At 36.8% G+C, this 576716-nt stretch overlaps 2 protein-coding genes across 3 annotated transcripts; both read left to right on the forward strand.

The window, feature by feature from the left end:
• The first annotated feature begins 95505 nt into the window (after nucleotides 1-95505).
• On the forward strand, nucleotides 95506-97646 carry LOC111180280 (spliceosome-associated protein CWC15 homolog). The gene is made up of 2 exons (XM_089898823.1): nucleotides 95506-96621; nucleotides 96819-97646. Exons 1-2 carry the CDS (start codon nucleotides 96240-96242, stop codon nucleotides 97160-97162), a joined length of 726 nt encoding a protein of 241 aa, XP_089754949.1. The 5' UTR covers nucleotides 95506-96239; the 3' UTR covers nucleotides 97163-97646.
• Nucleotides 97647-104803: 7157 nt separating this feature from the next.
• Nucleotides 104804-358243, forward strand: ANGPT1 (angiopoietin 1). Of its 2 annotated transcripts, none has more exons than XM_022584589.3 (9): nucleotides 104804-105760; nucleotides 259882-260037; nucleotides 270737-270858; nucleotides 282797-283026; nucleotides 301497-301624; nucleotides 309899-310000; nucleotides 318228-318394; nucleotides 344190-344320; nucleotides 355875-358243. In XM_022584589.3, the coding sequence occupies exons 1-9, from the start codon at nucleotides 105464-105466 to the stop codon at nucleotides 356033-356035; spliced, it is 1494 nt and encodes a 497-aa protein (XP_022440297.1). In that variant the 5' UTR covers nucleotides 104804-105463; the 3' UTR covers nucleotides 356036-358243. The 2 variants fall into 2 exon arrangements, with proteins under 2 accessions (XP_022440297.1, XP_022440296.1); XM_022584588.3 differs by having other exon boundaries at nucleotides 104805-105760; nucleotides 282797-283029.
• Nucleotides 358244-576716: the final 218473 nt, after the last annotated feature.

Raw genomic sequence — 576716 nt, forward strand, 5'->3', positions numbered from 1 at the left:
TTTTTAACATGATTACCTGATGTTGCTAGAATATAGAAACTCATGAGTTATAAAATTGATTTTCAGTTAATTTTATGTTAACTCAGATCTTTCAGCTCCTGGCTTAAAACCTGAAATAGCTTCCATTGTAGGCAGAATAGTGTCCCTCCTAAGATTCCATATCATAATCCCTGGATCCTGTGAATATGTTACCTTATATGGCAAAAGGGACTTCACAGATGTGATTAAGTTGAGAATCGTGAGATGGGGAAATTATCCTGGTGGGCCCAATGTAATCACTTTATAAAAGTGAAAGAGGGATATCGAAGAGTCAGAGTGAGAGAGATGTGACATTGTAGTGATGGAATTTCTATAAGGGGTGCACGTGCTAAGAAATATGAATGTGGGCAACCTCTGGAAGCTGGGAAAGAAAAGGAAATGGATTCTCTCCTAGAGTCTCCAGAAGGAACACAGCACTGATAACCAATTTTGGTCTTCTGAACTCAAGAACTATAAGATAATTAATTTGTGTTGTTTTAAGTTTGAGATAATTTGTTAAAGCAGCAATAGGAAACTAATACAGCTTCCCACTGCAATTAGGATAAAATCCAACTTCCTCAGCCTTGTCTCTAAGCATCTTTAAGATCAAATCTTGCTCAGATCTCCTGCCTTAAATCTGAACTTTGTGCTTTATGCTCTGCTCTCCACCAACACTAAACTGCTCAGAGTTGGCTTGTATAAATTCTTGCTTTCTCTGTCTTCTGGCCTTGCTTTTCTCTGCCTCAGCCTGTACCTTCTTCCCTCTTCTGAGATGGCCCACACTGTGTGGAGTGTGTTTCTCTCTAAATAAATCTGATTCTTACCTGTCACTTTGTCTCCGAATTCTTTTGCGATGAAGAAAGAACCTTAAATTCACCGAGAACACCTTAACTAATCAATACTTACATTCAGCTCAGGCTTCATTACTGTAGGAAGCCTTCCCAGTATCTTCCTGTCTCTAAATAAGCACTCTCTTTATGCTTATGTGATTTATAAGAAATACATATTTGGTCATTCAGATGACCAAAACGTATTTTTCATATATGTTTGGTCTTTGTACTTGGTTTCTGGCTCACAGCTCCTGAAACCCTTGGGATTTCCTGTGCTAAGAGCAATAAAAAATGTGTTTTGTTATGTTAATGAGGTGAGTTTTGGAAAACCCCTAGGTAACTTAAAGGATGGGGGCTGGTTGCCTGGAGAACCAACCGTGCCAACCACATAATTAGAGAGTTGGAACTTTTCATTGCCTCCCCACCCCCTAAACACACAACACCTGGGAGAGGAGAGGGGCTAGAGATTGAGTTCAGTTGGCAGTGGCCAATGATTTAATCAATCATGCCTCCATAAAAACCCAAAAGGACAGGGTTCTGAGAGTTTCCGGGTTGGTGAACAAGTGGAGATTTGAGGAGATTGGCAAGCTCTGCGAGAGCGTGGAAGCTCTGTCCCCTTTCCCTATACCACCTTGCGCATCTCTAACATTTGGCTGTTTCTGAGCTATATCCTTTTTTTTTTTTTTGCGGTACGTGGGCCTCTCAGTGTTGTGGCCTCTCCCGTTGCGGAGCACAGGCTCTGGATGCGCAGGCTCAGCGGCCATGGCTCACGGGCCTAGCCGCTCCGCGGCGCGTGGGATCTTACCAGACTGGGGCACGAACCCGTGTACCCTGCATCGGCAGGCGGACTCTCAACCACTGCGCCACCAGGGAAGCCCCCCTGAGCTATGTCCTTTTATAATAAATTGGTAATCTAGTGAGTAAATGCGTTTCCTGAGTTCTGTGAGCTGCTCTAGCAAATTAATCAAACCTAAGGAAGAGGGTCTTGGAAACCTCTAACTTATAGCCATTGGTCAGAAGTATAGGTAACAACCTGGGCTTGCAACTGGCCTCTAAAATATGTGTGGGAGGTCAGTCTTGTAGGACTTGAGGGGGAGGAAAAACTACTTCCCTCTAACTTTCTAGATTTTTCTGGCTGTTCTAAGAATTAAATTGACATGAGACAAATTAACAAGAGAAAATCAAATTGAATTTTATACATCCTGGAACCCCACCCCACATATAAGAGAGGTTCAAAGACAGAAAGATCAGACCATTCTAAGCTAAGGAATGGTATAGGGTTCTGGGGCTTCCAAGGACTGGAGGGTAATTCCAGGACTATAAGAAGAAGAGCAGATGTTGGGTAATTAGATGTTTGCCCTGCCATACGGATGGGCCACTCAGAAAAAATTTATCTCTGGTAATAACTCTTTTTCTGGGAAAAACCCTCAATTAAATTCTTCTAGGTAGTTAGGGGAGGGGCAAAATTTTCCTCTTCAACTCACAGGGTCTCAGTTGCCTTTAGTTCAAAATAATCCTTATGCAAAAGTGGCACATTTGGGGGTGGCTCATTTTGAACCCCATCAGACTGAACCCTTAACCTGTGGAAGCTAAGCTATCTCAGAGTACATAATGTCAGAGTTGAGTTGAATTGTAGGACATGCAGTTGGTGTTGGTAGTATTGCTTGGTAGTGGTGGGGAAACCCTTCCCCCCGTGAGTTGGAACTGGGATCTGGGCACTTTTACTCCCTTAATTCCACCTCCACCCAGTTGATGTTTATGATAGTATCTATCATACTGCATGAAAAAATCAATTTATACTTTTCATGGTTTTGTCCCATGGCCCAACACAGTGCTGCTGTACATAGCCAGTGCTCATGAAATGTTTTCTGAATTAATGTGCTCAAGAAGTTTGCAAACTGAAGGTAACCGAGTTATTTGTAAAGGAGGAAAGGCCTTTTTGAAACTAGTCCTGAAAAAAGCAGCTATAAATAAATAAATAGTTTGATTGTTAGCCTGTACACCTATCTGTGTCCTAGCACAACATTTATGCTCTTGATAGACATAATTTTAAGCTCTTATAAAGGGAAGGGTACAACATACCAACTCATAAGATGATCCACATTCTATAACTGTTTATACCTGAACTATGAATATATCACAACTGATGTATCCAAAATTTTCAGTATGTACAAATAACTACAGGACATTTATCACATATAGCTCTAAATTTCTTTTAAAAATTCATTTTCATTTTAGTAGTATAGACAGAGCTTGGACAGTTCCAGGAAGAAGTGAGAGCCCTTGTCTCTTCACAGTACTAGAGATGACTTCTTAAATAGACTGGGAAATTAAGGGACCCTTAAGAAAGCTAGAATGCAATGAAAGAGAGGGTTTCACATAAGGGAAGGGTTAGGATCTGCCGGTGAAGACTTGCCATCCTCACACTTGCTACTCCAGAAAAGTCAAGGATAAAAGAAACCACATAGAAATTTTTTAAAACTAGTTTTCTGTTTGGACTGTTCAATTATACTAAGCCTATAGTTTCAGCTGGTAAGAACAATTATAATGAACAGATATACCCTGGAATTAGGGACAATTTATTTATCAGCTTTGCTTATCTGAGTCTGAGTTAGGTCCTCCAATGTTTGAAAAGCTTTGATGCCTCAACATGATGTCTGCCAAAGTGGTGTCTATAATGAGCAGCCAAATTCTCCGTATTTCAGGCACTTTCTTTTAAACTGCCTTTGAAAGAGACTGTCAAGTGTTGCATGCTGTATGTCAGTTAACACTTGGGGAGTGAAATTCACAAAGGGCACTTGTTATACCTTCACAACAAGGATATCTTTGCCAACACTTCAGAGCTATTTTAAGTTTTGGAGTTGTAAGTATCTCACTCTTAGAGGTGATAGTAGCTGACCCAGAACGCCTGGGTTTTAAGTGAGTTTGCACTTTCAAGACCTGCTGGCATACGTTGGTGTTTCAACTGCGTTGCATGCCCAAGGAATTGTGCCTTTTATTAATGTGGTTCCCTTCGTCTATGAGGTTTAATAATAATGACAATGACAACAAAATAAACAATGATAAATAACATTTATTGATTGCTTAATTACCCAGCATTGTAAGCATTTATCTCTATGATCTCACTGAATATACATTAGAACCTAGAGGTAGGTATTATTATTACTCCCGTTTACAGATGAGAAAGTTGAGGCTCAGAAAGTTTAAGTAAAATGCCTACGGAAATAGAACATAAGTGGTGAAATTGAATTTGCTCCCAGGATCACATGACTTGAGATCCTGGACTTTATATTTCTTTATTCTTAGAATACACAAATGGCAAAGGAAGAAAAAAAAAGTGTGTGTGGTTGGCGAGGTGGGCGTAGATGATATAAAAAGTACTTAGGTGCCAATTAAGTCCTTTATTTCTCAGTATTCCTTAGTGGTATATTGTGTGTGTATGTGTGTTTACTTGCGTGTTTTTTTGTGTGTGTGTATGTGCATACTGTGTATGTGTGTGTTTTCCTATTTTCCAGTTTTCTTGGGTCCTCAGAAAGGTTGTGAGTACTGATAATGTGTGTTTTGTTCAGGTAACTTGAGGTACTTTTATATTTCTATGTCACTCTTGTAATCCATTTTGTTGCTAATATTTGAAGAAGTCTTAGCTCCTGCAGATTGGAGCTGGGAATTTAATAGACAGTTCTTTACCCCACCTTGTTGCAAGTTGACTAGAGAGTCACTTTGTACATTAGTGCTTTTGAGAATAATGGAAGAATAACGAAAAGTCAAGGATAAAGGCGGGGGGTCTAAACACTGGGAAAATAAGCATCAAGCTCATTTTGGAGACAGTTGTGGATTGGCCTACACATTTCCTTCTGCTTTTCATTCATGTCATCGTTAATTGCTCTCTTCATTTGCTAAACAGATGAGTAGCAAGGAAGACAATAGAATTAAACTCCAACGATGAGGTCCCTTTTTCCCAATTCCTCAGAGTTCCTTTCAGAATAGGGACATTTAATGATGGGAGGCCTCTTCTGATTATCTGGAGCCCGAGTATTTCTACCTCAAGCAGTCATTGCTTTCAGCAAAAGAAGGAAATATTTGTAAAGCGGTAAAGATCAAGTTAATTGACCACTTTGAAGAGAATTAATCTGCCACAGGAAGAGGGAACACTTCAAATTTAATCTCTTCTGTGAAGAGTTATGCCATGAAGTGCTGGCAAGGCACTGCCTTGCATTATTTGGAAGACACAAACTTTCTGTGCCCTTAGAGCTTAACATTGCCTCTACAGACTCCTTGTATATTCTCTTCAAGTACCTGACTTATCTCTCCCTTGACCTCCTTATCCATGTTATTACTTTGCAGAACTGCTGTGATGTCTACCCATTCCTCTCTTCTTGGCTTTATGTTGCTAATTAGCTACCTAGTTAATCTTCTTGAGGTACAGATCTGATTAGGATATTTTGCTGCTCAAAAAACTTTAATGACTTACCTTTGTCTAAACAACAAAAGTCTGATTTTTCTGGCTTGACCTTCAGGACTGTCAGTGTACCTACCCAAACATTTTCTCTCTCTCCTCCCCAACTTTTTTGTTTTATTTATTGATTGTTTGTCTTTGTTTCTGTCTGAAAATTTGCTTCCCTGCAATGGAGAGTAAGTTCCTCAAGGACAGGGTTTTTGCCTCTTTTGTTTACTGCCGTATCTCCAGCACCAACCACAGTAACTGGTTCCAGGTAGGCACAGGATAAATTTATGCTGAACTGATTGAATGACTAAATGACCTTTTTTCACATTTCCTTGACCCTGTAACTTTATCTCTGCTCTTCCCCCAAAAAAAGGTTCAGGCTTTGTTCAGAACCTGTTAATAAACTAACAGTCTTGTTAAGCAACATCAGATTAGTCAGGATAAATCTCTCCCCTTTGTGAGTTCCAGCAAGTCTTTATATTCCAGCAGTTCTTGATCACATCATTTTGTCAATATATATCTACACATATTTATATACATCTAAATTATTTTTTATCTCCCTGTCTCCTCTCCTGCAGAAGGTTCTAGGATACTGCCTTTCATGTAGACACTCAGAAAAGCACTTGGTTAAGAATTTTATATTATACTATCACTTATTATTTCATTAAAATAGTAAAATCCTTGCAGTGAAAGATATGTCTTTTAGTGCTCTTTTGTTATATCTCCCAGTCAACTGCGGGTTTAATGAAATAAGATGGGTTTCATTAATAGTCACTGAATTATTTATGTATACTGGTAAAGGACTATTACTCAGCGTATTTGGAAATAAAAATCATTTATATAAACACCCATAGAATGTACAACACTAAAAGTGAACGCTAATATAAACTGTGTACTTTGGGTGATAATGATGTGTCAGTGTAGATTCATCAGTTGTAACAACTGTACCACTCTGGTGGGGGATGTTGATAATGTGGGAGTGTGTGTGTGTTGGGGGGCAGAGAGTATATGTCAACTTTCTATACTTCCCCCACAGTTTTGCTGTGAACTTAAAACTGCTCTAAACGTAGATGTAGAGAATGGACTTGAGGACACGGTGGGAGGGTAAGTTGGGATGAAGTGAGAGTAACATTGACATATGTACACTACCAGATGTAAAATAGATAGCTAGTGGGAAGCAGCTGCATAGCACAGGGAGATCAGCTTGGTGCTTTGTGACCACCTAGAGGGGTGGGATAGGGAGGGTGGGAGGGATATGCAAGAAGGAGGAGATATGGGGATATATGTATATGTATAGATGATTCTCTGTGTTATACAGCAGAAACTAACACAAAATTGTAAAGCAGTTATACTCCAATAAAGATGTAAAAAAAACTGCTCTAAAAAATAGTGTATTTAAAAAAACAAAACCAAAATATTCATTTATATACCTTTTTCTTTACTGCTAGAGTATAGGAGTACAGAGATTGACGACACACATACACACTCTTTCATAGGAAATCAATATCATAATAATGGCTAACATTTCTGATGCTTAGGCACATACCAGTCATCTTAAACACTTACATTGTGTGATGAGTAGGTTTTGATTTTTAGATAAAGCTTAGAAAAGCTAAATAACTTGCTCATATCAGCAAGCTATTAGTTGGTGGGTCTGGAACCCAATTCTGGTAGTCTGACGTAGGAGCTGAGCATCGTAAGTACTAGTCTGCTTTCAGCAAGCCATACAAGAAGTTGTCTGGGATTGTGTGCCTCTGCTTTGCCCTCTAACAACAAAACATTTCTTTTAACACAAAGCCAAGAGGAGTGGAGGATGAGAAGGTAGTAAAATATATTTTTGCCTTTGGTTTAAACTTCCTATATATTCAGGCAACAGAACAGAGCAACATTAACACTTACTTGGCTGAGGTTAATCTCATATTTATGTATTTCTGGAGAGGTTACAAAAAGATGTTACAGCACTATCCCAATCTACACAATTTTTTTTGTTTGTTTTGCTGCTTCTCAAGTCTACATATTTACATATTTTACTGTTTATAGGTACGACCTCTTAGGAAAAAACAAAAAACAAGGATAAATGAAGATCAGTTTCCAGCAGGCACGTTTATTTAATAAAATCGATGCCTTCTAAGTTATAAGCTCCAATTCCTAAGTTGGTTATTGTCCTCAAAGGCATGCTTCTTCAGGAAGGAACATGTTTTCCTGCAGGCTCCTCTCTTTGTTCCTACCGCACAAGGTAATAATCTATGCAGAGGAATCTTGGCTTTGGTGAGACTTTTCAAGATGTAATCAATTGTAAGCAATTGAAGATTTCTGAAAATGAGATTCTCATGCAGGCTTTAGTGAGTTAAACTCAGTTTCATGGTCTTGAAAGTAAATTATTGTGAGAGTTTCAATACAAGATTGCCAAAAAGAAACTGTAGAGTTGCCAGTGCCTACGTGGTTACCCCTTTTCTCTATTTTCCTTAACTGCTCCACATGGGAATATAATTATTCCTGCTATTGACATTTTATTACTGCTGGGTTTGAAGATGGATTTTTTTCCACAAAATCTCACTCCTTCAATAGGGACTATATGGATTGCCAACAAGAGGGTTCAGCAGGACCCTGTGAGCTCAGAGACCCATATGCACAGGCACCTGTTTCTCCTGAGATGTTACCAGTATCATTGGTGATGAGGAGCATGCTGCTTCCTAAAAAACCACAAAAGAGATTTTGCTTAGATTCTCTTGTATGAAAAGAAGTTAGAGATTAGATGTACTGAGATTTTTTCAGCTCTGGGAAATTTATTTGTGTGTGTGTGTGTATATATATATATATATATATATATATATATATGTATATCAATCACTGCCTTCTTAAAATATGGCATTGTCTAAATTAAGTCACTCTATTACCCAAGAGCTATCTAGTTTTCAAATCTAAGTGTAAGCAGAGAGGGGTGACAAATAGATTCAAATATCCTCTTAATTTGAGTACAGAGATTGACAACCAAATGGAGGAAAGACTGAACCTATTGTATGATCCTAAAACTAATCTAAATTCTCCATCTTTTAAATATTTAGTATTTTCAGTGGTGTCCATACCTTCCAGAAATTAAAAAACAAAACCCCAAAACCAAAACAGGACTCTAGTTCTATTTATGGTTGTTCTCACTTCTCCAGAGCCAGAAAACACTAAAAGTATTGCTAAGTCTTACTTCTTTAACACAGTTCTTATAAAATGATAAATATTTAGTTAAACACAAAAGTGCTCATTTAGGTGTTTCAAACATACTGATATTTTGTCAACACAGAAGCCAAAAACTCTAGTTTTCAGTGGTCATAGTTTTAGAAGTCAGCCACACACCAGTAAACATCCATGTAAATTGAGTTTTGCCATTCATATACTAATTTATTTATTTGGTAAAATATATATTCAATGTTTTCTGTATGACAGGTGTTGTGCTTGTTACTGTATCCTGAATAGTGAACAAAGTAGATGTGATCCCTGCCCTCTTGGGACTTATACAGCCAATTGAAGAAAGCATTCTTTAAACAAAAATAAAGAAATGTAATTACACAAGGCTAGAAAATAAATGAGCAAGATTTAAGCACCTGTCATTGTATACAGGTAGATTTAGTAGCATTTCCCCCCTACTCCTTTATTAAAAACATAGATATCCATTACCTAGAGTGAACATTTTGTTATGTGGCCCCACAGTATTATAATCATAAGTCATTTTTCTGTCACCTTCATCCTCTCTATAAGCCTCCACAAGTGTTTTGTGTGTTGGCCTTCCCTACTTTCCCAGATGATCAAGGAAATTCTCACTCAAACAACAAGATGTGAATAGTCAAATCAAAATGTGCTTTTGACTGGTCAAGGCTGATGTTTCTTTGACCGGCTGCCCAGTTTTCATGTTGAGTACTACATGTATCTCTGCAAATTGTCCTCCTCTAGTCACCTCTTCATGGTCCACTTTGTCACCTGCCATCATCTGCTTTCTTCCCAGAGATTTTCTTCCCATCAGCTTTCCCTGCTAGTCAGTTTTTTTCCTGTTTCTAAACATATATCCCAATGTCTGGCATGATCTTCACACTTTTCCCAGTCACCTTACTCAGTTAAACCTGTCTATTTGGCAGACAAGCACTTTGGAACTTCATATCTACTCTTTCTCATGCCACTGACATATTCTTTTTTTGGCATACAAATGTCAACAGGTAGGATCAAATGGAAAGAGGCCTGAAAGGTTAATTCTCCCGTATCAGCACCAATTATAGGAAATGTATTTACAGAGTTACAGCTAAGTGGAGCTCATCGAATGAGCTGTGGTCTGTAACAACTATTAAATGAGAACATTTCTGTCACAATGAAGACAAAGTTAGGTTGTTTCAGTGTTATGAGTCACTGGGTGAAGAGCAGAGCAAGTCAAGTCTTTGTCCCCCAATAAGAGCCCTTCAAACATGGGAGACCAACGTTACAGATTGTAAAGGTTTAACCAGAGCATGAGCAGCTGTTGTCAAAAATCAAAGGACAATTTTTTAAACACAGTTATTGGTCTTAATCAAATCCTTATTCAGACATGGCCAATATCAGTCTGTCATGACATATGAAGAAAAATAAACATTATAAATATATAAATGGAATAGCATTGTTCATTTTATTATTCAAGAAATTATATAATCAGTGACTCTGCTTCTAGAATGGAGGCTATGTAACGAATTTTACATTAGGGGGTCTTTTTAAAAAAGTTATAAAGGGAAAACGTCACTTGTTAGTCTAAGTTGAAAACAAAACTCTGAACTCTTTTTTTTCAAAATGGCTCCCATTCAAATTTACTCTCTTTGCAGGCCAAATTTTCAATCAGTTTAATTTACAATGGGGAGAAGTTCAATTATGCATGAAGAAGATCTTAATAAAATATTTATAAGAATTTGTTTAGTGATTGATTTACTTAAACTCATCTTCAAAAAATGATTTTAAGTGGCTTATAAAAATACATATAAGTCAAGAAGATAGAAGATAAATGAGAAAAAGATTAAAGAGAGAACAAAAACATTAAAGTAAAGCTGAATCAGGGATAAAGTTAGTGTTCATCATAATGTATAGGGTTGGAGTTTCCTAATTGTGAAAACTGCATGAGAAGATAATCCATTCATCTGTCAATGGACATTTAGATTGCTTCTAAGTCTTGGCTATTGGAAATAGTGCTGCTGTGAACATTTGGGTGTCTGTATCTTTTTGAATTAGAGCCTTCTCCAGATATATACCCATGAGTTGGATTGCAGGATCATATGATAACTCTATTTTTAGATTTTTAAGGAACCTCTGTACTGTTCTCCACAGTGGCTGTACCAATTTACATTCCAACCAACATTGTAGGAGGGTTCCTTTGTCTCCACATCTGCTCCAGCATTTATTATTTGTAGACTTTTTAATGATGGCCAGTCTGACTGGTGTGAGGTGATACCTCACTGTAGTTTTGATTTTCATTTCTCTAATAATTAGTGATATTGAACATCTTTTCATGTGCCTGTTGGCCATCTGTATATCTTCTTTGGAGAAATGTCGATTTAGGTCTTCTGCCCATTTTTTTATTGGGTTGCTTGATTTTTGATATTGAGCTACATGAGCTGTTTATATATTTTGGAAATTAATCCCCGGTCAGTAACATCATTTGCAAATATTTTCTCCCAGTCCACAGCTTGTCTTTTTGTTTTGTTTATGGTTTCCTTTACTGTGCAAAAGCTTTTAAGTTTAATTAAGTCCTATTTGTTTGTTTGTATTTCCATTACTCTAGGAGACAGATCCAAAAAAATATTGCTGCGACTTATGTCAAAAAGTGTTCTGCCTATGTTTTCCTCTAGGAGTTTTATAGTATCCAGTCTTACATTTAGGTCTTTAATCCATTTTGAGCTTATTTTTGTGTATGGTGTTAATCATTCTTTTACGTGTAGCTGTCCAGTTTTCCCAACACCACTTATTGAAGAGACTGTCTTTTCTCCACTGTATATTCTTGCCTCCTTTGTTGTAGTAATTGATTATAAGTGCATGAGTTTATTTCTGTGTTTTCTATCCTGTTCCATTGATCTATGTGTCTGTCTTTGTGCCAGTACCATACTGTTTTGATTACTATAGCTTTGTAGTATAGTCTGAAGTCAGGGAACCTGATTCCTCCTGCTCTTTTCTTCGTTCTCAAGATTGTTTTGGCTATTTAAGGTCTTTTGTGTTTACATACAAATTTTAGAATTCTTTCTAGTTCTGTGAAAAATACCATTGGTAATTTGATAGGATTGCATTGAATCTGTAGATTGCCTATAGTCATTTTAACAATATTGATTCTTTCAATCCAAGAACATGGTAAATCTTTTCATCTGTTTGTGTTATATTCAGTTTCTTTCATCAGCATCTTACAATTTTCAGAGTACAGGTGTTTTGCCTCCTTAGATAGGTTTATTCCTAGGTGTTTTATTCTTTTCAATGTGATGGTAAATGGGATTGTTTCCTTAATTTCTATTTCTGATCTTTTGTCATTAGTGTATAGAAATGCACCAGATTTCTGTATATTAATTTTGTATCCTGCAACTTTACCAGATTCATTGATGGGCTCTAGTAGTTTTCTGGTAGCATCTTTAGGATTTTCTATGTATAGTGTCATGTCATCTGCAAACAGTAACAGTTTTATTCTTCCTTCCCAAGTTGGATTCCTTTTATTTCTTTTTCTTCTCTGATTGCTGTGGCTAGGACTTCCAAAACTATGTTGGATAAAAGTGGCATAAGTGGGCATCCTTGTCTTGTTTCTGATCTTAGACACAATCCTCTTAATTTAATGCTCTGTTTCTATTTCTTCAACCTGTGTTTGTTTGTAGCTAATTTTTTACCTAAAATTCAATAAAAACACATCCTTTGAGTAAAGAGAAGAGTCTGCTATAGATAGAGGGAGAGGCCCACATAAAAATATACTTTCTAAATATTTATTATAGCGCTGCCATTAAGCAAGGCCTTCTCTATTTTAAAATTGCTGTTATTTGTTGGTTGGTTAGTTGGTTTTCAAACAAATTAAAGTCTTCCTGTATATCATTTTTGATTTCTAACTAGTTGACAGTGAACAGTTATTCAGCCTTTTTGATGTACTTTTAGATCTGTATTCAGTCATTGAGCACGTTTTCTCTCCCACTCAGATTCTTATTGACCATAAATTTAACAAGCCCATATCTTTGCCCCGGTTCAAATGCTTGATACATATATTGAACAAGGTGTATCTGTCAACAGAGTCCAGTGGGCATAGACCTTCCACCAAACTGACATTAATACATTAACCATGACCCTTTTTAAATGCTTGCATTATCATAGATAATACTGCCTTTTTGGATAAGATATATTTTATAATGATTCCTATATGTGAGAGAAAGTAGGCAAAACCTTGAAGGAAATTTGAACTAACCCAGTGTCATGGATATCTGTAGTTGTTTTGTTTTGTTTTGTTTTAACCCCTTCCCACCTTTTCTTGGTAGCCATACCTTGTCTTATTTGAGGAAGTACACTCCTTTTCTGAATCCTGTGATTCCACTAGAGTCTGTCATACAGTACTTAGCTTTTTTCTTCTTCCCTATCTGCGTCTTAATCACAGAGGGTGATTAGAAGCTTCCACCAGGATTTTTTTTTTTTTAACAGAAGCTAAAGGAAAGTGCCCCTTTCTCTTGTTGGGTTACATTTAGGCAAATAGAGCCTGAAAGGACCAGGATCTTTTTTGAGCTTCTTCTCAAAAGATTAGTTTGAGAGACAGAAGTTAAAACAGGGAGAGGGGCAATTTAGAGGTCAGTGAAAGTTCAGATGGTTTCTCAATTCCTGTTTCCAGTTTTCCTGTCTTTCCTATTATTTGCCGTCATAACTCAATAGATGAACCTTTTGACCTAAGCTAGTTGAAGATAGGTTTCTGTCACTCGCAACCAAAAGAATACTGACTAGAATTTTCAAGAACATTTCAAATAAACATCTGCATCTGAAGAAATACTTGTTGCATACACATTTTCAGAGCTGAACTTGAAAATCTGCAGTGCATGTAGCTGTATAAATGGTAGGACACTTTGAAGGTCTTTCTGATTCTCACATAAACTACCCATCTGCCTCTAGTGAGCCTTAAGTTCTAAGTGTCTGTACAAATCAAGGTTCAGAGAAGCAGAACAACTAGGACGTGCGTGTGTGTGTGAGTGTGTGTGTGTGTGTGTGTGTGTTTTAGCCATTTTATTTCAAGGATTTGATCTAATGCAATTGTGGTTAAGTGGCCTCTGTAAAGCTGTTATTTTCACATATGATGATGAAACTTGAAGTCCTAAGGAAAGATAGTTGGAAAGGAGAGGTGGTATAAAGTGAAAGAGAGCAAGAAAAAGCTGGAAACCCAAAACACACAGTGAAGGAGAACAAGAATAAGCCCATGAATTTGTACTGAAATCCTTGCCATTTCTTATTGCCTCTCACCTGGATCATGTGGGTCTCTTACAAAAACTAGTACTCTGTTTTTGGTCATGATTATTCTTTTTGAATTTTTGAATTTTATTTTATTTATTTTTTCATACAGCAGGTTCTTATTAGTTATCCATTTTATACATATTAGTGTATATATATCAATCCTAATCTCCCAATTCATCCCCCCCCTGCCACTTTCCTCCCTTGGTGTCCATACATTTGTTCTCTACATCTGTGTCTCTATTTCTGCCCTGCAGACCGGTTCATCTGTACCATTTATCTAGGTTCCACATATATGCGTTAATTCATCTATTCTCCCACCAGACATTTTGCAAGAGATGTTAGTAGAACAAAAGGCAGATTTTAGAGATGTTTTTCTTTGATATGCTGTAAAGGTGAAAAATCTTCAAGACAAGCTGCTATTTTGATATTTGAAAGATATCAGAAAGACTCAGGACCACAGATTGTAAAACTGCTAGTTTACCAGAGTATGTTTGTCAGTATGTACCTCCCCTCCAGGTAAATTAAATAAGGGAGGCATCTTGACTCCTCTACACCAGGAGGTCAACACCGGGGCTCCTTTAAATAGCAGTTTGCCCACAGCTTCTGGGACATGCAGATGTAGATGAGGTCCACGGTGTTCTTTATTCAGAACAGGTGATAGAGATTCAGAGAGGAGAGGAATTTCAGGTTAGTGTTTGAATTTTGTGTTTAAGAGCAGATAACTAAATGCCGTAAAGTGGCACAGGAAAGTAGCTTGAACTTTAAGAATGTTCCTTTTCCTTTGTTCTCCCACTTCGCCCTGCGATTTTCACATTTATATTAATGATCTCCACAACTTGTATTAGGTTATACAATAGAATCTGAATTTCAAATAAATGTCAAAATTAGAAAATAGGCCTATCATCCTTCACAGGCCGTGATGAATAAAATGGGCTTCTGTTTCTGTAGCATTTTGTCATATAAAGCACAGACCTTATTTTTCAAATACCTTGTCACCAAAATAACTAGGACATCTCATTAAAGACTCTCCAGGGTGCTGGGATTGTTGCAGGACGTGGTCATGTGGAAGAGTGAGCAGTGGACTGACTGGTGGTGCCTGGGCCTTGTCTGCCTCCTGCTGGCTCCAGGGATGACCTGTCACCTGGAAGTCTCTCCCCTAGCTGGACCCATGCTTCGCATCCAGAGAGTGAAGATATTAAACCGGCTGATCTTCAGTGTGCTTTCCAGTATTCATTTCTATCAAAGCTACAGTCATCAAAACAGTATGGTATTGGCACAAAGACAGACACATAGATCAATGGAACAGGATAGAAAGCCCAGAAATAAATCCAAGCACCGATGGTCAATTAATCTATGACAAAGGAGGCAAGACTATACAATGGAGGAAAGACAGTCTCTTCAATAAATGGTGCTGGGAAAACTGGACAGCTACATGTAAAAAAATGAAATTAGAACAGCAACACCATAAGCAAAAATAAACTCAAAATGGGTTAAAGACCTAAACGTGGTATCGGACACTATAAAACTCCTAGAGGAAAACATAGGCAGAACACTCTCTGACATAAATCACAGCAATATCTTTTTTGATCCATCTCCCAGAGTAATGGAGATAAAAAACAAAAATAAACAAATGGACCTAATTAAATGCAAAAGCTTTTGCACAGCAAAGGGAACCATAAACAAAACAAAAAGACAAACCACAGAATGGGAGAAAATATTTGCAAACGATGCGACCGACAAGGGATTAGTCTCCAAAATTTACAAACGGCTCATGTGACTTAATATCATTGAAACAAACAACGCAATCAAAAAATGGGCAGAAGACCTAAATAGACATTTCTCCAAAGAAGACATACAGCTGGCCAAGAGGCACATGAAAAGATGTTCAACATCAGTAATTATAAAGAGAAATGCAAATCAAAACTACAATGAGATATCACCTCACACCAGTCAGAATGGCTATCATCAAAAAATCCACGAACAGTAAATGCTGGAGAGGGTGTGAAGAGAAGGTAACCCTCCTACACTGTTGGTGGGAATGTAAGTTGGTACAGCCACTGTGGAGAGCAGTATGGAGGTTCCTTAAAAAACTAAAAATAGAGCTACCATATTATCCTGCATTCCCACTCCTGGGCAAATATCTGGAGAAAAACATGGTCTGAAAAGATACATATACTCCAGTGTTCATTGAAGCACTGTTTACAGTAGCCAAGACATGGAAGCAACCTAAATGTCCATTGACAGATGAATGGATAAAGAAGATGTGCTACATATATACAATGAAATATTACTCAGCCATTAAAAAGAATGAAATAATGCCATTTGTAGCAACATGGATGGACCTAGAGATTGTCATACTGAGTGAAGAATGGCTGAGTAAAATTTGCAGAGTGGTGCCTTCTATGTATTCTCATAGAAAAACTAATCTCTTAATCATAGAACTAAACCCAAACTCTGTCCTAGGAGTTGAAAGTGCTGAAGGATAATACAAAGGAGAACGAGGAAGTACAAACCTCACTACTGCCTCATGTCCATGAGGTGAGCCAGAAGATAAGCAACAATGTGTCTGAACAACAGAATGACCAGTGCTTTACTTCTACCTTCAAAACCTCCCACAAGATCCTCTCTTGTGGACACTGTAATGAAATATGTAGGGAAAGGAATTCTAAGATATATGGATTAGTTAGCTAGGTTGACACAAAGTCAGCACAGCATCAAAATTATTGAAATGGTTTGCATATTCTAAAGAAGTTAAAATGTATGTTGTGTGTGTGTATATTAGGAAGGAAGTGGTGCTGTGAGTCTAGGATAGGGAGAGCAGGAAGTAGGTGTTAATAAAAGAAAAGGCATCTTAATGAAGCAGAGTTATCACTGTATTTCATATTAGAATATCACTTTGCAGAGTGATTCCTTTTTGTATGCATAAATTACTTGATGCTTGGATGAAATATCTAAAAATGTTATAAATACAATGTATTTTTGGAAGAGGATTTCAGGATTTCCTGAAGAAGTGTATTTCACCTTCTAATAATTATTGGAGTTTCTCATGCTATTCTCTTCTGAATTGTGTATACAGAATTTTATGATCATGGTGTTTTGTTTAATTCAGGGATGGGTACTTTTGGCCACAGTTTGAGTAATTTTTACATCTTAAACCTATTTTAGTTTGTTCTAAGTTGGATAAAACGTGTAGCCTGAAGGGGTTTTCCTTTAACTTACAAGCCATGTGCTTTTGATTCGTTTATACTGAAGTCAATAACATGTTGCAGTGTAAGAATATTCTCTCTCTGTCTTTAAAATAAGGCTTTTTTCTTTAAAAGAGAAAGCTTTGTTTTTCCAAGAGTAAATGAACTTGGAGACCAATGATCTAAACACTGTTTGAAAACTGAACTCCATGAAATTAGGGTAGGCACTTTCCCTATTCGTATTTTTTTCGTGTCAGAGCTGTCAATCTCTATGCTTATTTTTTCAGCTAATTTTATTAACGTCTCATTTTGGTGTGGGATGTCTCCATTCATATACATTTTGTTAAGGACTATCATTATATTATTGTCCTATCAGAATTCTTTTGTTAGATGTGCTACTTACTAAAATTATTATCAAAATTCTTTTATTTTTATTTGCTTTCTAATTCTAGAATACCTCATTATTGCAGAAAGTGCATTTTAAATTCTGTTTTTAAATTATTAAATTGATTAAATTGATAGTATTTAAATAATAATATCTAAATTTCTAAATAAATTTTATATAGAATTTTTTCATTGATATTTTTTCAGAAACTTTTTTTCATACCATTGCTATAATTACAGTGGAAAATTAAAAAGCATCAAATGCTGTTCTTCCTGTTTAGATCCTGAGTTTAAGATTATATTATTATAGTATAAAATTGTCTTGAGGCAAATTGAAACAAAAAAACCCCAAAACAAACTAGAAATATTATAACAAATGACATATTTAACAATATTTAAACATTTTTATTCTTCTTTGACACACACTTATCTATTGTATATGCATATATAGGTATATATACACATATAGGTATATATACAGTGTATATATGCAGGCATACACATATTCTACTTAGTTTTTATACATGTATATGTTAATATATTACATATCTTTTATTTTTATATATATGTCTATATGTGTTATACATATAAATTCTCTAAGAATTATGTATACTTGCTATTAAAAAAAATTAATGCACACACTCAGCTAAACAATTCAAACAGTAAAGAAAAGATATTCTATCTTTCAACCATCATGTGTTGAAGCAGCACCTTGTTCTATAATATTTTTCCATATACTTATGGGTGCATTTCTGGATTCTTACCTGTTCTACTGATTAGTCTATGTCCCGTACCAAACTATGTAAAATACTGTAGCTTTATAATAAATGTTATTATCTGGCAGAGTGAGTCCCCCATCGCATATTACTTTTTCAGAATTCCCCACCTAGGCTTAGCATTATAATTAGTTTTATATACAATTTAAAATAAACTTGCCATAATTTTAAAAGTTACAGTTTGAGGTTTTATTGATATTAAATTGAATTTATAGATTAATTTAGAAATAATTGACATTAAAATGTTGAATCTTATCTCAATATTGAAAAATATTATTATATATCCCCTGCATATTTCTTGTTTATTCCTAGTTATTTTATTTTCTCATTTCTATCTTTAAATATATTTTTCTTCTACTTTATCTTCTGCCTTTTTTGGAAATACATACAGTATTTCTCATAAGCTACTTATAATGAATATTCTTATATACATGGTTATGGTGCAAAGGAATAAATGAATTAAAATTTTGACTTTGGTTGTTTTTGTGTATGTCTTTGTTACCACAAAATCTAAAATATATACATATTGCAAACATTCTGAATGTTAACTATTATGTAGATACTTATCAGTTGAATAAATGACTTCTTTTTCAGGTGCTGTTTGGAGAATGTATACTCATTGTTAAAATTACCTCAGTTGGCTAGAGTGGATTACGATATAGATTCTCATTCTAACTTAAGGTGGTGTTTCATTCATTATAAATGCCCTAAGGACTAGAAATTTTGAAAGCTATACTTTTCAGTCATCTTGAAACAAATTTTCTTCTAGGAACCCCTTCAACATCTGTGTTATTTATCTAAATTGGAAAAGAATTACATCATCAAGAATTATACCATGTTATATTGTTGAGGTATTTAAAATTAATAAGGTCAAATGTATGAACAGGAAAAGACAATTAGCACATAGAATTCTATTTACATTGTTACTGTGAACGTTATTCTTTTAAAAAGTATGAGTTATTTATTTGAACTGCACTAGTCTTCTTTCTTCACTGAGAAATGTTTTTCCTTCTCAACTCATGACATATTTATATTTTTGTTTCAAAAATTGTATTTAAGAGTTTTATGTACTTCATAGTGAAACCAAGTTTTAATTGCGTTTTGTATACTAAGTTTTATTGTAGAAAAATAATTTTGCATAAGTTTCTTCAAAGTGGGTTGCATTAGTCTGTTATCCTTTTGTAGCATTATAATTTACTCCTGTTTGTAAATATGCATCAGAATAAAAATACACGAAAACATATAAACATTTCAAAACCACAAAAATGACTAGCTAAAGATTAGTCGTAAAAGTAGGTCAAGATTTGAGAGGGAAAAGAGAGAGGAGTAAAATATTATAAAATAGAGTTTAAAAAAAAAAAATAGAGTTTTCATATTCTTATGCCTGAGCGCATAAGACTAATATGACAGTGTTGATTTAAAATTTTCATTTTGCTCTTTAGAAATGTTTTGGGAATCAGTGGAAAGAAAATCTTTGATGCTATGATACATTAAAGGAAGTAAGGACAAAACAGATTTAACACAGTAGGTAGAGAAATCAGGTAATTTTTAGTTATTTGTCATGCTTTCACATTTATCTTTCATCAACAATTAGAATTGCTTTTTAAAAGCTTAATCACTCAATCTTCAATTTTTCTTTTCCTCCAAGAAAAGAATAATTATTAGGAAGAATAAAAGAGAAGTAATGTCATGTTTTATGTAGCCATTGAATAAAGTGGGAAACTTACCAATAAATAAATCACTCAGGTCGTATTTGAGAACTTGATGGGATTATTGAAGCAGCTATTATTTTGAAAATAAAAGTACAAAACACAGTTTGTCTAATTCAAAGCACATGACAATAGGAAAATAACTATAAAAATTGCGAATATCTAGGTCAATTTAAATTTTGAAAGCTAAATACATATAAATTAGCACAGAACTACCAAGGGAACCTAAGTTAATAGTAACTAGCAATTAAAGATCATATGTCTTTTAAACCTTTATTGACGATACAAAAACTACGGATTTAATAACTAATGAGGGCAGAATTTAAACATCAGTCCATGTTGCTTTTGCTTGTTTCTCTGACTTTTTATTGTAAATTTAGCATTTGTTTCTTTATATGATTATTAATTAAATTATACTGCTATGGAGGATTTAAAGAGGCTCCATGTTTTTCTTCTGTGGTGATCTGCAGTCATCTTCCAAAGTACAGTGGATGATCTCAGTTTTCTTTTTAATAGCGTTAAATTTTAAATAAAAATTCATATGTACTTGGGAACTGGTATAACTGCAAGAGAGGTTCTGCTTGTTTCTTAAAAAATGCTCTTAGTTATGTGTAGTAATGATTTTTCCAAAATTTAAATGCCAAAAAGTTTTAAGAATAAAACAAAATGGTATCCATAGTCCAACTGTGAATACATAATTGAGACTGTCTTCAAAGACTAAGTCTTTAAATGGGAATCTGCTTTAAGAGAACCAGAAAGAACAGTAAGATGTGATAACAATTTGAATTAAGGAGGCCTGGGTGACAGACTATTAAAGAAAAATGGAAATCTTTCACAAAAACCTAAGCTGAAAGTTTACAAGCTATATTGAAGCTGCTACAATATGTAATACATGCTGAGTGTGTTTATAAATTAATGCTCTGCTAAAATACCTTGCTGTTCACTACATAGTTTGTGCATTTTGTTGTTTTAGTCTTGTAACAAAAGTGTTGCAAAAGGCCTTTGAAATTAGTTTGGATGGGAGATAAAACATGAAGACAGGAAGAGTTAGCAGATACAAATTTACAGTCACAATAAAATGTTTTTATTTACAATTTTTCCATTATCGTAAGTATAGCTAAAAACTATGCTGTGGAGATCAGATATAAATCTTAGTCTCATGATTTTCATGTGCTGTCCATGTGCGGTTATGAAGTAAGGCTATAGAAGCTTGAAGCTGTGAGATAAAAATAGTAAAACTCTTTCATTTTACAGATGAGATTCAGGAACTATCAATAACATCATATTTATGTCTGTGAGATAAAGTTGAATTCATGGAGTGAAAAGATGATGAGAGAGAAGTACACAGGCATCCTGTGATAAAGAGCTTTGTTTGCTAAACCAAAAGTCTTTCTCTTTGTCCTGTGATAACTTCAAATGATGGGTAGAGAACTCAGGCTACAAGACTAGAGCATTGTGTGCTATGCTCTCAGAACCTCAGATAGGAGGAAATCTTGTTCAGAGAAGAGTTTGTTGTGGGTGGAAGCAAGGATTTTATTAGTTGGATCCACTTAGTGTATATGTGTATCTTTAAAAATAATGTGAGAATACTTTAAAATTTCATACTTTACAAAGAAGAAAAAGGCTTTGACAGTGACAGACCACATTATAGGATGAGAACTATATAGATATATGGAAATGGATTAATACTATTTAAACTTTTGTATTTTCACAGTTATTTCCTCTTTTACATTGTACTGTATTTATTGTGATTTCCTCTTTTATTGTCAGCAGTAATACCAGTTGTTTGTGTCTAACTTATCAACACTTTCAAATAACTATCTTAAGTTTTAACTGATAATCTGTATTTGTAAGTTATTGTTGTTTTTCTCCAGTTATTTCATTTTTTCATTATTTTTATTATTTTGTTCCTTCTAAATTCTTTGGGTTTACACTGTTCATCTTTTTCTATCTTATTGATTTGAATACTTAGTCCATTTATTTTCAATATTCCTTGTTTTTCAATAAATGTGCAAAGTTAGTTTCCTATAAATACTACCTTACTATATTTTTTTTACATGTAGTATTTTAATTAAGCTCTAAGTATTCAGTTACAATATTCCCACTAACCAGTGGACTGTTTTGTAGTATGTTTTTGTGTTTTCTAGACATGTGATGTTTTATTTTATATCATTTTATAATTGATTTCTAATTTGCAACAAGGACCAAAATCATAGTCTTTCTGATGCTGTTTAAAATCTGTTGTGGCTTTCTTCATGCATAGTTTCTGATCAGTTTTTCTTTATAAATTCTACAAGTTTGCTTAAAAATTTGTGTGTTCTGTATTTTTTGGGTTTTGATATGTTCTATTTATAATATATGTAGATCAGTTATATTATTCAGAACTTCAATATCCTTGTTTATCTTGGCTGCTCAATTTATTAGTTTTAAAGAGAGATGTGTTACCATCTCAAACTAAAAGTACTGTTCACTTAGTAATTCACAGTTGCTAGTTGATATGTTTCAAGATCATGTATTTCATGATGCATAATTATATCATGATTGTTACATCGTCTTGAGCTCTCATCCATTTTATTAGTTTGTAATGTCTCATTTTGTCTCTTATAATTTTTTGCCTTAAATATTTATTTCCCTAATATTAAGATTACTTCCAAGGCTCTCTTTTGGTTATGCTGACCTGGTATATCTTTTTCATTATTGCATTCAACAACTGTTGAATGTCTGCTGTCAGGCACTGTTCTAGGCCCTAGATATAAAGAAAGAAATAGGTGATAATCTTGCTTGTCAGGAGCTTGTATTTTAGTAGGAAAACATATAATAAGAGATTAAGAAAAACTAGAAGTAAAAACATATTGTATGTCAGGTGGTGATAAGTGCTACTGAAAAATAAAGCAGTGGAGGAGAAACAGAATTGCTGGAAGTAAGTTGAAATTTTAGACAGTGTTGTCAGGAAAGGCCTCTGTTTTATTTAGGTACCCAGAATTCCCTGCTGGATGCTGGGCAGCTGCCATCCATACCCTCTTTCAAGCATTTATGGATAATAAGAGGAAAGACACATAGGCACCAATGAGGTAGGAAATAGAGGTTATTACTCATTGTAGTAAGCAGCAAAAGGATTCCCAAAAGAGAATTAACTGAAATTCAATTGGGAGTGAAACAAGAAAGGGACACTGGTGGCTTTGGGTTTTTATTGTGGTTAGTGGATGGAGGCAGAATGGGGGCTCGGAGTCTTGTTGCTCAGATGTGGGGCAGAGGAGTAAATGAAAGCTGGGGACTTGAAAGCTGTCAGCAATGATCAGGCATCAAAAATGGGGTCATTGTCTTTATTATAGCCTCATTGGAGGGGGTGCGGTTAAGGAGACACCTATCCTTTAAAATTTTTTATCCTTTTTGTCATGTTACTGGATTGTTTTTAATTCAAGCTGGATATCTATGTCTTGATCACATAAATTTATTCCATTTCCTATCATTATTACTTGTGTCAGATAGGACTTATTTTCATCTATTTAGTATTTTTTGTTTTCTATTGTCACATATTTTTTTCTTCCTTATAATTTTACATTGGATGTAATTTATTTCATATCTTCTGGCTGTTATCTCTACTGAAATCTTTTATTAGGATATATTTCCCTTTTTGTCTGAAAATTTAACAAACGGTGTGGATTCTGTGTATTCCCCCAAACAAAATGTGTACCACAGCACACTTTTAACTTCTAGTCTCTCCTGCCCTGAATGCATGGTTAACCCAAAACTACCTCCCATGCTGGTATTTGTTGTATCTTATGAAATTTTAGTGCAAATTTATTAAGGATATACATTTTTAAAGATCATCATTTAATTAGAAAAAAGGCCTTACTAAATTCTGCATTCACTTTATTTCCCAGATATCTTCTTCCAAGATTAATCTTTCTGACTCATGTAGTAAAATCCTCCAAGAATTATTTCAGACAACATCCACATATATTAAACTTGACAGAAAGTATTTTTATTTTACTTGGTATATAAAACTATAGATCATCATGTTTTTTCCTGGCATGCAGTAGATGATAAATAAGTATTTATTGGCAGTTGAGTAAATGAGTATGAAAGTGTGTAAGGAGAATATTTTCATACAAAGCCAGAGAAACTAATGCTTAAAGTGAACGAGAATTACACAAAAAACCCAACATATCCCAGTGCTCTTTTCTTAGTTACATTTAGATCCTTAAACAGGAAAATAGATTTATTGTTCTTCATCCACTACAAGTTTCGCAGAAAAATAAAGTGGTATATTTGTTTTTAGGTAAGTGTGGTGTAAATAATCTTTAATAATCCTAAATTTTACTTGTAAAGCTGTGGCATTTTTAAAATTTATTTTCTTTTTAAATAGCAGGGAAGGGATGAGTAGAAAGAGAAAGAATATATAAGTGGCCTTTCCTTAAGTACCTTTTAAGATTTAATTAGAATATTTTAGGACTGTAAACTCCATGCAATTTTATGCTGCATTTTACTGCAGTCAGAGGACCTCTCAGATTTAGCAACTCCCTCTCATGTCCTCCCATTGGTCTTTTCTTATTACCTTTTAATCATTTGTTTGTATGTGTGTCTCCCTTATTAGACCACAAACTCTTTGAGGAATGTGCCTTTCTCATTTACTCATTCAGCAGTTATTGAATTTTGTCTCTGTGCTAGGCACTGTCTCACATATATTCAGAGGTCCTAGCCAGCTATGACATTGTACTCAATAAGAGTCTAAACTGAATTAATGAATCTTCTCTGCCGCTTGTTTGGAACATTTCATAGCACTTGGATCATGCATCTTTATTCATACACCTTTTGCTTAGGAAAAGTTCTGCAAATTTACACTAAAAATCCAAATGCCAATTTATTCCTCTACTTCTTGAAATACCATCTACAGAAATGTCTTTTTATCAGTATTTTCCTTAATACTTTTTTTAAAAAGTTTCATTCCCAAATTGGTGTATAGAGTCAATGCAATCCCAATGAAAAATCAGGGCAAAATTTTGTAACAAATTGATAAACTGATTATAAATTAACATGGAATGCAAAGGATCCAGAAAAGCCAAAGTATTATCAAAAGAGAAGAAAATGGAGGACTCATGCTACCTTGATTTCAAAACATTATGAAATAACAGTAATCAGTGCATCATAATGTTAGAAAAGTAAATCAATGGTACAGAAATAGACTTACACTTATACTGTCAATTGACATTTGACAAAACCTCCAAAACTATTCAATGGGAAAAGAATTTATTTATTTATCTGTTTATTCTACAGAATAAGCTGATACAACTGGTATTTTATTTGGAAAAAAAATTGACCTTGATTCCTAGTTCAACACAGAAACAAATTTTGAGATGGATCATAGATTTAAACATACAAGCTAAAACTATAAAACTTCTAGAAGAAAACAAAGGAGAATATGATTGTAACCTTGGGGTAGGCAAAGATTTTTTCGAAAAAAGAAAATCTATACATAAAGAATGTTAAGCTGGATTTCATCAGTATCTAAAACTTACACTCATCAAAAGACACTGTTAAGAACATAGATAAGCCCCAGGCTGAGAAAAATATTTGTAATGCATAAATCATATTTATATTTTGAATGTATAGGACTTGTATTAAGAATATATAAAGAGCTCCTGGGCTTCCCTGGTGGTGCAGTGGTTGAGAATCTGCCTGCCAATGCAGGGGACACGGGTTCGAGCCCTGGTCTGGGAAGATCCCACATGCTGCAGAGCAACTGGGCCCGTGAGCCACAATTACTGAGCCTGCGCGTCTGGAGCCTGTGCTCCACAGAGAACAAGAGAGGCAGCCATAGTGAGAGGCCCGCGCACCGCGATGAAGAGTGGCCCCCACTTGCCACAACTAGAGAAAGCCCTCGCACAGAAATGAAGACCCAACACAGCCATAAATAAATAAATAAATTTTTAAAAATTAAAAAAAAAGAATATATAAAGAGCTCCTGTAAATCAAAAATAGAAATAAAAACAATTCAGTAAAACAATGGAAAAATACTTTAACAGACACTTCACAAATATATATAAGCAGCCAAGCATATTAAAAAGTCTTCAACCTCATTAGAAAGGTGAAAATTAATATCATAATGAGATAACAGTTCACATGCACTAGAATTACTAAAATTAAAAATACTAACACCGAATTTTGACAAGAATGTGGAGGAGCCAGAGATCTCAGGTATTATTGTTGGAAATGTAAAATGGCCTAAAACATTTTGCAATACTGTCATTTTCTTTTTAAGTCAGACATATGTTGATGGTCTGATTCAGCAGCTGTACTCCTAAATTTCTCAAGATAAAATAAATTTTCTCAAAACAGGCTTGTACAAGGATGTATATAGTAACCTTATTTGTAAGTGGCAAAACCCAAAAACCGACAGGAAAATAAGTAAATAAATTGTGATATTTCATGTAATAGGATATTAAAGAATAATAGGAAAGGAATGAGGGATTAGAATTAAAGAAATAAGGAATGAAATATTAAGGAGCAATAAAAAAGGGACAAACTGCTGATATATACAACAGCATGGATACATCTGAAAAACATTCTGAGCAAAAGAAACCAGACACAAAATAATATCTTCTGTGAATCTATTTATATATAGTTCTAGGACCAGCTGAGTCTATCTCTGGTAAAATAAATTAGAATGATGGTGGCCTCTGGGGTTGGTGGTTGGGAGGTGGTTATGTGGCAGGACTGAATAGGAAGGGATATGAGGAAACATTCTAGTATGATGGAAATGAGCTATTGATACATTTGATATGGATATGGGTTACATGAGTGTATGCATTTGTCAGCATTTATCCAAAATGTAATAGCTATGCATTTCACTGTATGTGAATTATATTTCAATCTTAAAACAGACATAGGGAATATCTTACTTAAAAGCACTTCGAAAAAAATATGTAAGGTATTAGAAGATTTTTGTTTTGTTTTGTTTTGTTGATTAGACAGATGAGGTAATAGAGGCATCAACAGTTAAATGACTTGTCCAAGATGACATGATCTCTATTAGACATTTTTATTACTGTTGCTTATTGCCAGACCCCTGGACAGATTTCTCCTCCACGGCTTTTGAGCCCTGCATGGAAGAACTGTGCAAGGAGAGAAGAGGAAGTAAAGAGAAGGAGGTTGGCTGTTTTCTTCTATTTAAAGGGAAATAGTAGACATGTAGATCTGATAAAAGGAAAAGGGATTGAGGTAACTTAAGAATTCTGTTTGATTCAAAAGAGATTGATAGCACATGTACCACCCTGGCCTAAACCCTTCAACCAGCAAGCAGAACTTGAAAGAAAATTTTCAAGAGGTTCCTCCAAGGCCGATATATTTTTCTAATGCTATGTTTTATACTCACATTTTGAGATGCATTATTTTGGCAAGATTAAGAAAGAAAACTAATATTAGGAGCTAAAGATGCAGAAAAAGAGAGAAAGGAAACATTCCTTTGCTTAGATTCAAAATGGCCTTCTAGTGGTTACCATCAATCTGAATTGGAATAGATTCTGCTATAGACAAAATGGAGCTACTTGATTGGAGGAGAGCCAGAAAGCCTGCCTGCCCCTCCCAGTGCCTGGCATGCCTATATTAGAGTAACTCTGTAGTGTTGAGAGAGTCATGATATTAAAGGCAGAGACACCATTTATACATACTTTTCCAGCTCTCCTTTTACCCTAGAGCTTTACCTGAGAGACATTGGTTTATTCTTTGTCCCCTCAGTATTGGCATCTTTGGTCTCCATTCTGATAGGCAACATCAGGTAAGAGGGCATCTAGCAGCAGAGGAAAGGAGAAGAGACAACCTTAAATAATGTCAGAGCTAGGAAATTGTTATTTTTGTAGAGAGAGATGGTAGTAGCTTGGTTAAATTAGAAATATAGTCAGTATATAAAATTTTTATAAAATTATTCAGGTCCTGTATTCACTTATGCAGACCATCATTATTGATATACAGATTAAATAATTGTTTAGAATTCAGGTAAGCATGTTAGCTAGATACCTAACGTAGGTCTGAGTCAGAAGATCTGGAAAATAATAAATGAGCTTTAAAACAATTAAACAAAAAGGATATATTTGGTAGTTACTAATTAACAGAAAAATTTTGAAACTGAAGTTATGAAATCCCTAGATTGCTAAGGTAAGAATACTTGTGTAATGATATAGCTTTCATAGACTGATACCTCTTTTGATACTAATTTTATTGGCAAATTATGATTTTCAACTAAATGAGCAATGAGGGAAGCGGGGTGAATTATGAAATCATAACCAGCAAAGGTCTATTTTTAAAGATTCAGTTTCAATCACCCTTTACTGACATGTATAAATCATCCTTGAAAGCAGTGCCTCTTGCCTTTGGTGTGTGTGGCACTGTGCTAAATTAACTGACCCATCTTTGATGAAAAGAGAAGCTTAGTTTTCGTGAATCACACATACAAAAATTGTTTTTCTAAAGAAAAATGTGCCAGGAAAACTAACCCTCTGGACTTGAGAATTTAAGCCTCTTTTTTTTTTTTTTTTGTAGTACACGGGCCTCTCACTGCTGTTGCCTCTCCCGTTTTGGAGCACAGGCCCCGTGGCCATGGCTCCACGGGCCTAGCCGCTCCGCAGCATGTGGGATCTTCCGGGACTGGGGCACGAACCCGTGTCCCCTGCATCGGCAGGCGGACTCTCAACCCCTGCGCCACCAGGGAAGTCCTAAGCCTCTTCTTGAGTCTCAGATTCCCCCCAACATGATTGATGTACCCAAGCAGGAAAAAATGGTGGATTACAAATGCAGGTCTATTCTGAGTAGTGCCTGATGTTAAGGAGTTGGTCGTAGTATTTGATCTCATCCATCTCTCCTCAGTGCCACGTGGACCAGGTGTTTCTTCCTTACGGATATTCTGAAATAAAAAGCAATATTGCCAACTGCCTCTTAATTAAACGAGAAGTGCAGACTTCTAAACAAAGGATAGTCGTAGTAAGAAAAATAGAATAAGGTAAGTTCTCAGCTTCTTTTTTGAGATTGTCTGGGTCTCTCTGTGTCATAGCCAAAAACTAACTATCAGAGGCAAATGATATATAGAATTTTATAGACTTGACAGCACTGAATTTTTTGTATGGATCATTTTTATAGTTTTGGCAGGACTGGGCTTGCTGTTATTCGTAGTGACTCCTGGTCACTTATCCCTTGGTTAGTATGGCCATATACTCAACTGCTTCTGTTCTTAGCAGTTAAGGAGGGGATGGGGAGTTCAACTGTTGGTTTAATGGCACTTATTAGGCAAAGTCTTGGAATGGTTTCTTCTTTACAACCTTAGTTATCATAACAAGCTAGTATGGGAGATACTGCAATTTGATCTCTGAGGTTCAGATCATAGGAATTGTCCAAAGAATAGAAGATAGAGGAGAAGAGTACATCTCAGTTCTTTATTGTCCTCTGAGATACCTGACTGTTATCTCTGAAGCTGGAAATCAGGATCATATCCCTGGAAACCAAGCCTACTTACTGGGCCAAAGCAAAGGCTAGGCATGTCCATCTACATATTCAGAGTAACAAATGTCAAGCCTTAGTGTGTATGTGATCCGTATATGATAATCATTGTAAGGGACTTACAGATCTCTACAGAAACAACCATAGCCAGTTAGAATGTAGACTGTGGTCTGACCATGAGGTTGAAGATCTTAGTACAGTTGGCTCCAGCAATGCTCCGACTTACTCCCTTGTGCTTCCTGCTCTATCTCCTTCAAAGGAGATTTGGCTTTAACATCTATTTATCTTTCTGGTCATTGCAACAGTCCTCTGTTCCCTGGTCAGAAATATATTTTTTAAGGTTTTCCAAGTTATTTATATACTGTAATAAAATATGCACCTTTCATTTAAAAAAGTTTTTTTGAAGAGTTAAGAGATTGGACCACATTATCTGAAGGCATTAGTGACATGCTTTGTGTGTTGAGAGTGTTGATGCCTAAGGGAGTGCTCATGCTGGGTAAATTGTTCAGTACTGCAGAATGGTCAGGGAGCCAGTCTCCCTCAGAACAAATCAGGATAACCTTGAGCAAGTTAGTTAAACTTTCCGAGTCTTCGTTTTCTTTTTTTTTTGCGGTACGCGGGCCTCTCACCGCTGCGGCCCCTCCCGTCGCGGAGCACAGGCTCCGGACGCGCAGGCTCAGCGGCCATGGCTCATGGGCCCAGCCACTCTGCGGCATGTGGGATCTTCCCGGACCGGGGCACGAACCCGTGTCCCCTGCATCGGCAGGTGGACTCTCAACCACTGTGCCACCAGGGAAGCCCTAAAAGAGTACTTTTAAACTTCTTATTTCTTGTTTCAATTCTCTCATACAAAGACTATATCCTCAAATATAAAGAAAGACTTAATTATCCTGAAATCAGAGTGCATTTTAGTTTGATTATGGCTTGTCTACATGCAAGGTACAAAGTATATAATTAAGACAATCATCTAAATAATTAAGGGCAAATAATAATTTTGTCTTAAATATACAATTATCCAGTTAGGGAAGCACAAAATTAGACAGCCAAATGAGATTCTTAAGTGATATTTTGATGATTTAAGTGTAAATGAATCATAAACATTAATATTAAATTTCCTCTGAAAGAATTTTGTGTTTAAAATCTATGGAGAAGTATACTTGGCAGAGTATATTTTGAGTTTTGTTAAAACCAAAGGCACATGAAAATGGTTTGAGATAGTTTGCTGAAACAAAATCTCGGTCTCCACATATAAAAAGCGTGCAACTAAAGCAGCTAGCTGGTGGTTTGAAGATACAAATATATTTGTCAGAAATTCCCTGACATTACCCAGTCATTTATTCATGATTTAAGTGAATGTTGTTTGAACCCCTACTATGTGTTAGTCATTGTGCGGGGTTCTAGGTTTATAAAGGAGAACAAGAAAGTCTTGCCTTTCACCTGTTAGGGCTTATAGGTTCTTGAGGAAGTTAATTGGTAATAATGCCACTCCTCAACTCTCTGTAGTGGAGAGGGGACTTCACCTCCACTCCAAGGATAGAAAGTTTAGAAAGATCATCTGATCTTTCTTTCTGTCCTTTCTCTGAAAATCAAGGGACTGCCTCTCTTATGAATTGCATTTTATCTATTGAGAAAATAGATTAGGAGTTGAGGTGGCTTGAATGGCTTGAAGAAGGAATGGTTACTATTGCCATTTGACTCACTTGCTTCTCTCCTATTAGTAGTTAGGGAAGGAAGGAGAGAACTCAACTCTTGATTCAATGCCCAGTTGTGTGATTTACTAAATAGCATTCGCAACCTAGTTGACTTTTCTGGATGGAGATGTTTGCAAGGATAGTGTCAAGGAAGGGGAAGTTTAGAAGTGATGGATCAGAGAAGTAGAGGAGAAAGAAGGAAGCAGTGGCTAATAGAGGAGGAAGTATAAAGACCTGTGAGTTGGAGTCTAATGAAATTGAAAAGATCTATGGGAAAGTCAGAAAACTGTGGTCTCAAGAGTAGATAGAGGGCATTTCCAGTTTCAGAAGTGGAGCATTTCTGGGTATGTCCATGAGAAGGATAACAAGTGGAGTAAAGAAGATAAGTTCAAAGATGATTCTGTTTAGGTTTAGATGAGTCATGCAGTAGATGATGACATTACTCACAATAGCAGGAAATAAATGGTTTCAGCAGGTGCCAAAGATTTTATTGAATCAAGGGAAATGACCAGGAGGATACTAGAAGATAATGTCAGAATTGAGTAAAGAGTGTATAGTCAATTGGGGGGACTACCCTGGTGGTTCAGTGGTTAGGACTCTGCGCTACCACTGCAGGGGGCACGGGTTCAATCCCTGGTCGGGGAACTAAGATCCTGCATGCCATGCAGCATGACCAAAAAAAAAAGAAAAAGAAAAAGAATGTTTGGTCAATTGGCAAGAGCTTCAAGGGAACAGATGTATTATTTGTTTGTTTATATGAAGATGAGGGACTCATGAGCTGAAAGTTGTTTGGAAACCCCGAAATATGTGGTGTGTTGGAAAAAGAGATTCTACACTTTGGAAAACAGGGAGAATTTATGGAAAGAGTCAGTGTCCAGTTAAGTCAGTCTGAAAGGAATGATCAGTTGGGAACAAGTGGTATAGGGGAATTTGTTTAACTAATAGGCAAAGAAGTCCATGTAATGAATGTAGGGAGTAGTAAGGTCTTTGTGGTTTGGGTCTTGAACTAGACTATTAAGTCCCAAATTTACTTTTACTTTAATATCAGGGGAATAAAATCACTAGAGCTCCTTAGCCTGTAATAACCAACATATTGCCTCAATTTACTTCATTTTATAGGTATAAATCTTGCACGAATATCCTGTTCTCAGTATATCATCTGATTTTCAAATGTCTTGGGTTTACTAAAAGCCTAAGTGCATTTTGCCAAGAAAATATCATGAGATTTTAGGCATGTTTATTTTTAGGAGAAATACAATCCTTGTGTTTATGATTCATTTACACTTAAATAAAAATATTGCTAAGAGAAATCTGCGGTACATCCAAGTTAGTTCTTGTCATTTATGTATCTTTTTAAAAGAAGTTTTCTCTAAGTTACGTAGCTATGAAGATTAAACCATATCTAATTTGGAAAGTTAAGAGGTATAACTTGTCAGTTTAGGAAGTGACACAACCACATCAAACCTACACCACTAGAAGAGACTTTGGGAATCATTTAATCCCCTTATTATAAAAGAAGAAACTGAGAAGCAGTGGGGTCACCTGACATACCTATAATCACATGCAACTTAGGGAAAGAACCAAACCAAATAATTTAGGTGGTTTTAATTAATGTTTCATTTAGAGCACATGAGCACTTAGCACAGGATCTTACGCATAATAGGTGCCAAATGTTTAATGAATAGATCAGTGTCCCTGGGACACCACCTAGCAGATAAATGTGCTCTAGTTTGCCATTTGGCATATTTATTATCATCAAATGAGGGGCCTAATGGGCTTTGTACCAAATTGCCTTATCAGACACAATTACTGGCCTCTAGAAAATGTGAACTCAGAAATAACAAAGTGAATGAAGTATTCAAATGTTAAAGAGATTTATTAGATTAATATATAAAGATATGTGTCATTTTTTGTGGCGACTAATAGGAGAATGTCTATGAATCAAAATGTACACATTGCAATAAATAAGTGAAATACAACTGTTTATTACAAGTTCATGGAAAATGTTTATGGAAGAGAAGGATTTGAAAAGCTTTTTCATTAGGCAGTACTGCTCAAGGAAACATTCTGTGGAATCTTTGAGCAAACTGAAGATCTTAGAGCAAGAGGGAGAATTTAAGGAAGTGGACTTAATGAGGAGGTTTACTGCCAGGAAGCAAAGTATGGTGAAGGACCATAGGGTTACAGTGTGAAAATGAGCTAATGGCAAGAAGAAATGTTTCGGGAACTCTAGAAAAGAATTAGAACTTGAACAGAAAGATTTTAATGGTATGATACAGAGGTTTAGCTGTGTGACCTTGGACAAGTTACTTAATTTTAAATATTGTTTTTTTGAGATAATCTTAAAAATGCAGATAATCATACCTCTTTCAGAAGGATTAAATTAAATAATGTTTACTCACTCTGCATACAGATCAAGTTGAGCCTGGAGATGAGAAGTGCAATGAGATACTGAATTCTTGTGGGTTCTGTCCTTAGTTAAGAGGTGCTACTACAATTCCTTTTTAACTGTAGATCTCAATCAGAGAATTTTCATATGTAATCATTTTCCTTAGGCCTTTTCGTTTCTGGGAGCAGTTTTTCTATGTGAACTATATTCCACCTGGAATGTTTTAAGGATAAAGTAAGCAAGAGTTATGCATGATAACCATATTAGAGTGATCCTGACCACTTCCTTGGTGATACATGCTAGATTAGTAGAGTGTAGGTCAGAATGAGGCTATCCTGATGACCTGTTTCTACATGTGTATTGTGCTAGGGAAAGCACTAGACATAGAGTTGGAAGACCTAGGTTTAAAGAAGAAGCCTGCTTCTGCCACTTGCTAGCTGCATGACTTTGAATCTAATATTTCTGAGTCCTCTATAAAATAGAGATAATAATACGAACCATAAGTGTTGTAGAAATTAGATGACATAGTATATTACAAAAAACCTAGCACAATGCCTGACATTCAGCCAAATCTTAACACATATCCCTTTTCTCCCCCTTCATCCTATTGTTTAATTAAAGCAATCCTCAGGTTCTTTAAAGAAGAACATATAAAGCCAAAAAAAGGGTGGAGAGGGAGAAATACTTTTCTCTTAATCATCTAAGGGAACAGGAAAAGGAAGCTCATCAAAAAACATTTCACGAAGGACTATCAGTTATTCTCATTACATGTTAAAAAATTACAAACATTTTATACTTGGTAAACTTTAAATAATCTAAAGCTGTCTGATGATGGGTGTAACACTTTGGAATGGTACTTAAAATCACATCATAATTGGGTAACAGAGTCAAGTTGAATGTTGGAAAATCAGATTCTCTTCCAGCCCTGTAATTTTGTGAAATGATACCACAGAGAAATGGAAAGAAATGAAATTTATATATGACATGGGCATGGTAATACAGCATAGTGAGTAATCAAGTATCATAACATCATAGAATATTAGAAAGACATTACTGGAATCTTTTAAATTTCTGCAGTGCCTTCTTACCACCTAGCTGAAAGTGTCTGTCCTGTTGTCTACATCGCTTCCGTCAAATGTGGGGCTGTTTGGAAATCTAGCCTTAGGAGTGTAATCCTTTCAGATAGCTTTGCCATCATCACTTACTCACCATGTCACTTCCACTAAGTAGGGATTCAGCTCTGCATATAAGCCTGAAACTAAGTTATTGGTTGATTAATTGACAGGTAGCAGGCGAGATTTGTTTTTCAGTTAAGTAAACATCATATGGTTTCTTAGACATATGCATGACAGGATCAAAAACTTTATTTCCAACACTTAGCAAGATGTAATTTACATGTTATCTGGATAATTACAGACGAATGGCCTTTGAAGAATTAGATTGTTTTGGATGATTCAATTCTCAAGTCAAATCTCTAAGAGAACGAACAGTGTGAGGTAGTGAGCTTTTTCTTTGCACCCATAAATCCCATTGATTTAATTCGGTGCTCACTGATATGACTCTATCAAAAAGGCAAAATTCAAACAGGATGTATGCTATCTTACATTCAAATAGAAGTGCTCCTAAACTGAAACTAGCAAATTCATAGAGAATAAGAACATGTCCAATGTTGTGTGTCTATCACATAATTACAAAAAAGAAATTAAAAAATCCCCAGTAGCTAGACTTTGCATTCCTCATAAACACTGGCCTATAAAATCCTTGCGGAAAGGATTTCTGACCCACCTTTTTTTGCATCCATTATGGAGAGTGCAAAAATTTTTATTCTAGTGTCAGATTCTGCAACACTGCAGTGAAAATTGTTAAGTAATTTTTCTGTCAAATATTAAGTGAAGTCTCATTTCCTTCTGATCTAACTTTAACTTAAAGTAACACTTAAATGTGGTAGGTATAATAGTCTTTCATTGGCATTTGAGGTCTATACTTTTACAGTCTCATACAAGATTCACCTTTGTTCTTTGGACATAGTCCCCATTTGAGGATAAAGCTTCATATGTTTTATAATCTGTCTATTGGTAAAGTACAAGCCTCCACTTTTTTATTCAGGTCACATTTTTTAAAAGACATGCTATTTGTTAGATATTCTGCTAGAAATCGGCAGTTCATTGGTGAGCAACCTACCTAAGTCTCTGGCCCTTAAGAGCTTAATAAGCCAGAGGGCAACTAGAAAATCCAGCAGGCTTGGAATTGTCTGAAGAAAGCAGAAATAATAATGGGTGATACTTATCAAAAGCTTCCTATGTACTAGGCACTATTTTAAGTAATTAACAGTTAACTATTTTAATCCTAACAGTAACCTTAAGTTAGTGTAATTATTATCTTCATTTTGTCTATGAGGAAGTTGAGTCACAGAGAAGTGAAGTCCCCAGCTAGTAAGTGTTGGTTCTGGGATTTGAATCCTGGAAGCCTGGCTCTAGGGTATGTCATTTTAACAACTCATGACACTGCCTCAGAAAGAGAAAGTGATTTCATGCAGCTTATTTTTCTTATAGCTAAGGTAAGAAAGAAAAGTAGTTGGAGATATGTATGTATATATTTGCGTGTGTGTGTGTGTGTGTGTGTGTGTGTGTTTGACAAGAGAATATGCTGAGATATTTTTTTCCTGGGACAAATCTTGAGTCTGAATTAATAACATGAGGTTTGCCTAAAGCATATTATGTGACACACTGGAGAATGGCTCTAACTTTAATACCATAAGAGATACAGAAATGCTGTTTAACCAAATAGTTCTTATAGTAGCACTTCAAACAAGCAGAGGGCATTGTATTCAGGCACTTTGCTTCCTGAGGCTGCATGATATGAGGATAGTACTGGGACAATCTAGATTATGAGAAAACAAATACATTATTAGACTGTCTCTCTGAAATATCAGGTGTTTTAGGATTGTACAGGTGCTGGATTTCATTCCATTTACAAGCAAACCCTCTCATTAATACCTTAATTATACATATTCTATATTGCTGACTACCACGAGAACCAAGTAAGAGAGAGGCAAAAGGGACCTTCAGTGTGGGAAGTTGAACAGGTAGACTATTACCTCCTGCACAGAAAAAAGGCCAACTCCCTCAAAGATGGGAAATCAGTAGCATCCTTTGCTTCTTTCTACAAGCCTTTGTAGGCCAGGCCTTATGCTAAATGTTGGGTGTACAGAAATAAATATGATATAATTTCAAAAAGCCTCCAATATTAAGGAAAGCCAACAATCATTTTTCTAAAAAGTTTTACATTGTTTTAAACACTTACACTAGTTATTGGTTAAGAACTGAAAGTTCTTACATCACAGCACGTGACTTTAACCCAGGGTTCCTCAATCTCAGCACTAATGACATTTGGACCGGATAATTCTTCATTGTGGGGGGCTGTCCTGTGCATTATAGGATTTTTAGCAGCATCCCTGGCCTCTACCAATTAGATACCAGTACTACCGCCACCTCCAGTTGTGACAACCAAAAGTGTCTTCAGGTATTACTTGTGGTTGAGAACCACTACTTTAATCTGAAAATATTTTAATGGCAAGATATTGGGCCCCCTAAAATGACAGTTACAATATGCAAGTATAGGGAACTAAAACATACAATTTACTGTTTACTATTATTTTAGACCAACCATTTAAAACATTAGCAAATGCTTAATCCAAATATAGAAGCCAGAGTCTTTATTCAGGGTGAAATTTTCTCCTGGGAATATCATTCCTTTCTCACTAATCATGGTTATTACAAAGACCTGAAAATTCTTAATCCCAACTACTAAAGTCCTGAATTATTCTTCTAGCTCCTCAATTCAGATAGATTAGAGGAGGTATAGATGGTGTCACACACCCAATATCTGATTAGACTGAGCTGGGATCACCCATTAAATACATGTTTCTGTTTCCTATAACTGTAAAACATGTGTCCAAAGGTCTAGTAAGATAGCATACCACTTATAAACTCTTTGTAAAATATAGTAAACACTCAACGAACAATTATTTAATATTTATTTTAATTTAATCATTTACTCCTTACCTTTTTTCAAAAAAGATATAAGGCAGGTTTCAAAAAACACGTACTATAAACAGATAAAGAAAAGAAATGAGTTATTAGAAAAAGGGAAAGCAGTGCTATGAAAAATGAGTTAAACTGCAGCATGAGGTCAGCATTCAAGTTCATATTCTCTCAGTTGCCAACGAAAGGCAACAAATTTGACTTTTAGCGGACATAGCAAAGAGGAAACCAAAACCAGTTACGTGATTCAGAGTCTCAAAATAAAGACAAATTAGTTGCTCCAGAGAGGTTCAACTATTTCTGTTACTCAGCCAGAGAGAAATTTTAACTGCAGATTCTCCTAAAGGAGGCAAGGTGGTGTCCTGAACCATAGCTTCAACTATATTCACATAATAATAGATATAATAATGAGCTTTAAAAGGCAGTGTCTTATACAGGCTTTCAATGTGAGGTGATGGTGTAATGTCAAAGTTCAGCTTAGTAAAAAATTATCAGTACGGCATTAAAACAATGAGTAGTTAAATTGTTTGATTTAACAGTGCTGGCTTGGATGAAGTTAAGTGCAAATAAGTTTGGAGGACTGCAGTACTGACCATCTCAGGAATTCACTATTTTTAATAATTGTTTCAGCTGATTTTTGCTAAGTTGTGAGTGGCTATGAGGTAGAAGTTACACTGTCTAAGAAGTACTCGGAATGTAGGTACTTTATGTTACAAGTTATTTTCACATTTATATTCTTTTTTTTTTTTTTTTTTTTTTTTTGCGGTATGCGGGCCTCTCACTGTTGCGGCCTCTCCTGTTGTGGAGCACAGGCTCCGGACGCGCAGGCTCAGCGGCCATGGTTCACGGGCCTAGCCGCTCCGTGGCATGTGGGATCTTCCTGGACCAGGGCACAAACCTGTGTTCCCTGCATCGGCAGGTGGACTCTCAACCACTGCGCCACCAGGGAAGCCCCATATTTATATTCTTAACAGTTAGCCACACTGCGAGGACTAATATGCTCCTTCAGAATCTGTGGCCTACCAAGGCAATGTGCCTGAAAAGAAAGTTACCTCACATCTGCCTAATATTTGGCTAAGGTAGGCCTTTGGAATGGGAAAAGAATTTTCTAAAAAGTATAACCAAAACCCAGAACAAACCCCCCCACCCTCCAAAAAAGAGCTTAAGGCTTTAAAAGTTCCATGTCATAAAAATTGGTTATACTAGTTTAAACCTGAACAGTTTTAAAGAAGACATAACTATAAACAACCATTTTTTTCCAAAAATAATATTGGTAAAGCATCAGCAGAATATGTGTCTTCGAGCTATGGATCTTCCTGACATATCTTGCAATGTGAATTTGTGTGGAAGATTTAAAACGGCCGCAAATTCTTTGCTACTCTTCCCACTGAAACGTGATGTCAAAGTCCTTCCTCTTGTGTCTAATCAGGTCTTCATGTCTGTTTTGACTGATAGAAGACTTGAGAAGTGACATTCTTAGACACCTGAGGTTAGGTCATAAGAAGTCTTGCAGCTTACACCTGGGCTCCCTTGGAATGCTCCTTTTGGGATCCCTGAGCTGCCTTATATAAAAACCCTGACTACCGATAGACTCCATGCTGGAGAGGCCATGTCTAAGACTGGCCTCAGCAAACCTTAGCCTTCCAGCCATTTCTCCCAAGGAATCAGACTTGAAAGTGAAGCTGTCATGACTCTTCAGAGTAGCCCAATCTGTCAGTAACACGTGGAAGGGAGAATTATTCAGCCATTCTCTAACCGAATTCATGACTGACAAATGTGAGATATCATGAAATGGTATAGTCAAGCCACTATATTCTGAGGGAGTTAACAATAGATAACAGGAACAACTTATCAACATAAATACAAACAGGATTTGACCAGTCATGTATCTGTAAGCCAGCTGAATTCAAAGAGGTAGCATGTCTACTAAAATTGATAATTTGGGTTTTGACTCATTGATACCCTTTTATTATTGAAGAAGACTAATGTTCCCCTTTGATGGTCCCTTTTGGTTCATAGTCAGGGCTTTGATAAAAGTCCCTTCCTCCCTCCCTCCCTCCCTCCTTTCTTTCTTTTTTAAAATATTTATTTATTTATTTAATGTATTTTGGATGTGCCGGGTCTTCATTGCAGCACGCGAGATCTTCGTTGCAGCGTGCGGGATCCTTAGTTGTGGCATGCGGGCTCTTAGTTGTAGCATGTGGACTCTTAGTTCTGGTGATCCAGTGGGGAAGACTTTGCGCTCCCAATATAGGGAGCCCGGGTTTGATTCCTGGTCGTTGAACTAGATCTTGCATGCATGCTGCAACTAAGAGTTCACATGCGCAAATAAGAGTCTGCATGCCACAACTAAGAAGCCCACGTGTGTCAACTCAGAAGCCTGCATGCCACAACTAGGAGTCTTCCCTTCTTTCTTAATTAATTCTTAATTAAGAATTTCCCTCCAGGGCTTCCCTGGTGGCGCAGTGGTTAAGAATCCACCTGCCAGTGCAGAGGACACAGGTCTGATCCCTGGTCTGGCAAGATCCCACATGCCGCAGAGCAACTAAGCCCATGCGGCGCGACTACTGAGCCTGCACTGTAGAGCCCGCAAGCCACAACTACTGATTGCACATGCCCCAACTACTGAAGCCCGTGCACCTAGAGCCCGTGCTCCACAACAAAGAGAAGCCACCACAATGAGAAGCCCATGCACCGCAAGGAAATCTAGCCCCCGCTTGCTGCAGCTAGAGAAAGCCCATGTGCAGCAACAGACCCAATGCAACCAAAAATTAATTAATTTAAAAAAAAAGAATTCCCCTCTTTTTCTTCCTTCCTCCCTCCCTCCTTTCCTTCCTTCTTTCCTTCTTTCCTTCTTCCTTCTCCCTTCCTTTCTTCCTTTTTTGTTAGGTTATGCTTGGAAAAATTATGGCAAATCTGACTCTTACTATTTGAGGCTTTATAATGAAGATCATGCATATATATGATGGTCACTTTTACATAAACAAGCCTGAAGGTAGTCTAATTATAAAAATGTTAAAGAATTGAAAAATATTTATTTTCTTTTTTTGTTTTTTTCTTTTCAACTAGTTCTTTTTTAAAATTTTCATTTTTGTATTGCAATATAGTTGATTTACAATGTTGTGTTAGTTTCAGGTGTATAGCAAAGTGATTCAGTTATACATATATCTGTTCTTTTTCAGATTCTTTTCCCACATAGGTTACTACAGAATACTGAGCAGAGTTTCCTGTGCTATACAGTAGGTGCTTGTTGATTATTTTATATATAGTAGTTTGTATATGTTAATCCTAAACTCCTAATTTATCCCTCCCCCCTACCTTTCCCCATTGGTGACCATAGTTTGTTTTCAAAGTCTATGAGTCTCTTTCTGTTTTGTAAATGAGCTCATTTGTATCATTTAAAAAATGATACAAATTTCACATGTAAGTGATATAATACAATATTTGTCTTTCTCTGTGTGACTTACTTCACTTAGTATGATATTCTCTAGGTCCATCCATGTTGCTTCAAAAGGTATTATTTCATTCTTTTTTATGCCTAAGTAATATTCCATTGCATATATGTACCACATCTTTATCCATTCATCTGTTGATGGACATTTAGGTTGCTTCCATATCTTGGCTATTGTAAATAGTGCTGCAGTGAACATTGGGGTGCATGTATCATTTCAAATTATGGTTTTCTCTGGATATATGCCCAGGAGTGGGATTTCTGGATGATACGGTAGCTCTATTTTTAGGTTTATAAGAAACCTCCATACTGTTCTTCATAGTGGCTGTACAAGTTTACATTCCCACCAACAGTGTAGCAGGGTTCCCTTTCTTCCACACCCTCTTCAGCATTTATTGCTTGTAGACTTTTTGATGATGACCATTCTGACCAGAGTGAGGTGATACTTCATTGTAGTTTTGATTTGCATTCTCTAATACTTAGCAGTGTTGAGCATCTTTTCATGTGCTTTTTGGCCATCTGTATGTCTTCTTTGGAGAAATGTCTATTTAGGTCTTCTGCCCATTTTTTGATTGGGTTGTTTGGTTTTTTGATATAGAGCTGCATGAGCTGTTTGTATATTTTGGAGATTAATCCCTTGTAGGTCACAGTGTTTGAAAATATTTTCTCCCATTCTGTAGGTTGCATTTCCATTTTGTTTATGGTTTCCTTCGTTGTGCAAAAGCTTTTAAGTTTAATTAGGTCCCGTTTGTTTATTTTTTTATTTTCATTACTCTGGAAGGTGGATCCAAAAAGATATTGCTGCAGTTTATGTCAGAGAGTGTTCTGCCTATGTTTTCCTCTAAGGGTTTTATAGTATCTGGTCTTACATTTAAGTTTTTAATCCATTTTGAGTTTATTTTTGTATATGGTATTAGATAATGTTCTAATTTCATTCTTTACATGTAGCTGTCCAGTTTTTCCAGCATCACTTATTGAAAAGCCTATCTTCCCTCCATTGTATGTTCTTGTTTGCTTTGTCATAGATTAACTGACTGTAGGTGTGTGCATTTATTTCTGGCCTCTCTGTCCTATTCCATTGATCTATAAGTCTGTATTTATGCCAGTACCATACTGTTTTGATTACTGTAGCTTTGTGGTATAGTCTGAAGTCAGGGAGCCCGATTCCTCCAGCTGTGTTCTTTATCAAGATTGTTTTGGCTATTTGGGGTCTTTTGTGTTTCCATACAAATTGTGAGGTTTTTTTGTTCTGTATCTGTAAAGATTTCCATGGTAAAAAAAAAAAAAAAGATTTCCATGGTAATTTGATAGGGATTGCATTGAACCTGTAGATTGCCTTGGGTAGTATAGTCATTTTGACAATATTGATTCTTTCAATCCAAGAACATGGTAAATCTTTCCATCTGTTTGTGGCATCTTCAGTTTCTTTCATCAGCATTTTATACTTCTCAGAGTACAAGTCTTTTGCCTCCTTAGGTAGGTTTATTCCAAGGTATGATTTTTCTTTTTTGATGCGATGGTAAATGATATTGTTTCCTTAATTTCTCTTTCTGACCTTTCGTTGTTAGTGTATAGAAATGCAACAGATTTCTGTATATTAATTTTGTATCCTGCAACTTTACTAGATTCATTGATGACCTCTAGTAGCTTTCTGGTAGCATCTTTAGGATTTCCTATGTATATCATGTCATCTGCAAACAGTGACTGTTTTACATCTTCTTTTCCAATTTGGATTTCTTTTATTTCTTTTTCTTCTCTGATAGCTGTGGTTAGGACTTCCAAAATTATTTTGAATAAAAGTGGCGAGACTAGACATCCTTGTCTTGTTTCTGATCTTAGAGGAACAATGGCTTTTCACCAATGAGTATGATGTTAGCTGTAGGTTTGTCATATATGGCCTTTATTATGTTGAGGTAGGTTCCCTCTAAGCCCACTTTCTGGAGAGTTTTTATCATAGATGGGTGTTGAATTTTGTCAAAAGTTTTTTCTCCATCCTTTGAGATGATCATATGGTTTTTATTCTTCAACTTGTTAATGTGGTGTATCACATTGATTGATTTTCATATATTGGAGAATTCTTGCATCCCTGGGTTAAATCCCACTTGATCATGGTGTATGATCCTTTTAATGTATTGTTGGATTTGGTTTGCTAGTATTTGGTTGAGGATTTTTGCATCTATGTTCATCGGTGATATTGGCCTGTAATTTTCTTTTTTCTGGTATCTTTGTCTGGTTTTCATATCAGGGCAGTGGTGACCTCGTAGAATGAGTTTGGGAGTGTTCCTTCCTCTGTAACTTTTTGGAATAGTTTCAGAAGAATAGGTGTTAACTCTTCTCTAAATGTTTGATAGAATTTGCCTGTGAAGCCATCTGGTCCTGGAATTTTGTTTGTTGGATGATTTTTAATCACAGTTTCAATTTCATTACTTGTGATTGGTCTGTTCACATTTTCTATTTCTTACTGGTTCAGTCTTGGAAGGTTATACCTTTCTAAGAACTTGTCCATTTCTTCCAAGTTGTCCATTTTATTGGCATACAGTTGCTTGTAGTAGTCTCTTATGATCCTTTGTATTTCTTTAGTGTCCGTTGTAACTTTTCACTTTTCATTTCTAATTTTATTGATTTGAGCCCTCTCCCTTTTTTTCCTTGATGAGGCAGGCTAAAGGTTTATCAATTTTGCTTATCTTTTCAAAGAATCAGGTTTTAGTTTCATGGATCTTTTCCACTATTTTCCTGTCTATATTTCACTTACTTCTGCTCTGATCTTTATGATTTCTTCTACTAGTGTTAGGTTTTATTTGTTCTTCTTTATCTAGTTGCTTTAGCTGTAAGTTTAGGTTGTTTGAGATTTTTCTTATTTCCTGACGTAAGGTTTTATTGCTATATAATTCCCTCTTAGAACCGCTTTTGCTGTGTCCCATAGGTTTTGGATCATCGTGTTTTCATTGTCATTTGTCTTTAGGTATTTTTTAATTTCCTATTTGATTTCTTCAGTGATCCATTGGTTATTTAGTAGCATATTCTTTAGCCTCCAAGTGTTTGTGTTTTTTACAGTTTTTTTTCTTGTAGTTGATTTCTGATCTCATAGCATTCTTCAGAAAAGATGCTTGATATGACTTCTGTTTTCTTAATTTTACTAAGGCTTGCTTTGTGGCCCAGCATATGACCTATCCTGGAGAATATTCTTTGTGTACTTGAAAAGAATGTGTTTTCTGCTGTTTTTGGATAGAATGCTCTATAAATGTCAGTCAAGTCCATCTGATCTAATGTGTCATTTAAGGCCTGTGTCTCCGTATTGATTTTCTGTCTGGATGATCTGTACATTGATGTAAGTGGGGTGTTAAAGTTCCCCATTATTATTGTGTTACTGTTGATTTCTCCTTTTTTGGCTGTTAGCATTTGCCTTATATATTGCTCCTATGTTGGGTACATATATATTTACAATTGTTATGTCAATGATCAAGGATTGATCCATTGATCATTATATAGTGTCCTTCTTTGTCTCTTGTAACAGTCTTTATTGTAAAGTCTATTTTGTCTGATATGAGTACTGCTACTTCAGCTTTCTTTTGATTTCCATTTGCATGGAATACCTTTATCCATCCCCTCACTTTCAGTCTGTATCTAGATCTGAAGTAGGTCTCTTGTAGACAGCATACACAGGTCTTGTTTTTGTATCCATTCAGCCAGTCTGTGTCTTGTCTTTTGTTTGGAGCATTTAATCTGTCTACGTTTAAGGGAATTATCAATATGTATGTTCTTATTGCCATTTTGTTAATTGTTTTGGATTTGTTTTCTGGTCTTTTTTCTTCCCTTCCTCTTTTATTCTCTTCTGTTGTGAGTTTATGACTATCTATAGTGTTGTGTTTGGATTGCTTTTTGTGTGTGTGTGTGTGTGTATCTATTGTAATTTTTGGTTTGTGGTTACCATGATGTTTTGATATACCAGTCTGTATATATACAAGATAGTTTTAAGTTGCTGGTCTCTTAATTTCAAATGCGTTTTCAATATTCTGCATTTGTACTATCCTCTTCTCACAATTGCTGGTTTTGAAATCATATGTGTGTGTATGATTTCCTACCTTTACTGTATGTTTGCCTTTACTGGTGAGTTTTCCCGTTTGTAATTTTCTTGTTTCTAGCTGTGGCCTTTTCTTTTCCACCTACAGAAGTTCCTTTAGTGTGTGTTCTAAATATGGTTTGGTGTTGCTGTATTCTCTTAGCTTTTGCTTGTGTGTAAAACTTTTGATTTCTCTGTCAAATCTGAATGAGAGCCTTGCTGGATAGAGTATTGTTGGTTGTAGGTTTTTCCTTTCATCACTTTAAAATATAATGACACTCCCTTCTGACCTGCAGAGTTTTTATTGAAGAATCAGCTCATTACCTTATGGGAATTCCCTTGTATGTTATTTGTTGCTTTTCCCTTATTGCTTTTAATATTTTCTCTTTGCCTTTAATTTTTGTCAGTTTGATTAATATGTATCTCAGTGTATTCCTCCTTCATTACTCTGAATTCTTTTTCTGTAGATTGCCTATCTCCACTTCACTTAGTTGTTGTTCTGGAGTTTTATCTTACTCCTTCATCTGCAACATATTTCTCTGCTGTCTTATTTTGTCTAACCTTCTTTGTTTGTGGTCTCTGTTCCACAGGCTGCAGGGTTATAGTTCCTCTTGATTCTAGTGTCTTCCCCCTGGTGGCTGAGGCTGTCTAGAGGTTTGTGCAGGCTTCCTAGTGGGAGGGACTGGTATCTGCCTACTGGTGTTTGGAGCTGGATCTTGTCCTTCTGGTGGGCAGGGGCACGTCAAGGGGTGTGTTTAGAAGCTGCTCCGGGCTCGGAATACTTTAGTTTGCCTTTGTGCTGACTGATGGGGCTGTGTGTTCCCTCCCTGTTGGTTGTGTGGCTTGAGGCCTCCCAGCACTGGAGCCTACAGGCTGTTGAGTGGCGCCAGGTCTTGGTGTCAAGATGGCAGCCTCCAGGAGAGCTCATGTCAATGAGTACTCCCTGCTACCTCCTCCAACAGAGAACTTGTGCCCACAGTGGGCCATAGCTGCCCCCTATGTCCCTAGGAGACACTCCACGACCAGCAGGTAGGTCTGGCCCAGGCTTCTATGAAGTTACAGCTTTTTCCTTGGGTCCTGATGTGCACGAGACCTTGTGTGTCCCCTATAAGAGTGGAGTTTCTGTTTCCCCCAGTCTATGGAGTTACTGCGATGAAGCCCTGCTGGCCTTCAAAGCCAAATGCTCTGGGGGCTCCTCCTTTTGATGCTACACCCCCAGGCTGGGGAGCCTGACTTGGGGTTCAGAACTCTCACTCCTGTTGGAGCACCTCTATGATATAATTATTTTCTAGTTTGTTGGCTGCCCAGCCTGCAGGAATGGGATCTGATTATGTTGCCAGTGTGCCCCTTCTCCCATCTCATTGTGGCTTCTTTTTGTCTTCAGATGTAGAATATCTTTTTTGGTAGTTTCCAGTCTTTTTTCCGATGGCTGTTCAGCAGTTGGTTGTGATTTTGGTGTTTATGTGAGAGGAGGTGCTCCCAAGTCCTTCTACTCCACCATCTTTTCTCCACCTCTTCCTTATTTTCTATACATTTTTAAAATTTATGGTGGGATTATTTTCATTCCATAAAAGCAGCTGACTGCATTTAGTTTCATGATAAATTTTGTTTCAAAGTGATTGTGAAAATTGGACATAGCGATTATCTGGCTGATATTTTTCTGCATCTTAGCTTTATATGTGTAATTGTGTTTATTTTGATGCTCCAGCTTGCTTTGATAAAAGACTTCTCCAAAAATAACAGAATTTAAACAGTCTGTGTGAACACCTCATATGAAAAAATTAAATGTGGTTCTCTTGATTCATGTCTTAAATTGCTTATATTTTAAATTAAAATTTTTTTGATGCCTCTTGAGTCCCACCAACATATTTCAAATTGGTCTTTTCTTGACTGTACTTAATTATAAACAAATGAGGATAGAATACCAATTTTTGCTGCCCTTTGGATTATGCGTATCACTCAACTCTCTTAAACATTTTATATTTGAGAACTTAGGCTGGAGAATCTGTTCTGTCCTTTTCTTAGGCCGAATTTTTACTCCTTAAACACATACTACTTAAATTGCTTAAATACAAACTTGCCATGTGAAATTTAATGTAATTTTAAAATAGTTTTTAATCTATGTGTGTTATATGATAACATTACAACTGGCTTTATATTAGAAGTTGAGTCAATTATAAAGACTTGAGAATTATAAATCATTCTTTACCATAGCTCATCAAATTAAATTATATCTCTACTGTGAAATAAGCTTACATGAATTAAGTTATAAATGATATTTTTGGTTTATGGGCAAGCACAATTAAAATTCCTTTTTATTAGTTATTTGTAGTGAGGTGGATGGACCTAGAGTCTGTCATACAGAGTGAAGTAAGTCAGAAAGAGAAAAACAAATACTGTATGCTAACACATATATATGGAATCTAAAAAAAAAAAAAAGGTCATGAAGAACCTAGGGGCAAGTCGGGAATAAAGATGCAGACCTACTAGAGAATGGACTTGAGAAAATGGGGAGTGGGAAGGGTAAGCTGGGACAAAGTGAGAGAGTGGCATGGACATATATCCACTACCAAATGTAAAATAGATAGCTAGTGGGAAGCAGCCGCATAGCACAGGGAGATCAGCTCCATGCTTTGTGACCACCTAGAGGGGTGGGAGGGAGGGAGACACAAGAGGGAAGAGATATGGGGATATATGTATATGTATAGCTGATTCACTTTGTTATAAAGCAGAAACTAACACACCATTGTAAAGCAATTATACTCCAATAAAGATGTTAAAAAAACATAAACAAAAAACCCTGATACCTAAAAAAAAAATACCTTTGTAAAGCCATGTTTAATTATGCCACTATCTTTCTTCCTTTCTTTGTGACTCCTTTTGAAAGGGAAAAGTCAGACTGCCTGAAGTTTGAAAAAATTTAAAGTAATTCAGTTGGTTTTTGAGATGCAATTCAATGATTCTTTTAATTGTTTATAAATCCCAAAGTAAACACATATATGCACAAATGTTCACGTAACAGAATTGCACTGAGAGTTTGATCTAAATTTTTCTTGGAATAATTCAATTGTCTGTAAATGGTTTTATAGGACTAAATATAATCTTTTAAAAATACATCATCAGAGTTTTCAAAAACAGTTACGTGTATGGCTGTGCTTTCTTCCACATGTAGAGCAGCTTCTTAAAACCATTTGCTTTGACACATTTCTAAATGTTTAAAATTAAAAATTTTTCACTCTTGTGAAAATATGTGTTCCCTTTTTGAAAGCTTTGCCAAGATAGCTTAGTCCAGCATAGTGTAGGGACACAGAGATGAAAGTGTGCCAAAGGTTTAGAGACTATTGGAACCCTGGGGTTTAAATTGGTTTCAATGATACAACCAGTTGATATCAATTGGTAATTATATATTTTTGAAAAATGTCAAAGCAAAACATGTAGATAATTATATATTTTTCTGACCTACTTAAAGTGTAATATTCTAAAAAGTCAAACCTCTCCAATAAAAAATCACTTCATTATAATTACAATGGGGATTAATTTTGAGTAAAATGATTTGAGCTTAATTAAGACTATACTCTCCTGATAACAGTCACAGAATAAATTTCTTATCTTACTTAGCTTGAGAAACTTTTGAGGATTCGTTTTAGTGGTTTTAAAATCTCACGTCTAAGTAGGACATGCCTTCCTTGCTATTAGCTGGGTAAGACAGTAACCTGGATGAAAAGGTAAATGGAATGTTTAATAAGTCTGAAGTTTAGGGCTGAGCCCTGCAAAGAGAGATAGATCTGAGTCTTGGAGCATAGTGATAGGGATTGAAATCAGAAGACTTGATGAGATGGACCAGAAACAAAAGGAAAAATAAGGAAATCAGTGACCTAAAAACAGAACTTCAGATACACCAATGGCTAGGGAGTGGACAGCAGATGGACTGTAGCAGGGACAAAGAAGGGTCAGAGAAGAATGACAAGAGGATTAAAAATGTATTACAATTTTTTTCTATTATTTAAGAAATTATTTGCTTTATACAGCTTGCTTTGGTTCATTAGAACTTGAGCAGACTTGGGTGAGTTTATATGAAACTCCTTTCCCTTATCTCTCCTTTTCTTCTCCATCTTCCTATCATATTCCTCCCTTAACCAAATGATTTAGTATACTTTCTTGATTAAGGTGCCAACAATTTTTTACAGAGGGCACTGAGCCTAAGGTTTTTTTACAGAGAGCACTGAGCCTAAGGTTAATGCCAAAGGACATTCTGATTCTTTGGAATATGCACTGGGAATAATAACAACAATTTGCCCTCAAGGAGATTGTTTTCGCTACTGAAAATAATAGATTAAGGACAGAGGACCACTGAGAATTCTTTTTTCAGAAAGTAGTTCAATATTATGTTTTATGGGATAATTTATTTTATAGAGAAACAGATCAGTATAATAGATAAAACACTGGGGTGTAAGTTAGGATTCTTTGTTGTTAGGATTACAAAAATATTAAAGGGCCAAGACTGAGAGTGAGATAGTGGGGATAGAAAAGAAAAGAGAACCACTTTGTATGAAAACATGGCAGAAATTTTGTAATGCCCTTTGGGGGTGAGAAGGGGGAAAAAGAGCTACTTGAATATTTCGAAATCTGTATGTTGTGATAATGCTGATGTGATTACTGACTAGGGACAGCAGCAGAAGAAAAAGTCAGTTTTCTAAAAAGGTTTAAGATGGCTTTATAGATGGTTTGTTTGAGCCAATGGTGAGATCTATGATAGAAATTTATTATGTATACCAAGATAGATACACAAGGCAAGCAGTTAGATGAGAGGGTGAAATAAGTGATAGAGATCTGAGGCATACCTGAAGAGAGGCATGATTGAAGACTTTGACATCAAAAACACCTTCAGAGTTAGAATATCAAAGACCATTTTGGAAGCTAGAAGGAGGAAATGAAAGAAAAAGAAAAGCAGTGATCATAGAGGTAGAAGGGGAAACAGGATTATATAGCTGTATAAAGAGTTTGTTCATCCTTTTGTACCTATATCTGTTTTCTGACAAAACAGACGTGATTTAGAGTTGATGTCTCATTGTTCATTTCACATAGAATACTGAAGTTATTTCAGTTCACCAGAGGACACAGAACACAAATGTAACACCAAGAAAGGAGTGATGATAGATTTGAACATTAATTCCCACATGTCACAAGTAAATTTCCTTTTGAGTCCAAATCATGTTGTCTGGTTACTGGAGAAGATTTACTGGCAGCAGTGTAACCCCCTGGACCTAGATGGGCTCTTTCTCCTCTTGCCGCCTTGATCCCAAACAATGGAACCATCACTAATGATTATCCAAATTAGAAAACAAAGCATCATCTTTGACTTCCTCCTTCCTGCTCTTAATCAGTTCCCAAGTCCTGCTGATTTTGCTTGCCAAATATTTCTCAGATCAGTCAGCCTCTTTCCAGCCCTGCATAGTTCTAGTCCTCATCCTCTATTACCTTAGCTAACGCAGTGGCCTACCACTGGGAACAGTCTGTCAACTAGAGGGTGACTCTGGTCCTTTTTATACTCAAAATTATCCACGGAGTTTCAAGAGTGGTCTATGTAAAACATAAAACTCTCCATTGTTTCTTCTCTTCTTAAATGTTTCTGTGGCTTCTTATTGCCTATAGGATAAAATCCAAATCATTAATATGACATAAAAGATCCTTCATAGTATAACCCCTGCTCAGACACCCCTGGTTCTTTTTCTCCCACTACTCAATGCTTTGCATCTGTGGTCTCAGTAACATAGAAATACTTGTAGTGCGCTCATCAAACCTCACTGCTTCCTGTCTATGTACTTTTAGTTATGCTGTCTCATTTGCCTAGAATGCTTTTCATTATTTTATGCCATCTGTCTTATTCTTTGATACTTAGCTCAGGCATCAATCTCCTTTAATACTTTACTTGCTTTCCTAGTTACCTGTTGCTGTCTAACAGTATTACTACAAATTTAGTGGCTTAAAAGCATATGTTTTATTATTATTTTTAATAGTTTTTGTGGGTCAAGAATCCAGGCATTGCTGAGTTGAGTCCTTCTTTGGGGTCTCTCATGAGGTTGCAACCAAGGTGTCAACCAGGGCTGAGGTCTCATCTGAACACTCAACTTGGAAAGAATCCATTTCCAAGCTTACATAATTGTTGACAGGGTTCAGTTCCTTGAGGCCTGTTGTCTGAGGGCTTTGTCAAAGTATGCAAGCCAAGACTGCAATAGAGAGAGTCTACTAGAAAGATGGAAACCATGATTTTATGAAATACAGTCATGAAAGCGAAGTCCCCTCACTTCTGCCATATTCTGTTGGTTAGAAGCAATTCACAGGTCCTACCCACACTCAGAGCTAGGGGATTACACAAAAATATGAATACCAAAGGTGAGAATAATTGGGGGTTATTTTTTAACTTGTCCACAACAACTGCCCTTCCTACCTGTGTTTCTCCCACATATGGATTAGGGATTACCTTTCTGTGCTTTAAACTCACCCAGTTATTGTATATATAAATCACATTATAATTATACACATTTTTTTCCTGCTAGCATATAAAGTCAGTGAGGGCAGAAATAATCTATCTTTGTCACTTCTGTATATTCATGTAAACTTTTATTGACTGATTGTTCCTGAGGCTATGAATAATTTACCTCTTTCCCCAGTGCTTAGTATGTTGGCTAATACATAGTAGACATTCAAGCAAAGTTTGTCAAATGACTGCTTAGATGAAAAATGCTATTATTGAGATAATTCAGGAGAATTTTATACAGTGAAAAAGAATTTCACTCTTAATTTAACATTCAGAGGCACTCCCTAAAATATCAGTAACCAGGGTTACAAATATCCACACATAAAGATAATTTAACAGACAGCATTAGAATGCATGGGCAGAAAGGGATATCCCAAAGAGCAAGAGCTGTTCTGTGAATACCACGTCTCTGCCTTTTCTCATATAGCTGAAGGTGTTCTGGATTATGGTGAGGAAATTGTACACTTGAAACTTATTAACTTCTCATTGTATGCCAAGGCCCAGCAGCTATGCCTTGTGAAGGAAAAATAAAAACTCTTTCTGCATTCTGCTTTCCATTTCTTCCCAGTCACCTGGCAGATTGCATGGCTGCAGCTGGGGAACTCTCATTTCTGGAGTGGTTATGTTCCCTTGTCCCTGTAAAATGAAGAATATAGTTTCCTGTAGAAACAATAGAATACATTTTGACTGGCTTCCTGGGCCAGCCTATAATAAAGGTCTAACTCATTAAATGACTGAAATATGATCTTTTTTGCATTCAGAGTTCTAGAATGCAATATGTGGCAAATTTGTTTATACCACTGTATTCTGACTACAGCATAGATTTAAATAGATTTCTGTAGACTAGCCTGAGGGCCCGAGCAGTAATTGTAAACCTCTATCTGAAATATGGTTCTCTGTGATATTCATTAATTAATGAACTAATAAACTTTTCTGAAGACTTTTCTATGTACAGCCAGAACATTACCAAGTATGTGGTTGTCATAGCCCTAAGTAGATGACAGTGCCACAATAAGAAGCATCTGTGTAAAGTGATTATTATTTAATGTAGAACTTGTGTCATAGAGGACGTTAGCGTGCAGTGCTCTGGGACACCAAAGAGGGAGTCTGCCTCATGGAGAAATTGAACCTGTCTTAAAGAATTAGGGAGAATTTATTATAAGTAGAAGGGTATAGAGGGCATTCTAAGCCAGAGGAATACCACGTGCAAAAGCTGTAAAGTTCCAAAAGGCATGTTGTTATTTAGGAATGCCCAGAAGAAATCTAGTGGAGATAGACAATAAGAAATGATGAGAGATGTAGAAAATGTTGTCAGAGCCTTGATTGAAAGTTACTGTGATAGAGCTTGAAATGTTTCTAGAAGGGATTCAGTGAAGGTTATGCAGGAGAGTGACTGGATATGATTTGTAGGAACTCTAGGAGCAGAAGTATCCATTAGAAAGCTCATAAAAATGTACAAATGAGAAATAACGATAGCCTTACTTATGGCAGTGCAGCAGCAGAGTTGCAAAGGAGAATATTCATGCAGGAGACAGTCCTGAAGTAGATGTAACAAACTTTGATGGCCAACTGGGGAGGCAGTGGCAGAGGACAGAATGGCTAATGGTGCTGGAAGAAATGGGGGAAAAAAGAGTAGAGAATAGTACAGTGATTTGTATTTGAGGAACTTAGGAAATTATTGCTCATGAAATATGGGAGAACGAGTGGATTTGGAGTGGGGATCATGAATAGGTGATGTTTGAAGTGGAATTACAGTTTTAAAACTTAGGAGCCTACATCATTTTCTGAAAATCTCTTCCAAGCATCAGTCTCTCCTTTTACTTGTTTAATATCTTGAGGTCCAAAGGAGTGATTGGTTTTCATCTTATTCTCAAATGTACCTTATAGAGAATAGACAATGATCTCAATTTGAAATCCAAGTCAGGCAGAATGACCATCCCTGCCTTGAGCCCCCACTCTGCTCCATGCAGACAGTTATATTCCACCCATTTGTTTTAATGAAAAGTTGTCAAGACCCATATCTTATATGACATATGATTTTGGCACCTAGAATAAATGGATAAATGAATGAATAAATTGGGTTCTGGTCCAAGATGGAAGTGTAGGAAGACCTTGAACTCATCTCCCAGAGAAACACCAAATCTACACCTACATAAAGAGCAATTCCTCCTGAAAAGTAACTGAAAGCTGATCGAACAACTTCTGCACAAGAAAAGGTAGAGGGAGCACATAGAGATGGGTAGGAGACACAGAGATATGGTATCAATGGGAACCCCACCTTTGACACTGCAACCTGCAGGAGGGAGGGGATATCACCGAGGGCCCTGCGTGCAGACTCAGCCAACCTGGGAAACAGTGAAAAAACAGTGGTTTTAAAGGGCATCTAGACTATATGTGAAGGAAATCCATTTACTAACCCTAGAGCATCTGCCAAATGGGCAGGGAACTGCTGGAACTCTCTCCAGGGTTGGAGATGCTGCATTTTTTGCATTCCTCTTCCACCTTGATAGCACCAGTGGGAACACAGTCCAGGCATTCTAGCCAGCTTGTCAAGGCTGCCCCAGAGTGCCACAGGGCCCTGGCCCACACCAGCTACAGCCACCCCCAAAGGCATCCCTGGCACAGCATCCCCTGGGTTCCCCTGCCCATGCCCATCCAAGCTCCAGCTATCTTGCCAAGGCTGACCCATCAGGGCACACACTAGAATCCCAGGCTTACACCTTTTCTAACTCTAGCCATCCCACCAAGGCAGCCCCAATGCAGCATGCCCTGGGACCTCTGCCCTGGTTCACACCCATTCCGTCTCCAGCCAGCCAAATCTGCCCAGAACATGCAGTCTACATGGGGGATGTACCTACACAATACCATGCCTTCAAGACTGGGAGAGGGAGGTAACTGTTTCACCTAATTCATAGAAACAAACACAGAAAATCAAACAAATTGAGGAGACAGAGGAATATGTTCTAAACAAAAGATAAAACCCCAGAAAAAAACGCTAATGAAATGGAGATAAGTAATTTACCTGATAAAGAGTTTAAGATAATGTTCATAAAAATGCTCACCAAATTTGGGAGGAGAATGAAGGACAAAGAGTTAGAAAATATAAGAAAGAACCAATCAGAGCTGAAGACTACAATAACTAAAATGAAAAACATGTACTATAGGGAATCAACAGCAGAATAGATGATACAGAAGAATAGATCAGAGATGTGGAAGACAATAGTGAAAATCACCCAATCAGAACAGCAAAAAGAAAAGGGAATTTAAAGAAAAAAGAGAATAGTTTAACAAACTTCTGGGACATGAATAAGCATAATATTTGCATTATAGGGGTCCCAAAAGGAGAAGAAAGAGAAAGGGATAGAAAACTTATTTGAAGACCAATGGCTCAAAACTTCCCTAATCTAGGGGCGGAAACAGATATCCAGGTCAAGGAAATTCAGCGAGTCCCAAACAAAATGAACCCAAAGAGATCCACACCAAGACATATAAATAAAATGGCAAAAGTTAAAGAGAGAATTTTAAAGGCAGCAAGAGAAAAGCAAAGAGTCACATACAGGGGAACCCTCATTAGGCTTTCTGCTGATTTTTCAGAAGAATTTTGCAGGCCAGAAGGGAGAGACATGATATATTTAAAGTGCTGAAAGGAAAACACTTACAGTCGAGAATACTCTACCAGGTAAGACTGTCATTAAAAATTGAAGGAGAGGTAAAGCATTTCCCAGGCAAGCAAAAACTGAAGGAGCTCCTCACCACTAAACCAGCCTTACAATAAATGTTTAAGGGCCTTTAAGTGGAAAAGAAAAGGCCATAACTAGAAATAAGAAAATAAATGAAAAAAAATCTCATTGGTATAGGCAATTATATAGCAAAGGCAGGGCATCAGCCACATTTAGTATATAAGTTAAAAGACAAAAGTAGTGAAATCAGCTATAACCACAATAAGTAGTTATTGGGATACACAAAATAAAAAGATGTGAAATACGACATCAAAAACATAAACGTGCGGGAGGAAGGTAAAAATGTAGTATTTTTAGAATACATTTGAACTTAAGCCACTATTAGCTTAAAGTAACTGCTATATGTATAGGTTGATATTTATGGACCTCATGGTAACCACAAAGTAAACCATACAATAGATAAACAACAAATAACACTAAACAGATTTGTCAGACCACAAGGGAGGGAGCACGAAAAAAAAGAGAGAGGGCCTAAATAAATAAAGTCAGAAATGAAAGAGAAGTTATAGCCAATAATGCAGAAATACAAAGAATCATAGGAGACTACTATGAACAATTGTATACTAACAGCTTGAACAACCTAGAAAAAATGGATAAAGTCCTAGAAACATACAATTTTTCAAGACTGAATCAGGAAGAACTAGAAAATCTGAACTAGACTGATTACTGGTAATGAAATTGAAAATGAATCAGTAATCAAAAAAACTCTCAACAAACAAAAGTCTAGGACCAGATGCCTTTATTGGTGAATTCTACCAAACATTTAAAGAAGAGATGATAATTCTCAAACTATTCCAAAAAAAGTGAAGATGAAGGAATGCTTCCAAACTCATTCTATGAGGCCAACATTACCCTGATACCAAAGTCAGACAGACACTATAAAAAAAGAAAATTACAGGCCAATATCCCTGATGAACATAGGTGCAAAGATCCTCAACAAAATATTAGCAAATTGAATTCAACAATACATTAAAAGGATCATACACCATGATCAAGTGTGATTTATCCCAGGAATGCTGGATGGTTCAGTATTCTAAAATGAATGTGATACACTACATTAACACAATGAAGGATAAAAATTATATGATCATTTCAATAGATGCAGAAAAAGCATTTAACAAAATTCAATATCCATTCATGAAAAAACTGTGAACAAAGTGGATATAGAGGGAATATACCACAACATAGTAAAGGACACGTATGACAGACTCACAACTAACTTAATAATCAATGGTGAAAAGCTGAAAGCTTTTCCTCTAAGAGATGAGGAATAAGACGAGGAGGCCCACTCTTGTCACTTTTATCCAGGTTAGTAATGGAAGTCCTAGCCACAGCAGTCAGACAAGAAAAAGAAATAAAAGTCATCCAAATTGGAAAGGAAGAAGTAAAACTGCCACTATTTGTAGGTGACTTGATACTTTTTATAGAATACCCTCAAGACTCTACCAAAAAAACTATTAGAACTAGTAAATGAATTCAGTAAAGTTGCATAATTAATGTACAGAATCTGTTGTATTTCTACATACTAATAACAAACTATCAGGAAGAGAAATACCAAGAAAATAATACCATTTATAATTGTATCAAAAACACCTAGGAATTCATTTAACCAAGGGGGTGAAAGACCTGTACTCTGAAAATTGCAAGACATTAATGAAAGAAACTGAAGATGACACAAATAAATGGAAATATATACAGTGTTCATAGATTGGAAGAATTAATATTGTTAAAATGTTCATACTACCCAAAGCAATCTACAGATTCATTGCAATTTCTATTAAATACCCATGCATTTTGCACAGAACTAGAACAAAGTATCCTAAAATTTGTATGGAACCACAAAAGACCCTGGAAATCCAGAGCAGTCTTGAGGAAAAAGAATGAACTGGGAGGTATCATGCTCCCTAATTTCAAACTATACTACAGAGCTATAGTAATCACAACAGTATGGTACTGGCACAAAAACAGACACATGATCAGTGGAACAGAATAGAAAGCCCATGAATGAACCCATGCTTACATGATCAATTGAGCTATAAGAAAGGAGGCAAAAATATATAATGGGGAAAAGACAGTCTCTTCAATATATGATGTTGGGAAAATTGTCCAGTTGTATGGTAGGAATACCATACAATTGGACAGCTATATGCAAAAGAATGAAACTAGACCAATTTCTCACACCATATACAAAAATATACTCAATGTGGATTGAGTTAAAGACTTAAATGTAAGGCTTGAAATCATAAACTCATAGAAGGAAACATGGGCAGTATGCTCTTTGACACTGGTCTTGGCAATAATCTTTTGGATGTATCTCCCCAGGCAAGGGCAACAAAAGCAAAAATAAACAAATGGAGCTATATCAAACTAAAAAGCTTTTACACAGCAAAAGAAACCATCAACAAAATAAAAGGGCATCCTACTGAATTGGAGAAGATGTTTGCAAATTATATCTGATAAGGGGTTAATATCCAACATATATAAAGAACTCATATAACTCAATATCAAAGAACAAACAAACAACCTGATTAAAAATTGGGCAGAAGACCTGAATAGACATTTTCAAAAGAAGACATACTAATGGCCAGAAGGCACATGAAAAGATGTTCAGTATCACTAATTATCAGGGAAATGCAAATCAAAACCACAATGAGATACCACCTCATACCTTTCAGAATGGCTATAATAAAAAAGACAAGAAATAATAGGTGTTGGTGAGGATGTGGAGAAAAGGGAACCCTTGTGCACTGTTGGTGGGAGAATAAATTGGTATAGATCCTATGAAAAATAGTGTGGAGGTTTCTCAAAAAATTAAAAATAGGACTACCATACAGTCCAGCAGTTCCACTTCTGGGTATTTTCCAAAAGGAATGGAAACACTAACTTGAAATAATATATCCACTTGTTCATTGCAGTATTATTTACAAGAGCCAAGATATTGGTGCAACCTAAGTGCTAAGGCATAGATGAACGAAGAAGATGTGGTTATATAAATATACAATGGAATATTATTCAGCTGTCAGAAGAATGAAATCTTGCCATTTGCAACAAAATCGATGGACCTGGGGGTATTATGCTAAGTGAAATAAGTCACATAGAGAAAGATAAATACCTATGATTTCACTCATATGTGAAATCTAAAAAATAAAAACAAATGAACAAACAAAACAGGAACAGGCTCATAGGTATAGAGAACAAACTGGTGGTTGCCAGAGGATGTGTGCGGGGTGGGTGAAATAGTTAAAGGGGTTTAAGGGGTACAGATTTCCAGTTATAAAATAAATAAGTCAATGGGATATAATGTACAGCATGGGGAGTATAGTCAATAATATTGTAACTTTGTGTGGTGACAAATGGGAACTAGACTTATTGTGGTGATCGTTCCATAATGTGTAAAAATATCAAATCACTATGTTGAACACTCAAACTTATATAATACTGTAAGTCATTTACACTTCAATTAAAAAAAGAACAATTATAAACTGCAGGGTTTGCCATCTTCCCTAGGCTTTTAATTCTGTATCAGTCAGGATTCAACTGGAGAAGAAAGAGTAGGAATATAGATTTATTTTATTTATCTATAATACAAATCAAAGGATTAATTACAGGGAATTAGCTTGTGGGACTAGATAAACAGTTCTTGCAGGGCTGTCTTTGTGTCTGGTGCTAGCTTGACATTAACAGGATAGGCAGTCAGAAAGAGACAATCACCAGCAGACTGGAATCCCATGAGGATGAGCTAGAACCTCATAAGGATAGACCGAAATCCATGTTTGTTCTTGCTGCTTCTGACAATGGGTAGTCTGCAGTAGCTGAGGCCCTGCCTTACAGAACTAAATACACATACCTGACCCAAGTACTGCTTCATACCAATGAGATCAGTCCCAAGACTGGAAAGTGTATATGCTACAAAATGGCTACTGCCTCTCTTTCTCCTCCCAAATCTCCCCTCTTGGCTTTGAAAGGATTTTTTATCCAATCTGGGCATCCTGTTCTACAATTTTCATTATTTTCACAGAAGCAAGAGAAGAGGCCCCTTGTTCTTCAGTCACACTTACTTAGTCAATTTCTAATCTTGGTGGGTAAGCCTCATGAAACAGCTTGTTGGTGAAAGCAACATCATTGTGTCAGTTATGCTCCTGAATATTTATGCTATCCAAACTCCACTGGCTCTTCACTGCTCATTTCCCAATCTTTTATTATTCCATAGTGATGACATACTACTGTGTCTTTCCAAGGCTTTCTCATACTTCTCAAGCTCTCAAATTCAGCCTCAATCTTCTAACTCTCAGACTATAACCTTGTCTCTTCCATCTCAGAGAATATAGGAAATAAAATCATGTGAAATCTCTGAATTTCTTTTCCTTCCTTGTGGCCTCAGAGCAAAAGTATCCTGAATCCTTTCCTATGCAAGTTACTTTTCTAATGGTAATGGGACCTTACTACCTCAGTGGTCTCTTCTTCCTTTTGAATCTTTAATTTCTTCCGCTCCACTAAACTAACAAACATGTTGACATCATCCCTTTTCTTAAAAATGTATCTTGAATCCCACCCCTATTCCCTTCTTTAAACTAGCTTCCACCACAACCACTCTATGAAAAGTCCTAAAACCAAATAACCTCCTAATTGGCAAATCTAGCAGCCTCTTTCTGTTGTCTTCATCCCTGGCCTTTCTGCAACCTGTGGCCAAGTTTCCGTCTTGATACTGTCATCCTGGATCACTCCCTAGTCTCCTTTGCCATCTCCTCCTTCTTTACCCAGCACCTAAGTGTAGGCTTCTCTCTAGATTCTCAAGATTCTTTCTTTGGCCTACTTTCTCTAAGCTGATCCTTCTTTGATCCCTTAAGATTTCAAAGGGCTCCCTTATGAGAATGACTAGAATAGTAATGTCCAAGAGAGATAAAATGCATGCCACATATGTGATTTTAATTTTCCTGGAGGCCACCATACAAAAAGTAAAAGAAAAATTAAACATACTGTATTTAATTTGGTATATCCATATTAAATATTTTAACATGTAATCAATTAAAATTATTAATGAAATAGTTTACATCCTTTATTTGTACCATGTCTTTCAATATCCAGTGTGTACTTTACACTTAGAGCACATCTCAGTTTGGACTAGTCCCATTTTAAGCACTCAGTAGTCTCATGAGGCTAGTAGGCACTGTCTTGGACATTCCAACTCTGGAATCTACAAGCCTGTCCTGAATTCTGATTACCAGAGCTGGAATCCACCTGCTACTAGGATCTAACATTCATCCTTTTGTATAATCTATCACTCAAAATGGTGGCAATAATCTGTAAAAACACAAGGCAAAGATTTTACTCCATTGCTCACATATCTTTATGGCTTTCTACTTGCCTAATGAAAGGCAGCATGATAAGCATAAATCTTGGAGTCACAGAAAATTAGATTTGAATCCAAGCTTCACCGCTAACTTGCATGTTATTTAGAAGTTACTTAAACTTCATGAGATTGTTTTCTCATCTAACATGGGGAAATAATACTTCCTTCTGGGTTTGTTACAGGAAGATGTTGTTATTATTTCTCACACAGTGCACGACCCAGAGTAATATCATAATAAATGGTAACTAGACCATTAACATGACGTTCAAGTTTTTCCAGGCTCTGTTCCTAAATACCTTCCCAGTCTTGTGTCCTGCTCTGAGATCCAGCCCTGTACTCTCATGAATCTATGCATTCATTCCTTCATTCTTCAAAAAACATAGCCACTGTGAGCTAGGTCCCATGACTAAAACTTTCTTTAAGGAGTTCATTTATTCATTCATTTGTTCATTCAAGACAAATTGATTAAACATAGACCTTGTGCTAACTTCTTTTTAGATGCTTGTATAAATTACTGAATAAAACAGACAAAACATTTGCTCTCGAGTAATTTATATTTTATTTGGGAAGACAGAAAACAAAGAGTAAATATAATTAATTAGAAAATGATTTAGTGTGGTAGAAGCCTACAGTGATGTGAGGAAAAATAAAGTAGAATGGAGTAAGCGAGATCGGAGTGGAGAGGATTCTTTTACCCATTGTAAGTCCCTGGATACAACAGTTTCTCTTATGCATCCTCAATAGTGCATAACAAGTGTTTTGAACATAATAAGCACTAAATAGAGAACAACTGAATTCAGTGGGAACGCTTGGGGAAATGAGATCTAATTTCTAACTAAACAGTTGTAGACCTGCACTACATGAACACTTTTTAATTCAAATTGGAGCCCTTTTGGTATTTTGTAGCAGGGTTCTTGGAGCTGGCATTTTAATGGGTACCTTTGTTTCCCCACAATTTTAGTCCTTCAGGTGGGGTATAGCGAAATAAGTATATGAGTGAGGTTACGGATCCTGTGCCAATTGAATCTGAGCACTCGTGTAACTATGGATAGTTTTAGCTCCATGTTGCATTATATTAATAAGCATTATGCAAAAAAACATGGTGGGGCTGGTAGTTAGCCCAAACACTTTGGAGTTTTGGGAGTAAGCAAAGTCGAGCAGCCTTAAATATGTGAATGTATCTTAGACTCTCCAAGAAGACTGTTGCATGTTAACTGTAGAAATCCTGATACATGGAGGAATTAGAGTTCAGGTAAATGCACATTTGGAAATGATATTCTAAAAAACAAATGGTAATGCAGTCAGAAGTGTTTAGACTATAAATAGGATGGTCATATAATTTATCTTCGAAAACAGGCATTTTTGAGAATAAAATGTCACTGTTAATAATTATGTCAGGAAAACAGGCATCAACCAGGATTGTCCCCAGTAGATTGGAACATGTGGTCTCTGTGTTTATAGTTCATCTTACATTCATATCTTTCCCCAAATACATTTTCTTCTTAGTTTCTCCAGCTCCCTTGGGAGGTGGGTCCAAGGGGAAACCCTGTATGAAAAGAAGTAGTAATAGCTATGCACTCACTCCTTTTGGAGGAATATCTTTTGAAATCTTTAGTAACAAAATGTGCCATAAAAGAGAAAATTAAAACTTTGAGGAAATATGTATTAGCCTTTTCAAGCAAAATAAGGAAATGTATCATCCCTGAAGATATTAATTTAGTGAGACTTTTCAACTTAAGGAATTGTTTTGGTTACCTTTCCAGAGCTATTATAAAATAGGTAATTTTAGCTATATTGATGTATCTGTGGCTATGTTCGATATGGACATAGACCACTATCAATACCTGTGAAGTAAGGTTTAAACTTTTTAAAAAATGTGAATAAGAAGAATGTAAAGTTCATGAAACAGTAAAATAAATTTTTCTTTTTAATGAATATATCAACACTCACTTTCATATTTACATTTTGTGCATCTCACTGTAAAAATCTACACTAGGGCTCCCCTGGTGGCTCGGTGGTTGAGAGTCCGCCTGCCGATGCAGGGGACGCGGGTTCGTGCCCTGGTCCGGGAAGATCCCACATGCCACGGAGCAGCTGGGCCGGTGAGCCATGGCCGCTGAGCCTGCACATCCGGAGCCTGTGCTCTGCAATGGGAGAGGCCACAACAGTGAGAGGCCCGCCTACCGCAAAAAAAAAAAAAAAAATCTACACTAAACTAAGGAACAGATCAAACTCCACTCTTCTGCGTCAAGTTCTATTTCTGTTCTTCATATTAACACACAAAGCCAACCAATAACTTGCCATTCTCAGAGTGGAATTCAGTATTCCTTACACTAATTATAGTCTTCTTTCAGGAAACAATTTTTAAATTCAGCATCTAAATTCAGGATCATTGAACACTTTAAAAAAAAGAACCTTATTCAGAAGTGCTTCATAGCTAAATGGGGTAATATTTTTATAGAGTTTTTGATAAATGTTTTATGACTCTTGGAAGAGAAAAGTTCTAATTTTATTAAAGAACATTTTGTCCTCACATCTCCTTTCCAAGTTCAATAAATAGAGAAAGCCCCCAGTGTAAAGGCATGAAGTGCCTATGTATTCACCAGAACATAATTATTTTAAGGAGACAGTAATATTTGTAACATTTAAGGAAATTCATTATTAAAGTAAAAACTTCTCTGAGTTGAGTTACAGGATAATCACAATGTAGTTTTTCTGAAACAGCATGATCATCATGATTTGCGTTTTCTGTTTCCTTTGACCTGATAGTCTGATTGTCTCTAAATGAGGCAACTGGCCTTGACATGTATAGACAGAGCACATGGTTACCCTGGCAACAGGTACCATGGACCACATGTGACCCCTCTCCAAAGAAAATCTATGCCTCCTTTTTAAAACATAAAACAAATCTGCTGTCTCCTACTTAAAACAAAATCACTTTTTTAAAAACACTAACAGAAAAAGATATTCCCAACCAATTTCAGCTTCTTTATTTGGCAGATTGTTTTACCGTGGATTTTGAAATGGATCATCATCACTTCTTTGTGTTAATTTCGTCACTGTGAATAATCCAGTTGATTGGGCAGATATAAAGTACTAAAACCCCTTTCTGGTATTCACAGTCCAAAGATCCAGCAGAGGGAGCCCACACATTATTGTTGTTTTGTAAATGTCAGTCTAAAATGATGATATAATTTTAAATGTTCTAGTATTAAAACTTTTGATACTTTTGGATTCTAGGATATCTACCCAGCTAAGTGTAAATACTCTAATGTTATTTTGTTATTGTTGCTGTTTAAATCTACTTAAGTGCCAGTACTTCTTAACTTTTAATGTTTATGTAAGTAAACAATTTTTAGATCTGTTTTATGCACCAATTCATGATTACCCTGTGGGACAGATCTAACCTTTATTTCAGATTTCCCAAAGTTTTTAGCCATATCCACCGCTCCATACACACACATCCCCCAAAATATGTGGCTACAGACAGCCGGGGCACACCCATGAAAAATATCATGGAACTGTTTTTTAACTGAGAACAAAAAACATGAGGAATCCCTAGTTGGTTCCATAAAAAGAACACAGGTGGTTTACATGGCATTGTTTTCATGTCAAGAAAGACGTCTTTGAAAATGACATGTTTTCCATAGGAAGCCATGGGATTCCAGGGCCTGCCTTGCTCCCAGAAGACACACAGAAATTCTGGGTGTTGTTCATCAACCAAGGAAAAATTATTTGCCCAATCATTCCTTCAGAGATATTAATTGATTTCCTTCTCTGTTCGAGTTACTGTTTGAAGTGTGGAGAACATAAACATATTAAAAATAGCCACCATTTATTGTGTTGTTATGATGATATAGATACTACGCTACATTCTCTCTTCTAAGCCTTGCAGTAACTAATTTACAGATGAAAAACTACATCTCAGAGAACTTAAATACATTGCCTATGGTCCCAAGTTTGTAAGTACAGAGCTTGAATTTGAATGCAAGTCTATAATTCCCTGAAGTATACACTGGTAACCACTATAAAACATTGCCTTCCTAGACTGAAGAGATTCACAGCCTATCAATTTAAATCTTGTTTCTACTGAAACAAGAATTTCTTGTCCTTAATGCAAAGACTTCTAGAAAGAAAAATAGAAAGTGGATAATATTTGAGTATTTATCATGAGCCAGTTGCCATGCTAGATGCCTTATATGTCTCATTTAATCTTTATAGCAACCTTCGTAGGTACATATTATCCCCACTTTACAGGTGAAGAAATGGAGGCCCAGGAGATTATATAATTTACCCAAGATGATACCGTGAACCCTGAATTTGAATCTAGATCTTTCTGATTGTAAAATCTTCATTGTCATCCTGCCTGTACTTACACAATTATTTCTTCCAAGCAGTTCCTCAAAAAAAGAAAAAAAAGGTTTCTCAAGTAGTTATTTGGAGTTAGCTCATAGTAAGAAGTATTTTTAAGGAAACTTTTTAAGCCTAAACTCAAATATTAATTCACAGTTAAGTTTTTTTTGTTGTTGTTGTTTTTGTTGTTTGTTTGCTTTTTTGCGGTACGTGGGCCTCTCACTGTTGTGGCCTCTCCCATTGCGGAGCACAGGCTCCGGACGCGCAGGCTCAGCGGCCATGGCTCACAGGCCCAGCCGCTCCATGGCATGTGGGATCTTCCCAGACCGGGGCACGAACCCGTGTCCCCTGAATTGGCAGGTAGACTCTCAACCACTGCGCCACCAGGGAAACCCTCATAGTTAAGTTTTTTGAGGTATATATACATATATATATATGCTTACATTAATTTTTAAAAACATGGTTTGTTTTGCATTCATCAGTTGATCTAAACGTTAACTATTAATTGAAACGAAGAATCATAGAGTTTAAAAACTGCATTGGGCTTTAGTACTCATTTAGTCTGATTCTCTTAGTTTATTAGTGAGAAAGCTGAGACCCAGAGAAATTGTGACTTGGTTGGTTTCCTATCATTAATCAGTGACAACACAGAACTACCATTCTAACCCAGGAAAGTACCATTTCCCTACTCTGTTTCAAAAAGAATTTAAGATGAATTATATTAGAAACAGATCTAATCCTCGAGTCTTAACCTGGGTCATAACCTGATGTTGAGTTTAGAAAGTTCAAGTCATTTTTATGAGGCCAGTGCTGGATTGTACTCATAGCGTGAAAATAAAAATTAAGGTAAGTTTTATCCAGAGTTAAAAAAGAAAATTGATTCACAGCTCAAAATTTAATAAAATTAGTTTCAAAATTCTTTTAAGATCAAACTAATGAGCCAAAGACAATAAAATTTACAGAGATTTTTATTTGAGTAAAACAGCAAGTTGAGCCATATAATTAATATTAAAACATTAAGTTCAGAAGACAGTGTGATTATGTCACTGGTTTATAATATTCCACCACTGACTTGAGCTATATATTTATGTATATTGTACATTTTAATTAAGCATTAAATACAGTTTTTTTTGTGACTCCCTTCTGTCATTTGCAAATGGACTGTTTCCACAGGTAAGTTTCAAAGCACACAAAGAGCACATATACACAAGTGTACACGTGCACACACATAGTTTTTAAAGCAATCCATGACACCTTTGCCATGTGCTTAGAGTCACAGTAGCAAATTTGGTAAGTGAAGACAGGACAGCAGCTAAATCCTGATGAGATCCTGACCCCTGATACCTTGAACAGTTCTGAAAAAGTCAAGTCTCTTCTGGGGTAAAGCCATCTCGTTGGAAAGACAAGTTAGTTTTTAGAGGTCTTGCTTTCATAAAGGTCCTCTAATCCTGTCAATATATTCAGATGTCCATGATATGATCTCATGGACAAGTGATCAAGTGTAAGAAAGTCTGACTGAGCCTTAACTATGTTATTGGTTGAGTATATACCTCATAAACTTTCAGAACTCGCCTGTGGCAGAGAAAAATTAGTCAACCACAAAGTAATCATTGTACGCTAGAAGCTATTCAAAAGAAATTGCGGATACAGCATATAGAGTAGCTTACAAGCCATTGGAGGAAATAAGGCCAATGGAAAAATACCCAAGATCACAGACATTAAAAAAACAAAACAAAACTTAAAAGCAATGTTTTAACTGTATTATTATCCTGCTTTTAGTTATTTTTTATTTGTTCCCCATAGCTTAGTCCCTGATAATTGTAGACTTTCCATAATTGTTGGTTGAATGGATAAAAACTAGCAGCCAATATTTGCTGAGTGCTTTCTGTGTGCCAAACATTATAATGAGAACTTCTGTCTACATTATCACACTTAAACCACATGGTAATTCTATGAAGTATAGTTGTGGAAACTGAGACTTCTGTTACATACTGAAGGTTACCCAGTGAGTGAGGAAGTCAGGATTTGAAGCAAGATCTGTTACCCAGGGTGATGCTTTTAATAACTAGGAAATGAGTCCTTGAAGCAGATTAAAGTTGGAGGGTTTCCATCAGGAGCTAAACTGTTGGTGTACTCTCTAGTTCTGTTCACATAAACTTTATTTTTTTTTCAATGGCAGTGATTATAGCATGATCATACTGTTGCTACAATTTTTACTGGCTTATGTAAGATATTTTATTTGGTTTTCTATAAATGCCTCCTTAAGGAACATAGGGACACTGGACTTAAATGTAATTTCAGGTCACTGGTTGACCCAGCTCCAAAAATTACTGTGAAAATGTTGCTTCCCACGGGTAAAAGATACATTCAGGATATAGGAACTGGTGTACAACATTTTAATTCTTGCCACAAAGCCCAGAGCTTCTGTGCATAAATGGACTTTGGATCATATTATGTTATAGCAACCTATCACCTTAGCACCTGGTTATTACCTTACTGACATTTAAATTCCAGGAGAACTAGAAAAATTACTTTTTTTTTCCACTAAATAGTATTTTAAACAAAACTTAACTCCAAAGTGGGATTTGGAGTTCACCTCTGAGCTAATGGAAATGTGAAGAAGGTCTAAGACCAAGGTCAAAGTGGTCGAATAGCTTGGAATTTAGTCTGATATTTTTTCCTTGTTAATTGAAAAAGGGATTATTTTCTCTTGCCAGTGAGTGGCTCTTGGGTTGGGAATATTGTATAACCTAAGAAACCATCTTAATAAATTAGTCAGGAAACACATTGTTCGAACAATCTTATTTTTTGGCCTGTGGGGAGAATATATGGCTAAGTGATCCAGGGGGTAGGGTAGGGCAGGAAATTTACAAGATGAATGTTGGAGAATTGTATTCTTTGTGCATTCAGGATCCATCATAATTTATTGCACTGATGAAATTCCTATAAAACAACTTCTAGTATGTTGGATCTATAGAAGACACTTATCACCATTTTAGAATAGCTTACTACCTCGAAAAATCATTTGTTACACAACTGGATAAATTAGTATTTCTTCCTGACTCTCCTTCCATGATGCCATACAACAAATTGGCTCTGTTTTTTATCTTGAGTTCCATTTTCTCACAGGATACAAGTTGAGACAAAATATGTCCTAACTAACTGGCTGTTTCTCTGTAGATAACCTCTTTAATTTGTTATAAATATGACTGAGTATCTTGCTTAGTCCAAGTTAGTCCTTTGAAAATAGCCTGGGTTGAATGTGATTTTCAAGAGACAGTCATTTTGAGATGGAATCTAGAAACAACTAGATTAAGCCACCTCTTTAATCACAGAATCTCCTGTTTGAAAGGTACCTCAAAGGTCACACAGTACAACCACATTAACTATAGTTTACCATTAACTACAATCAGTTAATATTCATCGAATACTTGCCAGTACCTATGCTCCAAAGTTGTTTAATTAAAAAATAAACATTTTAATTTTATGTCCTCTGCTTTTGTTGTCACTGCATAACCCCTGAAACAGTTCCTGCTCAATGCTGTTTGATGCAGCATGATAGTGGTCAGGCAGGGAACATGTCTGTGGAAAGTTTGATGGTAGTCTGGCATTGTGTAACCACTGATAAGGTGTTTTGCCTTGTAACCAAGCAAAGGGGCTTCTCAGGAGACAGGCTGTCTGGATTTAAACATGGCTCTGATGTTTGCTAGCTCTGTGATCTCCAGTGCTATACCAATGTCTCTAAGTCTTAGTGTCCTAATATATCAAAAGGGGTAGCAATGCACTGACCTCACAAGCTTGTTGTAAGGGTCAAATGCAATAATATACATACATGACTTAGCATAGCACCTTACCCATTGTATGTACTCAATTCATGCAACTATGGTTTATAGCATTATTACTGTTATTATCACACTATGGCCTTTGTGACAGCATAGTACCTGCCACATAATAGGTGCTTAGCATATATTTTATCAAGTGAGTGAATGAATACATGAAGGAGATATCTTCTTTACTATGAGGTAAGTCAGTTAGCATTAGTGAATAGTCAATGCAAACGTTTGTTTTACGTTACACCTGTGGGCACAACCCGTACTCATAAGTAAGTAATAAGGCTGTCAAACTTGGTCAGTAATCTCTGCTTACTCTTGGAACTCTAGATCTTGAATACAAGGAAGCTGAGGTTTAAGGGGAAATGTGGCATGAGGTCAATTTACCCAGAAGAAAAGCTGTCGTCTTTGATGTACAGCTAAACATAGGAGTCTTGGCTCAGACCTGCTTCATGGCCCAAACAGGTTTGGTAGGTTTGAAGCAAATAAAATAAAAAAAACAGCTGTTGTTTAAATAAGGTCATGCAAAGACATGGATTCACTGTCTTTACATTGATTTTAGTTAGTGTTTATATTTCAAGACCCAAAGTGGTGTTGGCTAATTTCCACAGTAGAAAATTGCCCTGGTGAATATTTTCAAGCAGTTTCTTTTCCTTCCTCATTCTTAGTAAAGAAAAAAATATTTAAATATCTGATATGAATGATTGAAACAAGCAAATACAAATGAGAAGGAAAATTTTATTGCAAATCATCAATAACATTACTAGACAAAATGACATAAAGAAATAAGATGCATACCATAAAGTTAAAAAAAAGTTTTTCAAATATATTTTTGAAATATTGAGGGATTATTATATTTCATAAATTCTTTAAAACTTTATGTTATTATCTATTACTTTCATTATGTGTTGGTTTATTTCAATTCAACAACTAGTTTTTGAGCACTTACTCTGTACTAATGATTTGGTCCCTGAGGAGATTGCACAAATGGGGGAAATAAAGCTAGTTTTAGTTAAAAGATGGTAAGTGCTATGATGAGTAGGAGGACATTGTGAGAGAAACCAAACATAGGTTAGAAAGGTCAGAAGAAGTTTCCTAGAGGAGATGAAACTTGAGACATGTTTTGAAAGATGAGTAGGAGTTAGTCAGAAGGTGGAAGTGGGTGGTGGGTTTAGAATAGGGCATTTCAGGTAATGGGAGCCAAAGACACATGGGAAGGAACATGCTGCTCTTGAGGAACGGCAAGTCATACAGGATTCTCAGGATGTGAAATGTAGGGTGGAGAGGGCAGAAAATAAGACAGGAGTAGTGGACTGGGTCACTCCACTTACTTTACTTCCTTCCTTTATTTCAAATCACAATATGCCAGCATTTTCAAACTGTGTTCCACTGCTTGTTAGTAGCGGTTACTTTGGAAAAAAAGAGATCATGAGTCAAATGCTCATGGGATATTCTGGGTTATACAATGTTATGTGTTTCTTTACTTCAGGTCTTTTCAGGACCTTTATTATGTCAGTGGCCTTTATGATGTAATGGAAGGATATAGTATGCAGCATTTTCTAAACTTACTTGAACACAGATCATCTTGTAGGATTTGTGTTTCATGGAATGCACTTCTGACAACCACTGCTATAGACAATAGGGAGTCTGAAAATAATTTAAAATATGGGAGTATAGCTCATTCTAGTAGCAAAGCAGAAGAAGGATGTGAAAGGGGAAAAATTAGATGCATTCATTATGATGTCACTGTCATAGTCCTGGAGTGGCCCAGAGAGAGATGGGACAGGCCCGACCTTCATCAGTAGACAACAATAATGAAGAGAAGGTGATTGATTGAGAAGCACTTAGGAATCTATGGGAAACACAGATCTGATGATTGCCTTCTTCTATTTAATTAGGAGGTTAAAATCAGCAGGATTAGGCAATTGATTGCATGTAAAGGGTGAGGAGAGGATGAATGAATCTATAATGACTCAGGTTCCTGATTTGGGAAAGTTGGTGACAAGTGGTACTTTCACTGAGATCTGAAATACTAGCTAGAGGAACAACTTGGAACTAAGAGTAATGGGAAGGAGAGACCTTTAGACACATTAATGTGCCTAGGGAACAAGTTGAATATTTAAGTGGATGCGGGAGACATGAGTATACAGTGGTAGTGCAGTCCCTGTGAGTGGATAAGGTTACTCATCCAGGGAGGAACATGTACCATTTTACCAGAAAGCAATTTGCAAAAGCTATGCTTTTCAGGGAATTGCTTTCAGAGAATTAGCCACTTAGAAAATTGCCTTTTGGCTAATTATACATTGGCAAATTGTCTATAGGCAAATTGACCTAGAGCCACCAGGAAAACTGTAGAGCATGCAGGGACTTCAGGAAAAAATGAACCTTTGAATTAAGAGACAGCAGAGAAAAAAAGGAAGCTCATAAAAGAGAAATGAAGGGCTATGGAATGCCACCATATTTTCACCGGTGTGATAATTGGTACTGCCAAACAAATATTTATGTAAAAATGACTGCCTCAACGGAAGAATTAATACCAAACTGTTCTAAGTTGCAAGCTAGCTGGGAAGTTGTGCTTGTTCTGTAATGTGCTTAAATAAATGGTCCAAGGTCAGGATCAACTGAACTTCTTTATTTCTATCAGGAGTCCACTGTAACCCATGTCACCCATTGCTATTATGTATTTTTAACATAGCTCAAACTAAACCTAGATCTTACTGCCTATAATAGTGATGGCCATACGTAGATAGACACATTACATGCATATAACAGCAGCCAACATGTTTCAAGATGGAAATAATATGACTGTTTTATTTTTGAGACCTCTTGTTTAAATAAGAAATGATGATGATTCTTGGATTCTAATTTTGTACTCTTTAGTAAACTCATGGGTTTCTTTAGCAATGATCAGTTATCTTCAGAATTAACTCTCATATCGCTTCTGCTGGGCTAAGACCTGTTCCTAGGATATCAGGTTATCACCAAAGAATAAGTGTGTGGCCTTGTGTGGGGGTACTGTGTGGCCAGTAGAATAAGCAGAAGACAGGGTTTCTAGTCTCAAGGTTTGCTTATTAAATTATCTTTAGTTTTATTTAATGTTATTTTATTGTGATAAGAACACTTAACATGAGATCTACCTTTGTAACAAGTTTTTAAGTGTACGATACAGTATTGTTGATTATAGGGACAATGTTGTCTAGCAGACCTCTAGAACTTACTTATCTTGCATAATTGAGACTTTATGCCTGTTGATTAGAAACTCCCCATTTCCCCTTCCTTGCAGTCCTTGGCAGCTACCATTCTGGTCTCATTCTATGAGTTAGGCTATTTTAGGTTCCATGTAAAAGTGAAATCATGCAGTATTTTTCCTTCCATGACTGACTTATTTTACTTAGTAAAATGTCTTCACAGTTTGGCCGTGTTGTCACATATAACCACACACTGGATTGGTTTTAGCGAAAAGGGGGGAAAGGAATGTATATTGAGTTACTTTTCAAATGGCTATAAAGCAGGAAGGACAAAATAGATCAGAAATCATAGGACAAAAAGCCAGGCATCAATAGTAGCTAGTCATTCTCTGAATTCCCTAAAGTTTGAGTTTCAATTATTTGGATAAATGATGAGGATCCATTCCTTAAATGAAGGTCCTGGGTTGCAAGCGTCTAAAAAGATAAGACAAATACTTGGAAATCATGTTTGAATGATATTAACATCTATAAATTAAAGAAATAGTTCTAACACTTTACCTAAATCCAGGCAGCCAGACATTGGTGTCCTATACATTTATTTTGAGAGTGTGGGACTATTTCCTCCACATTGTCTATGTTATGCCATTCCAGCCCTGGCGTCTAAGGGCATGCTGTGCCCATCCTCTTATCCATCCAAATTCTATCTGTCTTTTGTCGTTTAGCTGAAAATGTCTTTTCTCCATGAAGATTTTCTTGACTCCTCTTGTTAATATCTCATTGCTGTATCATTGGTTCATTCAAAAATATTTGTTGAGTGTCACATTTTGTGTCAAGGCTCTATTTTTGCACCAGGGTTATAGCAGTGAACAAAACCAAGCCCCCTTTCTCAAGGAACTTATTACATGAACTTACTTGACTAAGAAAATAATCTCTAGATAGATAGATAGAGGGAGAGAGAGAGAGAGAGATAAATGGATAGATGGATGGAAGGACAGATGGATAAAAAGATGGATAAATAGAGATATAGTTGATAAAGGCTATAAGGAAAAATAATAGGAGATAAATGAATAATAATAGGAGATAAATAAAATGACAGGAGAGTGATCAGCATGTGTGTGGTGGTGGGCTAATAGCCAGGATGTTATTGTTATTAGTGCTTACTGCCATAATTGTAAGTTCCTTAAAGAGAAGCACTCTATTCTACTTCTCTTATCCTCTCATCAGTGCCTGAGCACAGGGCTGGATCTGGGTAATAGGCTTAACAGATATTTGTTTATTGACATAGTTTTTCACTTTTAATCCAGATATTTTGGCATCACAGAGGCACAGCTTTAGTTTCCATTGAAATATCAAATTGGTCTAAATAGGCTGGCTTAGAGGTTTGTTTGGTTTCATATTTATATGCAGAGCAATATGCTCTAAATAAATCCAAAGTGATTAAATAACAGTTTTTGGCAGCAGTTTCTCCTTCGTGCTTCTATTTTTTCTTTCTTGGTTTTTTCCCTGATGTCCTCGCATTACTGGGAGATTTCCTAGTGCAATTAGTGTGGCTCTGCCCAGTGACCTTTCACCCTTGCATTGAACAGATGAAAAAGCTAAACCAGAAAGGAAAGGAGGATCACGACAGAGGTTACTGAAGAGCACTCTTTGGGGCTGGGAGGAGTGGGAGTGCATGGGTTACGTTCTCTCATCCATTTATGCCTCACGCCCTTTAGTTCTCAGTAAACCTCTTGCAGAAGGGCACAGACTATGAACAAGAAAAACTTTTGCCCAGGGAGTTATCAGGGGCAGTGCCAGGAAGAAGACAAACAGAGTGAGAGAGAGGGAGGAGGGATGGGAAAAAAATAAATCTCAGGGGATCAAAAATGAACCAGGCCAAAAGTTTCACCCAGCTCTTGTATCAGACATGGCATCCCCAGATAGAGTTTCTTAAACCCAGTGAACTTTCAGATGGCATTAGAAAGAATTCCATTTGGAGTTTGAGGAGAATTTATAGTATTCTTGGAAAGGGTTTTTAAATATCACTAGTCTGCAAAGAAAAACAACAATCTGATTTTCTCTGTACTGTTTGCATTTCCCCCCCTATTTATTAATGTAGTCTTACTTTATAAAAACAAATGAAAACTGCACTAATTGGGTCTCTGTGAATACAGACCTTCTGCCTGTGCTAATTTCAACCTCACCATGATCCCTGAGAGGGAGACTTCCTGTCACAAAGGAAGAAACCCAAGTTTGAAGCAATTAAGAGCCTTCCCCAAAGCACACAACAGCTAAGTGTCAGAACAGGGATTTGAACCCAGCTCTTTGGGACCACAGTCAGAGTCCATGAATCTTTTATCTCCTTTAACAAGCATCAGATTGTTCAGGTGAGAAATTATAAGTATAGTATAGTACTGATGGCTGAAAACACTTACCATTCTCCCCATATCAGTCATACACACAGACACACACACGCACACACACATTGGATATAGAGGGATGTAAATGGAATAAGAGGTCACATTGCCTTATGTCCTTGCCTAGCACTGTACGGGTCTTTTGCCTTATTTCTTTTTACTGCTCTGACTCCTCTTAGGCCATGGGCAAGTAGGCTGGCTTTTACAGTCACGATTATTTATAGTCATGTTTTATTTGGTTTGCCATGTAGGAAATTATCCTGAAGATCTCCAACTCCCTTAAGGTGTCAAATTACCCTACCATGGGATAGGAAGGTACTTTTAATGAAAATCGGGTAAGACTGTCAAGAAAGGGAAGGGAGAAAAGTTTCTACTAAGTAGACTTCAGAAGTAAAGATTAAAAGTGAAAAGTAAAATTTGCTTTTGGTACTTGGATACTGAAATCCTAATTTGGAGCCTGTCTTTCATGATACAAATTATGAAAGTATAGTCAAAATATTATGGTGGTGTTCAGCTGGCTTCTAGTAGAAAGCCACTGTGACCTGGGGAAAATCATTGAGTTATAGTTTCCTTATCTATACAAAATAAAGGGACTTATTTTAAATCATTCAATGCCAGAATTTTATGATCTTTTAAAATTTCCCATGTTTAAAGTTATGTGTTTTTTGAGCCTCCAAAATGACTCAAGTAATATTCTAAATATTATTTTAGAATATTTTATTTAAGAACTACCTGAATCTTAGGCTAATTGTACAAGGGGCCTTAACCTGTACATTGTGTTCATAATTCACCTAGAATTGCATGGATATAATTATCCTTACTGCCATGGCTATTTGTAGATCCATTTGGGGTTCATAAGCATGAAGTTTGGAGATTCAGGGCAATAATATTTGCTCTCCTGCTAAGGAGACGTTGGTAACATTATGCAGTCCATCTATGTAGAAAAGCCTCCCTTAGGACCTTTACCTAGTAAAATTGACAGAGCAACCGGTCAGGAAGCCGACAGCCAGGGGTAGCAGACATACAGGAAGTGAAAGGAGAAAACATTCTGCTTCTTCTGGTGAGTAAATGCAACAGCCTCAACCAGACCATTGGAACAGCTGTCATGCTGAGGTCATAGCACAAGGTTACAGGACATGCCATCCAGGAGGCGTTACAAGGACAGATAGGTAACACTTCAGCAATGACACAAGATCAGAAAGAAAAGAGATTTTTCAGCTGAGTGGAAGACAGGCGTAAGGAAATATAACAATTTCTGCTGTAATCTAGAAATGTTCTATGGAAGCCATTGAAACTTTGTAGTGAAACTACAGTAATTCTCTGGGCTCAGTTCTTAGTGGGGACTTTGGGTATGCCTGAGAAACAGACATTTTTACCAAACTGAGCTCCAGATAAATAAAATTAATTCAGCAGATGACTCTGCATTTCTGAATTCTCAAGTGTTTACTGAACATGGCACCCTTATATTTACATAATGTATTCCACTGGTATTAGAGATGCATGCTGTTTCTTACCATAGCAATCTGGTAAGATGTATATCTGTGCTTTTCCTCTTTTTAATAGAGGATTCATCAAAATAATGTATATATTTCTTTAAATTCTGCTGTTTAGAAATGTGTTTATCCTATGGTTTTTATGATCTTTCCTTTTAGAAGTTAACTTGAATAATTTTGATGTCAGAAACTTTATTTTCTTGATTTGACTTTTTAAAAATTTTATTAACATTCTTTCTCCCTTCTGAGCAACCCCATAACTGGGAAAGATACAGAATAGTGTATGTGTGGGATTTGAGGGGCATTGCCACTTTGCTTATAGTAGGTCTTAGAGTGTCACATGACAGTCATACTTAAAATGAATTAACTTTAAAAAATATTTTTAGAGGGAATTTTGGTAAATTTGGGGTTGTTGTCTTTTGGGAAATCTGATACTCATCAACCAAGGCTGGGGATTACTGTTCTAAAATTGTAATTTTGCTTAACAGTGATCTCAGAAAAGGTCTAAAGTATTTGTAGCTGTCCCAGAGTCTTCCTTTTAAATGAAGAATTGGCCAGAATCGAGAGGTGTGGCTGTAGAGAAAACCCCCACGGGCTGGTGATACTTGGGGGAGGAAAACCGGGAGGCATGGGTCTATCCACTGGGAAATTAGACTGCCCACAAGTGGGAGGGCAGGGAGGGAGTAAGGCTGGCGGGAGTGATGAGATGGGGACACCAAGCCCCCTCACTGCTAACCACAGATAAGGGAGGGGAATGATAGAAATTGCTTTCTTATGTGAAGCGCAGTTCCCTTATGGGAACAGGTGCAAGAGACCTGAAGGAAAAAAATCATACCATTCAGGCTGTGGCAAGATATAATCACAGGGTGTCTGGGCCCTACAAGTTCTGGGCTCTCCCTAGCTTCTTAGGAGGAGTTTTCCCCACTCTACACAAGGGGGACCAATGGAAACAGGAGAAGCCGCAGCATGTGGGAGGCCAATCTGAGGAGCTGTTCCCATGACTCATTCCTGGCGCATGTACTTGGCTGCCTTCCTCAGCGGTGGGAGCCCAGAAGTAGTAAATTTGGTGGAGGAGGAGACAGCAGAGATGGCAAAAGTAGTAGACAGAAGTAAGAATATGGTGCTATTGTGGATAGCAGTGGATTCTCTGGATGGCAGCAGGACAGGAGGCCAGAGGTCTCCCCACAACCACCTAGCCACCGAGAGAAGAGAGACAACTTAGTGACACCCCAGAGGGAAGAATTTTGAGGGGCTGTTGTTCCAGTGACTCAGCTGTTTTGTCCCTACTCTGTTCTATAACTGTATCTAGGCCTGGAGAGAAGCTTTTATGAGCAAGACAGAATTTTAGAAAAATTAATAAAGAATTAATGGAGGGCGGCTTCCCTGGTGGCGCAGTGGTTGAGAGTCCAACTGCCGATGCAGGGGACACGGGTTCGTGCCCCGGTCCAGGAAGATCCCTCATTGCTGCGGAGCAGCTGGGCCCATGAGCCATGGCCGCTGAGCCTGTGCGTCCAGAGCCTGTGCTCTGCAACGGGAGAGGCCACAACAGTGAGAGGCCTGTGTACCGCAAAAAAAAAAACAAAAAAAAAAAAACAGAATTAATGGAGAATAAGAAGAATGAATAAAGAACTTATACTGAATATTAGAGGCTTCTGTGTCCATATACTTGCTTGATTAGATTGTGCCTTGTTTTGTATGTTTGCCAGCAATTCATTTTAAGAAAACTGAAAATAAAAGGTAATATGTCTTCCTTACATACCACTCCATGGTTCAAAAGCATTTTCACATGTTTTACATCATCTATTAAAAGGAAAAAAAGTTTGAGATAACCAAGGTTTGTTTTTCCAATTTCATGGACTAAGAAACCAAGCTCAAGTTAAGTTACTGTTCAAGGTTACATAGTCTATAAGTGAATCAGGATTTGACTCCAGTTCTTTGCTTTTATTTTATTATATATTTTTTTGGTTTGGATACTTTATACGTTCATATGATTAAAAAAAAATCTAACTGTAACAGCATTAAGAAGTTCCTGTCCAACCCCTGTCCATGTCCACTCTAGTCACCCCTCCTTTTTTTTTATTCTTTAAATTATACATATGTATTTTATTTACACTTTGTATTTGATATATTTCATGATAAACAATTTTTTTTCCATCTTAACCAGTTTTTAAGTGTACAGTTCAGCGGTATCAAATACGTTCATATTGTTGTTTAAAAATCACCTCTGTTCCTCCCCATAACTGTTTTCATCTTGTGAAACTGAAGCCCTATACCCATTAAACAATAACTCCCCGTTATTCCTTGCTCCCAGCCCCTGGTAACCACCAGTCTACTTTCTGTCTTTATGATTTTGACTATTCTAAGTACCTCATATAAGTGGGATCATACAGTATGTGTCTTTTTCTAACTGGCTAATTTCATTTAGCATAATGTCCCCAAGGTTCATCCATGTTGTAATACTGCAAAATCTCCTTCCTTTTTAAGACTGAACAATACTCCATTGCATGTATATCGACATTTTGCTTATCCGTTCATCCACTGATGGACACTTGAGTCACTTCCATGGTTTAGTTATTACAAATAATGCTGCTATTAACATGGGTGTACAAATATCTCTTTGAGATCCACTTTCAATTCTTTTCGCAGAAGTGGAATGGCTGGATCATGTAGTAATTCTATCTTTAATTACTTGAGGAAACACCATACTGTTTTCCATAGTGACTGTAGCAATTTCCACCAGTAGTACACAAGGGTGTCAATTTCTCCATGTCCTAGCAAACACTAATATTCTATTTTTTTGTTAGTAGCCATCCTAATGGGTGTAAGGTGGTATCTCGTTGCAGTTTTGATTTGGATTTCTCTAATGACTGGTGATGTTGAGCATCTTTTCATGTACTTATTGGCCATTTGTATCTCTTCTTTGAGGAAATATCTATTCAAGTCTTTTATTCATTTTGAATCAGGTTATTTGGTTTTTTGTTAAGTGTTTTATTTAAAATTTAATTTAATTTTTTTATACAGCAGGTTCTTATTAATCATCAGTTTTATACACATCAGTGTATATATGTCAATCCCAATCGCCCAATTCATCACACTCCCACCCCCACCCCCCGCCGCTTTCCCCCCTTGGTGCCCATACGTTTCTTCGCTACATCTGTTTCTCAATTTCTACCCTGCACACCAATTCATCTGTACCATTTTTCTAGGTTCCACATATATGCGTTAATATACGATATTTGTTTTTCTCTTTCTGACTTACTTCACTCTGTGTGACAGTCTCTAGATGCATCCACGTCTCTACAAATGACCCAATTTCATTACTTTTTATGGCCGAGTAGTATTCCATTGTATATATGTACCACATCTTCTTTATCCATTCGTCTGTCGATGGGCATTTAGGTTGCTTCCATGACCTGGCTATTGTAAATAGTGCTGCAATGAACATTGGGGTGCATGTGTCTTTTTGAATTATGGTTTCCTCTGGATAAATGCCCAGTAGTGGGATTGCTGGGTCATATGGTAATTCTATTTTTAGTTTTTAAAGGAACCTCCATAGTGTTCTCCATAGTGGCTGTATCAATTTACATTCCCACCAACAGTGCAAGAGGTTTCCCTTTTCTCCACACCCTCTCCAGCATTTGTTGTTTGTAGATTTTCTGATGATGCCCATTCTAACTGGTGTGAGGTGATAACTCATTGTAGTTTTGATTTGCATTTCTCTAATAATTAGTGATGTTGAGCAACTTCTCATGTGCTTCTTGGACATCTGTATGTGTTCTTTGGAGAAATGTCTGTTTAGGTCTTCTGCCCATTTTTGGATTGGATTGTTTGTTTTTTTAATATTGAGCTGCATGAGCTGTTTATATATTTTGGAGATTAATCCTTTGTCCATTGATTTGTTTGCAAATATTTTCTCCTGATCTGAGGGTTATCTTTTCGTCTTGTTTGTAGTTTCCTTTGCTTTGCAAAAGCGTTTATGTTACATTAGGTCCCATTTGTTTATTTTTGTTTTTATTTCCATTACTCTAGGAGGTGTATCAAAAAAGATCTTGCTGTGATTTATATCAAAGAGTGTTTTTCCTATGTTTTCCTCTAAGAGTTTTATAGTGTCTGGTCTTACATTTAGGTCTTTAATCCATTTTGAGTTCATTTTTGTGTATGGTGTTAGGGAGTGTTCTAATTTCAATCTTTTACATGTAGCTGTCCAGTTTTCCCAGCATCACTTATTGAAGAGACTGTCTTTTCTCCATTGTATATCCTTGCCTCCTTTGTCATAGATTAGTTGACCATAGGTGCGTGGGTTTATCTCTGGGCTTTCTATCTCGTTCCATTGATCTATATTTCTGTTTTTGTGCCAGTACCGTGTTGTCTTGATTACTGTAGCTTTGTAGTATAGTCTGAAGTCAGGAGTCTGATTCGTCCAGCTCCGTTTTTTTCCCTCAAGACTGCTTTGGCTATTCGGGGTCTTTTGTGTCTCAACACAAATTTTAAGATTTTTTGTTCTAGTTCTGTAAAAAATGCCCCTGGCAATTTGATAGGGATTGCATTGAATCTGTAGATTGCTTTGGGTAGTATAGTCATTTTCACAATATTGATTTTTCCAATCCAAGAACATGGTATATCTCTCTATCTGTTGGCATCATCTTTAATATCTTTCATCAGTGTCCTGTAGTTTTCTGCATACAGGTCTTTTGTGTCCCTAGGTAGGTTTATTCCTAGATATTTTATTCTTTTTTTGTAATGGTAAATGGGAGTGTTTCCTTAATTTCTCTTTCAGATTTTTCATCATTAGTGTATAGGAATGCAAGAGATTTCTGTGCATTAATTTTGTATCCTGCAACTTTACCAAGTTCATTGATTAGCTCTAGTAATTTTCTGGTGGCATCTTTAGGATTCTGTCTATATAGTATCATGTCATCTGCAAACAGTGACAGTTTTACTTCTTTTCCAATTTGTATTCCTTTTATTTCTTTTACTTCTCTGATTGCTGTGGCCTGGACTTCCAAAGCTATGTTGAATAATAGTGGTGAGAGTGGACATCCTTGTCTTGTTCCTGATCTTAGAGGAAATGCTTTCAGTTTTTCACCATTGAGAATGATGTTTGCTGTGGGTTTGTCTTATATGGCCTTCATTATGTTCAGGTAGGTTCCCTCTATGCCCACTTTCTGGAGAGTTTTTATCATAAATGGGTGTTGAATTTTGTCAAAAGCTTTTTCTGCATTTATTGAGATGATCATATGGTTTTTCTTCTTCAGTTGTTAATATGGTGTATCACATTGATTTGCATATATTGAAGAATCCTTGCATCCCTGGGATAAATCCCACTTGATCATGGTGTATGATCCTTTTAATGTGTTGTTGGATTCTGTTTGCTAGTATTTTGTTGAGGATTTTTGCATCTATATTCATGAGTGATATAGGTCTGTAGTTTTCTTTTTTTGTAGTATCTTTGTCTGGTTTTGGTATCAGGGTGATGGTGGCCTCATAGAATTGAGTTTGGGAGTTTTCCTTCCTCTGCAAATTTTTGCAGGAGTTTGAGAAGGATGGGTGTTAGCTCTTCTTTAAATGTTTTATAGAATTCACCTGTGCAGCCATCTGGTCCTGGACTTTTGTTTGTTGGAAGATTTTTAATCACAGTTTCAATTTCATTACTTGTGATTGGTCTGTTCATATTTTCTGTTTCTTACTGGTTCAGTCTTGGAAGCTTATACCTTTCCAGGAATTTGTCCATTTCTTCCAGGTTGTCCATTTTATTGGCATACAGTTGCTCGTAGTAGTCTCTTAGGCTGCTTTGTATTTCTGCAGTGTCTGTTGTAACTTCTCCTTTTCATTTCTAATTTTATTGATTTGAGTCCTCTCTCTCTTTTTCTTGATGAGTCTGGCTAATGGTGTATCAATTTTGTTTATCTTCTCAAAGAACCAGCTTTTAGTTTTATTGATCTTTGCTATTGTTTTCTTTGTTTCTATTTCATTTATTTCTGTTCTGAGTTTTATGATTTCTTTCCTTCTGCTAACTTTGGGTTTTGTTTGTTTTTTGTTCTCTAGTTCCTTTAGGTGTAAAGTTAGATTGTTTATTTGAGATTTTTCTTGTTTCTTGAGGTAGGCTTGTATAGCTATAAACTTCCCTCTTAGAACTGCTTTTGCCGCATCCCATAGGTTTTGGATCATCGTGCTTTCATTGTCATTTGTCTGTAGGTCTTATTTGATTTCCTCTTGAATTTCTTCAGTGATCTCTTGGTTATTTAGTAACGTATTGTTTAACCTCCATCTGTTTGTGTTATTTACGTTTTTTTCCCTGTGATTGATTTCTAATCTCATAGTGTTGTGGTCAGAAAAGGTGCTTGATATGATTTCAATTTTCTTAAATTTAATGAGGCTTGATTTGTGACGCAAGATGTGATCTGTCCTGGAGAATGTTCCGTGTGCACTTGAGAAGAAAGTGTTATCTGCTGTTTTTGGATGGCATGTCCTATAAATTTCAGTTAAATCTATCTGGTCTGTTGTGTCATTTAACGCTTGTGTTTCCTTATTAATTTTCTGTTTGGATGATCTGTCCCTTGGTGTAAGTGAGGTGTTAAAGTCCCCCATTATTATTGTGTTACTGTCGATTTCTTCTTTTATAGCTGTTAGAAGTTGCCTTATGTATTGAGGTGCTCCTAATTTGGTTGCTTATGTATTTATAATTGTTATATATTCTTCTTGGATTGATCCCTTGATCATTATGTAGTGTCCTTCCTTGTCTCTCGTAACATTTATTTGAAAGTCTATTTTATCTGACATGAATATTGCTACTCCAGCTTTCTTTTGATTTCCATTTTCATGGAATATCTTTTTCCATCCCCTCACTTTCAGTCTGTATGTGTCCCTAGGTCTGAAGTGGGTCTCTTGTAGACAACATATATATGGGTCTTGTTTTTGTATCCATTAAGCAAGCCTGTGTCTGTTGGTTGGAGCATTTAATCCATTCACGTTTAAGGTAGTTATTGATATGTATGTTCCTATGACCATTTTCTTAATTGTTTTGGGTTTGTTTTTGTAGGTCCTTTTTTTCTCTTGTGTTTCCTACTTAGAGAAGTTCCTTTAGCATTTGTTGTAGAGCTGGTTTGGTGGTGCTGAATCCTCTTAGCTCTTGCTTGTCTGTAAAGCTTTTGATTTCTCCATCGAATCTGAATGAGATCCTTGCTGGACAGAGTCATCTTGGTTGTAGGTTCTTCCCTTTCATTACTTTAAGTATACCATGCCAGTCCCTTCTGGCTTGTCGAGTTTCTGCTGAGAAATCAGCTGTTAACCTTATGGGTGTTCCCTTTTATGTTATTTGTTGTTCTTCCCTTGCTGCTTTCAGTAATTTTTCTTTGTCTTTAATTTTTGCCAAGTTGATTACTATGTGTCTTGGCATGCTTCTCCTTGGGTTTATCCTGTATGGGACTCACTGTGCTTCCTGGACTTGGGTGGTTATTTCCTTTCCATGTTAGGGAAGGTTTCGACTATAATCTCTTCAAATATTTTCTCTGGTCCTTTCTCTCTCTCTTCTCCTTCTGGGACCCCTACAATGTGAACGTTGTTGCATTTAATGTTGTCACAGAGGTCTGTTAGGCTGTCTTCATTTCTTTCTTTTTTCTTTATTCTGTTCCGCAGCAGTGAATTCCACCATTCTGTCTTCCAGGTCACTTATCCGTTCTTCTGCCTCAGTTTTTCTGCTATTGATTCCTTCTAGTGTATTTTTCATTTCAGTTATTGTATTGTTCGTCTCTGTTTGTTTGTTCTTTAATTCTTCTAGGCCTTTGTTAAACATTTCTTGCACCTTCTCGATCTTTGCCTCCATTCTTTTTCCGAGGTCCTGGTATCATCTTCACTATCATTATTCTGAATTCTTTTTGTAGAAGGTTGCCTATCTGCACTTCGTTTAGTTGTTTTTCTGGGGTTTTATCTTGTTCCTTCATCTGGTACATAGCCCTCTCCCTTTTCATCTTGTCTATCCTTCTGTGAATGTGGTTTTTGTTCCACAAGCTGCCGGACTGTAGATCTTCTTGCTTCTGCTGTCTGCCCTCTGGTGGATGAGGCTATCTAAGAGGCTTGTTCAAGTTTCCTGAGGGGAGGGACTGGTGGTGGGTAGAGCTAGCTGTTGCTCTTCTGGGCAGAGCTCAGTAAAACTTTAATCCACTTGTCTGCTGATGGGTGGGGCTGGGTCCCCTCCCTGTTGGTTGTTTGGCCTGAGGTGACCCAACACTGGAGCCTACCTGGGCTCTTTGGTGGGGCTAATGGCGGACTCTAGGAGGGCTTACTTCCCAGAACTCCTGCTGCCAGTGTCCTTGTCCTCAGGGTGAGACACCAAGGCGTACTTCCCAGAGCTCCTGCTGCCAGTGTCCTTGTCCTCAGGGTGAGACACAGCCACCCCTCGCCTCTGCAGGATACCCTCCAACACTAGCAGGTAGGTCTGTTTCAGTCTCCCCTGAGGTCACTGCTCCTTCCCCTGCGTCCTGATATGCACACTACTTTGTGTGTGCCCTCCAAGAGTGGAGTCTCTGGTTCCCTCAGCCCTGTCAAAGTCCTGCAATCAAATCCCACTAGCCTTCAAAGTCTGAGTCTCTAGGAATTCCTTCTCCCATTGCCGGACCCCCAGTTTGGGAAGCCTGAGGTGTGGCTCAGAACCTTCACTCCAGTGGGTGGACTTCTGTGGTATAAGTGTTCTCCAGTGTGTGAGTCACCCACCCAGCAGTTATGGGATTTGATTTGTTTTGATTGTGCCCCTCCTACTGTGGCTTCTCCTGTGTCTTTAGATGTTGGGTATCTTTTTTGGTGAGTTCCAGTGTCTTCTTGTTGATGATTGTTCAGCAGTTAGTTGTGATTCCGCTGCTCTTGCAAGAGGGACTGAGAGCATGTCCTTCTACTGCGCCATCTTGAACCAATCTCCCATCACCTCTCTTTTATAAACAAAGGATACAATACTATATACCCTATTTTATGAGGTGTTTTTTTTTTTTTTTAATGCAGTTTGTAATATATCCTGGAGCTCTTTTCTTATCCATACATAGAGAGTTTCCTCCTTGCTTTTTATAGCTGTATAGTACTCTCTTGGGTAGATGTTTTGCACTATATAAATTTGAGTTCAATAACATTTGGGTTGTTTTCTATTATAAACAGGGTTTTAGGGAACAGTTGAACATACATCTTTTCATACATATGCTTCTGTAGCATAATTCCCTAAAGGAAAATCTTGGGCTATCAAAGGATAAATGCATTTATAATTAAATAAAAGTTGCCAGATTTCTCTTCATGGTAGTTGTATACTATTTTTCACTTTTACCTGTAATATATAAGACTGCATTTCCCCATATACTTACCCACAAAATGGCATTGTATAACTTTTGAATTTATGCCACTATGGTGGTTTAGACTGATGGCTTGATGTAGTCTTAATTTGCATTTTCCTTTTTTTTTTTTTTGGAAATTTCTTCTTTTTTATTTTAATTTTTAATTGAAGTATAGTTGATTTATAATATTATATTAGTTTCAGGTATACACATAGTGATTTCAAATTTTTTATAGTTTATACTCCATTTAATGTTATCATAAACTATTGGGTATATTTCCTGTGCTGTACAATATATCCTTGTAGTGTATTTATTTTATACATAGTAGTTTGTACCTCTTAATCCCCTACTCCTAGTTTAGATTTGACATCATGATAACATACAAAATTTGTCCCTCTCTGTCTGACTTATTTCACTAAGCATAATACCCTCCAGGTCCATCCATGTTGTTGCAAATGGCAAAAATTTTTTTTATGCCTGAGTAGTATTCCATTTTGTGTGTGTGTGTGTGTGTGTGTGTGTCTGTCTGTCTGTCTGTCTTAATCTATTGATGGACACTTAGTTGCTTCCATATCTTTGCTATTGTAAATAACTCTGCTATGAATTTTGCTGTGCATGTATCTTTTCGAATTAGTGTTCTCATTTTTCTTCAGCTTTATACCCAGAAGTAGAGTTTCTGGGTCAGATGGTAGTTCTATTTTTAGTTTTCTGAGGAACTTCCGTACTGTTTTCCACAGTGGTTGCACCAGTTAACAGTCCCACCAACAGTGTACAAGTGTTCCCTTTTGTCCATATCCTCACCAACATCTGTTATTTGTGGTCTTTTTGATGATAGCCATTCTGACAGGTGTAAGGTGATATCGTTGTTTTCATTTTGTATTTCTCTGATGATTAGTGATGTTGAACATCATTTCATGTACCTGTTGGCCATCTGTGTGTCTTCTTTGGAAATATGTCTCTTCAGATCTTCTCATTTTTAATTGGGTTGGTTTTCTTTTTTTTTTGACATTGAGTTGTATGAGCTGCTTATATATTTTCCATATTAACCGCTTATCGGTCATATCATTTGAAAATATTTTTCTCTCATTCAGTAGGTTGTCTTATTTTGTTGATGGTTTTCTTTGCTGTGCAAAAGTTTTTAAGTTTAACTAGGTCCCATTTGTTTATTTTTGCTTTTGTTTCCTTTGCCTGAGGAGACAGATTGAAAAAAATATTTCTACAATTTATGTCAAAGAGTGTTCTGTCTGTGTTTTCTTCTAGGAGTTTTATCGTTGATGGTCTTTAGTTCATTTTGACTTTATTTTTGTTTATGGTGTGAGAAAACGTTCTAATTTCATTCTTTTACATGTAGCTGTCCAGTTTACCAAGCATTATTTATTGAAGAGACTGTCTTTTCCCCATTGTATATTCTTGCCTCCTTCGTAATAGATTAATTGACCATAAGTGTGTGAGTTCATATGTAGGCTCTCTATTCTGTTCCATTGATCTGTGTGTCTGATTTTGTGCCTGAACCATACTGTCTCGATTACTGTAGCTTTGTAGTTATAGTCGGAAGTCTGAGAGCATGATCCCTCCAGCTCTGTTCTTCTTTCTCAAGATTGTTCTGGCATTTGTCTTTTATGCTGTGAATTGCAAATAATTTTTTCTCTGTCATATGTCTTTTTATTTTGCTTCTGGTTTTTTTTTTAATTGGTATTCAGACTTTTTATATTTTTTGGTAGTGAAAATGATTAATTAAAATAATTTTTAAAATGATTCTAGATTTTAAATTAGAGCCTTCTTTAACCTAAGGATATGTTTTCTTCTAATAATTTATTTTTAATGTAAGCTTAAATTGATATGGAGTCTATATTAGTGTATAGTATGAAGTATGAAGCCAACTTTATATTTTTCCAGATGGACACCCAGTTGTTCTAACACCATTTATTTTAAAAAGTTCTTTGCCCACTGATTTGAGATGTCACCTTGCTCATATACTAAATTTGTGTAACTATTTGAGAATATTTTTTGAAACCAGATTTTCTAAAATTTCAGGTTCAACTATGTTTCCCTTTCATCATGCTTCTCCAGGTAAAATAACCTTTTAGTTATTCATCAGTAGCTTTTTTATGCTGCATTTGAATGAAAGAATTGAGAAGGAGGTGTGATTATTTCCCGTATAAGGAAATAATTTAAGGAAAACCATGTATAAGCCCAGAAAAAATAATTCTCCAGATATTATCGCTAGAAAATCCCCAAGCAACAGGATTTTTTTCTTTTTATTTTTAAAGATGTTGCCAAGTCATTTCATACCACTCAGGAGGTCTTCTCCTACAAGTGGTCAAAGAGGGAAAGCCCACAATACTTAAGGGGAAAAGATGAAACAAAAAACATATATACCTCTCCAAGCATAAACCTCCCACTGCTAGTCACTGCCCCCTTTATTAGGAAACTATGAAGTTTTTACCATAAAAGAGAAAAGTAATTCACTTAAAAAAATCTTATCAAGCCAAGTAAAGGGGTTATACTGCATTCATATGTATATAGTTAGACTTATTTTCTGGCAGCAATACTTAGAGTAAATCTTGCTTATTTGTGCAAGGAGAGTTTAGGATAGTTTATTGGCAAGTACAAAGATATTGTTTCAGTAACTCTACTGGCATAACAAGATATAAAAATAAGACCAAAGCCAATATCTATAAATTCAATGTGTCCAGGTTAGCATGTTTCACACCAGCACTAGTGGAGATCTAAATCTTGTGTCCTCACTTTCCCATAACGTTAGCAGAAAATGCAGTGCAAAACCTTTTTAAATGCTTTATGGGTTCTTCATTCTCCAAGACCAATGCAACTATTTGTAGCAAATCTCCTTGAGAAGGTTATCATCATTTGTTAATTCCAATTCCTCACTTTCCAGACTTTCTTAAACCAACTGTGTTTCTGGATCAGCACCGCACATTCCAAGTATTCTGAAACTGCTCTTTTCAAGGGCAGCTATCACCTTCATGTTGCTGAAGCCACGGGTCAATTCTTAGTTCTCATATTACTTGATCTAAATGCTATGTTTGTCATTGATCACCCTCTTCTTTGAAACATACTTCACTTGGTTTCCAAGACATACTTTCCTGTTTTTTTTCTTACTTTACTGGCTACTTTTTCTCTTCAGGTTCTTCTTCTGATTCCTCCTTATATTCCTAATCTTCTGACCCTAGGGCCCTTCAGAGTCCAATCATTAGGCCTTTTCTCTTTCTTATCCACCCTCACTCCCTTGGTGATTGCCTCTACTCTCACAGCTTCTAATACCACCTACCTCTCCCTGATGATATCCAGATTTATATTTCCATTATGGATCATTCCCCTAACTCTATAGTCATATATCCAGCTGCCTACTAGTTGTCTCTTCAATAAATATCTCAAATTTAGCATGTCTGAAACTAAGCTCCTCTTCTCTCTCTTTCCTCAGTCTGTTCATAGTCTTCTCCATCTCAGTTAACAAAACTTAACTTTCCATTTGCTTAGGTCAAAACCTTGAGACATCTCTCACACTCAGCATTGAAGCCACCAGGAAATCCTTTTGGCCTCAGCTTCAAAATATTTACCTGACCACTTCTCATCTCCATAGCTACTGCCCTCATTGAAGCCACCATCATCTGGATCATTCAAAGAGCCTCCCCACTGGGCTTTAGGCTTTTGTCCTTGCCCTTCCACAGAGCAGCTATCCCTTTACGATGTAAGAGAGATCACATTCCTCTGTTTAAAAATTCACAGTGCTTCCCATCTCAGAATAAAAACTAATGTTGTTACACTGGCTACTGTGGCCCTTCATAATCTTTTACCTCCACCCCTCCACTCTGACCTCATCTTCTAATACTGTACTTCTCCAGACTCACTGACCTCCCCACTGCTCCTTGATTCATAAGCTCACTGTATTAGTTTTCTATTGCTGCTGTAACAGATTACCACAAACTTAGTGGTTTAAAGTAACACAAATTTTTTATCTTACAGTTTTATAGTTTACAACTTGGACACAGGTCTCACTGGGCTAAAATCAAGATGTTAAGAGATCTGTGTTCTCTTCCGGAGGCTGTAGAGGCAAATCCATTTCCTTTCCTTTTCCAGCTTCTAGAGGTCACCCACATTCATTGGCTTGTGGTACTTTTTGTCCATCTTCAAAGCAAAAAAGATTGCATCTCTCTGATCCTGCTTCCATAGTCACATATCCCTATGACCTTAGCTGGGAAAGGTGCTTTGATTTTAAGGACCCAGTGTGATTAGATTAGGCCCATGTGGATAATCTCTTCATCTCAAGGTTGGTAACCTTATTAATATCAGCAAAGCCTGTTTTGCCATGTAGAATAACACATTTAAGGTTCCAAGGATTAGGATGTGGATACCTTCGGGGGAGGGGCATTATTTTGCCTAGCATACTCATCTCCTTAAATACTTGCTCATATATCATCTTTTCAGTGAGGTCTTTCCCCACTCTCCTATTTTAAATCCACCACCACTACAGTATTCCCTCTCTTAACTTCTCTATTTATTTTGTAATAACACTAATCCCCATATAATATACAGTGTGGTATATATTAATAATTTAGTTTGATTTTTCTGTCTTCCCTCATCAGAGTATAAGCTGCGTGGTATCATGAAAGTTGGTCTGTTTGTTTTATACTCTACCCACAACATCTAGAGCAGTGCCTATCATACAGTATACCCTCAGTAGATATTTGTTGAATGAATAGGTGAAAGAAAGAGTGGGGATTAAAACACAGGGATCCCACCTTGTTTCTAAGATAGACTTTCCAAATCAAAGGATGAAATATATTTTCATCCAGTATCCTCATGGATTCATCATAGAATTTAAAACTTACTTTTATCCAATGGACTTTACTATGTATTAAGTAATTGCATTTACTGGTTTTTAACATGTGTATAGTGACATAGTGGATCCTCAGCCCTTGAATGAATAGTGCCTTATTCATAACAGGGAATAGATAACACCTCCCTTGATCTAATTTGATCTATAGTTTATTGATTTCATAACTATCAAGTTGAGGATGATTCCCTCTATTCCTAGTTTTCTGAGAGTTTTTACCATGAATGGGTGTCATATTTTGTCAAATGCTGTTTTTGTAGCAGTTGATGTGATTGGGTGATTTTTCCTCTTTAGCCTGTTAATATGGTGGATTATATTGATTGATTTTCAAATATGGAACCAGTCTTGTATCTTTGAAATAAACTCTACTTGTTCATAGAGTGTAATTCTTTTTATATGTTCCTGGATTTTATTTTCTAATATTTTGTTAATATTTTTTTGCTCATATATTCATGAAGGATATTTGTCTGGAGTTTTAATTTTTGTACTATCTTTGTCTTGTTTCAGTATCAGAGTAATAGTGGTTTCATGGAATGAGTTGAGAAGTGTCCCTCCTCTTCTGTTTTGTAGAAGAAATTGTGGAGAAGTTCTAGCCAGGGGAATAAGGCAAGAAAGGGAAACAAAAGACATATAAATTAGAAAGGAAGAAATAAACTGCCCCTATTTGCAGATGACATGATGGTCTATGTAAAAAAAATCGAAGGAATCTACCAAAAACTTCTAGAGCTAATAAGTGAGTTCAGGAAGTTAGCAGGATATAAAATAAACATTCAGTAATCAGTTATGTTTCTATATGCTAACAGTGAAGATGTAGAAACCAAAATTAAATAAAAATACCATTTATATTCACTCAAAAAAATAGGTGTAAATTTAATAAAATATGCAGTACTCGTATGCTGAAAACTACAAAACACTGATGAAAGAAATCAAAGATCTAAAATGAGTGTAAAGCATAGTAAATATGTCAGTTCTCCCCAGATTAACATGCAGATCCTATAAATATCTCAGCAAGATTTTTTATAGACATAGACAGAGTTATTCTAAAATTATACGGAAAAACAAAGGAACAAGAATAGCTTATACAGCTTTTAAAAAGAAGAATAAATTGGTAGGAATCACTCCACTTGAGTTCAAGAATGATGGCATACTACAGAAACCAAGACGGTGGTGGTACTGGTGAAAGGAGAGGCACAGAGATCAATTGGATAGAATAAAGAACTTAGAAATAAACCCAGACAAGTATAGCCAGTTGATTTTTTTTCTAAATGTGCAAAAGCAGTTCAATGGAAGATGAATAATTTTTTCAATAAATGGTGCTGGAGTAGTCGGATATCCACAAACAAAAATGCTTCAACTTAAACCTTACATGTTATATGAAAATTAACTTAAAATGGTTAGTACATTTAAATGTAAAACTATAAACATTTTGAAGATAACATCAGAAAATCTTTAGTACCTAGGGCTTGGTGAAGATGTCTTAAAGAAGACACCAAAAGTATTATTCTTAAAACAGTGATAAATTAGACTTTATCAAAATTAGAACTTTTGCTCTATGAAGACCTTATTAAGAAAATTAAAAAGACAAGCTACAGACTAGGAGAAAATATTTGCAAACCATATATCTGACAGAAGACTCATATGTAGAATACATAAAGAACTTTCAAAAATCAATATAAAAAACAAATAATCCAATTAAAAATGGGCAAAGACATGAAGAGAAATTTCACTGATGAGAGTATATTATGGCAAATGAGTGCATGAAAAGGTATTTAATATCACTAACCATTAGGGAAATACAAATTTAGATAATGATGAGATATTACTCCACACCTCTTAGAATAGCTGAAATAAGGAATAGTAACAATACTAAATCAACATTTGGCAAGGATGTGGAGAAAGTGTATCTCTCATATATTGCTGGTGGGAATATAAAATGGTATAGACACTTGACAACAGTTCGGCAGTTTCTTAAAAAATTCTAAACATATACATTTTCCATACAATCCAGCAATCGTATTCCTGGGCATCTATTAAATATTCATTGGAAATTTATGTTTACACAAAAACCTGTACACAATTGTTCATAGAAGCTTTATTTGTAACAGCCCCAAACTAGAAACAACCAAAATGTCCCTTGATAGGTGATGGTTAAACAAACTGTGGTACATCCATACCGTGAAATGTTACTCAGTAATAGTAAGGAATGCACACACACAACTTGGATCTCAAGGACATTACAGTGAATGAAAAAAGTCAGTCTCAAGAGATACATACTACGTAATTCCCTTTATATAACATTCTAGAGATGACAGAGTTATAGAGATGGAAAAACAGATTAGTGGCTTCCAGGGGTTAGGGTTGGCGTTGAGGAGGGAATATGAGTACAATTCTAAAGGAATAGCATGAGGGAGATGTTTGTGGTGGTGGAATATTTCTGCTTGATTGTGGTGGTGGTTATATGAGTCTATACATGTAATAAAACAGAAAAAGCCCAGCAAAAACTTGCTTTCAGATAAGTCTATCTCTGGGATGATGGTGTAAATTGAACCATAGAGTTTGTCCCACCTGGAGAAAAGAAATAGGAGCATACCGTGGAGATATTGCAGGTTTGATTCCAGACTACCACAATAAAGGGAATATTGCAGTAAAAAATTGATATAGAACTATACACGCTCATTGTACTAATGTCCAATTCCTGATTATATTAATTATGTAAGATACAACTGGTGGGGAAACTGAATGAAGATTACATGGGTCCTCCCTATACTACCTTTGCAGTTTCCTATTTATAATTATTTCAAAATGAAAGTGAAAAAAAATTGCATGTTTTACTTCAGTGCATCTTATGGTAATCTAAAGAAAACACAGATGCCAAATGTGCTTTTTGGAGAAGTAGTGCCAGTCATTTTAAAAATTATCTTCTATTGAGGTAAAATCACATAACATTAAAATTAACCATTTTAAAGCATACAACTCAGTGGCTTTTAGTACGTTCACAATGTTGGGCGATCATCACCACTATCTAAGTCCAAAACACTTTATCAACCTGAAAGGAGACCTTGTACTTATTAAGCAGTCACTCCCTACTCCCCCTTAACCTGCAATCCCTGGAAAACCACTAACCTACTTACTGTCTGTACTGTGGATTTACCTATTCTGGATGTTTTATATAAGTGGAATCATACCAAATGTGACCTTTTTTGTCTGGCTTCTTAGCATAATGTTTTCAGGGCTCATCCGTGTTGTTGTGTGTGTCAGTACTTCCTTCTTTTTGTGGCTGAATAACATTCTGTTGTAAGGATGTACCACAGTCTGTTTATCTGTTCTTCTGTTGATGGACAGTTAGGTTGTTTCCACCTTTTGGCTATTGTGAATAGTGCTGCTATAGACATGTGGTGGCAGTTTAATACAAGAAAAAAGTTATTTCCAAAGTTCATGGTTTCCTTGTGGAAGGTGTAGAGTCCATGCAGGTTATGTATCATGGGTTGTGACTAGTAACTCTAAAGCTTTTGTAATTTATTTGGGAAAGATGACTTGTCACTGCAGTTTTCCCATTCATTCATCCCAGGTGAATCAGATATTGGAGTGGTTAGAGATAACAGCACAGGCACTGACTGCTTATTTTGGGAGGAACAAATAAGAACGGTCTATGAGATCAGAGACAAAATGTCATCATAATAGCAATCGTAAATTATTAGATGAAAGTCAACATTGTGCTCATCAAGTGATCGAGACATAAATATTTTATTCCTTAAAGGCTTTATAAAAACATAAATTTAGGAGATAAAGTACTTTAACAACAACAAAACAGTATGAACCATGGAGGTGCTTAATCTCTTGGGTCCAGTTTATTTAATATGTGGTCATCTTTGTGTCCTTAAATGCTTCAGAAATTAGATATATAACACTTTAAAGGCAATAAGGTCACTGTTTTATAATCCTAGAATTCAAGAACTCTCCAGAAATGTTTTTAGGCATATCCAAGTAAGTTTATTCTTTCTCTGTACAGAACAAATCCAGCTCTTTCACAGCCTTTCTTCTTGGTTAGCTCTTTCAATTTTAAGCCATTGGTTTTCAACCACACTGCACATTAGAACCACCTGATAACATTTTCTAAAATACCATTGTCTATGCTGCCACCCAGATCAACTGAATCAGAATCTCTAGGGACAAGCCCAAGCACCTTATTTATGTAAAGATCTCAAGTGGTCCTAAGGTGCTGCCAGAGTAAGGGAGTAGTGCTTTAAACCAGTGGTTCTCAAACTTTATGAGCATCAGAATTACCTACAAGGCTTGTTAAAAAGAAGCTGGGTCCCACACTCAGGTTTCTGATTCAGTAGTTCTGGGTAGGAGCTGACACTGACATTTTGCATTATGAACAAGATCCCAGATGGTGCTGATGCTGCCAGCCCAGGATCCAATTTTGAGGATGATGAATTAATCTTGTCCTTTTCACTCAGTGAAGATGAGGGCTGGTCAAAGTCCTCCATATAAATACCCTGAAAATGATTCTTCTCCCTTATTTTAGAGAATTTCCTTTAGCATGGTAAGATAATGGGCCCCATAGTCAGAATGCCTGGTTAAAATGCCACTTGTATATAACTTTGGTCAAGTTCCTTATTTTCTAAAGCCCCAGTTTCTTCATCTGTGAAATGGGTATTATATGCTTGTTTTGAGGGTTAAATTTGATAATATATGTAAAATGATTGACATACAGTACATATATTTGTTAACTTTTCTTGATAGCTTTCATCTTCAACTATTATAACTTTCCTTTGGTCTAATTGGCTATCAAGTTCTGTGCTTCTTATTGGTGTAACAAATAAGGAAATATATGTTAAAAATCAGGAGGATAGTTAATTTGGGAATTCAACCGAGGTTCTCAGAGAACTGACTGAGAGTTTATATATATGTAATGATTAAAAGCTTCATCTCTGGAGTCAGAGAACCCTGGGTTTGAGTTCTGTCCAAAACTTCTCTGTTTTCCTCTGAAAAATGATGGTAATAAAAGTTCCCTACATATTGGGTTATTGTGATTGTAACAGAACAGATAATGCAAGTACAATGATTAGCACAGTCCTGGACATATCTTAGGTATTCAATAAATGTTAACTGTTATTAAACTGAGGGTAATTGATTCCTAACTGCTCCTTTAAATATTAACTCTCCTTTTTCCTCTTTTGAACTGGTGTGTTTTTATAGCTCTTTGAGGTATGTTAGGAAGGAATGTAAATTCTCCAAGGGGAATGCAACTATTGAAAAGAAATTTGTTTACTATTTCCTCAACACTCTTCTAAATGCAAGACCGAAAAGCAGTGAAGATTTACTTTTCAAACACTGAATAACTTCACTATTATTTCCATTGCCAGAATTAAGAGAAAAGCTGTTGAAACTCCTGGTCAATCATTAGTTTCAATTTCAGGCCTTCAGTTGGGCATTTCTGTCAGTGGACAGCCTTACAAAATAGGGCTGCTGCCAGTTCTCTGCTGTGACTTCCTGGCTGGGATGTAGGGAAATCCTTCATACGCTCTTTGGCAGTGTAAGTGCAGAAACCTCTATTTCAAAGGCTTTTTTTTTTTTTTTTTGTATTTTTTATTTGACTACAGAATGGAAATAATCCCCCAAATACTCTGGACATGATGCAAACTGATCTTGAGGGACTGCAATATAGTCTTTTCCATAGATATAGTGACTGGAGGTATTGTTTTATTCATTTTGCAAGAAAGGGTGACTGACTCTGCTGTTGATAGCAGTAAGTCTTGTTTCCCAAAGTGTGGTACAGATTCCACTGGGGATATGAAATATTTGATGGGTGTTGCATGGACAGATGCTTATTTTAATAATTAGTGTTTATTTTAATATACATTAGGAAAAAGCACACATGCTTATTTTCCCAGATACTCTTGTTTAAGGTAAATCTAAAATACATAGAAAGCTTAAACTTTGAGGTAAGGAAACAGGTAAACAGTAGTATAAGGGGTATGTATGCAGTTTTGATAAATACAGTGAAGGTGAATGTGATACAGATTCAGGAAACATTTTGCAAAACATGCAGGCTGTTTGGTACTTCAGGAGCTAACAGTCCATCTGTATATGTCACAAGTAGAAGGAACATTTACCGATAGAGAATGAAATGGCTATGACAGTCTTTTCCATTTTCCATTTATGTATGGTTGTCTTCTATTCTAGCCTTTCTTTCTTTGCCACAATTGTCCCCTTTAAAGATTTTTACTAAAAGTGAGCGGCAGCAGGAAAGCAGACTAAGATGACAGCAGCAGCTAGGCCAACTTTTGAACCTGCAAGAGGGGGGAGAGGTAAAGGAGAAGGTGATTTGAGCCAACTCTCAAAGCAGTATTCAAGCAGAGACCTACCCTCTCATACAAAGATAAAATATAGACAGACCACTCAGGATGCCCCTGAAGAAGTTCAGAACTGTGACTTCAGGAGAGAGGTGGAAGAGAGAGAGAGAGCTGCTGCAAGAGAAAAAAACAGAGACCGACCAACCCGAGAACATACAACCTCCTCTTCAGTGTCAAAGAAGCCTCTGTTGGACCAGATTCCCGCTGCCAACCTCAATGCAGACGACCCTCTAACAGATGAGGAAGATGAAGATTTTGAAGAGGGGGGGCTTCCCTGGTGGTGCAGTGGTTGAGAGTCCGCCTGCCGATGCAGGGGACACGGGTTCATGCCCCGGTCTGGGAAGATCCCACATTCCGCGGAGCGGCTGGGCCCGTGAGCCATGGCTGCTGAGCCTGCGCGTCCGGAACCTGTGCTCCGCGACGGGAGAGGCCACAACAGTGAGAGGCCCGCGTACCACCAAAAAAAAAAAAAAAAAAAAAAATAGATTTTGAAGAGAAGAGTGATGATGATGATACTGCAGCTCTTCTTGCGGAGCTGGAAAAAATTAAAAAAGAAAGAGCTGAAGAGCAGTCCAGGAAGGAACAAGAACAAAAGGCTGAAGAAGAAAGGATTTGTATGGAAAACATTCTGAGTAGAAACCCTCTCCTTAATCTCACTGGCCCATCCCAGCCTCAGGCCAACTTCAAAGTTAAAAGGAGGTGGGATGATGATGTTGTTTTCAAGAACTGTGCAAAAGGTGTAGATGATCAGAAGAAAGACAAAAGATTTGTAAATGATACGCTGCGATCTGAATTTCACAAAAAGTTCATGGAAAAATATATTAAATAGTACAGTTTTATGTGCTTAATTAAAGGCTGTAAAATGTAAATGATATGACTTTATTTTGTTTGTTTTTCTCTCCCCCCCCATCTAAATTGTGTATAGGCTTCCCTAATTTTAAGTTCCAAAGTATCTTTTCCTTTATTGATTCCTAACTTGATAAGGACTGGGAATTGGTTTCACCAATTGCCATCTCAGTATTTCCAGTCATACGTTTTTCTTTTGAATATGGGAAAAGGAATCTGCTTGTAATAAATATTTTTAATAATCTGTGTCAAAAAAAAAGATTTTTACTAATTACAAGAGAAAGATAAAGAGGAAAGAACCAACACACATGTTCAGTGAAAAATAAGGTATACATTTTTTAGATTTAATGGGTGCTTCATTTAAGATTACCATTAAAATGATGTCTTTGCCTATCAATTTATGAAGTAAGAGCCTGGTTAAAGCCATTATGTAATATTTTCACATGTTTTATATACCACTGGAATTTATTTTCTAATTTAATTGCCAAATTCCTAATCTGATTAGATTCTTAGGGGAAGCAAAATTAGTATTGGAGAAAAAATAGATAAAATAAGGTTTTCTTTACTTTTGTGCAAGTCATGCCAGGCTGTATGTTTCATGTAAGATTAATAGAGGAGTGTTTCAGTTCTCTTTCATTTTATCAGAGGCAAACACTTGCTAGTTTATCTTACCATCCCAGGAAACAGAATGGGGTGATATATGCCACAAGTCTAGTCATAAAAGAAGTTCTTGAAAATAAGGTCATCTTGTTGAATTGGCCAGAAATGAGTTGGATAACAAGTCATGCTGATGAAGCCATAAATGGCATCCACATTGCTACCATGGTTTCCAGAGAATAAAATTCTTATCATGCTACCAAATGTGACTGGTTTATAAGTCTGACCTACTGGTGTCTCTGTGAAGTAGTATATTCTTACTAAATGGTTTCCAACTTGTTTCATTCATTCAACAAATATTTATTGAGCACCTATTATGTGTCGGGCACTAACTGTTTCAGGTGTGGGTGATGCAGCAGTGAGAAAAAACATTGAAGTCCTTGCCCTCAAGGAAACCAGAGCTGTTTATGTGAACTACCATTGCAAACATGGTCACCCTCCTATATGAAAATGTGCTTCTTAATTAAATATTCTGATTTTCAAGAGGTTCAGAAGTGATTTTAAACAATTAAAAAGATGAAATGAGGGGATATGAAGTCAGGCCGTAAGATTCAATTAAACAAGTTTAAAAGCAGGACTATTTTTGAACACAAGAAAGAGAACTCACATTTTCAAACAACAAGAACTAACATTTAGAGAACTTGATATGCTCTAGACACTTTGCTCAGTACTTTATATCCATTATCTTATTTAATCTTCACATCTCCCTTATATAAGTGGTACTGTATTATCATCTTCATTTTATGGATCAGCACACTGAGCTTAGACTAATTAAATGTCTTGTCCACTGTAGTCCAATCTTGTTTACTAGCATAAACAAGAAATAAACAAAAACAAAACTAAAGCAATCCATCTCCTACCTTGACATCTATGGAGCAGTTTATCCAATTTGGCGGGAGGAAACAGAAAAGATTAGATTAACACAGTATGAATGCAAGACTAAAAATCAAAGAGTGATTTTAGAAAAATTCAGGGATCTTATTTCCCTGAAATAAGTGATTGATCCTTTTTCTTCCTCTACCTCTGACGAGCAGAGGTTGTCACAACTCTCTAATCACAAATACAAAATAACAGAAAGTCCTCTATGTTTAAGTCACCGCTCAATGGAGGGAACTTATCAGCCTTGGCTACAAGGATTAGCCACAATCCAAGTGCTGTTGGATATACATGAGTCTTCAAATGGTGATTCCAGCCATTCCTTTCAAATACGTGCTATTTCTTAGTTTCTGAGAACATTTAAAATACGTTTTTTCCTGAATTTGGAAAAGTTAAGACAGAGAGACCTTCATGTTTTTCTCTCATCTAGTATTCAAGACTTCTGTAGGGAAAAAAAGAGTAAATGCAAAGTGTTTTATATGCTTTTTCCTGTAATAAAATCTCATTTTACTGGATCTTCAATGGAAATCTTTCTCCATTCTGGTATGAGGGGAATTTTGGCATCTGTATTTCTACTTGGTACAGTCTCCAGCTGTTTGTTTACTTTTCTGACTTGGGTACTTGTAGAAGTTATCTCTGTTGTAGAATTAACAAGTAATCCCACTCTGGAAAGTATTTCTGCAGTGTTTCTTGAATGGTTCTTCAACCATGGCAATGTCCACGAGTGGCTAGGAGTGTTAGGTATTATTCCACTGCCACTCCGGGGATTTGCTTTGGAATCCATTGACTCTGAGTCTCTTATGTAGCTCTCCAGAAAGTGAGGTTTGGGGGCTTAGGCAAGATCAGCACAGGAAAACCTCCAAGGGAGAGTGATCCTTCTATGTCTTCAGATCTCATCATCAAGAATGAAAGTGAATGAGTCAGTCAGACAGTCAGCTGGGTCACAAATATTTATCAGTTGCCTCCTATGTGCCAGGAAAAGGGTATAGAGCGATCAAAAAGACAGATAAAACCCTAGGGAGGCTCTAAGCTAGTATGAAAGACCAACATGAAATAAATGACTTTGGGTCAATATTAATAGTCTAAGTAAACCAGATGTTAGTTATTTCTGTATATGGAGCAAGGACCAATGATTCTTCTTACTCACCCTAAAGAAGTCACTTGCCCAAAAGCATATATTTTACTGAAAATGATGAGAGATTTTTACCTCATAGGAAATGCCGTTTCGCTCCAGATCTCTGTACTTGATATATCTCTCCCAGTTTTTCATAGCCACACAGCCACAAGCTTCCTCTCTCTTTTGACTCTTCTCTAAACCTCTTTGGCTCCAGTCCTCCATTTCCAGATCTCTCCTTGCATCCCTTCTCTCCTTTCTTAGGTAGACAATTAATTCTGTCTCATCTCTTTCCAGCTTGCATAGCTGCAATTAAAAACTGACTTAGCAAGCAGCACACCCACTAATTACCAAGAATTTCTCTCATTAGAAGGCAGGGGAATATTTATATAATAATTTTTATTTCCTCACCTACCTATATATCTCCACCCACTGCAGTGTCTTCCTCACCCCCACCCACTGCAGTGTTTTCACCTCTTTGCAAAGTCTTCCCAAATGGTTTGAGAGTTCCCAACTGATATTTCACATGTCCCTACAAAGTGCTGTCAATCACCAGGTGATATCCTCCCTCTTTTTCTTTTTCTGTTTTAGCCCCCTGTGGTTTTTTCATCTGTTGTGGATATTTTTGATGCCTACACAGTCACATGAAGGGGTCTTGGCTCTCCCTCCAGGGTTTTCAGCCAAGTGCCCTCCTTTTAGACATAGCTGCCAGTACCATAGCCCCACTGATATTCTTGAGCCCTAAAAGTGCTAGGGCAGAGCCATAGAATATGGTACCCCTAGGAAATAGAATATATTCTAAGAATATATTCATAGGATATGTGCTGAATGACATTGTGTTTAGTATGCAAGGAGGGGGAATGCTTTCCCACTCCTTTCTACCTTTCCCGCCCCTTGCCATCACAGGGGTCATATGAATACTAGAGGAGTATCTGATGGTGTTTTTGAGAAATAAACTCTTATATTGTATAATTTTATTTTAGCACATGATAATCATGATATATAACAGGTGATATGGCACAGGACTGATCATTCAGAACGGACCCAAAATATAACTTGAACAATCAGATTGGATGTTCGTTAGCAGATAGGACAAATATATTGGTGCATCCTAGCTTAATATTAGCTCTGTTTTGGAAGATTGTAACATGAATCCATGAAGGCTGTGGTTGGGAAGAGAAGGAGACCAGTCTTAACTATAGAAGCCATGTTATTCCTGTCTCCCAAATTAAGAAATGTTTTCTCTCTGTTTTCTCGTACTCAGGTATTGTTGGAGGCATTATAGTTCATAGGGATGTGAATATAGGCTCCGGAGTTAGATGGACTGAGGCTCAAATTCCTGTTCTGCCACAAAAAGATCATGGTCTTGGGCAATTAACCTCTATATGCTATAATTTTCTTATCTGCAAAATGGGAATAAAATGCATAATTATGGGGGTGCTGTAAATATTAAATGAGGAAATTAATTTTTTTTTTTTTTTTTTTTTGCTGTACGCGGGCCTCTCACCGCTGTGGCCTCTCCCGTTGCGGAGCACAGGCTCCGGACACGCAGGCCCAGCGGCCATGGCTCACAGGCCCAGCCGCTTCGCGGCACGCGGGATCCTCACAGACCGGGGCACGAACCCGTGTCCCCTGCATCAGCAGGCGGACTCTCAACCACTGCGCCACCAGGGAAGCCCGAGGAAATTAATTTTTTAAGGGTTAAAAAATGTTATGCATTATTATTGTACCACGTTCTTGTGTCTAACTCATTCTTTAGAATAACTTTGGCTTCATCCTGACTCTACGCTCATCCAGTCAATGCAACAGATGTGGCCAATCATGTAGTAGTTAGATACTAAGTAATTAATTAGCTCATTCACTCATTTCTTTTTTTTTTTTTTTTTTTGCTGTACGCGGGCCTCTCACTGTTGTGGCCTCTCCTGTTGTGGAGCACAGGCTCCAGACGCCCAGGCTCAGCAGCCATGGCTCACGGGCCCAGCCGCTCCACGGCACGTGGGATCTTCCCAGACCAGGGCACGAACCCGTGTCCCCTGCATCGGCAGATGGACTCTCAACCACTGGGCCACCAGTGAAGCCCCCACTCATTGCTTTAATTCTTTCATTCCTTCAACTAAAGGGCATAGTAAGCACTGGAGACCAATGATGAAAATGAGGAGATGACTTTATGAGCTCACAGTTAGAGGGGATACAGACCAAAAAAGAAATAATTAGAAAGCAGTGTGAGAAGTGCCATTATGGAGATAAGAAGAGAAGGTTATTGAAATGCATCAGAGAAAAGCCAATTATTATGCCTGGAGAAATTAAGAAAGCCTCACAAAAGAAGTAGTAAAGACTTGCTCTTAGGACAGATTTAGGGCCATCAATTTCCCATATAAGTGGTGTTCCCTATCCCACTGGAAATTTCTGGATGAGCATAACATTTCCTGGGACTATTGTAGATATGAGATCAGAATCTTAAAGCATATACCTCCTTATTCCAGAGCTCTGATAATGCAAATAAAATACAAAGATACAAGACTTTCAAGATTAAGCTACCTTAGTATTCAATTGAATAAAATTATTAATTCTTTAGAACATTTTTAAACTTTTTTTGAGGTATGGTAGAGGAATTAAAAAAAAATATGGCTTGTTTTTCATGTTACTTCTTAAATTCTAAAGTCTTCTAAATTATATCATTTCTGAATAATCAGCAACAACAACCAACAGTATTGCTACTGGTTAGGTTTAGTCCCTGAAAGCATATGGTCTTTACAGTATGTCATTAGGATCTTCTAATGCACCCAGTGTCTCCTCAGCTGAAGTCCCAAAACACATAAGTCCATTTTGCATGTTCCTGTGTTTTCCAGTTGCTTAAAATTGATCTTGAGATTTTTTTTGGATTGACATCAGTACTTCCAGTGTTATGTTTTTTTGTTTCGTTATTTTTCTGGAAAATAAATCAGTCTCTCTTTCTCTTACTGCTTCTCTGTCCCCTCCTTTCTTTTTTTAATTTTTATTTTTACCTTTCTTAGTTGTCTACTTTCCCCTCAGGAAGTTATGCATTCCTTCTTTTCATTTGTTCAGATTGGAAAAGTTTAAATGAACAAGCATATGTACATACACACAGACACACACAGACACACACACACACACAAGGAGGAACAGATTTTTTAACAATCGTGGCTGTTACAAAACACAGGAGCACTTAAATAGAGATCTCACTACTGCCTTGTGTGTCTTCTGTCGATTTTTGGCTGTATTTAGTTCTTCATGAAGCACTTACAGGTGTTGGTTTTGGACTCTTTTCTTTCCAGGGATAATTTTTGAAGCAAGCAATGTTGGAAAATGTTCTCAGATAATCTGTACTCTGCCAGTGCACTTTGTCCTTGTGGGCCCTAAAAAATCAGTTTCATGTGGGTTACCTGTCACTTTGTATGTTTGCTTTTTAGGTACAAAAAAGGATTAAATCACTTTGGTTGTATAAAATGGCTTTTAATCAGTTCTTTTTCTTCTAGGTACAATCACTTAACCTGCTTTAAGACTGTGAATCAGTGCAGCTGGAGCCCTTTTGGAAGCCTTTTGGCTGTTGTTGGGTTAGAAAAATAGAGTTGGAATCAGTTGGCCAGAGTTCACATACTGGCACCATCACTTGCTAGCTATGTGACTTGTGACCGATTAGCCTTTCTTTGATTCAGTTTTCCTATTGATAAAAATAAGGTCAAAGGTAATATCCATGTCTTAGGTTTGTTGGGATAATTAAATGAGATTGTGTGTAAGGAGTGTTTAGCATAGGCCTGGAAAATAGTAAGCTTTTAATAAGTGTCATTCTTATTATTGCATGTGAGTGACATAGCCAACAAGGAGACATGCAACATCAGGAAGAGGCTACGAAGGCAGTTCAAAGACTATCGCTATGTTTGGTATTACTTGCTTCCATATCTGTCAGTTCAGAAATTTGTTATTTGGTGTGGAAAGGACTGATAAGTTTTGGCACAATGTTTTCCCCCAAGTAAATCACATTTTTTCTGGAATTTGTTTTGCCCTCTCCTCTAACTTCTCTTCACACGCCAGTCTCTAACCCCTACTGCCCTTCATCCACTGCCCTGCCCCTCCATTCCAGGACATGAGAGTCAACATCTGTCGCTTCGTTTTCACACCATGACTGCAGTTGGGAAACTCCGTTCCCCAAAATCCTTCCCAGTTCTTGGTGAAAGCCCCTGGTTATAATTCATGTTTTCCACACACACTTAGTAAAGATTGCAGTGCTGTAAAATTAATTCTATAATTATCACCTGTTCTTTATGTTCAACTGTTTACATGCTACATTTAAGAAATCACCTTCTGATAATTTTTATTTCTTTACTTAATAGAAGCACAGCAATTTCTCCCATACAGCACTTTGCTGCCTCATTAGCACACCTGATATGTTTGTTCTCAGATAGTTTGTCTATACATCCACAGGAGAATTTATGTAGAACTTCCGTACCAGCATTAAAGATAGCCATAGCAACACCAAAGAGGGCCTTGTGAAATATATGATTACAATGTACCACGGGAATTAATAATTCTCAGGCCACTGTCTTAAATTGTAACCAGACTGTTTTTGTAAGGAAGTTGCTCAGTTTATGTACACAGAACACATAGGGCTGCATTTTAATTGGGGGACCAGTTTTATTTAAAATTTATATCTCAGAAAGTACTTAAATTATTCTACTTAATATGCCTATGCTATATCTGAGTGATGTTATGAAATGTTTTGCTAATTTGACCCTTCCTGATAATTTCCTAAAAGTCTAAGTGAATACAGTGAAAGAATACCATCTCTAAAAATGGTTTTAATATCTTTTTCCCCAGAGTAAAGAATAAATTTTTTAAAAAATAATTATACAAATTTATCATTCACTATAAAAAGTAATTTTACTAGACACTATGTCAGTTTTCTTCTTCGGGTTCCCCAATTAAGTAGAACTTTAAAAACATACTGTTAGTTTACTAGATTTTAGTAGGTCAGCATGCACACCAAAAGTGTATTAAGGTGGACTGCTCTATTGATTTGTGGTGAATATCCTAAAGGCTCAAGGCAGTTGTCTGCGGAAGGGGCGGGAGGGCCATACATGATCGAGGTCATGCGCATCTAGCCAATTTGTAAGACGATCCAGCCGCTCCAAGCCATCAGCAATTCTTAGCATAGGGGCACACTCATGCATTCTTGTCAAGTCATCTTGTGAAAGGCTGCCTGCTTCCAGCTTGGCTTGGATGTGCAACCTTAATAAAACTCACTGAGGTCTGGGAGAAAATAGCAGATCTGCAGCAGATAGGGTAGAGGAAAGGGTCTAGAATATGTACACGCAGCTGACTCAGGCAGGCTACACGCTGAACGGTTACACTGAGGAAACCATAAATCTCAGCTACTATGCAATAAATATCTCAAGTTTTAACTAAGGAAACTATCTTTACAGTGAAATTAAAAAAATAACATTTTAGAACAAAGCTAACAGATGGCTAGTTTTCTGTGATTCTTCTACAAAAGCTTTCTTTGAGAGGGGAAAAAGTCAAACAAACAAGCAGTTTTACCTGAAATAAAGAACTAGTTTAAAGGTCAGAAGAAAGGAGCAAGTTTTGCGAGAGGCACGGAAAGAGAGTGCTGGCAGTACAATGACAGTTTTCCTTTCCTTTGCTTTCCTCGCTGCTATTCTGACTCACATAGGGTGCAGCAACCAGCGCCGAAGTCCAGAAAACGGTGGGAGAAGATATAATCGGATTCAGCATGGGCAGTGTGCCTACACTTTCATTCTTCCAGAACACGACGGGAACTGTCGTGAGAGTACGACAGACCAGTACAACACAAACGCTCTGCAGAGAGATGCTCCACACGTGGAACAGGATTTCTCTTCCCAGAAACTTCAACATCTGGAGCATGTGATGGAAAATTATACTCAGTGGCTGCAAAAAGTAAGTGATTGCTTTCAGTTTCTAAATGCACGGAGCCTTTTCTGTTCTTGCACTGTAGCTAACTTAAGAGTTCCTTAGGGGAGCATGTGTGTGTTTACCTTTTGCTCCAGGGGGGCAGTGTTTGCAAATGCAAGACGGCTCTTTCCCTGTGACTTCACGGGTGAGCAAACGTTTTTTAGGCTTGTGCAAACCTCTGAAGGTATGGTGGCACCCCGTTTTGTGTGCCTAATACTGGCACATTTTATGACATTTCTGGTTTTCCCTTATTTAAAATGTAGCTTAAGTTTTCTATCAAAATCCAACTTAAAAAATTGAGTAAGTTAGTGAAAAAATAAAGTAATAATGACAATACTAGTTTAGGATCATATCGATTTTACAACAAGAAATTTTCTTCAGCTAGGACAGAAAATCATCACCAGATACTTATTTTTCAACCTCTAGTAAAGTTAATATGAAATGAGAGTAAATACAAAATATGATATTTGATTGGAGAACTTGAATAAGTATATAAAGGTAACAATTTCAGCAAGTAGTAGTATAGTAAAGGACTGATTTCTGTCATATATTTCTTCTGTCCTTGAGAAAAAAATCAGGAAGATTTATTTTAATGTGAACTCATCAGGAAGAGGTTGTTTACCCACTATGAAAGGAGAAATTGAGCCAGTGGTGGCTGTTCCCGAAATGCACCTGCAGATTTGGGCTGAACACAACATGTAGGCTTTGGTATGTTCCTGAAGTACCTCTTTCCTCAGGACATTGTAGTTAAACACAGTGCAGTATGGGAGTCTAAGTATCCAGATAAATGTTAATGTTGAGTATGCATTTAAATCCCAATTTGTAAAAATCAAATTAAACATTTTATTTAGTTATTTCTGTATAAATCATTTAAAAGTTTTTGTTGAAAATATGCCTATAAAGAAATAACATACTTTCTGCAGTTCATTCCCTCTTTACTCTCTGTTTAATTGTGTAACAGGTAAGCAGCAGATAACAAGTGTATTCAAATATATCACTGGAAGGGTGGCAATGTCAATGTCCCATTTGTGGAAAGCTTGTCCCCCAGGGATCTTTGCTAAAAATTCAGTTGGTGTGTATGGGTAGGAGCGCAAGGAGTCTAGTCTTTTTTAAGTTAGTCTGTTAACAGAACAGACCCTTTAAGAAGATAAAAGATAGGGAAAGGACAGATGCTCTATTTTGTCCCTGTGTGGTCACGCTCACTTAGATCATCTCCTGCTGAATCATGCCGAGTAATAGTTATTTTACTTTTTGTCCACTAGGGACTGAACTAAGATCACTGTTATTTTATTTGACAAATTAACTAAAACTTAGTAGTTTTAGAGTTTCCAAACCTGGAATTTTAGTTAATCTTTCTATTGTAGATTACAGGTGAAAAAATACATAGGCAAAATAATAGCAAGCAAGGAGAATTCTGCAGTCTTTTGATAATATAGCTTAAATTTCAGGCATTAATTACAGCAGCAGTTTATAGTAGAATATATTTTTTTTCCTTTCACAGAACTTATTTCCATCGTGAACAAGTGAATTTGGTTGAATAGCTTATTACTATTCTCAATATACCGCCCATATAGTTTTTAATGAGAATTTAATCATAAATTAGTCCGGATTCATTGAGGGAGGTGGAGAGGGAAATTTAGTTCCAAATTGTCTTCAATGAGCTATTCTACCAAAAATGTAATATTTTGTTTGCTTAAAATATACAATCAAAATGGTGATTTAAACATAGTAATGCGTATTTTTTTTGTTGCTATGCAGTTATTAAGCAGTAGCAGGGTAAATACATGATTCTGCTGGGTTTAAATCATGCCCAGGCTTCACATGTTAATGTTTGAAATAAATTTGATTTTTGTTTGCATTGTTTTTGGTCAATGATTATGAGATAGTTTTCAGATTATAGCCAGGCATAATTAAGAAAATGTTCTTTGGTTATATTGACCCTTGCTAGCATGAATCAAGCCGAATATATGCTGAAAATGTCCCTGTTGGTATGAGTCAGAGCAGTTTGGCTTGACTATTGTCCGTTTAAATTTGCACGTCTTTTGTCATTGTTAATGTGATTGGTTGGAGGATCAAGAAACCAAATAAATGCATTCAGCAAAGAACTTGCTAAAGGCTTTCATAAATTTCCCTTAATTAGAGGTTTTCCATACTTCAAGTTCTAAATTTCATGTAAGGTACTTATTTTGATAATTCAAATGTAAATCTTTGTTATTGTAACCATTTGGTATGCTTAATACTATAATTTGTACTACTTCTATTTTGATTCCCAGTAGTTGTGTTAGGATAAGAAGCAATGCACTGCAGAAACTGAGGCTATCAGTGTAAGTGTAAATAATTCATCCATTTATTCAACAAAATAATTAAAGCATATGATTATTATGCAGCTCATATCATCACTATCAGAAATTCTTTTGATGCTGAATGTGTATTATCAATGCTAGAAGCAGATCGATGATAATTTATATTAATCTATTACCTTCCTTGATGTTTGGTAAACTGGGTTCTTTTAAATATTCTTCAGAAAACCCTGACTGTCACTATAAGTCACCTTATGAACCTTATACTCTCCAATCTCATTCCTCAACTTTTCTGGTCTTACAACTGAATAAGATGATAAGCAAGGTGGTCAGCAGGGCATAGGATGTGTTGGTCACTGTAAGTACTGGAACTGTTATGGCACTGGTCTCTTGATGCGATGGATTTAATTCTCGGAGATCAGTTTTCCATGATAACTTGTCGATTAACACCAATGTGAGATAGGTTTATAGCATTATCCTTACTTTTCAGATAGGGAAAAGCAATATACATAATTGTTCAAAAAATCACATTTTTATTGGGTGAAACACCTGGGCTATATGTCTAGGTTTGACTCTCTTCCACCATATAGCTCTTTTCAGAATTATTAGCAAACCATACCCATTACCAGAGAGTGACCAGATCTTGGGATAGTGACAGTAAACACAAAGGCCTTTGTGTCTTCGCCACTTTCTTGTGATTCCTTTCTACCTTTCTATTACACAGAAATGTCTGTTGTTTAATGTCTACTCCACATCCTGTGCTTCTTTTTTTTTTTTTTTTTTTTTTTTGTGGTATGCGGGCCTCTCACTGTTGTGGCCTCTCCCCCTGCGGAGCACAGGCTCCGGACGCGCAGGCTCAGCGGCCATGGCTCACGGCCCCAGCCGCTCCGTGGCATGTGGGATCTTCCCGGACCGGGGCACGAACCCTTGTCCCCTGCATCGTCAGGCGGACTCTCAACTACTGCGCCACCAGGGAAGCCCCTGTGCTTCTTGAACTATTGTTTTCTTTCTCTCATATACCCAAAGTTCACAAATATGTGTATTTAAAACCTTTGGATTTAAAATATTAGAATTTGGGGGAATGCTTAGAAAGTCTGTTTTGCCTTTGCCAAACGGTGTCTTTTCTTTTTTTGGTTGAAAGTATAAATACATTGAGTTAAAAAAACATGCCTTGTAACAGAGAACAAGAGTCTATCTACTATAATTGACAAATTGATTGTTAGTAAGAAATGTAGTTATGAATTACGATCCAGAATATTTTAATAAATGAAATACTTTTAATGAAGTGCTTGGCTAAATTTTTCTATTGACAGCATTTTTTGACTAACAGCATCCTCTACTTGAATATTGTATTCTTTTCTTCAGAGAATTAGTATTTGGCATGCAGTTACCTGAAATATATTAATGATGATGATAATCTTTTTAAAAGCCCTTGTATTACACATATTAACTCATATTAATATCTATTCATAGAAGGTGACTTCCATGAGGCCAGTGATGTGTGTTTGTCCAGTGTCATTTCCCCAGGGCTTAGAGTAGTATATCATCCATAGCAGATAGATAATAAATGTTTGTTGATTGAATAAATGGATGCCTTGTCTGTGTGTTGCAATCTACATTTTATTATGTACTGTTAACATTTTGGATATATACCTTCCTTCCCTAAGTAGATTTTAAGTTGTTTTTTAAGCAAGGACTATGTGGAGGAGGAAAAATAATTTTCTCTCTACCCTTCTAGGTTCATGGCTGAGACTTTTCTATAATAAAAAACATGTTAACAAGAGAAAAACAAACAGAAGTTTAATAACATGTATACCTCCATGTAGATGGGAGATGCCCAGGAAAATTGAGTAACTCCCCCAAATGACCCAAGCTTCCACCTTAAATACCGTCTCCAGCTAAAGACAAAACAAGATGTTGGGTAGGGAGAGCCAGGTTTTCAGGTAAAACATAGTAAACAAGAGTATGGTTGTTATGAAGATTTAAGTCCATGCCTTCTCCATTGATAGAGTTGCTAGAGGTTTAGTCATCTTCCTCTTGGAGGTACAGAGAGTGAGACACCCTTACAAATGGAGATCTCCCTTATAAATGTAAATTTCTCTTATAGAAGGCTAATTTCGACTTGGTTTTTAGAGCTTTTCCTATGTCTGCTGTTTCTTAAAAGTATCAGCCTGAAATAATCCTTATGCCAAAAATTCATAATTTGGCATGACAAATTCTGCTCCCCTTCAACTACATCATGCAATTATTTTTGTCCTAATATTAATTAAAAAGATATTGAGTCTAGAATATGTGGTATTAATTATCCAAATTGTATTTAGCCAATGGCCTAGGATCTTAAAAACTTCTATGAATTCATTTGTCTTCTTAATTATTCTTTAAGAGTCATGTTGTTGCTGGTTTCTCCATGAAATGTACCCACACTCCCCTTATCCTCAAAGGCTGAGTTCTCCAGTGTTATCACATTGCATGTATCATGTTAGCACTGCATTTCCATGTTGTGTGGCCGTTGTCATTTTCATTATTTGTTTTGAGGGCTGTTCGCCTACTTAGACTGTGAGTCCGTAGAGCGTAGCAAAAGTCTCTTTATCCATCTTTATATCCCCAAAGATGTTTATTAAGTGTCTGAATAATATCTCTGTTATCATAATATAAAAATAAAAACATCACATGTTCAAGTGTGTGGTGCCATGTATAAAATAAAGCAAGTTAAGGGACCTTGCAACTGCTTTCAGATGCTAAAGTTTGCTTCTAAGTTACTTGAGGGTCATCCTGTAGGATGAAAAAGAATTTTATACTTCCAGACCCATAGGCAAACAGTTACTGCATACAGGAGTGGCATATATTTACATATATTTGTAATAATAATATGTGAACATGTGAATCTAAGTAACTAGCACTTACTTCTCATCTGTGTATGGTTTTCGTGGCTGGTGACTGTGCAAAACTAAGCCAGAGAGGATACTCTCTGTTTTATTTGCACATGTGAGGGGATTTCTAGAGTGTGTAAAATGAGCAGACAATTGATCAGTATGTTTTTAAAAATTTGTCACTAAATTTGAAGAAAATATGCATATATGATTTATGCATAGCGATAGAAAAAATGACAATTGCCAAGAAAGGTTAATAGGAATAATTGTCTTTTAAACTCAGTTGTAGAAATTTCTCCACCAACTTCATTTGAGAGTAACCCCTGATTTTCGAGCTAAGTAGAGCTCTTTAGTTAATGCCTCTGTATTAGCTTTTCAATGAATAGTTAGGTTTTATTATTTGCTCGTTATATTGTAGAATTGAAAGATCCGAGAAGGCATAAAGACTTTCTGGGCCCCAGAAATTGGCATTTGGAGCTATAACAGCCTTTTGGATTTCTCTGCAGGAAGGAGCAAGCCTTCCTGCAAACTGTCTCCATTGGTGGATGTCAGGTTTTAGGAGCATGGCAAGTAGGTTCTTTTCTATGGGTGATTGCAGCCTTTCTTACTCCTGACTGTGAGCTTTCACACTGAGCTTTCTTTTAGTAGCACTCACTCATATGTAATTATTGGTTCAGTAATTTAAAATGAATGAGAATGTACCATTCTTTTCCTTAAAATCCCCCTACATTTTTCCATTACATGAGAAAAGGATCCAGATTCTTTACCAGGAGGTCCTATATGATCTGCCCCCACACTCCTATCTGGATTCCTCATTTACCACCTTTCCCTCATTCCAGACACTTAAATGACTTCAGCCTTCTTGTTATATCTCCAGCAGACCAGCTCTTTGCTGTCTCAGGGACTTCACATTCTGTTTGCCTAGCTAGGAAAATTCTTGCCCCAGATCTTGGCATGAATGACTTTTTCTCTTCATTCAGGTCTTTGCTCAGAAATCTTCTCAGAAAGTCTTCACTGAGCACCATTACCTACCACTTTCCCCCACTCTGCTACATAATTTTCTATCATAATATATATATTATTTCTTCATGGCATTTACCACTGTGACCTTTTATTGTTTATTGTTTGTCATATAATTTATTCCGTCTACCTCTACTAAGAATGTAAACACAAGAGGTCCTTGTCCATCTTGTTGCATGCAGTACACCTTACCCCTAGAAGAGTGCATGACACATAGTAGACTTCGGTAAATATTTGCATAATATATTCTCCCAGACCCTGTATGCTATGAGATAGAGACTGCCTGTCTTGTTCACTAGTTCTTATTTATTATTTTATGTATTATTTTGATAGCAGATAGCAGATCTACTTTTCTTGCACAATGCCTGGAACGTAGTTGGAAAGAATACTTTCTTTTTAATGACTAGAGGAATGAATGAATTCCATGGGCATATTTTGACTAAAATTAAATATATGTATGAAAATGAGACTTAACTATGTTTTATACATTACCCTACTATGTAATGGGAGAAATTTTAATTAGTCCTGAGTTTCCATATTCTGTTACAGGGGTCAGCAAACAATGGCCCTTGGGCTAAATTGTGCCTGCTACCTATGTTTGTAAATAAAGTTTTACTGGAATACAACCACACTCATTCCTTAATATACTGTGCATCCATTTGTAAATAAAGTTTTATTGGAACAGAGCCATACCCATTTGCTTATGTATTGTCTATGGCTGCTTTCTTCCTATAAAGGCAGACTTGAGTAGTTGCAACAGAGACCAGAAGGCCCACAGAGCTTAAAACTTGACATCCAACCCTTTACAGAAAAAGTTTGCTGACCCCTGTTCTATATCACAAAATGAATACAGTATTAACATTGAGACCATTGCAAGGTAAATTGTGAGGTTTGCTGTGTGGGAAAAAGATGACCTTCCAAGAAGCCAAATAATCTTCAGGTCCGTGCCAGTTGGCATAGAGCCTGTCTAAGCCATTTCTTGGTGTGGTATTGGGACATGCTGTGAGGTGACATTTTAGAGTACAGGCAGGGAAATTTCATGTCTTTTTTTCCCCCCTGCCCATCTTGATGTGAACAGAGAAATAGTCCAAAAACAGATACACGTTAAAAAAGAAAAAGCACCTGAATAACAATACAAATCAGCAGCCTCTGGTTAGATGAGTCTGGGTGCCCGGGGGTCCTCTGCTTTATGTGCCTGTTTCATCCTGTTTGTTGTGGCATTAGCAAGAAGGGTGACAAAATATCAGAGGCATTCTATTTTCATAGAAATGGGACTCTGACTCAGCCTTTTACATTCAGTCTATTTAGAAACCTTTCCTCCTTCTGTCATTTGTTTTAGATATAAATATTACAAGTGTTCCCACTTACATAGATGATGAGAGGGGAGAAGCAACAAGTGGGATGCTCAGCTACAAAATACAGAGGTTTATCAGCCCCTATACTATAATTTGCTAATTAAGGAGGTTTTGTATTCTCATTCTGCATGCCTTGTCTCTGTTTGGAAACATAAACAGCCTTTTCCTGGGCCTTGTCTTCTTCTATTCTTTTTTTAATACCACAAGCTATATTGTGTCATTTGCTTACACGCACAACCCTAATAACATTCTGAGTCAGCCTTGCCTTTTGTTCCAATACAAGATTATCGTTTGTTATGAAGTTGGGAAGTTCCAAACTCCCTTTGGTTCTAGCCCCATGGTCTGAGGGAAGGAGGGCCTCTTAGTGTTTAAATCTCTTTACAAAGTGTACAAAAGATGTGCCCCCTCCCTTATCAATGAGGTTTCTAGAGAATGAAGCACTCTGTGGATCATCTTTTCTTATATTTGGAGGCTCTGTACCTAAACACTCTAATTCTTACATAGAAATATTGGAAGTGAGAGGTTTTCAGCCTTGTTTATTCTTTGTTGCCTATCCAAATGATCTGATTTCTTCCTTTAAACAAATGAAAAGGTAATATTTAACCAAGAAAGTGACGAAAAACATATAAAGCCAGATACGACCCTACTGGTAGCTAATAATTTCATCAATAATGTATTTGGGCATATGCAGATTTTTTCTTTTGGCAGTAAGTGCTGGAGAATATAGAGCAAAATAAATGTAGTAAAGTATATATACTATATGATTATACAGCTTACTTACTACAGGTCTACATCGGCATGTATTGAAGTTTGTGTTGAACTATTGAAAGTGCATGCAAATTAGCATCAAGCTGTGTCTAAAGTAACTCGGTAGCTGAAATATTAATAAAATGCCAATGAAGTGAGAATATCTTGAATTGTTAGTAATATATACATGGAAGCCATCAAACTCACTGGCATCATATCGGTAAAATTACTATATATTTCTGTGGAACAGCTGATGATAATTTTGGAAGGTGGTATATTTTAAAGTTTCGTTTTATGTGTAGTTTAACTTATTAGGAAGGTGCACACTTTACAGATAGTCTCTATTTTGTTTATGAAAGCTGAATGCGTTGAGTTATAAAACTAGACCTAAAGATTATTGGAGGGTTTCCCTCCTACGCTGTTGGTGGGAATGTAAATGGGTGCAGTCACTGTGGAAAACCGTATAGAGGTTCTTCAGAAAACTAAAAATAGAATTACCATATGATCCAGCAATCCCACTCCTGGGCATATACCTGGACAAAGCTATAATTCAAAAAGGTACATGCACCCCTCTGTTCATAACAGCACTATTCATAATAGCCAAGACATGGAAACAATCTAAATGTCCATTGACAGATGAATGGATAAAGAAGATGTGGTACATATATACAATGGAATACTACTCAGCCATAAAAAAGAACGAAGTAATGCCATTTGCAGCAACATGGATGCAACTGGAGATGATCATACTAAGAGAAATAAGTCAGAAAGAGAAAGACAAATACCATGTGATATCACTTATATGTGGAATCTAAAATATGCACAAATGAACCTATATACAAAACAGAAACAGAGTTACAGACATAGAGAACAGACTTGTGATTGCCAAGCGGGGAGGGGAAGGAGAGGGAGGGACTGGGAGTTTGGGGTTAGTAGATGCAAACTAGTACATTTAGAATGGATAAACAACAAGGTCCTACTGTATAGCACAGGGAACTATATCCAGTCTCCCAGGATAAACCATAATGAAAAGAATATAAAAAAAAGAATGTATATATGTGTATAACTGAGTCACTTTGGTGTACAGCAGAAATTAGTACAACATTGTAAATCAGCTATACTTCAATTAGAAAAAAAAGGTTATTGGAGGGTTTCCATTCCCAGAGAACAAATAAATATTTTATATATTTATTTATTTACTTATTTATGGCCACGTTGGGTCTTTGTTGCTGCACGCGGGCTTTCTCTAGTTGTGGTGAGGGGGGGCTATTCTGTGTTGCGGTGTGCAGGCTTCTCATTGTGGTGGCTTCTCTTGTTGCGGAGCACGGGCTCTAGGCATGCGGGCTTCAGTAGTTGTGGCATGCAGGCTCAGTAGTTGTGGCTCGCGGGCTCTAGAGTGCAGGCTCAGTAGTTCTGGCACACGGGCTTAGTTGCTCCGCAGCATGTGCGATCTTCCTGGACCAGGGCTCGAACCCGTGTCCCCTGCATAAGCAGGCAGATTCTTAACCACTGCACCACCAGAGAAGCCCCAAAATAAATATTTTAAAATCCCAAATTTTAATTCATTTCTAAACCTTTAAAGATAATTCCAAGATTTTATAAAACACTTTAACACTGTTCTTATCTTCACTATTACTATACAGTTGACTAGATTAAAATGCAGTGGGTATTTACTGCAGCTAAAAATTTGATTTGCTGTACCCAGAAGACCTTACATCTACCTTACCTCAAGTGCACAGACATAAGAGGCGAGAATTGTATCTTTATTACTAATATCACCAGTCTTTTCTTTATTTTCCAATTTTACTCAGTTTTTAAATATCAAGAACAGAGCTATAATAAGCAGTAGGTTTAATATAGTATTAATGAATAATTTATTGAATAAATTGAATATTTAATAACTTTTAAATGTCAATAATAGAGTGAAAGTTTAATATTTTTAACAAATGAGCTGATGAACTGTAAATATTTCTTAGCAGTGGAACCCAATTTCCAAACAAGTTATTAGGCAGAAGCTTAAAATGTAATCTAAATGCAAATCAAGGGGCTAGAGGAGAACTGGAGTGAGGCCCCACCATGACCCTGTTCCTCAGCCCTTTTCTCAGAGACATCCTTCAAGGGACCTTAGGTGTACAAAGAAATATATGTTCAAAATAGCTGCAGTGAAACTTTCAAATAATCAAATATTAGGTCGGTAAAGTTGCCAAAACCAATCTACTGGCAGACAGAAAGAAACATAACAGTTGAAAATTTGAATATTTATTGGCAGGCTGATGTAAGAATGTCCAAATCTGCCATATACAAAGCAGTTTAAGAAAAAACTGCAGGTTGTTCAAAAAAAATAATAAATGCAGGTTGTTCTAGACTCAAAAGTGTTGAGGCCTACCCATATTTAACATGACCCAAATATGTTAAGATAATAGACAATTCTTGGATAATTAGTGGCAAATTGTTATAACTTATCTATTTTCTAAATTGTCCAATTTCATGATAGTTTATACTTCTCTGTTTTAAATTTAGGAACATGAATTACATTGATTACTTAATATCTCAAGCTGCAATTTTCACTAAGAACAGAATTCACTGTTAAGGATAGTGAAAGGAAATATGAATTTTAAGTAGGCATTTTGGTATTTTCAAAATTTTCAAAGATTCTTGTTAGATCTACTCAGCTAATCTTTGTTTCTATTTCTAGTATGTGACACTTAACAGAATTGCCATTTTCTTTTTCATATATGCTGGCTATTTAGCGTTTTTAAAGACACTGTCTGGACTGTGAAAGTTAATTCAGTTAAGAATAGATAAAAATCATTCTTGAATCCACTTTCCCCAAAACACCTAAGCTGCAACATATGACAGTACGCTGAAAGAGAACAATCATATGAAGGCAATGCCTTCAATTCCATTAACTCTGTGGCACTTTTTCTCTTTCAGAGATGAATAATGCAGAGCCATTTGATATACTGATGGGGTGAAGGCTCCAAAGTCAGGCCTTATATGACTTTATTATTAACTTGCTTATTATATTAGAAATGAAAGTTCTAATTTTTTTTCTGGCTTCCCAGTGCCCTGCTTTTTCTCAAACACCAGTTTGCCCATTCTGCACTTTGGAGACTTCTGAGGCTTGAAAACCAAAAGAGATGGTGAGGCAGTCCTCAGCTGGACAGACAGAAGGACTCAGAGGACCTTACTCCAGGCCTGGGTCCTTCTCATTCCTCTTCTTTCCTCTGGTATTGTCTTCATTAAAGTCCTATGTGATGCTCCTTGTACTGGCCTTGGAGTGGAAGTGTTAGAAAGAGGATGGACAAGAGGGTGGGCGAATGAACAGGGAGACCAGAGACTGTCCCTTTATTGGTGGCTGGAGGGCGCAGTGAGAGCCCACAGGACTATAGTAGTATCAAGAAGACTGCTTCATAAGAGATGGCAGTGAGTTCTGCCACGGGATTTTAGGATACAGGCATGAGTCACGGAGCTAAGCACCTGCCATTAACAAAGGACAGGCAGTCAGTTAGCCAGTTATCTAATCAAATATGCACTGTGTACAAGGTGGTCTGTTAGGTACTGGGAGACGGCGATAAATCCACTATAGCCCCTGTGGTTGAGAAGCCTAAACCCATTGAAATAGACAGACATGAAAGCAAATGCATTGTTTGTGTCCTCTATTTCCTATGTCAAGTCTAAAGACAGTACCACACAGTGATGAAGTATGTTGTACCTCGAGCCAGACTGCCTGGATGAATCTTGACAGCACCACTTCCTTGCTGTGTGACCTTAGGCAAGTTTCATAACTTCTCCATGCCTCATTTTCATTACTGGTAAAATGAGGTAATAATAGTACATACATTATAGGATGATTGTTAAGAGTAAGCATAAGTGGGCTTCCCTGGTGGCGCAGTGGTTGAGAGTCCGCCTGCCGATGCAGGGGACACGGGTTCGTGCCCTGGTCTGGGAAGATCCCACATGCCGCGGAGCAGCTGGGCCCGTGAGCCATGGCCGCTGAGCTTGCGTGTCCGGAGCCTGTGCTCCGCAATGGGAGAGGCCACAACAGTAAGAGGCCTCCGTACCGCAAAAAAAAAAAAAAAAGTAAGCATAAGTCACATAAATTACTTTGCATAAGTGTGATTGCATAGTAAATGTTAAGTAAATATTAGTTATTCCTTGGGGGCAGTTCTGGGTTATAGTAATAGTTAAATGTTGAGAACTTTTACCAGCTATCAGGCCCTTTGGAAGAATTTTACATGTATTAATTCATTGAATATTTTAGGTAGATAATATTATAATTTTCCCACATAGCAAATGAGAAAGCTGAGGCACAGAGAGGGGAAGTAACTTGCCCAGCATTGTCCAGTGACTCAATGACAGGCCCAGTTCCCAATCCCAAGCAGTCTGGCTCTATGACCTATGCTCTTAACCAACTATGGAGTTAGCTACGGCAACTTTTATGATATCTTCTCTTATCAATCTTCAAACCTTAAGTCTATTTAAAATGTTTTTCTGTGGTGGTGTTTGCGTCTAACCCTTAATTCTTTCACACTAAATGAGTTGCCCCTTTCTCAAGTTCTGCTTCAGACAGTCATTTGTCCTCATTCCAATTCTAAAGCTTCGTGGTTAAATCGACTGTGACATGTAGGTTATGCTGCTGATTGAAGCACAATAGCCCAATTCTCTCTGCCCTCCCACAGGTCTGTTAACAGACCAAGGAATCCCACGTCTGCAGTTCCTCCTGCCTATATCCTTAGAAGCACCATCTCTCGAAGTTACAGAGCTTAATTGAATCTATTTATCTAAAAACTTCTAAAACACAAAGAAAGGCTTACAATTGCTTTACATGGGGTGAAGCTGCCTATTCTAAATATCGTCCATTCAATTTAATGACCTCCCTCTTGGATTTTTCTGTGGGCAATCCTTCTTGGAAAAGCACATCCTGGAAATTACAATATTATTTGCATGTACTTTCTTTTGTGGGTCATTCAGAGAGTTGTAAATATGAGAAGAAAAGCCTTGTTTTCTCAGGCAACGACCTCTTATCTCACTTCCTATTTTATTTATCATTGTCCCAATTAATTAAAACATTTCTGGTATTTTGGTTCAAGATCAAAACACTGCTACTTGCAAGCAGTTGTGATGGCTCTCCCTCTCTGTTTCCTGATCTCAGAGGCCTGACCACTCAGATGCCTGGGCTTTGAGGGTTGCTGCCTTCATGACGGATAAATATCAATTGCATGAGGTAGAAAGGCTCCAAGTTACCCTAACTTCCCTCTGTCCATTGTTCTTCATGGAGTGCAGAAGAGGAGAGACGACAGAATGGGGTGGGGACAAAATAGAATTCAGGCATACCTTTTCATCATCCACCTTTGCATAGTGGGACAGATTAAAAAACAATAAGAAAACAAAACTCACTATGTATCCCCTTGCTTGACCTGAATTCTCCAAGGAGCAGTAAGGATCACCAGTGTGTGGCATGTCGACATTGTAGGTGCCCCAAAGATACTGGTAGGATATATACAGGAATAAATGCATGCTGTGGTGCTCAAACTATTTGGGGGCAATTTTTTGGTCAGTGAAGTGGTCTGAAGGATTACAGTGCTAATGATGACTAACAAGGACCTTTTCCCAATTCGCAGGAAAGTGTTAAGGATTACAACTTTCTCAATTTTAAGATTTTCTTTCTTCATTCTCTCCATATTTTTCACTTTTCGTCTATTGTGTCTGATACTTTTCATCTCCTCTCAAACCTAGGGGCAGGATGGGAATAAAGACGCAGACCTACTAGAGAATGGACTTGACACGGGGAGGGGGAAGGGTAAGCTGGGACAAAGCGAGAGAGAGGCATGGACATATATACACTACCAAATGTAAAATCGACAGCTAGTGGGAAGCAGCTGCATAGCACAGGGAGATCAGCTCGGTGCTTTGTGACCACCTAGAGGGGTGGGATAGGGAGGGTGGGAGGGAAGGAGACGCAAGAGGGAAGAGATATGGGGATATACGTATATGTATAGCGGATTCACTTTGTTATAAAGCAGAAACTAACACACCATTGTAAAGCAATTATACTCCAATAAAGATGTTAAAAAAAAAAAGCTGACAATATAGCAAATACCTATTAATAGAAGTTGGGAAGTGACCTCCCATATTTAGTCATATAGATTGCACTTTATCTCGACACACGATTATGGTGTGATTTATCTCATCCATACAACATAACCACATTTCCTGCCTTTGAAATTGCTATTGCTTTGTGTATGAAATAAATCAATCTATCTGCAAAGAGGGCAATGGATATTGGATGTTCTGTCCCAAAAGCAAGTGTGAAAATGACATTCTATTAAGAAAGGTGTTTAGTAACAAATAGTTTGTTAATAAATCTACCTTGGTTAAGTAGTATCAACATCCAAACAGATAAGCACATATATTTTTATAAATAGTAGGTATTATATCTATTTTATAGATAAGCAAACTGAGGACCAATGAAATCAAATAATTTTTACAAGGTTACATATTTACTTTGAGATAGATATAGAATTTGAACCCAGGTATTCTGAGTGGTTAACTCTAAAGTTCTTCATTGTTCATGTCTCTTTCACTTCTCCTTCACCAATTAAAACAAATTTTGAATGATGGAGCATGTGGAAGCGGTTTAAATGAATGATACTTTCCTCTAAGTTTTTAGAGACTATATGCAGAATAAATAACCTTCTTTGGAGATCAGAATAATTTGCCATGCATGTATAAAAATTGCTGTAAGAAAGCTACTGTTCTTAGGAGAACTATTTCCTGGAACCACTCCTGACTGGATAAAAATTTTTATTTAATTTTAAAAATATGTCAGAGGCAAAAAATTAATTCCGGTTTTTACATTTTTCCAAATAAGTGAGCTGCTTACACAAACTGCCTCAGTTGAGGTTACTCTGATATGACCATACAAATAAAGATAATATTTTAAACTAGTTTATCTACATTTTTGCCTATAAACACAACCTAGTGCTAGATTGTGTTTATTTCAGTTAAAGACCAAACAGGGATAAAATATTGTCAATAGAGGAGATTGCTTAATAGTTCAACACTAGTGAATTAGAGTCCTGTTTGTAGTATTTCTGGGAAAATGACCATGTGCCATATGTACTTTTAATTCTAAGTTATTTTATTTTAGTTCTCAATTATATACAAGTAATCATCAATCCCAGGTTTATGCTTAGAAAAAGGAACAGAAAATTATTAAACACTCATGAAGGTGAAACACTCATTATCTCTTACTGACAGTCAAGATAAACTAGTGGACTAAAGAGACTTTGGTTCAAATAAATGATTAAAGTTGACAATAGGAGTGGAAATCCCACACTCAGCCCTCAGAAAATCTCTTAACTGAGACTTGAGTACATATTGGAGCTAAGAAGTCTCCATGTCAGAAAGAAAGGGAAACTCTTTATTTTGTGACCATTATGTTTCATAAGCGACTAAAGCTTATGTACTTTGAGTTCACAAATCAAATATGTGCAGTTTTCTGGGGAAAAGGTTACTATGGAAATCAATCGTCCTGAGCATAAAATATCGCTATATATTATTCTGGTTTTTAAAAATGTCTTCCACTGTATCTAACTTTGAAAGTCATGACCAAAAAAGATATCAAGGCAACTAAAATAATTAAATAAAACTCTATAAGCATACTTTAAAATTGTTTATGTTTTAAATAATTTACCACATATTTTGAGGATTTCTCTTCTGTTCAAATACAAAATATCCCCTGTAGAAAATGAGATTAATATGTGCTGAATCTTTTTCTGATTACTGGGCAATTGAGAAATCAATGGCAAAGAGGTGATTTTCTACCATAAAAACACACCAGCCCTACCTGTCCACTTAGTGGACACTCAGAATCTTTGCGGGAGATGTAGTTGAAAATGTTTTACATAGTTTTAAAATTTAGAACCAAAAAACTATGCAAAGAAAATGCAACTTTTTAATTTAACAAGGTGGAAAAGAGTGTAAGTTGAATAGATAGAAAACAGTTCTGGAGGGTAATTGTTGGTTGTATTTTCCAAAGATGGTTATACTATTGTATGTGTGTATGTGTGTATATATATATATATATAACATTATGTCATAAACAGTATTATGTCTTACATGACATCATTCCATAAAGAATCCTCTTCCCTTTGAATCTGTCTGAGTCATAAAAGGCAGCTCAGTTTCCATCTTGTTCATTACAGTACTCATGCTTGGAACCCTGAGCTGCCATGTTAGAACTCCAACTACCTTAAGGCCACCATATCGTAAGGAGGTCAAACCACGTGGAAAGGCCACGTGTAGGTACTCTGGTTAGAACGCCCCCATTTTTGAGTCATTCCAACCCAAGCCCTAGCCATGTGAGTAAATGAGACTTCAGATGATTCCAGCCCCCACTCACTCTGTTACCTCCATATGTGGAGTTAAAGTCCTAGACATCATGGAATAGGAACAACTCATCCTCTCTGTACCTTGTCTGAAATCCCAACCCGTTAGAGTCTGTGAGCCTAATGAGCATAATTGAATGGTTGTTACAAGCCACTAAATTTGTGGGTGATGTATTAGAGAAAGTTAAACATATGTGCAGGGCTTACTCTGGTACCCATCACTATGATAATACACTACAGTAGTACATTAGACATGAGCTCTGCCTTCCAGAAGCTAGCCTCCCAGTAAGGCTCATGATATGGGTTGAATGTCATAAGTTTTGGTTTTTAAGCCATTACTTTTACTACCTTTCTCTACTCTTGTAAGATAAATATTTCATTTTTACATACATTAAAATTCAATAAATGTAACTTGAAGACTGCGTATATCTTTGTACTCCTTTGAGTAAAATATTGATTAGTAAGGATTTTTTTACCTTCAAAATAGTATTTGTAAAAATCCTCTGAGCCTTCCTAAACTCCAAGTCAACCAGAAGTCCATAATATCAAACTAATGTACTGTATAGTTTATGTGATTCTTAATGCCTACATTGTTTGAAAATTTTCCGATCATTTAAAAATTGTAAACATCTCAGTGAATTTTTGAGAATCAAGGCATGAAGCTATTTTATAACTATATACTACTTAACCTGTCATATTTAGACTGTAAGTTTAAATCCAGATGTTTCTGAAAGCTGTTATTGAGCATGGCTGACTGGTGGTCTCCCAAATGTAAAATGAGTTAGCAGCGTTGTTCAATTCCCAGCAGTTTGGAATTTCTGCAATAAAATCCATCCAAGATTTTCCCTTTCTTAACTGATGACCATAGGATCTGGACTTGAATGAAACAGGTATAGGAACATTCTTTAAATACATGAGGTGCTTTGCTTGTTACATTATATATTGGTTCAAACTTAGTGGAAAACAGCATAACAGTAAATACAAAGAACCATTTTTTAAACCCTTTGACTCAGTAATCCTACTTCTGGGAATCATTCCCAAGTAAATAATTGAAAAGAAGGAAAAAGCAATATATGAACATGTTCATTGCAGGTATTACAACAGGAATTGGAAACAATAGATATTATTATTTGATATTTACTATGATACTTTGCACACATGATCTCTAATATTTAAAAAAATTTGAAAGATAAGCAATGTTATCCACAGCTTTGAATGAGGAAACCACACACAAGCTCCTACAAGCAGTAAATGGCAGAACCAGCAGACACTCCAGCCCAGGATCATGTGATCAATGACCATGTCGTCAATGACACCATGACTGTAGCTGTTAAAAATCATATTTTGACAAGAGAAAATTCCTACAAAATCTCGAGTGAACAGGTTTATATACCTGAATAATTATAGCAATAGAAAATAATAGCTAATATTTTGAGCATTTAGTATGTACCAAGCCTAGAACAGACACTGTAAAGGTGTTATTTTATCTCATCCTCTCAACTCTGTACATAGATACTGTTATTGTTCTCATTTTAGAAAAACTGTACATATATATTAAAGCCCTGACTTTGTGTGGGGAGAGTAGGTGGTGGAGAGGTGGTTGTATATTTGTAAGTACATGCATAAAACCACTGCCAGGAGTACCTCCAAAACATTCACAGTGATTCATTTTTAATGAATAGAATGTTGGAATTGGTATTTTTTGCATTTTTTCTTTTATGCCTATTGTATTTATTGTATAATATAAGCATGTGTCATTTTTATAATCAAGGTAATATAAGCTTTTTTTTTTTTTTAAGAAAAATAGGTATATCTAGACTGAGGCCAAACACAAATAAGCAGGAGTGAAATGGACATGATGGGGACTTGACCATGTTAAAATTTCCATCACTTTTCAAAGTGTTCTCAGGGCAAGGTAAATATGGATAGGCCTTTAGAAATAGTAATGGAATCGGCAGGTAGAGGAAACCTAGGAGAAATATTATTTTGGACCACAGTTTTTCCTTCAGTAACCACATTTTACCACCCAAGCACTTACCTTTCGATAAGACCAGTTCTGAAACGATTTTTATCATGAGGTTGTCATTTATTTATTTCATACCAATTTTTCTTTCTTACTTTTTTCTCTACTTTTGTGGATAGGTTGATATTGAAAGCTCTGATTGTGAATTACAGATAGAAATTAGGTTGGGGTAGTCCACGATCCTCAGTTGATTTTATTCTTTTTATTCAAAAGAAGAAATATATTTAAAGAATTTTATTTAAGAATTACAGAAAGGTAAGTTATAAAACAAAAGGTGAGTGGGTGACCTAGTTTTGTAGAACATAAAACTAGGATTAAGTTCTTCAGGATTTTATGTAGCAAAGACAACAGGAAGGCATATGGGAGAGAGATTAAGGAAGTTATATGTCACAATACATATGAAATTACTTTGCAAGATCTTAATATCTACCCCAGTGCATTTACATTGGGCAACCAGAGCTTTACAAAAGTCAAAACCTGATCATACCATTCTCCTGGTTAAAAGGCACCAATGGCCCCAAAGTACCCTCAGAATGAAGTTCAAACTCCGTATCTTACTTAAGCTGCGTCTTGCTCACTGCTCTAGTTTCATCTCTCTCAATTTTCTCCGTGGTTCTCTGTGTTCTAGCCATACCTAAATTTAGCAATTCTATTACAATCATGACTTAGTCTTCTTCCTGAACTTTGTTCATTCTATGCTGCAGTAAATTCCTTGCATCTCTCCTGAATAAATGGGTGGAGAGAGGGATGATTCATAAGTAAGTGTGATACAGGTCCTGCTACTCACTAGGCAATGCAATTTGATAGGAAAGGTGACAAATAAGATGATAGAAACATATGTCAAAATTTGAAGGATATAGACATAAACAGTAGTAATGATGAGAAAATGGTTTTGGTTTCTGCAGTTAGTTGCATTATGAAAGGGGAAATGACTAAAAGCTGGGGTGGTAGGGAGAGTGGCTCTCACAGTAATTAGAGGATGGGGAAATCAGCTAGAGAATTAGGTAACAGATGAAATCCTACGGGAAAATCATAATAGCGCTTAGGCAAATAAAAATAAAACAGAAATCTTTATCAAAGATAACACTGATATTTTAGAATGGGGGACATTACAAGAGTGCTTTACTCAGGTAATAAGTATTATTGAAAAAATATAAAATTGTGACTGAAAATTTTTATATTTGTGATATCTGGAGCTGTTAACTTCAGATGACTTTAAGAGTAATTCCCAATATTACATAAGATGAGATTGCCTTCATTCCCATCTTTTAAAATGAGAGGAGGAAAGGACAATCCTAAGGTGCTTTAAAATTTCTTAATTCAGATAGAGGTAAAGAGCCCCATTCTGTCTTCCATTCATTGGTATACCCCACACATTTACACGTTATATGGTACAGAATGTATTAGAGAATTGAGTCAAATTACTTATTAAGTCTAAGGTTAAGCCTTACATTGAAGCTTTCAACCACTTAAAAATATACACTTGTACTCTCAGGCAAGATGTATACTGCACTGTTCTATTTGTGTTATGTACACACTTGCATAAAGGAATGATTTTGTCCTTGTAAGTCTGTTTGATTCTTGCAAATTAAGTGAATCCCACTGAATAAATTAAGCTCCATGGTTCCATTTTGAAAATAAGGCATTAATCATCTCCTTGAGGAATCGGTTAGGTACCAAGAGCCCTCTCTGTTCAGAGAGGCATTAGGTATATTAAATGATATTTGCTGATTTATATGTCTCATGTGGTATACTTTTTTCTTTTAAGCAACCTGAGTCTGACTTTGTGTTTTCAGTTGGGTCATCCGTAAACATGTGCATTTTGTAATAAGAAATGTGAAATGCTCTTCAGCATTTACCAGGTAGGTCCTGCCTTATGACTCATTTTGTAACTTTGTATATAGCACAGAGAGGTTCCTTGTTAACATTAGGAATATATGTGTGCCCTGATAGTCATGCAAGTTTTAGATACAGTGTTTAAATGGAAATCTGGTTCTGTAAAAACCTGGACATTCCATGTTTGCTGAGGAGGAATAATGGTCTTGTAACATGGAACATGTGGATATTTAAACAAACATATTTATGCCTAGAAATAAGATCTGCTCACTGGGAAATGCACATCTTCTTAAAATATACACTCCTCTTACATTCTCATGACTTGATATATCAAGGAGTCTTATTCATGCAAATGACTATAACCCCTAGAGAACTGGACACCTCAAACCAGGTGACGACCCATTCTAGTGGTAGTGATAGGGAAGCTATTTATGTTCTTTATGATGGAAAACGAATGGGGCAAAATTAGAAATCTCCAATCAGCCCATTCTTCTCTTCTTTAAAAAAAGACAAACCAGAATCTTTGATGTCTTTTCTGCCTTTATTTTATATGGAAAGGTGTTATTTCATAATATATAATGACTATCTATATATGTGTATGCACTTGTGTGTATGTACATGCATCTAGTTTAGCTTTCAGTGTGTGATGGATTGCATGTGCGAATTGGGCAGGCTACTTGACCTCTCTTGAGCTTCAAATTTCCCCGTCTATGAAATGAGAATAATAATACCTTCCTCATAAGGTTGTTATGGTGATTATGAGAAAAGATTTACTGAGCACCTAATAACAAAGTCTGACACATAGCATTATGTTTAACAGATTACAACTATTTTTTTAAAATTTTTAAACATTTTCTTTACAAACTGTACCCAGCAAAGCTCAGTGACTTTCTTAGGGCTGCGTGGCTTGTTAGTAATCAGGTGAAGACTGTTTTAAGACTCTCATGTTCAGATCCCAGTGAATAATTCTCTTGTGTAGAAGAATTTAAAATAATTTTTATAGATGCTTCTCCCTCAAGGATGTGGAGCATAACTCTCTGCTTCTCAAGTGTGGGCTGTGCACAGTGTGTTCCTTCTAAAGAGTACAGTATTGAAAGGGGGAAAAGAGAGTAACTTTGCAGTGGAGAAACCTGACAGACATTACCTCAGCCAGGTGATGAAAATGAATATCAGCAGTGATAAGTCATGTTGATGGTATGTCTCCTTATCAGTGTTATGATAATAGCGCAGAATGGCACTGTCTTCTGAGGTCTTCTCCTCAAAGCCCAGCCTAACCATGACAGAAACATCAGAAAATCTCATTTTAGGGATGGTCAGCAAAATATCTGGCAAGCACTCTTTAAGAATGTTGAGGTCATCAAAAAAAAAACAACAGGAGCCTAAGGAGACATGATGAGTAAATGTCATGTGATATCCTGGATGGGATCCTGGACCAAAAAAAAAGAATATTAGCTAAAACTAAGGAAATCTGAACAAAGTGTGGACTTTAGTTAAAAAAATGAATGGACAAACAAACATAAACAAATCCTAGTGAAAATGTGTACTGTCTTGGATTTGATAGACATGCATGATTATGTTATGCAATGGATTTCTCTAGACTTTAAGAAGACATATCAGGTAATTCTGTTATGATATGAATAATTCTCTCAACAAGAATCTGAGAACAGTTCTGCTGCACAGTGCCTCCTCCTTACAGAGAGTTATTTGAAAAGCAAAAACCTGCAAAATAATATATCTTAACTTCCCAGATCTGAAGAATCCTTTAAAAGTTTCCTGAAATAAGAGAGAAAAGGCTTTTCCTACCTGGTATAAAAACCTGGGACACATCCTAATGTTTATGGGTGATATGATAGTTATATGCAGAAAATATTGTACTTTTGAAAAGCAAAGTCCTATGTGAACATATAGAAATGAATTTGCCAGGCCACTGAGGATGCATTACGTGCAACCTGATGTATTTTATTACCTTCCTACAATAAGGCAAATGAAAAAAATTAGTAAATTTGCTAATAGCACATACTTAACAAAATGTTACAGCCTCTACGACTGTCTTCCTTCCAGGCTCTTGAGGCTACAGGCTTATACCTTTAGTAAGAAAACCTAGGATATAATTTTTCTTACAGAAAGTGTATTCATTTCCTTTTATCTGTCATTAGAAAGGCTACAAGTTGTAAAAGAACAAGAAATCAGAGCTCTATCATTTTATTGAAATATTTACTGTAAAACAAAATGTCCAGAAAATGTTGTTATATTATATCAGATCTGTAAAGTATTCTAGTTTGTAAATATGGATATGGTTTTGACTCCTCTTTTATAACAGTTGTAATGAGCATTACAGATTCTTGTAATTATAGATTGTACACAGATCAATGGTGAAATATTCCCTGCTCATTTTAGCTTACAGAAAGTGGTTAAAGGCACCACTCAAGCAAGTCGGCAAAATCTGCATCACGTTATTCTTTTGTATGCCTCGTGAAAAGGTATTTTTAAGATGTGGTATGGTGTTATCTATATTGCCTGATGTCAGATCTCATTGCTTGGTAACTCAGACAAACCTGCTGTATGTTAGCTAGGAGCGTATGAAGTATAATTTGAAAAACCAGAAATCTGACTTGACTTTCCAAAATACATTGCAGTGATACAATCACATAAAATAGGGATGGAAAAATCATTCTAGACTTTGGCCAATTTAAGGCTGATTTATGGGCTGTGTTTATTGCTCTTCTTATTTTTCAGAGATGACACAATTAATGGCAGTGTTCTCCAACAGTGTGAGAATGGTTTTGCCTTAAATTTTTCTGCAAAGACATTCTTTGTATATAATAAGGATTGTCCTGGAGTTTGTGCAAATGGTTTATAAAGCCTGTGGTTAAGCAAAATTTGTTCCCCATGGTTGCATTTATTAATTTGTTCATTCACTGAATATTTATTGACTGGTGTCACGTGTGCCAGCATTGTGCTGAAACTCTGGGGACAAAGGTGAGCAAAGATAGACATCATACCTACCCTCATAGGGGGTACAGTCTAGTGAGGAAATGGATATTAATCAAATTAATCAAATAATTTTAAGTTAATACAGTAACGAAGAGATACAGAAGAGACAAAGACAGTGAGAATATAAAATAAAGGATTGGACTTGGTCAGGATTTGACCTGTTTATCTACTGATGCACTACAGACATTACGAACATCTATCTTAAAAAAAAAAAAAAAAGAAAAAAGAAAGAAAAGAACTAAATGAATGAGCCCAATTTGTCTATATGACTCTCTGCGTTTATATCAGGGAAACCCTAGAGTTTTGTGGTTCTACTCCCTCAAGTAGCACGTATTTGCTCTGGGTTCTCCCCGTTTCTCTATCGTTGCTCCATGCACACAACTCGTGATTACTATTCACTTTTTTACTACCTGAATTTGACTCTGAAACAACTGACAAAAACAGGGGAGAGAGGAAGGAAACTGGTTGTGTATACAAAGCCCATGTGGGCCAATTCTGGGCAACATTCTCCCCTGAACACCTTGTAATTTGATCTCAGTTGGAAGGTTTCCCACCACTTAACCACAGGACTCATGTAAGATTTGAGGAGTTTACATGTCAAGGAGGATGCAGGTTCAAGAAATGGAATAGGACTCTTATTTTCCAATGCCAAACTTCGGCTGAGAGTTTCTTTCAGTTATGACACTAATAATATTCAGAAGTAGCTTGTTAGAGGATCATTCCATTCAGCAGCATCAATCTTCTGCATATGTCTATGGGCAGTGAGAGATCTTGAAGTAACTGTATTCTATAACCTGGTATATAAAGACCTTGTTATTAGTCTTGCTACTAATATGATGTATAGGTGATATTCGTAAACTTGCTTTTAAAAATAGAAAACCCAAATGAAATGTGACCAGTCACAGAAATAGATTAACGGATATGTCTATACAGGTTAACTGAAACAGTTATTTTAATTGAAGAGATCTGTCAGTTCAGCATAAAAACTGGTTTGAGTGACTTTTTCAATTTGATTTAATTCGATTTGACCTACATAGTGTATAATACTAAGGCAACAAAAGTACCCCATTTCTCAGAATCGGAATCATTAACTTTAATATTGGAAGGAAACCTGAAGGTCAGCTAACCGCACCTCCCATCCAGCACAGGAATGCTTTTTTCTGCAAATTCTATTCCTTACAGTTCCCCTCAGCTTGATCATATGCAGCAAAGGAGAACTTGCTAGTAGGCAGGCAGACAATTCCATTTAATGTAGTTATGAATACTGGGACTTTTTCTTTTTTATCAAGTTGTAGCTTCCATTCATTTCCCTTTGGAAAGAACAAGTCTTTCTCTCTTCTACACAAATGCCTTCAAATATTTAGTATGAAAGTAATCTTAGACAACTTACTATTTCTGAGCATCAGATTCCTCGTCTGAAAAAAGGAGCTAATAACTACCTCCTAGGATTTTTATTTATACAGGAGTCAAAGCAGGCTTGTTTCAAGTGTCTCCAGTACATAGAAAGCTCTACTTTATCAATGTTGCAGTTGTTATAGTATTGTTGTTGTTGTACTGTTTTATTTTGTTTTTTTTTGCGGTATGCGGGCCTCTCACTGTTGTGGCCTCTCCCATTGCGGAGCACAGGCTCCGGACGCACAGGCTCAGCAGCCGTGGCTCACGGGCCCAGCCGCTCCGCGGCATATGGGATCCTCCCGGACCGGGGCACGAACCTGTGTCCCCCGCATCGGCAGGCGGACTCTCAACCGCTGCGCCACCAGGGAAGCCCTGTACTGTTATTTTACCTCCCTAACATTTCTTTTTGCCCAGCTATGCATTCTTTGCCCTTCATTTGTTCTTAATAGACTTCAGTCTATTTTACCTTCAATTATAGAGCTGAACACAGTACCACACGTGGTCCTAACAGTAAAGAAAACCATGGAACTGTTTTGTTCATTGGTCTGGACATTCTACTTCTTTTATTTCAACCTAAATTACTCATTCTTAGTATCTTTATCACACCATTGGATCATACTATCCCCAATAATTCCTCAGATTTCTTTATGCAAACAATTTTATACCTGTCCTTCCTTATATATCCTTTTTTGTTTGTTTGTTTCATTTTAAGCTAAATGTAGGACTTTGAATTTATGTAAATTAAATTGTATTTTTCTTTGGGTGGGCTTTTTATTTCAGGCCACTAAGAACTTTAAGAATCTTTAACCTCTTATCCAACAAAATTATATTTTAATCATAACTTTTGGTCATCTGCATATTTGACAAGTCTATGTTCTAAATCTTCAGTCAAGCTGTGATTGTTGACTAAGACATGGGTGAGGATTAGCATTTCAACATTGTGTTTATAATCCAGCAGAGGAAATGAAGTCCTAATTTAGAGTAGTAATTGTGGGGCTGGAGAATAAGGGATTGAATATGGATATGATTCCTCAATTATAATTTTTAACAACCAGTGTTCAGGTAAGTGCTTCAATCCTTTGGTTTTAGAAATGATTCTCTATTCTTAATTATTTTCTCACTCTCACCTACATAGAATGTATACAACATGTCAGGTCTGGCAGGTTTAAGGTTGTAGCTGAGAGGAGCAATAGATGACAATAACATTTAGTGGAGGAAAATCTTACTTTAGTAAGAAAACCAAAGAGATTATTCTTTTCAGGCATAGAATCCAGCTTGTCAGTCTCCATGGGGCTGGTTGACAGACTCCTGGAGGCATATCACTTTAAAAGGTATTAATATTCTCTGGTGGCGGTGGACACTTTTGAGATTCAACGGTGCTCTGTTAATAATTTCACCAAGTCAATAGACATAAACAAGACTGTAAAGGAAATGCTCATTTTTCTGACTCATATTTTATACTCAGGAAAATGGATATTTAAGTAATTGAATTGCACTTTAGGATTGAGTGGAAATTTAGAAGTCATTTTGTTTACCCTCTTTCTCCATACAGAAGCTGTCTCAGTCAGCATGACCTCTCAAAATCCATGTTATAACACCCCTGGATTGATGATTTTTTAGGGTGCTCAAATGAATGCTCTCAGTGCCAGGAATGGCACTGTCTGGAGGGGTAATGGAAAAGCTCCCAGAGGGCTTAGCAGTTAGCAGCATTAGAAAGTTTTCCTAGATAGAAGCCCTTTTTGGGACTTGTTCTTAGTAATTCACCTCCTAGCAATCTATAACTTAAATTGGTGTCTACTTGGTAGCTTCCCAACGATTGGAAGACAGTTATCACGTGGGAAGAGTTAGATGAGTGATGTGACGGCATGAATACCACAATGGACCCTTGCCCAAAATTGCATTTAAAATGCTACCAGTTGGAGAGGCATTTGTGTTTAGGATCAGGTTCCCCTAGAGGAATAATATAGTTATCTGGATTGTTTTTCCTGGCATATCACTGCTATTGGCAACCTCAGTGGATGCTATATTGAATTTATTTCAAAATGGAGATGTATGTGAATGGACAAAGAGCATAAACTTAGATGCCTCAGTCAGTGTGTATTGGAGTAAATTTTTAGTTACTTGCTTACCTTTCGGTGAAATTTTGTTATACTTTTAAAATATTTCATATTGAAATACTTAACTGTGCTGTACCTTCTTCAACAGCTTCTCTTAATTCTTTAATATGAGGTCAAATATTGACTCTTCAGGGAAACTTTCCTGAGGTCTCTATACTGTTTTGCATCCTCCCTTATTTACTGTTCTAGCTCCCTGTGCACTGTGTCTTCCCACCCCTGTTATCATACTTAACTGTGTTTGTTTTCCTGTCTGACTCTCCTCCTGATAATACTAGCATTTATTGAGTACTTACTATGTTCCAGGTTCTGTCTACAAGGTTTACCTGTATTAACTCAGTTGATCCTCAGAACAAACTTATGAGGGTGCAACTATTATTATTCCCATTTCAAAGGAGAGGAAACTAGAGCACTGAGAGTTAAGGAAATGTCCAAATTCATAAAGCCTTAAGTCCCAGAGAGTCTGATTCCTGAGCTTGGGCTTCTAAACATTACCCTATACTGCTTCTCTAGATCAGCTCCTAGAATTCAGGAGCAGGCTTTTATCTTATTATTGTCAACATCTAGTATACTGCCTAGAACATAGCAGGGACTTGATAAATAGTATTAAATGAATGAATAAATGAATGGCTACATGTTTTCTTCTTATTTTAAGTATTTTGAGTGATAGAAGACAAAAATCATCAAGATTTTAAGACTGTAAAGGACTTTAAATACTTGTCTTATTCAAGTTTGTATTTTGTACCTAGAAAAACCATGATGCATAGGGGTAAGTTCTATGTATAAGATCACCTTCATAGTTTAGCTGACATTTGTTTCTTTTTTTAGCTGACTTTTTTTTAACCTTCTACCATATGCCAGAAATTATTTCAAATGCCTTACATGTATTATCCTGTCTAATTCTCATCTGAGTGGATATTCTTATTATCTCCATTTTAGAGATGAGGAAACTGAGGCATAAAGAGGTTGTCCATGTCTCATAGTTAAGTGGCAAAGCAAGGAAAAGAACCCAGGTTGACTGGCTTCAGAATTCATGTTCTTGCCTACCACACTACATTGGCTCTCACATATCTAAATCATTGCCAGATCTAGTCCCAAGTGAATGCTAATTTCCAGAGTATCCTGTATCCATATCATGTCCATGTATTTCAAAAAATACACTTATTATAACTTAATCTCAATCTTTACATTGTCTAAATTTTATAATGCACATATGTCTTATTTGAGCTTTTTAAGTCTCTTGATCTTTAGAATATATTTTGCATGTCTACAAATATTGAGAGAAATGCTTATGTAGCTTTTAAAGCAAACCTTTAATTTATCCTAGAGAACTTTCAATTTTTTAAAAAGGTCATTTATGAGTACCCTAAAATTGTCAGCAGCTGTACATAGAAGTTGAAATGTGTGTGTGTGTGTGTGTGTGTGTGTACACACACACACAGGTATTTGAATTTTAGAATTCAGGGAAGATTGGGATCCATCTTACAAGACTGCTAAGGGACTGAGAGGGAAACGTAGCTTAACGTTAATGTTTATTTTTCCTCACTCAGTATATAGCTTTCTTACTCTTTAGGTTTTACTTTGGGGGGAGGATTAGTTGATTGGTTAGTTGGTTGTGTTATGCTTGCGATTAGTTTACAGATTGTAAAAAAAAGTTCATTTAAAAGTTTTTTTTACCTTTTACTGGGGTTGTATTAAATGTATAGTTGAACAGCAGCTATAAATTATTTTTGCGGGTCCTGGCTTGTAATTCATAAGCCTTTTACTACTAAATGAACCTCCAAACTCAAGAGTCACATTTTATTCCTTTATATGTGGAGCCCCAGGTGTGATAGTCTGGTGATCACCTGTGAGATGAGCCATGTGAGCCAATAACTTCAGCTATAAATATATTATGTATATAACCCCTCAATTTCTAAAGTCCCCTTTGCTATCTGCTGTAAAGACTCCCTTCTGTGAGTGTATATTTTTCATACTAACACTATGACCCAGTATTTTTTTGTGTGGCTGAACCAAATTATCTAGTCAACGTTGGCTCTTCTAAGAGAGGCTTAAGGATGTTCACATTGCCTAGAGTCAATCTGTGCTGCTTCAAAGATGGTATTGAGAAGTCCTAATAGAACCAATTTCAGTTTTGGTCTTCAGCTTTTGTCTCTATTTCCTTTCTTTCTTCACAGCATTATTGCCAAGGTCACTGTCATTGTCGTTACCATCTAAAAGCATGTACTACTTATTTTTCAATTGAACAATAAAGTGCTGATAGTTTACTTAACCCCCAAGAAAATGGAATTAAACATAATCTGCATCATCTGTCCTCTTGAAGGTTTGTAGTCCAAAGCAAAGTTCTCATATGGTCATTGTACAGTTAGTGAATAGAACTTTTACCACGTAAGTGTTCTTAACTAGCAGTTCGTTTATTAAACTGGCACTTCTTGTATTTGTTTGCTGTGTTCTTCAATAAAAAAAAAATGAATACAAATCATACATCTATTGGTTTGTTTTGAAAATAGAATGGTATCTAAAACATAGAGAAAGCACCATGTATCACCAATATACATTTATGTATGTATTTATTCATTCATTTATTTATGAAAATAGAACTATCTACAAGCAAGGTATAATTAGCATCCAGAATTTGTTGACTCCTTACAGCATACATTGGCTACAACATGTATCGCATCTGAATACAGGTTAAAAGTAACTGAATTTTGAAGGGTAGGCTTGGTAACGTTAAATCCATAATAGAGTGGGTTGTTCAAAGATTATTTTAATGTATTGACTCTAAGACACCAGTGATTGTAAGCAGTGTCATTATTTTTGGAATAAAATACTGACAATTCAACTCTGGCACCATAATTTCTTATCACTTTGATTGTGAGAGGTATCCTGACTTGAAGTTAAAATGTGATAGGATTGTATCTCAGGCTGATCAATAGCAATAATTCAGGGATTGAGAAACACAGTCTCTTTCTTTAAGTATCTATTGTGAATACTGACAAGTGTTCTGCTGCTTAGGGTTTCTAAAATTATGGTACCTTTCTCTGAAAATTTAATTTAGGTTTATCCTAGTATAATTAAACATCTGAGTTTCTCAAAGTTTACCACTGAAATGCTCCTAAGTAGAGAGTATGAAACCCCAAGAGTTTGCAGATATAGTCTGAAATGATCTAGCCCAACACAAAATTTATAAATATTAGTAAGATAGTAAGAAATATGCTAAAATATCAATTTTTAAATAGATGATAGTGCTTTTATTTACACATTTTTAAATAAAATTAATTTTCAAAAAGATATTCCATATTCTTCCTGAGGCTTTGTGTGTTCTAGGCTTACTGCAATATGCCTCTGAAGTCCAAGTACCCTGGGAGACTCAGGCAACAAGAGGCAATATATAGACTTAGCAAAGGATCTTCATGATTTTTGATTACCCCCCAAAATCTGACAAAAGGCCAAAATACTCACTATAGAGTATTAACATACATTTTCTGCATTGGACTCCATTCCAGGCAATGCCTTCCTGTGAAGAGTTATGTCTATTAGGATTTAACTGAAAATTATATCTAAATGAGAGAAAACTGGAATTGCCTTGCTTGATCATAAAAATCTCCTGTAATTGAATTGAATGTTAGTTTCCCTCCCTACCCCCGTGTGCATTAGTCACGCAGCGAGTTGACTAGCACACAGTGTTCTCTGCATGTCTTTCGTATGTGTGTTGCAGAAATGTTTCTTTAGAAAGCCTTTCATTTTCTAGCGAGGATTTAAACTGACACTAGGTAAAAACCGTGGCATAGTTACATCAAGATCTGCAGTTGTTCATTTGTCCAACAGCAGAGAAGTGCTCACTCATCATACACAGATGTTACATACACAGAGTCGTAATTTGCTTGTTCAGTCTATTTTGTGAGATACTAATCCTATTTCAGTGTTAGTTTTCTTCACAACATCCAAATAGGCAAGCAGTAACCCTTTTTTATGCATCCAAAGACATGTTCTGTACATACATCTCCTGCTTAAATTTTCTCACCCCTGATCCCACCCCCAACCTGATCCCCATTCCTCAACCTTCACAGCCCCCCCCCCCCGCCAAAAAAAAAAGTTTGGGAATATCTACATGCTGTAGAATATGCTTCTAGATACAGAATTTAAAATAAGCCCTGTACATTCCACCACATGTTGGAATTGTTGAACAAGTCTACTTAGAGGATCACTGGTGTGTTTTATCAAACTCATACTGTGAAAGGCTCAGATGTGTCCTTGTCCCTTGAATGGAAGCATAACACAGACCTGAATGTCCAAAACAAAGTAGTGAAATTATGGTGATGCTTTCTGCATGTTTTCATAGGGCAGGTCAAATCTGCTGAAAATTACTTTGATTCCATGAAATTTATGACAAGTTTTTAGCACTTAACAAACAGTCCTTTGTTCTTAGTTCATTTATTTCTAAAGCAAAGGGCAGAAAATTGAAAATGAGTTTTAGAGTAAATTTGCACTTTCATTCAATTCCCTGTACTGTTTATTCGATGTGTCTTTGGAGTCTGCGTTTTTTTTTTTTCCTACTACAATGGCATTCTGGAAAGGCAGTTGAGCATGTTTTAAAAGGTCTAAGACTATACACGAGAAATAACTTATTTGTGCAAACTGGTTTGACCATGCAACCAAACAGCCTAAAGCTCATATTAGTTAAAGTGACAGTGATCATCTTTGGGTTATGAATACCGAAGCTGTTGTAAACATTGGTAGTAGGGCACAGTGGGTTTTCTTATTCATGCCCAGTTCCCACATACTATGGGTTGAATTCTAATCAAATTTTCATTTTGTTCTACTGTCTGAAAAATTTTTTACTTAATTAAAATATTTTGTACTGTATTCCCATGTAGTTGCTGGGCACATGGACAGGTTTGCTCTTTGAATATGAAATGAAGCCAAAGATTACTTCATAGGAGATTTAAAAAAAGAGAGTTTGGAAAGCCAGGACACAGAGATATACATATCTAGAGCTCTTAGAATAAATGCTAATAATAAATACTTAGAATAAATGCTCTGATCATTTAAAAAAATAGAAACTTACTGAAGAGATGGCAAATTTTCTTGGAGTTATGAACACTAGCTTTGAAGTTTGACTATCCTGGGTTTGAACTTGCTAACTATGTGATTTTCTGTTAGTTACTTCACCCTTTGGGCCCTTAATTTTGTCATATATAAAAGGAGGATAATAAAATTTATTTCATAGGGTTATTGGGAAGATTAAGCGAGATAATTCATGCAAGGCAATTAACATGATATTAAGCCTCCTGGACCCATGTTCAATGTGTTCAATATTTATTTAGTGAGAAGGCAGAGAATCTGAAATTTTATAGAAAAGAATTCACCTTCTTTTTTCAAATTTATAATAAGGGACATATTGCTGCACGAAACATAGCATTTTGATGCATTTGGATTTTTCTTTTAATACTACTTTCTCCTTTGATACAATTAGTTATTTTCACTCACCAGAATAGATATTATATACTAGATATAGTTGCAAAGTCTTGTTCAATATGTTTTAAAATTATTTTTTTTCGTTTTAGTTTAGAAAATATTTTATACTTTATGATATTTCTACTTTTTGATTAGAAGCATTTCTAACCTATAATTAGGTCAAAGAACTCAGACTTTCTTTTGACATGGACAATTCTAAGAACTTCTGATGAGTTTAAGTTTATTAAAGTCACAGTGCAAATTCACAAGTCAGATTTTCTATTAGCAGTTTTTCTGTAATACATTGAAACAGACAAATGGCAGTTAATGGAATTGCAAAGATAAATAAACTCATTGTTTATTCTTGTTTACATCCTGCATGTTAGAATTCAACATAAAATATTCAAGTCCAAAAGGCCAGTTAGCAGACCACTGTAATTAATGTCAAACATCAGTCAAATCTTGTTTATCAGTACATACTGGAATTTCAGCTATAGATGGACAAGAACTGTTCTAATCCCAACTTGGCCTTCAGTTGCAGAAACTTGCAAGTAATTATTGGATACAACAGAATGTTGTATTGATTCTTCTATTTTATTTTTTGGTTTCACGATCAGTATGAACATAACTTTATATTAAAAGTAGCTTTTATAGATAAAGAAGGAGATGAAATAGATATAATTACTAATTCACTTCCACCTACAGAGTTATTGTCCTAAAAAAATTCCTGTATTTTTTCCACTCTTTGTCTGTGTGTGTGTGTGTGTGTGTGTGTGTGTGTATTTGTAATTTCCTAAATCCTGAACTTCTGGGGAGGCATACTGAATGATTTAAACTTCAGACAGTGACGTAGATTACTTTCTTCTGGTAAAGAGACTTATCCACATATTAAGTTGACTAAGACTGTGAGATATAAACAACTCAGCTGGCTGCTTTTAGGTTTAGTGGTAGATCTGGCAGTTATACTTTGCAAGTTATCTCTTGGAAAAGAGAGATTGGGGTTAGCAAAAATCTATTTATTATTTTAAATTTTGTTTACTGGAACTAATTTGGAGTAGCCTCAATTTTCACCTTAGCAACCACAAAGCAGTCTCATATGGAAATCTGAGTGAATTGATAGTCATATTACAGTGTATTCCAGTGATGTTTAATTACCCTTAAAATGGCAGCTTGGTTAGTTGGTTGACTACTCCACACATTAGCATAACTTTGTTGACTATTACTATTATAGTATAGTAAATATTATGGTCATTATCATTATTTCCAAATAAGGGTAAGACACATAAGCATGCATGTGACAGTTATATTCTTCTGCCATCTCTACATTAGATTTTTGGAAGCATCTTAGGGATTTCAGACTTGTGAATACAAGTCTATGCATTGTTCTGTATGTACATCATTATTGTATAATATACAACCTAATATAGAATATGTGTGATAAGTATTATTGAGTAGACTCTGTTATTATCTGTTGCACTAGTAAAGTTATGATACCAACAATATAGTTGCATTCATAAAAATGAAATATCATGATACAACTCTATTATATTGAGGAAAAATTATAATTTGAGGCACACCTCCCACTGCCTACAAACCAAAGTAATTTTCATCATAAAAATATTGCTTTATTAAATGCTGTCTTAATCAAACTTCTGAGAAAGTAGGATGTTCAAAATATGTGTAATTCAGAGATTTGCTTTTTGTTTTTTACATTTGTATCTCTAGGTTTTATATTTCCATTTTTTAAAATTAAATGTTATATACACTTTGAGTTTTGTATTTTGGAAAAATTCCATGAAAATGGTAGGCCACATTTAACATTTTTATTTCCAGGCCTTGAGAAAAATTATACAAGCAAGTTTGTTGTGTGTTTCACCTTCTCCTCTGCTCAGTGTTGTGTATAGTGATTTATCTTGTTTGTGGAAACTGCAAACATTTGGGAGCATTTTGGGGAAGATACTGGGTTAGATAGCTAAAAGTTCAAGTTCAGAGATTTAAGTAAATTTGTACTTTGAATCAATATATGACTTTTAGTCATCCATAAATGATTTAAAAGAGAAGTCAAAACACTTAGGACCTTCTCTATAGCTCAGTTTTTAGAACAGGACTTTTGACTTGAGATGCTTTTTATTCAGGCCTTGAACCCAGAATACCACCGAGCATAGAGTTTCTTTTTAAAGAGAAATATGCATGTGGAATGTTGTTGCTACAGAGAAGATTATGCAAACATCTCAACTTTGCTCAAGACATCCAAGTTCACAGAAAACTATTTGTGACTTCAACCGCTACCCCGCTTTCTGTTTTAATGTTGATCAAATGATGTTTGGTTGACCTAATTATAACAGCACGAATAACATTTTTGAACCTAAGATTTTTTTTTTACTTCAGTTCACTTGAAGTAAAGGCATAGTGTACCCCATTTTTAATACAGTGATGCTGCTCTCCCATCAGCTGATGTGCTGATGCACACACCAGGTCTCAGGGGTACTTTCCACATGGTGGGCAGGAAACCAATGAAGATCAGCTTTCTGACTTCTTGTTCTTCATTCCAATTCCAAAGTCATGAACTTTGGGTCTTTCTAAGGCTGTTTCTATGCTTGAAAATGTTGACAAAAGAAACTAATGAGGAGGGAGGTTCTCCAACCAGATTCTTTCTTGAAGACAAAAGCCTTGATTGAGAGTTTAGTTAGGCCCCACTGCCTCTCTTATTGGAGGTATTTTATTGCAAGTTTGGCCACAAAGGTGGGTAACGGATATTTAACAACAACCATACCCAAATTGGAAACTTTGCCCACAGTGACTCATGAGGACAGGGCAGGAATTACCATAAATGTCTGTTTTCTTATTAATGAAATCTCCTTTTGAAACACTGTGCCCCATTCAAAACACAAGTTGGTTCACCAAGGTGCATGATGCAAACACTTTTGTATTACTTTGACTTTCATTCATAGAATGGAAAGCCAGAGTTAAAACCACTTACGCATCACATTGCTTGGGATTTCGGTGATAGTTATTAATCATAGGATGTGGGAAAACAGGAGATACTTCCTGGAAATGTAAGCAGAGAATTCAGTTAAGACATTTAGCAAGTGACTCGATATGTTAGAGTTTGTCACTTATTAGTTGAATATATGAGACAGCTTCATGTAAAATTAGAAGAATACTGACATGTAAATTTAAACTATAAACTAAAGAAGTATGCTACAACTTCCAAATGTTATTTATAAGTAAAGGTACAGAAAACAATTTTCTACATTCCTGAACTATTCACATAGAGACAGAGAAAGGACCTGCTCTGCAATGAACTTATTTTGAACCAAAAAAGTCCTTTGTTAAAGCCATTCTGCTATCTTTCCTAATCATACAATCTTAGTAAAAGGGAAAGAGGCTACACAGTGCCGGTAGCAAGACATCTGGGAGCTATTTTTAGGTTGAGTAAAAGCTTTGGAGGGAGTATTTTGAGAAGGTGGGTAGAGAGAAAGACATATGGGAGCCAAAGGTCAGTGGAAGGAAGGTCAGGAAGAGTGGAACCTATTTCCAAACCACTTCATTTTACAAGCACAGGCAATGTTTTGGGAAAGTACACCTAGACATTTACACCTCTCAGATGGTCCTCCTATTGTATGTTCTTTGCTTTCTCAACAAAAACACACAAATGTATTTTTACAGACCACTTTAACAGTAGTGTAGATGTATTTGTTTGCTTTAAAGACAGAAAAATAAATATTACATTGAATTAAAGAGCCAGAAAATTAGGCAAGTGAGATTTGTGGGGGAAACCTGACATTTCCATCCTGAATTTGAGCCCCTCCAGAGTAATAAATTAGATACTCAGGGTTGTACACTATATCTCAATCCATTAGTGTATTGTTTAGGCTGGTTAACAAAATATGTAGTACTTATTTGGAGTAGAAGATGCACTACTTCCAACTTAGAGTGTACTTCTCTAATCTATTCCTATACATGTAGAAAGACATATATAGATATCAGTTTGCTCTAATGACTAAAAAAATAAATAGTTGAAAATTTATATCAAGGCATCTATAACACTAACAGATACTCAGAAGTGAGGGAAAGCTGGCTCAAAACTTTCTCTAAATGACTTGTCTTGAAATTGATTTCTATTGTAACAAACAGAATAGTCAGTCTTGTCCAGTAGAAAAGAGGATGTAAATGGTGCTGATAACGTCTCATAAGCCTAGTCACTCGCCACAAAACTCCTTCTCAACTATTTTATTATTTAGGCTATTTAAGGTCACTCAAGTACATCTATTAAAAAAAATAATAATAAAGGATGGGATTGTCGACCACACTGTATAAGTAACATGTTATGCTCAGTTCTTTGGAATACACCACCAGTGAAGCAAAGAGCAGAAGGAAGATGAAGGGGAGTTGGACTTTAGGCAGTTGTTTTCATTTCAGTTAATGACTCAGAGTTTATCAGTGGAAAATTAGAAAGTACACATATAGGCTAACAGAAATACATCTCATCTGCTATGTTGCAGAGATAAACAGAGACATTTTTCACATCTTTTAAATAAACTTCCTCAGATTCTTTTTCTTTAGAAAAGTATGAATTCCAAAAATAGGGTCATTCTATATATGGTGTTTCAAGATCTGTTTTCTTGTCACAACAGTATGTTGTGTACATCTTTTCATGTCAAGAAATGTACTTTGCCATCTCATTGTAATACCCAGTTAGAATTCAGTTATTTAAATGTACTTCACTTTACCTAATCATTTCCTGTTGAACATATAGATTTCTAACCATTTTTAATATAATAGTATTGCAATGAACATCTTTGTAAATTAATTTCTGTACCTATTCTTAATTATTTTTTGTCAACATTTTTGGAAGTTGAATTTCTGGATCAAAGGTTATATACAGAGATCCAAAGACCTCTTCAGACAATCTGTAGCAAATTAATGAATACTCACGTTAGCATTATGTGAGTGACCACTCCTCAAGAAGCAGAAACACACACCATACAGTTTTTCAAGCCTTGGGCACCATTATTTAAAAATGCACTAAGCCTGTGTCCTTCTGGGATATAAAGTAAAGTTATAGTAAATTTCTCCCAATGCAACCAATTCCAGTAAGAGAAAATAGGCTTATAAATTCTGTATCATAATTTATTTATTAAACATTTTCAAAATGTCTAGTGTATGTTTAGAGAAGATTTGGTGAGTGAAGATTTCCACAAGGAAGGCTAAGAACAGAACCAGTATTTATTGGGCCTGTACTATGTGTCAAATTTATTTAATCTAATTAAATCCTTACAAACACCCAACAAATAAAAAAATATTCTCTCCATTTCTGAGATGGGAAGCTAAAGCTCTTGGAGTTTGGGGAGTTTATACAGGTTCACAGAGTTAGCCCAAGCTAAGATGGAATGGGAATCTAATCTGTTTAGCTTGATGGTCCATGATCTATCCATAAGACCTTAATTGTGAAGAATAGGAGCAAATTTCATTGCTTATTACATTGTCTTTAGTTTCATTTTTTACTTAAGGGCAAGAAAATTTGGTATACATCTCTATCCATGGGAAATAGTGGAATATATATTATATAAAATATGATGTATTATGGTAGTCACTATGTTGGAATACTTGTTGATTTTGTCTTAATGTTAATGTCCTATTTTATTCTATTCATTCTAAAAAGAACTTGATGTAGCTAAGGTATACAGACACACACACATACATATATGTATATATGTAAATATGCACATATATACATATTAAGTATAAAATAAAAATTTGGGAATTAGGTAAACAGAAAATAAAGATAGGAAGATAGAATCAGCATGGTAAAATACACACTACTATATAGTCCTTTAAAATTGCTAGTGATGAATCAAAAATTAGACTAAATTTTCTGGCAGCCAAAGATAAGGGGAAGCACACCAGGTATAAGAATTTAGGAATTCAGGAGAAACACATTTTCCCTGATACTCTCAGGTCATTGATCTAAAATCAAAGATCTTCCCTTCTTGCTTAACAATGGATGGTCATAGGCATAGGGTGAATTCCTCAATAGTATCCCTGTTATGATGAGATTTTCATGTCTATTTCCTCATTAGAATGCCCCAATCAGAACCTCTCACAAATCATTGTTCAGATGATTGATAAAATAACAAGTTCCATGTTTAAAGGAGTCACCCATTTCAGTCACTTTGAGAAAATGTGAAATGAATAAATGTTACCATATATAGATCTATAGTACTAAGGTATTTACAGTGTTGTTAACAATGAACCAGAATCTTCTATTGGTAAAAGCTCTTTCCTCATTATAAAGCTCAATATCTGTTAAAGCTTAGCTCTTTTAAGGCCAGGGTATACTTTGAAAAGTATTGTGTCTAATATCATAAGGTTAAAAAAATGTGTGTGTGTAGTTGCAAGTGTTAAGTTTTGGGAGAACACTGTCTCATTTTTAATTTCTTTCATACACCTGTACTTTATGTACAGTCAATGCTCAGTTGATATCTACTGTTGGCAATTATTAGTTTGGAAACAGATGGTAGGAAACAGTTAATGCAAATCCTAGAAGTGTTTTATTTTTTTTAATTTAAGAAATACACATACAAAGACAGCTTCATTTGCCCTAATTAGAGGTAGGACCATACAAAGTGAGGACAGCAATTACATCTTGTCAGATATTTTTTACCTAAATGAGGCATGACTTGAAATAAAAGGATCATGGTGCATTTACAGAATATTCTAGCACATATGCAAAAGGAGTCATAAATTTCCTCATCTGTAATATGATACTGACTGCATGGTGTGATTGTGGTGATTAAACAAAGTAAATCAAGGGAAAGCAATTAGCAGAGTGTCTAGCAGAGTTAGTGCTTAATAAATATGATTTATTCTACTGTTAGGGGTATTACTATCACTTTAATACATTTCTATAATTTTCTGATTTAAAATAGGAGCACGTATATATCTATTCCATTTTCGTATTGGCAACACTCTTGGAAATATTTCATTTGGGTCAAGCAATTTTTCAAGATTTTTTCTTAAAATAATATTAGACTTTGTTTTGTTTGTTTTGGGTGGTTTCACTTTCTTTTTGGATGCTCTTGGCAATTTCATGTGTGCTTATTATTCTGATCCAAACCTAGGAGGAAAATATCCCACAACACTGCATAATTTACAAGACCACACAGTGATTTATAAGGGTTCCCTCCCCCCTATAGAGCTTTTAATGGGAAAAACTCATCTATATTGCTGTGTCAAGAAATCACCACCTTTATCACATACCACAGACATAAATGAACCATATAAAAGCAAATAATCCTTAACTCCTCTACAGGAAGCTAGAGCAGAATTTGAGCTTTAGCAGATGCTTAGAATGTGTAACTAGTTGTAGAAACCATGAAATGTGGATACTAACAAGTAGTTACAGATAGTTTATCTAGTGCAATGGATTTTAAATCACTTAAAAAATTGAGATCTTTTTAACAGTATCTAATATACCATATGATTCCTCTAAGAACTCAAGTAATTTTTATTTCTGTAACTTTACTTGGATTTAGATAGGGCACTTTTGCCAAACTCTTTTGTTTAATTTTGTGCTTTTAATCAAAACACTAATGCATTTTCATATTTTAAAGATTCTAACAGTGATTATTGGATTCACTCATAAAGCCTGTATTTTAAAATCAGATATACTTAGCTACTTATAAAATTTGTAAGTGTATCCACATTATAACAAATTGAAACAAGGGAAGCCCAACACAAGGAAAATTATTTCATGGGTAAATTTCATGTAGTCTCTACTCATTATTCAGGATATACCAAAGAGATACACCTAATGTCACTAGACTTATGTGAGCTAGTACATGTAGATAACTAAGGAAAGTGCATTGTACAAACTAAGATATCAAATATTACAACATGGCCTAAATTCAAAACACTTTTTGCCTAACGCAAGAAATCACACGAGTTGAAAACATCTTGATTTCTAGCTAAGGTACATCTGGTTACATGATTTGATGCAGAGGTAAAGAAATAGGACTCATTTATACTACGTGATAGGTAAAGTATATCCCCCATATGAGTAAATATTGTTCAGGTACCAGTGTCTAAACACTGCTGCTTACTTGTTCTGTCATCTTTGGGCCCCATAGTCCTTTTACCAAGATATACCAATTGATTACATTTTGCTTCATTTGCTTTGTTATTCTATCTATCTGTATACAAACATATACATACATACAGATTTTTGTCCCTGAAGTTTTGGAGGGAAGTTGAAGACATCGTGTCCCTTAACTTCTAAATATTTCAATGTGTATTTCCTAAGAATAAAGATATTTTTAAACATAATTGCATTACAGTTATCAAAATCAGGATATAAAATATTTACACACTACTCTTATATAATCCAGAGTCCTTGTCCAAATTTCATTAGCTGTCCCAGTGATGTCCTTTATAGTTTTTTTCCTGGTCCGAAATTCAGTACAGGATCATGTATTGAACTTTCTTTTCAAGTTTTACTTCTTTTACTTGGCTTCTTGATCTTGACATTTTTTAGGAATTCAGGCCAATGACATTTGATTTGGATTTGTTTTGTTTCTTTTTGAATTGAATAAAGTTACACATTTTTTTAGAGGAAAATTACTAAAATGATACTCAGCTTTTCTCAGTACTTTATATCAGGTGTCAAAAGATGTTTGCTTGTTCCACTGATGTTAGCTTTGATCTCCTGGTGGTGATCGACAAGGATTCTCCACTGTGAAGTCAAAATTTTCACTTTATAATAAGTAAGTAATTTGTAGGGAGATATTTTGAGAATATTTAAGTATCTGTTTCTCATCACACTTTCTACCACTGCTTTTCTATCTATTGATAATTTTCTAAATCTATTATTACTTCTGCATTTATTGATTGACGTTCTTCTATAAGGAAGACATTTCCCTTCTTCATTTCTTTATTTTTTCATTTGTTTATTTAAACTAGATGGTCTCATGACTTCTTACTGTATTCAATAGATTATGATCCATTTTTATAATTATTTTTATTTACACGTGGTCCCAGATTTGGTCAGTACGATTTCCTTCAAGCTGGTTACTGTGACCTTTTGGGACATCCCCATGGTGCCTTGAGCACTTCCTTACTTTCTGATGTATCAAAATATTCCAGTTTATCTTGTATTTTCCCTGCCTCTGCCCAGGAGTTAGCCATTTATCCAAACAGCTGTGTTTTCTTTTAGGAGAGAATGATTTGTGGAAATCAAGACATGGGCACTAGTTGTACTTATTGTTACTGATGTAACATTGCTTCTAGGCCCTCTCAGTGAACAGTTAAGATATCTATCTCTGTCTTATGTTTATATCTTTATTTCTGTATCTACACTGAATCTAGCTGAAAGCATGCATGAATACACATATGTGTGTGTGTGTAAACCATTAGTTCACATTTCTGTCTCAAATTCCTTTGTAACATTAGGTGTATTTTCTGTATAATCTTCCTTCTTCCCATACGTGTGTCTTCTCCAAAGGAAGAAGCTTGATTTTCATTATCCATAATATATTTACTCATTTGCTTATGACTCAGATATAAAAAAAGTTTCAGAATTGATAACTGATACCACTGTAAAAAGCAAACCCACTAACTAGAATTCAGTATTTCCAATATTTGTTTACAGTTTTCCTTTTTGCAGTAAATTTATATAGTGTTACATACATATCTTAAATGCACAATTGATGAATTTTTGTCACATGTGCACGCTCATATAACACATAACCCTGTATGGTATATTTGTATAACCTCAAGAAGTTTCCTCATGCACCATCTTTATCATCCTTGGGATGGAGGATGGACATGTTATTTATTTTGATTTTTAAAATTTAGGTTTATTGAGGCATAATTTACATACAGTAAAACTCATTTATTTAATTGTGCAGTGCGATGATTTTTTTGGTTTTTTTTCCTCTCTTTTTAACATATAGTTGATTTACAATGTTGTGTGTCAGGTGTACAGCAAAGTGATTCAGTTATACATGTACATATATATATTCTTTTTCAGATTCTTTTCCCTTATAGATTATTACAAGATATTGAGTGAGTTCCTTGTGCTATACAGTAGGTCCTTGTTGGTTATCTATTTGATATATAGTAGTGTGTATATCTTAATCCCAAACTCCCCCCTAATTTATCCCTCCCCCCCCTTTCCCCTTTGGTAACCATAAGTTTGTTTTCTGTGTCTGCGAGTCTATATCTGTTTTGTAAATAAGTTCATTTGTATCATTTTTTTTAGATTCCGTATGTAAACAGTATCATATATTTGTCTTTCTCTGCCTGGCTTACTTCACTTAGTATGATAATTTCTAGGTCCAAATGACTGCAGATGGCATTATTTCATTCTTTCTTGTGGCTGAGTAATATTCCATTGTGTGTATGTACCACATCTTCTTTATCCATTCATCTGTCAGTGGACATTTAGGTTGCTTCCATGTCTTGGCTATTGTAAATAGTGCTGTAATGAACATTGGGGTGCATGTATCTTTTCAAATTAGAGTTTTCTGCAGATATATGCCCAGGAGTGGAATCACTGGATCATATGGTAACTTTTCGTTTTCTGAGGAACCTCCATGCTGTTCCCCAGAGTGACTGCACCCATTTACATTCCCAGCAACAGTCAACAGTGTAGGAGGGTTCCTTTTTCTCCACACCCTCTGCAGCGTTTATCATTTGTAGACTTTTTGATGATGGCCATTATGATCGGTGTGAGGTGATAGCTCATTGTAGTTTTGATGTGCATTTCTCTAATAATTAATGATGCTGAGTACTTTTTCATGTGCCTGTTGGCCATCTGTGTGGATATGCAATTTAAATAGGCTGTCAGGATAGGCCTTATTGAGAAGGTGACATTTAACTTGGAGGAAATAGGGAGTGAGTCATATAGGTAACTAGAAGAGAAATGGTCTAGGCAAAGGGATCAGCATATGCAAAGGCCCTAAGGAAGGAACATGCTTGGTATATTTGAGGAACAACAAGGAGGCTGTAGCAGTGAAAGTGGAGTAAATGAAACAGAATAGTAGGAGAAGGGGAAGAGAGATGGAGGGAGGGAATGTGTACACATCATGAGGGATCTAATTGGCCACTGTAGGGTATATTAGGCAGCTATTGCTGTAATAGTGATAAGAAACAACCTCAAAACGCAGTATCTCCAGCAACAAGCATGTATTTCTCACTCAGGAGTCAGCAGGTCAGCTGTGACTCTGCTAAGCTTGGCTTGGATTGGCTGGGCTTGGGTCCAGGTTGCAATTTGGGATAAAGTCCCTCCCATATGTCTCCTCATTCTGGGTCTAGTAGCTGTCTGGGCTATATCCTTCTCATAGTGGATGGCATGATGCAAGAGGGATGAGTGAAAGCACAAGATGTCTCGTGAAGCTTTGACTCAGAACTGAAGCACTGTCTTTTCTACCTATTTCATTGGCCAAAAAAGACATTTGTTTGCCCAGGCCCAAAGTCAGTGGGACAGGGATGTGTACTCTGTCTGCTCTTGTGAGAAATACTAAAAATTCACATGGCAAAGCACATGAATGCATAATTCTATTATAGAAAGGAAATAATGAGTTGGGAATAGTCTAATCTGCCACATAGTCACTTTGCCTATGAACAAAATGGGGAACAGTTACAGGATTTCAGGAAATAATCTGGTTTAAACTTCAAAAGTGCCATTCTGATTTCTGTACTGAAAATATACCTTAGGGGACAAGGGAAGATCAAGGAGACTATGTGGGAATTATCACAGCATTCAGTGAGGGATGCCGGTGTTTCAGACCAGGGTGGTAGCTGTAGAAGTAAAGAGGTCAGAGTGTAGATATCTTTCACAACAGTCAACAGGATTTCCTGAGGTATTGGATATGGGACATGAAAAGAAAAAGGAATGAACAATAAGTTTAAATTTTTCAAGCTAAACAGCTAGACTAGACAGATAAAGGGGCATCAGCTGAGATGGGGAAGACTGTGTGTAATGGAAGATTAGGAGCTGAGTTTTCATTATTTTATGTCAGAGTTGCCTACTGTGTATCCAAACGGACAAGTCAGGTATGAAATTGTCGGGTCTGGAGTTCAGAAGAGAGATCTGGTTGAAGAGTTAAATTTGGGAGCCTTCAGCATATTGATGGTATTTAAATCCATGTCCCATATTCTTTGCAGTAGCCACATAACTGGTCTATTTGGTTCTACTCTTCCAATTTTCCAATTCATCTTCCATTCTGCTAGCATTTATATGTTGAAAGAAAAACTCTGATCCGATTACTCTCTGCCTTAAAAACCTAGCCATAGCTTAGAAGAAAATCCAAATTTAATATAGAGCTTCACAATCTGGCCACAATCTATTCTCATTTTACCTAATAAAATTCTATTTATCTTTACAGGCCAGACTCAAATGTCAGCTCTTTTGTTCAATTTTCCTGATGGCCCAGGAAGAATCAATCTTTATTTCCTTATGTTTCCCCAGAACTATTTGTATACTTTTCCCTGCATTATTCAATATGGTAGCCACTAGCCACATGTAACTGTTGTACACTTGAAATGCAGCTAGTACAAATTGAGATGTGCTGCAAATGTGAAATCAACATCTCATTCAAAGGTTTAGTACAAAAATATATAAAATATACTATCAATAATTTACACTCTTGTGAAATGGTAATATTCTGGATATATTAGGTTACGTAAATTATTAAAATTAATTTCACTTGTTTAATTTTTACTTTTTAAATGTGGCCTGCTAGAAACTTAAAAACTGCGTATGTGGGTTCTCATTTGTGGCTTGCAGTTGATTTTTATTGGACAGTGCTGCCTTAGAGCATGTATACCATTGTGCGATTACATCTCTGTTAGTCACGTCATATTTGTTCTTCTGAAAGATTCTGAGTTTTTGAAGAGAGATTATGTTTGATTTCTATTTCAAAGACCCAGTAGGATTATGACTAGATGCTTAATAAAAGTTAGTTGAAAGTTGATTGATTTCTGATTGATGCTTGTCTTCACACACTGATCTGTAGACAGATTGCCTATAGCATAAACATAAATAGAATTTGAAAAAGAATCAACCATAGGAGGTCCATAGTATATATTTAAGAAGCCCAAGTACTTTGGCAAAGTCAGTCACAATTTTAGCTAATCACATATTTATATTACTATTTCAACCTGTTTCCTAAAAGTAGTGCATTTAGGATCAAACTACAAATTAAAATATTGTATTGTTTGTGGTAAAGATTAATAGTGTCACATACTTTTATAGCTAAATTCTTCAATTTAATTTTTACAAAGACAGGTTTTTTTTTCTGACTTCAAATTTGTAGGTAAATTCTTATTACAATGACTTTTATTTTAAAACATTTACATATTAAGAGAATCATACTCTATTATTCTTTTTACTCTGTTGTGAAATAAATAAAATATTATAATATATAACTTTGTATAAACTATAAATTTTGAGTGAATCCTCAGGACCTAGGAACACTTTCAAGGGATAAAAATAAGGGTCAATAAGTTTCTTCTCTTCACTTTCATTCTTTCTCTGTCCCCATTGTATCCAAATATATCCATTCTGATTTTGGAAATAAAATTAAAATGAAATATCCACTGAGCAATGAGATTCTGATGAGATCAGGATCCACCAAAATGAATAATCCTGTGAAGAAAACAGTAAAATGCTTCCTGAAGCTCTCTGCCTCTGATATGGTAGGGGATGTGATGTAACTCACATAACGAGAACACTGTTGTAGAAAAAGCAGAGTCAGAGGGTGCAAATTAGTGTGTATTGTCATTCCTGTTCAGGGTGAAATGCATTGATTTGAATGACCGGTACTAGGTGTCTAGACAGAAATACCCCTGCATGGAAGAAGAAGAATATCTCATCAAATAACATGTTAATTTGATGTAAATTTCTCTTTGGCATGCTGAATTTCCCCTTTATGGTTCACTCAGCAGGGTTTTGGTTTGCCATTTGGTCTCAGGAGTGCTCTGCCTTTCAGAAAAGTGGAGGCATTATTTATCTTCCATGATAAATTAATAACCATCATCTGATCTACAAATCATTATCCTATGTGCTTGGTCAGGCTAAATAATTTTTCACTCTTGTAATTGTCGTAAAGTAATAAAACTGATGCCTGCATCTGAGACTAAAGGGAGTCCCTGCTAGAACTCAAATATTTAGGAAACCCTATATGAGCATAGTCCATCTGTCTGTATGTCTCTTTCTATTTCCTATCAGCTTGACTTAACCAAAATTTAAGGATTCTTCTAAACATTATTGGTGATAGTCTCATAAAATGTTACCTCCATATGCGAAATCTTATATGCATACAGAGCTATTTCATTTCACTGAGAGCAAGGGGTAAGACCTAATGCTAGAATGTTAACCTCATTTGGGTGCTCAGTAATGTTGTTCAACAAACACTTGGACCAGGTGACAGCAACAGAAGAAGGTTGCTCTTTTAACCTTGACATATAAATGTGTGCTTGAAAAGTGAGTGATTTGCTTTTTCCTCATTACTATGTCTGGCTTCCATGTGAAAGATAAAGATGCTCAAGGTTCAGTTTAATCCTAAAAACCTGTCCTCTTCCCTAGGTATCCTAAGCCAAAATAAGGTGTACTTACACTACTTTCAATGTTGCTAAATATCTTGATCAACACTTAATAGTTTGAGGTTTGGGGGTTTTATGTTTGGCATTAGGCACTGGAGCCAGTGATTCAGGCGTCACACACCCGCACATAACCTACAGACGTGTTGAGCCAGCGTCTCTCCTCATGGAGATATTCTGAGAGCAATTTAGACAATTCTGGAAGCACATTGACTCTTCATGGGAACTATTAATTCCATCGCCATCATGCGTAGTAAGTCATACCCAAAAAGTCTGAATCTGTACTTAAAATTTTGAAGACTTTAACCAAAGATCATTTTGTGTTCGTCTGCATGGTAACTTGCATTTTTAACAATAATACTGATGACTCTATCTCATTTTATCTTTTCGGTTAGAATAGTGTGCTAATATACTTTCAAAAATCTCTCATTACTCCCACTACATTATAAAGTACATGATGGGTACTTGAGTACTGGGAATCATAATTTTCAATCCAGTGAAAATGTTAAAGATGATTTAGTTCAACCACATTATTTTAGGTGCCCCTAGAAGTTAATTAACTTTCTCAGACATTGATTAATAACTGAGAGCTAGAACCAGAACTGCAACCCAGATCTCCTAAATTCTAGTCCCCATCTTTCCACTGCATAATTTTATCTTAAAAATTTGAATCTAGAAGATTCACTGGAAAAGGGAAAAGATGTTGAGCTAGGTACTGTTGCAGACCTTTGGGATGACTAGGACGTTTCCCCTGCCCTCAGAAAGCTTATGGTCTAAAGAGGGAGACAGCTAACTAAATAAGTTAAAGCTTTTACGTTCTTTAGATATTCTGATAGACGTATATCACGTAGAAAAAGGGAGCACAAAAAAGAAATTATCTATTACGCTGGTAGATGATTGGAACATGCTTAATAGAGAATGACTCTTGAGAATTTTGAAAGAAAGACTGGGCTAGGCATTCCACATTAAGGGAAGAATATTTAATTCTGGTTTCTGACGTGAAGACATTGTGCAGATGTTACCAGAAATATGAGTGTAGCTGAAAGAATGTTTTCTTATTTGCCCTATGCAGAAAAAATGTGGCACCTTCTTACAGATGCTTAACAGGCTCGGTTACTAAGACTCATGGGACATAGTGATATTAGGCAAAGTTTCAGCAATACTTCTGTACTGCACGATTGTGTGTGTGTGTTGTGTGTGTGTGTTGAAATGCAATTATTGCCAACTTTCAAAGCAATAGGCTGAAACGACTATATTTGAGGATAGGAGAACTAAGGAAACTAGAAGATAAGGAGTAATGGTAATCATTTAAAATATGTAAAGTTTACCCAAGAGTTACCATTATCTTACAGAAGGATATCTTTTCAGAAGAGAAACAGCTCACATTATTTGACAAAATTTTAAGGGGTTTGGTTTGCTTATTCTTATATGTTCTTGACAAATATGTTACCTGGCAATGAGACATGCAGTGTCACATATGGCATTTTGTAAAACCTTTAAAATAAACATAAATTAGAATAGGAAGAAAAGTACAACCTGAAAGTAGGTTAGATGGTAACATAAAAAAAAATTGAGTGCACTAACACCAGTTTGTTTTTATTGGTCTATACTACCTTTGCCAAAATGTATTATTTTTCTTTTTCCTTTTATATTTTTGCTCATTTATATTGCCAAAGATATTCAATATGAATACATTTTGTGAAATTGCAGTCAGCATCTTTTTATGGAAGATGTGTGTGTGTGTATGTGTGTGTGCACATGTGAAACATGCAAATATTTAAGTACATTTTTAATTCTTGGTTTCTAGATAATACATGATATCTGGTTCTAAAAAGTGATGGGACTCCTCTTTTTAACCGCAAGAATCTGACTCCTGTTAGGGTTGTGAGTTTGATGAGAGCTAGACCAGGCACTGGACCATGTATGATCTCATTTTGTTATCACAACAGGACTCTGAGGTCATTGTTCTTATTTCAAATTTGACAGATAAAAAACTGATGCTCAGGGAGGTTAAATTGTGTACAAACATACTATATTAGTGATGAAGCAGAGATTCAAATAAAGATCTGTTCAACTCCTGAGTTGACTGTCCATTCTACTATGCTGTACCACATTACAGAAGGTCTCAAGTGAACAGGAGAAAATTCTGTGGAGAAAAACCAAACCAATAGAGCAAGTTGCTTAACACAATTCATAGGAGGAATGACCAGGGTACAAAGAAACTCAGAGGGAACCTGGTAGCTTTCTTCAAACGTTGAAAGGATTATCATGTCAAAGAAGCTATTATGATTGATTTGCGTAATCCCTAAGGGTAGAATATGAACCAGTATGCATGTGTAAGTTGCAAGGAAACATCATTTTATGAAAGAAATTTTCCAAAGAGATAAGGACAGACTGCAGTTCCTTCGAAGCTAATCAGTTTTCTGTCATTGGATACATTCAGTCATAGGGTGTGTAACCATTTCATAGTCTATTACCAAAAAAAAAAAAAAATCAAATGTAAAATTTGTAGTTTGACGAAGTTGGCTTTTTAAAAAATTCTGGCTGCTGTCAGTTGAGTAAACTGTGCAGTTAGGATAAGTACCAAGAAAGTGATTGAGTGATTTTTCCAGATAAACAACTGAAAGTTGACAGTCTAGATTATAGCCATGCTGGGGTTTCTGCCAGATTTACTATTTTTTTTTCCTTTGCTTTTACCCAAGTGTATAAAAGGTGACTTGGAAAGTGTACCTCTTTTTTCTAGTTTTGAGTATTCATATTTTACTTTTCAAGTTAAGCATATAACATGGCTGAAAGCAACTTAAGAAAAATAGTAAACTCATATGTCCTCAAATTGAGGTTTAGAAAACATCCAACTTACATAGTTATATAGGTTATTCTGACTCCATCTAAAATGAGAAAGTGTTTCTAAATGTGAATGTTTAGATACCATCAGCTTACTGTTTTTAAAGGACATATTAATTTTTGTAGAAAACCTTTGGTTTCCCAGTTATTGTATCATATATGGCTTTGGGTATATATACTTTAACTTAGCACAAGTATGACTAAATTACAATCACAAAAGGATTGACGATTTGTAAATAGTATGCAGGTCAACATAGAATTTTAAACCATCCCATATTTGCACTCATCCATATCTGCATATTTGTACCTATTAAATGAATGAACAAATGGAAACTTATTTACTCAATAAACTTGAGCATTCCACTTCACACCTCTGAGCTTCTGCCTGTCTATAAAAGGAAGGAATTGGATCCGAAATGTCTCAAGCGTTTTCTAGTGTAAATGGGTATGTAAAATTTGGTAATGTAGCAACCCCCAGATAGAATCCAAAAATACTTAAAAAACAATCGTAATTAAAATAGGAAACGTTTTTCATAATCTTGTGGGGTTTGCAACTCATGTCCTCTGTGCAAGTCAGGATGCTTGAGCCCCAAATTTTATTTAACCACCCACCTCTATGCAGACAATTTCCAGATCTTCCTCTTCTGCTGTGACCTTTATATTCTTCCCAGTCACAGAATTCTTTCTGTTTATGAAACATCTTTACTTAGATGTTCTGCCATTACCTAAATCTAAACATGGAAAAAAAAAAGGAATTCATGGTGTCCCCTTAGCCTATCTATTCTGCTTTTCCTGCATCTTCATTTTCAAGCAGGGACTCTGGGCTTCCCCTGCCCAGTCCCAGTCATTCACATCTGTAGGCTGGTCGCAAGTTCTGCTGATTCCTACTCAGTGTTGTTTTATTCCTGTACTTTTGCATTTTCATAGTCTCATTCTTGTCCATGCCCTGTACTTCCAGACTATTTTAGGGTTTCCAAGCGAAACTGCCTGTCTGTATTCTTTCCTTATTTTCATGGATGCTATGAAAAGCTATAGAATCCTTTTATTCAAATGCCTTTTGAGCAGCAAGACAGTTATTTCCTGACTCTAATAATTTAGCAGCTGGTGTTGCCTTTAGGGTGGTACTTATTTTTATATGTAAGTTCCAAACATAAATGTTTACTTAGGTAAGTTCTGTCTCTCATACTAAATTAAGAGTTGGTTTAAGATTAGAACTGGGTCCTTCCCTCTCTTCTTCCTTTTTTCTACAGATTTTATTGAATAGCAACTTGTGTAAGACGCTCTGCCAAGCACTTCGCAGCTACAAATATGGATGGAACATGGCTTTTATCCTTAGGAAGAGAATTCCCACTTCGTAAAGGAAAGGAAACTAAAATTTGTTGACTACACTTAGGTGCTGAGTTCAGGTCATGACACAAATTATCTCATTTAAGTCTTCTTGAAAGCTTTTTTTCAGCTTTATTGATATATAATTGACATGTAACATTGTGCAAGTTTAAGATGTACAACATAATGATTTGATATATGTATATATTGCAAAATGATTACCTCAATAAGGTTAGTTAACACATCCATCACCTCACATAGTTACGGTTTTTTTTTTTTTGATGGTGAAAACTTTTAAGGTCTACTCTCTTAGCAATTTTCAAATAAATAATATAGTATTATTAACTATACTCTTCTTAAAACTTTGTACAATTAAATTATTATCCTCATTTTATAGATGAGGACAAGGTTAGAAGAGGTTAAATGGCTTACCCCAAGGTTTGGTGACTCTGAAGCCCTAGTTCTTAGTTCCATTGGCCTGTACTGGAATCTATATTTAAAGGTTTCTAAATTAATGGCATTAATTCTGGTATTATAAGAGCCTAGCTGTTTTCCAAATGGTTTCTTCTAAGTTCAAGTAATTAGTATGCATCTAGACTTTCTTTTTTCTCATAAATAAGTGGCACTAGGGTTACTGACATAAAAAGTTTATTATTTAGATCATAAACACTATTGTAAGCAGTAATCCATGGAACACAAAAGACCCTATGTATGTGAGAAACTCTATAGAATAATAATGTATTATATTTTGATCTCAAAAAATTTCATTTCGTTTTTGAATTCATTTAGAAACGTACATTTGTTAGTTAATTAAATATCACATGGTACTTTTTAAAAAGGATGCAGTGTAAAACCATTCTGTCAGGTGAGTCATTTTATTTATTAATCTTGTCCTTCTATAAACCTTGGTAGGGCTATTTTAGGATGCCCATTCTTAAGCCAAATAAGACTCATTTTTTTCCCTCCAAGACTACATACCACATAAAATGGATTTGTGTCTGGCCAGAGTGGTTTTTGTCAATAAATATCAAAGGAACATATCAGATAATTTCTGTGATAGCCATGGCCCAAAATCTCTATCAGGTTGTGATTTAGGTAAAATAGTAAAGATAAACACATGTTTTTGGTTTTTTTTTCCTGCCTGCCAATTCACTGCCTTTCAAGATTACTTTGATAAATAATTACCAAGAGCCAAGTCCCTGACCCTGAACCAAGATGGCGGAGTAGAAGGACGTGCTCTCACTCCCTCTTGTGAGAACACCAGAATCACAGCTAGCTGCTGGACAGTCATCAACAGGAAGACAGTGGAACTCACCAAAAAAGATACCCCACATCCAAAGACAAAGGAGAAGCCAAAATGAGACGGTAGGAGGGGTGCAATCACGGTAAAATCAAATCCCATAACTGCTGGGTGGATGACTCGCAGACTGGAGAACACTTATACCACAGAAGTCCACCCGCTGGAGTGAAGGTTCTGAGCCCCACGTCAGGCTTCCCAAACTGTGGGTCCGGCAACAGGAGGAGGAATTCCTGGAGAATCAGACTTTGAAGGCCAGTGGGATTTGTTTGCAGGACTTCGACAGGACTGGGGGAAACAGAGACTCTACTCTCGGAGGGCACACACAAAGTAGTGTGTGCATCGGGACCCAAGGGAAGGAGCAGTGACCCCATAGGAGACTGAACCAGACCTACCTGCTAGTGTTGGAGGGTCTCCTGCAGAGGCAGGGGTGGCTGTGGCTCACCGTGGGGACAATGACACTGGGAGCAGAAGTTCTGGGAAGTACTCCTTGGCTTGAGCCCTCCCAGAGTCTGTCATTAGCCCCACCAAAGAGCCCAGGTAGGCCCCAGTGTTGGGTTGCCTCAGGCCAAACAACCAACAGAGAGGGAACCCAGCAGTAGTCAAGCGGATTAAAGTTTTACAGAGCTCTGCCCACCAGAGCAAGAGACAGCTCTACCCACCAGCAGTCCCTCCCATCAGGAAACTTGCACAAGCCTCTTAAATAGCCTCATCCACCAGAATGTGGAAAAACAACCACATTCACAGAAAGATAGACAAGATGAAAACGCAGAGGGCTATGTACCAGATGAAGGAACAAGATAAAACCCCAGAAAAACAACTAAATGAACTGGAGATAGGCAACCTTCCAGAAAAAGAATTCAGAATAATGATAGCGAAGATGATCCAGGACCTCAGAAAAAGAATGGAGGCAAAGATCGAGAAGATGCAAGAAATGTTTAACAAAGACCTAGAAGAATTAAAGAACAAACAAACAGAGATGAGCAATACAATAACTAAAATGAAAAATACACTAGAAGGAATCAATAGCAGAATAACTGAGGCAGAAGAACGGATAAGTGACCTGGAAGACAGAATGGTGGAATTCACTGCTGCGGAACAGAATAAAGAAAAAAGAATGAAATGAAGACAGCCTAACAGACCTCTGTGACAACATTAAATGCAACAACGTTCGCGTTGTAGGGGTCCCAGAAGGAGAAGAGAGAGAGAAAGGACCAGAGAAAATATTTGAAGAGATTATAGTCGAAACCTTCCCTAACATGGAAAGGAAATAACCACCCAAGTCCAGGAAGCACAATGAGTCCCATACAGGATAAACCCAAGGAGAAGCATGCCAAGACACATAGTAATCAAATTGGCAAAAATTAAAGACAAAGAAAAATTATTGAAAGCAGCAAGGGAAAAATTACAAATAACATACAAGGGAACTCCCCTAAGGTTAACAGCTGATTTCTCAGCAAAAACTCTACAAGCTAGAAGGGAGTGGCATGATATACTTAAAGTGATGAAAGGCAAGAGCCTACAACCAAGATTACTCAAGCCAGCCAGGATCTCATTCAGATTCGATGGAGAAATCAAAAGCTTTACAGACAAGCAAAAGCTAAGAGAATTCAGCACCACCAAACCAGCTCTACAACAAATGCTAAAGGAACTTCTCTAAGTGGGAAACACAAGCAAAGAAAAGGATCTACAAAAACAAACCCAAAACAATTAAGAAAATGGTAATAGGAACATACATATCAATAATTGCCTTAAATGTGAATGGATTAAATGCTCCAACCAAAAGACACAGTCTTGCTGAATGGATACAAAAACAAGACCCATCTATATGCTGTCTACAAGAGACCCACTTCAAACCTAGGGACACATATAGACTGAAAGTGAGGGGATGGGAAAAGATATTCCATGCAAATGGAAATCAAAAGAAAGCTGGAGTAACAATACTCATATCAGATAAAATAGACTTAAAGAATGTTACAAGAGACAAGGAAGGACACTACATAATGATCAAGGGATCAATCCAAGAAGAAGATGTAACAATTATAAATATATATGCACCCAACATAGGAGCACCTCAATACATAAGGCAACTGCTAACAGCTATAAAAGAGGGAATCGACAGTAACACAATAATAGTGGGGGGACTTTAACACCCCACTTACACCAATGGACAGATCATCCAAAATGAAAATGAATAAGGAAACAGAAGCTTTAGATGACACAATAGACCAGATAGATTTAATTGATATTTATTGGACATTCCATCCGGAAAGAGCAGATTACACTTTCTTCTCAAGTGTGCACGGAACATTCTCCAGGATATATCACATCTTGGGTCACAAATCAAGCCTCAGTAAATTTAAAAAAATTGAAATCATATCCAACATCTTTTCTGACCACAACGCTATGAGATTAGAAATGAATTACAGGGTAAAAAACACAAACACATGGAGGCTAAACAATAAGTTACTAAATAACCAAGAGATCACTGAAGAAATTCAAGAGGAAATCAAATAAGACCTACAGACAAATGACAATGAAAACACGACGATCCAAAACCTATGGGAGGCAGCAAAAGCAGTTCTAAGAGGGAAGTTTATAGCTATACAAGCCTACCTCAAGAAACAAGAAAAATCTCAAATAAACGAGCTAACCTTGAACCTAAAGGAACTAGAGAATGAAGAACAAACAAAACCCAAAGTTAGCAGAAGGAAAGAAATCATCAAGATCAGAGCAGAAATAAATGAAATAGAAACAAAGAAAACAGTAGCAAAGATCAATAAAAGTAAAAGCTGGTTCTTTGAGAAGATAAACAAAATTGATAAACCATTAGCCAGACTCATCACGAAGAAGAGGGAGAGGACTCAAATCAATAAAATTAGAAATGAAAAGGAGAAGTTATAACAGACACAGCAGAAATACAAAGCATCCTAAGAGACTACTACAAGCAACTGTATGCCAATAAAATGGACAACCTGGAAGAAATGGACAAATTCTTAGAAAGGTATAACCTTCCAAGACTGAGCCAGGAAGAAATAGAAAATATGAATAGACCAATCGCAGGTAATAAAATTGAAACTGTGATTAAAAATCTTCCAACAAAAAAAGTCCAGGACCAGATGGCTTCACAGGTGAATTCTGTCAAACATTTAAAGAAGAGTTAACACCCATCCTTTTCAAACTCTTCCAAAAAATTGCAGTGGAAGGAACACTCCCAAACCCATTCTCTGAGGCCACCATCACCCTGATACCAAAACCAGACAAAGATACTACAAATAAAGAAAATTACAGACCAATATCACTCATGAATATAGATGCAAAAATCCTCAACAAAATACTAGCAATCAGAATCCAACAACACATTAAAAGGATCATACACCATGATCAAGTGAGATTTATGCCAGGGATGAAAGTATTCTTCAGTATATGCAAATCAATCAATGTGATACACCATCTTAACAAACTGAAGAAGAAAAACCATATGATCATCTCAACAGATGCAGAAAAAGCTTTTGACAATATTCAACACCCATTTGATAAAAACTCTCCAGAAAGTGGGCATAGAGGGAACCTACCTCAACATAATAAAGGCCATATACAGCAAACCCACAGCAAACGTCATTCTCAATGGTGAAAAACTGAAAGCATTTCCTCTATGATCAGGAACAAGAGAAGGATGTCCACTCTCACCACTATTATTCAACATAGTTTTGGAAGTCCTAACCCCAGCAGTCAGAGAAGAAAAATATATAAAAGGAATACAAATTGCAAAAGAAGAAATAAAACTGTCACTGTTTAAAGATGACATGATACTATATAGACAGAATCCTAAAGATGCCACCAGAAAGCTAGTAGCGCTAATCAATGAATTTGGTAAAGTTGCAGGATATAAAATTAATGCACAGAAATCTCTTGCATTCCTATACACTAATGATGTAAAATCTGAAAGAGAAATTAAGGGAACACTCCCATTTACCATTGCAACAAAAAAATAAAATACCTAGGAATAAACCTACCTAGGGAGACAAGAGACCTTTATGTAGAAAACTGTAAGACACTGATGAAAGAAATTAAAGATGGTACCAAGAGATGGAGAGATATACCATGTTCTTGGATTGGTAGAATCAATATTGTGAAAATGACTATACTACCCAAAGCAATCTACAGATTCAATGCAATCCCTATCAAATTACCAGGGGCATTTTTTACAGAACTAGAAGAAAAAATCTTAAAATTTGTATGGAGGCACAAAAGACCCTGAATAGCCAAAGCAGTCTTGAGGGAAAAAAACGGAGCTGGGGAAATCAGACTCCCTGACTTCAGACAATACTACAAAGCTACAGTAATCAAGACAATATGGTACTGGCACAAAAACAGAAACATAGATCAACGGAACAAAATAGAAAGCCCAGAGATAAACCCATGCACCTATTGTCAACTAATCTATGACTAAGGAGGCAACGATATACAATGGAGAAAAGACAGTCTCTTCAATAAGTGGTGCTGGGAAAACTGGACCGCTACATGTAAAAGATTGAAATTAGAACACTCCGTAACACCATACCCAAAAATTAACTCAAAATGGATCAGAGACCTAAATGTAAGACCAGACACTATAAAACTCTTAGAGGAAAACATAGGAAGAACACTCTTTGACATAAATCACAGCAAGATCTTTTTTGATACACCTCCTAGAGTAATGGAAATAAAACAAAAAATATACAAATGGGACCTAATGAAACTTAAAAGGTTTCGCAAAGCAAAGGAAACTACAAACAAGATGAAAAGACAACCCTCAGAATGGGAGAAAATATTTGCAAACGAATCAACGGACATAGGATTAATCTCCAAAATATATAAACAGCTCATGCAGTTCAATTTTAAAAAAATAACCCAATCCAAAAATGGGCAGAAGACCTAAATAGACATTTCTCCAAAGAAGACATACAGATGGCCAAGAAGCACATGAGAAGATGCTCAACATCACTAATTATTACAGAAATGGAAATCAAAACTACAATGAGGTATCACCTGACACCAGTTAGAATGGGCATTATCAGAAAATCTACAAACAACAAATACTGGAGAGGGTGTGGAGAAAAGGGAACCCTTTTGCACTGTTGGTGGGAATGTAAATTGATACAGCCACTATGGAGAACAGTATGGAGGTTCCGTAAAAAACTAAAAATACGACCCAGCAATCCCACTCCTGGGCATATACCCAGAGAAAACCATAATTCAAACAGACACATGCACCCCAATGTTCATTGCAGCACTATTTACAATAGCCAGGTTATGGCAGCAACCTAAATGCCTATCGACAGACGAATGGATAAAGAAGATGTGGTACATATATACAATGGAATATTTTTCAGCCATAAAAAGGAACGAAATTGGGTCATTTGTTGAGACGTGGATGGATCTAGAGACTGTCAATACAGAGTGAAGGCAGTCAGAAAGAGAAAAACAATATTGTATATTAACGCATATATGTGGAACCTAGAAAAATGGTACAGATGAACCGGTTTGCAGGACAGAAATTGAGACACAGATGTAGAGAACAAGTGTATGGACACCAAGCAGGGAAAGCTGGAGGGGGGTGGTGGCGGTGGTGTGATGAATTGGGCAATTGGAATTGACATGTATATACTGATGTGTATAAAATTGATGACTAGTAAGTACCTGCTGTATGAAAAAATAAAATAAAATTTAAATATTATAAATAAATAATTAATTAATTACAGTATAAGATAAAAATTCTTCAGTTCCCTTTTTTAGAGTAAAACCACTGCCTCCCTACTGTGACCATATTTTGTGAGAACATAACATTTTAAAATTTTACATAGAAATTATAAAATTATTTTTCAGTAAGTATTTTAAATGTTTGTACATGGCTGAACAATCTTTATCAGGAAATACCACTGGAAATATTTAAAATGAAATTAAGACAACCATCCCACCAAAGATGAATTAATATAGAGACAATAAAGTAGATGGAGATGATGACGAAGAAGGAGGGTGTTGGAAAAGGAGAAGGAGGGGAAAGGAAAAGAATAATAAAGGTAAAATATGGGTTTCCACATAAATCGTTATTGACAGAGGTTTCTGTGATTCCTTGGCCCTGCCTTGTGAAACACCTGCATTTCCTTCTCTCCTAGGCTTAGATAGGAAACCATTAGACAAATAGGAATTAGATAGGAAACTTAGACAAAACCATTATGGATGGTTAACGTTTCATATACCTATCAAGCTCGTAGAGTAACTGAGTTAGGTATGGTTTAAAGGCTAAATTCCATACAATAGTTACCAGCACAGCATTTTTCTGACACCAGAGAGGACTAATCATCTACTTGGAGCAGGTCAGAGCATGCTGGAGAGGAATGCCCTCCAGCAGTTCCCTACACAGTCTCATGTCTGCTAAATAGACTTCAGTCTCCAGTACTATCAGTCGTTTGCTTTTCAGAAACACTTAATTCAACTGAAATTTTTTTAGTCCATGATAAAAGGATACCTGCCTGTCCTCTTTGTGTCTGCTCTAGCCCATCTTCCATCATCTACTATGCTTGATGATTTATCTCTTCCATAGCTTGTCAATTAAAAGTTCTTACAAAGACAAAATCTGTGATAATGTTTTTAGCATGTTTAATAGAGTTCAGTTAAGTAAACATCCTCAACCAAAGCAGTAGAAGAGATCTTAAAATAAACAGAGCTACTGTGCCAAGTCCATAATTACTTACATATTTAGCACTCTGTCCATCCTCTAAGCACGGTCATTAAAACCAGATTTGTGTACTTAATATAATTGTCTTGAAACCATAGCTGTTTAAATACTATAGGCCATCTACATACTTGAATCTTTTTTATTCTTGTATATTTCTTTTTATTGGAGTATAATTACTTTACAATGTTGTGTTAGTTTCTTCTGTACAATGAAGTGAATCAGCTATATGTATACCTATATCCCCTCCCTCTTGGACCTCCCTCTCCCCCCAGCGCCCCATCCCACCCATCTAGGTCATCAGAGAGCACCGAGCTGAGCTTCCTGTGCTTTATAGCATGTTCCCGCTAGCTATCTATTTTACACACGGTAGTGTGTATATGTCAATCCTGATCTCCCAATTCAACCCACCCTCCCCTGCCCTCCCTGTGTCCACATGTCCATTCTATATGTCTGTGTCTTCTTATTCCTGCCCTACAAATATGTTCATCTGTACCATTTTTCTAGATTCCACATATATGTGTTAATATATGATATTTGTTTTTTTCTTTCTGGCTTACTTCACTCTGTATGACAGACTCTTTGTAGAGTCTGTGTGGTCCATCCACATCTCTACAAATGACCCAATTTTGTTCCTTTTTATGGCTGAGTAATATTCCATTGTATATATGTACCACAACTTCTTTATCCATTCATCTGTTGTTGGACATTTAGGTTGTTTCCATGTCCTGGCTATTGTAAATAGTGTTGCATTGAATATTGGGGTCCATGTGTCCTTTTGACTTATGGTTTTCTCAGGGTATTTGCCCAGTAGTGGGATTGCTGGGTCATATGGTAGTTCCACTTTTAGTTTTTTAAGGAACCTCCAAACCATTCTCCACAGTGGCTGTATCAATTTACATTCTCACCAACAGTGCAGGAGGGCTCCCTTTTATCCACACCCTCTCCAGCATTTATTGTTTGTAGATTTTTTGATGATGGCCATTCTGACCGATGTGAGGGGATACCTCATTGTAGTTTTGATTTGCATTTCTCTAATAGTGATGTTGAGCATCTTTTCATGTGCCTCTTGGCCATCTGTATGCCTTCTTTGGAGAAAAATTTGTTTTTAACATCTTTATTGGAGTATAATTGCTTTACAATGGTGTGTTAGTTTCTGCTTTATAACAAAGTGAATCAGCTATACATATACATATATCCCCATATCTCCTCCCTCTTGCATCTCCCTCCCACCCTCCCTATCTAACCCCTCTAGGTGGTCACAAAGCACCAAGCTGATCTCTCTGTGCTATGCGGCTGCTTCCCACTAGCTATCTGTTTTACATTTGGTAGTGTATTTATGTCCATGCCACTCTCTCACTTCGTCCCAGCTTACCCTTCCCCCTCCCTGTGTCCTCAAGTCCATCCTCTACTTCTGTGTCTTTATTCCTGTCCTGCCCCTAGGTTCTTCAGACCACTGATAGTTCTTAAACACATTAAATTCAAGAAGCACTGGTCTAGAACATACTTGTCTGTAGTAATTTCTATATAAAGTGTTATTGGATAAATGACTGCAAGTTATGTATTACATTTAGCAGATTCAGCAGATATAAAATCTGCTTTCAGCAGATTTAAAATCCTTAATACGTGCACATCATAATGTTCTTTATAGTTTTAATGAAGTATAATTTGCATACCATAAAATTCACCCATTTTAAGTGTAAATCCAATGACTTTTATTAAATTTACAGAGTGGTACAACCAGTACTACAATCTAATTTCAGAAATTTCCATGATTGCCAAAAGGTCCCTTGTGCCTATCTGCAGTCATTCCCCATTTCCAGCTCCAATCCCAAACCCAACCACAATAATAAGGTTATTTTAATATCCATCCACCATTCCCTGTTTTAGATAGAGAATAACTAAAGGGAGAACAAATACATCTCTTCCATTCACACTTCAGTAAATAAAAGTGATTCTTGAATGAGTTTTACTGTGGTTTAACTTGGCATTCACCACATCTGAATGGAATTGATAAACAGCTAGGAATTCAAATACGGTTCAAAATGGATGTTTACCACTTTCAGGGAACAAAATATTTTCAAATAGAACTTATTGAGCACACATTTATAAGCAAACATTATTAGTGTAACAAAAACAGAAGCTATAAGAGTTTAGTCTTTTTCTTTAATACGCTAGTTACAAATCATTGCCATCTAATCAGGGTGTCCTAGGACAGTTTACAATCTTTAACTTAGGTTGCTATTTGATGTTTTGTATTTCTTTAGACATTTGTGTTAGCTGAGACTGACCACCTTCGGAAAAGTCTCTTTACTCATTCATGTCCTCTACTGAATTCAGGTCCTTAAGCTCTTTCCCCTGGACTTTCTGAGTAGGCCGGTAAATGATCTCATTGGACCCAAACACTCTGGACTTATCCCCTGTATTCTGTCTTCCCAACTCCAAGAGGAGGTATTTCAAAACCTCTGCTTACAAACCTACCATGATTTCAAACTGCCCACAAAATGAAGTCCAAACTCCCTGTCACACATTAGTCCAGCCTATTTTTCCTGTCTCATTGCTTGCCAGTGTTACATTCCCACAGGCCTATTAGGCATGCTGCACTTCTCACTATCTTCAAAACTTGCCAAGCACATCACACATCCTCTGTAACTTTGCTAAGGCTGTTCCCTCCCTGTTGAATGTTATCCCTTTTTCTCCATTCTTCAGCATTGAAATCATATTATTTAGACAACAGCAAATAGTTCTGTGACCCAGTTTTTAATATTCACCCCTTTCCTCAATCAGAATTGACTCTTTCCACTTGTACTCACTTAACATTATATTTTAACTCAAATTTATTATATAGAAGGATGAAGACTATGCCATAGTTAATTATGTTTTCCTTCCACCTTTCACAATATCTGGAATATAATAGGAGCTTAATAAAGAATATATAAATTTATGAATGGCTGAGGGAATCTTTGAAATCTTGCCTTTGAAGATTATTGGACCTGAACTAGTCCTGACATCTGGATGAAACATACACTTACAACTCTCCAGCTGAGAGTACTTTGTGCTTTTTTGTGTATGTCCTAAAACTTCCTGTTTGAGATAAGGGAAAGCATTAACAAGATGGGATTTTTGTAGAATAGGTCCTAGAAGCCTGGTTTATGATGGAAGTTAATATCCTGTTTCATCCATTTAAAATCACAGACTCTAAAGGAATTGAAAGCTCATTTCTTTCAACCCATTAACTTTCCAGATAAGGACAGTATTGCTCAGTGTCTTTATTTGTACAATTTTCTTTTTCACCTTGCATGGTTGAGGTTTGGATTATGTTTTCAATCCTTCATTCAATATCTCTTTACTAATAACCTAATTAAATGCTGTGCCTGGAAATGTCCTTTCTTTGCACAGGATTTTGAAAGCCACAAAACTATTTCATAAGGCAGATCTGGTTTTCTGGGGAAGAACTCACCACTCCAATCCACTTGCAATAGAATGTTCCTTCCTGAACATTTATTTGCCACTTGGTAGCCATTAGGCTCTGTGTATAATGAAAAAGAATTAGGGGCCTCCAAATGAAAGGTCTGAAATTTACTTCTGTCTGTTTTTTCCCTCTGTGCAACAACTTTGTACTTTGGGAATCATAAAAAAGAACACCTCAATTTCACCTACACTTCCACCAATTGGGCAGTAATCTCAGCCACTATTTAAGAAAGTTCAATGCTTAAAAGGTATTTTGAGGAAAAAACCTATTTTACATGAATGTGAAATATGAATGTTTATTAAATTGAGGGTTTTTTGAACAAATAGAGTCATTATTATTTTTATAAAACCTTTGTTTGTAAGGCAAGAATTATAAGTTGCAAATTGGAAGGAATGCATATAGAAATAAATGCCTAAGTAAAAAAGTACAGTTAAAGCTGGAGATTCTATAAAGAACATAGACAGTGAGACACAGCAATTCTCATGTTGTCATGATTACATATTATTTGTTCAAATAAGCCAAGGTATAAACTATATATATCTCCCTTGAAATAAACATCATTAACAGCATTATGAGATATCTAATATGCATTAAACACTTTATTTAAAATCTGGCAGGTGAGTTAAACACTCCTGCAGACTTCCCTTGCTTTCCTTAGAAAACTATATTTCAGAAAATTTAGCAGGAAAGTAAATCTTATCTCACCTGACTTCCATTATAGCATCATTTTAGAATGGGCATACTCTTAACATAATTTGTTTAAAATAAGGTTTATTTATATCTTTCGACAATGTCCCTGTGGGAAAGTGAAATTGATTTCTATTTTTAAAGGATTTTATAGTTCAGTTATTGTTTTAATTGCATAACCTTGTTGTAAATATTTTTTTAAAATAAAACCCTTCAGCATCATTACCATTATCACACAGTGGTAAAGTTTTCAATTTTAGGATGTTGCTGTAATTCATTGTGTTGTTTGAGAGGTATCAAGGACTTTTCTCATGCCAACACTGATTTGCCAACATGCTCAATTGATTCATCAGTTTGCTTACATATGTACCAATACAATTACTTTTCTAGATTAAATTAAGATTAAAATATTGGGTGCAAGGAAGCTTATTTTAAAATGTAAATTTATTATAATTGTGTATAATTGTGGAGGGGTATATATGTTTAAAGTAACTTCAATCACTATATCATCCTCAAAGACTGATTTATCAGATGATCTACTCTTTGATTTTTTTAAGTTGTTCCTCAGTGCCTAGCATGATACTCTGAGATAAAAAAGACACAACGATTACCCTAAAGAACTGGTAGGGAGGTAGGTGCAAACTTTAAGGGGATTCTTACGAAAGTATATTAGGAGAATTGAAGAGTTAGTAACTGGGAGCTTGAAGAGGCAGGGAAGACTTCATAGAGATTGCAGATTCTTGCTAAGGGAGAAAGGGGTTGGTAGTGGGGAGAAGGAGGAGGACATTCATGGCAGAGGGCACGTGGCATGTGCAAGGCTCGGAGGCTTGGGAGAACATGCTGTGAGAGGAAAGCTACAAGTACTCGAACACAACCAGAATAAAGCTGGATTCGTCTTGGCCTAATTCCTGGTGTTTCCTCAATCTGTCCTCAGTTACCAAATCTCTTAGAAAATTGAATACCTGGAAAATTCCTTCTCATGTATGCTTTGTGACAGTCTGAGTGTGAGACATATGTAAATGGACAAAGCAACAAGTGAGCTAAACACACACACACACACACACACACACACACTCTTTACATTATTTCTCAGAGGAAGAAAAAGCCTGTGATGTAAGAACTATTACTATATCCATTTTACCAACATGGAAACGGAGGTTTTGAGAAGTTAAACAACACCGAGGTCAGCTATTTAGTACGGAGCTGAGATTTGAACCTAGGAAATTTGACTTAAAAGCCCAAGTTTTCATCTTTCACATACTGCCTCTTCTAAGAACCCATGACACCATGAGGTTTATCAGAGGGAAACACAAGAAGAATAAATGATCTTAGTACACCATATAGTAACAGACTGTATCAGTTTCATGTTGCTGCTTTAGCAAATTACATCAAACATAGGATTTTGGCAGTCTGCTTCCTTTCTGGAGGCCCTGAGGGGAGAATCCATTTTCTTGCCTTTTTCAGCTTCTAGAGGCCACCTGCAATCCTTGGCTTGCTGATCACTTCTTTCATCACTCCAGCCTCTTGCTTTCATGGTCACATCTTTTCCTACTGATGTAGAACCTCCTGTCTCCTTCTTCTAAGTCTCCTTTGATTACATTGGAGCAATCCTGATAATCCAGGATAATGACTCTATCCCAAGATCCTTAATTTAATCACATTTGCAAAGTACATTTTACCATGTAAGTTAACATATTCATAGGTCCTGAGGTTTAGAATGTGGGCATATTTGGGGAGGCCATATCACAAAGAGTGATGCAATCTAGGAAAAATTATTTGTTTAAGTTCTAGGTAAGGAAGAGTGAATAGGCATGAACTCTGACCTCAAGGAGCTCAAAGTCTAGTAGGGACTCAGACATGTTAACCAAAAATGAATAAAATGGGGCAAAGTACTACTACAGGGTGCAGAGTGAGTACTTAGCAGTTAGCCTGATGATGGTACAGAGAAAGCCACATAGCATTCTCCTGTATTTGGAATATTATCAGGACTCCATAGACCATTGTCTCAAATTAAATTTCCATTGAGAAAATAATAAACTTAAGTTTAACTTATTATTATATTTATGACTTTTGTGAAATTCCCAAAACATTAAGTATTATCTTAGAAGTTAAAGTTGCTCTCAAGGATATTTTTTAATATATCCTGAAGTTAAAAATTTTAATTCTAAAAAAACAGAAATCCTTTCAGCACATTCTAGAAACATTCCAGAAGATTCTAACCAAGAAGTTGATTCATATGTATGTGTCTAGCTAGCCTATTACTTTAAATGAAAAATAACCCACATGACAAATGGATTTTTCTTCCTCAGAAATGTTTCCCAGTTATTGACCCAGGTATGTTTTTTTAAAGTTATCTCTTTATTGCTTTTACTTTTATGTGAATCATATCAAACCACCGTAATGTCAGAGTGCCCCAAAACATAAGATTTGTGAAGGCCTGCATTTCAAAAATAATATTAGTCTATAGAAAACTCCTTTACACCATGAAACAAGGACTACCCTTTGACCAAGCTCTAGGAATTTCTCCCTCACCAAGACGAAAGCAATCCAAAAACCGACCAGCAGAGTTGATTCTTTTTGCCCCCCTGGAATTCAGCAATAGGCTTTCACACTTTCTTGAAGCTCCCATTGGCTTTGAGGAGAAAAGACAATTAACCCTGACTTAAGAAGCATTTCACTGTAGACTCTTCCTGCTGGGTTAACAAACATGACTAAGAAAGAGAGCTTCTTGGGAGTGCCTCACTCAGTGTCATTATTGATTAGTGATACCCATTCTCTTAGCAAAGCTTTTAGGAACTTAAGATTCAAGGGAGTTTGATAATTAGAAATGAAGTTTTCAATTGCTTTTTTGTACAAATTTGTTAACTGAACTGTTAAGTGATGAGATGCTGAATAGAGAGCCTTCCTGGGACGTCCTGGCTTCACTCACCACGGTAACCAGTCATGCCTTATGTGTGGCTCACTGTGCTCCTTTTTGATTTAAATGATTCTTCCCCTACTTCTCTCATGGTCCTGCAAGGGGTGCCATATCATCTCGTAGCTTGAAGTTGTAACATATAAGCATCTATTAATTAGAGGGCTGTGTAGCCAGTTATACTTGACTAACCTGCTTATCCATTCTCTTAAACAGCTCTAATACTACCTCTGGTTTTTGACTTTGTTTGTTCGGGTTTTTTAATAACTTCAGACTATGTAATAAGACATGCTCCTTATGATTTAAAATGACAAAATTCTATTGTATCAGAATTTTTTCCTAGCATATTTGGAAACTAATTCAAATTTTCAAAGTGCATGAAAGGCAGTTATTGAATGAAGAGCTTTTCCTTTACCTGAGGGTTTAGGGGAAGACACTTAATGATATGAGGAGTGCTTTTTAAAATATCTTTCTCTAGGCTGGGAATTTTACCAAATTGATTAGAGAATGAGCTAAGAGGTCAAAATAACAGGTGTGATTCTTATAAAGGTTAGTTACTACTGGTCCCATGGCTATCACCAGCCACTGTCAAAATGTGTGCCCTTGCTTAAAAAAGCACCTGGCAGGTGTCTATGATTGTTCTTGTTTAATCTCAGCACAAGGAAAGCAAAACGAACTACTGCCAACATCACCACAACAAAAAGACCACAAGAGATCTGAACTAGAAACTAGGACATTAAAAAAAGAGTATATGAGGTGACCAAAAAAGAGGGGTTAAAGATGGAACCTTGGGAAAATATGCATTTTCTCTGACACACATGATAATAAGATTGTTTGTTTTCCTTTTGGTTGGTCTTTTAATATAGTGTATTACACTTTGCATAGATCGTAGCATGTTAAAAAGCCTCATGGGATTTAATCCTGTTTCTCACGTGGCAGACCGTGGACCTCCTATATCCTTTATAATCTCTCAAAGTGCCCTAGCATGGGCTAGACACACACTAATTGAATTTATGTTTACTGAGATACAGTTAATAGATGGCCACATAAAAGATGATGATCGGGCTTCCCTGGTGGTACAGTGGTTAAGAATCTGCCTGCCAATGCAGGGGACACGGGTTCACGCCCTGGTCTGGGAAGATCACACATGCTGCGGAGCAACTAAGCCCGTGTGCCACAACTACTGAGCCTGTGCTGTAGAGCCCGCGAGCCACAACTACTGAAGCCCACACGCCTAGAGCCCGTGCTCTAGGGAAGAGCCACCGCAAGAGAAGCCACCGCAATGAGAAGCCTGCGCACCGCAACGAAGAGTAACCCCCGCTCGTCGCGACGAGAGAAAGCCCGCATGCAGCAACGAAGACCCGATGCAGCCAAAACAAACAAACAAATAAATAAAAGATGATGGCCATCTGGGAAGGAAACCTATATACCATATTTCATTATTTGTAGCTTGCAAGAAAACATTCCTACTCCCTAAACAGCAATTTTAGGTGCTTCATTGTTGGTAGTAAGTGGAGAAAAACCTCATGAAGGGGCAAATGCGAAGTATAGTCCTGCCTGGCCCCTGAAAATTCACCTACTAAACGAGTTGGCTTTCAAAATATGGGTTCTTCAATCTGCAGTTTGGATCCCTTTTCTTTGATCTGTTTGCTGGATATACCCCTTCAAGGAGCCTAGCCTTCTCCAAGTTATGTTATGCCTTGCTTTGTCTCTGTTTTCCCAATTCCAGTATCCTATCTTAGGAGCTGCATTGTCCACATAAATGACTTTGTGGATAATAACTCATTTCCTCTTCCCTTCCTGTTGGGAGAATATGCTGACACTTACCCACAGGAATTTGCCCTTGCCATAGACCACACCTGGATGCCATACTGAAAGTCTAAAACAAGTAAACATTCATATAGTTTCAAACATACAGTAGTAGAGAGGTCTTCTCTTAGTGATTACAATTGTTTTAGAGACTCTTACCTGAGCAAAGGAAGAATCAAAGAGTGCGACTTTATGGACCAGGGGATCAGGAAAGATACAGAACATAGGACATTGACTTGGAGGACAGGTCTGGTGTGACCACGTGTCCCGCATAGACAGGAGCATCTTCAGGATGATGTCTACAAGTGAAGGGAGGAAGAAGTGCCTCAACAGATAGCCAGTACAGGATGAAACAGATGAGCAGGTTCTGCAGACATTGGGATCTGCTTCACAAATGGCTCACAGCTGGCTCTCTGATGCCTGAGTTTGGATTACAGTCTGACTGGGCAGGATGTCTGGTAGGGTACTTACAGCCTAACAATGGGATGGTACAGGAATCCTTTCAGGATCATACATTCTCCTGATACAGAAATTTCAAAACAAAGTTCACCCCTTGACCTTAAACAAACTGCCTCTCAAATCCCCATTCCTCCGTAACATACACAAAAGTGCCCTTCACAGTTCTAGAGACCAGAGACCAATCTTTTCTCTTTAGTTTTAACTGTATTATTGACTAAAGCAGGCTGGTCCTGACTCAGTTAACAGAACTCACCAAGCTCACCATGTTCAGGGTTTTATCTAGATCAGGAAAAGGGAATGTATCGGTAGTAGAGTTTAGACCCACTTTCCTTTTCCATATTGGAATTCTTATGTGAGTTCTGTGAGAAGTTGAGCTTACTTGTTTTTAATTTTTTTAATTTTCTTAAATATGGGGTGTCATTTTTCTCTACTTAAGAAACTTCCTCTGGATTTCTACCCCACTCCATCCAGCACCACCTTGGTGAACTTTTGGTGACATAGTTCCTATATGGAAAAGGGTAATGTTTGTTACTCTTGTTAAGCTTTGATGTCTTAAGGGTCTTGGTATAAAAGAGAAAAACCTTGTCATTTGTTATTTTCTACTCCTTTTTCCCTCTCCTTTTTGAGTGCTGTGTTTATTTTAAGGACAAGGACAAAAATCCTGAAAATGGAAAGCATATGCATAGAAGCAGGGCTTTGAAGTATCCTTCCTCCTAGAAGCTCAAAATCCAAGAAATTGAAAAGAAGGAGGAATAGCACAGAAGGGAAGGAAAACCACATACTTAGCAGGCATGTTCTAGGATTATATGGAGAGAAATTCTCTAACCTGCTACCCCAAGTCACCTTTTCTTCACATTTAAATAAGGTAAGCTTTCTGTAACATGCAGCTATTTCTTGGGACCATAACATAGTGCAAAGAACTCACACAGTCTTGGGCCCCACATACTTCCTTTTCTTAAGAACACTGATGAATCATCTAGAGAGCGCTCACCCCTCTGAAAAGCTTTTCCAGTACCCAGGGTTGCCCTTTCTCTCTCTTTTGTCCCACTGCCCACTGTACTTTGGACCTATGTGTCGATGGAGGCAGATTTACCTTGAAGCTAGTGAAGCCTGAGCTTCAGGGCCTCTCATTTGCACATGCCTTTCGGTGTCCTAGGAGTTGCTGATTTTTGTAGAGAGTTCTGTGTGGGAAAGGAGGCTAGTTGCAATTAGGAAGCAACCCTATGTAAGCAAAAAGTGTGGTAAATTACTAAGGACATAACCCTGCAAGGGTCTAGTAACTTGTATTTTTCTCTTTTGTTCAAAATAATCACATTTGTACCTGGTTGTGCGTTTTTAGTTTTTTATTCTTTTTCTGAGAGGACTCCCAAATAATATAAGCTTCAGGCCCCACAAAACCTGGAGCCACTCCTGATACCTACATAGTGAGGATGTTCTGTTAAGAACTGGAGAAACTTGACTGGAGAAACTTGAAGCTTGTTCTGAAGGGATACCCAGATTGCTTCCAGGATCAGTAATAGAAACCAACTCTTGGTGCCTTATGGATGAGAGCTTGGGACCCAACTCTTGGTGCCTTATGGATGAGAGCTTGGGACCATATAATGGTAAAATAACTGCCTGCAGCCTCCCATTCACATACTTCCAGATCCAAAAGGCAGGAAACCTTGGTTGGGACAATCCCAGGATAGGCCTCTGATAGACTTGGCTTGAGACTGATGCATCCAGGGATTTAGTTTCTGTGACAGGTAGCCCCCAACAGCCAAATGGAAAGGATAATGGAGATAAAGGATGGAGAGGGGCAGTGTGATGTCATCTATGAAAGCAAGTAAAACATGCTGGGAAGATATCTGCTAAATTATCTCTACTTTAATTGAGTTTCTTTACATGTGTGTCTTGTCCATAAAAATATGGGTTCTGTAAAAGGGATAACCTTTTTCATTTCTCTCATTATTCTCAATATCTTCTATAATGTTTTGTCCAAAGTGGTCTGGCTAAACTAATAAATCAGGAAATGAAGAGAAAAAACTCAAGGTAGCATCCTCCTGTAATAGAATTTAGCCATGACATTGTTAACAGAGCCTGAATTCCATACTAGACATCAGATACCAAACAATATTCATATTCCCTTAATGTGATTTCCCAATACATGGAAAATTTTAAAAATGGTCTTTCCAATGTGTCAGAGATACTTTATTTCAATATATGACCAATATGTGAATTGTTTTAGTTTTGTTAAGTTCCTCACAGGGTTCTAAGAAACATTATGGTTCCAAATAAAATACTTAATCCCTAGTAGTCATCATTATAGTAATGCATAACCAAGAATGTACACAGAATATTATTTTACTGGATGGCTGTGATGGCTGCCCAATGTTTTCCAGCTGTGCTTTGCATTGAATCCTCCCTAGGCATGCATTATGCTCAGGTCCTGTGCAGTCTCTGGAGGGGAATAATGTGGCCATTACATTCAATTTTAAAAATTTTTATTTATTTATTTATTTACTTTTGGCAATTGACCAAAGACGGTTTTTAATCAGCTAATCAGATTACTGAGGAAACAGCCTCTTAATTATCCTTCCTGGAACTGTAGTGTTATCAAATGTTCATTAATATTATAACTAAAGACTCCTGAGTGCAGCGTCTTAGAAATTACACATGTGTAAGTTTCAGTAATCAAAATTTGACAAACTCTTAAAATTATGTTATTACTTTAGTCAAATTTTACCATTGTCTCCTGACTCTAAAAGGGATTTTTACCATGTAAAATCCCCAAGATATCCATTCAATTTACAGTTGTTCTCTTGGCCCAAATATATACTTCATTCACTTCTAGCATTTTGAAGGGTTAACCATGGTTACAGACAACCATTATTTTGTTGTTCTTCTTTCCATAGCAGAATCTTATTTTTTTTTTAACTTGAGAAGAGGAAAAGGTACTTAAAACCATTTTTTCTCTATTTCTAACAATTAGATTAGGAACTAAGTAACATACAGTGAAAGAATGATTACAAATATATTATTAACAACTAACGTTTATTAAGCATTTACTATGTGCCAGGTAATGTTCCATGTATGCCTTAGGTTAATCTCCCTGGGAAACAGATTTCTGTGTAGTTTTTTGGTGGGGCTGGGTGCTCTCAGGAGCAACACCTGTAAAGGAGAGACAAGCTGGACTGAGCAAAGGGAGAAGTTAAACTGTGATACAATTGAAACAGAGACTTTAGCTGATCCCACAAGAAGCTCTGGAGCTGGAATGGCTTTTTTGGGGACCCAGGTCATCATGTATCAACCAGGCTGTCCAAAGAGGAAGGGGCATAATCTTGGGCAGGACAACTCCCTTCAGCTAAGGACAATTCACAGAAGGGTGCAGCTGAGAGGTGCAACACTCCCTGCACCTGGAGGAATGAAGGCACACTTCTTATCCACTATAATGTATTATCTTACTTCAGCAGTGTTAGGGTGATAACTGTTTACCAGTTGGCTCAGAATAGGGGGCAGGCAGAGGCAGCCTTGATTTGTAGTCTGTCACTTTCCATGGTGTAAATACTCCCACCATGGCCAATTTCAAGTTAACAACTTGACAGGGAAGAGAGTTGAGAAGTGGGCACAGTCAGCTCACAGAAGTAGGAGCAGGCTCCAGAACATCCGCTTAATCATCAAGCCTTTGATAAAAATAATATTAATTCCATTTGTGAAATGGGAGAGCATATAAGAAACACATTGCTCAATTCTTCTATGTATACAGTTTGCAGACATCCCTGCAAAAGTATTAACTATAGAATTTTCCACAGTGGCATTTAGACCTGCCTACACATATTCAGTTTCTTAAGTATATGTATTTGAGTAAAACCGTGCTTCTAAAATTTTCCAAGTAACATCTAAATACTGATTTGGTGAGTTACTATAGTTATTTCTTTAGGTTAAGTAAAAAGTTTAAATTAGACTGAGTGCTAAGGAAACTCTAGATGTAAAATTTATGTCAGGAAGTCCAGGCCTTTTTGCATTCCAAGTGTGGTATTTAGAGGTTTCTGAATGTTTGAGACTAAAAGCAAATTAACAAATGCAGGTGATCACATTAAAAACTTTTATAAGAAGCTACTGAAGATCTGGATCGGTGAATCAAGATTTCCAGGACCTGACTGAGAACACAAGATCAGTATCAGCTGTGTTCTGATTTTAGCCATAATACGTTTAATGGGTCCTAGAAATATGTTTATTCTTTTGTACAGGTTATTTTTAAGAAGCTAAAATGAGTTTTTAGGGCAATGAAAATGCTCTTATGATACTATAATGGTAGATACGTGTCATTATACATGTGTCCAAGTTCACAAAATGTACAGCTGGAAGAGTGAACCCAAACGTAAAGTATGGTCTTTGGGTGATAATGGTGTGTTAACGCAAGTTCATAAATAGTATTAATAATAAATGTACTGCTCTGGTCATAGGTATTGATAATGGGAGAGTCTATGCGTGGGTGGGACTAGGGAATATGTGGGAGGTCTTTTACCTTCCTCTCAATTTTGCTGTGAACCTAAGAGTGTTCTATTCTAAAAAATAAAGTCTTTAAAGAAATAAAAGCTAAGGTTATTTTATGAACATTGTGGAACAACTGCAATGTAGTATTAAGAGCCTACGTTTTATAGAAAGAGAGATTCAGGTTGGAATTATAACTGCAAGTCCTTGGGCAAATGCTCAAATTGTCTGATCCCCAGTTTTCTCTTTTGTATAAGAGAAAGTAATACGTCTCTTGCAGGTTGTTGATAAGTTTAAATGGGGCATCCAATTGCTTGCCATACAAGTGCACAGTAAATTATAGCAGATATAATTAATGTTAGAAGCTGAGCATTTGGAACTGAATATGGAGTTTTCAGTAGACCAAAATAATTGTTGTATGTTTCTTAGAATTTCCCTTAAAATTGGGATAAATTATTTTCATTTGTAAGTAGAAGGTATTAGTAGACTCAGGGAGTATGTATGGGCTTCTTCCCTATAGAACGAAAGAATGAATTCTGAGGCGTTTAACATGCAACTCATTAAAATTCTAAGCAGTGGTCCACAAATGGAACACAAACAATGAATGGAAGCCAGTACAAATAAGAAATGTCCCAGAAAAAAATCAGGTAGCTGGGATAAAGTATTTGAATTATCCTGCTTATGGACAACATATAGGAAAACTATTTTAATTGGTTTCAAAGCAAACACTCAAATTATAATAGAATGACAAGCTTAACCATTTCTCACTTGCTTTCCTGAAACTAACCTCCTTCCTATTTAAAGTAATCCACTCCCAATATTGTGTTTCATGTGAAACCCCAATCTGTAGATAGACTCCATTCACTGGAAGAACTCATTAACCAAACAATTCAAAGAGCAGCTTTGCTTTTGTACCAGGCCTGATATTGACAGATGCTAACCTTACCAGCAAGACTCCTCTTTTGTATACTTGTGATGGGGAAGGAGGTTTTCTTTCCTTTTGTAGCTCCTGAGAGGATTGACAGGAGACACCGGAAGTCTCATTTCTCTTATCCTTCAACATGGCTTTAGGATACTTGTAAGTGGTACAAAAAAAAGTAGACTTTACTGTCTTTTTCTTTTCTTTCGCCAGTTTTACTTTGTTTTGACTTGTATCTTAGTCATATTTTATATCTTCACAAAGGCCATGGGCCATTTTTAATAGGCCTGTAGAGAAATGTTATTTAACTTTCTTATATTGGCATGTTTCCATGCAAACTGTGACTAATATTGCTTCCATTGTTATTTGACAAAAGGATAAAAGAGAATTTTCCACTCAAATTGAAAAATGCTGGCAGCTACTAGGTAAGTAAAGGATATACTCTTTGCCTTTCTATGCTTTCTAAGATTCTTGATACGTAATAGAAAATTTAAAAAAATATATCCAGTAATATGTAATATGTATTGTCCCTGTCAAAATAAAGTAAAATAGTGTCTTGCTATTTTTACAAGAACTAATAAGATTGAAGTGTCAGAATTTATGACTATCTTTAGAAAAATTCCAAATGGAAGAAATATTCTGGTGGAATTTAAAGAATTAAACATTCAAGGATCATTTTTTCACACATGTTCTAATTTATGTGTTAATCAACCAAAACAAGTGTTAGAAGGAATAGTAATGAATAAATATAATTTCCATATGAGATCAGTTCTTTTAGTGATTGGTGCTGTGGGGACTTGGTACATATCTATATGTTTTTACACTGATGGATATATTTTCAGAACTAAAAAGTGTTTGGACAATAAAAACTTTCATTTTTAATTTTTTGAACTACTTGTGTGTTCTTATGTAGTGAAAGGAAATTTCTAAACCAAATATCTAGTGATTCGTTCTCCATGGACCATATATAAATGATGATCTAATTGACATATTAGTAACATTTTGGGGCCAATTCCTAATTCCTCCAGGGTTGACAAGAAGAGTATTATATAACTGAGAGGGTGAACCCTGAGGCTGTTCTTCTCCACCTGGTTGGGAATGTATACATCTCTAACAACGTAGTCTACCAAGTTTAGGAATGGAAAAGTCAAGTAAATAAAGGAGACAGTAATGACTAACAGCGAACCTGTGATGTTTGCTTGGATACTAGCAATCATAGTTTTAAATCTTGTTGATTCCTTCTCAGACTAAAACAATGGTATCTTTTATTTATTTATTTTTTTAAAGAACTTATGGGCTGTGTCATTTATAGTTCATGATTAATGCAGTCAGGGATTAAAAATATTTTTTACATTTGAACTACAGCTGAGCCCAAGTGTTTTTCTTTGTTGAACAGAGGCATCGTGTCTAATGTTAGCGATCACACTAGCAAGTCCTTCTGTTTTCACTTGTAAATAATTATAGACACAAGCAATTTCATATGGCAAGTTAGATGAATAATTAATTGCTTATCAAATAAACTACTAGGAGTGATGAACAATGATCAGTGTAATTGATCCAATTATGATATGCATTCTGTTAAAGCTTCATGGTTAAGGGCCCTTGGATTCTGAGTCAGATAAACCCAAGTTGAAGTCTTGGCTCCTACCCTTATCCTTTCTAAGCCTAAAATTCCTCTTTATCTGTAAAATGGGTACATATTAACTCATGAGGTTCTTGTGGAGAGTAAATGAAGTCATGAATGTGAAGTGTTTAGCAGTGGTTGACATAGAATAGGGGTGCAATACAGGACATATTTATAATGGCTACTAAGAAACATTATCCTGTAAGACCCTATGAAATTAGTTAAACCTAGATATCTGATCTTTTCCACTCACAAGAAAAGCTTTGAAATAACCCAAAGCTTTGACTGGATTGAAGTTTATCCTCCTGGGTCAATGTGCATGTTTTATTTCCTCCCTCTTTCTCTCTTTACTTGTGTGCATGATAGGATGAGGAGGGGTCGTGATTGATTTTTAGACCTAGAAAATATATTACTGATAAATTTATGAATTCTTTCTTTGCTTAGGATATATCTAACTTTCTATGTCAGAAGAGAAATAAAAGATATGTATTTGTACAAATAACTGAATCCATCAAGTAATTCCAGAGGCAAGATATTTTCCCCTTCATTTTGAGAGGACTGTTATCTTCAGGAAGTTTTACAACTTTGTCTGAATAGAAAAAAAAAAAGTATTAATTCAGGAACTCTGAAGGAAGAGCTAGAACTCTGAAGGAAGGGCTTTATGGCTGGTGACAGAGTCCAGTATTTTATCGCTGCCTGGTTTCAGCTGGCTCTCATTATGTGAACAAAGTGCAAGCTTTTAGACTGGATCCAAAGTTCCTGTTTTGCGTGAACCAGATGTTTTGCCTTTTCCTCCCTTGTCATTTATGTATGAACTGCTACTTTACTTATACCTTCAAAAGCCATAAGCCTTTTTAATTTCACTGTCTTCCTTACTGGATTTTTTAAGTAGTTTAGCATACATCAACAAATATTGCACTATATTCGTACAATTTTCTTCAAATAACTAAATAGAGAAGTATAAAAATTGCCAATCCAGTTTAGCTCGATGTCTCATCAAATCTGTTGGTTCATCCTAGGCCAATACCAATGTCAGTTGAATGTCATGTAATTACTAAGCAACTTGGTATCATCACAAACAAGAGAACACAGACACTCATATGCCCACTTTTTCTAAAGTTTTCTCATCAGATTTTTTTTTGATGTTGTCTAAAGAAATGCAGTTGTAAAGCATTTGGCTTGAAAAGCTTATATTATGCTCAGCTAAATAAATTGTCATGGAAGTGATAAAATTGTGGGAGGGGGATTGTCTAGAGAAGATAAAATAAATCACTGTTTTACATCAGATTTGATTTCATAATCTTTGCTGCATATTTTGTCTTATGTTCTCTGACTTTAAAAAAAGTCTAAACCTTCTTTCTTATTTAAAAAGCAAATATCTGCCTCATACACATCTCACATAAAAAGGAAAGATGTATGAGGGTGCTTCAGTCCCTTGAAGACACTGCAAAGTTGTAATTTTTGGTAAATGATCTGAGGCCATAACATGTTACAGAAGGTAAACATCTACATGCCAATTTGTAGAGACAGAACAAATCTATTTGCCTTGTTTGATGTATTCATTATTTTTACAGGACTCTAGGGAAAATCCTGTCCCCTGAGGCACTCCTTTCCCACTGTAGAATTACATAATTAAAAAATGCTGCTGTTGTTTAAATAGCTTGTGTTTAAGTAGTTTGGGATTGAAACCAACTGATCAAATTCACAGTCACGCAACATTTCTGCCCCATCTCCTAACTTTCCTCTTTTTGTTGAAGAGAGAAAATAGCATGCCTTTCAGATATGTCCTGGTCAGATTTGATTCGCCCAGATGAATTTGCAGCTTTATTATGAGATAAAATTCACTTTTGCTACGAGCAGCCTCCTTTATCTTAGCTGCTCCTAGGATGTTCATGATCTAGTTGAGGGAAATGCAACATTTAAATGTGGACAGTTGCTAAATTCTCTTACCAGGAGTGAAAATAATGGGATGGAAACGATTGATCTGGAGAGGTTTCTTGATTGAAGAGAATTTGAATTAGAATGCTGTGCTTGGAAGCCATCCTTCCAAAAAGAAGAGATTTGGTAAATGCTAATAGTGCCCTTTTTAGAGTTCTACATAAATAACCAGGATGTTCCTGGTGTTGTAGCATGTGATAACAATGATATTGGCCTCTAACTAGCCTTTCCATCCATTCTGCCTGACATCCTGATATTGTGTATTTTTCTCCTAAAAGTACAGCTCTATCATAGCTTCCTCTTTGCAAAAATCTGTAATGGTTATGGCATGATTCTAAATTAAGTATTATAATATTCCTCACTTCCTCATCAGTGCCCTTCATAATATGGTAACCACTCACCTCTCCATTCTTTCTTCACTTTGCTTCTACTATTACTGTGTGTGCAAAGAAATTGACTAATTACTGTATCTTAAACATAGCCCTCATTTCCCCCATCTCACAATACCTCCAAAGCCCTCTTTTCTGTGTCTACCTACTGTTCGTTTTTCAGATGCCATCTTCACCTTACATGTTTTCTGATTCCTTCAGACCAATGTGATCTTTCCCTCATTTAGCTTTTTATTTCTCTCATGACATTGGTCATAGGAATCTTGAGTCAGAATTTTGTATTTTCTAGTGAGATTCCTTCTCCTGAACTGTTTATTTAACTCTTAAAATTGGGATTCCTTCTTTCTTTCATATATATATATATATACACACATATATATATGTATATATATATACGCATATATATATTTACTTATTTATCTCAGTGGTTAGTACGCAGTTACACATAATTGTTCAATAGCTCTATCATGATTACATTGTAAGGGAGAGGCTGCCATGGCCATCTAGTACTGTGTTTATGGAACGGTTGGCTTCAAAGCATGCAAAGGATTTTTGATGTGTTAAAATAGGCTGAATTATTGATGCCACATAACATGGGAGCAGACAAGTTTCTTTTCATTGTTTGTCCAGAAAGCGCTAAGTCATGACCCTTTACTGGATCTCCTTCACCTTATCAGTGATATACTCTATTGCTTCCATTGAGCAAGATTTTAACTTTCTTTAAAGCAAAGCATGGACATTTTCAGACTTAAATTACATCATGTAACAGGACACAGGAGATGCTTGATATCCATTTGAGTGAGGTTTTAATGGGTAAAGTAAACCTTTTTTTTGCAATGGGGAATACCTTAATAAACTCACACACTTGGTTCAACATACAGAGCTCTATGATGGGAAACTTGAGTATGGTCTTTAAAAGGTTTCAAGTTCATTTTATAAAATTATCAGTGGTTTTCACTTAGGCTGGAATGTCACTGAAAGAAATCTTATTTAACTCTAAACACAAGCCTAGATAATGTTAGAGGTTATTGAGTTCTTTCATTCCAGACTGTTCAGAGTGTATAGTCTTGTGCTAAAGTTTTACTCTCTGAGAAAACTCTTCCACTTAGACATGACCCCTTCTATAGTACATGTCCACACATACTTTACCATATAATCATGGTGAACAGAATCACAGACAAGCAAGTAATTTTAGCACTACTGCTTCTTTTTTTTTTTTTAACATCTTTATTGGAGCATAATTGCTTTACAATGGTGTGTTAGTTTCTGCTTTATAACAAAGTAAATCAGTTATACATATACATACGTCCCCATATCTCTTCCCTCTTGCGTCTCGCTCCCTCCCACCCTCCCTATCCCACCCCTCTAGGTGGTCACAAACCACCGAGCTGATCTCCCTGTGCTATGTGGCTGCTTCCCACTAGCTATCTATTTTACGTTTGGTAGTGTATATATGTCCATGCCACTTTGTCACAGCTTACCCTTCCCCCGGCCCATATCCTTAAGTCCATTGTCTAGTAGGTCTGTGTCTTTATTCCCATCTTACCTCAAGGTTCTTCATGACCTTTTTTTTTTTTTTTTTCTTAGATTCCATATATATGTGTTAGCATACGGTATTTTTCTCTTTCAGACTTACTTCACTCTGTATGACAGACTCTGGGTCCATCGACCTCACTACAAATAACTCAATTTCATTTCTTTTATGGCTGAGTAATATTCCATTGTATATGTGTGGCACATCTTTATCCATTCATCTGTTGATAGACACTTAGGTTGCTTCCATGTCTTGGCTATTGTAAATAGAGCTGCAATGAACATATTGGTATGTGACTCTTTTTGAATTATGGTTTGCTCAAGGTATATGCCCAGTAGTGGGATTGCTGGGTTGTATGGTAGTTCTATTTGTAGTTTTTTATGGAACCTTCATACTGTTCTCCATAGTGGCTGTATCAATTTACATTCCCACCAACAGTGAAAGAGTGTTCCCTTTTCTCCACACCCTCTCCAGCATTTATTGTTTCTAGATTTTTTGATGATGGCCATTCTGACTGGTGTGAGATGATATCTCATTGTAGTTTTGATTTGCATTCCTCTAATGATTAATGATGTTGAGCATTCTTTCACGTGTTTGTCGGCAATCTGTATATCTTCTTTGGAGAAATGTCTATTTAGGTCTTCTGCCCAATTTTGTTTTTTTTTAATTTTTTTATTTTATTATTATTTTTTTAACATCTTTATTGGGGTATAATTGCTTTACAATGGTGTGTTAGTTTCTGCTTTATAACAAAGTGAATCAGTTATACATATACATATGTTCCCATATGTCTTCCCTCTTGGCGTCTCCCTCCCTCCCATTCTCCCTATCCCACCCCTCCAGGCTGTCACAAAGCACCAAGCTAATATCCCTGTGCCATGCGGCTGCTTCCCACTAGTTATCTACCTTACTACGTTTGTTAGTGTGTATATGTCCATGACTCTCTCTCGCCCTGTCAAAGCTCACCCTTCCCCCTCCCCATATCCTCAAGTCCGTTCTCCAGTAGGTCTGCGTCTTTATTCCTGTCTTACCGCTAGGTTCTTCATGACATTTTTTTTTTCTTAAATTCCATATATATGTGTTAGCATACGGTATTTGTCTTTTTCTTTCTGACTTACTTCACTCTGTATGACAGACTCTAGGTCTATCCATCTCATTACAAATAGCTCAATTTCAGTTCTTTTTAAGGCTGAGTAATATTCCATTGTATATATGTGCCACATCTTCTTTATCCATTCATCCGATGATGGGCACTTAGGTTGTTTCCATCTCTGGGCTATTGTAAATAGAGCTGCAATGAACATTTTGGTACATGACTCTTTTTGAATTTTGGTTTTCTCAGGGTATATGCCCAGTAGTGGGATTGCTGGGTCATATGGTAATTCTATTTGTAGTTTTTTAAGGAACCTCCATACTGTTCTCCATAGTGGCTGAACCAATTCACATTCCCACCAGCAGTGCAAGAGTGTTCCCTTTTCTCCACACCCTCTCCAGCATTTATTGTTTCTAGATTTTTTGATGATGGCTGTTCTGACTGGTGTGAGATGATATCTCATTGTAGTTTTGATTTGCATTTCTCTAATGATTAATGATGTTGAGCATTCTTTCATGTGTTTGTTGGCATTCTGTATATCTTCTTTGGAGAAATGTCTATTTAGGTCTTCTGCCCATTTTTGGATTGGGTTGTTTGTTTTTTTGTTATTGAGCTGCATGAGCTGCTTGTAAATTTTGGAGATTAATCCTTTGTCAGTTGCTTCATTTGCAAATATTTTCTCCCATTCTGAGGGTTGTCTTTTGGTCTTGTTTATGGTTTCCTTTGCTGTGCAAAAGCTTTGAAGTTTCATTAGGTCCCATTTGTTTATTTTTGTTTTTATTTCCATTACTCTAGGAGGTGGGTCAGAAAGGATCTTGCTGTGATTTATGTCATAGAGTGTTCTGCCTATGTTTTCCTCTAAGAGTTTGATAGTTTCTGGCCTTACATTTAGGTCTTTAATCCATTTTGAGTTTATTTTTGTGTATGGTGTTAGGGAGTGATCTAATCTCATACTTTTACATGTACCTGTCCAGTTTTCCCAGCACCATTTATTGAAGAGGCTGTCCTTTCTCCACTGTACATTCCTGCCACCTTTATCAAAGGTAAGGTGTCCATATGTGTGTGGGTTTATCTCTGGGCTTTCTATCCTGTTCCATTGATCTATCTTTCTGTTTTTGTGCCAGTACCATACTGTCTTGATTACAGTAGCTTTGTAGTATAGTCTGGAGTCAGGGAGCCTGATTCCTCCAGCTCCATTTTTCGTTCTCAAGATTGCTTTGGCTATTCGGGGTCTTTTGTGTTTCCATACAAATTGTGCAATTTTTTGTTCTAGTTCTGTGAAAAATGCCAGTGGTAGCTTGATAGGGATTGCACTGAATCTGTAGATTGCTTTGGGTAGTAGAGTCATTTTCACAATGTTGATTCTTCCAATCCAAGAACATGGTATATCTCTCCATCTATTTGTATCATATTTAATTTCTTTCATCAGTGTCTTGTAATTTTCTGCATACAGGTCTTTTGTCTCCTTAGGTAGGTTTATTCCTAGATATTTTATTCTTTTTGTTGCAGTGGTAAATGGGAGTGTTTTCTTAATTTCACTTTCAGATTTTTCATCATTAGTGTATAGGGCTCTACCAGAACAGTACTAGAACTAATCAATGAATTTGATAAAGTAGCAGGATACAAAATTAATGGCACAGAAATCTCTTGCATTCCTATACAATAATGATGAAAAATCTGAAAGTGAAATCAAGAAAACACTCCCATTTACCACTGCAACAAAAAGAATAAAATATCTAGGAATAAACCTACCTAAGGAGACAAAAGACCTGTATGCAGAAAATTACAAGACACTGATGAAAGAAATTAAATATGATACAAATAGATGGAGAGATATACCATGTTCTTGGATTGGAAGAATCAACATTGTGAAAATGACTCTACTACCCAAAGCAATCTACAGATTCAGTGCAATCCCTATCAAGCTACCACTGGCATTTTTCACAGAACTAGAACAAAAAATTGCACAATTTGTATGGAAACACAAAAGACCCCGAATAGCCAAAGCAATCTTGAGAACGAAAAATGGAGCTGGAGGAATCAGGCTCCCTGACTTCAGACTATACTACAAAGCTACTGTAATCAAGACAGTATGGTACTAGCACTACTGCTTCTGTACAAGATTTCTTTAAGTTGTGCTGATTTAGGATGATGCAACCCATGTTCCTTATCAGGGCAGTGAAAATTGGATTTGACAGCCACCTAGTTCAGCAACCACTCAAAGTTAACAGCAAGCAGTATATTTTAAGCCTACATCCTATGATTATCTGCTTAGTATGTTCAAAGCAGTTTGTAATACTAATATTGTAACCAGTTTGACAAAATGTAGAGAGAGGCAGCTCTGTAGAAGATGAGCATCATACTCTTCTTTCTTTAAACCTCCTCTCACATCCAGTGGCTATTTATATATTTCTCTTCCTTTAGCAGAGAAATGGGATATCCAAAAAAGTTAAAGATTTAAGTTCATGTTTGTAGTTGTATTATGCTTCATTTGGAATTCAGTGCTCAGACAGACACTTGGAGGTGAGAAGCACTGTACTACATCTCAGAGGTTTATGTTAAGATGATCTTGTGGTTGCCCAGTTTGGATGAGGCTGCTAGTTTTCTGTTTTCTTCCCCAATACCTGCTTTACCTGAATTACAACCTTCTTTTTTTTTTTTTTTTTTTTTTTTGGCTGGGTCTGTAGCTGCCTCATAAGAAAATACAAAGCAAAACAAAAAATTACATTTTCCGGTCTCTTTCAGACAAGTGAAACCAACAGAATTCTGTTGAATGGGATGCTGGCAGAAGCATAACGTAGCAGCTTCTAGGAATTTCCTTTAAAGACTGTAGACGTGTGCTTTCTGTTTCTTCTTCTCTTCTGCCTTCATCTTATTCTTGGAATTTTATGTGGTAGCCAGAATTCTAGTTAGGACAATGGAAAAAGAGTTTATTTCCAGGGATGACCAGGAAGAAAACTGGAAACAATCTGGGTTCTTAGGACTTTTTGAGCAGAACTTTCTTTACAGATCTAAGCAGCTCTGTTCGGACTTTTATGTGCAAGAGAAATAACCTGTGTTGTTTACGCCCCTGTTATTTTTGGTCTCTGTTACCTTTAGTCATACTGAGGTCCCATAGAACAGTATGGCACTTAGTAGAGAACTAATAATGAATCATAGAATAGAGAAACTTAAAGATGGAAAGGATGTTAGACTTTGTCTATCTGGTTTATTGTTGTATTCCCAGCGCCTAGAACAGTGCCTGGAACAGTCAGTATAAAGATATTGAATGAATGAATTTCTGAACAGTCTGCAAACAATAATATTTTTCTCCCCTTCATTCAAGAGTTCTACTTCTTATTTCTATTTCACATCTTACTTCACTGGCCAAATATCTAAGACGGTGTGGATTTCGGTTTTCACTTTCCTGTTTACAAAATGGGATTTTTATCATATTCATGTTTTGAGGAGTGTTGATACTTGAGCTGAATGTTTCCTAAATGCTGTTTTTCTGTAATTTTTACAAGATTGTTTTAGATTTTTTAAGTTCAAAGTTCACTAAAACCCTGGGATGATCAATACTTCATCTTAGTTGTATCCATTTCTATGTTGAAAATTTTCCATCCTTACAGACCCTGGCCCCATATATACTTTATATATTTAGGGAAGCAAATTGTTCTTGAATCAATAAGAATCAGTTCTGATCGACTCACATATTATTTATTATTCATAGCCTGAAAAATCTTTAAATAGAAAAGGCAATTGAGAAACATTTTGACACAGAGAGTAACAAAGAAAATTATTCAGAGAGGCTGATGGTTCTCTTGGAAAATTGCCTTTAATGCAGATACAAGAAATCAAAGCAAAACAGTGACTTTCCAAAGAAATAATTCATCAGTGAAATCATCTCTATGGTTCATTAATTAATATTATGGTTAATTAATGTTAAGGTCATTTAATATAATTAATGTAATGATTTGTTACAAGATGGTAATAAGACCAATTGAAATATTTAGAGGTTTTATTTGCTTGTTTTAATTATATTGAGACTTAATATCCCTAGAGGTATAGAGCAGAGTTAGTAACAGCTTCCCAATTACGAGAATTTAAAGAAGCCATGATCAAGATTATCTCTTAATATAATTATTAATTATGTATATATTTTTGGTACATTATACCTCAAATTAATTTTGTGCTCCTTTATAGATTAGTTTATATAATGTATAAAAATTGCAAAGTGGAAAACCATCACAATAATTTCTGAAACTGACTCATGTTTTAAAATGTTGATTTTATCATATTTTAGAATTTGTATCCCTTCCCTTATATACCCTAATACATGATTTATTCATGAATTTTTATTATTAACTTATTAGGAGTGGCATCAGAGAGTGAGAGCTTCTGTTACCTAAGAGTCATCAGATAGAATGGTTTAAGATTGATTTCTCTAAAACAGGATTCTTTATACTATTTCCATAAATTTAATGTATTATCATCTATCTTGTCCATATATTGTGTAGGTTCATTTAGTACCTTACTACATACTGTAGCTAACTCTCCTGAAAGGTGTGCTCCCGCCAGTATTATTTATAATCAGGTATTTTGTTGCTAGAGTATTGAGATGTTTCTATAGCCGTGAGAGAGAAGTCGTGTTTAAAAAATTTACACCAAAATATGTCACAGCCCTGACCTTCTCACTGTCTAATCATAGGAGAGCCTTGGCAAAAAGTTTAGCTAGACTTCTGTAATATTAAAGCAGTGTTGTCTAGTCAGTTGGTTTTTATCTGCTGTTAATCTGCAACACAGATGCCTGAATTCTCAGCCCATTCCAAAGGTGGTAACTACAGCCTGCCTGTCTGCTGTTTGATTCTTATCAAAAAGTGGATTGAATGAAACAGTGTGAATGGGAAATAATTGTTAGGACACATAGTCCATTCATTCCTTTAGCCAGTCTGCTTTTTAACCTGAATTTTAATCTGCTTTTTAGTCTGAATCAAAATGGACTTCCACAAGCTGTTTACTTGGATTCCATTGTTTTGGGGGCCCCACTTACTTCTTCTCACCAGACCCCAAAGAACTGTCTCCATTGAGTATTCTCCCTTCAGGGTCTGTTCAGGGTTCCTGATGTTGCAGTTAATTCTGTTAAAGATATTATCATAAACTTTACACCCATATATCAAGGGCCCTTTGGACGATGAAAGCGTTTCAGGTGCCATAATCTCAACTTGACCACTGTTTTTCCTGAATTTACTTTAACTACCAACCCTGCTGATCTTCCTATGTTCCCTTTCCCAATAATTAGAGTGACTGTACAACTTGCCACATCAGTCAATCATTAATCGTTACCATTCTACCTACAAGGTATCTCTAAAATCCATCCAACTTTCACAAGCCTCACTGCCATGACTTAGTATTACTAATAATCTTCCTTTTGCCCCAGGCTCCAGTATGGCTCACCAAGGCATCGTTACTGATGCTGTCTTTATTTAACATTTTGATATTTTGTTCATCATGGATTTTTAAAACTTATTTTTGGTTTAAAAATATTTTTAAAATATTTTCATTTTAAAACCAACACTAATATTTTAATATCAATTTTATAAATAATATTTAATATTTCATTATATGTTATTTATCTTGGTTCTGGAGTTTGGGGTTAAATTTTGCGCCTGAGGCAAGTACCTCACTCACTTTAGTCCCAGCAGTGTTCCCCAGACCCCCATTTCTTGGCTTTGTTTTCATTTTTACCTGAGTCAGGAACAAAATATCTACAAAGGATTAGAGGATGGGAGGCAGGGAGAGCAGAGAGGGATCAGGACTTTGCCTTCCAGCCTAAAGCTGTTACAAGGGAGGCAGGGAAGAAGACTTAATACCAAGTCAGATTTAAAATTTTAATAATTACCTTGGACTGGTCACTCAATTTCTGGATTAAGATTATTTGCAGTTTAAAGTAACCATAGGCTGAATTACCTAAGAGTTAATGCCCACAATTGTTTCATCTAAAGCCAAGTAAACTCTCCTCCTTCAACTAAGTAAAGGGAAAGATTGAGACAGAAAAATACCTATGTTCTTAGTTACGTCACAAGCCAGGCTTGTTTTACATATTGGCCATGTCATTTATTCGATTGCCGTCTCTTTCTCCTCACTAAGAAGATTTACTTTTAAAATCTAGAATGGTGCCTGACTCATGGTAGAAGCTTAATATTTGGCATGTTTATTCATTCATTCAATAAATATTTATAAGAATCAACTATGAGCCATCCATTTTTCCATCTGCTAGGAATAGAGAGTGAACAAAGCCAGCAAACCCCAGAGAGACATTCCTGTATTCTTAGGAAGGGCGAGGTTATAATCCTATGGCACCTGATGACATAACAGTCACCATACTTTTTGTAACGACCTCTTTCAATTGTGTCTTCCATAAGTTCCATGAAGGCAGAAAATGGATCTGTCTTGGTCACTACCCTATCTCTAGTACCTCATAAATAGCCTGGCACATTGAATGTGCACGGTGAATATTTAAATTTATAAGTCAACCACAGTTCTCAGTGTTTTCTCTATGAAGATGTACCCGAGTAATTTCTTTTATATATGCATATCAGAGTCCATCTTGTTTGTTCTGAGGAACTGTTTTGTGAATTTTGTTGGTTGCCTACTCTGAATCCATTATACCTTTGTTTCCTTTTAATAAAACCCTGATTTTGTTCAGGAATCCACCTTCCCTTATGTAGCTCCTTAGATTTAAGGGAAGCTCCTGTTACGAGGAATTTGACCTAATTAGTTCTAATGAAAGTATTTATTCCCTCCCCCCCCCCAGCCCTAGTTTTATTGAGGTATAATGCTAATGAAAGTATTTCTAATCTTCTTGGCTATGATTGGTTTAGGTATGGCCATGCAATTTAGGTCAATTTTATCTGAGATGTTTTCCAAAGGCTTCTGGGGGAATTTTCCTATATGAGAACCTTATCAGTGGTTCTCAGCTGTTCGCAGTTTTGCCTCCCAGGGGACATTTGGCAGTGTCTGGAGACTTTTTTTTTTGCGGTACGCGGGCCTCTCACTCTTGTGGCCTCTCCCATTGCGGAGCACAGGCTTCGGACGTGCAGACTCAGTGGCCATGGCTCATGGGCCCAGCCGCTCCGTGGCATGTGAGATCTTCCCGGACCGGGGCACGAACCCATGTCCCCTGCATCGGTAGGCGGACTCTCAACCATTGCGCCACCAGGGAAGCCCTGGAGACATTTTTGATTGTCATAACTTGGGGGATGCTACTGGCATCAAGTGGGTAGAGGCCAAGGATGATACTAGGCATCCTACAAGGCTCAGGACAGCACAATAAAGAATTATTTGGCCCAAATGTCATTAGTGTCAGTAGTGTCGAGGTGGAGAAACCCTGATCCACCATATACAAGGAGGCGTGTAGCTTGATGGTTTCCTACCACCAGACAGCCATGGGAAGACTAGCTTTAGGATGAAGCCCAATACCATAGATGTTAGAAAGGAGAGAAGGACATGGGTTCTTGATTACATCTCCATGTAGTTGTATCAACTACTCTTAAAGCTGATCTTGGCTTTGGACTTTCAGTCATCTGAGCCAATGTACTTCCTAATTGTTTATGCCAATTTGAGCTGGATTATTTTTTCATAGCCATTAAAATCATCCTAACTTATATAAACTGGTACACACTTCTTTAATAGACAATGGTAATTCAGTTGCTGATTCCATTTTGCTTTGGTTTTCAACCATAAGATTGTTCCAAGCTTAATAACCATAGGATTTTCTTTCACCTGCATTTTCTATATGGTCTTTTACTTTAGTTTGATTAATATATTTTTGTACTGAAAATGTGTAGTACATATTTTTTAAAAGTCTGTCAATTTTATTGAATTATATAGGTGAGATAATACATAATCAGGTACTAAAGAGATAATTGTTGAATTAAGAATAAATGTATGCCAAACAATGTGTTTTTTCAATTTTAATATGACATATTTAGTTGGTTTTTATGGTCTTTGAAAATTGTATAGCAGTAGTTGAAATAACTTAGAGACAACATGGGAGTCAAAACTCTATCTGTAAGCAGTGTTTTAAGAGATTGAAACCTATAGATTAGCCTCCTTTTTCTTTTTTTTTCTTTTCTCACAAATGGCATGTCTGGCCATTCTCTTCTTGGGCAAAAACAGATATGTAGAATTATGTCAGTTTTCTTATATCATAAATGTAAAATAGATCTTTAAATATTTGCTGAATAGTTGAATCAACATTTCAGGAATTCGAGCTCTTAACCCTCGTTTAGCAATTTTATATTCTCTAATTATCTTCAGATTCATTGAAACAGTTTTGTTTCTCCCACTGTATCTCTAAAATAAGAATAATTATAGAGATCTACAAAAATATGAGAATTAATAGGCACAAACAACTATATAACATTTTACGAAGCTGAAAAGCTTAATAATACTTTATAAGAGATAAATGATAACTGGGCAAAGTTTTTGAGAAACATAACTACAATTTACTAAAGTCTCATTAAAAAAAACCTAAGGTATCACCTTGAATAATATGTAGTTAGTTAAATTATACTTAAGTTTATTTTGCGCTGCCTATAAATTTGTACTAGCAGGAGAAACTACCACATTTCTTCTTTGTTCATTGTGCCAAATCACTTGTTATTCTATACGTAATCTGTATGTATTTTATACATAATCTGAAAGTTACTGTTGTGTATAATTAACATAGCATTAGAAGGTTTTAGTTAATCTCTTTTTCACAGTTTCCTTTTTCTAGCTAATTCTCAGGTTCAAAGAAGTACCTAACCTTTTTAGATAGGACAGATTCAGCTATCAAAACAATTAGGGCCCAGTTGCAGAATGAGGGAAAGAGAGGTTCAGAAGTTTTGGATATTCGTATGTCACTTGTGCACTGCAGGGATAAAACGGGTTCTTTTGGCACGTTGCCCTGTGTAGAAGAAAGCAGAGCATGGGAGGGAGAGAATTCCAGAGCCTTAGGACCCTGACCTAGGGACTTTCTCTTCAATTCCTAGACCATCAATCCTGAGATCTGCCAATTGTGGTGAGTCAGTGGTGGGGGAGGAAGTGATGGGGTTAGAGTGTCAAAAGGCTTCTTGGCAGGGTAAGTACTGGAGTCTTGAAGTTGAAGGTAACAGTTTTAAATGCTTTCAAAGTTGTTGCAGATGTCAGGAGCCAGTGATTTGTGGGCTCTGTCCTTGCTTATGCTTCACCCCCGTAGCCTTGGTCCGGGGCTGGGCTGCACGAGTGGTGTAAACGGCTGCCAGTGCAGTGTGGTTTGAAGGGCGTCAAGAGGCCCTCTGGCCCTAATTACCTTCCCCTGGGTCTGTCAGAACTTCCCCATCACCTAGCACGGCATCTGGCTCAGTAAACCTTAGATGGGTGGACAGATGAATGAATTTGTTCAGCACATATATGTTTAGTAGTTACTGTGTGCCAGGTACTATGCAAAACCCAGAAGATCTAACATTAACTATGACCAATATTTCCACTTTTCATAAGGCCAAAAGTCTAGTTAGAAAGAAGGTAAAATAAATACAACAATTTTAAGTGAGGGTTCTGAAAGTTTAGAAGGAAATAAACAGGGTGCTAAGGGAAATGGACATTAGAAGGCATTTCTGATGTGAAAAATAACCCCGTTTGAAATGCGAAGATATCGGCAGGAAGGAATATTGTAACTCATTGCCCCTGGTTATGTGCTTAGAGAGTTTGCCCACGAAAGAGTAAAAGTAGAGCACTAAGAGCATCAGGAACTCTTGATGGAGGGAAACCATTTCAAGGAAGGAAAAACTAAGTGCCCAGATTGCTGTCCATGCAGCACTGAGCTGAGTGAAGACTGGAACAGGGAGAGCTTTAGCAGACCAGGACGGAGCCTTTGAGCCAGTGCTCAGGTCAGGGGACTGAGAAACCTGGAGGAGGGTGTCCAGAACCAATTGGCCAGAGTCCCACTGGGATGCTGCATCCTGGGAATCCAAGCTGAACAGATGAGCTGCAGTAACAAAATCTGAATTCGAAAAATGGTGAGAACTCCATGAGAGAGTGCTTTTTGGATGGAAAGGTGAGACAGTTTATCAGTGAGAGATAAAAGAATTCTTTTGGGGGCCACTGGTTTTCTCTTAACAGTTAAGAGAAAAACCTGAGGCTATTGAAAGAAACTATTCTTTTGCTCCAGGTTAGAATCTTTCTTACCACTTCTAAAGCCATTTAATCTTCTTTTTATCAGCTGCCTTTGGATTAATTAGAGAGAGGAGCTGCATGAATTATTTTAAAATGAGCTTTATCTATGATCATAATTACTTTATCTTTCCCAATTTGAGGAGCAACTACCTGTAGTAGAATAATAAGTGAATGAATGAATAAATGAATGTTGAATGGATGAAGGAATGAATGATGGAGCAAGATTTATTATTCTGCTGTCCATGACAAAAGCACAATGTGTGCTCTTGTCAAATCTTTCCCACATTCATCTGACACTGTGCTCCTGGGAAAATACAAAAAATAATCTTACTTCAGATTTCTGATTTTTATACAAAGTGCTGTAAGTTTTATTTTTTTATGTGATTAGCCAGGCTTCTAAAGCTCCGTTATGTATTCCCGAAGCACATAAGCACAGACTGACATATAAAAGATGAAAGTTCAGCTTTCGGGGTAAGCCTTAAACTAAATTTGCAGTGCTTCCTGGTGTCTACTTCAAAATTCCAAAGATAAGAGTTCCTTTATTTGCAGTCCATTATCACTATTTAAACATCTTTCATTGCTGAAGCTGTACTTTCACAGAGTTGGGTGGGTTGATTTTGAACAGTAGCAGTTCATAAAGACAGCAGAGCCCTCACCTCCCAACCTTGTCTCCTGCTCTGTTTTTCTATTTTCAGCATGAAGGCTCTTTTTAGTATCAGATGGAGGAATACATTTTTCTTTCCAAAAGACATCAAGGGAAATGAAGCAAAACCTCAAAAGCAATCTTCAAACTTGTAAAATTTCCCTCTACAAATCATGATTTCTGCTTTCTAACGATAACAAAAAAGTTTTATTGAACATCAAATACGCCTTGCAAAATGACGTCTTAAGAATATTCAATGTACACAAACTAGAAACATATGGATAAAATAGCAAACATTTAGAAGTTAGGGAATTAAATGGAAAAACACCTCTGAAAGCACATTTTATATTGTCATTGCAAAACCACAATGTTACTAATATTGGGTAAAGCCTAAAAACAGCTGGACTTTGGCTTTCTCTAATTTTATCTGACCTAAATTGCTGTTTTTCTTTTTTTTTTTTTTTTTTTAAAAAAAGACAATAGCATTTCTAAATATTACTCTTACTTTCAGAGCTGTGAGTTCTGGACTATATGGAAATGCTTATTGTATTCACTTTCTCCATGTGCATGAATAAATAAGAGTGAGCCTGCAGCCCACTGCTGAGTTTTCATAATAATGAAGGAACAATGGTCTTTGAAAGTCACAGATAATCCTTAATCCTCATTGCCTTCTTCTGTTTCAACCCAATGTTCCTCTAGAACTACTAAGCAAGATGCAAAATTGACTGATGATATTCTGCGTTCCCCTGTCTGACCCTACACACATTCCCCCTCCTATATGTGCCGAGGAGTAGTGAAGTGACCAAAAGGCAGGCAGTAGGAGGGAGTGGAAAGAAAAACAAACCAAGTTATCAACCCCCAGCGGCTGAGTGTTGGCTGTTTTCTATTATTCACTCTTTTGAGCTTTCTCAGATGTGTTTTTTGAGAAGACTTTCATGTTATGTTTTCTTTCCTCTCTTAGAGCTAACCACCTTTTTCCATGCAAGGGGCTGGGGGAGCAGAGCACTTGAATGAGGTCCAGGTAGGCTGCCAGATTCTCTGGCTGCTCAAACACAATGTTTCCACCCTCTTTTTTCTAAAAACAGGCTTTTAAATTGTGCATGAAGCCTTGTCAGTGATGAGCAGAAATGAAAGTCACAAAGTAGTGGTAGAAATTTACAGGCCGTTCATCAGTCTTTGGTATTTGCATACAGTTCTAAATATGAGGATGTTTATTGAATTACGTATTTTCATATTTTATACATCTACTTTATAAGGAGCAGCCTGCAGTTTATAAAAATATGATCCCCATTGAGTTGTATTTTGATCTACCCTCTCTATCAGTGTGCTTTTAAATTCTTGTGTCATGAATTAAACATTGGACGGTCTCATTCACTTAAATGAAATCCACCTACCGGGAGCCATATGCATGGCCTGGGTCAAATCTATGGAAGAGACATTGTGGAAAAGAATGCCCTCAGGCCATGTCTTTTCTGTTTCAATTGTCCAAGAGGTAAGAATGAACACCAAAGAGGAAGGAACACATCAATCTGAGTCACCAGTGCTTCAAAAATGCTCATGCTTTCTCAAAAGACCAATACACTGCAGGCTTTCATCAGACGTAAACTGACTTAAAAGAGTTTCCCAAAGGGAATAATAGACTTCATGTAAAATTGCTTTTTGTTTGCTGTACAATTTAATGGTACAGGAATTTCTTTGTAAGTAATAAAAATAATTCTAAAGTAGTTATTATCATGATCTATGGAGTAACAATTTTGTTCCAGCTTAGCATAATTCTAAGTGCTTTACATAAATTACACAATTTAATTATTTTTAAAAAACAACCCTATAAGATACCTAGTCTTATTATTCATCCATATTATTATAAATGAGGAAAAGGAAGCACAGAGAAGTTAAATATCTTACTGAAGTTAACAAAGCATCATTTGAATTTCCTTTATCTTACTTCAAAACTTAAACATTAGGCTTTAAAAAATATATACTTATACATTTCATGAAGATACTGAAAACTTTCTTGAAGAGCCTACTAATGCTGATGTAGTTTGATTCTAGGACACTCAAAAATGAATTTCATATAATTTTGGCTGTTGATGGTTATTTGAAAATATCATAGTAGAATGCATTTTGGAAGCATGAACATTGCCCATGTATATTTCAGGATTTCTAAACTTAGGCCAATTGTTTGCTATATTTGTTTTCCATTTATATTGTCACATAGTTTTCCTTAAGTTGAATCTGTACCTTATTTATATGGCAGATTTATTAAAGAAGTAAATGATAAAAAATAAAAGAAACCAGAAACAAATGTTAATGTCTTTACTATATAAAGAGATTTTATGAATCAATATGATAAAGTAGACAACTGAATTGAAAAGTAGACAGAGAATATGTCTAGGAAATTCAGTGAAGAATAAATATATAAATATATTTATATTTAATAAATAAACACATAAAATGTTCAATATAAATTGTGATTATAGGAATTCTAATTAAACAATAGGATATTTTAATCTATTAAATTATAAAAGATTAAAAACTATGTTTCATACCTATTGTTTGAAGCTTATAGAAATATGAGCACTCTCAAACATCACTAGTGGAAGTATAAATTATTAAAAGTTGCACACACATATGCATAGTTTAAAATATAAGTAGAAATCCCAAGATTTAAAGATGTTTATATACTTTGAGCCAATCATATTTTTTTTTTTTGCGGTACGCGGGCCTCTCACTGTTGTGGCCTGTCCCGTTGCGGAGCACAGGCTCTGGGCGCGCAGGCTTAGCAGCCATGGCTCACGGGCCCAGCGGCTCCGCGTCATGTGGGATCCTCCCAGACTGGGGCACGAGCCCATGTCCCCTGCATTGGCATGAGGACTCTCAACCACTGCGCCACCAGGGAAGCCCGAGCCAATCATTTTAATTATAGTAATTTATGTGAAGGAAATAGAGAGGAATATAAAATTTAACCGTAAGGATTTTTAGCAGACCTTATTTTAAATTAAAAAAAATTGAATAGTTTATAAGTTCAGTGCAAAATAAAGGCCTGGCTAATAAATTTGGGATATAGCCATATGGCAGCCATTTGAAGGCCAATTAATGTAAAAACAAATAGTATTTATAAAATACTGTTATGAGACAAAAGATATGAAATAATATGTACAATATGACCTCAATTTTGAAAACAAATGTCTTCTAATAGATATATGTATAATGTGGCTATATTATATACACATATTATATACATTTATAATTGTATATAGTAGAATATGAAAAAGTTATTATTGAGTATCTAAAGGTGGTAGAATTACAGGTGATGTTTATTCTTTGTATGTTTCTATATTAAAAATATACTACAGTTAAAGTATATATATGTATATATCTTTTATAATTATAAAAATATAAAATACCTGAGAGCATATTTTTATAAAGTAAAGATGAATATGGCTAATATAATGTGATCAACCCATCATGTTCTCATGTAATAATAGCCCAGTTTAAATCCAAGCCACAGCTATTAGTATAAATGTTTATTTGTGTAAACACATGAAAGAAGTTCAGCCTCACTGTTAGTACTCACAGTATGAATTAAAACAAATACAACGATATTCCCCACGTCTGTTGATGTTCAGTGCTGCTGAAGATGGAAAGAACAAGCATTTTCAAATCCTGCTGGATGGAGTGTGAAATTGGTACAACAGTTTTGCAGGGTGTTGTGTCACTGTCTATCAAAATCTTAAATGTATATACATTTAAAGTTAGCAGTTTCACTTCTAAAAATGTATACTACTAAACTATCTGTGGAACTGAACAAAACTTGATGTGTAAAATGTTCACTGCAGCATTTTTTATAAAAGCAAAGTATTGGGGATAGTCTAAATGTCCATCCAAAGAAGAGTTTAAATAGATTTGGTAGCTCCTGAAAAAAATTTGAGAGAGATCTGTATGTAATGACATAGAGAGATATACAAGACATACTATTATGTTATAAAAAGCACATGGTACAACAATGTGTACAGTATGATTTAGTTAAAGTTAAAAAAATCTGAATATATAGAAAAGATCTGAAGAGATAACTCCTAAATTTAATAGTGGTTATTTCTTTGGAGGGAGACAAGCCAAAGATTATTGGGGGCAATAGGAATTTCATTTTTTACTTTTATTCTTCGATGGTGTTTGAAGTTCATGCAATGGGAAGTGTTTATATATAACTTATGTAATTAAAATGATTTAAAATGTTCAATTAACCAAGAAAAGTTTTAGCCATTTGTTTTAACCAAACACTAAAATACTGGCCAATATCATCATGCTGTTAAAACTGTGAATTACTTTCCCCCAAATAAGAGTATTTTCCTTCTTCTCTTAAACTATTTTAATTTCTGTGGCCAGCATAAAGCTGATCTTGGCAAGAGTGAAAGGCATTCTCATAAGAGAAGAAATCCATACAGCAATGCCTCTAACATATTAAGTTGCAACAGCCCTTTCTTTAAAGATTTTAGTTGTATCATCATCTCTTAACAAAACATTTTTATTTTTCCATGTTTAAAATTCTCCAGTGACCATTTGCTTGATTTCTCTTTTGTCTTTCTTTCATTTCTTCATGACAGTAATGCAAAACAAATTTTGATTAAAATGTCTTGTTCATTTTTTGACTGTTCAACTCTGTGCTTCCAAGCTGAGCCAAAGAACATTAATATTTTGATAGGAAATAATTTTTCTCTTTGAATTATACTGCTTTTCAAAACTGAAAATAGTCTTATTGTAAAAGCAATTTATGTTAATAATTTCTAAAAATACAAAGAAAGTAAAAATACCTCTCTAATCCTATCACAAAGAGATAACCATTGTTAGCTTTTTGGTGTATATCTTTTGTGTACATCAGATTTCTTATACTTTGATTTTTTTCCTCATGTAAGATACCCCTTACCCATATTATCATTTATGATAGCAGTGCAATATTATACTATATGGATATTCTATTTTTAGACTTTGAGGTTTCTGGTAGTCCCAACTGGCTGCCTATGCAAGAGCTTCCCCTCTTCCTTTTTGGCAAATCCTCCTTCCCATAATAGCGGCTGAAATGCCAGTTATTCACTTTCTCGATCTTCCTTACAGCTAAGGCATAGAGCATGAGGCCTAAACCTGGTCAGAGAGCCCAAATAAAGTTTCTGGAATAGGTTTTCCAACTAGATAAAAAATTGACATGCTTGGAGAAACTGCCCTCTTCTTGACTTTGGTTGTGATTGTGTGAGGTGTGATGCCTGGAGTTACAGGAGGTTTCTTGTAACCACGAGGAGTGAAGCCTAAGAACAAAATTATGCCAAGGATAATCGGGTATGAAGATTAAGATTCTGAACCTTTGACATTCTTGAGCTGCTGAACAAACTCTGGAACCTTCTTTTCAGGAATTCTTATAGGCTAATAAACTATTGTTTAAGCCACCTTAGTCAAGTATTCTGTTACTTCCAGATAAAAGCAAACCAACTGATAGAGGATTGTTTCCAGTTCTTCATTATTTCAGACAAAGCTGAAATGTTCATTATTAAATATATAGTTTTGTAAATCTGTCCAAGTGTATTCCTGAGATAAACTCGTCATAGTGGAATTCCTGGCTCGAAGGCTAGGCTCACTTTAAATGTAAATATAAAATAATTTTAAGGTCATTTAAGCCATAATTTATTGCTCTATCCTTTATCCCTTTATTTCCTAGCTGTGGCAGTGGTTTAATTTAGAGAGTAAGATCATGGACTAAGGAGATACATGGCACTGATCGGGTTCCTGCCTGCATTGCTTACTACATGGTCGATTTTAGGCATTTGCTTAACTTGTTTCTTCCTTAGTTTGCTCATCTGTAATCTGAGGATAAAAAGTACCTACTTTATTGTGTTTTTTGTGAAGATTAGATAGTTAATACCTGTTAAACTATTAGAACTGTCTAGCTCAGTGTAAGTGTTCTTTGTTCCTCTGTGTAGCCTCACATCTTAACCCAGTAATCGATATATATTAGTTGTTCAATAAATATTTATCGACTTAGTGAAGGTAAAAATAATAAGTCTGCGGTTATTACCTGGGCTACTGTTTTCTCATATCTAAGGGTCTCTAGAATCCACTCTGTTTGCTTTTGCCTCTGCTATTTGTCTTTTTTGCTGGATGATAAATTGAGCTAGATGATAGTAGTACAGTTAGATGAAACATCCTTAGGATTGGCATACTGGATTACAAAAAATGAGTTTATTCCACCCAAATACCAAGTTGCTCTTTGAAAATCAACATTTTGAGGAAGCATTGCATCTTCAAAAGAGAAGGGTTTTTATAGTCTGTGTAGTCCCGTCTATTGGCAATGAAGCAGTTTGCTCCTTAGCATCCCAGATAGATAACCATCCAATGTCTGACTGAATCTTTCCATTATTATTTTAAGATTCTGGAGGAGAAGCAAAATTAGGATATCCTGCAACATAAGCAGGAAAGCAAAACAAGGACATCACATTTCTGGATATTATAGTTTTAAGTGTTAATTATAGATTCCTTTTTTGTTCAGATCTTTCCACGCTGATTTTCCAGAGAAATAGAATCTGTAAAATGAACAATGAGAGCATACAAAAACATGACATATTTTATATACATATAAACATACGTGTTAGTTACAGTGTATGTGTACATACAAATCTGAATTCTACAATGAATTTCACCATAGTATTAAGTGCAAATAGAATAATCCTGCATCAAAGGAGTGTTGAACTTAACGGAAGTTTTATGGGAAGTTCAACTATCTTACCCTTTGGCTAATGACTATCAGTCAACCCACTCACCCTCAGTTATGTATTATCCCTTTGAGGATTTAAAAGCAGGTCACTTCAGATCTTTAGTGTATTATCTCATGTCTCTAATCTACTCAACAGTGTATAAGGCTACCAAAGTGAAATGACTGTTCCAACCTGTAGAAAAAGTCAAGATTGTTATGGTGGTTCTTTGATAACTCTTGTACTTTAGCGGTTCTGTGAGAGTAGTTTTATTTGGAAAAAGAAAAAAAAACAGGAAGAGAAAAGTTTTATCTGAATATTAAACTTTAAAAAATATAAATGATGACAAGAAAAGGAAAAGAAATGCATATTGCACATTTACTCTAATGACAGATGATCAGTTAATATTAATGAATAACCCAGAATGAACTGCTGAACAGTAGAAAAATTGCACACAAACCACAGGGGCTTAAAATTAAGACTGTTTTGGATATATTACCTAGATCTTGGTCCCCCCAAAACAAAGTTTATAGGCTGAAAAGACTGTGCCAGTCAACAAGCTACAAAGTAGTTCGCAGGAGTACCGGAAACACATTTCATAAAGTAACTTTTTGCAGCAGAATTACAGGTTAGCAACTGGCATTTTATGTTAAATTCAATCATTGGTGTGGGGGTAGGGAGCGTGTCTTCATGTTTCTGAAAAAGATCAGCCGTTTCCTAGCAGGATCTGGTGTAAATCTGTACACTTTCAAGTTACTTTTAAAAGAATTTTTGAGTGAGAAGACCATATTAATAACTGTTCCCTGCTTAGAAAGCTCTGATTTGACCCTTTGTCTTCCTGTGTTTTCTAGTTGACAATTAATGTTTTCTAGATAGCTGTGATTCCTGATGTCTACTGCTGTAAGAAAAAAACCCAAAACTTGTATTCATTTATTCATCAACTGTTTATTGAGGACCTACTACATACTAGGCACTGTTGTAGGCATTTAGAATATAGCAGGGAACAAATTAGACAAAACATCTTGCTCTCATGGAGCATTACCAAAAAAAGTACTGTTGAATTCATCCATTTGGCTGAGGGAACAAGATGTGTTCAGTAATAGTCATGCAGCATCCCTTTGGGATGATGACTTAAATTATGAAATATATTTGAAATGTATTTGTGTAAATAATTTGAAAGGAACAAACTCCCTTCTTTCCCGATCTGATATCCCACAAAAGGAGGTTAGAATATCAATATGCTACCTCAGAAAAGTACTTGGAATAAAGCAGATAAACTATGACTAGTAGATGAACAGTACAGATATGTGTTTAATAAATATTTACATGTTTTAGAAAAAGTTCCCATCCTTCTAATGGTGTGCAGATGGCTCTACTGTGTTTCTGGCAGAGGTGGGAGTCTGGAAGGAGAAGGAAGACCTTCTTCTTGAATTCCTGCTTCTTATGCTGGGCTCTCGTCTGATGAGGGGCCAGTATTGTTGTGGCAAGATTTCAGCTACCCTAACATTTTCTAAGCCTTTCTACCCCGCAAGTGTGGCACCTGGCTTCTCAGGTTATCAGTGAGACCGCCTCTCAGAGCAATGGTGGTGTTTGCTGGTATGTCTAACCACTGTGTCACCTCTTTCAAGTCATGTCACTTTGCCACGTGGGCTGTCAGGATTCACATTCTTATGATGGTGCAGTGGAAAGGGTCTGGTACTGGAACCCTGAGGAGGGAAACCCTGTGAAGCTGGAGCCGGGCTTAACCATTAACCTGAAACAGACTTCTGGGCCAGCCACACCCTCCTTATCTACAAAGGATCTTGAAAGGCCTTTACTGTTCCATCCCTATGAATTTATGAATCATCTGTATTTGAAATGGTGCACATTTTAATGGGACAAAATTAACAGCCTGAGAAACACAAACAGTTTTCGGTTGGAAGTACATATTTCTCCATTTGAATTGATATCCAAAGCAGCACATAATTTTTGATAGTACAATAAAAATTACGATCACTTGTTTTGATAACTTCTTTGCTTAATGTGTTATAAAACCATTGGAATCAATCCTGTTTTCAGGGAAAATTTTTTAAATGCCAGCTATTGTCCTCTTTTTAACTCTTTCCCTCAAGCCTATCATAGTCCTTGACTTATCCTCACTGACCTTCTAAAAGGCTGGTATTGGTGATGGAGAATGTATAGGTCAGAAAGAAAGTCAGAGACATGAAGAAAAGCTTCAGCCATGAAGTTTTTCTACTTCCTCTCTCTCCTGTAATTATTGTTCTGTGCAAATGTTGTCCCCTACTTAGAGCCACTAAATGTAACAACATTTACATATTGATATATATTTGTTAAAATATTTAAATTAATCCAAACTGAAATTGACCTGGATATTTTGGAACAACAATGGAGGCTTTGAAAAGTGTGTTTTTAATTTGTTTGTGTGTTTTAAATACATATTCTAATTTCCTTTACATTTTATCTGATCTTGTTACTTTCTGATTTGGTTAAATACTACAGCTACAGAAACAACTCTGAAAGAATCTTTCTCATGATTTCCCCAGAACAGCTAGAATTATGGAATACTGAAAATGTCCCAGTCAGTGTCTTCTAAGGTCGTTTCCTAGTGAAATAAAGATTGCTCATCCTCCTAATGGTAATCTCCTCTCCTCTCTTCTTTTTCCCATCCCACCCTATAGTTGCAGATTTGAAAAAACAGAACAAGAACCATTGGTTTTTATAGTAATACATAAGTTATATTTAGTTTTCTCTGAAAAGTAAAATAAAATAAAAGCTAGGTACCATTCTGTCCAGAACAGTTTTGATTGAAGACTGCTGTGAGCCCAGAAAATGAATTATATAGACCATCAGTAGACCTTTCATGCTGTGAGTACTGCAAAAAATACAAATTCTTTGACTCTTTGATTCACAGGGCATTTTCACACTTGGTAGGAAATTTAAAACTTATAAAGAATTTTAAGCGTGTAGACGGTTTACCTTTGCATTCAAGCAAATCTTTGAGTAAAGTCCTGATGTTTCCCTTGAAATAATTGGGCTTAAAAGCAATTTTGAACAATTTAAATTTAAATTATATTTTTAAGGTTTACTCGATGGAAATTCTCAAACACATGCAAAATTAGAACACTTAGCTTAATGAATCTTCGTGTATCAATTGCCCAATTTCAACAACTATTAAAATGAGTTAAATTTAGTTCATAAATTAAATTACAACTGAACAGGGATGCTTTGTAGCACTATGAGTAGGCAATAAAATTACTTGGATAAAATAAGAATATTCCGTTACTGTCTCAAATTCAGGCAGTTCATGAGAAAATAAAATGGATTGTTAAAATTGTCACACTTATTAGTATGTTAGGTGGTGTTTTCATGTTCTACATGTCTCATGATCAATTAACAATTGTAAAACTTAAGATCTTCAGTGGAACCAAAGTCCTGACGTTAAATGAGAACTAAATTTGTGAAAACTATTTCTATTCTTTTGGGCAAATTAATAGACTATGGGTATTCAGGTAGCTGCATGCTTTAAAAAACATACAAATCCTTCAGGGATACTTAGCGCTTCGATCCCTCCCATAATACCCTCAGAGGCACTGTCAGCATTTGGGAGCAAGCCAGTTCAGGAGAATTCATCTGCCACATGATGAAGGGCAGAGAGTCAGCCAAACCCTGATAATCTGATAATAATTTGATTTAGTTTCATTCCAACTTTGGTATTGGACTCGTAGGAAACCAAAGCCCTTCTGTGCGTGGCCAAGTTGGTGTTTTAGGGCATTTGGTGGGTTTGTTGGACAGAATGAAATTGTTTTGACTGCGGAAATATAACTCTGCTAACTGGGTTTCCATGTGGCGGTTGAGGATTGACCTCAACAGAAGCCAAAGCAAGATAATGGGACTAGAAGGGGGTAGGGAAGATGGAGGCAGGTGAGAAAATGCTTCCAGTGTGAGTGGTTGGTTCTGAGACCTGACTAGTTCTTTTGATCACCTTTCTCAGTATTCCAAGACCTGACTTTAGGGTGGAAGAAGGTAGTACTGCCTGATTCTGTAGCATAGCTACCATGATCTGGAAGTTGTAAAAGAAATGGTCTTTGGGAACCATTTTAATGACAAAGTTAAGTTCATGAAACACCTGGTATTTTTGTGAGTTACCATAGATTTGTGACTTGTATAAAAGGAAGTAAAGAGGGAAATATTATTTTAAGGAGAGGGTAACCTTCATGTCACCATAAGAAAAAGGAAATATTTGTATGTGTCAGAAGCATCTGGCTTTATTTTATTTGAGCCTCAAATTTTCCAGTTGGCATTATTTTCATATTGCTTGCCATAGGCCTTTCAGATGTCCCTGGCCCATTGCCCTTCTGGACGTTTTCAGGAAGAGAAACAAATAAATATATGTGCATTTGTATCTAGTATCTAGGAAAGATACATTTGTAGTACTCTCCTGCTAAATAAAACAAAACAAAACAAAACCTACATATTACTCCTACAAATAAGTAATGTCTTTTTTGAAGAAGATGAAAGCAAGTGATGAAAATTATCTAATTGAGCTTTTAAGTATCCCTTTTAAGGTAGAGCAACATTGTAGTTCCCAAGGATAGGTCTGTAGTTCCCTGCCCAGTGTTTCTTACTTCTTTCTGTTATTAGCATTTGCCCACTTCCCTTAATGACAGTCCTCACTACAGAGTAAAAAGGACAGTTGTTGAACTGTCAGTCAACCACTTCTGCCTCCTTTGAGTTCATCTCAAAATATTTAGAAGGAATTAAAACTGTGAGTGCTACTTTTAGTCAGTGTTTGAAAAAATCTAAAAAGGGCTATTGTTAGTTATATTTGAATTTAATTTTCTTACATATTTCCATTATCTCCCATTTCTAAAGATACTAGTAGCTTCTATATTACAATAATTGCATTATTACTCTGGTTGAAAATCTAGACTTCAGTGTCTATTATTAGGGTTTAATATAAAGGGCAAAATGCGGAGATGAATGAAAATAATTCAGCTAATTGGATGGGATAAACAGGCATACAGAAGATAAACAGATGCCTGTCCTGAATTTCCCAGCATGATATTTAGCCAATCTCTGATCCTCTTGCAGTTTGCCAAGGTAGACAGGAGCCTTAGTTATTAACTGATGTTGTCACCTAGTTACCATTACCACTGGTACCACCTAGTTACCAGTTCATTCTATCACTACCTCAGGTATAAATAGATCGCTGTCTTTCTTTCCAACAGTAACTACAGAGACAAGCTGTTCTCTGTACTATTCAGATTCTGAAGTGCTTTCTGTCCCAAATAACCGAATACTTTTATTAACAGCATAACAGCTACAGCACATAAGCTTCCGTTGTGTTACTGGAGAATGAGGTTGCTTACTAAAGAATGAGCGGGAAAAATACTTTGCTCTCCTCCTTGAGATCAATTATTTCATCCTCAGTTTCTCGCTCTATGCATACAATGATTAAGAAGCATATCCTGTTTTTTTTTCTTGGCAACTCTAACAGTTTCCCTGCTACTGAGAAGTGTTGATTCTATATGCCTTTTAATGGTATACACTGATGCAAAGTTAACACGTACATAATTATACATATAATTTTTACTTATTTCCTCATGTGTAGTAGTGACAATATATTTTTGTTGTAGAATTATGAAATATCCTGATTTATATAGTTCAGGCCAAAGTGAAATGTTATGAGAGGTATTTACATTTGCCATTTTTATGATTTTCATAAATCAGTGAAACCTTGTAAAGGTGTTTATTGTCGTCTTTACATGGCAAAGGTATGGTGGGAAATTATTCAGCCATAGAAGATGAAATTATGAAACCAGTGAGTTACACATGGCCTATTGTCTTCCATTGAAAATTCTGAATAAAAATGTGGAAACATGGAATCAAGAAGCATAGAAATGTAAGAAACTTTAAAGGCCATTGAGTCCAGACTCATCTCCCAGCAGGAACTCCTTTAACCATACGCCTGGCAAGAATCTTCAGGTGCTCAATAAAGGAATGGTGAATGAACAAAAGAAAGAAAGCATCTAGGTTCATCTTGAACATTTCTAGGAATTCCTTTCTGAAGGCAGCCCACTCTATTTTGAATAGTTCCAACATTTTGAGTGTTCTTTTCTAAACTACTTGATGGCATTTATTACTTTATTTATTAGTAATATCACCTTGATATTCTTCAATCTATAGAAAGGGATACCCCACTTGAAAGAAATATCAGGGCCACTATGAGAAACTTTATCACCCTTGGGATTTTTTTTTTTTTGCGGTACGTGGGCCTCTCACCGTTGTGGCCTCTCCGGTTGCAGAGCACAGGCTCCGGACGTGCAGGCTCAGCGGCCATGGCTCACGGGCCCAGCCGCTCCGCGGCATGTGGGATCTTCCCGGACCGGGGCACGAACCCGTGTCCCCTGCATCAGCAGGCGGACTCTCAACCACTGCGCCACCAGGGAAGTCCCACCCTTGGGATTTTTTAAGGGGAAAATTTATCCATAAGGAAGATCTAGGAAAAGCCATCTTATTGGCAATGGGTTATTAATATGCCATATTGTTTTAATATGCTGAGTTATCTTGTCCAAATAATGAATATAAAAATTAATGTAGTATAATGTAAATTCAAGTATAGGGAAAGCTTAACAAAATCATCTGAAGACTAGAATGGTACTAGGAATAAAAATCTGTAAATTTATTCTGCAGTTCAGTACAAGTGGCTAAAAGGTATTAGTGATAATCTGTTAATTCAGGATGGCTCCTATCAGTTTACTTCCAGATAGCCTACATTTTCACAAGTGAGAAAAAGCAGGCACATTGTCATGGTATCTCTTAAACCTAGTCTCTTCCCCTTCCCTCCTCCTTGTTCTGACTCTGAAAACTAACTCCTCTAGGATAAACCCTGATAACATTAAATCTGGAGCTGCCATCGGGGCTGTTTCAGTAGATTACCAGGATGAGCCTCCTGTCCCTATGTCTGGGACTGAGACTGGTGCTGGCTCTCTGCAGAAGTGCTCATCAATCTTCCCTTGCTTTTGGGATCTGGTTTTTGAGACATGGTCTAGTTGTTTGCTTGTATATTCTAGTAAGAGTCAACTAGAACAGTTTTGTCCTAAAATGCACTGACAAAAGTAGAGAAAGTGGGAACAAAAACACTGTAGCTCTGTAGCTCTGCCAATTTTAACCTCATTCAGCCTCAGTTTCCTTAAGTGGAAAATTAGTGCTTAGATGCTACTGAGGACCAGACCTCCAGCTCTAACCTCTAGCTTTAGGAAAATGTCAGTATCTTTCACAGTTCATAGAATGCTTGTTGGGAATTGTAATAAAACCTGTGACCCTATGTAAGAGAGTGAATTGCTTCCCTAGGATGATTTCTTCATAAGACAGAAAGTCAAAATGCAACAGTGACAGGAGTGCCTACATTTCCCCCTAAAATTCTGCTTTTGTTTTGTTACAGGGGGTTAAAACAAAGTCAAGCTTGGATTCCAGCTCTGTGTATTGCAGGAAGTAGATCAGGTTTTTTCCCCAAAATATAGAAAAAATGACATATTAACATTCATATATTTTAAGTCAAATTTATTAAGATGTACTTGGTATATAATTAAATTCACACTTTTTAAGTGTACTGTTTGATGAGCTCTAACAAATGTATATGGTCATTTAACCACCACCACCAGTCAAGATATAGAACATTTCCAGGTCTGAAGAACTACCCCGGTCACCCTTTGCAGTCAGTTCCCTCTCCCCACCCCAAACCCTGGGTAACTTCTGACCTATTTTTACTTAGCCCCTATAGTTTTGCCTTTTACAGAATGCTCACACTCAGATTAAAAAAATACTTATAGTAAATACTTAGGGGTAAAAAGTTAAGACGTCAACAAGCACTGATGGAAGAAGTAATTTCAAAGTTACTTGACTGGTGTGAAAGTTTCAGTTCATAGTTTCTGATTTGAACACTAACATTTTTTCTTCTACACCAGGTGTATCTTGTTCAAACATTCACTGTTTCTCAGTCCTACGTGATGAACAATAAGATGGAAGCTGCCATCATAATTAAAACAATACAGTTTGGCTTAGGAATAGACAAAGGTATCAATGGAATAGAGTAAAGAGACCAGATACAGATCCATGCATATGTGGGAACTCAATATAAGGCAAAGGTAGCATTTTGTTTCTGTGAGAAAAAGATCAGTTATTTAAGTGGTCAGTTTGGCAAAACCAGCTCTTCTTCTGGAAGGGAATAAAATTACCTCATATCACACATGAAAATAATTCCAAATAGATTGAAAAACTTAAATGTAAATAATGCTATTAAAACATTAGAAATTAATTTAAGAGAAGAATTGCAGTAGAGAAGATATTCCTAGGAAAAATAGAAAACCTGAAAAACACAGACATATTTGAGTGGCCAAAGATGATTTAAACTAGGTAAAAAAATAAAGATTGATTTATGACAATGAGTTAATATCTTTCATGTATAAAAATTGTCTGCAAACTGACAAGAAAAAATAATCAACAGATAAGAATAGCATTATAGCAGTAAATTTATAACCCCAATAGCTGGTAAGTAAGATGTTCATCCTCATTACTAGTCAAAATAAAAATTAAAATGACAAAATATAATTAATTTCTTTCATTAGATTGGCAAATTTTAAGGCAGAGTAATACCCAGTGCTTTTGAGGATGTAGGGAAATAGATATTCTAAAATACTGGAGTGGGTGCAAATTATTTCTGTTATTCTGAAAAGAAGTGGCAGGATTGAAATTTTCCTACCATTTTGGGATTCTGTCCTATTGGATTAAAAGTACCAGTACTCATAAAATTATATACAAGCCTATTTAAATTTTTTTTAATTGAAATATAGTTGGCATACAGTATTATGTTAGTTTCAGGTATACCACGTAATGATTTGACGTTTGTGTAATTATGAAATGATCATAATGATAAGCCTAGTAACCATCTGTGCCTATACAAAGTTATTACGATATTATTAACCATATTCCGAATGCTGCATATTACATCCCCATGACTTATTTATTTTATAACTGGAGATTTGTACCTCTTAATTCCCATCACTTATTTTGTGCCCCCTTACACCCCCAGCAACCGCTCATCTGTTCTTTATCTATGAGTCTGTTTTTAGTTTGGTTTGTTTGTTTATTTTGTTTTTTAGATTCCACAAATAAGTATAGTTATACAGTATTTGTCTCTTTCTATCTGATTTATTTCACTTAGCATAAGACCCTCTAGATCCATCCATGTTGTTGCAAATGGCAAGATTTCTTTTATTAAATAACTGAGTAATATTCCAGTCTGTGTGTACATGTATATGTACCACATGTATACATATATACACACCACATCTTCTTTGTCTATTTGTCTATTGATGGACACTTAGGTTGCTTTTCATGTCTTGGCTGTTATACATAATGCTTCAATGAACATTGGTGTGCATATATATTTTTGATTAGTGTTTTTATTTTTTTTAGGTAAGTACTCCAAAGTGAAATTACTGGATCATATGGAAATTCTACATTTAATTTTTTGAGGAACCTCCATATTGTTTTCCATAGTGGCTGCACCAATTTACAATCTCACTCACAGTGCACCAGAGTTCCCTTTTCTCCACACCCTTGCCAACACTTTTTATTTGTTGTCTTTTTTGATGATAGCCATTCTGTCAGGTGTGAGGTAATACCTCATTGTGGTTTTGATTTGCATTTCCCTGATGACCAGTGACATTAAGCATCTTTTCATATACCTGCTGGCCATCTGTATGTCTTCTTTGGAAAAATGTCTGTTCAGTCCTCTCCCCATTTTTTAATGGAGTTCTTTGTTTTTTTGATGTTGAATTATATGAGTTCTTTGTATATTTTGGATATTAACCCCTTATCATATGTCATTTGCAAATATCTTCTCCCATTCTGTAGGCTGCCTTTTCATTTTGTTGATAGTTTCTTTTACTGTGCAAAAGCTTTTAAGTTTGATGCCCCATTTGTTTATTTTTGTTTATTTTTTACTATGTTGTTTATTTTTTACTATGTTGCCATTGTCTGAGGAGACAGATCCAAAAAATATTACTAAGACTAATGTCAAAGAGTGCATTGCTTGAGTTTTATGGTGTCAGGTCTTAAATTTAAGTCTTTAGTCCATTTTGAGTTTATTTTTGTATATGGTGTGAGAAAGTAGTCAGGTATGATTCTTTTGCATGTAGCCATCCAGTTTTCCCAACACTATTTATTGAAAGGGCTGTCTTTTCCCCATTGTATATTGTTGCCTGCTTTTTCATAGATTAATTGACCATATAAGTGTGGGTTTATTTATGGGCTCTGTATTCTGTTTGTTGATCTGTGTGTCTGTTTTTGTGCAAGTACCATACTGTTTTGATTACTGTAGCTCTGTAGGACAGTTTGAAATAGGGGTGTGTGATACCTACTCCTTTGTTCTTTTTTCTAAAGATTGCTTTGGCAAGTCAGTGACTTTTGTGTTTCCATACAAATATTAGAATTATTTGTTCTAGTTCTGTGAACAATGCCTTTGATATTTTGATAGAGGTTGCATTTAATCTGTAGATTGCCTTGGGTAGTATGGTCATTTTAACAATATTAATTCTTCCAGTCCATGAGCACAGTATATCTTTCCATTTGTTTGTGTAGTCTTCCATTACCTTAATCAATGTCTTACAGTTTTTAGAGTACAAGTTTTTTACCACTTTGGTTAGATTTATTCCTAGGCATTTTATTCTTATTGATGACATTGTAAATGGCATTGCTCTCTTAATTTCTCTTTTTGATTGTTATTATTGTATAGAAATGCAACAGTTCTGTATATTAATGTTGTACCCTGCAACTTTAATGAATTCAGTTATTAATTCTAATAGTTTTGTGATAGTATCTTTAGGATTTTCTCTATAGAGTATGTCATCTGCAAACAGTGGTAGTTTTACTTCTTCCTATCCAATTTGGCTTACTCTCATTTCTTGTTCTTGTCTGATTGCTGTGGCTAAGACTTTCAAAACTATGTTGGATAAAAGTGGTGAGAGTGGACATCCTTGTCTTGTTTTTGATCTTAGAGGAAATGCTTTCAGCTTTTCACCATTGCATATGATGTTGGCTGTGGGTTTGTCATATATGACCTTTATAATGTTGATATATGTTCCTTCTTTACCCACTTTGTTGAGAGTTTTTATCATAAATGGATGTTGAATTTTGTCAAAAGCTTTTTTTGCATCTATTGAGATGATCACATGATTTTTATTATTCAACTTGTTAGTGTGTTGTATCATGTTGACTGATTTGCAAATAAATCCCACTTGATCATGGTGTATAATCCTTTTAATGTATTGTTGAATTTGGTTTGCTAATATTTTGTTGAGGAATTTTGCATCTTTGTTCATCAGGGATACTGACCTATAATGTGTGTGTGTGTCTGTGTGTGTGTGTGTCTTTGCCTGGTTTTGGTATGAGGGTGATGCTGGCCTCATAGAATGTACCTTCCTCTGCAATTTTTTGAATAGTTTGAGAAGGATAGGTGTTAACTCTTCTTTAGATGTTTCATAGAATTCACCTGTGAAGCTGTCTGATCCTGGACTTTTGTTTATTGTAAGGTCTTTTGTTACTGATTCAATTTCATTACTGATAATTGGTCTGTTCATATTTTCTGTTTATTCCTGATTCAGTATTGGGAGATGGACATTTCTAGAAATTTATCCATTTTTCTCTAAGTTGTCCATTTTATTGGCATATAATTGTTCATAGTAATCTTATGATCCCTTGTATTTCTGTGATTTGGTTGTAATTTCTCTTTCATTTCTGAATTTATTTATTTGCACCCTCTCTCTTTTTTCTTGATGAGTGTGGCTAAAGGTTTATTAATTTTGTTTATTTTTTTCAAAGAACCAGCTCTTAGTTTCATTGATTTTTTTTCTATCACTTTATTTTTTTAATAAATTTATTTATTTATTTATTTTTGGCTGCATTGGATCTTTGTTGCTGTGCATCAGCTTCCTCTACTTGAGGTGAGCGGAAGCTACTCTTCATTGTGGTGCGCGGGCTTCTCATTGCCGTGGCTTCTCTTGTTGCAGTGCACGGGCTCTAGCTGCACAGGCTTCAGTAGTTGTGACATGCGGGCTCAGTAGTTGTGGCTCATGGGCTCTAGAGTGCAGGCTCAGTAGTTGTGGCACATGGGCTTAGTTGCTCCATGGCATGTGGGATCTTCCTGGACCAGGGATCGAACCCGTGTCCTCTGCATTGGCAGGCTGATTCTCAACCAGGGAAGCCCTTCTATTGCTTTTTTAGTCTCTATTTCATTTATTTCTTCTCTGATCTTTATGATTTCTTTCCTTCTACTAACTTTGGTTTATATTTGATCTTCTTTTTCTAGTTCCTTTAGATATATGATTAGATCCTTTCTTTGAGATTTTTCTTGTTTCCTGAAGTAGGCTGGTCAGTTGCTATAAACTTCCCTCTTAGAACTGCTTTTGCTGTGTCCCATAGATTTTGGAACACTGTGTTTCCATTTTGATTTGTCTCCAGGTTTTTAAAAAATTTTTCTTTGATGTCTTTGTTGACCCATTGGTTGTTTAGTAGCATGGTGTTTAGATTCTGTGTGTTTGTGGGTTTTGCAATTTTTTTCTCATTGTTGATTTCCAGTCTCAGTGTTGGGGTTGGAAAAGATGCTTGATATGATTTCAGTCTTCTTAAATTTTTTGAAAGTTGTTTTGTGGCCTAGCATGTGATGATCCTAGAGAATATTCCATGTGCACTTGAAAAGAATATATATTCTGCCAATTTTGGATGAAATGTTCTGTATACGTATTTATTAATTCTGTCTGGCTAATGTGTCATTTAAGGCCACTGTTTTCTTATTGATTGTCTAACTGAATGATTGGTCCATTGATGTAAGTGAGGTGTTATGGTCCATTGATATAAGTGAGGTGTTAAAGTCCCCTACTCTTACTGTATTACTGTCAGTTTTTCCCTTTAAATTTGTTAATATTTGATTTAGGTATTTAGATGCTCCTATTTGGATACATATATATTGACAATTGTTATCACTTCTTGTTGGATTGATCCTTCATCATTATGTAATGTCCTTCTTTGTCTCTTTCTATAGTCTTTGTTTTAAAGTCTATTCTGTCTAACATAAATTTTGCTACCCCAGCTTTCTTTTGATTTCTGTTTGCATGGAATACCTTTTCCCATCCCCTCATTTTCAGTCTGTGTGTATCTGTAGATCTGAAGTGAGTCTCTTGTAGGCAGCATATATTTGGATCTTTTTTTGTATCCATTCTGCCACTTCAGGTTTTTTGATTGGAGCAGTTAGTCCATTTATACTTAATATAATTATTAATATTTATGTACTTATTGCCATTTTGTTAATTGTTTTCAGGTTATTGTTATAGTTATTTTTGGTTCTCTTCTCTCTTTCCTTGTGATTTGATGGCTATTTTTAATGTTATGTTTGGATTCATTTCTCTTTTGTGTGTGTATATCTATTAGGTTTCGGTTACTATGAAGTTCATATATAACTATATATATATTAGCATATATATAACATATATGTATTAAAATAGTCACATACATGTTTATTTAAAGTTGATTATCTCTTAATGAACACATTCTAACCACTCTATATTTTTACTCCTCCACCCTGGCAAGTTTAGTGTTTTTGACATCATATTTTTTTGCGGTATGTGGGCCTCTCACTGCTGTGGCCTCTCCCGTTGCAGAGCACAGGCTCCGGACGCGCAGGCCCAGCGGCCATGGCTCATGGGCCCAGCCGCTCTGCGGCATGTGGGATCCTCCCGGACCGGGGCACAAACCCGTGTCCCCTGCATCGGCAGGCAGACTCTCAACCACTGCACCACCAGGGAAACCCCTGACATCATATTTTATACATATCTTTGATTTGCTTATCCATTAACTCTTACTGTGGATATAAATGACTTTACTCTTTTTGTCTTTTATACTAGCTTTGTAAATGGTTGATCTGCTACGTTTACTGTATGTTTTCTTTTACCAGTGAGATTTTTCCTTTCATAATTTTCATATTTCTAGTTGTGTGCTTTTCTTTTCTGCTTAGAGAAGTTCGTTTAGGGCTGGTTTAGGGCTCTGAACTCTTTTATATTTTGCTTGTCTCTAAAACTCTTTACCTCCCCTTTAAATCTGAATGATAACCTTGCTCAGTAAAGTATTTTTGGTTGTAGGTTTTTCCCTTTCATCAGTTTTATTATACCGGGCCACTCCCTTCTGGCTTGTGGAGTTTCTGCTGAAAAGTCAGCTCTTTGTTTTACAGGAGTTTCTTTCCCTTGTACATAACTAGTTGCTTTTCTCTTGTGCTATTTTTTTTTTTTTAATTCTATTTTATGGTACACGGGCCTCTCACTGTTGTGGCCTCTCCCGTCGTGGAGCACAGGCTCCGGACGCGCAGGCTCAGCAGCCGTGGCTCACGGGCCCAGCAGCTCCACGGCATGTGGGATCTTCCTAGACCGGGGCACGAACCTGTGTCCCCTGCATCGGCAGGCAGATTCTCAACCACTGCACCACCAGGGAAGCCCCTCTCTTGTGCTTTTAAGATTCTTCTTTTATCTTTAATTTTTAAATTTTTTTTACTTTTTAAAAATTTTTTTTGTGGTACGCGGACCTCTCACTGTTGTGGCCTCTCCCGTTGCAGTGCACAGGCTCCAGATGCGCAGGCCCAGCGGCCATGGCTCACGGGCCCAGCCGCTCCGCGGCATGTGGGATCTTCCCGGACTGGGGCACAAACCCGTGTCCCCTGCATCGGCAGGCGGACTCCCAACCACTGCGCCACCAGGGAAGCCCTATCTTTAATTTTTGCCATTTTAATTGTAATGAGTCTTGTTGTGGACCTCTTTGAGTTCATCTTGTTTGGGACTCTCTGCTTCCTGGACTTGGATGTCTGTTTCCTTCCCCAGGTTAGGGAAGTTTTCAGTTATTATTACTTCAAATAAGTTCTCTGCCCCTTTCTCTCTCTTTTGTCCTTCTGGGATCCCTAAAATGTGAATGTTAGCATGCTTGATGTTGTCCCAGAGAACTTTTAAGCTATCCTCATTTCTTAAAATCCTACTTTTCTTTATTCTGTTCAGCTTGGGTGATTTCCACTACTATATCTTCCAGTTTACTGATCCATTCCTCTGAATTACCTAATCTACTGTTGACTGTTGTGAGTGTACTTTTAATTTCAGTTATTGTATTCTTCAGTTCTGTTTGGCTTTTCTTTATATTTTCTAACTCTTTGTTGAAATTCTGTGTTTATTCATTGTTCTCCCAAGTTTGTTGAGAATGTTTATGATTGTACCTTGAATTCTTTATTGGGCAGATTGCTCATTTCCACTTCATTTAGTTCTTTTTCTGAAGTTTTGTTTTGTTCTATCATTGACAATGTATTCTTCTGTGTCCTTATTTTGCCCAATTTTCTGTGTTTATTTCTATGTGTTAGGTAGGTCAGTTATGTTTCTCAACCTAGGAGAAGCAGCCTTATGTAGGAGATGAACTGTGGGGCCCAGCAGCACACTCCCCTCTGGTCGCCAGAGTGATATATTTTAGGGGTGCCCCCTATGTGGGCTGCATGTGCCCTTTTGTTGTGATAGGGCTGACTACTGTGGGCAAACTGGTAGGTGGGGCTGGCCCCGGCCTGGTTGGCTGTGAAGCTGCACCTTGTGCAGTGACTGTGAGCCTATCGGAGGACAGGATAGACTTCTCATGTTGTTTGGCTGCATGGCCTAGAGAGCTGGGGTGGGGGCACAGATTTGCTGTTGGCCTGATGGAGGGTGGGGCTAGGTCCCCACTCAGTTGTCTGTGCAGCCTGGGGAAGAAGCTCAGGGCTGGTACTGGCCCACTGGTGAGCAGGCCTGGGTCCCAGGAGCTAATAGGCTAGAGGGAGGATTCCAAAACAGCATTTGCTAGCGTTAGTGTGATCACAGTAGAATGAGCTCCTACAAATGGCTGCTGCAAGCATCTCTGTCCTCAGAGGGAGTCCCAGTTGCTTTCTGCCTCTCTGGGAAGCTCTCCAAGATCAGCAGGTTGGCCTGACCAAGGCTCCTTTCAAACTATTGTCTTTGCACTGGAACTTGGAACATGTGAGATTTTGCATGTGCCCTTTAAGAGCAGAATGTGTTTCCTATAGCTTTCTGGTTCTCTCAAGCCCCTCTTTGTTTTCAAGCCAGACATTCTGAGGGCTCATCTTCCTGGTGCAGGACCCCTGAGCTGGAGAACCCAATGTGGAACTTGGATCCCTGACTTCTTGGGAAGGACCTCTACAATTATGATATTACTCCCTTCTGTGGCTTGCCAACCTGGGGGCGTGTGAGTCTTAACTATACTGTTTCTCCTACTCTCCTACCCATTTCATTGTGGTTCCTCTTTACGTCTTTAGTTGTGGAAAATGTTTCCTGCTAGTCTTCAGGTTGTTCTCTTAGATAGTTGCTCTGTAAGAGTTGTAATTTTTGTGTGTCCCAGGGAAGAGGTGAGTTCAGGGTCTTTGTACTTTGCCATCTTGACCACCACCCCCACAAGACTATATTCAAAGATATTTACTGAATTATTGATTAAGGAGAGAAAAGCTGAAGTTCTTAAAAGAGTAAAATAGTTGAATAAATCATGACATACCTGCATTTTGAAATATCATGTAGTTCTTAAAACAATTTAATTATATTTATTGGTTGACTCAGATGGGTATCTGTTTGTTTTTTTTTTTTTGAGAAAGCATATCACACAATGTGTATATCACACAATGTGTATATCACACTTTTGTAAAACAGGATCACATGTTTTAGAACAAATACATATTCATGTATGTATGAACATAGAGAAAATTGTGAAGTTATGCACACCAGAATGTCAGGCTATTAACCCAAGAGTGTCAGAGTGGAAGAGATTATTATTTTTAGAAAATATATTTTTAGATTATTACATCATTATAATGAACATATATAAATTTTGCAATTAATCAAAAAATAAATGGGAAAATAAAAAGATTGAGCAAGGCTTCCAGGTGAACAGGGGCCAGATGCAATAAACAGACTGTCACATATACCGAGAAACTTGCTACTCTGTGCTCAAGAGACCAAGACCACCTTATGATGGGAGCCAGAGACGTGAAGACACATACAATCTGAAGCCACGATTACAGACAGAAATCTGGGCTGGGGCTTGGGCATCAATATTTGTAAGCTAAATTTATTCATGATTAGTAGTTATTTTTCTAATTAAAAAAATTCATTGCCATGGTACCTGGTAACTGATCTGCAAATTTTAAAATGCGTCGTTTTTAAAGAAAACCTTAAATATAGCAAATATTAAACATTGGGACTCTGAGTCAGAAGGGCTTTTTGTTATGCCCATCTGTTTTAATAGTAGAGGGAGTAAATAGCAGAGGCATCAGAGCACGCCTTTAGAAGGCAGACTTCCTGGATTCAGAACCGAGCTTGGTCTCTTCTAGATCTGTGATCTTGGGCAAATTACCGAACCTCTCTGTGCTTCAGTTCCTGTGTCTGGAAAATGGGCATAATAATTGTGCCCACCTTAGTGGGTTGTTTTAAGAATTATATGAGTTATTATCTGTAAAACACTTAATGACAAACAGAAAATGCTGTGCATGTGTTTAAATAAATGAATAGTAAAGATCTTATTTAATTTTCTGACCATCCTGTACCATTTTCTAAACAATCTTTTGGGAATTTATTCTGGATTCTCTTCAGGATCTTCAAACTACAGATTCTCTGATGATATAATCCCACATCATGATTCTGGTTAGACCCTTCAGACAATGAACAATATCAACCATTTTGTGAGCTTCCTAGGGATAAGGAACTGTTATCACTAATCTAGGTATATCTGCACTAAGGATAGGACAAGCTGCAGAGCATTCAGTTCACTGTTATGAACCAAACTGAACTGCATAGTCAAACTGTCCTGGTCACAGTTTTTAAGTCCTGCTATCTAACCATAAGCAAGTGTCTGTTCTTGTTTACTCTAGTGTCAGTGTTAGGTTCCAACGCACTCAGTTTCATAAAATTAAAGTCTGTACTTGCAGGCCTCTCTCCAATAACCATATACATATTATATGGGTAAGTTGATCATGAAAATGTTTTCTGAGCATGAGATTTAAAATAGGGAACTCTTGAAATCACTGAAGAGTAGATGATGTGGTAAAAATTATTATGGGTAGTTTACCTTATGGTGTGTTTGGCCTGTTGGCCTTAAAGAGAATGCACTTATTGAGAATGCAGTTATTGAGTTTAAAGCCTTTGAAATTTGTAATTTACAACACATTTTGGAAAGGAAGTAGGAACCATGAGATGCTGATTTTGTACTCTCAGAGTGCTTGCTGCAACATGATTTTTTACGGGAAAAACCCTGTTTCAATATTTCTGGCATGTAATAATGTGCAGAAGGGTATTACAGCACCCTTACCACATTGTCTGGGTTGAAATTATTTTTAGATAGAGGGAATAGCCACAACCATTTTCTACAGCTCTGTTGTTTGGATTTACTCTGTGTATTATATGTAGTCCTAATTATATTTTAAATGTTTCTAAAGAGCTACAAAATCCCTCTTCTGCACAGAGGTTTACTTTGGCAGTATGTAATTGTTTTTATTATATGTTATCCTCTGTTTGGCCTTACTGTAAGCTAAAACAGACAAAAGATGTCCAGGAAAAATTAAGCCAGTTTTCAAATCTGGACATGGAAGAGTCCCCAGGAGAGGATTTGCAATGGAACTAACAGAGACTAAGGATCCTCTTTAATTTGCTGTCCTGTCAAGGTTCTGCCACATCCATTATTTTGAAGTGTAAATGTTTTACATATCAAATTTACCTCTCTCAGACCCCTGCAGAATTATCCTTTTCTTCAATTCCCAGGCTAACCTGACTTTGGATAACTGAACTCCAACATGTTATGAAATGTTTATTTAGATATTCCAAAAGGAAACCAAGGACTGGATGCGGGGCATTCCGACACAGCATATATAGCCCTTGCTATGTTCAGACAAACCTGTGAGATAGATAGAAGACGTGTTTTCCCCATTTTATACATGAGAAAACTAAAGGTCCCAAAGTCACAGTACTAGGTAGTGGCAAAGTCATGATTTGAATCCAGCTCTCCAGGTCCAATAATTCTCCATTTTCTTATCACCACAGTTTTGTTTTAGAAAGTCATATTAATACTGGGTCATCATGACTGTAAACTGTATGAAATTTAAATATTAGGTCCATTTGGCCTATCTGAATCCCAAAGGCCGTTTTAATCGTGTGAATGAATATATTCCCACTGTGTGTGCAGTCATTTAGTCATTTATCTGCAAATTAAACAATAGTACAGCCTCTTCTGAACCAAAGTCTATACTGATCTTTGAAAATGTTCTACCTGGTAATGCTTCACTATTTCACATCACAGAAAATAAAGGACTGTTTTTTTTTTCTTTGTGCTGGAATTTATACCACATCTACCACAATTTAGTTCATTATTTTAGTTTCTCTCTCTGTAAAATGGAAATAATAGTACCTACCTCATAAAGCTGTGATTATAAACAGAATAATTGTAAGTGCTAAAAACAGTGTCTAGACATTGTAAGAACTCAGTGAATATCCTCCTCCTCTTCTCACTCTTTTGCCCCCTTCCTCTTTGTTCTTATGTTTCCTACCTCTTAGGGTAACATGTTAAAATCTTTACCTTTTCGTTTTTCTCTCCTCTTTCTCATAAAAATGTACTCTTTTAATTAATAATTTAATAATTAATATTATTTCTTTATTAAGTTGTGTAGGAACTTTCTAGTTCCTTTCTAGTACTCTAAAGTAGTATTTTTAGTATTAATATAATCCATACAATGCAGAAAAGGGTTCTTGTCAGCAGGAAATGCTTCACACTCTGAGCCAGTCAACTCAGGTGTGCCACCAACTTTTGCCAAGACCTAGAAGGTTACTGCTTCGGTTTCTTTATAGATTCAAGGATGTCCGTTGAAAATTCTGCAATAAAGGAGGCCCACTCTAAAAATATGCCTTATATAAAGTCCATCAGGGTGGTACACAAGATAGTGCAGTCAGGCAGTTTTGTTTATTCATGACAGTGGACTACGATGCTTTGGGAAGGAAGACTCAGAATAAATTTCTATTTACAAAATGGAACCTGATTCCTTTCGGTTATACTGGCCATTGATCATGATATTTTGTATAATACTTTCTTTAAAGAACCTTTGCCCAAGTTATTGCGATCATCATGCGTTCTTCACAATTATGATTTTCATGCAGTCAGTGTTGTTAAAAACCAAGTTATAAAAATACAGATTGATTATTTCATAGAAAACCTCTAATTTGTGACTACAAGTTGAACAAGGCTTTTGAGAAATAATCAGTATATACCACTAGTAAATTGTTGTTCAAGTTATTTATTCTCTTAAATAGTAGATCACAGCCAAGAAATACGTAACAGTTTCCCAAAATTTAGAAAGGAGTTGGGATCCAGGCATTTAAATAATTTATTTGAAAGGTAGAAATTTCTTTTTTCAGTTATGGGAAAAAGTAGAGTTTCAGTAGTTCCTCATACAGTACAAAGTTTCATCTTAAAAATTAACCTATATAGATATTACAGTGTTTCTTGGAAGCAAGTCTTTAAATAACACCCACCATCAGGATCTGAAATACTTCAGCTTTTTCTTTTTCTATGTCAGTGGTTTTTTCAAAATTTAATCTTGCCCAAGATTGTGTATAATTGATTACCGATAAAATTACAATTCCCCCAAATGATCATCAAGTATAAAAGGTCATTTTAGTGTAAGAACTATCTGTTTGAAAGTTCTTTTGCCCCTATGATTTTGCAGTGCACAGAGCAAAGTGCTTGCTAGCATTTTGGAGCAGTATTATATGTCAATAATGTCTTAATAATGGGGTCAACAGAGAAGGAATTCATGGTAAGAAGTTAGCAACTCCCAAGCCATTTCAATAATGCAGAGATGGGTACAAACAAAGGAATCTTAACTTAGAGAGTATCTTTAGGTCATTACATCAATGTCACTGATACTCGGCACCTTCAGTCCATAACATGCTCCTTTCTCTGTCTTTAACATTGTTGGAGGCTTAACTCAAAAGTCACCCTCTTTGTGGAGCCTTCCCCAATAACTCATGGTGTCTCTTACCTCATCTATTCCTTTGAACTGTGCACACATTTCAGTTATGAGTCCTTTTATTTCACATGTCTACCTAGTCTGCTAGGAACCTCATTGAATTCTTAAAGGAACCTCATTCATTGTTTTAACCTAGCATTTAGCCCTGTACCTGACACACAATTGGTATTTGGTAAGTGGTTCTAAAATGAAATAATTCCCATTCAAAAACAATATAATAATGTCATGTAGATCTTAGATTACTCCATTTCTACTACACATTAATTCTATAACAGACTACTTCATAGTCTACCAGAAAAAAGGATTCTGCACATGCATATTAACCAGTTTTTGACTTCTAAAACTGTGTTAGTGTGTAATGATAGCAATATTTACTGAGACCATACTATATCCCAGATACTCTTAAGAACACTGTACGTGTATTGATCCTCTCCCAAATTTTAAGATATAATTTCTTAATTACAACGTTATTACCTCGCCCGAAGTTATGTGTTTGAGTGAGATTTAACACCAGGCAAGCTGTCTCCAGAGTCATTCTTCTTAACCATTAGTTAAACTGATTTCTAACAAAAATGCTACTGAAATGCTGCCTATTGGATGCTCCACCTAATGGATAACAGCAGCTTGTGAATGACTTTAAATTTCAAGGTAGTATTTCTTCTTGCTACCCCTTTTCCTGCCATAAATTCGCAGTAAAAAAAATAACAGAACATTGAGACTTGCCACTATTTAAGAAAAAAACCCACAAATCTATAGAATGGAACTATGTATTTATCATTCAAGAAATCTCACTATTATAATGTAAGTAAAAACATTACATAATTTATTTTTCTATTCTTTTTTTAATTTTTTTTTTTGTGGTACGCGGGCCTCTCACTGTTGTGGCCTCTCCCATTGCGGAGCACAGGCTCCGGACACGCAGGCTCAGCGGCCATGGCTCACGGGCCCAGCCGCTCCGCGGCGTGTGGGATCTTCCTGGACTGGGGCACCAGCCCGTGTCCCCTGCATCGGCAGGCGGACTCTCAACCACTGCGCCACCAGGGAAGCCCCTGTTTTTCTATTCTTTACAATTAACACAGATAATAAGAAACATATACGTAATATCATTTCTGATTGTGAAGAGTTTTCACATGCAATATCTGTGAAGCTCTGCCCTACATTCCTGGGAGTTAGATGTTACTCTTCCTATTTAAGGCAGAAGGTTATAGAGGTTCAGAGAGGTTATTTAGAGATTTTCAAAGACAGATGCATATTAGAATCACCTGTCTATCTTAAACAAACAAAAAAAAAACATACTGACACCTGGAACTCCACTCATGGCAAATTAATCGGAATCTCCGGACTGGACCATGACAGCAGCATTGTGTAAGCACTCCCCAAGTGATTCTAATGTGCAGTCAGGCTGAGAACCACTGGGTTAAATGAATCACCCAAGACTCATAGCTGAACCTTAAATCCTGGGATTCTGACTGTGCAGGCTGTGGTAGGCATGTTCACTTCCTCAAACACAAACAGCTTTGGGTTTCTTTTTTTAAGGATTACTGACACCCTTAATTACATTGCCACATGTGCAGTGGAAGATTCTTTGCTCATTCTTAAGTTTGGATGAATAATATCAACTATTGATGGCCTAAACTTCTTCTGAAAATCTCATTTAAAGTACAGAAAGATGAGGTGCCAAGGGGAGGTTTGTGGGAAATTTGACACACACACACACACACACACACACACACACACACACCAAAATCTCAATCAGCCCCTAGAACTTCCCAACTAAATAGTCTAATGTAAAACAGTATGCTTACTGGGTAGATGCCCCTTAAAGAGAGTTCTAGCCCCTCTTTCCAAAAGTTTGTAGACCTCTAACCGCAAATATATAAAATTCTGAAGTTTCCTCTCATAGTCTAACACTTTCTCTCAAGGTTTTGATGTTGGAATGTCTCTCTTAGGCATCTCCTGAGGCTGAAAAATTTTCAGGATGTGTGTGGGTTTTAAAGGTCTTGTGAGTTACTAAGTGTCTAATTCTGAACAATTCTAGTTGTGGCAGGTGTCACAATAGCACCTTCACACTCAACAACCAATGAGACTTGAAGTGTGACTTGCTGCTGTTAATGTTAGGCTGTGGTGAATCTGGAATTGGGTCTGACAAGAGTGAGTCCTGGATATGGATAAGCTCAGTTGAAGCTATCCTCTGGCACAACTGTGTTTGCTCAGTTCCTAAGGCTGGCCTTCAGCTTTCGCTATGACTAGCATGCTGGTTCTCCCCATATCTTGCAGTCTTAGCTGTATACCCACCACTTTCTTGGAGCTCTGCCTAGGATCACTCTCTTCTTTGCTGAACTTTCATAACCAGCCTAATGCTCACTGTGTAACTCTCAAGGTGGCTTACTTACTCCCTAAGTAGGTCTCCTCAGGTTCTGGTTAGCATCTTAACATAAACTAGATCACCACATGATTACCTGAAATATAGCCACTTCTGTAGTTAAACTCTATAGCTAATAGTCTTGTAGTTTTCCCTCCCTGTTCTGGTTATCTACTGGTGCATAATAAACTGCCCTTAAATTCTGTGGCTTAAAATAAATTGTAATTATATCTTATTGTTCTTGGAGGTTAACCTGGGTTCAGCTTAGAGGTTCTTGCTTGGGCTTCTCATATGCATAATACAATAAGATGGCACATGGGGCTGGAGTCATCAAATGGGCCAGACATCCAAGAGGGCCTTCTCAAATGACCGGCAGTTGATGCTGGTTATTGACCTGGCACTCACCTGGGTCTAATGACCAGAGAAACCACATGTGTCCTCTCCATGTGGCTGGTTTCCCCATGTCCCAAGAGTGAAAGTTCCAAGATACCCAGGTAGAAGCTGCAAGGCTTCTTAAAGTCTGGTTTGGAAATCCCAGAATGCCATTTCTGCCACACCCTATTGGTAAAGCCAGGTCAAAAGGCCATCCCAGATTAAAGGAGAAAGGGAACAGACCTCACCTCTTGATGTTAGGAGTGGCATGCACTTAAAGGGAGAGAAGAGATTAATGGAAACCATCAATGAATGTCTGTCACCCACTCACCATATCCTTTTTTTAATCCCTAAATCGTCTCTCTTTAGAATGGAGTATAGGCCAGTGATTTTGGAACTTTTTAATATCAGAGCCCCTTCACAGTCTTAAAATTATTGAGGCCCTTTTATCTGTATGAATTCTATCTATTGATATTTATTATGTTAGAAATTTAAATGGAGACATTTTAAGTATTAATTTATTTAAAAATAACAATGATAAACCTACTACTTGCTAACATAAATAACATTTTAATGAAAAATATATTTTGTAAAACAGAAACTTCTAGTGAGAGAGGAGTGGCATTGTTTTACATTTTTGCAAGTCTTTTTAATTAAAGACAGCTGGCTTCCTGTAGCTCATTCTACACTATGTTGTTTTGGCTTAAGTATATGAAGAAAATATGACCTTATAGAGGTATGTTGGAAAAGAGAGGAGTATTTTAATAACCTCTTCAGATAATTATGAATATTCTTCTTTAATCCTTTTTTATACGCAAGACCTGTGGAAATTTCTTTAGTGTTCATTCAAATGTGGAAACTGAATCCATGTCAACACATTTTTATACTATTATATTAAAATTCATTGGTCTCTCTTGCACTTTGAATAGATCTTTTGTCAATGTGTGATTTTGTAACATTAAGCATTGGTCATTTTAAAGCTATTGGTTCACTGATTTAAACAGATCATTCAGATATATTTTATTATACAATATTTAAAAATCAGCTTTGTAAATATCAACACCTATTGAATCAGAAGATAAATATTGGAAAGATACCTGGATTAAAGTTGTGGACACAAGGTTTTCAGTGTTCTGATTTTCTCTTGAAATCTTGAATTTCATCTTTCACAACAGATATTGTCAAGTTTCTTTCCTTTCACTGGCAGACTTCATTCATTTTGAGAAAATGGCTGCCAAATACCCAAGTCTGAATAACTATACCTTGTCCTGTGAGTCATTCACTCAGCGCTTGATGATTAGAAAGGCAGATTCAGCCTGAAAATCACACAATTTATGAGTACTCCTGGAGATAACCAATGAACTCGAGTATGCAGCATAAGTACTTTATATTACAATTCCCTGTATTCACACAGAATATTTAAAAATGTGTACTCAAGAAGTAAGACTTAATAAAATTAATAATCTTTACTGCTTCACTCAATGCACTGTTAAGGGAAACTGGCTTTTCTAAATGCAAGAATGCCATGATGACTAATTTTGATGGGTATCATTGCCTTGATTTGCTGTGAGGCTGCAAACTGCTGTTTTATTCACATGGCTTTTGCACCAAGACAAATCAACACAATGAAAAGACCAGTAACATCTTAAGATTATTATAAAAATAATTTTGACCTTGTATACCCCTGAAAGTGTCTCAGGGAATCCTCAGAAACCAACAGACAGTGTTTTGAGAACCACTGATCTAGTTCAAATCTGAAGGAGCCATATCTCTATTGTCACTAAAATAGAGCTGCCCTATACTGATATGAGGGAAGCTACATCAAAAGTCTTAGCAGTGCTCTGTGGTTAAACAGAGAGGGTTAGACAGTTCCTGCATGGTATGGAATTGAAGCCAAGAATTTCCAAATGACATGGAAAGAATATGTGGGGTGGGGCATACAACGGGAAGAAGTAAGAATAGCCTTTCAGTATGCACCAGTGCCTGCCTCAGTATATTTGCTTCTATTATTTACCTCTCTTTTGAGAAATGAGAAAAAAACGCTCATTGTTTTTCTTTTGTCATTGTTCAGATTGAGATAGAAAGATGCACAGGCAGATTCTTTCATTGTATTTTAGTGTAGTCTTGATAGAAAGGGCTCTGAACTAGGAATAATGTAGAGTTATTTCCAACTTAGCCACTCTTGCTTGGCTTGCCATAAATCACACCATTTCCAAGCCTCATTTCCTACTTTAAAAAATTAAGAGTTTGAGATAGAGGATTTCTTAGTTGCCTCCCAGCTCCAGGTATATCTATATATAATGTGCTGAAGCTGGCTTGAACAGTCTCATGAGAGTCAGTTATGCATATCTTCTCCCAACTCTGTGTTTAGTGACATCAATTGGTACCTTGAAATCTGCTATGGTGGGAACATTTGTACCATAGTAAGTGGCAAATGCTATAAATAGGGCCATATTTTTTTTTAAACCCAATTTACCAGTACAGCATAGTCTTATCTGTTTAACACCCTGTGCTGTGGAGCACATACATAATAACTGGGAACTTTCTATGGTGGTCAACTCATGGAACATCACAGCAGATCTTGTGATGGGTATGGGATTCACACATGCTTCAGCTTGACTCAGATGTACTTTCTTAATTATCATATGTGGTTTAGCTAAACTAGTCTGTGTTCTTGTAATATACATTGTTGAAAGAAAAGAATAAAAAGTAATAGGGAAGTGAAAGTTCTATAAACGTATGTCAAAACTCCTTTTAAATTTTCCTTTTTATTTCTTCAGATTTATGACCTATTGATATGTTTCTTCCATTTAATAAAATTTAAAATTAAGTTCCTTTGTTCTGTCTGAAATAATAACTAACCTGCTCTTTCAATTCAGAATCTAGATGCAGAAATAAATAATGGAGTCAATAACTTAGAGTAACAGCCCCCGACATAAATCAGGTCTGTGCCTCTTACCAAGACTCCTGAATGTCTACCCTCTATGTCTTAAAAAACTTCTTTTTGACCACGCAGATGAACAGGAAGAATAGAGAAAGAGCAGGAGAAAGTGGTGAAACAGGCAGAGAAGCAGCCTAAAATAAGAAAGTTTAGCTAGTTTTAAAAATCAGTGCCCTGTAGAACATATTTTGTCTTTTGGAAAAATACCTTCTCATATCCCATTCCTGTCATGCTCACCATCTTGGTACCCAGTTGTCATAACGTCTCAGTGTGACATGGAAAAAATGTTCCAGTTTGCCTTTGGAAATGTGATTCAATCTTGCTGGCAGGGATTCCTTTGAAAGATCCTTGACCCATTCTCAGGATGCTCTCAGTTTGCCAGAAGCAAGCAACAGAAGGGATGGGGTTTCACAAAGAGAGAATTCAGGGGGCTTCGTGAGTGTAATTCCTCTTCAGGGCTGTCCTCACACTTCTGCCAAGACCCAGCAAGGTGCCTTCATGAGGGCACCTAGTCTTCTCTTTCAAACATATCCAATTACTCAGGCTCCAAGCTATGAAGTAGGGCTTCAGTAAGCATGAAGTGGTTCTTGGGAACCTCTAGAGAAGCAAACATTGACAGGTAATGTCACAGCTGCCTATCACTATCCAACAGGGTTGATCTCTGGGCATGCACAGTGTTGCTTTTAAGTCCTGCTGATTTGGATTCAATTTTTCCCTTTTAGCATTTTGCCTGAAATTTCTGTTTGACTTGGAACTCCCCAACCACCAAATTAAATGAAATGAGCATGATAAAAAAAGTTCATTGAAATTTACCACAGCCATTTGAAGAAACTTCCAATAAAACCAGAAAGAGAGCCAATGGCCATCTGCCCAGTGACATAAAACAAAAAGCTGCCCACTAGGAGATGAAATTAAAACACTAAGGAAACCAGGGACAGGAAGAATCCAACTTTCTTCAGTTTCCACTTATCTAAAATTCAGGCCTTCCCAAGAGTTAGCAAAATCCATCTGGAAGAGTCCTCAATACACTTCCCAACAGAGAGGAACTTGCTTTTATTTTGCCAATAACAGAGTATTAAACAAATACACATACTACAATCAAACCAAACCCCATAAACAAACACAAATGAGTGAAGAGTTGGGTCTTGTAAGCCACTCTGTCTCACACAGTGATTGCCAAAGTGAGTAAAATTCAGTTTTTGGCACTCTGTGGCTCTGCTCCACATTAGTAGAGGAGATAATACATAGATAAGATGGGTGTAGTATGTGGTGAAAGATTTTTCTGTCAGAATAATGGTATATCCATTTTTGAAGTACATTTCCTTTTTCATAAAATGAGAAAGGATTGGCATGGCACCAGATGAGTTGGTTAAAAAAAGTAATCTCCTTAATAAAGGGAGTTACAGTATTAGAGGGTGAACTCACACTGGCTGTATCTCTATCACCTATTTAAAAAACCCATACACTGAATAAATTCTGGAGAGCTAATGTGCAGCAAACAAAACAAACAAAAAATAATCACCTTAAGGAATAAAATAAAAAACAAAAAGGTAACTCCAGTGAAAATGTAATCAAAATATATGTTTCTATGTGTAAGTGAAGTGCTCTGCACGTAGTAAACACTCAGTAAACATTTGATGACAAATAACTTGCTGATAAATATATCATGTAGCCCTTACATTCTGCCTTTGTAAATATAATCAAAGACTGAACAATTCATTTCCACATGTCGAATTTTAGTCTCTGGTACATGTGTGCAATAAACTTTAGATATATGGCATTCACTCTCTATATTCAACTTAATTATTGCATTAGCATTTTCCTAATAGTTTTTCTTAGCTATTTGTGTTTTCCTTCTCTCTTGAACCACATTTTCAAAAGTAGGATATCCCAGGGCTCTGGTATCTGATGATAAAGCACATTCACTAAATTTTTTGCAAACAGTACTCATAGTTATGTAACATGTGCATGCTTTCTTAGATTTTTTGTGTGGAAGAAGTTCTTTCATCATTTGCATCCCTTTGGGATATCTCAAGACCCCAACATCTGGTTAGTGGTTTCTTGAAAAGACACACTTTTTCAGTACAAAATGTTCTTTTTCTTAAAATAACAACCTAATTTTCATGTTTTAGTAGCTTAAAAGATTGAATAAAATTCATTTTTCCTTAATAAATAGCAGCTTTTATCATATCATACCTGAGTGTACCTGTTCTGAAATAACATGAAACTTTAGTTTAAAAATATATAGCAAGTAGAACATTTGGAAAGTTAATAGCAAAATATGAAAATGTTGGAATACTCAATAAAAGCTAAAGAAATGATTTGGAGGTAGGAGCATGGGTAACATAAAGCGCTTGTGTATGGAAGAGGTAGAATAGGTACAGGTTTAATGTTGATAAACTTGAATTTAAGCCTTAGTTTTATCACTTTGACATTGGATACATTTTTTTAACTCCCTCTGAGACTCAATTTTCTAATCTATAAAATTGGCGGGTTCATACCTTGGACTTTTCATAAATATCATTATTATTATTTTTTTAACAAACAGTGCTTTCAGGCTTACTCGATGCCTGGCACTCTTCTAAGAACTTTCCAAATTGTGATTTATTTAATTTTCATGGCAGCCTTATGGAATAAGCACTTCTACTTCCTCTTTAAAGATAAGGAGACAAAGACATTTAAGCATGGTGATTTTCACCTAGAAACCCTCAGTCAGTGTGGCATACCAAGGCAGGTCAATTGAGGTAGTCCAAGCCGGGTGCCTATTAGTAGTAATTTGAAATTAACAATAAAACCAACTAAAAGTTGGTCTGCATTTTATCATCACCAGGCAATAGCAATTCTAAACAATGAAATGAAATATTATTCCCCTCAGGATGGATCACTTTCATCCTCCATTTCTAAATACCCATTGTCCTCAATATTTGTAACATTACTTTTATAATTAAAGTAAGAAAAATAAGAGCTTGTAAAGAGCTTGTAAAACTTTTGAAATTGTAACAAAAATATGAATAGGGCTTCCCTGGTGGCCCAGTGGTTGAGAGTCCGCCTGCCGATGCAGGGGACACGGGTTCGTGCCCCTGTGCGGGAAGATACCACATGCCGCGGAGCGGCTGGGCCCGTGAGCCATGGCCGCTGAGCCTGCACGTCCGGAGCCTGTGCTCCACAACGGGAGAGGCCACAACAGTGAGAGGCCCACGTACCGCAAAAAAAAAAAAAAAAAAAGAATATATTCTAGGACTACAGACAGTCTTGAATGAGTACATATACATTATAACATATATATAACATATATGTAGTACATATAACATATATACGTAGTAATATACAGTAGAGTTTTTATATATATAGTATATATACACACATACACAAATATACACATACATGTGTATATACATTTATACATGCGTATATATATACATGTACATACACACCTTATGATAATTAACATATCAGTGGCATCTGCACTTTGCCTTTATACTGTACACATGATGTTCACTGGAGATTAGGCCATTTAGTAAAATTTTCATCTGTACTTTCCTCACCACATACTTTTCAAAACGTGAATAGAAATTTTCAGAGGAAGTTACAGGCTAATATACATGGTTCCTAAAATAATAATACTAGTAATAATAGTAAAAACAACAAAAACAGAATTAAGGAGCACTTCTTTCCATCATTTTTTAAACTAAAAAAATTCAAGTGTGTTTAAGCCCTATAAAAGGCTGTAATTTAGTAGTGGTTCTATCTCAATTCAGCTTCATACTTCACATGGAAAAGTCATATTTTATGGTGCAAATGATTGAGATTGAGTAGTTACAGTTAAAAGTCCAATAGATAATTTTTCAATTATCCACTTGGTCAAGCTGCTGGATCAGTTGAGACTCTTAAGCAACAGAATATACCAATGTAATGGAGTCAATTTTGGCAACTGATGTGATTTTTTTTTTTCTTTCAAATTTGGAAAAGGCTCTTTATTAATTGTATTGATGCTCACGTTTCTGGGCTCCATTGAATACGGCTCTATCTTTGGGTGTATCTCCAACTTCAATGATTTTGCCTCCAGCTAACAACTGCATAATCAAACCAGATGTTACAATTGGGGAGATACCCAATTCCATTAACGTTCCTGACAACATACCAAGAAGATGAAGAGAGTTATAGCAGTCCATAGTACCTTCTCTCTAAACTGGATTTTCCTTTCAGGTTTCTGAATCTCTGGTAGAACTGCACAGAAAGGTTTGATAACTTCTAAAAATTTGATGCCCATGGCGGCGACTAGAGCAGCCCTGCGGGGCCCGGCGACCTCGGCGCGGCCTTCGCTTGGGTCCCGCGGCTCGGCCTGCTCCGGACTCGCTCCGGCCCGCCCCTGATGTGATTTTTTTAAATGACAATATCAAAGCTTACTTTGGATGGATGTACATACCCTCTAAGGGTTAATTTAGCAAACATATTAGTTCAGATTTACAAATATTAATCCTTGGGTCATCTTTTCTTCTATGAACTTCACTCATCTGTTTTTATATTCTTGACAAGATTGTGTAATTGAAAGCTTTGGACTTTGAATCAGGATTTTCAGGTTCATATCTTACCTCCACCATTACTTGTTATCTAATATTTGCTTTCACACATATGAGCTTCAGTTTTTTTACTGTGGAAACAGATGGAACAAGACTTACATTGCAAGGTGTGTCCTTGCTTATATGGTCAGTGCTCAAAAATGTTACTTTCTTCCCTCACATCTTCCTACTTTCTTCCACTTCTCCAAAGACCAAAATACCTTAAAATAGCCCCATAGAGTAGCAATCTTTAAATTTCTTCTCCAGTGGGTTACTGTCTTTAGAAAGTTCCTAAATAAGATTTAGAGATAGATTCAATTTCAGTATCTGCAGGTGAAGTGTGGTCTGACTAGCACACAAAACAGATTCATCCAGATGAGATTATGGCTAGGAGTCTGTAAATTTCTGGCTATGCTTATGCCAGTGTCATGAGGCATCTGGGAAGGAAATTCTGCCTGTTCACTTTTGAACAAGGCACCAAAAATTTTCCAGTATGTTTTTATTATATAGTTATTTTGGAATAAAAGACAAACAAAAGCTACATTTCAACATTAAAAAGATGTTGATATATACTCAGAATTTTTTGTGTATGCCAAGAGAAATAGAACATTCCCTTGCAAAAGTGTGTATTGAAATGAAATAGAACAAATGGTTCTTTATTTATTTATGTAAGGCGAGACATTGGGTATATTGCATCATTTAAGTTTCGTCCTTACACTTCATTACCTACTAAAAATGAGCCCTGCTTGTAAGTATTTGTATAATCAGTGATGAGCTGTGCTTTGAAATGGAGTGCTGCAGATTAAGCACTGGAAGAAAAAAAAAAAAAAGGAAAATTGTACTTGATCTTTTGGAACATCAGAGAATAATTGCTTCGAAATAGGGAATTTCCTAAACTCCAAGTTCAAAAATCTTAGAAATACTGTATTTCCCCAGTGTACTGACCCACAGATCACATGTTGATAGCTTGGAAATAACGTTTCCAGTTGTTATAACAGATTTTTTTTAATTTTGGAATTTAGGAAGAACCCAAAGTCAGATTTGAAGGCCTTTGTCCTTGGATTTTCTCCTTTTTCAGTGGGATAAAATTCAAATTCCCTTTGGCTTAACACAAAATACCCACCACAGTTTGTCTGGGCCTACCCTTGCTTCTTACTACTTTCCCTTCTAAAACCCCTGCTCTGGCTGGAGTAGAATATACACTGCTCCCTCCCACCTGCCCCGAAATGAAGTATGTATCTTTGTGGCTTCTATGCCTTTGTAAGGGCTGTTCTTTCTACTAGCAATCCCTCTCTATTCCTCCCTAGACTTTCATTAAGTTTGAGTTTAACCTCTACCTTTCCCATGGAAATTTTCATCTCCCCTCTAAATTGCAGCTTTCTTTCCTGCAAAATAAACCCATAGAATTCACATAATGTGTATTGAAATTATTTCTTAAAACTTTGCTAAACTTTACCAGATACATAAATCCTATCATTCCAACCACATGGCATGCAGCTTGGGACAAGAAATATGAATCTGACTTTTTTCGGTATGCTCGGCATGGTGGTATGAGAAACGTAGGAGCAGAACGGTAAGTGTGTGGGGGGGGCGTTACAGTGCCCCACCTCTTCAGGCTATATGGCGTGTAAGATTTGAGTTTTAGTTTCGGTGGAGCCTTACTACACTTCAGTGCTAGGCTTTATGCTTCAGTACAGTTAATCTGAGAGCTCTGTATTGGAATTTGTCACAAAGTCCCATCTAATTATAATGTGAAACTTAGGTTTCTTTTTTCCACAGTCTCTTGGGTTATATTTTCCTAGGGTACATCAAGGGGACAGGGTTATGACTGGACAAAAAAAGGATTTAAGCATTTCTTATTCCCCTAGCTAAATACATCTGATACTACCCCCAGTTTCCACCAGAACTTCTAACAGGGAAGAACGGTTATTTCTAGACACTTTTGGGGAGTGAGTGTAGGATCATGTCAGGCTGGGAAATGCAAGGCAACTATTTGGCCTGTAGCCACGTGCTCCCCTTTTCTCTGATAGTCTTATTAAAAGAGAAAGATTGCATCTGGACTATTAGATGAAAGGCAATTTGGGACCTCAGATAGTCCAAAAGTGACCACCACTAACCCATATAAGAGTTTTGAGAGAAATAGAAAATGCCCTGGTCCTGCGCTAAGCACTGAGATTTAGGGAGCTAAAAGAGGACTGATTTCAGCATCCACTCACACCTGTGGCTAGATGCTCTTGGGCAGGACAGAACCTGCATAACTACTTTGGTGACCTTGGGCCAGAATGTACAGAGCATGTAAATATATTGGTTTAATTTGTTTGTCTTTTTTTAAAGTATATTTCCTCATGAGAACTGCCATTGTGTAAAGCATAATTAAATATAAATATTATACTTTCTAACCTTATAATAATTTCCTGATAAAATAGTCTGTAGATTATATTACAGTCTATTGCAGTTGGCTCTTTTGGTCTCCTATTTATTTACCACAACTATATTTGATCACTTTTAGGATGGAAATAACCTGATCTTAATCCTTTGAATAAAAAGAGTTTGGCAAACTTCCTTTATAAGTAAATGAAAAGGGTTTTGCAAGGCAGTATATATAAAGAAGAAACATTAATCCTAACCCGTCACTCTCTTAAATGGGAATTAAGGTCAGCATTCTTAGAACAGCCAACTGAAGTGATGCTAAGTTCAGAAATTCTTTGGAAGTGGAACCAAACAGCTGACTATCACTAGAGAAGAAGCCCTTTCAAGAGTTGGATGCTAAACACTGGTGACATCTTTCCAAGTCACTGCTCTTTAACTGGGTCACCTGTCTTTTAAGAGAATAATGAGAGACCATAAAAAAAGAATCATCACTACCCTCATCTATTTAATTCTTTATTTATACTCCATTATAAGATAAAGTAAGTCAAATTTTTCCTGAAAGCCTAAGTTGTCCCCTAGGGGAAAGTAAGGCAGACTTACTTTAGAAAAATCTAGTAAGTCTTCAGTCCATCAGAAATTAATTATGCACTAAAAAAGACATTCAAGAGAGCCTCTGGAGACTGTCATACAGAGTGAAGTAAGTCAGAAAGAGAAAAACAAATATCGTATATTAACACATACATGTGGAATCTAGAAAAATGTACAGATGAACCAACCAGTTTGCAAGGCAGAATTAGAGACACAGATGTAGAGAACAAAGGCATGGACATCAAGGGAGGAAAGCGGGGAGGGGAGGGTGGTGGCGATGGTGGTGGTGGTGGCGTGATGAATTGGGAGATTGGGATGACATATATACACTAATATGTATGAAATAGATAACTAATAAGAACCTGCTGTATAAAAAAATAAAATTCAAAACAAAATTTAAAAAATGAATAACATCAGCAAAGGCCAAAAAAAAAGAGAGAGAGAGCCTCTGGAAAGAAAACCTTCTATAAGGGTAGAACATATCAAACTTTTTTTTCCCCAGACTCGAATTGCAAATGGTATCTTTTTAGAGAAGCATTGCTTCTAGGAATGATCTTTCACGGACATCATTTCACTCGTTAAATCTACATCTCATTTCATCTTCCAACATGACAAACATAATCGTACTCAGACACACCATCACTGCATCTGCTCTCCAACTCCCAGAGTGGTCAATTGTCTATTTTTCATGTTCCAGCATATTTCAAAACTCAGCTTCTCTATCTTAAATATGATGTTATGACTTACAAGTACATTGGCAAAAAGATAGTGTTCCTTTAAAATTTTGTATATTTTCTTCAGATTTCTCCAAATGCATTCTCCTTTGCACAAAGCTAAATCTGTTCAGTACTTGACTAAAAATAGTGTTGAAGTTAATTCCGACTTAAGAGGGTAGGGAATTGAGATACTGAAAAGAACAGTTAGGAATTGGAAAAGGATTTACACTTTGTCAAAGAGGCCGTTTTTAGCACCTTATCACAGTAATAACATAAACTCTTTGTAAATTTAGTTTTGACAGCATTGGGATTATCACTTTTTTCTATCTGAGATAAACTTTTAGTCTGTATTCATCATCTATATAACTATCTCAAACATTTTAGCATGAAAATAAGCGAATTCACATTTTAATCACATTTGATAGTTTACAAAGCCTTCACGTTAATTTGGGTTATCCCTATGTTCAAGATGAGGATACTGAGGCAGAGAAATGTAGCTTTACCCTTGGGTCATGTAAATACATGGCTGAGTTCCGGTAGTCAAGCTCATGTCTTCTACTTGGTGCTTCTAGGTGCATATATAACGTATATAACACACAAACGCAGGGGAAATACCTATCACATTCAGTGCTGGTGAGCTGCTAACCAAGAGGAAAGTATTTTTTGTTGTTTCTGCCTTACTGAGGAGCAGATGAGGATCAGAGACTTGGGTTCTAGTCTTCAATATGTGATTGAATCTCTATGAGACCTTCTCTCCTCTGGGACATGGTCCTTAAAGACAGGGAATTTCAGGAAATGGCAGCCATGATCCTTTCCAGCCTGCACTTTATGTGAATGTCTGTTTGTGTTTTGTAAATATAGCCAAATTTAAGTTATCTGATAAATAGTAGAGTTAAAATAAAATTAGCAGTTTCAGTCTCTGCCTTTTATTAGAATGCTGGATAAAAATTAGGTAAATCCATTTGGTTCTATGATATGATTGTGATTTTAGGAGAACCGGGAGAGTGGTCACGTCCTAAGTAGCCCCACAGCCTTTCCTAACATCATTTTATTACATCCTCTACCTAAACACACACACACATACTTGCTCAAAAATTGTAGCAACTATTTGTATCAGTGGTTCTCAACTAGGCATGATCTTGACTTCCAGTAAACATTTGACAACATCTGGAAACATTTTTGGTTGTCACAGTGGGGTTGCTATTGGCATCTAGTGGGTGGAGGCCAGTAATGCTGCTAAACATTCTATAATGCATAAGACACCCTGCCACACACTCACACACAACAAAACACTGTCCTAAATGTCCGTATGCTGAAGTTGAGAAACCCTATTTAAATTTATAAATAATGGAACAACAATCCTAACATCATAAACCAACTTACTTTTTTTTTATAGAAATTTCAGTTTTGGTCCATATGACACAAGTAAGATACATGTACTTTCAATTATGAAACCTTCACTTCAGCTTCTAATGCTCTGCAAGATCCCAAAAGTCAGTATTTAATTTAGTAAACAGGTGTCTTTTAGAAAATTGAAATAGCCAGAAGAGCAGTAAGTTGGGAATCACTCATTCATGCCTTTGTGTGAATTAATGCAATGAGAAGTAATTGTAGGGAAAAGCAGACCTGGGTGAATGCCATGGTAGAAGGGTTTAGGGAGCTGGAAGACAGTATGAGAATCTTGGGCACTCCTTAGGAGAAGGGAGATTCAGGAAGGATGATGGTGATCAGTTTGACTACTTTTCAAATTTCAACGACTAGCCCCACCATAAGCCACAAAGAGTTGCAGAACTCACATGTGTGAGTTTCAATTCTCTTCTCTTTTCTAATTCAGCTTCAAGTGGGAGATGTCAGTGATTTTTAAAATAGCCAATAATTAATTGAGGAGAATAAGAGTAAAGGAGATGTTGATGAATTAATAGATTGGTTGACAAGTTATTATACTAACTGCTTTGGTTTAGGAGTCTCAATGATTCATAAAATGTATACTAGCTTCTTGTCTAGTCTGTGTAGTTTGACCTCAAAGCCTAATTTAAAACTATTAGATTTCCTACCTCATTCATGATTTAGTTTGCTTCTGTTTTTCCTTTAGTTTTTCCAATCTGAGTATTCTGTTACCTTTCCATTTTTGCTCTTAAAGGTGCTATGCAACACATACAGACAAAAACGCTATTGAGATAGCAAACTGCAAAGTTTATGCTCTGTTTATATTAATTGTCTCTTGTTGCCTAACAAATTGTGGCAACATTTAGTAGCTTAAAGCAGCAAACATTTATCATCTCGCATAGCTTCTGAGAGTCAGGGATCCGGGGACAATTTAGCTGGGTGTTCCTGGCTCCAGGTCCTTTGTGAGGTTACAGTCAAGCTGTTGGCCGGGGCTACAATCTCTGAAGACCTGACTGAGACTGGAGGACCCATTCTGAGCTCATTCACCTGGCTGCTGGCCAGAGGCTTCAGTTCCTCACCATGTGGCCTTCTCCATGAGGCTGCTTATGCCATGGCTTACCCCAGAGTGAGTGGTGAGGGGGAGAGAGAGAGAGAGAGAAAGAGAAGCCATAGTGTCTTTTAACTAGAGTGACCCATCATCTCTTCTGCCCTATTGTCTTAGTCACACAGACAACTCTGGTAGAATGCAGAAGGGGACTAAACAAGAATACGAATTCCAGGAAAAGCTGATTACCATACCAACGTTGTCTTTACATTTAATAACCAGCGAGAATCCATCCTATTGAAATGTCGATATATAAAACACACAAATAAGCTCTATAATGGGTCACTTAAACTAATGACAGCAAGCTTTGTTGGGAAAAAAAAGTGTTCTAAGAAGTACTACACTGAGTTTGTAGGACATATAGACAATGATCATAAAAGAACATATGTTAGGTTCTGCTAGTTTCTTTATTGTACAGAAACAGTTTTTGTGCTAATCAAGTCAGAAATATGTCTCGTCTGCCCTGAAATATCAACTTTTGGCTTTTTGGTGGTACAGTGAGTGTGATTCTGAGTGCGAGAAAGGATTGACTTCTAAACCCTGATTTTTCCATTTCCTGGCTGCACAATCAGAGCCAAGTTCTAATCTCAGATGCCTCATCTATGAAATAGACATAATAGCGCTCATCTCTAATGGATGTTTTCAGGACTAAATGCTATGATGTGAACAAACTATTCAGCACATTGCCTCACACATAGCGAGGACATAATAAATAGTGTTTACGAACATCAGCTTCCAATTCAGTGCTTCTTTGAACATCATGACCATTAATACGTTGTAAAACTAAAAAACTGGTTGAGTCAATTCTTTTTGTAAAAATGAAATAAAATTGAACAGTATAGAAAATATCAAAATCTCCGAGGGTCAGAGACATGGGTTCCAGTTCTTACTGTTTCACTGGAGTAAATATTGTTTATAAAAACTGTTTCTTGTGTGCGTGTGCATGTGGTATTTGTTCCTTGCCCTGATTAAAACTATACCTTTTACTATGGGTCACAGTCAAAGACATGAAAGAGCCACGCTACTCTAGCCTCACTTTATTACATGTGTGATTTCTCCTGAGGAGAACCAACCTTATTCTGTTCTAGTGATTGCGTCTCTCTGAACATTTTGGAAATTGGACTACTTTAATGCCTCTTTGCTAGAGAGTCTCTTCCTGTTTGGAATTACATTTAAAGATGAAATCCTAGTGTGCGTAGTGCCATGACCTTTCCGTATGATACCGTTAAATGTGCCCCAGACCACTACGCGGCTCATTTCTTTATGCCCAATGGCACAGTAGTTGTAGGTGCATTAATGGTATGCATCACAGGAAGCTCAGAAGTATCAACAGACTTACTCATTTAGAATATTTTACGTAGCAAGTGTCCACAGGGACTTTTTAGTTGTATGATTAAATAAAGAAGTGCTAAGCCCCTGAGGTTTATGAAATTCTAAACATCAGTCTGTCTCAAAGGAAACATGCTTTTCATGGAAGAAACTACATTTCAGGCCTTACATTGTCAAGTTTGCCAAATGTCCAGTAGTGAACCATACAAATAAATGCTGTTTTTATTGTTTTAATATATTTTCTTTGTCTTAAATTTTTATTGATAGTTATCATCAGTGGCTTGTAGTGCTTCGTCTTCAATTTATCAGAAAACAAAACAAAACTTAAACACTTGCAATACTGTTACTTTCAGATTCCTGTCATCATAAGTAAAGTGATGAATAGTTTCATATTGTGAATAATTTTATACTTTATCTGCTTTTAAGTTAGATGTTCAACTAGTTGAATTAACTGTAATGTTTAAAAGGTTAAAGAGAAAGACTTTTTTTTTTCTCTCTTTTACAATCTTCCCCCAATTCTGCCCTCTCCTCCCTGGTCCCAGTATTTTTATGAAAGACATCTGGGAACTTTATTCACTGCAGTCTTTCACTTTATTCATTGCTGGCCTAACAATTCAGAATCTTATCATCATCAAAATCATAATTGTAGATATTTCTGGGTGAAACTTGCTCAAGGAGAAAGTTTCCTCTGAAGGTTTGAAACAGCTAGCACATGTTGTACGAGAGGTTTCTTTACACCCTGTGGCCATAACGTCTGGAAGAATTAGTGAATATATATAATAAATGGCTTTCTGACGTTACATTAAAATACAATAAAATATTATTAACTGTTCCCAGACATTTTGGCCACCCTATGGTACATAGATTCCTGAGATAATGTAAACAGGAAAGATACAATTCTTTAAGAATGAAGATTTGCAAAACCCTTTAGCATTAGGCAGGCAGTAGTATCAGGGATTGAAAATATGCTGTAATGAATCTTCTATCTTTGTATGGCTATGGTTTACAAAATATTTTCACTTTACAAAACTGCTTTGACATAAGTATTATTACATTTACTTTACAGATGAGGAAACCAAGGCTCAGAATAGTGAAGCAACTTCTTCATAGTCATGCTAAGTGCTAAGTGTTAGGAAGCTATATCTCTAAGAACGAATTCCTCATTAATGTTTTTTTTTTAACTCTACCACACCATCTCTTACATCCATACCTGCTGAGAAAGTTCAAACCCATTTCTTTTCATTAGAAGTTTATTATTTTATTTTTCAGTGTAGGTCTGTTCATATTTCCTTTTTAATCCTTGAACAATACTATGATGTAGGTACATTATTATTCCCATTTTCTAGATGCAGAAGCTGAGACACAGAGAGGGAAAGCAGTTTGCTCAAAGTCACACAGTTAATCAGTTGCCAGTATAAAGCTGTCAGAATCTAAAACTTCCTCTTTTTTCTCATACACTGCTTCTTCTCATATGCTGCTGGCTATAAATCTGAATTTGCTAAGAGAAATAATGCGATGGCTAATTTTAACTGTTAGTTATCTTCTCATTGAAAAATATATATATAAATAAAATTACACTAGAGAAGTCAGACTTCTAATAGATTTCCAAACTGCTTTCCCAACTTGTCTCTAGACCAAAGTATAGGTATCTGTCATTTGCATAGCATCTTAGAGCTGATCAAGTATTTTCACACACTATTTCATTGATCATGACAACAAACTTATGAGATACTTAGGGTGGGTATAATTAGCAGGATGATTTTCCTGATGAGAAATATGTATCTCAGAGAAGTAAAAGACTATAAAGTTCATATGGCTGATAAGTGAAAAAAAAACACAAATCACCCAGGTCTCCTGATGGCACATTCTGGGAGCTCTCCATAACACTATGCTAAAGATAGCACAGCACCCCACAAGATTCCACCTGCTTTTTCAAGTTCACGAAGACCTTTCTTCCTCTTTGGAAGAAATCAGATAGACCACAGTGAATCTTAACTTCTGATAGGAGAGATCCTTAAAACTGGGCTGATAGGCATGGTGTGTATTAGCACGGACTATAGACTCTGGATTTGGACAAGGTGGGGTGAGAATTCTGGTTCTGCTGTGAGCTCTATTTCACTGTTTCTTCGGTGGAAATTACCTATCTTCTTTGACTCTCCATTTTACAGATGAAAGAGTTGTAAGAAAACAAATGTGTGATTTCCTGATATGATTGTGGCTTTGTAGCAAACTCACCTGACTTTTTAATATAACATATCTCATGCTGTGGCATGAAAACCCTTGACTAAGAAGTCAAGAATGTAAAAGACCTCAGCGACATCCTAGGATGTATAATTTTTGGGTTTCATGGTTTCCCGGACGGAGATAATGATGTTGATATAATTTTAATATAAAAAGGCTATTCTTAAAAAAAAAAAAAAAAAAGGCCTTTCTAAAACTGTGAATGCTGAGATCAATCAGTCCTGGGTGGGATATCACATCAGAACAGAAGAAAGAGTGATTAAACATATGCTTTTTCCAAATTATATTTGTGCTCAGTCACGTTGAGTTAACTAAGACCTATCAAACTCTTTATTTCTTCTCTATGAGTATATGAAATAAAACTGTCATGGATTTCATAAACTTGAGATATATATTTCACAGTCCTGTATAGGCTATTTCTATTCTAACCGCTACCACATTATAATGATGTTGTCTGCTTATATACTTGTCGTTCTCAGTAGACAGGGACTAGGCAATAACTGTATATTTTGCATCTTTATATATTCATGGTACAAGGCCTGTTAACACAGAAAACATAAAAGTGACTCAATAGATATTTACCAAACTGAGTTTATCTCACATAAGAAAGTATGTAACAGGTATATATTTATGTATCTATATGTAATATAAACATACATAATTACACACCCACACCTGCGCATGTTCCTGTTTGTCTTTGTCGATATCTAATCTACTATCTGTAATCTTACACCTGCTTGATTAGACATGGCATTTTTAAGGGGAAACAGTCTTCTACTTTAGCGTATATGTTCTAATTCATTATTCTATACAGATATATGTATCTGCAAAATACAGTAAGTGCATTTAGTTGTAAATACACCTTTACTTTTAAGAAGTAAAATTTTTTTGACCAAAAATTATTTAGTTCAGCAATTTTAATTTAGATATAGTTCAGCAAGTTTTAATTTAGTAACCTAGAAAACATTTATTTCCAAAAAAGAGGCTTGCTTGAAGATTTTTGATGAAAATTGGTTGGAAAGCTTATTTTAAATCATATTAGAGTACACTCTATGATAATAAGCTTTCAATGAGTATATGAACATTAATTATTCACTTGACATTTGCGTTTATTTGAAGGAGTGATGGTATAATGAACAAGAGAATAAGCATGGTACTAATCCGTATGCTATATGAAGATGGTATCTCTCTTTTGGTTGAGTAAGTGAAAGAAAACACTAATACTTGTCAGCAAGGATAATTAATGAGGCCATAAAAAGCATATCATCATGGAGCTGAGGAAAGAATGAGTCACCTTGTAAAATAATTACTTTGTGCTTGGTTTAGGAAGGCTTCAAAGTTTAGATAGGGTTAGGAAGGCCTACTACGTATTGATCCAATCATTCTTTCAGTATTCCTAAGCGTGATAGTGGTTAAATGGATTTTTCATTGTATTTAAAAAGAGAGAACAAGTGAATAAAGAGTTGTTGTTTTTTACCATTGGAAAATGATAGTCAGATGTTAAGTATTTTTTCAGTACGCGGGCCTCTCACTGTTGTGGCCTCTCCCGTTGCGGAGCACAGGCTCCGGACGCGCAGCCTCAGCGGCCATGGCTCACGGGCCCAGCCACTCCGCGGCATGTGAGATCCTCCTGGACCGGGGTACGAACCCGTGTCCCCTGCATCGGCAGGTGGACTCTCAACCACTGCGCCACCAGGGAAGCCCCAGATGTTAAGTACTTTTGTTATCCCCCTTACCTGACACTGGTAGCAACTCTAATGCCTTTAGGATCAGGGCAGCTTACCTTAATAGCTTAAAGGGAAAGAGAGGTAGGCTAATTGGAGACTGTGAGGTCTGGATAAAGACTTGAAACTTACTTAAAAAATAAAGTGCTAGCCAACGAAAACACTTCAGCTGGACAGATTTGGGCAGGAAATGACCTGATCATGATCCTTGCACTAACCAAGGACCTGAGGCCAACTGAAGCGGAAAGAGAATGGACTTGGGGTATCAACAGACTACCACCTCTAGCATTTGGGCTCTGTGACCCTGATCACATCACTTCATTTCTCAGAAGTTTTACCATCTCATATTGGTGAGATGGTAACAATATCTATTCCAAAGGGCTGCTGTGAGGAATAATTAAGGCTCATTGACTGACACATAGGAAGTGCTCAATAAATAATGGCTGCTGTTCGAAGATTTCCACAAAACCCTTCCCCTTCAAAGAAACTACCTGTGGTTGTTTCTGCTCTTTTGTTTATTTGTTTTCTTTAGGTCTCTTGAAGCCAGGGAATTGGGAATGGGTGGATAGGGGACAGCACTAAAGGAAAAAAACTAATGGAACCAGTGGGGCACATCTGTGGGTACAGATTTGATCTAAGCCACCACTAAGTTGCCACATGTTTATAAGTTTCCCACTGAGTGAATGCATTCTAATATCTTTATGTCTTTACAAATGTCTTTCTCTCATTCTTTATGTTTTTTCTGAATATAAAATTAAATTGTTGTTTTCTTAAAGAAAGTGGAAAATATCAAACCATTTCAAGAAGAAAATAAAATTCACCTGTATTCCCATCAGCCAGAGATACACATTGTTCATGATTCAGTGCTGCTTTTCTTTTTCCGATGCATACAAATGTGTATCTGAATACACTTACCATAATTGAGAACATACTACATATATCATTTTGTATACTACTTATGTTAAGCAGAAGGGTTTGTTTTTTTAAGCCATGGAGAGCTGGTACTTTTTCATCACTTTATACCTTAAAATATAGGCTAAACAGTTGATTCAATGAAAGGCTCCCTAAGAAGTTGGAAGGGCTGTCATTATAATTTATGTCATGGTTATTTTAAAATCTTAATGTAGTAATGTATGTTTGAGAAGGATTGTAGAATCAAGTTTTAGATCTGGTAACCTGTTTCCTTTTTCCCCTTTCTTTCTCAATCCCCTAACTGCTCTCTCTGGGAAATAACTATTTGCCAAAGATAAAAATTATTGGTATGGATTCTTGAGATACAGTCTATAAATGGGGGAAGATTCATCATACAGCTTTCTTTCTGCTCCTTAGAGAAGAAATCCTAGGGGCTTTGGGAGATGCTGAGAAACACTTTGTTCTTTCTTGTGACAGAGCTAGAACTCAGGGTAATGTGTCTATTTAGAGTTTGTACTCCTCTCTTCTGAGTTAGTCAAGCCTTGGGATATGACTGTTTTATTAGCTGTTAAAATTACTAAACCTGACTTCTCCCTGTAATGCATAATAAAACTATACTACTAATATGTCTAAGTCTCAAAAACATAATGTTGATTAAAAAATAGGAGAGTTTAAGGAGCCTAATAATAAGGTAATGTTTTTATAAATCTAGAAAATATACTAGACAGTATATAGCTTATTATTTTAGGTATATACCTATGTTGTATAAGTTCACATCAACTTCAGGATGTGTGTGTGTTTGGAGGGGGTGCTTTTGTTATTGTCCAGATAACATTTTATTTCTTACTAAAAACAAAAAGAAAGAAAATTCAAACCAAATATGTCAAAATATGACATCTGCTAATTTTGTGTGTGTGTGTGTGGTACGCGGGCCTCTCACCATTGCGGCCTCTCCCGTTGCAGAGCACAGGCTCCGGACGCGCAGGCTCAGCGGCCATGGCCCACGGGCCCAGCCGCTCCGCGGCATGTGGGATCCTCCCGGACCCGGGCACGAACCCGTGTCCCCTGCATCGGCAGGCGGACTCTCAACCACTGCGCCACCACGGAAGCCCCATCTGCTAATTTTTTAATGCTAGCTTTATGGTGTCTATTAACAGTGTATTTCATGATTTAAAAAATATTTCTAAGTTTCCAAGCTTTAGACTTTCCAAAAAGTAGACCAACCTTCTTTCAGTTAGTGAAAAACAAATGGTTTTGCATGGTCATTGCGTGTTGGGGATGGGATGAAATCAAAAGGAACACTGTGAGGTGGTCTACAGCTCCCAAAACTAGATGAGTGAGTCTTTAAAACAAACTTTTACAGAATTCCTCTGGCAATGCATGTGGTAATGGGAGCAGGTATTTTAAACAGTTACTCATGCTCAGTTTCATTCTCTCTTGTGGTGTGAGGTTAATTCTAAGAGAGACTAATTCATTGTAATGGTAATTAGGGCACCCTTCCAATAACACTTGAGATGTAACAAGCATCACTAGGGCACCAAAATGGTCTTTGTGAAAGAAGAAACAATGTCCAGTGTCTGTCCTCCTTTGGTCAAAGTGAGGAAAAATGGGGATTTTATTTCATTTATAAGATGTCAGCAATCACTGTCCCTTTCTTATGCTTTGAATAACTATTTCCAGCCTACTAACCTTTCTAGTACTTAGACCAAAGGTAATTTAAATAAAAACTACTCAACAAATATTATTCAGGAAAAATTAGACCTCACACAGAATGCTTTGGAATGTGTATTATACAATGACTTTGACAGTTTTATGACTGTACAAACTTCTTGTACATTCCATTGAGGAATCCCCTATTGTAGGAAAAATATATACATGCACACATGCTCTTACCATTAACTTTGCCACATTTAAGCAGATAAAAGTTAGTTTAAAAACGCAATCATAAACTTAAGGGATATTATAGAAGATAAGGAAGACAAATAGAGCAACTGTATTTCAAAAAATGAAACAGCATGTGTGGGAAAGTAATAGCCTAAAAAGTCAGAATGTTGAACAGCGGGGTTTTATTGGAATAAGGTTAGATTTTAAGTGCTAATACCTTGCAATTTTATATGAAATACCAGAGTAAGATGATGGCATTTTTCTACCTACTAGCGGTATTCCTGAAAATCTATAAATTCCTTCATTATTAAGGCTTTTGAATTTTTGTTAGTGTGTATCTTATATCATATGCTGAGTACTTAGATTTCATGATCTGTCTTGCAGTGTTTTCATTTAACACAGGAGGCTTCCCTTAAAAAAATGAACATCATAAGTTACTTGTTTGCATCACTGCCGTTTGTCATAGGAGGAAAAAAATGTAGTTTACAGAAGATGTTTCATAGAATTATTCTGTGGAGAGTCTCTTTTACCCTATCAGTTGTCCACAACCTACCGTCTGTTGGGGTGGTCTCTAGTTCAGATGTCAGAGCTCTTTCTTTTTAAGTGAACCAGAATGCATTTTATGTAATGTGTGGGGGGTTAAATTTCATTCCAGATAAGAAACTAAAAAGCATTAAATTAAAGGAATTTACGTTTGCAGTTTTCTGTTTGAAACAATATGTTCTTTAGTTTAAAAACTATCACTTTCACTGATACAAAAACCATGTATACAAAATTGCTTTGTGGTTCTTCCCTTTTTTCTGTCATCTAAGTGTAAATTCAGAATTTGGGAGAAAGGTTTCTTAGTTGCTTGGCAGATACTGAAGCTGTCCATGACTGTTTAACAGGCATTATCTATACTGATTAAATCTGACATAAAACATACCTCATCCAGAGGAAAGTGATGCATTAGTTATGTTACTTGAATCTTTAATGAAGTAAACTACAATGAAATGAACAGAACCACAAAATGTGAATGTAAAATCTGAAACATGTAGGTTGAGAGTATAAGAATATATGTGTGTGAGAGCATATGTGTGAAAATAAATACACACACACAACATATATATATACACACACACACAGAAGTGCACTTATATGTTCTATTAAAGGGGTAAATTTTATGCTTAGTGTGTTTGAAAATTTAGTTAGGTGCTAAGAAATTATCTGCCTGAGCTTTTTAATGAATCTCACATTAAAAATCTGATAGCATGCCCTTGCCCTGTGTGTGTGGCCTCAGTGGCATGCCCATGCTTCTGACTGATTTATCTCTTGATTTCCTGAACGGTACATTTCAAGAGATGGTCAGGAAAGTCACCTTACCTAAGCAAGCACAGTTCCTTGCATGCTGTCATAGTCTTTCTGGCTTCCTTCTTTATCCCCGCATCCTCCAGGTTTTCCAGACCACATTTTTGTGCATTAAGGCAGACATAAGAAATTTGTGCCCTCCCTGCCACATTCATTTGGGATTGCTTCCTGGAAGATGTCCTTGATTCCCTCATTTAGAAGAGTCATTCCTTCCTTCATCCTACCCCAGCAGGCAGGAAGGACATTTGTACCTTCATTCCAGCACTTGTATCATACTTGCATTATAAACAGTCTTGATCATCAGAGTCAAGTTTTACTCATTCTTTTGCTTTCATTGTATAGTCCAGTGATTAACACATGGCTCATTTTCAATGTGTTTGCTGGATTTTACTTAATTTAAATAATTACCCATAACAGAGATGATTGAGAAAAGAAAAGTAGGGAAGATACAGGAAGACAAGATAGGATTATGTGGTCCCATGAGTGAGGATATTTGTCTTCAGACCTGTCTACTTTTGCATCATTTACATTGGTCCCATTGACATTCAAAAAGACCTCACTGAAAGTTGGTAATGTGATATTTCATACTTTCAGGAACAAATATAACTAAAAGTGAAAAGTTTCCTTGAGGAGAAAAAATTTGAACTGATATTGAAAATCAGGACCTAACCGAGGAAAAGGGAGGATGAGGTAGAAAAGGAACCTTCCCATCAGAACAAATTATATGCAAAGACATGGAAGCAAAAGAAAATAATGTATGTTTGGAAAAAGGCAAATAATTTGGTAGGTCTGGAGCATAAGGTACATGTAGGGAGAGGGAAACCAAGTCTGGATCATAAGGATTCTTCATTGCTGATTAAGGAGTTGTGACTTTAGCTGCAGGTGGTGGAAGCTACTGAAAGAGTTTAAGAAGTGGCGTGGCAAGGCCAAATCTGTGTTTTAGATCGATCAAATCCTTTGGTTATGCCACGGATGATAGATTGGAGGAAGCAAGTCTGGATTCTGGAGACCAGTTATTAGGCCATTAACAAATCCAGAAGAAAAATGACAAGAGTCTGCCCTAAGTCAGTGCCAGTGAGGATAAAAAGATATGGCAGAGAGAAGGGGAAGAGGAGAGAGGGATGGACCTAGGCACCCTTCAGGAAACAGAAGCAACGCAATCTGGTGCTGATTAAATACAGAAAATGAAGATAAGGAATAGTCAAAGATGCTTCCTGTGACTTGGATGAATGGGAAGGTGGTGGTAGTGCCATTCATTGACATAAGAAACATAAGAAGATAGCCAGGTTGTGTTGGAGGAAGGCAAGGAATATATTTTGGGCAGAATGGTGCCTGGAGATTAAGGGAATCAGAGGTTCTAGCTCTTTATCTTAAAACAGATGTGCGTGCTATAGAGATTTGATCCATGACTTTTCTGTTGTGTTCCTGTATCATTGTTTTCTAACTGCCACAAGCAAGGATATGTACTATATATTTTATAGACATAGATATATCCATCCATATTTTGATTTTCTATAATAAATAAAAATTAAAATATTGCAGACTCCTGTGCTTTGTAAAGGATGTTTTAAATGAAGTAATTTGAGAGCTTCAAGAGATATTAAAAAGAATCTAAACCAGCCCTTCATTTCTATATGAAGATCTAAAACCCAATTTGCTTAAGTGACTTGTCCAAGTTCACAGAGTAAATCAACAATAATACCTGGATTAAAACACAGATAACCTGACTCCTGGCTGAGTGTGTTATTTACATTTCATCTCCCTTTAAAAAATGTAAAGAGAAAAATTAAGCAGACATTTATAAATATTTTTAAAGTTTCGTGACTCTGACTTTTCCTGTGTGTGAAAAGGTGGGATGTAAAAGAGGTTCCAGGCTAGTGAGGTGTGTTTTGGTGCAGGAAACATCTCATCTGTTTATGTGAAGAGAGAATGATTTTCCTGGGTCCTGACACAACTATGGGGCACTATATGTGAAATGGCAACTTTCAGCAGCCACAAAAATGTGGTCTTAAAAGAGTCATAACCAAGAAAATGATTGTAAAAGAATTTATTCATATGGGATTTTTCTGGGGTACTGTTGAAGTTAGCTTCTCCATATGCCTCAGCAAGGATGTTGCTGTTACTCTTTTGGAGGGGATATAACAAACGTCCCCCCAACATTATTAATTTCAGTAGCTGAGAGCTTCTTCTTATCAAAAAGAGATAATATTTACAGGAAGAAATATAGTCAGAGGTAAACTCCAGAGTATTCACCCGTCTATTGAAATGACCCATCTAATAAGCATTTATTTCCGACGAGACCCTTTGTATTGGTAATACCTGGTACCAGACTTAGTGCATAGGATGCGTTCATCGCATATTTGCTAGGACTGAAGTGAACTGATGTAGGGTTAATAAGCCTGAACTAACATAGAGTCTGGTCTCAGTTTTTTCCATTTGTGGGGTGATGCATAGGGAGAATAAAATCGGGGAGACTCAGGCTCATTGACTAAGGAGCAGCTAGTGGGCATTAGTGCTGGAAAGCAAGGGTAGAGTCCAGAAAGCAAAGTTAAAACCCCCAAAACTGCTAAGCATGAATTAATATTGTGAAAGGGTAGCCTCAAATCAGGAGCCATCAGAAGTAAAGCAAGTAGCAGGAAACAAGGGACAGGAAAAGAAATGTGGGGTAGGCCAACAATACCAGCAGCCGTTGTTGTTGACTCAGCCTGCTGATGTTAAGTCCGAGTTTCCCACACACTGAGTGACCACAGCCCGACATCTGACATTAATTAGTTGTTTCACCTTGCTTTCTATAACCTCCCTGAACCTCAGTCACCACGACTATAAAATGAGATTCTTGGAGCTCATAATACTTAATGTCTCTGCCAGCTCACTTATTCTAATGGTTTTCTTTCTTCTGTAAGTAGTATTTTTTCAGATACTGAAGTGAAAAGCGGGATGCATGCCACACATATCAGTACAAAAGCTGTTTCAAATGTCAGCTAAGTAGATTTATTGTCTATAAAGACAATTAATTATACTTCTCCATTTCATAAAAAAAACAGTATACTGGAAATTCTAATAATAGAAATTCTAGCAAATAATATATTTGGCCTCAGCCTTCTTTTTTATAAAACCATAAACCTAGATTTGGTTGCATTTTCAGGATTGCCACGGATTTATGAAACAATGATATTTGATAAAAGCATCAATATTTAAGGCATTTTTTTTACATTGCTTTACCTTTTTATTGCTTTCCCATATTTACCCTTTTACTTTATTTCATGGTTGTTTTGCCATAACTGAGTAATACCATATGCAGCAACATTCAATGAGAGTCCACTTAATCTACAACATATTTTAAGTGAACAATGCCTTTGTCAATTTTTATAGGGCTTAAAATGTTATTTTCTTAAGAATTACATGGGGAAATTCTGTTCTTTGTGCTTTAAGATAAGCTGTCGTTTAGGAGATTTAAGAGATTCCTTGAAGTGACCTCTTGAAGTGAAATGATAGTGAATGCGTTTCACATGCAAGACATATCATAATCTCACACAGATTTTGGTTCTCATGAACATGAAGTGGCAAGAATTTTGAGGGCTCAGTAAGAGATCTTTCCCAGAACTCTCTTTTGTAGTGGAAAATGATAGCATTAATTCTCTACTCGTCCTTGGGCAAAAGACATGGGTGTGCGATTTATGCGTGAACTACAAATGGATGATAATCTTCACTTCTTAAAAATATTTTTTTCTCTATTTAATAATGCTACTTGTCATACAGTGGACTGTACATTTCCTTTCTCACCACCTATAACATTTCCTAGGATATTACAGCCATCAATCACTGTGAAAATAATTAAATAAAAAAATGAAAAATTATCTGTCTTTGGACAGTTTCACGTCATCCATTCTGTAGCCTTCAATTTATGTATTCCCTGCATGAATATTGTGTGTTACCAGAATTTGTCTATGACATTTGTGATAGTGTGCTTGTGCTTGATGGGTGACCATCCTATAAAAGGAGCATATCCTGAGGGGCCATCTAGCTTCTTTCAAAGCAGCGTAACAGCTCTACCGCAACTTATTATGTGATCACAGATGATCTGCTTAACTTCTGGAGCCTGTTTCCTTATCAGTGAAATGAGAAAGAATACTAGAGTGGCTGGATTGTTACAAGTAGTCAGTGAGATATATCTTTGTAAAACCTGGTACATAACCTAGCTTTGGTAGAGGCTTAGCATGTTGTCATTGTTGTTATTACCCTTGTTATATTTAACAGTAGTTTGTAAGAAATAAAATCAGAGGAAGAAGACAAACATATTATTATAAACTGCATACTAAGAAAAAAAGGTAGGTGTTGATGAGAGGATTTTTAATGACCCATTGTATTAAAAGTGCTGGCAAAGTGAACTTTGCAAATACCTGGCCCTAGACCTCTCACCTCATCTCAAATTAATTTGGCCTCTAATATGGTGAAGCAGAGTGAAGTAATCACCCTCTAATGTTGCATGTTTTTCTAAAAGGAAAAAGTAAATGAATTTTCAGTGAGCTGGCTAAAACTGAGATCAGTAAATCAATTTAATCAGTCAATCAAATAGCCAACCAATCCAACAACGAAACAGTTCCCCTAACTCTGAGGTTAGTGGAACGTCAGAAGATAGATTTGAGTCCTTTCTTTCATTTCTAACAAGACACCTAAGGCCTCTGAGCCTCAATTTCTTAAACCATAAATGGAGTCAATACTTCCCTTGTAACGTTGGTATAAGAATCAAGTCAGACAGTGTATGAAAGCTCTTTGTAAACACTAAATCACTTTACAAATGTAACATTATTTCCTTACGTTAAAATCATCGTTTACCATTTATTATGTCCTTTCAAATCACATCCTACATCCTCTTACTAGTTTTTTGGCCAATACTTTATAAAACTCTGGAGTCAGGCACTGAGAGTGACAGTATAGTCAAATAATTTTATGATTCAGATTGGGAATCTCCTACTTTATAACCCATTAGCTCTTGTGGTCAGCAAATTGTAAGCTTAAGATTCACATCTTAGATGTTTATAAAACATTGAACCTTGAAGTAGCCATCATATTCTGTAAACATATTTTGAAACCAGTACAGAATATATGAAGACAATCAAATTTGTTACAAGTCTTTTCTGAACCTGGCTAGTATAGCACATGAAGATGGATTTCACAGTTATACATCTACAGAGGAATGTTTAGAGATTAAGATGAAAGTAGTCCTCCTTATTAATCACACATTGTATATTTGACTTCTGCCTCTCTCCTCAGCCTTTAAATCAACTACATCTGGTTTTTGCTACTTCAGTGTGCCATTACCTTTTGCATTAAAAAGCAGTTACTCTTAGAGCAGCCCCATTTGATTAAAAAATAATTAGCTAGAGTTAGATTCATGTTACTCATCATGGAAGCCCCAATAAGAATTTTAGGATAGGTTGGAGACCTACTTTATTTCTACAACAGGGTCAGCAGAATTGGGAAGCTCTTTGTGATAAATACTGGCATAAAGCAGATACTTTGCTTTGCTGGTGTTAATTTTTACAGTTTTTTTTAAAAAGCACAGTAATACAGAATAGATGAATAGATAGTATCTAACAGAGATAGGACCACAAAGCAGCTGGACGTTGATATAATGGTCGCTCTATGCCAGAGGGTGTCCTCCTCTGTGGAGACTGGGATACATGATTATTATTACACCCAGAGCAAATCAACGTCTGGGAACTGACTCCACTAACCAACTGAATAAGAAATTGATATGTAATTATCAAGCGCATCTGTACTGGAGCTCACTGATTAGTGAACTTTCTCTCAGGAGAGAAATCTGCATAGGAAACCAAGTTGTTATTTGAAATTTCTTGGTAACCAGGGAATCTGGCATAGAATAATTTGATGGTCTAAATCACTTTTGCTCAAGGGAATTGCCATTTTGTGAACAAGGTAAGAAGCTAGGACCAGAATGTAAATTAAAGCATTGGAGCATTACTTTCTTTATATATATATATATATATATATATATATATACACACACACATGCATATACAAACATACACACACACACACACACACACCAGTGTGCTTAGCAACATAGATAATTTGCATTCTGCTGTAATTTTCTTATCTCATAGAAGACTGTTCATAAATAGTTCTGATATAGGCAGTTATTCTATGGACCACACTTTGAGAAGCATTGCTCTTTGCCTGAATCAGAATTACGCTAGGAAGTTTTAAAAATATATAGTTTCCTAGTACATACCCTTGAAAATTCTGATTCAAAGTTCTGGTGTGTTGCACCTCCATCTGCATTTTTAAAATGCTCCCCATGCAGTTTGGATAAACACACAAGGTTTAGGACCTATGTAATAAAATGCATAGGGTAATTAAGTAGTGTTTAAGATGAAAAGGTTAGAGGTTAAAAACCTGGGCTTTGACACTGGGGGTGCCAAATTCTTGTTTGTTCTTGAGCAAGTTGTGGATTTTCTAAGCCTCGGTAGTCTTACCTATAAACGGCTATAACAATACCTACCATATAAAGTTGTGAGATTTAAGCGCTTTTGTGAAAGGAAAGCACTTAGCTCAGTGCCTGCCACATGGTAGACAGTGGATAAATGTCAGCTGTAAATGGTAGGTATCATCTCCATGATGGAGACTTATCTGCCATTTTTGAGAATATACACATTTATATAAAGCCCCAAATTCCCTGGATAAGCAAGGAACGTACTGCTAATGTGTGCCTGCCTGAGGCTTCCTTCGCTAAGGATCCATCAGATTTATCAGTCAAGACTTTTTTGGTTTTGTTAGAAACTAAATCAATGTGACTGACGCAAAAGAAAAAAAAAAAGTGGGCTGCTCAAGGGGACATCACAGAATTTATAACTGAATGTCCAAGGGTGGATCTGGCTAAAAACATGACAGGACGGAGGTGCTCTAAAAGTATCCTTCTATCTGTATCACCTGGCCTACGTATCTATCTTTCTGACTTAGCCTTATTCTTAGACTGGCTCTAGTTTTGTGATGGCAAAATGGGGCATCAACAGTGTCAGGCATATATGTTACCAGCTTACCACAGAGGAAAAGGAAGTTCTTTTGTAGGCTAGTTAGACAAAATTGCATAACTGAGACTTACTGGCCTTGCTCACAGTACCTTTCCATTCTTGAACAATTTATTCTCTCTAAGCAGGAGCAGAGCATTCTGATTGTTAGGCTCAAACATGTACCTAACCCTGAAGTTAGGGTGGGACAACTCCACCCAAAGCATTTGTTCTGAAGGAGGAAAAGACAATTTCCCAAAAGAAAGTTAAGGGAAGTTATTTAGAAAAGAGGGAACATATGATGCAGAATCTAAAACAATAGATGTCTGTTACTCCAACCCACCCTCCTTTCCTCTACCCTTCCACTCTTGTTAAAATATGTTAGTTCAGTTGGAATAAAGCCAAGATTAAATTCGCCCTAGAGACCTTAAGTTTTGTTAAGATAATTTCCAGATATGTGTTCTAATCTATTTTGTATTTGTTTTAGAATAAATTTTTGTGAGTTGAAACTTTCCCCCTACTTCTAATTTGGGAAGGGGACTTGAAAGGTTGAAGGGGAGTTACCTTATATTGACCAAGAACAAAGTCAGAACTTATTAATAACAATATGAGTTTGATTCTGACCTTTCATTTTCTTTAGCTTGGGACGGACTCATGTTTGATAAATAGAAATAAGCAAGAAATGTTGTTAGAAAGTGAACTGCCAAAGTTACAAAGAAGAATTTCGTTTTAAGCTATGTTTATTACATGACAATAGTGTTACTATAGATTATAAAATAGTGGATGTATTTTGGTTCACTAAATCAGTAAAAATCACGTAGCTGTTAATAATTTGGAACCCAGCTTATGAAGCACGACTTGGCAGAACTATCAAGTGGTTAGCAGTGTTGGTATGAAAGTTAAGGACTTCAGCACTCAAATCCAAGTCTGGCTGTTTTTGTGGTGTGTGGCCTTGGACCGGACTTCTCTGGGATGCAGTTTCCCCTTATGTGTAATTGGGTAATAAAATGTAGTCACCACACAGTTGTGGGGGAGAATTAAGTGCACTGACAGGGAAGTGCAGGCTTCTTTCTGTATTTTTCAAGCATATGAAAAATATCCTCAGTTTTATTCTCCCAAGTGCCTAACGGGCTCCCTCATAGTAAGTCACTTAATAATTCTTCTTGCCCCCTATGGTACCATTTATTTTACAACCATAATATTCTCTAAGATGGCACCATAAAGGACCAAACATTCCCCAAGGCAAGAAGGGCAAACGCTGCTTTATGGACCATATTTTCAGTGCCTTTTTTTGAGCTCGCAAAGGAGCACTGATCATAGTTTTAGCTAGCTCTGAGGCTCTGCAGCTCATTTCATATGCTGTTGCCTATATGTTAAGATTCCCTTAAAGGCTTGTGTTTTGGGTATCTGCCCCCCTCCCACTCCTTGTCCCATTTCCCTGACCCAGCATGGTCTTTTATTTTTCATTACAGAGGAGGCTGAATATTTCTCAGAGATAAGTGTTCAATATGGTATAATGAAAAGACCAGAGAACCAAGATTTAGATTTAAATTGTTGTGCTAACTCTGCTGAATTTTTGCTGGTGACCTTAGGCTCATCGTTGACCTTCTCTAATTCTGTTTCCTCAGCTATAAGATAAAAAGAACAGCGAGGTCATCTGTGCTTAACTATCTTTGCTGTAAGGGTTAAATGAGAAAGCACTATCCAAGTGTGAATTTTCATTGTGATTGTGTTGATTATATATGTGCATCAGTATATTACGGGTTTGTTAGCAACTGTGTTCCTGTGTGCTCTGCTCCCATTTCCCCAGCTCCCAGAGATGCTGAGGATTCCTGCCAGATGGCTGATTTGCCAGCTGTGTCTTGTTTTATCATTGTAAATATTAAATGCTTCAACTGAAAGACTTTGCTTATAATGTAGTATGTTTTGTCCTTTATCTCTTGCAGATTGAGAATTACATTGTGGAAAATATGAAGTCGGAGATGGCTCAGATACAGCAGAATGCAGTTCAGAACCACACAGCCACCATGCTCGAGATAGGGACCAGCCTCCTCTCTCAGACCGCAGAGCAGACCAGAAAGCTGACAGATGTTGAGACCCAGGTACACCCCTGAGCCAGAGTCGTCAGACTCTTAACCCAGATGATTTTTTTTCCTTTAAGTTACTCCATAAACACAGAGCACATTTCAGCACTGGGATTGGGGAAACATACACATTTTTGTTTATTGGTAATAACAACAATGACTGCCTGACATGCTATGCATGTTTCTTTTGATTTCATGAGAGTTGGTATATTTAGCTTTGTATGTGCTTGCAAAAACAGGACTAGGACTGTTTGTATGTGCTTCCAAAAACAGGCAAAGGACTTAATCAGCATTTAAATTTCAAATAAACACTTCAGCTACCAACTGTGATATGATATATGTCAAACAGAATAACCATTTGTGTCAAATTGGTGCCTTTGATGTACATTTTTGACCTGTCCTGTTTTATCTCCAGTAGTACTCTAACAGTAATGGCACCTGCAGAGGTTTTGTGCAGTCAGTGGATAGGAAGGAAAACCCCAAACAAACTGATCTGGAATGTGCAGATTTTATTTTTATTCAGCATGATTTTATAATGAGAAGTCAATTAAAACTCTTCGTGTATATGTATATATACATACATATATATATATATATATATATATATATATATATATATTACCCTACTCTGGACAATGATATTTTTATGTACAAATCAGTAAAATTCCTTTTAACTATCACTGTCACAAGCCTACCATTACAGTTTAATGAAAATATTATTTCTGATGACTGGAAGATGATCTCTTGGTCCCCTTTTAACCATGGAAATGGTTATTCCTGTTACCATTCTGAAATCCAGAGGATGATTCTGTCTCAATGTAATAGTTGATTTCTGGAATCAAAGGTGAAGTATATTGTTAAAAGATAAACTGAGGCACATTAAAATTTTCAAGAGTTTGAGTGAACATTGATTCAAATTGGGCAGCACCTAACTGAAAGTATTTAGCTCTACTGCAGGAGCTAAGGGAAAAGTTTTAATAGAGAAGATGCAGAAGCAAAGCAAGGAAATTATTTGATTGGCTGTAGCTTAAGCAGTTGCCTTATTTGGGAAAGCCTAGTTGGCTGTTTGTGATTGGTTGTTCTTAAATTTTACTTTCTTAGATTCAAGTGCATTGAGTCTGGCTTAGATTTTGCTTTGCTTATGTAGGTTACCAAGACATTAAAGCCATCTCTAATGGCCTTTAATGTTTAACTCTTTTAACAGTATAAATTCAAAAATAATATGCACCCTTATTTCTATTTTGTGTCATTTGTGTTAATGGCATCACATAGATCAAATGTTGATATTTAAAGAGACATAACAATAATAATTTACATGGATAGAGCATTTTATATTATGCAAACCACTTTCCAATGGACAAATGATGTTTGTGAAGACTGTTTAGAACAGAAAGTTTGAATGATTTTCTCACATTGATACAGCTAGTGAATTGAATTTGGCACTCAAAATGATTCATACTCATTTCTTTCTCTGTCCTCCTTGATTAGTAATACTAATAATTATCTAATCGAATAAGAGCTTAAATGTGGATCACATTGGAACAATGAATCACATAGGCTTTGGAAAATAATTTTTGTTGCACACTATCATCAGCTAATTATGGGGGATGAGGAAGGGAAAATTACGTATTGTAACTAAAAATTATGAGGCTATGTAATCTATTATCATCACACTGAGCAAGCTTGTTGATCTATGAACCAAGCTTGCTCAGTGGTGTGAAGCTTCTTGTGGTATGAATAATGTGTGTCCTCTCTTATTTTTACTAGAACTGAATGCTCACCATCTCCTACAAAGCATTCTATATATTCAAAGACTGAAATACACAATTAATATTACCCTACTTGGTTGAACATTTGAAATTTTTACGCATTTCTTTTATAAGTTTTATGACATACATGGCAGCATTTTGTTTCATTTTTTTCCATCCCCAAAATTGAGTTGTTTTTATTCTCTTTCCAACTGGGAATTGAAGTTGTTGGGGGAAAAAATCCCATTGTCAGCATACCAATCTCCAAACTGTTAAGATGCATGCTATGTAAAATTTTAAGAGATAACAACTTGTTCTGCATCCTTAAGGCTAAGAGATGTGTACTTTTTGGACAATAGCACAGAAAATTCATAGAAAATAAACCTATTCCCTATATAGAGCAGCTAAAGTTGAATAGTCATTAAAGGCCAATGAAAATTTATTAGATGCTCCAAGAAGAATTTTAATATAGCTGAAACCTGGAAAACATCTCAAAAATCACAAATCCAGCAGAACTTGCAATGAGAGGAAGGTGGAGATAGATTGTCTGACAGTGGCTCGGACAAACTAGGTCCTACCTTAAGAGTGACTCCTGGGTGTTCTTTTCATCTTCATTTTAATATCTTCTAATCATCTCTACTATTCATAGCTGTGATGCTCCAACCCTTCTTCATGCGAATGTATATCCATGAGGTGCTTATTTGAACCTTTGCAACAGTACATCATCTACTTAGACCTAATCATTCAAGTGCACTCAAGTTCTGATGCAAGGCCAAGTTCACAAAGTGAATCCTGGATTACTCCTTAATCTCAAAATGCTCTAGTCTTTAATAATAAGCATTTATAAACCAATAGATCCTTTAGGGCTATCCAGGCATGCTCCCACGTTTTTCCTCCCATGTTCATTCTACTTTGTTTCTCGTTGGTAAGTGCTGCTTTTCCTAAACTGATTTCAGGTCCTCAGTTATTTTAGGAATTCATGCCAATGGTTTTGCAGTATATTTTAGTGCCCTAGCTTTCACATGATGTTGTTATAAAGATAAGTAACTTATTGCTTTCTAGTCCTCTGCTGACCTTCTTGACTTGAATTTAACAAAAGGTGGTAGAGCCTTAGCTTTATTGCAGTGGCACTTGAAAATATTCTTGTGCCCAATAGGCATCATGATCAGAAAAGAGACAGAGAATGAGTATATCTAAGTAACCCTGCTGGTCATGGTGGTGAGATCAGGAACCAGCACTGGGCCTGTTCCTTCCTCCTTAGTTCAGCTTGCAGTGTTTTTCTTACTCTCTTATCAGTTCATACCAATATCTCCTCTCCTTCCAGTTCCTCTTTCCAAGTGTGCAGTATGAAGGGCTTAGTTTCAGACATTATTCATGTCCCTTCCTGTAGTGTGAATCTATTTCTGACTTCTTCCTCAGGCCAGTTTTGATTGGAGGTACACTAGTAGACAAAAAATGACATTAAAATTTACCTCTAATAATCTGAGCTTGACTCTTTTTTAAGCAATTTTACATTTATTAGCTTTTTAATAATTTTTTAAAAACTTGATGGGGTGTAGGTACTATTATCTTCCCTTGTTTAAAAATGTGAAAACTGAAACTCAGAGAGGTAAAGCAACTTTCCCCAGGCGAAAATACTAGTAAATGTTAGAGGGAAGATTTGAACCCAGGCAGTCTGGCATGAGTCTGCATGCTTTACCAGCTCTCTATCTGTACTGCCTCCCTCTTGTGATTCCTTTCTCTCTCAAAGGCTGCAGACACAACCTGGGTCCAAGCACAGGATAAAATGGAAATAAGATAAAGCAAATTAACGTGGGCCTAATAGTAGCAACTGAATGTTTTCTATAAATGATGAAGATGCAGCTGCTGCTGAAGGTACCACTAGCTATTGGCATTTTACCATGTGTCTGCACATCATTTCATGTAATCCTAGCATCCATTGTTGTCCTTGCTGCTTGCTGGCTGTGTAACTGTAGGGAAGTTCTATAGACACTGAGCTTACGTTTCCTTCAACTTCCAATGATTTATATGGAGCCATAGTGTTAGAAATAGAATTTAATAAAAATTTTAAAGATATATTTTGAGTACCTCCTTGATGCAAGGTATTTTAATAGGTACTAAATAGAATACGATAATAAGTAAAAGTCTTTATCTTCAGTGAGCTTAATTGAGTTAATGTGACAAAACTTTTCTAAACCATTTCTTTCTTGACTTTCCATCAAGTTAATTAGCTATGGAACCTTTCCCCACAGTTATAACAATGCATCTTTCCAGTCTCCTACTGTGGGGGGGGGGCGGGGTGTAATAGACCAATGGTCCCAGCTGCTGTGCTCTGAAATCCATCACTGTGTTGGTACAGAGACCACAATTCTCAGGGGCCACTTCCAGCCAATGACACATTGTGGCAGTGATACTTAGACCCATTCCTGGGAGCTGCAGGACTCCACTGACACATGACTTGGCTAAGGGCTCTCCATCAGCCTTGCCAAACTTTCGCACAACTTCCCTGCAGGCTAAAACTTCCAGTTAGCCTTACTCCCTTCCCTCTCTTCTTCACTGTGGTTCGATCTACATCCCAGTCAGAAGGTGACCCTAGCCAACTCTGGCTTCTTCCCAATTTTCTCTCACAGGCATGTCCCCTAATAAATTTCCTGCAAGTCTAATTCATCATCCACTTCTTAGAGGTCACAAACTATCACACCTGTTGTTTGGACTTGACTCATACAATTAGAAATTTAAGGCAGTCCAGGAACAACTTAACAAATGAGATTGAATCTCTAGGTGGAAACAGGTTTGAAAGGGCACCTCTCAAAGTTGAGCCACTATCTCTTTAACTTGATGAGAGGATAGTTGAATAAATATTTAACTTTGGCCTAATTGAAACAGCAGTAAAATAAATTTGCTAAAGGTCATCCAAGGAAAATACCCTGGTAATCAGTTTTCTCAAAAGGTCTGGAAAAAGTGTTTGATAACCCATTAGGAGAGAGCTCAGTGAGCCATGACCCATAGGTCAAGTTCGAAATGCCATCTTTTTTTGTTAATAAAGTTTTATACGTTGTATATGGGCGCTTTCTCAATAAAACAGCAGAACTGAGCAGTTGCACCAGAGCCTGCCAAGACTAAGATATTTACTATATGGCCCTTTACAGAAAAAGCTGGCTAACCCCTGCACCAAGAAACAAACTTCTAGAGAGCAAGGATTTTGCCTGTCTTGCTTACTGTTCTATCCTTAGGATTTAAAACAGTACTTGGTACACAGTAGGCTCTCAATAAATACTTATTGAATGATTAAATTCACTGATATTAGTCTCTTAATTTCTGTATATTTCAGTCCAGTGCTCCCAAGCCAAGGGCAATGTCCTAAGGGTTGTGTGTTGATGGGAATATATACCCACGAATAGTGGATGGGTCAGAATAGGACTTTGAACAGAAGCAGCCTACTGCAAAGATGTTCTGACTGACTGGGAACATTGGATGAATGTATTTTCTCTGTACTCTGAGGAGCACGAGAAATTTGGCCGTCTTCCTGCCTCGTAATGCTAGTGTAGCGTTGGGGTGAGTACTGGAGAGAAGTCAGATGCCATTAGCCGCAACAAGCAGAAGATCTCCTGGTGATTGAAAGACATCATTTTGATAGCAGTTGTTATTGACTGAGGGGAGATACCTTTCTTTTCCAGAGGGAAGCTACTTGTGTACAGCTGCATGAGCCTATGGGAAAGAACTCAGACTAGAGACAGATTACCTGGCTTCCATTATGACTGTACTGTAAATTAGCTCTGTTGGGCAAGTTACTTCTACCCAAAATTTCTGCATCTGTAATACAAGGACTATCTCTACGAAACTCCATAACCCAGTGAGGCTATCATTATATTATAAATACATTATATGTTTATATATAATATAAATTAAAATATACAATAAAATTAAAATAATTATATATAGTATTATCTATATATTATTATGACTAAAATTAATAATTCTCCGAGGTTAACTAATTTTCACATTCAAATTTCCTCAATTTTTCTGCCAAAAATGTTATAGACATTTTACTTTTCAAGACTTAATAGTCCCTTTTAATTTGGAGTAATCTTACATTTTTAAAAATTGAGGTATAGTTGATTTACAATATTATATGTTTCAGATGTACAACATAGTGATTCACAATTTTTAAAGATTATACTCCATTTATAGTTATTATAAAATATTGACTATATTCCCTGTGCTGTACAATATATCCTTGTGGTTTGTTTATACATAGTAGTTTGTACCTCTTAATCCCCTACCCCTATCTTGCCTCTCCTCACCTTCCCTCTCCCCACTGGTAACCACTGAATTGTTTTCTGTAACTGTGAGTCTGTTTCTTTTTTGTTATATTCACTAGTTTGTTTTATATTTTAGATTCCACATATCAGTGATAACATACAATATTTGTCTTTCTCTGTTTGACTTTCTTGTTTTTCTTGAGGTTTTGCTCTGTATACCGTCCCATATTCTTAAATTGTCTGAATATTTCTTTTACTCTTCCATCCCTTGTACTTATTTTTTAAACTGGAAATTAAGTCTACAGGCTTAATTAGGTTGAGTTGAACATGGTGGTGGGAGTACTTTGTAGAATTACTGGTCACGTCCTATTCCATCTCATCAGGAGGCACAAATGCCAGCTTGCCACCCGCTCAGTGACGCTATTTTAACTTGGTTAGGGTAAAAGGCTCCATAGCTCTCCATTCCAATTGTCCATTTTCCCCTTGGAAATTAACAAGAAAACTGTAGGGTGATACTTTGTCACGTTGCCCATCGCTGACCGAATAAATGATTTCACTGATTTTGTAAAACGGTGACCTAGCTCTCATTCCATGCACACGTACCAGCCTTCATCCTTCTGTAAAAGTCTGATTGCCAGGACATCATACCTTGTGTTATATATATATTTTTTGAAAGACAGTTAAAGTAAAAGAAAACACAAACCTACAGCAAGGCTGATTGGAAAGTTAATATGCCAGTGAAAGAAATTTTCTTTTGTGGGAGATTTTCCTTTCAAGGAAGATTAGATGCACTCAAGTATTAAAGGGAAGCTGGATGAAATTATCTAGCTCACTTTCTTTAAAAAAAAATAGTAATTTTTATTTTTAAAATTTTGCTTATTTTTTAAAGAAAGAACTGAAATTTTATAGTCCATAAATCCACAGTTCCAAGTCTTATATCTTCCTTACTCTATGGTATATTCTGAAAAATTTAAGCTTTGAAATTGTTTCTTGGGGGCTCGTGTCATATACTCTTCACTTTCCCCTTTGCTTTGCTTTCCTTTCCCTTTTTCTCCTTCTCTCTCTATCTCTTTCTTTCTGGTGTATGCTTTTGGAATGTGTTTAGGCTAAAGAGGGAAATGTCTTTTGTCATTTTAATGGAACACGTAGATTATCGCTAAGCAGCAATTTCCATAGACACACGGACAGAAAGTGGTCAATGTATCGTAGTTTCCTGTACAGTTCTCATCAGTTGCCTGCTTTTGAACTTCAGGCCTATTTTAATACATCAAGGGGGAGAGCTGAAATAAAGCAGCCATTGGGTTAAGGCGATGGGGAAAGGAGAGAAGGGGTTGGCTTTTGTGCTCAAAATCAGCCTGAGATGACCTGAGACTTAGCCTGGACTTCTGAGATTTGTCGCCCTCTTTCTCCCACATTCAGATGCTGCTTTAGATTTGGGCTGTTATAATTGAAGTCCAGCTTGATATTCACCTGGCCTGCTACCCTCTCTTGTTACCCTCTGAGCATGACGCAACTTGAAAACCGACTCACTATCCACTGCCTAGCGTATCATCTAACAAATAGCTCTGAGTGCCCCAGGATTCCAGGCCCCATGCTGGGCTCTGGCGGTTTGGAGGGCTCCAGATGGAGTAGTCCTGCCTCTGTGCAGCTGACATCCTCACGGGGCAGAAAGGCAGCATATGAGCATACTGACAGGATGATTTCCAATAGTGATGATTTCATAAAGAAAGTAAAACAAGGCCACCTGATGGAGGATGATCGGGGAGCTCCTCTACAGAGAATAGCCAGGAAGGGCCTCTTTAGGTAAGACATGAATGATGAAAAGAAATCAGCCATGCATCTGGGAAGGGGTGGACATTCCAGGCAGGGGAAACTGCAAAGACCCTGAGATGGAGATGAATTTGGCATGTTGGGGTAGCAGAAAGAAGGCCAACATTATTGGAGCATAATAAACAAGGGGGAGAGTTGAAAGGAAGTGAGATCTGAGAAGTAATCAGGGTCCTGATCACATAGGACCTTGTAGGGCTAGGCCAAGAACTTTGGAATTTGTTCTAATTGTAAAGGGAAGTCACTAGCATATTTAATATAGGAAATGACATCTGATTTGTGTTTTTAAAAAGATCACCCTGGTTGCTGTGTGGCAAATGGACTTTGTAGGACAAAGTAGAGAAAAGTTAGGAGCTATAGGTCTCCAGACTTAGATATAGGCAACTTCATTTTCAATTTTGGATGGTTCCATTTTGTTCTCAGTGTTCTCTCATGTTCTCCTCAGACATGGAAAAGAACAATTTTTGTCCTTTGTAAAATAAAAGTTTTGGTGTTTGAGAATATCAGGAAGTATGATCAGAGAATACAGTGAATAAAGGAGAAAACAGATTTCATTTAACAGCCTATGATATGCTTGATTCAGTGAGACAACGTACAGCACATTGAGGGTCTTCTCTGTGCCAAGCACTGTTCTAAATCTCACTAAAAAATGTAGATGTGTCATCCCCTATTTTATTATTTTATAAATTGCCATTCTAGTTAATGAACAAGCAAACAGAAAACTTGCCCAGACAAAAATATGTTTAATAGTTGAAGAAAGTTATATCTTGTGCGTCCCTCATCTTTACATTCTCTGCCATTTTTTTCCTCTGGGCTGCTTTTAACTCTATCTTCAAATCTCAGGTCCTCTTGCTCCTGTGTTTCCTCAAATGAAACAATTCAGGATGGGAAATACTTTTTTAAAACTCTAGAACACTCCACAAATATGAGTTTTAATTAGTAGTAGTAACTTTTAGACTGGGTTTCAGATCCGTATTCATGACAGTTGTATAAATGAATCATAGTAGCTTAAAACTTTTTTAAAGCTAAATGCCCCATCTCAGTATTCTTTTCCCTAACCCCCTGGCCCAACCCCTTCAGCAGGACTGGGGCTAGGGTGAAAAGAATGAGAGCAAGTTATGCAAGACTGAATCATATGTTTGTAGTAGCATATCCTGTCTTTATTTTAAAATGATATTCTGTTCAACTTGGATTTTTTTACATTAATTTTGATCTTTCAAAGTGTTGCATTCAAATATTACTTATCTTGATTATTGAGTTTTTTGACACATCCTTAAATTTTACAACCCAGGCAGTTGCCTCTCTCATCTCACCCTAGTCCCTGTCCTGCTCCCCCTGCAAATACATTCCCTTTCCCCACAATCTCCATTAGCCCAAGCCCAGCCCTGATGGTGTCAGTATATTTTGAAAAGGCTTTTTCTGTGTGCATCTGATATAATTCCAGGTTTAGACCTGCTACAAAGAAGGAGGAAAGTTCTACTGGTGTCATTTTTAGAGGAGGACCCTTTAGATTGATATTGACCCTCCAGAAGGTTTCCCAGGTTCCTTTCAATACATAGTTCTAAAAAAGGTATGGTGGTTTTAAAAATTCTCAAATGACATAGGGAGCTTTTAAAACTATAATTTGACCTTCTTCCTTGCCCTTTTTACCTCCCTTAAAGAAGAAGGAGAAGGGGACAGGACAAAGGAAGTGGCACAGTTTGAAGGCATCTTCTAGGACTGGAATGTGTGTGATGTTTGCTTGGAGGATGGATAGGTTTGGGTTCATGGCTCAGACTCATGTTATATTAAAGCTTGACTAGGGCTTCCCTGGTGGCGCAGTGGTTGAGGGTCTGCCTGCCGATGCAGGGGACGTGGGTTCGTGCCCCGGTCCGGGAGGATCCCACATGCCGCGGAGCGGCTGGGCCTGTGAGCCCATGGCCGCTGAGCCTGCGCTTCCGGAGCCTGTTCTCCGCAACGGGAGAGGCCACAGCAGTGAGAGGCCTGCGTACTGCAAGCAAACAAACAAACAAACAAATAAAGCTTGACTAGCAGCATGAGTCTTTGTGATTCAAGATGAGGTGAACATTTACTGTTTCTTGAGGACCCAGCGTAGTGCAGTTGAAAGGATAACTAACAGTCTGTCTTCAGTGCGTTCTGGGTTCCTGGTCACTTCATCTCCTCAGATGAAGACCCAGGATGGGTTATTTCTCCCTCTTCCTGGTTTTCTGTGTAAAGCATTAGAATTAGCGTCACAGTATCTGGGTTTGAAACCCAACTCTTCCCTTGGTTCCTGTGTGGTTTCTGGCTTCTCTCTGAACTTCAGTTGCCTCATCTGTAAACTGATCATAATAATTCCTCTTTTCAATGTGTACCCATGTCTGTGATATGATGACATCTGGAAGGGCTGACATGAACTAACATGATAGGTGTTCAGTAATTGTGATCATAAATCTGTCTAAACTATATCATGAGTTTTTTGCACATTTCTAATCAGTTTTTGCGAGGTGATGGATCAAGGCAGACATGTTTTACATGCCTAGTAGTTATTCTTTGTAACACACAATATCTAAGACCTTGTACTAACATTTATCTTGTACTTGTAAATATCGGAGATAATATATATAAGACAGTTAGCACAGGGGAACATCCTAGGGTTTGAGGAAATGAAAATTGAAATATGAAAATGGATTTAACAACTCAGTTTTCTCATTCAACTGCAACTTCAATCTTGAACAATATAATGTTTGAGACATGTAAGGCATTAATTAGTAGAATGTAGACCACTTAATTATTCTAGAAGAAATATTATTTAAAAAGAAAACACAGCTAAATAAAAACCCCCAAATAATTGTTTTGACTCTTTGTAAAGATTGAAATGTTTTTATCTTTTATCTTAAGGTACTAAATCAAACTTCTCGACTTGAAATACAACTGCTGGAGAATTCATTATCAACATACAAGCTAGAGAAACAACTTCTTCAACAGACAAATGAAATCCTAAAGATTCATGAGAAAAACAGGTGAAGATTGTTGTATTCCAAAAATATGTACATTTGTACTTATTTATATCCTCCACCACTCTGCCAACTCTTAAAAAAAGATAGATGTAATTTGCAAAAAGAAAAATACGGAGCCAAATTAATTTTTAATATAAAAAGGAATGAGAGCTTAAGGTGACTACAGCAAGTATGTCAACAATAAGATTAATACTGTTGCTTACACTCTTGAAATATTTCTTTTTATAACTTTTAACACTAATTTATCTAATGTTCAGTTGTTCAAATCTTACCATATCCACAAAAATTAATTGATTCTATGACTAAATTTGGTGACACAAAATATTGACAATTTTCAGCAGAACCAAAAAGTAGGGAAAAGATAGAGCTTCTGAAACTCTGTAACTTGAATTGTCACTCTACCAGCCCTAAACCTTGTACAGAGCTACAAGGTTTGAATTCAGAGATCTTTCACGGGAGAGAAGCAAATTTTCTTTTCAGAAAATTATTTCCCTATAAAGGTGATTCAAATGTTGTTTCCCCCTTCCATTTAAAGCCATTAACTCTGAACATAGTAAATTTCTTTGGTTAGCTTTATAGATGTGTTTTATAAACTATGAATCATCTCAGGTAAGTGAAAGGGACTTAAAGATCCTGATAGCCAGGATGATATATAGACTACCTGATTTTGAAGTCACTGGCATTCATGATGGGCAATTCAATCAAAGCACTGACCTCTGTAGAACAAATATATTGTATATTAACTGCATTTTCTTCTGGATATTCGGACAGCTTGAAGAAGTTTCAGTTCTTATGCATTATATTGATTTAAAGATCTTTGTGTTGCTACAGACTAATTAAATACCACTGTCTCGGTGGAATCAGAGTTTCCACCATATTCCAAACCAGAAAGGCGCCTAAGATGAACTGCTAGTTCTCCTTTTACTGTACAGATGAGGGAACAGACTCAGTGGAAGTGAGTGATCTATCCAAGGTCACACAGCTTGCTGGTGGCACAACTAGGAATGTAATCCAGGTTTCTTTATTCCTAGTCTCTCTCTTTCCACTGTAGCGCATGATCTCTCAGTACTGTCTTCAACCTAGAAGGATTTCCCAACTTTATGCTAAGTGTAGGCCTTAATGACAATGATTATAATTAAACTTTTACATGAAGAAGATAAACCTGTCTTTTGGTTTAGAGTCTGAAAGGGGTCAATCCATGTTTTGTGACTTGTATTTCTAAGTCCTACATTTGTTTATCTTTGTACTATGTCATGGGGTAAACTGTATAACTAAATAACTATAAATAAACTTGACAGGACTTGACTCTGAACTGGTTGCATGATGAAATGTTCTGGAATTGAAAATCCTGTTTAAAAGTACCATTTATCCCACTGCATTTTCACAGTAACCAGACACATACATGTAACAGGTATACTTTATGGCAACTATCCCTTGATTTACGGGTCCTACCATGCTTTAACTTTGTCGCTAAAAGCAAACCCCATTTATAATCACGTTTCAAGATGCTATTGTGAAAGCTTTGTCTAGGAATGAAGAAGTAAAATAATGCCAATTTTAACGTATTCTTAGGTTGTTTTTATAATTCTATAAATAACACACATTTATTGTAGAAAAGTGAGCAGGTATACAAGAAAATTAAAAACCATAATCCCATCACATTGAGAGAGCTTCATATGTTGCTGTATAAAAAATATAAATATGTTTTCTCAAAAAGTTGTGTCATGCTATACATACTGTTTTGCAGCCTGCTTTCTGTGGAGATAGATACCTTTTTTAATCAGTAAAGATCCCTCTAGTATAATTCTTAATAACTACATGATATTTCATTTTATAGGTGTAACCTAGGGTCGTTTTGATTCATCTCTCACTAAGTGTGTGGCCACATATGATTTCTGTATTAAAAAAGTCATCAGCATGAATTTACACTCTTCAATTCTCCTGCTGCTGATATGTGTATTATTTTTTGGTGTATGTCTGACACTTTAGCTGGGAGGCCTGAAAGTGCTCACCCTTAACTACAAAAACAAATGCTTTTCTTAAGTGTCACTTGTACTCTGCTTGTCTCTGTCTCTGTCTCTTCTTCTTGTCTCTGTCTCTTTCCCTCCTTCCTGCTCATATTCATTCTTTCTCTTCTTTTCTTTCTTCTTCCCCCCTTTCTTCTCCTTCCCCCACTCTCCCTCCTCCTCTTTCTTCTTCTTCCTCTCCTCTTCTTCTAAGTATACCCTACCTACCCTAATTCCAGATCATGTCAGATTCTTTTGTCTTTCCATTATGATTCTTGATATGGCACCTGGTATCATTTCCTTCTATGGAATTCTCACCATAGAATAATTTTTTTTCAACAGCAACTGCTTAAAAAATGTTCTCTCTGTTCCATCAGTAAAGCTGAGTCAAAGTTTGAGCTCTCAGAAGAGCTGCATTGCGGCTCAAGTGTGCAGGGTTTCTCCATGTGCCAAGACCTCTCAGAGGAATCTGACTCCTGATCCCAAGCACATACACGCCTTCTGCTGATGAGTTTTTCCCTCACTGAATTCTAATTTCTAAGGAAAATTCAGGTTTTCTTATATATACAAATCACACCATTTATTGATAATGATAACTTTTTTCAAGATTATAACAATTTCATTTCCTAGCAGTATAGGTATTTCACAGTGAATTCAGGGATTTAGATTTTAACTTGAAATTCATTTCTGCGCTCATGCTGAAAAAAACTTAGATGCATCTTTTACTCCTACTCTGCACCCCTTAGTTTTTGACCCTCAAGTATGACATTACCTCACATGTGGTTCCTTGGGGTATTTTTCTATCAAGGTGCTGAATCTCCTGGCATTTCCATATCTCTGTAGTTATCTGTGTCTTCCTATTGACGGGTCCATGTGTATAATGGAGTGTTGGTGGGACATCTCTTCTTAAACCAGGCATATTCTTCCACGAACCATTTAGAAGAAAAGTGTTTTTCTTTATACAAGGCAGAAGTACCCATTTGTGATACACAGCATACTTTCCCTATTATGTTTATTATTATTGTTTATTTTCATATGTGAAATGGAATTGGAGGAACTCTGCCAAGCTCTTTCTAGATCAACAAAGAAACGTGCCCCCCCATACCATTTAAGTGGATAGAAGGTGAAGGTCAAGCATGAAGCTGTTTATGTATTTTAAAATAGTTTATTGATCATCCATACCTATTCCTTAAATGAATCTTAATCCTCCAAATGCAACAAGAAGCTATTTCTACATTGAGGCATCTATGAAATGTAAGAACAACATGCCATTTGTCGGCCAGGTCTGGTTTGGATCAGCTAATACACTTTGCAAAGGGGATTATCTAAATTACGCTTTGCTTCCTCCCCCGGGAATGTTAGGGGTTGTGTCTGGGTGTGTGACTTACCAGTTTTGAGTATGATGGGGCCTCAGCTGCCAAGTCAGTGAACTGGCCCTTCAGAGGGTCCACCACTTCTTTGGCACCACTTCTTTGGCAGAACACAGAGGAATATTTTATGGACAGGATTATACTACACAATCATGCTGAGAAGTCCTGCTGATTTACATCCTGACAAATTAAATGCATCACTTGTAGGGTTGAAAACAGAATTTTGGCCTCATTAGGTTCACTTCTTTATCCCCTGAAGGGCCAAAGGCACAAAGCAGGAGTAGGATTAACAACACTTGCTCTGCTGTTTGTTTTCCTAACAGTCTAGTTGGGGGTGACTCCAAGAAGCTTCCAGTTTGCTTTTTTTAGGATTTCTTTTTATTGGATGCTATCCTAATCTCAAAACTTGGTTTCATTCCTTACCTCAAGGAAATAGCACTTAGAAGTAAGAGATCAGTAACTGGCCCATATAATTGAAATTATACAAGCAAGAACTCAAAAAAGGGGAAGCATTAATGTTTACCTCACACAGAGGGTTGGTATGACAAAGTGAGACATGTAATTGTCAACTTTTATTGGATTTCTCCAGTATATTTCTGCTCACAAAAATAGAAAAGAGAGGTAGACAGGGAAGGATGTCATAAGGCAGATCCCTTCAGCTGAGCTAAATATGTAACTGGATCTTCTGGTGTCAAGATTTGGTCAGCTGACTAGGTTTCAAGGCACCTGTCCATCTGTGACTTAACCCCAACTTTTTCCAAGGTTGGAGCATAGCCAGGTGAAAAAAATATTCTAGAACAAATTCTTCTGCCTCACCAGGGTACACAGGAAGAGAAATCAACACTCCATGTGTACAAAGATGGAGGCCTTGGGCTTTCTTGATCAAACTTGTGTTGAATATGCAGAATGAAGATTAGGGAAATCTTCAGTTAGACCATTTAGAGTGAAGTGAAACTACACAAATGGTGGTCATTCTGACATAGTTTCAGCAAAATTATCTGCCTAGTTATCTAATATCAGGCAGGTGAACATCTAAGCCAGGTGCTTTACATACACTACTGCTAATCCTCCAACTAATCCTGCAAACTATCTATTGTTATTTTCATTTTATATGAAGAAACTCAAGTTCAAAGAGGTCAGGTAACTTGCCCACGACCAAACAGCTGATGTATGGCAAAATTAGCATTCAAGTCCATATGATTCTCTGTCTTAATTATTATAAAAATGTTTTTCCAATATGATGCAGCCTCAGGATTAATTGATGTGGTTGTCAAGTTATCCTCAGCATAATCAAATGCAAATTTGGAGAAAGGGATAGGCTAGTTGTTTTTGGCCTACTCCTATACAGATCATTATTTATTCCTCCTAATACTAGAGTAGGAAATATAAACTATTTCTTTTACCTTGGGAATTCACTGAACTTATTTGACAAGCTCCATCTATCTTCTAGCTAGAGGTTATGGGAAGCTATTAAGTTAATTTTAAGTTATTGAAGTGTGTATAATTTCAAGATACAAAATTATACCTTGCTAACAAATTTTTGTAATGGAATAGTGAAGTATTGATTTTTAATACTTAATATGCCTAAATAAATGAAAAGTTAAATCACAGTCTTTCTAATCAAAGTTATCCTCCATTTGATAAGTTCTTTACAAAATACTAAAGTAAAATCACAACGTTATCCGTCACTGTTTATGTTGTCAATTCTATCTTCTAAATGCTTTTCCAATCTATCTTTTTCTTTCTATTTACTCTGACTCTGTCTTAGGTCAAAATCCCATTAATTTTTGTCTTAGCCATTGCAGTGACCTCTTTGCATGGCTTACACCTCATGTCTCTCAAACCTATCATCCCAAAGTCTGCTAAAATTCTAAAATTCAAGTCAGATTATTTTTCCCATTTTTTTAGGTCTCCACACACACTAGTTCATCAGCACAACTTTTAAATCTCTAGATAGCATCTGCCCAACCCTCTTCTCGTTCTCTGTAAGGGACTGAGGAAAGTTCAAGTTCTTTAGCATGGAACATGGTCCATGATCATTATAATCCTAATTTTATAGCCTTACTTTCAGAAGTCTTCTTATATTTTAGAAGTATGGTCTAATAGCTAAGAGCAGGAGCTCTAAGGTCAGACTGCCTGGGTTTGCCTTGATTCTGCTGTAAACCACTCGGCCACATATTACTTGTGTGACATTGAGCAAGTTGTGTAAACTCTGTGCTTTGGTGTTCTCATTTGTAACGCAGGGATGATGATAATAGTTGTACATGGAGTTGATGTGAGGATTAACTGAGTTATTGCATATAAAGTACTGAGGGCAGTGCTTGAAACACGTAATAAGTGTTTCATCATACTAGTTGTTAGTATCACTGAAGACGATGTTTTTTCAGACATCTTTGATGTTTGCCTTGTCTGGAATGCCTTGTAGTCCTTTACTCAACTCACAAACTTCTGTCTCTTCAAAACTCAGTGCAGATATTACCCCTCCAAGAAACTTTCTGACTCTGCCAAATAGATTTGCTCATTACAACTTATGTGATAACACTCTACCTTGTTTTTTCCTCCCATTACTTCATTTATCCCATCACATTGTAATGTGTGTGTGTGTGTGTGTGTGTGTGTGTGTGTGTGTGTGTATCTCTGCTACTGGGCTGTGACCTTCTGGAACACAGAGACTGTGTTTTATTTATTTCTGTCTTCATGCTCCCAGGCACAGTTCTCTACACATAGTATATAGAGTATTAAATGCTTTTTGAATGTTGATTGATGAACTGGCAAATGAACTGGCAAATATCCCAATAAATGTCATTTATCTATGTACACAGAAACACACATACAATTTAAAAAATATTTTAATGGAAAACAGATCACATAGTTTACATTAAATATTGTAAACATATTCATTGTTCTTAACATAAATAAAATACAGATGGCTTTTATACCACTATTCTGCATCCCCAAAAGCCCATTGCATGGCAGCCAAGGTTATCAGTGCACATTTTGAGGTTCACTAATTCAACCCAATTTTTTCGTCTCTAGACAACATCTTCTCAGACCATTCTAGACTCATGACTGTTTACCACATCTCTCTGATAGATAAAAAAAATCAACACAAACTTAACTGATTTAAATTTTAAATTTTATAGAAGTGTATAAATTGAAATTCAGAGTCCCAAATTCCGTATTCCTCCACCCCCTGCAGAGAATCATCATTAACAGATTGGCAGTTCGGTACCTATTCTTCCAGACTTCTTAATGAATATACTAATTATACATGTGTATATGGAGTGTGCATGTTTATCTGTGTGCTTACAGAGATACACACCCATATACAATTACACATATGCACAAGTACATATTTAAATCATATATGTGTATGTGTATAGATTGTAACTCTTTTTAAGATGCTGGGGTTTTATACTTTATAACAATTTATCATAGATATATTACACATGTAACTATATACACATATAACTCATTCATTGCTCGAGATGCACTAAAATTTACAATTTAGTAGATCTTTTATGTGATTATTTTAAATTCTCAAATATATTAACAAATTATCTGCAAATTTGACATTCTCCCCAAGTGTGCATGGGCTTTCTAGCTTCCCCAAACCTTGCTAGCCATTTGATTAATCTTGTCTACCCGAGAGGTAATGTTGTGCATCTTTTCCTGGTTATTGACCATTTGCATTCTTCTTCTGTGACTAGCCTATTCATGTATGTTTCTCATTTTTCTATTAGATTGTTTATCTAATATCTTTATTTCCTCATATAAGCTCTTTAATGGATGTTAAAATTTTGTTGTATATGTTGTAAATATTTTCTCTAGTTTGTCATTTATTGTTCAACCTATTTTTTACAGAAGAACTGTTTTTATGTTATGAAGTGTATATATATATTTTCTTCTTGGTTTCTGGCTTCCACAGTATATTTAGCTTATTCTTATTTACCCCAAACTTTAAAAAATTGATTTGACAATGTTTACTTGAAGTGAACTATGCTTCTGTTCCACATTTTAATTACAGAAATGTTTAACTTCATATTAAATATGAAGTTTGAGAGAAAATTTACTGTGTTCAAGTTAGAAACTTAAAGTATAAATTTAACCTGAACTTACTGTGCCCTTGCTTGAATGGGGGAAAAAGATCATTCTTTAAAACCCATATTTGCAACATGTGTTGACACCATACAGATTAAAAATAATTTAAAAATTGAAACATCTGTAAGGAGATTCAGACAGATGAAAATGAGAAGGTTTCTGTATTTTTTTAACATCTTCCTCCTGGTTTGAGGGCTATACTTATATACATAGAGCTTAGGCAACTGTCACTCCTGTGAATTCAGTTGCTGCTGTTAAGAACCCTATTGTGGGAAACAATTTGAAAGGGAGAGCTTTTTCTGTGAAAGCTTCGAGATGTGTTCAGTGATTTGAAATATTTCCAGTAAGATATGTTGGAGGAGGCAGACTGTGAAAATTAGGGGAAAAAGTCAACCAAAAACTTCAAATAGGGCTTTATATATACTCAATTAGAGCCTTTTGCTGAAGTTAAAGGCCTAGATTATTTTGTTTATTTTATTCTTCATTAAAGTGCACCTCTGCCTCAAACTAGAAGTTAAGTGCCAAATTCTATGCATGTCTCTTCTCAAAGTGTTTCTAGAAGGATGAGAAACGTGAAGTATTGAGAATCCTGTGAGAAACTCTGTCTCTGGATTTTACGTTCAATTTGAATAGATTTAGGTGCAGAGTTTCATAAATTGTTGTTCCTTGGAACACTAATCCTAAAGGATGCATCATAATAAAATTATTTATTTAATTTAGCATTCCCCAAAACTTGACAGTAGAACTCAACAATGGAATGCCTAATAAAAATACACTGAACGCACTCTAGAAAACAGTACACTGGAGTTTGGAATCAACATCCAGGTTTTGGATTATGCATTTAAACCTAAACTAAACTTGCTGCCGAAGACCATCATAGAGAAAATATGACTACTTTGCCAATTGAATTTAGGACAGTGGAGTTGTCATGTCCTTCAGATCAACCTTTGTATATAGAAGTCTCCGTGCCTAGGTGAGCTGGCCTCTCCCAGCTGACCTGGATAGGGAAAAGTAAGAGAAACAATAAAAGGCCTCAGGACAAAATGGGATATGATCAATATATTGAGTAAGAAAATTAAATTTAATGGCAGAGGAGTTAAGGCAGAGTGATATTTAAGAAAATCTCAGTTCAGATTTTTTTAAAAAATAGCTTGGCAAAGAAATTTTGTTTTTATATGTGGAAAAGATGGATAGGTTAAAATATTGTGAAGGACAAGCTCCCAAAAATAACCAGATGGAGAGCAGCAAATACTAAAGAGATGTTAAGTTGATGCCTTGATTCTTGGCAAAATATAAGCGGGTGGAAGTAGATAGAGATTATGTTATACTAAATCAAAGAAATGAGACGCTAAAGCTAGTTTTCATAGCACTGGGTTGTCATGGGCAGATTTCTAGTCTAAGTTAGAAGACATGGCTTTTTATTTTGGTTATGACACGCACGGTATGTACACAATTTTATACAAGATATTTAGATTCTTACCTATAAACTGGGGCTTATAACATCTACTCACTCTGTATCACTATATTACTTTAAGAATCAAAGGAGATAAGGGTTTTAAAATGCTACACAACTAAAATGGTGTATTACAACAATGTGATTAGTAAGTGGAGATGGTATATGAATATTTTCTGGCAGAAGAGTTTTGGATTCAAGGCAGTTTGGATATAGTGAGGAAGGGCTGACTTCCCAAGTAGATAATAACTAATGGATGAGAAGTATCAAAGAAAAGAGGATAGTATTTTTGGAAGCCAGATATGAAGAGAAGATGGAAGGGAGTGATGAGTGGTATCAAAAAGGTATCCGTTTTGCCTGAAGAAGTCTAAAAAATTGTCATTAATATAAAGGGTATCTCTAGTAAATAAAGTTAATAGAGAATTACTAGAGTACAAAAGTTATTAAAGAGAATCCAAGGGAAGAAATAAGATGAGAAAATGACTAGAAGAGATAATTAACTGGTAAGACCTGCCATTTGGGAAACAGTGTGACATGTTTCCAATTTGCTTATAGTTTTTAATGCATATTTATTTTAAATGAAATATTTCATTCCCAATCCAGTGAGATGTCTGATACACAGCAGGCTTCTTACTTCCCTGAGCAGTCCCTTCTTTATTTTACATGAATATCTATTTTAAGATGACAGGTTATGTTGATATCATTTGATAACTGGTAGTCATGGTGCATTAAGGTTGTTTGGTGAATTATGAAAATTAACATTCTTTCCAACATGCTAAGTGTATACTCCTTTTACTTGGGAAATGCAGACCTTTTCTTCCACAAGCCAGTGTTGAGAATTTTTTCCTTTGGTACCAGGACTTCTTTGATCAACTTTCCATTCTCATCTCTTTCCAAAATATCCTGAAAATCAAAACAAAACAGACAAAAAGCTCCTTTATTGACATCTCAGATAGTAGTCATCTTTTAGTATATGTCTTCTTGAACAAAGAATGCATCAAAAGTAGAAAGTGTCAAAACACGTATGCAAAAAAAAAGAAGGTGTGATGTCTGAAATAGAAGTTTCTTATAGCTGCTTTTTTTCATTTGAGGTTTTTTTCTTTCATTTTTTTCATTTCATTTCTCTCTAAAAATGAATCCTTAGAGTAAGAATAGTGTCATTTTATATTTTACATAGTGCTGAGAGCACTGTTGGCACGTAGCAACTAATAAATATGAATTATAACTATAGCATGATATTTTCCAAGCCAGAATGTTACCTACTAATTAGGAAAACTGAAAGGCCAGTGCTCATCTTATTTCAGGAACAAAATGGTAATTCAGAATTTTTATCCAGTATTTTATGACTATACATCCAAATGTTGCTCTTTACATTAAATTCTAAGGTTTCTTGGTAGTATACTATAACTCTTGTGAATTTAGAAGAAAAATTTCCCATAAGTTAACTGACTCTATTTTATGGGCATTTAACATCTGATCATTACCCTAGGAAGAGAAACAAAAATTATTAAAAAGTAAACTGAGGAAGAGCTAAGGCATCCGTTGTGGTTAATTCTCAGATCTGAAGGCCACAAATTAATGGGCACAGAGACAACCTCCTCTGACATCCATAGCAAGTACACTAATCACTTAAACCAGTGGGTGGGTAAACTTTTTAACCAGTAAAAAGGCTTTTGGTTGTATTTTGTTTAGTTTTGTTTGTTTTTTAACCACTAACTTTTCCAGCAGCAAGTTATTGACACAGAAGAAAACACTATAAGACAATGAATCATGCCTACTCCTTTAGAGGTACTCTCATCTTACTCTGACTTCCTTGCCTGAATTTTTCATTTCCAAAATACTCTTTAAAAAATATAAATAACCGTCACATTTTCCCCAAATCACTATATATTTTATGATTTAAGTATTAAGTTTAAAACATTCCCTAGTGTCCCCTTTTTGAAAACTTATAGGAATGGTTCAGTGCTGTATTTCTCCAAGGTAAATTAAGTGCCCAGTCTGGTATGTTACATTTGAATAACACCTTGTAAACTAAGGACTGGTTGAACCTTCTGAAAATGGAACTGAGAAAACTGAATAAGGCTTTTCTCTGAGGGATACTAGTATATTATACACTCTATAAAATGTAAATGCTTTTTATTCCCAGTCAGTTGCTAGGATCCAAGAGTGCTTCTGCATTCTCTATCATTTTTAATGTGTAATAAGCAAAGGGAGTATCCTGTGAAGAGTTCTGAGAGAAGGACGGCTCTCAGTTGAAGACTGCATCACTCTGAGCAAAGCTTCCCAAGTCCTTTTGTAAGACCATGCCACCAGCCTAACACGGTCTTCCTTTTCGGAACCAAGTATTCAGTGATTTGGAACTTGCAGTGCCTTTAGGCCTTATCCTAAAGCTTAGATTGAGAGATAAAGTAAGCTAGTGGTTATGATACAGGACCAGATATCAAAAATCCCAAGAAATATAATTCATTGTGACTTTAGATAGCTTACTTTCTGGTTCTGTGATTTCTGCATCGATTTGCTCTTCCTTGACATCACGAAACTATTGTGAAATTTAATCACTGTGAATGTTTTGAGAATCCCAAATGAATGAAGCAAAGTAAATATCTATGTTTTGTTCATACATTTTTCTGAACTGTTGTTTCTATTTCTTATTGTACCCATTTCTTTAATGAAAATTATACTATAATTTCTGCAGACAGGGTCCAAGTCAGCTACCCTGGATATAAGATATACCCCAGGACATAAACATTACTCTAACAATAAGTGATCTAATAATTCTTCATTTCACATGCTGTATATGTCACTCCTATTTTATATATATATATATATATATATTTATATAATATTTATATTTACATATATATATTTTTCTGAGTCTCTCACTTAAAAAGTACTTCCATGATGAAATACCTGACTAAAGTTTCTCACTTTAAATAAACTCAGGAACTAATTGAATCACAGTTTTTTTAATAGCATTTTTAAAACTAAATTTTATCTTCACTTCCTTGTAGTTTATTAGAACATAAAATCTTTGAAATGGAGGGAAAGCACAAGGAAGAATTGGACACCTTAAAGGAAGAGAAAGAGAATCTTCAAGGCTTGGTTACTCGTCAAACATACATAATCCAGGAACTGGAGAAACAATTGAACAGAGCCACCACCAATAACAGTGTCCTTCAGAAGCAGCAGCTGGAGCTGATGGACACAGTGCATAACCTTGTCAACCTCTGCACTAAGGAAGGTGGTAAGAATTTCTTTCTTACTTTGGTATAGTAAATATCTTATTTAATTATGGAGCAAGCAAATATTCAATATAGCTTTCTTAGTTGCATCAGTTGCTGTGTAGAAGCAGCAAAAGAACTTTATTCTTAGAAGCATTTCATGAGGTTACACTGACAATTTTCTCATGTTTTTAACTTCAGAGAGAGTATTCATAAGCTTGACTATTGACTTTACAACATCTTTCTAAAGGGACTTTCTAATTTCTTCTTTTTTTTACTGGTCTTTTAGCCTTAGATAAAATCTACTATATTTTCATGGATAAATATTTGGTATCATGATGTTAGACACTTAACTATACAGGACAGAAATTGGCCAATATTAAAGATGAGTTCAGAGTGCTTAGGAGAGTTTCAGGAGAGTTCCCATTTTAAAACTATTTTTTTTGCAAAGGAGGAGAGGGAAGAGTTGCCTGTAGAGAAAAGGAGATATAGAAGTTCTTAATAACTGTGATGAGGAAGAAAGAATATTGGTTACTAAAAGTCTGTATTAAGATTATTTACACAGTCCTGTGTGGAGAAGACCTAACCGGGTGTATGGGCAAATTTATTCTGGGGTGTCTTCATGACCATGGAAATACAAATCTTTAATATCACTAGAATATCTGGAGCCATTTAATCATTGGAAATATTGCAGGCATGTGTCTCTTTAGAAGACATCCATTCATCTGTCCATCCATCCACCCACCAATTATTGAATAAATGCCTCTGTGTGCACTTGTCCACTTCAAGCAGAACCTCACCTGAGCCTCAGGAGAGCTCTTCAGAGTTTGGAGCTTAAGGTCATCTTCTGTAGTTCTGCTCGCTAATCAGCCTTTCTGTTAGTGAACACAGGACGGTAAATGGTGATGAGTGAAAGAGAACACCACTTACATCTGAAAATCATGGTTGTCATTAAGTTGTGGCTTATGTGATCATTCATGTAATGGTTCAGTGTGCATACGCAATATACATAATTGGTGGCTCCTTTAATTTAATAGTGGACTTGAGCTATCTGAAAAAATACTCAGTTCCATACTCTCGTGAATAGATATGAATATAGAGGATAACTCCATATTAAGTGATCTTGCTTTAAAGACATTTCACATTTCTCTGTTACACTCCATTACCTTGAGTTATATCTCCTTTAGATAATCTAAACAAGCCTTTAATATACTTTGTAAAGAATATTTTTTAAACAGTGAGTTCCCAGAGCTCCATTTGGGTGTGCTCAGAAATGTGATTGGGAAAGAAAAAACCAGCTAATCAGTCAGAGCCTGACAAAACTTTGAGTTAGAGTCTACTGAAAGGGAAGCATGGTAGAATTTCGCCAGAGAATTTTAATAGAGCTCATGAGTATTTAGAAATTAAGTATTAATATGAGACATATCTATTCTCATATTGAACTGAATACATTTGGGGAAAGATTGAAAACATATTTTTCTTATCATCCTGAGACTCCTGAGACGTAATGCACATGGAGTTGAGTAATTCTTTTTTTTATGATGTTAGAAATATCAAGCCCTGTTGATTCTCACAGAGCTCATATGTCTGCCTGCTTATCATAATTTCACTTCTTTTCTAAGTATTGTCCAATAAATATGTCTTTAAGCTTTTGGAGCAGGAGGGTGACTTCAAAATTAAAATTCCTGGCTAGTTTTGGTCTTTGGGTGCAGTGTCAGGCAACCAAACATCTGTTCAATTCAAAAAACATAATTTATTGAACAATTATTATGGCACTCCTGATAGTGCTACCCATAGCATCCACTCAGGATATGAGAAAAGTAACTGTGTCTATTCTATGATATAGCATATCCAAAAAATACTACTACTACTACAGAGTGAGACAGAAATTGTCTAACACTTCAGACCTCTAGACATTTATTTTCTTTTTAATGATAAAATTCTAAAATAAATCCTGCTTTAACTATAGGATTTGTAATCTTAATGTAAGCCTATTGCCCTATTATCCAATGGATTCTATGCTCTTATAATCATAGATTTTGTTTGCTTCTTATTAATCTTTTTTTTCTTTAATCCCACAGTTAAGTATTCTACTAAGTATTTGGTCATTTAAGAACTCATAAGAGACACAAAAATGGGAAATGTCTCTCACTAAGTTTTCCATAAAGATTTTCTTCTTTGCATATCTTCATTTTCACTGGCACCATAGTCTTCAGTTATGGTGAATTTAAGACTTAAATGACTGATTTCATAATACTAGATTAAATATCAGTTACTAAAATGAACTTTTATTTCATTCTAATTCTAAAACACATAAGTAAAATCTCTCCCTACTTAAGACCAAAAGTTTATCAAGTAGATTTATTATTTATCAAAGATTATATATAAATGTTCTACTTTTAAATATAAATATATGCAAATAAGCCTAAATCAATACATCACAATAAATGCATCACTTTTCTAAAATGTATATTTCAAAAATGCAAAGAGTAGTCTTCTGAAGGATTTTCCAAAAACATTATGGACTGTGTCATAATCCAAAAGACTAAAAATTTTAATTGACCTTAAGGGTCCTTTCTTTCTAACTTGACTCAGTCAGTCATTTATGGAGACAGCCTGAATGTAATACTACAAAGCAAGAGAAGAATTTCTATTGAGGTTTTTCTGTCATTGGCAACTAATGTAATCTTTATGAAGCTGTCTCATCATTTATAAAAAGTCAGGATAATTATATCTGCTTCACAATGATAGTGAGAGGATTAAATTAGATACTGCATATAAAAACAAAAGAATGTGACACAGTTGATTCATTAAACATTAATTCCTTCCTTTTCCTCCAAGTGACAAGATTAAACTAAACACAAGAAAACTTATGATGTGCTATCTATAAGTAAAATTTCTTTCAAAGAAAATGTCTGGATACAAGGCTGTAGAGTTTCTGACTGTTGACAGTTATCTAAGCCCCTTCTTTTTAGCTTCAGTTTTCTAATCTCTAAAATGGAATCATAATACATACCTGATGAGTTTGCTGTAAGAATTAAAAGAGGTTTGTATAAAACATGTAGTATTTTTGTTTAGTTTCACAGAACTTTTCCTACTAAAACATCTAATGTCATGAGATATATTTAATCTAAATACAATTAATAAACAGATTTTCTGAAATAGTTCAACAAACCTTCCTCTTGTTGTTCTGAACAGGCAATAGTGGTACCTTAGGCAAATAGTCATTACAAACTGAATTGCATCTATTTTTGTAAGACTTCTGGGTAGCACATTTATTTTTGCCTAACCTTTGTCTGCAAAAACTGGGTTGCAGTTATTCTTAGAAACATTAACACTAAAGAAATATTGCTCTCAATGTTATCATTGTGTCAAAGCTTAGCTGATTGCTTCATGTTTTTGGCAGTTCACAGTTATTGTGGGAATTAAATAGTTTACATTGATAATGGCAAGGAAACAAGGTTTGGAATTCTTTGGGGGAGGATAATCAGGTACTGTGACTGTCAACATTCAGCAGTCATCTCTGTTCAGAGATAATTAAAGCATCATCACGTACCTTGAGCATACACCAGACAAACTTTGCATTATGTGATCAAGAATTTAATTACTAACAAACCTTAAAAAAAGAAAGATAAGTAAAAAGAAAATAGTATTTAGGTTCCATCATAAAATTACATTGGCTGATTGTCTTACTGTCCAAATCAACTTGGAACATACTCCTGCTATACCAAGATATGATTCATAAATTTATCATTCATTTAAAAACTAGTTACACAGCAACTGTTTTGTTTCAGATTCTCTTCTGGGGGTAAGGGTATCCATCCATTTTTATTTAACAAAGATTTGCTGAGTTCCTATAATATGCCAGATAGTGTTCAGACAATGAGAAGAGAGAAAAGATGTACTGTCTGTGGCTTCAAGAAAACTGGAATTTGGTGGGGAAAGAGATAGGCAAACAAACAATTATATTCTGTAATTGTTTGCTAGTGGTGAGGCCAGGGTGCCAGGGGACTAGTGAAACACACAGGTGGAATATTAAAATCGTGATAGAGACAGAAGGATGAGGGCAGAATCCCGCATCTGCAGAGTCTTCTTAAGGCTCTTGTTGAATACTTGTTATGATGCAGGCATGGCTTAAGCTTTATGTGTATTAATTTAGTTAGTCCTCACAATAACAGTTGAGGGAACTACTGTGGTTAGCCCCATTTTATAAATTCCACAGGCAGCTTGAGTATTTTCCTAAGGTTACATAGCTAGAAAGGTTGATCCAGGATTAGAATGTAGGCAGGATGGCTCTAATGGGGAGACAGTGGCTAAGTCTTCAAAATGAAGAAAACGGAGGATACTCTAGACAGCATAAACTTGCATATTTGCCAGGAGTCATGAGAATGGGTGTGAGGGGTGTACACCTAAATGCATAACCTAATTCTCAGAATCAAAGGCAGGAGAGCAGTGAAAGGCGAGGTTAGAAAGATCCACAGAGGGAGATCAAAGAAGCTGAATTTTTTCCTTGAAAGCAGTGAGGAGTCGTTGTCAGTATATAAGGACAATGGTGACCTTATCATTTTAGAAAAATCACCCCAGTCACAACGTAGGAACAATGCATCAGAAAGTTGACAAGCCTGGAAACAGAGGGACCAGGTGGATATTTTGCCATTATTAAAATATTAACAAATACTTAGATAGTATGAGCCAATCTTCTTAGCCCCTTGCATATCATTTAATTATGATAACAACTCTATAAGCTAAGTGCTATTATTAACCTTATGTGACACATAATGAAATTAAGCACGGGAAGGTAAATAACTCCCAAATATTACAGTAGTAGCAAGTGAACAAGCTGAGATTTGAACCCATAGAGTCTGGTTCTTGAGTCTGTACATTATCCACCATACTATGATGGGGAGAAAAGGTAGATTGAAGGTGGTTTTCATCAGATTCTCAAAAGGATCTTCTGGGAGAGAAATAATGAGGTCAGGATCAAACAAGGGCAAATGGAAAGGCAAGTGAAGGGGAAATTCGTGAATAAAGAATTAGAATCAACAAGAAATAACCACTTATTTAGAAGTAGACTCGAATATATTATAAATTCCAAGTTTCTGGGTTGACTAATTTTGATGATATTTCTTAAAATCAGCAACATGTGAAGAGAAACAAGCTCTGGGGGGAGGATTTAGTTTGAGGCATTGGACTGAGGTGACTATGGGACAGTTAGACTCTGAAAGGTAGGGGAACGGGAGTCAGGAGTTCAGTAGTAAAATCCTGATGAGCATGTAGATTGGTGTGTCCTCAGAGGAGATAACTGGTAAAGCCATGCAGCAAATGAAATCACTGAAAGTGTGTATAAAGCAATGACTCAGCCATTTAGGGGTTATAAATCCATTCAAGAATCTGATGAAAACTAATCTACCTTTCATTCCTACTTAGTGCAAATACCCAGGCACAAATCTATGTACAATTTCAGAGAATTTACAGAAATATTTAACATACAGAAATTGCATAATATATTATGAACTCAGTTTAACATAATAAGAATGTAAAATCAAAGACAGAAAATTGGGAGTTCTTTAAGGGACTGAAAAAAGGAGACCAAAATAGGGGTTATAGCAGAGAGAAAAGACTGTTATGAAGGGTCTTATTTTAGTGGCAAATAAGCAGAAAGGTCAAATGAAAAAACAGACTGAAGTGAACTTTGGAACTGGGTTGTTACCTTCTATAGGGAGAGTTTGAGTAAACTGTAGAGCTCAATTGCATTGGTTGAAGACTAAAATGAGTAAGATGAAGTAAAAGCAGAAAATGTTGTCTACCCACATCCAAATGTTGAATGTTGAAAGGGTAGATATCAGTTCTGGGTAGAGAAGCACAGAGAGTAGAGAGGAATAAAAGAAACTTAAATACTGAGAGACATGAGCATGTTTATATACTTAGTTCCTTAATATGAAGTATTAAAATTTCAGATCATAAGGAGCTCCTCTTGAAGTTTATTTTAAAAGTTTCTTTCAGATCATCTGAAAGATAATGATTAATACTACAAATTTTTAAGTGATCTCAATTATTTGGTTTAAAGTATCTTTCCCAGAGGCTGATTGCAGTGGTACAGAGCATTTGATCATTATTTTCGGTCTTCTGGCCTTCTGAAAAGGGGAAATGAGGCATTTGCTTCCTTTCCAGTGCTGAGGGGACATTTGGCTCTGTTCTCAGAATAATTCTACCATCTGAAAGGAATTTACCTCCTATGCAGTGTCTACTGAGTTTGTGAAGTAAATCATTCAGTCAAGGGATGAGATAGTTTGAACTCCTGCAAGTCCCTTGAGTTAAGAACTACTCTTAAAAACATCACAGATGATGGGAGGAAATTAAAACTTTTTGAATGTTACTCATATAAACATTGATAAAAATAGAAAATATCATTTTTATTGACTTAGTAAAATACTTGATTATCGTTGACTACTTGTAATGCACGTTTTAACATTAGGTAGAAAGAGAAAGAAAAATACAGGAAGTCATCTGCTGAACACTACAGTGAGCACTTGTTTCCATTTAATGAGGGAAGTGCTTTATCTTGACAGAAAATTATATGTCAAACATTTACAATTTCCTTAAAATGAACCACACTTCTAGCACTTCCTTTCACAAAACCTAATGGCTTAAGGGGAAAGTGACTATTTATTTTTGGAAATGGTATGTTTCTCCTTTTTGATGGAGCACGTTATCTGCCTTTTGAAAAGCCGTAATTTCCGTAAAAAAAAAAAAAATTGTGTGAATAGCAGATAGCCAAAGTAGTGATAACAAAATAAAAAATAATACAGTCCTTGACCTCTCCCATGAACTATTTCTAAACCACATCTTTTGGGGGAGATTTGAAATTTTGTGGTTAATTCTCTTTTGGAATTAGAGTTTCAATTTCAGAAACGAAACTGTCTGAAATGGAAAGGGATATCCCCTGATTCCAGCTGGGCCTGGAAGTTACCAGGGTGAAAGGCCATGAAAAAAAGAGTGTTGCCTTGATGTTCTAACATTACTGTGAACAAACCCTGTTCCTTCTTCTCTCGTGCTTTCATGGCCTGGTTCACTAAAGCAAAGAAGCACAAAATATTTTGAATATAATTTTAACTAAATCATTTCCTGGACTCATCGATACTCAGGTCCAATTCAACGGGTTTTTTTTTTCTAAGTCCAGAGTCAAAATGGGACAGTGGATACGAGTTACAGATAAGCTATGTTACTTTGTACTAAGCCAAATAGCACCTATAATTACTCAGAGAGAAAGTAAGGAAAAAATATTCTATTAACATCATTCAGTATGTGTATAATACAGGAACCATAGAGTGAAACCCTTATGAAATCTCTTATGCTTTAAGAACAGAGGAAAAATAAACCCTGAAAAATGTTGCAACTATATGGTTGGGCTTAAATATATATAAACAAAAGATTGACTTTTAGCTTAAGATTTTTCTAAAAGTCAAATGCTAAGAAGCTTTTAAAACTGATGATTAAAAACATTTGTAGAGGGCTTCCCTGGTGGCGCAGTGGTTAAGAATCGCCTGCCAACGCAGGGGACACGGGTTCAAGCCCTGGTCCGGGAAGATCCCACATGCTGCAGAGCAACTAAGCCTGTGCGCCACAACTACTGAAGCCTGCATGTCTACAGCCCTTGCTCCGCAGCAAGAGCAGCCACCACAATGAGAAGCCCGTGAACCGCAACAAAGAGTAGCCCCCGCTGGCCGCAACTAGAGAAAGCCCACGTGCAGCAGCGAAGACCCAATGCAGCCAAAAATTAATTTAAAAAAATTTTTTTAGCTTCCTATGGGAGCTCATCATTTATTTTCAACTAAAGAATACCAACGATATGACTGCTTCTAAGTACATTGGAATCTCATCCTACTACTGGTTTGGATGTTCACATTCTGAGTGGGACCATCTCTGGTAAGGAATCACACTAATATGTGACCTACCAAGACTAGATAAATAAATCATAAAATTTTTGATGAATTTATGATAAAGTTAAATTATTAAATTTAATACCAATTAAATCAAACCTCTTTTAATTTTATTATATCTTTAAGTGTACTCAATTAATTTTAGGTGTGAACATTCTGTTTTCACAATCAGTGTGAGTGCCTTTAGAACAGTGAATTTGAACTGTGGGTTTAATTTTAAGTGACAATTTTGTTCTAAAGGAAGGTTTTGCCGGTTGCTTTGGCCCCATGTACACACTCGCAAGTGCACAAATAAACCAAATCTCCACCAAAATTAATCCAGCCCGTGTCCCTAGAACTAGGACTTAGATTGAGGTGGTTTCCTCACCAGTGTCTTGGAGCAGCTATGACATATGCCATCAAGAGGGCGGGCATGGTAGCCTAGAAAGCACAGGAAGAAGGACAACTGACTTCTATTCCCAGTGCTGCTGCCACGTTGCTTAACATAAAAGTACTGCACACCTTAGAGTTTGCCTGGTGTCCTAGACAAACTCATGCATTTTATGACTCCTATCAATCATTCCATATCTTCTCTTGATTTTATGTCACTCATAATGACTGAGGAAACCCAAAGTTAGAGTAGAATCCCATGTATACCCCCAGGTAGTAAAGTAGTATGCGTCAAGTATATCTCACCACAAGAGTAAGAACCAAAGTGACATACCTATGGTGACAGTCAGCCTTTATTTATTTAAAACTTCAAAGTGGCATTTTTTTGGTCAGTTTTCAAAAGCATCTGGCAACTGCTCTCCATGTTTTACAGCATTGCCCAAGGACTTTCATTCCATTTTTAATGGCTTTTGCTGAAATCAATTATTTGTTCACTCAGAGCACAAAAGATGCCCTTTAAGTCTTCCCACATGCGTGAGAAATCATTTATTCAAAATCAGCATATTCCAGTCAGGCTGAAGACATTATATGGAAAATTAAAACACATGAAACACCTGAAATATCTTTGTTAATGAAATGACCCTCTGAACAAATGGCAAGGATCATGTAGCACTCATAACTGCCCATCAGGGTACCCAAAGGGAAAACACAGAAATGAATTTTATAAAAAGTGAATGATCACTTGATTAAACAAAGATTGTGTGTAAATCCATTTTCAACTTTTAGTAATTTTTTTTCATTCTTAGTTGCTCTAAGTGTAATATGCATTGTATACATTCAGTTACATATGTGAGTCACTTCACATTAGTGGAGTGTTAGAAAATTTATTTAAATGCACTGATCAAACAAAAATAGAAATACGTAGAATTACTTCATGTTTCATTATTCCACACTGAAACAAGTACCATAAAATTAGCAATCCACGTATGACATAGGGTACTATGTATGTCCACATGGATTTAAGTATTTATGTACCTTATACGTCTCAGTAGCACAGGGAGATCAGCTCGGTGCTTTGTGACCACCTAGAGGGGTGGGATAGGGAGGGTGGGAGGGAGATGCAAGAGGGAGGGGATATGGGGATGTATGTATATATATAGCTGAGTCACTTTGTGATACAGCAGAAACTAACACACCATTGTAAAGCAATTATACTCCAATAAAGATGTTAAAAAAAAATTCTCTGAACAGTTGATTGCAGGGGTGTAGGGCTTATTTTAAATATGACTCCTTTGTAAGAATCAAAAAATTAAAGAGAGATAAAATTTTTTAAATGTATATATTTACCTACAGTTATATGTAATGAGTAATATATTTTCCACATAGTGTATCTCTTTAAGTAGTAAAATTTTAAGGAAATTTTAAAATATCATAATGGGAAATTTTCTGCAGTGTTTTCATAAAAGATTTTTCTAATAATTTAATTCATTATAATCAGCATGAATTAATTTATACCATAATACCATGATGCCTTTCTAAAAGTATATAATTTATCCCTTATGTTATATTTTGCCCAAACTATTATCATTTCTTATTTTTGCCTACTTTAAAAAAATTACTATTTTTTCCTCATACCCACAAAAAAGCTTTTAGTTATCAATTTTCTCATTGTTTTCAGGCCTGATTCTAGAAGATGAGCACAAACACAGACATATGCCCACTCTCATCTCCCCAACCAGCCCTCCTCTAAACTTGTAACTTCTAGCAAATGGTCCATAGGCTGGGGGATCAATAATTAGGCTTCTGAGAATAATATCTAAAACTAATGGGGGTAAATCCTGATCAGCATGACTTTTAGGGTATGGCCATTATGAAATCCAATGTGGCTGCTCAGGGACCTCTTACTGCCTAATCCTCTGTTTGCTTTTGAGGTTGTGGGCCATCACTGCTGAGATGTGGGCCATATTTCTGTTGAGAGCTCCCATCTCACAGAAAATTCTGCTACCTGTTCCTCTCTTCTATCTTCATCTCAACATTTTTCTCCTTTCTTGTCATTTCTGCCTCCTGTCATTTTCCCATACTTCCTGCTTCCAATGAGAAGAGCCTATACCCATTCAAAATTAAGGCCTGTCCTGATTCACCTAAGACCCTAGGGTGGGACCTTTTTAGCTAAGTATTGCTGGGGATTCACGCTGTGACAAATAACGTATTAGAGTTCTGTTTGGGTTTGACGTTACTTTAGAAGCCAGTAAGAAGTAGTTTTGGCTTTACAGTTAAAGACTTCCACTACTTATAAGTTTTGGTGAAGTTAGATAGCATCTCAGAGTTTCAGTTTTCTCATATATAAAATGATATATTGACAAATCCATCTCATAAGATGTTTATGAGTGTTAAATGAAATGAAGCATATAAAACATACTTAGCACAAGAAATTCAGAGTTGAGCACATAATTAGTATTCAATGAATGCTAGTTGATTTTATTATGATCATGATTATTATATTTCCACCAAGATGATAGTTAAGATTTTACACATGATCTACAAAATATATACACATAAAGAATTTAAATTAGAAAAACAGTTCTTTTTATAAAAAATTTAATTAAAATAATAATGCAGCAAGTAAACATTGTTCAAGTGTTCCCTTATACCACAGTTAAAAGGAAAAGGAATAGTAGATTTTTAAAAAGGAAGCCTTTAGCTACTTAACCAAAGACTTCAGATTGAAAGTATTTATAATATGTTTGTTATATTGTGGCATAGCAATTTATGTTTTATATATATATATATTAGATTAAAAAATAGGTAATTGCCATTTTTGTAGGTTAAAAACAATCATGCTGAGATACCAACCCACAGATATTTAGGTTCATATACATATATTTTATATGAAATAAAATACCAATTTTGAAAGTTTTAATTTATAAGCTTAAAACTCGTATGTGTTTATATAGCTATACATATGTGATACGTATTTATGAAATCATCGGTAGGTCTTCCTCACCCACCCACAAAATATTGAAATATTGAATATTGCGTACAAACCTTTAAACGTATTTTCTACACCCTTGAAATGCAAAATATTACCTTCTTCTACTTCTAGAAGTCCTTTCAAGTAAATTAGGATACCAGGGAATTTCTTAAATGGCCTTTCCATGAAATACCCACATACCTGGCTGAAGACTAGAGAATATAATCAATCAGTTTTTTGCTTGTTTGCACCTTGTCAGATATGCTATTTTACTCATCTGTGTGTTCAGTTACCTTCAGTGACCTGTTGTGTGAAAATCACGGGCTAGGGTCAATTCCTAGTACTATGATCTCCTTAATGCTAATGGCCCAAAAAGTGCCACAAGAAATATCCTTAAACCAATAACATGATCTGCATACATTCTGATGTTTGCTAAATACTGGAGAGATATGAATGATTATCCACATCTAAGATTTAAAAAGAATAATTGAAGAATTGATCCCTTTATAGCAACTTATTAGGAATTAAGTAGGATCAAGGGCTCCTGGTTTTTATATTGTCTCTGGTAGCAAGGCTAATTGTCTTCTGCATTCTCTACTAGGTTTTCTGAGACTCAGAATTACCAATTCCGCATTCCAGGAAGTTTTCTCTTGAGGGTTCATCTGAATTGAAGTGACCCTCTGCCTTAGCTTTCATGGTTCTTCCCTCAAGTCAGCTCAGTGGTAGATACGCCATCCAGGTTGGAATTGAGTAGGCAAATGAAGGCAAGGGCCAGATAAAGCTAACAGCTGCTGGAGTCAGCGTCTCAGGTTGCTCATTGGCTGAATGTTGGCTGGTGAAAGACAGACATGCACATGCTTATGTCCCTGTTCTCTCCCTTCAGATCCCAGAGATTTGGTTGTATAGATAAGGGATGAATAATGATTCCTTCCTAAGACTTTCCTAAGATTTATTTGCTGATATTGATGTGGGTAAAGTCTTTGAACTGGCATACCAAGCTCTTAAAATTTAGTTCAGATAGCTTTTTTACATGTTTTATTCATTCAGGTGTTATCTCTTCTGAACAGCCTTCCCCAAGTCTACCTGGTCAGAAATAGAGTGTAGTCTCTGCACCTACTCTCAATGCACTTGATACATATCTCCAAAACAGCAATTGTGTGCATTATCTCTGTTTGGCATTATATTTAAACTGGTACCATTAGACTGAGAAGCTGTTGCTAGCCATCTTGTGACCAGGTAGAGAGTCAGCAACAAGTGAGTAAAGAAAAAGATAAGTAAATCAATTCCTGATCACACTGTTTGAAACCTGATCATGCTTTCCCTAAAGCTCTATCCTAGATTGTTGAATTACATGATTCAATAAATTATCGTTTTGCTTCAGCCAGCTTGAGTTGGGTTTTTCCCTATCATGGAAGATACTAATCATAGATGTAGCTATCATGAGATATTATGGAAGACCTACTAATGGGTCTTTCTCTCATCAGACTGTGATCACATTAAGGACAGGTTGTGGTTTTCTTGTGTCTGTATCTCCATTGTCTTGAAAAAGTCATGCAAATAGCAAATGTTTAATCAATATTTACTGAAATTGTTAATATAGGATGGGTTAAACTAAGAAGGGACAGGAGGCAGTCTTTTAAATTGAGACAAATTAAAAGTCTCAGTCTATTTGTCTTATATTTAGGCTTTCATTAATTTTTAACGATGACAACTGAGGAAGGATAGTGGGATCAGTAAGAGAAAAAGAAAACATCGGTTTCGGAAGAAAATATTAGGTAACATTAAACAAATGAAAGTTGGGGTTGCATCAGGAACTGCTCAACAAGCAAGTAGAAATGAGGATCTGGAGGTCATGAGAGAAGCAAATACGTGGTGTCAGAAATGCTTGTATCTTAGAAATCTGTGTAAAAGTTTGAAGCCGTAGAAGATAGTTTGCAAAAAGAGCAGATGAAAAAGGAATAGAGATCCAAGAATAGAATCTTGGTGAGCATCTATTGGTAGGTGGGGAGAGGAACAGAACGCAATGAAGAGGAAAGAGAAAGGACAATTAGAGAAGTAGAAAAGGGACTAAGAGAGGTCAACACAAAAGGCAAGAGCAAAGATAGGCAAAGACAACTTCTGTAGAGGAAAAAGGTAGAGGAGAGTTATTTTAAATGGTTTTGATCGTCATAGTAAACCATAAAACAATGTCATATATAAATAGAGAAGACAGGAGTGAGATTTAATCTTGAAAAAAGTAGAAAGATTTGAAATACACTTTTCAGGAAATGTAATAAAAAGTCTGTTAGAAATGACCAAGGGTTTGACTGAGAAGCATAGAGAACACAGCTCAGTTTAGAAAGTACACATTTGAATGGCATTAAATAGCCTCACTTTAGTGTTTGCAGTCTAGAAATGGGGGTGAGAATGTGAATAAACGTCCTTCCTTGGGTCAGGATTTACCCATACAAGGGGTTAGTGGATGAAAGGACAGTGGAAGGAGGGCACTAGCAATTCCACCCGAACCGTGCTTAAATGCCTCACTCTCAGGCTGAAGGTAGGAAGAAAGAAAAAGGAGGCTAGGAAGAGGCGGAGAGTAATGGTGGGGATCTAGACTCTCAATTAGAAGAAAGACAAACTCATTAAGAATTAAAGAATGGGAAAGGAAAAAGTAAGAGTATGTGGTCAAAGGCGGAACTTTTAGATGTAAAGATCATTTTTTAAGAAACCAGTGTATTATTATAAGTTAAACCACTTTTACAGATATAGCTAAAACACCTATATCAAGTATCAAGATTGCTCCTCCCTGCTCTGTCCAGTTGATGCTTCTTTTATCTTCTTCCATCAGGCTTTCCATGTTTGTCTCTTGTCATTTATCTTATATTCCTCCAGGCATTATCTTCCATCTTGCTGAATCTCAAGTCCTCCTACAAAAATTTATCCTTAGTTCTGACACTTGCAATGTTCAGTTAATTCATCTTTGTTCTTGTCTTTCTGTGTTTTAAAATGTTTACTGTGTGTCCAGTTTTATAATATCTAACCATAACACTGAATTTCAGAATTCTCCAATATTTAACAAAGAAAATAGGCATGAAAATTGAAGCTATGAGATTAAATCTCTACAATCAGCATATGCTATATACATCATATATCATTTCATCTGAAATAATCTTTAATTCTTAATAAATAAAGCTTACAGTATACAGCAAGATTAGATTACCTGGGTTTTTTAGACTTAAACTTAACAATGGTGTGCCTTGATGTAGTCAATGAATGAAGTAAGCCAATTATTAGCCAGCTCTGACAAGGAGAGGCCAGCTCAATATAATCCTAAGTGTAACCAGTCAATTGTAACTTCCCTGCATTTCGTCAGCTACAGTATTTATATTTGAGGGTAGAAGACACCAGCATCCACCATTCCATTGAGTGGGTTGGCTAGCCTTCCACAGCCTGAGTGTCCTTTCCATAAGAAAGAATAAGAATATAATGTTGCCATTGATGATATCATTATTATCATAACAGCAATAGCTACCATTTCTTGGCACTTACTATAATTCAGTCACTCTGCGTCATGTAATTCACATACTTGCCTCAGAGATATGTATAAATTCCCCACTTTATAGATTAAAAAGAGAAAAGCAAAATTCTGAAAGTCAATCTACCCTTATAGAAGGGGTCTTCAGACCATAGAATATAATACAGATATTAAAGGTAAGCTCTGAATGAAACTTTTAAATTGCTTTTAAGTGCTATATTACTCTAAAATGTAGCCTGGATCAAACTTTCAAACATAATATTACTAGTTAGTAAGTAATTAAAAACAAGCAGTCTAATCATCTGGAAAGAATGTATTTCAATTTTTAAAAAATATGAAACTATATTTCAAGAAAATGAAACATCTATATCAGATATGTTGCCACAAGGACAACAACGAATCCATAGTATAACCATAGCACTAACTGTACGTTTTATGGTAGACTCCTCAAACCATTTTTCCAGTTATAAGACTTAACATCCATAGTTTGAACATTTTTATAAATTAGTTTCCAGAAAAATAAGATAATATCCAACTTTTTCCTTTTTTCTGTGTTATTGAAAAAGTGTGTGAAATAGCTTCCCTCTTCCCCAACAACAGTCTTTTCACCCACTTCATCCTGAAGAGGAAAAGAAAAGGGGAAGGGAGGTGGCAGAGAAGTGGGAAGGGAATGCATTCTCCTTACATAACTAAATAAGGGAGGGCAGGAAGTGGTACATTGAACAAGAAAACGTTTTCTCTTTCTTTAGATAAATGATTATCCCCGCCTCTCGCCCAAAAAAGAAAAATGGGTTTACCGTTGAATTCCTCTTGACCACATCTTCCTGTTTGTTCATCCTCTCAAGGGATTATAAATTTTAGTTATTTCTTTACATCCTTTTTTTTTTTTGCATCTGATTTGGTTATTTTCAACAGAAGAGCAAGCATTTAGAATTTAGGAAGGTTTAGTTTTAGAAAAATAATAGTCCATTTAGCTTAAAGTAAGTAAGCACAAGTGAAATGCATTGACGTTTTTGAAAACAAGACCTTTGTATAATCCACTGACATGCCCAGTGCCATTAAAAGTAGCTTTTGAGTATATAAATATTCATTTTTAATTGCTATTTGCATACATTCTGTGCAATGCTTCTTCACCATCATATGATGTTAGTCCTCTGATTACTTATTTTGTGTTGATATTGCAATTGTTCTTTTTGTGTGTGTTTTTATTTAAATATTTATTTACTTATTTATTTGGTTGCATCAGGTCTTACTTATAGCAGGTGGCCTGCTTAGTTACAGCTCACCAGCTTCTTAGTTGTGGCACATGGGCTCCTCAGTTCTGGCAGACAGGCTCCTTAGTTGTGGCATGCAAGTGGGATCTAGTTCCCGGACCAGGGATCGAACCTGGGCCCCCTGCATTGGGAGTGCACAGTCTTTTTTTTTTTTTTTAAACATCTTTATTGGACTATAATTGCTTTACAATGGTGTGTTAGTTTCTGCTTTATAACAAAGTGAATCAGTTATACATATACATATGTTCCCATATCTCTTCCCTCTTGCACCTCCCTCCCTCCTACCCTCCCTATCCCACCCCTCCAGGTGGTCACAAAGCACCGAGCTGATCTCCCTGTGCTATCCAGCTGCTTGCCACTAGCTATCTACCTTACGTTTGGTAGTGTATATATGTCCATGCCTCTCTCTCGCTTTGTCACAGCTTACCCTTCCCCCTCCCCATATCCTCAAGTCCATTCTCTAGTAGGTCTGTGTCTTTATTCCCATCTTACCCCTAGGTTCTTCATGACCTTCTTATTTTTCTTAGATTCCATATATATGTGTTAGCATACGGTATTTGTTTTTCTCTTTCTGACTTACTTCACTCTGTATGACAGACTCTAGGTCCGTCCACCTCACTACAAATACCTCAATTTCGTTTCTTTTTATGGCTAATATTCCATTGTATGTATGTGCCACATCTTCTTTATCCATTCATCCAATGACGGACACTTAGGTAGGGGAGCACGCAGTCTTAACCACTGTGCCACCAGGGAAGTCCCTGATATTGCAATTGTGATGGGTGGTGTTTAGAAGTAGCTTTTAATATAAGTAGGCAAAACCACTAGTGCAAACAGGAGCTATGTAGAGAACCATAATGCTATTAAATGTTATAATTCTATTTTTTTGTTATAGCAACATGTATGACATGGATATTTCATTTCCTTGAACCATAGTAATTTTTGAAAATTTGTAATATTTATATTGAGATAGTCATTCTTTCTACAAAGATTAGACTGTTAATTTTTAATTACCTATAAATTAGTAACACCATGTGTCAAATATAAATCAGTTTAGTATTTTAGATTGTTAGAACATTTAAAATCATTTTAAAAGCACTGATTCATAGCTTACCTTTGATATTATTATTTTAAAATACCATAGTGACTCAGAGTGATTGAAAGCAGGTAATTATTAAGTAACCAGAGACTTTAAGGGCAAGATTATAAAATATTCTTAGTCTTAACTTCAAAAAAAGGCTAATGAAACAAATTGCTTAAATAACATGTATTTATTAGAAAATACTAAATCATAAATATTTTATAAAGATACCACCTATATCTTTAGCTGAGGACTAGTAAATGAGTCATTTTTGTATTTTGATCTCATTAATAAGAACTTAATAGTGGTTGAAGCTCAATGAATGAAATAAAGTTCCTCTCAGTAGAGACTATATCTCTAATTAAATTTCTTTTTCCACTTGACTTCCAGCTTTTACTGATCTCTTCCACCTATATAACTTAATTTGAAATCTTATTAATTGTTTTTTTTTGCGGTACGCGGGCCTCTCATTGTTGTGGCCTCTCCCATTGTGGAGCACAGGCTCCGGACACGCAGGCTCAGCGACCATGGCTCACGGGCCCAGCGGCTCCGCGGCATGTGGGATCCTCCCAGACCGGGGCACGAACCCGTGTCCCCTGCATCGGCAGGCGGACTCTCAACCACTGCGCCACCAGGGAAGCCCAGCCAAATTTTATTAATTTTTGTTCTTCTATTTGTATGTCATCCACCTGATAGTTTAACTTCAGACCATTAAATAAAAAACAAAGTTTACTTCCCTTTTCATTCTAGATAGTTAAATTGGATCAGGGACTTCTTTCTACCTTTTAATTATTTTGAGAGTTTTTAAAAAATAAAAATTTCTAGGAGCTCTTCAATATAAAGCCACAGAAAAACAGTACAACCTTCTTTTAGCATCTTAAGCCTCCATATTATATTTTTATGTTTGAATTTATCTTCACCTCTCCCTCCTCCAAAAATGCTTTAGCATTTTTCAAACTTTCCTATGAAATGTAGGTAAGAACGTTTTAGAAATTTTAGAGAAACATTGACAAAATTGTTACCAATTGCAGGTATTACATGATCAGGTTATTTGTCCCTTGAGTTGATGTTCTGGAAGTGATAGAGAAAAAAACAAGAAATTAAGCAAAATATAAAAAGTATTCAGTTATAAACTGATCACATATTTTTCCTATAGTTTTGTAATTCTGTGAGTCACCTCAAAATCTAGTATTGTTCTTATGATTGATTTTTCAATAAATGCAACATTGACATTTGTTTGGAGGAAATGAAGACTTGCTTACCTATACTTAGAGTCCATTTGGGCACTAATGGTACTGATATTCACATATTGCAATCTTTTTTTTTTTTTTTTTTTTGCAGTTTTACTAAAGGGAGGAAAAAAAGAGGAAGAAAAGCCATTTAGAGACTGTGCAGATGTATATCAAGCTGGTTTTAATAAAAGTGGAATCTACACTATTTATATTAATAATATGCCAGAACCCAAAAAGGTAAAACCAGAAGTGTTTGTTTATGAGATGTAAAGCAGATCCTAGTTGAATTGCTGAATAATCAGATTGATTTGTGGGCTTGTTAAACTGAAAATATTTGTGCCTGAGCTCTTTTTTCCCAAAGATACTCTGTTTCCCAGGTCCATAAAAGATGAAAACCCTATTGTACAGACCTCTTCCAACCCTCACATATCCCATCCCTATTTCACGCAAAGTTTTCCACTTACTCTCTGCTCATTCCTAGAATGTCCCATTGTTCGTAAATGCTTGCCTTGTACAGATTACATGCTGAAGTCACATATACTTCAAGTGCATGGAGATGAGTTAGGAACCATCTTCTAAAGTCCCAAGGACCCAGATGGTACACATCATCTACAGTTCAAATACCATGGAGAGAGAGCTAGAGACATGTTTCTAGAACCACTCCTCCTATTTGGGTAGAGAAACATATTCGATCTTAACTCATAATCTTGAAAGGATTTGCTTTTCATATTTACCTAAAAGAGTGTGTTGGAGGATAGTTTTCATCAGTATATTGAACAGGATCCAAAGTAAACTCTGAAGTAAGAAAACACTGTCTTGCTGTCACACCTCCTCTATATACAGTTTCTCCCTATTTATTCATTAAATCATCCATCCATTCCTTCATTCAATACATATTAAGTGTATGTCATTTATTTGTCAGTAAATGACTAGGGACATAATATAAAACAGTTCCCAGTGTAGTGGTGAAGACAGACAATTACACAGAAATTATAACATACTGTAGAAGTGTAGTGATAGAGGCTGCTTGAAGCAGGGTTTATGGAGAGCCTTGAAGAAAGCCCTGTCTTTCAACGTATAAAAAACTTTAGCCAGATGCTCAAGACCCCAAGAGGACCACCTGCCCTTGCAGTGCTTTATCCTCAAAAGATGGAACAATTTTTCTCCTTTCATTGCCCCACCTAAATTACCAGTCCTTTGTCCCCATTTCCTCTGGGTACTGTGCAAATGCTCTTGGAAGGCTTTCCCCGATTCCCTCAAGCAACTTTGCATGACTCTCTCACTACCAGAATTCTATGAAGCAAGGATTTTACTTTTATCTTTGATTTCCCAGGACCCAGAATAGTTTCTGGCACATAATAGGTCCTCAGTAAATATGTGCTGAAATGAATGAATAAATAAATGACCTGCTGATGATAATACCAACACTTCTGTGTAGTATATAGTAAGTAAACCTAACTTACTTAGTCATTCTGATTGTTAGTTTCCTTTGATGGGTGAGGGAAATGGATCATGGAGACCAGTTTGCCAGATGTCACAGATGTCACACATATGTCAAGAGGGAGAGTCTGGACTCTACTATCCTCTCTGCTGATTTCAGTGAGAATTAGTGGTTTAAGTTAGCTCAATGATTTTTCCCTTTGCTGGAACAAAATTTTCTTCTGAAAAGAGGTCTTCCATACTGACCTATAACAGGGGGAAGAGATAGAGAAAGTGCAGGGGGTAAAAAAGGTGGCAGGCAGTTATGGACATTGCTACCTGGGTCACCTACCAGAGAAGTTTGGTTTCACTGTATTTCATTTTGGGCTTCTGTGCAAAATTTCACTGAATCGGGTGTTCCATATCTTAAAAAAAAAAAAAATTGTGAAGGTACAATAGGAAGTTTAGGAGTAAAGAGGAGAGGGTAATTTATTGTAAAAATGAGCTTTTTGAATCCTTTGGATCATATGACATGAAACCTTCCTACTCTGCTTACTGATATCTTAAAATCATACTTAAGTTTAAATTCAATTCATACATGTGCACAGGCATGTATGCACACCCACACACTGACACACCATACAGATGGCATGTGAAGTGTGTTAGAAACTGTCCTGGGGGAGAGAAGTGGAGCTAACATAAAGACTTTCTGCAATTTACCTGTTTTGCTGCCCAAGACCTGACAGAACCCCTAAATGATTGTCACGTCCCCTCTAACATAATGACTATAAAAATAAAGTTAACTAAAAATATTGTGATCTTCCTTTTAAACTGTTAATAATTATATATGTATGAATATATAAATAAAATAATTTTTAAAGTTTTTAGATTAACTTTTACACTTTTAGAATCTTTTTCAGTCCATCACCAATACTACCACGTGGCCCTTAGTGAGAGCATTACAAGTAAAGTTTGATCATTCCAGTAAATTTAAGTCATGTAAATTCATAACTCTATTCTAGTTCAAAATGTTTTGAGATGCAAATAATGCAAGGCTATTTGCAGAACCACTGCTTCTGTTAGGGTGGAAGAAAAGTATCCTAACTCATAATCTTGAATAACTCATAAACTTGAATAATAACTCATAAACTTGAACAATAACTTATAAACAAATAAATTTGCTTTTTTGAAAGATTACATGAAAGAGTGGGTTAGAGGATCCAGTTCACTAGTTCAGTGGCTGACTTCTATGTTGGTTTCACAACGATAACATGATTTAAATTTACGCCTCTGCAAAATAATGAATTTTACATATTATAGAGCTTCGGTGTTGTTCTTAAAAACAATCTAAAACATTAAATCAACAAATGCCAAATACCTGCTAAATTAAACTTACTAGATTTAGTCCCAGGGAAAAATATTACCCCAACCAGATTAGCAATCATATCAATACAGGCCTGTAAGAGGCAAATTTTATCACTATAGAAACAGCCCCATGGCGCTTCAGATGGAAGAAGGATAAATTCACGTCATTTGTACTGTCATTAGATTTAGTTTAATTGGAAATAATAGCAGAGCATGGTGAGAGGGGGAGATAACTGACCATAAGGAAGAAAGACTTTGGCCTTCCTCTTGACTTAAGTGTTCATTCCCTTGTTTTATTCTTTCTCTTTTCTGATCATGATCCTCTCACAAGTAGTAATATTGTTCTGTTCTGGAGATGGATACTTTAGGCTGATGCACCTGCCCTTTCTGGTAGGTAGCAAGTTTTGTTTTAAATCCCTTATTATATTCACATAGCTTAACATTAGTGAGAACAAATATTGTGTGAACTTCCCCAATGTAATTTAGAAACTGATTAATATAATAGTTCAAAAGTACTGTGCATTTACAGTTTGCCAGGTTCTATTCTAAGCACTTTAGATATATATCCTCACTTGTCTACTCCTTTCAATAACTCTATGATATAGGTGCTCCCATTATCCCTATTTTAGAAAAATAACTTGCCCAAATTACATAGTAAATATTGAACACAGACTTTGTAACAAAGGAATTAACTCTAGACTGTACCATCTTAAGAGGGGACTAAGTAGGATAATTACTTATATTAGTATTGACTGAAGCCGTACCATTCATAATTTTTTATAGGAACCTATGTGAATGAAACGGCTAAGAGTTTATTGTCAGAAAATTATGTTCTGATTGTAAGCCATCCCACTTCCTCATTTTCTTTTCTTATTTTGATATAAATAATTGGTATCCTCTCAGTTCTATAAAAAGTGCTTGGAAAATGCATCTTTAGGACCTTCACCCTTCCATGTAGATTATACTTTGGAGCTATAAAGTTTGGTGCTAATCGTGGATATGCTTAACAAAAACTTTGCTCATTTTAATGCTTGCAGAAGTTCTAGCAAGGGTAAGAAACTGAAGGCAAGCCTATATAAAAACAAAACAAAAAGTTCAATTATGTATGATATAAGATATGGATCAATCAATTAAATTGGCCTATTTAGGCAATTAACAAAAACTATTAATAGGAATTATTAATTTTAGGCAGAGTGAGAGTTGCAAGTATACACAATTGTTACACAGTTGTTTTGACTGACATCATTCCTTGCCAAGAAAGACTGTCTGCAAAAGTTAGAAGAGTAGTATCTTTTCAAATATGACATGGAAGCCAAAGGCAGTTTTCTAGGACTATTAAAATTTTCAAGCAGATAGAAAATGAGAATTAGATCATTTATATATTTATTTTTTACTCTTTTTCATCATTAATGGCTCGTGGTTATCTTCCTCTCTGAATTCCCTTCAATGCATGTTAGTAGGGAATAGGATTTTTCCTTTTATTTCATGTTTCTAAAACCAAATGTACTATAACCAGCTTAGTTTCATTCACTAAAACAAACCATTAAATCATAACTCTGATTATCGTAAAATATTTTAAAATTTGTTTCTGAATTTATAATTTCCCTAATTCTTGGAAAAGGACTATAACAAATGTATTGAGCCTTTTTTATTTAAGGTTACGGAAAAATAATTAACACTCACAAGGTTAATCATTCCAACTTGCACACGGCATAAAAGCATAAGAACTATGTGAATCAAATTTCCCCTTTTTGTTTGGGTTTAAATCGTTATATTATGTTAAAGGATATTTAATGCTTGAAAGCTTTGACCTTGCCTGGGATAGGAGCCAGTTCGATCTTTTCTCGAATAGAGTTAAGCCCAAGTCATATGATCAATAAATGCAACAGGCATAGTAAATGTAGTGGGGCCTGTGTCTACAGGAAGGACACTGCCAGATAGCACAAACCATACCATATCGGCGAAGGAACTTTTCAAGTCCTTTCATATCTCAAATCTTTTGAAACCAACCACCTAATTTTTTTAACTTCCTTCATCTGTTAAGCATAGACTTTTTATTTTTCTTCTGACTAGAAATAACATGGTCTTTTGTGTGTGTGTGCTAGCATGAATCCAGCTTCATATATATATGTACATATACATATATGTATATATATACATATACACGTACACTAAAAAGCATGCTCAAAGATTGATGTTGCCAGTATTATTAACAAGAAGCTGGTAATTGTAATCATAAGGACAGTTTATTGAACTTCTATATATTTTGGCTTTATATGTTCTATATTGTTCATAACAAATTATAAATAATAAATTATGTGAAATATATATAATAGCTGTTATTAATATATGAGATATTATATACATAGAGTACATGTGCACAATATAAATACCTATTATCTCATCTGTAAAATACATCTAAGAGATTAATGACAAAGCTTAGTATGGGCCAAACACTGTTCTAAAAACTCCATATGCATTGACTCATTTAATCCTTGCAAAAGATCCATGACACAGCTTGAGAGAGCAGAGGTGGAACTTGAACACAGGCAGTGTTGCACCTGAGTCCATGCCCCTAACCAATGTATCATTCAGTTCTATTGTGTCCACATTCCACAAATGGCAGCTGTTATCCTTGCTGTTATTACTGAGTCCTAATAAGAATTGTAGAGCATAAGTCTAACCTCTTAAGTTCTCTGCACTTTAGCTTCCAAGGCTGTAATCTGCCTGGGTAACTTCTCTCTCCTCTGGGCAACTTTCTCTGGGTCTTTACCTAAGAAGTACTCCCAACACATCTTAACATTTTCAAGTCACTAGATACCTTTGTTTAAAAGGAAAGTTGTCTTTTTCTAAAATTAGTGAGTGATTTTAAAACTTTTTAAGTGCATAGAATTTTAATAACATAGATAATAGTAATAAAAAAACTGTAAAGAACAGTTTTCTCTACACACTCTATATTTATAGATGTAGTTATTCCTTTCCCTGAGTGTGTTAAGTGGACTTTATAGGTTTGCAAACACAGTTTGGCAAACTTTCAGCCAATCAGTGTCCATTAGGAAATCAAAATCTGGAAAAAAAATTCTAGAATAACCAGTCAAGGCAGGGTAAAATATAATTAAAAAACAAGTGAAATTAGTTTCCTCTAACAAAATATTTACTTGACATTTTCACTCACTCTTACCTGTTTTACCAGTAAAGTTCCATTTGGCCACTTGTGTTGAATCACCAACTATGCCCTCTGTAAACTGTGGCATCTGGATTTTATTCTTATAGAAATCCTTCAGTCTCTCTCTTCAAGGTCACTAATGGCTCCTTCATTTTAAATTTAAGTGTGTATTTTCTTAATCTTTATTTGTCTTGACTTGTCTGGAATATTTGATTAAGTAGATTATTCCCCCAACCCAAAATCCATCCCCAGCTTTCACTGCATTCCATTAATCAAGTTTTCCTATTTTATGTCTTTCCTTATTGCATCTCTAGTTTTTCAACAAATATTCATTTAGTACCTGCTAGGCTATTGTCCCTACTGCTCTAGGCACCAGGGACAGTAGCAAATAAAATGAAGTTCCTGCCTGTCTAAAGGTTATTGGTGTCTTTTATCTCCATCAGTTGTTCACCAAAGCCCATTCTTGGGCCCGACCCTCCCCCCACATCTGTTTCCACCTTTTTTTTTTTACTTCTTTAAAATTCCATCTTTGTGCTATCAACTACTGCTTTCAAGAAGATTACCCCTAATATAATTTTGAATTAGGTAAACAGGGGGTTCAAATCCTAGATCCAGTACCTGTTATATTAATAATAACCATTGGTAAGTTGCTGAAATACTCAAAGCCTTAGGTTTTTCATCTGCAAAATGGAGATAATAATCATACCTACATTCCAGGGTTCTTGTGAGATAAATTAGAAAATGCGTGTAAAGTGTTTAAATTATCTAGCAGTTAAAAGGCCTACTATTGTTATGACTATTTCTTTTTTAGTCCCTCATGCTCTTATCCTTATTCTTACCCTTGATCTACCTACAGTTAGATCATCTCTAACTGATCAATAAACTCCCCCTTTTGGATGACTATGCTATCTGAAACCCTAGGTTTTCAAAACCATGATCATTTTCTTTTCTCACATGTTAGCTCTCTTCCTTAAATTTCTCATTTAGATTACTGACTCTATTATTCTCAGGTCACTAGAGTTGAAAATTGTGGATTCCCACATCTCTTTAACTCTACAGGGGCACTCAATGTTTTAACTTTTAGGTGTTTTGAGGAAATTATCCGTATTTCGTTCATCATAATATCGCCAGTTGTAACACAGAATCAATGCCCAAAAATGCTTGTTGGGTGAAAAAAATTGAATTAGAATTAAGGATGACAAAAGAGTAGATGGAGGTTATTTTGAGGACAAAGAGCAGGTGCATAGAGGTTAAGGGATTAGTAGAGGGAGAACTTTAGGACAGGGAGAGGAATTTCAAATCTGTGATCTTGGAGGTGAGTCAGTTCCTAGTGATAATGAATACATACTGATGGGTGCATGTTCAAATTAGAGGAAGAGCCCTCAGGAGAGCATTTTGCCTATTTTTGTATGCTCACAGTTAAGTATGTACCTCTTAGTTCCTTTTACTCCGAGGAAGTACATGGACAATTTGTCCTTTGAATAACAGTTCTTGCCATTGTTTTCATACCCTTTAGCCATTTGTGCTTCCAAATTTAATGCCTCAAGGAAAACACTTGAGGTTTTCCTTTAATCAGGCTCTTTGCCCACACAGCATGCCTGCTGCTGTTGCCTCATATCTACACCTTTAGCCAGCCTCCAAATTGCTTTAGTAGTCAGTTGCCGGGGGAATGATGTTCCCCAAAGCTGAGCCCTTGAATAATCAAGCTGCCACATTTATGCTACATCAATTACAGTGATTGCTCTCCAAAGATAATGCCATTACAGATATGTTTCTCTCCTTGGGTGGACTCAGGGGGAAATGAATCAATTTCTAAATAAATAGTATTATATTTAGAAAAATTGAAATAAGCATAATCTTTGAAAGATTTGGATAACTTTTCCACATGGGAAAGAAATGCTTCTCACAGTCAGAAGGAATACAGTATGTCATGTTCTCTTCTTATTGTTCGTGACAAAAATTCAAGCAAATAATGTGTTCTCCATATGCTGGGGACCAAATTTTGCCTCTAATGTAATACTGAACCATCAAGAATAATTATTGTTGTATATGAGCATGTAGGAGTTAATATACAATGAAATGTGTAATAGCTAAATATAAATGATTTTTAAAATATTATTTTTCCAAAACCTTTATTATTAGTATATTGTGATTTAACAAATTAAAGATAGAAAATTCCAAATCTTATGTTTTAGCAATAAAATGGTCTGTAACTTTGGAAACTTTTAGTAGCATTTTAAAAAATTGAATATACATAGTGCCTATTACCATTTAAGACAAACTTTTTAAAAGTAATTTTTATAGTCTGTGACTGAGACAATTTTCAGCTGACTGATTTAAACCTTTACAAGTAATTTATCATTTGATGGGATTTAATCAGAAACAACTCAAATACAGGAAGAAATAGCCAATAAAATGTCTAAATTAATATTTTCAACATGGCAATTTTTATTATTTTTGTCTGTAGGCCTATCCATCCTATTTCTGTCTTGAAACATATCTGATACCTGTTTGTTTAAAATAGACATAATTTTCACTTGACTTTATTTTCCCTTTGTCAGGTATTTTGCAATATGGATCTCAATGGGGGAGGTTGGACTGTAGTACAGCATCGTGAAGATGGAAGTCTAGATTTCCAAAGAGGTTGGAAAGAATATAAAATGGTAAGATGGAAGAATTTACATAGTTTTTGATGTTTTATCATGAGATTTTCTTCACTACACAATGTGATAAACTTCTGTATTTTTAGATGTCTTTCAGTTATTTAAAAAATAAAATGATAACGTTTGTGACATTATTCTCATTAAATACAAAACACTCATAAATCTTTTTCAGTAAATGATTTCCACATGTGCATCAGAAGGAAAAATATATTACTGAAATTATTTAGTGAACTGTTACATATTGTCTGAATTTGTTCCTGGTTGAATGAGGGTGGAGGAAGCTAGAATTTAGACCCAGGCTGTGTACATGAGCCAGGACAAGGGAAGTGTGCAGGGCTGTGGGCTGTGGTGCAGGACTGGGAGGTACTACCAATGGCTTCACTCACATGGCTGGCAAGTTGTTGCTGGCTATGGACTGAGAACTCCTCGATGTGGTTAAGTTGGGCTTCTCCCAGTACAGTGATCCAGGGTCATCAGACTTACTAAGTGGCAGTTGACATCCCTCAAGCACAAAAATAGAACCTTCCAGTCCTTTTTAAGATTTATTAGACCCAGAAATGGCATGGTTTCACTTCCACTACATTCTTTTAGTTAAAGTTGATGACAGGGCCAGTCCAGATTCAAAGTGAGACAAGTACACAAGGGTGTGAACTGTGAGGCATGATTCACTGAGGTCTCCAAAATACCAGCAGACATCATCATCATGATGATCACCATCATCATATCTAACCCTTTCAATGTTTACTATGTGTAAGCCTCATACATAAATTCTTATGTAATTCTTATATCAAACCTATTATACAAAATTACCTGTGAGAACATAGGATAAAGGTGATGTTGCCGAGCAAGGGCTCGTTGCCTAAGGTTTGTAGAAGCCAATACTATGGCACAGGCTTTTGAGAAAAGAAAGAGCTTTTATTTCGAGGTCAACCAGTAAGGAGACAAGAGGCAAGGCTCTTCAAGTCTGTCTCCACAGTCCAGGGATCAGGGTGAAATTTAAAGGATCAGGGGAATCTCAAACATAGAAGCTGATTGGCTAGGCTTGAATCAGTCCATATAAGCTGCTGGAACCCAGAGTTTTCATATTAAAAGATTTCTTGCTCTGTGAAGAGCTCCAGGAGCAACGTTTCTATTCTTTGAGTTCTGGGGTTCTATTCTTGAAGATTCTTGGTTCTGGGGTCACCCTGGAGACATGGCTTCCTGTCTTACACAGGCACTGTTCTAGTCTTTACTCTGCCACTTACAAATGGAGTGATTTTTGGCAAATCACTTAACCCATGCCTTAACTTTCTCACTTGTTAAAAGAGTACATTAATAATAGTACCTCATCTGCCTTGCAGGGATATTGTGAGGATTAGCTATAAGTAAAGCTCTTGGCACATTGAATTGTCAGTAAATAGTAAGTATTATCATGATCCAAGATGAAAACATCAAAGACTGCAAATTTTTTTCTTAACTCTGGCAAAAATATTATTTTGCAAATCACCTTAAATCATGATTATTTTCACCACTAAAGTGAGACCTTAAGCAGTTATCTGAGAATTAGACTATAAATATAGATTCTGGCAAGTCTGAGATACATTATTATTAATACTAACGGTAAAAGAAAATTTGATATAAAGTTGTCATCACAGTGACTCTCCAGAATGGTGACTTACTAGCTGTTAGCATCTGCTGCCTTGGCAAACTAGGCACGTTAAGTAAGAGAGACTGATGTGTGAAGGATGGCACTGATTCGTGTCTTATAAGCATTTACCACATGTATATATTTTAAGCAATTTTTAAAATTATTGGAATGGGACTGAATTATTGTTTATTCACAGTAACCAAAAGCCCCAAACTTTTGTGAAGTCTACTCCTCTCCCTTTTTTATTTTTTTTTTATCTTTTTCCCCTTTTTTAAAGTAGAAAGACTATCATGTTTTATTCAAACTCGAACAATTTATCCTCTGAGTATCAATTCTACATGGTCAGAAATGAGATAAACTCCAAACTTCTGAAACATTTTGGCAAAAATGAGTCTGATGATGTCTTTTTGTTTTAATTAAAAGAATTTATTATATGTTATAACTTGGTTAATTTTCACCAAAACACATGGTATAAAGTGTTTCCTCCAGAGCTTTTCTTTCACCTAAAGACAAAATAATGACTCCACAAAGAATGGATATAGACACCTTACGCCAACGCTTATCAGTCACACCCACTTCTGCTCCCTGAATCAGAACTTGCTGCTAGGGTGTACATCCTTTGGGAAAAAGAACTTCTTGGCGTGTACCACTTCTTCCTCAGTCTTCCCTGATGTTTTAAATGCAGTAAGATGCTTCACTTCTTTCTCAGGCACTGAGTATAGAAATAAAGTTTTATCCCTTCTTCTTTTCTGCCTTTCCTCCCTCCTTCCCTTCATTCTGGTTGACATCTATGGGCTGCCTCTTACTTCATAAGGTCTCCAGAACAGTATGTTAAAATTACCAACACATGAAATTACAAATATATAATGATAATTTTTAAACCTCTCTCAACATGGAAGATTTGCAATTTATTTGATTCTTAACATTGGCTTTAAGCCTACAAAATCTTTTACCTAAGCTTTGTTTTCACTTAAACTTCCTTATGAGGTGATTAAGCAAAACCTGGTTTATGGATTTGTAAAGATGTTTGCTGAGAGGGAAGTCTGGAGTGGGCTTTTTAAATGAGGCACTTAAGGAACTATATTAACTCCTTCGAGCCATAAGGATACCATTTAGTGGCCTCCAGCAATAACACTTACCAGCAGTACTTTTGCATATAAAGCCCAATCAAGCTAGGAGTTCCAAACAGTACCCCAGTGGCCTAACTTTACAGAAGGTAGTGACTAATGCCCTGGAGACAACCTGTCTTTGTATGGAAAACAATTACCCATATAAACAGAGCTTCTTACTGACAAACAAGTTATTTCAGGCTGAGCACAATACCTTCTGGGAGTTCTTTGTTTCTGGAAAGAAATTAAGAGCACATTTTCAACTGCATTTTAAACTCTTCACATTAAAAGGAGAAAAATATATAAGAAGTTTAAAATGCTGAAATAAATCATCCTCTGATCTTTCTTGGGCTGTCTCAGCAGTTAGAGGAGATGCACAATTGAATTGTATACTAAGCACCTTTGGAAAGCCACAGCTCAGTAACCCTGAGTTCTTATCTGTTTTCTTTAATGATTTTATGAAAAGAGATGAAATCCATAGGATACATGGACTGTGTCTGTTTTCAATTGTTTCAGCCATAAAAAGTCAGCATTTCCTATGAGCATTATCAGACAAAAGAAATAAAGTATCAGGGACAATTATTTTATTAACTTGGAAAAATACAAACCAAAACTGAACATTTCTGCAGATTTTGGCAAAAACTAACGAATATTGGTCTTTCCCCTCTGTGCTTTTTTTTTTAGCAAAATGTGGTTTTTAAGGCCAATTTTAAGTCAGTATTAGTTTAAGCTAAATTCCAGGGTCTTTTGCCTTTTATTAAAGAGCTAAAGGAGAATTAAAATCGATTAACAATCTCTTTGAATTATGATATCAGAATCTTTCATACAATTATGATTGACATAACTAAACAATAGTTTTCATGAAAGGATATGCCATAGCATCCTTGGACTTTATTTATAAAAAGGAAGAAATTCTATTTTTATTACTATTGTTTGTTTATTCAATAAGGATTTGCTGCTTTTTCAGTGTCAGCCCTGAATTTTGTATAATATTTTACTTTTATTCTTATGAATGTTGCAAGCTATTTATTTGGAGTAAAATATAAACCTGTGGTAAGCTGTTATGTGTACAATAATGTGTAAACCTTTTTTTGCTTGTTTGTGCATTGGTCATCTCTATTTCAGGCATAAGTATGAATTTTTTCAAGGACAGCCCCATAGTACATAATCAACACTTAACTCCTAATATCTTCAATATGAAGATGAAGTTTTATCTCTTCCCTTGTACCACTTAGGTAATTTGATCTGGTTAATTTCTTTTTTCTCATTTGCACTTGGAATAGTTATTCTACATCATAATCCTACGGTTCCCCACCTTTAGTACACAGCACACTCACCTGGGGAACCTTTTAAATGTACAGATCTCTAAGACCACCCAAGACATACTGAGTCAGAACCTCCATACAGGAACCAAGTCATCTATATTTTGCAAAAGCTCCACAGATCTTTCTGATATGCACTGCCAATTGAAAGTAAGTGTCAGAACGATCAGTTTATTAGCATGGGCTTAAGATCTCAAAAATTACCTCTTTTGTGGATCCTAAAACTTTTGAAATGTAGTGAGAAAGAGATTAAAAAATATAGGACCACAGTAGGGTTGAAGAAGACAGCTTCTCTTTAGCATTAGGAAAGCAGAAACAAGAGTAAGAAGATAATCTGTAGACACAAACTATGGTTTGTGTCATAGTTTAGCCCCAGTTGCAACCAGTTGGTTTAAATTTCTTGTTTAATAATTAACTTCTTGGATTAAAATGACAGTACTCATTTGTATAAACCAATATTCAACTTGTCATAAAAATACATTAGTTCCTAGCATCTGAAAGCCATTTAAAGAATTGGTTCATATCCCCTTATTAATTCTCAGGCTAAGACAAGACCTGGATTATTTTTGTTCCCTTTCTCGTACAGAGTAGAAAAGAACCTTCTTAACATCATATAGCTTATGATGTTATAGTCTCTTGGGAGACAGGCGAGTAAACAGAAAATTACTGTATATTATGATATATTCTCTAATTATAATAAAAACAACTAGATTTTTGTTAAGTGCTTCTCATGCATCAGCACTGAGTTAGATGCTTTAGGTATATTTCCTCACTTTTTTCTCGCAACAGGATATATGGAAATGACATTTTAAATCCTTGTTTTGCATATAAGGAAACGGAGGCTTAAAAGTAACAGCAAATGTGTGGCAGAACAAGCCTTCAAATTGGAGCAGAGAGAGAGAGTAGAAGTTGTTGAATCAAAGCCAAATCTTTGTTCCTAGGTGTCAGATTCGTGGCCGGCCTGATAAACTAGCCAGTAGACAGTTTACTAATGTTAGGAACCCATTTCCCCTTCTTTCTTGAATTTTTCATCTTCCTGATGAAATGGTTGTTTCTGCATCACTGCACTCAGCTATTAGAAGGTTTCTTCCCTACACTATCTCTCTAACAGTCATATTGATTCCTTGTAGCCAATACAGCATATTTAGAAAGTTTTTTGGGAAGGTGCATGAAATAAAATTTTTGTTTATGAAAGCAAATTTCATTGCTTTCTTTTCAGTTGCTTCTTCCTCTATTTTCAGTCAGAAAAAGCAAACTGTTTAGGAAGGGTTGTTAACCTCCGCTTAGAGGGGGGTACAAACCTGCATGCCAAGAGGGGAATGGAGGCTCTTGGAGGAATGATACAAATGCTTCTCCTTTTCTGAGGCTGGCTGGAGATCACTGTACTTTTCACTAAGCTGGAGAGCTTTTATCCTTGCAACACTTTCAACGGCATGGAAACATTTGATCTAAAACTTAACACTTCATCATTCCCACCCTCCTTATTCACAGTTAGTACAATTACTGAATCTCTTCTAACTGGCTACACAAAAGAGGGAATCAAGTGGCTATAGAGAGAGTTTTGACATGTCTGAGCTGAGAAGAAATGCAGAGAGAATCCAAGCAGTCTTCTTTTTCTTCCCAGTGGCTGCTGCAACTGAGAATGTGCTAATTCTTTGACTTTCAGTCCCCTGTAACTTTCTGCTTTGCTTATTCATTGGAGAAGGTAAGCTTTACTCTTCTCCCTGGTATGAAGCACCAGCTGCCCTAAAAATGTGTAAAATTCTTAGCACATCTTAAATTGCTCTAAGATTTCCTGCCACTGTGGGACTCTTGCAAAGTGTGACTTGAGCATCTTAGGAACAGAGAAGAAAGGAGGCACTGGAGTATGGACTTCATCATCTACCTGTACTCTGAGCTACAGGTAGATAGATGATCTTTGGGGATGCATATAACCACTGCAAGTTGGACAAAGGGTGTTCAGTTAATCAAAAACTAAGCTAAATTGGGGAATAACCTTAAAAGTGTACCTCTATATGCTAATACATTTCATTGAAATATAAAAAATATACATTCATTTACCCATGTGTTTATAATGTAGGCTCAAAGCTTGGAATTCTGAGTCAGTGGCTCTTTCATAAAACTTTCCCATAATCAAATGCATCAAATTTCTAGCTTCTGTTTTTTTTTAAACTAGAGCAAGTAAGGCATATACAAAGTAATGTACATTAAAAATCCTCTAAAGTTTTATAATTTTCCTCAGTCTTTTAGAGTTGTTGCAACAACATATAGCTCAAAAACGTTTTTTAGTGATTTGCTTTCATTGAGCAAATCTAAATATTTAAATTAGTTTTTATAAAAAACAAAACAGAACAAAAACTCCTCTTGCCCCACTAATATTTAACTTATTTACATAACATTATAAATCTTATCATTACAATAACAGAACTGGCATAAATGAGTTTGAGACCAAATGCAGTTGGCCTTTGGTAAGTCACTCAATTGGCAGACAGTAGTGCACAAATGTATTTAATACTTTCAGTGTACTCTGGGCATCAATATATTTTAAGTAAGGAATGGAGAATAATGATTCATATGTTAAGTTGGTTAAAGGAGAAATCAGTTAAGAACACTTCTACTGTAGTTGTAATTCTGTAAAGTTGATATACATTAAATATGAAAAGAAACAAATATTTTCTAAATTCTATCTTCTGTGTTGAGAAAATAAAGATTGTTGTGATTATTTTAGTACTTCCCTCATACTTCTTCTTAATACAGATAAAATAAAACTTTTGTTAATGAATACCTCAATGAACCAGAATATGTTTCTTTCTGCAACATAAAAGTATATTATGTGATTACTGGACACCTCCAAGTCTTCCAAGCATGAATGTGCACAAGATAAACAGGGAGTTTGTTCAGATTCAGATTTATGGACTGGCTCTCAGATAGCTTGATTCAAATTGGAGCCAGAAATATTTTTTTTCAACTAGTGCTCCAGTGATTATGATTCAGTTGGGCACTTTAAGAAACACCCCTGAGACACAACCAAATTACCTACAACACGAATTATGTATTAAGGTTACTTCTCTGAATGCAATTGCAGGGTGCCATAGCCTTTGTTTTCTTCCTTCCTCCCTTTCTTCCATTTTCTTTGAACTTCAATGAAACATATGGAGTGCCCAGTGTATGCCCGCATTCTACTAGTCTTTGAGGATTCACAAATACAACACAGCTTCTGTCGTCAAGGAGTTCATAGTCTGGTCAGTAAAACAAACCCATATATCAAGAATTACACTGAACTTCAAGTTTTACCAAGGAACTCTTTCCGAGGCAATTGTGAATACCCAAAATCTAGGATGCCAGTAGTTTCCTAGGGTTTAAAATTTTCCTATCACTAACATAGCCAACATTAAGAGTTAGCTTTCTCTTGTGTACTTTCTTTTACTCCACAAAGAAAACTATTTTGAACACAGTAACAGTGACTGGGATTGCCCTAAAGAGAACAGTGGAACCATATTGAGATTCTGGGGCGGAGCAGCCAGCTAGGTTCACTCACTAGCTCTTAAGTGTCAGCCTTCTGCCTCAAAATCCTAATCTATTGAGGCGAAGTATTTAAATGATTACAGTTCTGGATTTACAGATTTGCTTATTATTACTTAAAAATGAAAATGTTAAAGCTAGGGAAGTTAAGGGTCTAGTAATCTGTTATTATCTACCCATAATTTGACTTGTGAATAATAATAACAAAAAAATAATAATATTGTTAAATAACTTGTCTGATACTATGCTGATGATATTCACTGAAAAATATTTAAACTATGTTGAAAATATTCCGTTAACTAGTATTTTAGAAACGTTTTCAAAAGCAAGCTGTGATTGAGAAGCATTTACTGGTTAAACCTATTAACCAGATTCATTTAATTCGAAAACATCTCATCTACACAGATTTCTATATCAGAATTTACTGTAATAAGAATTAGACATGAGCCTCGATGGGGGGAAACATAGCAGAAAAATACTGAGTAATTGAAGAAAGTGTATAAAAATATGAAAGAACCAAAAAAAAATATGAAAGAACCATCTTTACTTTTAAAGAATGTTTTTTATTGTTTAGAACATAGCTTAATACTAAACATGGAAAGAGCTTTTCCCTGAATTAACAACTGCATCTCTGTCTTCTTTCACAGGGTTTTGGAAATCCATCTGGTGAATATTGGCTGGGGAATGAGTTTATTTTTGCCATAACCAGTCAGAGGCAGTACACACTAAGAATCGAGTTAATGGACTGGGAAGGAAACCGAGCCTATTCACAATACGACAGATTCCACATAGGAAATGAAAAGCAAAATTACAGGTAGGTCCTTCTTGGGTGTGGTGTTCAACTGCCTCAGGCCTAGTCATCTAAGAGTTTTAATGGAAAAGTGTGAAAAGAAGAAATGATCAAAGTTATCCTTCAAAATGAAAATCAGGCTGTCTAGGCCTATGACAAAGGGATGCAAAAAACCCTGTAAAGACTTCTTCAAAGCTTTAGATTTCAGTTCTCACAGACTGGTTATTTTTTATTTTTTTTAGAATTTTTTTTTTAATTGGAGTAGAATTGCTTTACAATGTATTAGTTTCTGCTGTACAGTGAGGTGAATCAGCTATATGTGTACCTATATCCCCTCCCTCTTGGACCTCCGTCGCATCCACCCCCCCATCCCACCCATCTAGGTCGTCACAGAGCACTGAGGTGAGCTCCCTGTGCTAGCTATTTTACACATGGTAGTGTATTTATTCACAGACTGATTATTTTGATGTTGGCTTAAATTCTAGAGGATATGGAATTAATTCAAACATGATATTATTGTTTTTATTCTTGCTGTTATTGTTATGGAGGTGCAGTGAATTTATACATATAAAACTAATGACAGAGAATTGACTCAAACTCAGGGGCTTGAAATAAATACTTTCTTCTATCAAAAGATTTTTTTACTTATACTTCCCTTATTTACTTTTCTTAAATTATTTTTTACATTATCTTGAAGGTGACAAAAGAGGAGTAAAATTTTATGTTTGAATGATTTACTAAAAAATAAGGAGAGGCATAATTTAGAATTTTTTGGCCAGTAATGTGAGAGACAAAAATAAAGTCCAAGTAATGGCATCAACATACACAGCACATCATTGCGGATTAAAAATAGACTATATACTTAATTGTTAACATCTCTGATTTTTTTTTCAATGAGCAGCTTGTACACTAGAAGAAAATGGTTAATCAAGTAATGCAGGGTGGTAAATTCATTTCACAAACACTTATTGTATTACTTCTGTGTTCCCGGAACTCTACTAGGCACTGGCAAACTTCCAGTGATGAGGTCACTAGTCTCCCAGACCTCCCAGTTTAGCTTTGTTACAAACTAGGTCGCTAAATAACTGGTTGGCCTTCCTTGAGAACCGGAAGTATATTTCAGTTACTTTTATATCAGTACCCATAAATGCAATACTTGGCACATAGCAGGTCCTTAATAATGGTGTGTGACTCAGTTTTGTAAATTAGATAAACAGTAAATTAGGGTTGCAATGATTTTAAACTCTCGATATCGTGGCTACTCTACATTGGTCTTGGAAACACGATTGTGTGCGTTAAAGGGTTGGCACACTGCTTCAAACAAAATGCAATGACAGCGACCAAGGCCTTATGCTTTTTTTCCAACCTGTGTGGCCATCTCCTCATAGTTCAACTGTTTCTGCTGCTATTTGTCTTTTTGAAACATGCCATCCTTTAGGAGTTTAAATCTACAATTCTTTTATGAACACATCTCATTTTATTTTAATGGATTATGTGTGGGATTGGATCCTTGGAGACATAATAAGCATTTTCTTAACAAACGGTGATGATGTCACCACAACAGAAGATGAGAAATAGATCGAAAGAGTCGATAGTCTCATGGTGGGGAGAGAGGGTGTGCATGTGGCAACTCAAGAAACCAAAGAAGAGACATTTATAAAATTCAATGGACTGTAAGAAGAAATGTTTCCAAGGAGGTCAATATTTTGAGAGTTTTATAACAAGAAAAACCACTGTAAAACATCAGGGGTACTCTTATGTAAATGTTTTGAGCTGAAACTTGAAACTATATGAAACTTGGCTAATGTCAGACAGCCTGACAATAGGACTAGCAAATTAGTCTAGTCTTTTTTCTAGGCTCCTGAAGAATTTGCTTTGGTTCTTTTCCAAAATGTCTCTCAGTTCTTGTGTGTGTGTGTGTGTGTGTGTGTGTGTGTGTGTGCATGTGTGTGTGTGCACTTATGAGGCTGGGGTGGTATTAAGGGTGCAAAGAGTGGGTAGGTTTAGGAGGGTCGGAGGCATCTGAAGTAGGCTTCAGGGTACATGGTATGAATGGCATCTGCATGAGGAAGGCACACTTATCTCCTCTTAAAATGCCCACTGCCCTCACTGAGCATTTCCTGGTCCTTGAACATCTTTGTAATTCTGATCTTCACCCAAATAATGCAGATCTGTGATCAAAAAGCGAAAGTGAGGTGTACACTCTGAGATCTCCATTTTTCTCTCTTGAGAGAATTGTGAACCTTGAGAATCAGAATTATAGATCCAGAAGGAACTTAATCATTTAATGCCAAACCTCTGGTTTTAAAGAAAAGAAGGCTGAGGTTCATAAATATGTAATATTTTTGTCCAAGGAGGGAAAAAGACTTAAATATGGGATGTTTGACTCCTTCCTAGTTAGGTGTGGTTTCCACTCTGTAATGCTACTGTAATAAAGCTGGTGGCTCTGGCCCTCTTTCCTGCCAAGACCCAGCAGAAAATAGATCTGTAATCATCACCTTCTCATGCAGTTAAATATTAAGATTCACACTGGCATCAAATGAGAAATTAAAACTCATTAAGACATAATGCCTGTTCTGGTGAAAGCTTAATCAAAATAAGCACACTATAAACTGGCATTATTCACTCTTTCAAAGAAAATCAAACAGAAGCTTGAAAAGGGAAGCTACACCCTTGTGACTTCCCTCTCCACCTCTATCTTCACTCACACCCAGTACTGATTCTCCAGGCCCAGTAACACCACAGGTGGCCTCAAGTCAGGACTCCAGGTATCTAGCTTTGCTTTTCTGTGCTTGTTCTCATTTCTCTTCCCTCTGAATTAGGATGCCTCGTTGTGATAAATTATTAAAGGAATTAATGCTAACACTTGTGTAGTATTTTATAATCTATGAAATGATGTTTAATATTATAATCACTTAATCCTTAAAATGAATTTTGAGCTAGGTATTATTAGACACATTTTAAAGATGAAGAAACTGATGAGGCTTTGGTCAATTGACCTGCTCAAATTCAACTAAATTCCAAATGAAATCAAAACTATGGAATTCGGGCTTCCCTGGTGGCGCAGTGGTTGAGAGTCCGCCTGCCGATGCAGGGGACACGGGTTCGTGCCCCGGTCCGGGAAGATCTCACATGCCGCGGAGCGTCTGGGCCCGTGAGCCATGGCCGCTGAGCCTGCGCGTCCGGAGCCTGTGCTCCGCAGCGGGAGAGGCCACAACAGTGAGAGGCCCGCGTACCGCATAAAAACTGTGAAATTCATGGTGGGGTTTTTTTCTTCTGTTTTTACATTTTCTATATTTTTCCTCTTACAAATTAAATTCAGAAATTTTTGCATTTTCTTTTAAAAAATATTTTATCTTAATAGAAATTATATTTTGAAAACTCTTGTAATAGTTGTGGCCATAATGTATAAACCAAAAAAATTTTTAAATAGATCTTTCTCATGCTCTAGACACATATTGATTTAGAGTAAATGTTTTGAATAGATTGATGAGCTTACAAATGTACATGTAATACACATATTTTTCTTTTGTTCTCCAAGGAAAGTCCAAATGATTTTCTCAGATAGAAAATAAAATCTGTAGAACCCAAGAGAATACAAATAAGAAAAAAACAATAATGTGAGAGTGTTATGATAAACACATCACGTGCAGTAACACACAATCAACATGAAATTACTAAATACTTCCTCTAGAGAGGCAGTATTATCCAGATCCTCGTCGTCTAACACCCAGACGGTTATAAAGCCTTCCTGCCTCCAGTCTTGATGCTCTCAGATATACCTTCCATGCTCTTATTGAGATGTTTTTTCTGAAACACAATCTGACTTGGGCTCTGCCATCCTTCACATATTTCAACAGTGTTCAAATATCTACAGGTTAAAGTCTGCCACCTAAAACTCTTCCTGTCCTGGTCCTACCTACTTATTCAGCTATTACTATCATATTGTTCCCCCAACCTCACCCAGTCAGATACCCCCTTATTGTGATTATGATCCAGAAACTACTTGCAATTTCCCTTTACCACCCACGCCTTTGTTTATGCTGTATCCTTACCCTATACATATAAACCCAACTTTGGATACATCTTCTAAATCTTTAAGATTTTCCTTTATTTCAGGAAGTCTTCCCTGATACCTACTATGGTATATGCTCCGATGTGCTCATCTATATCCTCCCTTCAGAGCTGAAGCACGCCTTCTCCCACTTCCTGGGAACATTGCTGGCTAACAGCTTGTAGCCAAGGTCCCCTGCCTGGGTATGCCTATGACTGAAGAAAGTCATCTCATTCAAGGTCACTGCTCCTTCCTACAGACAGATTGCATCCAATGACTGGTCAGTATAGGAGTCTATTAAGGACCACTTGCCCTAATTGAGGACAACTCTGAAGGCTATCCAAGGTCCAGAATTTCACTTGAGATTAGCTGAGATGTTCACTGTGATTGCATGTGAGCCCATGCAGCTTCTCCCTCTGCCTCTGGAATCGATCCTAAGATCATTCACCTATAAATATCCCTACACTGATTTCCCAGAGAAATGCATCACCTTCATTCTCAGGTCAATTTGGATGCTTTGTGGTCCCATAGATGCATAACAGTCTGTGAATAACTATCCAGTATCCACATTCTATTATGTCATTAACAAGTATTTATTAAATAACTGTGTGTATGATCTTTCCCACTAATTTCTAAGTTTCTAGAATATGGAAACCATTTTTATCAAAATTCAAGATATATACCTAAGCCAGCCAAATTATTATTATTATTTTTTTTTTTAAACATCTTTATTGGGGTATAATTGCTTTACAATGGTGTGTTAGTTTCTGCTTTATAACAAAGTGAATCAGTTATACATATACATATGTTCCCATATGTCTTCCCTCTTGCGTCTCCCTCCCTCCCACTCTCCCTATTATTTTTTTTGTTTGCGGTACGCGGCCCTCTCACTGCTGCGGCCCCTCCCGCCACAGAGCACAGGCTCCGGACGCGCAGGCCCAGCGGCCACGGCTCACGGGCCCAGTCGCCGTACGCGGGATCCTCCCGGACCGGGGCACGAACCCGCGTCCCCCGCATCGGCAGGCAGACTCCCAACCACTGCGCCACCAGGGAAGCCCTAGCCAAATTATTGCTAATAGTTAATAGTTAATATTTGTTGAATACATGCTATGCACCAGACACCTTGTTTTACATAAGAAAATTGAGGTGTGGTATTTCGCATAAGGTCACAAGTACTAATATGAGTAGAAGTCACAATTTGAGATTTGATCTCTAACTGCCCACCTTTTGGCCATCCCTCAATAAAAGGAAATCCATCAGTTAATTGCTGGAATTAAATATACTCAAAGCACATATTCTAAGAGATAAAATATGTTTCTTCTAACCCCACTTCTGTCTTTAATAATCTGAATGTCTGCAGGCACATTATCTCATCTCTCAATTTTCTGTCCTATAAATTAAAGTATTTATAAAGCTCCTTGCAGCTCAAAACTTATTAACTAGAATAAAATTACTTTTATGTATACATGTCTTTTTTATTTTTTTCCCCTTCAATTCTTTGATAAGTGATTAAATTTTGATCTCCCTAGAAATACTTCAGTAAGATTTTCCATCAGTTTAGGGCTTACAATGACCTTTTTCTTCTCATAAAAACTTTGCTGGCCTTTGCTGGTCCTCATACTTAGAGCTAAAAAACAAATACATAACTGCCACCACATCCAATGCTTAAAAGAAATAAATGTTTAATTGTGGGTTTAGGGAGATGCTGTGATCTACTGGAAAGAGCTGTGGAATAGGAATCAGAAGAAGTCTGGCTTCACTATCCATAAAGCCAATTTGGTTGTATCAGTCAATGTTCAGTTACGGAAACAAAGCCATGATGAGTATTATGGAAATAAGGGATTTATTATACAAATTCCACCTTACACAAATGTGAGGTGAGCTGGGAAAGTGAAGGTCTGGAAGATGAAGGTGGATAATCAGAGGAAGGGTCACTAACACATATACATGAACCCCAGTGTGGTAGTGGACAAGCTGAAGCCAGCAGGAAAATTCGAGAAACCAGGCACGTCCAGCTACCAAATCCAGCTACCAGCTTAGATCTCACAGCAGGGGAGATCTAAGAAAAGCGGTAGCTACGTTACCTAGGGTTGTGCAATCAGGCATCTGGTGTCGAGTCTGGACAGATTGCCAGCATGGGGGAGGCAAGCTGGATGCAGAGTGGAAGAGAGCGCAAGCTGAGAACTGCTGGGCACCTCTGACCCTGAACATCACCATACCTAATGATAATCTGAGTTGGACCACTGCTTTACTTCCACCGTTCAAATCTCATACAAAGTCCTCTTGGGGCCAACTCTAACTTGGAACTGTACAAAGAAGGAGAGTCTGAGAAACACAGTTCTCAGATTAACCAACTTGACAGTAGCACAATCTAGCAATACCTTGGGCAAATCACCTAATTCTTTTATACCTCAATTTTCTCATCTTTAAGTGGGAATAATGTCCACTGTCCTGTAGTTCTCACCATTTTTTTATATGGATCCAATCAGAAAGAATATGCAAACATACTTTGTATCGGACAAACTTAAGTGCCATATGACTATGAAAGATATGTTTTATTATTTAATTCGATTTTTATCACACCCAGGAAGTTTATTATTTATTCAATAAAAATTTAGTATGTTTCTATATTGAAATCTAACCCCCCAACCACGGTCCCAAAAATGTCTTTTACTGATTGGTACTTATCTATTTACTTGTTTGGATTCAGGACCCAGCTCAGGCTCACTCATTGCATCTGCGATCTCTTTAGTCACCTTTTACCTAGAGCAGTTACCTACCACACACTTGCCATTAGTATTTTTTTTTTAATGCAGATCAGTTTTCCTCAGAAATGTCTCTTTATTAATTTATCTGATTATTTCTTCCTGATGAGATTCAAATTAAATCTTTTTGACAAGAATGTTAAATAAACGATACTGTGTACTTCCCATTTTATCACATCGGAAGGTACAGAAGGTCATTTTGTCCCATTATTGGTTGGGTTAAGTTTAATCACTTAAAGTTTTACGAGGTTTTTTACAATGGAATATGTAGTCTCAAAGAAGATTCTTACAAAATGTCATAAGTTATAAAACACATAAAGCTGATCTATGTTGATTGAAGTGGTTGTGGGGACTTGCTACAATATCCCTTTGGCCTCCCCCTTGCTAGTGCCTCAGACATTTGTAGAGTACATTGTATTATATTATCATATCTGTAAAAGTAACGATTTACCAATTGGAGATAAATTTTGCATGTGATTTTATCAAGTGACTTTACATGTTAATTTTTTCCATTCTTGGTTACAGTTTGTTCCCTAAAGTTAACTCCTTTGTCTTTTTATATTAACTCGATTAATAAATCCTCTATCACAGATAGTATAATGACAAATTTACAGATAGCCCTTCTTTGAACCAATAGAAAATTTGTATTCGCGAAGTCTGAATGATAGTGTTTCACTATTTAATGTACATTTTAGATTATAATTATAATCTTACCATAATATTTATAATGCACAGTTTGGTGATTTTCTTCTCATTTTATTATCTCCTTATTATTTGTTGGGGATGAATGATACTTTCAGGGTAGAACTATGGCTATGCTAAAGCCTCATTCTGGAAGAGATTCCACATGAAGAGATGAATACGATGTTTAAACAAAATTACCAAAAAAAAAAAAAAAAACCTTGAAAATAATTTGGCCAAACATCTTTTCGTACAAAGTTTATTTTTGGCCAAGATCTTTATTGGGAAGCAGTTTTATGTAATGGGTAAAATATTGTATTGGGAATCAAGAGACATGAACTCTAGACTTGGATCTGTAGTTACTTTTCTGAATGACCTTGGACAAGTTACTTCACTTTTCCAAGTTTCAGGTCCTCAGAAGTAAAATGAGGATGTAAGGATGAAGTCTTTTAATTCCAAAATCCTTTTTTTCAATCATTAAAGTATTCCCATGCCATGTGTATATTTCAAGGGCAAAAATCAGTGTGGATTGAAAAGAATTCTCTTGAGCCTCCCACGTAAATTTCAGCCTTGCTGTTTTTGTAGGTATTGCAAAACTTGTTTCACTTTTTAGTGAAGTGTTTTTCATTTCTCTGATCCTCTGGGCTCCATTGTCCTGGCTGGAACCAGTAGCAGATGTGTTGAAATACTAAGAGGAAATTTATTTCTTACAGCAGTTCTGGACTGATCAAGGTAGGCAAAAAAATATATAGGGAATCTCCTGGCAGTTTCTGCCCTCTTGAATTTTTAGCCTAGATATCAAACGTAAGGCTTTAAGTAGTTTTATTTGTATTTTCAAATAATTTCTCCACCTTGGGAGGTGTATTACTTTTATTTAGACTACGATTTTTGTTGTGGTTATACCTCCTAAAACAGAGAAGGAATTTTTGTTTGTTTGTTTGTTTGTTTGTTTTGCGGTACGCGGGCCTCTCACTGCTGTGGCCTCTCCCATTGCGGAGCACAGGCTCCGGACGCGCAGGCTCAGCAGCCATGGCTCATGGGCCCAGCCGCTCCACGGCATGTGGGATCTTCCCGGACCAGGGCACGAACCCATGTCCCCTGCATCAGCAGGCGGACTCTCAACCACTGCGCCACCAGGGAAGCCCAGAAGGAATTGTTTTATTCAACAAAATTTGTATTTTATACTCCTTGACTGAGATGAAATATTCAAGAGGGAGAAGGCATGGTCCTACAAAGTCACTCTGTACTTTCTTCAGGCCTTATAAAGATCAGGAAATCTCTTGGCTTTAATGCAGATTAATGTCAGTCTCTAGAGTCTTAAATTTTTCTAAGATAACAAAAGCAAATGCCTTGGTGCTGCTAGGTCTAAGTATTCCCAGGATTCCAGCTCCAGAATGAGTAATGCTGGGACTCAGACAACTGCTGTCCTAGAAACTTATAGGTTGGCAGAAATCGCTAGAATCAGCTAATGCTGCCTCCAGGAAATAATCTAGGGAGATGTCCTGTGATCCCACTGCTGGGGGTCCTTCTAAATGTTGGCCACCACTGAAAAGATGAAGGCTCTATCTTCAATGAAGAAAATATTTGTTATTTTCTATTCTGTGCTATCCTAGGGTAAAATATCCAGAGATATTTCAGTACAGTCATGTACGTGTGTGTTCACACATGTCTATACTCCTGTGTGATGGGGCTAGGGGAAGGGATAGACAGTAGACAGACAAACAGGCAATTACAATGCCATGAACATAGTGAGTTTGGAGATAAAGACAAGTGTGGCATGAATAGGGGGACCTAGCCAATTTTAGGGGCTTGGGAAGGCCTCCAAGGGGTAACCTAAGTTGACATAAAAATGACAAATTGGAATTAGCTGAAGAAATAGTTCAAGTTGGAGATCGAAGAGTGAATAGCATATGTGAAAGCTTGTAAGTGAGACCCAGCATGTCTTGTTAGGCAAACTGCAAGTAGTAAGGTGTTGTTTAAGCACAGAGTATAAAGGGATAATGATGAAGTATGATGCTAAGAGCAAAGAGGAGAGCCAGACAACTAGTAACATGTGAGAGACTTAGGACTTAGCCTCTAAGGGCAGCCCATCTGCATAGTCTTTTCTCACATCCCAATCAATTTTTTTTTCACTCAGTGTTTTTATTACTCTGTTCAATAAATATGAGTAACAACAATGTGCAAGACACGTGGGTGAGACAAATCCACAAAACTCAACCCGTATCCTTCAAGAGCTTAACATCTTTCCTGACTTGATTTTCTTTATCCTTTAAGTCTTAGCTCAGACTGTAGAGCTCTGCTTTTTATATTGGGTAAGGAGCCCCTTCTGTGTGCTCTCCCTGTGCTCTGTGCCTACCTTTATCAAAGTCCTTATCACACGGGGTTGTAATGGGCTATTCTTTCTTATTAAACTGCCACCTCTAGGAGGGCAGGGACCTCTCCACAACGCTTGGCATACATCTGGAAAGGAAGCACTTTCTAATAAATATATGAAAGACACATCAACAAAGGTATCTTTTGTGCATTCAGCAAACACAACTGATTACTATATGACAGTTATTGATATAGATGCTAGAAATTCGGAGATCAAGTCAAATTCCTGCCCTCAGAGGTTTATGGAATAGAATGGAAGCATATGACAGTTTCCATGTAAGGTTTTTAATAAAGTGCTGTGTCCTTTAGTTTCTTGGATTGTTGCTTGGATAGGATTCATTTCCCTGATCTATTCAACTGCAGTCTCTTCTGTTTATTTATTTATTTTTTACCTGTAAAAGTTAGGCAAAAATTTCTATATTGCATCATGCCAAGCAAATTAAATAAAATAAACACACAGCATACCTTATTCCCTAGGCCAATTAATCCTGGAAAAGGATGCTGTGTTGCTGTCACCAGTAAGTAGTTTGTGGGCTACAAGGACTAGGTACTCTGCCTGCAATTTTGATAGCTGCCACTTGGTGACAGTAAACTTTGATATTTTTAGAACTCACGGTTAAATAACTGAGAGCTTATCAGAAAGTACGAGATTCAGTTAATTATATTTTTTGAGTAAAAAATTTTTAAATAATGAAAATGACAATATAAAATATTGACTACCCTGTAACTAATACAGTGCTTTTTCTGTCTAGATGATCTATTTCTTTTCGAGAGCCTTTACTCGTTTCAACCAGAAGCACTTATAAAACCATTTAAAATAATCATGACAAGTATCAACAAATATCAACATTAAATGCTCAACTATAAATTCTGTGCCGATAGTATCATCATAACAATCAACTTTAACTAATATTAATTGAGCATTTACTCCGTGCCAAATATTTGCAAAGTGCTTTGATATGTCTCTTTTGGTACTAACACTACAAATGCCAGTGCTTATGCTGGTCTGCTCATTCTCTTTTGAAAGAATCAAAAGTGCTATTTTATTACCTGCCTCAATTAGAAGCTCAGCTAAACACCTGGATAAAGAATAATTTTAGTCTTATTCATTTTTGGGCTGCAAATGAAAAACACTTCTTTTCCCTCACATGTGCTTATGATCAATTCTAGAGAGAATTTTCCAGATCTGAAGATCAGAAGTCATTATATAAACAACTGGAGGTCACAACATTGTTATAAAGTAATTATTTTAATGAACTATGCTTTAAAAATAGCAGATGTGTTAAAGATCAAATGAATAGTTTGTACCTGTTTATAATCTGATTTTTAAACTACACCTAGTATTCTTTCTTAGCAGAATAATTACATCTGAATATTGTATGCTTCTTTAACATCACCTAACCTAGAACACATGCTGATAATTAAAGACATTAAGTCAATATTTCCTTGGCTTGTTAATAAATAATAATTATTAAATATGTAGTTGTCCAATATTCATAATTATTTTATTTCTCTCTTAACTGGATATGGTTTTGCTTTAATTTACATAACTTCACTAAAATTACTCTCTTACAATTCTTTTGAAATCAGAGTCTGCATTCATTCATTTATCCAGCCAGCCAGCCACCAAATTTTTATCATGTTGCTGTTATTTGCCTGGTACTACTCAATTATTTCCAAACTTGAGTGTGCATAAAGTCAACTAAGATGTTTGTCTAAAGTGTAGATTTTTGAATCTCACATCCAGAGATTCTGATCCTGGGATAGAACCTAGGTATCTCAAGCCTACCAAGTATGCCCAGGTGATGCTGATGCAGAAATAACACTTTAATGACACTAAAAGGACACATCATCCTTGCTGGTCTTGTGGAGCTAATAGTCGAAGAGAAGGAAGGAAACATGGGAGGGATAGTTGGCTTAAAGTAAAAGTTTCAGCTGCAGTATGTTTTAGCATGCCTGTTTGGTTTTTTGTTTTGTACTGTTTTGGTTTTTGATCAAGGAATCATAGACCTTTTCAAAAATTTGCTGGAGCTACGCATCTTCTCCCCAGAATAAATGAACAAGCACAAAATTTTGCTCACATTTATGTATGATTCAGCTCCACAATAAGAACCCTTGGAATTAGGCTATAGTTGGGCACTGAAGAAAAGCGGTGAACTTGGCTGGGGTTGAGGATGGATTGGGGTACATTGGAGGAGACTGAAGGGGACCAGGAAAGGCTTCGTGGAGGAAATTCTTGATTATTTGTGAAGTATGAGTAAGTTCTCGTGAGGCATATGTGGAGGATGGTGGTAGGAGGGAAGTCTTGAGATTCCAGCCAGAAGGAGCAATGTGGACAAAGACCCAGAGGTGGGAGAGAGCCTGCCTTAGTTAGACAAAAGCAAGTGTCTTGTATGTAGAGGTTTGCTGTGCTACAGAAAACGAAGGCCATATTACATGATAAGGAGTTTGGACTGTGTCTTACATTAATTGTGGAGAGAAATAAGCACACTGATGACTTTGGTCAACAGAAGAATCTGTTTATGCATGCTGGAGCCTTATTTGCAGAACTTATAGCAACACGTTGTCCAAGTACAACAAGAGAAAGTATTTCCTCTTTGCAAAAAACCTCAGAGTGTCTCTCAATGGTTTTCAGCATTCTACTCACCCTTTCCTCTTCCTCTATCTTCCCTTAGGGGATCCTGGAAATAAAGGTTCTTGCTGCTTTTTAAACAGAAATAAAAATGAGAACAAATCTACCTCCCTTGAACTTGTTTACACACACACACACACACAAATTACCAGTTTCAATCGTAAGTTTTACAAGGTCCTGACTTAATTTTTAGTAAAAAAGCAAACCCATAAACTCTCTGAGATGGCTGTCAGCCTGGTCTTTTAGGCACCAGAAGAGGTCTGGTCAGTGAGCCACTCGCTCGGAACTGATTCTGTCAGCCACACGTGACGCCAAGGGAACTGAAATAAGTTTAAGGGACTGTGTGTTCTTTACAGGGGTCTTTAGTGCCATGTAATTCATTTGGCACTCATTTTTTTTTATGTATCCTTGGAAAAGGGAGAAATACTAGAAGAACGTTATTTTTATTTAGAACTAAAAACAGAGAATCACTACAGTGTATATTTCTGAACTTTGAGAAGCATGGTTTCATTGTCACAGCTTACATGAAAATCGTTTGTTTGTTTTTTTACTGTATGGAGTAGAGTGTACTCTTTCAGCACTGTGCAAAAGCACTCAAAGACAACAGAGTGTGAGTTCACTATCTTTTTTTTTATGGAGGAAGAATTTATCATGAATTTTGAACAAATGCAATCATCATATCACTGAGAAAAACTGAGAACTGTATTTTACTGGGGTTTTGAAACGAGTCGCTGTTAACAATGTATCGTGTGTCAAGAGTTTGAGAATACCTGGGTGGTTGATAAACTCATTTTCATCAAAGTTCTACATTATATTAATATTTGTAAGTCAAGGAAGGGACATTAAAATATATGTTGTCAAAACTTAGATGAAAAATTTGTGTAAAATTTAAACATGTATAATGAAAGCTAATACTATATAAAACAATCATAATAGAATCAGGGAATTAGTGAAACTGGGTTCTCTGAAGTTTCTCATTATTTGGGGCTGAGGTTTTCTATAACTCTGGAAATGTATCTTTCTTAATCACAACACAGATTCCCATGACCCTTGCTATCTCAGGCATTTTTCACACTTGCACATCTTCCACTAAACATGTTCAAAGTTATCTATCAAATTACATATCTACATCAGGGCTTCCGAAGCTTAAGAAGCAAATAAGGTACTCCTTCTTAAATAATGGTTAGATTAATACACTACACAAATTCTGGGGATTCCCCAATGATTCAATTCCATTTGAGAACAAATGATGCCAATTAAGGAAGACAGTGTCATAAAGGAAACTTTCAGGAAGTAAAGATGCGAATTAAAGGATAGGTTGGAACGGGTGATCTTTTCAGGGATTTTTCCAAGTACCAATTATGAGTAAAGAAAGGGAAAAAAAATACACGTGCTGCATATATGGAATCTTAAAAAAACGATACTGATGAACCTAGTGGCGGGGCAGGAATAAAGACGCAGACATAGAGAACAGACTTGAGGACACAGTGGGGGAAGGGAAACTGGGATGAAGTGAGAGAGTAACATTGACATATGTACACTACCAAATGTAAAATGGATGGCTAGTGGGAAGCAGCCGCATAGCACAGGGAGATCAGCTCCGTGCTTTGTGTCCACCTAGAAGGGTGGGAGGGAGGCTCAAGAGGGAGAGGATATGGGGATACATGTATCCTTATAGCTGATTCACTTTGTTGTACAACAGAAACCAATACAACATTGTAAAGCAATTATACTCCAATAAAGATATTAAAAAAAAATACACGTGCTGGATTCAGCCAATAAAGCACCCTATTATATGGCAAGAAAATCTTAGGATTCTCAAAAGATTGGAATTTTACTTTATTAAAGAATAAACATTTGAATTAAAGGATTGTTATTCAGGCATCTGGGTTCAAATTAATGTAGACCTTAAATTAGGTAGTCAGTCAGCAAAGGGACTCTGGTTTCTTGTTCTTTGTGCATAGTATTCTGCTTGCTCCATATAAAAATGAGGAAAACTTTCAAAGGAAATGGGGCCTATGGATTTGAGAAAATTGGTCCTTTTCATCTTGAATTTCTCCAGCTTATTGCCTACATACATGTCTTAATTAGCTCCATGTCTATCTCACTGTCTTCGTCACTGTCTGTATGCTTATGTATGTCTATCAATGTCATATACATTTTGCTTGTTTAATTTAGACTTATTCATATAGCTCGTGTTTACCATGCTTCTGTGTAGTTTATAGTTATTGGTTAGGGAAGTTTGGTTTCTTTGTTTAATTTTTTATTAATATTCATAAGTACTCTACATGTGACAGTCTTTTCAAGGCTTTTATATGTATTACTTCATTTAGTTATCACAACAATATTAGAAGGACATTACTATTATGAGAGTCATTTTACAGATGAGGCAACTGAGCGTCAGAAAGGATGAGAGCTACACTCTAAACCCAGACAATTAAGCTCCAAACTCTGTTCTGTTATACTATCTCCTGAGTTCTATAGACACACATATGCAAATACAATGACACAGTCCTACTGTTTAGAAGTTAATGTTGTATATTTTTTTGTGTGTGTGTGGGAGTGGGGAGATAAAAGGAGGAAAATTTTGGTTGATGACTTTATTGTCAGTTCTTTTCTTCATTCATACTTACTTTGTACCAAACCACCTATATCTTCTTCTTTTTTTTTTTTTTTTTTTTTGCCATACGCGGGCCTCTTACTGTTGTGGCCTCTCCCGTTGTGGAGCACAGGCTCCAGACGCGCAGGCTCAGCGGCCATGGCTCACGGGCCCAGCCGCTCTGCGGCATGTGGGACCTTCCGGGACTGGGGCATGAACCCGTGTCCCCTGCATCGGCAGGCGGACTCTCAACCACTGCACCACCAGGGAAGCCCTACCTATATCTTCTTGATCTTTATGTCTCTTTAAGTATCTCTCAATCTCTGTCACGTCCTTAATTCTTAATTAGTCAAACTGTATGTTATTAGATCTTTTAATCTTCCTACTTACATCCTCTTTTCTTTTGAAACTTCTTTTGAACTTTTCCTTCTACTTATAGATTCATAACTATGAATGTAGATCATTGTCATACAACTCTCTTGTCGTTGGCATATGTTCGCTCTTTTTTTATAGGTGCACCAACTTTGCTTCATATATTTTCCTATCATTTTCTTACATACTCATTGAAAGGCTATCGCAAATAAGTACGTAATCCGTTCACCTATGGACAACGGAGTAACAGAATATATCTCCAACATACAAAAAATAGTGTGGCACATAATGACAGATTTATTTAATACAGCCTCCTCCAACAGAGATCACAGTCCTAAGATTCAGCATTGGAAAACAAGCCCTCTGTCCTCTAACACAGAAGACGGAGGCTTTGAAACAGATCTTTAAAATGAATGCCCTGTTTCTGGAGGGAATTATGCAATAGAATGGACTCATGTATAGATATATTGGGTTGGTCATAAGGTTTGTTCGTTTTCTTCCGTAAGATGGCTCTAGTAGCGCTTAGTTGTCTTTGACTTCATTTGAAACAGTTTTGTTAGATTGTATGTGACAGCTGTCATATCAGCGTGCATTTAAAAAAAGACTTATCAAAACTGAATTTTTGTGTAGCCATTTTAATATTGAAGATAAAAAAAGCAACATTTTTGGCATATTATGCTTTATTATTTCAAGAAAGGTAAAAACGGGGCCGAAACGCAAAAAAGATTTGTGCAATGTATGAAGAAGGTGCTATGACTGATAGAACATGTCAAAAGTGGTTTGCAAAGTTTTGTGCTGGAGATTTCTTGCCAGCCGATGCTCCACAGTCGGGTAGACCAGTTGAACTTGACAGTGATCAAATCGAGACATTAATTGAGAACAATCAATGTTATACTGTGAGGGAGATAGCCGACATCCTCAAAATATCCAAATCAAGCGTTGAAAATCATTTGCACCAGCTTGGTTATGTTTATCACTTTGCTGTTTGTGTTCTACATAAGTTAAGCGAAAAAAACCTTCTTGACCATATTTCTGCATGCGATTCTCTACTTAAACATAACAAAAGCCCTCCGTTTTTAAAACAAATTGTGATGGGCGATGAAAAGTGGACACTGTACAATAATGTGGAATGGAAGAGATTGTGGGGCAAGTGAAATGAACCACAACCAACCACATCAAAGGCCGGTCTTCATCCAAAGAAGGTGATGTTGTGTATATGGTGGGATTGGAAGGGAGTCCTCTATCATGAGCTCCTTCCGGAAAACCAAGCAATTAATTCCAACAGGTACTGCTCCCAGTTAGACCAACTGAAAGCAGCACTCAACGAAAAGCATCAGGAATTAGTTAACGGAAAACACATAATCTTCCATCAGGATAACACAAGACCGCGTATTTCTTTGATGACCAGGCAAAAACTGTTACAACTTGGCTGGGAAGTTCTGAGTCCTCTGCCATATTCACCAGACATTGCACCTTCGGATTTCCATTTTTTTCGGTCTTTAAAAAATTCTCTTAAGGGAAAAAATTTCAGTTCCCTGGAAGACTGTAAGAGGCACCTGGAACAGTTCTTTGCTCAAAAAGATAAAAAGTTTTGGGAAGATGGAATTATGAAGTTGCCTGAAAAATGGCAGAAGGTAGTGGAACAAAAGGGTGAATACGTTGTTCAATAAAGTTCTTGGTGAAAATGAAAAATGTGTCTTTTGTTTTTACTTAAAAACTGAAGTCACTTTTGGGCCAACCCAATAGATCCCTTTGTCAAACTTGATGGTCTCACTTCTCATATTTGCTTTAATAGATCATTCCATGAGCTATTTCTTCAAATGTCTGGTGGCAACCACAAACTCATTCCATCCTTATTAAAAGTGTCCCACTGTATGATTTGAGCAGACCATTAGGTCATTAATACTGGACAAATTTCAAATCAGGAGAAAAATGCCCATGGGACTTGAATTGTAAAACATAATTGTATTATTGGAGTTAAAATGTTACTACATATAAAGAATCTCTTGAGATGAGTAAAACTTAAATTCTAAACAATTTGAACGCTTATTTCATAACTGACTCAATAAATATTTACTTAATGCCTGTCATGTATATTATACATGGAGTTTACAAAGACGGCTAAGAGATGAAGACTTCTCATCAAACGCTTATAGTCTGATGAGGAAGAAAAGGCACATTTATAAAGAGAAATACTACGATAGGCAAAATGAGATATGCCACAAGAGAAGCAATTTATCTGTGCAATGAAAATTTGTAGAAGAAAGAAGAGAAAAGGCTTCCCACATAATATTTTGTCTTGAAAGATTGTTGATTTTGGACTTGGGAGAAAGGGATCAGTTCAGTAAAGTTCTGGTCATTTATAAGCCCAGGATACACTTGCACAGTCCTGAATTAAAGAGAATAAAATGTTTATCTTGAAGATGTTATTTTGAAAACAATTAGAAAACATTGTTTAACTAGAGATAATTTTACTATATTAGGGAAGGCTAATATAGAGTTTGTCTTCCCTTGTGCTAAGATAAAATTTATATTCTTGCCTTTATCTCAAGGCTTCCAGCCTTAGTAGTTCCCACTGTAGAACTCTGTACTTAACAAAAAGGACATTTTATGAAAATAAATAATTTCCAGCTTCAAATGCTAATAGAAAAAAAGGAATAAAAATCTATCTTAAATGCTTAGTATCTAAATAAGTTCATTGTCTGCCTTTTCACTTGACATTCCCAGCACATTCAAATGACTCATGAATCTCCTTTATTTCTTATCTTTTTTGATCTTAGATAACCTCAATTTAATTGTGCCGTGAATTTCACAGCCCTTTTATTGGAAATATCCTCCTCTTCCCTTCCCTAAAGTCCATGTCTTCCACAGCCTCCCAAACTAATCTTTTCCACTAAACGTTTTGAGCAGTTTAGCATCTCCTGAATTTTTCCCTTGCCCTTTTTCCTACAATACTAATTATTTGTATACCTCCCTATGACCTCTTCATAACAGCAAACAAATGCCCAATCTTGCTAGAAGTCTGCAGTGAGGCAAACACTGTTTTCTCTCTATATAGCTTGACAAGAGAAATATTGTCTTTACGTTCAGCAAAAGATGTCACCTATATCATTTAAACTCAGTGCTAAAAGACATGCTGTGATATCACTCTTTGCTGGTGCCCAGCCCTTTTAGTAGGGTGGGGGCAGGGCAGGGAGGATGGTTACTGCAGAGACAGCCCTGGAGCAGCAACCAGAAGACATAACAGTGTTGGGAAACTCCGTCAGATTGAGTCATTGCTACCAGGCTCTGAAAGAGAATCATGGGGGTTATTTTGCATTTTCTTCAAGTGATTGTGAAAAAGACAAACTAGTTCCATATGGTGGCAGGGAGAGAGCTCAGAGCCAAAATAAAAATCTGCTCAGCTTGTCAGTATGTGAGACCTTAAAGTTCAGATATCTAAGAGTCTGTCTACTGTTTAAAAGAGCTGAGGCCAAACTTCAATTTGTCAAACATACAACTCCCACTGCCTTGGATAATGAAAGAGACTCCCCCCGCCCCCACCCCGAACACAGTGAAGATGTAAAAATGTGAGAAGTATAGCCATCTCTTAAGTCGACAAAATTAGTGAGAAACTAGATGCCTGGGATTGGGCTGCCTATTTTAAAGAAAATAAAGTTATAGAATCACTTGTATGATACAGAGGTATATTTTGAAACCTACTCTTCCATAATAGAGTGCACTGTTGTCCTACATTCATTAAGAAATGTGATTTAGTCTTTCTAGTTACTGAAGTTTCTGTTAAGTGAAAGAAAAGGAGTAACTATATTTTCATCAAGAATGACTAGAAAATCGTGACCAGTTTCAGTATGCATGTGTTTCATTTTCCCTTCAGATGCTAATTGAAAAAATTAAAAAGCTGACATTCTTTAAAGTCACTGACCAATTGGTACTCATAATTTTCCCCCCCTTCATTAGGAAAAATGGTTTGAAAAGGATAAATGCCATGATTCTATTTTGTGGCTGCCTTTTTGGTCACAGTTAATGGTATTTTTTGGAGTTTCTGTGCTGTTGTTATTTTGGGGTCGGTTGTTGTTGTTTTGGCATCCTTCATGTTTTTGTTCCTAAGCCAGATACTTTGCTCTGTAATAACATTTGGTTTTTATCTCCCAACACATCATCCTTCATGTAAGCCACATCTACACTGGCTGAACATAAGAAATAAATGTCCAAGATTCTCATGGTGTTATTTTGGGGGAAGCATTCTCTCCAGTGACCCACACTTTAAGTCCTTTTCACCATAGTCATATGCAAAGCTGACTTTGCCCCTTCTGTGTATTGACTTTCCTTTTGTAAAGTGATGTTCCATTATCAGAATAGAGAAAGTCATGGATAGTTAATTATACATATTTTAGAAATTAACCAGAACCATTAATAAAAAGAACCACATAAATATTCTGTTTGAGCCTCAATTCAAATAAGTTTTCTTATCTAATTCGAAAAAATACTTGGTATTAGTGAATGGCCAGCTCTCGGTCTGTCCCTATCAGATAACCAGTTACAGTTGTTGGCTTTGGGTCAATAATTGCTATTCTGTGCTAGGTAAGAAAGAATGAGCCCCTTAACTGTGCAGAGGACCTATCCTTGACTACACTGTTACTCCCAGAATCCTTGTGGGATTCCACAGAAGCATAATTGGGCTCATCTGTAAATTGCTTAAACTAGTGTTGAGAAAAATTATTTTTAAGAAATGCCATCTCTATTTCCCAGTGGAAGAGAACAACTCTTCCTTAGAAGAGCATAAGCAGCTCCCTGCAACATGTTAAGGATATCAACATAGAAGGGATGAATACTACTGTATATAAATTACACGTTCTACTCAGTCTTGTATGGTGAAAAAATCCACTGTTCCTCAAAATACTGGTCTCCTCTACTTTTTTTTTTACTGAGATATAATTGACAGATAACATTATATTAGTTTCAGGGGTACAGCATAATGATTTAATATATGCATATATGTATATATTGCAAAATAATCACCACAATAAGTCTAGTTAGCATCCATCACCACACATAGTTAAATTTTTTTTCCTTGAGGTGAAACTTTTCAGATCTATTCTCCTAGCAACTTACCAATATACAACACAGTATTATTAATTATAATCACCATGTTGTACATTGCATTCCCAGGATTTATTTATTGTGTAACCAGAAGTTCGTACCTTTTGACCACCTACACCCATTTTGCCCACCCTTCACTTCTACTTTTATATCATTGCAACCAATATGTTCTGGTATTTACATTGCACTATCTTGGGACTCTCTATGCTTCTGCTTCTTGTTTTCAAGATCCCTAATCTGGGCAGGCCCTTAAGGAAATATTTTACACCTTATTTGGCTTTTATTTTTTTTCAAAATAATTTTAGTTGAAGAATTTACCATAAGCATATTTTCATTTTGAATTTGTTCTCTGATATCGGTTGGGTATGCACACAATACAAATAAGCCATTCAATAAAACATAAGAACTAATAAGAAGACGTAAGTTTTCTTCATTTATTCTACTCGCATAATATATCAGACATGTTTTCATATTCTGGAGTCTCTGAGAAAATGAGAACAAAAACAGAACTGGAAAGATCAAGAAGGGTGTATGTGTCTGTGTAATTTTTAATTATTTCAGTTGGTTGACAAGGAAATGGGATGTTGAGTACCTAGCTAAATGAGATGCAAAAACTATCCTTCTGAAAATATGGCCCAGGTATATTTTGGTTATTAGGGTTATTGATATTTGGGTCTGATTTTACTTGCTACCTTCAGCCTACTGAAAATTGATTATACCCGTCATTAGTTCACATCCATAATTTCTTTATTCAGTGAATGTTGAGCCTTTTCCTCAGTATCAGACGCTGTTTGTTCTAGATTCTGGTGATTCAGAGTTGAGTAAGACACAGCTTATGCCTCAAGGAGCTCACAGTTTATTAGGAGAGAAGACAAGTAAAAAGACAACTAAAATAAAGCACAGTAAGTTTCATCATAAAGGTATCCATCTGATGTTCTTTGAGATCATACTTGAAATGAATCTTAAAGGATGAGTAGGAATTCAGCAGTTAGAAAGGCCTTCCAGGGAAGGGCCTTCCTGGGAAAGGGGACAGAGAAATGAGAATGTGATGCTTTGAGAGAACAAGTGTTTGGTAAGCCTGGAATCATTATGTATGTGTGCAGGAAGTAAGAGATGGGAGGTGTGGGGTTGGTGTGGGAGGAAGTAAACAAGGGCTACGTCTTCAGAGTCCTCATAAACCACAATAAGGAACTTGGACTGTACCTTTCATGTGCTGGGAGAACAACAGGGCTTTTAACCAGAGCAGAGGAATGACGATGAGAGGCATGTTTTGAATGAGCCACATGGAGAATGGATTTTAGGGGGAAGTGGAAGGAGCTAAGCTCAAGACACTGAGACCAGTTGTAAGACTTTTTTAATAATACAGAGAAGAGCTGCCAGGACTAGACGACTGACCTTCAAGTCTTGATTAAGTGGATCTGGAAAAATGTCTCCTTTTACTCACAGACCCTAACATACATCGTTGATGAGTTCTGTACTGGTGAAGGTCAGGACAAAACACTGTAGATGTTTATTCTACAATTTATTCTAACCCTACCGTACATACTTGCATACATATTTAGAGATATGTAAAGGCACCCTTAAACTTGTGACAATTGATGGTATAGTCATACAATAGCTGCCAAATTATGTTGGAGAAGAATATGTAATGACATGGAAACATAGTCATAAAATCATATATGAAAAACTTATTGTTAAAAAGCATGTGAAGTATGATTTCATTTGTGTTTATACATGAGAAGAAACTTTTAAAGGGTACAAGATTGACATAAGTGATTACTTCTAGAGTGGTAAATGAGATGGGCCTGTGGGCAGAAACTTTACTGGCACTGTTCAAAATGTTTATAGAATATGATCAGGTATTACATGTATACTTAAATATAAATAATATTTTCTATTTGAAGAGGAAAACAAACAAGGAAAAGACTAAGTGTATATAAACCATAATGTCAAGAGTAGTTATATTTGGAGATGAGATTTGGGTTACTTTTTATTTTCTTTTTGCTTTTCTCTACCTCTTAAATTTATAATTATGCATTCCTGTTGCCTTGGTAACACAAAGAAACCATTGTAAATTATGAAGCTTGAATTATAACCCTCATATAAAACTATAAACTATATTCAGCACATAGCAGTCACTCAGTTAATATCAACTCAACATTTGTGCTAAATTACCTGCAAAATACAGTGTAGAAAATCACTGTGTCCTGGAAAGTCTATCCCCATTAGTGAGCTTAAAGCTACTGCAGGGAAAATGGTATTGACTTACCTTAAGTCAATAAGAAGGAAAGTCATCACAGTTTATAGAGAATCCAAGAATCAGAGTTGGAATTAGCATCCCTCTTGCAAAAGTGCCTGTGGGCTAAACTTACCCACTCCCAGTGGAGAGGGAGATTTCAGGCCAGCAGAGTCATAGCTACTTAATTTTGAAATCATTCATCTTCCCCCAGACTCTGATTCTGTGTTCACCAAGCAAGCAACTTTCTGATTATAATTTGGCTTTCTATGTGAAACTCCCTCTAAGGAGACCATGAGACTGGGCCCTTTATTTTGACTGTAAATGGAGACCTGACATAAGTCCCCCTTAGTTTTGCAAGTGTATGTCTGTCTCTGAGAGGCTGAGAAAGTTATCAAATTAAAACTGCAGACCAGATCTAGAAGGTGGTGAATTCACCCAGGTAACATGTCCTAGGACTCCCTTTGGTAACCTCTCACCTTACTTTGCCCTGATGAAACCCACCTCCACATTGGCTGCCTACAATGTAAAACGTGAATTCCCAGTTAGAAATTCTACAGTTTTGCATCACCAGTGACTTTTAGCCTGACTCTCAGAGTTTTAAAATGTAAGCTTGGGGCTTCCCTGGTGGCGCAGTGGTTGAGAGTCCGCCTGCCAATGCAGGGGACACGGGTTCGTGCCCTGGTCCGGGAAGATCCCACATGCCGCAGAGCGGCTAGGCCCATGAGCCATGGCCACTGAGCCTGCGCATCCGGAGCCTGTGCTCCGCAACAGGAGAGGCCACAACAGTGAGAGGCCCGCGTACAGCAAAAAAAAAAAAAAATATATATATATATATATAAGCTTGTATTTGATAGTTCATTAGAAGGTTTCTTCAGCCTTCTGTTAACTACAAGTTCTATTAATTATTGAAACCAGTAAAACTTGAGTATGGTTTAATTGTGTATTTTGCTCTGGCTAAAAAAATCTCTGCAGAATATGTGTGAAATATTTTGGCACAATTATACAACAGTACTGTTATTTGCTAAAAACATTATCAACCTCACAAAATAATAATGGGACATATACATATACTTAGGTGCAAACACAAGTCAAATATGTACATATGGAAAAAATATATATATATATCTTCAAATATTAATTAATCTTTATTATTTCTGTTTAATAGTAATGTAGAATTTTGTTCAGAGCTGGCCTGGGTCCTAGTAGTGTCTCACTCATACAGAGATTTAATCACCCATTGTCTATATGGTGGATAGGATTCATAAATGAGACTCAGGCACAGAAGTGGTAACACACATGGATTTGAAGGGAATATTGCTAGATAATTTTGATGAATGAGAACCTAGGAGTTTTAGGTGGAGTTAGAGAGAGGGGTAGATCTCAGTCAGAGAAGACTTTGAATATCAAACTGAGGCTACTGACAATCTTAGTTTAGCTATTCTGAGCCCTGACGAGCCAGTGAAGGGCCTGAGCAAGTTTGCATTTGTTCAGAGTGCCCAGATGGATATGAAAGCAGCATATGGGATCCATAGGGAATGAACAGATGTTAGGGAACTACGTTAGGCAACTATTGTGATTTGTTCACTAGTTTCTGAATTCTAGACCAATATTCTTCAAAATGTTCTCCTTGGACAGTCTGCAAGGAGTAATCTGAGGTACTAGTTGAAAATACAAATTCCTCAGCCTAGTGAATAGGTCTTTTTCACAAATGACCAGATGATTTGATATATGGGCAACTGTTAGAGAGTCCCTGATCTAGGTTAATGTAAATTTTATATAAGAAATGTTTCTAGGGCTTCCCTGGTGGCACAGTGGTTGAGAATCCGCCTGCCGATGCAGGGGACACGGGTTCGTGCCCCGGTCCGGGAGGATCCCACATGCCGCGGAGCGGCTGGGCCCGTGAGCCATGGCCGCTGAGCCTGCGCGTCCGGAGCCTGTGCTTCTCAACGGGAGAGGCCACAACAGTGAGAGGCCCGCGTACCGCAAAAAAAAAAAAAAAGAAAGAAAGAAATGTTTCTAGAGAGTAAAGCAGGGTCTTTGAAGAATGCCATTTTTGAGGTTAAACAGTTGGGGTTTAACTTAGTTTTAGGAATACCACCAGAATGTAGGTCCCTCGAGGGCATGGCTTTCTGTCTGTTTTGTTTGCTGATATATCTTAAGTGCTTAGAACAATTTCTGGTATATAGTATGTGCTTAAGAAATATTTGTTCAGTGAATACATAATACCACCAGAATGTAGGTCCCTCGAGGGCATGGCTTTCTGTCTGTTTTGTTTGCTGATATATCTTAAGTGCTTAGAACAATTTCTGGTATATAGTATGTGCTTAAGAAATATTTGTTCAGTGAATACATAATGACTAATAAGAGCTTGGATTTTAAAGTCAACCATAGTGAAATTCCAGCTTATTTAGCCTCTCTGAGCCTTGGTATGCAAAATTTTGATATTGATACCTGAATCACGGATTTAATATAAAAATTAAATTAAATAACAGCCGGAAAGCATTTAGCAGAATGCTTGGCACAGAGTAAGTCCTCCTTTAGCACATCATCAATATTCAATATTAACACAGTGATATATGCTATAGTGACACTCTACAGGGCATTTTTTGTTTAGAGATCAATACTTGTAGTAATAAAATAAACCCATTTTCCTTTTGTGGATCCTACATTATCAGAAAACCATATGAGTTTAAGTATGCATAGTAAAATAAACATCAAGCACACAAGCCACAGATAATTTTACCTATATGTAGTTTGATGTCCTTCCTTCCTTCCTTCCTTCCTTCCTTCCTTCCTTCCTTCCTTCCTTCCTTCTCTTCCCCCCCCAACCCCTTTTCTCTCTTTCTTTCTGTTCAGGGAGCTTTGGTCTTATACCAGTTTGTTGGAAGGGCTGAATTCAGAGAAGGGAGAGAAACTGATGAACAAGGTAAACATTCAGCAAACCAGTCTTCTGGGTTCTGTTACTCTGTTGAATGGCTTATCTTTCTTTTTTTTTTAACTTCAGGTTGTATTTAAAGGGTCACACTGGGACAGCAGGAAAACAGAGCAGCCTGATCTTACACGGTGCTGATTTCAGCACTAAAGATGCTGATAATGACAACTGCATGTGCAAATGTGCCCTCATGCTAACAGGAGGTAAGTCCTACGGGGCCTCTCTCTGAGTTATGTCTCATTGGTTTGAGGCTTGAGGTTTCTTATCTATGAGAAAAGACTATGATCTTCTGGTCAGGAAACTTAAGAGCAAGTCCCTAGAGATCATTTTGTTCTGCCCACTAATTTACCATATGTTCTTGTGCAAGACATTGCTAGCGTATTTAGAAGTTTGCCTCCTCCCCCAGCATTTATGGTGAGGGTGTGCTAAGCTTGGTTCTGAATAAATTCTTGAACCTCTTAAAGTCCCAGTTGTTCTGCCTTCTAAATACTCATAATGATACCCATAGTGGAATGAACAGCAATTTGAGGATTCAGCATACAGAAAAAACAAAAAGTCAAAATTTCTTACAAAATGCTTTACAACTGTGTAATAGAGTTCATTGACCATTCTGTTGAAATGGAGTAAGAAAAATAAAGGGGTGTAGCTAGATATAAAGTTATACAATTCAGAGTAGCTATACCAGGGCTTTGCATTATAAGGTATTGACCTCTGCAAGACATTTGAGCTGGTATAGGAGATACCAGATACCATTAAATAATATTGTATCACTGAGTAAGAAAGTTAATCCTTTTGCACTTTTTAAATACTTTTCTAGGCTTCTGATTGTGTCAAAGAGGAATTCTCAGTTTAGTACTAGCTTATCTATAATACTTTTTTAGCACTTACTCAATAATTACCTTTCTTAGCAAAGAAAGAACAAACTCTTCAGCGTTAGCTGAAGGGCCTTGGTTAGGCAATGGCACCTACCTAGAATTAAATAAAATGATTTTGTTTTAATTTTGTTGAGTGTTACGTCTACTTTTATTATAGTAAGTGGTACTGATTTCCTCTTTAAAGGAACGATATAAACTTCATTTTAAAAAGGATTCACAAATATTTGATATTTAACTAATTAATTTAAAGAAAAATATTAAATATTAATAAAAGTTGTAAATGGGCATGGCAAAAACTGTGAATAAATTGATAAATGACTGATTGAAGTCTAAGAAACACTGAACTAAAACCTGATGGCAAATGATGTAGCTCAAAAATGTTACAGGCAAAAAAGGAGTTGGCACCAAATAAAATTGTAAAGGACGCTTTTTTTTCAGTGTTTGTCTTCTCACAGTTTTAGTGTTGTTTCCCTCTCTTAACGGAATAGTAATCATTCCCACCTTCAACTGTTCTAATTCTCTCTGTGTTACCCTACAACAAAACATGTTTTCATGCTAATAAGGAAAAAACTCTTTAAATCTAAAATTTTACTTCTCCAAATATGATATTACTATCATTATTATTGCATATTATTACCTGTTACTGAATATGTTATACTATCTTCCTTGAATTCCAAACCAACTCTGTGAGATAAGGAGAAAAACTCAAATCTCCATTTTGTACACAAGGAAAACAAAATTAAGTAGATGTTCACCATTTTATCCTTAACATCTAGCTCAGTAGATTGTGGCACATAGGATCGCAATAAAATATGTGGTGCATGAGTGAATGAATAACCGTCTTGGAACCCTTGAAGTCACTTTCAAATTTTGAAACCAATGAAATGAATCATAAGGTTGACATTTTTCTTATCAATTAACAGAGCGTGGAAGAATATAGAGGGAAAGTTTTGGAGAACTCTTTCCACCTTCATGCCCATTCCCGGTCCCTCCATTACTACCACCACCAAATCACATTCCATACTGATTCCCATCCACTCCACTTATAGTAACCTCTTTTCAACGTGAAACCAGCCCTAGTATTACCAAAGCCAGCCTGTTCTGATTCTGCCTCTGTCATATCCTTCTCCTTAAGCTTTAAACATGCCATTTTGGCATCACATTCAACCTCATCCAGTAGATAAAAAGTCTTCTATATGCAATTGTATGGCCCCCTCCCCCCCAAGCAGTTGTTAAAACTTAGCATATTTTTTTTACATGGTACCCACAGGTTAGGTTTTGAACTTTTTTCCTGAAAGAAAATATTTCTTTTCATTACCTCCATGATCCCATAAATGAAACTGTCAGCAACTTTATATAAAGACAGAAGGACTTTGATTGTCCAGTTTTCTGCCTATTTTAATATAGAAGTACACTTCATTTTATCCATGTCTGTTTTTACAGATAATTTTTCTTACCCAATAAATACAACACATGAAAGACCAACAGTAAAATCTTTCAAATGTTTACTTAGAATAGTGTTCCAATCTGCTCATATTCCTGTCATAATAATGACAATATAGAGCAAAGCAAAGAGGAAACTGCATCTCTTGGTTGTTGATGAGAAAACTTCATTGCTCAGGTTTGTGATTTTATTTCTGCTTCAAATGATTGAACTTTGTCATGTTCCTTCATCCATAATCATTCTTGGACCTGTTTCTTAGCCACCAATAAACACATATGTTGGGGAGAAAAAATTTCCACTTATTGCTTGGGCTGGAATAATCTAAGTAAATGTGTTTTTGTAATAAATGCCATTACCCTATCAAATATCCTTTTGAAAGAATCCAGGTCTTGCAAATCTATTCACTCTGCAAAACTAATACGTGGAATTTAGATAGCTAAGAACTGGAGAACATAAGGATGAATGTCAATGACAGTCCAGGTAACTTGAGTATTATCTGGAATTTATGTCCTACTTAGCTACTCCGCCCACCACCACTATTTATTCTCTGTCATAGTTCCCCTTAGAACCATTTTCTCTGTCTGATTATTTTTCCTCTTTTTTTTAAAATAGTCTCTTTTAAGCAGAGAGATTTCATACTCCTTGAAACTAATAATTCTTAGTTCTCTGTCATCATCAATTAAAGCTTTGTTTTATCTTGTTTATTTATATATTTTCCATTGTTTCTTCTAAAAGGAATTAAGGGTAAAGTAAGATTTATTGCCTGCTTAACTGCCCTAAATAGTTTTCTTCAAGTACATGGAGGGATTTTTGTTGGAGAATGTGGTATCATTGTTACCCTTATCTGTCAAAGACTGAAAAACAGGAGATAGGCATAATTGAAAGCAGAAGGGATTTCAGCTAGACATAGGTAGAACATTTTGGCCTTTCTTCCTTCTTTCCTAACATCCTAACTTCTTAACTTCCTTCTATCAACGTAACATATTTTTAATGAGTAACTTGTTAAGAGTCAACAACTATGAGAAAAATGAGCAAGACAGACTAGAGCTTGCATCTATTGAGGAAGGCCATCAGCAAAAAGCGAACAATAAATAACACAATTTCAAGTCATAACAAGTTCTAGGGACAAAATATAACAGGTGACAGAGTTATCGAAGGAAGGGGAAAGCAACTTTAGATGGAGTGTCCAGGGATCAGAGGCTGGAGTGAGTTGCCAGGAAGGATTGTGCATGTTTAGTTATGAACACCTTAAGAAGAGAATAGAAAGGTATTTATCTGAAAGAGTTTACATATGCCCATCCCTATAGTTGTGGGTCTAGATAAGATTGTCTCTCACATTTTCTTCTGGTTCTATGATTTTATTATTCCATGTACTCATTGGGGCTACAGTAGAGAAAAACAGGTAACATTATTTTTCAGTGCATGGGTTGTAGTTCATAGTAAATTGTTAGTGGAAAGGAGGTATTATCGGACTTAAAAAGCATATTTGCATCAATAGAAATAGACACCACAATGTTTTATACCTCCTTCCCCAGAAGGATATGTACTTATTTCTACCTTACCAGAAATTCTTCCATCCAATTTAAATATTGAATAATTTTTGTTTCATTACACATTTCTTGTGGGACCAAACCATATATTTCAAGATCGAAATTGCCACACACATTTTCTATGGAACTGACATCTTAATTAATGATTAGTGATGATTTGTCAGCATACATTTATAAGCCAGAAATATCTGTGTTCTGTGATTCATTGACCTCAAGAAAATTTGTAAGTTTTCTCCTTAAGTTTCCCCCTTTATATAGGATATTACGACAAATCTATATATTTCAGCAGTGGGAGGGGTAAATTTAAGAGGTGATTATAGGAAATATTTTCTTAGTCCCACAGGAGAGCCCTTCTTGTGCCCTCCTGAGCCCAAAGAAAGGAATCAGTTTCATTAAAAACCTAATGTTTTCTCTATTATTTAACATTTAGAAAATGAAAATGTAATATCATTCAATTCATGCTTTTGTTTGTATGGATTTGTTGTATATAAACATAAATATGCAGAAAAATCTATGACTCTCAAATTATGAAAATTAAAACCTTTTCTCATTAGATTGTCACAATCAAAACAAACTTCACATTCAAAGAAAACATGGTCTTTCGTACCAATTCAAAATAAATTTTTCTAAAAGTCTGTTAGTAACTACAATTACTAAAGGTTGCCAACCAAAAATTTACAACAACAACAACAACAAAAAACCCCTAACAAAACATGGTATTGTTTTACATTCTTTTCCTTACCTTTTCTTTCAACACAATTTTCTTATTTGGTATATAATATAAAAGCTATGTAAAAATGTGACCTAACCTTCTGCAGAAAGAATCTGTTGTGGTAAAAACGCGTCTCTTTTCCCACGCATAAACTATGTCAGCCAACAGACAAGACTTTGCTAAAGCTAACAAAGGACATTCTCAGTTCAATTCTAAAAGACGGGATAAAGCCATACACATAAGTTCTTAGTACACCCTGGAACTTACCAGATGCTAGCAGTAGAGAGTTGATAAATACTTGCCTTGCCTGCTATATAACCTTGAAGAAGACAAAGAAAATGAAAGAAATTAACAGCCTCTCTAACTGGTTGAAGTGACAAGATCTTGGGGAAAATACAATCATCTTAGAGTTTTTGATAACCCAGGAAGGATCTGCTAACCATTGTCAGATAACTGGCATTCCCTGGGTTTTAAGGCAAACATGTTGAGAGAAAAGATCCATATGGATAATTTAAGGTTGACCACAGAAATCTACATTGCATTACTTTATTTCAAAGCAATTTCTTATTTAGTACATAATCTCTAAGCCTATTCCACAAAAATGTACAGTTCTTGAAGACAGGGACATCATGCTCTGCACCACTGTATCCTCAGTGCCTAGCACACTGCCTGGCACATAGGATGTGCTTGATAAATATTGATTAAATGAATGAATTTGCTATCAGAGACTCTGAAAGGACATTGTAAAATCACAAATGATCCTGGTGAGAAGACATAGAAATAAATCAATGTGAGTATGAATGTGACTTTTTTGTGAACTTAGATTTAAAATGCCTAAGTATGTATATATGAATTTGCATGCACAAACATGGAACAAAGGGATGAATATTGAAGACTGGGACTGAATTTTAAGAATAACCAAACCCCAGAAGACTAAACTCCAAATTGGAAAACTTTGAGTGTTAGGTTTGTAACTTTCAAATAAATTTGAACAGCCTAAGTGCAAAATTTAGGACTATACTCCTTTTTTGTGGGAGGAAGTTTTCACTTATTGGAAAAAGAACAAATAATATTGGACAATATCTTTTAAAAGATCAGTTAGGAAAACGGTGAATCAGAACTGATGGGCCTATAGCGCCAGGCTGCCACCAAAGGTTAATAATTGACAGTGGATGAGAAATAACCAATTTTGTTTATATTTTACTCTAATAATAAATAATACAGTGAATATCTATTGCACTCTTAGTGTGTAACAGTCATTTCTTCATTACCATTGACTTATATTTAATAACTTACATGACACTTCCATAAATCCTTTGAAATAGAGATCTTTGGCAAGAATTGAGATACGGAAGAGTTAGATAAGTTGGCTAGGGTCACAGAATTAATGTCAGAAGTAAGATTTGAACTCGACCTCCAGATAAGCCATTACCTTATCCACTCCTGCTGCCACTCTTAAAAGGAATGGCATTCAAAGACAAGAATTTAGCTCTGTTTTACTGTTTGCAGCACATTTTCACAAGGATTTCCTCATTTAAACGTGTTTGAAAGTAAAATGAAGTTCAAGGGAGGAAAGAGGCAGTAAGAGAATACCTAAAGCATTTAAATGAATTCAATATTATCAGCCAGGATAAACAACTTTTAATCTATGGAACAAAAAGAAGAGAAAGGAAAAAAAGCCAAGTGCTAGACTCAAAGGGGATGTAGAATGAAATGACAGAAGGAATGCAGACCTCTGGAAAGGTCCTTTGCCTCCCGCACACAAGAACACGCAGCTGGTCCTTGAGGCTAGTTATTGGTAGGGCTGAATTTGTACACGTGAACTCAGCGAGTGATTTTCATGATGATCCCCTTGATAACTATGGCATCAATCAGTTTTTTTCAGCCTCATCCTTAGTCACTAGCTAGTCATCCTTTATCGCTATCAAAGAGGAAAATTCTTATTCTCTGTGCAGGTTCTTTTGCTTATTGCTGATTAGAATGCGTGCACTGAAAATGAGTGAAAGAATTCCATAACCACAGATATATCTTTTTATTTTGCTGTACTTTTTACCTTAGAAAAGAAGTGTTGAGAGACATTTTGTTTAGGATCAGAAGAATTTGAGTTAGGTTTCCTGACTTTCAAATAAATTTGAACTTCCTGAGTACAGAGTTTAGAATCAAGTTCCTGTTTTCTGGGCAAAGTTTCATTTATTGGTGATAAAATGTGAATTTTCTGCTTCAAAGATAAAAGACTAAAATGATTTTTAAAGGCCTGGGAAGCCCGAGATAGTTATTACAAAACTAAATTTTAATGAGTTAAGTGTAAATGGATTAGAAACATGCATCTCAGATTTCTTATTAAAATATACATGAGGTTACAGGTTATAAAGAAAAATGCTTGGCAAAGTAAATCTCAGCAATTGCCAATCTTAAAACATTTAAGACATTTTATCAGTTATCCCAGCAGCAGATGGAAGCTGCTGCTTTCTTCCATCTTTGCTTGCATCACTGAGTTCTTTTAAGCTTAAAGTGCCTCTTCTAGATTAACTTCTTTAAGATATTGCTCATCTGTTATTCCCAGGCACTTATAGAACAAAGTACAAAGTTAATATTTCCCCAGGTTTGTAGAAGATATATAATTCAGCTATTTGGTATCTTATCAGGGAGGAACTGTAACCCAGGCATACACTCCTCTATATGTTCACAAGGACACCTTCAATCTGTGCAAACTTGCATATGTTCTGAGTACCCATGAGTACATACGATCATTTATGAATGCCTAAGGGTACCTATGAGTAACCAGGAGTCTGCTGTACTTTTTGCCTGCTTTCTATAAATATGCTTTAAAACCACATCTTTTCAGGATTTATGTTTAAAAGACCTGGTCATGCTTAATTTTTTCAAAGAGAGGTAGAAAGTGGACAAACTGAAATATTTGATACAAAGATGTCCCTTGTTGTTCCTTGTCAGAGAAAACAGAGAATACTTACTTGCACAGAAATAACTGTTTTTGCGACCTTCAAGTTCAGAGTATTTAATAAAGGACAGTACAACTGAAATTGTCATGAGAAATAATTGCCCTTTCATTTCATTTTCTGCCATCTTAATTCATCATTTTTATTATTGCCTGTTGCTCTCTGATAATCCAGAGTGTGCATGGCCCACTGGTCTTAAGATAAAGAGATAAACGCCTTGACCTCTTTGATTTCCACATGAAATAAAAACAAATCATTGAAAACAAAACCCATAGTAGGTACTTAAATGCCATGTCTTTACAATGCAAGCATTGAACAACTGTACCCATTTGGGTGCAAATTATTTTTGTATTCCTCTAATTAACCCTACCAAGCAAATAAGGAAATATGTGGCGCTAATGACCTGGTCTTCATTATTAAATCATTATGATGCCCCGATAAGATCTAATCCTTTTTATTTCTGCTCTAATGTTTCTGCCTGCTTCCTAGATAACTTACAAAAGAGCACTTAGATAGGATTTTATAGGCTTTAATAGTGCACCATCTTACATGATCCTTGCAGCTGTGCTGTGAAAATGGTTGATTAGACATTTATAATCCACATCTTAGGAATGAGGACGTAAGTGACTGTGTGACATTGGAAAAGTTCCTTAAACTACCTGAGCATCAGTGTCTTCACTTTAGTACTTGCCACACCATGTAGGGCTGTTTGGGTAATAAAATGAGAAAATTCATATAAATATTTTAGCAGAGTCCCTGACACATATTAACTGTTCAGTAAATACCAAATATTATATACACTATTGCCTGAGGTCCCTTAGTTGTTAATTGGTGAAGTGGGCATCAAAGTCGAGATCTTCTAATTTCTGGTCTGGTACTCTAGGCTCCCCGTTGCCCACAGGAATATTTCTAGAAATACAATAAAAACCTCCATGTCCTTGACCCTCTTTATTTTGCCAGCCCTGAATTCTCCAATCCCTTATGCACTGGCATTCCAGCCAAGCCAAGCTGCTGGCAGGCACTCTCTCCAGCTCTCCCAGAGAGCACAACGTCTTTAGAAATCTCTTTCTGCCCGGGGAACTCACACCCATCCTTCAGCATCCAGCTCAAGTGATGAGCACACCTTATGGACCACAAACAGGGCATCCGCCTCTGTTTCTAAGACTTTCCTCATCTCTGTCAAACAGCCATTACCTCACTTTTTAACAGTTTGTTGTTTCTCTCCTATACAAAATTGTGTACTCCTTGAAGTCAGGAATTTTGTTTTACTCAACTCTGACCCCTATGTCTGCCCATTGGTTAATATTTGTTGAATTGATTCTAGCTTCAATTTTCTCCCCTTCATCATGCTGCCGCATATACTCAGGGTAGCTTTGGCAGACCACACTTACAGAGTGAGGGCTCTAAATAATATTCGATTAAACATTTAACCTGTCAGATCTGGTTCCCCTGGTTAAATATTGGTTCCCATTCCTAGAGAATGTTCCGCTTGTTCACCTGATGATAGACAAGTAGCCTGGATAAACTATAAGTTTTTCCATATTGTTCAACTTTCCACCAAGATTGCCATTTCTCCACCTTCATTCCCTGCAAGTCTCCCCCTTGTTCACTATATACCAACTACACTGATGTTCTTTTAGTCCCTAAACACTAAGCTCCCTTTCTTCCTCATGGCATTGACATGTGCCATGTTCTGCTTAGAAGAGTCTTTCCCCATCTTCACATGACTCTTTCCTCATCCTTCAGGTCTCATTAAATATCAACTTCTTCCATGAACATGAAAAGTCAAGTAAGTCTCCTGTTATGCTCCGTCATAGTTCCTGATTCTAAGTGCCCCCTCCTCCTTCCCCACCTATCGTCCTTCTCCTCCTGCCCCTCCACTTCCCCCTCTGCTTCCTCCTCCCCCTCTCCTCTTCTTCCTTTTTTGGGAGTAAGCTCCACGAGGGTAAGGACCACATTTGTCTTGTTGAGTGTTGTATGACAACAATTCATGATAATTACAAACTGAATGAATAAATAAAGAAAAAATGAATACAGTATATTCAGGTGTCTATATATATATTCAGGTGTCTATCAAATATAGCTTTTTTAGTAAACTAGACTAATTCAGACCATAGCGGCTTTATAAGGAGAAACAGTCAATCTGTCAATAAGCCTGTAGTCCCTTCCAGTCATCTGTCAAGTAAACTCCGTTAGATGCAGCACTAAGTATAGGGAATATAGACCATGCCTTTTCATTGCTCTTAGGATACTGAACAAAAGACTATGTGATTTGGTCTTCAGACCATCTCAGCTTCAGGCTACTGTTTCTCTTGTTAACTTTGACCCAGCCATTCTGGTCTTCTTTCAACATCTCCAAAATGCCATTGTTCTTACCATAGACATTACCCCACTTTACTCATTAGAAAATGTACATAAGATAAATTTATCCTATTCCCTCATGTGCCCCTGTTGTTTCTTGTCTCTTTCCTAAGCTCATCGAAAGTTTCCCAATGAATGTATCCTTCAGCCTGTGCCCTTCATTGCCAGGTTTCTGTTCCAACAGACCTCTGCCTTCCCACACTCTTCCAGAACTCTTATGGCTTTCTATAAACCAAACAAAACCACACGCTTTTACCCTGAGTATCCTAATGTAACTTGGAAGATCATTCTATGATTTGTAATAGTTCTCGACAGCAGAGTAACTGTGTTTGCTTTAGAGACCACGGTGGATATTTGAAAGACTATGAAAGGCTCATTAACTTGATGGAAGAGTGCCTCAAGAAGGTCATAGAAAAGGAGGAGAAAGTTAAAATACCGAAGCAATTAAGTTGAGTTTCATTTTGTCCTTTGAGGGTCTTATGGGTAAATAAATTCCCTAATATTAGAAAGCCTTTTGTGATATAAATAGCATATTTTTACTAGTTATACTTACCAAAAAATTTTAAAGGAATTAATCTTAAGAAGAAAAAGGTGAAATTTTACAGTTTTCTCCTTCCTTGCCAAATAAGAACTTGCTTGTCCCTCATGTTTTGACTGCATTAATTACTATGTTATTTGCATACAGTAGGTAAAACATTAAATATAGTGCCTTTCCAAATTCATTGACATACCTTACTTTTTCCTAGGATGAATTAGCGATTAATACAGCTTGTTAGGCCTCTAGTATGACTTTATAAACAAACCCAGCTGTATTCATCCTCCAAAATTGAAAAATGAGAACTAGCTTTTCTCCATTTAACTTCCTCTAAAGTTTCTGCAAGATGATGCTCGTGTTACAGTTAAACATCAGCTGTACAGCTTTCTCTTTCTTTAGCTATTAGTCCCTTAGGTATAACTCTGTAATCAAAGGGAGGTCAACTGTATCCAAATACAAATATGCCAGAATGTCTCTGGCATAAATCTCTCCCTAAAGATTTCAGCAGTGTTACTTCAGAAGAGGGAGAAAAAGTACTATGTTTTATCTAAAAATCTAAGAACTTAATTCATTTAAAAAATAAAGTACTGAGTTATCCTTGCAGAGAGCTATGTGAGCATAGGATCTCTACGTTACTCATCATTTTTCTTTTTACTACGTTAGAAAGAACTTGAACAATCACAGAAAAAAAATACTGCTATATAGGAACTATATGGCTACTATTGATGAACACTTCCCATAGTGCTATAAGCTACAGAGAGGGCACAGCAATTCAAATTCATAGTCATTTTCTGGTATCCAGTTTATTTCAGAAGCAGCTGAGGGCCAGTTCTTGGCAAAATTATGAAGTTGATGGAGAACATTTCTTTGTATTTAGATACCAGTTGTCTAAGCTTCTGAACTTGATTGCTAATAATTAATTGTCCTGTTCCCAATAACAGGCTTCAGGTAGAATGCCTCTTAAGGGTTTCATTCTACTTGCCCTTTGTATGAATCCAGGCCTGACTATAGAGTATCTTGAAGCCCAGATGCTTCCCATCAATACATTGGGAATTGAGTCCCAATGGAGTGACACTGAAAGCTGATTTTCATGAAAGCATTCCTCTTTCTCATTGTTCGTACACTGTCTAAATTGGATGCCATTTAAAACAATTTCACTACCACGAAGATATTTATTGAATACCTCCTTATGATTATTTGCAAATAATCATAAGTATGAATAAGTATCCCCTCAGTTAATGGCATTAATTTCCAAATGTTCAGTTTACTTATGTAATTGTTTCTTCTCCTTCTTCTCTCTTCCGTTATTAACTAATTTTTCAGGCTGGTGGTTTGATGCTTGTGGCCCATCCAATCTAAATGGAATGTTTTATACAGCGGGGCAGAACCACGGAAAACTGAATGGAATAAAGTGGCATTACTTCAAAGGGCCCAGTTACTCCTTACGTTCCACAACTATGATGATTCGACCTTTGGACTTTTGAAGGCACAATGTCAAAAGCAATTTAAAAGGCCACCAAGAAATCTGGAGAAGCCACCAGATGAGAAACTGCTTGGAAACTTCTGAAGCAAACAATATTGTCTCCCTTCCAGCAGCAAGTAGCAGTTATGTGAAGTCACCAAGGTTCTTGACTGTGAATTTGGAACCTTTTGATTTCACAGAAGCCTCTCCTTGGGGTGACTGTGTTCATATGGCTTGACTACAGAGAATGCCACTCACTGTCATGCTTTAAAAAGGGAAGAAACTGTTCAGCTCGCTGTGCTTCAAACTACTACTGGATCTTATTACAGAACTATAATAACCAGATGATAAATATGGTTTATTTCACGTAAAACCGAAGAAAAAGAAGAAGATGAACAACAACAACAGAAAGAGCATACGTGAAGAATAAAAACAGGCCTGCCATAATCCTGTGGGAAAGATGTGTTGCACCAGTGAAATGATGTTATTTCTCTGCAAACCTACTAACAATAAGTTTGTACTGTTGCACAATTTTAATAAAAGTTTAGGAAGAACAGCATTGTCCTCTGAGTTGGTTAAATGGATTTCAGAAGCCTAATTCCTAAATCATACTTACTAGTTGATTTCAGTTAACCCGTCTTCAAATTTAAATTCCATTTTGGTAAACTATAAAGAATTATAGTGCCTGAAGAATAGCAGTGTGAGGTAGAAAAACACTCCATTTCTCTTTGATTTTTTTGGTACAGTTTTCAGAAAAAATGGACATAATCAAGTATGGACATATAAGGTGAAAAATGATCTCCCCCATGCTACAGTTTTCATTTACTTTAAAAACTGACTGCTATATAAATATATTTATAGCCTGAGTAAAGTTTAAAGAATGTGAAATATATCATCAAGCCCTTAAAATAATATACATGCATTTAATATTTCCTTTGATATTATACATGAAAGCAGTATTTTAGAGTGTATTAAGTTGAAATAAAACCAAGTAAACTGGAACAGTTCATTTTACAGTATCTTCTTGCATGTGTACACTTGTGTAACTTTATTATTTTTAAAATCATTACCTTCAATTCTTCACCCTATTTCATGCTAATTTAATTTTTGCTAATTAACTGAAACTTGCTTTCCAGATTCACCCTGTTCCAGTTTCTATAAAAGACATACTCTGAAGTCTATGAAAAATGAAAGAAGAATTATAAATTTCATTGTACATAGCCTGTTTATATCCATAGTAAACCTAATAGCTGTTTAATCTGGAATATGCAACATTGTCCACAGTTGATGCAAATAAACACACTTCCAAAAAAATCTACTATACCACTTTATGAAATATGTTATTTCTTCATATTTTTCTCCCTTGGACCCTGTCTTCTTAGGCAATTTCTGATGTTAATACATTATCATTAGGGAAGAAAATTGGCAAACTTTGTATTATACATTAAGGAAAACACATGCACAAAAAAGAAAATTAATCATAGTCACTTGACTAAGAAAATTCTAATTACTAGCTGCTATAAATCTCTTAATGAAAATATTCCTATGGGATAATCTATTTTAAGTGAATTTGGGGCACAGATTTTTGTGGGAATTTGAAGTTACTACAATATTTTATCAGGAACTGCTTTCTGCCTCTAAGTGTCCAAGGTTACAAGAGGGAACAGTTTTTGTCAAAACATGAGGTGTACTATGAGGTAAGAAAATTGAAACCCATATTGGGCCTCCTTTCTTAAAAAAAATTTTTATCAGGGCAACAATACCAATTTTAGACCTGGTGACTTGATCTGTTGTGCCTTTGTGGCTTTCCTCCATTTGAGAAAATAAAGCTACTCACATTTTTAAGAAATTATTTTTTAAAGTTTACCATCAAGTGTTTATACCTTTTGTGTGTGTGTACAAACCTGTTTTGCCTTACAAGTGATATTCGCAGGTATACCACAGTTTTTCTGTTCTTGGAGACTCCTTCGTAGCAGCGTTTAGCCTCTCCCTCCAAAAACCTTCTTGTTTGTTCTCATTTAAGTGAATGAAAGTGAGTGTTTTGTTTTGTGTGTTCCTACAGATTTTTTTTTTACCGGTCTTTTGATAAGTAATGCTATTTCCCAACTCATAATGCAAAAATAAAAGGAAATTATGAAAAAAGAAAGAAAGCATGATATTTACTGTTTTGTTACCTGGGTTTGAAAAATGAAATATTTCCAATTATTTATAATAAAGCAGTATAAAATGTTTTATGACTCCATATGTGCACTGTGTAATGCCTACATGTTTGTGGCCATTTAACATGTATATCCTTTGCATTTAATTATTCAGGATAAGATAATTAGGTAATAAGATTTTGTCTTTAAATTTTTATGTTAATTCATGTAGTTTCTATGCCAATTTCTTCACATCAGTCACAGCTTTATTTGATTTAAATAAAATTGAAAGTAACATATTTGTGCAACTCCATCTCATTTTAAATATTTTACAAGTTTTAAAATTAGAGATATATGGAAGTATAGTCTCCATAAGGAAAAAAAAAAAACCTACTAAATGAACTAAAGCCTCAATCTTTGAAAAATTTTCAGTCTTGGATGTGATAAGAAAGCTTAACTCCTTTAGAATGTTAGATCAAAGCAATGGTTCTGAATCCCACATCTCTACTGTATGATTGTTATGTCCTGTCAATTACTATTTTTAAAAATTTCTTATTTTTTTTTATTGAATGAAAGATTCTTTAAATGCTATAGTGCTCTACAATTTGCAAAAGCTTCATACACATGATTTAATACAATCCCATAATAGCCCTGTTTTTTCCCCACCCTTATATTGCCTCTGCCCCTTTTCCTCTCCCCACTGGTAACCACCAGTTTGTTGTCTACATCTGTGAGTCTGCTTCTTTTTGTTTTATTCACTAGTTTGTTGTATTTTTTAGATTCTACATGTAATTGATATCATACAGTATTTATGTTTCTCTGACTTATTTCACCTAGCATAATGCCCTACAAGTCCATCCATGTTGCTGCAAATGGCAAAATTTCCTTCTTTTTTATAGATGAATAGTATTCCATCATATATATATATATATATATATATATATATATATATATATACCTATCTTCTTTATCCATTCATCTGCTGATGGACACTTAGGTTGCTTCCATACTTATCAGTTGTAAATAATGCTGCTGTGAACATTGGGGTGCATGTATCTTTTCAAATGAGTGTTTTTGGTTTTTTTGGATATATACCCAGGAGTGGAATTGCTGGGCCAGATGGTAGTTCCATTTTTAGTTTTTTTGAGAAGCCTCCATATTGTTTTCCACAGTAGCTGTACCAATTTACATTCCCACCAACAGTGTACGAAGGTTCCCTCCTTTCTCCACATCCTGGCCAACATTTGTTATGTGTGTTCTTTTTTTTTTTCCGGTACGTGGGCCTCTCACTGTTGTGGCCTCTCCCGTTGCGGAGCACAGGCTCCGGACGCGCAGGCTCAGCAGCCATGGCTCACAGGCCCAGCCGCTCCGCGGCATGTGGGACCTTCCCAGACCGGGTCACGAACCCGTGGCCCCTGCATCGGCAGGCGGACTCTCAACCACTGTGCCACCAGGGAAGCCCTGTGTGTTCTTTTTGACGATAGCCATTATGACAGGTGTGAGGTGATGTCTCATTGTGGTTTTGATTTGCGTTTCCCTGATGATTAGCAATGTTGAACATCTTTTCATGTGTATGTTGGCCATCTGCATTTCCTCTTTTGAAAAAAGTCTATTCAGTTCTTATGCCCATTTATTAATTGGGTTGTTTTTTTGTTTTTGTTTTTTAATATTTATTTATTTATTTATTTATTTTTGGCTGTGTTGGGTCTTCGTTTCTGTGCGAGGGCTTTCTCTAGTTGCAGCAAGCGGGGGCCACTCTTCATCGCGGTGCGCGGGCCTCTCACTATCGCGGCCTCTCTTGTTGCGGAGCACAGGCTCCAGACGCGCAGGCTCAGTAGTTGTGGCTCACGGGCCTAGTTGCTACGCGGCATGTGGGATCTTCCCAGACCAGGGCTCGAACCCGTGTCCCCTGCATTGGCAGGCAGATTCTCAACCACTGCGCCACCAGGGAAGCCCTGTTTTTTTTTGTTTTTTGATGTGGAGTTGTATGAGCCATTTATATATGTTGGATATTAACCCCTTATCTGTCATATCATTTGCAAATATTTTCTCCCATTCAACAGGTTGTCTCTTTATTTTGTCAATGGTTTCCGTTGCTGTGCAAAAGCTTTTAAGTTTAATTAGGTCCCATTTGTTTATTTTTGATTTTATTTCCTTTGCTTTAGGATGTCCTGTCAATTATTAAATGTTGGATTATTATATGACAATTAACAATAAATTCTGGGAACTCAGTGTAGAATAATAGGATGCATTCTGAATATCTGAGTTTGGTATAAAAGGTAAAGAGCATAAAGGGCGGTAACATTATCAGCTCTTGCTGCCACAGAACTGGGACTACCTTACCTAAGTTTCTCTTATGTAAGTTAAATTTTAAAATACATGTATGCTTCCTACATATGCTGTAAGGAACCAGAAGTGACTTTCGAGAAAGTACTAAAATATTGTAAGTTACAATGGACTTAAAAGAAAATATTACAAGCACACATAAGAATATCTGTGCACTTTAATACAATGCCTAAACATCAAAACAGTGATATAAAAGGTTAGAGAAGAAAATTAAGGCTCTAAATTAATTGAACGTTTCCATTAGGAGAAAGGTATAACAATAATATTCATAACGAGTTTCTGGATTGTAGTTACATAGCTCTCCCTTTAGGAAATTATTTTATAGGCTTAATGGACAGAGGGTGAATTATTATTATTTTTTTAAACATCTTTATTGGAGTATAATTGCTCTACAATGGTGTGTTAGTTTCTGCTTTATAACAAAGTGAATCAGCTATGCATATACATATATCCCCATATCTCCTCCCTCTTGCGTCTCCCTCCCACCCTCCCTATCCCACCCCTCTAGGTGGTCACAAAGCACCGAGCTGATCTCCCTGTGCTATGCGGCTGCTTCCCACTAGCTATCTATTTTACATTTGGTATTATATATTAGTCCATGCCACTCTCTCACTTTGTCCCAGCTTACCCTTCCCCCTCCCTGTGTCCTCAAGTCCATTCTCTACATCTTTGTCTTTATTCCTGTCTTGCCCCTAGGTTCTTCATAACTTTTTTTTTTTTTAGATTCCATATATATATGTTCACTTACAGTATTTGTTTTTCTCTTTCTGACTTACTTCACTCTGTATGACAGACTCTAGGTCCATCCACTTCACTACAAATAACTCAATTTCGTTTCTTTTTATGGCTAATATTCCATTGTATATATGTGCCACATCTTCTTTATCCATTCATCTGTCAATGGACACTTAGGTTGCTTCCATATCCTGGCTATTGTAAATTGTGCTGCAATGAACATTGTGGTACATGACTCTTTTTGAATTATGGTTTTCTCAGGGTATATGTCCAGTAGTGGGATTGCTGGGTCATATGGGTCATTGCAGTTCTATTTTTAGTTTTTTAAGGAATCTCCATACTGTTCTCCATAGTGGCTGTATCAATTTACATTCCCACCAACAGTGCAAGAGGGTCGCCTTTTCTCCACACCCTCTCCAGCATTTATTGTTTGTAGATTTTTTTATGATGGCCATTCTGACTGGTGTGAGGTGATACCTCATTGTAGTTTTGATTTGCATTTCTCTACTTTGTGATGTTGAGCATCCTTTCATGTGTTTGTTGGCAACCTGTATATCTTCTTTGGAGAAATGTCTGTTGAGGTCTCCTGCCCATTTTTGGATTGGGTTGTTTGTTTCATTGATACTGACCTGCATGAGCTGCTTGTAAATTTTGGAGATTTAATCCTTTGTTAGTTGCTTCATTTGCAAATATTTTCTCCCATTCTGAGGGTTGTCTTTTCATCTTGTTTATGGTTTCCTTTGCTGTGCAAAAACTTATAAGTTTCATTACCTCCCATTTGTTTATTTTTGTTTTTATTTCCATGTCTCTAGGAGGTGGGTCAAAAAGGATCTTGCTGTGGTTTATGTCATAGAGTGTTCTGCCTGTGTTTTCCTCTAAGAGTTTTATAGTGTCTGGCCTTACATTTAGGTCTTTAATACATTGTGAGTTTATTTTTGTGTATGGTGTTAGAGAGTGTTCTAATTTCATTCTTTTGCATGTAGCTGTCCAGTTTTCCCAGCACCACTTAATGAAGAGGCTGTCTTTTCTCCATTGTATATTCTTGCCTCCTTTATCAAAAATTAGGTGACCATATGTGAGTGGGTTTATCACTGGGCTTTCTATCCTGTTCCACTGATCTATATTTCTGTTTTTGTGCCAGCCCCATACTGTCTTGATTACTGTAGCTTTGTAGTATAGTCTGAAGTCAGGGAGCCTGATTCTTCCAGCTCTGTTTTTCTGTCTCAAGATTGCTTTGGCTATTTGGGGTCTTTTGTGTTTCCATACAAATTGTGAAATTTTTTGTTCTAGTTCTGTGAAAAATGCCATTGGTAGTTTGATAGGGATTGCATTGAATCTGTAGATTGCTTTGGGTAGTATAGTCATTTTCACAATGTTGATTCTTCCAATCCAAGAACATGGTATATCTCTCCATCTGTTTGTATCATCTTTAATTTCTTTCGTCAATCAATGTGATAGACCATATTAACAAAATGAAGGATAAAAGCCATATGATCATCTCAATAGATGTAGAAAAAGCTTTCGACAAAATTCAACACCCATTTATGATAAAAACCCTCCAGAAAGTTGGCATTGAGGGAACTTACCTCAACGTAGTAAAGGCCATATATGACAAACCCACAGCCAACATCGTTCTCAATGGTGAAACACTGAAACCATTTCCACTAAGATCAGGAACAAGACAAGGGTGCCCACTCTCACCACTATTATTCAACATTGTTTTGGAAGTTTTAGCCACAACAATCAGAGAAGAAAAAGAAATAAAAGGAATCCAAATCATAAAGAACAAGTAAATCTGTTACTGTGTACAGATGACATGATACTATACATAGAGAATCCTAAAGATACTACCAGAAAACTACTAGAGCTAATCAATGAATTTGGTAAAGTAGCAGGATACAAAATTAATGCACAGAAATCTCTTGCATTCATATACACTAATGATGAAAAATCTGAAAGAGAAATTAAGGAAACACTCCCATTTACCATTGCAACAAAAAGAATAAAATACCTAGAAATAAATCTACCTAAGGAGACAAAAGACCGTATGCAGAAAACTATAAAACACGGGTGAATTATTTTTTACAAACATAGTGAGAAACTACTCAGCATCCAGATGAAGCATTAAGAAGGTAATAGCAATATAGGTGACTAAGGCATAAGGAAACTTAAAATCAGTGAGAAAAATAAGCAAGTTACATTAATGAGCAGTACAACAAAATTGAAATTAATAAAATTAGCATGTTTAAGCTGCAACAAGAGTTGCAGCTGAGATAAGAGTGATTATGTGCTGAAGGTTATGTTGTGTATAATAATTGTAAGGAAAACAAATGAACTACTACTCAGTAGTAAATTTTATATGTACATGTTTTTAAAATTTAAAGAAACATGTAGGCTTCCCTCAATTTACACAATACATTTTATAGAAGATGGCCTCTGAGCTTTGTTTTGAAGGTTTATTGGGAGTTTGCAGAGAAACAGAGGAACTGCAAAGGCATAAAGATGTCAGAAAGCATGGAGTTATAGGGAACCCCAAGTTATTTAGTATGAATGGACTGTGAAGTTTATTTGAGAGAGGGGCAGCAGGAGATGAGGCTGGAGATAGGGCTAGATAAAGAGAGAATATAGGCCATATTCCTAAGCTTAGGCATTATTTTGTTAAAGGGACACAATGAAGGGTTCTGCACACTTTAGAAAGACTATACTTGCTGCAATTAGTCGATGCATTTGAAAGAGGTAAAACTGGAAAAGTCTGGGCTAGTGAGGACACTGTGATACAAGTCTGTTAGAATGAGGACATGATCTATACAGCAGTACAATATGAATGAACTGGATAAGCTGAATTTTGAGTGGCTTTAAGGAAAAAGAATCCAAATAATTTAATGATTAGATGGAAGGTGGACAGGGTCAAGGTCATTCCAGATTTTTGTCTTGGTTAATTAGATAGAAGATGGTGCAAATGTCCAAAATAGGGAACACGGGTTTGGGGGAGTGGCTAATGAGTTCAGTTTTACGTGTTGAGGTAGAGAGTCTAGTGATTCAAGCTGGACAGTGGGATATATGAGTCTGAGCTCAAGCAGGACTAAAGTGGAAGATATTGGGCTCTATATTATCTAGGCAGAAATTAAAATTACTAGATGAGATTATTTCACGAGAGTATATAGTGAAATAGATCTCAGTGAAACACTTGATGGAACATAAAAATTTTAAGGAGCAGGTAAACATAGAATTCAAAAAGGAGATGATAAATTACAGCTAGACAAGAGAAAAATCATCAGGAGGGAATGGAGTTATGGAAGTCGGTGAGTAGATTGCATCAAGAATCAGGGGTGCCTAACTCACCATAAAGGGTAGAGGCATTGTGATTGAAAAGTGTCCATTGAATTTGGCATTCAAGGGGCCACTGGTGATTTTTGTAAGGCCAGAATTAGGGGTGTAAGGGTAGACACCAGATAGCAAGAGGGTTATGAATAAATGGGAGGTAAGGACAAGAGGAAAATTAAGAGTTCAGACCCTTCCTATTTAGAATGACTTCTAGGATACCGTTATAGGTGAGGGGCTCATTAGAAATGCAGAATCTCAGACCCCATCCCACTACTTAGAATCTTCATTTTAATATGATCTTCAGATGACTCGTGGACATTAAAGTTTGAGGAGGCTTGGTTTAGATTAGACTTTCAAAAAGAATGCTGAGAATGGAAGGAGATAGGGAGGGAACTAGAGGGACAGGAATGGTTTTTAGGATGACAGGTGTGTGAATGTACATGAAGGCTAAGGAAAATGAGCCTTTAGATGAACTGAGGTTGAAAGAAGGAACAGAAAGCTCCTTGAGGAACAAGTGTTTTGAGGTTGAGAGCATGGGACATTGGGAGTTTGAACAGGAGGAGAAACATCTCTTCCTCTAGGAGAAGAGACTAGGAGAGACTGAAATGCTGTAGGAGGGACAGCCACCTAATGGCCTCTGTTTCATAGAGGAAGTGGAAGGGAAGGAAATTTTATGAGAGTGTGGGCAGTTCAATTAAATAGTGTTTGAAAATAGGTTTGGAATAACCACTTAAGGTAACGGGAGAACTAAACGCCCAGAGGAGTCACAACTTTACCAAGTGCTTCTAAAGGTTTAATTGAGACTGGAAATCATGAGTGTGAACAGACTAATCTACTTTTCCCAGTGATTTTCATGTGTGTGAAGATAATGAAATAAATAGCCTCACCTAAAAGCTCACTCCATCATACCTAGGTCACTTACAGCACCTAGTGCCCACTTCAGCCTACAGCATTTGTGCCTGTGAAGGTTCATATCCAGGAAAACCGTCTCCTCTTTGAAGTTCACCCAAATTCCCCTAAACTCAATCACTCACCCTCCTTCTGTGCTCCCATGGCATTTTACTTCTACTTATATGAGAGAATTTTCAGTTTGTCTTGTGTTCCAGTCCACTATGAATATACTTGTTCTCTGTCCAGATAATGAGCATTTTGGGTCGGGGATCAAATTTAATTTTCTTTTTTTTATTACTAGAACCTGACATTGTGTCTAGAACATTCTTGAATCTCAATTAAGTGTCAGATGATTTGCACATTTTCTGTTCCAGACTGTAACTTGAGTTCTTATTCTGTGTCTTATTTTACTTTGTGTTTCCAGGAGCCAGTATAATATGAAGACGGCTTAGATGGTAAGTAAATTGGGTTGATTGGGTGAGTGGGTGGAGGGATGGATAGACCCATGACACATGAATGAAAACTGCAGGAAATCAAAATGATCTATGTCTTTTTTTTTTTTCCTGAGAGGTTATATTTTAAGAAAAATGCCTTTCTGCTTTCAACAAAAAATTATAAAGACACATTTTTTCCCCAAACATCAAAGAGCATCAGATTATTTATATACTAATGAGAATCATGTGGGTTATATTTTTTTCAAAATTAAAGCTTTTTTGTTTAGAGTAAAAGGAACAGCCAGAAACAAGAACTGGATCCTAGCATAACAAAAACATTTGCTTATATTTGAGCTGCCTATGTCCAAACTAGTAATAAACACGAGTCTAGTACTCAGAGAGCAACAACGCTGATCTGAGCCCCACCCCAGGAGGGGACAGCCAGAGTGCAGATGACAGCATTTCTGGTGGCAGTGGAACAGGGAAAAGGAGGCGTGGGAATTTCCATTATTGTACCAAGAAACCCCACAAAGCCTCTGCTGTAGTCTCTTCTGGACTATCAGGTTCCGATATTATTGCTTTTGTGAGGTTGAGAGTAGGAATAAGCCACTTGGAGAGGGTGCCTGGTGTGTAGACAGGGATCAGTAAAAGTGCGTTAACTGACAGTCTCTGGGCCTCAAGACTGGGAAGCCTCACAGCAGACACTACTGGTGCCCCGAGGCACTTTCTCTCCATAGGAAAAGCTGTTTACTGGGAAAACTTGCCATCTGTGTTTCTCTATCAAGAGTTATGGGCTTTTGGGGGGGGGTTTGGGGGGTGTTTTTGGTGGAGAGGGGTTGCTCTTGGGTTTTTGTTTGTTCATTTGTTTTGGTTTTGGCTTTGGTTTTGTTTCTTCTGACCAGGAAAGCATGCTTAGCTCCCACACAGGGTGACCTAGAAGTGCTGGATGGTTAATGTCTCAATAAACAGTTTACAGCAGATGACAGACTTCTGTAGATGAACACCTCAGCTTCTTTTCCCCTTGATTGAGGTAACTCTGGGATGTATTCTACACTGTATCCCAGATTCCCCAGTAGAAATAAGCTCCAGTTGCTCACATTGGCAACTAGCTTGGTAGCACACTATTGGTTGTCTTATTTTCTTACATGTCTTATCTCCAATCCTTTACCAGTGTTCCTGAAATCCCCTCTCAAATGAACTACTTGCCCATAACTCCTTTCCTCATGCTCTACTTCTTGCAGAACCCAAATCAAGAGAAGTCTGTATGTATCAGGTGCATTGTTAATTATTGAGAAACAGAGAGGTGCCTTCAATAAGATAATTGAATGAGATCAGTCACAGAGGAGCCTCTATGAGGACAGATGGAGCTGGTGGTCTCTCAAAGCGGTCATCTAAATACCAGTAGTGAATTGTATTTTATCTCTGTTACCTTTATGCTTCCCTTTATAATGTTTTGTTAAATGTGCCAGGCTAGCATCAAATATACCATGGATAATTGAGAGAAGGATTTGTGCCCACTCTGTGATAGAGTAGAAGAATTAAAAATGATTATCCCTGAGGCAATTTTGGGGGTGGCCCTGGGGACTGGGAAGTTCTCCAAGGGGAAGGTAAACCCAGAGTGATATGAATTAGAGCAGCTAAGTCATATTGCCCTTCCTCGTGGGAAGTTGCTTCTACCACTGTAAACCTGGACTATTTCAGATTAAGGGAATCATCAGATTTCTTTAGGGTGGCCCCCAAATTAAATGCATCTTATACATTCACACAGAACCAAGTCAATGACCTACTTCTCTATTCTATACTATTCTTCACCTCTTCTCTATCAACATTCCTCTCACTGCCCCATCTCCATTGCCCTGCTACCTTTCTACTGCTCCAACCTCATTCCTCCCTGATTATATAGACTCAGAACATTTTTAGTCCTATAAATCATATAACTCAGTCTTTCATGTTTTTAAAAGTGATTAAATGCAAACCCAAGCTCGTTTTCCATATTACTATTTCAGTGGGAAACATGTATTTGGCTTAAAACATTTCAGTATGTTTCATTGTTTTGCAGCATGAAAACCTTATTTGTTTTCTCCAAGAAACATTTTATCAAAATATTTATTTCAAACTGTCACGTCCTTTTGTATTATTTTTCTGAGCTTTCTGCTCAGTGTCTCACAAGGTCAAAATCAAGGCTTCAGCAAGCTGTACCCTCACCTGGAGCTCAGGATACATCTAAGCTCACTGTTGGCAGAATGATGTTCTTGAGGTTGTAGAACTGAAGTCTCTTTTTCTTACTGGATGTGAGCTGGTGGCCATACTTGGCCACTCTCAGGACAGATTATCTATATGTGCTTGACCTAATCACAGGAGCCCTGTAAATCTGGGTCTAGAGGTCAGAGACAGGAGTGAAATCCATCACATTCACAGTCCTGGGGATTATACTGGGCAAGTAAAACATAGGGTAAAGAATCTTAGAGGCCAGCAAAGGATTTTGCCTATCATGGATGAGAAACAAATGGTATAATAATACTCTGCTTATCAGGAAGTAGATGTAGTGTTTTGGAAATGGTGCATATTCAATAAAACATTGTCATATATATAGTTAATGTCTCAAGAAAGAATCTTCAACAGAGGACAGACATCTGTAGATAAATATCTCAGGTGAATATATTTCAGAAGATCTAGGCCAACAACCTAGCCCTCATGTTTACCATGGAAAATTCTCTTACCTTCTCTGAAATTGTTTCCTCAGCTATTAAACATGGATAATAATAATCTTTACTTGCTTTTTTTTCCTTTGCAGTATCATTGTCAGAATCAATGTGATAATTTAAGTATGTATTATAAGTCTCAATTCACAAGGCCAGACAAGCAAGAAATATCAGAATACTTTATATTGTGGTAATGTAATTATATAATACATTATATGTTTTAATCGGCTTAATTTTATCTTCAAATCCCCATCAAATCAGCAAGGAAATCACTTCACTCACTTTGGGGGCTCCCCTACCCCAGCATAGTGTGGAGGTCCTAGAGTCTTATGCAGAGTCAAGGTCATGGAGATCACATCTCCAGTCATACTGCACATGAGTGACCCCATTGTCCCTATGGCAACCTTCTTCATCGACCCTGGGATGCTAAAGTGCTGGGAGCTGGACCAGCAATATACTGCAGCCAGACTGTTGTAAATCACATTCCTCAAACACAAAATTCTCCCCCACCCAAGTCCTGCATCTTTTTTTTTTTTTTGCGTTACGCGGGCCTCTCACTGTTGTGGCCTCTCCCGTTGCGGAGCACAGGCTCCGGACGCGCAGGCTCAGCGGCCATGGCTCACGGGCCCAGCCGCTCTGCGGCATGTGGGATCTTCCCAGACCGGGGCACGAACCCGCGTCCCCTGCATTGGCAGGCGGACTCTCAACCACTATGCCACCAGGGAAGCCCTATTTGTAAGATTTTTAACAAGTGAAGAAAATGTTTCCAATATTTCTTAAATGTGCAGAGATTAATGTTTCAGAGTAAACACATGCAAAACACTTTCAGAAACAAAATCATTTAACCTGGAAAAACTTCTTAACATTCTTTTTCAAAACTATTTTTCCATAACAAATATTTGTTTGAATATCAATTTTGTTTAGAATAAATACATGATTTTTAAAAAATCCATTATTTGTCGTACTAGTGATATCCACTATCATCAACAAATTTGGAATACTCTTTTATGTAGAAGAATTAAAAAATGGGCAGAGAATCTGAACAAACATTTTTCCAAAGAAGACATACAGATGGCCAACAGACACATGGAAAGATGCTCAACATCCCTAATCATCAGAGAAATGCAAATAAAAACCACAATGAGATATCACCTCACACCTGTCAGAATGGCCATCATCAAAAAGACCACAAATAATAAATGTTGGTGAGGATATGGAGAAAAGGGAACCCTAGTTCACTGTTGGTGGGAATGTAAATTGGTGCAGCCAGTACGGAAAACAGTATGGAGATTCCTCAAGACATTAAAAATAGACCTACCACATGATCCAACAACTCCACTCCTGGGCATATACCTGAAGAAAATGAAAACACATTCGAAAAGATATATGCAGCCCATGTTCATAGCAGCATTAATTTACAATAGCCAAGATATAGAAGCAACTTAAGTGTCATCAATAGTCAAATGGATAAAGAAGATGTGGCATACATATATTTACATATATTTACATGTATATTATATATATAAAATGGAAAATTATATACATTTTATATATATAATGGAATATTACTCAGCCATAAAAAAGAATGAAATTTGCAGCAACCTGGATGGACCTGAAGCATATTATGCCTAGAGAAAGTCAGAGAAAGACAAATACAGTATGTTGTCACTTATATGTGGAATCTAAAAAATGAAACAAGGAATGAATATAATAAAACAGAAACTGACTCACAAATGTAAAGAACAAACTAGTGGTTACCAATGGGGTGAGGGAACAGGGGCGGGCCAAGATAGGGTAGGGGATAAAGAGGTACAAACTACTATGCAGAAAATAAATTAGCTACAAAGATATATTATATAGCACAGGGAATATAGCCAATATTTTATAACTTTAAGTGTAATCTATCCAAATATTGGATCACTATGCTGTACACTTAAAGTAATGTAATATTGTAAATCAACTATACTTCAGTAAAAAAAGAAGTGTGTAGATTAGCTTTAAGTCCAACACTTAGAAGTTTCTTTAAAGTATTTTGTGTTTCCAGTTGTAACATATTTATACAGAAGATTTTTATGACTACTCCCTATCTCAATAGCCAGAAAGAGAAAAACAACTATCATATATTAACGCATATATGTGGAATCCAGAAAAATGGTACAGATGAACCTATGTGTAGGGCAGGAATAGAGACATAGATGTAGAGAACGGACATGTGGACACAGTGGGGGAAGGGGAGGGTGGGACGAATTGGGAGATTAGGTTTGACATAAATACACTACCATGTGTAAAATAGATAGCTAGTGGGAACGTGCTGTATAGCACAGGGAGCTCAGCTCAGTGCTCTGTGACGACCCAGATGGGTGGGATGCAGGGGGTGGGAGGGAGGTCCAAGAGGGAGGGGATATAGGTATACATATAGCTGATTCACTTCATTGTACAGCAGAAACTAACACAATATTGTAAAGGAATTATATTCCAAAAAAAAAAACAAACCAAGGCATCTAGAAATAGTACTCTTTAAAATACTTCTTTTTTGTTTGTTTTTATTGGAGTAAGATTGCTTTACAATGTTGTGTTAGTTTCTGCTGTACAATGAAGTGAATCAGCTATATGTGTACCTATATCCCCTCCCTCTTGGACCTCCCTCCCACCCATCTAGGTCGTCACAGAGCACCGAGCTGAGCCTCCTGTGCTTTATAGCATGTTCCCACTAGCTATCTATTTTAAGCATGGTAGTGTACATATGTCAATCCTAATCTCCCAGTTCATTCCCACCCTCCCCTTCCCCTTGTTTTTATACAGAGTATATTCTTTAAGAGTTTATGCAATCTAAGCATTTCTGGATTTATGCACCCTTTTGTCTAAATAGCTTACCTATGAAGAAATCAGGAAATGATGTTCTCTCCTCAACATTTCCCTGGAATCCCTTTGAAAAATTCCAGTGTAAAACAGCTGCTTAATCAGTGGTTACAATTCACAGTTATTTCCACAAAACGTTGTTTTTACTAAGGAAATAATTTTCTGCTAAGAATGCGCCATCTCTGCTACATCTTTCCTTTGGTGGTTTATTAAAAAAAAATAGTTCTTTGTGTATTTCATATTGTAGTCTGGCTGTGTGTCTTAGTATTTCATATGTTAGACAAAGGTAGAGATATTTATTTTTATATGTTCTGACGACTTTCCTCAAAATTCCTCATACTAAATGTGAGAGAGTCAAGGCACCAGGGGCCATCTGGATGACAAGTCTTAATTTCTTTGATTGGACATCTTTAGAATTTATATTTTACTGATTAATTTTTTATTACTAAAAAAATTAAAATTTTATACATAGAAACAGAAACAAATGTTTTAGTGTTTCTCCCTGTGATCAAAGTCCTGTTCTACAGACCCTCTGGTGTAGCAACCCCACTTTGAAACCAATCCTCTCTCTTATAAACTCCTCCTAGGCAGGGAGGAAAGTTTTAGTCATTTTGTAAACCTACATCCGAGTTCAGTGTTTGGCACAAGCTAAATAACTGTTTATGGAACTAAAAAAACCTGAAATATTAGATACTGATTAAGTTATATATACTCTTACTCTTTCAGAAGAGAAAATTTTGCCTGGTTTACTCAAATTATTTTCCAAGGTTCATTTCACTCACCTTTTAATGATACTGATTATAGATATAGCAGTGTTTAACAGTAACACAAATTTCATTACGGTGACCTGTATTTTATTAAAGTTCTTAAGAAGAAGCACTCCCCAAATATCTGAAATCTGATTTAGAATGCTACAAATATCTGCTTTATTTAAAAGGGAGACTCTAAGCATTAAAAAAATTATTGTACTATTTTCAGTGCCTTTTCCTATATTTAAGGAAGAAGAGTCAAACCACAAAACCATTATTGATATGTGTGCTCTCTTAGATATTTAATGACTACCACCAAAACAAATAATATTTCTTTGCTTCCACTTAATAATATTATTAGGTTTAGTCTCTGAAAACACATCTGAAATGTAAGACTTCTCCATTATTAACCACGGTTTATTGGCCTTAAATAATAGATTTGGAGCTATTTAAAAAAAAAAAAAAGTTTAATTTCTACCTTAAGGGTTTAGGCTGTGCGACTTAGACCAGGAGCTGAATGGAATTGATTCAAGGTAGAGATCCAATTTTAGCTTCATTTTTAGTTCACAGTCGCAATTATAAGGAGACAATAACCCCTAGGTTATGACACTTGAAATTCCAGATTCCAACCAGTCCATATTTATGGAGCACCCATTGTGTGGAAAATGCTGTAGCGGCACCACGGATAGCAAAGAAACAAAGTAAGCATTTTATTACAAGGAATGAACAATTCAGTTGGGACATCACTGTGTCACACCCTCAATATTATGCTAGTCACTCTGATAGGTAATTGAATGGAATATTAATAACTGAACTAACTCAAGTATTTTTATTTTTCTATGATATTAAGGTCTCATCCCTGATTCTGTCACACCCTAAATGCTGACTGCAACATATTGATGATCCTGACAAAGGTTGTTCATCATTTCCATCCCAGGTCTTTGGAATGCTAAGGCAATTTCCCAGCTTCTATTTGCTTGAAAGTTCTTAGTTCCCTTCCATAAAACGGTGAGTGGGAATCAGGGCCTGGTTCCCAGAAAGCAAACTGAAACTCTCAAATAAGGAAGGAGAAAGGAAAGCTGTTCCAACATTTTTAGGAGGGTGCCTCAAAAAAAAAAAAAAGCAATAACCAATGGTAAGTGAAAGGGCCATCCCCAACTAGAGATTAATATGCATCATTGAGCAGAATATATTACTAGCAAGCATGCCAGGAGTAACTGAAGATCAGGTCTAGAAAGACAAGATTGTCAGGAAACCAGCACCAATTAAATGTACCTCCCAAAATGGAATCAATTACACTAGCGTTGCAAGAAGGCTGAGTATATATCTGGGTAGATGTATGGAAGCCTATTTGAGGGAATTTTGATCTGTGGCTTGGGGGAAGGAGGTATCATATTAACATTTTGGTGGAGCTGGGACAAACAGCAGACTACCCAAATTTATTTTTGGAACTCTCACCATAAACAAGGCAGAATAACTACAAAGGCCAGTCCAGGGTGGGGTAGGGGAGGTGTGGCTGGGAGATCCCAGTAATAAGATGGAAAAATAGTTTTAGGAAGTCCTCATGGAAGATAAACAATGAATAACTGGGGACGGTGTTTCCCCTGAAAGCAGAGGACATTCTCATGTCCAAAACCCAGAGAGGAAGTAGTGACTTAGAAAACAAACATTCATTTGATAAGAGACAAAGCGTTCTCTTTGTCCTTGGCCTTAATTTGGAAACATGGAGACATTAGCGCACTAACTGGCAGAGTGGAAAGGGAGTTAGAAGTCACCTCCTGCAACATTTATTTGCTTTTTTGTTTGTTTATTAATGAATACAATGAATAGACATTATGTACATACAGCCCTAGACTGGGAACAGTAACATATTCTTTACATCACTGAGGTTATATTTTTCTGGGGGAGACTTCATTGACACATAAATAATGTGTCTATATCTGAGATATAGTCTCAGATAATGACGGAGGCTATTAAGAAAATAAAGTAAGGTAGGATGTGAGCATGAAGGGGCAGAGGATAAGGGGGCGGGCCATTTCAGGGAAAGTAGTCAGACAATAAGGAGAAGAGGACTTTAAGGGGACTTTAATGTGAAGAAGTGAACTAGGCAGAGCCTCTGGGGACAGTGTTCTAGATGAGGAAACAGCAAATGAAAGGCCCCAGAGGCAGGCATGTGCTTGGTGTCCTTGGGAGAGAAGAGGTCAGCGTGGAGGGAGTCGGGGCTAGGAGTGGCCAAGGTGGCTGCAGAAGTCTGCAGCAACTGTGTCCTGCAGGTCTTTACAGTGTAGTTTAAGGAACTGGGTTTTTTTCCAGGTGCTGTGGGAAGCAGCAGAGGGTTTTGAGCAGCAAGCAATGTGATCTGATTTAATTCTTAAAGGTTATCTCAATTTATTTTTTTGCTTTGTAATGAGAGCTGCAGCTGGATCTCTAATACCCTACGTCCCTTTCTTATCACTGATATCACTGCAGCACAGAGCATATGCTAAATATTATCCTAAATATTATTCCAGAAATACATTCTTTCTCAGATTCTTTACTGAGGAAAATTTTAGGGAGATAATGAATAAAAACAATCCTTAAAGATGAATTCCATGAAGAAAAAATTTCAAGGTATAAAATGTTCCCAAAAATAGTAAATTTCTTCTGATGGTAGAAGATCTAGTAACAATAGAGTATACTTTTCTTTTGAAAAAAACATTGGTGCCAAAAATTCTTAAAAGATGATCAGAATCAAAATAACCCACTGGACCAGAATTCTGGCAAGAGATGGATGTTTCCTGACTCAGAATCTGTTCCTCAGTGTTCTCTCAGTCACTGTTGCCTTCTTTTTGGCACATTTCCTATTGCACTTCTGCTATTGTACATTCCCTATTGCACATTTCCTATTGTGAATTTCCTATTGCACATTTCCTATTGTGAATTTCCTATTGCACTTTTCCTGTTGCGCCAAGGACACTGCTTATTTGCCCCCAGGTCAGACACGATTATTTGTTTAAAAGGTCCCATTCTACATACTTCTTTCCTTTTCATTCAGGTCAGTCATTTGGCCATGTCTCTATTTGTCCAAACACCTAGTCAATTCTCACTACCAATAAATATAATCTTTTGATCATTTCTGTGCCTATACTAAGAACTATATTCAGGATAGATAGCAAGCTCTGGAAGATAACTTTTTTCACATACAGAGAATGGGTTGAACCCCTCCCACTTAAAGCTGTGTGATGCTGAGCAAATTACCTAACCTGTCTGAACCTCAGTTTCCACATGGGACTAATTCCTACATCATAAGACTACGGTTCGGGTTAAGCGGAAAAAATGTACAAACTTATTTTACATTCCAGCACCCTATACATGGTAGGTATACTAAATGGTAGCTTTTATTATTTAAATGGTTAAAATAACAATTACCAGTGCAGCCTCATATTTTGATTAAAAGAAAGAACACAGTGAATCTGTAACCATTTCTGGTCCCTGAACCACCTAAATAAATTCAGAAACCCACATACAAGGGCTTATGAGAAAGGTCAAGAACTTATATGAACATGTGGATATTTTTTAACCAAAATTTACATAAATTCACCACAAAATAGCTCAGCTGCCAAATATGTATTTTAAGAATTAAACAAAGAACATGAATAATAAAATAATATGATTCAACATTTATGAAAGAGAACAATCTCTCAAGATGACTTCTCTGTGATGGTTAGTTTTACTTACATTCCTCTGTGGGCACATTTAAGTAAAATCTTACAAAACTCAAGAAATTATTTTTCCAAGGTTGGCACCTAGATTATTTTAAAATGACATTTCTTCTTTTTTGAAAGGGATCACTTATTTTTTTCCAAAGGAGTAAAACAGTTCCTTGGCCTTTACCTCTGAACTCTTGCCTTCCCAAAAGACATCTCCAGCAATCTGCAAACCCCTCCATATGGAATGATTTAATTTGACAAAGGACAAAAATACCAATTAACTTTATTTTAATTGACGTAACTGTGTGATGTCTGGAAAAGTTGATGACGCAAAAGAAAATCTGACAAGAATTTTCAGATCAGAGGGAAATTGCAAAACTTTTGGCTGTGCACAAAATAGGCAAACTTTGGCAACATCCTGTAATAAACACCAGGAGAAAATTGTTAAGTATGCAACAATTTATTCAGGACAATTTTTAAAAGGTTTCCATTAGATAAAATGGCCTTTTCATCTTTTCATTTAATCTTGAGTGCCTGTCTGTGTTTAGTATTCTTCACAATGAGCTACTAATTAGAACCAGACCTAGTACAAGCATCTCTGAAATTCTCCCCCATAACTGTTGACCTGTAACACCCTTGTGATTTCTACTGTGGGCCACGATTAGCCAAGCACTTGCCTTTGTAAAACCCTTCCTGTATCAGTAGATTAGGACGGAATTGCAAACTTGACTTTTTCCTTAGCATAGAGTCTCCAAACCAGTCAGTATCACATCTGTCTAACATGTGAAAGTTGAGAATACCGAAAAGCTATTTGGTATAATCGTTCTGAGCTGGACTCCAGCACTGATCTAGGTTTCCATTTTAATGACAAATTTTCCACTTATTATCTAGGTGACCTTGAGCCTGACAGTTAACCTTTTCAAACCTCGGTTTCTCACCTGCAAAATGGAATTAACAACATTAATTCCTCTAATTTAGATTTATACCAAGGATAAAAAGTAAATCATGTAAAATGTTTAAGCACAGTGAGCATAATTACATTAAGCTTTACAGCCTTATCAGTTTAGAAGAAACAAAAGATGTTTTTGTTTGCATACATTGGGTCAGATATATAACCAGATCAAAATTTTTTTGTTTCTTTACGGGGTAGTTTAGCTGGGAAAAAAAAATCAATCCCTTCTTGTAAACATTGGTTAGTTTTAACTTACGGAATATATGTGAATTTAGTTTCAGCACTCAAATCAGTCAAAATTGCTGGACCAGTTTTTGTCTGTAAACATTACTTCAGGTAGACTTGATTCTAAAATCACAAAATTTTGTCGTTTATTTGTGAAGCCTAATTCAACCACAGTCAGGGAACCGGGAATTACCAACTATAAGAAAAATAATACATTAATTTTTGTTTAGGCTCCTCTTATTATATTTATTTATTCAGACTGGTTTATCCACTTAAAAAATGGTGAAATGGGGCTTCCCTGGTGGCGCAGTGGTTGAGAGTCCGCCTGCCGATGCAGGGGACACGGGTTCGTGCCCCGGTCCGGGAAGATCCCACATGCCGCAGAGCGGCTGGGCCCGTGAGCCATGGCCGCTGGGCCTGCGCGTCCGGAGCCTGTGCTCTGCAGCGGGAGAGGCCACAACAGTGAGAGGCCCGCGTACCACAAAAAAAAAAAAGGTGAAATGATTTGTAAAGAGTTCCCATGTCTTAAGAAATTTATATATATTGAAAGACATGAAGAAAATAAAACCACACCCCTAAAAAGAGGGAAACTCTGGGTTCCTAGGTACAGGTGACCTAAAATGATACACTCACTGTTCTCTAAAAGTCAATCAGGGAATTCCAAAGTACAGTATCTTCACACCAGACTTTCCAAAATAGTTGAATCCAATTAAGATGAGTGAAATAATTCATCTTCATGGAATGTAAAGGGGGAGCAGAATTGATCCCAAAGGAAAAGCTTAGATGAAGTTTCTGGATGCTCTTCCAGGGACCTTCCTTCAGCAGTATCCACAAGACTTGGAGAGCTTTGGAAAAGATTCTTCAGAGCTGAAAATGTGCAGTACTAAAGAAGCAATTTTTACCTTTTTGACTCCATGGTACCTCACAGAAATGTAGCATCACTCAAGGGAAAATCAAACTTAATCACTACAGAAAACTCTTATTTCCTTGCAAGCAGTTTCATTTCTCTCTCTTCAGATGTTGCAAAATTCAGTTTAGATTTTGTACGTAATTAATCTGAACTCTTAACTTGATACCTTGAAGTATGACATGGAAGGAAAGTTTCAAACCGAAGACTTTATCTGGCTTTATAGCAACAGTTCTTCTCAATGATGGTCAGCTTTCTGAGACTTATATCTTGAAGTTTATGAGTGTCAAGACAAACATGTAAGTCACGAATGCTTTTGTAGCTTGACATAATAAAAGGAGATGCTCAAAAGGTTTGGAAAATGATTAAGGTATGAATTTTACAATTCTGTGATCCCAAGTAATTTTTTTTTTTTTTTTTGCGGTACGAGGACCTCTCACTGCTGTGGCCTCTCCCATTGCGGAGCACAGGCTCCAGACGCGCAGGCTCCGCGGCCATGGCTCACGGGCCCAGCCGCTCCGCAGCATGTGGGATCTTCCCGAACCGGGGCACAAACCCATGTCCCCTGCATCGGCAGGCGGACTCTCAACCACTGCGCCACCAGGGAAGACCCCCAAATAATTTTGATAGTACAGGAAAGATGATGGCAGATTTTTTTTATGCACAAGGGACAAATGTGTCAGTATTTTCATGCTTTTAATTTGTCTAAAAGAAATAATATGCTTGGCAGAGTGCTTGATGTGTTACACATACATACACAAATTTATATATGACAGAAAGAAATAAAGGAAGGAATGAAGGAAGGAAAGAAAGGGAGGAAGGGAGGAAGGAAGGAAGGAAGGAAGAAGGAAAGGAGAGGAGAGTACAGGAGAGGAGAGGAGAGGAAAGGAAAGGAGAGGAAAGGAAAGGAAAATATGGGTTCAGACCATTTTCCTTTATGCCATGGTTACGAGTTGATAAGCCTTCCCTGGAAGGAGGTTTCTGAAAGACATTCCAAACTTTTACCAATGACTGATGATGTTATAGAATTCATGTTTAACCGATTTTCAGATGACACGATGTAAAGGAGGCTATCTAACCCATTGACCATCTGTCAGGTCTCTGCCTCACCACCAGAAAAAAAAAAAAAAAGATAAATGGGGTGAGGAGTTGAATTTAATAGGATGTTTTAAAATTATATTTTAAATATAGAAAGGCATAGTCTCTGTATAAAACAATTTTACAAAAATATCAAAGAGGACAGAAAGCTGTAAAGTAAAACTTACAGGATTCTTTCCCCTCCTTCTGGACTCCTACTCACTTCTCAAATATAATCACTCTTCAGTGTTTCTTGACTATCCTTTTAGATATTTTCTATGTGAATATAAATAGAATATATAGATACACGTATATGTATATATGTATGCATATAGACTCACGCACTTAATTCTTGTTAACAGTTGCATAACAATCTATTAATAGTGCCTCTTTAATTTCTTATCGATTGAAATTCAGTTTGTTTATATGAAATGCTGAAAGAAACATCCGGATACACAGATCTTTGTACATTTATGTGAAGTTTCAAAAGTGGACTTATTAGATCAAAGGGTAAAAATACAAGTGAGCTACTAGAAAATCCCTAGAAATACCCAAATTTAAATTCAGCTAAAAAAAAACTCCATGCAAGAAATATAGATCTGAATAATAGTCAAAATACAACACAGCACAAAAATAAAATAGAGATAACGAGACATAGAGGATACAGTGAAATAGTCTAACATATCATATTCGAGAATCAGGAAAAGAAAATTCAGAGAATATGGGAGAGGCAACCATTGCAGATAAAATGGCTGAGAAAGTTACAGAACCGAAAAAGGTATAAATGCTTAGATTCAGGAAAGACAGCAAATCTACAACTAGGGTTAACCTGATAAAACTACAGGACACCAAAAAAAGAAAATTTAAAAGCAAGTAGGGAGAAAAAAAATTGACTAATATAATATGGAAATAAAATTAGGCTGACAGTAAACATCCAAAGAACAACACTGAAGGTAATGCTGAGAATTTAAACAAGAGCATAGGTAAAAAGCACAGGAATTTAAGTTGAGAGTAAACTCAGTTTTAGCCAAAATTAAGAAGTGACTTCCAAAATAAACTAACATGAACTTAGACCTTACTGCTAAAAAGATAGGGACTATATTAGAATAAAGGGAAAGGGTTTAGAACTGGTGTACTATTTACATAAAATTACACTGGGAATGTGGGGCTTAGCTCTGTCGGTACCATCTTTGTTTCAAGTGAAGAAACTCAAGGTTCTGTTATTCCAGGAGCAGGTGAAGGTATTGGGGATATTTAACAGAAGTAACAGATAGAGATCATGATAGTTATTTTTAAATAGTTGTCAATTTGAATGGCTGCCACACAGAAGACTGTATGGGGCAGATTTGAACAATCGCTACACAAAATGGTAAGTAAATATACCATGTACATGGGAACGACATGTGCATTGTCATATTTTGAGGAAAAATGACCTGATTATTAGAACTGAACAGAAATGTTCGCATGAACTCTTCCAGAAGGTAGTGAGATCCCTATTATTGCAGATATTCAAAGGAAAAGCTAGAACACCCTTGGCGAGTAGGCTATAGAGAGAATTTAAGAAGTATATGGAAAAAAATGAGCTTTAAGTTTTACATTAGTTGGCCTGGAAGGATTTGAGCATCCACTGAGGGTGACTCTCTGGAATAAAAATAGAAATGAGTGGAAACCAGCTTTCATAAAGTCCCATCTTACCCAGCAAAGACCTCTGCCTGGCTACACCATCAAATAATCAAAGCTATCAAAAAGCAATTGTTAAATATTGGCCTCTTTTCTAAGCTTGAAAGAAAAAAGGGTCCCTCCTATTTATATGGATTTTTAGTTTTAAAATCTGTTAGGTGCATTTACTCAATTTCTTCAGCCCTATGACTAGAGTCAAAGAAAAAAATATCGAAGCTCTAATGGCCAATGACAATATTGGGAGTGCAGATTTCCATATTTTCAATCCGGTACTTTGTGTTCTACAGCATATTATTTCTTTTGATAAAGTTAGATCATTTAGTGGAGCAGAGGAAAGGGAACTTTTTGAACTACTGAATCAAAATTCTATAAAGCAGAGATGGCACTAAACTTAGGAGAGCTGTTGATCTATGGAATCAGCCCTGGATTTTAGTGCTCGCTCTGCCATTTACTAATTTACTAGCTGTGTGACCTTAAGCAAGTTACTTCATCTCTCAAAGCCTCAGTTTTCCTATCTATAAAACAAGGATCATGGTAACTATCTTGCAAGTCTCTTGGGAAGTTTAAACAAGAGGGAAAAATCCTAGCTCAGTTCTAGTACAGAGTTAGTACTTGTCATGTGCTAGTTTTCTTCTCTGCAACTAATTATCGATTTGTTTTTAAACAATGAGCAAAATAGTTTCACAAGACTAAGCTGCATGAGGGTAAGAACCAAATCTGGTTGTTTACCATTGCATACTCAGGCCTTAGCACAATGTAGGCCCTCAAAAATAAGATAATATTATAATTTACCACATATAGATTATATCACTAATTTGAAAAAAATGTTAAGATTAAAATTTCCCTGCCACTTTATGACTTGAATTAATATGCTAAATCAATGATACTGTCTCAAAATTAGGTTAAAAAAGTAGCACTTTTGTACTTTGAATACTAGGTCTCAACAGAAGCTAAATTTTCTTATCTTCCAATGCAAGGAGGCCAAATATTCTATAGGACAACTTCTTGGGACAGGCCAAAACCCCAAGGGCCCTAACATCTGACCAAAAAAAGCTGCCTTTTAAGTGTGTATTTGTAGATGTCATTTACAAAAACCAACTTCCCATTTCAGCATGAGTCGAGGACCACGTTTTCGACAAAATCCATCTGGTTTATATTTCACTTCAAAATGTAAAACCAGGTGTCTTTCATGTGTGTTTAATTTTAGAGGGAGGGAGTACCACAAGACACGGAATGATGTGAAGTGGTTTAATAACACAGATAAAGGATACTGTATTGCCAAAATACAATCACTTCTGTTCTTATTGTTGTTGGTATGGACTGAACTTAAATTTTCTTTCAAATTGTAAGCTTGGGATGTCAGACAGTAAGCCTGAGTTTAGGCACAAATTGAGCTCACGTACATTCATAGAGGATTCATAGTAGACTGTTTACACTCAGTGAGAATTCCTGAAAGTAGACCAGAAAAAAAAAAAAAGAGAGAGAGAGAGAGAGAGGGAAGGAGAGAGGGAAAGTGGAGTCAGAGAGAAAGATCCTTCACTATAACATCTTTATCAAACAATGAGTCATCCTTGAGGAATGTGGTTCAGTTTCTTTGATAGCATGAAATTTAAACAAAAGAATAAGTATTACGCTAGTTACAGAAATCAAGCTGTCTTGGGGGAAAACTTTATGATAAATGAAAAGCAATTTCATCCTTTATACAGAGTGCTATAAAATGATTTCCATTGGGAGAATGAGTCCACTTTTAATTAAAATAGAGCACATGCTTTGAGTCCAATACAGCGTTTCCATTCTGTCTCCCCACCCCCATCATCAGAAAATCCCTAATCATATACAGCTCTCCTAGTGTTAACACAGTATATGACATTTTACATGCTAAAGCAAGTACGTACCACCAAGTGACCGCCAAAGAGAGATTTCTTATTTTGTGGAATCACTAACACTCAGAAATATACTTAATTTTTCTTGGAAACGTGAATCAATAATGATATTTCTTGAGTATCCTAAAATAGAAGTTGACATAGACATGACAGAACAGGCATGTATGATCTATGTGGAATTAGGACAATACTAATTAAGCCTATTTTAACTAATTAATAAATTAACTAACATATTTTAAAAAACTAAAAGTGTGATTTATTATAGGGCAACCAGCTCTGAATCTAAAATTCCCTTTCAAAATTGTCTTGAAACTATATATTCTGCTTTTAAGGGATGAACTTTCAAGAAATACAGTCCTTAGTTGGCAATCACAAATCCTCTATCTGTGTTTCTTAGCTGAAAGATAACCCTTCCCAGAATGCAAAGACACAAAGGTCAAGTTTACCAAGCACAATGATTCATATCATGTTTTAAACAATATCTCTTTATTATTTTACTATGTGCTTTGTAAATAATCAATACGAAACCACAAGAAAATATTTTGGTTCAAGATATTTGTGCAGAGAAAGCTCAGATACCTTCTTGCATTGGGTGACTCATGGTTACGGGATCGGGCCGGGGAGGGGCGTGAGAACTCTCTGGAGCCACCTCTGGGGTGTGTCCATCAGCTTCCACTCGTAGGTTAGAGAGGTGCAGCACCATGTTTCTATGCATTAGTCATAGACCTGGCAGCCTTTCAGGGAGCTCAGCTTTGTGTTCAACTCAACCCTGCAATGCCAGCTCCATGGCTTAGTAAGGATGTGACACTAAGAGATAACTTCACTACTTTGAACTTCAGTAATAAGTATTAAATAAGATAATGCATTACCTGCCCTTAGCTCACTGTCTGGTCCATAGTAGGCAATCATTGTATTAGTCGTAGTACTATTAGTATTATTTTTATTAACCCCCAACCCAAGGCGAAGATTGTTGCTTAATAGGGCCTTATCAGAGTGCACAGGGTCAAGTATAAGCATTGTCAACCAACAAACTCAGACATTTTCAGTCATGTTGAAATTATAGAGTAAAGAAACACACTCCTACAAGCTAATTAAGATTAAGGGTCACATTTCCTCTGAAGAAAAGCAGAAATAAATTGGACTTTTCTGCCTATCCCAGTTTAAAGATTAAAAGCCTTATTAAAAACAGAGTAAGTAATGACTTTTCATTAATTTGATTTATTTAGATGTAAAGAAACTGGAGAAATGCACATCCTGGACTTATTATGTATCACAAACTCCTGAACTGCAGAAAGAATGGAGTAAGTATATAGTCCATACTCCAGAAGCAGGGATCAATGTTGGTTTTTTTTTTGTTTGTTTTGTTTTTTTCCGGTACGCGGGCCTCTCACTGTTGTGGCCTCTCCCGTTGCGGAGCACAGGCTCTGTTTGCGCAGGCTCAGCGGCCATGGGCCCAGCCGCTCCGCGGCATGTGGGATCCTCCCGGACCGGGGCACGAACCCGTATCCCCTGCATCGGCAGGCGGACTCTCAACCACTGCGCCACCAGGGAAGCCCCAGGAATCAATGTTTTAAAGGTTGAAACTATTTCACTTAAACCCTAACACATGGAAAGGATTTTTTCCAGATACACAAAATAAAGTTTGGTAATGGAAATGCAACACAACCCTAAGGTGAACTTGGTAGGTAAGCCAAGATTCAAGAGGGCAGAGAGTCATTTCCTTATGACTGATTCCTCATCTACCTAAGTCCCTTGGAGATCTGCAGAGCTTGTAGTACTCAACCAGCAGCAGCTGGGTTGATTAACAGAGACATTCATTGGATAAACATTTATTGAGTCTCTATTATATAGCCAGATGCTATGCCAGACTATAGAGAAACAAAGATGGCTAAGATGCTTCTGCTGCAGCCACCTTAGAATGCTATAGCATCCAGTGGCCCTAGAAACATGCAAACGAGGAGTTACTGTACAGCATGGCCACAAGAGTTATCAAAGAGCTGCCAAAATGCAAGGTGCCAGGTACACCTAAGGTAGGGGCACCCCAGTCTACCCAATGGAGAAAAAAGATTTTGCTGAGGTTGTAGCACTTGAACCAGTAGATTAACTGCCTAGGAGAGTCTTAGGGGCAGCAGTCTGTCACAAGTGGCTGGCTTGAAGTTGTATTTGCATAGCACTTCATAGATTGAAAAACTGTCAGGTGTTCACAGAGAGAAAATATGGAAGGGACATGGCCAATATGCGGGCGGAGGCAGTGCCAAAGTCACTCCAACTCTCTCTCCCCTCAGCTGAGTGCTTAAAGATGAATAGAGGTTTGCAAGATTGAAATGATGAGCAAGGGCACCCCTGGCAGAAAGGCAAGACAGAAAAAGAAAATTGAGGAAATTACAATGGTTTAATTTGTTGAGAAGTGGGTCTTATGCTGGCAGTACATTAGAATCCCTGGATACGTTTTTTAAAAATACCAGTGTCTAGGTTTCACTCAAGCCCTTAGGCTCTGGGCATGGTGTCGTGGCACGGTCTTTGTTAAGAGCTCCCAAGGTGACTCTAATGTACCGTCAGACTTCAAAACTGTTGCTCTAGCGTAGCGCATGTGGAGGTGGGGGAGAGGGGGGCAGAGGTGGCAGAGGGTGATGCTGGAGGTGGGCACTCCATCAGATTTACAGATGAACATTAGGTCTTGTCATATAAGCAAAGGAAAGAACACGTCAGGAATTTTTTAATAGGGGGGTGGTGTGATAGGATGGCTATCTTCTGTCATTTTGGAGGTGGCGCAAAAGTTGAATTATGTGGGAACTGGATAGGAGGAAGGGAGATCAGAGTTCATTGATTCCAGGCAAAGGATGAAACATGCCCCGGTGCAGGGGAAAAGAAGAAATTAATTTTAGAGATATTTGGGGGCTCAGCACCCATGTGCCTTGGAGTGAGAGGGAAAGAGAAAAATCAAGAAAAGAAATTCATTTCAAATTTGGGCAATCTGATAGATGTTTTTTTAATCACTAAGTCACCACATACAGAACAGAATAAGAGGAACTAGTCTGGAGGTAAAGATGAGTGAGGCACTGGAAAATTTGGGTTCAAGGTACACAAGGAATAACCAGATGGTACTTTTCGGAGCATATGTGGATATCTGGGGTGGCACTGAGCAGAAGGATCTGGGTTGGAGATTTGGAGATCTGGACATTTGGACATTGGCAGGATAACGATGATAAACAAGTCTCAGGTGAGGATGCTGTCCCCTGGAGTGCATGTGCAGTGAGGAGAAAAGATGGCAGAGGATAAAGCCATGCAGAAACTTTAAATTCCTGATTCAATTAAAGAAGGCTTGGGGCCATATAATACGTCTATTTAAGCACCTGATTATTTAAAATATAATATTAAATGAAATGTTGTTGGTTAAAGAATGAGCATTGAAGCCACTGCAAATTAAAATGGGATCCTTTTTTTTAAAATCTAGTTGATTAACCACCAACACCTCTCCTTTTAAATCAGAACAGCAAATATTTTTCTCTGAGAGCACATCTTTTTTTTTTAATTAATTAATTTATTATTATTATTATTTTGGCTATGTTGGGTCTTCGTTTCTGTGCGAGGGCTTTCTCTAGTTGCCGCGAGCGGGGGCAACTCTTCATCGCGGTGCGCGTGCCTCTCACTGTCGCAGCCTCTCTTGTTGCGCAGCACAGGCTCCAGACACGCAGGCTTAGTAGTTGTGGCTCACGGGCCTAGTTGCTCCGCGGCATGTGGGATCTTCCCAGACCAGGGCTCGAACCCATGTCCCCTGCATTGGCAGGCAGATTCTCAACCACTGTGCCACCAGGGGAGCCCAGCACATCTTTATTTACAGCTGGTGGGCTTGGTAAAACAATTTTAGACAGTGTCTTAAGGGTATGAGTCAAGAATCTAAAAATAAAACATTTTTTTCTTTCCCTCTTTTTCTTCCAATTTTGTTGAGATAATTGACATACAGCACATACATCATAAAATTGTTACCACAGTAAGTTTAGTGGACATCCATCAATGCATACAGATAAAAAATAAGAAGAAAAGGAAAAAAAGTTACCTTGTGATGAGCTCTTGAGATTTACTCTCTTAATTTTCATATATAACATACAGCAGTGTTAAATTATATTTATCATGTTGTACATTACATCCGTAGTGCTTATTTATTTTATAACTGGAAGTTTGTACCTTTTGCCCACCTTCATCTAATTCCCCCTCGCTCAGCCCCCCTCCTTGGTAACCACAAATCTGACCCCTTTTTCTATAAGTTTGTTTCTTGAAGTATAATTAACCTACAACACTATGTTAGTTCCAGGTGCACAACATAGTGATTTGATATTTCTGTACATTTCAGAATGATCACCATGATAATAAGGCACTTATTTTGTAACTGGAACTTTGTACCTCTTAATCTCCCTCACCTATTTCTCTCACTTCCCACTCCCCTCCCCTCATTACAGGTAATCCAGCCGAAGGAACAATTATAAAAACACACAAAAACCTTTATTAAAATGATATTTAATTCACAGTAACATTCACTGCATGCAAGATATTGTTTATAATAGTGAAAAAATCAGAAACAGGACTACCTCTCATTTGTGTGTTGCACAAAAATTGCATATTTTTATATTATAGTAGTTAAGAGAACAGGTTCTGAAATAAGTCTCTGCTGGCTTGTTGGCTGTGTGACTGTGGGAAATCACTAATTTCCCTAATCCTTCTTTACATTACCTATAAAAGAAAGATAGTAATACCTATTTCACAGGCGTGACGTGACAATTAACTGGGGAAAAGATTAAAATTAAAATTTCTAACAGTTATTAAGTGTTTACAATAATCCAGGCATTCTTCCAAGTATTAATATTTTACACATATTTTAAAATTTATTCAATCTTTATGAAACCATAGTAAAACCCCTGTTTTAAAGATGAAGAATCTGATGGGCAGAGGGTTGAACAAGGTCACACAGCTGATAAGAGGAGACTATGGATACTTACCAGGCAGGCTCCAAAAGCCTTGCCGTTAACTTCCGGGTGTCTGGCATCTGGAAGGACTCAATAGATACAGATGATTATTACCATTATTATTAATTTAAAAGATCGTAAACACGTGAGAAAACAAAGAGTGTTTGTCTTTGGGTGGTGAGCCTATTTTTGTTCTTCTATTGTTTGGTATTATTTTTTCATTTTTTAAATTATTAACTGCTGACTTTATAGTGCAACAAAATAAGATAAATTTAAAATAATATAAAACAAAACAAGAATTTGAGTTCTGCTTCCGCACTGTCAAAAGTAACTTTACTGAGTTGTATGCTTGAGTGGTTCTTCAGTATTCTTAAACATAAAATAGGAATGATATTTAACAATTATTTCCAATATTTTTAACAATGGAATTATTTGAGAATTTTAGACATCCAATATGGTAAACAAACCAACATATAGTTTCTCTGATTGTACAGCAGGGTTGAGTAGGAGGTTTAAAGAGGGGAAACAGGGCTTCCCAGGTGGCACAGTGGTTGAGAGTCCGCCTGCCGATACAGGGGACACGGGTTCGTGCCCCGGTCCGGGAAGATCGCCCATGCCGCGGAGCGGTTGGGCCCGTGAGCCATGGCCGCTGAGCCTGCGCGTCTGGAGCCTGTGCTCCGCAAGGGGAGAGGCCACAACAGTGAGAGGCCCACGTACCGCAAAAAAAAAAAGAGGGGAAACATTGAGTATGGAGATCTGGACTACCATCCCCTCACAACACACACACACACACACACACGTACTCTGGGGAGGCTTAGTTATGCTGCAGTAACAAGTAATCTCTAATTCTCAGTCACTTTGGTCAACAAGTGTTTCTTGCTCATTCTATATGTCTGAGGTAGGCGAGTGAGAGTGATGGGATGTGGGAAAAGGGGGGAGTAGATGAAGGTCCTCACAGTCACTCAAGGATCCAATTTAAAGGGGGTTCCTCCGTCTCATTACTTTGCTTTCAGAAGCTCATGGACTTGGTTACAAGGACAGGGAAAGAAAGAGACTGGATAATTTCACAGACTCTTCATTCTTTTCTCCTTTACCAGGAAGTGAAATGTGTCACTTCGGCCCACATTTCACTGGCCAGTACTCATCACATTGCCCAGCCAACAAGTAAGAGGACTGAGAAGTACAGTCTTCCACGTGCCTGGCAGAATAGGAGAAGCAGTTATTGAAGAAACCCAGCAATGTCCAGCACACGCATCAGGGGGGCTGGAAAGGATCCTCAGAGCACAGTTTTAACACATCACTCAATGAGGTATTTAATCGTATCTTTTCCACTCAAAACCTACAAAGACTTTCAATAACTGCCCTTTTCTTAACCCTGATATTAAACAAGGGGCATGAATCTATGTTATATTGCCTCATTGACCCTTCCCATCCTTGGATATAAAGACATGTCCATTTCCTTTCTTCATGTGAGCACAACCAATAATATGGTTCTGCACTTTGCTTTTCATTATCATCTTCCATGTGAAAAAATGATTTGATGACAAGAAAGAAAATTCTGTGTTTAAATAAAATCCAGAAATACTGGATTAAAAAATTAAAACAGTTTATTTATTGCAAAATTACTTGCTTTTAATATGCTAGTATAGTTGGGACTTCCCTGGTGGCGCAATGGTTGTGAATCTGCCTGCCAATGCAGGGGACACGGTTTCAATCCATGGTCCAGGAAGATCCCACATGCCACGGAGCAACTAAGCCCGTGCACCACAGCTACTGAGCCTGTGCTCTAGACCCTGTGAGCCACAGCTACTCAGCTGGCGTGACACAGCTACTGAAGCCCACACGCCTAGAGCCTTAGAGCCCGTGCTCCGCAACAAGAGAAGCCACCACAATGAGAAGCCCGCGCACCGCAAGGAAGAGCAGCCCCCACTCGCTGCAACTAGAGAAAGCCTGTGTGCTGCAATGAAGACCCAACGCAGCCCCCCCACCAAAAAATGCTAGTATAGTTATAATTTTCCATGAGGTGGTTATAATATGCAACATTTCCCAGTATCAAAATGCTTTTCTCATTGAACCATTATCCAAAAGTCTCAAAACTCATGCTCTCTAGAACACACTTAAGAAAATACCACATATTATAGAAAATATTATCTACAGAACAATCAATGTTATTATGCTCATAGATGTGCTGTGAACCATATTTTGGCTTATCCTATTGTTTCTAACGCCTTCAACAGTCACAGGAACCAAGGCCCCAAATCCCAAATCCCACGTGATACTGGGTGTGAAGTCGCTTAGCAGCAGTACCCCTGACGTGACTGTAATGGTGCTACATCAAAATCTGTGCATGGTGCTATACAACGGGTGGTCTAGTTTTCAACACTAACTCTAATAAAGAAGTGAGAGGGCTTCCCTAGTGGCGCAGTGGTTGAGAGTCTGCCTGCCGATGCAGGGGACACGGGTTCATGCCCCGGTCCGGGAAGATCCCACATGCCGCGGAGCGGCTGGGCCCGTGAGCCATGGCCGCTGAGCCTGCGCGTCCGGAGCCTGTGCTCCGCAACGGGAGAGGCCACAACAGTGAGAAGCCCGCGTACCACAAAAAAAAAAAAGAAGTGAGAAACCCTTCCCATCTAAGGAGGAGAATGTAACCATCACCTGTGTCAGTAGAGCACATCCAGCAAAGAGAAGACAAAACGAATAGAGCATTAAAGCCACAGAGAGCTGCAGATCCAAGCAAACAAACACAGTACCATGCCTGAGATTAACTGGCACAATCCAACATTTTGCAGAACTTTTCAAAGTAGCAGTTTGAATAAACAAATGGATAAAGACTGGAGAACTTTTTTTTTTTTTTTTTGCGGTACGCGGGCCTCTCACTGTTGTGGCCTCTCCCGTTGCGGAGCACAAGCTCCGGACGCGCAGGCTCAGCGGCCATGGCTCACGGGCCCAGCCGCTCCGTGGCGTGTGGGATCTTCCCGGACCAGGGCACGAACCCGTGTCCCCTGTATCGGCAAGCGGACTCCCAACCACTGCGCCACCAGGGAAGCCCTGGAGAACTTTTTGCAAGTATATAAGTGAGGCTGAGAATAAAGGGTCCCAAAGAGAGAAGTTACAGTGTTACTCTATAAGATTCTATAGATTTTTATCCTATAAGTGAGAATGTCATGTGTTACCAAAAAAAAGGTGTAGCGGAATTCAATAGATTAACACACTTTTGGCTAGAGTCTCTTTCCTTAGACACTGACCCAGGGCTTCTGCTAATTTATTTGTGAGAAAAAGGCGGCAGTTTTATCAGAACCATCCCTGAGACAAAGAAGGAAACATAGCCAGACTACAAAAGTGCCCCATCCTTGACCAGATGCCTTTTTCCATCGCGGGTCCTGAGAGGGATACAACTTGACAGTCTAGGCAAAAATACTCTTTGTTACTTGATAGGGCTTAGCCCCGAGTCCCTTTTGGTCTTCTCTGCCACATACTAGGTTGGCTGTTGTGAGAGACATATGTTTTCCTTTTGACACTCTTGCTTGAGGCTTGCCTTAGCAGGCTTGGTTGAACCTTTGTCTCAGATCCAAAGTTAGTCCTTGTAATCTCATCACTGTAAATGGTAAAAGTCACGGAAAGATGAACTAAAAGGAAAATGAGCATATTTCCCTAAAGCCTAGAAGAGAGCTGTCCAAGTTTCCCTACATGCCGTCTTTCTTGTCATGGGCATTATAAGGGTTAGATAGCGGAGTGGGAGGCCCCTTCTATTAACATGATGACACCGTTGTCACTCTCCAGCACTGCAGTCTGATAGGACCCCTGGGGTATGAGTGCATGCCTTCATACAGTGGCTGTATCACAGACTGGGCAGCTCTGAGTCCTGTGAGATACAATGGAACAAGTGAATGAGATAAGGCACATCTCCCACTTCTCCTCAGTACTCCCACATATCCTGTGGTCTACCAGTAAGAGAACAGACTATACTTCCATCCAAGCTCCAGGACAGCCTGACATAATGGTACCTGAGCTAGCCTATTCAATGGTAGACTTCCCAAAGTTGGACCTCAGAATTAGACTGGTTTACCCCCAGTCATAGGCAGTGTTGGACAACCTCAGAACTTCCCTACAACAAAGTCAGAATCTTTTTCTCTAAACTCACCCCTTTCCTGAACCCTTGCTCTCAATAGCCAGGATATTCATAGAGAGAAAAGGGAGCAAAAAGGACAACATTACAGAGAATCAGTCCTTTTTGAAAATTCTATGGATAAGTCATCGTATCTGGCAAGAGGAAGCATCAGTCAGGGAGCAGAGGGAGGATTCAATGCTACACAAATGGAAAGAGAAAGTGGAGGGAAAGGAGGTGGCTTCATCTAACAGTTCACCCAGAGTTAAGCCTTAATGATATCTATGCATTTAAGGGCTAATCAAGCACAAGTGTTCATTCCCCTCCCCCGCAGTTTGCTACTCACCCCTCCTATTGCCACTTCTAACTGCAATTACCTCTGTATGGAATCTCATTTTATTGCTTTCTTACCTTGTCTGAACCTCTTTTCTTCTTCTTGTCTCATTTATCTCTTGTCATTTCTCTCACAAACCTCCCAATTAATGCATGAAAGAATGGCATTTATTGACACCACCAGCCAGCAGAAAGATCCTTTCTGAATGGCAACCTAATGACAGGCCCTAAAGATTTTCATTGCCATTTAGGGCATCTTCTTCACAGCATAGAAAGGTTCATTTTAGAAGGCTACTTAAAGGCTAGAACTTGTTATAGAAGATTGAGCTTCCTGGAAAGACAATTCTTGGATAACAGAAGTTCCACACTAGAGCCAAGTTTAATATTGATTCTAGTTTATAGTCAATTACACATGTTATCAAGAATCTTCAGAGTGAGCTCTACCAGCGTTCTCCAAAAGGTGTGTCTAAAGGGTTTCTATTCCTGTGGCTTATTCGTGATAATATATGGCCAACCACAGTACATATTTGACCTGTCTATTCATTTCTGAATTAGAAAGTGGACCTATATAATTTTCTTTCCAAATCATGTGTATCATAATTTTCATGTGAAATGATTACATTTTTAAAAATACAAATTCTATTTTAAATACGTTAAAAACTACGAAGTTTTTATTATTTCTTAGGATTCCATACATTTGCTCTAAATGCCTATGATTTTCCTCAAATCACCTCTAACAAATTTATGTTTGGAATGCAATGAAATATAGCTACATAGAGGGAAAGAGTAAGAATGATAGTATAGATATAGCTTCAAGCAGGAGCACAATTCTCATTTCACAAATGCAGGTATAACAAAATATATGCTGATTCCATGAAGGCAGGAGCCATGTTTGTCTTGCTTGTCTAGGACAGACTCTCCAGTAGATACTCAATAAGGAGTTGTGAATTGTTTAAGCAATTGCCTGGGAAAATAGAGACCTGGAAAACAATTGTTTTTCAGTTCATCTCCACAAAATCTCTACCATCAAAGATAAGCTATGATTAAGAACTTGGAGTGAATCAAACTGCTTTGATTCAAATTCTAACTAACTCCACTATTTAAATAACTATGACCTCAAGACTTAAATGTACATTCTCTCTGCTTCAGTTTTACTCGCCTTTAAAGTGGGAAAAACGATATCACTAACTTACAGGGTTAGAATGAGGATTAGGTGACTTTACATGCTAAAGTATTTACTTAGAAAGCCCTGGGTAAATGTTTACTACTATTACTCCTGTGATGATGTTGACTACTATTTTCTATGAATTGCAATTTCCTTATTTATGAAACAATATGTATGGATGATGAATAACTTTCAAATACTTTTTAGTACACCTGTTATGATTCCATTAGAGAGGCATACCTCTTGAAGTGATATGGAATAAGGGACTTATTTCGGTATTACCCCAAAAAAGTGTGATCTGTGAAGACATGTATGGAAGATTGTTGCATCTGTGTCTGGGAGTGGGTCTGAAGTTGCTGTAGGACAGCAGAATCAGTCTTTCTGGGAAGAAACCCTGAACATGAAGCAGAGAGAGCATGCACAAACTGAAACTCTCAAGGACAACAGAAAGCCATGAGGTCAAACTGAAATTTACCTCTGTTCCTCACCACCTCCAACCGTGATGATGTGGGTGCCCTGCAAAAGAAGCTAGTACCCTGCACCATTGGAGAGTTCCATCTTGACAGGCTGAGGGCATGGAGAAGCTGAAGGAGCTAGGGGACGATGTGCTGTCTCAAGCAAACAAAGGGATCTGGCAGATCAGTGACAATGTGTATGAGCTGGCCCTACCCTGAACTTCAGAGCATCATGATACCTCTCCACTTGACTACCAAATCTAATGCAAACTTCCCTTGTGGCCAAGGCTAACCTGGAATCATATAGGGAAGGGATTTCTGGAAAATGTAGTTCTAGTTAGCCTAAGTTGACACGGTATAAAGCCACTGCATTTAGCAAAAGTAGAACATTAAAAATCTTCATGAAGGGCTTCCCTGGTGGCGCAGTGGTTGAAGGTCCACCTGCCGATGCAGGGGACGCAGGTTTGTGCCCCAGTCCAGGAAGATCCCACATGCCGCAGAGCGGCTGGCCCCGTGAGCCTGCACGTCTGGAGCCTGTGCTCCGCCATGGGAGAGGCCACAACAGTGAGAGGCCCGCGGACCACAAAAAACAAAAACAAAAACAAAAACAAAACTTCATGAAGGTCAGAAAACAAAAACTGCTTGGCTGAAAGGGGCAAAGGTCAAGGACCTTAAACCCTTTGGCTTCTTCCTTATATCTCTCCCACAAGCCATCGCCTCCCCAGAACTCTGCACAATTTGAAAGCTATTTTCAGCTGAGCTCTTTCTTTGGAAAATACAGATCAGTGTGTAAATTGTTGGATATGTCTTATCATATCATAGAGATATATGATGTCAATTAGACATCAGACTGTTAAGTAACATATAATTGGATTTCCAGTCAAGATAATACAAATTATTAAAATTGTTAACTCTAGATTCCATCATTTTTCAGTAATGGTCCAACATACCACTCTGAACAATAGTATCAACCATGTAACAACAAATGTCCTAATAATGACTATACTGATGTTTCAGTTCAATGGTGGGGAATAAGGAAAGAGAATATGGATACTTCACATATCAATGCAATCAGTTTGTGACCCCAGGATTTAAGTACATTTAACCTATGACATTTATATTTGCACAATATAGGTTCTCTTTAGTTTTGGGGTTTTTTTTTTTAAACTGTCATGGTCTTGATGGTAAATATAGGAAACTGTTTTCCTAATAATTTTTAAACTTGAAAAGATATATTCAAAATATAAAATGATAATTCCCATGAATCAAAGTATTTGGAATGGAAAGTTTTTCATAGAACACACACCCAGGATGCACTGAGTATACGTGTATATGTGTGTGTGTGTGTCTATGTGTGCATTTTAGTAGCCATCTGGGATTTAGAGGTAACTATTTCTGGGGCCAGCAAACCTTTTCGGTAAGGGCAAGATAATGAATATTTTCAGCTTTGTGGGCCATAAGATCTGTGTCCCAGCTACTCAATCTGCTATTATTGTGCAAAAGCAGCCATAGACTATACATAAATGAATGAGCATGGCTATGTTCCAGTAAAACTTTATTTAAAAACACTAAAATTTAAATTTCAGATAATTTTCATGTGTTATGAAATATTATTCCTTAAAATTTTTTTCATCCATTAAAATATAAATATCATTCTTAGATCACAAGATGTACAGACACATCACCAGGCTGGATTTGGCTCATAGGCTACAGTTTGTTAACCCCTGACCTATCTCAATAGAAATAATTAGCCAATTAAGAAAATTAGTTTTGGTGAAAAACAGCAAATATTTATTTAAATTTTATCATGTAGAAATACATTTAAGAAACTTGAGATTTCTAAAAATCTAATCAATTTTTTGTCATTAAAACACAGTGACTTGGGCTTGCCTGGTGGCACAGTGGTTGAGAGTCTGCCTGCCGATGCAGGGGATGCGGGTTCATGCCCCGGTCCGGGAGGATCCCACATGCCGCGAAGTGGCTGGGCCCGTGGGCCATGGCCGCTGGGCCTGCGCATCCGGAGCCTGTGCTCCACGACGGGAGAGGCCACAGCAGTGAGAGGCCCGCGTACCGCAAAAAAAAAAAAAAAAAAAAAAGACACAGTGACTCAAAACTAAAATTCATTTGGATACTCAAAAGAGCAAGGTTTCATTTCCAGTTATACCAAAATGGTACATGTGCTTCACGTGCATGTTGTTGTACTGAAAAATCTATTATTTCATTAAAATAACAAAATAAATGTTTGTATTTTGAGTTTATTTTTAAATCAGTGCTGGCCTTTAGCAAAATTAAGATTACTTCTTGGCTACATAGGAGCATGTCAAGAATAATTAAATAATCTCTGTCACATCATCACAGCTAGTTGTTGAATATCTTACTTTTTCTATCTTATGGAAAAATGAAAACCTAAGCATTCTGCCAATATGTTTCTTTCCCTAGTGCTTCAAAAGTTTACAAAGCCATCAGTTGCCATAGAAGCAAAAGAATATAAGTTGTAGTACATACAATATGTCCAAACATGGTATGGATTATCGGATCAATCTAGTGTGTAAGAAAGACCTTCACAACCCTGACAGTTGATTATGGGTTTCCTGTCCCAGGGGGGATAAGCTTGGTATTCCATGAGGAAGTATCACATTACTGTGTTGATTCCATCGTGTTTATCTTCAGCAAGTGTTCTGGGTAACGTTATCAGAGATAACAATTTTTAAAAAGGAGTTTCAATCTCGTAAGAAAGACTAAAAGTAAATCAAGGTTTAATTTTCTGTAAAGTGAACCTAGAATAAAATTTAACATATATTTCCAGGAAGAAATAAAACTCTCTCTAAAGTCCATGTTAAATTTCCTTTGTCTTTAGCCATGAATTCTAAAATTTTGTTGATGTTAATTAAATGATGACATTAATAATATACAATGTGAATAAAATAATTCTTCCAAATAATTTAATTATTAGTATAGAAGACCATAGACCAAAAATATTCACATTATTTCATTCTATTTCTCCCAAACTCAGGTTGCTTAAGTTACTTTCATTTTTTTTTCCTTAAACTTATATATTTTGGTTCTTTAGTATTTTCTTATTGAAATCTTCCCACATTTATGAGTGAATTGGTTACTATAAATAAGTATTTACTATTACACACCTCTTATTTTAATTGGAAACAAACCATATAAATATTGTTCCTACCAAATAAAAGGAAAAAATGAAAGTTCTTAGGATTTAAAAATAATGCATCAGGAAGTCAGGAATATTCAGAGATTTAAAGTTAAAGAAAGTGAATAAAAATATATTGACAAATAATAATGGCATTTCAACCCATTCATTGGATTCTTCAACCCATTTATTACAAATGAACTAAAACTAAGGAAATGGTCGATAAAATGCAGTTCTTTTATACTGTTCCAAATTCCTTGTTGTTATCCAAGAAGAGCTATTTGTTTGGAGGAATATATGATAAGTGAAAGTGTATATGCTTTCACTCTGAAATGTCATGTGCATTCATCAGAAATTCTATAGGAGCAACAAGAAAAGGAGGATGAAAATTATTTTCAAAGAAAATCTGATACCAGAAATGAGAAGTTGCATAATTGCAAGTACAGTCCCCAAATAAACTTTGTTCCTCACCCCTAAGCATAAATATGATGCCTCATTCCTAATCTAAAATTACCTGTCTGTTGCCATCTTTCTTTCTATGAAGTATTATAAAATGACCACTTCTTTTCTCTCCATAGAAAACGTGGTCACCCGTATTAACGTTTCCATTTGAATATGTTTGGTGTATCATCGATCGTCTCTGAACTTCAGTCTCTTTGTGTGTAGAAGGCACATTAAGCACATCTACATCATCATGCTTGGGGTGAGTCAAGTGAGATTATGTACATGAAAATGCTTTTCAAACTGGAAAACACAGGGTGAATCATCTATTATTTGTGTGATCTGTACATACGACATTGCCACAGCTTCCTTCACTACTCACCCACTCCCCACCACCACTATAATGGCACAGTTGAAATAAGTGAATGATGGGAAAATTCAAGTCCCTTTAATGTATTGCATCATCAACATTCTTTTGTATATATTTTTATCCACTTTGATAAAGCTAATCAGGGGATCTGGGACCATGTCTAGAGGGTAGCAGCAATGGAAAGGCAAAGCAGGCAAGTAGAACCTTGTTGAGCACATATCATAGGCCAGGCATTTTGCTAGACATGTTCACATATTTTTTTTAATCATTAGGGCAACACATAAATAGAATAATATGCCCATTTTAAAGACAGGCGAAGTGATGCTCAAGGTTCAGCGTTCAGGGCACAGGGTACAGTGTTGTGATATTGGTTCTGCCTCTTCAAGAGACTGGATAAAGAGTTACTTTTTAACTCTTAACGAACGCCTACCAAAAAAGCCCCTCTGTTGATAACTACCCGTCTAAGTGGAGGAATCAGATACGATGCCAAGTGTAGTGAACAAAATCTACTGAACGTCAATTAAACAGGGCTTTTCTGAGGGAAGCTAAAGTAACCCTTGGTGAATGAGTACACAGGTGGTTCAGGGACTGAAAGAAAGGAGTGAGATATCATTTCTAAATAGCCTTCCCCGTCACCCAGAAGTTAATTCCTTCCCAAATCATTTTCTTCAGGCAACTCTCACCCGCCCTTAGCCTTACTCATACACACAACAAAAGTTCCCCTTTTTGTTCCATATACTGCAGTCACTTATCTTTCATCTTCAGTGGAATGAGTTATTTTTCAAAACAACATAGTTACTGTAATAAAATGGCCATGTGATTAGGTTAGCACAGAGCGTTTTTTGTGAAGAATAAACTGACTTTGTTCCTATCTATTATATAGCCAGCATTCATTACCAAAGCCTTAAGTTTACATTTTAGATAATCTAAGCAAAAACTTCAGAAAGGGATTCCTTTATCTATTTTGTCCTTATTTTTAATTGCCCTTATCCCTTTCTAACTGAAAAATGAACAAGCCTCAGTAGGAGAAGGCACTTACTTTTGCTGATTGTTTTCACTATAGAAAGAGTTTGGTTTTTAACAGAGCCCAGGCTTTGAACTCAGCTCTGCAATGGCGACTCAGTAACTCTATGATCTGAGGTAGAAATCTTACATTCAAAAGCCCCAGTTTCCTCCTGGGAGTAATAATGACAATCTTGAGCAATATCGTTGCTGGGACAAGCACATGGGAAGCATGTGTGAGAAAGTCCTCTTTAAATGGTAAAGACCTTGCTTTTGACATGCTGCTCTGACTTGTTCTCATGTAGCCATTTGCTCACGAAACAAGAAATATTTCTAGAGTGTCTACTATGTGTCAGGTGTTGTGCTAATAACTGCAGTGAATGATAGCATCTATTAACACTTGTACAAAATTGGAAAAAGAGAATGCGATTAGTGTCTTTATATTCTAACACATTTTATAGGGAGAGACAACTGTGAGCTGGAAAATTAGCCAAAGACAAAAAAAGGTGTATTTATATTGATGTACGGAAGAATATGAATATGTGTTATGATATGAAAGGAAATGAAAGTTTTGACAGAGTGAACAGCACAAGATATGTTCCAGGAACACCAGACTTGCTCTGTTGTGCTTACGGTGATGCCGTACGGAGCCAAATGATACAGAACGTTGAAAATCAAGCTAAGGAAGGTAGATTTTATTTCACTAGGAAATAGTGAGTCTTTGACAATTTTGAGTATAATAATGTGATCAGAAGTAGGACTTCCAGAATGGTGGTATAAGGAGCTCAGAGAACGCTTTGCCCAATAAAGAAACTGATTACCTGATGAAAATTATAAATGATAATTTTAGAAAACAACCACTTATCTCTGGAAATCTTAAATAGGGAAATATTCATTCAAGGAAATCTATTAACTCTTTTTTATTTATTTATTTATATTTTTAACATCTTTATTGGAGTATAATTGCTTTACAATGGTGTATTAGTTTCTGCTTTATAACAAAGTGAATCAGTTATGCATGTACACATGTTCCCATATCTCTTCCCTCTTGTGTCTCCCTCCCTCCCACCCTCCCTATCTATTAACTCTTAATAAGAACAGTGAGAGCCTGTGGCATCTTAGTTACAATCTGCTACAGCACTTCCCTTGATCAGTGTAACAGAAGCTCTACTCCAGACAGGAGTGGCCAAGAGATGGGCCTCTTCCCCCACCTCCTCCTCTAGGATGACAATTACACCCCAGGAGGGGCCGCTGCCCTCTCTCATTCCCACATCCTGTGTTGCAAAAGCCCTTCCAGGCTAAGAGGACTGGAGCTTGCTCCCGCTGACCAACCTTCACTCATAGGGCAGGGTCCCTACCCCAGATGTGTTAGGCCAAGAAGAGAAGGCCTCAACTGCCTCGACATCAGTTCTCTCATAGGGAGTAGGATCCATGCCAGAAGGCTCAGCCTGCAAGAACAGGGGCTACCTCCCCACCCAGTACCCTTTGCTGGAAGAGCAGCATATCTTTATGGAAGAAGCAAGCCTTGTGTCTCCGGCCCCAGCTCCATTGCTGTGGAATCGCAGTTCTGCCCTCAGTTTGTCCAGCCATAAGATCAGAGAGCTCTGAAGTTCTCTGTTTCTCTAAGGAAACAGACTTCATTGGGAGCAGAGCATGGGGAAGTCTTTGCCTGAAGGTGTGGCAAACATTGGTGACCTTGATTCTGAGCAGTTGAGAAAAAACTGATAGCTCCATAAAACTAGTCTGAGAGAGAAACAGGGAAAGGGACAGCTAAGAGGAGCCCTGCCAGGGTGAAGTTTGTCTCAAAGTCTGGCAATCCCCTGTCCCTACAAAGGGCTGGACATTAATTGGATTAAACTGTGAAACAATTTATGCCCCAAGGCATCCTCAAAAACAATAGAGCAATCAGTTAGCAATTAGCGGAAGCTAACAGATGGAGGTTATGTTGGGGATCCTCAAGACCTCACTCAGTCCCACAATTCACTAGGACAACTCAGAGGGCTCAGCATACAGTTGTACTCAGGGCTACAAGTTATTGCAGTGAAAGGTGACAAAGTAAAATCAACAAGGAGAAAACGTGAATGAGGTGTGGTGCAGAGGAAACCAGGTGCAAGCTTCCGAGAGCCTTTCCTAGTGGATCACACAGGATGCATTAATTCCTCTGTCCCCACGTTGTGAGAACACATGTGAAAGTTGTCTAGCAGGGACGTTCATTAGAGACTGGCTTTTATTGGAGGCTGCTCACCTAGGCACTCTGCCTAGCTTGTATAAAAATTCCAGACTTCCAAACAGAAAGCAGGAGTTCAGCAAAACCACATCCTTTGTGCAAACAGTTTAGGCATAGTGAGCCATTCTTATCCTTTCTAGTAATGGTGGGAACCCACCCTTAACTCCAAGTTCCCCAAGGTGAATTCCATCGCAATAAATCTGTTAAAAATGATGTAATCAAAGTTGAACTTCTGAAAGGTTAATGCAAACTAGTAGTGAACTGTAGGGAGACTAGCAGGGAGAAAAACTGAACAGAACAGAGAGGGGGCTTCTGCATTAGTCCAATCAAGAAGTACTACGGGGGCTTCCCTGGTGGCGCAGTGGTTGAGAGTCCGCCTGCTGATGCAGGGGACACGGGTTCGTGCCCCGGTCCGGGAAGATCCCACATGCCGCGGAGCGGCTGGGCCCATGAGCCATGGCCGTTGAGCCTGCGCGTCTAGAGCCCGTGCTCCGCAACTGGAGAGGCCACAACAGTGAGAGGCCTGCGTACCGCAAAAAAAAAAAAAAAAAGAAGTACTAGGGAGCTAAAGGGCAGAGGAAGAAAATCATCACTTACTGAGCATTAACTGTACATACAACATGCTTGATATGGTCCAAACCTTTATTCACAATCTTCTTTTCCATTACTCCTCTTCTCATACCTTATACTGCAGCTGAACTCAATACCCCCCCAGAACTAACGTTGTAATAGTAGGAATGGTAAAGAAGATCATGATGAAAAATATGCAGTTAGTTTTATTTTTTCATTTCTAATACATAGATTGTACCTGATTATTCAACAAGTTAAAAAATCCATCACGAGGTATTAAGATAGGCTAGATTATGCTTCTGCAATAGTGTTCAAACTTTAGCTTGTATAAGAATATCCTGGAGGGATTTTTAACTTATAGATTTCTGGGCCCCAACCTCAGAGATTCTGACTCAGTATTCTGGGGTAGGGCCTGAGAATCTGAATTTCTAATAAGTTCCTTGCTGAAGCTGATGCTCTTGGTCCAGGGGCCACACTTTGAGGGCACTTGTGCTATTTTAACCATATGCCCCCCAATCCCTGTGGTTTACCACAACAAAAGGTCATTTGTCACACATGCTACTAGTCCAACACAGGCTGCCTGGGGTGGGATGAAAATGCAGGGATTAGGGGTGCCTCTGCTCCACAGTCGCTCCACAGTCACAGACAAAGGCTGGGCTCCATCTCTGTAGCACCATTAGAACCCACCACGTCCTTGATTGTCAAAGCAGGAGAAGAGAGCCATGGAGATCTCACAGCCGCTCTCATGTTTGATCTAGAAGTGACACATGTCATGTCTATTCAGGGCCTATTGGCCAGAACTATTCATATGATCCCTGAAGTCTTAAGTCCTTCCAGAATGAGAAGAAAATTGGATATTAGTGAGCTCCAGTTCTCTAAGAATGGAATTAGAGTTAGCTAATTGAACTCAGTGTTTTATGGGACACAGATGATTTACCTACACACAAAATTGCTGACCCTCAACTCTTATAGTGGCTGATTAGAATATAGTTATATAAAAACTCTGTACAGTAACTAAAAAAAAAAACAACAGTGTGAAACTGGCATAGGGCTAGATATATAGACCAATGGAATATAATACCAGACCCAGAAGCCCAGAAAAAAAACTCTTGCACATTTGGTCAAATGATTTTCCACAAAGGTTGCCAAGACCATTCAACGGGGGAGAGAACAAACAGTCTCTTCAACAAATAGTGCTGGGAAAACTAGAAATCCATGTATAAGAAAAATGAAGTTGGACCCTTACCTTACACGAGATACAAAAACTATCTCAGAATGGATTAAAACCTAAATTTAAGAGTTAAAACTGTAAAACTCTTAGGCAAAAATATAAGGCAAATCTTTACAACCTTTGAGTTGGCAATTGTTCCTTAAAAATAATGCTAAAAGCACAGGCAACAGAAACAACAAAAATAGATAAATTGGACTTCATTAAAATTTAAAAATAGCAACTTTTTTACATCAAAAGACACTATCAACAGAGTGAAAAGGCAACCCACACAATGAGAGAAATGTTTGAAAATGTTAAATCTAACAAAGGTTTAATACCCGGAAAATATAAAGAACTCATAACAACTCAACAAGAGAAAGACAAACATCCCAATTAAAAAACATGCAAAGGACTTGAATAGACATTTCTTGAAAGAAGATATATACATGACCAATACGCATTTCAAAAGATCTGAACATTATTAGTCATTAGGGAAGTGCAAATCAAAACCACAGTGAGATACCATTTCACACCTATTAGGATGGCTATAATCAAACAAACAAAACCCAGAAAATAACAAGTGTTGCTGAAACATAGAGAAAGTAGAAACCTTGTACATTATTGTTGAGGATGTAAAATAATACAACTGATATTGAAAACTGTTGGCCATTCCTCAAAAAGTTCAAAATAGAACTACTATATGACCTAGCAATTCCAAAAGATTGAAAAACAGGGACTCCAGAAGAAACATGTATGTCAATGTTAATTCAGGCATTAAAATTCCTCAAAAAGAGGAAACAACCCAAGGCTCTATCAACAGATAAATGGATAGACAAAATGTGGTGTATACATACAGTGGAATATTATTCAGTCATAAAAAGGAATAAAGTTCTAATACCTGCTACAGTATGGATGAACTCTGAAAATATTATGCTAAGTGAAATAAGCCAGACACAAAAGGATAAATACTGTGTAATTCCACTTATATGAAATATTTAGGATAGGAAAATTCACAGAGACAGCAAGTAGATTAGTGGTTGCAGAAAGGAGTAATAGGGAATTATTGCTTAATGGGTACAGAGTATCTGCTTCAGGTAATGAAAAATATTGGAGATAGTGGTGATGGTTGCACACATTGTGAAAATAATTAATGCCACTGAATTGTACACTTAAAATGGTTAAAATGGCATTTTATTATATATATAAATGTATATATATATCTCAATAAAAAGGAAATACTAATATTATAGTACTTATGTATCATAGTAAAAAAACAGTAATCTCATTTTTAAATGAATATCTGAACCACGTATGGTATAATATATACCAGGACATGGATCATACTATCAAGTAATAGGAGAAATTATATTTCTCTTATTATTAATCCATTATTATTAATAAAACCATTTATCTTAATCTTATCATTGCTGATATTTAATGATATCATTAAATTATCATTTATCTTTAAGTTTTTTTCTTTCTTTCTTTTTTTTTTTTTTTTGCGGTACGCGGGCCTCTCACTGCTGTAGCCCCTCCCGTTGCGGAGCACAGGCTCCGGACGCACAGGCTCAGCGGCCATGGGTCACGGGTCCAGCCGCTCTGCGGCATGTGGGATCCTCCCGGACCGGGGCACGAACCCGCGTCCCCTGAATTGGCAGGCGGACTCTCAACCACTGCGCCACCAGGGAAGCCCCAAAGTTTTTTTCTTTTTTTTTTTTTTTTTTGTGGTATGTGGGCCTGTTACTGCTGTCGCCCCTACCGTCGCGGAGCACAGGCTCCAGACGCGCAGGCTCAGCGGCCATGGCTCACGGGCGCAGCCGCTCCGCGGCATGTGGGATCCTCCCGGACCGGGGCACGAACCCGTGTCCCCTGCATCGGCAGGCGGACCCTCAACCACTGCGCCACCATGGAAGCCCTAAGTTTTTTTGAGAAATACCAGATGGAGTCAAGTAAAGTGTTTATGAGCACAGACCTTGTAGCTAGATTTCTGTGGACTTGAACCCCAACTCTGCCATTTGTTACTTAAGTGATCTTGGGTAAGTTACTTAATTCTCTGTCTCACTTTCCTCATTTTGAAATACAGCTAATAACAGTACCTACCTCTTACATTTTGGAAAGTAGATAAATTAAAATTTATAAAGCATGTAAAACAGTGCCTATTTTATGGTAAATGCTATGTGTGTTTGTTAAATAAAATAAATTTTCCCAGTACAGTGATTGGTCAATTTAATCTGGAATAGCCTCCAGATTCTCAAAGTAATGCTGATGTAGTGTCTATAGTGGTTGTGTCATATCCCTTTGCTTCAAACAGAAATTTCATGGAGGTTATTACAATTTGACAAGTTTTTGTATGGCAGTGATACAATGTAATTACATTTGCTGGAGAGAATAAAATGATTAAATTATGTCAACCCATCCCTGCATCTGAGATCCAAAGAAAATACAATTTAGTCCTTCTCACTTAGATAGATGGAAGATGATGCCCAAATCTCTCCCCTCAGGGGGCAGGGAAGGTGAATTGCAGTCCTCCTGAGGGGTTCCGAGGGATGGAGACTGAAGAAGGAGACTTGACATTGAAAGGCCTGGGTCCACCAGCTACAGCTGAGAGAGATACTAACCTCCAATTAGCCAAATCTACGGGCTGTGGGTGGAGAGGGATGGCCATGGACTCAAGAGCCAGAAAAGTGAACCTGAGAATAACAAGTCAACTGTTAACAGGAAGAGGTCTGGGTCAACTGCCTGTAATTTTATTGTTGTCTAAAACTTGCTTTTATGTGCAAACCACAGTCCAGGAACTAGGAGGCAGGTTTGGTCATTTGTTCATTCAACAAGCCTTGAGACATACATTGAATCCTCCTCTGAACACCGCACTACACGTGAAACGAGATGCGGAGCATTCAGACATCAGCGATGTACTGTGGTTAAAAAGGAAAAGAACCTTTGTGACCCCAGGGAGCTCTAACATTATTGCTGTTGTTTTTAAAAGGAAGTGAAAAAGGATACCAAATATTTCTTGCATGATGTCCCAGCAAGGAAATTCTTACACCTAGTTAAAAAAAAAAAAAGAAAGAAAGAAAAAAGGGAAGATTAAATCAACTTGGGAATAAAGCTCTTTTGACCTAGTGACTTATTGAAGCAGAAATTCGCTTCCCTTGATGGTCGTTGAGATGCCTTGTTTGTTCTCACTTGATCCCTGGTCTCTTTTACCCTGCCCCCAACTCCCATTTGCTTGAAAAGAGTTAAAAGTCGAAGCCGTAAATCAGGAAGTCTCCAAACCCAGCAGGGTTCAGTTTACAGTACTGCAGGGTTAGGGCTGCAAACTGGAGTCATCTAATTTCCATTTTCAAAGCTGAACATCTAATGGTGGATTATCATTAATGGGAGACAGCGCAGTGTCAAAGGGCTGTGTCGGGTTCCAGACCTTTTCATGCTTTAAATTCCTATGTTTAATCAAAGGTTAACCAAATCATTGCTGGTAGCAAACTGCGGCTTCAAGGTACGGTGGGTGGCCTGTCTTTGCCACTGAGTCAGCCATTGCTGATAAGAAAAAGAATATTCATATATACACATTCCTGGATGCTCACCACTTTGCAAAAACTGTAACAACCAGCTCATGAGAAATTGGGGCTGGAGAGGCTATAATGGCATTTTGTCTTTAATTGGGAACTAATTTGATTATTTGAATATATGATTATTGACTTGTTAAATAATCTCTTTAATTTGTTTGGTCAAACAGAAATGGGCACAACATATTTTTTTAAATTTCTCGCTTCCTTCCCAGACCTTACTTCAGCTGCTTCTCCAAGTCACTGGTAATTCTAAGGAGCTTCCAGTGAAGCTCTTTGCTGGGCCTCTACAGTCTTGTGAAATTAGGAGAAAGTTCAAGTCAGTCTCAGCCGATGGCAGAGAGGAAACCTGGGCCGGCTTCCTCGTTATGGTTTGCTTGGTAAGCAGGGATTTAGGAGTCTGAATTATTTGAAGTTGCAAGAACTAAAGAAGATGAAATTTTCCAAAATGTATAGCTGGAGCCCTTTTTATTGTGTATAGGTAAGGAGGCCATAAACAGTGGTTCTCAAGCTTCAAAGTGCTTACGAATCACCGGGCTGCATCTTAGAAATGTAGATTCCTAGTGTTAAACCCCTGGGGATTATTTAATCCACTCCCTCGTTTTACAGATGCAGAGATGGGGACACTGGAGTCACAGAGCCAAGCCATGTGTCCAAGGGCACCAGCCAGTCAGCAGAGGTGGGATTAGATCCGGCATCCCGACTCTCCGATGTGGGTAAGTATTCAGAGTTGAATGCAACAAGATTCCTGTCCTGAACCTAGACAGACACATAAACAGAGCACTCAATTCAGTTGTGATTATTGTTATATCAGCAGGGTACACAAAGGAGTCTGGGACTAAGGTAACTGCTGGGCAGTGCTGAGGAATGTTGAAGGTGTACTTGAAAGGTAGGGGTTTACCAAAATAAGCGGGTGCCATCAATGATAACACAAAAGCAAAAGTGCATTAAAGAGTTTAATGTGGGGCTTCCCTGGTGGCGCAGTGGTTGAGAGTCCACCTGCCGATGTAGGGGACACGGGTTCGTGCCCCGGTCCGGGAAGATCCCACGTGCCTTGGAGCGGCTGGACCCGTGAGCCATGGCTGCTGAGCCTGCGCGTCCAGAGCCTGTGCTCCGCAACGGGAGAGGCCACAACAGTGAGAGGCCCGCGTACCGCAAAAAAAAAAAAGAAAAAATGGCGTTTGATGTGGTCAGGAGACTCCGAAAATTGTGCCTTGTCCATAATACTCAGTGTCAGGGTTGGACTGTCGGCCAGGCCAGAGGCTGAACACGACTGGGGAAGTGAGTCAGGAACAGACTGTAAAGAGCCTTGTATGATATTCTAAGGAGTCATCACTGCCTCCTGTCGGTGAGTTGTTCTCCCCTTTAGCATGTGTGAGAATCACCTGGATGACCGTGTGAAACACAGATCAATGGGCCCCACCTGCAGTTTCTGGTTAAGCAAGTCTGGGGCGGGGCACAAGGAGAATGTGCATATTTAACAAGTTCCCAGGTGATGCCAATGCCACTGCCCTGTTCAGGGGATGACACTGCCATCTTCCGCTGTGGGTGTTAGAGAGCCAGAAGCAGTTTAGAAAAATAAAGGACGTGATAGCATTTAAATTGTAGAAAGAAAATCCAAGGTGGATAGTGAAATTAGGGTGTGCTGGCTGCAGGGAAAAAAGAGGCCATGTTGTCGGTTTATTGCCATTTACCGTGTGCCACATTCTGTGCCAAGAGCTAAACTGCCATCTTTCACTTAACATATTGAAACTACACAGTTGCCAAGTCTTAAGCATAAGGCTTTGATGGGACTGAATGTTAGAATCACGGCTAATAAATAGCCTTGGAAGGAGAGGAAGAGACACAGGTTGGTGTTCAGTGCTGAGACCAGCTGATGGCTGTTGGTGCAGTGGAATATTTCCACTGGAGTGAATGGACTTTGGGCACAGCTCGCCCTTCATTAGCGGTGGCGTGGGAAGGGACACTCGTCCCCCCTCACCTCTTCTGGGCTCCAGTGGTCCTCTAAGTCAGGAACCTTGGCAGCCTCAATCAGATATATCACCCTCCAAACGTAACGGCAATTTACCTGGACCCAACTTAAAATCTGAATTCTTCATCCCAGCTTTCCAAGTTCTCCTTCATCTGGCAAGTGTTAACTCCCACAACCTTTAAACATACACCGTTTATTTGTGAGAGGCCGGTTATCTTACCAGACCTCAAAGATGCCATTTTTAGTCTAATCTTCATGTCATTTCTCATACTAGTAAAGCCTTTCCCCTTCCCTGTCAAGTCAAATCCTACCCATCCTTCAAAGCCCTGCTGAGCACTCTTCCTTGAGCCCTCCCTATATTTTCTAGCCTGCACTGATCCAGCAAATTACAAAATCCTGTAACTGCAATTGACTTGTAATTCACAATTTAGTCCTTAACTATGCCTATTTGCCTATTTCTGGTCCCTGCTTAATGTCTCTTCATCAGTCTTAGTTTCTCAGCCAGACTGCCAACTCTTCAAAGTCATCTTCTGTGCTACCCAGGAAATTTGTCAGGTGCTCTGCACAGAACAGGGGAATTCCATTCTCAAGTGCTGATCTATAATGTCAATCTATAACGTCAGCGAAAGCAAGTGCAGTTGAAACCTGAATCAAACATACATTAGAAGTGGCACAATGGGCTTCCCTGGTGGCGCAGTGGTTGAGCGTCCGCCTGCCGATGCAGGGGACGCGGGTTTGTGCCCCGGTCCGGGACGATCCCACATGCCGCGGAGCGGCTGGGCCCGTGAGCCATGGCCGCTGAGCCTGCGCGTCCGAAGCCTGTGCTCCGTAGCGGGAGAGGCCACAGCAGTGAGAGGCCCGCGTACCGCAAAAAAAAAAAAGTGGCACAGTAAGATATTGTAGCAAATTACCTAAAAAAAACAAAACAAAACATAGAGCAGCTTGTTCACTGGGCTCCAGCTACACCAACCTTGTCTCGGTATTTCTTATGCTCCAAGCTCTTTCTCCCCTCCAAGCCTCTACATTGTAGTGTCCCCTCTGCATGGTGTTTGCTCCTTCCCCACCCATACCTACTCCTGGGTAATGCTCCCCACAAACTAGATCTGTTTGATGCTCTCATAACATCCTCTATCTTTCCTTTTTGTATCCATCATGGTTTGAAATTACACATGTGTTGGTGTGATTGTTTGATGACTTCTATTAACCCGACTAGGCTGGCAGCATCTTGAAGGCAGGGATAGGGTTTCAACCCCTTTATATCCTCAGCTCATAGCACAAAGCCTGGGCATATACAGTGTTAAATATGTATTTCTTGAATTTAAAAAATGTGAACAAAAAATTATTAAAAATTAAAGTAACTAAATGTGTCTGATGGACATGCCATTCACCCATTCTCACTGTGCTTGGTCTGTGGTAACATCTCCATTTTCTGTAGGCATGTCCCTATTCTTGCAGGCATCTGTCTTCTCTTTGTTTTTGTTGTTGTTTACTTTTGCTAGTTTCTAAAATGCAAACACCTAACCATAGGAAGAGGCAGGATTCATATAGATACAGAATCTTGAAGCTCCAGCTCCAGAAATGTGCTCTCTGCAGTCTCACCCCAGCTTTCTCTCCCTGTTTCTGGGACCAGCTCCAACTTGGCTTAACTCCTGGATGACATGACACCCAGACCTTCTCTCCCTGGCAGACTCCTACACTTTTCCAGCTACAATGGCAGCATCTTGCAGATCATTCCCAGATCTACCTTTCTAAGCCAACCTTCCTACTCCTGTCCAGACCTACACTTATAAGCTTTCAGATGTTTTTGCCCACATATTTCACAGCCTGCAAACCTATCATCATAAAGACAAACATAACACTTGCTTTAGCCCCCAAGACTGTGCTTCTATCTTCTATCTTGCTTGTCTCCATTGGTAATAGGAGGATCACACCTCTGCAATTCTCACAGGCAGCCAAAGTGAGGATCGTTGTAAATATTTCTCTTGGTTCACTTTTGTCTCCCCGTATTTGGTCCATAACATTTACAACGTATCCGCACTTACTAGAAAAGAAGAAATCCATGCCTTGCTACTCACATGGAGGAATAATGGTAATACTGGCCTCTACTTTCTTTGGTCCATTTAATTTGGATTGACTTTTCTGTTCACACTACATATGGTTGTCAAAGATTCTAACATGATTAATTCATAGACACACACACACCATTTCTCTACAGAATATTATAAACTCTTAAAAAATGAATGTCTTCAAAGGTGCCGCACGTGTGTCCTTATTTGCACTCTTTGTCTTCCTCCTTCCGACTCCTGCGATCAAGATAGTCACTGGCTTCCCTTCAGCCCTTTTATTCTCTTGAATTACCTCTATACTTTCTTCTGTGACATCCTAAAATCTGGTGCAATCTTTTTCTTGAGTTAGAAATATTTTAGAACCCCTTGTCCTTCAAAGAAGATCAAGAATTGACTAAAGCAGCCTACTTGCAACACCAGCCTTAAAAGGATAGGGAAGCATATTAATTATTTCCAACTTTCCATTAATTTTCAATCTAAATTAACCATCCCTACACTTAGCTGAAATCTTTATTTAGATTCTGACTAAAACAGTCTTTAGATTCTGTGTAGGGGAGAAAAAGAATCATGGACTGAACAGTCTAAAAACTTGGAAAGAAGATCTTGATATAAAGGGAGAATGAATAGTGGCAAAAATAGTTTTCCTTCTGATTTCTTTTTGTGTCCTAGCATCTCTCATTATCTTTGATGCACATTAATATTTGATGCTAAATAAATATTTGTAGAATGAATAAATTAACATGAACACAATACATGAAATATAACGTGCGTTCCTACTGGTTCCAAAGTATGCAGCGTTCTCAGTTCAATATGCTATAGTTTAATTTCTGTGTTTTGAAAACAATCTTGAAGATGCAGCCAAAGTATATCACATAAACTACGTTTTGAAAATCTGGTTAATTTATGTTTCATTTTAGAGGAATGCAATTTCTAATTTATTTCCCAGAGTCTTGTAAAATGGTGGTATTGATTACAGTGTTTTACTTAGGAATCTCTCTAAGGTTTAAACTCAGCTTGAAAGCAGGGTCATGAATCTGTTCTTGAGTAAGTGTAAGGCAAAGTCGCTATAATCAGATAACTTTAGTATTCATAGTAAAAAATAAAAATAACATTGAAGTCATTTTAGGTAGACAATTTGGTATGGCTCCCCTGAGTCCCCTTAAGTAATTTTACATTCTGAGATCTCCGAAACTTTGATTGATGCATTGATAAATGCTTTCTTCTGTTTTAGATAACAAAGCAACCAATGACTAAAACTAAAGCCAAGTTTTGCCTTTAAAATATCCTCCAGTGAATGTCGAGCTATATCAAAGCCTAATTCACACTGCAATGCATATCATGAATATTGTGCTGATCATAAATTGTGACTTTAAGTCCAGATCTTATAATGGCAAGTCTGCTTTCAAACAGTTATATTGTGGGTGAGATCTCTCTGAAGACTGACTACAGGGATTACAAGGTCATCCTTGGCTCCAGTGAATTCTGTAAACTTGTGAATAAGAAGCCCTTATTTTTTCAGGGTTTTAAGTGTCATGATAAGGAATGGAATATGTCAATAACCTGCTCTGTAGGTTTCCTGTCTTAGATGTCTGGATTTGATCACATCTCAGGTAATAGTTTTGCCTCATAATTACTTAAGGTGAATCATTTGGAAGCGTGGATGGCTACAGTGACTCAGTAACATTTGAAGTTACTTGGAGCTCAAGTGAATTCATTAATTTCAATTTACTGTTTTGATTAATATCAATCCCAGGATAACCAACCAAAGTTAGTTGATTTGGAGCACTTCCTTGATGATTTGTATTATTATTAAGTTTGATTGTTTGCCTCAAGTTGTTCTTTCATCAGTGAACTTGAACTGATACCGGACATCCAGTCTAATCCAGATTGCAGTAAGGAAATACACGAAAGCTTTCTCTGCATCAGTCCTCTGGTTAAGAAACTAGAGTTTCTCTCTCACTACAGATGCCATTATTCCAAACCCAAGAATAACTGGTTCCACAGCCACTAGAATGATGTCCTCCTTCCCAGCATGTGTGGCTGACTCAGCCTTACCCTTTGGTGCATGTACTTGATTCTTCTTGTCTCTGTGCCTTCTGCCTTCAATGACTTCCCTTTCCCTTCCTCAAAGTAAAAAAACTTTTCTGACAGTTTCAGCTCCAGGGTGCCGATCCCTTTATTTTGAATTTCCTGACCCTTTTAGCTATTTGTATTACTCTTTATTTCATGTGTCAGTGGCCTGTCTCTCATTCTCAAAAAGGCAGAAACAATGTGTTTTTTTGTTTTGTTTTGTTTTTCTTGGTATTTCACCCAGAGCCAACTTCAATACTCAGTATACAGTAGATACTTCAGATTCGGGTGAGTGAAGGGACATCAGTGCAATTTGGGAAAACCTTTCAATAGTTGTCTTGCCCCCTCAAAAACTTTTTTTTTTTTTGTTAACCCCTTCAAACCAACTTTTAGGCTGTTTGAAAACGAACAGTAACATGAATTATTATTATTACATCCTCCCACTCTCCTTTCTGATCATCATTTGCAATAGGAACTATCTGGAAGTATATTACCCAACTGCATGCACTTGGAGAAAAAAAGGAAGAAATTCAGGAAAATAGCTCATTTTCAGGTTAATGATTCAGGATTGGTCTTATGGATTAATGATTATAATTTATTATATAGTTCTGAAATTAAAAGAGATTTTGTTTCTTAGTTAAGACACACAGCCTGAAATAAGTCATTCTATTTATAAAATTGTAAGAGGAAGGAGTTAGGAAATTGTGCCTGCTTGGTGCTTTGTGTTAGATTTTTCTAGCTAAGTCATTTCTGAAATAATCTAAATGTGTAGAAGGCTAGTTACTCTTCTGCAAGTCTGATATTATTGTTTCATAGACCTGGTAGCAAAGCAGAAGCAGGCTGTTGAATTTAAGTGAAGCTGAAACCAAAGGCTTCCTGCATCACACCTGTTAACCACTGTAATGAAAGGCCAATTTAAACACTGCTGGTTGTCAAAAACTGCTTGTGTTACCACAAGTTCACTTATGACTCTCTTGGGAACATCGCTGCTGTGAAATCTATAGAATTAGAAACTGCCCCCAAATTCTACTCAGCAGAGAATGCCAACATTTCACTCAAATTCCACTTGTTTGTCAAATGAGCAGCGGCAGGGAAATTGATGAGGGTACTAATTATTCTTGAAAGAGCCAGAGAGGAGTGGAGAACATTCCAAGACTTCACAATGAAGCAAGGAGCAAAGGAATGAATTTCCCCCCAAACTTTAAAAGGCTTCAGATCCACAGACAGCAGGGCTGTGAATTAGAAACAGGTCTCCTCCTCTATTGCCATCCTAACATTTCCCTTGTGGATTAAGGCAGTCGGAGTATAAATTTTTGAAAACTGTGAAATTTTCCCTTCTTTCCAACACTGAATATCTATGCATAATAGGAGGGTATAGACCATAACTGCTTTGACTCATCTTTTGTCTTCCTGGGTTTTATGAAAATTAATGTTTTTTTCCCCTAAATACCAAAAAGGAGCACCATGATTGTTCAGACAGTGCAGGCTTTCAGAGAAAGGTTCAGCTACTCACTATTTAAGCTAACTATGCAAATATGAAATTACTCTGGACTTTAAAAAGGCCAAGTAGGATTTGGTTTTTAACCCGCAGATGTGTCAAAGTTACAAATCAAAAATTTCAAGAAGAGCTAGAGCAAGCTCTTTGACTTACTGCACTAAAACACATTGGCAACTATTTTAAGTTCCATGCAAGGGAAAATAAAATATCCAAATTGTCTTCTGCATGCGTCTTTAGATAATAAAGAAGATACTAGAAAGCAAGGACCTGAGAAAGAGAAATACCTTGGGAGAGTGGTACACATTGCCAGAAGACCTTGGGTTCACTCTGCCCATGTGTATTTGCATTTTTAATTAGACATGAGTAAAGATTTAGAAACTTCCAAGCCTAAAGAAATGAAATTGTATTCTTTGGAAATCAAGTGGCATGACTGGTATTTAAGATGGAAAAGATTTAAAAGTATGCCAAAGAAGAATGAGTCGCTTGATATCCCAAAAACATACCACTGAGATGGCAAAAAATTTTCAATGAAAATTTACCATTTGCTGAGCACTGCTGTTAGGTCCGACGACAACTTGCGCTTGCCTTCAAATTGCTTATGATTCATTAGTGTTCTAAGAAACACATGGCAATCTTATGCGAACATGTTTAGTTTAAGATACAGCACAGCATAGAAAGAGATATGTGAAAGTATGAAGTTAGGAAAACCAATTCTCCATGCTGAGATGGCGAAGAAAATTTATGATAATCAAACATGCACAGTTACTTGCTTTGCCTAATTGTAGAAACATTCCTACTGGCTGAAGTAGGCTTTTCTGCTTTTGAATTGACCCTAAAGTCTTTCATTATTAATTTAATGGGGAACATAAGCAATCCTGAGAAATCTTCCCATTTTTCACCTTCTATGTCACCTCTTGACAATCACAGCCCTCTCGCAAAGGGTGGTTGATAGCATCAGAACCAGTTTAGCACAGCGGCCATAATTTCTTTCTTTTGTCCACTATAAAGTGTTTAAACTACCCCAGGAACTCAGACAGAGCCAGGTATACCCAGATAAAAGGTAAGGCTTGTTTATTAAAAGAAACTACCACGAGGAGTTATGGTTGGATGACCCCATTGGAAGTGAGGAAATGTGATGGAAACACACTCAGCTAGGACAGAAAAGACATGTTCTTCCCAGAGGCTTGCTAAAGCTTGTTCTAGCCAATACGTTTGATCTCAGTGATCTCCCACAACTAGGACTGTGGCTCAATAAAATGGAGTCATACTGTCCTTGGTTTCTGAAAGTAAATACAAACTACAGGTACCATCTGGACATGCAGGTGCGACTGAGAGTCTTGTTCATCCTGTGCCTGTTAAGCCAGGACAGAACATCCTATCCAAGGATGCCCTGACTGCAGCTTCAGAGAGGCAGCCAAAGGCAGGAAACCGTTTCCCAGGCACATGTGTTATTCAAGGGACTTGTAAATGTTCTGGGGTTATTCAATTTTACAACCACCAGGTCTGGATTACAGGAAACTATTCTAAACTAAGGCAGAAAATCTATAACAGAAGCAATCCAGATAGCTTCCAGGATAAGGATAGTGACTCAAATATTTAAAGAGGTTTTGTCTTTTGGTTTTGTTTTGTTTGTTTACTAGAGAGTGGCTAGATCAGCCAAGCCTAAGTCCATGGAGCAGCAGGGTGAGACCACTATCTCAGGCAGATTTATTGATTATTGACATTTAAAAAATCTTACATAATCTTCATTCTGTTGAGAAGCGTACTTGAGAGCTAATTACATGTGTTGGGCTCCTTTTTTTTTCCAGTTGTGTCTAAAGCAGGAAATGATAGGTTGCTCTCTGGCTAAAATAATTGTTAAGCAACTAATTGGGTCAGAAAATTTCTGCCCAGTTTTGTGGGCCCAGAGGACCTTAGATATAAGAAAGACTCAAAATGAGAGTGAAGAGGGAGTGGGAGGGCGCTGTCCTTAGGAGCCTTCCTTTGTGGCTTACAGGTTATACATTATCTCTCTTCTGCCATTTAGCTCCTCCCCTCTTGTGTTTTCTTTCCCCTTCTTTGAACTTTGGACAGTAGTCAAGTCTTCAGGCCATGCTGCCTCCTAGAGGTCCCCAGAGGTACTGGGGAAGCTGTAGGTTGAGACTGCCTACAAGTCACCTCACACATTTGCCACGCCAGCCCACTCTTCTCAAAGCTGCCATGTTCTCAAGTCTTCTATATATAAGGACAATCCCCTTTGTTGGAGGAAGATTTTTCTTACCAGAATTTTGGAAATTCAAAAAGCATTTCTTCATACAAACCACTTCAGAAGGACCCAAGTCATTCACAGCTTGTATATGATTACAAATGAAGTCTCCTCTCAGTAGACAGTATCAGCTCCAATCCTGCACCAGCAAAGCAATATTAGCACACGCTGTATGCGTCCTTTTTTTCTGAAGATGGCTTAGCACCTTCGCTGTAATGATATACTCAAAAAATTCTAATAAGCCAAGGAATGAGAGCAAGGGGCTGTTCTCCCTCAAATCATGGGCTTGCTAAGTGTAGCTCTATTGGATTCCTCAAAAGGCTTGTACAGTTTCTCTCCCACATGAGATTAGAATAGACTGACGTATATAATTCTGAGTAATTTGCCAACCCTTCCCCCTTTTTATCATAATGGGGTTATGTTAATCATCATCTTTATCTTCAGGGATCTCATTTTGAGCTCAAAAAAGTTGTGAAAATATCAACTGACAGTTCTCCAATTCCTACTCTAACTTCCTTTATCAGTCTTGGGTATATAATGTTTGGCTTGATGCCCTGTCCATTATAGCATCTAACGCTTGCAGTGTCCCAGCCAAAGCTGTTCACTCAGTCTTACTCTCTGTTTGATATCCAGAGCAACTTAATCCCCGCTTTAGGCAAGTCTTACTCCTCTCTGTCCATCACTGATTTTTGGATGGGGAAAGAATGATCATTCTGCAATTTTTCAGTTTCATTGCCCTCATTTCAAAATTATGCTTCTTTCCCCCCTTTCTGAAATCAGTGTTTTCTATCACGATTTATTTATTGTATATAAAAGAAACCTGATAAACTAAAAGTTTGATGGAAAAAATGCATCCTTCACCATACCAAACCACCAGGTATCTTGAGGTATAAACATATTTATTGTCTTTGGAGCTGTAGGTTTGAGGAAACACAAGTTAAAACAATAATTTTATGTAATTTGGGCTTATCAACTTGACAAAATAAAAAAAGCATAAATTATTGATGAAAATATAATTGGTGTACCCTTTCTAAGAAAAAGCAGAAAATATGTATGAAACATTTTTAAATGCACATATGTTTTAAGCACCTTTAAAATTTTTATCCTGAGATTATTATTAAAATCATGGGCAAATGATTGATGAACAAAATGCATTGCTGAACCATTACTCATTTTTATTTTATTTTATTATTAAAAAAATTTTATTGGAGTATAGTTGATTTACAATGTTGTGTTAGTTTCTGCTGTGCAGCAAAGTGAATCAGTTTTATATATACACATATATCAACTCTTTTTTAGATTCTTTTCCCATATAGGTCATTACAGAGTATTGAGTAAAGTTCCCTGTGCTATACACTAGGTCCTTATTACTTATCTATTTTATATATAGTAGTGTATATGTCAATCCCAGTCTCCCAATTTATCCCTCCCCCTCCTTTCCCCCTGGTAACCATAAGTTTGTTTTCTACACCTGTGGGTCTATTTCTGTTTTGTAAATAGGTTCATTTGTACCAACTTTTTTAGATTCCACATATAAGCGATATATGATATTGCTTATGTCTGGCTTACTTCACTCAGTGTGGCAATCTCTAGGTCCATCCGTGTTGCTTCAAATGGCATTATTTTGTTCTTGTTTATGGCTGAGTAATATTCCATTGTATATATGTACCACGTCTTCTTTATCCATTCCTCTGTCGATGGGCATTTAGGTTGCTTCCATGTCCTGGCTATTGTAATAATGCTGCAATGAACATTGGAATACATGTATCTTTTTGAATTATGTTTTTTTCTGTATATATGCCCAGGAGCGGAATTGCTAGATCATATGGTAGCTCTATTTTTAGTTTTTTAAGGAACCTCCATACTGTTCTCCATAGTGGCTGTACCAATTTACATTCCTACCAACAGTGTAAGAGTGAATCATTACTTGTAATCAAATGTCTTACAATAGGAGATTGTTAAGTAAACTGGTTATATTTATGGAAGAAAATATGTGAGCACTAAAAATTAGGTTTTAATGTAAAATTCTTATACTTTTAAGTAAAAATTGAGCAGACTATAAAATTTTGCATATGGAATGAAGACCTATCTATCTAATCATACATATATTTATACTGAAATGAAAAAATTTGTATCTCTAAAGGGAAAGTTATTTTGTTTTTCAAGTGTCAAGTTTTTGAGTTTTGTATACTTCTCTTTTACAATAGGTCAGATTATAGCATAATTCACCTATTTTAAAATATACAGAACAATTGTATAAGCATTCTTAAACATAGATTACAAGTATAAAGAGTCAATCATTTGCAGCTGCAACTTTTAAAAACAAGTCCATCACCTCAGACTTCAAAACAAGGCTAAATGAAGTATGTCATATAACATATTGTCATAATATGCTTTTTTGAAAGCAGATTACTGACGTTGCTCTAAAAATAGAAAGCTAAAATAAATTGTTCAAAGATGATATTTTCTATTATTGAGTTATTGGGTATAAAATATTTTTTTCCTTTTCAAAATACTGTGGCTATAAAGTTTTGCAGAGTGTATATGTGGTAGTTGTCTTTCTACAACTAATTCACAACATTATCAGCCAGGTCTCTAGGTGTTAACATGTCTTAAAGGCAGACAGACAGAAGTTGCTCTGGGCTAATACTGCTGCTCTATTTAAAGCATATACTAGAAGGCAAGTTGCCAGCCCCCTTCCAACAAAACAAGCATAGTAATAAATAAACAGTGGACCTTCAGTGAAAATCTATTAATTTCAACAGTTATTCAGTGAGCTTCTGTTACATTCCTAACTCTATCTTAATCTTTATATAGATAAGAAGAGGTATAAAAATTGTTGCATTCTAAGCTCAAGGATTAAAATTTTAACAAAGAATATTAAGGAGTGGCACAAATGAGAACATTAGTAATAATACAAACATATTTGAGCAGGGAGATGGCATAAAAATCAGAGACATGAAAAAAAATCAGAGAAATAGTCAAAAATGGTATCAGCAAAAGGTTGTGAGAAAAGCTGATTATCGTTGGTTGGATTTGAGTAGACTGCAGGATGCAAACTCAAACATCCACAGGGAAGGTAAGTGTACAAGACAGGGCATTGTAAAGATGTAATGGGCAGGGATGGAGACAATGGGAAAATGGAGCAGGGACAGTCACTGCTCTGCCCCAGCAGGTTGTTGTCAAAAGCTCAGTGAACATCTGGTGTTGTCAGATCTTGGGTTTTTCGATCTTAGTTACCTGCCTGTAAACAAAGGGAAGTCATGGCCAAGAGAGTGGTGCCACTTGATTCCCTTTACCCGGTCCTAGCCCACAAATGGGCCAGAGTTCCAATCAGAAAAGCAGAGCTCCGGGAGATATAATAGATATATGATAGATATAATTTATTATAGGGATTTGACCTTATGCAATCGTCAGAGCTGGTTACATAGTCTCTTTCAAGCTGTTGTTTATTACTTGCGTCTCATACTGGAAGCTGAAGCCTAGAAAACAAGTGGTTAAGAAGGGAGAATGGACATGAGGGGGAAACAAGGAAAAACTAGAACCTGTAACATTGAACTGGAGCCCATGAACAAGAACTGGCCCCTGCAGTGGTCTCTTCCTGTTCTCAAGCTTCACCCTCTCATGACGGAGGAGCCCTGCAGGAGAAACTGTGCTCTGAGCTGCTGCCCGCTGCCAGCGGCGCCAGCCCTTTAGCAGTAACGTATGAGCTGCAGCAGCATCTTGGGCTCTCCTCTGACCTCCAAGCATAAAAAGTGAGATGCTGCTGCCTGATTCTCTTCAGCTTCTCTACTCTTGGGACAAATGTGTGTTAGCTTATTGACAAAAGGTGCCAGTGTCTCCTGTGGGACATTCCCATCATCAAAGTTGGAGGCTTGGGAGAGTGGAGAGAACTTGGACAAGATTTTAAGCAATTTCAGTTCTGGATCTTGATCTATGCAGATTAAATGACCGTAGACTAGTCACTTAACTTCTTTGGTGCTCAGTTTTCTCACCAGTAAGATGAGAGAATTAAGGTCAACTCTAAACTGCCAGTCTAAGAAAACCAATGATTATGAAAAGGAAAATAATACGCAAAAATTGTACCAGGGAAGACTTCACACGGCTTTGTTATGTGACATGTATAGGTGCTAAACAGAGGATCTGAAATTAAGAGCACAGGCAGGCCAATTTAGAGGCAATGGTATGAAATGAGGAGAGACAGAAAGACAGGGAGGTGGTGGAAAGAATAGGATGAAAATGTGGGAGACTGGGACTCTTGTCCTGGCTTCCCCTCAGACTCCTTAACCTAAACGCAGTCACTTAGCTTATGAGGGTCTCAGTTTTCTCCTCTGTAACGTGAAAGCAGGAGGCAGTGGTGCTCATCATGGCTCACAGCGGAATCCCCTCAGGAGCTTTAAAAAAATATTGATGTGCAGGTCCCATCCCCAGAGATTCCGATTTAATTGTTCTGTGACATGACCTGGACATCAGGATACTTTAAAGCTCCCCAGATTCTAATACGCAGCTAAGCTTGAGAACTCCTTGTTAGAATTTGCTTTAGTAATGGCAGTGTGATTTAAGGGCTGGGGGAAGTGTCTCCCTCCTAACACACACATATGTGTCCATCACAAACCTGTCAGACTGCACGATAGTTCATCCTTAGAGGTTCATCCCGCTGGGTATTGAAGCCTCTTCATTACTTATTAAAATTCATACCTTCCTGCTAAATGTGACACCTTGAACTTAACAATAAGTATATCTTACCTAGAATCATAAAAACTAATTTGGAAAGAATCTCAGGTTACAAGTTCAAACTGGCAAGTATTTTTACTGTGATTTTTATAGATAAGGAAGCTGAAACTCAGGGATGTCTTTCTCCAGCATTATTCTTTTCCATAGCATTTATTTTGGTGTGGATGTGAGGAGAGGTTTTAATTAATGTCCTCTTTCTTACATAATATTTTTTAAAATAAGAGGTTTTGGACTGTGATTGTGTGACCATGTATCATTTAAAGACCTTGTGCTTTTATGTCAATCTATTTTAGAGTTTAAAATAAATTCTTTTTGGGTAAGAATCCTCATAAATTATGTTTTAGCCTTTAATATGCCTCATTTATCTAAATTAGCATTTTCTGCTCTGTTTCATCATCGCCCTCTGATTGCTTCCTATGATTTACCTTTCGCTCTTCATACCTCTCATCTTAATCCACAATAACTCTACTCTGTTGGCCAAAGAGAATATATCATTGCCAAATTCAAAAGCAAAAAGAGCTCTCCCTTCCATTAAAAGACATAAACAGCTGTCATATAATGTATACGTCTATTCTCAAAGACATGTTGGACATTTTGCATATCTGGGAATTGTTTGAGGTTCCACTGGGGTGAATGAATTAAACTCTATAAATTTGCAACACATTAAATCAATCAGTCCCTAAAGATAAAGTTCTGGTCTAAGCTTTGCCTACTCTAATTGGAGCACACCCTTTCTCTCCCCTCTAATCAGCGTAGTCCTGTCTGAATCAACCTATCTGAATCAAACCGAGGTATTTTAGGACCAGATGTTGGTGAAATGATTTTGCAAAGGTATGATCTCATCAGGGATTCCATGTTCTAAGAGGCTCACACAAGCAGGAGATTATGACCAATGTATTTGTTACTCTTTGCGACCCAAATTCTAATTGGAGTCATACAAATCTTGTCAAAATTCTGTTACTGGTTTACTTCTCCATTGGGGAAAAACAATCATTTTTCTTTACAAAGCAAATGCTGAAAACCTTTAGATAATTAAAAAACTCCTCATAAGCCTGGTGTTCTCCTTCCTTTAATATCTAATCTAATCTTTTAATATCTAATCTGAGTATAGAGTTTTAGTATATTATATATTGTTTAAGATATTATTTACATGAGGGACATTGCTGTAATATATTGAGCTGAGAAAATACTTGGTATGATACATTTTGCAACCAGAGAGAGAAGGAATCTTTTAAGATTTTTCATAAATGTGATCAAAATTTCTTCATTGGCTGGCCTCATGCAATCATTTTTAAAGAACTGAGAGAATATAATCTTTAATGATACCTGTCCAGAAAGAACTAAAAAATGCATTACTTTCACTTGGGAAACTTGCTTATGTGATCTGAGGTGCTTTTTTTAAAGGTTTAATACTGAAGAAGTCCCAGGAATTTTCTTTGGAACTTGGGAATTTATTCACAAATTAATGACTGACCACAACTTTCTATTCTCTCCCCTTCATTTTGAATCAAATAATATGCCAAAGATGTTTTAATAAAATTTGTTTTGTGGATCACACAGTTTTAAATTATAATAATCAACATAGAATGATGTGGTAAACATTCCTGAATTTTAGTCTTTAACTCACCATGTAGTTGTTACGTGAAAATTGGCAGTTACCATTTTAAAAAGCTCTAGTATTCTCATTTGTAAAACCTATTGTGTGAGAACGAATGATAATGTATGTAAAATACCTTGGAAAGTGCCTAACAAAATAGCAGCTACTTAAGAGAAAAGAACCCTTTTAAAACAAAACATGTTTATTCATGAGAGACTTGTTATTTAACCAATTACCCCTACCATTAAGGATTCCATCAAGTTTTATCTTCTCCAGAAGGATAGTCCCCCAAATTTGGCAACACCTAGATCTCACCACTTCTTCATACTAAAGGTCTCTTCATACTTTAGGTCTCTTCATACTTTGCTATCTGAATATATTTCATTTATCATTATAAAAATCTTTATTTTAATATTCTCGTAGAATCATGTTATTTAACATTAGAGGAATGTTATAAAATGGTCTATTTCTATAGAGAAAGCTGTATTGTATGCGCATTTGTGCACATTTTGTTATATATTTTATTTATTCAAATATAACAGCTTTATTGACATATCATTGAAATATTATCTAGTTCACCCATTTAAAGTGTACAATCCAATAATTTTTAGTATATTCAAAGAATTATGAACCCAGCACTGCAATAAATTTTACAACATTTTCATTATCCTAAAAGGAAACCCAATAGGCATTATCTGTCTTACTCTCCATTTTACCCCAACTTTACCACCCCAGGTAATTATTAATCTAATTTCTGTTTCAGTAGTTTTGCCTATTCTAGACATTTCATATAAATGGGATCATATATCATATTAGACAAAGATACACACATATCACATTTTGTTTAGGGTTCATTAGATGATGGTTATTTGGGCTGTTTCTACTTTGGGGTTATTATGAATAATGCTGCTATGGATATTTGCGTAGAAGTTTCTGTGAGGACATATGTTTTCATTTCTCTTAGGTGTTTTCCTAGGAGTGGAATTTCTGGGTGATATGGTAACTCTATGTTTAACCTTTTGAAGAACTACCAGATGGTTTTCCATTATTTTACATTCCCACTGGCAATGGATGATTGTTCTAACTTCTCCATATCCTCAACATCATATATTATTTTCTGACTTTTTAACTAAATCTATCCTAGTGGGTATGAAGTGGTATCTCATTGAGATTTTGACTGTATCCTGCATTTTCCTGATGAAGAATGATGTTGAATATCTTTTTATGTGCTTATTGCCTATTTGCATTTTTTCTTTGGAGAAATGTCTGTTGAATTCCTTTGTGAATTTTTGACTGGGTTGTATTTTACTATTTAGTTGAGAGAGTTCTTTATGTATTCTAAATACAAATTACCTCTCAATGCAATATTTTCTTGCATCATGTGGGTTGTCTTTTCATATACTTGATGGTATTCAAAAAACAAAAGATTTCAATTTTGATGAAGTTCAATTTATTTAATTTTTTCCTTTTGTTGCATATACTTTTGGTGTTATATCTAAGAAGGCTTTGCCTAACCCAAATGCCAAAAATTTACTCATATTTAATTCCTTTAATGATACTTTCACAATTTTTTTAGTTATTTCTCAGTGGTTGCTTTAGGACTTGGTATATATACCTAAACTTATCAGAATCTACTTCAGATTTATACTAACTTTATTTAAGTTAGATATAGAATTATTACTCCTATATGACTTTTCCCTCTTCCCCTTTTTGTGCTATTATTCCCATATATCTTACATCTACATATGTTGCAAACCAGCAGCACATTTTTTTTTAAATTTATTTATTTGGTTGCGTCGTGCATGCATTGCAGCATGCAGGATCTTTCATTGCGGTGTGTGGGCTTTTCATTGCGGTGCACTGGCTTCTCTCTAGTTGTGGAGCACAGGCTCCAGAGCGCATGGGCTCAGTAGTTGCAGCACATGGGCTCTCTAATTGTGGTGCATGAGCTCTAGAGCACACGGACTTACTTTCCCCACACCATGTTGGATCTTAGTTACCTGACCAGGTATTGAACCCATGTCCCCTGCATTGGAAGGTGGATTCTTAACCACTGAACCACCAGGGAAGCCCCCAGTGATACATTTTTATATTTATTATCTAATGTTATTTTCTGTACTCTAAAGAAACTGAGAGAAGAAAGAAGAGCTAGTATATATATTCATATAGTTTGTTATAGTAATTTTCTTATTTAATATTTCTTGATCTCTTCCTTTCTTTCTTTGGATTCTAGTTACCATCTGGTGTTAGTTCCTTACTCTAATATAGCTTTGTTCCTACCCAATTTCTTGGTGCTGTTATTGTCAAATATATTACATTTACATATATTGTAGGCCAGTAACATAATTTTATACATTTTGTTTTATGTGATTGCTTTTTAGATTAGTTAAAAGAAGAAAGGAGTCAATACATAATTTTTACTGTCTTTTATAATTATCTACATAATTACCTTTATTTATTTATTTATTTACTTATGGCTGCATTGGGTCTTCATTGCTGTGCGCAGGCTTTCTCTAGTTGTGGCGAGCATGGGCTATTCTTCACTGCGGTGCGTGGGCTTCTCATTGCGGTGGCTTCTCTTGTTGTGGAGCATGGGCTCTAGGTACACGGGCTTCAGTAGTTGCAGCATGTGGGCTCAGTAGTTGTGGCTCACGGGCTCTAGAGTACAGGCTCAGTAGTTGTGGGGCACAGACCCAGCTGCTCCGCGGCATGTGGGATCTTCCTGGACCGGGGCTCGAACCCGTGTCCCCTGTGGCAGGAGGATTCTTAACCACTGCGCCACCAGGGAAGCCCCCATGATTACCTTTATTGGAACTCTATTTTTTTTTCCTTCAGGTGGATTACTTACTGTCTGGCATCACTTACTTTTAGCTTGAAAAACTTCCTTTAGTATTTCTTGCAAGGAAGGTCTGTTAGCAATAATTTCTCTAAGTTTTGCTTGTCTTGGAATGTCTTTACTTTGCCCTCACCTTTTAAAGAGAGTTTTGCTGAATATAAGATACTTATAGGCTTTTTTTCTTTCAGCAATTTTAATATCATCCTTCTTCTTCGGGCCTCCATTGTTTTTAATGAGAAGTCGTCTGTTAATATTATTGTTTTCTTGTTTGTGATGAGTTGTTTTTATTTTAGCTTTCAAGATTTTATCTTTGGCTTTTACTGTTTTCTCTATGATGTGTCTGTGTGTGGATCTCTTTCTGTTTATCTTATTAGGAATTCTTTAGATGTGTAGGTAAAGGTTTTTTTTATCATATTTGGGTAATTTTCTTTGACTATTTTTTCTAACCTTTCTCTTTTTCCTCTGCTTTTGACACTCCTGCTACATGTATGTTGGCAAGCTTAGTGATGTATCACATTTCTCTGAGGCTGTGTTCGTTTTTTCTTCGTCATTGTTTTTCCTCTGTTCTTCAGATTGCATAATCTCTATCCATTTATCATCAAGCTTACTGGTTCTTTCTTCTGCCAGTTCAGATCTACTGTAAGCCCCTCATGAATTTCTCAGTTCAGCTGTTATATTTTTCAACTCCAAAACTTCCATTCATTTTTTAAAGAATTTTTATCTCTTTATTGATATGTTCTATTTCATGAGACATTGTCATATTTTTTCTTTACTTCTTTAATCATGGTTTACTCTAGTTCTTGAACACGTTTATAGTAGCTGTTTTGAAATTTGTTTCTGGTAAGTTTGGCTTGCAGGCCTTCTTACATTACCTTCTATTTTTTTGTTTTTTTCCCTGTGTGCGAGAAATGCTTTTCTGTTTCTTTGCATGTTTCATAGTTTTTGTTGAAAACTGGCCATTTTAGAGCATATATTTTAATGGTTCTGGATATGACAACCACCGCATGTCTACCTCTTCCCCTGGGCTTATTATTGTTGTTTGCTTATTTGTTTAGTGGCCTGGGCGGACTCTTTTATGGAGTCTATATCCCTCACAGTATGAAGTCTCTGATGTTGTTCCTCAGAGGGCATGGCCTTGGGCATGTGCACAGTCCCCCGCTATGACAGTAGATGTAGCCAGGTCTCTCTTTGACTGCTTTTTTCCCATGATCTGTGTTAAACTAGCTGCCTTTTTTTGGTATCTCACCCCGTTGTTAGCTTCCAATCATTGCTATCTGATTTCTGTATTGTTTTCAATAATTCTCTGGATCAGAAACTACTCCACAGCATGATCCATTTAAATTCAGATGTCTTTGAAGAGGTACTTTTTGAAGCCAGGCTTTGAGGTTTGTTCTGGACACCAAGCATATTCTTAGTTATCTCTTTTTCTGGTTCTCCCTGGTAACTAGCTGGCCTAGGATTTAGTTTGTTGCTCTTATGGAGCTACCAGCCCCCTCTTTATTTCTTATCACTAAAACCTTCATGGTTTTAAAGAGTGCCATTGGACTTAAAACTTCCCCGTTGTCTGTTCTGAACAAAGTTAATTCCATGGGAAAAACATTGGGACTCTTTGTTATTATGTCCTACCTCCCACCCTTGGTCAAAATCTTTGAGATCTGCCTCCAGAACTGGAGTTACAATTCTGCTTTATGAGCAGATCATTCAGCAGTGGCAGTAGCATCTAGTCTTCTCAACTAGTCAACTCTCTCAGAGTAGAAACGCTGCCAGAAAAGTGAGCTGCGGTGAGGTGGATTAGGGCCCCAGTTCCTGGGCTGCCACACCTAGAGTAGAGCCTCCACCCTATAAGAAGGAACTGGGTGGAGGAAGCCCCCCCACCCCCAACTTCTTAGCCTTGCTCACCTAAAACATGGCCTCTGCAACAGAAAGCTGAGGGGGATGAGAAGCACTAGTATCGTGCACAACTTGGGGAGATACCATAGCCTTCGCTGAGAGCTGGGGGGTAGAAAGGGGGGAGCAGGAATCTTGTGTTCTTGGTTATACTGACCCAGAGTAGAGCTTCCATCACGTTGAGCTGGGGGCAGAGGAGGCAGAGAGTAGGTCATGCTCAAGCACCACAGTTTGCCACTGTTCCTACTGAGACTTAAGAGATGTTCTTGAATAAATGTTTGTGTTTTTTAAAAAAATTATTATTAGCTGTATGTCCCTAGGAAAACTTGCAGAGATTTTAAATGGTTGTTCTTTATAATTTTCATTAGTTACGGTTGTTTTGCTGGGGAGCAGGTCTACAGAGCTTCTCACACCATCAGTCTGGAGGTGGATCACCTATTCAACATATTTTCAACTATACAAGGGGAAGACATGTTCTTCATCCTACCACAAGTAACTATTGCTAACATTTTGCTCTGTTTCCCTCCAGGACATTTTTTTTTTTTTTTTTTTTGGTGGTGGTACGCGGGCCTCTCACTGTTGTGGCCTCTCCTGTTGCAGAGCACAGGCTCCGGACGCGCAGGCTCAGCGGCCATGGCTCACGGGCCCAGCCGCTCCACGGCATGTGGGATCTTCCTGGACCGGGGCATGAACCCGTGTCCCCTGCATTGGCAGGCGGACTCTCAACCACTGTGCCACCAGGGAAGCCCCAGGACATTTTTATAGACTTAATTTCATTCATTTGTCATTCTTTCTATCCATCCTTCCTTCCTTCCTTCCTGTTTTCTTCCTTCTTTCCTTTCTACTTAAATGTTGAAAATTCCTGCTCCCCCTATCCCCACCCCGCAGTTCTCAGTTGAAGGCTGTGGTATTCTCCCCAAGTTGGGCAGGACACCAGCTCTTCTCATCACTTTCAGCTTTCTTGTTGCAGAGGCTGTATTCTAGGTGAGTGAAGCTAAGAAGTTGGCAGGGGGGCTTCCTCCACCCAGTCTCCTCTCATGGGGTGGAGGCTCTCCTCCAGGTGTGTCAGGCTAGGAATTGGGGCCCTAATCCACATTAGCATAGCTCACTTTTTTGGCAGTTTCTACTCCTAGACAGTTGACTACTCTCTGTGCAGTTTTATATATTTAATATTCTAAGATAATAATTTTATACATTATTTAATATTTTAATATTCTAGATATATATTAGTAATATTATATTTCTGTCATTTATTGAGCATACATTGCTAAGCATTTTATGTATACCATCTCAACATTCATACTGATATGAGATGGAGGTTCTTACTGCCATCTTATCATGTTTTACAGATAATGAAACCAAAATTCACTCAGAGAGAATAACCATCAAAGCCATAGAACTAGTTAGGGATGGAGCCAGGGTGATCACAGTTCTGTCAGGTTCTAATGAACATGGTTGTGCATAATTTTTTCTGCCTTTATTATTATTTCTTTTTTAAGGTAGATTGCTAGAAGTAAAACTACTAGGCCAAAGGAAATGAATATTTAAATTTTCTTGATAAGAATTGATGAATTGATTTCTAGAAAATTATTTTTTATTAATTATTTTTCTGTGCTGCAGTTAACGGGGACTAGAATATTCCCTTCGGTTTTTCACCAGAAATAGCATTACATTATCATTTTCTTTTATATTCCGTTATTACTGATATTGAAAATGTTTCAATTCTCTTAGCATAAATTATTTATTTATACACTGAGATTCTTGGGGCTTTTCTTACTATTTTTATGAGCCCTTTATATAAAATAATATAGATAATAGCTATCAATATTTGCTACAAGTGCTTTTGCTTAACTTTGTTTTCACTGTTTTATTTTGGCTAAATACATTTTTTATTATCTAAACAATTTATATGTAGTCATATTTCTGGGAAACTCCCTCTCAAGGAGCTATGCTCAAGATTCCAATTCAGCAGACTGGGCAATAGATCAACTCTTTCTGCATTTTTTTAAACCCAGACACTTTGGGAGTTGTGATATCTTATGTTATAGACTTCAGTTTTCCTTCATCTGGGAGGCACATCTTTCAACTTAGTTGTTGCATTAGCTGGGAGATGCTATCCAGGTAATGTAAGCAGAAACACATTTCTCAATTCTAATTCTCTCTCTCATTTACCTGTTTGAATGAGAACACCTCAGTTCATCTTGAGTAAGTTTATGGTAACTAATCTCCTGAATATTCCTTGGTAAGAGGGTAGCTCCATAGCCCTTCTAAAACACGTACTTCACTATCAATTAAGAATCTTAGGGTCTTCCCTGGTGGCGCAGCGGTTGAGAGTCCGCCTGCTGATGCAGGGGACACGGGTTCGTGCCCCGGTCCGGGAAGATCCCACATGCCGCGGAGCGGCTGGGCCCGTGAGCCATGGCCGCTGAGCCTGCGCGTCCGGAGCCTGTGCTCCGCAACGGGAGAGGCCACAACAGTGAGAGGCCTGCGTACCGCAAAAAAAAGAAAGAGAAAAAGAATCTTAGTTGTTAAGCCTTTCTCGAACAGCATTCCCCAAGTCAGCTGCCTCCTGTACATGTCTCCATCTCTTTCCTTCAAGGGGGCAGCCAGATTTAGTTAGTCCCTAGTGGTCATCTGTCTATACAGCTGAACCTAGGTGTTCTAATGACTGTCTGCTCTTGGTAAGCTGTGTAGACAGATGACCATTAATGAAGACCACTGCCCCCTCCACCCCAAATTCCAACTAACAAGTACATATTCTGCAACTGACCTGCTTTTTATCGTTAATTTGAGGTAAGACTAGTGACAAACATGATTTTATTCTTTCCTTAAACTATCTGGCTGGTTGTGGTACTGATAGAAAATAGTGATCAAAATAACTAACAGTCCAGTTCATTTGGGAGAAGAATCAACTTCTATGAGAGAATAGTTTTACTTTTGTGGTATGAAATACTATATAATCATATTAATTTAGTCCAGAAATATGTTGAAATTACGTGTTTTACCGCCATTTCCCCTAAATACACATCATGGGCTATAATAACTTGCAGTTTTCCTCTGCCGTGAAAGCAAAACTTTCTAACTGAAAACTTTAGAATCATATAACCTATATTTTATTGGCAGGGGCAGGGGGTGTCTTAAATAAGAAAATTCCCAGCTGGCATTTTCTCAAGAATGCAAAGAAGTCTCCCTTTTCAGATGTGAAATTATCTTGAACTTCTCTGAAATAGCACAGTCAGCTGTGCTGTGAATGTATTTGACCTCATCAGTTTACTGAAATTTAAAGCCATATCTGTATATCTATATAGATATATATCTATATATACAGATATATGCCAAGTTTTATTGGGGAAATGATAGTCCAAATCTTCAGATATTTAAAACCTCTTCATATGAAAACAGGAGTAATTGTTATTACTAATTGAAAATGCTCTACCTGTTATTATCAGTTCCTCTATGGGTCTTCCCTTCATAAGCAAAAAGATTGGAAGACTAAAAGATAAAAACCATAATAACTAATGTTAAAGTCCCTAGAGGATCAACCTTCAAGATGGCAGAGGAGTAAGACATGGAGATCACCTTCCTCCCCACAAATACATCAAACATACATCTACATGTGGAACAACTCCTACAGAACACCTATTGAATGCTGGCAGAAGACCTCAGAAGACCTCAGACTTCCCAAAAGGCAAGAAACCCCCCCACGTACCTGGTTGTGTGGCTGACAGGGTCTTGGTGCTCCAGCCGGTTGTCAAGCCTGAGCCTCTGAAGTGGGAGAGCTGAGTTCAGGACACTGGACCAACAGAGACCTCCCGGCCCAATGTAATATCAATCAGTGAGAGCTCCCCCAGAGATCTCCGCCTCAATGCTAAGACCCAGCTCCATTCAACGACCAGCAAGCTCCAGTGCTGGACACCCCATGCCAAACAACTAGCAAGACAGGAACACAACTGCAGCCATTAGCAGAGAGGCTGCCTAAAGTCATAATAAGTTCACAGACACCCTAAAACATGCCACCGGATGTGAGGCTGCATGCCAAAAAGAAAACATTCCAGCCTCATCCACCAGAACACAGGCACCAGTGCCCTCCACCACAAAGCTTATATAACCCACTGAACCAACCTTATGCACTGGGGGCAGACACCAAAAACAACAGGAACTACGAACCTGCAGCCTGCGAAAAGGAGACCCCAAACACAGTAAGTTAAGCAAAATGAGAAAACAGAGAAATATGCAGCAGATGAAGGAGCAAAGTAAAAACCCACCAGACCAAACAAATGAAGAAGAAATAGGCAGTCTGCTGAAAAATAATTCAGAGTAATGATAGTAAAGATGATCCAAAATCTTGGACATAGAATGGAGAAAATACAAGAAAGTTTTAACAAGGACCTAGAACTAAAGAGCAAACAAACAATGATGAACAACACAATAAATGAAATTAAAAGTTCTCGAGGAGGAATCAATGGCCGAAGAACGGATAAGTGACCTGGAAGACAAAATAGTGGAAATAACTACCACAGAGCAGAATAAAGAAAAAAGAATGAGAAGAATTGAGGACAGTGTCAGAGACCTCTGGAACAATATGAAATGCACCAACATTCAAATTATAGGGGTCCCAGAAGAAGAAGATAAAAAAAAAGGACTGAGAAAATATTTGAAGAGATAATAGTTGAAAACTTCCCTAACGTGGGAAAAGAAATAGTCAATTAAGTCCAGGAAGTACAGAGAGTCCCATACAGGATAAAACCAAGGAGAAACACACCAAGACACATATGAATCAAACTGTCAAAAATTAAATACAAAGAAAAAAATATTAAAAGCAACAAAGGAAAAACAACAAATACAATACAATGGAATCCCCATAAAGTTAACAGCTGACCTTTCAGCAGAAACTCTGCAAGCCAGAATGGAGTGGCAGGACATATTTATGATGAAAGGGAAAAACCTACAACCAAAATTACTCTACCCAGCAAAGATCTCATTCAGATACAGCAGAGAAATTAAAACCTTTTCAGACAAGCAAAAGCTAAGAGAATTCAGCACCACCAAACCAGCTTTACAACAAATACTAAAGGAACTTCTCTAGGCAAGAAGCACAAGAGAAGGAAAAGACCTACAAAAACAAACCAAAAATAATTAAGAAAATGGTAATAGGAACATACATATCAATAATTACCTTAAATGTAAATGGATTGAATGCTCCAACTAAAAGACACAGACTGGCTGAATGGATACAAAAACAAGACCCATACATATGCTGTCTACGAGAGACCCACTTCAGACCTAGGTACTCATACAGACTGAAAGTGAGGGGATGGAAAAAGATATTCCATGCAAATGGAAATCAAAAGAAAGCTGGAGTAGCAATTCTCATATCAGACAAAATAGACTTTAAAATAAAGACTATTACAAGAGACAAAGAAGGACACTACATAATGATCAAAGGGATCAATCCAAGAAGAAGATATAACAATTGTAAATATTTATGCACCCAACAAAGGAGCACCTCAATACATAAGGCAAATGCCAATAGCCGTAAAAGGGGAAATCAACAGTAACGCAATCATAGTAGGGGAATTTAACACCGCACTTTCACCAATGGACAGATCATCCTAAATAAAAATAAATAAGGAAACACAAGCTTTAAATGATACATTAAACAAGATGGACTTAATTGATATTTATAGGACATTCCATCCAAAAACAACAGAATACACTTTCTTCTCAAGTGCTCATGGAATATTCTCCAGGATAGAGCATATCTTGGGTCACAAATCAAGCCATGGTAAATTTAAGAAAACTGAAATCATATCAAGTATCTTTTCTGACCATAATGCTATGAGACTAGATATCAATTACAGGGAAAAAAATGTAAAATATACAAACACATGGAGGCTAAACAATACACTACTAAATAACTAAGAGATCACAGAGGAAATCAAAATATACCTAGAAACAAATGACAATGAAAACACGATGACCCAAAACCTATGGGATGCAGCAAAAGCAGTTCTAAGAGGGAAGTTTATAGCAATACAATCCTACGTCAAGAAACAAGAAAAATCTCAAATAAACAACCTAACCTTACACCTCAAGCAATTAGAGAAAGAAGAACAAAAAACCCCCAAAGTTAGCAGAAGGAAAGAAATCATAAAGATCAGATCAGAAATAAATGAAAAAGAAATGAAGGAAACGATAGCAAAGATCAATAAAACTAAAAGCTTGTTCTTTGAGAAAATAAACAAAATTGATAAACCATTAGCCAGACTCATCAAGAAAAAAAGGAAGAAGACTCAAATCAATAGAATTAGAAATGAAAAAGGAGAAGTAACAACTGACACTGCAGAAACACAAAAGATCATGAGAGATTACTACAAGCAACTCTATGCCAATAAAATGGACAACCTGGAAGAAATGGAAAAATTCTTAGAAATGCACAACTTTCCAAGACTGAATCAGGAAGAAATAGAAAATATGAACAGACCAATCACAAGCACTGAAATTGAAACTGTGATTCAAAATCTTCCAACAATCAAAAGTCCAGGACCAGATGCCTTCACAGGCTAATTCTATCAAACATTTAGAGAAGAGCTAACACCTATCCTTCTCAAACTCTTCCAAAATATAGCAGGGGGAGGAACACTCCCAAACTCGTTCTACGAGGCCACCATCACCTTGATACCAAAACCAGACAAGGAAGTCACAAAGAAAGAAAACTACAGGCCAATATCACTGATGAACATAGATGCAAAAATCCTCAACAAACTACTAGCAAACAGAATCCAACAGCACATTAAAAGGATCATACACCATGATCAAGTGGGGTTTATTCCAGGAATGCAAGGATTCTTCAATATACGCAAATCAACCAACGTGATACACCATATTAACAAATTGAAGGAGAAAAACCATATGATCATCTCAATAGGTGCAGAGAAAGCTTTTGACAAAATTCAACACCCATTTATGATAAAAACCCTGCAGAAAGTAGGCATACAGGGAACTTTCCTCAACATAATAAAGGCCATATATGACAAACCCACAGCCAACATCATCCTCAATGGTGAAAAACTGAAAGCATTTCCACTAAGATCAGGAACAAGACAAGGTTGCCCACTCTCACCACTCTTATTCAACATAGTTTTGGAAGTTTTAGCCACAGCAATCAGAGAAGAAAAGGAAATAAAAGGAATCCAAATCGGAAAAGAAGAAGTAAAGCTGTCACTGTTTGCAGATGACATGATACTATACATAGAGAATCCTAAAGATGCTACCAGAAAACTACTAGAGCTAATCAATGAATTTGGTAAAGTAGCAGGATACAAAATTAATGCACAGAAATCTCTTGCATTCCTATACAATAATGATGAAAAATCTGAAAGTGAAATCAAGAAAACACTCCCATTTACCACTGCAACAAAAAGAATAAAATATCTAGGAATAAACCTACCTAAGGAGACAAAAGACCTGTATGCAGAAGATTATAAGACACTGATGAAAGAAATTAAAGATGATACAAATAGTTGGAGAGATATACCATGTTCTTGGATTGGAAGAATCAACATTGTGAAAATGACTCTACTACCCAAAGCAATCTACAGATTCAATGCAATCCCTATCAAACTACCACTGGCATTTTTCACAGAACTAGAACAAAAAATTTCACAATTTGTATGGAAACACAAAAGACCCCGAATAGCCAAAGCAATCTTGAGAACAGAAAACGGAGCTAGAGAAATCAGGCTCCCTGACTTCAGACTATACTACAAAGCTACAGTAATCAAGGCAGTATGGTACTGGCACAAAAACAGAAAGATAGATCAATGGAACAGGATAGAAAGCCCAGAGATAAACCCACACACATATGGTCACCTTATCTTTGATAAAGGAGGCAGGAATGTACAGTGGAGAAAGGACAGCCTCTTCAATAAGTGGTGCTGGGAAAACTGGACAGGTACATGTCAAAGTATGAGATTAGATCACTCCCTAACACCATACACAAAAATAAGCTCAAGATGGATTAAAGACCTAAATGTAAGGCCAGAAACTATCAAACTCTTAGAGGAAAACATAGGCAGAACACTCTATGACGTAAATCACAGCAAGATCCTTTTTGACCCACCTCCTAGAGAAATGGAAATAAAAACAAAAATATACAAATGGGACCTAATGAAACTTAAAAGCTTTTGCACAGCAAAGAAAACCGTAAACAAGGCGAAAACACAGCCCTCAGAATAAGAGAAAATATTTGCAAATGAAGCAACAGACAAAGGAATAATTTCCAAAATATACAAGCAGCTCCTGCAGCTCAATATCAAGAAAACAAACAACCCAATCCAAAACTGGGCAGAAGAACTAAATAGACATTTCTCCAAAGAAGATATATGGATTGCCAACAAACACATGAAAGGATGCTCAATATCACTAACCATTAGAGAAATGCAAATCAAAACTACAATGAGGTATCACCTCACACTAGTCAGAATGACCATCACAAAAAATCTACAAACAATAAATGCTGGAGAGGGTGTGGAGAAAAGGGAACCCTCTTGCACTGTTGGTGGGAATGTAAATTGATACAGCCACTATGGAGAACAGTGTGGAGGTTCCTTTAAAAACTAAAAATAGAACTACCATACGACCCAGCAATCCCACTACTGGGCATATACCCTAAGAAAACCATAATGCAAAAGGAGTCATGTATCACAATGTTCATTGCAGCACAATTTACAATAGCCAGGACATGGAAGCAACCTAAGTGTCCATCGACAGATGAATGGATAAAGAAGATGTGACACATATATACAATAAATATTACTCAGCCATAGAAAGGAACGAAATTGAGTTATTTGTAGTGAGGTGGATGGACCTAGAGTCTGTCATACAGAGTGAAGTAAGTCAGAAAGAAAAAAATACCATATGCTAACACATATATGTGAAATAAAAAAAAAAGTTCTGAAGAACCTAGGGGCAGGACAGGAATAAAGACGCAGGCGTAGAGAATGGAGTTGAGGACACAGGGAGGGGCAAGTGTAAACTGGGACAAAGTGAGAGAGAGTGGCATGGACATATGTACACTACCTAATGTAAAATAGATAGCTAGTGAGAAGTAGCCGCATAGCACAGGGAGATCAGCTTGGTGCTTTGCGACCACCTAGAGGGGTGCGATAGGCAGGGTGGGAGGGAGGTGCAAGAGGTAGGAGATATGGGGATATATGTATACATATAGCTGATTCACTTTGTTATACAGCAGAAACTAACACACCATTGTAAAGCAAGTATACTCCAATTAAGATGATAAAAAATAGATAAATAGATAAAGTCCCTAGAAGTATACTGTTATACTTTGAGTAAAGAGAAGGAGATCAACTACTGATTTTGTTTTAGGTAATTGCTATGGCCACAGTTACCAGGAAAACAAATTCTTCAAAAGCAAACTCGCAGTAAAGACGTTTTTCCTTTAAGTGAATTGCACAGAATAGGTGTTTGTCAAAGGCCTCACCCAGTAGCTCCACAACATGCCAGGCTCTGCCAACACATCCTTGCTAGAGCCATTCTCTGTGGCTCAGAGAAAAAAAAAAAAATTCTTCTGAGCAAGAATATGAACCAACCTGAACACACCAAACAGTGTGTTCTATTTTACCAAACAGTGAAGAATGTTTGGTGATACCAACCTTTAAAGGGTTTAATGTTTGTATGAGAGTGGTTTCATAAGCTTTAATATACATTTATCATACATTTTGCTAGTGATATTTTAAAATAAATAGTTCACCGATTTAGTTTATAAATCCAACTTTTAATAAGACTGAGAAGAAATAAAACCCTTCAAAGGGAAAACATGTCCATCTTTTGTTGTGAATACTCATGTTCCTAAAAGCATCCTATAGAGAATACCTTTAGCAAGCACACTTGGCCCAAACATCTGTGCTCTATTGTGTTTTCCTGAACAAATCAACCCATTCAGGGACTATAAAACAAGAATTCATATAAAAATGCATGTAAGAAAGACACGTTTCTCTTTTTGAAAGCTCATTCATCCATGCTGAAGCTATTAAAAGAAGGTTCAAGTTAACAATAAAGAACAAGGGGTAATTGTGTGAATATCTGTGGTGGGAAGGTCCAGACGAATGGTCATGGGGTTAGAATGACGGAGACCTGGCGACCAGAGAGACCACAAGGATGTCCTCTGGGGGCTTATTTGAGTATAAATAAAGAGAAGGAGATCTACACAGATGTGCCAAAGATTCATGGTAAACAGCTGGCAGACATTCCAGTTAGTGAGGAGAGCGTGGTGGTGGGGCGTGCGGGGGTTAGGAGAGAAGAGGCCAAGCAGAGCACGGGAGTGGCAGTGGCCAGAGACGAGCAGCAAGCAGCACACAGAAGCTGAGGAAGAAGAGCAGTCAGAATCTGGGAAGTACAGCTACAGTGCGTAGCAGGGGAGGTGTGTTCAGGAATAAATCTCTGACACTGAAAGGGCCTTGGTTCTAGAGAGAACGGGGTAATGCAGAGACTCACAAAGCAAGGAGTAAAGCACAGGTGACTCTGCTTCTGCAATCAAAGGACCTTAAAAGGATTGTCAGAAATAGAAGGGGGCACGTCTCCCTAGGCAATCCATGTCAGAGCCTGCATGGAGCAAGGGCAAGCCGTCTTCAAATTACACAGTTCTTCTACTCCCTCCACCCTCCACTCTATCATAAGAAGCCACTGTCACCGATAGGAAAATTTCTTATTGCACAAGTGTGTTGGGACAAATAAAAAAGGTGGAATGCTGAAAATCACGGAAATAGGGGCTTGGTGATAAAAAAAAAAAAATCAAGCAAGGAGCTCAGTATGGTTCCAGCGTGCAATATTGGAAATACCATTGCATTTAGGTCAATCTTGAGGCTGAGCTGGGAGCACCAGGCAGCTGGATATAACAGGAAGCTCATGCACCTTGGATTCAAGTTGGCCAGGGTTCAGTTCCCAATCTGCCACAGACCCTGGACACTTTTTTTTTTTCTTTTCTTTTTGCCGTACGCGGGCCTCTCCCGTTGTGGAGCACAGGCTCCGGACGCGCAGGCTCAGCGGCCATGGCTCACAGGCCCAGCCGCTCCGCGGCATGTGGGATCCTCCCGGAATGGGGCATGAACCCGTGTCCCCTGCATCGGCAGGCGGACTATCAACCACTGCGCCACCAGGGAAGCCCCCTGGGCATGTTTTTAAGCTCACTGACTCTTATTTTTTACTACTACTTTAGATTCCCACTACCATGTATTTAGAGAAAAGTATATGTCTAGTGGTCTGACATGGAACTCCAGAAGCTCATTTTCAATACTTTAGCTTTTAAGTGGTTTACAACATCCTTCCCATGGCCCCTCCATAATCTGTCCCTTCTCAGCCAGCCGGAAATGTCCCTCCACTCGAATTCTCTGAGGGCGAGGCTCAGGCAGAGGATGCTACAGAGAGAGCAAAAGAAATTGATGAAGAATAAGCTGGGAGCTGGGTGGGAAAGTAATGATCATAAATCTGGGCTCTCGGCAAGTAGGGGAGCAAAGTGCTAGAGGATCTGGGGCCCATGTGGTGTAAACCCCAAAGTGCAGCTGTTCTGAAATGGTCAGATCACTTCCTTTGTGTTCTTCTCAGGTTCCTGCCACCACTTGCCATCTGTGACAAGGGTCTCTTTATCCCTCTCCTCCTTGGCTCTCTGAAGAATGAACTCTTGTTTCAGACATTTAAAAATCAGTATATAATTACAAATCAAGATAAGTGCTAAGTAAGGAAAGAAGAGGTTACAGTGAGAGAGTATAATGGGGATCTGATTTAAGTTTGAGGGTTGGAGCTGAGAAGTCGGGGAGCAGAATCAGTAGAAGTTAAATGTGTAAAGAGTAGGAGGAAAGGGGTTTCTAGGCTGAGGGAACAGCAAGATTCTATTTTACCATCAGTCGGATAATAACTCTGAGAAGCAGTGTCCGTGTCTGTCTGTTATCCAGGAACCCGATGGGCTTTAGAGCCAATTGACCTGTGAACGACTTGCTGCTTACAAATTAAAAAAAAAAATAGAACTGCCACATTTAAATTCTTAAAGAATGAGACTAAATCAGCAATATAAAATGAGAAATTAAAATACTTTAAATAGTAATTGCATGGATATAGTCATTTCCATTGTGATGCAACATGTTTCTATCACTTTTCCCAGGTCCCAACATAAGGAAAGGAGAGAGAAAAAGGTAAAATGTTCCAAATTGTCTTCCCCCAAGTTCTCCAACCTGCCATTGGTGTTTAAGGAACATAGGGCCCTCTTAATTCTTCCAGAACAGTGTCATCAATCCCGTGCAGACTGTCTTACACGTGCTCCATGGATGAGGACTCTCAGCCTCTTCCATTTTCTTCTTCGTTTTCTTCTCCTGGCCGATGAAGCCTGAAGCAGCAGCTCTCCTGTGTGCGCACCTTCATGCCTGCTGGGGTTGCCAAAGGTTGATGGGCGCCAGAGGAAGGCTGTGCCAGCCTGTGATATCTGTCTGGAGGCCATTAATTTCTTATACTGAGGGCTCTACTGACTGCTCCTGAGTGCTTTCTGTCACTATAGAAGCTTCTGGCACTGTTTCTCATCATTGCAAGAAGCTGTTGAAAGTTACTGGTCTCACTGTTTCAAGGAGGTTACACTGACAAATAAACTGGGTTTTCCTCACTCATTTCCATAGAGCTCCTCACACGAGGAGGTGAACTCACAAGTCCTTTGGCTCTCTGGCAGTAAGACAAGCCCAAATGATAAGCCTTAAATATTATCAATATGCTCTTCCTTTCACCTTTCTGAATATAAGATTCTTCACCCCCTGTTTCCCCAAAGCATCTGTTAGCCTCAGGGGACATTTGTATATTGTGAAGAAAAAGCAAGTTACTACTTGGCCTCTGAAATCAAAATAGACAGACTATGGTTATGAGACTAGAATTTTCAGGTCCCATTGAGCCGTTGCTGTCCTTTTAGGTTATGAAAATACACTCAGGGGACTCACTGTGCTGTGGAGGGTGTTCTCCATCTGGGTCAAGTGAGCATGAAGCCATGGCCAAACTCTTCAGGCCTAGAAACGTTGTGGGAAGGAGAAGAGAAGAGAACAGTGAGAGAGGATGACAGATAGGTATCTTCTGATGCCCTCTCTGTGGCAAAGAGGAGATAACATTCCCGAGAGCTGAGGGAAACACTGAAGGCAGAGAAGGGCTCTGCCCGCTCCACACTGGGGGCTCCAGGAAGAGGTCACCTCTGAAACATCACCACGCTGGGAGGCGGCCACAGCAACTTGGCAATGTGAGGTGGTCAGGCAAAGGAAGGCCTCAAAGGTTCACTCTGTGGGGTCACCTGCTGTTTTGAAGCAACTGAGACTCTAGCTGGGGAGTTTATCACACTGGTTAGATCACATGGGTTACTGAGCAGCCTGCAAGGCTCAAGGCCGACCGAGTTAGACCCTGCAAGGTCTACACACAAGCAGCAGCCAATGTCAGGCTCTGTTGCCAGGGGGGCCTGCTCAGCCCTGACCAGGCTGGCAAAGACCAGCTGGTGAATCTGGCCAGCTGCACACTTCAGCTGCAAATGACAAGAGGACCAGCAGACCAGCTGGATGAGGGACATTGTCCTAGAGCCCATGTGACAGACAGCATGGAGCCCGAGGGCCCGGCCCTTCCCATTAACTTAAGGCTATGTGCTTGGCACCCCTTTCTCCATATGCTCAGACACTAACTTAGGGAGAGAAAGAGTGACAAGAGATAGTATTTGAATGACTACTTTCTAACACTTAGATGGACTGTTTAGATTAGACTCATATTGACACCCTGTGGTTTATTTAGTCTTATTGTTTTTGGAAGATTTTTTTTGAAACATGGTAAATAGTGTGAGCATCTTAACGTCAAAGGTCATGCTGTTTTCGTCTTTGTATCTCTTCTAGTACCTGACCATGATTCTGCAAGTAAAGGAAGCTCAAAAAACAAAAAATCCCTTATAAATGAGTAATGAATAAATAGATATTTTTCAATTTTAATGGTTCACAAAATCCTAGAAAGTAGCTTGCAGTATCTTCAAGTGTATCCCTGTTTCCACACTTCCCTAACTCAGTGCTCCAGAGAGGTAAATCACCTTGAGTGAGAAAAGACCACATCTATAAGACTGGGCTTACTTTAAGAATTTTTCTGTTTCCCAGTCATTTTTGCATTAGAAGGAGGCAGTCACATCTAGTTTGTGAAACCCTGGCTACAAGAGACTTTCGGTCAACACACAAGGGTCCTCAGAGGCTGTTCCTTCTAAGAATGATCTCCCAAGGCCCCGTTCAGCAATGAATATTGCCCAGCTCCCCTGTGCGGAAGCCAGCGTAAGGCCGCAGACACTAAGGAAACTGCCTCTGCGTCCAGTCAGCTGATTTGGCAGGGCAGGAGCCAGCGCACAGAGAAGGTCTGCTTCTGTTTGTTTTCCTCATACCTTTCCTCCTCCCCCAGCAGTAAGCCATGGAAAGTTATGGAAAAGCCTGGGAAGGCTCTCTTTTTCCGCAGACCCACTACTTATGAAGAGCCAAAGTTTCTGCTTAAACTGCCTGGGCAATCGTGATTGTGGCCACCGCACGTACTGCAAACATGGACTTCTGTAACCCTCACTCTAAACAGAGTCTGAGGAGAGAGGCCTCAGGGTCTTTACTCACTTTGTTTCAGTTTTGGGCTCCTTCTCACAGCAAAATTAAAATAAAGACAACAGCCATTTTATCATGCATTGCCCTTGTCACCCAGTAGAATCCTAAGGGACATTCTCCTTCTAGTGTCATAGAAAGAGCACCAAAATAACACGTTTGTTATCTTAAAAGGACAGACTTAGCTTGTGATTCCAGTATGAATAAAGTCACTGGATTTCCTGCATGACCCGGGCCAAGTCCCTTTACTTCTCTGGGTCTGAATTTCTATTCTGAAAAAAAAAGGAGACTTTGTAATAATGTTTGAAATTCTGTCATACCGGATAGTTTTTAAATTGTTAACAGGCTGTAAATCTTGACACTTTGGCCTGAATTACACTTTTTTTTTTTTTCCAAGAACATTTTAGGTGATTTTCTAAATTCCATTTCTTGAGTTGATTAGCTTGTATTATTCTATAAATAAAAACTTTCCTCATTAAGCTATTTTTGATAGCTTATGATAAAATTTATACAGGAAATACAGGATAAATCTTTCTTTCCCATCATAGTACATTGTCTTATCAAAGCCAAGAGAGCTATGATTTATGCCTGGAGTCATTCATTTGTGATTTCCTCTTTGGAGGTCTGAGTAGCTGCCTTTTCTAGGTAACTGTGTTTTTATGCTAAAGGAAACTGAATGTACTTTGTTGGTGGTATTAGCTGAAATCAGGTATTTCCTGGAAGCTGCCTTGGTCCATTTACTAATTTCTGAATTAAAAAAAAAAGTACTAATAGCTTTATTAATCAAAGGCTCTCATACTGAATAATCTTCATTCCTGGACTTAAAAATATATTTAAATAACCTAAGTAATTTCAATAAGAGAAATGACATATTTGTTAAAGAAGACATAACAATATCTTCTTTGTTGAGAAGTGAGATATTGAGATGCCAGCTCAAAAATAGTGACTTTGGTGGTAAGAAATGCCATGCAAAAGAGCTTTGCCATACACGTTCAGAAGTATATGTATAAAGTGATCAAACAAAATTGTACCACAATTTGCACTGAGTGCACAAAATGTATGTCAATTTTTTTTAAAACTGTATAAGTAATAGAGGTAGGACATATTTTTAGATATTTTAACAAAAGCATGCTATTTATATTTTTGGAAATACTATCTTCTATATACTCTAGACATACTGCTCTATTAGCAATAACCACTTGGTTTTATTAAGTTCTCAAGAATACCTATTGGCAACATTCTACACCTACACTCAGGTTAAACAAGTGCAAATATCTTAACAGATCAATAAAGAACATGACCTGGGCTTCCCTGGTGGCGCAGTGGTTGAGAGTCCGCCTGCCAATGCAGGGGACACGGGTTCGTGCCCCGGTCCGGCAAGATCCCACGTGCCGCGGAGCGGGTGGGCCCGTGAGCCATGGCCGCTGAGCCTGCGCATCCGGAACCTGTGCTCTGCAACGGGAGAGGCCACAACAGTGAGAGGCCCGCGTACAGCCAAAAAAAAAAAACCAAAATAAAAAAGAACATGACCTGTGGAACTATTACTTTTCCAGTTACAGGTGATTATGTTCAGAAAAGAATGCAATAATTCCTTTAATGTTAACTCTACCTAAATGTCCATTTTCCACCTTTGTCCCTCTCCAGAAGCACAAGAATTATTCCAGACCTGAGCTATGCAATAAACGTCTGGGAATAGTTTACTTGCTTGAGCTGTTTCATACTAAGACATAGAACATGTGGTATTCTGCCATCTGGGGCCTTTATATGTAACTTATCCTAGTTCTCCACCAGAGTTAGTCACATGTTCGGAAATACAATAATGCAAATAATGTCATTTCACCTTTGGCTCAACCTATTAGTCAAAGAGTCTAAGGAAGTCAACTAAACTGTTCATTTGAAGTAGAATTGAAAAAATGGTATGTTGGAAAATAATGCAGAGAGCGCATTTGTATTTTAAGTTTCTAAAACTATTACCAAAATGTTAGGAGTTTACAGCTCGATGGTAATCCTCTGACAAAAACCAAATAGAAGAGGGGAATTTAGGAGTCAAATGATCACATTTTAACATGTAACCAGGGAGGGTGATGAAAGCATATTAAGAATAAAAAAAAAAGCCAAATACTAACAGATGTGGAATATTGTACAAAGAACTAACCCAATAGGCATTCACATAGAAAGGAATCATGGGAATGGAAAGCTAAAAGGAGTTGGCATTTAGAGGTTGTTTTAGTCTGTTTTCAAGTAGACTGAGCTCAGCCAAATGTGCTGAGAAATTTGCATTGGTGTGCCCAACTTAGATGCCTGGTAAATAAGTCCTGATGGGAGATAAGTGGTTGGCCCAGTGGGTGGAAGTAGGGACTGGAAATAACATAGGGGAGACATTCCAAGTACTGGAATATACATCACTGTGTACATTATATTACACAGTGGACTCTTGAAAATGAGAAGGCTGGTTCTTCTGGATACTTCTCTGTGGGTAGCAGTCCTGAGAATGGACTTTGTTGAGTTTCTCCCCCGACACTCACCCCAGGTCCCTGCTGAACATGTCTATACATAATCTAACAAGCACATGATTTCCTTGGACTTATAACCTGGTTTTACTGGTCAGTCACCAGAGCTCTCACAAGTTCATCCTCACAAAGAGCCTACCACTGTTCTTCTAGAGTTTGCTATGACCCACAGGGCTCTCAGGTGACCTGGCCCCAGCCTCACTCACCAAGCTCAATCACGGGCGCTCTGTGTCATCCTCCAGCTACACTGGATTTCTGCCAGTCTCTAAAATATGACAAGCTCTTTCCTGCTCCCTGCCTTTCCCTCTGCCTGCAATGTTTCTTCCCCGGGTTCTTTGCATGTTTGAGTTGATCTCATTCTTCAGATCTCAGCTTAAATATAACTCTTCCGAGAAGGTTCTCCTGAACACTAGGTAGAGTGTCTCTACTTTAAGTAGAAAGGAACTGTCTCTGTTAGTATCTATAACAGCAGCCCATTACTCTCCTGATGGTGAATTGGTTTACTTGTTGGCTGTTGGTTTTCCTCACTGAAATGCAAATTGGGCAGGGAAACATTCTGTCTTGTTCATTGCAACATCCCTAATGACTAGTCTAGCTTCTCAAACTCGGCGTAATGTTGTTAACGAAGTGAATAAAGAGAAGAATGAAAGGTTTTGTAGTGAAATGGAAAGATAAGAGGAGGTGAGAAACACATGCACACAGTGAAGGAGAGGAGAGAGAATACGGAGAAGAGGTGGTGTATTTCCTGTGGGTCATTTAAAACTCCTTCATTTCCCCACAAACCTAACTGACAAGATGAAGGTGTATGTTGTCATATCCTGGGATTCTTTGGGGATATAACTATGGGATTTGACCTTAGAAAGGAAGGGAAAATCAGAGGGGAATATCCAAATTGCCACAAAAACAAAAGTCTTTGAATATTCTATAGGAACTAACTGAGCCTCTAGACTCACTCATAGACTGGTTACCTTAACCATCTACCCTGTTTATAAATTAGGAAATTCAGCTTGAAGATTAAAACTTAAACATCTTAAGGGTATTAACTCAAATGATTAATGAAAATGACAGGCAACAATTGGAACATGGTTTGTTAGAAAAAAAGAAAAAAGACAGTAAAAAGAATGCTTACTGTAGCCATGTTCTTAAGCCTTTGGGAACAGGATAAAATTAGAGATGTACATGTGAGAAGATGAGTAAAAGTTAGAGCCAGGGCCAAAATGTGGCTGAGGATAACCCTGTGGTGATGTGTACTCAGATCCCCTCAGTTACAGAACACCCACTGCCACCCTGTCGGTTGGTTCAAGAGTTCAGTGACCTTCAGTCGAGCTGTGTTAGTGCAAAGTACCAGTGAGAATGGATGTTTCCACTGCCACTGCTGACGGAGCAGGTTTTTCCTGATGTCTATTAAGTGGAACTTGAACTGTAAAACAATAGCCGCAAGAAGAGAGTAGACAACTTAAGCATTTTCCCATAAGTACAAGGCTTTCATTTGCACTGGCCAAGGGCTCTATGTCAGTCTGCATCGAGCAGCTTGCTGAAAACCACCGAGCTGACAGCTGCTGCTGGACTAGAGCCCACTGTGGACCTGAGGATAATATTGTTCCCCTGCTTCACGTGGAGCTTAAAATAAAGCTGAATCACCACTTTGGAGATACAGAATGTGTCAGCCTGGGGAGGCCTGAGGTCACTGCTTGCGATCTTCTTGGGTTGGACGATAATAGAGGCCTTCAGAAGATATGTGAGGGCTTCCCTGGTGGTTCAGTGGTTAAGAATCCACCTGCCAATGCAGGGGACATGGGTTCGAGCCCTGGTCCGGGAAGATCCCACATGTCGCGGAGCAACTAAGCCCGTGCGCCACAACTACTGAGCCTGCGCTCTAAAGCCCGTGAGCCACAACTACTGAACCTGCATGCTGCAACTACTGAAGCCCGTGCACCTAGAGTCTGTGCCCCACAACAAGAGAAGCCACCGCAATGAGAAGCCTGCGCACCGCAACGAAGAGTAGCCCCCGCTCACCTCAACGAGAGAAAGCCTGTGCGCAGCAATGGAGACCCAACGCAGCCAAAAATAAATAAATAAATAAATAAATTTATTTATTTATTTAATAAAAGAAGATATGTGAACGGAGCCATATACTGTATTACTTCAGCTTACCAATTTGAATTATTTTCCTGTTTTCTATGCAGAAGATGGATAGATGGATTTTCCAAAGTCAGTTTTTCTTCTCCACTGATTTCAGAAAGTTAAGGATGACTTTCCAGACCTTGAAAAGTATTTCTAAAATAATGCTTTCTGAAAAGAGCCTAGAGATCTCCTAGACCAGCATATTTGTGGTCCTGAATATCTCGGGGCACACAGGCCTCGAGGATAATTAGCAGGAACCCCTCCATTTCCTTCCCCTATGCCCCAAGGTGGTGGCAGAATTTCAAGAAATAGATTCAACACTTATTTTCACAAATGAATTTTGTCAACCAGAGAAAGATGAGGCCATAGCTTTGTAGAATACCCAAATAACGTAATTACAAAGATTTTCTGGGATGTAACTCCCAGAGATTCATCTTCCTTTTTGACAAAGTATTCTTTTTTTTAATGTATGTATGTATTTATTTATTTATTTATAGCTGTGCTGGGTCTTCGTTTCTGTGCGAGGGCTTTCTCTAGTTGTGGCAAGCGGGGGCCACTCTTCATTGCGGTGCGCGGGCCTCTCACTATCGCGGCCTCTGTTGTTGCGGAGCACAGGCTCCAGACGCGCAGGCTCAGCGGCCATGGCTCACGGGCCCAGTTGCTCCGCGGCATGTGGGATCTTCCCAGACCAGGGCTCGAACCCGTGTCCCCTGCATTGGCAGGCAGATTCTGAACCACTGCGCCACCAGGGAAGCCCAACAAAGGATTCTTAAGCACGTATAATAATTCACTATATATAAAAACTGTGTGTTATCAGAAACAATTTATGCAGCAGTAGGAGGTTGTATATTGTAGTATATTAAACACTTCTCAAATACATAAACAGCTGGTTGTTTTTTTTTTCACATGCAAGTAATTTAAGCTTTTTGTTAGTCATCGCATAAAATTTAGAGGAAAATGGATACCATAGAAGAGACTTGGGAGCACTGGAAGATAATAAAACACCTTATGGATACATCTGAGAGACTGGATGATATTTTAATGATGTATATTTTGTTATAGACTGGTTATTTGAAAATTGACAAGCTACTTCTGTTTTTAACAGAGGGATGTAGATGGACCAGAGTGTTCCAACCTCTTTCTATTTTTTTAATCATTCATTTATTAAATATTTGTTGACATCTACTCTACACCAGGCAGTGTGCTAGGAACTAGATGTATAAAAGTCAAGAAGGGACAGACAAAATCCATGCCCTCATGCAACTGGTTACCAGAGGAAGCAGATTAATTTGCATGTTTAATTATGTAATTATGGCTGTGAAAGTCCCCCCAAAAAGAAATGAGTGGCACTAAAAGAACTTGTTACATGATATCCTGAGGGTTCTCTGATGAGGTAATATTAATCTGAGTTATGAAGGATGAATAGTATTAGATAAAGAAGGAGAGGAAGAACATTTCAGGCAAAGCAACAGCATGTGCCAAAGACTTGGGGTGGAAAGAAGCTTAGCAAATTTAATAACTGAAAGAGATCCAAACGGGCTGGAACATCAAAAGCCAGAAGGAGAGTTATGGGGGATGAAGGTATTAATGTAAGCAGTCTCTTGATGATTTTTTTCATGTTAAATATTTGGGATTTTATCTTAAAAGTCAATGAGAAGCTTTTGAAGTATTTGATACACTGGAATGCTATGGTTAGAAATGCATTTTTAAAAATCCATTCTGTTGCTATTTTAAAAAGTGAATTGAAGAAGGAAGCAAGGATGTATGTAGAGAGATGCATTCAGCAGCCATTGCAGAAATTCAGGAGAGAGAATACTTGCATGAACTTGGGTGGCAGTAGCAGCAGAAGTGAAAAAAGTACATGGCTCTTTTAAAATGAAGAATATTTGACTTACCTGACACATAGTGGGCTTCAATAATATTCGTTGAAAAACTGACTGATTAGTTTTACATTTAGGAAGAGAAAAGAATCAAGGATACTACTCACATTGGTTTAATTGAGAACTTATTATACATAAAGCTGTTCTCTATTCAAAGTGTTGTCCACAGAACCAGCAGCCTGAGCAACACCTGAGAGCTTGTGAGAAATACAGACTCTCCGGCCCACCCAGATCTACCAAGAACGGGGCTGCTAATGAGATCCCCAGGGGATCTGTATGCACACTGAAGTTTGAAGTTGGAGAAGAAGTGCTCCAAAGTAGGGCAACATTGGGGCTGAGACATACATGATCTTAAGAGAACAGGTTAGATTCAAAACCGAAAGAAGGAAATGCAGGGACATAATTAAATTATCAATAATAAGAACTTATTCAATATGGGCTTGATTATATAATTAGGTGAGACTTCTTATGGAAACTCATCACCAAATAAGCAAATTAAATTTTCAAATTCCCAAATGTGATAAGACAATGATGACTAACAATAAAAATGATAAGTATAATAGAAATAGTACTTACGACAATGACTAAGACTTGTTCAGTTGCTCAGTTCTTGCTTTTATATACTTTTTCTATTAGAGAAATTCAAGTTAAAGGGAAAACCCTTAAGAGTATGGGGGGAAATGGCATTGTATTTTATGGTGTGTGCAAGAAAATACTGAAATTCTTCTCTACTCCCATGTATTTTGACAGAGGTTAATTTAAAAAAAAACAAAACTGAGATCAATACTACAGCTCTGTATAATAACCTCATAAAATCTGTATGTCCTGTGTACAAGAAAAGTCGTATTGCATTATTTCTATAGGGTAAACATAGAAATATTGGAACATAGAAAAGAACTAGGATTGCTATATCATGAGTCTTGATAGAAACAAAATGCCAAAAATTGTTCTGAGCCACATTCTAACTTGAAGTACCATGCAACCAACTTTACTATGTTGCTTACCATTATGTGCTAGATCAGTTCCCTACACCCCAAAAGCACAACGGGCAGGGGAGGGAAGCCACAGTATTTCATGTAGCCTTAATATATTGCCAAAAACAGACAAGGTTTAATTGTGCTCAGTGGCTCCTGAGATTACAGAACATCATTCTTTTCTCAAGTTCCAGCTGGCAGTGACTTTCCTGTCCTCTCATCTGCTCCCCCGTGTTTATTTTATATTCATGCTCATGACAGCAGAGTTACTGAATCAGCCTGTGCAATCTTGCAATTGTTTTCAGAAAAATGCACATCACAATTATTAGATCAACAATTGAATAATTCAAAGCAGTCACTTAATATTAATGTCATGTGTGCATAACTTGATGAGGGCACAGGGACGGGGAGCAAGAATGTTGCAAGGCCGAAAAATTTGACCTTCAGGAAAGAATGAAAAAGGTGGCTTGTTTGACCTTGGAAACAGGAGGCCGGGGGAGAAATTAGAAGCCTAAGAATACATGAGACTGGCTGTAAAGGGAGAGGGTCTATGACTTGTCAAGAGGGCAACAGAGGAACGCGGTGGAAATGAACTCTAATGATCATAACAGAAGCTAAGGACAAATCTTCAAGGGATTAGAGGGCCCTAGCAAAGCAGTTGATAACACATGGCTTTGGACTCCAATATTCCTGGACTTAAGTCCTGCCACTGCCAGGTTAGAATAAATCTGACCAGAAAACTGTGTTTGGAGGGAGACTGTGGACTACTGTTTTTGTAATGGTTTAGAGAGTGTTAGAGCATAAAAGATGGGGATTAGATTATTTGACTGCTCTTGCAGTGGAAGGTTGGAACACATAATTTTAATCTCTGTTCTTTGTTTTATATTGATTCAATTTCTTGGTAAATTCATTTTTTCTGATTTAGTGTCTTTCTTTCTTTCTTGTTTTTAGAACACTGTCTCTGAAGTCACATTGTCTGGGTTTGAGTCCTGTGTTTGAATATTTACTCATTATTGATTCTCTTGAAGTCTCTGGTCTCACACTTATAAAAATAGAAATAATAATAGTATCTACCCTGCATGGTTTTTGAAGGATTAAATTACACCTTTCAGACTGATTGGCACATAGTAAACTCTCAATAAATGTAAGCTATCTTTATGATTATTCCTGGCTGGTGTCCAGCACTACTTCAGGCCCATGAAGGATTCAAAGATGAATCAGATAATGCACCTGATGTGTAAGAACTCTTGAAATCAAGTAGGGCAAATAAGACAGGAATTCAAATGAACATAATAAAGAGGAATAAATCTGCCTCAAGAAAGATACAGGTAATAACAGGGGCATTTAAAGAAGAGAAGTGACTTTAAAGGAGCGAGGTGGATATGGGGGGAGTTTGTGGAGAAGGTGGTATTAGAGCTGAATTTAGAAACGTATAAAGAGTATGACCCTCTGGAGATGGGGGCACCTGAAGTTGTGGGAGAATAGTGAGGTATTGCATTCCTAGCTAAGAGGACAGAACAGGCCTTCATTTTGCAAGGTCTTCAGATTCTAGTGCTGACTTTGAAGATTTGTTTCAACAGATTTACCCTCTTAAGATACTCTAACGGTCTGCTAAATTTTCAGCGGTCAGTCACACACCAGCCTCAAAAGCAGTGATACATCATTTGTTAAGAAGCAACAACCATTTCAATGAAATACCTCGTATAGCATCAGTACAACCCTCATGAGTTTTCATTGTTATTCCATCACTGAATTTACTTCCACGTTTTATTGTTTAATCATCCACATTGTGCAAGAACAGTAGTTTATTCATGATTGTTAAGAGAAAGAAAAACCTCAAATATTCAAAACAACCTTTTTAGATTCTAACTGGGTACAAAACTCAAAGTGCATCTTTTTGGAACTAATGTCCCATTTCACACTTTGATTCTAATTAAAATGTAGACAATCATGAACAGCAGCAAATTAAAGATGTTAGAAAAGAATGGATTCATTTTCTGAAACATACAGAATTTATTGGGATTAAAATACTAGAGGGAAACATTCTTGACAAAAATATATTCTTGATTTTCCTTCAGGCAGTTAGTTTGGGAACTTTTGCATAACTAGAAGGGACTGACTCCCAGACATAATTTTTTTCTCCCCTGTTGCTTCTACATACAATTTAAAAATATATAATTTATATAAATATAAATCTGTTACATTTGTGCATTCTAGGAAAAATCCTATTTGTGTAGCATGGGAATGTAAATTCCTAACTCAACCAAGGGGGCTGTAGTTTCTGAAACTTTGCTGATTTTTAGCTAGTCAGAATTAGGTACAGGGAAGGAAGGATGGCATCACTTCACCAACCTGACCTAATCAATTCAGATAGGCTGAGAGAGAAAGAGAAGTAGGTACAGACTGAAGTAGCCCACCTGGGGAACATTCACATACTCAGCTGAGGTGTCCTAATGAATCAGATATGCTTCCCTGATCAGCACAATTGAACTAAGTTTCTCAGTGAAATTTTAACTTTCGGCCATAAGCAGTGGTGTTCCCCCTTCTTTGGAATGGATTGAAGTTTCTTCTGATTTATGGTATCATAAATTACTCAGAATTAAATCTAATGCATAATCACATTTGCTATGACAAAAATCAAATTTACATTCCATATATATACGTTAGCATATGGTATTTGTTGTTCTCTTTCTGACTTACGTCACTCTGTATGACGGACTCTAGGTCCATCCACCTCACTACAAATAACTTAATTTCATTTCCTTTTATGGCTGAGTAATATTCCATTGTATATATGTGCCACGTCTTCTTTATCCATTCGTCTGTCGATGGGCATTTAGGTTGGTCCCGTGTCCTGGCTATTGTAAATAGAGCTGCAATGAACATTGTGGTACATGACTCTTTTTGAATTATGATTTTCTCAGGGTATATGCCCAGTAGCGGGATTGCTGGGTCATATGATAGTTCTATTTTTGTTTTTTTAAGGAACCTCCATACTGTTTCCCATAGTGGTTGTATCAATTTACATTCCCACCAACAGTGCAGGAGGGTTCCCTTTTCTCCACACTCTGAAGTTGGGGTGAAGTGAGAGTAGCATCAACATATATACACTACTGAATGTAAAATAGACAGCTAGTGGGAAGCAGCAGCATAGCACAAGGAGATCAGCTCCGTGCTTTGTGACCACCTAGAGGGGTGGGATAGGGAGGGTGGGAGGGAGGCTCAAGAGGAAGGGGATATGGGGATATATGTATGCATATGGTTGACTCACTTTGGTGTACAACAGAAACTAACACAGCATTGTGAAGCAGTTATACTCCAATAAAGATCTTTTCAAAAAAATCAGATTTGCAATTTCATCAAAATTGGTATGAACTGAATCTAATTTAATGCAGAAGAATCCCCTGATTGGGTTATATTTCAATTGATGATATTGTAACACCCTCTCTCCTTCCTATTTGAGACACAATCTCATTTTTCTTTTTTTTTAGTAAGAGAGACGGTTCAGAGAATTTCTTAAATTTTCTTTCTTAAAAAGATAATGTGCAGAGTTTTGATGAATATAATGTCTTGGGAAACACATTTTGTTGTAAATATGAAAAAAAAAACTTACATGAGGCTGGACTGTGTACTGTGGGAAATGGAGGGTCCTGCCTCATGTGTCTGCCATATGAAGTGATAGTGGATGGCTGTGGTCTCCATACGCACTTATCCACACATTAAAAGTGATAGCTATACTCTGCACTCACATTTTCTAAAGAAAACCACATTGAGAATCATCAGATTGTAGCAGCATTCTGAGGTTTATCTAACTTGGGTGAGGACAAAACTCTTCACTGGGGACTTCATTTTATGAAAATATCAATGAATTCTAATTTCTAGGTCATGAGAAACGCCAAGTACTGAGAAAGGAATGCTTCGCTTGTGTGTGTCAAACAGAAGACACCATAGTATTTTTTTTTTCATCGTTACAGGAAGACAGAGAGCACAGTGGAGAGAACGTGAACCTCAGAAACCACTGGGTTTGAACCCCAGCTCTGCTACTTACAAGAATCCTGGTCTTGAGTAAGTTATCTGAGTTCCAGTTTTTTAAACATCTAAGGTAGAAATAATAATGCATATCTTGAACGCTAATTGTGGATTATAGATAAGATTATCTGTGCATCCAAAGTCGTTCTTGACTTTCCAAAGCCATAAGCACTGGGGAGTCTCGTTAATCATAACAATGAAGATTTCAGTGTCTCCTGCCCAGTCCTAGATACGGAGGACTTAAGTTTAGTTTATCCAAGTCTCACCTGGTTACTTCTTGGCATTTCCAGAGAGATCTCCCCAACAATATTTAACACCCAAGTGCTTTCCTCATCAATATCCTCTGAACCTGAAGCCTTTCCTGTGTCTATGCTGTTTATACCCTTCATGAAAAGGCCAGCACATGTGCTAAGAATGTTGGCTTGTGGTGCTGCCCAAATGCAACCCTCTATGGTATTTGAGCCACTGCCTTCCCGTGAATCCTCACTGCACTGAAGCCAGGATGAAATCCACTCAGAAGTGACTCTTTCTTACTCTGCCTCATTTCACCTGAGCCCCCAAAGCTGCTTGTGCCACCTTGGGTTTCATAGTCACTCACAAAACCAGTTTCTTCACCTTTTGCCTGCAGCGTCTCTCTCCGTAAGGCTCAGAGGGATGGACCCAGGTGATAGAGGCCGGCTGTGTGATCTTGCGCAAGTTACTTAACCTCTCTGTACCTCAATATCTTGCTGTATTAAATAGGTCTTATAATAAGATCTACTTATAGGTTGTTGTCACAACCAAATGCATTAATGTACACAAAATGCACATTGTAAGTACTACGTAAGTGCCAACAGTTATTAGAACTTTTATTGTTCTCAGAATTGCTCGACAGTGTAAGCTCTGGGAATATGAAGAAATTACTGAAAGAGGTTACATGATGACTCAAGCTATTTAATTGAAATATTAAAAGAAGATGTGATTTATACTGTACCCCAAACTGGTACAGTTATCTCTAATCAGAAGATACAGCTTCAAGAAATAAAGTATTATGGGAACATAGGAGGAAAATTAATTTGTTCTGAGGATGCTTGAAGAAGAAGGGAGGGGATTCATGTTGGAGTTAGTATTTCCAAAAGACTTAGAAAAAATTAGTGTGATTAGAGAGGAGAGATGAGATGGTAAAGCCAGACTGACAGCAAGTCATAACTATAGAAAAGGCATGAAAACCAAGCACTGGAGAATGGTGAGTGGTACATGGGGAGATGCAAATAAAAGAATAGTGAGAGCCCTAGCTTGAAAAGTCAGCAGGGATTGCAGGTGATATCGAATGACATGCTCAAAAGTTTAGATTTATTTTTAAAGAAATGAGGAAACACCCAAAGATTTTGTAAATAGAGCCCTTGGCCATTTTAATATTTTCAAATAATGCTCATTTTCAGCCATTATGTTTGAAAGCCCTACAATTGCCTTTTAGGTTCTAAATTTACATGGTTATACCCCATTCTGTCAATTATCTTTTTGGTGGTACTACTTGCCTTATAATTTATAAATATGTCAGCATCTTAGCATAGAAATTTTTTAAAGAGTATGTTTCGTTGCATTTTACCCTTATTAGTTTACAAACATGATTACCCCCCAAAAGTGCTGACATTAGTGATAACAAGCAAAGATCTCATAAACTTAATAAACTTGAGAAGAAGATGGGAATCATTAGGCTAAACAGAGAGACTCATTGGACATAAACCTGTTCACTACGTGAGTAATTAGGAAAGAAAAGAACAAAGTAAAAGAACATGTATGACATATTAGTTATAAATTTTTAAAGTCTGTGTCTAAAAGTTGAACTGCAAAATTAGGAATTTGGGATCAATTTTTAGTCTTCCAGAAAGAGAGTTTTTCTTATAATACATAATTCCATTAGTGGCTTGCATATATTTGCCTTTGATAAGTTTTCAGGAATATTATTCTGTAAGAAAACAGGGGACTATCTGAGACTGATAATTTGGATAGCTACATGGGTAGGGGAGGAATCAATTTGGGTATGGGAGGAGCCTTTGTTATAGCCCAAATTAAAGATAATGGAGATCTAAGGCAAAGGCAAAGAAAATGAAAAGAGATTCTATAGTAGCTGCTCAAAGAAAAAGAAAAGGCCAGAAAGAAAAGGAGTTGGGATGATAGATGTGGTCTAACTCTTTCCAAGATTTTTCATAATGTTTGCATAAGCTTGAAACTAATACCAGGTAAGGACAAACAGAAAAGCTCAAACTTGTGTGTATTATGCATATACACAAAAATCCTAAGAAAACATTGGCAAAATCAAAGATAACAGGGCATTAAAAATCATTACCATGTTGGATTTCTCCTAGGAGTGAAAGAATGGCTTCATATTTTTGAAAAATTAATGTGTATCATCATATTATCAACTTTTTAAAAAGAGAGACATCGTTATCTCAATTTGTACGTAAAAGGCCTTTGATTACATTCAGTGCCCATTCAGAATGTTTATAATAAGAATTTTAGCAAAATAAGTATAGAATAAAACATACTTACCCTGGCAAATCAATCAGGGTCCAATCAGGAGACAGAAACAACACAGGAACTTGAACAGGGAAAGCTTAAAGAATTTTAACTGTAACAAGCTATTGGAATAAGTGAGGGATTGGTTGGTGAAAAGTAAAGAGAACGCTAAGGAATATGGCAACAATAAGAGGCAGCACTACCCGTAGAGTTGAGATACAGTGCCCAAGGATGACCCTTCCACTTCTCCCCCTAGCTAAGGTCCTGACTTACTTAGAGAAAAGGAGGGCAGAGAAGTTACTGTAGTGTCATACCAGTGGAATTTGCTGGAAATATACCCTCTAGAAGTTGCCAAAAACTTTAGAATTTGGGGGAAAGTCATTCATGGGAAGGTACCCTGTTGGAGGAACTGTGCAATGAAACAATACAAGGGCATGCCAGTGGAAGCTGCTAGCCACTAGGTGCTACTGGCCTCCACGCACTGTAGGAGGCTAGTGTTGCAGAAGTAGCGTGTGCTGCAGGAGCTGGACATTGGGGAAGCTGCCTGTACCACAGGAGCCTGATGTTGGAGAAGCTGCCTGTTCTCTAGATGCCTGGGCTTGGAGAAGCTGTGGTGCTTCAAGAGCCAGATGCTGGAAGAGCTGCCTGTACCTTAGGAGATAGGCACTGGAGAATCCCTGTGAGCTGCAGGAGTGTGTCCAGTGAGCACACGGCAATGCAACCAGGAAGGAGAGCCCTTTCCTTCTGCAGCACCTCTCTACTGCCTCTACTGCCTAAGTTTAACGTCATGCCAGCTGTCAAAGGAATAATATTTAAAGGGCCCATTTCCATTTTCAAAGAGCAGGCAATAAAGTATATACTTGGAGCCAAGAGGAAATAAGTTGATAACTGGAATAATTACTAATGGAAATCTAACAAGAATATACAGCTATCGTAATTTATTTTAAAGCATTCACTTTACGGTCAAGACTAGAATAAGGATTCTAGCTATTACTGCTTCTATTCAACATTCAAATGGAAGATCTAGCCAGTAAAAAGGATAGAAAATGAAACAAAATATATTAACAATGTAATCAAGAGAACGAAAATGCTAATATTTGCATGAGAAATATAAAGAGACTATAGTAAGTAATTAGAAAATTAGAATTTATAGGGATTTTAACCTAGGCTGCCAGACTGAGAGCTCATATTTTTAATCACTTTCATATGTTGTCCTTTTAAATAATTTTCAAAGGCAATTGGGGCTTTAAATATTTGTCTATGGCACATTTTCAAACTCCATGCTGCTAAGGCTGGAGAAGATACCCTGAGTGTTCCCCCAAAGACATGGAAATTTGTTAAATCTCCATTAGTATATAAACACGCACACAGGCACATATATAAAAATACGCACACACGTACAGATGAATGCAAAAAGGAAAGAACTGGGAGAGCAGATTACATCATCCATGGGGCCGGATTTTCATTTCTTCTGGGTATCTAGTGCAGAGCTTATTTTTATGGCTGAAATTCAAAATGCAATGTCAACATTCAGTGGGTATTCACTGAGCACATGCCATGGGTCAGTCAACCTTTTAAGATGCTCTGAAAACAGCAGTAAAAAGATAGGTGAAATCCTTGCTCTCTTCAACTCACTTTCAAATTGGAGAAGTGCTGTGAACTAAGTACAACAGAAGATACGCTACAAGAGTGTCTTGGTGAGCTTAGGAAAAGTACTTCTTCTGACAAATCAACTCAATACATATTGGACTGCTATCATCAATCTCATAAGTTTAAGTACTGGTTACAAAGCTAAATATGATAAAGCATCCCTTGCCCAAATGCTCCAGCCCATCACTTTCAGGATATAATGCCTCATGGGCTCTTGAATAAGCATACCTCGATTTGAAGTATGGCTTACTACTGATTAGCTGTTCATTAGACCTGTAAAATGGGGATGATAATAGAAATGACAGTACATACCTCAATACATAACAATGTATAATCTCATAAGGTGGTTATCAGTATTGAATGAAACACTGCATTTAAAGTGCTGAGCGTTGTTCCTGAAAGATAGTTAACATTCAATAATTATTGAAGATAATAACGGTGATTGTTTTTAATTTTCATTAAAAGCCATACAACTTGAATCACAAGAAACCATACAACTTGAATGCTATCAAAACTTGCAGCCAGTCCAATGACATACCTATCTAATAGTTACATCCAACTGGGTGAATGAATTTGTTGGTCTTTCTTGGTAGAAGGATTTTTTTCCATTGTTAATCTTTAGAAAGAGGTCACTGTAATATTCCCCAATAGCACCTTAGTGATATCTAGGCAATATTTTATATGAAATATAGAATCATAGAATTGTGGCAGTGGACCTAGTCATTTTTCCTGTCCAGGAGTTCTTCACCTTCCTAATCCTATCTTGATTTCTGTAAAGGGAGTTGTCCTTTCCCCATTGTGTGCAGTCTTGGTGGGAAGTAACTTCTGTTTCCTATTACAGCGTCATGGGGACCAGATAACCCCTCTCCATGGCCCATTGCATGCAGTGGGTGTAATGTGACCTTGGCCAATGAGATGCTCTCTTCCTGGACCTGAGTAAATGATGCAAGGACGTAGTCATGGTCAGAGGTTATTCTTTACCACTGTAGTGGTGACAGGCTTCCTAAATTCCTGCTGTATGTCATTCCATCTGTGAGCCCCGGATATGATCCAAGTAAACCCCTCTTGCTTAAAATAGCCACAGTATATATTTGTTGCTTACAATCAAAAACTGAATTTTACAATTGCGCATTGGAAGAGCTCTTGGAAGTTCTATCTTGGGAAAAGATATAAACAAGGTGAGAGTGGTAACCTGGAAAACAAGATTTAGAAAACCTAACCATGTTAATGTACATCCCCCTCACTCTCCCAGAAAGACTGACAATGGATCTGGAGCACATAATTTTATCAACAGAGGGGAGTTCAGATATCAGCTAATGTGGACTGGACTCACACTAGAGAAGGGAAGTCACACTGAACAGAGAAAAGAAAAGTCAATTCTCAAAAAAAAAAAAAAAAAAAGCGGCTTTTTAAATGCTAAGCAAAGGATATAGGATGTAATAAAGGACTTTTGAGTTTCCAAAGCCTGGCTTTTGATTACCAAAATTAAAATCATTGTGTGTAACCAATAGAGTTGAAAAGAACGCATATAACATAAGAGCCAGTTTTTCTACCCTAAGTTGTTTTAAAAATTCAGGCTGAGGCAGGAGAACAAGAGCCTGAGAAGGGGGCAGTAGGGACTGGGGTTTGGTAATTTCTGAAGGAGTGAGTCATGTCATCTTCTCCTGATTGTCCCCATTCCAAAAGAGGTGTAGTAGGATCAGAGAGCAGATTTTATGTGCCCAGCCTCTGAGCGAGCCTAAGGAGGCAGGAAACCTTCTTGTGATCCTCATACCCAAGGTGATTCACAGAGGAAAAGTAAACACAGGGAAGAGGGGCTGGATGTGCCTACCCCCTCAAGTTTTGATGATATTGGAGAGAGTCAGAAAGTTTCTCTGGTCCTCAGAAGGATGCAGAAGTGCCCCAGAGAGGGTTTTCTAGGATCCAAGAGGATGCAGTGTGTGTGGACCAGCGCCTCCATGTCAGATGGGAACTTGCCTTCTCCACAGATACCAGTGGAGACAGATGCCAAAACACAAAGAAGGATGGGATTGAAATACATTTCAGTGGGCAGAGTAGACACATGAGGAACTTGGACCACAATCCTGGTGGTCCTCCAAACCCAACCTCATAAAGACATGATGTTATATGAGCCCACTGGCATGAGGATCATTTCAGCTGAAAAGAGAGGAATGAGGTGAACAGGGAAATTGCTAATTTGATTGAGTTTACTTGGCATTGAGAAGATTACATTTTCTGACACCAGGGAGAATAGCAGCTCAAGAGATAATTTATTTTAAATTGTAAAAAAATAAGAAAAATTGTTTTTGGATGGTCAAATTACAGATCAAAAATATTGTACCTAATGTAACTAAGAGTATATCATTTACTTGGTTAAAACCCTTCAAATATCTGATAGAAATATTTTGTGCTTACCTGTCCAGAATCCATCACTTTTTGTTCTGCTAGGAGCACTTAAATTTTCATTTTGGAAAGCCCTCCAACCCCATTCTCTCCATACTGCTCCTGTGAAGCTGACCCCACCCTCTGACACTAGATTATCCTCCCTCATCCTTCTGGCTCTCATCTCTGGGCCTCACATGGCTGGAACCTTCTCATCAAATACGAAATTTTAAAGAGAGCTTTTCTGACCAGTACCTGATCCCCATCTCCGCACCTCAAATCTTCTAATTTCATCATTGATTTTGAAGTTTATTTTCTTCACAGAAATTTTCAGCGTCTACCATAATCTTTTCTATTTAATTGTTACTTTTTCACTGTCTCCCTTCTCCAACTAGAACGTAAGCTCCATAAGGGCAGGTACCTTATCAATCTTGGGCCACTCATGGCACCTGAGCTTTGGCAGGCGCATAATAAATACTGCTGGAACAAGTCAATGAATTTCATTTTTCTATTCAGCAATTACATAGTGCTTACTACAGTGTCAGGCACTGTCCTGAAGGTTTTCTAATTACTAACAGTTTTAATTCTCATAACAATCCTGTGAGGTTAGAATTAGCATTATCTCCATTTGACTGATTATGACTGAGTTACACAGTGGTTAAGCCATATGCCCAAGTGGGAAAGCTAGATAAGATTCACACCTGGCCGCTGGCTCCTGACTCTTTTCTCTCATCCTCTGTGCCACGTTTCCTAAATGACTTATTGAATGATTTGATGAACAAGTTGGCTACTAAGAAACTATTTATCTCTAGTGGGCTGAGAATGCCCACTTCTGATTTTAAAGAGCAGGGACTGACCATGAAATCTGTGGTTCAGCCCAGATATTAGTGCTTAGATGTACAGCCAATGGCTGCAGGAGCTTCCCTCTCACTTATTTCTACTGCACCACGCATGCTTGGAAGAGCTGTTAATTGGCAGTGGTGGGTTATGAGTGCTCATAAAATATTTAACAGCTATTGAATATTGTTATGTAACTTTGGTCAGTGGAAAAATATACCAGTTAGTTCACTCATGGGGAAAGATTGCTAGGGGTCTCCATGAGGAAAGACCTCAGAGGCATATTTTTGCCATTCTTTATAAAGCAGCCATGTCATTTTACAAAGTTTGATCAACCGTTTTATAGTTACTGCTGTTGAATTTTTGTAGGGTACTCCAAATCCTACTCCCCCATTTTCTTTAGTAATTTTACAATCTTTATGGTCTGACTCTACTAATCACCTGGAAATAAGATGAATCACAATAGAAAGGATGTTCTTCATTTAATCTTCAAAGCCATTTTTATGTTAGCCAACATTAAAAAGCTGTGGGTATATTCATTTCTTTCCATTGAGAACATTAATCTTCCCTTGTTACAGACAACTTTTTTTTTGTCCTTCTTTGGGTAAAACTTAATCTTACTGAACGAGTTGCAGCTGTTTGTACAAATTCATATTTTTTTATACTGATAGGAAGCAGTCAGACATTTCAACTATTCCGTTTTGTTTAAAAGCAAGTTAACAGTTCAGTTCACTCTTAAGAAGGCACCGATGAAGGAATTGTACAGGAATGTGTTTGTGGCCAACCGAATGTTTGTGATTAAAAATACTTGTGAAAGCAACCCTGCTAGACTTGAGAAGAGTTATATAGTCCTGCAGCCTGGGAGAAATTCATTGAGGGAGAATCCACTAATGCTTGAAGTGGTAGCTTTTGACCTCTGGCACTGGTAAATACCAGCCAAATGATACACAGACTTCGCTTCTAAATGACTAGCTCTTACATAATTTTCTTTCCCTTCGCAATTCCATGAGTCTCCAGTTTTTAGAATTACAGAGATCTGACATAACAAGATACGTTTTGATAACAGGCTCCCTAATCACCCACCAGTCTCTCCTCTTATCTCTATTCCTACCCCAGAATTATATTGATTTTCTGGAAAATTGAAAAGTATTAGGAAAATCAGTATTTTGTACACTTTCTCTGTATCAGATTTCCCACTAGCAAATCATCTAACCTAACCTTATGAATTAGTGGCTAAAACCATATGCCTGAGGTTAAATGGATCAGTTAGCTAAGGGAAGTCTATTAGAAAGTGGCCTCACCACTAAATAGCTGTCTGATTCAGGATGAGTAACAAAAACAAACATCAGTCAGTTTATTCATCTGTACAAAGGGGATATTGGCCACTTCATAAAATGTAGGGGCATTAAAGAAAACAATCTATTTTTAATACTGAATATCTAATAATTCAACAAAATACCCCAGTAGTTACAGTAAATAGTAAAAGCTTAGCTTATGATCAAACACGTGTTTGACTCCAGCTACCACCAGCTGGTAAGAGTTCGAATGAATTCAAATTAACTTAAGGAAAGAAATGATTGATTAATAATAATTTAAAATTATACTGGGGAGTCTTATAGAACCCCAGGACAGGAATGCCACTGGGTCTCAAGAAGAATTAGAAGAGGAATTTCACAACCAGCAGGGATTTGTCTCTCAACTATTCACATTTCTGAATATCCACTTGATCCTTCTCGCTTCCTTTCTGGTTTCTTGTTATCTTGACCATATGGTGGAAGTCATGACCATTAACATATTCCAAGGCTTATAAGGTCAGCCATTCAAAAGGGAAAAGTTGCTTATGCCATATTCAGATTTCTGAGGAAAGGCTTCTCTAGTCCACTTTGGCTCATGAGCCCACTACTGATCTAGTAACTGAGGCCAGGTTGCTCCTTGCTACAATCACGTTGCTGGATGGGGTTAGTTCTAGGAACAGTTTAGTTTCTAGGAAAGGAGTTTCACGTGTGGCCATGTCAATCACCAGCCTTCTCCAGCTGTCCAACTCTCTTCTTATGTTGGACCATGTGCACTTGAGAGGGAGAGCTTACCTTCTCCCTGAGTCATTTTTTTTTTCCTTCCAGTTTTATTGAAATATAATTGACATACAGCACCATATGAGTTTAAGGGGTACAGTATAATGGTTTGATTTACATACATCATGAAATGATTATCACAATAAGTTTAGTGAACATCCATCATCTCATACAGGTACAAAATTAAAGAAAAACTTTTTTTCCTTGTGGTAAAAACTCTTGGGATTTACTCTCTTAATTTTCAAATACGACATAAAGCAGGGTTAATTATCATGTTGTACATTACATCCCTAGTTCTTATTTATCTTATAGCTGGAAGTTAGTATTGCTATCTTTTGACTACCTTCATCCAATCCCCATTCCCCCATCCCTGCCTCTGGTAACCACTAATCTAATCTCTTTTTCTAATTGTTTGTTTGCTTGTTTTTGACGTATAACTGACCTACAACCTATCTTAGTTCCTGTTGCACAACATAGTGATTCGCTATTTCTATACATTTCAAAATGATCACCACAATAAGTCTAGTTACACTCTGACACCATACAAAGATATTACATAATTACTGACTATATTCCTCACACTATATTTCATACCCATGATTCATTTATCTGACAATTGGAAGTTTGTACCTTTTAATCTCCCTCACTTATTCTTTTTTATCCCCACATCCCCCTCTCTTCTGGCAACTACCTGTTTGCTGTCTGTATCTAAAACTCTATTTCTATTTCTTTATGTTTGTTCATTTGTTTTGTTTTTTAGATTCATATAAATGAAATCATACAGTATTTGACTTTCTCTGTCTCACTTATTTCGCTTAGCATGATACCCTTTAGGTCCAACCATGTTGTTGCAAATAGCAATATTTCATTCTTTCTTGTGGCTGATATTCCATTGTTTGTATATACCACATCTTCTTTATCCGTGCATCTATTGATGAACACTTAGGTTGTTTCTGTACCTTGGCTGTTGTAAATAATGGTGCAATGAACATAGAGGCGCATAAATCTTTTCTAATTAGTGTTTCAATTCTCTTTGGTTAAATACCCAGAGTAGAATTGCTGGATCAGATGGTAGTTCTATTTTTAATTTTTGAGGGATCTCCATACTGTTGTCCATAGTTTCTGTACCAATTTACATTTCCAATAACAGTGCAGTAGGGTTCCCTTTACTCCACATCCTTTCCAACACTCGCCATTTCTTGTCTTTTTGATATGGTGTATTCTGATATGTGTGAGGTTTCTCATTATGGTTTTGATTTGCATTTCCCTGATGATTAGTGTCATTGAGCATATTTTCATGCTCCTGTTGGCCATCTGTATATCTTCTGTGGAAAAATGTCTATTCAGATCCTCTGCCCGTTTGTAATTAGGTTGTTTGTTTTTTTGAGTTTTACGAGTTCTTTGTATATTTTGGATACTGACGCCTTATCAGATATATCATTTGCAAATAACTTCTCCCAATCAGTAGGTGGCCTTTTCATTTTGTTGATAGTTTAATTCACTATGCAAAAGTTTTTTAGTTTTTTGTAGTCCCGTTTATTTATTTTTACTTTTGTTTCCTTTGCCTGAGAAGATATATCCAAAAAATAATTTACTAAGACACATGCCAAAGAGCTTACTGCCTATGTTTCCTTCTAGAAGTTTTATGGATCCAGGTCTTATATTTAAGTCTTTAACTTATTTTTAATTTATTTTTTTGCATGGTGTGAGAGAGTAATCCAGTTTGATTCTTTTGGATGTAGCTATCCCGTTTTCGCAACACCATTTATTAAAGAGGCTGTATTTTCCCCATTGTATATTCTTGCCTCCTTGTTGTAGATTAATTGCCCATATAAGTGTGGGTTCATTTCTGGGCTCACTATTCTTTTCCATTGATCTGTGTGTTTGTTCTTGTGCCAGTACCATACTGTTTTGACTACTGTAGCTTTGTAGGATAGTTTGAAATCAGAGCATGTGATACCTTCAGCTTTGATCTTCACTCACAAGATTGTTTTGGCTATTCAGAGTCTTTTGTGTTTCCATACAAAGTTTAAACTATTTGTTCTAGTTCCATAAAAAATGCAATTGCTATTTTGATAGAAATTGCATTGAATTTGTAGATTACCTTTGGTAGTAGGGTCATTTGAACAGTATTTATTCTTTCAATCCTTGAACATGGTATATTTTTCCATCTGTTTGTGTCATCTTCAATTTCTTTCATCAGTATCTTATAGTTTTCCAAGTACAGGTCTTTTACCTCCTTAGTTAGGTTAACTCCTAGGTATTTTTAAATTTTGATGTATTTGTAAATGGGATTGTTTTCTTAACTTTGCTTTCTGATAGTTTGTTGTTAGTGTATAGGAATGCAACAGATCTATATATTAATTTTGTATCCTGCAACTTTACAAATTTCATTGTTGAGTTCAGAGGGCACAGAGGGCCTTAAGACAGCTGGACTGCTGGTGGGTTGAGCCTGGTCCCTGAACTAATAAGCTAGAAGGGGGATTCCAAAGTGACACTCACCAGCACCAGTGTCCTCATGGTAGAACAAGACTGCCAAAATGGCGACTGCCAGTGTCTGTGTCCCCAGGATGAGCTCCAGTTGCCTCCTGCCTTTCTATGAGGTTCTCTAAGATCAGCAGGTGGTTCTGACCCAGGCTTCTTTCAAATTACTGCTTTTGCCATGGGTCCTGGAATGTGTGAGATTTTGTGTGCACCCTGTAAAAGTGGAGTCTCTATTTCCCCCCTCGTGTGGGGCTCAGATCCCTTGCCCCTTGGTGAGAAACTTTGCAGTTGTAATTATCCTCCCATTTGTGGGTCACCCACTTAGGGGTATGGGTCTTGACTATACCTTGTCTCTACCCCCTCCTACCCATGTTGTTGTGGTTCCTTCTTTACACCTTTAGATGGAGAAGATCTTTTCTGCTAGTCTTCTGGGCTTTTATCATCAATATTTGCTCTACAAATAGTTGTAATTTTGGTGTGCCTGTGGGAGGAGGTGGGCTCAGGGTACTCTCCCCTCCCTGCATCATTTCTTGGTGATCCTGGCTGCCAGTGTTGTTGATGTCATCCTACTCCCAGGCATGGAACCCTTCTGCAGTATTTATTTTAGCAGTACAGCAACTGCCATAATGCAATTGTACAGGTTCTCAAAATACTTTCCTTATCCATGTGTCTTTATCTCTCCTCATCCCACTGGACTGTAGAATCTCAGTACTTGGAAGTGAACTTAGAAAACAGAAATCATATGCACACATGCACACGCAAACATTTTAAGGATGAGAAAACTGAAGCCCACAGAGGTAAAGTCCTTAGCCAATATCACATAGCAAATTAATAAATCAGGACCAGAAGCCAGGTCTCTGTATATGTAGACCAGTTGTTTTTCCTAAACAATGTTGGATATTTCTTGGTCACCAGTCATTATACATGATCCAATTATTTCTCCACAAGGTGCAATTGTTTCTTGGTCTGGAGCACTTTTCTCAACATTAAGCGTAGCTGCCTTTCGCAACCTACTCTAATTACAACTTCGCTGATTTTATCCGTCTTCAGAGAAAGCAGCTTCTGCACAGGATTGTGAACTTTAATTGCTTTTGCCTGTGGCCAGCAAAGTACACCTGAAAGAGATTTAAATTATAGCTTGTAATCCTCATTTTTGTTATCCATTTTTCTTTCATACATTTCTTGTTATTAGTACATATATTAGGAAGTTAAGTATTCCATTAATGAGAGTTTTGAAGGATATTTACAGGTAAGGACAGAAAAAAATGTATAATAATGAAGAGTTTGGACATCATCCTGAGCCTTACTATGAATATGCCTGTTCCTTTGAGGTAATCTGCCTTTTTTGCCCATATCTAGAGGGAAAGGGATCACTGGTTCTTGAAAAAAATAATTGAACACTTGTTAGAGAGGGCCTGATGGAAAGTTCTTTCATCTACTTTTTGGTGACTCTCCAAATAACCCTAAATATTATGTATTTGAAAAAAATAAGGATTACTCTATAATTACTGCCTAATGTCAAATATTTCTAAGACTATGTCATGATATACTGAGCTCCATGATTATTTGTGTATATTTTATATATTCTCCCTATTGATATAATATCTGTATGCTTTTCTTCCTATCATATATAGTTTATATCTACTAGTTTTGGGTTCTCTGAATAGTATTCTAATCTTTTAAAAGTCACCCCTTCTCCACTCTAGTCCATATGGTTCTATAGATGATGTCTCCACCCTTAGATGCAAGAGGTGGCATATAACAAAGATATGGCCAATTAGATCACTGAGGTCACCTGGTCATGGTGGTGAGCTCAGGAATAAGCATGTGTCCCAACCAGAGGCTATGAGACTCCATTTTAAGACATTTATTGGAATCATTGGGTAGAATCTTGAGAAGGTAAATTGTAAGTTGAAGTTGGTGGCAACCATGAGGAAAAGAAAGTATTTGAGACTTGAGCCAACACAGAAAGATGGATAGAGTAAATTGGAGTTCAGTTAATATTGTTTGAGCCTCTGGATAGCCATGCATAAAGTTTTATTTTTTTAACGTAAAACAGTTTCAATTATTTTTATCTGTCACTTGCAGTGGGAGAATCCTGACCAATTCTGTGTAAGCACTTCTTTTATAAATCTGTATCTCATATACGCACTCTCTGCTGTATCCGTCCTGCTTTTAGAAAAGTGGGACTCATTGAAAAGTGTAATTGGAAACAGTGCGAGGCACCAAAGTGGAGAATGTCATGTTTTCCAAAATGAAGAGAAAACACTGATAATTAATAATAATGAGCTGGTACCAGAATTTGAATTTTTTTAAAAGTAAACTACAGTGATCAAGATGGGATTTAAGCACACCTTAATTAATGAAGGTGGAGAGAAAGAAATGCAATATAGATGTGGGAGAGGAAAACCATCAGCACTTGGTAATAATAGACATTTACCCTCAGGTTTTTGTGCTTTTGGTGATAGGTAGATGATTCAGTGCGTTGGGAGACTAGGGAGTGGGGGCCATTATGAAAGAAAAGTTCACTGTTCTATCTCTGCTGAGTTTCCTTGACTTGGCACCAAGACAGCTAGTTTGAGAACTCTGGGAACTGGATCATAGGTAGATAAGTCCACGTGCATGTCCTGTGTGTAAAGAAGGTGGTTTAATGAGTGTAGGAGGAATTGGTTACATCACAGCTTATAGAGATAAAACACAAGGTCCAGGCTCGGGTGGTGGGAGCTCACAGAAATTGTGAGAACTGAATAGAACCTGCCATGGAAAATCTTAAAAGGTAGGAGAGGTAAACTGAAGAAGGATGTATATTTTTCTGTTTTACCCATATGATGAGGCCAAGGAAGCTTAGCTAAAAGTAATGTTCTAGCTCACAGCCTATGTTTTTTAAGAGGCTCCTTACGTTATTATATAAATTGAGAGAAAGAAATCAGAATTCTTGAATTTTACTTTAATGTGAATTTAGCCATCATATCAGTCAACTTTTTTCATAATTCCCTCCTAGTTTGGTTTGTTTGTATTAAAAAATAACGTGGCACCTGCAACAACATGGATGGACCTTGAGGGCATTATGCTAAGTGAAATAAGTCAGATGGAGAGAGACAAATACTATATGGTCCACTTATGTGTGGAATCTAAAAGAAAATAAACAAAAAATATAATGTGGCAGATTAAAATCCTCAGATATGTGTTCAGTGCAAAATATGATACCAAATAAAACATGGCTGTTGTTTTTTTCTTATGAGATACCACATGGTGACTACAGTTAACAATACCATATTGTATTCTTGGCGTTTCTAAGAGAGTAGATCTTATACGTTGAAAGGAAGGAAGGAAGGAAAGAAGGAAGGAAGGAAGGAAGAAGGAAGGAAGGGAGGGAGCGAGGAAGGGAGGGAGGGAGGAAGGAAGGAAGGAAGGAAGAAAGAAAGAAAGGGAGGGAGGGAGGAAGGGAGGGAGGGAGGAAGGAAGGAAGGAAGAAAGAAAGAAAGGGAGGGAGGGAGGGAGGGAGGGAAGAAGGAAAGTGGTAAAGATGTGAGGTGATGGTTATGTTAATTAGCTTGATTGTGGTGATAATTTCACAAAGCATACATATATCAAAACATCAAGTTGTACACCTTAAATTAATACCATTCTTATTTGTTCATTATACCTCAATAAAGCTTAAAAAATGCCATTTCTAAACAACTAGATTCATGGTGAAAAAAATCCTCCTTAAAACAATTAATGTTAATGTTAGTTTAATAATAACTGACAAAACTTTAATATGCTAGGGTCTATTTTTAAATACTTTTACTCTATAATAATTCTGTGCACATTTTACAAAATTGACAAAAGGCCCATAACAAAAAACAGAAATTTCTGCATTTTCCAGTCCAAAAACCATTCCCCACAGGAAACAACAATTATTTTTTCAAATTATTTCCTTGAGTATTTACTCTAATTTTTAAAAATATTATACTATGCTATGTTTCCTTAATTTATTGATTTTATAAATTATCTGTTGCTATTTTATGATGCTAGATGAGCATTTAGCCTTTCCAGAGTTATCACCCTTTTTTATTCAAATTGATAAATACTATTTACATTATTATGATGATTATGTAAATATTGTTCAGTGCCATGTAGTGGCCTACTCTTTATTTTACATTTTCTTATTTTCCTTCAGTTATGATTTTTTTGTTTGTTTGTTTGCTTTTTTGTTTCACTTATATGGCTGATGGTTATAGTGATAGTCCCAATGAAGCATGCCTCTCCTTTCCATGCCCTTTGCAATGTGACTTGGTTATCTATCTCATTAAAAAGCAGAGTTGGGCTTCCCTGGTGGCGCAGTGATTGAGAGTCCGCCTGCCGATGCAGGGGACATGGGTTCGTGCCCCGGTCCGGGAAGATCCCACATGCCGCGGAGCGGCTGGGCCCGTGAGCCATGGCCGCTGAGCCTGCGCATCCGGAGCCTATGCTCCGCAGCGGGAGAGGCCACAACAGTGAGAGGCCCGCGTACCGCAAAAAAAAACCCCCAAAAAACAAAAAAAAAACCTCTTTAGTGATGCCCAGCCACTGATATCATTTTAAAGCTCCCCAGACTATTCTAATGTGATAGATGATCATGGTTAATAACCACTGATCTGGTATAGTAAGGTTATTTTCTAAATTATATTGTATGTATTTATTAACTTACTCTGTTTTTCTGGACTTCTCCTGGAATCTTCTACCTCCAGTCTGCTCTCACCGTGTAGATTTACAGCCCATACTGGGATTTCATGTTGCTACTCTCTTCAGTCAGTTACACTGTTTCTTGTATGTCAGCATTTTACCTTAATTGGTTTACCAACTTTTGTGAAGTACATTATTCAATATCTTAGTAATAAAGTATGCATGAGAGATTAAAAAATATGTTTAATGCATCACCTTAGCGTAATTTAATTAACTAAACATATACAAATATTAATATTCTTACATAGAGTGCAAGAATCTATCATTTAAAACAAAGAATAAACATGGCATAACACTTAAAAGCAACCAGGACATCATGCATGGGATTTTGTATGATTCAGGAAATAACTGCAGCAGTTATATTAGTAAGATAACTCTAATAACATTTCCAATGATGCCCTCTTTACTTCACAGAGCCATGTGACAATTGGTTGTTTACTAATCCCTTTTCTTACAAAATCTAAAGATACAGATATTTAAGAATAAACATCTGTAAATTTTAGATGATAGGAATAAGCTCTTGTAAATCTGGACTTTTACAAGAGCACATCAACCAATAAGATGACACAGGACAACTGATGGATATGTTATAAACTAAGTGTTCTAATACTCAATGATTGCTAAGTAGAAAAGTGCATTTATATAATATTCATGCTTAAACCCATTGGCTTTAAAACTTCTGTACCTACGTACCTAATTCAGAAGGACCAAAAAAGAAAAAAAACAAAAAGAGAGAGAGAGAAAGAAAAAGTACATACTTGCCTTTCTCTTCACTTCTAAAGGCAAACCTAGTTCTGTTCTTTCTCTAGGATGAGAGAGAAATATACAGGGACACAAATATCCAGAATGAAATCAGAAAATGTAATCTAGCCTTGGCCGTCTACCAGTCTGGAAATCCTTAAGAAATTTGCAACAGGACCAGTCTTGTGACTTGAAGCAAATAGGACCTGTTTTTGAGGTGGGAAGAGTAAAATTGCATTTGCCAAACTATTTCCCCCTGTGTTTGACATCCTATTAGGATTCTCTACCATGCACTTCCAACAGCCCCCTTTAAAAGAATTCCCCGAAGTCTCATTTTATCCACAAATTCCGCCCTAACAATTCCTGCCCGTCTGCCCCAACTATTTTTAGACAACAGTCATAAAATGAGGAACAAAGTATAAATGACCAGAAGTGTTAAGCACCCTCTCTAAGACTAAAAATATGTTGCTAGTTGACGTTGTAAGGGTCATAGCTTCTCCTTGACCTGTAGCTTTTATGCAGGCTCCACAGTTTACCTAAGTCTATTTTGATCACTCAGACCATATAATCTTCTCATAGAAGAGCATTTTTCCCTTTTATACTTCTAAACTTTATTTTACATGCTCAGTAGTTTGACTCACTGCCTCTAATAAATTCCAATACTTATTACTATCTTAAAAGTACTCTAGAGAACATTTTGATTAAAGAATCCAACTGTAAAATCATCTTTTATGATCCTGAAGATTTATATTTTGGTAAAGGCATGTATGTTATATATACACACATATATGCATACATATTATATTTGTGTGTGTGTGCATGTGTGTGTGTATGGAAGGGTTGCTAACATAACTTCAGTGACATCATTTTAGTGATTCACTAGTCTAGGTAGACCAATTTCCACGCAGATGGAAAAGACCAAAAAAAACCAAAAAAGTCATGAATGGAAGTGAATTGTCAGTGGTAGTAATAACAGAAGTGTCCTATTTCACTGTTCCATAATTTTTCTACTTTCTGTAACCACCCAGAAGCAATAAAAGCACATTCGTTTGTACTATTTTAGAAACTTTATTGCTTTTCCCTCTTATACTTTTAACAAGAAATACAGCATGATTAATTCAAACATATCCACGTAATTTAAAACACTAAAATTTAAAAAAATCTGTACTGTAATTTTGATCTCTGCCTCTCCAACCTTGTTCCTTCTTGTAGTATTCATCCTAGATTTATGTTTGAGAGTCCAAATAGTCAAGGCTATAGGTTACCTAGGCCTAAACCCATCCACATACCCTGTTACTTTGGTTACTTCCATGATTGGTTTCCAGATGGACACCTCAATGAGAGGTAGCACGAGGCAATGGAATTTTTCTGCAAATGTTATGAAAGAGACTTCTCTTTCCCACTGACATGCAATCTGGGAGCATGTGAGGAGATGATTCATTCCCCTTGCCCCCGCAATGGGAAAATCCTATAGCTTCTGTGGTCATATTAATGAGCCTCAGAATAAAACAAAAACAGGGACAGGAAGACTGATAGATGAAGAGAAACTGAGTCCTAATAACATTTGAACACCAAATCCATCCATGTTGGCAGCCACCCTTCTCAATGTTTCTGATACTGATAAATGAATTTGAACTGGTAAAGTCTCTTTTACTGTTTTCTGTCACTTACAGTCTGAGGACATAATGCTTGGTTAGAGTAGGCAGTATGTTTTCTGAAGATACTGCTCCCAGGAAACTTCTCAGCAAAATGTTTCCATGGTCAAATACAGTTGGGCAATGCTAAATGTAATACTATATTTTTCTTCAGGAAAATGGTATTTTAACACCAGTCCCCTCATTAAAACCTGATTCACTTAAAATAAGAATCTTTCATATAGCCTATAAGATTCTGCATGAATTTACCCTTCACTATTTCTTCTGCTTCTCCATGGGCCTCTTGTTTGCTGTATCCTAGCCCCACTGGTCTTTTCTTCCTCTGGTATAGCAGACTCTCTCCTGCCTCAAGGCTTTGGCTTTGCTGTTCGTTCCGCCTGGAATGCCCCTTTTTATCTGGCTAATTTCTACCTCTTTTTGCTTCAGCTTAAATCTTACTTCTTCCCAGAGTCTTTTCCTAAATCCTTCCTCCAATTAATTAGTACCTCTTGTTCATTCTTATAGCATCCTATTCCTTCTCTTTATAGCACCATACAATTTAAATATTTATGCAACCTAAATATTTACGTCATTATTTGTTTAATCTCTCCCTTCCCATTACTTCGTAAACCCTGTGAGGATAGAAACCATATCTGATTTGTTGACATTTGTTTGAGCAAAATATGATACTGTTCCTGGCACACAGTAGGGACTGGATAAATATTTATTGCCTGAATGCTATCTAGAGCCATGAGACATCTTAACATATCATACAGAATTTCAATAGAGAATCCTGCTTAAATTTGTTTAAACCAGAATTTCCCAAATTTATTTAAAAACTAAACTTTCTGTGAGTGATTAACATGAACGAATATTCCTGGATACCCTTCTATAGCTCACATGTTAAGAAACACTTTTTACATTGTTTAGGTCCTTTATCATTTAAATACTCAAGACTAATAAAAGCCTAAACATATAGTTTTATGAGCATTGGATGGTTCTAAGCTTCAGAGGTTCAGATGAGACATAACAACAAGGATATTTGAGGACATTAACCCCGATCATTTTAGGGAGCATTGTATAACATGTATATGTTACCTTTTTCTATGCTGTTTTTCATGGGGGCCGGATTTTACAGTATTTATCTTAGAAAGCATCAGCATGGAGATCTGTATGATATTAGACTGTAAAGAATTAGTGTATACTCCCTTAGATAAAGAACACACTTAATCATTGTGCATTGAATTATATTGTTCTAGCTTTTATTTTTTAGGCATCCCTTACGTTAGATAATGACAGTCAAATACATTGTTATAAGGATTAAATACTACCCCAGGGTGTGTTCTAAAGTTCATATGAAAATAGGTTCAAATCTCAATAAGCGGTGATGACTTTAGCAGTGTCCCCATTTACATTTGAAATGTATATTTTACCAATACGGAAAATTCCATACAAATGTCTTTTTAAAAAAAATCTCTCAAGAACATTTAAAGCTGGCACTTGCATTGCTTTCCCTACAGAATTTTGAGCTTAACTTTGTAACTGCACTCTGCCAAAAACAGATGAGACAAGTCCGGGAGTATTTCAAATGACCGCACGCATCACCAATCAAATCTTCAAGCTCAGGTCCCTCACTCCAGAGCAGGGGTTAGGAAAGCATTGAAAATGTCCATTATGCTGAGCAGGTGTAGGGTGAACTATATTATTTGCTCAACCAGCTGGAATCCTGCTCCAAATGCAGATACCTTTCGAAGGCCACCAGCTCCTCACTAACCACACGCATGCGTGACTTGCTCAAGGAAGGGTTGGGAAAATGTCATGGGCTGAACCTGACGCTCTCTTCTGCCCGTCTAGATCTACTTTCCCAACGTCACTGTAAGCCAGTGGATTTCAAACCAAGACTTACCGAGAAATGTTACAGTTTTCCACTTATGTTTTGCCCAGCACCATCTGTGATGGCTTTTTCAATGTGTTCAAATCCATTTTCAACAGATGTGAAATGTGAGAGGTTTTCTCTCCTTCTTGCACCCACTGGAACACAAAACACATCCATCACCCTTCTGGAACATGCACTTAGAAAATCTGGATGGCAAAAGAGAGCCCCTTTTCACTGCACTGGAGAGCAAGATAGTAGACAGAGGGTCTCTTCGATAAAACAGTGCACAGGTATCCCGCAAGAGACAGACCTTGGCTATGCCAAGATTTGTTTATCTTGTAGAGATATGGCACTGAGATCAGACCAGTACAAGTTTTTCTAATTGGCTTCTTTCAATTTCCCCAAACCTCCCTGGATTTGAAGCCTTTCTTGTTTCATCCAGAAGAAAAGAAAAATAGTGGGGACTGCATGGCAGGTACCCCCAGTCAAAGGAGAAAGAGAAGGAATAAGACTGTAGGAAGAGGGAGGAGGTGGTGTGTGAAGGTGGACCTAGAAGGCCAGTGGTGAAGCGGTGGGAGAGAGGAACCCTTAAAAGTAATGGGCTCCCAGGGAGCAGGAGAGGGAAAGACTGTGCACAGGGGAGCATGAAATGGGTAGGAAAACTCCTCCATATTGGCTGCCAGGTGAGACACTCCTGGGAACAGACTGTTCTGTGACAAGGATTGTTCAGTACATTTCTATAGATGACTTGTGTCTGATTGACGAGCCAGCACTAATGCATTTTCAGTGATGATTGTACCATCCCTCTTGTCCAATGTTAAGGTCAGAGTAAGGAGGTTTTTGAGACGGTTAAAAACAAACACCTCATGCAAACTGGCATACGCAGAAATAAATGTATTCAATTGTTGTTTGTAGAATATGCATATGTTTAAGATAAAATTCTAAATCACTTTACACAATATCAAACTTACATATACCAAGGTATATATAGAATTCCAGAAACATATAAGAAGCTCAATGCATGACAGAATTAAATAAAAAGTGGCTGAGATTCTATACACATACACACACATCGTTCCCTTTAATAGTGCTGATTTCACTGATTAAGCTTATTAGTATTTTATATTTGTTCTGATGGTGTTTTGAGTTCCTAAGATAAATGTGATCATTGAAAACAGAGAGTTTTACTATTGGACTCTGATATTAAAGTGAGAACAAAGAATAAAACATTTATATTTCTGGAAGTTCAAGCCAAGTTTTTTAACATATATTAAAGATTCCACTTCTTTGCTTTTCTCTAGGGTCAGTGATGGTCTCACCGGTTGTGGCCAACATGTCTTGAGACATGAGTTGAATATCATTTTACGAGGCTTTAGCTGCAATACAATGAACATGGTCGTTACGTTTATTTGAGAATACAGAACAGATTAAATAATATTTATAAAGCTTCACATTAAGTTTAAGTAAAAGTTGAAATAAAAATATGTCTAGAATAAGGCAGACTGAATTTCTTCTACAAAATCTTTATTCAGTTAATTTTAAAGTATATCAAAAGGGCCAAGGAGTAAATCACCAGAGAAAGTCTTAACAACATTGGGAAAAGGATAAGAAATACAAATAAGCACAAAACATTCTCAGATGAAGAAAACAAAGGAAAAAAGAAGACACAGACATCAAGAAATTCAACTTTCAAGACCTGAAAATACAATCAGCTAAAAAAATACAAATAGAAAACAGGAAATTTAAAAAATGATAAAATAGTTTTTTAAATGCAGAAGAAACCACCAACAAATGGAAGAGGAGCTTAATTATATTTAAAGTACAGGAATGAAGGTTGAAGCCAGCTAAATAAATGATAAATGCTTCAATAGAGAAATTTTCAAAGAATAATACAAATCTTTGTATTTAAATGTAAAGCAAATTAGGAGAGATGCAGTAAAGAATGAGATAGAAAGTTATGGTAAAATAAGGGTATAAATATACTTATAAAACATCCAATTTATGCTGTTGGGCAGGCTCCAGCATGAATTTATACACAGATCTTCAGCCTGGGATTCAGGTATGCTTGGGTATGAATTTATACACAGATCTTCAGCCTGGGATTCAGGTATGCTTGGGTATGAAGGGAGGGCTTATAGGATGGGTCCACCAGGAGGCTATTTGTCTGATGGAAGAAAGAGGAACCCGGGAAAGATCTCATTCTAAAGAAGAAAAAGACAGGCATTTGAGATTATCGTGTTAACAACACATCAGTCATCTGAGGACCAGGTCTCTCTGAAAAGAGCACGGTGTCCCTTACTTCGCATCTGCCATATATGGAGTTCTCCCACCAACCTCCTGCAGCTGAAGTGCATCCTTCATTCACCTCCCTGCCCTCTGCCCCTTCCTCTCTATGTGACACAGCCTGCCAAGAAGAAGCAACACTAGGGGCCTGGAGATGAGGGAACCCTGGCATGGCATGAACATCAGAACTGTGTGGTGGGAATATTCAGCAAAGGTACATCCTCTCATGTGGCTTCATAGATGGGTGAGGCCTGGAGGAGGCAGAGAACCTGGCAGAGAAAATGATACCTGCTACCCATAGAGGAAGTGACTTGTTTGTGGGGAACTCCCAGGGACAGTATAGAGACTTTGAAGGAGAAGCTGGATTTCCATGAAGTTTGTTGGTGGGACTAGAGTCAAAGAAAAAAATGTATGTCACAGAAATGTGTGTCACCAAATTGTAATTCCACCTTGGTCTGAAACTAAAATGGTCTATAGAACTGGGGCCATGCTTCAGATTATAAAAGGCATAGAATGTGCAATAACACAATCAAAGTGCAGAGAAAAAGAAGTAATGGCATTTAGAATATATGCCAGTTAGTATAGCCAATAAACCCATCTTTTAAGAAAAAGGTCAAAATAAAGACAACTTCAGGTAAACAAAACTGAGAGATTTATTACACAAATATCTTCATGAAAGTAACTTCTAAAGGCTGTCCTTAAAGACAGAGATCTGAGACATGAGATGAATGGTGAGCTACGAAAATTTTAAGTATATGGAAAAATATAATTTAATAGAAATGTATGAAATTTTAACAGTAATGAATCCCATTGTGGGATTAAAAATTCAAGATTGAACTGAATGAAGCATTATCACTACCTTGAATGGATGACTGGAGTTAAGCGACTTTAAGATGCTTGTATTATTCAGAAGAATAAAGGTATGTATTTAGCTTTAGAATTTAATAGGTTACTTTAGTATTTTTAAATGTGTAGTGTTAAAACTTTAAAAATAGTTTATATTAAAACTATAAACTGTAGAAAACTATAGGGAAATAGTTTATACCTCCCAAACTATCAGAGAAAATATTCAATGGTGGAAGGAAAAAATATCAATCTAAAAGGGCAAGAAAGAAAAAAAATTAAAGAAGTGGGCAAATAGAAAGTAGAATATAAGGTGTTAGAGGTTAATCCAAATATATCAGTAATTATAATATATGTAAAAAAATCATTTCTTCTTGAAAATCAATGACTTTTAGAATGAATAATAAAATTTAATTTTGTATTATTTACAGGAAACAAAAGTTGCAATTTAAAAATGAAGAAACATGCTATGTAAATATAATTCAAAACAAGTCTAGTTTAGCTATATTAATAACACAGAAAATGTATTTTAAGGCAAAAAGCAATATTAGTGATAAAGAGGATCATCACATGATAAATTTTTAATTCATAAGGATGATATAGCAATTCTAAACTTTAATGCACTTATGGTGAGACTTTCAAAATATAAAGAGAAAGTATTGGTATATCTACATAAGAAATTGACAATCAACTGTGAATACTGAACGTTTTAATACTTCTCTCAGTATTGATTTACAAGCAGATAAAAGATACCAATAAGACTATACAAATAACACAATTAACATGATTGAACACAATTAACAAGATTGATTTTATGGACATTTGCAGAACACTGGATCCCATCATTGCAAATACATATTCTTTGCCAGCATAAAGTATGCATATATATATATATATATATATATATATATAAATTCATAGTGTATAAGCCCATATAGCATCTCAAAACAAATTTCAAACAGCTTTATATACAGACCTTTATCTATCCAAGTTCAGTTTTAGAAATTAAAACCAAGAGAATACACCTTTAAAAAAATCAATATTAATGTGTCAAAGAAGGCATAGTACTCAAAATTTTTAAATACTCAAAACTGGTTATTAGTTCATAATAATAAATGTGGCATGATTAGAGATGAAACAAAGACATAAAAGATAAGATAATATTACAAACAACTTTTAGGAAAAATATTGAATATTTAGCTGAAATAAATAAATTCCTAGATTTAAAAAACCAGAATTGTACCTGAGTAATCCTACAACAGTGTAATAATTTTGTTTAGTGGTTTAAATTTTTCTTCCAAATACCATTTCATAGCCTTGATATTTTGGTTCACATTACTACCAAGCAAACTCCAGAAACATGTCTTTTTTATTAACAGAGAGGGATCATCTCTTAGACACACAAAAATATTTTTTAAAAAGTATAATAATTAGAAAGGAATAAATACTATTATTTTTTGCATATTCTATGATTATATGCACACAGAGAAAACCAAAATTATAAGTGAACAAACTATTATTAGAATTCACTAGAGATTTTAGCAAGGTTTGTATATAATTGATACACAAGAGTCCATAGTATTTCTGTATACTGGAGAGAAAATGTTAGACAAGAAATTAAAAAATAATAATTTGCAATAGCAACTGAAAATATAAAGCACCTAAGAATAAATCTAGTAAATGATGTACAAGACTATCTTGGAGAAATTTATCAAACCGTTAAAATAAATATTTTAAGGAAGGTCTATATAATGGAAAGATACAGCATGATCGTGGAATAGAACACAATAGCTTAAAGACATCAATCTGAATTCTATTTAAATATATCTATAAATTGATGTAAAATCCAATTAGAATTCAGTAGGATTTTTTTGATGTTAAATTTATATGAAGATCAAAGAACCAAGAAGAGATAAACCATTCCTGAAGAGTTAGCTAGAGGGAGCTGACTTACTAGATATCAAAAAATTTTAAAGCTATAGCGAACAAGAATGTGATAGTGGAAGAGCACTGGACAAAATTTTCCAATGAAATCAAATACAGGGCTTGGAAATAACACAAAATCCGTGGAAACAGAAGCAGGGCAGAGATGTATTGGAGGTAAGTAGGGAAAGGAAGGACTACTACTCAGTAAATGGTATTGAAAAAAATATCTGTGTGGGGAAAAATGGAACCTCACAATATACACAAAAACAATTCCAAAGTGATTAAGGACTTAAATCTCAGAGACAAAACTTTTAGAAAAATATGTAGGAGAAATTTGATAAGCCTATAGTTAGGAAAGAATTTCGTAAACAAGACTCTAAATATGTAAATTACAAAGTACTTCTCCAAGTCTATAAGAAAAAGACAACTCAAAAGAAAAGCAAGGACATAAAGAGACATTTCACTGGAAACATAAGTGACCAATAAAAATGTGAAAAAGTACTCAACTTTGCTAATAATGAAATAACATTTCAAACTAAACTGACGTGCAAAAATGTTAAATGTTAGACCAAGTGTTGATACGATTATACACCAAAAGGAATTCTCATTCATTATAGGTGAATATATATAGGGTCAACTTCTTTGGAAGACAACTGAACCTCACCTAGTAATGCTGAACTGACTCTACAATAGCTATTTCACTCTTAAGGCATATACGTTAGAGAAACACTTATACATATTTACACAGAATTAAACAGAACATTGAATGTTCACAAGAGAACCATTCAGATTATTAAAAACACTACTGACAACCCAAAAGTCCATCAAGAGATGAAATAATTTTTAAAGTGGCAATCCAACAATAAAATGTTATACAGACAAGGAAAATGTATTGACCTCACAACAATGTGAATGAATCACAAAAATAAATGACGAACACCTATTAGAATGGCCAAAATCCAGAACGTTGACGGCACTGAATGCTAGCAAGGATACAGGGTGACAGGAATTCTCATTCCTGTGGGAATGCAAATGGTATAGCTACACTGGAAGACAGTTTGGCAGGCTTTTACAAAACTAAACATATTCTTGTCATACGATCCAGCAGTCACAGTCCTTGGTATTAATAGTTACCCAAAGGAGTTGAAAACTTATGTTCACACAAAAGCGCGCACACAGATATTTATGTCCTTCAGGATGTGAATGGATAAACTGTGGTATATCCTGAAAATAGAATATTATTCAGCACTAAAAGGAAATGAATTATCAAGCCATGAAAAGATATGGAAGAACCTTAAATCCATATTACTAAGTGAAAGAAGCCAATCAGAAAAGTCTCCATAGTGTATGATACCAGCTATATGACATTCTGGAAAAGGCAAAACTGTGGAGACAGAGAAAAGATCAGTGGTTGCCAGAGGTGGGGGGAGGGAATCTAATCAGTGAACATTTAGAACAAACAAGGATACAAGGATGATTACCACAAAACTGAAAACGATGAACCCCTTAGCTACTCCTACATACATGGGAAAAACCAAACACTGCTTATACTGGAAGAAAATGTTTTAGACCACTCAGGTTTCGTTGATACTGCTGGAAAGGGGCTATCATTGGAAACCATTATTTTGTTTATGATCTGCAGTGCACTACAGGCTGCAGTGGCGTAAAGAAATGTAAGATAAATGTGGAAATGTAATTCAGTGAAGATAAATATTTTCCACATTGAATTACAAAGCTATTCCAAGTTTTCTTAATCACCAGGTTCTTCATCTTTTAAAGAAAACCGCACAAGGCAACCTGTATTTGCAAAAATGAAAGTCTGTATTGGTCGCTTTGAATTCTGCTGTTCTTGTACAGAGCTAAAATTAACCATGAGCTGAAATTATTAACACATTCTCCAAGAAGCTAACCTTCTTCTAGGAAGACTCTTAATCTCAGAAGAGTAAACCCGTCCTGTTTCTGCTACAACAGCTGTAAACTGTAGCTAGTACTTCCTGTCTTTCGCAAGAAAAGGGTGGTAATTAATTGCTGAGATACTTAAAAAATATATGGTCCTGTGGATTAAAGGACAAGCAAAGTATTGTTATATTTGGGCAGTTTTTCCTCTAATGAACTCTTCAGAATTTTTTGGTTGGTATCATTCCAAAAATTATAAATTAGGAAGAAATGTGTGCTCTCTCCCAAAGGGCAGTTGAACTTTGTTCAGAATGCTTAAGAAAACATCCGATGGGATGTTTGCTGATGGAGCTATGTCAACTCATCTTCAAGATTCCCTTTCTAGAATAGTACGGCCGTTATGAGTCCAAATGCCATGAATATTTTAGCATCACTGAAATCTCATATCCTAGTAGCCACCGTACAGTCCTAACCAGCTACTGCTGGAGGCCTGGACATGGTGTTTATTCAAGAGGAAACTGAAGGTTAAAGGATAATGTAAAATTGTAAGAGTTATGGTTAGGCACGGGAACTAAACAAGAGAGACATCAGCAAATGAGAAATGTGTGTGTGTGTGTGTGTGTGTGTGTGCGCGCGCGCGCGCGCGCGCGCATGCTCAATTCTCTTCTATTAAGAATCATTTAAACATTGAACAGTTAATAAATAAAACTGTCTAAGAAGATCTTTCCAGACAAGACCTGAGCCATAGCATATTATGGTATTCGCCGGAAGAGATGAGGTTATTATTTGGCCCAGAGGTTCTGTCCCTTCTTTCTTGTGTCTCATCATCCCCCTCCAGGGTTGAAGCAGCAGGCATTTTTCTGACAGAGGGATTCAGAGACAGGAACAAAGGTCATGAATGTGTGACTCTACAAAGAGAGGAATTCAAAAGGAGATTACTTGGATATTTCTTCTGTGCTTTTGATCTCTTAATCAAATTATATGTAAAAAGTTACATGGCTCAGGCATTCTAAAAACAGCCTTGATTTATTTTTCTTCATTTAATTCCTTTCAGCAAATACTGTTGAGAGCCCATTTTGAGAGTCTTCAACTGCAGACCAACCACAATCACAGAATATCACCAGGTTTAAATATAAATCTGAAAAATTAAATATAAATCAGAAAAAATAAGATTCATTTATTTGTAAACAGTTATTGATCACCTACTATGTGCTCAGCACTGGGGGATATCGTCATTACACACATAGAACTTACAATCTATACCCTCATCTAGCATCACACAAATATGTATTTAGTAACTGTAAGTGCTATGCAAGAGAACTATGGTAAAGTGTATGTAGCAGATAGATCTTGATCCAGACTGGGCATCAGGGAAGACTTTCAAAGGAAGTGATGCTTGAGCTTATATCAAGCATGAATAGATGTTATTTTGGCAAAGGATTGAAAATAAGGGATGCATAAAGATAGCTCTGGGCATTTTCAAATTTTTCAAACTTCAAAAGCAGTGCAGACTTTATGTTTCTTAGGAGTTTTAAAATATGCTCACCAGAGTCATTTATCCTTACAAACCAAATTAAATGTGCTCTAGGCTGAGAAATACTGAGGGCAGAACCCCTCAGCAGTGACTGCTTCTGGTCTTAACATACCCCTGGGCAGGGTCAGCTGCCAGCTACATGGAGTGTTTGTGGAACTTTGTAAGACCCAGGTGCCCTTAAATAGCCTGACATCTTGTTGTCGTCCCATTCCACATTTCTAATAAAATTCCTGACATTAATTTCATTCCTTTGGATTACACAATGTCAATACAAGTAGGGCACTGTCTCTATAAAGACACATAGACTCTCGCCATGACTTCTCAAGACCCTGCGTGATCTGGCCCCTTGTCTCCCCCCACTGACCCCCAGCTCACACTCTTGTTTCCTCTCTCCCGTGCTCAGTACGGCCCAGTCAGACTAGCCTCTTACGTAATCTAAATCACCACGGTCCTGCCCACCTCAGAAAGTTCAAAGATTCTCTTCCCTCTCCCTGCTGTGCTCTTCATTTTCTTCTTTTTCAGGTTAATTACTACTTTTCATTTGAATCTCAATAAATATCTCAATCACATTTTCTCAAGAAAGCCTTCCCTGACTTTCTAGGCCAGGCTACTGCTTCACCATACACTGTGTTAACGACCTATGCTTCTGCTTCTTAATATTGATCACAGTTGAAGTTAATTAATAAACTGAATAATTAACTGGTTCTTTGATGCCTATCTTCCTTGATAGTAGACTAAGCTTCAGAGGTACAAGGTTATATATGTTTTCTTCCTGACTCTATTTGCATTAAGTAGAACATAGTAGATATACCATAACAATTCTTTTTTTTTTTTTTTTGTGGTACGCGGGCCTCTCACTGTTGTGACCTCTCCCATTGCGGAGCACAGGCTCCGGACGCGCAGGCTCAGCGGCCATGGCTCATGGGCCCAGCCGCTCCACGCATGTGGGATCTTCCTGGACTGGGGCACGAACCCATGTCCCCTGCATCAGCAGGCGGACTCTCAACCACTGCGCCTCCAGGGAAGCCCAACAATTCTTTTTTTAATTGGGGTATACTTGCTTTACAATGTTGTGTTAGTTTCTGCTGTACAACAAAGTGAACCAGCTATATGTATACCTATATCCCCTCCCTCTTGGACCTCCCTCTCACTGCCCCGCATCCCACCCATCTAGGTCACCACAGAGCACCGAGCTGAGCTCCCTGTGCTACAGAGCTGTTTCCCACTAGGTATCTATTTTACACATAGTAGTGTATATATGTCAATCCCAATCTCCCAATTCATCCCACCCCCCCCTCCTCCACCAGTGTCTACACATCCATTCTCTATGTCTGCATCTCTATTCCTGCCCTGCAAATAGGTTCATCTGTACCATTTTTCTAGATTCCACATATATGCATTAATATATGATATTTGTTTTTCTCTTTCTGACTTACTTCACTCTGTATGGCAGACTCTAGGTCCAACCATGTCGCTACAAATGACCCAATTTCGTTCCTTTTTATGGCTGAGTAATATTCCATTATATATATGTACCACATCTTCTTTATCCATTCATCTGTCGATGGACACTTAGGTTGCTTCCATGACCTGGCTATTGTAAATTGTGCTGCAATGAACACTGGGGTGCATGTGCCTTTTTGAATTATGGTTTTCTCAGGGTATATGCCCAACAGTGGGATTGCTGGGTCATATGGTAGTTCTAATTTTAGTTTTTTAAGGAGCCTCCATACTGTTCTCCATACAGTACGAGAGAGTTCCCTTTTCTCCACACCCTCCCCAGAATTTATTATTCATAGATGTTTTTGATGATGTCCATTCTGACGGGTGTAAGGTGATACCTCACTGTAGTTTTGATCTGCATTTCTGTAATAATTGGTGATGTTGAGCATCTTTTCATGTGCCTCTTGGCCATCAGTATGTCTTATTTGGAGAAATGTCTATTTAGGTCTTCTGCATATTTTTGGATTGGGTTGTTTGTTTTTCTTTGATATTGGGCTGTGTGAGTTGTTTGTATATTTTGGAGATTAATCCCTTGTCATTTGCTTCATTTGTAAATATTGAATATTTTCTCCCATTCTGAGGGTTGTCTTTCCGTCTTGTTTATGGTTTTCTTTGCTGTGCAAAAGCTTTTAAGTTTAATTAGGTCCCACTTATTTGTTTTTATTTTTATTTTCATTACTCTAGGAGGTGGGTCAAAAAATATCTTGCTGTGATTTATGTCAAAGAATGTTCTTCCTATGTTTTCCTCTAAGAGTTTTATAGTGTCTGGCCTTACATTTAGGTCTTTAATCCATTTTGAATTTATTTTTGTGTATGGTGTTAGGGAGTGTTCTAATTTCATTATTTTACATGTAGCTGTCCAGTTTTCCCAGCACCACTTATGGAAGAGCCTGTCTTTTCTCCATTGTATATTCTTGCCTTCTTTGTCATAGGTTAGGTGACCATACGTGTGTGGGTTTATCTTTGGGCTTTCTATCCTGTTGCATTGATCTATATTTCTGTTTTTGTGCCAGTACCATACTTCCTTGATTACTGTAGCTTTGTAGGATAGTCTGAGTCAGGGAGCCTGATTCCTCCAGCTCCACTTTTCTTTCTCAAGATTGCTTTGGTTATTTGGGGTCTTTTGTGTTTCCATACAAATTGTAAAATTTTTTGTTCTAATTCTATGAAAAATGCCATTGGTAGTTTGATAGGGATTGCATTGAATCTGTAGATTGCTTTGGGTAGTATAGTCATTTTCACAATATTGATTCTTCCAATCCAAGAACATGGTATATCTCTCCATCTGTGTCATCTTTAATTTCTTTCATCAGTGTCTTACAGTTTTCTGAGTACAGGTCTTTTGCCTCCTTAGGTAGGTTTATTCCTAGGTATTTTATTCTTTTTGATGCAATAGTAAATGAGATTGTTTCCTTAATTCCTCTTTCTGATATTTCATTGTTAGTGTATAGGAATGCAAGAGATTTCTGAGCATTAATTTTGTATCCTGCAACTAAGGAAGAAAAGAAGGGAAGGATGGAGATAGGGAGAGAGAGAATAATACACATGTGGCCCATGAAGTTTGTCTCCCATCATCTTTCCTTTACCATTCCAAGTGGCTTGGGTAGGAGTGGTTCCACTCCAGGGCATGTGGTCCAAGCCTCTCCAAACCCCTGGTTACCATGATTCATTCAGCGATGGGCATGTGGCTCAAAGAGATGGATCAATTAATGTTCTTTCCAATATTTCTTCTCCAATAACATGTAGAAGAGATGCTCTTATTTCTTTTTAAATCACAAGATGAAAGGAAAATGCACATGAAGAGATTTGAAGTCACTTTCACTTGCCAAGTGGAAGAAATCAGCAGCGGGAAGAAATCAGGCCAGAAATCAAAATTTAGCAAATTGAAATGTGGAGACAGAGAATGTGTGAAAACATCGTAAGAGCCAGTGAGGTAGACTTTATAACATCTTTAGGCTTCTCATCCAGCCACACGTGAAGACTTGGCTTCCTACTCACAGAGTTTTCAGTTACACAAATAAATCTACTTGATTTAAATTTAATTTAATTTAAGTTGGATTTCTGTTACTTTGGGGGAAAACCCCTGACAAATACAGGAGTGACGGGTCTGTTTAAAAACAGTCTAACCCTTCTCTCAATATAAATTAATACTTTGTTCTCACACCTTAAGTGCCTAAAGCGGTACCCAGCATTTGACAGCAGCCCAATAAATACTGTGACTGGCTGATGAAATAATGAATGACCTAATAGTAACTATGAATATTTTCAAAGGCACAGGCAGAAGAAAGAAGCTGAGGGAGTATAATTTCAACATGAGATACAGAGCTATTGCATGGCAAGTTTGATGTTTAACCTAAGCATTCACAACAGGTGGACTAGGAACCAGTTGTGGGCAAGTACTGGATTGAGATGTAGAAGACCTGGGCTTATATCTCAGCTCTACTGTTTAGCCCCTACTGGACCTGGGCAAGTTAATTAATTCTTAAATCCTCAGCTTCCTTATTTGCAAACTGCTTATCATAATTTATCATTAGGAGGACTGTAGAATTGTTGCTGAAAGGAAAACATAAAAATCAATAAAATCAATGAGACTGTTAAAAAAAAAAACACCTTTGTAAATCCAACCAAGCAGTCCTTAGACACACACACACACATACACACACACACACACACACACACACACACACACACACACACACACACACACACACACACACACACACACACACCCAGTAGAGTAGGTTATAATTTCAGAAGTAGGTTGCAATTTCAGTTGAACACAGGCCCCATGGACAGTACTAAAATAAATGACCTAACATTCCCACTGTGATTCCAGAAGGGTCATCTGGAAGCTTTTTACTCCCAGGCCCCATGTTCTAGGTTCTGATTTCTGATTGAGAAGTAACTCTGTTGTTGTCCTGAGTTTGTGGATTGTCTGAGATGGTAACTCTCCTTTATTTGGGTCTTTTAAACTCTAGGAACACTTAGAATTAAAAATCAAACTTAATCCTTAGTATTAAAAGGTGATGTTACATTCCAGTCTGCGTTTGCTATTTAAGGTATTTGTATGTTTGAGAGAATCTGACATATCAGTTTTGTAATTATTAATGAAGGTTATTAGGGAATTTAAGTTAGTCAAGAGTATTGGCATGACTAAGAGAATTTTATTTTACTGTTAAGTTTACTGTATCAAACTAATAAGAGCTTTGGCACTTATTATCTGTGTAACTTCTAGCAAGTTACTCAAGACTTCAATACCTCAGTTTTCTGAACTGTAAAATGGAAATCAGAATAGTTAGCTACCTCATGGGACTGATGTGAGGATTAATTAAATGAATATCTGTAAAAAGCTTAGAACATTATCTGGCATAGAGTAAACACTATATAAATGTTAGCTGTAAGGACTTAGAAAGTTTTTGCAAGTTAAGCTCATAAGTGTATGCTGTCATATATTTGAGTCACTTAAAATCAAATGATTGAACGTATAAATGCAGATAAAATATTTAGAGGAATTTAAATTTTAAATGTAGCTGGTAGTTTAAGGTGATTTGGTGTGTTCAAATTGAGTTAATTGATTGGCATTTTGATTCAGGTGAAAGCGATTTTATTCTCATAGTATTAATCATAGACGTACAGAGAAGATCAAGAGCTATAGGTTGAATTGAAAAGCTAAAAGAAAGCTAAGTTTTAAAAATTTTTCAAACTTAATAAATTGAGTATTCACTTAGATCCCAAGTAACTACAAAGAGGCTTTTTTTTTTTTTTGCTCACCAAGAGTTGCTATTTCTGCCCCTAACCCCAAAAGAAAATTAACAAATAACAGTTTCTATTAGTCAGTGTGAAGGTAAAATAGAATGCTGCCTTTAAACATTTCTCAAACCATCTCCCAATATGTTAGGAAACTATACTGTATGCTCCTCTTAAAGAATCAAGTGCTTGTTAGCATGTTGGTAAACATATTTAAATTTATTCATCCTAGTTTCTCAACCTTACTTTCCCATGAAACATTTTTTTTTTTTTTTTTTTGCCGTACGCGGTCTTCTCACTGTTGTGGTCTCTCCCGTTGCGGAGCACAGGCTCCGGACGCGCAGGCTCATCGGCCATGGCTCACAGGCCCAGCCGCTCCACGGCATGCGGGATCCTCCCGGACCGGGGCACGAACCCGTGTCCCCTGCATCGGCAGGCAGACTCTCAACCACTGCGCCACCAGGGAAGCCCTCCCATGAAACATTTTATTTGGGCACGTCTACTATCCATTTAAGACAGCATTTTGTGAACCTTAAGCCCTAGACCAACAGAAAGTTTATAAATCAACAATGTCAGTGGGTCTGAGATGGTAACTCTTCTCTCATCCAGAAGTGAAGAGGGCAGTTTCCTGAGAGCTGAAGGACAGATCTAGGGGGTAGAGAGACAGATCTAGGTGAGTAGAGAGATCTGCAGCTGAAGGAGAAAACCAAGGGGAGGGAAGAGCACTGAGGCACATTTTGTTTATGGACCTCATGTCTGGCCATGTCCCCCTGAATTTTCCTGTAAACATTCCCATGGACAAGATAACAGATTCATCCCTCTCCAGCCCTTCACCCCAATTTCTGTTGCTCCTGGGGAAAATATCTAAAATATTTTATTCATAGTTTTTTTTAAATTAATGGTTTTAATAATGTATCATTTCAGTGGTTGGTGTATGAAACTGGCAAAATCTTTTCCCTGAAGCTGTAAAATCTTTTCCCGGTGCGTGTGAGTCTGGCTATGATGGTGGAATCTGAGGAAGTCTTTCTTGGGCGTCCTCCATGCTTTTCCGATATTCATTCTTTAGTCCCCAGGGCATTCATCTTTCGGAGTTCATTGGCTCCGTCTGCATTTTGTTGAGGCCCCTCATGTGCATGCTGTTATACTGGGAAGGAATCTAAAGCTCTTTGCTCCTTGGATCCTAAATATGTCCAGGGAAGAGGGGGCATCTTCCCATTCACTCGAAGTCCTCTACCCATCTCCTTTCCAAATGTCTTCCACTTTAACTTTGCCAAACCTGGAAGCTGTCTCTTTTATCTTCCTGTGGAGTCCCCCCTCCCAGTCAATCTTTACTATCTTTCATAAGGAGCCTCCATGATGCATAGCTGTGGGTATGCTATTTTTTGAAGCATTATACTTTACAGAACAATTTTGGCCATAGTCTGTGTTTGCCAAATAAAATTATGCCTCTTTTTTAGTTTGTGAGTATGTGTGTGTTCTTTGAAATTGCACTAACTGCTTGATGCTGATTTTGTATAGTTGAGGTTACCCAGGGGAAATTATGGCCAAAAAAAGGAGGACTGTCCATTCGAAGGATTTTTGATCTATGTCTATCTTTTAAATGATTACTCATGATACTGTGAAAACAAAAATGAGGTATTGTTAGAAAATCTGAGAAATAAGAGGCAGTCAAAATATTCATTGGAGAACTACACTTCAGAAATTGAGAATGATGTCATAAAGAATCTGAACAAGATTTCTTGCTTTGAATGTTTATTTGGGGTCACATTAAAGAATTTGAGAGCAGTCAATGTATGTCTTTCAATTTATAGGCTTGAGGCATGTAAACAACAAAATAAAATATAAGCCCCCTTAAAAATAATGTTGGGCTGCAAGCAATCTAAGAGACAAATTTTTGTGCTAACATCTTCACCTAAATCACACATAGGCAAGGGGGGCAATATGAACCCCAATGGGGCAAAAGTTGGCTCTTGCAGGGTAAAAGAAAATCTTAGTTGTTACAGTGGTCTGTAGTTGTGTATAAACAGATAAAGTATATCTGTGGTATTGAAATTTCATGGGAAGAAGAGGCAATTAGGAAAAAAAGTCTAAAAAGGCTCTTTGGCAGGGTAGTGGTAATGAAAATAAGGTAGAGAAACACTAATCTAAATTGAGCTTTGTGATGAATTGGTGAAATTATTGAAAGTTCATTTCTCCAACATTTATCAGTTCTTGTTCTGAAGTTTATGCTTCATAAACAGCTGTGAAACTTTTGGTGTTTCTTAGATGGCATGTGGGGAGAGGACTATATATGTAAAATTCAAAATGACATTTTCCAATGGTTCAGTTCACTGAACCAAATTTGACCTTTGTGTTGGCCTAAGAAAACCCTAAATGATGGACTACATTGCCACATGTCACCACTCATAATTTGCAGTACTCATAATTTGTAAGAACTCATAATTTTCATGCCTACTCAATCTTCAAGGTCCAAATCAAGCATCACCCGGGTTTTGAAAACTAAATAGAGCTTCAAGGTCCAGAGAGTAATTTTTCCTTCTTCTGAGTTGGCAGTATGGAGTACATATGTCAATTATTATGCTAACTATATTGCATTATAATATTTGTTTCTCACTTTCTACATCGAGAGCTCCCGTGGGTGGACAGCAGTGCCTTATCCATCTCTATGTCCCTACACCCTGCATGCTAACCCGTAGATGCCCCGGTGATGGGCTGTGGTGTTGCAGCTCACTTGGAGTGTAACATGCAAAGATACCTGCAGTCCAGTGGAAGTGGCAAGAAGCCATGATCAAGGATTCCCTTTGGGGTTTTTTGCAGAACTTTTACAGGAAAGACCTCTCAATTAAACTGTTTCAGTGTCCAAACTGCAACAATCACAGCACGGTAACATTTACTGGCAAATGGCATTGCTATTTTTTTAATGCTGTAAATGTTTAGATTCCAATTTGTTTTCTTCCTTATCCATCTCTGCCCCTCTTCCTTCCCCCTTATTTAGGATAATGGCACCACGATTAGACCAGTTGCTCAAACCAGAAACCTGAAAGTCAAACTTGCCTCGTCCCAATCCCCACATACATTAATCTCTTTTCTACCTACTTAATATTTCTTTAATCCTTCCTCAACTTTCACTGTGACAGAAATAGCTTCATAAAAGTATGCCCCGGGCTTCCCTGGTGGCGCAGTGGTTGAGACTCCGCCTGCCGATGCAGGGGACACGGGTTCGTGCCCCGGTCCGGGAAGGTCCCACATGCCGCGGAGCGGCTGGGCCTGTGAGCCATGGCTGCTGAGCCTGCGCGTCCGGAGCCTGTGCTCCGCAACGGGAGAGGCCACAGCGCTGAGAGGCCCGCGTACCGCAAAAAAAAAAAAAAAAAAAAAAGTATGCCCCTTCACTGGTTGAAGTATTAAGTTTGCTGTGCATGCAGGGACATTGTTTATTTCAAGCAATGCAGCAGGAAGGGGTGGTGGCCATTGTAGTGTTGCTGTGCAGTAACGTTTGGAAAGGAGTGGACCATGATTTCAGAATCAAACTGCAGCCATTTTCAGTGCACACAGGAAGGGAGAAGGCAGGATAAGAGCTCATATTAGCTACGCTGCTTTTGTAGTAATAAAGGATTTTGTTATTTTAATTGAAGACCCAGTCATTGCTTGTCTAGTCCTAAGACTTCTCCATAAAACACTGCTTGCCCTTCGTAATTCCATATGAGGAGGGAAAATAGAACAACTATTGTTTACTTAATTATAATACTATTAATACATGGTGATTATTAGTTTTTTATGAAAATACCAAAAAGTACAAAAAAGAAAATTAAAAAATCCAGAGTTAATGATGATAAAAATGTATGATGATGATAATGTATAACATTATATACACACATTATGTAATATGACAATGCTCATTGTTATATAGTTACCTCTTTTTTTTTACATAATGTAGTTTCAAAGTGATCATACTTTCCAAAACTACTTTTTCCATTTTTAAACAATTATAAACATTTCCTAATATCCATATCTGTCACACTAGTTTTTAGTGGCTGCATGGTATCCTCAGCTATGAAATTTATTTTATTTTATTTTTATTAAGGTATAGTTGATTTACAATACTATGGAATCTATATGAACAAGTTTTCATTGTGCAGCGTAAAACTTTTCAATTTTTAAATTATACCTAACACTTTGAAGAACTATATGCATAAATCTTAACACACTGTTTTTTCTTCTTCTTATAAATTCCAGGAAGCCAAACTGCTGAGTCATGAATTGTAGGCATTTTTAAGTCTTTGAATGGATACTGCTGAATTTCCCTTCAGAAGAGTTGCATCAATTCACAGGCAAAATATATTAAAGGCAGTGTTTTAAAACCACAGTGTGACCTACCTTCACAATATGGCACAGATGTGGGCGTCTAGGGCAAACCACAGCAGATTGAATGGCTTGGTACGTGACAATGAGGAAGGTTCTCTTCATGGAAATGTTTGAGGCAAAGTTACAGAGTAGCTAAGAGCAACACCTTGGATTTAGAGTGCAAACCACAAGTATTCACGCCTACCTTGCATGCTGGCTCCGGTTACATGCTCTTTTTTTTAAAATTTCCCAGCCAGGTTAGCACTGTCATTTTCAGGATCACATGTCAATCCTACAGGACAAAATCAGCAGAGGAGAGAAGGAAATACATAAAAATACACATAGAAAATATCCAATGAGTCTCTCAAATAAGATTCTGAAAGGTAACTTTGCAAAGTATTCCTGTCTGCGTAGATGTTCTCTGCACCTACATGTCAAATAAATTTTAATCTGGTACTGTGGGAAGATCTGGGGATCTAATATTAATCTTGGCAGTCATTTTTCCCCCTCAGAAATTATGAACCAAGGAGGTATAGGCCTTGGACATTATAAAGCCATTTCTTCCCAGTGCTCAGAGCATTTCTGGTACGTAACAAGCATAATCATTTGTTAATGTTAACTAGGGCCTTCATCTCCATGTAACAGTTTTATCCTGATAGAAACATGTTTTCCAGTTGTTGACAATGAGAGACTATCCAAATGGGGAAAATGTCCAAAAGCAGAGACCTGACTTACTGGAGAGTTAAGGTCACCATCAACTTATGGCCCATGGGTCCTTGTGCCAAAGAGGGTATTCTGGTAGAAGATGGGTAATTTGACACCACTGGACCTCAGTCTATAGAATCCATCAGCCCAGTCATCCTGCACAACTCAATTTATAGACAAAACCCATAAAATTTTGCAGTCAGGAAAGAAACCTTCAAAGAGTTTCATGTCTTCAAAGGATCAATTTTCACAATTAAGCCCCCAATGTAAGGCAGCAGAATATACTTAGTGGGAATGTGGCCTGGTGACTATCTGTACAAAATAAGCAGCTCTCAACACAAAAAGGAATTGTCACGTGCACGCTTCTGTTTGTATAAGCAGCCTTCTATTTTGCACTTGAGGCCATATACTGTGCAGACACAGCTCCTTAAAGCTTTCTGGAGCCACTGTGATTTAGCTGGTTGGTATTCACCTAATGTCAGCAATTACAGTCCAACTGCTGACCTAGGGGCAAATTCAAGTTCTTTATTGTCTTAGAGCTAAATATGTGTATCTTAAAAAACAGAGTAATTTAAAAATGGATAGGTTTACAGTTACTCAAAAAATCCAGCCTCTGGAATAATAAGTTTTCCTGATTTGATTCTTTTCAAGTCCACAAGTTACATCCAATCCTCAAATGACCTAAATCTATAAACAATTGTCCCTTTACACCCTGCTTCTGAAATACTAAGCTAAGAGTCCCGCTGTGAACACCTAGACAATGCTTAAAGAAAATTTGTTGGTTCAAAACTGTAATAAGAGAATAAACTGTAAAGAGCAGAAATCACCAAGAGTGGATAATTTCAAAGACAGCCATTGAGCAGAAGTGGCCTCCTTCGTGTATGTTGAACAGAGCCTTCCTAAGGCTACCCGGGCCACTGGATTTGTTTTCTCCCTTTATTTTGTCACATCGCTTTGCTTGTCAAAAATCAGGAATCTATTCTGTAAAGCATCTTCATAGTGCAGATAGCCCTGAGAATTTTCTTTCTTTAAAAACCTCCACAGTTTTTCTAGAACCACATAAGATAAAATCCATAAAAATGCATTTTAACCCTTGAGGCCCTTTATAAATAACCTCTACTATTGCCTAGCAAACCTAAGTTATTCATTAGCTTCTTTCTCATCATGTGAGAAGTCTGTGGTTTACACACAAAACTTTTTTTTAAGTTATCCAGATTTAAACAACTTTATTTCCCTGCTGGAAACTTGGCAACATATATGCCAAGTTTGCATACATAGGATGTATTCTTTAAAAAAATAATCTATGGAAATAATGACTGATTTAAAAGAATTAATATATCCATTGAAGCTTAGCTTAACAACACTGAAGCAGTGGTGGGTTAAGGGCGGGAGGATGGTGCAGGAATATTGTAAATCTTTTTTAAACAAAATGACTCTACAATAACGGAGACAGTATATTTTCTTAGAAAACAGTTTTATTAAATAGTTTCTTGAAATTCTAGTGACAGATCTGACTGTTCACAAAGTAGATTAAAAAGTGATAAATGAGAAAAAGCAAAGATAATAGCTAACAGAACAGGGCACTAAAATTTATCATCAGCAATAAGTACAGCTCATGAATCAAGATGTTAATACTCTATATCATAGAGAAAAAAAAATAGTGTGACTTATCTGTTAATTTCTACACAAAGCAAGATAATTTCATGCATCTTCCCAAGTATATTTCTAATATACTTTTCTTCTAAGTAGCTAGAACAAATCACTTGATGAATGGTGGGAGCAATGGGGATTTTTTTTTCCCCTGGAGCAAAGTAAGGGTCCAAGGGGTAACATGAGAATACCAACAAAGGAAATAAACTTGTTCTTTATTAATTCAGAAGACAGAAAAGGGCAGAAAGTATAGAAAGACAGATTTCAGATCAACATAATCTAAGAAAGAATACTAAACAGCTAGAGTTGGCTAACAATGAAATTGACTGCTTATGAAGCTGTATGTTTTCCGTCACAGGTGATATTCTGTGGAGTTCTAGCAGAGTCTAGATGACCAGTCTAGATGACCATTTGGCAAGAAAGTTGTATGAAAGCATCTTGTATTTAACTTTCTGCATATTTATTGATTGCCTACTAAATACCAAGCATGCTGAATTATTAGTACCATGTGCTACTAGAAAGGCAAATCCATTTTGCATCACCACTTGTCACTGGTAAATACCACATCCTACAGTACTGGGGAAAGTGGTCAAGCTCAGGCTTGACCTCCAATAACCCTAAAACTCTTGCCAGTGCTGGGAGTGTTGAGCTACCAATTCGATACAGAGCAGGTCAAACCCTGCTTTTGGAGCCACGATATGGTATATGTCAAGGAATTGGCAATTTAATAGGCTAACAGTCAATAATCCTCTCAAGACCATGCCCTGTGTCTGGACAGAGCTCTTGGCACCACTGGTGTTGTCTACCACTTCTTTCCCATTCATCCTTGGTGTCACCTGGTTAGAAACCTAAGACCACAGTGACCATATATTTTGCTTGGAACAGTTCTGAGTTATGCCTGTCGTCCCAACGTGATAATTAATAGAGCCCACTTTCACTTTCAAACCCATCCCAGTTTGAATAACGAATTATATTGTCACGTACCTGTGACCCGCTGTGTCCTGGAGTAACTACAGGTCGTCATCACTTTGCCTGGTATGATGTTAATGGAAACTCATGCATGTCAGAACTGTTTGCTGGCTTCGTACAGTGGAACCATACAAAACAATGAGCCCATTTTGGAAAGCGCAGGTGTCATTCAGCACAATGCCACGCAAAGTGAGGGCTGCCTGGACTTACTGTGCTTTCTGACAGACTACTTCTAAAGGAATCATATCTGGCCAATTGAGATTACAAGTCTAGTCTATCCCTTACTTTAGATGTTGCCCAAATATATGCCTACCAAGGAGACTTTTCCAATTCGGAAGCTAAATATTAGGTCTCACGCAACAACTGTTATTTTGCAATTGACCTAATATCAACAACAACAACAAAAACCCCAGGAGCCTCTGGCCCTGGTCTTCTCTGGATTCTGTGTAGTTAACAATACAGTTTGGTTTACCTGTATTAGAGAATCCTGTGTCTACAAAAAACTGTCCTTCTAGGGTATACTCAAACTCCTCTGGGTATGCACCTAAGCCAATTCAAACTTCTTGATGCCCATAAGCCATTGTAATGTTGTGTCCCATTAGTCAATGAAGGGTTTACTCCGTGAATTCCTGCCCTGGGAAGGATTAGAGTTAGTATGTAATATATTTGGATGATGTTCTAATATACTGTTCAGACTTTGTTGCAGAAATTCTCAATCTACATACAGCTCAGACATCATCAATTTTCAGCTAACCCTAGGCAATATTTCCATCCAAGCAGCAGAGTTCCAGGGCATAGCTTGTCCTAGTCATTCATCAACATCTGTGTCTACCCTCTTAGAACAGCAGACTGCTTAGGCTAATATATCTGAAGTTTCTATGGTTTCAGCAAAACACCAGATGTTCCAAGTTCCATTTCTCCACCTTTTATGTTCCATTAATGAACTCATTTAATAGGGACCCCCAATAGAAACTTGGGTCTCTTAAGATGACCCAAGTACCAACTACATTACAAGAAGTTGGTCCCAAATATGGTAATGCAAGTTCTCAGAGGATCATTAATTTAATTCATCATGCTACATTCACAATTCAGTCATCCAGTGATGGAGGTTTGGAGCAGATCTGACTAATCCAGAAAATCTTTCTCTTATGGTGTGACATGGCAATCTTTTTGGATCAAGTAGATCTGGGTTTATGTACTTCAGTTTACTTTGTCTAAAGCCCCTTTGCCTAGAAGTAGTTTACTGAGAAATGTACCCAATGACCAAATCTCCTAAAACCCATTGTTTTTCTGAGCGTTTCATCATCTTCTTAGATGTCTTCATTTCTTCTGTCATTCTCACACAGGCTTTTCAAGATTTTTGAAAACTAACTTGCTTACATTTATATCCAACCTAATTTTTTATAAATATTTATATTATTTACAGGATTTCAAAAATGAAAGCATTGTTTTGTCCCCTTGTAGGCATCCTTTCTTTTTTTTAACCTTTGGGAACTTAATAATACATTACCTAAATTAAGAAAGAGGATTTGCCCAATTTTTAAATACTTTATTTTACTTATCTTTTTATTGCTTTAATAAATCCTTAAATAATCACCAGAGACTTGTGGAGTTTCCGCCATCCACAGAAATCTACCCCCGAAACTTCCCCACAACAGATTAGCTGAACTTGGAATCACATAGTCTTTATCGGAACACAGTGGTATATCTATTCCAGTTGTGCATAACTGATTCATTTCCAAATTGAGCCAGTATCTGGTCTGATTAGTTGATACTTGTGTTATATTAAACTTCACTATACTTCTCTACTGAGAATATATCATTCTTAAAAATCTCAGCTTCCATGGCCACTGATTCATCCACAACACTATACACCATCACAAAATTGGATGTGAACTGGAAAAATGGCATGCCATGTAGGAAGATTAGAACACACAATCCAATGTACCAACAAGGTAATATAATCAACACAAACCATAGGTAGGTGGACAGGCATGGAATATCAGGAGAGACAACGATTTTTGGAAACTTCATGTTATAGAGCTAACAGCAAGAACTCAATTTATATGATACTTTTCATTTGTTACATGAATATCTTTGGAAATGATATAATAATCCTGTGAGGTAGATGCTTCTATTATCCCAGTTTTACTAATGAAGAAACTGAGATTCAGAGAAGTTAAGGCATTTGCTTATAGATCTGTTTACTGGTGTTACTTTTCTCAGCTTTACTCAACACGCATGACTTCTAGTAATCACCATCACAGCATCTGCCATCCACTGCTTCTGCCACCCAACACACATTGCTCGAGCAGCTGCTTTCTTTTGCTTTTGAAAATGATTTTTCTAAACATCTTTGACTTAGCACCAGTAAGGTTTAGCTCTGACCACATGCTGATCCTTTCTTCTGGAAAGTAGGATAATCTCTTAGCCCATCTTACGTCTTTCACTCAGCTCTTAAGAATTTCTCTGACTCTTCACTGAAGTCTTTGACTCCTTCCATCTTGATTCCTGGCTTTTCTGAAAGGTTTAAAGATCCAAGAACAAGACAGTTGAATAATTAAGGCTTTACTTTAATGAAATGAGCAAAGTGTATTTAAATATCTTAAGGGTACAAACAGAAACTGACCTCATGTTCTCTAATGAAGTGTGTTGGTATATGTGTGTATAAATATACACTTATATTTGTATGTGTGTCTATACAAATATAAATATATCTATTTTTAGGATAAGAAAACATTTTCAGAAAAATAAAATTTAAGGATCCATTGCTTTCCCATGTGTGGCTTGGGCCTCTGGGGAGAATAGCCATCTCTTTCATTGTTATCCTGGTTTATAGACCGCCTTAGTTAAAGACACTTCTTTCTTTTGGAATTTATTAGTTCATGTGTGTAATCAAATGTCCCAGGGCACATTATAGAATACTATTTTTTCTTAAGAAAAAACTAGAAGCAACTAAAGTAGCACAGTGATGACAATAAACCTCAATCTAGAGTGATCCCCAGTCAATTTAAATAAAACTTCCTGTCCAACAAACTTTCCTCAGGCAAAGGCTTGTCTAAACAGAAGATTTGACCTTTCCTTCTTCCTGTCGACTTTCCACTCACTATGATAGAGTTTAAGACAATTAGACTGACATTATAAATTATGTCCTCTAAGTTGCAGTTACAGATAAAGCAAAAAAAAAAAAAAAAAGCAAAACACATGTACCCGTAAGAGTTCTTTCTGAAGAGAATTGATGGGATATCTCTCTACCCCAATCTAGTGATAACAGTAGGTAAGGCCAGATTAAAGTGTACATAAAATGTGCAAACGTAATTGCCTCTATTTTACGGGTCAATGTGATTGAGCCTCAGCCACTCCCCTGCGGCACTACTGCAATAGCAAATGGCGAAAGTCAAGGTGAGACTCCTGTGGACATCTCTATGCCTGCATCTAGGGTGAGGTCTAGACAGCCAGTAGAAAATAAGAATCACTCCGTTTTCAGTCAGTGTGTTTTCAGCACCACATAAAACGGATTTAACTGATTCTTGCTCAGAGAGTTGGCCAAGCCATTTAGCTGATTTACCGTGGGCTTTTGATTCTAAAGTGAAGTTTGAAAATCATTATTTAAACATATTAGGAAAAAAGAGAAACAAATGTTTATATAGTTTATTCTTGCTTGGGTAGTGGAGTAGGAATCACTGGCTGACCACGTGCACCCAGCTGAATGTTCGTAGGTACCAGAGAAGAAAAGTGGTGTAAAAAAAATGACAAAAATGTACCAAGAATGTTGAACACTAAGCATTTCACTTCATCAAAGTCTTTGAAAGCAAAAATATATTCTTGCTTTCTCAATCCTTTAAAAGAATTACAGATTTAAATAAATTAGGTACATTATTCACCAATAGTAATGTAATGACATCTATCAAGAGTAATGATTAACACCTTGTGAAGTATTTCCCAAGCATTCTGAAGAGTAGTCAGTCCTGGCCTATAAATATTTTGAAAACATGTTAGGAAAAATTTAGTATTTTTTAAAGAAAAGAGAAATGACACTTTGACGTAAGCTCCCTGGCAATTCACATCCTTTTCCTTCTTTTTTTCTTTTTTCAAGTGGTGGATTATATTCTGTGACGTGAAATCTCTGTGGCCAAACCAGATTTTTTAATATTACTTATATGTGTGTCCATACAGAATTCTCACATCCTTTTAATCATTTGCTGGACAAATTAAGTATTGAGTACAAATTGATTTACATGAGCGTCATTACAAATTAATAACTTAAACGTTCCTTAGGTTACACACCCTTACCACGTATATTTTCCTGAACATGTTACATTTATTATAGTACTTTCACATGTATAATTGTGATTTTAAAGATCAACACAAGTCCTCCAATTTTCTCTATAACTTTCTATATTAATAATTATTATTATCACGTCCATGCAGCTTTTGTTGTTGTTGTTGTTAACAATCTAATGTGACTTGGGCTCCTCATTGTTTGGGACTGGACAGGTCTAAATATCTGAATATGAATTCTTCCATCTTCAGTGCTGTTACCTTCCAAATCTCTCACCTACAGTTCCCTGTTGGAAGTTTTCTCCTTGTATGTTAAATACAATGCTTCTCTGACTTTTCTGCATAGCCAATCTCATGTAGAATTATAGGAGCACTCGGGTTGGATTCACGCCGTCATCTGTCTCCTGCATGTGACTACCTCAACAGAGCTGACTCTGAGGCAGCTTTGCTAACATCCTGATGACTGACTTGTTCCAGAATTTTGTTTTTGGTAACCTCATCCTATTTATGTGAAATTGAGCTGAGAATGTAGCTGATGCTGGTAAAATGCTTCAGGGATACTATCCACAAAGAATTTTCCACAGAGAGCCATGTAGCTCTTAAATCTTTTGGACTTGTTTTTTTTTTTTTTTTAACATCTTTATTGGAGTATAATTGCTTTACAGTGGTGTGTTAGTTTCTGCTTTATAACAAAGTGAATCAGTTATACATATACGTGTGTCCCCATATCTCTTCCCTCTTGGACTTGGATTTTGATACATCCTTAAGTTACTAATTAAAGGAAGAGTCAAGCAGATATGTGAATGCCTCTTCAATGCATTTGATAAATAATCACTGAGTAAGGATATTACGCATGGTACAAGGGGAGAAGAACACTTATTGGGTACTAAGTGCTTTACCTGAGTATGGCTATTGTCACTACAATCCTGTAAATTAGTTGTCTCACTCATTCTTAGAGATGGGCGAACTGAGCCTGGAAAGGTTATATAATGGCCCTGGCACAGCTAGTAACAGTGGTGTCAAGATTCAATCTTAGAATTGTCTATTTTAAAATCAATGCCTTTTCTATGCATAGTATTCTGAAGGTTAAAATACATAATGTCAGCCCTAACAGACTCTGAAAACATAGATAGTTAAATAACAGTCCAAGAACTAAACTATAGCACATTAAAAAGGCATAAGATATGCAAAAAAGTATCATGAGATTAAGTGCAAGAGATTGACATAATGTGATAATTGCTTGGGATTAGAGGTTAGCGTAGTTTGAAATTATCAGAAAGGAGGTGGGAGTTGAATGGGACCTGGAAACAAAGGTGATTGGAAGGGTAACTGGAATGCAAGGTAATACGAATTGAGAAGAGGGACACAAGTTCTAATAAAGGTGTAATTGAGAAAAATGTTATAAAATCAACAATAAGTATTTCTCCTTTAAGAGACAGCAAACAAGACACACTAGCTGAAGAAATACGTAAAAAAAGAGTAATGTCAGATTCAGTTTCAAAGGTCATGATTTGTTTGGATATGTAAAGCTTTTAAGAGCTAATAATAGTTTGGACACTACTCCTTTAAAAATAAAGTGGTGGTGGGGAACCATTGAAGATCTGTGAGTAAGAAAATTATGAGAACAAAATTGAAATTAGTCTGAACTAAATGTGCAAGATATGACCAAAGGAAAAGAAAACTGGAAGAAGTAAGGGAAATTAGAAAGCTGGGTGATGCTATATATGGTTGTTATGGGTCTGGATATAATGGTAGTAGCAGGTAGTAAAAAAAAGGCTTAGGGAGCCCATGAAATGCTTCAGACAAGCACTCACTTTGGTTAAGATACATGGTCCATTCTGAAGGGTGAAGTTAAAATAAGCATTTTTATTAGTCTATGTTTTACTTTTTAATTGACTGTTTCACTTATATTAACTGTGTATTTCATTAACACACAATGCCATAATCCATTATGTTAACCATGAGCTAATTACAAACTGAAATGTATTTTTAAGGCTTTATTACCCTTTTTTATGTACTTTTAGCTGTCCTTGAAAAGGGTACTTTTTTTTTTAACTGATTTTTTTTTTTTTGGAAGGAGGACACTAGAATTAAATGACATGTATCAATATTAAATTTGATGAAAAAATACATAGTATCATCAGACTTTAAAAATAAAACTTAATGCACATATTCTTATTTTTCCATTGTCACAGATATTTAATTTTCTAAAATATGATTCTATTTTTAAACTTCTAAAATGCCAACTAAATAATGTTGTAACAGAATTTTGGGGATGGAATAATAAGGGGTTCTTTGACTAGCAATGTTAAATTGTGGGTTCCCATTTATTTTACTACCACAAGAGAAAGGATATTGATTTTTGAATGTAGTAATGATTCTTATTATCAAGAGAACCTTTCCATATGTAACTCACTTTGTAAAGATATGTTCCTGAGTCTAGTTTGTAAAATGTATTTCACGCTCTTATCTATGAGTTTCTTATCAGAGTGGCACTCATATCTTAAATAAGATTTGTAATTTAAACTTCTCTAATCTAAATGTGACTATGCAGACTTGAGGCTACATGATCAGAAACAGGCAAATGTTTGCTTCCTTAAAATTTCATTGAACAGTAATAAGATGTGTGTCAGTTATGAAACTTAGCCAAATTTCTGGGTAATGTTAAGTTTCAATTTATGTAGAGCTACTTCATTAGATAAGCAGACTTCTTAGAAGCCAGACCTCCCAAACCAGCATTTCTAATAAAGAAAAAAGAGCTGTTAATAGTAATTCTCTCGCTGTTAGTGGTAGAATTTTCTGTTTATCTTAGTTTTGGTTTTTCTATTTTGAGGGGATCTTTTTCATGACCACCAGGGCCAGAAAATTTTTCTTATATTGCAATGGAGATTAAAAAGGATTTTAAAGGTTAAGAAATATGGAAGATCTTCTAATTTCCCTTCTCCAAAAGGTCTATCATCTTATATATAAGGCTGGGAGTTAAAAAAATATCCTTTCATTTATGAAATAAATATCATTTCATTTATTTTCTTGCCCATTATTATTCTGGATAAGGATAGCCAGTAATAATGTGATGGTGATGATGACGATCATGACGACGATGATGATGGTCTAATAACTAAACTTAAGAATTTATATAAATGTTTATATATGTGTATGTTTGTATATGTGTGTGTGTGTGTGTGTGTGTGTGTATTCGCATATATATAAATTAAAAAGTAGGTATTGTCAGGGAGGTGAGGAGATGAATAATAGTGAAATAATCCACCAATAACAACACTTGAAGTGTTACATTTTGACTGAGGAGTGTGAGGGAGATTAACTCTGTATGTAAAGCAAGAGAAAAACCACTCACCAAGACATAATTTTATGTAAGTGATTTTAGTCCCTCCCATCAATAACTTCTAGAAAGCAGTTTCCTCCTGTCGTTTTTTATTAATCTTACCTACAGTTTCTGCAATTCTGATGCTTACCTTTATGACGCTCTGTTCTAAAATACAATCGTTTTTGGCCCAGATGTTACAGTTGATAAAATTAATTATACCATATTATATTACACTCTAATATATACTGTTAGATGTGAGGGAAGTGCATTCTCAGAGATCCTGGTAAGGAAACTCCCATACATTCTTCCTTCTTCTCCACAAGCTTGATTCCATCAAACATACCCATGGATGTAGAGACAGCTGCCTGAACCTTTTTTTAAAAGCTGGTTCTGCTGAAGTTCCTACATCTCAACAGACATCTTACTCTCACACTAAAGAAGGGCTTGTGATTCTCCGTTCAAAAGTCAAATGCTCCTGGAAATACAGAACCCTGACTATTGGAATATCAAGATACCGAAACATAGAGACCAAAAAAAGCCTGGTGATCTGATAAGAAAATTATATTTGACATTGAAAAATATTCTTTTTCCAAATATTGCCTGAAGGAACACTACGTATTTGGTATTCTCAAATTTAAATTTGCCATGTTGAGTATTCCTGAATGACCCCCACAGGTACGTGGTATCTGTGTCTCTGTATCTTGGCTGAACCTGAACCTATTACAAAGGATGTATGGTTGTGGTGCAGAGTGAGCGAGTGAGCCTAGCAACTATAAGCACACACATCTTCATGAGGCTTTGTGTTTGCACACTGAAGTGAGTTATTCCTGAATCTGGACACTGGAGAAAGTCCCTATGGAATAATAATCGTCCATTCTACATGCAGTGATGGATAAGGCCAAGTTAGAGTGAGGAAATACACTGCAGAATCTTAACAGCCCTCCTTTGAAACACTTTGATCTTGACTCAATATTTACCAACAATATTCTTAAATCAAGAAGTCATGCAGGGATCCCTTAAATGCAGTATATTATATCAGAATATATTGGAGTTAGAAATCTAATTCACAACAATTTTAAATTAGGGTGCCAGGTGACAAGAAAAAATGATTATGACTACCTTCTTATAGTCTGCCTTCTTATAATAGACAGATTAATTAGCCTAAACTGTATATCATAACCATTTCAGTTTTCAATGTAAACCACAATTAAAACCCCTAAAGCTTAATCACAACAACAAAAAGCAAATAGTAAAGTCTCTCATTAGGAGCATCCCTTACATCTATTTCATGAACTGTAAATTTACCTGTATATAATATTGTGCTCTGAATTAATTGCTTCAAAGTTTTTCATTTATCTCACTTGCAGATATTACAATTCTTCAGTGGAGGAATTATGTCTTCATTTATTCAACAAACACGTGCATTTCTAATTTTCCCCGTGCCAAAATGAACTTCAAGTGAGATGAAGTTCAGTAAGTAATGATTAGCTAGGTTTTCCTACATGACATTTTACTAGGCTCAGACAAAACTGTCAAGAATTGACAGGTGTCTTCAAGGCATGGTATCCCACTTAAAGAAATGCATAATTACTCTTAATAATACATTAACAAACCCAAGATAATGTATGTTTTCATTATTCTTCCATGCTAGGGCTATTGCTTCCACTCACCAAATGCAGCTAATTTTTGTAAATATATGTGTGAGTCATTCTCAGAGTTAGTGAGGACAGTTTTTCTTCAGGTTTCTTTCTAAGCCTCACACATTTCATACAAAGTTGCCTCTCACAGAAGGAAATTCCACTATGTCGTACAGAGAAAAAAATAACAGTGCCGACTCTCAGTGGCAAACAGTAGAGCATTCAACCAAAAATGAATTGGCCAAAGCTTAAACAATTTGAACAACGTAAAAAACAATAAGATTGTTTTATAGCCCAAAGAATAAAATACATATGCATGAGTCCATACTGATACAAATATATGATGAAACAAACAAACAAACAAATGAACTGGGGAGCAGGGAGAGCTCTTTCTCACAGAGGAACTCTAATTAATAAATGTTGAATGAATGAGGGAAGCAGGAGATCACTACTAGATCACAGTAAGAAGACCACAGTAATAACTTCTGCAAGCAAGATTCAGGATGAAGGCTAAATTAAACAGAAACAGGAAATCTGCATAGCCTCAAAGTACCTCCCTCAACATAGTTATTGATTACGGTGGTAGTTTTAACATACGGCCACAAATTCTTTTTTTTTTTTTTTAATAAATTTATTTATTTATTTTTGGCTGTGTTGGGTCTTCGTTGCTGCATGCGGGCTTTCTCTAGTTGCAGTGAGAGGGGGCTACTCTTCGTTGCGGTGCGTGGGCTTCTCATTGCGGTGGCTTCTCCTGTTGTGGAGCACAGGCTCTAGGAGCACGGGCCTCAGTAGTAGTGGCACGTGGGCTCAGTAGTTGTGGCTCGTGGGTTCTAGAGCGCAGGCTCAGTAGTTGTGGCGCACAGGCTTAATTGCTCCACGACATTTGGGATCTTCCCAGCTCAGGGCTTGAACCTGTGTCCCCTGCATTGGCAGGCAGATTCTTAACCACTGCACCACCAGGGAAGGCCCAGCCACAAATTCTTTAATGCTCCTCTCTAGGAGGTGAAACTATTTCCCCCTTCCCTTGAGTGTGGTTTGGACTTAGTGACTGGATTTTAAAGAATAGAGTTTGTGAAGGGAAAATTAGTTACTTTACAGTAGCAAATCCTTGACCACCTTGACCAAGTGATCAAGGTTAATATCACTCATAATTAAACATTGATAACATGAACCTTCCCAGATGATGATAAGAACGTATCACTATGTTTTCTTCCCCCAAATCCATAACCACAGTCTAATCATGAGAAAACATGGACAGACCCAAACTTAGGGATATATTACAAAATATGTGACCAAAACTCTTCAAAAGTATCAAGGTCATGAAAGAGAAGGCAAGACGGAGGGACTGTCACAGATGGGAGGAGAGTAAGGAGATGTGACAACTGACTGCAATGTGATATCCAGGCTTAGACATGGAACAGCAAGAAGACATTAGGGGAAAATGGGGAAATACGAATAAAATCTATAGTTTGGTAATTAGTATTGTACCAACGTTAATATCCTAGTTTTGGTTGTCTTACCAGGCAAGATGTAAGATGTTAACCTTAAGGGAATAAGAACTCTCTGGACCATCTTTGCAACTCTTATTAAGACTAAAATTGTTTCAAAATAAAAAGGTTTTAAAAGCTGGAAGAAATCTTCAGTGAAAAATTGATTCAACCTCCTGCCTTCATTCATCTATTCATTCAATCAATTATTGATTCTTAGAATGCAAGAAATTTATGTGTTGTGTTCACCACCGTAACCCCAACATCCCAGTATAATGTGTGACGAGAGGATTTTTTTTTTTAATAATTGAACTAAAAGAAGATTTAATGATTTGGACTTATATTTATATCTTAAAAGTAAAATAATGACCATAACAACAATAAAAACATGCCCCGGATATCAAGAGTGTTCTCCTACTCTTTTTTTGAAAGCTATTAAATTCTCATAAGCCACTTCATATCTTCCTAGTTTGGGGGAGGTGAGGTGAATTTGCTGACAAGGAATCACACTGTACCTTGTTTCAAGATTCTTTAATCATGAGGCTAGATATCTCCTTCAGAAGATTTAAGGAAAAGCTACAGTGGCCTGGGCGATAGATGATCAGTCCTATGGAAAGTGATCTGGAGCTCATTCCGGATCACCAGGAACTAGTTACATGATGTATTCTGTGACCTGGAGGTTTTTGAGTTAACACCCTGCAGGAAGTTGACAGGGCACAGGTTACACTCTGCTTTATCTTCAAACAGGTTTTAGGAGGAAGGAAAAATTGCAGGGAGATTACAAACACCTCTGGTGAGAATTCTTTCAATGTGAGAGAGTTTCACCCTGCTGTCAGAAAGCTTCATTCCTGACACTTTTCTCTATCTAAACAGAATCATCTTTGGAATGTAAAAATGACAGGATATGGCTTTTCAGTCACAGAAACGGTAACTATTGGTGAAGCAATTCAACCCCTGTAATCTGACACAAAAAGAAAAAAAAAAAATTCTGATCCACATTCGAAATGTGCTACTTTCGAACCAGTACATAAATAATAAGTCTGCTTAGCAACTGAATTGGCCAAAATAAATAATATTTTCTTTTCTGCTTCTTACCTCTCCATAATATATATAACTCTTGCTGAAAACCAAAGAGGACATACCATATGGATTTTTTGTGGGCTAATCTCATAAAATTACAAATAAAACTTTCACAGAATTGTAACATCTGCTTCAGCATTACCCTGGGGAAAAGTCATCTTCGCAGCATCACATGAGGACGTAGAGTTCAATGTCCAAGTTGCTTTCCACATTTGGCATTCACGTCTTTGAGAGGGCTTGCGGAACATCAGCAATACATGCCAGATGAGCAAAACAAGCCTCTGGAGAGAAAAAGGCTTTTGCTTTATGTTACTGATAGTATGATCGAAATTGAAGTACAGTGTTATTAATTTGTTCAGAAGAACCTATGTAAGATTTTTAAATACACGTTTTCTTAAGAAACAAATGGCACGACTGAATGTAGAATGGAATGTCCGAAGAGTTTGACCTTTGCTTTCAAACTGGAACTACTTAAAGGGTGTCAAGTTAGAAGTCCACTGATGCATTGGAAATGAGCCTGGTGCCTGCTATGCCTTTCTCTTACCTCCGTATCTACTTCCACAAGGACAGACCATACCTAAATATTTCTCAAAGGTAACCACGTATTTCCATTCCTACTCCTACCAGCCTGGTCCAGGCCATCACGCTTCCTCTTGTCTCCAGTCTTGCTTAGGTCTATCCAGTGGAGTGCTGGTAAACCAGCTTTCCAAAAAGAACAACAAAACCCAAAACCCTCACTTGTGGTGTTTGCCAATTTCCAACATGTAAATTTTCCTACCATGTTCTACGTCAAACTACCCACAGTTTAACCACCAGTTAACAAAATTCCTGAATATTTAACAACTGGCATTCTTGTGCCCATGTGAGCAGGCTCAAGCCCACCACGGCCTCCATGCATTTTTCCATGCAGCCAGTCATCTGTGGTCTCCTTGCTTACAACCCTCAGTAGCTCCCATTTCCCTGAGCACTAGGGGGCAAACACCTCACTGAATTGACAAGGCCATCCATTGTCTGGCCCATGCCCATCTCTCCAATCTCATTGGATGCCCCTCTTTAATCATACGCCAGCCATATTGATTTTTTTTTTTTTTTAGTTCCTTTAACTTATCTGCCATGATATCTCTGGTCATTGGGCCATCAAATATGGGTTCCTTGCTCTCTTCATCTTGATAATTCCTACTTATCCAGATATCAGTTTAAACATTTATTGTGCAGGAAAACTAACCAGGTAGGCATTTCTAACATATTCTCCTACAGCTTTTTCCTCACATTGGAAAACTCCTGCAAGTCCATCAGGGTTAGTTGTTTAATTATCTTTCTACTCTCAAAACCATAAGCTTTCTGAAGGCAGGAGCCATAGCTCTGAGACCATCCCTTTATTCCCAAGGCCTAGAAAAAGCACCTAGTACCTAGTAGGTCCTCAAATACTTGTTAAACAATAAGTAAATGGGGATTTTCATCTCACATAACCTGGCCTTAGGTATAGGTGCATATTTATAAATAAAAGAAATTCATAGTTGTATTCAGAGTTATAACTATTGCCCTTTAGAGTCAAGTAATTCCAAAAAAGGAAAGTTCTCTGAATTCTTAAAAGAAAAATATGATTTAAAAAGTAATATATTCTGAAAGCTGAGGTCTTACGAAATCAAAAGGCATGTAGCTTATGGTGATGACTGAGAAATGCCACCCTTGAAGAAGCGTTCTGAGTATAAAACAGAAACACATTCTTTCCTACTCCAGGGCACACACTTCTGAATCTTGATTCAGAGCCTGGAACTCAAAGACAAATTTTTATAAACTTGTCAGAGGTGATATACACTAGATTCTTGCATTAAGAAAGAAGTCAGACTAGGTGATCTTCAAGTCTGCTCCCAATTCAAGGTTTCTAAAATTCCATAAAAATATGAGGGGGTGGGTAGTGGTAGAATTATATAGGTTTCTTCTGTGTCAACTTAGGGTTTTTTGTCCTGGTGCCCTGGCAGTGACCTCGGAAGTTATGAGAAAATATCATTGCAGATAGGGATACATGTGCACTGAGCAGTGCCCAGAAAAAGGCATAGGGTAGCACTGGGAGAATAATTTCGCTGTACAAGGCATCGACCTCTTGTCTAATGTTGGTGTTGGAAAAAATTATATTCAGAGATTTGATGGATTAAAGGTGTAATGTACAAACAAAACGTAAAATGCTTAAGATATTGTGTCTGTGTATTATTAACCCATATAGATTCCTAAATGTGGTTTTCCACATATATCAACCAAAAACATTAGAGCAGTTTATGAAGAACGCCTTGTAAACATTAAAATGTATTTTTGAAAACTTAATTAAAATTGAAACCCCAGGAATAACAAACAGCCCTTCATTCTTTCAGGATATCAGCACTGAATACCTTCTATTAGGAGCCTAAAATTAGCTCTGCCGGTGGTGATGGGCGTGCCCATCTGCATATGACAGTCTGTGTCCTCAGAATACTCACAGTATAGTAGAAGAAACAGACATAGTGTAAATACTTGTAATTCTGAGTAATGAGTATTGTCATAAAGCTATGTATGAACTACTATTCAGGAGCACTGGGTAGATGCCATGTGTTCTCTTTTAATTAGTTCCTTAAAAGGCCACAAAATGTTTCCAAATAGATGTTGGGTTGTATTACACATTCCCTCCCTCACATTTTAACATACCTGAAACACTGTTACATTACATGTGCATATTGATTTTAAGTTGTAATCACATTTTCAAAAATGTTTAAAAGAGGAAAATATGTTTGCATAGAAATAACGAGATAATAAATTGAAGAAAACTGACAAGTGACAGCCAAATCCCTCTTAGGTAGATAATTAAGTTAATGGGGAAACATAATTGCAGGTACATTTGATGAGTGATATGGATAGGAAGGTACACCCTCCACCAGTGATTGGGTTCTGGCTGGGCAAAATTTGGGGTGGGATGTGGGAATGGGGATAGCAGTATACAATTTAAGGAAATACTGAAAAGATTTGGAAGTTTCCAAGGCAAACCCAAGAGTGAGGGAAGCAAAAATGAAAGAAGGAGAGAATAGAGCAAAGTAGGGAAAAACTGTTTGGGAAATACTGTGAATCTCACCCTTTACATGAGAATCCAGGAAGTTTCGTCTTGAATTTTGAAAGAAGGAGGGCACCTTTATGAAATGTAGGATACAAACAGGACTGGGCTCACGGGTATGCAACCTGTGATGTCACCCCATGCTTCGTTTAGTGCTCTGCTGTTGCTGCCTTGCCATTCTCAACCTTTGCGAGTGTATTTTTGAAGTGAAATCCAATGGGACGATGGAACGTGTGTGAGCAGAGGAGACGTGCAATATGCATGTTGCCATTTCTTGCTGCCTCATTTGCATATAGGGAGGGATCTCAAAGTCCTGTGAGCATAGAAATCCAGTGGGTCTACCACGTGTAGGACTTCGGCATGTCCTGTCTACTACTGAGTAAGTAGGGACACTAACAGCCCCTAGAAGACTCGCTTTCAATTCAAACACAATTTTCAGAAAGTAGGCAATGGCACTCTAAGGAACAGAAATGTCCAAGAAATCCTATCACATACCTTATTTGTGTTGCTTCTCTGTATTAGCTGACCACTTTTTTTTTCTTTTCCAATATGATTTATTACAGGATATTGAATATAGTTCCCTGTATTATACAGTAGGAACTTGTTATTTATCCATTTTATATGTAATAGTTTGCATCTGCTAATCCCAAACTCCCAGTCCATCCCTCCCCCACCTTTTCCCTCCCCCTTGGCAACCACGTGTCTGTTCTCTATGTCTCTGAGTCTGTTTCTGTTTTTTAGGTAAGTTCATTTGTGTCATATTTTAGATTCCATATATAAGTGATATCATATGGTATTTGTCTTTCTCTTTCTGACTTACTTCACTTAGTATCATAATCTCTAGGTCCATCGATGTTGCTGCAAATGGCATGATTTCATTCTTTTTTATGGCTGAGTAATATTCCATTGCATATATGTATACGTCTTCTGTATCTGTTCATCTGTCAGTGGAAACATTTAGATTGTTTCCATGTGTTGGCTATTGTGAATAGTGCTGCTATGAACATAGGGGTGCATGTATCTTTTTGAATTACAGTTTTGTCCGAATATATGCCCAGGAGTGGAATTGCTGGGCAACTCTATTTTTAGTTTTTAAAGGAACCTTCATACTGTTTTCCATAGTGGCTGCACCAATTTACATTCTCACCAATAGTGCAGGAGGGTTCCCTTTTCTCCACACTGTCTCCAGCATCTGGTTTTTTGTAGACTTTTTAATGATGGTGATCCTGACCAGTGTGAGGTGGTACCTCATTGTAGTTTTGATTTGCATTTGTACAATGCTGTATCCCCATGATTTAGGCCAGTAACAAGCACTTCATGGGAACTCATTATCTGTTGAAGAGAGGATTAAACGAACACTGGACAATTTATTAACGTGCTGTAGGTGCTGGTGAGTCTCCAAGAAGACTGAGTTCTTGTGTTTCGTGACTTTGGGGAAACAAATTTTTAATCTTCTATACCACTGTAACCAGTCATTTTTCTCTATTATTTTTGTTGTTGTTAATTTTACTTTTTTTCCCCACCTCAATTGTACTGAATCCCTTGTCACTGGAGAGTGGTGAGGTGTAGAGCACCACACTGCAGATACTTCAGGGATTCTAGAGGAGCTGTCAGGGGCTTGTATCCAGCAGCTTAGTCAAGCACTTGCCCTGATTAACACCTTTGGGTATTCTCAGCATGTCTATGGTTTTGTTTTTGGTGATAATGTTGACTTTTCTTGGGATTCTTAATCCAAGTGGCCTCTTCTGCTTCTGAGGTGCATTTGCATGTGAGAATTAGTCACTTAGCTTCAATATTAATACTCTTCCTTTAATGCAAGAAAGTCTGATCTCACTCTATAAACTTTAGTCTAGCTATTAATACTAAGGACCTAAAAATTGGAAAATATCAAATATTTTTGTATATATCTTTTCCAACATAAAATTGTCTTTAGAAAATTATAAATGTGTAAAAGGGCTGATTGATATTTTTAATCTATTTAGTCAAAGTAACTTCTTCTGGAAGCCAAACTGTGTATTTTCAGAATTCTTCTAATTGCAAAACAACAGAAACCCATCTCAAACAGTGTAAGAATACAGTGAAGAAACATAAAGATGGCTTCCAGGATATCTGTTTTCAGGGATTCAACTAATACTATAAGATTCTCTCTCTCTCTCTTTCCTTTTTTTCCTTCTTCAGCCAGTTCTTCTTATGGTACATGAGATAGCTCAAGACAAACCCTGACTCATATCGTGTCAATTTATTGAGACCAATGGAAAGAGATAGCTTCACTATTATTTATGGTGAAAAGCTAGGGAAGAATTGTCCTGACTGAGATCCCATGCCCATTTCTTAACCAATCTCTTTGGCTAAAGGAAGAAATACTTTGATTGGGGTTTATGACCACCAGGACCACCCCTGCGATAGATGAATGGAGTGACTAGGGTTATCTCAACCACAGAACCATGGGAAAGAGTGCTTCTTATACTGGAAATGTCTGCCATACCGCTCAATGTAAGCAATCATAAAGAATTCATTGGCCTATTATTTTCAATAACTATTTTAGGAAAGTTTTATGGTTTAGATCTCTAGAAAGAGAATGGCTTCCAGAAGCCAGGAGGCATAATTTGGCAGCAGAATGGGTACCCAGGGTGTGTTGATGACTGCTCTTTACAACAGGCAATGCTCACTATGCTATGTGACCACGCCTGCCTTCTCTTTAACCTTCAAAACAACCCTTTGAGATATATGTTATTATTCCTCATTTGATGATTAAAAGAGTAAATTGACCTAGGTCACAAGCTTGGTCACCCAAGAATCAAAGCCCGGTTTTGAACCCAGATCTACTTCTGAAAACCATATGCTTTTCAACATATGGTAATGTTCTTACTTGGAGAATGTTGGTGCTTTGACAAAGCAAGCAGAGGTTTTCATTTTGTTTTGCTTTCCCTCTTCCTTTCCTCCAAGAAAAAAAGACATGTCACCTTTTAGATAGGAACTTTGAGAAAGTGATCCGTTATCAGAATCTAGGAACTGGAGGTCATTAGCATTGAAAGCAGTAAGAAGCAGTAAGAAGGCCTTTGGTGAGGCACTTAAGATGGAAAATTTTCTTTTCCACTTATATCATAACATTAAAAGAATGGAGATTTGATGAGATTTTCTACTTCTATATGTCATCAGCAAGTTTATTATTTGTCATGAATTTTATATTAATTAGTTGGTGTGGAAAGTCAGACTGTATTATTCATTAATATAACAACCATTTATTGAATTTTTACTCTAAGGTAAGCATTAAAAAAAGAAACCTAAGGGCATAAAATATCTAATAAAACAGTCAAGATATAAACCAGTTTTAAAGCTAAAGTACAAAAGGAAAGACCAAAATTCAAGATCAACATTCAAAATTCAGCTAAATCAACAAAATCTCACAGGCCACCTCATGTGCTTTGATGGTTCTCATCCTCCTAAATCTAGAGGAAGAATGTGTTACAGCCAAGTTTAGCTCTTGTTCTTCCTCCTACAAAATTACAGTAGACTATGAACTTGTGGTTTTTGTCCAAGTGAAAACTTCCCACGATTATGTTCCTGACATTTTACTATATATAAAAAAAATCTAATTTTGCTGCAGAAAAACAGGATTTCAAAATTAAACCTGGGAGAGTGAATAGTACAAAATACACAATCTCTCAGTTATTTGCAGTGACCTTTAACGACACTTAGTCGGAGCCACCAAAGAGCAAAGTTCTTCATTTTTAGTTTTTTTATTTAAAAAAGGATCTATGTATAAAGATCCAAAAGCCCCAAAGGGAGCTTGACAGAGTTGTTCAATCCAGAATAGAAATCATCAGGATCCACAAATACTTATGCAGAGAAACCTGCATAGTTACTCAATTTCTACAGGAGTAAGTCCTAAATCTTAGGATGGCACACTGCGTTTCTTCTTTTATTTTTTCAGTTTTTAAAAAAAATTTTATTGGAGTATAGTTGCTTTACAATGTTGTGTTTCTGCTGTAGAGACTGTCATACAGAGTGAAGTAAGTTAGAAAGAGAAAAACAAATATTGTATAATATTGCTTATATGTGGAATGTAGAAAAATGATACAGATGAACTTATCTGCAGAGCAGAAATAGAGACACAGAAGTATAGAACAAACATATGGATACCGAGAGGGGAAGGGAGGGTGGGATGAACTGGGAGATTGGGATTGACATGTAGGCTCATTGAGTTTCCATGTTCAGGTTCCTACTTACCTTTACATCTTATGCAAGTAATAATTTCTCACTTTTTCAGAACCTAAAGGCCTTGCTATTTCTGAATGTCATGCTGCTTTTTGCGTCTGTGCCTTTACTTACACTTATCCTTTTGGGCAAAAGTCTTTTTTACACTTTTAGAACTAGCAAACTCTAATACATTCTTCAAAATTTAATTCAAACAAAATTCAGGGTACTGTTACCAATGGAAAAAACTTAACCCAAGTGCCTGTTTTCCCAAAGTGTTTTTAAAAATTTGTTTGCATACCTCTATTACAGCTCTTTTATTACATTAATATATACCAAATTAAATTACATTAAATTAAGTATATTTAACTATATTTTACTTAGGGTCATTAGATTGCAAGTTTCTCAAGAGCCCTGTTTTATTCATATTTATTGTCTCAAACCCTAAGAATGCCTTTTTATCACAGCAGGTGCCCAATTAATAGGTGGTTAATTAATTAATTACTTTCTTGAATATCTTAATCTAATATCACATACAAAACACTATTGTAGTCACTCAAGATAAAAAGAGACATAAATAATGCCTCTGACTTCAGGAAATTTGCAATCTGCTTGCAAATGCAAGGTGCAGAAAATAATATTAATAATGACAAAAATAATAGAAAGTATTTATATAACACATACTATATGCCAGAGGGTATTCTAAGTGTTTTATGTGTATTAATTCATTTAATCCTCATGATAGCCTCTCAGGTACTGTTAAACCTGTAGAAACTGTTACATCTTAACTACTATAGCTCTGCTTTTATTTCTTTTCTGTATTGAGGCTCCATGTAGAATTTTGTCCACTAGTAAAGTAAAGGTACTTTGAAAAACACTTATATGTGTAAGTAGATCAGATAAAAACAGAAAATAAAGTGGAAAGTGCCTTCTGAGATCATATACCTCCCTCTTTCTCCTGTTCCCCATGTTAACACAGACATCGCCACAGCCACTGTCAAGCTCTGGTGTAGTTAAGCTAACCCTTCCCTGGACTAGTTAGGAGATGTTCCCAAACTGTGCCTTTATTGACTGTCTCTGTTCTGGACCTCTCATTCCGTCTCCCTGCCCTGGTCAACAGGATGCTCAAATTTGTACTTGATCGCTTCTATTTCTTTTCTACTAACCCTCATTTAACCTTGGATTTGACACTAAGCACATGCTTCCTGAATCAGTTCAGATAAAACTCCTGCTTTGGCCTCGGACATCACACTGGGGCCAGTCCAGATCACCAGTATTCAGCAGAGAATCAGACATCTGCAGGGCCTTGAGTGGACCTATGGCGTTAGCATTTCATAGAGGTCCCAGCTTCTCTTTTATAAAGATTCTTGTGAGTTTTTTAAATGAACTGGTAGAAGTTTAAAACACTGCTGGATGTTTGGGCTCCAGAGGCTTATCTGCCAGCACCATTGAAACTGATTTTTCTGACATGTCATCTCTTCCAAACTCATGGAAGAAACAAATACATTGTCACACACCTCTTCTATTTCATTATTCTTTTCCATTTTAGTATCTTAAATATAAGGCTCTATTTGTACATCGTATTGGTCTCAACTCCAGAAACCATGAAGCATGGGCTTTAAAATAGAGCCACATAAGTTAAAATACAGCCAGGAAGTAGAAAATCTAATCAACAAGATCTTGAGGCCCTTAAATAAGGTTAAAAGACAAAGTGTCATCATAACATACCTATGCAGTTGTCATAAGTAGCATCATATGTAGATTGTTAACAACGCTTAACAATATTATATGCTTAAGGTAGACTTAAGAATGCAGATATTCTAATATTACTGAAATCAGGCTTGTGTCTTGTGGAAACACATTTCCACTAGGCTTGAAAACTGAGCAAGAGACCCGAGTACCGCTAGATGGTAGAGGAGATGGGCTGAACACAAAATGTGTAGAAAGGAGAAAGCTGGGAAAGAGACAAGAGAAAAATCGAGTCAGTTTAGCGTAAGCATCACATTCTGTGCCATCAAATCCAGTCGGCAGTCTGCTGTACTCTAAGGATAGTGAAAACCTTCTTGAGACAAGAATCGTGTGGTCTCTAAGGCCACAGGTAAGGTGTAAAAACCTCCGTAAGTAATCCCAATGTAGGCTATCTCTGATATGCATTGGAGAAAGAACTATCAATCACATATGTAGCTTTAAAAAAAAAAAAGGTAAATTAGAGGAAATAATCTCAGAAAGATTATATCTTCCCATACAGAAAACACAAAGAACAACATGCCTAATACCGATTCAATTCTTTTTAGGAAAAATTTGGGAGACTCTTAGTAGGGCTTGGAACTCAGGTGTCTAACCATATGTATCGTCTTACAGTTCTTTAAATATGCTTGTTTACTTTCTCCCTTTCTTCCTTCATCCCTTCATCCCTCTCTTTCACCCTCCCTCCTCTTCTACCTCCTTCAACAAATACTTACTAAATTCACATTCTGGGTTCGGAACTTTGATTGGCAGTTTATGTCTTTATGCACTATTTCCCCAAAAGTAACAGCCCAGCCCACACTCCTTGGTATATATGCTTATACTCAGTGGGTCTTGAAGTCATATAGCCTTGAGTTGAACTGAGTTGAATTGAATTGTGGAATTGAATTCAGCTGTGAATCCAACTTGGGAAAATTACTTAATCATTCACCTGCTGTACCCTTCTCTGTAACCTGAGAATGATAGTTACATATCCATCTCCCAGGTGTGGGATAAATTTTAAATGAGAGAATCCATGTAAAAAGTTTAATGTTATACATGACATATAGGAATTGCTCAATAAGTCTTAGCTATTATTATCATTATTGTTTTTAAGATTCATCATGGCCTCATTTTAAACCTCTATGAACTAGCCCCCAAGACTGAACTAACCTTCTTCCAGGGCCCCACAGCATTCTGTGTGTGGTCAACACAGAGATGTACCACTTAGATCTCCCCACAAAAAGGATTTGCTTCCCAGCTTACAGGGAGTGTGGGCCATCAGACAGCCTTCAGCTGACAGCTTCAGGGCCTGCATCATCCACAGAGAGCGACCTTCCCCAAGGTCATGCCCTTCCTAGGGCACCCCTACATCTGGCCACTGAGCAAAGTAAGAGATTTAAAGACCCAACCTGGCATGGAACAGTTCTGATGGGCTATTAATACTCGTTCCAGAATGCTTTGCTGTGTTGGCCAACACTTTGGCAGACTGACATCAGTTTGGTTTTTCCCCCTGCCCAATTCTGTTTCCTCCCCCATCCTTTCACAGGTGTTCACCCCTAATAACCATCTTGACCCCAAAGTCCATCTCAGCACCTGCTTTTACAGAGCCTAACCTGAGACCACATAGTAGCTGTGTTCTATTAGTTTACTTCTCTGACTCCCTGATGGACTGTATGATCCTTGAGAACAGAGAATGTATTATTTAGTTTTGTATCCCCAGCACCTAGCTAGTGGTGATTATATAGGAAACACTCAGTTAGGAGTTGTACATTGAATGAATGAAAAATAACCATGGAGTCAGCTTGAAAGGAAAACTATTCTAAATGTGTTCAGGAAAATTGAATCATCATAAAAATAATTATTCTGTTTCATGTTAACTTAAAATGCTTCCCATGAATGAGGTAGACATTCTTAATAAACTGCATGTACAAAGGTAAAGGAAGCAAATTTTATCTGTGAACTCAACACTGCTCTGGATAGAATCCTCTTACCCTTTTAACAGCTGCAGAAACATTTTTTTTCTTTCCAGTGCTTACTACATATACTTGGAGGAATGAAATAACGAACAATGTATGGACGACATCTGGTGGCTCCCAGATAATGTTACATCTACCTTGCCTGGAGTCTGAGCCACAGGGCTTGATGATCATATTAGCCTGAATCTTTCCTTACATTGAAATCCTCCCCAAGATTAACATGGTCTGCCAGTGCTGGGAGGATGGGAATTATTAAACTTACCAAAGATGCCAATTGTGATGACCATTAACAGCCCCATTCTTTAAATCTTTTGATTTATATTGTCTTCAGAATTAATAATCATTCATCCAATTAAATGTTCTTGGTCTGGGCCTCTTGCCAATTTTATGTCATAGGAGGTGATAAGACCCATTAGCTATAAGCCTTAAATTAACCAGCATCAGACCCAAGGGAAGTGTGTTGCCCAAATGACCCACCTCCCTTCTAATTCCAAACCTTCATGACTGATGCTGGAAAATATCTTTATTACATTCCTGTTTTTCTGGTCAACAAGACAGACTTAAATGCTACAATGAATAAAGCTTAAGATCTCATGATACTATTTCAACTTTTGTAAAGTTAGATTTTAAAAATGTACATTTTAAAAATCAAATGTTATATAAACTTATACAAACAGAAAACATCTAGAGGTAGGAAGAGTAGAATAAAAATCATAGAATATGTGCTGTTGATGATACTGTTACAATAACACATTCTGGTGACCAACACATTGACCTGACTAAAAACTACTCTGAGAAAAGGAAGAGCAAATTTTTATGATTTGTTAACGGGTAGCAGGACTAAAGGTGAGATTATGTTGATTTGCATTATTTGGATAATTGACTTTATTTTTATCCTTGATTTTGCATGTATTCTTATAGCTTTTGTTGAAAAAATTTAAATAGCTTATGGACATGCGGCTCATACATCAGGGAAACTAGGAGAAGAATCAAATCAAAATTTCGGAAACATTTGCTGAATAGCTGCAGATTCTTTAGGAAACAAGAGAGACCCAGTAAAGCTAGAGTAATGTTTGGTGCAGTTCACGTAGATTTGAGCATATGCTACTTTGTAATGGGCTAAACTGTGGACTTTTCTTTGAACTACAAATCTTCAAAAATAAGAACTGATGAAAAGGGTCAGCAAAGTTAAATCACCATGGAAATCCAGGCAGTTTTACACTCTTCACTTTCAAAGTTGACAAGTGTCATTGGGTTGAGGTCAACATTGGTATTCCAATAAGAATGTAATCTGCATTCCTTATAAATAAAGCTTAACAAACATTTTTAGAATATTTTATTAATGAAAATTTCAACATAACCTCAATCTTTTGAATTTCCTTCTACTATCAATAAACATGAAGTCTTTTTCTCCAAAAATGATACTGCAAAAGATATCTTTATTGGTTTTCATCTTGGCACATGAATTGGCTAAATTAAAATTACCAGAATCGGGCTTCCCTGGTGGTGCAGTGGTTGAGAGTCCGCCTGCCGATGCAGGGGACACGGGTTCATGCCCTGGTCCGGAAAGATCCCACATGCCGTGGAGCAGCTAGGCCCGTGAGCCATGGCCACTGAGCCTGCGCGTCCAGAGCCTGTGCTCCGCAATGGGAGAGGCCACAACAGTGAGAGGCCCACGTACCACAAAAATAAATGAATAAATAAATAAAAATAAAATAAAATAAAATAAAATTACCAGAATTGATTGAGCGTGGATCTAGAGAAAAGCCAGGAGATTTTCTGGATCAGGTTACCTCAAAGCCTATTTTATTCTACTTGATTTACAGTGACTTGTGTATAATCTCATGACTACAGAGGTGACTATTAAGAGTCTGATTAGTCAAGAGGCGATGGAACAGTTTTTGTGCTTATTGCCTACTTGAACCCATGCTAGAAGTTCGGGGACTAGTAAACTTGTCCAGATACGGGCATACATGTGTTGGTTTTTAATTCCCTTTTTATTTATCATGCTTATTTACTTATCATGCTTAACATTATTAATGTTGAACTTTGAATTTTAAATCTTTTTCAGAAATTACCCTCATTGCTTCCCATTGTAAACACCTGTAGAACTGAAGTAGAATGAATTTGTATTTCATTCTTATATGCCAGAATTTTATCTTATTTAGAAAAATTTTAATAAATGCATAAAAGTGCAGTTTTAAATGTAGCTAATTGATGACCTCATGAAAATCAAACCCTAATTCTAATTTTACCATCAAAATTCTGCAAAATCAGAACTGAAAAAGAAAATATATGGACATGATTATTTTTAAAAATAATACATACAAAAAAATCCCCACCTTGTTTCTATTTTTAATATATTGTCATTTTATAAAGTAGGTAAAAGAGATCCAGCACAGAAAATTAGCTAGGGAGAGTCATGCTCTAAAGAGGAGGAACAAGGGCCTAGGCAGAGCAATCTGGGAGAGTCAAGTGCCAAATGAGAAATGCACCATCGTCTGGGAAACTGTGACAATATCCACAGGGGATGGAATCCCCCTGTCAGCTGGGTCTCCCTTAAGGGTCTTTCTCTTCCACCTGTGAAACCACGTGATCTCAGACAAGTTCTTAAATATTTCTGTGCCTTTGTTTTCTGCTCTGTAAAATGGAGGTAAAAAGTCCCAGTGTCTTAGATTATTATATATGGCAGTTCTTATAAGGCATTTAACACTTTGGCCCATAATTGGCACATGAGACCTGGTAGCTATTTTCATTGTGAAAAGGGTTTTGGCAGGTCAAATGCTGAACAAAGTAAAAAATAAATAAATCATCAGAAAAGACCTTCAGATAATAATTGTGAGGTCGAACGAAATGAAATTTAAAGGGAGAGAGAGAGCTTTTACTTTGAAATTAGGGGGAAAATAATTTGTTCTTTTGCAGGTTAAATGAACATATATATATCCTTACCCTAATGCTTGGCAAACAACATATAAACAAATGCTGTCTATCTTAATAGTGTTATTATTATAGAAAAACAGAAAACTAATAAAGATAAATGGAAAATAGGATGAAGGAAAGGTGTGGGGAAAGAAAAATAAGTACAGAATTAAATCATCTCAGATATCCTAAATTTGGTGCAGATTATATTGGTTTTGGAACTGGCTGAGTTTTCCAGACACTACCTGGGTTGATCTCAGGGAAATAGTGTAGGCCCAGGAAGGCAGTTAGGAATTGCACCAAATGCACGTGAGTGGTTAGCAGCAGACACAATGCCATATGTTCCCTAAACCCCCATCTTTCTTTCCTCCTGACCACACAGCTAGATCCAATTTCCACCATGTCTGACAGTTAGGTGGGGCAAGGTGACTGAATTATGCCGAACGGGGTGTGGAAGTTTTATTGTACATCGTGTACATTGTTTCAGCACTATCTCCTTTGAAAAGAGCAAACTATGCACCCTTTTCTTCTCTTTTCTCTTTCCTCATCTGCTAGCTGTACACAGAGGATTCAGGGGAGGACTCTGGGGCTCAAGGGGATGACAGGATCATCATTTGGAAAGGACTTGGGTCATACAATGACTGTGTGGATCCCAGTCATCCCATATTAAAACCTTCATTTCACTGTGTTATGAGCAAAAAAATAAGCTTTCATTGTGCCAAGAGACTGAGGTTTCATGAATATCAGTAAGCAACCCCTGATGAGAACAATGAATTAATCCCTGGGTTTGGCAGACTGTAGGTAATTGATAACTTTGAAATAAGTTTCTAAAGAATAGTGAGAATGAAAGCATGATTGCAATACATCCAAGAGCAAATATAGAGACACAATTGCTTGGGGAGTATTGCTGTGAAAGCAGAAAAATTATATATTTATATAATATATATATACACACATAGACATACATATGTGTACAAAAATCAGTAGCCAATTGATACATATATGAAGGGCACAGTAGGTACAATAATAATTCCCCAAAGAAGTCTACATTCCAATCTCCAGAACCTGTGAATATAAGTAACATGACAAGGGGGAATTAAGGTTGCAGGTGGAACAAGCTTGCTAATCCGCTGACCTTAAAGTAGGAGATTGCCCAGGTGGGCCCAATGGAAACACACGAACTTTAAATAGGAGAAGGAAGCAGAAGAATCAGAAGCAGAGAGCAGGCGTTGTGAGGAGGGCTCAGTTGGCAGTTGCTGGCTTTGGAGGTGGAAGGGGGCCAGCAGCCAAGGAATGGGTCGGCCTGCAGGAGCTGGAAAGGCAAGGTGATAGATCCTCCCCGTGAACCTCCAGAAGGAACACATCCCCGCTGACATCTTGATTTTAGCCCACTGAGATGCCTTTTGGACTCTGACCCCCAAAATGGTAAGATAATAAATTTGTGTTGTTTTAAGTTTGTAGTAATTAGTTACAGTGGCACTAGAAATCTAATACGGGGGGAAGCTCATTATAACAAGTCAACCAAGAATAACATGTTTAAGAATATATATACCTTATAAGGAATATGCTGCTCCTATATGAAGAAACTTACAAAATTTTACTGCAGATTACAAGAGAAAATCCAAACAATTGGAGAAACATAAAATGCTTCCAAATAGGAAGGCTAAGTACTGTAAAGGTATTCAATGTTCTCAGACTAAAATATAGTTTTAATGCAATTGCACTCATACCCTTCAAGGCCCTATGTATTGCTCAGGAGTAATAAATCCAGCTTGAACTAGATTTTTTAAAGTGTTTTGGAAGAGTAAGTAAACTAGAAAACATTGAAAATATGGTTGCTCTCTGCCTCTCTGCTCTTTTCAGGTTAATTTCATTACTTCCTACAGCTGACTGGTTTCTTTCTACTCTTGGAAGGGGGAGGGGCATGGCTTCCCTGAAACATAGTCATTAAGCTGATTGGTCTAGCCTGAGTCACAGAACTGTCCCTGAATGGTCTGTGTGGTAGGAGGAATGGGCATCATAATCATCCTAGTCTAGGACACTTGCCAGTCCTGTAGCCGGAGAAGGTGGGTCTCTTACCAGAAGGAGAGACACAGACAAGAAGAATAGGTACTCAGCACAGTAACTCTACTTCTAGGAATCTACCATAGAAAAATAGAGATGCAGAAAAAATACTCATGGAAAATGTTTTTCATCATTGTTTCAATAACTTTTATAAATAATACAATCTAAATCTCCAACAGTAATGTGGTAAATTAAATTATGGTCTATCCACATGATGAAATACTTTGCAGTCATTAAAACTATTTTCTATGAGTTTTAGGACTGATAGAATTCAAAATTCATAGGGAAAAACTCATAAAATATTAAGTTAACAAAAATGGAATAAAAAGTATGTACATTATGGCCCAATGTTGCAAAAAAAAAGCTATATATAATTCACCAAATACTAACAATATGTATGTCTAGATGGTGAGATTACATTTTTCTTTAGCCTTTTCTGTGTTTTCTAATAAATAGCCTAAAGTAAGTAATTTATACAGCTTATAAGTTGACCTATAAAACTGCTTTTGTAAACTGTACAAATATGCAACTAGGGTAGGCAGACACATCTCTTGCTACTAGTACCCAAGGCCCTAGTCCAGTGGTTCTCAAATTTGACCAGGCATCACAAGCACCTGGACAGCTTATTAGAACAGATTGCTGGGCTCCATCCCCAGAATCTCTGATTCAATAGGTCTGTGGTGTGAACTTAGAATTTGCATCCCTAACAAGTTCCTGTGTGATGTTGATGTTAATGGTCTGGGGAATCACAGTTTGAGAACCACTGCTCTCATCATGTCTGACTACATGAAGTTCCTTGAACATCCTGTTTATAGGCACTTATGAGCCTTTGTCTAGCTTTTGCTTGTTCAAACACCAACCCCACCGCCACACCTTCTTGCCTGTCTAAATCCTCCCTATTCAAGAATCAGCTTCTGAGAGGTTAATTCCTTAACTTCTTAATCAGGATCAGGTGCTTTCTCATCTGCTCTCAAAGCAAATCTAGAGCTGACTTCTCTCAGCCTCCCCAAGGGTCTGCAACTCCCCAGTTGTAACCCCTAACATAGCATTGAGTGAATGAATGAACCTATTTTTTGATCTACAGTTATGTAAGGTCCTTGTTGCTGTTATTCAATCAGATTGTACAAATCAGTAAAACTGAGGCTCACAGAGATTAGTTTACCTTTTCAAGGTCAACAAGATGGTTAATGGCAGGGTCAAGTCTCAGCTCCAGGTTTCCTTGTTGCAAGTCCCATATTTTCTGTATTCTTCCTTGCTGTTCCCCAATCATAGATGATGTAAGCTATGCATCTAGAACTTTTATTTTTCCACTATCCATTGCTATGAGATCAACTTGGTTTAAAAAGAATGGGTCTGAAGCCTGCATCTTCACAAAGAGCCACCAGTAGCAGGAAAGGAAGAGACAAAAGGGAAATTATTCTTGTTTTTTTAAAAAAATACTTCTTTGCCTCTGTTAGCTAAATTAGGTGGGGCTTGTTTTTTTTTTCCTGGTAACAGGTTTATTGAGAGATAATTTACCTATCACACAATTCACCCATTTAAGGTGTACAACTCAATGATTTTTCAGTAATTTGGAGTTTTGCAACCTTCATCACAATTAATTTTAGAACATTTTCATTATCCCCCAAAGAAACCCACTGCCTTTAGCTGTCACCCTCCAACCCCATCTCTCTAGCTCTAGGCAACCACTAGTAACTCTCTAGAGATTTGCCTGTTCTGGACACTTCAGGTAAACAGAGTCATGAAATATGTGGTGTTTTGTGACAGGCTTCTTTCACTTGGCATAAGGTGTTCAAGGTGCATCCATGTTGTAGCATGTATCAGTAATTCATCCCTTTTCCTTGTATAAGATACCATATTTCATCTGTTCATCAGGTGATGAACATTTGGGTTGTGTCCACATTTTGACTCTTATGAAAAATGCTGTTATGAATGTACAAATTTTTGTGGGGGCGTATATTTTCATTTCTCTTGGGCATATAACTAAAGAGTACAATTGCTGGGTCATATGGTGACTCTAATCTTTTGAGGCACTGCAAGGCTGTTTTTCAAGGTGGTTGCATCATTTAAATTAGTGTTATTTATTTATTTATTTCTGTCTGTGTTGGGTCCTCATTTCTTTGCGAGGGCCTTGTCTAGTTGTGGCAAGCGGGGGCCACTCTTCATCGCGGTGCGCGGGCCTCTCACTGCTGCGGCCTCTCTTGTTGCGGAGCACAGGCTCCAGACGCGCAGGCTCAGTAGTTGTGGCGCACGGGCCCAGTTGCTCCGTGGCATGTGGGATCTTCCCAGACCAGGGCTCGAACCCGTGTCCCCTGCATTGGCAGGCAGATTCTCAACCACTGCGCCACCAGGGAAGCCCTAAATTAGTTTTTTTTTTTTAAAGTGAACTTGTTCAAACATTTAGTAAGTTTTATTTGGACTGTGCGAAACCAAAATTAACCAGATACTCACTTTTTGTTCAGTTGTGCATTGTCAAATTAATACAACTGTCAGTCTCCTGGGTCTCTCTAGGGTAGGACTTCTAAATCATTCCTGCCTCCCTTCTTCTTCATCCTATTTCCTGTGGTCCCTCCATCACCTATGGCTGATTTATCATTTCGCTCAATGACTATCACTAGCCTGACCATTTCTTAAAGCCTGGAATAAGGCCTAATTGAGCAGGTATAATAGTTCATATAAGAGATTGAAACTACTTTTATATGAGTAATTTCACACAAGAAATTGAAAAAGCCTTAGTGAAAATATGTGAGTTTACTCAACCAGCAGACAATGTTTGACCCTGATTTTCACTGGTAATCATTTGTAACCTCCTGATGCATTTCTGCTGAATTTATGAAAAGTATCACACCATTAGAATGTGATTCCCACTGAAAAAAATATTTATGTATTATCACATACAGGTTGTTCTTTCATTCATGTTTCAATTAGGCTTTTAGGTCTCTTCTGAAAGAACAGAACTCTGGGATCTTGTATCCTACAGGAGTAACTCATCATTTCTTACCAGAACTGCTGGCCTTGGGCATCATCTGCTCGTTTTATTTGGTTTGGCCAAGAATCTTGCCAAGGTTTCAATCTAGGCCTCTTGTTCTTTGTGAATTCTTGGGAAAACTCATGTTCAGTGGGAAGAATGAATTCTCAAGTGGTGTTTTTTTAGACATGCTATGATACTTTCACAACAAGGGCTTCAGTTTTAAAGACATGTTTCTTTAGGGCTTCCCTGGTGGCGCAGTGGTTGAGAGTCCGCCTGCCGATGCAGGGGACACGGGTTTGCGCCCCGGTTCGGGAAGATCCCACATGCCGCGGAGCGGCTGGGCCCGTGAGCTATGGCCGCTGGGCTTGCGCGTCCGGAACCTGTTGCTCCGCAACGGGAGAGGCCACAACAGTGAGAGGCCCGCGTACCGCAAAAAAAAAAAAAAAGATGTGTTTCTTTAAAAGAATCCTTGATAAACAAGAGTGGGAGTGAGGAGGAGGCTAACTGGACTTTGAAACTGGTGGCTCTGTGTTCTGGAGTGGGGGAGGGAAGGAGAAACATGGAAGTTTTCTGAACTATTCCAAGTTGTGCCCTTTGCCCTTTATCAGTATCCTTAATTTCTCTCCTTCCCTCCTCCCCCAAGACTTCCCACTAACATATCTTATCAGTTGTGAGTATATAGACAAAGCAATTTCCCAAATAAATGTATATTTATGAATGAAAGAATAGAAAATCTAATTTGCAAAATGCTTCAAGTTAGGAAAAAATTGGGGAGGGCAGCTTATGAACATATTACACTGAGATTTAAGTTTAGAGTAAATCTAAAATAAGCCATTGAAATTATGATATTCAACTCGTGAGAAGTTGGTAATACTATTTAGGATTTTAATATTTCTCAAAGAAAATAAACATCCTATGTTTTAGATCACAGGCTTTAGATTCAGATACTTTGGTCTGAGTCCTGATTCTGCAGCCTCCTAGCTATGTGATTATGTAATTATATCTCCCTTATCTAGTTCCTTCTAAAATTGGCAAAATCGAAATAGCAATAAAACTTATATCTCCAAATAGGAATTTTGCAAGAATCAAACCTGGCTATATAGCCAAAGCTCTTTGCCTGGTACTTAGAAGATAGTACGTACTCAAATGATGCTAATTATAATCTTTATTATTTTATTTTATTTTATTTATTTATTTATTTATTTATTTATTTATTTCGGGTCTCTCACTGTTGTGGCCTCTCCTGCTGTGGAGCACAGGCTCCGGACGCACAGGCTCAGCGGCCATGGCTCACGGGCCCAGCCGCTCCGCGGCATGTGGGATCCTCCCGGACCGGGGCACGAACCCGTGTCCCCTGCATCGGCAGGCGGACTCTCAACCACTGTGCCACCAGGGAAGCCCCTATTGTATTTTTTATATCTTTATTGGAGTATAATTGCTTCACACTGCTGTGTTAGTTTCTGTTGTACAACAAAGTGAATCAGCCATATGCATACATTTGTCCCCATATCCCCTTCCTCTTGAGCCTCCCTCCCACCCCTCTAGGTGGACACAAAGCACCGAGCTGATCTCCCTGTGCTATGCGGCTGCGTCCCACTAACTATCTATTTTACATCTGGTAGTATAAACATGTCAATGCTACTCTGACTTCGCCCCACTTCCCCCTCCCCCCACCCCGTGTCCTCGAGTCCATTCTCTGTCTGCATCTTTATTCCTGCCCTGCCACTAGGTTCGTCAGTACCACTTTTTGTTTTAAATTCCATGTATATGTGTTAGCATACAGTATTTGTTTTTCTCTTTCTGACTTACTTCACTCTGTATGACAGACTCTAGGTCCATCCACCTCACTACAAATAACTCAATTTCGTTTCTTTTTATGGTTGAGTAATATTCCATTGTATATATGTGCCACATCTTCTTTATCTATTCATATGTCGATGGACATTTAGGTTGCTTCCATGTCCTGGCTATTGTAAATAGAGCTGCAATGAACATTGTGGTACATGTCTTTTTTGAATTATGGTTTTCTCAGGGTTTATGCCCAGTAGTGGGATTGCTGGGTCATATGGTAGTTCTATTTTTGGTTTTTTAAGGAACCTCCAGACTGTTCTCTATAGTGGCTGTATCAATTTACATTCCCACCAACAGTACAGGAGGGTTCCCTTTTCTCCACACCCTCTCCAGCATTTATTTTTTCTAGATTTTTGATAATGGCCATTCTGACAGGTGTGAGGTGATATCTCATTGTAGTTTTTATCTGCATTTCTCTAGTAACTAGTGATGTTGAGCATCTTTTCATTATTATTACCATTAAGAAGCTGAAAATATCTTCTCTGAAAGAAATGGCTTCTTTTGAAAGAGTCGTATCAAATACGAACTAATGAACTCTGAAATGTTCTCAATTGAAATAAAAAGTCATCAAGGAAAAATTTCAACGGATTTTTGCCTTCAAAACTATTTTGGTTAAAATAGTTTTCAGAGCAAGTTTTTGTACAGTCCTCTTTCAAAATGTTCATCTGCTTTTAAGCAGTAACTACTCCTGGGCTTTGTAGCTAAACTTTTATAGCTGGTGTCCTTCTTTCCAAGTCTCCTTCCTTCACTAACATATCAATCTTCAGATAGTTTCCTACAAATGGTCCCTTCCCTTTAAACTGTTTCTCTTTCCTTCCTTTCAGAGACAAACATTCTTCCAAGAGCATCACTGGTGGCTAACTCTGACCAACACTACAATCCAATGCTGTCTTTCTTGCTTTTCACACCAATTTTTCTCTTTCACCAGTTCATTTTTTTGTATATCTACCTCTTTTTTTCCTTTTTTATTTTGAAAATTTCAAACTTGCAGAAAAAGTTGCAGGAATACTATACAGTAATGAATACTCACATACTTTTCATTTAGATTCACCAATTGTTAATAATTTGCCACATTTTCCTAATTTCACTCTTTCTATACCCCTCCTCCATACACATACACATTTATGGTGTATGTATATTTTTTCAGAATCATTTGAGAGTTAAATGCAAATATTTTGACATTTCACTCTGACTACTTTGGCATGTATCTCCTGAGAACAGTTACACTTGGGAAATTTAACATTGTGTAATTTTATTATCTAATACATAATCCATATTTCAACTTGCCCAATTGCCCAGTAATGTCCTTTGTAGCTCCCCACCCTGCTCAGTGTAGGATCTATCAAGGATCACATGTTGCATTTAGCTGTTATGTCCATTTATCTGTTAAGTGTGTTCACCAAGGATTCCTTCTTTCTTATTTTATACTCTCCCAATAACCTACTAAATTGATATACCCAGCCCTAATCTCCAGGAGTGGGTTATAGAAGTTGTCTATTGAATGCTTCTTTTATTCCCTAAGTGAATGGAATATCTATCTATCTAGAGGAGAATATCTTTATCTATCTATGATTAGGTTAGAAAGATGGGGGTTAATTTCATTCATCTACTCTCCCTTTATCTCCACATCCAAGTATACACAAATCCTTAAATCTAGACTCCATCCACTTCAATGATTCAATAGCAACATTTTGCAAACTTTGCAAAAGATATCTTTTTTCCGTCATAAATCCCATGTTTTGAAACATTTTGATTCCCTAAATGCATTAATTAATAGTGCCTTTTAAATAAAATCTCAGCACAAAGCTAAATGTTTTTATCTTGTGCAAATATCTTTATAGGATTTTGGAAGTATTGCCAATAGTATTTAGACTTCTTCCAAGGTCACTGGAAAGGATACATGAACCCCCAAATTGATAACTATTATCTTACTAAATTACTTAACCTGCCACATAAATCCCTTTACACTCTGTCCCTTCGTACTTCTGGCCTAGTTATCTACTGTACCCCCTTACACGATACTCCAGCCGCTTTTACTGTTCCTCAGATTTTTCACACCTCTACTCTTGTACCATTTTCCTATCCTGTTCCCAAAGGTCAGAATCCTCTTGTGTTCGTTTTTACCTATCAAGATATAGGTCAATGTCATGTTCTCTGTGAGATCTCCACTCTTCAGCACGATCAACTCTGGTCTTGAATAGTTTCTCAGTATTTTGAAGATACCTCTATCATAGATTTTATCACATTCTGTAATAATTACTCTTCTGTCTCCTTTAAGAGTCTGTAAGCTATTAAAGTACAGAGTCTGTACTTAATCATTATTTTCCCCAGTGGTCTGCCGTGTTCAATAAATATATGGTGGAGGTACACAGGCAATTGACTGGACGGTGCCTTGGTAATAAAGTGTGGTTGACTTGTTCTCAAGCATTTTGGGGTCTTGAGCTTTGTTGAGGGTTATATCAAAGCTCAGAACCCACTCCCCACAAAGATAGTCACAAGCATAGCCACGTAGAATTCCTTACAGTGTTAGGTCAACAGGCTGGGTCTGAGATAATAACTTCTGTTGTGGTCTATGATTTTTCTGTCAATAAAACTTAGCTGATCCCAGGTTATGCCTATATGAGTAGCAAACCCATCTATTTGCAACATCTACTATTTGGCTAGAAAATAACTTTCAATCTAGCAAAGCAATATCAAATTAAGAACAAAAAAGGGGCGAATAATCAAATGATTACTATAGAATGTTAACTTTAAAACACCACTGGGGCCAACTAAATCTACTAGTTCCATCCTAATTTGCATGATCAAACCAAATACAGTAGAAAAATTATTCCCCTTTTGTATCAGTGGTCAGGCTTTCAAAGCAGTTAATGCCTGCTTCTTTGTCTTCAGAAAAGATTTAAATGTAAGCCTTTCCAACATGGAGATAATCAGCCACCGATAAATCAGTTTCTCTAAATTACGTTATTCTGTATCTATAATCAAAATCAATCACCAGTTTCCAGCTTCCAGTATAGTATGTTTTAAGAGTGCATCCAAAATATGTGGTCAAGAATAGTTTATAAAGTCAGTGGTGTAACATATTATCTTTTAAACTTGGTGGAATAAAGACATAAAGAGAAAATAGCTTGTTTAAATCTATAGACTTTCCAGACATCCATGATGCAAAGGACTTTAAAATAGGAATTTAAAGCAGATGAACGCAACACCATTTTAGATGTAGCGAACATGTTTAAATAGTAATAAAAACGTTTCTACTGAATTTTATCCTTAGTGATTTTTCAAAATTTAAAGGGGACTTGCCAGGTAAAAACATTTCTTGTCCATTGAAATGTTAGCAGTTAACCAATGAGTACTTATATGGCTAAAATATATGGATATTTAAAAATCATACTTGTGCAGTTATGCTCCTTTAAGAATTTAAAGTGTAAGACAGCTTTATTACATTCAACCTCATAACTTACCCACAAATTAGATAAACAATGGAGCTGCCCTTGACGTTTTTGGAGGAAAAAGATAAAGAGAAGGTGAAGGAAAACATTCAGACTAATATTTGTGGTCTTAATCCCACTAAAATTAATATAATTTTTGTTTGCAATTAAATGATACAAATGTTATAAGAAGTGTTATGTAGAAGGAACCAAGCTAAAGGATGGAGAGAGAGCTGGTGGGGAAGGAGAAACCAGGCCTTCACCAACACTGTTGTTTTGATGATTTTTCTGAAAAATAGTGACATTGTAAGCCCCTAGAATGGGTTCTAACTTTTCTTCTCTTGGCACAGATTTCCAACGGGCATGTTATAAATGAGTCTGAACAATGCCTTTAATAACTATCAACTGAGTGTGTCATTGCAACAAAGAAAGGCAGTGTTCTGGTTGGTTGGAATTCAATTGAGACTAAATTATGTAAAAGATAATAAAATATCTGCAGAATCTTTAACTGAATCAAATTATATCTGGCAAAATGAATAGATGAGGAAGCAGAAACAGGATTGATAGTAGTAATGTTTGAGTGTACTAGCAAATATAATTCTTATAGTGTTATTGAGTTGCTTCCATGAAATTATGGACATTTCCAATTTGGAGCTCATTTAAGTATTGCAATTCTTTTAAAAACAAATTTTAGAAGCCTCTTCGTATATTTGAATCTATTTGGTGATTGTAATAGTACATTCTTCAAATGTTATTGCATTAACAAAATAATTTGAAATGACAGCTGCCCACAGATGGTTCAAATATGTGGAGCTGTGATCAAGTAAACTGTTTTTTGCTCGATTTTGATAGCAACTGCCTCTACTAGATTGTAAAATTGCCTCTTCATATACCTTCTCTGAAATGGCTTTTTCTTTTATATTTATGTTAACTCTCATGGAGGTTAAATATATTTAAAGGTATGCTGTTTTCTATTAAATAACATATACAACTTTCCACTAATCTGTCTCAATTCTCTAAAAAGGAAAAATAAAGAAGTTAAAATAAAAATATGAAAGGCCTATTCCTAACAGAATATAATACACCCTTCACTTATTTATTTGTAGTGGAAAATACTGAAAAGACAGGGAATATAAATTAGATGTAGGAGATAGATAAATGGATTGGGAGAATTTGGTCATTCAGCTACCACTATTAATAGGAAAAATGTGTAATTGATTATCTAAGCTGAGATACTTTTGAGAGTGAAATGGAAATGCTATTAGTAATTATGTTGGGACTATAGGTATAAGTTGGGCTTTTCCAAAGCAAACTGGGTCATATGCTTACCCTAATTATTAAGCATCTGGTAACATACCAAGCATAGGGAGATTTTTTAAGTAAAAGAAGAATAATAATTGCTACCTTTGAGAATCTCGGAGTCTAGCATGTGAAAGGAATAACTGAGTCCTGCAAAACTGATGCCTAGAATGCAGGAACACACTGCCTTGCCACCCAGTTGCCTTCAGTGATACCTTTTTCATCCCTTGTTCACGCTGAGATTAGCTTGGGGTCTGGGCATCCACTACCTCTATTTGGATATTTTTATGGTTTGACTCAGGTCCGAGTTATAGCTCTCTTAATGGCTCTCTTTGGTGCCCCGTCTCCACGTGGTGGCCCAGGTTCTGTACACTCAAGTAGGAGTACATGAACGCCTTCGTTATCAGAACTGCACATGCCCCAGAAATGCTTGTCTCAGCTTTGTTTGCTTACTCCCTGAGGATTTATGATATAAGCGGCATTGATTTTGATTTTCTACATTGGCACTTCCAAGTAGACAGTAATTTTTTAATTGTTTATAATATGCTGAGCACTGTTTTTGTATCTCAGTTTCCTTATATATATATATGGACCCATGCAACCTTCAAAACAACCCTATGACATTGATTCTATCCTTACCTTTAATCTATAGATGAGGAAGCTGAGTTTCAGAGAGGTTAATTAACTTGTCCCAGGTACCCAGTTGATAAGCATGGGACAAGGATTCAAATCCAGAAATCTGCTTCTAAATTTCATGCTCATAACCACTTCATTTTACTGGATTTGACAGAATACCAGGCTCAGCTTGGAACTGGCATCCATGAATTAATCCTTACCATCAACTCAACTGAAATATAAGAAGGTTAAGTATTGTTAATCTCTTACACAGCTAAATTTGCTTCCTTTATACATGTTTATCTTCTCAAAAAGTATGTACGCTTAAAGATGAAGGAATCTGAAACTGCTTAGAGGGTACATTGTCCTTTCACAAGATAAATATATACTAATGTTATTGGACAAAGGCAGGGGTCTATATTTTAAGGGTTGGAGAAAAGTTCACTATTTAAGCTCCAAAACCCACAGGAAATCTACAACCCTTTATCCAACAGTGCAATCAGTTGTGTGGTCCAAGTATCCATCATTCCAAATATACCTCCCCAAAGAGCAAATGCAAATGATTGGTTCAATCAAAATCTCCAATCTGGAATATTCTTTAACATGCTGGTCATATAAAGACGCCTGGCTTGTTACTATATTTTGAGTATATTAAACTATGCTTCAATTCCTCAACTCTAAATAGATGCAATTACTAGAATAGTATTAGATATCACAGAGACATGAAAAGCGTTCTCATGGCCTGCTATCTATATGAAGTTGAACTGCATGCCATCAGAATATGCCAAGTACTCCTTGTAACTGTGTTTGTTGTTATTGCATCTTTGCTAACAATTAGAGTCCTTTTGCTTTTGACATGAATTGTTGAAAAGCATTCTAAATTATTTTTTCATTCCTGTTGTCATAAATATAAACAAAAGATCTTAAGGTGACTCCACTAGTTTCTTAAGGATGGAGTATAAGGCAGTAAACTTAAAATAAGAACTGAGTTCAATAGCTGTCTGTTCCTGTAACTTAATAGACATTGTTGAGCAAAACACTTAATCACTTATGTCCTGGTTTCCTAAACTGTAAAATGGGTGATGATTTCAGACTCATTTAAAATATTAGTTCAAAATTAAGATGGTACAATGTGTATAAATATACTTTATAACATAAAGCTCTATGTAAATATATACTCATATTAATATGAAATATGTGTAACTAGGTAGTGTGAACATACCCCCAGGTAAGACCTGAAAGTTGAATTTTCCACCTCTAATATTAGTATCTTTTTTTGTTACTGCATTTGAGTTCTTATAATTGAACATATTTGAATTCTGAGGTTGTGCTACACATTACTCTATCTGAACTAACCTGCAGTTCGTTAGGCTGTATGAGAAGCTGGTTGCTATGCGTATTTACATACTGTTAAATAATAAAAATAGTTACACCCCTTAGTTTGAGCTCTTGGTGTGCATTCTTTGGATACTAGAATCCTGTATTGTAAAGAGTTATAGTAGTAACTTGGTTGTGTACCCAGGTGATGTTCCTTTGTTTAGATTACATCAAAATTCTTAGAATCACAGCAGTATTATATGAAATTACATGCGTTTTACTGGGACTATGTAGGGAATGTGATTTTTGTCATGATCATGTGATCCATGAGAAAATTAGTACTCTTAAAGTTGTCACAGTAAAATGAAGCTTAGTCACATGTCAGAGAGAGAGAGGAAAATTGTTAAAATATCTAATTGAAAGAATAAGAGCAAAGAATAAAACTTTATTGAAACATTACTCCCTTTATAACTTTTTAAATTTTGAAATAAGTGAAAAAGAAAATCTGGAAGAATAATGAAAGGAACCCCTATACCCAGACTTACCAAATTTTAACATTGGTTAATGTTAAATCCTGACACTTGATTATTCTGTCTCTCTGTATCTACATGCACACACAGACTATTTATATTTTCTGAACCGTTTGAAAGCATCCTGCATATATTAGACTATTTTAATCCTTAATGCTCAGTGTGAATTTCCTAAAAACAAGGACATTCTCTTAGATAAATTTTCTGAATTTGATTGTGGTGGTTAATATTAATACGGTACTCTTACCTAACCTATAATCCACATTCCAACTTTGTGAATGGTATTATGTCCTTTATAGTGTTTTTCCCTCCTTTCAATACAGGTCCTGGTCTGGAATCACATATTGTACTTAGCTGCCATATCTCTAAGTCTCTTTTTATCTAAAACATATTCCTTAGCTTTTAGCTTTCATGACATTAATTTTTTAATACAGCGCAGTCATTTTATACAGATGATATCCAGTTTCACTTTGTCTGATACTTCCTTGTGATTATAGTCTGTTTCCCCCTTGCGCCTAATCTTGCTCTTGTCTTGTGGGGAGACACTTTAAAAACAATGTAAACATCTTATTCCTCATCAGACAATCCACTACCCCTAAGATTTATCATCTGTTCATAATTACTAAGTTACTGCCTCAACCTAACTACTATGGCATTTGGTGGTTTTCAATCTCCACCACTCCCTAATTATGTATTTATGTATGTACATAGGTATGTATATATCTTTTGGATTTTCAAACTTGAAAATATTTTTAACAGCAAAGTTCGTCCAGTTTACACTTATTGATTGCACTGCTATATATTTGCTCTCAACTGTATCATAATTTTATATAGTAATTACTATATTACATTTTATTTGCTGTTTTTCTTTCTCTATTGGACATGCTTTCTTTAATTTTATAAAATTTTCTCGGAATTTGCGAAGATTTGTATTTTTGTTTTTGTGCTTACCTTTGTATTTATAGTTTTATAAAGCCCCTAATATTTTTCTTTCTTACTTTCTTATGCAGTCTTTTTAAATTGCATCCTTTGATTCCCACCTATCATGTTTTCAACAACAGCAGCCTATTCCACTTTTCCCTTTCTCTTTCTTATTTTTAGTTGCAGTTTTCTTACTCTATAAATGTCACATAACACAAATGTTCTTCCTTCCATCTTCCCACTTGTGTTTTTGTCTTGGCTTTATAATTAGATATATTGTTTGCTCACCATTTATAAATGTTTTATGCTCACCATCGGGTTATGTTGCTAAAGTTTCCCTAGTTATTACTAGGTTGGATGACACTTATTTACTAGTAAATTCCTCAAGAGGGATATTTCTGAACAATATTCCCTGATTACTTACATGTTTAGAACTATTTTTCTATAGTTCTGATAACTGAAGGACAGTTTGAACACAACATTCTTGGTTCACAAATCTTGGTTTCCTTGATTTCTTAAAAATACTGGTCTACTGTAACCTTGTTTTTTCATTTGCTTGAGAAGTCTGATATCAAGTTAATTTTTAAAAATCTTATAAGTTAGTCATCTGCATAGAGGCCCTGATAATATTTTTAATAGATATACAGTGGAAACTTTTGATTTATAGAATTTGTGTTTTCTCTTATATCCAGAAAGTTTTATTGGATTAGGAGTTTAAATATTCTGTTCCATGGATTTTCTTTCCCTAGAGACTCCAGTGATGTGTATATTAAACCCTCTTTGCTTGACTTCCTTTCAGCCACTTTCTCTTTGACCCTTTTTATTTCTTCCTTTATTTCATTCTCAGTTTCTTGGAAGTTATCATGCCTTTCTTCAGTATTCTTAAATTTTTACTTGAATCTCTTCTCTCTTGTGCATCTTATAATTTATTATTTACTTTGAAATGATATGAGTTTTCCTTCTATTCTGAAATTGATCAACTCTGGTTGCGCTTACTCCCTTTTTTCATTTTTAAGCTTTGCTTGACATATATTTGAGAAAGAAAATGGTAAAATATTTAAAGTATATATCATGATTTGATATTCATATACATTGTGAAAGGATTTCTGTCATCTAGTCATACATAACCTCACATATTTACATTTTTTCTACTCTTCACCAAACTTTTATTATACAATAGTGTTGTTAACTACAGGCACCATGTAACATTAGATTCTCAGATCTTGTCATCTTACGGCTAAAAGCTTATACCCTTTTACCACCTCTCCCTCTTTCCCCCACCACCCAAACTCTGGCAACTACTTTTCAACTCAGTTTCTATGAATTTGATTTTTCTTTTTGGATTCCACGTGTAAGTGATACCATGCAGTATGTGTCTTTCTCTGTCGGGCTTATCTCACTCAGCATAACGCCCCTCCAGGTCCATAAATGTTGTGGCAGATGGCAGGATTTCCTTTTCTCTCATGGCTGCACAGTTTATTATTTGTATGTACCACATCTTCTTTATTCACTGATCTGTTGACAGATGCTTAGATTTTTTTCAATCATGGCAATTGTGAATAATGCTGCAATAAATATGGGAGTGAAGATACCTCTTCAATATATTGTTTTCATTTCCTTTGGATATATTCCCAGAGTGGATCATATGGTAGTTCTGCTTTTAATTTTATGAGGAAACTCTATACTGCTTTCCATAGTGGTTGAACCAATTTACATTCCTACCAACAATGCACAAGGGTTCCATTCACTCCACATGCTCACCAACATTTGTTATATCTAGTATTTTTGATGATAGCAATCCTAACAGGTGTGAGGTGATATCTCATTGTAGTTTTGATGGGCATTTCCCTGGTAATTCGTGATGTTGAGCATCTTTTCATGTACCTGTGGGTCATTTGGATGTCTCCTTTGGGAAAACGTCTATTCAGTTCCTCTGCCAATTTTTTATTCATATTTTTTTCTATTTGTTTTTATTGACTTGTATGAGTTCTTTACATATTTTGGATATTAACACTTTTTCTGATATGGTTTGCAAATACTTTCAATTTATAGGTCGTCTTTAGCTTTGATCTGCTTTCTCAAGATTGCTTTGGCTATTTGGGGTCTTTTGTGATTACACACAAATTTTAAGATTGTTCTATTTCTGTGCAAAATGCCACGAAATTTTGATAAGTATTACACTGAACCTGTAGATTGTTTTGGGTAGTATGGACATTTTCACAATATTATTATTTTGTTTTTGGTACACGGGCCTCTCACTGCTGTGGCCTTTCCCGTTGTGGAGCACAGGCTCCTGACGCACAGGCCCAGTGGCCATGGCTCACGGGCCCAGCCGCTCCGCGGCACGTGGGATCTTCCCGGACCGGGGCACGAACCCATGTCCCCTGCATCGGCAGGTGGACTCCCAACCACTGCGCCACAAGGGAAGCCCCACAATATTATTTTTAATCCATGAGCATGGAATATCTTCCCATTTGTTTATGTCACCTTCCATTTCTTTTATCAATGTCTCATGATTTTCAGTGTACAGGACTTTTACCTTCTTGGTTAAATTCATTCCTAGGTATTTTAATCTTTTTAATGCAATTACAAATGGAAATGTTTCCTTAATTTCTCTTAGAAATTGTTAAAGTATGAAAATACAACTGATTTTGGTACATTGATTTTTGTAACTTGCAAATCTACCAAATTCATTTATCTAACAATTTTTTGGTGGAATCTTTATGGTTTTCTATATATTATATCATTTCATCTGTAAATGGATGGTTTTAGTTCTTTTTTTCTGGTATGGATATCTTTTCTTTTTTGTTTAATTACAGTGGTAGGACTTCTAGGACTATGTTGAATAAAAGTTTAGAGTGGGTACCCTTGCCTTGCTCTTGATAAGTTGAGAGTGGGTACCCTTGCCTTGCTCTTGATCTTAGAGAAAAAGCTTTCAGCTTTTCACCATTGAGCGTGATGTTAGCTGTAGGTTTGTCCTATATTGCCTTTATTATGTTGAGGAAGTTTTCCTCTCTACCCAGTTTTTTTGTTGAGAGTTTTTATTATGGATGGTGGTTGAATTTTGTCAAATGCTTTTTCTGTTAAGATGATCACATGATTTTTATCTTTCATTATATTAATGTGATGCATCACATTGATTGATTTGTGACTGTTGAATCATCCTTGCATCCCTGGAAAAAATCCCACTTGATCATGGTGTATAACCCTTTCAATGTATTGTTGAATTTGTTTGATATTTTGTTGAATAATTCTGCATCTGTGTTTATCAGAGGTATTGACCTGTAATTTTTTTTTTCTTTTCTGTAGTGTCCTTGTCTGGTTTTAGTAACAGGGTAATGCTGGCCTCATAAATTGAGTTTGGAATTTTTCTTTCTCTTCACTTTTTTGAAGAGCTTGAGAGGTAGTGTTATTAATCATTTTTTAAATGTTTGGTAGAATTCACCTGTGAAGCCATCTGGTCCTCGATTTTTGTTTGAGATATTTTTGATTACTGATTCAATTTCCTTGCTAGTAATTGGTCTATTCAGATGTTCTATTTCTTCCTGAATCAGTCCTGGAAGGTTGTGTGTTTCTAAGAATTTATTCATTTCTTCTACTTTGTCTAATTTGTGGCATGCAATTGTTCATACCAGGCTTTTATGATACTTTGTTTGGTATCAGTTGTAATGTCTCCTCTTTCATTCAAATTTTACTTCAGTCCTCTCTTTTTTCTTTCTCAGTAAGTCTAGCTAAAGTTTTATCTGTTTTATTTATATTTTCAAAAAACAGCTTTTCATTTCATTGCTCTTTTCTATTGTGTTTTTGGTCTTTATTTCCTTCTTTCACTCTGATCTTTATTTCCATTCTTCTAATTTTGGGCTTAGTTCCTTCTTTTCTAGTTCCTTAAAGTGTAAAGATGGGTTGTTTATTTGTGATATTTCTTCTTTTCTTAATGGAGGCATTTATTGCTATAATCTTCCCTCCCAGAATTCTTTAGTTGCATCCCATAAGTTTTATGTTCATTTTACTCAAGATAGTTTTTTCTCTTTTGATTTCTTCTTTGACAGAATGGTTGTTCAGTAGCATGTTGTTTAATCTCCACATGTTTGTGCATTTTTCAATGTTCAGAAAAGATGCTTGATTATGACTTCAATCTTAAGATTTGTTTTGTGGCCTAACATATGATCTATTTAGAGAACTTTCCATGTGCACTTGAGAAGAATATATATTCTGCTGCTGTTGGATAGAATGTTCTGTAAATTTTTCAGTCCATGTGCCCTAATATGTTAAGTCCAATATTTCTAACTGATTTTCTAACTGATTTTCTAACTGATTTTCTAATGATTTTCTAACTTATTTTCTAATGGATCAGATATTGATCCATTGTTGAAAGGAGGATATTGAGGTCCCCTACTATTCTTGTATTGCTGTCATTTTCTCCCTTCAGTTCTGTTAATATTTGCTTTTTATATTTAAGTGCACCTATGCTGGTGCATAAATATTTACAGTTGTTATATCCTCTTGTTGGATTGACCCCTTTCATTATGTAATGATTTTCTCTGTCTCTTATGACAAACTTTGGCTTAAAGTCTATTTTGTCTGATAAGTATAGCTACCCCAGATTTCTTTTGCTTTCCATTTGCATGGAATTATCTTTGTCTATCCCTTCATTTGCAGTCTATGTGTGTCCTTAAAGCTGAAGTGAGTCTTGATAGGCATCATATAGTTTCATCTTATTTTTTTTAATCCATTCAGCCACTCTTTTAATTGGAGAATTTAGTCCATTTACATTTAAAGTAATTATTGATAGTATTGACTTGCTATTGTCATTCTGTTCATTGTTTTCTGGCTCTTTTGTAATTCCTCTGTGCCTTTATTATGCTCTTTACTCTTTAATGATATTCTGTAGTAGTATACTTATATTCCTTTCTCTTTATTATTTTTGTATCTACTCTAGGGTTTTTTGTATGTGGTTACTACAAGGCTATGTAAAACATCTTATATTTATAATAGTCTATTATAGATTATATAACAACGTAAGATCGAAAGCATGCTAATGCTTTACATTTTACTCTCCCCCTCCTTCAATTTATGCTTTAATGTCATAATTTACATCTTTTAGCATGTGTATCCATTAAAAAATTATTGTAGGTATTGTTATTTTAATACTTTAACTTTCATACTAGAATTATAAGTGATATCCCTACCACCATGACAAAACATTGAATTTCAGGGTATATTTACCTTTATCTGTGAGATTTATAATTTCAAACTTTTTTTTGTTACTAATTGGCATTCTTTTATTTCAATTTGAAGGGGCACCTTAAGATTTCTTGTAAGGTTGGTCTAATAGTAGTGAACTTCTTCAGCTTTTGCTTTTCTGGAAAACTCTTCCTCTCCTTCAATTCTGAAGGACAAACTTTACTGGCTATTGTATTTTTGGTTGACAGCCTTTTTTTTTTTTTTCTTTCACGTTAGCTCTTGGAATATATCATGCCACTCCCTTCTGGCCTGGAAAGTTTCTATTGAAAAATCTGTTGATAGTTTTATGGTGGTTCCCTTGTATGTAACAGGTTGCTTTTCCCTTGCTGCATTTAAGACTCTCTCCTTGTCTCTAACTTTTTACAGTTTAATTATAAGGTTTCTTGATGTCAGTCCCTTTAATTTCATCTTACTTGGAATTCTCTGGACTTCCAGGATTTAGATATCTGCTGTTCCTCAGGTTAGGATAGTCTTCAGCCATTATTTCTTTGAATAAGATTTTCCTCCCTTCTCTCTCTCTTCTCCTTCTGGGACCCTATAATGTAGATACTCGTTCATTTTGTGTTGTTCCATAAATCCTTTAAGCTCTCTTCACTCTTCTTTATTCTTTTTCTTTTTGTTCCTCTGATTAGATGAATTCTCTTTCCTTGTCTTTGAGTTTGCTGATTCTTTCTTTCTTCTACTCAATCTAGTCAACTCTTGAAGCACTGTATTGAATTTTTTCATCTGTTACTATATTCTTCAGCTCTGTGATTTCCATTTGGTACTTTAGGTACTTTTAAAAATACTTTCTCTTTGTTGAAATTCTCACTTTCTTCCTCCATTGTTCTTTCTGAGAAGGAAGGAAAGAGACAAGAAAAGGCAGAAACACAAAAGGTGACAAGGGAACAATGAAGAAAAAAAATACCAATATTGAGAGTGACCTAGGGATATGTATATAAACAGTAGAAATACAATTTTTTAACATGTTTGCTGGAGTATAATTGCTTTACAGTGTTGTTAGTTTCTGCTGTATAACAAAGTGAATCAGTTATATGCATACGTATATCCCCATATCCCCTCCCTCTTGCATCTTTTCTCTTTCTGACGTACTTCACTCTGTATGACGGACTCTAGGTCCATCTACCTCACTACAAATAACTCAATTTTGTTTATTTTTATGGCTGAGTAATATTCCATTGTATATATGTGCCACATCTTTATCCATTCATCTGTCAATGGACACAGGTTGCTTCCCTGTCCTGGCTATTGTAAATAGTGCTGCAATGAACATTGTGGTACATGAAACTTGTTGAATTACGGTTTTCTCAGGGTATATGCCCAGTAGTGGGACTGCTGTGTCATATGGTACTTCTATTTTTAGTTTTTAAAGGAACTTCCATACTGTTCTCCACGGTGGCTGTACAAATTTACATTCCCACCAACAGTGCAAGAGGGTTCCCTTTTCTCCACACCCTCTCCAGCATTTATTGTTTGTAGATTTTTTGATGATGGCCATTCTGTCTGGTGTGAGGTGATACCTCATTGTAGTTTTGATTTGCATTTCTCTAATGATTAGTGATGTTGAGCATCCTTTCATGTGTTTTTTAGCAATCTGTATATCTTCTTTGGAGAAATGTCTATTTAGATCTTCTGCCCACTTTTGGATTGGGTTGTTTGTTTTTCTGATATTGAGCTGCTGAGCTGCTTGTATATTTTGGAGATTAATCCTTTGTCAGTTGCTTTGTTTGCAAATATTTTCTCCATTCTGCAGGTTGTCTTTTCATCTTCTTTATGGTTTCCTTTGCTGTGCAAAAGCTTTTAAGTTTCACTAGGTCCCATTTGTTTTTTTTTTGTTTTTATTTCCATTTCTCTAGGAGGTGGGTCAAAAAGGGTCTTGCTGTGATTTATGCCATAGAGTGTTCTGCCTATGTTTTCCTCTAAGAGTTTTATAGTGTATGGCCTTACATTTAGGTCTTTAATCCATTTTGAGTTTATTTTTGTGTATGGTGTTAGGAAGTGTTCTAATTTCGTTCTTTTACATATAGCTTTCCAGTTATCCCAGCACCACTTATTGAAGAGGCTGTCCTTTCTCCATTGTCTACTCTGGCCTCCTTTATCAAAGATAAGGTGACCATATGTGCATGGGTTTATCTCTCAGCTTTCTATCCTGTTCCATTGATTTATATTTCTGTTTTTGTGCCAGTCCCATACTATCTTGATTACTGTAGCTTTGTAGTATAGTCTGAAGTCAGGGAGCCTGATTCCTCCAGCTCTGTTTTTCTTTCTCAAGATTGTTTTGGCTGTTCGGGGTCTTTTGTGTTTCCCTACAAATTGTGAATTTTTTTGTTCTAGTTCTGTGAAAAGTGCCATTGGTAGTTTGATAGGGATTGCATTGAATCTGTAGATTGCTTTGGGTAGTAGAGTCAGTTTCACAATGTTGATTCTTCCAATCCAAGAACATGGTATATCTCTCCATCTGTTTGTATTATCTTTAATTTCTCTCATCAGTGTCTTATAGTTTTCTGCATATAGGTCTTTTGTCTCCTTAGGTTGGTTTATTCCTAGGTATTTTATTCTTTTTGTTGCAATGGTAAATGAGAGTGTTTCCTTAATTTCTCTTTCAGATTTTTCATCATTAGTGTATAGGAATGCAAGAGATTTCTGTGTATTAATTTCATATCCTGCTACTCTACCAAATTCATTGATTAGCTCTAGTAGTTTTCTGGTAGCATCTTTGGGATTCTCTATGTATAGTATCACGTCATCTGCAAACAGTGACAGCTTTACTTCTTTCCGATTTGGATTCCTTTTATTTCTTTTTCTTCAATGATTGCTGTGGCTATAACTTCCAAAACTATGTTGAATAATAGTGGAGAGAGTGGGAAACCTTGTCTTGTTCCTGTTGTTAGTGGAAATGGTTTCAGTTTTTCACCATTGAGAATGATATTGGCTGTGGATTTGTCATATATGGCCTTTATTATGTTGAGGTAGGTTCCCTCTATGCCTACTTTCTGGAGGGTTTTTATCATAAATGGGTGTTGAATTTTGTTGAAATATTTTTCTGCATCTATTGAGATTATCATATGTTTTTTCTCCTTCAATTTCTTAATATAGTGTATCACATTGATTGATTTGCATATATTGAAGAATTCTTGCATTCCTGGAATAAATCCCACTTGATCATGGTGTATGATCCTTTTAATGTGCTGTTGGATTCTGTTTGCTAGTATTTTGTTGAGGATTTTTGCATCTATGTTCATCAGTGATATTGGTCTTTAGTTTTCTTTTTATGTGACATCTTTGTCTGGTGTTGGTATCAGGATGATGGTGGCCTTGAAGAATGAATTTGGGGGTGTTCCTCCTTCTGCTGTATTTTGGAAGAGTTTGAGAAGGATAGGTGTTAGCTCTTCTCTAAATGTTTGATAGAATTAGCCTGTGAAGGCATCTGGTCCTGGACTTTTGATTGTTGGAAGATTTTGAATCACAGTTTCAATTTCAGTGCTTGTGATTGGTCTGTTCATATTTTCTATTTCTTCCTGATTCAGTCTTGGAAAGTTGTGCATTTCTAAGAATTTGTCCATTTCTTCCAGGTTGTCCATTTTATTGGCACAGAGTTGCTTGTAGTAATCTCTCATGATCCTTTGTATTTCTGTAGTGTCAGTTGTTACTTCTCCTTTTTCATTTCTAATTCTGTTGATTTGAGTCTTCTCCCTTCTTTTCTTGATGAGTCTGGCTAATGGTTTATCAATTTTGTTTATCTTCTCAAAGAACCAGCTTTTAGTTTTATTGATCTTTGCTATCGTTTCCTTCATTGCTTTTTCATTTATTTCTGATCTGATTTTTATGATTTCTTTCCTTCTGGTAACTTTGGGGTTTTTTTGTTGTTGTTCTTCTTTCTCTAATTGCTTGAGGTGTAAGGTTAAGTTGTTTATTTGAGATTTTTCTTGTTTCTTGATGTAGGGTTGTATTGCTGTATACTTCCCTCTTAGAACTGTTTTGGTGCATCCCATAAGTTTTGGGTCGTGTGTTTTCATTGTCATTTGTTTCTAGGTATTTTTTGATTTCCTCTTTGATTTCTTCAGTGATTCCTTGTTTATTTAGTAGCATATTGTTTAGCCTCCATGTGTTTGTATTTTTTACATTTTTATTCCTGTAATTGATATCTAGTCTCATAGCATTGTGGGTGGAAAAGATACTTGATACAATTTCAATTTTCTTAAATTTACCAAAGCTTGATTTGTGACCCAAGATATGGTCTATTCTGGAGAATGTTCCATGAGCACTTGAGAAGAAAGTGTATTCTGTTGTTTTTGGATGGAATGTCCTATAAATATCCATTAAGTCCATCTTGTTTAATGTATCATTTAAAGCTTGTGTTTCCTTATTTATTTTCATTTTGGATGATCTGTCCATTGGTGAAAGTGGGGTGTTAAAGTCTCCTACTATGATTGTGTTACTGTCGATTTCCCCTTTAATGGCTGTTAGCATTTGCCTTACGTACTGAGGTGCCCCTATGTTGGGTGCATAAATATTGACAGTTGTTATATCTTCTTCTTGGATTGATCCCCTGATCATTATGTAGTGTCCTTCTTGTCTGTTGTAATAGTCTTTATTTTGGAGCCTATTTTGATTGATATGAGTATTGCTACTGCAGCTTTGTTTTGATTTCCCTGGTCCCATGATCCCATACTTATATCATCTGTATGCCAATGTCACTTAAGTTTTATATCTCCAAACTGAACCAAATAGGCAATTAAACATATAAACTTGACATTCAAGAGGAGACGGCAATTTTATGTCTAAGAGTAGAGCCATTGAATACAGTCTTGTTGTACATTGCACAACACTAGGGGGGATATCATTCAAATAGATTATATTATGAATGTCTTATATAACTCATTTAAATTATCTAATTAACTATTTTGTATATAGTAGTGTGTATATGTTAATCCCAAACTCCTAATTTGTCCCTCCCCCCAGCAACGTTTCCCCTTTGGTAACCATAAATTTGTTTTCAAAGTCTGTGAGTCTGTTTCTGTTTTATAAATAAGTTCATTGGTATCTTGTTCTTAGATTCCACATATAAGTGATATCATATGGTATTTGTCTTTCTCTTACTTCACTTAGTATGAGAATCTCTAGGTCCGTTCATGTTGCTACAAATGGCATTATTTCATTCTTTTCTATGGCTGAGGAATATTCCATTGTATATATGTACCACATCTTCTTTATCCATTCCTCTGTCGATGGACACATAGGTTGCTTCCATGCTTGGCTATTGTAAATAGTGCTTCAGTGAACATTGGGGTGCATGCATCTTTTTGAATTATGGTTTTCTCCAGATAATATATACACACTACTATATATAGGATAGATAATTAACAAGGACCTACTGTATAGCACAGGAAACGCTACTCAGTATTCTGTAATAATCTATATGGAAAAAGAATGGATATATGTATATGCATAACTGAATCACTTTGCTGTACACCTGAAACTAACACGACATTGTAAATCAACTATACTCCAATATAAAATAAAAAATTTATTTTTACATGTTTTTATTTTTCATTTATCTCATTAATACAAACTCTGAAAAAAGCAGGTTTAATTAAATAAATTCTAAGGTTTCTCCTTATACTAAACTTTTGGTAGCTTTCTGTTACACATTTATGGTCTCCTGTTCATTTTAAGCAAAACTGAAGTTAGTTTCTTTATTACTCAAGCTATAAATGAGTCATATGTTGTAGAACTTGCTTATGTAACCTATTGTAAAAGTTTTTAAAATGCTTATAGAATTATTTCCTAATGAAGATAGTAAGCAAAATTTGGAAAACCATTCCTCAGTCACTCCTAAAAATCAAACATATACTGGGATCATGTTAATACATTTAAAACTACATTTTGCTAACTGGAAGTGTAAGGAGTCAGTGAGCAACTTGAAGGCATATGGCAGATATGAAAAAGACACTCCCACTAAAGAGTAACTGTCATGAAACTAAAATGGTCTCAGATTCCCTGAAGCTGGTCTTGTAGGCAGCACATAGTTAATTGCACCTTATTTTTTTATCCATGCGGTGGCTGGATGGAAGCACGCTGTGCCTTTTGATGGTGATTTCAATTCATTTACACTTAGAGTAATTATTGATATGTAAGGGTTTATTAATGTCATCTTACTAGCCACTTTCTGGCTGCTTTATAGTTCCATTATCCCTTTTTTTCTCTTTCTGCCTATCTTTGTGAACTGGTGACTTTTTGTGGTGGTATGCTCTGATTTCCTTTTTATCATTTGTGAATCTACTATAGATTCAGCTTTGTGGTTACCATGAGGCTTACATAAAACATCTTTTAGATAAAACAGTCCATTATAAGCTGATAGCTATTTAACAGAATTATATATAAAAGCTCTACCCTTTTATTCCTCCCCTTTAATGTTTTTGATGTCACAGTTTACCTCTTTTATATATTTGTTAACAACCTATAGTAGCTATAGTTATTTTTAATATTCCTTTTCTTTAACCTTTATACTAAAATTAAGTCATTAACACACCATCATATTACAGAATTAGAGTTTTCTAATCTGACTGTATATTCACCCTTACCAGTGTTTTGTATATTTTCATATGCTTTCTTGTTACTAATTAGCATCTTTCATTTCAGCTTGAACTCCTTTCAGCATTTCTTCTAAGGAAGTCTATTGGTGATGAATTCCCTCAGCTTCTGTTTGTCTGAAAAAGTATATTTTTCCTTCACTTCTGAATAATAACTTTGCTAGATAGTTATCTTGCTGGCAACTTTTTTCTTTCAACACTTTGAATATATCATTCCACTCTCTCCTGGTCTGTAAAGTTTCTACTATGTAACTTGCTAATAGCCTAATTGGGGTTCCTTTGTAGGTTACAATCTTTTTTTTTCTCTTGCTACTTTTCAGATTCTCTCTTTTTCTTTGATTTTTGACAGGTTAATATATCTTGGAGAAGTTTGTTTTGAATTGAGAAAATGGGGTGAACTGTTAGCTTTGTAAACTTGGATGTCCAAGTCTTTCCCCAGGTTTGAGATGTTCTCAGTTATTATATCTTTAAAATTTCTAACCCCTTCTCCCTCTTTTCTCCTTCTGGATCTCCAATAATTGTGATATTTGATTTTTTAAATGGTGTTTCATAGATCATGTAGGCTTTCTTTACATTCTTTTTTCTTTGTTCTCCTCTGAGTTATTTCAGAGTTTCACTAACTCACTAATTCTATCTTCTGCTTGGTCTGTTCTGCTGGTGATGCTCTCTACTGAAAGTTTTTTTTCCCCATTTCATTCATTGAATTCTTCTGCTCCAGAGTTTCTGCTTGGTTTTTATATGATTTCTACCTTTTTTGTTAAATTTTTCATTTTACTCATATATCTTTTGCCTGATTTTGTTGAATTGTCTTGTTTTATACCTCATTGAGTTTCCTCAAAACAGCTATTTTGAAATATTTATTAGGTAAATTGCAGAATTATGTGTCTTTGGGTTCAGTTACTAGATGATTATTGTGATCTTTTGATTATGTCATGTTTCCTTCATTCTTGATGTTTCTTTGAGTTTTCCATTGCTGTTTTTTGTATTTGAAGTAGCAAAAACATCCTCTAATTTCTACTAATTGCCATCAGGGAGGAGATACTTTTCATTGATCTTGCTTATATCTGGAGCTTTCTCCAACCTTGTATGGGTACACCTCCATGCTTCTTGCTGCCTCTTCTGGCAGAGTTCTTTTTTTAAAAAATAAGGGCTTTTAAAATCTACTGACTTAACAGCTTCCAAATATGCAATATAATATTAACTATAGTCACCATGCTGTACATTATATTCCATGACATTTATTTTTATAGCTGAAATTTTGGTGTTTTGTTTTTCAGATTCCACACATAAGTGATACCATACAGTGTATGTCTTTCTCTGTCTGACTTATTTCACTTAGCATAATGACTGCAAGGTCCATCCATGTTGTCCCAAATGGCAGGATTTCCAGGATTTCCTTCTTTCTCATGGCTGAATAATATTCCTCTTTGTGTATGGATGTATGTATTTATGTGTGTGTATATATGTATATATTATATGTATGTGTATATGTTATATGTACGTGTATATATTATATGTACGGTATATATTATATGTATATGTGTGTATATATTATATATGTATATATGTATATGTGTGTGTGTATATATATATATATATATCACATCTTCTTCATTCATCTGCTGATGGACATTTAGGTTGTTTCCATCTTGGCTATTGTAAATAATGCTGCAATAAACATGGGAGTGCATATATCTTTTGAATTAGTGTTTTCATTTTCTTCAAATAAATACCCAGATGTGGAATTACTACATCATATGGTAGTTCTACTTTTAATTTTTTGAGGAACCTCCATATTTTCCATATTGGCTACATCAATTTACATTCCCAACAACAGTGCACAAGGGTTCCCTTTCTCCATGTCCTTCCCAACACCTGTCATCTCTTGTCTTTTTGATGATAGCTGTTCTGACAGGTGTGAAGTGATATTTCATTGTGGTTTTGATTTGCATTTCCCCAATTATTGTTGTTGAGTATCTTTTCAAGTGCCAATTGGTCATGTGTACATCTTTGGGAAAATGTTTATTCTGACTCTCTGCCCATTTTTTAATAGGATATTTCTTTTTTGCTATTGGGTTGCATGAGTTCTTTATATATTTTCGATATTAACCTTTGTTGGATATATCATTTGCAAATATCTTGTCCCATTCAGTAGATGGCCTTTTCATTTTGTTGATGATTTTCTTTGCTGTGCAGAAGCTTTTTAGTTTGATGAGGTTACACTTACTTGTTTTTGCTTTTGTTGCCTTTGCTTTTGGAGTCAGATCCACAAAATCGTTGCCGAGACCAATGCCCAGGAGCTTACTGCCTATGTTTTCTTCTAGGAGTTTTATGGTTTCAGGTCTTACATTTAAGTCTTTAACCCATTTTGAATTAAATTTTATGTATGAGGTAAGATAGTGGTCCACTTTCCTGTGCATGTGGCTGTTCGGTTTTCCCAACACCATTTTTTGAAGAGTCTTTTCTTTCCTCCCATTATATATTCTTATTTACTTTTTCATAAATTAATTGACTCTTTATATGTGGGTTTATTTCTGGGCTTTCTATTCTATTCCATTGATCTATGGCTCTGTTTTTATGCCAATACCTTGCTGTTTTGATAACTATAGCTTTGTAATATAATTTGAAATCAGAAAGTGTGATGCCTCCAGCTTTGTTCTTTGTTCCCAATATTGCTTTGACTATTTGGAGTCTTTTATGGTTTCATGAAAATTTTAGAATTGTGTGCTCTATTTCTGTTTAAAATGCATCAGAATTTTGATAGGGATTGCATTGAATCTGTAGACTGGTTTGGGTAGTATGGATATTTTAACAATATTCTTCCAATCCATGAGCACAAAATCTTTCCATTTATTTGTGTCTTCAATTCCTTTCATCAGTATTTTAGAATTTTTGCTGTATGTGTCTGTCACCTCCTTGGTCAAATTTATTCCTAGATATTTTATTGTTTTAGATGCAATTGCAAATGGAATTGTTTTCTTAATTTCCATGTCTGATAGTTTGCTGTTAGTACATAGAAATGCAACTGATTTTTGTGTATTCATTTTTGTATCCTGCAACTTTAATGAATTTATTAGTTCTAACTTTTTTTGGTAGAGTCTTTTAGGATTTTCTATATATAGTATCATGTTATCTGAAAATAGTGACAGTTTTACTTCTTTTCTAATTTGGATGCCTTTTATTTCTTTTTATTGCCTAATTGCTCTGGCTAAGACTTCCAGTAATATTTTGAATAAAAGTGTTGAGAGTGGGCAAGCTTTTCTTACTCCCGATCTTAGAGGCAAAGCTTTCAGCTTTTTACCATTGAGTATCATGCTATCTGTGGGCTTGTCCTGCATGGCCTTTGGTATATTGAGGCATGTTACCTCTATACCTACTTTGTTGAGAGTTTTCAGCGTAAATGGGTATTGACTGTGGCAGAATTCTTAAGCTTGTATGTCTTCTCTCAATCTTACAACTCATCAAGTCAGATGATGGAAATCTCTTTTGTGTTCCCAAAGGTGGTGCTACAGCTCAAATCTGTGGTTTCTCTCTTGCCTATAGATTCTGAACTGCTTTCCATGCTCATTCCCTGTCTACCAGAGCTTGCTCTCACTGCTGCCCCTGGAGCCTCACAAGGAGCCAGAGCTCACATAAGGAGATAGCCTCAGAGTGGAGAGGATGTGGGTTTGGCACTTGGAGCTTTGGGAGTGCCCATGGGCCAGGTGGGGTGATTCTCAGGTGAGGTTTTTCCAGCAGCTCATAGGTAGGCTTCCCGTCTGAAGTTTAGAATGTGGTCAGCAGGAACCACTTCCCTTTTATGCTCTCTGATATGTTACCTGCCTTTTCCCTAGTCTCCTCCCTCCTCCAGTCATGAAGGTTCTACCTCAATACTCTGAGGTTTCACAGGGGATAAATGGGTTTCTTCCATGGTGTCGGCACAGTTGGAATAGCCAGGCCCTAGTTCACTGCTCTCCTTTTCCCCACAGGAAATGTTGCCACCAGCTTCTTTAGCCTATGCCGTGCTACTTAGGGGGAGGCACAGCACTGGCAAAGTTCTTTTTACCTTTTCTAAAACATCCAAACTTGTGTTTTTTTCTCCAGTGGAGTGCTGCATTTCTACCCTGGAAAGATGGAGTTCTACAAAGGGTCTTTCATGTGTAGGTGTCTTCCCTAGTCAGCACTCTCCCGGTGTACCCCGAACACAGCCAAGAGAGGCTGAGGCCAGTTCATAGGCTCCTGTTGGTTCCATATCCCATACCAAGTTCTATCTGCCTATTACTCAGTGCCCAGATGGGCAAGACTTTTCCCAGGTCCTTTGGTGTGTGGTGATAGATCCCACAACTCTAACAGAGGCACTTTTGTTCATGTATAAATGTTGAGTTTTAATTGTTAAAATGGGGCACAAAAACGAGGGACATCTTATGCCACCATGACACTAATGTCACTCTTTCAATCCAGCCAGACATCTTAAAAGACAACTTCTCAGGTCTGCTTTTATTCCTTTATAGTTCATCCCCTCTAAATATTAGAGAACTTGGTTTCCAACATTATTTCTGCCAAACTGCTTGACTGATAGTCACTAATGACTTCATAATCATCTATTTGTAGGCATTCTCTCATCCCTTATCCTATTTTATATCTGCTTATTTGATATTTCCAGATATTCTCTTCTTTGTTTCTTCTTCCACACTATGCAGATATTCTCCAAAGATATATCTTTGACTTTTACTGCACTTGTTCCTTGGAAAATCATATTCAATAAATATAATAATCATTTCTAAATAAATAGCTCTTAAATCTGTGTGTCCAACCTGACTTCTTTATAAAGCTGTAATACTTAATATTTAACTACTTACTAGTTTTCTTTACCTGTTTGGTCTGAAGGCAACTCCAACTCATCATGTTCAAAATTTAAACCTCCTCAGCCTCTGTTTTGTCACTTTTCTCCTAATGACCCAAGTTTTAAATCTAAATGACATCTCTCTACCATTCTTTGATCCTCACACCTCATCAAACACTGAGTTGTTAATTGAGCTTCCCTATTTCTCTCAAATCAAGATTTCCCTCCTCTTCTCACATTCAACAGCTCCTTCTTCAATCTAGTGTACATGTGGCAGATTAATCTTCAAGCATAGCTCTAAGCATTCACTTCCTGTTCTAAAACCTAAAATGGCTGTATACTACTCATAGAATAATGTTTGGACTCCAAGTTTGTTATTCATCAATGGTCTGGCTTCAAAAAATTTTATCATGCTATTTTCCATAATTGTTCTGTAACACAGAACTATTTGCTCCAAGTACATATCCTGCACTTCCTCTCTCAGTATATTGCAAAATGTTCACTCTGCCTAGAATTCCGTATGCCTGCCAGCTCCTCCATCCAAGCAGGTCTAGATTCTATTCATTCTTCAAGAGATTAGCTTAAATTCTATCTTTACTGTGAAATATTTCTTAGTCCTCCAGCTGGAAGTGAACTCTCTCTTTTATGAAGTCTTAGATAATTTTTACCTTTTTTCATCTATGGCATCAGTCACTTTTGGCTTTGTACTAGTATAATTTTAATGCAATTTAACAAATACTTATGAAACACATGTACAGGGCACACTGGTAGATACTATGGATGCAAAATTGTATTAAACAGCATTCAAATTCTCAAGCAGTCTCCATCTGGTAGGTTTATGAATATTTCTTGTCTTCCCTGCCAAATGAAAACAAAAAAGGCATTTTGGACAGAACAGTTACTTCCCAGAAGATGTTTAAAAAATCAGCTGAGGAAAAAATAATAGTAACAAGAACATTATGATCAGGAGAAACCAAAAAGTGTTCTTACCTTCAAGTCATTATCACATAAAAATTCTCAGAATATTCTGTTACTTTATATGTCAATCTGTACTAAATGTTACCAGTTGAACTTTTTTTCCTCTTCTTCCCTAGTGACTAAAGTAATTCTTTAATCAATGAAAAGAAAATTGCTATAATGAATGGCTTTGAAAGTTTCCATGTAAGAGTGATTTGGGGTATACTGCTAAATACAGACTTAGTAATAAAGTAAAAGATTGGTCACAACTGACTTGTCTAATGAGACATGATACTGATGTCAGTATTCTCCATAACAGTGGTTCTCAAATGTTATCATGCTTTAGAAACACCTGAAGACTTTATTACAGCACAGATCAGTGGGCACCACTCCCAGAATTTCTGATTCCAAACATCCGGAATGGGGCCCTAAGTTTGCATTTTGATCAAGTTCTCAGATGATGCTCATGCATTTGTTCCAAGAACCACACTCTGAGAATCACTGCTCTATAGAATGACTCTGCTCCATGAATATTTTGAAAATCTTCCTAAGAGCATCCAATTACTTTTCATTCCTCATGGGATTTTAGAGAAGAAAAAATTGCTCTATATCTTGATCATCTCCTGGCTACTTTGAGAGAAGGAGCCAGGAGATGATCATGATATAGGTCTCTGCACAGTTACTACTAATACTGATCAAATTAATAAGCAATAGTTTTTGAAGGCTTATGTTATCACACCATTATGTAATAGCTAATCTCATTAATATAATAAATTTGAACAAATACGTAATAGTATCCCCACCTTACAGATATGTAAAAATGTCACACAACATTTAGAAGTAGAGCCAAGAGTCACACAGAGGTCTCCTGACACCAGATTATGAGGCTATACTCCCTCCTTACTGTTTCCTTTGAGATAATAACTTTGTAGAGACCACAGATGAATTATTCTGGTATGTATCACACAATTTAATTGAACAGAGATCATCAATTAATACATTTCTTGGAGATAATCTTCACTGCAATTTTTCAGAGACAAAATTATTTTGCCACTATGACTCCTTTCTTTAATAAACAGTCTCCCTCCTGTTTTGCCAGTGTTCTATTTCACCATTAATAGATAGCTCTTGAAGGGGGCATGTGTTAGTCATTTTCATATTCTCAATGGTAAGCAAGCACATTTTCTGCTACACTGTAGGCACCTAAGAATCATTGATTGAGCTGAACTAAACTTGAGTTATCTCACATTTTATTTTCTAAATGCCAAGTCTTACCATGTAATATCAGCAATGATTAGGTTTAAACACTCTTAGCAAAATGTAAGCAATTTTCTGGAAAAGACTGAAAAAATACATGACTTTATAGGGCATGTATGTTTTTAATCACTTCTTAGATCTCAATCAATAACACCATTTCCTGAAATAATATAACAAAATAAAAACAGATACTAGAGTAAATAAGGGTCTAACCCTCTTACAACAGTGCTTACTTTATGCCCTGACTCTGAGGAAAATTTATTAGTAAGCATTAAATAAAAGACTTTATATAAAAGTGTGATTTCCTCCCCCCATACCTGAAGAGCAATCACCATCTTATTCTAAGGGGCCAAAATGTCTATATTATTCATATATTGTGTATATTATTCAATATACTACAGTGATTATATTTCTATAAATGAGGAATTAAAAAATTCCCTTCATGTCTCCTTTTCAAAGGGATGCCCAGAGAAAGTAGTAAATTTACCATCGGAAGTCACTGGGAAAACAAAGTTAAAATCTTGATTAAAACCCAGATGTTAAAATCTATGGACAAACTCCAAGGCAAAAAAAAATTGTATATACATATATAAAAATTTCAGGGGCATGGCTGCCAAAGGAATTCAATTTAAAAACTGGTGTTGACAGGAGACCAGCAGTGAAAGATCACAGGAGGCAAGAAAGCATATAATTAGATACTTGATCTGTGACATATTAAAGTTAAGATGATGTGAACAAAGTTATGGCACAGTTTGAAAGACCTACCATGAAACCGAGGGTAAAAACAAAAGGATCACACAGCCAAAGATCCAAAGCAGCTAATAAACCAAGACATACTCTTGAAGCAGAAATCTCCACTGGTGAGGGACTTGGGGTGTGGGGTCATCATGTCAAGAAGAACCACATCTGAACACAAATAACCGTTGCCAATTTACCTATACACACATACATATGTACATTATGAAAGATGTGGGTTTTTTCCTTTTTACCTCTTATTTAACACACCCAGAAGTCTGAAAAATTGTAAATCCACCCAACAAAAGCTGCCCTGTACTTGGAACCTGAAGACTTCTGTAGTCATAATGCCTGTATTAGCCAGGCATACTAAATATCAAGCTCCAGGCTGGAGGCAAAAATCAATAACCTGAGCCGACACTAATCAAAGCACAGAAAAAATCATGGTGCTCTGTGTGTCTACAAGACAGAGCCGGAGCTCAGGTGAATTACAAACAAGTCTGAAGGCAATATTTACACCAGTTCTTTGTCCCACAATATATAATTCAAGGACGAATTTTAAAAAAAACATTTTAAGAACATTCAGTTTTCAGCAAATCATTGAGTGGAATGTTGTCGTTCACATAACTATTGATAGAACTAGTGGGGTTTTAAAATGCTGTGCCTGAATATTACTTGGCCATAAAAAGAAACAAAATTGAGTTATTTGTAGTGAAGTGGATGGACCTAGAGACTGTCATACAGAGTGAAGTAAGTCAGAAAGAGAAAAACAAATACCATATGCTAACACATATATATGGAATCTAAAAAAAAAAAAAAATGGTTCTGAAGAACCTAGGGGCAGGACAGGAATAAAGACGCAGACATAGAGAATGGACTTGAGGACATGGGGAGGGGGAAGGGTAAGCTGGGAACATATATACACTACCAAATGTAAAATAGATAGCTAGTGAGAAGCAGCCGCATAGCACAGGGAGATCAGCTCTGTGCTTTGTGACCACCTAGACGGGTGGGATAGGGAGGGTGGGAGGGAGATGCAAGAGGGAGGAGATATGGGGACATATGTGTATGTATAGCTGATTCACTTTGTTATAAAGCAGAAACTAACACACCATACAATTGAGTATAATTGTAAAGCAATTATACTCCATTAAAGATGTTAAAAATAAATAAAATTCTGTGCCTAACCTGATTTTTACCCAGAACCTACTCCAAAACATAATTGTTCCCAGAATCCAGGTACAAGTCTAGTGTTTGCCAAAGAATTGGCTTTTAAAACGTATATCTATGGTCTAGATTTAATTTATATGTAAAATAAATTGTAAGGATGGGTGAAGAAGGAAGGAAATATTTCTGCCTCTTCATGTTTAACTGCAACTTATATGACATTAAGTAATGTTTTAAATTATGTAATAAAATTTTTTAAAAGTATTATAAAAAGGAAATGAGGGATTTGGAACAAATCAGACTTGAATTATTATTATTTTTTCTCAGTTATTAGCTGTGTGACCTTAGGCAAGTTTCTTACCTTCTCTAAGCTCCCCCTTCCTCACTTCTAAATAGGATGATAATATGAAATATAACAGATGAGATAATAAAGTGTGTAATTCAATATCTAGCGTGTAGTAAATGCCCAATAAATTGTGCTCAGAGTGGGATTTACCGTGCATCTTATAAAGTATGTTTCTGGTCACTTCATTTGTTTGGGATATCTTCTAAGACTCTGGAGGAAGCCCTAGCAATGTGTAGCTTTGTGTGTATGTCAACTTTTAATATATAAAAACAATTTTTAAAATTATCTCATTGTAAGCAAATTTAACTTTAATAACTAACTTTGTCTTTGTAATATTGTATATATCTTTTTTCTTAGAAAGCTTCCTAAATTAAAATTTAAGTCCCACAAAATCCTCTATCTGCCTGTAATTGTGCCTGTGGTTATTACAGTCATTACCAATAATGAGAATCAATTAGTAACACTAAAATTCAGTATAATTTGATTGCCTTTCCTAGCTCAAAATAATAATAATTGAGAAATATGAGCTCACAATTAAGGATGTATAACTAGTTCTGTTTTTAAAGTATTTACCATCAACAACAGATTCGTATTTAAGACACTGACTCAGTGCCCATGGGAAGTTAGAAGCCAGGTATTCTTCAAGTCTGTTGTTACAAGTAGGCACTTGTTTTATTGAATTGTCAAGTGTAGTTTTGAAAACGTCAGCACACTGTCAAAAACTGTGTATCTGGTGAAGAAAGGAGCCCATATCGTTTTAACCTTTTGAGATGGAGAACAGACACAACACTGGGAGGGAAGAGGCTGAGTTTCAATGATATTGGATCCAGCCCAAAATTATCAAGCCAGGTAGGATGTTTACAGAGGCCACCTGCCCAGAGCCATAACTTGAACATCAAAACTTCAAGAATTAACATAAGAATCCAGTTGCCTGTGTACCCTTTATTCAAATATACAAGAGTGAGGTGAGGGAGAAAGAGAGGGAGAGTGTAAGTCAAAGCCCATGTATGGGAGAGAGAATTAATGTGGGGAAAGGTGCAGTTAATGTGGTGCAAGGTGCCTGCCTTTTGCTAGATGAGCCAATGCCTCAGAATGGCAGGTGGGAGGAGTGAATCTGTCCTCCCTTGATATTCAACCCCATGATCCTCTCATATTGAGGGCATCTTCTGCCCTAGTGTCTGGAAATCTAAAGCAAAGAACTTAATCCAGTGTCACATGAAGAAACAGCTATACTCCAGTCCTAAAGGAAAACCTGCCTGTGTGGGATTTATTGAATGAGAGCGTGCCTGTGTACTGTCTTGTATGCTTGACTTAAGGGATTTTGAGTGATTTTCATCATAAACAATTTTGCTTTACACTCTTGTTTAAGAAACAAATCTTTAAGAAGTGATTCTACTATACCCCGAGATAGGATCACTTCCAATCAGTATTCTACAACTGAAATAGGAAGAAGTCAAGTATATGTAGCAAGTATAAATTATCAGGTCATAACAACCAAATATGCAAAAATAGCATGCCTCCATAGTTTTCTATAAATCAACTCAAACCCCCATCCTACCTGATTTTAGTTAATTCTGATTAAAATTAGTTCATTCCAAATTTAAGTTAGCCACCCAAGGGGTTCCTCTTCCTGTCCTCCTTTCCCAGGTTCCTGGGTTCTTATATAACTTTGTGGGGATTGGTGCGTGGTGGTGGTAGGGATGGGGGAAGGTTGATTATTGTCATCATCTGGTCACTCATGGACAATTTCACCCTCCCTGGTCCCTGGCATCTCATCCTCCCAGGCTGGCATCCACTGAGATGCACTAGCCCATTGGCCATAGTCATTGTTCTGCAAAGTTTATGTTCCTCTCTCCATATAGAGAAGACTTTTCTAATCTTTTATCCTGCTTTCATCCACTTCTCATCCACTCTTGAGGCCATGGGATATGTTAATACTTCCCCTGAACCTTTCTGGGGCCACAGGAAAATATCTTGTAGAGCTGTCTCAAGTCTGATCTGCCTATTCACATCATACCACCACTTCTACTTCACTGCTACTGCACCAAGTTGATGTGATATAAGGGCAATCTCAAATTTTTCTGGCTTCTTGAATTCCACCTTAGAAGCAAGCATAGTTCCTTCTTCCCACTCAGTAACAAACTTGAACAGAAGGTACACCATGTTCTATCATCTGCCTCCACTTGAAACTAACCAGAGGGATGATAGCATAACCCACTTGTATCTCAGACACTTGCATCCAAGCTTCACTACGTGTACTTTTTTTCTTGACTATTAACTCCCTAAGTCCAACTCAAAGGATCTTTGTCAAGATTGAGAAAAATGTCCCAATTTTTTTATCATGAACTTTATGCTCTGAACTCTTCAGTTTCTGCTTCTGAAAAAGATAAAAGTCCGACCCCTGCAATTCAAAAGTCATTATTACTATTACCTTGTCTTGAAGTTCAAAAATCTACTTCAAAATGCAAAAGCTAAGCATCATTCATTTCTTTTACTCTGCACTTCTGCGGTAACATCTCTACCATGAGGGTAATAAGCCCAGGATGACTTAGCGGATGACCTAGCTGCTAAGACAGGGAAAATATTTGATGATGTTCTGAGCGAGGAAACATACTGCTAATGTAATACAATATCACCTCAACAACAGTTCATCAAGAAAAATGCTACTTGAAAGAGAATGTCTTCTCAGATACATGCTGAGAGGGAATTCTGCCTAATGGAAGACATTTTTATAAGTTGCTTAATTGCACTTCTCCAGCAACCCTAGAGGAGATAGAACTTAGAACTATGATGGTAGCAGAGACCTCTGATGTGGCAAAGAAAACTGAATGAACCTTACTGGATGTTTTTTCTTAAAGTTGCTCAAATGTCAAAGTAATTGGAAGTCAGGGAATTCTTTACAGAATGATGTACATTTTTGTTTTATGGAATTCAACTATTAAAAATATCTTGTTTTGAACCTATCTGTGTAGATTAGGATCATGTTTATGAGCAGGATCTCTCTCTTTTCCACCCTCCCTCCCCTCAAATCTCTCAGTCTCTCCACAAATGTATAAAATACAAGTAGGCATAGATACACAAGTGCGTAAGAAAGCAAATGACTAAAATAGATATGATCAGTTTTATCCCTCCCGTTCATGTTGATTTGAAATTTCTTCATTCATTGTATCTCTATGTTGTAGTACTGTATTCCATAACAGTAGCAAACACCACAGATTTAAAAAAACAACAAATGCAAGTAACTTGAAATTGGGAAAATTATGTCTGTGGATTCTTTCCTAGAATCTGGAAAAGGCTGCTGTTAATTGTTTCTTGTTTTCTTGGTTTTCTTTTGGAATCTATTCAGCTAAGAAATACCAGTGGTTTACAGGATTACAGTTTGAGAACTACCATGAAACCATCTGATAATACTATATTAACTTCTTCCATCTTTCAAAGATTTGGAAACAACTGTTTTCTACATGTGTTGCAAACAGCTAAAAGTCACAAGTGATTGTGAGACCCCAATATAGTTCATATGTTATTATAAGCAAAATACTATGGGCTTTTGCAGATACAGTGCCATGGGGAAGTTTTTTGTGTGCATGTGTGTGCTTTTAAATGCATGTTTATTTTGTTTGTTTGTATTGGTTTTAAGTGAAAGACTGCCAACAACTATGAAGGAAATAGGATTTAGAAAGGATTTCCATCATAAAAGAATGTCTCCCAGCAGCTCTTAGTACAGGCAATATATTTCTTGCCAAAACTCATTCAAAAAGTATTTCAGTCATTCTTGTTACTTGAGAGTATTTGAAAGGAGTTTCAAAGGAGAACTGTACTTCCTGCAACACCCCTTCTTTTTATCAATTTGAGCAATAGTAGATAGAAACAGAAGAGACAGTAAAATTACACTTGAGAGGATCCATGGAGTTCAGAAAGAAAGCATCTGTCCCTTACAAGCTGAGCTTTGAACAGTTGCAGGCAAACATTTGCTGCTCTCAACGAGCCCCAGATGTAGGATATAGGAGCAAACAATATGGGTCAGAGGCAGAAAGAGAATTAAGAAAAAAGAAGATGTAGAACAGACCAAGAATCAGATAGATACATTATTCTAAATAAGCCCAGTTAGGGGCTTCACCAGTAGCAAGAAAAGGGTTGATAATCAGTGGCTGTCCATAGGTAGAAGAGCCGTACGGAGTGGCACTTGTGCCGTGGATTTGCAATCTGAAGCTTGGAAAAATGCAGGCAATCTGCAAGCAATAATTGTCTTAAACCTCTGTCAACTGTAAATTGAATATTTTAAAGAGTAGATTTTAAGTTTCAAATCTTTTGTTGATCTTATAAAATATCAGGTAAAATAACCTGTTCAGACATTATTAAGGAAGGGCATGTAAATGAGAAGGATCCACAATAGACTGCAGTTACTATTGTGGATCACTGATAGATCTACAGAAATGGAACTGTAACGGGGAACACTTCTGTTGGAACAAGTCAACAAGCAGTCTCTTTAAATTGTGTCTGAACAGAGCCTAAATGTATAAAAGCCAACAAGTACCTGCCTAAATGTTTACAAAATTATATCTTTGAATCTAAGGTATACAATTACTTTTTTTTTTTTTTTTTTTTTGCGGTTACGCGGGCCTCTCACTGCTGTGGCCTCCCCCGCTGCGGAGCACAGGCTTCGGACGCGCAGGCCCAGCGGCCATGGCTCACGGGCCCAGCCGCTCCGCGGAATGTGGGATCCTCCCGGACCGGGGCACGAACCCGCGTCCCCTGCATCGGCAGGTGGACTCTCAACCACTGCGCCACCAGGGAAGCCCTACAATTACTATTTCTAAAATCAATAATGTTAGAACCTTCATGTGGTAGTGGGTTTTTTTTTCCTGAACTACTATAATTAGATAGACTACATTAACTAAATGATGGCATCTTAAAACTGGGAAAACATGACAGTAGTTTGATAATATCATCAAAAATAGCCCTAAATTTCTCAAAGGACCTTCCCCCCCATTTTATTAAGATATAATTAATATAGAGAACTGTATAAATGTGAGGTGTAGAGCATAATGATTTGACTTACATATATTGTAAAGTGATTAATTACCACAATAAGTTTAGTTAACATCCATCATCTCATACAGGTAATTAAAGAAGAAAAAATTTGTTCTTGTGGTTAAGAACCCTGTAGGATTTACTTTCAACAACTTTCAAATATACCATACAACTGTGTTAACTGAAGTTGTCATGTTGTACATTACACCTCTAGTACTTATTTATCTTATAACTGGAAGTTTGTACCTTTTGACCACCTTCATCCAACTCCCTTCCCCCACCCCCAGCTCTGGAAACTGCAAATCTGATCTCTTTTTCTATGAGGTGTTTTTTTGGTTTTTCTGGTTTTTTTTTTATTTGATTCCACATATAAGTGAGATCGTATAGTATTTGTCTTTCTCTCTCTGACTTTATGTCACTTAGCATAATGCCTTCAGTGTCTCTCCATGTTGTTGCAAATGGCAAAATTGTTTTCTCTTCTACTGCTGCATAATATTCTGTTGTATATACGTATCACATCTTCTTTATCCATTCATCCATTGATGGACACTTAGATTGTTTCCAAGTCTTAGCTATTGTAAATAATGCTGCAGTGAACATGGAGGTGCAGATATCTTTTTGAGTAAGTGTATTCATTTCCTTTGGATAAATACCCAGAAGTGTAATTGCTGGATCATACGGTAGTTTTAACATTTTGAGGAACCTCCATACTGTTCCCAACAGTGGCTGCACCAATTTACATTCCCATCAACAGTGCACAGGGGTTCCCTTTTGTCGACATCCTCCAGAACAGTAGTTATTTCTTGTCTTTTTGATAATATCCATTCTAACAGGTGTGAGGTGGTATCTCATTGTGGTTTTGATGTGTATTTCTCTGATTAGTGATGTTGATTACCCTTTATTTACCTGTTGACCATTCATATGCCTTCTTTGGAAGAATATTCCAGGTATTCTGTTCAGGTCCTTTGCCCATTTTTAAATTTTATATATATGTAATTTTGTTGTTGCTGTTACTGAGTCGTATGAATTCTTTACATATTTTGGATATTAACACCTTATCAGATACATAGTTTGCAAATGTTTTTTCCCATTCACTACTTTGTCTTTTCATTTTGTTGATCTTTCTTTGTGTGTGAAGAAGCTTTTTAGTTTGATGTAGTTCCACTTTTTTTTTAGTTTGTTGCTTGTGCTTTAGGTGTCAAGTCCAAAAATTCATTGCCAAGACTCATGTCAAGGAGTTTTTTTCTGTGTTTTCTTTTAGGATTTTTAAGGTTTCTAGTTTTACATCTAAGTCTTTCATCCATTTTGAGTTAAAGATAGGGGTCTAGTTTTATTCTTTCATATGTAAATATCCAATTTTCCCAGCACAACTTATTGAAAAGATTCATTTCTCCATTGAGTATTGTAGGCTCCTTTCATCGAATATTAGTTGACTGTCTATGAATGGGTTTTTTTTCTGGACTCTCAATTCTGTTCTATTGGTAAATATGTCTGTTTTATGTCAGTAACATACTACTTGGGTTACTATAGCTTTATAATATAGCTTGAAATCAGAAAGTATGATACTTCCTGCTTTGTGCTTCTTAAGATTTCTTTGACTATGGGGGTCTTTTGTGATTCCATAAAAATTTTATAATTGCTTTTTCTACTTCTGTAAAACACCTCTTTAAAATACCGATAGAGATTGCATTGTATCTATAGATGGTTTTTGGTAGTACTGATGTATTAATTCTAACCCATGAACACAAATACCTTTCCATTTATTTGTGTCTTCTTCAATTTTTTTCATGAATGTCTTATAGTTTTCAGTATATGGATATTTCACCTTCTTGGTCAAATTTATTCCTAAGTATTATTTTTGTTTTGATGCCATTGTGAATGGAATCTTTTTTAAAATTTCTTTTCAGAATGTTTATTAGTGTATAAAAACACTACTGAGTTTTCTTTGCTAATTTTGTATTCTGCAACTTTTTTGAATTCCTTGATTAGACTGATTTTTTTTTTGGCAAAGTCCTTATGATTTTCTACATATAAAATCATGTCATCTGCCAACAGAGACCATTTTACTTCTTCCTTTTCAATTCTGATGAGTTTTATTTCTTTTTCTTGCCTGATTGCTCTGGCAAGGATTTCAGTACTATGTTGAATAAGAGTGGTAAGAGTGGGCACCCTTGTCTTGTTCCTGATCCTGGAAGAAAAACTTTCAACCCTTCATTATTGAGTATGATGTTAGCTGTGGGCTTGTCATATATGGCCTCTGTTATGTTGAGGTATGTTCATTCTGTGCCTAATTTGTTTAGAGGGTTTATCACGAACAGAGTTGAAATTTATCTAATGCTTTTTTGTGTGTCTATTGATGATCATATGATATTTTCTCATCTATTAATGTGTGTATCACTTTTATTGATTGGAATATGATAACTATCCTTGTATACCAAGGGTGAATCCCACTTGATCATGGTGAATGATATTTTTAATGTGCTGCTGAATTCATTTTGCTACTATTTTATTTTTTTTGTATCTATCTTCAGTATGGATATTGGCCTGTAATTTTCTTTTCTTCTAGTGTCCTTTTCTGGCTTTCATACAAGGGTAGCTCTGGCTGCCTAAAATGAGTTTGGGTCATGGGCTTTTCCTCACTGGGAGATTTTTTATTACTGATTCAACCTCCTTGCTAGTAATTAGTCAGCTCAGATTTTTTATTTCCTCCTGATTCAGTCTTGGTAGGTTGTTTGTTTCAAAGAATCTTCCAAAAAAAACAAAGAATCTTCCATTTCTTCTAGGTTGTTTAGTTTGTGGATGTAAGTTGTTCACAGTACCTTGTTATGCTCCTGTATATTTCTGTGGTATCAAGTTGTAATGTCTCCTCTTTCATTTACAGTTTTTTTAATTTGAGTCCTCTGTTTTTTCTTTGTTAGTCTTGCTAAAAGTTTATTAATTTGTTAATCTTTTTAAAGAACCAACTCATTTTTGTTTTTATTTTCTATTATTTTCCTGTTCTCTAGTTCATTTGTTTCTGCTCTAATCTGTATTATTTCCTTCCTTCTGCTCACTTTGGGCTCTGTTTGTTCTTTGTTTTCCAGTTCCTTGAAGTGTAGGGTTAGATTGTTTGAGATCTTTGTTTCTTAGTATAGGTGTTTATTGCTGTGACTTCTGTCTTAGAACTGCTTTTCCTTCATCCCATAGGTTTTTCCATACTGTTTTCCCATTTTCATTTGTCTCAAGATATTTTTTAATTTTCTCTTTAATTTCTTCTTTGATCCATTGATTGTTTAATTTTCATGTATTTGTGACTTTTCTGATTTTCCTCCTGTTACTGATTTCTAGTTTCAAATGATTGTGGTCAGAGAAGATATTTGGTAGGATTTCAGTCTTCTTGAATTTGCTAAGACTTGTTTTGTGGCTTAATATATGGTCTCTCCTAGAAAATGTTCTATGTGCACTTGAGAAAAAAAGTGTATTCTGATGTTGTCATATAGAAGGTCCTGTATATGTCTGTTAGGTCCATTTGTATAGTGTTGTTCAAATCTGATGTTTCCTTACTGATCCTCTGTCTCAGTGATCTGTTGTTGAGAGTGGCGTATTGACGTCCCCAACTATTATTGTATTGCTGTTTATTTCTCAGTTTAGCTCTTTTATTGTTTGCTTTATATATTTATGTACTCCAATGTTGCATGTGGAAATGTTTACAATTGTTATATTTTCTTAATGAATTGACCCCTTTATCACTATGAAGAGAGAGAAGATTGCTTGTTTTAGTGCTTTTAAAGTCTATTTTGTATGATAAGTAGAGCTACCTCTGCAATTTATTGTTGTTGTTTTTTGGTTACCATTTGCTTGAAATATCTTTTTCTTTTTTAATTTTATTTATTTATTTTATTTATTTTAACCTCCTTATTGGAGTATAATTGCTTTACAATGGTGTATTAGTTTCTGCTTTATAACAAAGTGAATCAGTTATACATATACATATGTTCCTATATCTCTTCCCTCTTGAGTCTCCCACCCTCCCTATCCCACTCCTCTAGGTGGTCGCAAACCACCTAGCTGATCTCCCTGTGCTATGCGGCTGCTTCCCACTAGCTATCTATTTTACGTTTGGTAGTGTATATATGTCCATGCCACTCTCTCACTTTGTCACAGCTTACCCTTTCCCCTCCCCATATCCTCAAGTCCATACTCTAGTAGGTCTGTGTCTTTATTCCCGTCTTATCCCTAGGTTCTTCATGACATTTTTTTTTTCTTAGATTCCATATATATATGTATTAGCATATGGTATTTGTTTTTCTCCTCCTGACTTACTTCACTCTGTATGACAGACTCTATGTCTATCCACCTCACTACAAATAACTCAATTTCGTTTCTTTTTATGGCTGAGTAATATTCCATTGTATATGTGTCACATCTTCTTTATCCATTCATCTGTTGATGGACACTTAGGTTGCTTCCATGTCCTGGCTATTGTAAATAGAGCTGCAATGAACATTTTGGTACATGACTCTTTTTGAATTATGGTTTTCTCAGGGTATATGCCCAGTAGTGGGATTGCTGGGTTGTATGGTAGTTCTATTTGTAGTTTTTTAAGGAACCTCCATACTGTTCTCCATAGTGGCTGTACCAATTTACATTCCCACCAACAGTGCAAAGGTGTTCCCTTTTCTCCACACCCTCTCCAGCATTTATTGCTTGTAGATTTTTTGATGATGGCCATTCTGACTGGTGTGAGATGATATCTCATTGCAGTTTTGATTTGCATTTCTCTAATGATTAATGATGTTGAGCATTCTTTCATGTGTTTGTTGGCAATCTGTATATCTTCTTTGGAAAAATGTCTATTTAGGTCTTCTGCCCATTTTTGGATTGGGTTGTTTGTTTTTCTGTTATTGAGCTGCTTATAAGTTTTGGAGATTAATCCTTTGTCAGTTGCTTCATTTGCAAATATTTTCTCCCATTCTGAGGGTTGTCTTTTGGTCTTGTTTATGGTTTCCTTTGCTGTGCGAAAGCTTTTACGTTTCATTACTTCCCATTTGTTTATTTTTTGTTTTTATTTCCATTTCTCTAGGAGGTGGGTCAAAAAGGATCTTGCTGTGACATATATCATAGAGCGTTCTGCCTATGTTTTCCTCTAAGAGTTTGATAGTGTCTGACCTTACATTTAGGTATTTAATCCATTTTATTTTTGTGTATGGTGTTAGGGAGTGTTCTAATTTCATACTTTTACATGTACCTGTCCGGTTTTCCCAGCACGACTTATTGAAGAGGCTGTCCTTTCTCCACTGTACATTCCTGCCTCCTTTATCAAAGATAAGGTGACCATATGTGTATGGGTTTATCTCTGGGCTTTCTATCCTGTCCCATTGATCTATATTGAAATATCTTTTTCCATCGCTTCACTCTGTCTTCGTGTGTCTAAGGCTAAAGTGAGTTTTGTATTCAGCATATCATTGGATCTTTTTTTTTTTAAATTCATTTAGCCATTCGATGTCTTTTGATTGGAGAATTTAATCCATTCACATTTAAAATAATTATTGATAGGTAACAGGACTTCCCTGGTGGTCCGGGGTTAAGACTTTGCCTTCCAATGCAGGGGGTGCAGGTTCAATCCCTTAGCTCTCAGGGAGCTAAGATCCCACATGCCTCGGGGCCAAAAAAATAAAACAGAAGCAATTTTGTAACAAATTCAATAAAGACTTAAAAAATAATAAGATAATTATTGATAGGTAAGGACTTACTATTGCCACTTCATAAATTTCTGGCTATATCCATCGTTCCTTGCTTCTTATCCTGCTGTCTTTTTTGTGTGTTTTGATGTCTTTTGGTATCAGTTTGCTTTTACTTATTTATTATGTTCTTTTGTGTAATTACTACAGGTTTTTCCCTTGTGGTTACTATGAGGATTGCATAAAAATATTTTAAAATTATAACCCCCTATTTTAAACTGATAACAAGTTAACTTTGATATCATTCCTAAACTTTTCACTTTCACTTCTCTTCCCTCTCACTTTTTAGGTTATTGATTACCAGTTTTACATTGTGTATCCAATAAGAGATTATTGTAGTCATGGTTATTTTTACTATACTTGTTCCTTTAATTTTGAAACTAGCATTGTAAGTGAATTACATGCCACCATTACCATATTACTAACTTTGACTATATATTTACCATTACCATTGAGTTTTAAGCTACCTTCTTATGTTTTTATGATGTTAATTAGTATCCTTTCACTTACACCTAAAGAACTCCCTTTAGCATGTCTTGTAAGACAGGCCTAGTGGTGATGAACTCACACAGCTTTTGTTTTTCTGGAAAGTATTTCTCTGTCCTTTACTTCTGAAGAACAGTTTTGCCAGGTATAGAATTCTGGTTGATAGGTTTATTTTCTTTCAATACTTTGAATAGATCATTCCATTCTCTCCTGGCCTGAACTGTTTCTGTTGAGAAATCCACTGATAGTCTTATGGGGGTTCCCTTGTAGTAACTTATCTCTTCTTTCTTGATGCTTTTAAAATTCTTTTTTTTTTTGTCTTTGACTTTTAACAATTTAATATATCTTCTACACGCCTATTTGGGCTCAACCTATTTGGGTTCCTTTGGGCCTCGTTGATCTGGGTGTTTATTTCTCTCCCCAGGTTTGGGAAGTTTTCAGCCATTATTGCTTTAAATATACTTTCTGCCCCTTTCTCTTTTCTCCTTCTGGAATTTTCATAATGTGACTATTGTTTTGTTTTGTTGTGTCCTATGAGTCCCATTGGCTTTGTTCACTCTTTTTCATTCTTTTTTTCTTTTTGCTCCTCTGATTGAATAATTTCAAATGTTCTATCTGAAGGTCACTGATTCTTGCTTATAAGTGGTTGAGTCTGCTTTCCAAGCTTTGTATTAAGCTTCTCAGTTCATTCAATATATTTTTCAGCTCTAGGATTTTTTACTGATGGTTTCTACTTTGAACTTTTTTTGTTCATGCATTGCTTTTCTAATTTTAGTTGTCCATCTGTGTGTTCTTGTAGTTCGCTAAACATCAAGATTATTCTGAATTCTCTGACAGTTCTTAGATTTCCATTTCTTTAGGGTCAGTTACTGGAACTTTATTAGTTTTCTTTAGTGTTGTGTTTACTTCATTTTTCATGATTCTTAATTCCTTTTGTTGGTACTTGTACATTTGAGCAAGCAATCTCCTCTTCCATACTTTATAGGTTCACTTTCGCAGAGATAACTCCTCACCAGTCAATTCAGTTTGGGTTTCTGCTAATGACCTTATGCAGGTGGGGCTTGCTATCAGGGTCTATTTTGGGGCAAGTTCCCTATCAAGCTCTGAAGTGAGGAGGGGGATTTGTGCTGCTGGTGGAGAATCGTTGGATAGGACTGATAGCTTGGTTTCCTGCCCAAGCAAGGCTGTAGGATGGATTTTGCAGTTCCCTGGGTCATCAGTTTAGGTTTTCTAAATATTGAGACTAGACACTATTCTCAGCAGTAGGCAAGGCTACAGATTAGTTTTCCTGTCCTGGCAGGGCAGAAGAATGGGCCCCAGGGCTCACACAGCTCATAGTTTGGAGACCCAAATCAGGAAAGATCATGTGCTGAATTCTCTGGCCTCAGATGAGGCCATTGATTTTGCTCAGCAGATGGAGGGAGCAATGACCTATGCTCGCTGTTCAAGTTCCACTGTACAGAGGGCTGCTGGATGGGCTCTACAGCTTTCTATGTACTGTAAATAGCTTCAGTGGTTGGGTAGGCTGAAGGCTGTGTTTAGCAATGGGCAGGACTACAAACTAGTTTCCCTGTCTGGGAAAAGCTGGAGAACTGGCTTCAAAGCCAAAAAGTCTCTCTGTGGTCCTGACTAAATTCTAGGGCTGGCAATACTCTTTAAGACCTGAATCAGACAAACCTTTACCCTGCCAAGTTTCCTGGTCATCCTGCTCCACTGTTTTGGCTCCACTGATGGGTGAAGATGTTGATTTTGACACTTACTTGGGCACTGCAGGTAGGAACTCAGTCTACAGAGATCTGAGTGCTGATTGTTGCAAGCCCCTACCCACTTCTCCATCACAATCAGATTTCCAGGGGTGAAGCCTCACAGATTGCCCTGCAATCCCATGGAATAAAACCAGAGTGGGAGTTTCCCTGGAGTGACCCACAATGCTGGGGAGGCAGGATGTCTACCCTGGGCTCTCATGTCCCTCTGGAGGAACCATAGGCTTAGGGGAGACTTCTTAGTGTGGTGCTATACCAGCCTGGAGGAGGGGCAATGTCATTAGTGTGGAGTTACTCCTTTTACACTTTTAATACAGTGTCTTGGTTGCTGTGGTACAAGGGGTGCTTCAGCCTCACCCCTGTGTTCTAGAATTTTCTCAGGTTATCTTGTCTGTGAACAGTTGTTAGTTACTGTCCTTGTGAGAAGGAAGCAAAATCAGGAATGAGTTATGTTGCCATATTGGTAATGTCACTCCTCTCTCAGGATCTTTGGACATGAGGCTTATTCACCTAGCATTAAGTCACATTTACAAGCCGATGCCTCATAAAGAAGAGTGATTGATGTCCTATTGTGGAAAAAAGTCCATGAATGAGAGGTCAGACAACCTGGGGCTTATTTATGGCTCTGCGTTATTTGAATTTATTTGACTCCAGTCTTCTAGCAAGTTTTTATTAGATTTAGTTTATAGGTGTTCCAAGTCTAATATTCTTGGGTTTTTCTTAGTAAACATCAAAATATCCACAATACAAGAGCAGTTGATATTTTCATGCAAATCTTTTATAATTCGAAAAATAAATGTACAAATTATCAGATTAAATTTTATTCAGCATAATCTTAATTCTAGGTATGTATTATTTTCATATTTAACTTTTAAAATTGGCCATCTACTTATTATATAGAAGTTTTTCTAAAATATAATTTGTTATTGACTAGCTCTTTATTCAACCTGGTTTATTTTTTGGATATTACAGACTTGACCTGAGCATGAGCTACCACAAATACTTCATGAAAATTGGTGAAATTTACATTTATTTCTCGGTAAAAATAAAGTAGGCAAATAGTATCACCATAGATTCATCACGAAGTTGTCAAAGTCACTTTATATTTCAATCAAGAGTCTGTCCAAGAATAAACAGGGATCAGTATTAGAGTATATTCATTATACCTAAGAAAATACACAATATTTCCAGAGCACTTAGAAAATTTAATCCCCAAAGCTTGACATTTACAAATATATCCTGATGTGCTCATCATAGACTGCACCATTAGTCTAGCTTTAATCCCTGAAAAATATTAAACACTTAAACACCACTTAGTAGAAAAAAATCATTAAAATGGAATTGAAGTTCACATTGTTATTTGGAGAGGCTTGTGTTTACCATGTCCTATAAAAGTTCCAAGAAGACTATAACAAAAATACAAATATTGGCATGGGGCACACCACTTCTTTGCCTGCTTTTAAACAGATTCTGTGACGAAGTTAATTGACATGAAAGAGAACATTAATAATACCAAATTCTCAAAGAGCATAAAACATAGATCTCTAGTGAAGTGATTTATCAGTTGACGAGCTTTCTCGCTTACCAATGACCATTTCAGAGAAAACAGCAACACTGGCACATCACTGACTGCACCATCTCCATAATATGTTTTCATTCCAAACATGAACAGTTGTATCTGGGAAATATTCATAACATGCCCAAGAAGTCTTTTTTCTTTTACAGATATTACAAATTTATGGGTCAGTTCCATAGCAGGAAAATGCTTAAAAGAATTATGAATAGATATTATATTTATAAAGAATTTAATAACATGGGGGGAGAGTTCCCTGGTGGCTTAGTGGTTAGGATTTGGTGCTTTCACTGCCATGGCCCAGGTTTAATCCCTGCTTGGGGAACTGACATCCCACAAGCCACGTGACGTAGCAAAAAAAAAAAAAAAAAAAATGGGGAAAATGTCACGATATCATGTCAGTGAAAAAGCATAATACAAAGCTGTATATATAGTGTAATGTCCACCATATATAACATCTATAAATATGAATACTAAAAGTACTAAAGGGAAGTTTATTAAAAGGAAATGTACTAAAAGATCATTCACAGTTACTTCTTAGTGTGACCTTGATTAGGTTCTTAATACTTTGCTATACTTTTCAAAGTATCTTTAATATTCATAGAAAGGAAAGGTGGGTAAGTATATAATACCAAATTTAAAAGTCTTTATCATGCTGAAAATTTCTAGCCATGATGATTAAAAGTAAAAGCAAAACCATTTAAAGGAGGAAAAAGAGTACTTCCATGCTCAATTTAGATAAATGAGACAGAATCAAATTCAAGTTAGAAAAATAATTTTTTTTAATTCAACCTTTAGCTAACCAGAGAAAAGTCTCTTTACTCAAAATGCTTTTCTTCACTAATAATAATCAACAAAAGACAAGAGTCATTGTCTATGCTCAGAATTGGAGTTTCAGTTTTTTCCTTTTTCTGTACCTCATGTTTCTTCCTACAGATTCCTACAACTCAGTGTTTTTCATGTTATTGAAGCTTGTGTCATCCTGCTGAGAAGCATTTGAGGCTATGTTGTAACCAGGTTTATTATGAGACACCAAAACATTGTTGTTAGGTAGGGTCAGGCGCCTATGTTCACATCCTCCATTCAGCACTGAATGCTACCCAGTTTCTTAACTTTTCTCTCAGTTTCCTCACCTGTGGAATGGGCATTATAACCTCAGAGGGTTTTAAGATGACTAAAGTGATAATTCTCATAAAGTTGCTAATACCCCTCGCATTTCCCCAAACCTTAGTCTTCCCCATCTTATCTCATGCCAGTTCAGTCCTTTCATTGGCTTGGCCCAAGTCCTTGAAGTCATCCTAATCCCTCCTTTCTCCACACCCCACATTCAATCTGTCAGCAAATTCTGCTGTCTCTACCTTCAGAATAAATTCAGGCTCTGACCACTTCTCACCATCTCCACTGCCACCAACTTGGTGCCAGCCGTCATCTCGCTCCTGCACCAATGCAATGGTCTCCTAACTTTCACCCTTGCTCCCCACAATCTGTTCTATGGAAATCACGCTGTAAGCCGCACCATGTCACGCCTTTCCCAAAACCCTTCAGTGGCTGTTCATCTTGCTCAGAGGAAAAAGTAAATTCTCAGCCAAGACCTGGAAGGTCTAACAAAAGCTGGTCCATCATTATGCCTCTGACCTTAGCCCCTACTGCTCTCCCCTGTGCCACTTGTCTCCAGAACAAAAGGCAAGGCTTGCTTTAGGACATCTGCACCTGCAGTTCCCTCTGCATGGCTCATTCCTCCCCTAGGCATTTATATGGTTTGCTCCCTTACCCTCTTCAAACCTTCATTCACATATAATCTTTTCCACAGGCTTTTCATATTCAAGATTGTAAATCCTCCCTTAGGACTCCCCATCCCATTTCCTGACTCTTTCTCTCTTCAACTTGTATCATTTTCTCATTTACTGTGTAAATTGTTTGCTTATGCTATTTAGAATATCACTCTATGAAGGCAAGAATTTGATATATAAATGGGGCTTTAACAATGCCTCATACCTAGTAGTTAAACTTTTATGAATGAGTGAATAAATGGATGAATGAATGAGTACATGCCCTTAGGACAGTGCCTAGAGATAGCAAGTACTCTATGCATTTTAACTATTCTCATGCTCTGTGAGAATATCATCGAATTGTGAAATCATAAAGTTAGAAAGAACTTAAACCATTTACTTAATCTACATTTTTGAAAGGTGATCATTTGATCTTTAAGTAATCTCTTTCTCAATAAGTCATTTGCTACCAAAGAGCACCCAGTTTCTTTTTTTCTATTTGTTTTTTATTCTATTTGTTAGCCAGTGACAGGCTGTAATGTGTCTCCTGGTAAGTTCTATTCATTGATGCTCTGGTTATATTCTGCAGCTACTCTAAGTGTGCCCATCTTCTACATGAGGGAGCATTCTGAATATCTGAAAGTAGTTAGAATGTCCCATTTAAGTCTTTTTCTCATAAATATTGTAAGCTCGTACACATCTTTCATTACACCCAGAAGTGAGCACAGAGGTGGCTACACCAGTATATTTCCATTATTGCAAACCAACCATTAATATTTTATCCAGTGTCATCACACCATTAGCTTATGTTGAACTGGCTGTAGTTTAAGATGGCCAAATGATGTTTATAATTTGTGTATTTTTCCCGACATTAGCTCCTTTTAAAGGAGTTCTCTCCCATTCCATTCTATACATTTCCCACAAATACAGAACAATCTTCATTGAGATCCTGTCCTCTTAAGTTTAGAAATTAAATAGTGAAGTATTACAGTGGTGATGCTATAAACTCTCAGGCTATGAAAGAAAAATAATAAATTTTACCATCTATAATCAGAAACACTTGTTATATATTTAAAGCAGGTAACTTCCATAAATTATCTTTTTCCACCACACTGTCTTCTGCTAAAATTTTCAGAATTTGTGGTAAAAAGGATCCCATCTTCCGTGAAACATCTTCCCACACCCTCTCAGGAACTCTACACTCTAAACACACCTCATCGGTCTCACTGTGGTAAACCTGTCCTTCTGTCTACCACCAAAGCAGGATCTCAAGAACACATACAACTACAAAAAGACTCCTCACAAAGATTGTGTGATTAAATGATTCTCATGATGTGAACTGAAAACGTTGAGTAGAAACCTTGATTTCATAAATTGCTTTCTTGAGCTATGATTTCTGTAACCTCATTGTTCAACTCCTTTGTTTATCATTAAAAGCATGCTCATAGCATGATATCTAATAATACCAACAGTGGAATAAGATAGCTTTAGTAGGATGCATTTTGAACTCCTTACAAGACACATTATAAATGTATTTATGAGTTGAAGAATAGATAAATTCAAGCAGTTAAAAAGTGTTTAATAGCAGAACAGCTTATTCCCTGTACTAAAATGCTTTTCAATTTATCATAACCCTCCCAAAGTCAGCTCTCAACATAGCTAAGGAGAAACAGACTTTATTCTACTCTGAAGATTCAATACACATGTTTAGGTACAAGACAAATTAGTAGCCAGGAAGATGACAAAGCTTACACACCCAGAAGCAGAACCATGTATATTGCCATCAAAAGAGATTTGCTGAATAGATTTTATGCCTCTCACAGAGTTTACACCTAATTATCCAAACCGGATATGAGAGACATGCATACATGCATATGGCGCAGCAGATAATGAAATGATAATCAAAATATTTTTCATTTTCATTTAAAGGATTTTGGCTAAGAGAAGTTCCCTAGATTTAGCAAATAAATATAGGATGACCAGTTAAATATGAATTTCAGATAAACAATGAATCATTTTTTAGTTTACATGTCTCCAATAGTGCATAAGACATACACACACCAAAAAATTATTCATTATTTATCTGAAATTCAAATTTAAATGTGTGTTCTCTATTTTATCTGTCAGCCTTAGGCTAAGATCAAAGTAACATGACTGTGATTGGAGTCACATCAATGCAAAGGTATGTAAATAAAGTTTTGGTCCAGGCAACAAAATACAAAATGGGCTGCATGCCAAAGCTAGGGGCCAGAGGGCAGAACTCACAAATTAAAAAATCACAAAAACTGGTTCCACTCTTCTGGGGCCATTCAGTGAGATCAAGAATATAAAAAGGGGGCTTTCCTGGTGGCGCAGTGGTTGAGAGTCCGCCTGCCGATGCAGGGGATGCGGGTTCGTGCCCCGGTCCAGGAAGATCCCACATGCCGTGGAGCGGCTGGGCCCATGAGCCATGGCCGCTGAGCCTGTGTGTCCGGAGCCTGTGCTCCGCAACAGGAGAGGCCACAACAGTGAGAGGCCCGCGTACTGCAAAAAAAAAAAAAAAAAAAGAATATAAAAAGGGGTCACAGCGTTCAGAGAAAGAGATATTGTGGGGGAATCTCAGTGCAAGTAAGGGGTTCAGCCAGAGCCCTTGGAGGGTCTAATTCTCTCCATAGTTGGGGGATTCCATGGACTAATAAAGTGGCCTATTTCCGGACAATAAAGAGAGGACAGGGCTAGGTTGGCAAAGGAATTATACTTCTACTAGTAAAAGTCAAGGAATGTTTGATTCCCATGGACCAAATTGTGGGCCTGTGGGGAAAGAGGTGATCTGGAGCACAAGAGAACTTGGGTGCAGCACCAAGTTGGAAGATCACTGAACACTAGGGCTGAGGGCAGAAGGAAGACATTACTCACGCCATGACAGCTGCCACTACAAAGGGCTACTCAGTGGTCTTTAAAGCACCCACAGGAGAAAGTATCAGCTACAACCACCTGCCAAGTTAGAGTGAGAAGCCAGCTTATGAAGATCTCAGTCCCCAGCCAGGAAAGAACTTC

This window comes from Delphinapterus leucas, chromosome 17 (genome assembly GCF_059928025.1).
Source record: "Delphinapterus leucas isolate spDelLeu-1000000601 "Yukka" chromosome 17, BTC_Dleu_Yukka2, whole genome shotgun sequence".
Taxonomy (NCBI): domain Eukaryota; kingdom Metazoa; phylum Chordata; class Mammalia; order Artiodactyla; family Monodontidae; genus Delphinapterus; species Delphinapterus leucas.

Bases quoted from the DNA above. Each gene is read 5' to 3' on its own strand.
- ANGPT1 (XM_022584588.3), top strand. From the start codon at position 105,464: ATGACAGTTTTCCTTTCCTTTGCTTTCCTCGCTGCTATTCTGACTCAC. The intron at 270,859-282,796 runs GTGAAGATTGTT...ACTTCCTTGTAG, and splicing joins AAGATTCATGAGAAAAACAG to TTTATTAGAACATAAAATCT. The intron at 318,395-344,189 runs GTAGGTCCTTCT...TTTTAACTTCAG, and splicing joins AATGAAAAGCAAAATTACAG to GTTGTATTTAAAGGGTCACA.
- LOC111180280 (XM_089898823.1), top strand. From the start codon at position 96,240: ATGACAGCAGCAGCTAGGCCAACTTTTGAACCTGCAAGAGGGGGGAGA. The intron at 96,622-96,818 runs GTTGAGAGTCCG...AAAAAAAAATAG, and splicing joins GCTTCCCTGGTGGTGCAGTG to ATTTTGAAGAGAAGAGTGAT.